The sequence below is a fragment of the Schistocerca gregaria genome, chromosome 4, assembly GCF_023897955.1.
Source record: "Schistocerca gregaria isolate iqSchGreg1 chromosome 4, iqSchGreg1.2, whole genome shotgun sequence".
In the NCBI taxonomy this organism is placed as follows: domain Eukaryota; kingdom Metazoa; phylum Arthropoda; class Insecta; order Orthoptera; family Acrididae; genus Schistocerca; species Schistocerca gregaria.
The window spans coordinates 728,685,870-729,262,585 of record NC_064923.1 but is presented as its reverse complement, the minus strand read 5'-3'; the positions used below and the strand labels follow the sequence as shown (position 1 = coordinate 729,262,585).

The 576,716-nt window shown below is 42.8% G+C and overlaps 1 protein-coding gene and 1 pseudogene across 1 annotated transcript; one reads left to right on the top strand and one right to left on the bottom strand.

Moving 5' to 3' along the window:
- Positions 1–100,850: 100,850 nt before the first annotated feature.
- Positions 100,851–524,091, top strand: LOC126267888 (atrial natriuretic peptide receptor 3). Its single transcript, XM_049973197.1, has 4 exons — positions 100,851–103,215; positions 218,573–218,810; positions 503,088–503,262; positions 523,731–524,091. Exons 1-4 carry the CDS (start codon positions 102,982–102,984, stop codon positions 524,089–524,091), a joined length of 1,008 nt encoding a protein of 335 aa, XP_049829154.1. The 5' UTR covers positions 100,851–102,981.
- LOC126268361 (5S ribosomal RNA) lies at positions 422,045–422,162 on the bottom strand (annotated as a pseudogene).
- Positions 524,092–576,716: the final 52,625 nt, after the last annotated feature.

The following is a 576,716-nucleotide window of genomic DNA, read 5'->3' as shown; positions in this document are numbered from 1 at the left end:
CCTAACAATGTATTACAGCTTTTCCGGTCAGAGTTACAGACCATTATATTAAGACCATCACTTACTTACGTATTTACTGAGCATCTGATGATGTCAGTATTCCGAAATGGGCTCATTGTGAACGATTATTAAATAAAAAACATTTAAAGAGCACTGTAAATGGCTGATATTCGTAATATTCATGTCATTAAAAGATATTTTGCACTGTCCCAAAGAATAAAAGATTCCACTTTTAGTTATATTTCGTGTTTTTTCAGTACGTGTGTAATGCGACTTCTTTTAGAATTTAATTTTTCTTTTATCGCTCTGTCTACTTGAGCCATATACATCATTTTCATATTTCGGTGTTCTTACTGATTTTTAGCTATATCTTATTCCTGTCTGTTACGTTTCTTACGTGTTACTGTTAGCGTAGGATGCATAGCGAGTATAAAAAGGACAGGTCACTCCTCTTTTCAAGAAGCTTCGTACGACAGACGCACATAATTATAGACCTATATCATTGATCGCAAGCTGTTGTAGAATTATGCAATATGTTTTATTCTCAAGAATTTGGAGAGCGAAAAACTCCTGTATAAAAATCAACATGGATTCTGTAAACAGACATTTTGCGAAACTCAGCTCGCTCTATTTCTCCATGAGATCAACAGCCCCATAGACAAAGGGGCTCAGCTTGATGACGTTCTCCTTGGCTTCAGGAAAACATTTGACACCGTCCCGCACTGCCGTTTAGTGAAAAAGAAATTACTAGCTTACTGAATATCGGACCAGATTTGCGACTAGATTCCAGACTTTCTTGCAGACATAACTAGAGAATTCGCTTTAATGGAGGAAAATCGACAAATATGAGGTTAGTTTTTGTGGTACCCCAAGGAAGTGTGATGGAACTGTTACTGTATAAAAAGTACATAAATGATCTACCAGAATGCATCGGAAACTCTTTAAGGTTATTCGAAGAAAATACGGCTGTCTATAAGAAGGCACCGTCGAATTGCAGAATAATTTGCAGAGGGTTGATGAATAGTACAGGCTCTGACTGTTGACCATGAACATAAATAAACGTATAGCCGATTAAATTTTGGGCATGCTGCCGCGCAAATAAAATTTCCTCCACTGATATTTCCGCCGTGTATCGTCCGGCCATCCTCAGAGTGAATCACAGGACTGACGACAAGATGTCAAGCGCGTCCTTATATGCTACACCGCGGCGATACTGCGCATGCGGTACACAGATGCTGGTCGGCGGCAGAGACATACTCTTACACATGCGCCGCCTGTGGCGAAGGCGTACAGACATTCTATTCGCTTATCGATGTATGATCGGCGGCGGTGACACCATGATCACTTCTCTGCAGTTTAATTACCCCAATAGCAGGATTATATGCTTTGTCCAAATTAAAACCATTATCTCTATTTATTACATTATTAGCTAATATAATATCTATAGACAGATACTATAGAGATTATAGAAGACAGATTCCCGCAAGGAAGAGGTGGATGTTAAAATCTTCACATCACTGTAATTCATGGAATGCCCTGTATCAACACAATGTTCGGTCACAGCTGACTTGTCTAGCTGTAATGAGCGGGTGTATCTTCGATGCTCCACACATCTCTTATGAGCGGTGCGTGTTGTTTGACCTATGTACGACTTCTCATAATTTCCGCAAGGAATCTGATACACACCAGCTGTACGAAGCTGTAAATCGTCCCTCACAGAGCCGAGTAAAGCTGCAATCTTCGTGGGGGGCCGGAAGATCGCCTTAACACAGTGTTTCTCAAGAATACGGCCTATCTTCGAGGAAAGAGCACCCACATAGGGAAAAACTCACTAGATCTGAAGGAGTTATTATCTTCTTCCCCATCACATACCTGCATTCTGGTTTTGCATTGAATGCTCTACGAATTTGTTGCAGAAGAAATCCATTCAATTTGAAAATGCTCTTGAGGTAGGTGAGCTCTTCTTGCAGATTGTCTTTATCGTATATACAGTGCGCCCTATGCACTACGGACACTACGGTCTGTGAAGGGTGATGGCAGATACTGGCATGAAGATATAGATTTGTGTGATTTGATTTCCGATATATGGCATGTCCGCATGTCCTAATGTGCCATCAACGTTACGGCGAACGACAACATCCAAAAAGAGGAGGCAGCCGTCTTTTTCATTTTCCATTGTATATTTGATACTAGCATGTAAATGTAGCCCACTGCGAATACGTAGCAACTATACAACTACACTGACAAATTGCTGGAAACTGTGTGTACCTTAAAAAACGTAGGAGTAACTATTCATGGCGACCTCAAGTGGAATGACCACCTAAAACAAACAGTAGAAAAAGCAGATGACATAGTGATATTCATCGGCGAAATCTTAATGAAATGGATACCATTCACGAAAGAAGTCACTCACAAGGCCCTTGTGTCACCGATTCTTTCGCATTTTTTATCAGTCTGAGATCCTTAGCAAGTAGGACTGATAGAAGAGATGGAGAACATCAAACGAGGCGTGGAGCACTTCGTCATGTGACCGTCTAGTCGGTGCGAGAGCGCTGTAGAGGTGGTCAACAAATTCCAGTGGTAGACGTTGCAAGAGAGGATTTGTGCGTCTCTGAGAGATTTACTACTGGGATTCCGAGGGAGCACTTTCTGGGAAGAGTCGAAGAACATATTACTTTCACCCACCTGCTTCTTACGCAGTGACCACGATGGGAAAATTTGAAAAATAAGAGCCAATACAGAGGCCTAGCGAGAATCATTTTTCCCTCGCGCCATTCGTGAGTGAAACGGGGAAGGAGGGATCGGATAGTGGTACCAGAAGTTCCATCCGCCACACACCGTTAGGCGGCTTGCTAAGTGTTGATGTAGATGTGTGGTTCTGAGGTTCATATGTTACATGTTAGTTTCTCCCCATCTACAACCATATTTTCCCGCAGTTGTCCTGTCAAATTCTATATTTATTACTGACAATTTCCCGTGATTTTGTAATTCGTGATTACATATTTGCACCATGGAAACGTTTACGAGTATTGGTAGCGATTTTGAAATTTTGTATGTGTAGTGCATCTGTGGCTCCGGTACGACACATTGGTCAAAGCTGGCGGTGGAATCGTACGTTAAAATTTATCCCAAAAACAACTTGTAGTATCGATAGTAACGATGCCACATAGTTTCAGAGGTTGGCACCACCACGAGCCAGACGACAGAACCCTCTAGCCGGTGTTGTCGAGGTCTACGAACTCTGCCACTGCTTAACCCCATTTCATCAGGTGCAGCCAACCAGAACACTTCGCTTCAGCATCCCACCTTGCAAGATATGTAATATGTTTGCATATGTTTATCCACTACTGAAGGTTCTTTTAACAGTATCGGCAGTACCGACAGATTAATATCATTTTCCTGTCCCTGTTCCTTTCCCACGAGCCGCCTCCCAGGCAGGATACAAAAAACTGTATTGAAATTTTATTCCATGCATAATTTAGGTTGGGGCAACGGCGTTGCCGCAGTGGATACGCCGGTTCCCGTGAGATCACCGAAGTTAAGCGCTGTCGGGAGTGGTAGGCACTTGGATGGGTGACCATCCAGGCCGCCATGCGCTGTTGCCATTTTTCGGGGTGCTCTCAGCCTCGTGATACCAACTGAGGAGCTACTCGACCGAACAGTAGCGGCTTCGGTCAACACTACCATCATAACGACCGGGAGAGCAGTGTGCTGACCCCACGCCACTCCTATCCGCATCCACCCTTGAGGATGACACGGCTGTCGGATGGTCTCGGTAGGCCACTAGTGGCCTGAAGACGGAGTGCTTACATATTTTAGGTTAGCCAAGCCTTGCAATTGGGGCAGTGAGTAGAGTTTTTCGTCGTAATACTCGAGTTAGGGACTTCTGTTCCAAGTACAGGTGAAACTTTCCCTCATTTTGTAACCCTGACCTGACTAATAATGCTGTAGTATAAAGTGTTTGTTAAAGTATACATATCCTACAATTAATGCTAATTTTTAATGTTGAACATCAGAATTACTGGTTGCACATATCAGAAATATTAATGAAGTGTAATAATCACTTAAAAATAAGTTTCCTGTTGTAAGACAGAAATTACTCCAAAACATATGACTGTGGTTATGTTAAAATAAATACTAAATATACACTGAACGGAAAAAATCACAACACCAAAAAATAATTACTGTAGGGTAATGACATTGGGGGAATGCATTTGTGCAGGTAACATATTTAAGTGTTAACATTGCAACATCACAGACTGAGACTTTCACTCTGCAGCGGAGTGTTCGCTGATATGGACTTCCTGGAAGATTAAAAGTGAGTGCCGGACCGAGACTCGAACTCGGGACCTCGAAGGTAGGAGACTAGGTGCTGGCAGAAGTAAGGCTGTGAGGACGGTGAGTGAGTCGTGCTTGGGTAGCTCAGATGTAGAACACGTGCCCGCGAAAGGCAAAGGTCCCGAGTTCGAGTCTCGGTCCGGCACACAGTTTTAATCTGCCAGGAAGTTTCATTGCAAACATCACAGTTTAATGCAAGTGCGAGATAAGGCACTGCAAATGTGATATGCTTATACATGAATAACCAGTGTAGCCGCCAGAATGTTAAATGCAAGCATGCAACGTGAATGCATTGGGTTGAACATGTGCAGAATGTAAGATTGTGGGATAGAGTTCCATGCCTGTTGCACGTGGTTGCTCAATACAGGAAAGATTAATGTTTGTGGACGAAGCTGGAGTTCTTGTCCGACGATGTACTATATGTGCCCTATTCGAGACAGCTATGGTGATCGGACAGTCTCAGGACACATGTCCATACTGTGTAGATAGTGTTGGGTTACGACAGCGGTACGTGGGCGAGCCTTATCCAGTTGGAAAACACCCATGGAATGCGATTCATCAATGGCAGCACAACAGGTCGAATCACCAGACTACCAAATTTGCAGTCAGGACGCGTAGGATAACCACATGTCATACGAAATCGCACTCCAGACCATAACTCCTGGAGTAGGATCAGTTTGTCTAGCACACAGACAGGTTGTTTGCAGGCCCTCAACTTGCTTCCTTCTAACCAACTCACGGCTGTCGTTGGCAAGGAGGCAGAACCAGCTTTCATCAGATAACACAAAATACCTCCATCCAGTCCTACAATGAGCTCTAGCCTGACGCCACTGAAATCCCACATGTTTGTGGTTTGGGGTCCGGAAGCTACAGTGAGGCTGGCTCGGAGCTGTCCTTGTAGTAAGGACAGTGCTCACTGTGGAGCAAACTGCTGCGCAGATGCAATACGCTGGGCCAAAGCCATATGCCGAACGAACATGATGCTCTCTCCTCTACTTAGTGTCACGTGGCTGTCTGGAGCCCGGTCTTCTTGCGACCTTACTTGCTCGTGACTACCGCTGTGAACAATCATGTACAGTGGCTACATTCCTGCCAAGTCTTCCTGCAGTATCGCAGAAGAAACTTCCAACTTCTCGTAGCCCTATTACACGACCTCGTTTAAACTCAGTGAGCAGTGATAATGGCATCTTTGTCGCCTTAAAGACATTCTTGACTAACATCAACCCACCACGTGCAATCTCAGAGATAACGCTCTCTACAGTTAGAACATGCATTTAAAGCAAACCTAATAGTGGCGCTACTGGAGTGAAATTTGAACAGACATCATCTCTCAGTTGTAGAAACGCGCTCACTAACTTTCGTTTATGTCGCACAACCCCTTACTGGTGTTGTGATTTGTTTCCATCAGTGTATGTAGTTGTGTAGTAGCCAGTCGTGATGGATTTAAGGATCCCAAACACGTTCTTGCTGCTTGTCTCCAAGTTTTCACCAACAGAGTACGTCAGCTGAATCATTCCTTCTTAAGATATGTGTCTAATTGTCTTAAAATTCCTACTTCCCAAGTCAGGTGGGGTTAGTGAAATGTGTGTGTACAAAAAGAATGCATTTTTGTCGCTATGTGATGACTTCGCTGGTGGGTATTCAACCAAGGTCGTAGACTAACTTTGGAAAACCTGCAAACTTTCCATCTTGCAGTTCCAGATATGTGTCAAAAGAAATTATGAAACTTTTTATTATCGCGAATATAAGTAAAAGATTTTAGACAATAATGCACATAAATATGTCGAAAGGGATTACAGACAAAAAACATGATCAATAAAGAATTATGGTTACTGCTTATTGGTTTATACCAAATAAAAAGAAATGATAATGTGAGCTGTGTATCTAGTTATACTTCTTGTTAAGAGGCACTAAACGTCCTAAAAATTTCTTTTCCTACCGAAGCATGACGAAATATTTGAGATAAATAGTGAAACTGTACTGACTATTGAGTATGTTTTTGAGTACACTGAGCACGAGTGGGTGGTTATGTAAGAGACAGAAAAAGAAATAGGAAAAGGTTTGAAGTGGTTCCATTGTATCTCTTGAAACACCATAATTGTGAGTAATTTAATCGTGAGTAATGTGTGAATCTGTTAATGCTGCCAGCCAAAAATACAGGATTTGCAACTTTTCTTTCAAATAAAGAAAAATAAAAACATTTTGCTGCTAACATGAAGTAAAATTACTTCTCATCAAAATTCGTTTTAAGTAAGTGAGGGTTGCTTGTGCTGTTTCCATTCTAAAGAGAAGTTGACTGCTCATTTATTTGATTATTTACCATTCAAACCAAACAACAGCATCATACCCAAAGCAGGGAAACAGTTCAGTAATTTTACTCATAACATGTCATTAAATCTAGCATTTTTGCATATACATATTCGAATGCTTGTTGCAACTGGATGTTAATAACCAAATGCAAGGGTACAAACCATACAATATTGATTTCTATGTGAACTGTACTTAGATTGAGGAATACTCATATTTTAACAGTACCGAGATGCTGACAGCATGGAATGGTTTAGAAATACTCGTACCTCTATCCGACTATGAAGTGCATTAAAAATTACGTATTGCAAAGGAAACAGAGTATTAGTGCCTCAGAGGAAGAAATGTTTCGAACAGCACATATTTGCCATAGTTGCAAAAAAAGTAAACTGAAGTGAAACTCAGAGATCATTGTCATTTTAAGGCACATTTTGAGGAGCTGTGCATGATAGCCACAACTTCAATTATAAACCTAATTTTATGGCGCCGTTTGTGTTTCACAGTCTGACAAATGGTCATCCTCAGTTTATAATTATGACCCTGTAAGAACGAATGGAAGAAACTGATCATAATGAAACAACGAGAACAAATACAGGTAGTTGTGACTAACATGGAAAAGAATAAAACTTTCACTACGTCTGTCGCAGTGGGATATAGCTGCTACATAAAATTTAAGTTCATAGCTTCCTTCGACGACAATATGTCATATTTAAAATCTGACGAGTTGAAAGTGGCAAGCAAGTATTTACCCGACAGTGAACAATTTAACTTGATCCTTATAAAAGACATGTTCTGATATAAGTGTGTAACTGACGAACCCATCTCGTTGAATGAATAGTTGTCGCCACTGAATCACACAAAATCTTGAACTGTGAAACAACGATCGAAGAACTGTAATATCAAATATAACGTAAAGTGTAGAGTTTATCTGAAGTCAAGACATTACGAGATTACTCTGGCTTATATTTCCTTTTGGTCGATGGGTGAAAATTCCGCGCAATCTCTCCTAAACCACTTAAAATGGAACCAGACCATTACATGACCTCACCTAGCTTAGCATGGAATGCTCTGCTGAAAACTGATAATGTAAAATTGCAAATTATTACAGACATAAAACAATTACAGTCTGTTGAACGCGGCGTCGGAGATGGCATTGTTCACTGCACGCAGTTGTGTTCTGTAGGTTCATGGCTCATTACAATAGAAATAATGGCGAATCTCGTGTTGTATACTTCGATGATGTGCCACGGAAATTAAAATATTCAGATTACATTCGGAAAATGAGTACAGAATGATGTTTATTAAAATATTAATGTTACATTTATCTGATATGTTACCAAAAGCTTAGACCAAAACGCTCATAGAAAACGTAATACGATTAACTTCCGGAGAAGGAATAATTTCTGGGCTACAAGACGTTACCGAAAGCCATTAAAGTCCATACTGCTTCAGCTCCACTTAAATTCGAAAGCAACATCACACTTACCGTCTCCAATGACCTCGTTGTCGACGGGACGTTAAACACTAACCACCACCACCACCTCACACATATTTTCAAACATATAAGGTACCCCACATTTCATAGCGGTAACAACCGCCCCGTAATACTTACAGGAATATATGGCTCCAAAACAAGCCCAACTCAGATTTATTCCAACACACATTTTAGTCTGAACCTTTCATGCATGCCCAGTTATTCCATGTGTACACATCTCTATATTTTAACTTTCTGCAGCAGGGTTCCTGTACTCGTACAAGAAAAATTTCACTAACACCAGTAACAACATTACTAAAGTCTGAAACCAACAACAGCATGACTAAAATCCAAAACTACAATTTTATTCATTCATTAATAAATTTGAAAGAACATTAATGTAGGACATAAAGGTACAAAACAAACTTTTACATAAGCTGTGAACATCGGCGAAGTGGCTCACGAAGTTGCATCTTTTGGCGCCAGAGTGGTACATTTCCACTCATCTAACTTCTGTTGCTTGTTCAGGCTTTCCTGTTTACTGTCCACACAGATAACGGTTACCATACCTAAGGTTCATCGGAAAGAGAGATAATACATGATACAGCTCCTGCTGCCCAGCAACTCCACGTGGTTAGCACTCCACTGTTAGGTGAAAATGAGTTGATACCAACAATGCAATATAACCCAGTCCCCACGTCACCGTACTTTATACCCGCACCATGGTATATGGACTAACCTGATAGTCAAACAGTCAACAGTAACGTCTATTCCGTTACGTGACTTCTATAATGCTTAGGGGGCCACGAGGCAAAGGCCAAATATACTAGCAGAACATAGTGACAACAAGCAATGAACAATATCATTTAAAAGCAGCAAATTCCCTTCAGTTCAGAGTCACTCAGAAAATCTACCACATAACAGTTCCTTGGCGCGACCCACTCGTACAACAGGTCAGGAAGCTGCTCCCATCCACCACTTTCTATCAGAGGCAACATACCATCATTTCCATGCTATAGGGGCCTTTTCCTCTCGGAAGGCAGTGATTCAAAGTGTACCCAGCCTTAACCGCAGACATCACTGAAAAATTCCACGTCATTTACAGAACACCCACTGCCTTAGCCCCACTTGTTACACACACGTTTCTTTATATCTGCCCCACTTACAGCCAGTAATTGCACGTCATAGCTTCTCGGTCCCCCGTGTAACAATTGCCCTGGCTGCCGCAGCCGTCCTTCCAGTAATGCACGACCCACAGCCCATCGATCGTGACAAACCTCTCGACATACAAAGACGTGCCAACCCGCACAGTGTCTCTACAGCTGGGACGTGATGCGATACATACCACTCTCATATTTTGTATGCTTATGTGTGGATGATTTTTACGCAAGGAGCATACCAGATGATTCAGATATAGGTTACATTTTAGAAGTAGATCGTATCTAGAAACTGCACAGGATCGTTACTCTGACATATCACCATGTCCAGAGGAAACTATACCTCCACCTAGCGTCAACAAGCGAGAAGTTCCAACGAAGCGGATTTCCATGTTATACGATAAAATAATTATTTGATTCACTACAGAAATTTAAAGCAATGCTTGAACAACAACCTTATTCTAAGCAAAATTCAGTGTCTATTGTCATTCCCTGAAGCTCCCTGGACGAAACCACATAGATGGATATCAATGCTGAGAAACGTATGCAAGAAACGAGTTCGAAAATAATGTTTCAAACTTATGAGTAACAGTGCTTTGGCGAAGCTACACAGAATATGCGAAAAATGCGTGATGTGAAGATAGTAAAACGATTGGCAGGTAGATACGTAGCTGTTATTGTGAGTGAAAGCCTGTATTTCAAACATAGTGTCGTATTTCTAATAAAAATTTGGTTGACGTTGAATTAGAAAAACTTAACATTGTTTTTGATAAAACACATATCTGTAAGAAATGACTGTTTTATATATTTCTAAGATACTGCTTGTGGATGAATGTTGAGGACACATGCTCCAAATTTTTTTTAAAAGTCTTATACTCATATGGATAACCTAATTCGTCATATAACTAACTCCAATATGTATCATGTTATTAAAAGTGATTTAGTTGGGTCGTTTGACGCATTGTCTTACCCCTATTGACATTTATAACAAACCATGTTTCAATAAAAGAGGAAGTAATTATCAGTGGAGATTATTACAGAATTCATACGACTTACAACAAAAAAGTACACTCTCAAAACTAAGGCACACTGTGTAATGCCTAGGGCAAAAGATGTAAACATGCATCAACAAAAGTACTAAGTACTGATGTATACTGGGAATGTTTATTGTATAATATTGATAACTCGATTGTGCAGTATAGAATTCGATGGTACTGCATGCAGTTTTAACTCTAAAGAAATACAAGTTAGCACTATTGGCAAAAGATGATAACATTTCATAATAGATAGCAATGTGATCAACGTTGCGTAGGGCTGTTATAGAGGAAGTACAATAGTTCACTTATCAGTAACCTGCTAGCTATAGATGTAATCGTAACTTATATGTTATTGACAAAGTAATGAAATTGGAACCTATATGCTGTAGATACAAAAATGATGTAAACTGAGAATGAAAGCTGTAGGTTGTAGATATATGTTGTTGTTGTGGTCTTCCGTCCTGAGACTGGTTTGATGCAGCTCTCCATGCTACCCTATCCTGTGCAAGCTTCTTCATGTCCCAGTGCTTACTGCAACCTACATCCTTCAAAATCTGCTTAGTGTATTCATCTGTTGGCCTCCCTCTACGATTTTTCCCCTCCACACACCCCTACAGTGCTAAATTTGTGATCCCTTGATGCCTCAGAACATGTCCTACTAACCGGTCCCTCCTTTTTGTCAAGTTGTGCCACATACTCCTCTTCTCCCCAATTCTATTCAATACTTCATCATTAGTTATGTCATCTACCCATCTAATCTTCAGCTTTCTTCTGTAGCACCACATTTCGAAAACTTCTGTTCTCTTCTTGTCCAAACTATTTATCGTCCATGTTTCACTTCCATACATGGCTGTACTCCCATACAAATATTTTCAGAAAAGACTTCCTGACACTTAAATCTATACTCGATGTTAACAAATTTCTCTTCTTCAGAAACGCTTTCCTTGCCATTGCCTGTCTACATTTTATATCTTTTCTACTTCGACCATCATCGGTTATTTTTCTCCCCGTATAGCAATACTCCTTTACTACTTTAAGTGCCTCATTTCCTAATCTAATTCCCTCAGCATTACCCGACTTAATTCGACTAGATTCCATTATCCTTGTTTTGCTTTTGTTGATGTTCATCTTATATCCTCCTTTCATGACACTATCCATTCCGTTCGACTGCTCTTCCAAGTCCTTTGCTGTCTCTGATAGAATTACAATGTCATCGGCGAACCTCAAAGTTTTTATTTCTTCTCCATGAATTTTAATACCAACTCCGAATTTTTCTTTCGTTTCCTTTACTGATTCCTCAATATAACTATTGAATAACGTTGGAGAGAGGCTACAACCCTGCCTCACTCCCTTCAAAACCACTGCTTCCCTTTCATGCCCCTCGACTCTTATAACTGGCATATGGTTTCTGTACAAATTGTAAATAGCCTTTCGGTCCCTGTATTTTGCCCATGTCGCCTTTAGAATTTGAAAGAGAGTATTCCAGTCAACATTGTCAAAAGCTTTCTCTAACTCTACAAATGCTAGAAACGTAGGTTTGCCTTTCCTTAATCTTTCTTCTAAGATACGTTGTAAGGTCAGTATTGCCTCACGTGTTCCAATATTTCTACGGAATCCAAACTGATCTTCCCCGAGGTCGGCTTCTACCAATTTTTCCATATGTCTGTGAAGAATTCGCGTTAGTATTTTGCAGCTGTGACTTATTAAACTGATAGTTCGGTAATTTTCACATCTGTCGACACCTGCTTTCTTTGGGATTGGAATTATTATATTCTTCTTGAAGTCTGAGGGTATTTCGCCTGTCTCGTACATCTTGCTCACCAGATGGTAGAGTTTTGTCATGACTGGCTGCCCCAAGGCTGTCAGTAGATGGAATGTTGTCTACTCCCGGGGCCTTGTTTTGACTCAGGTCTTTCAGTGCTCTGTCAAACTCTTCTCGCAGTATCGTATCTCCCATTTCATCTCCATCTACATCCCCTTCCCTTTCCATAGTATTGTCCTCAACTACATCGCCCTTGTATACATCGTCTATATACTCCTCCTACCTTTCTGCTTTCCCTTCTTTGCTTAGAAGTGGGTTCCCATGTGAGCTCTTGATGTTCATACAAGTGGTTCTCTTATCTCCAAAGGTCTCTTTAATTTTCCTATAGGCAGTATCTATCTTACCCCTAGTGAGATAAGACTCTACATTCTTACATTTGTCCTCTAGCCATCCCTGCTTAGCCATTTTGCACTTCCTGTCGACCTAGTTTTTGAGACGTTTGTATTCCTTTTTGCCTGCTTCATTTACTGCATTTTTCTATGTTCTCCTTTCATCTATTAAGTTCAATATTTCTTCTGTTACCCAAGGAGTTCTACTAGCCCTCGTCTTTTTACCTACTTGATCCTCTGCTACCTTCACTACTTCACCCCTCAGAGTTCCCATTTTTCTTCTACTGTACCTCTTTCCCCCATTCCTGTCAATTGTTCCCGTATGTTCTCCCTGAAACTCTGTACAACCTCTGGTTCTTTCAGTTTATCCAGGTCCCATCTCCTTAAATTCCCACCTTTTTGCAGTTTCTTCAGTTTTAGTCCACAATTCATAACCAATAGATTGTGGTCAGAGTCCACATCTGCCCCTGGAAATGTCTTACAATTTAAAACCTGGTTCCTAAATCTCTGTCTTAGCATTATATAATCTATCTGATACCTTCTAGTATCTACAGGATTCTTCCATGTATACAACCTTCTTTCATGATTCTTGAACCAACTGTTAGCTATGATTGAGTTATGTTCTGTGCAAAACTCTACCAGGCGGCTTCCTCTTTCATTTCGTAGCCCCAATCCATACTCTCCTACTATGTTTCCTTCTCTCCCTTTTCCTACTCTCGAATTCCAGTCACCCATGACTATTAAATTTTCGTCTCCCTTCACTACCTGAATAATTTCTTTTACCTCGTCATACATTTTTTCAATATCTTCATCATCTGCAGAGCTAGTTGGCATATAAACTTGTACTACTGTAGTAGGCGTGGGCTTCGTGCCTATCTTGGCCACAATGATGCGTTCGCTATGCTGTTTGTAGTAGCTTACCCGCACTCCTATTTTTTATTCATTATTAAACCTACTCCAGCATTACCCCTAATTGACTTTGTATTTATAACCCTGTATTCACCTGACCAAAAGTCTAGTTCCTCCTGCCACCGAACTTCACTAATTCCCACTATATCTAACTTTAACCTATCCATTTCCCTTTTAAAATTTTCTAATCTACCTGCCCGATTAAGGGATCTGTCATTGCACGCTCTGATCCGTAGAACGCCAGTTTTCTTTTTCCTGATAACGACGTCCTCTTGAGTAGTCCCCGCCCGGACATCCGAATGGGAGACTATTTTACCTCCGGAATATTTTACCCAAGAGGACGCCATCATCATTTATCCATACATTAAAGTTTCATGCCCTCGGTAAAAATTACGGCCGTAGTTTCCCCTTGCTTTCAGCCGCTCGCAGTACCAGCACAGCAAGGCCATTTTGGTTAATATTACAAGGCCAGGTCAGTCAATCATCCAGACTTTTGCCCCTGCAATTCCTGGAAAGGCTGCTGACCCTCTCCAGGAACCACACGTTCGTCTGGCCTCTCGACACATACCCCTCCGTTGTGGTTGCACCTAAGGTACGGCCATGTGTATCGCTGAGGCTCGCAAGTAGATATAAGATGAAATGTAATCAGCATTTTATAAATGTATTATGAAACTGAACGTGTAATGTGGTATGTTGTGTGTTATGATGACGACGAATGAGTCGTCGCCAATGATGACTGGTTGCCAATGCTAAACAGAAACATGTAAATCACAGCAGGTTTTTCAATTAGTTTGTTAAGATGCAGGCTGCATGGTCTGGATCTGCAACGACTAAAATAATTAGAAGTCGTTGGTAATTATATATATATATATATATATATATATATATATATATATATATATATTGTACTTAACTGGTTGTTCAGGATTCTTCTTGGCTGCAAACATATAATTATAAACAGATAGCTATTGAGGCCTCACTTAAGCCATACGTTACTATGCGCCTTGTTAGAGGTTGGTTCCTATCAGCACTTTATTACTTGATGTCCCGAGCAATAGTGGACGAGAGCTCGCTAGGAACTTGATACAAGCCGCGGTGCGGCGCTGGTCGCGGCTCGCGGGTCCAACAATACTGATACGGACAGCGGTTGACAACTGCAACCCCTAACGAGTGTGGTACCGGACATTGATACCGCATTGTCCATACAGAAAATACGTACATAAACACAAAACATAAGCTGTATGTAGCATCTGTATTATAAACTAAGATCGTAATTCATATGTTGTAGATGTGTTATGGAAATGAAATTGTAATCTGTACGTTGTGGACGTATTACGAAAATTTGATTAGAACCTACGCCTTGTATACAGAATGTCCCAGAAGGAATCTACACTTACATCTACATGATTATTCTGTAGCTCACAATTAAATGCCTGGCAGAGGCTTTACGATCATTTTTCAGCGATATGACGGGCAATCATTCAAAGCAAAAAGCCTAGTAAACGTGGGCTCTGAAGTGCATACCTAAACGGCTACGAGCACTTCTTCATCTCCGATACAGTGAAAAGAAAGCCTCGTCTGCTGCAGCCTCTTTGCTTTTCATATTTTGAGAGGTGGTAGTACGGATAAATACAAGAAAAAATGTCCACTTAACATGGGATTTGAAGCCCATACCACAAGAGCAATGAGCACCTGTTCATCCTCGGTAATGTGAAAGATATGTCTTCTATTGAAAAAGTGCTCATCCTCCTTGAGAAATGCGCTTGGAAGTCCATATTTACCGGACATTTATTTCTTGTTTTGGTCCATACTTCTGCCAAACAAAATATGGAAAGCAAAGAGTTTTCAGTAGAAGTGATTTGTTTCAGAATATCAAAGATGAAGAAGTGCTCATAGGTCTTAAGGTATGCAGTTTAGAGCCCTTGTTTACTGGACTTTTTGCTTCGCGTTATCATTCCTGTCACATGCCTGAATATTCACCATTGTTCCTGGAACATACTGTATGTATTACGAGACTGAAACTGTAATCTGTATGTTAGATGTATTAAAAGAATTAATTTGTAATCTGTATGCTGTACATGTAGGCATAATACATAAATGCAATGCACCATAACTTATATAGCAACATATGTTAGTGTATTTCTTGTGATCTATACCTAACCTGCCTGTCTGAATCTCCATAACAGACACAGTGTTTGTTGACCTAGAAGCGCTGTCACTGGTCTGTTTTCCGAAGAGAGGCATGGCTTAAGAAGAATCTCTAACATGTGCTTGGCAGAGGAAAATATATGTGTGTGTGTGTGTGTGTGTGTGTGTGGTGTGTGTGTGTGTGTGTGTGTGTGTGTGTGTGTGTGCGCGCGCGCGCGCGCGCGCGCTTAAGCTGTGTCAATTTGTGCTATGAAGCAAACTTTCCCAAGTAAAAATGGTGTCTACATCTACATCTACATCCATACTCTGCAAGCCACCTGTCGGTGTGTGGTGGAGGGTACCTTGAGTACCTCTATCGGTTCTCCCTTCTATTCCAGTCTCGTTTTGTTCGTGGATAGAATGATTGTCGGTATGCCTCCGTGTGGGCCTTAATCTCTCTGATTTTACCCTCATGGTCTCTTCGCGAGATATACGTAGGAGGGAGCAATATACTGCTTGACTCCTCGGTGAAGGTATGTTTTCAAAACTTCAACAAAAGCCCGTAACCAGCTACTGAGCGTCTCTTCTGCAGAGTCTTCCACTGGAGTTCATCTATTATCTCTGTAACGCTTTCGCGATTACTAAATGATACTGTAACGAAGCGCGCTGATCTCCGTTGGATCTTCTCTGTCTCTTCTATCAACACTATTTGGTACGAATCCCACACTGCTCAGCAGTATTCAAGCAGTGGACGGAACAAGTGTACTGGAACCTACTTTTTGGGACTGCATTTCCTTAGGATTCTTCCAATGAATCTCAGTCTGGCATCTGCTTTACCAACGATTAATTTTATATGGTTATTCTATTTTAAATCACTCGTAATGCGTACTCCCAGATAATTTATGGAATTAACTGTTACCACTTGCTGACCTGCTATATTGAAGCTAAATGAGAAGGGATCTTTCTGTCTATGTATTCGCAGCACATTACACTTGTCTACATTGAGATTGCCATTCCCTGCATCATGCGTCAATTCGCTGCAGATCCTCCTTCATTTCAGAACAATTTTCTACTGTTACAACCTCTCAATATACCACAGCATCATCCGCAAAAAGCCTCAGTGAACTTCCGATGTCATCCACAAGGTCATTTATGCAAATCACACAGCATTGGTGTGGAACACTCTCTGGAATGTAACTTTCGTAGGAAGCAATCTCTTCCATACAAATTTGATTTGACGCTCCCACCGCCACTGAACTTCGGTATGAAGTACGCTTCGCTACATCACATTATCAAAAAAACTCCTTTCGTCGAGCAGTATTGGTAAGAAGACCCCTCTACCATGTATAATTGATGAGAAACACACTCTGCCATAGATGACATCACCATGTCACCACCACTCCAGCCGTATCCCTTCATGCAGTCAATGCAAATGGCAAAGGGAAGTTTGGAATATCAAACAAGTAGAATGAAAGGCAGTGCACACAGACGGGTTTCTTAAAGTAGCTGCTAGCACAAGTTGCCTTTATGAAATTCCATTCATTTCCCGCCGTCTTAGATCTTTTCACTTTCCCTCTACAGAAAGTGGGTTAGCTAGGGCATTTGGATTGTAACGTCTAATATAAAAGAGGGAAGCACACACTGGCACAGGTTTTGAGCTACAGCTACCACTGCTTTTCTAGATTTTAGAAAAGGTTTTGATTCAGTTCTATATCGACGGCTTCCCAAGAATCCACAAAGAATGTCTAACCAGAGTTATCGAGGTCTGTGATTACCAACCTGGCTGTAATTACATCCTGAAGGGGAAAAATTAAATATTCTAAGGGTTAAAAACTAAAATATTCGATTCTGTTTCAATCACAAAACTAAATTATATTCGAAAGATCATTCCTGTAGTTACCATAATACTGACTATCTAAGTTATCAATAATTACTGTTTTTCATTTAGTAGCATTAATGCAGTGCAGGTTACACGTTCCTCACATAGTCCACCCACTGCTTTGTTCTGTACGTCGTTGTTGATAAAAGTGAGACATATACGTATCTGAGAAAATGTCTTCTACAAGCTGTAGATAGTACCTGCTGTAGTCCATAAATTGCATCATTACTCGCTTCTAAATAGATAAATTAATTATTGACAGAACGCCACAGCAGTAACTGTGTAACGGCTAATATAGTGCTGTTTGGTTGATTTTAAAAGGGGTTGCAGTGTGCAGGCTAAGCACGTGCCACAATAAGAGAGGAGTAATGCAGGGGAAAGTATGTTATGTAACAAGGGTCTACACTCACTGTGGATAGTTAGCTTTCTTATCTGAGAAGGACTTGAAGGTAGCACTCGCGACGCACTACGAATTTCTTCTTCATTCAGACACACACACACACACACACATATATATATATATATATATATATATATATATATATATATATATATAAATGTCATTCATCCTCAATCATTTTACAAATAAATGTGTTCCAGTAAAGATTTTCATTCTACAGTTTAGATAGATGCTAACAGGGGAGGTGGGGGGGGGGGGGGAAGGGGGCAACAGACGGGAAGGGGGGGGGGGCAGATGGAGGGTTGTACTACCTAATGTCCAACGGCACCCAGCAGTAATGGTCTAAGGAAGGCTGGGAACCACTGCTCTAGATCGAAAGTTCCTGACTGGCAGGAGGCAACATATTATTCTTGATAGAGAACCATGAACAGACACTGACGGGTGAAAATACTATGACCGCTATCTTCTGCGAGACTGAATGCCGCCCGATGCCGTTGTTTGCACGTGAAAGGGTAAGGAAAGAATTTAAATGGAGCGTACACGATTGAAAAATCATTCTAGCCACGATACAGGCCGCAAATGAAAAAATCCACTGAAACAAGCGAGAGTGACAAAGAACAGAGTGTAATGGTCTGACACCTGGGAACGGCCATATGGGAAACGGCGAAGCTGGTCTGCTGTGCATGTGATGCCGTAATGGGGAGTGACTGCAGAACGATTAAACCACGAGTAGGTGACATGATGCCTACCTGAGGTAGAGGTCGGAGGCTTACCCCCTCTGTAATGCAGGGTAGGCGGCGATTTGTGGTACATTTTACAATGCTAGTGTAAGCACAAGTGTTTCGGAGAATGGTGTTCAGCGTAGATTGTTGAACATGGACTCACACACTAGACGCCCCTGACTTCTTTTCATGTTGATCCAACGACATCATCAATTACGATTGCAGTAAGCACAAGAATAACGAGATTCAGTGTGAGCAATTGGTTCAAGTCGTCTGATGTGATGAATCACCAATCCTCTTGATCCAGGTAGATGGTCGTGTGCGGATTCGCCGCCGTCCAGACAGACGGCTGCTTGAACATACACTGTGCCGCGAACGGAGACCACCGAGGGCAGTTTTAAGCCACAGGAACATTCACCTGAGTTTTCGTGGGACCTGTGGTAATAAAACGTAAATGCCGTATGGCTAGGGCTTTCCGTCGGGTAGATCGTTCGCCTGGTGCAGTGGTTCCCAACCTTCCTTAGACCATTACCGCTGGTGTCGAGTTGACGCCACTTCGGTGTCGATGGGGATGGGGATGGGGATGAAATGATGATGATGATGATGATAAGGACAACACAACATCTAGTCACTGAGCGGAGAAAAATCTCCGACCCAGCCGGGAATCGAACCCGGGCCATTAGGTAGGACATTCCGTCGGGCTCACCACTCAGCTATCACGGGCGGAAACCTTATTGCAGACCACCTGCTTTCTTTGAATCTTGATATCTTCCTCACTGGTGGCGGCATCTTCCACCAGGACAACTGTTTGTGTCATTAAGCCACAATAGTGCTACAGCTATCTGAGGAGCACGATAGTGACTTCAGTTTAATATGTTCGTACAAAAATTAACCTGATCTGAAATAGATGAAACACATCTGCAGCGCTATGCAACACTAGCTCGATACCGGCAAACCACTGGCCATAATTCATTGGAACTGCGTGACCTATGCGTCATTTAGATCAGGAAACCAGAGTCACCGTTGTATTGGGTCCCATGGTGGACCGACAAGCTATACAAAGCAATTGGCCAAAATGTCTTGACTCATCAGTGTCTATGGTGTGTACGTGTGTGTAAATGGACCTTTCCTGTTCCTGTTTTATACTAATGAGTTAGTAGACGGTATTAGTAGCAATCTCATACTGCTGACAAATTAAACAGTCATCTATGAGCAATCACTCTCCGTTTAACAGTGCAGTAACAGTGAATCATATTTATCCAAATGTCGCAATTCGCCCTTAATGTATAAAAAAGCCAAGTTTTGAATTTCAGGAAGCGTGAAAGCTAGGGTGTCTTTTGATCCTTTTGCTGAGTGATTTTGTAAGCATGTGACGTACTTTATCAGCATATTGATGCTCTTTAGTCATTAAATTTGTCAGTGTGACCTATAGCTTTGTATGGCGCATTACAAAATAAAACTGAGTACTGCATTTGTATACTCATGATCGTCCAACCGGAACACGACAGACCGTAGCGCGATACAGTTTATACGTACTGGCGTCGTACTGTTGGTAAACACTGTTATGGGCAAGAAGCACAGTTCAGTATCGTGATGTTACAGAGGTTACCTCACTGATGCAGTCCCGTATAAGAAACACTATGAGGAACAACACTTCCCATTTGTTTGCGAATACAGTACAGTTCTATAAAAATACTTGATCCGATTTGACGTAATATTCACACCACATTTCAACAACACGTTAGCAGAGACTTTACCACGTTCCGCTTAATGTGATTTACATTATGGTACGGCGCTGTCGATACACTCGCAGCCACAACGCTAGGTTCGTGGTTTCCTGTAGGAGGAGACAGAGAGGAACTATAACATATACTATAAAATAAATTAATTCATAGTACCTACGGAGGTGATTGTAGTGCAAATTTGTAGAGAAATAGATCAAGTTTTGTCTCGCACACTTCGCTAGTGCCGAATCGCACCGTCAGGAGCGCTAGCAGCAATTGCGTAAAAATGGCTGTCTTCATTGGACCCGACCGACCGTGCTGCTGTGTTTTGGTTTGAAGAATCCAAGTCGGCGAAAACAGTTCAGCGTAATTTTCTTACCAAGTACGTTAAATATCCTCCTAGTGTGCCTACAATTAATGAGTATTTGTACCACCTCTGCCAGCTTCTCTCCTAAACTTAGAGGAAGAAATGATGCTGCCACTGAGCAAGTCACACCTGCAATGCTACAGCGAGTTTAGGAAGAAATTGACATCCAATGTGATGTGTGCAGGATAACCAATGGAAGCCACATACAACATCTTTAGTTTAAGGTAGGAAAACTTTATGTGTTTCTGTATAAAATAACACTAAACCCAGCTCTGTAACTTCTTTCAATATATTTATATAGTTATAAAGCTCTTTTTGAAACACCCAGTAGATATGCAGATTTACTTAACTTTGTACAATTCATTCCCACAAGAATGTCGTATTTGCAGCTAGCTGTCTCTGAATAGTAAAGTATCAGTTGATTCCGACCATTTACAAGACTCTTCACTCGAAAAACTGACGTAACGTTGGCTTAATGTTGTGTGTAAGACATTTAATACACTTGAGGTCTATATGGGACGATGCTGTCGTCTTGGTCATTGACTGTAAATTGGGTTGAGAGTTCTCTGCTCAGCTATAAGTTGACCATCGACTGCGGTGGTGTAACGAAGCTCTAGGAGACGTTGCCCGTTGTCGGTGCAGCACGAAGCGACTTGTCTCTTCATTTGTTTCGTTGCAAGGTGCCAACCCAGCTTTGGGACTTCGTTCCTCGGACGACACCACAGTCGAGCTGTTATACACGGTTCCCGAAGCACTCTTATTCCCGGATACTGGCGACAATGATCGGCTTCGGCGACATTCAACAATGTCTCAAATTAGAGAACAAGATTCAGCGTGCTACCATGTTCAATCATTACGTGAGGTGGGCTGACAGTACGCTCATTTGAGAATGCAAAATTACAAAATCTCCAGGACTCGATAGCAGAGATTTCTTTCAAAATTTCAAAGACAAGCTCAATGGATACCAGCTCCCAAGCGTAAGTTTCAAAAATGAACAGGGCAAAATTGGATTGAACAATCAAAAAATTGCAATATACTAACCAGATACTTCGAGAAGCTGCTCAGCTGCTCACCTCCAACCACCAAACTGAAACTTCTGGTTCCTCCTGAGAGCCTAGAAGATGATATGCCACCAACAAACGAAGAAATAAAGCTAAAAAGTCTCAAAAACAACAAGCCCAGCAGAGAAGACTCAATATCAGCAGAAATGCTGAAATGGGCAGAACCGGAAATGCTCGACGACGTACACCGAATCTTCCAGCAAATACGGGAGACAGAAAAACTGCCATATGAATGGAAAACGGCACTGATCCACCCACTCAATAAGAAAGGTGACAAACAAGATGTAAACGATTTCAGAGGCATGTCACTACTCCCAGTCGCCTACAAAATCCTCTCAAAGATACTGCTGAATAGAACTGAAGGATATTTCACTGAAAAAATACGGCAACCAGCCACTTTTTAATGCATTTCTTTATTTACGCCAATATGCATTTCGGGTTTGCACCCATCTTCAGCTGTAAAATTACATGGATCTTCAGTTACTACAGTAGTACAATCTCGACAGCAGTTTGGATGCTGCAGCAGGCCTGTGCAAAAGCAAAGACTCCAATCAGTTACTTCAACTTCGCGAGTTTAAAGTCACACACTATCAGTTGTTCATTTTACTTACATTCTCCTGTCCTTTTTTTCTTTTTCTTTTTTTTTTTTTTGCAACAACACAAACACTTTTTATCGCGTATTTTGCACAGGCGCACTGCGTTATCCACCATGTTGAACTGAAGGAATCCTAGATAAACATCTTGAAGAATACCAGAGTGGGTTTCGGAAAGGCCGCTCCTGTGCTGAACAAATTTTTAATTTTAAATCAGTAATCCGACACATAATGCTGAAAAAAATATAGTGGTTTCATTCATTCACTTCAAAAAAGCCTGTGATTCGGTGCATAGAGAAACCCTAGATAGGATCATCAGATAAATTGGGGTCAAAGCTGCCAAACATTGTCAGAGAAACCTTAACAGGCACAATTTCCAAAGTTTATGGGAGAATTATCCGAACCATTTAAAATCAAGACAGATGTGCGTCAGGGCGACAGGTTATCATCAACACTATATAGTTATGTCCTGGAGAACATTGTGAGAATTTGGAATTCCGAACTTGAAAGTCAAGGGATTAGCGCAGTCGGTCAAGGAAGAAAATCGGCAGGAATCAAAGTCATTTGTTTGGCTTTCGCTGATGATTTTGCAAGACTTTCAGAGAACAACCTACTAGAAAGGATCGCTTGCAAGACAAGACTTAGGATCTCTAAAGAGAAGACAAAATTCATGACAAGTGACACACAAGGACCACAATTCCTTGAAACAGATTGGAAGGATTGAGAGGGTTAAAAATTCAAATACCTTGGTAAAGCCCCATACAAGAATGGCTGTGGGAGACCGGACCTCAGAAATGGAGATAGTTTAAGGGTTAACTACAAGCATTTATAACAAAAAGCACGTCTCTTGGTATGTTAAAATAAAGCACTACAGTGCTGTGCTAAAAACAGAGTGATTGTATGCCACAGCATGCCTCTCAATGAATTACAAGTTGGAAAAGCTGGAGATACTAGAAAGAAGAATATTAGGGAAAATCGTGGGTCCAACCCAGGTTGAAAGTGTATGGAAACTTCGGAGCAACAATTAAATCTACAAAAAGGAGGAGAAAATCTCGGAGACCCTAAAAATGGGACGTTATCATTTCTAGGACACCTGTACAGAATGGACAAAACCAGACAAACCAAAAGGATATTCGACTACATGTGGAAAAAGAAGACAACAGTGACACAGATTAAAGAAGATCGTCTGGAAAGGTTCAACATTCAAGAAGTTCAGATGTTAAATAGGGATATATTTTGGACCATGAATCAAAATTTGGAAGGAATCCTGGTCGAAAGAATTAAGATGACTAGAAGAGCGTGGGCGGATGGACGGAAGCAACAGCACAGCGTCCATATGAAGGAATACTGGAGAAAGAGGAAACTTCAGACAAAGAAGAAATGAAATTGTAACGTGATCCTAAGTGTTTAGTTCGCAAATAAATAAACAAAAAGAAAAACGCTCGGCTAGTAAGGCTCACATGCGGTTTCTACGGTCTACAGAAAATCGAAAGGACCCACATAGTAAATTACGTTATTTAAAGTTATCACGGATGATTCTGAAAAGTGAATAAAATAATTAACTGTGTGTGGAGATATGGAGATGAACGACCAAATAGACTCAGTCACAGGTATGGGAAATGGCAGGCTACGATTCACTGGTAAAATACTGGGAAACTGCAATTTGTCTACAAAAGAGGTTGGATACTCAACAGTTGTGTGGATTATGTGTACGGAAGCCATATCGGGTATGACTAACAAAAGACCGCGAGCGAATGCTCAGTCTTATTTGACTGGCGCGAGGGCAACATAAATTTAGGGAAACTCGAAGAAATACTAAGCAAACCCAAAGAGACTCGTATATAAAACTTCGAAGGCCATCTTTTAGGCCAAAAAATATGATTGTTCTTCAGTTCCATATGATGTAGAGGTCAGTGACATAAATGTAGGCCAATAATAGCTCGCACTGAAATGTATTACAAGCTATTCTTCCCTTGTTCCTTACTTTAATTGGACGGGAAGGGACTTTTTAAATAGACTACAATAAAATATCCTCTGTGCTGTTCACTGTGATTCATATATTACAGCAATAGCTCTCATTAAGCATTAAAAACATAGTTTGTTTTTTATTATCACGTGCTTATCTAGAAAGTAATGGAGTTTAAAATTACTGGATCGTAAGTTGGCAAATTTATTGCCTAATAAATCGATGGAAGCTGTTTAAGACTGTTAGTAAATGATGCGGCTATCAATAGGAAAGCAGCAACGCTAGAATACAGTGTCGATTTGCAGAGGATTGATATACTGCGCAGGCCCTGGCACGTGACCCTGAAAGTGAATAAATCCAACATATTACGCGTGCATTGAAAAGGAAATACACTAATATACAACTACACTATTGATGGTACACGGCTGGGAACAGTATCTACCGTACAGTATCTAGAAGGAATTATCCGTGGCGACCTTCAACGGAATCACCAGACTGAATAAATAATAGGAAACTCAGATGCCAGACAGAGATTCATAGGAACAATATTAATGAAATGTAACTCATCCCTGATGAAAGTAGGTTATAAGGCTCTCGTTCGACCGATTCTTGAGTACTGTTCGTCTGTATTATGTATTTAATAGGTGCGGCTGATAGAAGAGATAGGAAAAATCCAGCGAGTGGAAGCGCGTTTCGTCATGGGATCGTTTAGTCGAGCGTTACGGAAATGGTCAGCAAACTCAAGTGGTGGACGTTACATGAGAGGCGTTGTGCATGACGGAGAGGTTTACCACTAAATTTCGAGAGAACGTTTTTGGGAAAGATTCAGATAACGCATTACTCCCTCCCACATACAAGACGAGAAAAGTCGGGAAAATGGAGCTAATACATAGACTTACGGAGAATCATTCCCCATGCGACATTCGCGAGTGTAAGAGGAAAGGCGAGATCAGTTAGCATTATCAGAAGTACCTTCTGCCTCACACCGTTAGGTGGCTTGCGGAGAATGACGTAAATGTAGAACACTACAGTAAGGAGACAAAGTATACATGTGTCTTACTATCGTTATATCTATAGGTTATCCTATGAAAATTTTCACTTTTTGATCTCAAGTCAGTAAACAGAGAGGCCCAACTAGTCGAGACAAACTGATATGTACTGAGAAAACGTAGAATCCCAAGAGCCCATCTGCTTCGCCTTTGATGCCTTTGTGCTTTGGGGTGTATTTTCCCACTTAACTGAAAACAGATAAATCAGTTCATAATTCCCTCTGTAATATCATCACACTACAGATCTAAAGTTTCTGTTGCGACCAGTATTCATAAGTCAGGTTTCGTTAATCTATCAGTTCATACTGGGTCCCGTTATCTGTACCTTTTGAGCAAGATCTAACACAACAGCCGCGACACTCCGTGTTGTTTTTGTTATCCACTGCGATAGCACCGCACCAAGCGGGCAGCAACTGACTCCTTTAAGTACATCAGATGAGTGAAAGTACTATCGTTTATATTGATTTCTAACATAGTTTTCAAAATAAGGAGCGTATGAAGTTCCATTAAAGTTGACAATAAATGAAAAGTAACATCACATTTGTTATTCTAGTCTTCTAAGAACCCTGAAGGCTGTGAAACGGACATTACAGGTATATTTATTTACGATTCTCTTGTAACGTACAGGTATGTACTGAAGTACGTCGTTTGTCTTTAATAACAAAAAATCGTTAATAAACAGCAGGAGACCTGACTTTTTGAAGAAAGATGTCGTATATCTAGCCAACAACACGTAGATTTTACTCGCTACACTTCCAGCCAAATCTGTGAATGTCAGACGTAAGAAACCTATGCGGAATGCAATACCTACATTATTTAACGTTCCAAATAAGCCAACACACCTGTAAGTGAAAGGAAAACCGCATAGACGTCACAATAAAAAGCCAAAAGCAATAAAACTCTTCTTCAACAGAGAAGAAACAAGTTTCGCCATTGTCGCTATATCTGAGCCAGAAATGGCCAGAATAATCAAGAGATTCGCTTTTGAAGCAAAAGGAATCACATTTACAAAAATATTTGTGCATCAGAAAGTCGAGTGAACTGTAAGAATGGGCGAATCATTAGACTACATAAAAAAAAATCGTGTCAGTGTAGCTGACTGACATTGACGGTGGAGTAAGCTGCAACTGTACACATATTTGAAACTCTTTCTTCAGGAATAAGTTGAAGCTTATGTCACCGAATCCATGAAATTAGGCGGTTTTTATATGTAATTCGCAATAATACATGCCTCTTGGTAATTTTTAATGCATGGAACGGAAAACTATAACAATTTTTTCATCTACTGCGTAGAATAATAATCAATAATATAACATTATCTTTACGACACACTTGACAGTGAGCGCTAGTATCACTCGAGCTGTCAAATGGTAACAACTTTCACATAAGAGTGTGTCGTGACTGTATATCTTAGACTGTGATTTCGAGTAAATAAGTGGTGTTATTTCTGCTTGAAATACCATCTTTGGAATAGTTCTAACCTTTGAGTCATAGATGAGCCACATCAATTAAACGAAGGCATTATGTTGAAGCGTGTTCGTGTAATGCTTCTCAGCTCAGAAGTTTATTATTGGCCGTCGGTGATATCTTATATACAAATATGTTATCATCCCTTGGCATTCTGAAAGGTATTTAGTTATAAAATGTTTAATTTTGTTTATCATCTCTTAGACGCGTATTACCGCATGATTAATTCATTTTTATTGAATGGAAAATGTGCTTATTACTTTTTTCATGCTTACCTGCACGGAAAAGTATTCACATTGCTTACCGTGGGAAGTTTTTTTAGACGTATACGTACGTAGAAAATCCTTAGTATTTCCGCTTTGAGGCAATCGAATGTGTTTCTGACATGGGGACGGGGATACAGGGCTTACTGTCTTTCGCTAGAGTTTCTGCGATTCAGAAAGATTATATCACACATTCGCTGGTTTGATTATCGCTTTCAATATGTGACTTCGGTTTGTATCTGTCGGAGGGACATGTTTAGTGTGGTTCGAATAGTGCAACTCCGCTACTTTTCTGGAACCCACCATCTTCTGTTTAATTGTAAGCTGGTGTAGCTTAGATGCGGTTATTTTGTTATTAACAGATGGCGCCAGTCGTGTCTCAACGAAAAGTGGAATTTTTTTCTCTTGTTGGCATATTGATGCTTCCGGCATTGATAACTTGCAACAGTAAGTAACATCTGTCACATACCATCTTTAATGGATTCAAGTTTACAGTAAGGCCTTCTCGTTCCCACTACTACGCTTAGCTTGTATTTGTCATTTTATTTTCGACTCATTTGCACTGCGTGTTTGTGTTATTTTCATGCGATTAGTTTGAGTCTGTACGCCCATTGTATAGTCGCATTAAGTTATACTTGTCAACCTTAGTGAGTTGTGAAATTTTTTATATTTTTCCTGCTTTTGACTTGCCCAATATCCTACTCTGTGCTTTCTTCCCAGTTTCAACTGGTTGAAACTATTATGCTCCAGACCCGACGAATACGTATATTAGCTGCAGAATGGAATTGCTTTTCTGTATACAAATGGTGATTGTAGCTGGAGGTTCAGAATGGTTCAAATGGCTCTGAGCACCATGGGATTTAACATCTGAGGTGATCAGTCCCCTAGAACTTAGAACTACTTAAACCTAACTAACCTAAGGACATCACGCACATCCATGCCCGAGGCAGGATTCGAACCTGCGACCGTAGCGGTCGCGCGGCTCCAGACTGTAGCGCCTAGAACCGCTCGACCACACCGGCCGGCGTAGCTGGAGGGATACACAATCCACGAAATGTGATAGATAGCATGTCTTTTGCACGCAAACTAAAGGAATAAAATCTGAATTTATAGGTATCTAATGCAACAGGTATTTGTGCATCAGCTTCATACATCACCAGGAATATGATAGACTGAATACGTGAACAAATTAATATAGGATGAACTCGTTAAATGTTACAAGTAGAATCGCACTCGATAATCACTCCATAAGGATTTAGTTTTCACAATGCATATTAAAAATTGTAACTTAATTCCCTAGTTTTAATTACCTTAATCTTCTTGTTAACTTCCTCTTGCTTGAAATGTAATTTATTAAAAGAAAGAATAAAGCAGAACGCTTCTGTAGAGGTATTTCCTGTAGGAATCGGCAGTAAAATCATATTTCAGCAGGAGAATTGAGAAATGAAATGTAATTAAAAAGTAGAAATTTATGAAACGGTTTTGTCACATAGCTGTCGCAGTTCACTATTAATTAACTTCTTATTACGAATATGTCACTCTTGATGATGTACATTCTCATATTATTTGGAGTAGTCTAACGTTGCATCCTTATTTATGCTTCTTGTCACTATATCTGCTGCCACATACATGACAGAAACGTGAAGGGTGCAATAAATACGATTTGGATCTGTTATGAGGTGGATGCAGAGAGTTATTGTTAAATTGCTATTTCTTCTGTGGAATGCACGAGTCACTGTAATTCTACTTTTTTATATGTTATACAAATTTTGTGGGTAAGGCTTGGTCAACCTGTTTGACCGTGCTTCCTTTTCGTTTCAGTCACTCGATGCATTTAAGGTCTTCTCCCACTGTTTCTAAATAGTGTCATCAGATTGTAATGCTATAAAACGTCAGCTACGTCATTCATGTTGCATAATGTGACCGTTCTTATGAAACTCTATTTAAAATCTCTAAGATTGTACGTAGGTATATGCAGATCGGATACCTATTCTAGAGATACTGAACCCAAATGAGAGAGAGGAAAAAAAAAATATGGCGCGTCCTGACGAGAAGAAGGTCTCAACGAACGGATAGTTTAATAACGTAAGAAAATGGTGGGAGGGGGAGGGATGGAAAAGAGAGTACTAGGGGGAGGGGATTGTAGAGGGAGAGTACAGTACAGTACAGTGCAGTCGAGTGCAGTAAGAAAGCAGAAACGGATGTGGGTTGCAGTAGAGATGCAGACGCTTGCAAAAGAGAAACTAGCATGGAGAGCTGCATCAAACTAGTCTTGGGATTGAAGACCACAACAATAAATAGCTGTTCGCGAAGAAAATTTTTTTATCTTAATAATAGAGGGCATAATTTATTGCAAAATTAGTAGTATTGTTATGTCAGTATTAAACACAAAGATTGCTAGTAAACATGAAACAAAGTATCAGGCAGATGTCCTCCATTGCTTTGTCTACAAACATCCACTCTATGGACAAAAATTTCTGTAACTGTAGAGCAGAGTTCCGCTTGAATTTGACGCATGGCAAGTCTAATTTCTGCCTTGAGTTGAGGGAGTGGTTCGTAGATCGTTCACATGAACACAAGATTTGTCATATCTCCACAAAAAAGCCACAAGGTGTCAAATCACACGATCTCGGTGGCGCTTCTGATCGCCGTTGGGAGAGATGAGACGAGCAGGGAATATTTTTCTCAGAAACCTTGCTTTTCAAAGGCAACTTGGCAAGTTGGTACATCTTGTTGGAACCACGTTCAATTTTTGCAATAGTCGCTATAAAATCTGTGTTACAATGAGGCGATAACGATCATCAGACACTGCCACTGCTTTCCTAGTTTCATCTTTAAGAAGGTATGGCCCAATTACTTCGCCAGCACATAATCAGCACCAAACAGTGACTCGTTCTAGTTAAAGACACTTCTCACGGACCACGCGATGACTCTCTGTGCCCCAAATCTGGCAGTTTTGTTTGTTCACATAACCATTAAACTGGAAGTGTGCCTCGTCACTGACTGTTTTCTTTTGAAAATCACTTTCGAATTCTTGTTTTGTGAATACCCAAACGGGAAACGTTCGACGCTTCAAATGGTCCATCTGCTTCAGCTCTTGTGTTAGTTGGATCGTAAAAAAATGCAGACATTCATCTTCAGTTGAAATTCGATACGAACTGCCTCTCAGAACGTCTGACTATTGAGAACAGCAACAGACCGATATCACTGGACTCGTAGCGACGTTCTCACTGGCGAGAGCATCCAGGTGGTTTAGTGTTCTTTGTCGATCCTGTACCATTACATCTCCTTAGCAGTCACTGCAATGTTGACGCATTAAGCGCATTTCACCTACCAAAGTACACAAGTCTTCGAACGGTTTTTGCATAGCATCCACTGTCCTTGAAATGCGCTTCCAAATTTAGATGCATTGATTTATCGTGTATCGCTCCATTTTAGCTGATAACAATACACACAAACGCCAACTGAAAATGGCAATTGGTAATCCCAATTTCGACAGACGACAGTTACTTAAATTACAGGTCCAGCAACCTAACAAACTCGAAGATGAGCTTACCTTAAAAACTGCGTTCTTTATGGGACAACCTTTATTGTACGTTATGAACTTCTAATTTAGTTCAAATAAAAATTTCCGAGTGATAGACAGATGGAGCTCAGTAAAAGGGCGTAAAGCTCGCATTTTATAAAACAGAACTTGCTCTGTGTTTGACTTGATATTACTCATAAGTGATTTGACGAACATATGGACAGTGACTTTAATTAAGTTGATGTGGCACCATATGCATCTTACGCAATTTGCTTTACTTTATATTATAACGTAACGAATCCCACAAGGAGATATGTGATCATTTTCGCCCTTACCTGGCTTTTCCTTCAACATCGACATGTACGTCTTTACGATGGGGTGAGAGGCAGGATACTTGGTTTACGACTATCACTTCTCCCTTTTCCTGTTCCAGTCGCGGACGGTTCGTGGGAAGAAAGATAGCTGGTAAACCTTTGTGTCAGCTCGAATTACACCTGTCATGATCTTTTCGCGAGATACGCGTATGAGGAAGTAATGTATTTGTTCATTCTTCTAGGAACGTAAGCTCTCTGAACTTTTACCAGTTAACCATTCCACTAGTAAAATGGAGTCCCACATCGGGCATTCTCTCCCTGTACAGTCTTGTCACAATTTGTGGCTACACTTTCGCCTTGTTAACAGCAATGTTACGTTATAGTGGCAACATATTACCATACCAGCGAGGAACGTTGCACACGGAAGCTGATGCCTTGTTCCTACACTTCAGGAAGGGATTTAACGAAGTCCCGCTCTGCTGTCTAGCGAAAAAAAATTCGAGCTTACTGAGTATCTGGCCAGATTTGCGGCTTGCTTCAAGACTTCCTTGCACGTAGAACTCAACACGTCGCTCTTCAAGGAACAAAATCAACAGATGTTCCGCAGTAACCCAGAGAAGTGTGAGAGGACCGTATATATAATGTATATAAATGACATTGCAGAAACCGCCGAAAGCTCTTTACGGCTGTTCTGTATGAGAGCAGCAACGCTAGAAGACAGTATCGATTTGTAGAATGACCTGCAGAGGAATTATGCATTGTGCAGGCTCTAGCAGTTCGCTCTGCATGTAGATAAATGTGACATTCTGACACGGGAAAAGATATGCACTATTGCACAACTACACTATTGATGACAAATTAATGGAAACTACATCCACCATAAAATCTCTAGCAGTAACTATCCAGAGCAACGTTAAGAGGAATGACCACATAAAGCAAATCGTAGGAAAAGCAGAAGCCAGACTGAGATTCATACGGAGAATCTTAAGGAATCCCCTTGCGGGTCGGCCGGTTAGAATAGGCCCGAGGCGACTAAAAGGAGTCTCACACTTTGCGGCCATGTAAGTTCATGCCCCGTTTTATGGTTTGACTTCTCACTTTCCGAATTCGACAGAAGTGCGGGCCATTTACGGAAGGACGCCTTGCATAGTGCACCAGTTATCCACAGTACCATTAGATGCGATCTCCTGCACTTTTCTTGTCATGGCTTTGCATCTTTACTTGCAATTCAACTATTTGGGTGAGAACATCTTCCGGGGTACGTCAACTTCTTCCGTTGTCTCCTGTCCTCTTTCGCCCCCATGACAATATTGGATTTCTCTGCACGCAATATCCAGCATGGTAGCCAGTCCGTTGTGGTGGGGTCGTCATGTACCCATTGGGCGGTAGTCCCTTCACAACACAGGGATCGCACTGCTAATGCCTGAGCAGTACACTCCCCACGTACGCCAAGGAGTAGATGCCGACCTTCTTATGGCATCAGGACTCCCGGCAATGGCCGTCGTGCCAGGTGGCCTGTGCTGTGGCTGGGTGGCGCCCGTGGGGAGAATCCCTGATTGGAGGGAGCAGCGTAAGGGCGGATGACCCACAGTGAAGCAGACCAACATATCACTTGCTGGTGATCGAATGGCGCCAGCAGTGTCTAAGAAGGGTAAGATCGAATACAATGCTGGAGGTATCACCATATATCGTTTCCCTCCGTCGCTACACCATAGGAGGAATACAGGGCTACAGAAAGAAGAGCGCCATATTTTAATCTATAGCAGAACAGATGGGGACTCCTTTCTAGCTACGAAGCCCCAATTTTTTGTTGAATATCTCAAGGATAAATTTTGCGAAGTGACAGCGTTGTCCAAGGTAAGAAATGGTTCAGTCTTGATTCAGACACCGTCCCCAAGCCAGTCCTGGGCGTTGCTCACCTGTGACCAGCTGGGTGATATTCCTGTTTCTGTCACTCCCCATAAAAGCCTCAACATAGTCCAGGGGCTATTTTCCGTCGCGACCTTCTCTTACAGTCTGACGACGAGCTCCACGACAATATAGAACAGCTGGACGTTCATTTTATTTGGTTCTTCTACAGGAGACTGAAAGATATTATGGTTGCTACCAGTGCCTTCGGCCTGGTCTTTGAGAGTGATTCGATGCCTTAAAAGGTCAAGGTGATGGTTTACCACAATGACTTCAAACCATACGTCCTGTCCCCTATGAGGCGCTTTAAGTGCTGGAAATTCAGACACATATCCTTCTGCTGCAATTCTAGCGCCACATGTCGAAACTGCAGACGCCAACTACATCCACGTGCTCCATATGAGCCATCTCCCACTTGCGTCAACTGTGGGGAGCACATCTCCCCCTGTGTGCCAGACTGCACAGTACTCCAAAATTATGGAGTACAAGACCCTGGACCATCTGACTTACCAACAGACTAAACGCAAATTTGAAAGATTGTACCCGGTTCGGTTGACGTCCACATACGCTGCAGCGATGTCGACATCACCCTCTCAGACGATGGTAATTTCACACTCTGTACCACAAACAGTGGGCCGGGTCCCCCAGGCCACCCAAAGACATCCGCCCCCTTGGTGGCAGGGCGTGCGTCTTTTTCTGTTGCTCCCAAAGCACCTATATCAGGGACAATCCCTTCCCCAAACACCAGGGACATCGGTAACCTCCCACCAGCCTCCTGCAGCTCCTTTCAAGTGGAAGTGGTCCCCTGGGGCTCTACCTTCGACTATACCCCCCCCTTCCCCCAGTGGTAAACTGGACACTGAAAGAGCAACTGGCTGCTGGTCAAAGGGCTTCAAGGTCTTTCTCTGTCCCTGAAGCTACTTCCAAGAAGGCATCCCAGCAAGCCCCTAAGGCGCAGCGAGAGGGCAAAACTTCAATGAAGGAATCCGCTAAGAAATGGGAACCTCCAGTGTCTCCTGCACCAGCTCTCCCCTTGTCCGAGGACAAGGTGGAGATTCTTTTGTACCCTGAGGACCTAGACCTCGGCGACGCCTCAGATGCAATGTTACTGGATGCCAACACTAACCAGTGGTGACAGGTGACGGTGAGGCCTAATTTGTTTCCTTGGTCATCTCATGCGACACAGACGACAGAAAGCCTCATTCTCCAGTGGAACTGCTGCGGTTTTTCCTCCCACCTGGATGAGTTACGTCGACTTTTAAGCAGTCCACCTACTTTTTGCATTTTCCTTCAGGAAACCTGGTTTTCCACAGTGCGGCACCCCGCCATTCGTGGCTGAGGGGTACCACAAAAACTGTCCTGCATCTTCGTCCTTACCTCTGTCTGTAGCGAAACTGTGCCCCTTCAAAGACCTTTAGAAGCTATGGCTTTCCGGGTGACGACAATGCAGGAACTTACCATCTGTAATATCTACCCCCCCTCCAGATGGCGATGCACCACCCCATGTCTTGGCTGCACTGAATTTGCAACTCCCCCACATTTTCTGCTTTTGGGTGATTTTAATGCCCATAGCTTTCTGTGGGGTGGTTTATAAGTTTACTGGGTGTGGCAAAGATGTTGAGGACCTACTAACTCAACTCGTTCTTTGCATCCTAAATACAAGTGACCACATATGCACGGCACCTATTTAGCCATTGATCTCTCGGTTTGCAGTCCTGGCCTGTCCCATCTATCTGTTGGAGAGCACATGACAACTTGCGTGGTAGTGATCACTTCCCATTCTTTCTGTCCCTACCCCAGCATACCTCATCTCGACGCTTGCCCAGGTGGGCTCTCCCAAGGATGACTGGAACCCTTTCTTGTCTGATACCACCAGTGAATCTCTGTTGCATGCCAACATAGATGAGGTGATTCACACTATCACTAATACCATTATTGCGACAGCGGACTCGGCAATCCCATGTTCCTCTGGTAGCTACCGGTGGAAGTCAGTGCCTTAGTGGTCGCCGGAAATTGCTGCAGCCATTAGAGACCCTAGGTGGGCCCTCCAACGTCATAAGCGCCACCCCTCGCTGGAGAACCTTATTGCCTTCAAATGGCTCTGTGCCCAGGTTCGCCTCCTCACCAAACGAAGGAAGCAGGAGTGATGGGAACGCCTTGTCTCCACCACTGGAAAACGAACCTCCCTCTCCCAGGTTTGGACCACGCTCCACTCTTTACAGATATCAGGGCCCTGTATCTGGATTTTCCACAAATGGAGCTGTGTCTGCCGATCCAGACGTAACTGCAGATTGTCTTGCTGAACATTATGCTAGCATCTCCTCGTCTGAGAATTAGCACCCCACCTCAGACAGAGGGTGGAATGAAAACATCTATCTTTTGCTGCACGCCGCCCTGAGACTTATAATGCTCCCGTCAGTGAGTGGAATTTCTCAGTGCCCTCGCCGACAGTCCTGACACATCCCCTGGCCCAGACCGCATCCATACGCAAATGCTGATACAGCTGTTTCGGATTCCCAACATCACCTCCTCACTGTTTTCAAACGCATCTGGAGCAAATGCAAATTCCCATCGCAGTGGCGGAAAAGTATCATCATTCCAGTACTAAAGCCCAGGAAAGACCCACTAGATGTTGGTAGCTATCGTCATATCAGCACCACCAAAATTCTGTGCAAGCTGCCCGAATATATGATGAACCAGCAGCTGTGTTGACGGTTTTCGCCAAGGCTGCTCCACCATCGACAATTTTGTTCAACCGCGATAGGCTACAATCCGACCTTTATCAAAGTCGTAAACGTCATGGTAGGCATTTCTCCTCCTTGCACGAGGCATCACAATAACGTTTCACCAGGCAACGCTGGCCAACTGCTGTTTGTGTATGAGCAATCGGTTGGAAACTTTCCTCATGTCAGCACGTTGTAGGTGTCGCCACCGGCGCCAACCTTGTGTGAATGCTCTGAAAAGCTGATCATTTGCATATCACAGCATCTTCTTCCTGTCGGTTCAATTTCGCGTCTGTAACACGTTATCTTCGTGGTATAGCAATTTTAATGGCCAGTAGTGTAGTTCCACAGAATCCGTTATTGGAACATATTGCAACAATTCTCTCTCGTTAGAGATTCATTGCACTAAATAAAGCCAGCAGTATTTTATTTTTGTATCAAGCAAAAATGACATACTTTTGTGAAGCTTTTTCAAAACTACACGTAAATGAACTGTTAGAGAACTCAATTTCACGTTCTGAAAAATTACGGTATCTTTGTAGAAAGCAAATTTTCACATAAAACTTATTTCTGGGGATTAAAGTCCCATATAAAAACTGAACTCGATAGCCAGAAAAAAAGTACTGAGATCTATATTTTTCTTTATCACCAATCAGAACACTTTTAATTTTAACTAGCAATTTAAGAATTTTTTTGGAGAAACATAAAGGTCCTCATCACCATTGTCCTGAAGTTCTTCCTCTGAATGGTTCTCTTGTTCGCTAGCAGAAATCTGTTCATTGGTTATTGAAAAATCGTTCTCTGTTTTGTCTACTTCTTGTTCTATGTCACTGACATCAATCTACATCAACTGACTAAAACTTTCATCGAACTTAGAGTGCGTAAAATTGTCACATTCCTGCCGAAACATTTTGTACTGAACTAAGGAAAACAGGTACGTAGTTCACGAGGCGCGGTCTAGGAGACCCCACCGCATGTCAACAACACATGTCAGCAACAATCAAACAAGGCGATAACGCAACTGACAATAATAATTTGTAGGGTTGGTGATTAAAATAGGGTAGGTGGTGTATAAAACCATTCTGCCATAACTGACCTACGAGAGAGACTTAGAAAATTCTGGGGAGGCCTGAGGGACCACACTTCGTGAGTTAAGGGTTAACTTATTTCTGGATGCTAATTTCAATAAGTACGGTAGACAGCATAAGATATGTGTGTTTTCAACTTAAGACAGCACATAGTATATCACTAACCCTTCCTGAAAGAAATAGCTGTCAGAGTTTGGGTGTCGATTGGTTGTCCAACCGTTTCACTGACCGGTGTCCATCTTTTGGTGGGAGGGTACACTAGCGAAACGAATTGCAGGTAAGTCTTGTGGACAATGTAAAACAAATAGTCTGTCACACCACTATGTTGGTGAAATGCTCAGTATAATATACGAGGGCCATTCAATAATTAAAGAGACAAATTGATTTGTAGAAAAAAGCTTTTCTATTTTTCAACATAATCTCCTTGAACATTTATGCACTTGTTCCAACGAGCTACAAGCATTTTTATTCCAGCTGCAAGGAACTCTTTATCTTAATGTTTGAACCAGTTTCCCACAAACTTTTCACGTCTTCGTTGTCCTGGAACCTCTTCCAACGTAATGCCTCCGACAGTGCACCACAGTGAGTTGGTGTGCTTCCACACCATACTTTGTCTTTTTGGTTCTGGCTCATAATAGTGAACCCACGTTTCATCACAAGTTAAAATTTTGTTGAGGAAGTGCTCGCCTTCTCTTTCATACCGTTTATTTAGTTCTGTGCACACTCTCAACCTTGTTTCCTTGTGTAGCCGCATCAACTCCTTTGGGACCCATCTTGCACATGTTTTGCGGTATTCCAGCTTGTTACAGATAATTTTATGAACTGTACCAGTACTAACTTGATCCTTATCGACAATTATTTTCACTGCTACACGGCGGTCGGCACGAATATTGTCATCAATTCGACTTTAAAGTGAGAGAGTTGAAACTGCAACTGGTCGGCCAGAACGGCCAGTCACTGACTCGCGACCATTTTTGAACTCTCTATCCACTTCTAAAAACGAGCACGATTCATACAACCTTCATCATAAACTTTAGACATTCTGCTGGATGTAATTCAACTAATGTGGACGCTTAAAGCGGACTCGCCATCTTGAAATGTATTTTTGAGGTTATAAACAAAACGATGTTGATACATCAGCTGCTGGCCGCGGTGTCTGGCGGTTCTAGGTGCTACGGTCCGGAACCGCGCGACTGCTACGGTCGCAGGTTCGAATCCTGCCTCGGGCATGGATGTGTGTATGTCCTTAGGTTAGTTAGGTTTAAGTAGTTCTAAGTTCTAGGGAACTGATGACATAGATGTTAAGTCCCATAGTGCTCAGAGCCATTTGAACCATTTTTTGATACATCAGCTGGTCAGGGCTCATCTCAGTTATACCAACTTAAAGCCATAAAAGTACCAAACTTGCACTACTAACAGTTTCTTGCCTCAGACCAATTTATCCCTTTAATTACTGAATGAGCATCGTAGATAAACAAACATTAAGAAAATCTAATGCCAATTTGTAAAACATAAAATAAGTTGAACGGTGGAGTTAACTTTCAAAATCTTTTCTTAAAGAATTTACTTTATTTACTAACGATTCATCAAGAATATTAACACATTTAATCACACTATGTGAGCATGGAAGTAGTTGCCAGTGGGTAACTGTTGGAAACAAATTAAATTTCAACAAATGGAAATTTTATTCCTAAAAACCCTTTCCCTTTTTTTTAAAAAAAAGAAACACAGATTTAAAAGGCATAATCAGAAAGCACCCACTAAATATCAAGTTACAATTTATTCAGAGGCAGAAAATACAGTTTTTTTTTCGACAGTATGAGCTTTCGGAGTGAGAAGCCTGCCGCTCGCTTTTAACACGGCCGTACTCACGACCGCTCACAACAACGTCTGAAAGACTACACTGGTGCAAATCTGCACCACACCAGATTACTTTAAACTGCTGCGGCGCGCCCTTGAAAACAACAAATTTTACCACGGCTCATGTGTTTTGAGGGACCAGAATTACTTCAAATGTATTCTTTGTCAATGATCTATTATTTCCGGTGCTTTACAAACAGAACAGTAACGTACGGCCTCTAAACAGTGTTATTATTTTCAATACGAAAGTGCTAATAGTTCTATCCCGAAAAAGTAGACAGGCTGTGTTAAGTTGCCTTTCTGACCAAAATAAAACTTACTAGTAAAACGGGTTTCATTATTTTCTGAGAACGTTATCTAAAGAGCAAACATGTCATGTGAAGTCCATCTTAGATAAGACCCAAAACCAGAAAACATGGCTCAAATGAAGGACAACCAGCAGTATATTGCTTCACGGGTCAGTTTTTAATTACAGCACTCTTTGCTGCAGACCAGCGTCTGTGACTCGCATGTGAGTATCGCCGCCGTGGAGGATATGAGGCCGCGCTTGGCTTCTCGTCGACAGGCTGTCTTTCTTTATTGGAAATGGAAGTAGGGTACGCAGCTGAGCAATGAGTGGTTTACGTTCTAGGTGCGCGGTTGAATGCGTGATATTTAATAGATCATTTTGCTCTTGTTTTCTTTAGCCGGTGGTTTATGAAACAAATGGTTCAAATGGCTTTGAGCACTATAGGACTTAACGTCTGAGGTCATAAGGCCCCTAGAACTTAGAACTACTTAAATCTAAGGACATAACAGACATCCATGCCCAAGGCAGGATTCGAACCTGTGACCGTAGTGGTCGCGCGGTTCCAGACCGAAGCGCCTAGAGCCGCTCGGTCACCCCGGCCGGCTGGGTACTCTGTATATGTAATTTTCCACGTGAGGCAAGATGTAGCCTGTGCAAACAGGAGAACTAAATAAGCACCGTTATGAGTGATCAAAATTGTCATCAGTGCGTTGAGCAGCCGTTAATTGGTGTTTGATTCGATGTGCCCGAGTCAGTTTGATTTTAGACGCATTGTGTACGGGCAGTCGTCGGAGACGAATTTTGCAACCCGGCAGTACTCTCACTAATTGTACATGTTTCTGTGTCGGCAGCTCCTGGCAAAACAAACGAACCTGATGCGCGCATTCCGTAAGAGCAATTTGTCATATGGGCCGGCTGGCTGCGCTGCTTGCCCGTACGACCCCACGGCCGGCGCCCACGAACTCGCAGATACACGCCGCGCCGCTAATACTCGTATTTGCTGTAGATTCTGGCCATATGCTGGCTCTCGGCCGCCGTGCGTCCCCTGGCCACTCGATATGTTTTATCATATTGGCGGTCGCCCTTTAATCTTTCAATTACCTCCGCTGCTGATGAACTGAGCATATGCGCCTCTGGAATATTATTTCGTCCCGCGTATGGCGTCAGCTTTTAACCCGCGCCTCTAATTGAAATCGTTCTACGCAGTGTGGGAGCGGTAACCGCTGGTGGTTAACCTCGCCTTCCCTTCCAAATGCACTGGTACACTTTTACTCTCTGTTATCAGTGTACTTGTGTACAGTTTTAGCACTCTGCATGACGCTAAAGTTCGCTGTACACTCGGTGCTTTGTTCCTCACACGTCAGTTAATATTATCGTGTTCCTGATACATTACACTTCAATCGAAAGTGAAAAGCTTGTTTGAACTTTTTCCTACCATGACATTTGTTAAAGCAATTCATGTACAGTAAGAACAGGGAAACTCTGGCAGAATGGGATAGCGGGGCGTAACGGGACTGCGCTAATTTGTAGATTAGAGTAGTGCAACCCCTTGTAATGGCATGTAGTTACTGTATGTCCCTGAGTGGATGGGAAGATGCGACTGCGATTTGGCTTGGTCTGGAGTGCTACTTGTAAGTGAATGGTTGTCGTTCACGCTTACACTTGTATTTTTATATCTTTTGGGGAATTTAAAAGCAAGATCAGCCGCTAATTCTTACTTATACGCCATTAAATGGCATGTAATCTTAAAGTGCCTTCCATTCTCTGTACTTACATAGTACCTCGGAATCTATAAAAGAAATGGTTCAAATGGCTCTGATCACTACGGGACTTAACTGCTGACGTCATCAGTCCCCTAGAACTCAAAACGACTTCAGCCTAACTAACCTGAGGACACCACACACATCCATGCCCGAGGCAGGATTCGAACCTCCGACCGTGGCGGTCGCTTGGTTAAAGAATGAAGCGCTTAGAACCGCTCGGCCACACCGGCCGGCGGAATCTATCAGTTATTACGTTATGGGTTATAGGATTTGTTACTAGACATCCTACATTCTTTATTCGCAAGCTATAAAATACTTCTGGCGCACGAGCGATGGGATTCATTAAATTAACAGCAGCTGCAACGTAGGATTAAACATATCATACATTTTCAAAAATTCCGTTAAAAGTATTTTCTCATTGTCCTTTCTTCAAGATTACATATTTCTTAGTCTACATTTTATGTTTAACACGATATTAGTAGTAATTTCAACATTTATGCAGTAATTTAACTAAAAATTTCCTTGTCCCATCTTTCCCCGTGAGAGCTGCAGAACGGGAAATGTGCGAGCAATATACTTCTGCCTACCGTTTGCTTGGGCCATGTCTGATTTTGGGTCTCCTTTGAGTCAGATTTCTAATGAGATGTTTGCTCCTTGCGTTACATTCTCAGAAAATAATGAAACCCGCCTTACTGGTCAGTTTTCTTTTCGTCCAAATGGCAACTTAGCACCCATGAGAACAGTACATAACATTAAGGTACGTTACGGTATGCTACATGTAATTTTTATACCTTTATTAAGTGTTTTCTTGTCCACGTTAGTTAAACGTTAAGTATTCCATTCCGCTCAGAATTTGACTACCATATTAGCTGACGTTCCACACATTGATTTTGTCGTACATTTGCTCGATGAATGTTTCATAAGATAACTGGTACACATCGCTTCACGATCCTGTATCAGTTGAGTTACGTTTATTTCTTAAACAAAAGAGGACAGTTCAGTCTTTTGGGTCGTGGCTGAAAGGTTCTTATGCAAGAAAGCGGATTCCGTCGTTTTGCAGTGGAGTTGTGACAGATAAAGCTTTACCCAAAATTTGTGTGGCATCGTGGGGTGGTTCTCAGGGCCTCCTCGGCGTATCCTGAAGCTGGATTTTGCGAGGTAATCCCTGATGAGTGGCCGCAACGGTGCCTTGGCCTCCAGGCACACACAACACTTGAGACGTGGCAATTATCAAGTTCACTTGTAACACCATAGCTCTAATGCTGTATTGATTTATTTTGCCTTTTGCTTTATTTATTGTTATAACGTTGAGTTTCTGTAAGTGTTGTTGGATTGAATCGATACCATGAGAGTGTTTATTCTTTCCTCTGTTAAAAGCTTGGATGTCTTTTAGAGTGTAGGAAGTGTAAGCTCTGTAATATGTGCAGTTTTGATATGATTTGTCTTTCTCACATAATCTCTTTTGTTATCTTTAAAAGTGAATAATTTTTCTGAATAATTTTGTGTAAAACTACCAATATGTGCAAGTGATATGTTTTGTTTAAAGTGACTGATTGCTGTTATGTAAACTGCTGACCTTCATTTAGGGTTCTTAGTTATTTTGTATGTAAAACGTGGTGTGGTTCCTCTCCGGAACGGAAATTAGTAGCGCTCGCAAATTGTGGAAGGCATGGACAGAAAGTGGCAGGGAGAGTTAGTCGGGGACGAGCTACCGAACTGTCAACTGCTTATGTAAAAAAGTTGCGTATTGTGCTGGTGCCGAGAGGAACTTTTCGTGCCAGTTTCCAATGCCTCGGATGGATGGATAAAGAGTTGGAACTATTCTGGAATTGGTATCTATCATCGCCACCAAGAAAGGCGAGTCCAGAATTCCACCTGCAAATCCACCCACCGACATCCACTCGCCACCACGTTGCGCTATGACTGTAACGAAACCAGGAAACTGTAGAAATGTTCAGTGAAGGATCAGCTCATGTGAGTGATTTATTTGATGGAAATTATAAGGTAAACCAAAAGACTATTTATGAAAACTTACCTTGATTTATCCTCTGTCACATTTCCACTTAGGATCTTTCCCATGCTGAAATGACTACCGAGTGTCCCTGTTGTGGAAAAAATGACATCTCTCAAAGCCAGACAGTTAATTAAATAATGTTGTTTGATATTTGGTAAGAAGGGAGTATTCAAATTTGCCGTGGATTTGGTAAAATTGTGGGAGGTAGTAAATGTAGCTATTTGAAAGCCTCCCAGTTATTGAAACAGTTCAATTTAAAGTTTTGTGGACTTTCAAGGTCACCTAATTTATCATTGACTTGAATGTAGAGGACTTTAGTAATAAAGACAGGCTATAAACCATTTTGAAGTTCGTTCCAAATAGTAAATATTACTAAAGTTTGACTTGAAATGTTTTTCTTAGTAAACAGTTTCCTGTTACTTTTAAAATTTAAAAGTTCTAAAAACTGAGGATTATAAAGTTTTGCTTAGTTAATGATAATTGTGCTGCCTGTTGTAAATTGTAAAAGGTGAGTCAGTTTTTTTTACAAATATGTCAATATTGTGTCTCACTGCTGCAACAGTCGTGAACTGCATTTGTGGAAAGTTACATACTCATGTTTGCTAAGTGTTTGTCTCTTGTGTATTGAAAGTACAAATTAATAATGTAACAGGATCCACAGTTTGTCTATTGTGCTTATGCTAGGTAACAAGTATCAGAAAGACCACTGTCTATGATAACAGTAGCTTCTTTTATTCAAAGGTCAGTGAGAAACAGTTTGCTAATGAAATTTTTTTTCCATGTCAGATAGAAATTAATTGGTAAAAGAAATACTGAACTTATGTCCATTTTATGATTCTGCAGTGAATATTGGTAGTAATATTATTGAGACCATGTGGGGCGGCGAAGAAGTTGTCGAATGAGTTGTTTGAATGTTCATTTCACGTAACAGACTATTGCCGATGCAACATATGTGGGACGGCGAAGAAGTCGTTGTTTAATGTTGAATGAAAGTTGAACATTGCCACCTTAAATCACGCGAGCCTGGCAACTAATTTGGTGGCCAGTCAGAAAGCGAAGGGAAACTTACTGACCTTAGTTCCCAGTCTGCACGGCCACATTCCTGTACAGCCCAGCTAAATGAAAAATATCCATAGTTCTTCACGGGATTAGGGCTGCTTCAATAAAATTTAAAGTTCCAAACAAGATTTTATTATCTTAAAGGCTCACACAAATTACTCGAAACTTCTGAAAATGCTAAAGACATTAAATATTGTTAATTCAGCCAATCGTTTAATAGTTCACAGGCGACTTCTACAGCAAGTACCTCCCGAATAGTTCATTACTCTAACTAACGGTGCTCTATTAATAGTTCGCAATAATGTTAAAAAAAAAGATTAATGCTCGCCTTAAAAGTGGAGTTAGTCACCACTTGCCACGCGGAATTATACTTCACACGGACGGCACAATAACAGTTTGTTACCGAAGTCTAAACGATCCAGGACGGTGTACAGTCCTCGCGATTTTCAATGTCCGTTTACATTGCTAAGTACGCGCATGTCACAGCCCGCTATGACGTCACCCGAGGCGAGGCGCGATCGGACGTTAAGCTCGTGTGGACTAGGCGTTGGTCTAATGCGGAGTGAGCTTCCTACTGCCTCTGCCGCTCTTTTTATATAGCTCCGGCGCGTACCGCCAAGAGAGCATCTGTTCTTTCCGTTCCTATGCAGATGCCTGCAGCCTCCAAATGATCGCTATCTCAGGCACATAATCTTAAATATCACATTTAATAATAGCTTTACAAACTTCTCAATTTTTGTATACATACATCTGAGCAGTACAGAAGCACGTAGAAAATCTCAGCCCGCTAAAATTAAAACTTTACTCTCTAGAATTTTTACAATGGAACTAACGGTAGATTGTTACCTCTGAACCATAGCTTTATCAAGACTTGTATCAGCTGTTAATTATGCTACAAGACTAAAACTTGGTGTAGCTTTGTTAATTGTCCTATCTGATCATTGGTCTTAAAGAATTTGTTTTATCATTAAAATTTAAAGTACTTAATCTATAATGCTTATGTACATTTTACTCACAAAAGTAGTTTTTACTAAATTACTAAAAAACTAGAAGAGGTAACTGATTGTGGTATTTCCATTATTATTATTAGGGTGAACTGAAGCATCCTACCAATTTTCAATATTGTAGCTCTATTATTTCGCGCCTCTGATTTTTCCGAAAAACGCGGATTCTGGAGTCAATTTTAGTTTTATGGTTTTGGAAACCAGCACCACTCATTAATGACTTCTTACTGCACCTTCTCACCAAATTTTGGCTTCCTAGCGTCATTATTTAGCGCCTCCTATTTTTCTTTCAAAACGTGAATTTTACGTAAACTACTAATTTTATAACATTAAGATTTGTTACCTGAAACATTATTACATAGAACTATACGTTAACAAAGTTTTACACACAAATCTTAATTTTTACTTTTATGTTAAATGTGGTGCAATACTATATGCAGGCGCGTTACGATGACGTGACGCTACTAGCAGTGAACTAGGGTAAGTCCCGTGCACTCGCTCGCCTCTGTATCTTATACATGATACAGCGCTTGCTTTGCTTCAACCATTCAGTGTGAGTAAGCCCTGAAGATAGTAGTGTGTATCGTTATCTGTTATATTTATGCAAATAGTTTGTTGTGCTCTAACTGTCAGCTCCAACCTTAACGTTAAAATATGCAGGTGCCAGAGTTCATTGCACTCTCGTGTGACAAAGTATAGGTTGTGTTTGTCCGTTGAAGATACTCATACCTATTTTCTTGAACGAGAATGTTAATCATTCTCATACCTTATTAGGCTGGCGACCGTTTTCTTTATTCTTTGAACAGTGTGGATAGGTAAAATATTGTTTGTTACTGTTTAAATATTTACGTGACTCTGACTTTCATTTCCGATAAGCCACCTCCGTTAGGTAAATCGCCGACAACACAACAAAATTCCTTTCAGAGGGTAACACTGCTCTCCTTCTTTATACTATAATTGCTTTGACTAATAATTACTTGATACAATTTGCCTCCAACTTTGAGGCTATGGTATAACAGTAGCGGACGTAAGTGTTACACACTGTCAACAAGAATACTGCCTTTCCTGTTCCCATGAAACATGAGAAATTTAGCCCCTTTTCAACACTATTTTCTGTTCGACAAATCCTGTGTATTACTTCCTCTCCTAGATGATGTACGTGCTTCATCAACTTATTGTAAAAGACCGTTCAAATTCGATATCACCATTAGAAATTGTTTGTGCGTATTAGCACGACATATCTCAGTAACTTTTGCAACGTTCCCCTCTATTTTCACCCTTCGAGGCAATTTCGTTCCGTCAAATTTCTTTCAAGCATGCTATTGCCCCTCAAACAGGGTTTGGGCTGAAACAGAGAACTCGTTATTCTTGACATTCTTTCCCTGGGAGTCGTCCCATGGTGAGTAATATTCACCTGCTGGCCTAATTGTGCTCTCTGAAGAGGAAAGTTTGACTTTTGCTCTAACATCAGGAGTTACTTACATATTTCAGAGTCCACACTCTGAGAACCCCGAACTTCAACTAATTCTTTGTGCATCTTGGATGCTGAGTTCATTGGATTATTTCTGTTGTCTCTTTGAAAAAATGAATTGCACAGATCAGGAACTCTGATTTAATCTTTTTTCAATCTTCCTAACGATGTCAATAAAAGTCTCACATTATTAGCTTCATCTTCTCGTATTAATTGTTTGTGCTTTATTCCCCAACAGCAACAATGGAGTTAGATACATTGCGGTTCTTAAATCCGAATAATAGTTTTGTAATTTGGGAAGTCGGCTCCCAATTATGAGTCCTACTTCCTACAACTTCAACCATTGTTTAACAAATGTAATCGATAATGCGCTATGTTATTGTTTCATTATGACAGTGTTTTCGTTGTGTGCAGTGACCAAATTATTAATGGAATGCTGCATAACATGCTAAGTTGTTTTTTACGATGAAGCGTGGGTAGAGGTCACAGGTTTTTATTTTGGAACTCAGACCATTATTAACGCAGAGAAGTCTCAGTTTAAAACAGTAATAGTCATCCTTGATACCTACGACTGCTCCAGCATATATACTCACCGGAACTCACACCTCTGTATAGTGAAAAGTGGTGAATGCAGTTCACTATCTGGTAGCTAATTTCATGATGTTAGACGGTAGTTGTCAAGAATTTCTCTACCCAGAAGCTATTTAATAAGAAAACTAAGCTGACAAGAATAGGTACCGAATGACTACGATTCTCCGCAAGTCATGCTAGGGTGTGTGGCGGCGGGTACTTTTGATTCCACTATGATTTGCCCCCTTCCTGTTCTATTCGTGAATCGTGCTTGAGGTAAACGATTGTCGTTAAGCCTCCGGATGAACACGAATTTCCCTGATTATGTTGTTATCATTATTTCATTAGATGTATTTCAGAGGAAAAATGTTCTACCTGATATACAACGCATCTTTCATTGTGTCTGTCACTGAAATTTGATAAGTGTATCCGCAGCGAACTCGCACTTACTAGACAAACCCGTAACAAAACTCGGCGCTTTTATTTGGATCTTCTCCGTCTCCTACATTAACCCTAAATGGAGAGATTCCATGACTAAAGAGCATTGTTCAAGACTCGATGACGCTTTGCACGCTACCTATTATCCTAATTTTTCTTCCGCTAACTATGTGAGGCAACAGCTCGAAAGTTGACTTTTAAATAGACATTTCAACTGTTAAATACATTTTATATCGTAAACGAAACATTGAAGAAGCTATGAAAAGATGATTCTGCAACAGTTTTGACTCCAGACAGTCAATATGCTTGAAGAGTCCGCTGTGTCAAGATCGCAGGAAGAGATGATAGACGGTACGCCAGTAATCTTGTTGAAGCGTTTTCAAGCTACTATTTTTCCTCGTTTTGCGAGGCTTGGATGTGTTCCTTGATCTCAGCGGCGTGTTGGATGCGGCGCCATAGTCTGGGCGTTTCGGTGGACGGTTCAAACTGTTGAGGTTATCTATAGGCTCAAATGGCTCTGAGCAATATGGGACTTAATATCTGAGGTCATCAGTCCCCTAGAACTTATAACTACTTAAACATAACTAACCTAAGGACATCACACACATACATGCCCGAGGCAGGATTCGAACCTGCGACCGTAGCTGCAGCGCGGTTCTGGACTGAAGCGCCTAGAACCGCTTGGCCACCACGGCCGGCTATCTATAGGCAAAGGGCTCTCGTACGCGAAGTATTTATGTTGTATGGTCAGATTTTGACGGATACGCGGTGTAATTGACGTGTTTGTAACAAGCTAAGGCATGTTCGCCGTGTCGTTACTATTTCATCGTCTTAAAATAAGGTCATCCGAAGACCAGTATCAGCTGCAAAGGTATTTAGAAAAGATTGCTGTATGGTGTGTCAGGTGGCAGTTGACGCTAAATAACGAAAAGTGTGAGATGATCCACATGAGTTCCAAAAGAAATCCGTTGGAATTCGATTACTCGATAAATAGTACAATTCTCAAGGCTGTCAATTCAACTAAGTACCTGGGTGTTAAAATTACGAACAACTTCAGTTGGAAGGACCACATAGATAATATTGTCGGGAAGGCGAGCCAAAGGTTGCGTTTCATTGGCAGGACACTTAGAAGATGCAACAAGTCCACTAAAGAGACAGCTTACACTACACTCGTTCGTCCTCTGTTAGAATATTGCTGCGCGGTGTGGGATCCTTACCAGGTGGGATTGATGGAGGACATCGAAAGGGTGCAAAAAAGGGCAGCTCGTTTTGTATTATCGCGTTATAGGGGAGAGAGTGTGACAGATATGATACACGAGTTGGGATGGAAGTCATTACAGCATAGACGTTTTTCGTCGCGGCGAGACCTTTTTACGAAATTTCAGTCACCAACTTTCTCTTCCGAATGCGAAAATATTTTGTTGAGCCCAACCTACATAGGTAGGAATAATCATCAAAATAAAATAAAAGAAATCAGAGCTCGAACAGAAAGGTTTAGGTTTTCGTTTTTCCCGCTCGCTGTTCGGGAGTGGAATAGTAGAGAGATAGTATGATTGTGGTTCGATGAACCCTCTGCCAAGCACTTAAATGTGAATTGCAGAGTAGTCATGTAGATGTAAATGTAGATGTAGTTGTGACATTTCCTACGGAATAGAATTCAGGCGCTCTGTCCGAAAAGTACTGCAGTCAGCTTAATCATTCTTCCAGTCCATTTAATTTATTAAATATTTTGGATTACTTAACAACTCGGGTGCATTTGCTGCGTGCATGTACGGTTTACGAACTACGTGCGAACGTGTTTTATTCTATCCACTTGCTTTTCATTTAATCAAGTAATATTTTCATGTTAACTTCATTGGCCTTTGAGATATTTACTATATCAGCATAACTCTCATTCTACCGCTATTAAGTGGTTACGTATTGCAAAGCGCAGCCATCTCTCGGATAAAATAAGTTTGTTCACTAACGTGTAAACTCTGTATCACAGCAGCGCTTCTTCTAGGTATTAGATATCTCCGTTCTGTGGATGAATATTACAGACATTGAGGTACGTTTTGACTTAATTTCTGCTCAGAGACGCTGTCTATCCAGTGTTTCATAACCGATCATGCAAAAAGTGATCTGTGACACTGTTTTCTAACAAATCTCGATGAACCATAGAAGCTCATCCTTGCTAGCGCCTTATCAATAATTTTCAGGTTCGATTACTGACCCTACAATATTTCTATGTTGTGCAATTATTTGTAAGCTTCTTCTGTTCAATCAACTTTCAGTTACTTAGTTTCTGTTAGAGTGCGTTTATTAATGAGTTACCTGAACTATTAATGCGACAATTATAAGGCAGAGTATATTCATAGTTCGCGATTTAGATTTACTTTTAACTAGCAAAAATATTTTGTGCAAAGAGCTAAAAACTTAGAAGCTTGTAGAAATGGATCTATGATCTACTTTAGGTCACTGCTAGACATGTAGAGTTTTTTTTTCCACTGACTGATCTCCTATTTGTGCACAGTAAGTTACATTTGTTTAATTTAATGAGTTCCCAATTCCTGCATCAAGCTTCCATCCTCTGCCGGCATTCCCTCACGGGGTTGCAATTTTCTCGCTGTTCGATGCATCACACATGGACATTGTAAAACAAAAGTGTGTGTGCGTTTTCATGTCTGATGGTTTTACGAGCTTCTCCTGAAAACGAAGAGCCAGTGCGACGGATATGAAGAGAACTGATGTGCTTTGTAATAACTTTGCCGAAATGTATGTCTTGCTTGAAATTTAGGTCATGGTACCTTGTAGATTTGTCGTGTGGGGATAAATTTGTGATAGGGTAGGATACGCAGAATGGCAGGGAGAAAATGGCAAGGGGTAACCCAGATGCTAAAACTGGACATGATCATAAAGGAGACGGTTCATCGTTGACTAGTATTGGGTTGTGCTACGGATCAAGGCACAAGTTCACTTCGAACACAGGTTTGATGCAACTCTGCACGATAATCCGTACAGCCCAACCCTCTTCACCTCTGTACAATTGTTGCAAGCTAAACTGCTTGCCATAGTCAAGTCTTGGTGTCCAACTACGATTTCACCCCTCCCCCACACACTTCCTTTCGTTACTAAACCATGTACCCAAGGCTACACTTTAAAGAAATGCATTCAGTTGCCTTCAGTGAAGAATTCTTATTATTTAAAGTGTATATATGTATACAGTGTGGTCCATATATCGCGACCGGGCCAAATATCTCACGAAATAAGCGTCAAACGAAAAAACTACAAAGGACGAAACTTGTCTAGCTTGAAGGGGGAAACCAGATGGCGCTATGGTTGGCCCGCTAGATGCCTCTGCCATGGGTCAAACAGATATCAACTGAGTTTTTTAAAATAGGAACCCCCATTTTTATTACATATTCGTGTAGTACGTAAAGAAATACGAATGTTTTAGTTGGACCACTTTTTTCGCTTTGTGGTAGATGCCGTTGTAATAGTCACAAACATATGGCTCACAATTTTAGACGAACAGTTGGCCACAGGTAGGTTTTTTAAATTAAAGTATAGAACGTAGGTACGTTTGAACATTTTATTTCGGTTGTTCCAATGTGATACATGTACCTTTGTGAACTTCTCATTTCTGAGAACGCATGCTATTACAGCGTGATTACCTGTAAATACCACATTAATGCAATAAATGCTCAAAGAGATGTCCGTCAACCTCAATGCATTTGGCAATACGTGTAACGACATTCCTCTGAACAGCGAGTAGTTCGCCTTTCATAATGTTCGCACTTGCAGTGACAATGCGCTGACGCATCTTGTCAGGCGTTGTCGGTGGACCACGATAGCAAATATCCTTCAATTTTCCCCACAGAAAGAAATCCGGGACTTCAGATCCGGTGAACGCGTGGGCCATGGTACGGTGCTTCGACGACCAATCCACCTGTCAAGAAATATACTATTCAATACCGCTTCAACCGCATGCGAGCTATGTGCCGGACATCCATCATGTTGGAAGTACATCGGCGTTCTGTCATGGAGAGAAACATCTTGTATTAACATCGGTAGAACATTACGTAGGAAATCAGCATACATTGCACCATTTAGATTGCCATCGATAAAATGGGGGCCAAGTATCCTTCCTCCCATAATGCCGCACCATACATTAACCCGCCAAGGTCGCTGATGTTCTACTTCTCAGAGCCATCGTGGTTTTTTTCCGATGCCCAACAGTGCATATTGTGCCGGTTTACGTTACCGCTGTTGGTGAATGACGCTTCGTCGCTAAATAGAACGCGCGCAAGAAATTTGTCATCGTTCCGTAATTTCTCTTGTGCCCAGTGGCAGAACTGTACACGACGTTCAAAGTCGTCGCCATGTTATTCCTGGTGCATAGAAATACGGTACGGGTGGAATAGATGTTGATGTAGCATTCTCAACACTGGCGTTTTTGAGATTCCCGATTCTCACGTAATTTGTCTGCTACTGATATGCGGATTAGCCGCGACAGCAGCTAAAACACATATTTGGGCATCATAATTCGTTGGAGGTCGTGGTTGACGTTTCATGAGTGGCTGAACACTTCCTGTTTCCTTAAATAACGTAACTATCCGCGAGCGGTCCGGACACTTGGATGATGTCGTCCAGGATACCGAGCAGCATACATGGCACACGCCCGTTGGACATTTTGATCACAATAGTCATACATCAACACGATATCGAAAAAGTGATCCAACTAAAACATTCATATTTCTTTACGTTCTACACGAATATGTAATAAAAATGGTGGTTCGTATTTTTTAAAAAAACGCAGTTTATATTCGTTTGATCACATACACACACACACACACACACACACACACACACAGCCACATACACACACACACTGACACAGACATAAACACACGCACAAAATGAGAGATACAACCAACAATGATTCTGTTGTTTGTAAACAGTCACATAAAAAGTTACCTAGTGCAGGCCTTCACAGTAAAGATAATGGGGAAACCATAGAAAGTAAATGAAACGTATTGCAAATACACACACACACACACACACACACACACAAAATCGTCCTCAGTCATAAATTTTCGAAGTAAATAACTGTTCTGCATTAAGTTCTATGTGGTTTCAGATGACAAACTATGAAGCAAAACAACTCTATTAATTTACATAAAATCCAGGAAGTCCATAGCATGTGGTAGCAAGATGTACATACAAAAAACTTAACTTTTGTCTTTAAAAAGTCAAATTTATATGTGTGCCAATAGTAAAAAGCGTTTATCCTTTTTCATAGAAGATAAGAAAAACCCACTGATGATGCTGAAACTTCAGCAATGCATGTCTGGGGAATAAAAAGAAAATAAGAAATTGTGTTCTGCTCAATGATACCCTCTCCAAAAATATATCAGTTTGTACACAACATACAGTAACGAGAGGCAGTCTGCAGACTGTTTCAGCCTGGACAGGAGCAGAAATGAGTAACGAGCAAGTTAACATAGTAAACAGAAGAGTTCCTTAACTTGTGTTCCTCCAAATGTACGCGAGATTCATTACAAATGATGCAGCAAGAAACAGAATGGAGCTATCGATTTCAACAAGGAAGAATTTCGCTGACCCAAGCATGAATGAGGATGCTGTACCATAGTGGCTCCAAGTATGAGTGGGCTGAGCGGGTCCCACCGGCCATCCTGTATTGCAGGGGCAGAGGGCGCTCGTAGTACAGAGCTGCTGCAGGAGTGGCTGGTCGGGTCGGCCAGATTCCGTGTGATGGCTATCGCCAGAAGACGGAACCTGTCAATTCCACTGCTATGATGCCTATGGAGTGGCAAACATCATGGTATTCAAGCTGGAGCACCCCAGCGCAGCATTCTGGGGCCCATCTTGTTCAAACTGTAATAACACAAAACACGACTTTAGCCATCTACGCGGATGACACAGCCATCCAAGCGCAAGATTGGAAACCGTCGAACATAAATTCACGAATACAGACGGCACTCAGAACTGTCGATCCTCGGTTGGAACGGTGGCGTATTAAACGTCGACAAGTGCGGAGCAGTTTTGTTCACATGCAGACCGAAAGTACTGCGAAAACTGTAGATAGGTAACACTACATACACGCCCAACGCGTTTCCTAGAGAAAGTCAGCGATCTCGGTGTCTGACTGGACTGGAAACTTACATTGGCGGACCACATCGAATACGTCGCCAACAGAGCAGACACGAGTCTCAAAGAACTTTACCCAATGCTCAGCAGAGAAAGTACGCTGAATAGGAGGGTGTCAAGGTCCATATACATGACACTGATTAGGCCTCTGATGACGTACGCAGCTCCCATCTGGGGATATGCAGCTCCTGCACTCCTGCCCCGCCTGCAGATCATAGAGAACAAAGTGCTACACATCATTAGCGACGCTCCACGCTACACACGCTCCGTGGATCTTCGCAATGAATACCGCCTTGAAACCATCAAGGTGGTATTCAAAACACACGCCACGCGGCTATACTGGAACTCGAGACACTCTAACAATCCTTTTATCGTTATTCTGGGAAACTATGATCACAACCATAGGTGGAAGCATAAGCGGCCAAAGACACTACTAGATTGCGCATAACCACATATGGCAAGCTACATACACCAACAAGCGGCAAACGTCGGCAAGCCCCTGCATATCAGCAACGTTGACTGAATATGTCAGCTTGTGGTAAAGCCGACTAACAGGCTACATAAGGGAGACAGACAATCTCGCACGCTGGCGCACAAACAAATCGTAAACATTACCCTTCGCTGTGAACCTGGTATATGACCTATCGCACACAAAAAGATGAACGTAATTGTTACAGATGTGCTGACGCTGACCGAGAAATCAACATCGGCTCCCAACGGCAGCCGCCGAATAACAGCACCGAACAGTGTCAAAGGTATCGACCTGCATCATAGCCACTACTAACAAAGCCTATCCTTGCACGACCTATCGCAGGCAGCAAGACAACTGCTACTGCTCTTACAACCCGGCCCTAACAATCGCAGAGGGTTTTTCCCTTGGCTCTTGCTTCGCACTTTTTTTCCTCTGCCCTTCAAACCGCTACCCTTCGTTCAACTTTCGACCCAATCTATCTCCAGATGAGCGCGTGTTAATGGTTAACCCTAACCAGACATACGCATACATCGCAGTACCCACATCCTGCGAGATCTCACTTTCATTACAAACTAACCCTTATGCAGAGATGGCAGAAGACCTTTTCTGTTGGCTATCACGCCGGTGTGGGCGTGGACGGGCTGCACTTCTTGGGAAAGAAAGAAAGTGGTATGGTGCTGATACATAATGCCACAATTGTGACTCTGTATTATACATCCTCTCGTCTCAGAGTAATTTTTTGAGCATTTATAGACGCTCTGGTGGTGGCTAAACAAACCCATGAAAAAGTGTGCTATTCCCTCTGAGTACCTTCCTCTTTTTATGATCTGTTTAACTCATGTTCATTGAATTTCTGTTTTGCAAGATCCCATTTGGTTTTACACATAAACAAAAACTGTGGTTCACGTTGACTGTTTTAGATGCAACAAGGATAGAAAAAGCCGAGAGAAAGATGTGGGCAAACAAGTAGCCAAAGCAAAGAAAGAAATACGCCGACGCTCTGTTGCTTATGGAGCTGGGTGTCGATGATTTATTCGCAATTGTCTAAGAACATATGAAACATGTACCTCGGACCTGCTGAATATCATAAATCGTTCTTAACGAAAACAATGTAGTAATGGGAGAGGCTATAAGCTGTCAGGACATGCTGTTAGCTCCATTACGGTTTCCAGCCACTGGTAGACGTTAAGATGACCTCAGATTGTGTTGTTGTATATCCACAATTATCTAAAATGTTCCCCGAAACGCAAAACGTGATTTATAGTTCCTGAGAAAATACATCGCTGTAAAGCAAAGTAAATAGAATGATAGATGTTCATGTAAACTTTATTAACTTTTTTATGTATGCAGCATAAAAGATGCCACTGTAAGTTTAAGAAAATTACTTCAGATTACAAGAAGAAAGGCTAAAGTGGTGATGTAACAAATACAACAAAAGATACATAAGAAATGATGCATTTAGCAGCAGTTTCAACTGTAAAAAAAAGTTCCTACACTTCGCATATTAAATTATTTTACATAGTATTAACAACTGCATATCAATAGAATTGTAACAAGAAATCTATGGCATTAGATCTGGAAGCATTTGTTCCACTTTATGTTTAAGGCGTTTGGTTTCTCTGTACTGCAAATGAAGTAAATAAAGAAATAAATAAATTTGCTCATTATGGCATAAGGTTTCGACATAGGCTACACCTTTTTTAACTTTTGTAACAATGATGAAAGTATATGTTCTGAATGCATGTCCACTGCCTCTTTATTTCAATTTTTAGGTTCTACTTCCGATACTTATTGCAAAGACGCCTAAAAACCGAAATACAGAATGTCGACGGACTTTCTTCATAAACACATGTATCTTTTACCCTATGTGGCACCTGAAACAAACTCCGCTGCAGAGTGAAAATTTTATTCTCGAATCATTATGGAACTGTTAAACAATGAATCAAGTGATTCATTTCGTGCAGCTCTATTGCTACGTGTCCCACAAACATTTGCAGTCTTAAAATTACTCCACAAATTCTGTCATTAAAGTTTCGTTCCTCTAGCAGTTTGTCATATACACTCCTGGAAATTGAAATAAGAACACCGTGAATTCATTGTCCCAGGAAGGGGAAACTTTATTGACACATTCCTGGGGTCAGATACATCACATGATCACACTGACAGAACCACAGGCACATAGACACAGGCAACAGAGCATGCACAATGTCGGCACTAGTACAGTGTATATCCACCTTTCGCAGCAATGCAGGCTGCTATTCTCCCATGGAGACGATCGTAGAGATGCTGGATGTAGTCCTGTGGAACGGCTTGCCATGCCATTTCCACCTGGCGCCTCAGTTGGACCAGCGTTCGTGCTGGACGTGCAGACCGCATGAGACGACGCTTCATCCAGTCCCAAACATGCTCAATGGGGGACAGATCCGGAGATCTTGCTGGCCAGGGTAGTTGACTTACACCTTCTACAGCACGTTGGGTGGCACGGGATACATGCGGACGTGCATTGTCCTGTTGGAACAGCAAGTTCCCTTGCCGGTCTAGGAATGGTAGAACGATGGGTTCGATGACGGTTTGGATGTACCATGCACTATTCAGTGTCCCCTCGACGATCACCAGAGGTGTACGGCCAGTGTAGGAGATCGCTCCCCACACCATGATGCCGGGTGTTGGCCCTGTGTGCCTCGGTCGTATGCAGTCCTGATTGTGGCGCTCACCTGCACGGCGCCAAACACGCATACGACCATCATTGGCACCAAGGCAGAAGCGACTCTCATCGCTGAAGACGACACATCTCCATTCGTCCCTCCATTCACGCCTGTCGCGACACCACTGGAGGCGGGCTGCACGATGTTGGGGCGTGAGCGGAAGACGGCCTAACGGTGTGCGGGACCGTATCCCAGCTTCATGGAGACGGTTGCGAATGGTCCTCGCCGATACCCCAGGAGCAACAGTGTCCCTAATTTGCTGGGAAGTGGCGGTGCGGTCCCCTACGGCACTGCGTAGGATCCAACGTTCTTGGCGTGCATCCGTGCGTCGTTGCGGTCCGGTCCCAGGTCGACGGGCACGTGCACTTTCCGCCGACCACTGGCGACAACATCGATGTACTTTGGAGACCTCACGCCCCACCTGTTGAGCAATTCGGCGATACGTCCACCTGGCCTCCCGCATGCCCACTATACACCCTCGCTCAAAGTCCGTCAACTGCACATACGGTTCACGTCCACGCTGTCGCGGCATGCTACCAGTGTTAAAGACTGCGATGGAGCTCCGTATGCCACGGCAAACTGGCTGACACTGACGGCGGCGGTGCACAAATGCTGCGCAGCTAGCGCCATTCGACGGCCAACACCGCGGTTCCTGGTGTTTCCGCTGTGCCGTGCGTGTGATCATTGCTTGTACAGCCCTCTCGCAGTGTCCGGAGCAAGTATGGTGGGTCTGACACCCCTTTGTCAATGTGTTCTTTTTTCCATTTCCAGGAGTGTATATAACAGCATTATGCCGCACGCAGTGAAAAGAGACGAGCTAGTCGAACGGTTGGCATGGCAGTGGTCTGCGCGACACAATTAGTTGGCAGCAGCCGTGGCCGTGGGGGAGGGGTTGGGGGCGGCTGTCGGGTGGTCCTACGTGACCAACCCGATATCCCGACGAGGAAAGTTGGTCCGGCGCTTTCCCAAAGCGTCTACAAGTGTCCTACTGATCAGTTGATCGGTTGGTGCGTCGTCCTATTTATCGATTGGTCAGTTGGTGCGTGGGTAGGGAGGGGCCTTTATGGAGCGACGAACAAGAAATGATTGCATAACCTGCCTTTTCATTTTGCTGAGTTTCCCTCAGTGTAAGCAAAAAATATACCTATTCAAAAAGCAGATATAAATTCACTTGACGCCTTCCTGAGAGACAATCTCCACTTCTTCCAAATTAATAATATAAGTATAGTCCAGATGTGGCTTGAATTCAAAGAAATAGTATCGACAGCAATTGAGAGATTTATACCAAATAAATTAACAAATGACGGAGCTGATCCTCGTTGATTCACAAAACGGGTTAGAACACTGTTGCAGAAACAACGAAACAAACATGCCAAATTTAAACAGATGCAAAATCCCCAAGATTGGCGATATTTTACAGAAGCTCGAAATTTAGCGCGGACTTAAATGCGAGATGCTCATAACAGTTTGCACAACTATAGTTTCTCTCGAAACCTGGCAGAAAATCCAAAACGATTCTGGTCGTATGTGAAGTATGTTAGCGGCAAGAAACAATCAATGCCTTCTCTCCGCGATAGCAACGGAAATACAGTCGGAGTCAGTGCCGCCAAAGCAGAATTACTGAACACAACCTTCCGAAATGCCTTGAAAAAAGAAGACGACCTAAATATTCCAGACTTCGAATCGAGAACAGCTGCCAACATGAGTAACGTAGAAGTAAATATCCTCGGAGTAGTGAAGCAACTTAAATCATTTAATAAAAGAAAGTCTTCCGGTCCAGACTGTACACCAAATAGGTTCCTTTCGGAGTATGCTGATGCATTAGCTCCATACTTAACAATCATACACAACCGCACGCTCGATGAAAGACTGGAAAGTTGCACAGGGCACACCAATATTCAAGAAAGGTAGTAGGAATAATCCACTAAATTACAGGCCCATATCGTTAACGTCGATATGCAGCAGGATTTTAAAGCATATATTGATTCGAACATAATGAATTACCTCGAAGAAAACGGTCTATTGACAGAAAGTCAACATGTGTTTAAAAAACATCGTTCCTGACAAACACAACTCGCTCTTCATTCACATGAAGTGCTGGGTGCTATTGACAAGGGATTTCAGATCGATTCCGTATTTCTGGATTTCCGGATGCACGAGTGTGGCTGTAAGACGCGTTAGGAACTGTTAAATGTAATTCTGAGTTCTAATTATAAGCGGTGAACGTCACCTTTGCTTTGTATAAAGCGAGTGTATACATGGCAGCTGAATAAACTGCTGCTAAAGTCATTCCAAACAGTTCTTATAAAGCTCACAAACGGGATACACAAACACAGACAGTCATAATGAATTGTCTCCGAATTATGGCATCATTTGTTGTGCTAGTGTTCCTCGGCTTCACTCGTAACTTTCGTGGGCTTGGAAGGAAACCACGGGAAATTCTCCTCTGTGTTAGTCCTCTTAATGCTGGGTTTTTCTCTATATCTCTTCTCGTCTACAGTCAGCTCTCGGCAGCACATTTGTGTTCGCTTCTTGCGCACGACGGAAGAACGTTGCTTTTCATTCCACCATTATGAAAAAAAGAATTCTCTTCCTTCCCTTGCTCGCTTTGTTGCAAAGTAGTTCATAATCTGAAACAAAGTTCTGACAGTAATAAAAGTGTTTATTGTTATTATTAACAAACATTAATTCCGATCCACTCAGAATCGTAATTTGACTACACCAGTAGTCGTTATGTAGATGGGCACACGAAAACTTAAACAAACGTTTCGAGTTATGGAAACAGTATTTCTGACAAGCGTTTGTTTCCAAGTAGTGTATAATATGAAAACTGGAAAAATTTGTTGTATGGGTTGGCGTATTTCTGAATTAGTTAAATGTTGAGACACGGAGGCAATTATTGCGTTTTGTTTTTGATGGAACAATACACATTTTAACGGCATTTGTTAGTGCGTGAAAGATGTATTGTGGTGTAACGTATGTTACTATTGCCGCAGTGGCATTCTTCACGATGTTTGACGAAAAATGTTTTTTAAATAAATCGAGATGGAGGTAGAGTGGCCAGGACAAGAAAAGTGGCCTTTGCATATTTTTTGCCCAGAAAAGAGCCTCTCCTTGCCGTGAAGTCGTCAGACTAGTTCTAATATGTACTACCATTATTGTGAGAGATTTTGACAGAGGAATCTACGTCTGTTATCTATTACAAAAGAATCTCTCGTTTTTAGTCGTCTGACGAAAGGTAAATCATTTATATTATTCGCATTACTTTTTTACAAATACGATGTTTAAACAACGTCTTCTGGCCTACATATGTGGATACTAGTTGTTTCTTTCCGTTTGATAGCTACATCTGTGAACCACTAATCTGGTCGGGAAACGTGGCCACACTGCTAATAGGAAAAAGTGTCCTTGGTGTTTATGCAGTAAAAGTTAGTTACATGCGTGTATCACACATAATGCTACAGACCATACCGACTTCTAAAACCCTTTTATATACAAAGCTATCGTCCATCGTGCCCTTTCTGACTATTACCAATTAATTAATTCATATTATACACTCCTGGAAATGGAAAAAAGATCACATTGACACCGGTGTGTCAGACCCACCATACTTGCTCCGGACACTGCGAGAGGGCTGTACAAGCAATGATCACACGCACGGCACAGCGGACACACCAGGAACCGCGGTGTTGGCCGTCGAATGGCGCTAGCTGCGCAGCATTTGTGCACCGCCGCCGTCAGTGTCAGCCAGTTTGCCGTGGCATACGGAGCTCCATCGCAGTCTTTAACACTGGTAGCAGGCCGCGACAGCGTGGACGTGAACCGTATGTGCAGTTGACGGACTTTGAGCGAGGGCGTGTAGTGGGCATGCGGGAGGCCGGCTGGGCGTACCGCCGAATTGCTCGACACGTGGGGCGTGAGGTCTCCCCAGTACATCGATGTTGTCGCCAGTGGTCGGCGGAAGGTGCACGTGCCCGTCAACCTGGGACCGGACCGCAGCGACGCACGGATGCACGCCAAGAGCGTAGGATCCTACGCAGTGCCGTAGGGGACCGCACCGCCACTTCCCAGCAAATTAGGGACACTGTTGCTCCTGGGGTATCGGCGAGGACCATTCGCAACCGTCTCCATGAAGCTGGGCTACGGTCCCGCACACCGTTAGGCCGTCTTCCGTTCACGCCCCAACATCGTGCAGCCCGCCTCTAGTGGTGTCGCGACAGGCGTGAATGGAGGGACGAATGGAGACGTGTCGTCTTCAGCGATGAGAGTCGCTTCTGCCTTGGTGCCAATGATGATCGTATGCGTGTTTGGCGCCGTGCAGGAGAGCGCCACAATCAGGACTGCATACGACCGAGGCACACAGGGCCAACACCCGGCATCATGGTGTGGGGAGCGATCTCCTACACTGGCCGTACACCTCTGGTGATCGTCGAGGGGACACTCAATAGTGCACGGTACATCCAAACCGTCATCGAACCCATCGTTCTACCATTCCTAGACCGGCAAGGGGGCTTGCTGTTCCAACAGGACAATGCACGTCCGCATGTATCCCGTGCCACCCAAAGTGCTCTAGAAGGTGTAAGTCAACTACCCCGGCCAGCAAGATCTCCGGATCTGTCCCCCATTGAGCATGTTTGGGACTGGATGAAGCGTCGTCTCACGCGGTCTGCACGTCCAGCACGAACGCTGGTTCAACTGAGGCGCCAGGTGGAAATGGCATGGCAAGCCGTTCCACAGGACTACATCCAGCATCTCTACGATCGTCTCCATGGGAGAATAGCAGCCTGCATTGCTGCGAAAGGTGGATGTACACTGTACTAGTGCCGACATCGTGCATGCTCTGTTGCCTGTGTCTATGTGCCTGTGGTTCTGTCAGTGTGATCATGTGATGTATCTGACCCCAGGAATGTGTCAATAAAGTTACCCCTTCCTGGGACAATGAATTCACGGTGTTCTTGTTTCAATTTCCAGGCGTGTATTTGGGTTTCATAATGATTTCTACCTCATCATACACAGATCAAAAATGTTTTACATCATCCCGGTTCCCAGAACTCTTGAAGACAGACGTTGGCTGTGGATATTGTATCACAGGCACAGTCTATTTGACTGTTCAGAGATGTCACTAACCCGCCCAAAGATGTAAACAACCACGCATGAGCAGCGCCTATTAGACAGAGGGAGTCCGACAGCCGATCAGTTTCAGTCATTCCACCAGGAAGGAGGTACACGGCTCGTGTTGTCTGTAGTTCAACCATGCCTAGACGGTCAATACGGCGGTTCGATCGCGTCCGCATTGTTACTTTGTGCCAGGAAGGGCTCTCAGAAAGGGAAGTCTCCAGGCATCTCGGAGTGAACTAGAGCGATGTTTTTCGGACATGGAGGAGACACAGAGAGACAGGAACTGTCGATGACATGCCTCACTGAGGCGGCCCAAGGGCTGCTACTGCAGTGGATGACCGCTACCTACGGCTTATGGCACGGAGGAACACTGACAGCAACGCCACCATGTTGAATAATGATTTTTGTGCAGCCACAGGACGTGGTGTTACGACTCAAACTGTGCACAATAGGCTGTAGAATGCGCTCAACTTCACTCCCGACGTCCATGGCGAGGTCCATCTTTGCAACCACGACACCATGCAACGCGGTTCAAATGGTATTTGACCACAAAAATCTGATTGTAAGCCGTCTGTTACAGTCGCCAGGTCTTGTTTCAGACACTAGGGTGTCATGATGGCTAGAAGATACGTCCGGAAATCAGAAGAACAAACATGTAACCGTGTTGCAGTTACACGTGGACAGTGAAGATGGTCACTACGTGAGGCTTTAGAAAAATGCATATCGTTCCAATATGTTTTCTTTGTCAGTTAAAAATATTTGGTGTGATACTTAATAATATGTAGACTGAAAATGCATAAGCGGCAGGCTTTTATCAGTAATCAAAATATGGTGAAAATTTAGTTCCCCTTAGAGTAGCCACTTAACCCACCTTCCCCTAAGTATGCACCTTTTTTTGTCGACGGTGTTGGTCTGATGCTGGCCGCGACGAATTTCCCTCCTATGCCAGCCTTTTCATCTCATAGTGGCTTCTTCAACCTACGTCTTCAATTATTTTCTAGAAGTATTCCAAAATTTATCTTCCTCTAACGTTTTTATCCTCTACAGCTCCCTCTAGTAGCATGTAAGTTATTCCCTGTTGTCTTAACAGAGTTAACAGAGCTCCTAGCATCCTGTCTCTTCTTGTCTCAATGTTTTCCATCTATTTCCTTCCTCTCCGATTCTGCACAAACCCTCCTCATTCCCTACATTATAGTCCACTCAATTTTCAACATTCTTCTACAGCATCACATTTAGAAGGCTCCGATTCCCATCTGTTCCGGTTGTCTCACACTCCATATTTCACTACCACACAATGTTTTTGTTCGAAACGTATATTCTATATCTTCCTCAAATTAAGGTCAGCGTTTGATACTACTAGCTTTCTCTTTGTCAGCACAGAGCATAAAAATACCCAACACATCCTTCCTTCGGCCTCATCCTTAATACGCTACACGCTAACTTGCTAAAAAAAAAAAAAAAAAAAAAAAAAAAAAAAAAAAGTGTGATCATTAACATGTTGCATAACTGTACTCTTTGTCTCGAAGTATTGAATTTCCTTAAAAGTTACATCGTTGCATTGGAAAAAGGGAACAATACGAGCACTTGCTACAGTACATTGCTGTATGAAAAACAGAAGCTAATGCTTTACACTCTGGAGCTTAGGGACTGCTCTGCCCTCACCGATTTTCGTCCCACTTATATAATTTTTGGAGGTCAGTGCCCAGTCGTATATTTATTGAGACAATATGACACACGTCCGGAAAAGGCCGAAAACATCACCTTTAAATAGTGTATCCCCGAGTGCTGGTAAGTATAATACAATTTTGAATTATTAACATGTTCGTCAGGAGGCGAATCGCTAGCGTAATACAATTTCACTCATGATTTCGCTGGTTTGAGTGTCATTAGCACTGCGTACTGTGTCTCAATAAATAGAAATGTTAATTAACAAAAATTGTACCATTGCTTTTACTTCAAGGGAAATACTTCATTTCTAGAGCCTGAATATTATTGTTGATGTATATAAATTTTTTCCTTCAGCAAAAAGGCGTTTTGCTTATCCGTGTAGGATTTTATTTTCATACTGCTTGTAATGAAATATAATGTGTTATTTTATTTTTAAAAAGTGATTGAATATATGTTAATTAACATTTCGTTTTTAGTAAATATGAAACGTAAATACAAGAAAACTACCACCAGCCAGATACGAACCATGCATTCACCTACCATCTTACGTGTTAAGTCAAAATGTTTTATGCTGAACAGGACTTTTAGGTTGTTGTTGTTGTTGTTGTCTTCAGTCCTGAGACTGGTTTGATGCAGCTCTCCATGCTACTCTATCCTGTGCAAGCTGCTTCATCTCCCAGTACCTACTGCAACCTACATCCTTCTGAATCTGCTTAGTGTACTCATCTCTCGGTCTCCCTCTACGATTTTTACCCTCCACGCTGCCCTCCAATGCTAAATTTGTGATCCCTTGATGCCTCAAAACATGTCCTACCAACCGATCCCTTCTTCTAGTCAAGTTGTTCCACAAACTTCTCTTCTCCCCAATCCTATTCAATACCTCCTCATTAGTTACGTGCTCTATCCACCTTATCTTCAGTATTCTTCTGTAGCACCACATTTCGAAAGCTTCTATTCTCTTCTTGTCCAAACTAGTTATCGTCCATGTTTCACTTCCATACATGGCTACACTCCAAACAAATACTTTCAGAAACGACTTCCTAATACATAAATCTATATTCGATGTTAACAAATTTCTCTTCTTCAGAAACGCTTTCCTTTCCATTGCCAGTCTACATTTTATATCCTCTCTACTTCGACCATCATCAGTTATTTTACTTCCTAAATAGCAAAACTCCTTTACTACTTGAAGTAGTGGTTCCCTGGATCGTCACTCATGAGATAAGGCTGGTTTTTGCGGTAGACAGTAGGAAAAATAGGACATTGGGATGTGGGGAAAACCACAGTGTGATACAGAAAGCCGTAAGGAAAGATAAACAGCGAAGGGGAAAGGGTAGGCCTTATATGAACAGAACAGACACGACACAGGTGGTGAAGCAAGACGCGACAAGTGCGAGACTTCGCGTCACATCTGGAGACTCACCCTGACAGCATGAGAATAAATGGCTCTGAGCACTATGGGACTTAACATCTGTGGTCATCAGTCCCCTAGAACTCAAAACTACTTAAACCTAACTAACGTAAGGACATCACACACATTCATACCAGAGGCAGGATTAGAACCTGCGACCGTAGCAGCGTGAGAATAGCTGGCAGCTGCATTTAGCCGTCTGCCAGAGATACCATAGAAACATTAAGAGACTTTCCCTGTCAGATTCATGAGCCCGTGAACGTAATTACTAGAGGGTTCTTATCCTAAACTCTTTGCGACCGAAGCATTCAGTTATTTTCTGCGACCCGAGCATTCAGTTACCTTATCCCTTGCCATACTTCAGTATCTTCCGGGGTATAAAATGTTCAAATAACTTACGGGGATACAGCCAGGTGACGTCTTAGACAACCGTCAATATCTGAAAGACGCACACAGTCGTTTTCAACGCACATATGCAGCAAGGAAGCATTGTGCAAGAGAATTTCCTGATAGCGATCGTCAGTTACAAAAATACTCTTTTTTCAAGAACTGCTCATTATCTGTAACTCTCTATATAATTTTGCTTCATTGCAATTGCAGGATCATCAAGCACAAAATTTCACGATCAGCACTTGAGCCTCCATCTTATGGAAATTGGCACTTTAAAGTAACTGAACTCGAACACAAATGGACTGAAACCGTTAAAACAGTCAGTGTGTGTGGATTTTGTAACTGTCAAAACATTTAAATTAACTTTCTTTCATTTTTAATCTTAAATGTAACCGGTATTGTATTAAATGTCTATTCAAACTATGAAACCAGATCCATTTCAAATCCCGCCTAACGACTTTTGGTATTCTATACAGTGTGGTCAGAAACAGTCTGAAAAGTTTGTAACGGTTTTGCAGGGTTCTTGTGCTGATCAATAATTGTTAAGAAAAAATTCGATACATTGCGCCGTTTTCGAGTTAAGTATCGTTGAAGTTACGCAGTCAGGCCGTTGGGCACCCAAATTCAAGTGGCCCGCCAGAGAACGTGGCGCTAGACGTGTTCTTCGTTTGGTTTCCTAAAACAGAACAAGAGAGCGATACAAAATCTGGATATGGGACGATAGGACGGATCGAATCCGACCCAGAGGCTCAGCAGTCTCGATCGTTACCTTCTACTCTATCAGAACAACTCACACTAATTGTATCTGGTGCTCAGTTAGAAATTGAGTGCAACTGCCTGATTGTCTAACTTCAGTGCTAATTAACTCGGAAACGGCCCAAAATGTCGAAGTTTATCTTAACAATTATTGTTAGCGCAACCTACTCTGCGGCACTCTTGCAAGCTTTTCAGACTCTTTCTGACCGCTCTGTATTTTGCCTAAGGATTCCATAAAATGCCAGATTTATCAGTTTTCCGCTAATAGATGCACCGCCAAACTGGGAGACTTGTCATCCAAAGACAATGGTTTCTTACTGCCTTTCTGTAGCGTCTCCACGTCTACCAAACACTCTTTCGTTGATTCAATACAGATGACTGGCAGATACGCGAAACTTCACTAGGCCTACTATGATTTATGTTAGTAGTGAAGACCTCCTGTTACCGCTCTGAACCATGTACTGCTCTCCAAAGTGACTAGTCTGTTTCTTTCAAGGGGCTCAATAATATTTTGTGCTTGTTTTAACTCAAGTCACAATGCTTGAATGTTTACTGTACTAAAACCTTTTATACTTCTTGTAACACTACACGTGTTTCATACCTTAAATATAATAACATCCCCAGGGCAGGAATTCCACTTTTGACAGTTGTGTGCGTACATTTAGTTTACAGCTTTCGTTTACGATTTTGAATGAACACCAGCACCAAAGAAATACTAGCAGACGAAATTGAGATTCCGACGTTAGTCACAATCAGGCACTGAAATAAATTTAGTGACGACAAGTAAAAATTTGTGCAGGACAGGGACTCGAACCCGGATTTCCCGCTTTACGCGAGTGGTAGCTTTAAGTGCTTCGGCTATCCGAGCACGCTTCACGTCCACGTCCAACCCAGATTCCCAATTTGTCGCACACCACATACGTAGCGTCCCCTGTCCATTACTCTCATTGTTCGCAGTCTCATGCTGAAATAATGGGCAATTTATTCAAGAGAATGAGCTTCACAAATTCATCAAGTCAATAACCTATGGACCCTATTCAAGCACTTATTACGCTTGGCGTTCATTGACAGAGTTGTTGGAGGTCTTCCTGATGTCCTGATGGATATCGTGTCGAAGTCCGTCCAATTGCCGCATTAGATCGTCAAAACACTGAGCTAGTAGGAGAATCCTGCCCATAATGCTCCAAACATTCTCAACCGGAAGAGATCCGGAGACCTTGCTGTCCACGACAAAGTTTGGCAAGCATGAAGACAAGCAGTAGGAACTCTTACAGTCTGCTGGCGGGTATTATCTTGCTGAAATGTAAATGGAAGGTAGGTTTCCACGAAGGTCAGCGAAACGGTGCGTGGAGTATCACAGAGTACCGCTGTGCTCTAAGGATGCTCCAGGTGACAACCAAAGGGGCCCTGCTATGAAACCACCGTACAGCACGACAATCAGAACTGATAGTCTGGAATGCCATTTTATTTCGTGCAGGATCCGTTTGGTTGTCACCAGCGTCACACGCACAGCACGGCGTAACGTCGACGACATCGTACGACCCGTTTTGTTTCCCTTCATCACAAGCCATCCTGGGCTTACATTTCAGCAATATAATGCCCGCCCGCGCGTGGTGAGAGTTTCCACTGCTTGTCTTCGTGCATGCCAAACGCTACCTTGGCCACGAAGTTCGTCGAATCTCTCCATAGATGAGACATTTTGAGCACCATGCTTCAACAACTCTGAAATCTGCCGCTCTAACGTGCCATCTGAACATAATTTGCACCGTATCCCTCAGGAGGATATCCAACAACTCTGTCGTTCAATGCAAAGCGCAATAACTGTTTGCATATGGGCAAGAGGTGCATGAATGCATTATTGACTTGATGATTTAGTAAAGCTTTCTCTCTCTTGAATAAATCATCCAGATTTTCTGAGACTGTAATCATTTGTTTGTCTATACATTTACATCGCGTCTAACGACTTCGTCGCATTCGGATAATTCCTTCGTGCAGCGTCATATTGTTTTATTTTTATTTTTGGTCGCAGTGTGTGTTTATATGTCTTGAATCAGTTCTCTCGGTCATGTCTGTAAGAACTGACACCACACGTATAGATTCTTGTTGACGTTCTTGAAATTTAGCTGTCTACATGGCATATCCGTTCCTGGAGTGTAATGCACAGCACGTTTAGGTTGCGAGACTGGGACGTGAGCCCGACTTCGATCGAATCGCACGGCGGATTAACGACTGTGGCTGGACATGTACACAGTTTCTGTTGCTTATATTAACCGGGTGCATCGCCCATTGAAAACTGGTTTTAACGTTCAAGGAATGTGCTATTCGTGGTGACACCTCTTACACCAAGGAAGTTTTTGTTTTCATTTTCATTCACTGTACCTTTATCTAATGTGTGCTGTTTTGGTTTTCTGTACAGCGTGAATTACGAAATCAGAGATTATTACATCCTGCATAAGCGGAAAATCCTGTAGGCAATGCTGTGATAGTCAAACATTTACTGTCAGTGTCATCCACGCAGTTTTTTGCTGCTTATTTAACACAGAGTCAACAACCAGACTGGCAGTAATGATCAATCTTGGGTAATGAGAAACAGTGTCTGCGAATTGATTCAAATGTGCAGTTAGATGTTAGTACGTATGCTCATTTATGTAATGCAGCTCATTGCATTTGAACTGATTTGTGGATTTTTATTCATATGTACACTGGTCGTGTTCCAATTCGACAGAACGTTGCCAGCACTGTGATGAGACACAGGTGGTCTGTCAATTGAAACCATCACCAGCTGAGTTGCAACTGTACATTCTGAATGATGTAGATTTCGAATAGAGTTTATGGGAAATGTTTTTGTACAGGTGCAATGCTGGGACTTCAGCAGGAGATGAAAGACAAACGCGCCCTCACGTGCCCAGCATTTATTTTCTGGGTACTTGCTTCGGCGACAAAGGGCACCTGAGCTGGGGACTGGTAAGCACCACCAGTCCCCTGTCACTGGGAGCTCTGTGCATGCTTCAGCGACCACTGTATGGCGCGGCAGTGGAACGTTGTGTGTCACAGGGAATGGGGATCGTGGCTGGATGACCTGAATCGCAAGGATGGTAAAAACCTCTATAAAAACTCCTCAACCTTAAGGTGTGCGCTGATGATATGCCCGACTGTCGAGGTGGAACAGTCGTTAGAGGGCAGCCTTCTGCGGAACTGCCGGACCTCAGTTGTAAAAGCCTTACCCAGACCTGCGGGGCTCTGTCTAGCTGTACTTCTACCACCATGACAACTAACTGGACCGAGTTGGAACCCTCGAAATTATCTCCCACTCCTCGCAGCGGAAAGGATGGGCCTCTGGTAAGTACAGACACTCAGTCAAAGGAGAGGGCTCTTGTAGCCAGTCCTCCTCACTCAGGATTATACAGAGCCCTTCAGTATATAGTAATAGAACGTATGCTGCTAGTTAGAATGTGTTTTTGATTGTGAAGCGAAAAGAACAGCTTTGAAAAGGTTTCGCTTTTTATATTCAGAGTGGTTTAGAGGGCATCGCACAAGTACTCTGAAATTAATCACACGATTGTGTAACGGTATGATATTGGTTGAAACTGCTAGTTCCCACCAAGTCACCAAGCTCAAGAAAGCTAAGTGGCCTGGGGAATATGCTGTAGAAACAGAGCTTCACAAAACCCTGAAGTACAGAGAAGGTGTTGTCACTTGTATAGATCTGGACGGCATTCCCAAGGAAGAACTCAGTGATGAGAGGGCACAGAGAGGGATTGTTGATTTGAAAAATATATTGAAAGGGGTGGATGGGGATGTCGTAAAATCTGACTCCTTCATCCTTATCTTCAATGGCACAGACGGCCAGGTTGACCGAGCGGTTCTAGGCGCTACAGTCTGGAACTGCGCGACCGCTACGGTCACAGGTTCGATTCCTGCCTCGGGCATGGATGAGTGTGATGTCCTTAGGTTAGTTAGGTTTAAGTAGTTCTAGGGGACTGATGACCTCAGAAGTTAAGTACCATAGTGCTCAGAGCCATTTGAGCCAATTTTTCAATGGCACAAAACTCCCAGAGCATATCAAGGCAGGTTTCCTTTGTCTAAGTGCATGGCTGTATATCCCCAATCCCATCGGCTGTTTTCACTTTGGACACACATCTTTAGGATGTAAGGGTGAAGCCACTTGCGGCAAACATGGCAACGCCGCCTGTGACGAAGCTGGCCGTTCCTGACCTCCAAAGTGTGTGGACTGCTGTGGGGATCGCCCTGTCTGGAGTAGGATTGCAATGTCTTCCTTGAAGAACAGGAGATACAGGAGATTCAGACATTAAAATGCATCCCCTATGGAGTGGTCATGCAGCCTCCCACCTTCAATACATGTTTTGCTTCGGTTCCTTAGAAATCCTTCTTCGACAGCCAACAGTTTTGCACAAATGGAGCTTGTTAGTGCCAGCACTAATATGTGCATTTATTAGTACACACGTGTGGCTGCAGTTGTTTCACGGCTCCTAGCCCTCACGAGAACGTCAGATAAAGCGACGGTTGCCACCACTGTGGACCTTCTAGTACCTCCAAACGCAGAGCCCAGTAACAAATCTGGCACTGCCTCCACCATTGCTGTGACAGCTCCTCCGAAGCCCTCCAATTATAAAAATACAAATGGGAAGCTTTCATCACAGTCGAAAACAGGCAGTAAATCGTCAGATAATATCGACATTATTCGATTTGATAGCTCTGCTTCTTCTGCTTCAGAGCCAACAATCTGTGGGGTCTGCCTGGGACAACTGTCTTGCCTCAAATCTGAAGGCCACCCATTGTGGGCTCCCCATCCTAGCCGAAATACAGGGTGAAAGCGCAACCGTGGTGGTAGAGGGCTCCAATACTGCAGTGAAACATGATTTTGATCTGGACTCCTGTGGAGGAACTGAAACTCCTGGTACAGGCAGATCCCCAGTGCTTGTGATTACTGGAAAAACATTCCAAAGCTATTTCGCTGCCCTTCTGCTACAGGGCTATGGCCCCCACAGAAAAGATGACCTGACAGGGGTAGAGCCAAGGGAGGTCTTGCTGTGTTTGTCTAAAGCACACACCACTCCTCTAACATTTCCTTGATTATGGAGCTACAAGCACTAGCCATTGCAGTTAATGTGAGTCAAGAGATCACTATCTGCACCATGTATATACCTCTACAGGAGGCTGCCATGGATGTTATTAAAGAATTCCCCTGTCCGTTTCTCATACTGGGTGATTTCAATGCCCACAGTGTATTATGGGGTTCAAACTATGCTTATCACATGGGTCAAGTCTTGGTAACCTCATGATATCTTAGGTGCTGTGCATCCTCAACACAGGCAATCCTACTCATTTCTTGACTGCTATAGCGTCATCCTCAGTCATCGACCTTCCTTTCTGCTCTCCAGCCCTTGCACTGAGAAGCCACTGATGACCTACTTTCTGGTGACCACTTCCCACTCTGGATGCACCTACTGGGCAGAGGATTGTTTGAATAGAAGCCACCAAAATGGATGACCAGTGAGACTAACTGTGCGCTGTTCAGCCAGATGGATGTGCTTGAACACCAAGACAGCGCCCAGGAATGGGTGGATCACATGACACGAGCCATAAACTGAGTGTTGTTCCGCAATCCAGGACAGGCCTTCGCCTCTTCGACGGTTTAAATGCTGAGCAATAGTAGACAAGTTCAGAACCTTTCGAGTTATGAAGGCCAGGGCTTGCCCTGTCATCAAGGAGAGCAAGAAACTGTGATGGGCAAGCGTTCCTCGATTGTATCAACCTTTCCACCTGGTCTAAAAAAGTATGGGAAGCCATCTGGAAGATTTCCAATAAACACACTCGTTCAGCAGTGATGAAACAGGGGTCTCATGGAGACATTGCTCAGACACTGTCTGAGCATTTTGCAAAAACTATGCCATTGCAAACCAGGATCCAGCGTTTCGCCACTACCGTGCGCCCGTAGAGAAGGGCAAGTTGGAACTCAAATCCAACAGTTCCAAAGCCTACAATTCCCCTTTCTCCATGTAGGAAGTGGAATTGGCACTGTCTGAGAGTCATGACACTGCACCCAATCACGATGAAATCCGATACTGCATGTTTCGGCATTTTCAAGTGGCGTCAAAGGAAATCCTCTTCGAATGTTATAATTTTATATGGCAGGCAGGCCGCGTCTGCTACTCAGCGGGGGGTGGGGGGGGGAGGCAGTTCTGGTAACTCTCTCCAAACCAGTAATAGGACTACACAGGAGCATCACTTTAACGTGCTGTCTGGGAAAGACCCTACAGCAAATCTTTAACTGTTGTCTGGTCTGATTGTTAGAGATGAGGCGACGCCTCAGCTGCTGTCATTGTAGCTTCCAGAGATTTTGGTCCAGTTTTGACAACCTGACTCTGCTGGAGGCCGCTATTCAGTGGGTTTCCCTACATAAACATCACTTTATTGGCATGTTCTTCAATTTCAGTAAGGCCTACGATACTACTTGGTATTGTGGCCTCCTCTCCAACTTCCTATCGTTTTTCTTGCGTCAGTGGTTTCTTACGACCCGAGTTGGTGACACACTGCCCTATCGATTCGAGCAGAAGAACGGTCTCTTGGGGTAGTGTTTCAAGTGTTACACTCTTTGCAATAACCATAAACAGTATCACATCTATGGTCAAGGGCCCTGTACAGTGCTCCTTATTTGTGGGCGATTCTCCTGTTTTCTACTCCTCCTCCAGTTTTGCAACAGCAAGCTGTCAGTTGCTACTTACACTGCAGAGGTTGGAGGAGTGGGCTGCGGAGACTGTTTTTCAGTTTTCTGCGGACAAGCGTGTGTGTGAGTTCATTTTAGTGGTTGACGTATTTTTAATTTACCTGACTCGCATATAAGGGACATCATTCTACATCTTAAAGACCCTGTGAGGTTTCTGGACCCCGTTTTCGACTTGAAATTGTCGTGGATCCCACACCCGAGAGACCTGAAAGCGCGACCCTCAAGGGGCTGAACGACATAAAGTGCCTTAGCTACAGGCCTTGGGGAGCGGACAGGGCTTGTCTGCACCACTTTTACAGGGCTTTCGTGTGTTTGCAGCTATAGTATGGGTGTGCAGTGTATGGTTTGGTGAGGCCTCCTTATTTGACGATCACTGACACTGTCTGCCATGAGGGGATTCGTCTGGCCATGGCTGCTTGTAGGTCCAGTGCCATGCATAGTCCCTGTGCTGACGCTGGAGAACCACTACTCACGATCCAGAGGTAACTAGTCATGGTGCACCTGGCAAGTAAGGTCCTCAGAGCTCCGACTACACCTGCATATCATACTGTTGCTTGTCTGCCTCTGGAACACCTTTCTCCAACTGTCCATGATTCAAAATGCCGTTTGGGATCAGTGTGCAGTGTATGCTGAAGTCAGTCTGTGTGGAGAAAGTACAACCTCAAATCCAGGGCTTTAACCATCTGCCGCCCTGGTTACTGCAGAGGGCCAGAGTAATTTTAGATATGGTGCAGTACAGCAGAGAATGCACTGTTGCTTCTGTTTTAACGCGGTTTTTTCTGACTCTTTATATGAACACCGCAACTGCGTAATTGTCATTACGGATGGGTCTGAACACCAGGCCACACTTGGTTGCTCTGTTGTTTTCCCAGATCGTGTTCGCCGTAAGCAATTAGAAGGTGCGTCATAAAAAAACAGCAACTAAAAAAAGCACTATTGTGGGAAATTCGTCTGTGTGTTCCCCAAGACAGCGTGTGGTGGTTGCTTGTTTCATGTTTATGTCCCCTATTTTAACATAAAAGGTTTCCATGGAGAGAACATTTCAACAAAGTATATGTTGTTTTTCTATCGGCTATCTTGAGATTTTATTGTGACACCATTGTGTTATTGCTCTGAGCGATCCATTTGATCTTTGCTCTAGCTAGGACCTATTGTTAGCAGACAGTACCACCAAAAGATCGTCTGCATATGTGACAACTCCAACTGTCGTTATCATTCCCTCCAGTAGTTGCAGAAGGGATTCAGTAGTGGTCTCGAAGAAAATGGGGCCACAGATCGACCCTTGAGGGCTGCCGTTTGTAATTCGTTTGGTTACTTTTCAATCATCCATCTGCTGTTCGACAACTCTGTTCTTACAGTAGTCTAGACTGTTGTATAGTGTTTCAGGTACCTCCAGTTGTCTGAGTCTCTTGAACACTGTGGGCCACCAGAGATTATCAAAGGTACCCACAATATCAATCATAATTGCCATTGCATACTTAACCCTGGTGTTGTTGGCAATTTGTTACTCTTCGTTGATTGCATCATCAATCGACTCTCCCTCTCTGAAGCAGAACTGCTGTTGTTTACAGGTGCACACAGCTTTTCATTGCCTAAACCGCCTTCACAAGAGATTTTCCTGGATCCTGCAAGTGTATTTATAAGACATATAGGCCTGCATGACTTGGGATCTGATGGATCCTAGTCAGTTGCCTTCTTCATTATGATTGCCTGTGCAGTCATGGACTGTGCGGCTGGTCCCGGCGGGGGTTTGAGTCCTCCCTCGGACATGGGTGTGTGTGTTTGTCAATAGGATAATTTAGCTTAAGTAGCGTGTAAGCTTAGGGACTGATGACCTTAGCAGTTAAGTCCCATAAGATTTCACACACATTTGAACATTTTTATGATTGCCTTAGAGATCATCCAAACTGTATGTACTGCCGTATAGCATTGTTTAGCAGATTTGTAAGGAATGGGATAACCTGTCGTATGATCTGTTTTAATACTTATGTGTGGACTCCGTCTGGCCCAGATGCAAATGCTATTGGCACTACTTCTTGTGAAAATGGACAGGCGAATGTGGCAGTGTTGTATGCTATTTTCAGTTCCTCTAGCAATTTTTCTTCTTGGTGTGTGTCAGTGTTGATAATGTCACCAGGTAAGAGCTTGTAGAGCAGGAATTGTGGTTTGTCTCTATCTATTTGTCATCGCGTCACCATCCTGTCTTAGAATTCCCAGAACTCGTGTGCTCTTAATTTTTGCAGTAGTTATTTTGCACGATCCCTCTCCCCTAATTTTTAGTACTCGCGATTCCTCATGTCTATCCCATTTTTGTGTATGTGTTTTGAACAGACCATTTTTATATTGGTCTTTTACGAGGCTACATGCTGTCAGTCTTCTTTATGTTTCTCTGTTTGCTATTGTCCATTAGTATACAGTGTGCAGACAATGATTCCGTCCGAAGAGGCCAAAAATTGCCTACCTGGATCTACCTGTTACGCTTTTATGACTACAGAAGGGACAGGGCCCTAGGAGAGAAAGTAGGTCGCCCAGCCAAGGCGTTTCGTCAGTATTGTAAACGCCCTTTATGTCTTGAGCTGGGACCCATAAAAGGCTGCGAGTTTGTGTGTCCACCTAAGACTTGGCACTATAGATGGAGCCAATAGGTGGCGTCATCCCTCAGCCTGGTAACTGGGAAGCCTCTGCCTCTGGAAGAGCTTTAGGATGGAACATAACATTCATGGTGGCTCTGAAACTGTCTGTTGGGACACAAAAGCACTTCTCTTATTTTAGCCAAGGCCCCTAGTTGGACATGCTTCAGTATTTGGCCCATCAAGATATTGAACTCTGTTGTTAGGCCTATCAAAAGTCCAAAAATGACCGTGGGAAACACAATTTGGGAGTATAACGTCTTAAGCTCCATGCACGAAATTTTACAAGTCAGGTATTGTCTGCTTCTCCAGCAGGGAAAATGATATTATTAACTTTGGCTAGGACAGGTCGTGAGATAGAGCAGATGAACTAGAGATGTGGCACTTGTGCAGTCTTGTGATTGGTACGAAAGCCATGTGGAGTTAGTTGCATTGGTGCACCTTTGGAGTTTACCAAGTTTTGATGGAAAAGGACAAGGGGAGAAATGAGATATCTGATATTCTACACTTAACTCTTGTTGTGGGTGGGTTGGAGTTGGGACACTCGTCCTGAGTGTGACTTCGCTCTGGCGTTGGTATTGACTGGGGCGAAAGCTTGGGTGTACCCACAGTTTAAACCTCAATCATCTCAGACAACTTCCTGTGCCGAGGAAAGTTTTATTTCTATCACATGTGCAACCTTTAAGTTAGATCTCCATGAGTACACTGCTGTAAAGTGAATCAAATTGGTCCATGGTATGAGTGGCGCACGATAGTGTCACACGCTGGAATCAGCTGAGATTTCAGGACTCCATTAGAGAATAATTGCATTCTGTCTGACAGATCACCTGCCCACGACTTTGTCTTGAGAAAGGGATATAGCTCAAATGGTCCGGTTTGTTAGGAAAAGCAGAATCACAGCTTTGCCACTTGTTCTCAGCTGCATCATTGTACAGTGGCAACTGACCCTTAACATAGACAAATGTAATGTATTGCGAATACATAGGAAGAAGGATCCTTTATTGTATGATTATATGATAGCGGAACAAACACTGGTAGCAGTTACTTCTGTTAAATATCTGGGAGTATACGAGCGGAACGATTTGAAATGGAATGATCATATAAAATTAATTGTTGGTAAGGCGGATACCAGGTTGAGATTCATCGGGTGAGTCCTTAGAAAATGTAGTCCAACAACAAAGGAGGTGGCTTACAAAACACTCGTTCGACCTATAGTTGAGTATCGCTCATCAGTGTGGGATCCGTACCAGATCGGGTTGACGGAGGAGATAGAGAAGATCCAAAGAAGAGCGGCGCGTTTCGTCAAAGGTTATTTTGTAACCGTGATAGCGTTACGGAGATGTTTAGCAAACTCAAGTGGCAGACTCTGCAAGAGAGGCGCTCTGCATCGCAGTGTAGCTTGCTCGGTAGGTTTCGAGAGGGTGTGTTTCTGGATGAGGTATCGAATATATTGCTTCCCCGTACTTATACCTCCCGAGGAGATCACGAATGTAAAATTAGAGAGATTCGAGCGCGCGGGGAGGCTTTCACACAGTCGTTCTTCCCGCGAACCATACGCGACTGGAACAGAAAAGGGCGGTAATGACAGTGGCACGTAAAGGGCCCTCCGCCACACGCCGTTGGGTGGCTTGCGGAGTATGAATGTAGATGTAGATGTAGATGTAACTTCACACTGTAAAATTCGTAGCTCCAGCTCTTCAGCTATATCAACTGGAGCAACATGTACCTCACTTTCGACATGAACCTAGACAGAAACATCCTGAGTATGATGATGGGCCTACTCGATCTATCAATCTTGTAGCTTAGTAGGGCGTTTGATATGGTCTTACAACATCAGCACATTTCGCGACCATGAGTAATGGGTGACATGTGAACTCTTTCAGAAGATCCATAAATGAAATATTTACATTTGAAATATATTTGTCCTAAAGAAAACAGCACTTCATACTTACGTCAACGACAGCTCATAATCACAGATTCACAAGCATTTCTCAAACGGCTCGCATACTGACTGGAAAATTTTTGCTTTAATTGTCATATACCTTCACCCGTGCACCATTTTTTGCTATTAATTATGATAGATAAGATGTACTTTTTTCCAATTGATCCCTAGTGAGGCGATCCTCCAACAAGAATACACAATAAATATTTAGAATGAAAAACAATACGATTATAATAATGCACCTTCCATAGAAACCGAGTAGAAATATCGTCACGGATGTGGAAGGAGTAAAAAAAAATTAGACTTGTTTTAATTTGTGAGATAATAAACACTGAATAGAAGAATCATTTATAACACTTGCTTACAATGATCGCGTTACAGCACTGAATTTGTACATCGGTCAGATTGTACTAATATTCACATTATTTTATATCGTTAGTGTCGCATGCACACCCACACTCAAACACGCACGCGCAAACACACACACACAAGCTGTTTCTACTAAGAAAGTCTTCAGTGGAGTAGAAGGAGTTGGCCGCCAATGAATCCTTATGCTCTTTTTGAACTGAACTTCATTGGTAGTGAAACTTTTTATGACTGCTGGTAAGTTACTGACAATGTCTATTGCTATAATGAACATCTTTTGGGGCCAAAATAAATGAGTTTAAATCTTTCTGTAGATAATTCTTATTTCTAGTATTGATTCCATGAACTGAGCTGCTGGTTTGAAAAAGAGATATATCTTTAACGACAAATGTCATTAAGGAACAGACGTACTGTGAAGTAGTAGTTAATATTCCTAGCTTTCTAAACAGGCCTGTGCAGATTGTTCTTGAATTCACACCACAAATAATTCTTGTTATACATTTTTGTGCCTAAAAACCTTAGCTTGGCTTGATAAGCTACGCCAAAAAATAATCCCATATGACATTATGGAGTGAAAGAAAGCATCGTATGTCAGTTCTCTCATTTTTATATCCCCTGTGTCTGATAACATTCACGTTACCAATAGAGATTTGTTTAAGAGCTTCAGCAGTTTTGTGGTGTACTGCTCCCATTTTAATTTATTATCAAGCTATAATCCCAAGAATTTAACACTTTCTACTCCTTATATCTGTCAGTCAGTATATTTTAGTCATATACTGGTGGGAACCCTCTTACGACTTCTGCATTGAATATAATATGTTTCTTCAAAGTTTAGTGACAAAGAATGAGCTAGGAACCATTATTAATGTCCATGAAAATTTAATATGTGTAGATGGTCTTCTCAGTATCATGACTCTTTATGAATCCCAACTGAGACTATGCGTGCTTTCAAAATAATGTAAATGAAATGGTGGTGTGATGGCCTCAACTACATACCCTCAGAATCAGAATTGAAATATTAAAAGTTTTGGCTGGTTTCGTTATCCAGGGGCTAGGATATGTAGTTGCCGCATTACAAGCCAAATACTGCTGAGTCTACAGTATACAATATTAATATACACATGGATCGAATGGTCAAAGATTCCTATCACTTGGAAATAGCGAATGTAACGTAGAAATTTATAAATGAAAGGTTACAATTAAAGAAAATCTGAAGGTACTACCTTAACTACTTTAAATGATGAGTGGGATAGTAGAAGTACTTTTGAGAGTGCGGTATGTTTCTGCAAAACACTAATTGGTGTCGATGGTCCATCAATTAAATGAAATATAAGTTGAATAACAGGGAAACAATAGATTCTTACTGCACGTAATTACTTATGAACGACAACATAGCCCGCGAGACATTCACTTCTAAACGCATACTATGTCTTCACTATAGAAACCTCGTAAATTTCACAAGTTCACACGCCCGAGTATTTCTGTTTCATGCAACCACGTGCAAACCGCTCCACACTCCAAGTCTCTCTCGCCACCGTGCTCGCACCGTACTGCCCCAGACTCCACCTTGTCTTCTCCCGTACTCTTCTCCCACTTCCATCCAGTCTCCCCATTCACGAGTGCTGTGATTGGCTAGAGCGCTCCCACCATGTAATGAAGCCAATGCACATTCACAAACATAATGAAACACTTTCGAAATACTGGATTTACATTTAAATTACTGGAAATTAAATAAATATTCCTACGGCTGGACCATAAACACGCTCTAACATATGTATTAAATACATAAATAAATTAAATAAACATATGTCAAAGGAATAGCAAGCAAAAGTAGACCAGTAGCCTAATGTCTCTCTCTGCTTTCTAAAACACAGTAAATAATTGACCAATTCCTTCATGATTAGTGTATATCCAAGACATAGATGAATAAATATATTTATAAGCATGCTGCTACCGTTGTTTCGTGTAACTGTGGAGTACATATGGCCTGACGTGATCGATAGTAATCGTCCACTTTGACCTCCAATAACTCATGTACTATTCAAATTACATGCGTGTAATTTCTACCAATTTAGGTTTACACTAACAGCTTTCTAAAGACACGTCGATCGACGAAATCGGATGAAACGTTTACATTTTGGAAATCCGTTGCTGGTTGTTACTTGTATAATTTATAAACTAAACTACAAACTAATAAAGCTATTGAAAATCTGATTACACCATCAGAATCGTAATGCAAATAATAGTAATGTACATGTTTCTTTTTGAGGTATCATTATTCATCTGGCTGCTATTAATTTCTATACGAACTGTGAAATGTCTGCCATTAAGGTTTCTTAAAGTACGCCATCTTTGGCACTCCCAGTGTGTCTCCTTCATCGACACAACGTCACCATGGAATTTCCAGCCACGTGGCTGGACTGTGTGGACCATGAGCTGGGGCTGTCCTTCATGCTCAGCTAACATTTGACACCACGTGGTTGCTGCTGGGCTGCGGCCCACCAAGAGGCTCCCCGCGGCCATGCTAACTCTTAACTCCAGGGAGCCACAACTCCCCCGTTACCTCACAACTTCAACAATATATTATTTGTCGTCTGATGATTAAAAAGTCTCTCACCTGTCCTAAAATTCTTTAAAATACTGATTCAGGAAATGTTCCACTGATAAACGACTGGTTATGCAGATAGCTTAACATTTTACTAAACTCTGAAGCTCACTCTTTAGTTAACTTTGTTGATATTTTATCATAGCTTCTACATTTGAAAGATTTAGTGAAGAACATTACTTCTGCTTGTGTAGTGGGGTCATATTCATGTTTGTCAAATTATGTGTACTGTCTGGTCTGAGATACGTCAAAGGTACATCTAGTGAACCTGACAACTCCATCTTTTCAGTAACAGTTACGAGATATTTGCTAAAAGGTTTTGCAAAACAGCACACATCAGTTAACAATGCGCCATTCGTTTACTCTTAATGCTATTTTGTCCTCTTTCTCTGTATCCTATATTGTATGTATTTTGTTATCTGATTTGACTGTTTTTCTTGTACTGTATTTGCTTTGATGCCTGTATTAATGTCCTTAGTACTGTACAGTATGTCTTGTAATGTGCTACCTAATCAACATCAGAGTAGTTTTTGACAGACAGATAAAGTTTCGTTTTTGTTTTACACAATACATTTATTTATTGAGTAATCCGTGGTTTCTTTGTAGACTTTGGTCAAATCTGGGTCGGATTTTGGGGAAAACAGTGTTCAAATAGATGTTTCGTATTTTTCATTCTTGCCACTAGCACTGTGTACATCACCCAGTCCGTATCTTCGAGGAGTGTCTTAAAATAATCAAGTTTTGGGTTACTGACCAGCCTCTTGATTTCAGATTTAATAGACCTTTCCTCCTGTTCAGTATTAACGTTTAACAAAAGCAACTGCATGTCGGTCTGAAAGGCTACTGACTACTGGTTTTGCAATATAATTTTGTTCCTTAGACTTTTTGTTGTGGTTGGCAGGAGAGCCAACACCGTGGTAGTAGAGGAGGCCGAAATGCACGCGTTTTAGCTCACGCAGGCTGGCTTGAGGTCTGGAGCATGACAAGGGAATTATAATTGAGAAGAACGGACGTAGCTGGTGGAATACTTAACTTTAATCCATTAATGATGAACGTCGCTCTTGACGTTACATATTTCACAATATAAATAGTACTGATAATGGCGCCTTGCTAGGTCGTAGCAAATGACGAAGCTGAAGGCTATGCTAACTATCGTCTAGGCAAATGAGAGCGTATTTTGTCAGTGAACCATCGCTAGCAAAGTCGGCTGTACAACTGGGGCAAATGCTAGGAAGTCTCTCTAGACCTGTCGTGTGGCGGCGCTCGGTCTGCAATCACTGATAGTGGCGACACGAGGGTCCGACGTATACTAACGGACCGCGGCCGATTTAAAGGCTACCACCTAGCAAGTGTGGTGTCAGGCGGTGACACCACAATTTTCTATAAAGGTATTATCAATGGCTGTTTGTGAGTGATTGGCTATCCTAGTTGGTAAGTTTATAGTAATATTCAAATTACAGTGTTACTGACTCTATAGATTGTTGCTGAGAGAGTTTTTTAGAAAATCTATGTTTAAGTCAGTAGAGGTCACTTGTTTTTAGTTTTTATTGTAAAATAGGCCAGTACAGATTCAAGGTGATTTGTGAACAGATTAAACATGCCTGTGGGTGATCGAAACTAATACTTCCTATCATGAAACACTCATTACAATATTCTACTTCTGTTGGACATGCTTCCATGTTCTGCTCTAGGCAAAATTTATGGATGTTTAAATTCTCAAATACGTGACAATTCCTTATGAATGCGGCAACTCTTCCTTTCTTCATTTCTGTCCTACAATAGTGAGATGCTAACGTAAATCCTGTACAACTTAACATGACTGTACCAGTGGTCACAAGACTTTTAGAGAGCCAGATGAAACTGGATTTGATGACTAATTTATAAATACATATAGTTACTTCATTAATTTTACTTTTTAGTCCTCTAATATTTTCATGAAATAAAGACAGCTGGCACTCCCTACTGACTGACTTAAAATTGGATACAAATACGATTGCTGCAGGTTGTTGAAAATTTTGTTATGTTGTTTGGTTTCTGTCTCAAACTTAAGCTTTCATTCAGTGTTAACCTCTCCTAGACTGGATTTTGTTGCCCTCACTACCCAAAAAAATGCTTTATTGAACGCTGTAGCCACTAATATCTTATCACCAATGACAGCGGCTCTCCCCGCCCCCCCCCCAACCTATATTTCTGCTATTAGCCTAGCCAGTTTACCCTTCCCTTTTCTATGTGACCATGCACCCGACTTAAGCAGCGGTTTCAACTCCAAACTAATTCTCTTGACTGAAGAGCTCAAATGATTCTCCCGGTATAGCCTACTTCAGTGCTCTCTCTTCATTTCCATCAGAATTGTGACATTCGCGAAAACAACAGATAGGTGAGAAGCCTCTGCTGCTAAAGTCATAAGTTCTGTAAGATTCCACATTACTTAGTGTGAACCACTCAGAAAATGTTTTAGGGCAATGATCCCTATAACACAAATGGAAGAATGTGAGGCAATATAATTCTTAATATTCTAGCTATATTAACAACAGACATATGACTGAACGTATTCTGTGTTATTTTTAACTGAGTTTCCGTGCTTCCATTTGAATGTCACATGCTTGATTGTCGACTACGAACAAACACATAGTAACGAACTTAACGCGATATTAACACACGTTTTCTTCCATTCATAGGCTACTGAGAGTCACATGAGGCTTACTGTAACGAACGAGACTATTCTATAACGTAGTTGAACGAGGAGACAGAATTGAAGAAAACTAAAATGTAGGTGGTAACAGAGGGAATGAAAGAACTTTTTACAGTTGTAGTTATGTAACAAACCTTTTTATTATTTTATGAGTCCTTCGACGTAAACGTCATTCGTAGGTTACTTGCATTTATTGAATCCATATAGCATGATCATTGGGAAAGCATTCCCGTTTTCTTTACAGTTCTGAAGAGAACGAGACACTAGGGCGACAATTGGAAAACGTAATTATCACGCACTGATACTGTAGAAAGCGCACTGTATTTCCGAAAGAGCGATTTACCTGTTTTTATCAGGCTGTATTTTATCTGTAGATATCGACAGAAATAGTCTCCACTGGAGACGTATATCAGTGGACTGGCCGATAAGTTTCGCCACTGTGCAAACACATGGACGTGCCACTTAGCGCAGTTGGACGGGCGGAATTTTCTGTGTGAATCGCTGTTTAAGTGGCGCCGCAACGGGACTGTCTTTTACACACACACACACACACACACACACACACACACACACACACACACACACACACAGAAAAAAATACTCGTAAAGGCCCACAAATCATATCAATGGATTAAAAAAACAACAGTTAATAAATATCTCCGGACAATGCTTTACATGCTTTACAATTTAGGAAGTACACTATTTAGCCGTGCGTTGCAAAATCATTCCCATCACCTTGCATGTTTCCTCTGGTCTCGGATTAGCACAGCTGCCAAGAACGGTCAATTTTACACCTAAAAACATGATCTAATGAACAGGTACATCCGTAATTTTTTCTAAGAAATTACTACTCTGAGTAAGAATACTGTAATTATGTAACAAAATTCATTGTGCTTGGGTTATAGCAATAAGTGCAATACATTTATGGTTTATTATAATATAATGGAATCCTGCGGCAATCCGCAGTCCAAAAGGCAGCTACCGGTAACTCGATATGTGATAGCTTAAATTGCGTATCGTTGTTCCACCTGAATCTAATTGTAGCACATTTGTAAACAAGGAAATCAAACACCAGCTTCTACGGAAATTTGGCACGTTGTCAGTTATCGATTGGCTCCAGTTTGCAAGAACTACAAGACGTTATTCACTTTGTGCGTGTTTTACTTCCTTCTAAAGCTCTCGGTAAGACCTCCGCCAATACAGGATGTGCTGCTGTGTTCGTTCCGCTTCTTTGGAGCTGTTCCCCCAAGTTGGCCAAGCGACTGCGGTGATTACTTTCTGTAAATATCTCCCATAAATTTTTTGGATGCATATGGCTACACTGTGAGTATAAAAAAATATCGATTTAACAATCAATGTTTCTTCATTGTGAGGTTAATTTTTCTGTGTAATACCTTGGACAAAATAATATTCTGCTACTTAAATTTTGCTCTGTAAGCATTAAGATACTATTTACAGCTTACATTCTCTAAAGTCGTCGTCTACTCAGTATTCTCCATTCCGGCAGAGTACCTTCAGGTAGCGTTCAATTGCTGACATTTTTCAATGTTCAAAATAGAATTTTAGAAATATTTTTCCTTATGTAGGTCTCAGTTTCGTATCTGGGTACTAGAGCACTGTAGCAGTGTTTAAGTAACTCGACTCGCATTGGGAAGGATTAAAGCTCACGCCCGCCCGATCATAGCAGTTAAAAGTTTCCTGTAGCTTCTGTTAGTCGTCTCAGGTTAACTCCGGGATGACGGAGCTGCTTCTTCAACGGTGTCATATCCAATAATGCATTGAACTCCAATCTTTCCTGTTCTTACGAAGGCAAACTGATTGGCCAGACGCTGTTGTCAACGGCATACCGAGGCAGCAAAGCTCGACCCCTTTACAGCCACATGGCTGTCGCTTTTATTAAATAATTAGGCTTGCCAACTTGTTTTCAGCGGTACGGAGTGGTTATAATAAAACTTACGCTACTTGGGAGGGCCCCCATGAAAAATGAGTGCTCGTAGAACAATGAAACTTAATGGAAACATTTGTATGGAGATGTCGAAGACAGGTAACGAATAGCCAATCGAAAGCAACCTATGTAAATTTTCACATGACAAGGTAACATTTGTTAATTATTTACCATGTTTACGTTCCGAGTTACGAACGTTACTCATTGTAATGATCGTCTGCATCCATGACAGCTTGAAACTGTACTACTGATACAATTTAACAATTTCTCGCAGCATTTTTAGAACGGTGGATCGAACAGTTTTCAGCTCTCATGACATAGCTCATGCACTGCTCGAAGATCGCTCATTGCGTCCAATATTATCAGCCATGGCAACAATAACTTCCTCAACAATTTGTGGTGGAATTGGCAGTCAGCGTCTCGCCGGAGCAATTCCCAAGTCGTCAGTTAATTCTAGCTTCCGAATCAAATACTCAACTTCATTGCAGAAAGAGGACCTCTGTCGCATTCCTGCACAGCCCCACTGTACCAGAATGAGGTAAGTGCGGACTGCGTAGCGCAATCAGGACGTTAACGACAATGGGTTAGTTATAAATTGCTGTCAACCTTTATATCAGAGATGAGAGGATCTCCTTGGTTTGGAGCAAATAAGTTTCCTGAAAATAGGTCACAGAATTACAATAGGCAGCAAACAGGGTTACTTTCTATCAAGCTTATTCTCACATATACTTATGTGAGGTGTTGGATCATAAACCCCTTAGTAAGATTCAGTCTATTTATTCGGACATGCTACTTCAAAGCTAATTGCCGATACATATTAGAAACAAGTACAAAGCAATCACTTGTTGTTGGCTAGCACTCAAATCTCTCTAATTGAGACAAAGACTGACAGCCTCTGTTCAACACTACTCCAATGAGACTCTAAAAATCCTACTTGACTTGCAGTTTCTGAGTCTATCACCGTCTTTTCGTAGTTGAAGTCTTTTATCAGCTGTATCGGCTGCTATACAAGGCCCCGCTGGTGTCTCGCTGCAGAATCTCCAAACTGCCGTCACTGGTTCTGAATCTGCATCTGAATCTCTGCATCTAGCTATTCCGCTGCCTGTCCTTTTATTTCGTTTCTCGTGTACTTGGGTGCACACGAGTTAATTTGTTTCACATGATCCTTTCATTTCTAAGTGATCGGATTGCACAAGAAAGCCTATGGTTCCACATGACACCATCGTTTCTAATTGGTCGGCTTGCGCAAGAATGCCTTCAGTTCCCCACGACACTTTCGTTTCTAGCTGCACACAACTTAATTTGGTTCCACACGAGTCTTTTCTGCACGTGACTGACACTCTCTCTTGCTGTATTATTGCTCTGGTGTTTGCGTCTTCCATTGCGCAAGTTTGATTCATGCAGCTTCCTCTGGCTGGAAGTCAAACACTAAGTTATTTGATCAACAAGCCATACTTGGCAGCCTCCGCTGCTTATCTCGTCCCTACGTCCTGGTGGACTATTTCTTAATATCGGCTGGCTGTTTGCCTTTGGAGCCTGGACTCTTATTATGGTCAGAACACCTCTCCGTATTCCTTCAATGCGTCGACACGCGTGACGTTGTCTTGACACAGTAACCTCGTCCAGACCCATGTTGACAGTTTGCAGCTGTGATGCACACGGATGCTTGTGTTTCAACCACACCAGTACCAGTAGTAGCGCCTAATGGCACGTCATGACACTAACACTAGTAACAACGCAAATCTTGCAGCGCTCATTCTCAGCATCGTGCCCACAACACTGGGTACCCATTCGGTTAATAGTTTGCCGTCTACACTGGCTGAAAAAGCGAAATTTAATCAAAAACCATCCCGTATTTCCCACGACCGCTCTACCCTTCATATCATTCCGATACGCTCAGAAAATCCTAGGATTGCGAAGTGCACTGGGTTGTACTAATTCCACACAGATGCCATTTCCCTCCACAGCTGAACTAACCCTTGCAATAGCTCTTAAAAAGCACAAATTGGACAATGTCCAAGAGTTACAAACTCCGGAAAAGGAATACTGCGTTATCACCTAACCAAATTACGTTATTATATTTATAATGCCGACAAGAATAAATGTTATCCCTCTTTGACAACTGTATGGTTGTTTTGTTTTCACCAAACGTGCTTCACCTGTTCGTATTCGGAATCAGTGATCTACAAAATAAAATGTTATAGCTTAACATATTTTGTCCTGGGACATGTTGTGTTTCCTGACAGCACGTTCACCTTAGGAAATACTTTATTTCCTCTTAAGCCTACACTTCCCAGTTGTTACACACACTCACACAGTCTCAGGTGAACATCGCGCGACACAGTTCTTACTCCGATTTTTCATCTCTATCGTCCATATACACTCCCTATTCCCGCACGAAATGACACTATTTGCTCCCTACGGGATACACACTGTTCACTTTCACGAAAACTGCCTTTAAAACTGAGGTGAGTCCGGAACACAGTTACAGCTGATGGCAACCAAGATTTTCCTAACTATGAGCAAGTTCACAATTTCATTGCGAGAGAAAGTACATGTCTATCACCACATTGTAACCCAAACCAGAATTCTATTTTTAAATTGAATTGTTTGGTAGGCTGTCACACTCGTAACTATTGACTCTGCCCACATTTGTAGCGACAACTTTCTGTGAAACAGAAGCATCAGTATACGAAATCATACAAAAGACTGCTTAAGTACCTAAATTTTCTTTAAGTAATCAAGTTTTCAAGAGTCCAAGGGGAAACTATTTGGGCATACAAGCCACAAAGATCTAAACGAAAGCAGAGTAAACTTGACAAAATTACCTCTCTCACCTGAATAAAAATTTTCCGATGTCTTGTTCTATGTGCTTTATGTTTGCGTGCTTCCACACGCAATATCTTCTATCCGAAGATCGAAGGTAGTCGTAGTTGAAACGTGAAATAAGTAACAAATGCAGTTTGTAATGACATAATTAAGTAAAGACGGTAAGGCACATTTAAATACACTCTCCCTTAAAACACGAAGACACAGAATATATTTTATCCGTATATTTGTAAATTTCAGTACATAGCAGAATTTGAGAAATGTGAAAAAGGCCGCCAGTATTATGTGAATGTAATAAATAACGCCATCTGTGAGAAGCGTAAACAACTATTTGCACAAATGTTATCTTTTTCATGTATGTATAAACTCGTAAATGTTGCCGTTATTATTTTGGTGCTTAACTTTTTCGATATATTAGTGATGTAGCAACAATTAATCATTTACTGAAAGCAAATACAGCATGTAAAACAAGGTAACATATCTGGACGGGAGCTTCACTCTCTAGGCAGAGACTTTATTTTTATAATAGCTTTAAGCACATTTACAGTTTGAGGCAGTTGGTTGGTTTGTGTTGTCCTCAGAATGCAGCAGCAGCATGTGTTTGTGAGAAATGCGCAAGGCGAATGTACCTGAAAGATCGAAATATACGAGAATATTAGAAGAAGAAGAAGAAGAAGCAGAAGAAGTCCACTACGGAATCATTGATGTGACAGTGCCATAAAATGAACGATAGTGGACATGAAGATTATATGGTGCTAAAACACCCCCTCGACGACAACAACCCAGCTAAGCGCTCCTTTTATTTGTAAAGTACACTTTACCAAGAACTAAGAGTCTCTTTATTATAAGTTTAGGCACTATCGTTTATTAAAATCAATGCAATGCATCCGTGTGTTAATTGACTATTTTTCTAACTCACATTCATAAAACATCCGGCACTGAATCACATAGAATGCACTGTTTCGCCGTTGCAGTAAATTGATACAATCAAAAACTGCCAATGTTCCTTGTACAGGTAATTATCTTCATTATCTAGCTTAATTTCTAATTAGCAGTTTTGTTGTATGTGTTACATGTTTCTTTACATCCATTTATTTCTGTTTTCTTTTTTCACCAGACTTGTCGCCAATCGAAAATGTGTGGGATACGGTGGAATGACGGGTGCAGCGCTGTGACCCAATGCCAATCACCACAGATGAACTTTGGAACCAGGTGAATGCAGCATGGATGGCTATATCACGGGACATCATTCGTGCCTTATACGCGTTGATGCCAAGGAACAAGTTATCAGGGCTCATGGCGGACCCAGAGCCTACTAGACAAGAATACACAGGGTGAACCGAAGTGACTGAAACGCGAATCATTTTTGTTCGGTACATGTTCTGTGAATATGCACGTCTTATCTCTAGTCGTTCAATAGGTTCTTTTTTTCTGTACATTAGTGTATATTACGCGGTAGTAACAGAAGTTAGTGTAGTCTGGGTTGTATGTCTGAGGTTAGCCTGAATATGTGTTCAGTCGGCTGTAAAGAGCAACTGTATGACTGAAAACGATGATACACTTTGTAACCAGGCAGTGAAATTTTATAACGCAGCTGTAGAGATTTTATAATTTAGTAGTACCGATTTATGCAAAAATGATTATATACTTGCATTCTTAAGTAATTTCATTACACGGAAACAGTGTTCATAGAACAATATAAGTATAGTTACGGAGGTTAATTCGACAAGTGTTGCATCTAAATACGAAAAAACAGAAAAATATTAGTATAAGGGGCAGTCAAATAAGAATGAGATAGATGGAAAAATAGGTAAATTATTTAGCATTTCAAACGTAATCGCCATAATTGTTAACAAATTTATACCACTGTAAGACGCAACAATCATGGACGTCGTAGGAAAATATTTGCGTTTGCTTATGAAACCATCATTGTATCCAGGCGTGCACATCTTCCTCCGAAGAAAATCGACATCCACGAACGCACTTCTTCATGGCTCCAGAAATACGGAAATGGCATAGATAGGGACTTAATGGACGATGTGAAAGGGCATCCCAACGAAAATTCTGCAACTTTCTCGAAACAACGTTGGCGACATGTGGGCGGTCTACGTTCTTGGCCGTCCGTCTATGTCCTTGGGTGTTTAAACTAACGGTACGCTTCAGTTTTTGCATAGTATCCACGTACCACTGTGCCTTAATTGTAGCGTTATGTTCCAGATAGTCAGTGAACAGCGTTCCCCTGCAGTCAACGAAAAAGTCATCATGACTTTTCCGCAGCTGGTGTGGCTGTTTGGAGTACGCTGAAGAAGTTTCGCTGGGAAATCCTTGCGCATCCTCCATACAGTCCGGATCTCTCCTTATGCGATTTACGTATGTTTGGAGCCCTGAAGAAAGACATTTGTGGCCGTAGATTTGTTTCGGACGAAGAGGTGCAAAAAGATTCTGATCGACAAGGACCAGAGAAGAGTATCACGTATAGTCAGTGACAATTGTTCACCAACCTGACAGGGGCCGCTACCGTCAACAAATGCAGATCCATCTCAACCACTTTCCGAACGAACATTGCGAATGGAACATTATGCAACAGACATATGGGATAGAGTACCTCGGAATAATCGTTACTTTCTCTTGAATAAAATATTCCAGAGATAAAATAGTTAGACTTTTGCATCTTTGGATAGAGCTGCTGAGAAAGGTACCATCACCAGAAAAAACAAAAGTGACATTTTATGAGCCGGATTGTGGAATAATGGAGTCCTTAATCAGGTAGGTAACTCAGATTGAAGAGGGAAGTGGAGACGTTGAGATTAGATACGTTGGGTGGTGGAAAAGTAGGACCTGTTTTCAGGTCAATACGGAGTTGCCACAAGATCATACAAGAGTAATGCAAAAATAGGTCAATTGGTGAATAAAAATACAGGGGTGCCGGTGACCTACAAGGAGCAATAAAGTAAACGCTTTATTGTAGCCAAGGTGGAAAAAACCAACAACCACTACAATAGTAAAAGTTTACATGCCATCTGCAGATGAATGGACTGAAAAGATGTGTGATGAGACAAAGGAAATTAATCAGATAGTTAAGGGAGACGAATATTTAATTGTGATGGGCGACTGTCATTCAGTGGCAGGAAAAGAAGGAAAAATAGTAGGAGAACATGGACTGGGAGAAAGGAATGAAAGAGGTAGCCGCCTAGTAGGATTTTCCAGAGCATAATATACTCATCGTTTACACATGGTTTATGAATCATATAAGAAGGCTGTATACGTCGGAGGGATATGGAGGCACTGGAAGCTGTAAGATAGTGAGAGGGAGATTTCGAAATCACATTTTAATATGTAGAACATTCCCGGGGACGTATGTGGACTCTGACATTAATTTCATTTAAGATCGGATTTGGATAACCTGAAAGTAAGAGGCTAAAAATAGCATTATGAAACACGCATCTGTATCAGAAGTTCTTTTTTTTTTATTATAAACGATCGATTTCGGTCTAGAATCAGACCGGCATGATAGTCTGATGCTTGGCCTACACCGATTTTCTTTAATTAAGAAATACCAACACGGCTCTGTATTTCAAGTGCAATTTTTAACCTTCTTTGAAGCTGTAACAAAGTCTATTTATGGAGGTTGGTAAGAGTTTCTGAAAAATTGCTAAGCAGCAGCTAACTGAAGCAAATGAAATTAATACAACAGAAGACGAATGGGTACCTATGGGAGATGAAATAGTGAAATCACCAGAGGGTAAAATACATAAAGAAACTAGTTCTAGTCAAAATTCTGTGATACTATAAGATGCACTGAATTTAACTGACGAATAGAGAAATTATAAAAATGCAGTAATGAATAAGGCTAAAGAGAACACAGACATAAAAAAATGAGATTAACAGAAACTATAAAATGCCTAAGCAGGAGTCGCTAGAGGACAAATCCAAGATAACAGAGGTATGTGTAACTACCGCAACGATAGATGCAGGCAGGCTATAGGAAAAGTAAAGAGACCTTTGCAGAAAAGAGGAGCAGCTGTATACGTATGAAGAACTTAAAGGTAAGTCGGAACTAGCAAAGAAGGGGAAGCTGAAAGATGGAAGGAATATATAGAGGGTCGAGGAGAAAATTATAGAAAGAGAAGAGGAACTGGATAAATGAGATATGTGAGATATGATAAGACGAGAAGAATTTTAGTGAGCGCTGGATGACCTATCTGAAGCGTTTCTGAAGGAGAGAAATTTGTTAACATCGAGTATAGATTTAAGTGTCAGGAAGTCGTTTCTGAAAGTATTTGTAGGGAGTGTAGCCATGTATGGAAATGAAACATGGACGATAAATAGTTTGGAGAAGAAGAGAATGGAAGCTTTCGAACTGTTGGTGCTACAGCAGAATGCTGAAGATTACATACGTAGATCACATAACTAATGAGGAGATATGGAATAGAATTGGTGAGAAGAGGAGTTTGTGGGACAACTTCACTAGAAGAAGGGATCGGTTGGTATGAGATGTTTTGAGGCATCAAGGAATGACGAATTTAGTATTGGAGGGCAGCGTGGAGGGTAAAAATCGTAGAGGGAGACCAAGAGATGAATACACGAAGCAGATTAGGAAGGATGTAGGTTGCAGTAGGTACTTGGAGATGAAGCTTTCACAGGATAGAATATTATGGAGAACTGCATGAAACCAGTGTCAGGACTGAAGACAACAACAACAACAATCTCTGCAGGAGACACTTTCACTTAGTTATCTGAATGTCTGTGGAGGAATGGAACCCCTTTCTTCCTGAAGAGCAGAAACCATATGGGACGCTGGGGTGTGGAGCGAAGTCGATGTTCGTCATTCTGTCTCATTCCAGAACTGTTCTATTAGGGTCTGGTCGCGACTCCGGGCAGGACAGTCCATTTCAGGAATGATGTTACGCAAAAACTGTTGTCTCAAAGATGGAGCTTTTACAATGTCCATTGTCATGATGAAACAATCAATCGCCGTTCTCGAGCTGTTCTTCTGCTCCACGCAGCACAGAATGACACGAGAAACACCCCCATACCTCAACACCACCTCCTCCGTACTTCACTACTGGCACTACATATGAAGGCAGGTAATGTTCTTCAGGAATTTGAGAAACCCTGATCCTCCATTAGCATTGCCGAGGGCTACAGCGTGATTCGTGACTCCACGTCATTCGTGTACAGTCATACACTGTCCACTGGTGTCGCTCTTCTGACCACATAAGATGTCGCTTAGCATTTTCTACAGAAATGACTTATGAGGAGCTGCGCGGTCATTGTGGGGTTTATGCCACATCCCTGCCCACGTTGCTACAGTCATTTCTACAGAAATGACCTATGAGGAGCTGCGCGGTCATTGTGGGGTTTGTGCCAAATCCCTGCCCACGTTGCTATGTTTGAATGCACAGTACATGAAAATTTTGTTACGGGAGGATAGTAAGTAAGTAGAATCACAAGACAGACTCGCCGAACAGCGTGTCTGATGGTCACTTAACGTGACAACGGTGGGGCGAGCAAGAGCCGTAGTAGCGTACTGAAGCAAATAAACAGTGAGTATTCTCTTACAGAGCCGAGTGCGAATTTTTATTGTTTATGTCTACTGTTTAACTGTTAATATACAGCTCCAACGGAGGTGATGACGGAACTTGCACTGAGAACTTGTTAATAATAATTTTATATGGCTCAATTCATCAGGAAATTCTAATTACAAATTTTAGTTATTGTCAGTACTTGTTGATGGAAAGGATGGACAAATCACAAGTGCTTCCTGAGAGGACAAGAACCATTCTGCTAAGATTGCTTAGTACCCGTCTAAAATAGGTTTCCGGGGAGGGAATGCATGAATCCGTTTATAAAATCTGATGTCATGTGAAGACGGAACACTTTGTAGTGAAATGGCCCCGTATGACATACTTGTGCGATGTTGTGTTAGTTCAAGGCAGTTTACGATCGATTTCTGAGGTGTCTACACGTCAGCTAGTGTGTGAAGTGCAGAAAGACGGAACTAATTGTTAAAGTTGCCTCGTGAAACATATTTGTGCGTTATCATGTTGATTTTAAGATCGTCTGAAGATTTTTGTGACTTTTTGATGTTGGGGAACTAGCAGTTAGTGACTGGGAATCTTGTTATGAACATTAACGACAGACCTGCTCTACAACTGTTTTACTAATTTATCAAAACTAGACATGATTGTCTTACTGGGATTGGCACGATCGTTCTTTGAATAAAAATATGGTTTTGATCGCAATTTTTTATTTTCAATAACTGGTTTCAGGATAGTTGCCCGTCTTCAGACTCGTCAGATAAAGTTAAAAATATACACTCCTGGAAATTGAAATAAGAACACCGTGAATTCATTGTCCCAGGAAGGGGAAACTTTATGACACATTCCTGGGGTCAGATACATCACATGATCACACTGACAGAACCACAGGCACACAGACACAGGCAACAGAGCATGCACAATGTCGGCACTAGTACAGTGTATATCCACCTTTCGCAGCAATGCATGCTGCTATTCTCCCATGGAGACGATCGTAGAGATGCTGGATGTAGTCCTGTGGAACGGCTTGCCATGCCATTTCCACCTGGCGCCTCAGTTGGACCAGCGTTCGTGCTCGACGTGCAGACCGCGTGAGACAACGCTTCATCCAGTCCCAAACATGCTCAACGGGGGACAGATCCGGAGATCTTGCTGGCCAGGGTAGTTGACTTACACCTTCTAGAGCACGTTGGGTGGCACGGGATACATGCGGACGTGCATTGTCCTGTTGGAACAGCAAGTTCCCTTGCCGGTCTAGGAATGGTAGAACGATGGGTTCGATGACGGTTTTGATGTACCGTGCACTATTCAGTGTCCCCTCGACGATCACCAGAGGTGTACGGCCAGTGTAGGAGATCGCTCCCCACACCATGATGCCGGGTGTTGGCCCTGTGTGCCTCGGTCGTATGCAGTCCTGATTGTGGCGCTCACCTGCACGGCGCCAAACACGCATACGACCATCATTGGCACCAAGGCAGAAGCGACTCTCATCGCTGAAGACGACACGTCTCCATTCGTCCCTCCATTCACGCCTGTCGCGACACCACTGGAGGCGGGCTGCACGATGTTGGGGCGTGAGCGGAAGACGGCCTAACGGTGTGCGGGACCGTAGCCCAGCTTCATGCAGACGGTTGCGAATGGTCCTCGCCGATACCCCAGGAGCAACAGTGTCCCTAATTTGCTAGGAAGTGGCGGTGCGGTCCCCTACGGCACTGCGTAGGATCCTAAGGTCTTGGCGTGCATCCGTGGGTCGCTGCGGTCCGGTCCCAGGTCGACGGGCACGTGCACTTTTCCGCCGACCACTGGCGACAACATAGATATACTGTGGAGACCTCACGCCCCACGTGTTGAGTAATTCGGCGGTACGTCCACCCGGCCTCCCGCATGCCCACTATACGCCCTCGCTCAAAGTCCGTCAACTGCACATACGGTTCACGTCCACGCTGTCGCGGCATGCTACCAGTGTTAAAGACTGGGATGGAGCTCCGTATGCCACGGCAAACTGGCTGACACTGACGGCGGCGGTGCACAAATGCTGCGCAGCTAGCGCCATTCGACGGCCAACACCGCGGTTCCTGGTGTGTCCGCTGTGCCGAGCGTGTGATCATTGCTTGTACAGCCCTCTCGCAGTGTCCGGAGCAAGTATGGTGGGTCTGACACACCGGTGTCAATGTGTTCTTTTTTCCATTTCCAGGAGTGTAGTTACTGATAGAACTATCTTAGTTTACAAAACATTTTTTCGGAATGAATTAAAATCCAAACATACCATATATTGCAGTTATAGAGTAACCTGTCACTACTGAACTACTGGTTCGCTGTCATAAGTAAAGTAATTTTGAATCTGTTAAAACCTCATTTCACAGTTTGGAGAAACCTGATTGGTAACAGTAAAAAGTGTCCTCTGTCTGTTAGAATTATGCATAGGTACTAAGAGGTTATTTTATCACCATACGTATTAATGGCGGATATACTTTTTAATATACAGACAATTTTTAAAGAACATTCACATAATATTTTTTGAGTGCACCATGAACTGAAATAATTTAAAATATTTAAAATTTTTTAAAGAAAACTTAAAAATATAATTAAAACATTTGTATAATGTTTCGAAAAGGTGCGTCTCCTCTTATTTGTATGAATTGGTGGTGCAGAGGATTTCCCTGTGTCAGGATGTACACAGCGCCACATCATGTCTTCTTCCGCTGGGCCAATTCACCTCGCCGCCAGTACCTTTCAGGTCAGTTCCACTGCAACTCGTTCGTATTGGAGCGTTCTATTGCATTCGAAAGTGAGCCTAAAACAGGTCTTTAAAAATCTCATAACAATGCCTGTGCATAAAATCACTTTGCTCATTAAGCAGTAGATTCGAGTTTTTCATTTGGTGAGATTATATTTCAATCTCTTCAAGCACGTTGAGATAGAGACGATTTCGAGCTTTATGTAGCGCCTCCATTTGTTCATCTATAGTGCTCACTTCTTGTTTAGTATCCTTTACATGCGCTCCAAATGCTGGCCGATTTCCATGACTGCAATGTTCCCTGTATGGAATTTCAAAATTCCGACCTTTCTGCCCTATATAATAACTGTCACATTCAGCATATTTGATCTTGTATACTCCGGAATTGTTGTATTTCATTTGTTTTGTCGTTGCTTAATCTATGTTGCATTTGCCCTTCATTCTGGAATGCCACAGCGATGTTTTTTGGAAAGCATTTAACGATTCTGTCCGAGTGACAAACGTCTTAACTTTAATTTTCCTAGTATCGTTACTGATACCAGCGGATTTGTTTTGTGATCTTGTTAAACATACGTGTAACATCTTGTGTCCTGTACCTATTAGCTTTTGCTACTTGCTTAATAACGCCTATTTCTTTCTGCAACTCATCTTCCTTTAGTGGCAATCTCAGGGGTCTGCTGCACATTGCATGAAAGCACGCTCTTTTATACTGTGCTGGCAGGTGCGATGTCGCTTCTATAATGTTGTCGTAACAAGGCTCTTTTCCGTTTTCCGGAAACGTGCTTGCCTCCCTCCTTCCTGACGGTCAAATCTAAAAAGTTAATCACCCCGTTGTTCTCCATTTATAGCGTGAACTGAATTTTTCAATGCTGCTCGCTTACAACTTTAGTCATTTCCACTACTTCTTCTTTTTCCCTTTGAATAATAAAATGGTGTCGTCAACATACCGTCTGTAATAAATTAACTTCTCCTTAATTTCTGGAAAAGAGCTGAAAACTTTGTTCTCAAAGCCATTCATAAAAATTTCAGCTAAAATTCTTGATACACTGTTTCCCATAGCTAAACCTTCATCTTGAATAAAAACCTTGTCGTTAAAGACAAAACTATTAAAACTCAATGTGAACTCTAGCATACCCACGAGTTCGACGATTTCAACCGTGCTCATTGACCTATTTTTTATCAGGTTTTTCCTTATAATTTATAAAGCTTCTGCTATTGGTATATTAGGTTTCGCCAAACTGTGATATAAGGTTTAAACAGATTAAAAATTACTTTAGTTAAGACAGCGAACCATTAGTTCTGTAGTGACAGGCTACTCTGTAACTGCAATATATGGTATGTTTACATTTTAATTCATTCCGAAGAAATGCTTTGTAAACTAGATAGTTCTATCAGTAACTATACAATCTCTCTTGTTAATTATATTTTTAACTTTATCTGACAAATCTGAAGATGGGTAGCAAGCCTGAAACCGGTTATTGAAAATAAAAAAGTAGCGATCAAAGACTGAAATGCCACAGTTCTACTAATTTTTTCTATTAATGAAATGAAACAATACTAGTTGGTACCCTTATACACTCCTGGAAATGGAAAAAAGAACACATTGACACCGATGTGTCAGACCCACCATACTTGCTCCGGACACTGCGAGAGGGCTGTACAAGCAATGATCACACGCACGGCACAGCGGACACACCAGGAACCGCGGTGTTGGCCGTCGAATGGCGCTAGCTGCGCAGCATTTGTGCACCGCCGCCGTCAGTGTCAGCCAGTTTGCCGTGGCATACGGAGCTCCATCGCAGTCTGTAACACTGGTAGCATGCCACGACAGCGTGGACGTGAACCGTATGTGCAGTTGACGGACTTTTGAGCGAGGGCGTATAGTGGGCATGCGGGAGGCCGGGTGGACGTACCGCCACTTCCCAGCAAATTAGGGACACTCTTCCTCCTGGGGTATCGGCGAGGACCATTCGCAACCGTCTCCATGAAGCTGGGCTACGGTCCCACACACCGTTAGGCCGTCTTCCGCTCACGCCCCAACATCGTGCAGCCCGCCTCCAGTGGTGTCGCGACAGGCGTGAATGGAGGGACGAATGGAGACGTGTCGTCTTCAGCGATGCGAGTCGCTTCTGCCTTAGTGCCAATGATGGTCGTATGCGTGTTTGGCGCCGTGCAGGTGAGCGCCACAATCAGGACTGCATACGACCGAGGCACAAAGGGCCAACACCCGGCATCATGGTGTGGGGAACGATCTCCTACACTGGCCGTACACCTCTGGTGATCGTCGAGGGGACACTGAATAGTGCACGGTACACCCAAACCGTCATCGAACCCATCGTTCTACCATTCCTAGACCGGCAAGGGAACTTGCTGTTCCAACAGGACAATGCACGTCCGCATGTATCCCGTGCCACCCAACGTGCTTTAGAAGGTGTAAGTCAACTACCTTGGCCAGCAAGATCTCCGGATCTGTCCCCCGTTGAGCATGTTTGGGACTGGATGAAGCGTCGTCTCACGCGGTCTGCACGTCCAGCACGAACGCTGGTCCAACTGAGGCGCCAGGTGGAAATGGCATGGCAAGCCGTTCCACAGGACAACATCCAGCATCTCTACGATCGTCTCCATGGGAGAATAGCAGCCTGCATTGCTGCGAAAGGTGGATATACACTGTACTAGTGCCGACATTGTGCATGCTCTGTTGCCTGTGTCTGTGTGCCTGTGGTTCTGTCAGTGTGATCATGTGATGTATCTGACCCCAGGAATGTGTCAATAAAGTTTCCCCTTCCTGGGAAAATGAATTCACGGTGATCTTATTTCAATTTCCAGGAGTGTATTATACGATTCTTATTATGCTTAGCACTTACACCTACCTAGTTATTCAATTGTTATGTACTGTTTATTATAGCACAAGCGTTATAGCTCGCAACCGACGGAGGGAAAGCCAAGTGGGACAACGCATACGGCATATCTTCAGAAGAGGTACGGGAAGCGAGTTGCCTCCAGTTCCGCTACAGAAACAGATCGCCGACGTTCCTTTCTAAAATCCACCGCGTTTATTAATTAGGCCACATCCTTAAGGCAGAAAGTTTCACTTAGTGTAACCCACCGCGCAGCTTATGGGGGTCAAATCCGGTTTTATTTAAGACTAGATTTTACCACACATACCAATATTCATTACACTTGGCATCCCTTATGTGGGAAAAAATACCTTTAATGGGCTGTTAATTTTAATAGGATGCATTGAACCCTCATAATAGTTCTATCGCCACCATACCTCGTTCCTTTCATCTGGCTACTTAGAGTCATTGTGCTGCTTGGATTGTTGGTAGCAGTTTGGAACTCACGAGTGATAACTTCCGCTGACATTAGGAGATTTTTTTACGACCACTCTTGCAGTTATCGATGATCGTGTTCATCATTATCTGATGTATTTCTGGTCTCTCTTTCGCTGTGGCTGTTCCTTTGCTTTTCCACGTCACATTAAGATCGCCAACGGTCGACTTGAGCAGCTTTAGAAGGATAGTTCACATTCCTCTTGTGACATGCAGTGGTCAATTCCGCATTACATGAGGCTACACGGATATTTTATGTGTAGATGTGCACTACACCACGAAGATGACGTGCTACAGACTCGAAATTTAACTGACAGGAAGAAGATGGTGTGATACGCAAGTGATTAGCTTTTCAGGGCATATTCACACAAGGTTGGCGCCGGTGGCGACGCCTACAACGTGCTGGTATGAGCAAAGTTTCCAACCGATTTCTCATACACAAACAGCAGTTGACCTGCCTTGCGTGCTGAAATGTTGTTGTGATACCTCGTGTAAGGAGGTGAAATGCGTACCAGCACGTTTGCGACTTTGATAAAGGTCGGACTGTAGCTTATCACGACTGCGGTTTATCGTATCGCGTCATTGCTGTTCGCGTTGGTTGAGAATATGGAATCGGTGGATTCAGGAGGGTATTACGGAACGCCGTGCTGGATGCCAACGGCTTCGTATCACTAGTAGTCGAGATGAGAGGCATCTTGTCCGCATGGCTATAACGGATCGTACAGCCACCTCTAGATCCCTGAGTCAACAGATGGGGACGTTTGCAAGACAACAACCATCTGCACGAACTATTCGTCGACGTTTGCAGCAGCATGGACTATCAGCTCGGAGACCATGTCTGCGGTTACTCTTGACGCTGCATCACAGATAGGAGCGCCTGCGATGGTGTACTCAACGACGAACCTGGGCGCAGGAATGGCAAAACGTCATTTTTTCGGATAAATCCAGGTTCTGCTTACAGCAAGATGATGGTCGCATCCGTGTTTGGCGACATCTCGGTGAACGCACATTCGAAGCGTGTATTCGTCATCGCTATATTGGCGTATCACCCGGCGTGATGGTATGGCGTGCCATCGGTTACACGTCTCGAACACCTCTTGTTCGCACTGACGGCACTTTGAACAGTGGACGTTGCTATTCAGATCTGTTACGACCCGTGGCTCTACCCTTCATTCGATTCCTGGGAAACCTACATTTCAGCAGGATAATGCACGACCGGATGTTGCAGGTCCGGTACGGGCCTTTCTGGATACATAAAATGTTCGACTGATTCTGACCAGCACATTCTCCAGATCTCTCACCAACTGAAAACATGTGGTCAATGGTGGCCAAACAATTGGCTCGTCACAGTACTCCAGTGACTACTCTTGATGAACTGTGGTATCGTGTTGAAGCTGCATGGGCAGCTGTACCTGTACCCGCCATCCAAGTTCTGTTTGACTCAATGCCAGAGGTGGTTGTTCTTGGTGCTGATTACTCAGGATCTATGCATCGAAATTGCGTGAAAATGTAATCACATGTCAGTTCTAGTTTAATATACTTGTCCAATGAATAGTCGTTTATCATCTGCATCCTCCTTCCCCGGGGAGCCGCAACCGCGGGCGCCGCGCGGCGTCACTGCGGCGCCTGCCAGTCCCCACGCCGCACTGTGTCCGCTTATCTGCCGCTGGCGGCGGCAGCGGGTCCGACCCGCGGCTCTGCGGCCCCCACCCCTGCTGCCGCGGCGCGGGCATTGGCGCTTCCTCAGTGAGGCGGCGCCAAGCGCACCGTGCTGACCAAGACGCCGCAGCGCCGCTACAGCGTTACCACGTGCCGCGCCAGCGCGCTGCCTCTACCGCCGCCTTGTCCCGTGCGTCGCCCCCGGTCGGTCGCCCCTCTGCCACTTTTCCGTGTGGCACCGCGCGTGTTTACCACCTGTCGCTGCACGTGTTACCTCCGCAGCGCGCGTCCGTCCCGACCGGCGGGACCTACGTCTGGATCGCGTCGAACGGGAGGCAGTGCCGTCTCGCGCGCCTGACGACGCTGCGAGCGGCAACAGGTGTTTCCGTCTCTAAACACCGGTATCGAGTTACTCCCCCACAACCAACCTGCCCTATCATTACGACGATACCGCACAAATACACCCTCTCGTGTTTGACTGCAGTTCTGTGAAAGTGTGTGTGCTCCTACAGAGTATTCCGTATTCGTGTTTACACTTAAAATTTACTACTTCGACAACGAAGGTGAAGTGTCTTGCAGTGCTTACCATAGCAACGAAGGCAAACTTAAACGAAATAAAAAGTAACTGTTGACATAAATACAATCACTCTATTGCTGGTTTGGTGGGGAAATTTCTTTCCGTATTGTCGCGAAAAATGTAGCGCTGCTTTGTGCGTCACGGAGCTCCCAGCAGTTACGTCACACAGCTCATTCAGTCTCACATTTGTGTTTGCCGAGTGTCAACACTGTTGTTTGCACAGAGCCTTACAAGTGTTACGATGAGTGTTGCGTTCTTTGAAACGGTTACTCGAATGGCGGTTCACAACTGAGTGACCGGAATCGCTAACCTATTTGAAACAGCTCGTCTCTTGTTTCACAAGGAAATACTTGCTGACATATAGTTGAAATACTCAAGGTTCCAGGAAGCAACCTATCTCGAACTGTCTGTCGCCCCTTAACACGTATACACAGCGAGTCCGTTTTCTACAAAACGTGATAGAATTATCTTGTGTGTAGCCGCATTGAAGATAGTTCGCTATCCTTTTTTAAATCGTATGTAACTCGTAAAAATTCTGTAAGATTACGCAACCCATGCATGCCATGTCTACTTCTTTAACACAATGATGGAAATGATGGAAAAATGACTCTTGAAGTATGCGGCGCATTTCCGTTTACAGGGTGTTACATTATTACAGACGGGAGAAAAAATTATTTTTTTCCACGTTTCTATGTATCTAGATGATACGTGGTTGGCAACAAACTTGTGTTAACTTTCCACGTGAATTTCACTATATTTCTAAAATAATACTGTCTGTTCTTTAATTAACTGCAAAGGGATGTACAAAATCACTCTTTTGTGCTTTTTAATACTCAGAACTTTTTTTAAGCAAAGTTTCTGATTGATACCTCTTCCGACCTGTTTTGTAAACTTCTTCAAAGCAGCGTTCTCGAAAGGCCGATTGCAGTAATTGTCCTAGATGTTTATACGAGGTCAAGCTGTATGTTCTTCGTTGTAAGTGCTTTGTGGTACGTAGTATCAGCTGAAGACCGCTGATACGTCATCACTGGATGTAACATGAAGATCATTGAGTCGTTGGCTTGTGTTGTTAAACGTCTGTCCATATCAGACCATAGACGTCTCCCTGCCAGTTTTATTGGGTTGTTGACGTTCTGAAGAGAGTGTTATTCGTAGTGACAAGTGATTCGTAGGTTTGGTGACCAACATCTAAAGACCGAGACCACTGATCCTCGTTAGGTGTGACGTAACTGTTGTTCAGCGTAAGACACGTTAGCGTGATATTCGTTGGAAATTATCTCCCAAGTGTTTGCTTAGTAGAGATCGGAGATAGCTGTGTGCAAAAAGTGACTAATCTCCGCTAGAACTTCTTGGTGTCGTAGGTTGGTGGCCACTCTTTCGTCGTGCAAGTGACCGTCAGTCGGAAACTAGGAATCGCATTTGAGTGTGGCCAGCACCCAGTGAGTGACGGGCGCTTGTAAACCTCACAGGTAACTGACCAGTGTCCTTGTGGCTGGGAACAGGGATATCGCGTCCACCAGTGTGTGATATTCCTCTGTTAGCCCGAGAAGTGTGCTGGAGTAATTGAGTGCCAGTGAGCGGTGGTGCCCGGTGGGGGTGTTATCAGCCGGCGCCCGCGGCAGCCAGGGGGCTTGGCCGAGGACCGCCTCTGGAGATGGACGCCGCCTGATGCCCAGTGCTCCGGCTCCGGGATGCGGCGCGACCGCGGTGTATGCTGGAGCGCGCCGGCGCTGCTGCTGGTGCTCCTGCTGCTGGAGGCTCCAGCGGCGTCTGGCTGGGCGACGGCGTTGCTGGACGCCGACTGCCCGCCGTCGGGCGTCGCCGCCTTCAGAGGCGAGTGCAGCATAGCGCCGGGCGGGCAGCAGTACTCCAGCCGCACGTGCAACTGCACCGACTTCCCCTGCCGCCCCGGGGAGCTGTGCAAGGTACCGTGATGTCACGCGCTCTCCGCATTTCTTGCCCTCTGACAGCTCCTGTGAACGTCGTAGCTTCGGCCGTGGGGGTGGGAGAGAATTTCGGTACGCCCTGGTTGTACGTTCAGTCCCAAGACTACGATGATGCAACCCTCCAGGCTAGACTGCCATGTGCCATCCTCTTCATCTTCCACAACCTACAGTCATTTGCAGACAACCTTGTAGCTGGAGCAACCACATCTATGAGCAATTACACTACTGGTCATTAAAATTGCTTCACCACGAAGATGTGCTACAGACGCGAAATTTAACCGACAGGAACAAGATGCTGTGATATGCAAATCATTAGCTTTTCAGAGCATCCACACGAGGTTGGCGCTGGTGGCGACACCTACAAAGTGCTGACATGAGGAAAGTTTCCAACCGATTTCTCATACACAAACAGCATTTGTCCGGCGTTGCCTGGTGAAACGTTGTTGTAACGCCTCGTGTAAGGAGGAGATATGCGTACCATCACGTTTCAGACTTGGATAAAAGTCGTATTGTAGCCTATCGCGATTGCGGTTTATCGTATCGCGACATTGGTGCTCGCATTGGTCGAGATCCGATGACTGTTAGCAGAATGTGGAATCGGTGGGTTGAGGAGGGTAATACGGAACGCCGTGCTGGATCTCAACTGATCTCACTGATTGATTACAGTAGTGACAGGGCCACCATTGCATTGAGTTTGAACATTTGTGGTAAGGTCTTATGGGGCCAAATTGCTGAGTTCATCGGTCCCTAAGTTTAAGCACTACTTAAGCTAACTTAAACTAACTTATGCTGAGGACAACACACAAACGATTCAGAAGGATGTAGGTTGCAATATTTACTCGGAGATAAAGAGGCTTGCACAGGACAGAGTAGCGTGGAGAGCTGCATCAAACTAGTGTTTGGACTGAAGACCGGAACAACAACATTGCCTTTTAGCAGTGTTTTGTTCTGACGGACAACGAATGTTAGTAAAAAGATTCCGAGCTTTTCCGCTCTAATGTTTGTCATATGTTCACCTACAGATGTGGCTTTTAGTGCCACGAATCCGGTAGTGAACCAATCGTAAAGGACTAAACACAGTTGAACCGGTTATTCATACCGAAGATACAGCCATTTGAACTGATTGATGTTAAAAGCCACCTACCGATTATGAAATATCGAAATTAGTCTAAACATTGGTAATTGCATCTTGGTGGGATGTTCCTTCGCCACATAACTTGCACTTTTGCGCACCCATGAACTACATATTGAACAAAATATACCTTATCATTCTCTAACGTTCACTGAGTGACAAGACGCCTGAAGTCATGCCAACAGTAATGGAATTTTATCCTATGTCCTGTCACAAAAAAGTGGACAATTGCATTTTAACCCTTGGACTTCAGATGTACCGATCAGGGAATCAACTTCACTAAACGCTTCCTAGCATCTTCCTTTACAGCGAGCCTGCTCAAACAACGCTCTGCGACCACAGGCACTCCCAGTGGGGCTGTGAGGTGAGGGCGGAATAGGAAAAGTTTGCAGCCGGACGACACTAGAGCAAGGCAGTTGGGTCCCTCACAGTTTGCTAACAATACTCCTCGTTTTGTATTAGGAATGTCGTGGCGTCGACACAGTTGTCAAAAGAAGTGCTGTGGAAGCCACATCATCGGGTTATATATAGTTTGAAGGCTGTGCAAATTGCTTGTTTACCATAGCACTAATATGACCTGGAAAAACATTCGTTGGAACATCATTATAACACCACCCATAAATACAATATTATGTGCATGTCTTCTAACAAAGGAGAGTGAATGCTGGGTGAAGGTGGCTGTTACAAAAAAAAAAAAAAAAAAAAAAAAAAAAAAAAAAAAAAAAAAAAAAAAAAAACACAACGTGAGTTACAGGTAAATAGTGCAGTGACAAAATCTTTTATGGTGGACATCGCCATGTATTCGAGTCCATTAGATGTTTTAAAGCGACGGGAGAACCATTGGCAAGTTACAGGGGGCAATATTGATGCTATCAAACAAAAATTAATACTATGGAAAAATCATCTTCCAGTTGATGGCATACAACATTTCCCCGAACTCATGATAGTCATTTGTTGAGCAGAGAAGACTGACTATGTTTCAATAATGAAAAAATTTCATCATGAGTTTCCAAGAACTTTCCAAGACTTTGTGTGACTGAAGAATGATTTCAATTTATTTGTCAGGCCGTTCTCGTAGTTGCCTGTTGATGTACCTCTTCATTAATACAGCCGTTAGACATACAGTGTAGCACTTGGCTCAGTGGCTTGTTTATCCAATCCAGGAAGTTACAAGATTCTTATAAAATTTTACCCGAAGAGCAATACCCTCTACTGCGTGGACAAGTCGCTATAATAACGTAAATGTTTGGCTCAACGTATGTGTGCGAAGAGTTTCTTGTTTTTTTTTCTGAAGCTGAGAAAGCCCCGCCAACAATTGGATTTAACACATTTTAATCTGTGTTACACCGTGTGTTTTTATAATGAACCGCAGTTTCCAGATGTGTTACATGTTCTAAAATCGAAATGTGTAATACTTTATAAACATCATAACTAAAATTTAAATGCCTGCATATAAAGCTTTTTGTAGTTACGCTCACGGTATTGCACTGACTACTGTATTTCTTGAATTAAGTACTAAAGTTATTGCTTTGGGCGAAAAATAAGAAGATAGAAATAAACACTAATGATAAAGTTCCGCTTATTTAAAATATGGTGCAATATTCGTCTCTTTGAAGTAGCTGTACTGTGCTGCAAGCACTTCTTCCTAATTTTATGGCCTCGGCATAAGGCCGTCTCACTCACACACCTGCTCGGAATAGCGCAGTGGTGAGGAAAGCCAGAGCTCTGAGCGGACCCGGCTGGAGGCAAACCGTGGCCAGGCTTGCTTTACAGGGTAAATGAGTAGGTGGACTGGCGTGCTGATATGCACGCTGGGGAAAAGCCTAGCGCATTAATTTGATTTCAAATCGATATTTGTGCACAGAATGGAGCGTACTACCCATCTTCAACGAACATTTTGCGAAATCCCCCCTTGGTATTCAAGAGAGTGAGAAATGATGCTACTTATTTATCTATCTAGATCTCACCCCAATGAACCACGCTAATTGAACTGTGCACTACGGAATTAATGAAGGCTAATTTTGTGCCCAGCAGTGATTCAGTGGTCGGGGAAAATCACATAGTTTCCTTAGTTATGAACAGAAATAACTAGCTATGAAATGAAATTCAGAGTTGCGGTAAATTCCTGAGTTTATTAGCACAAGTTAATTTTGTTAAAAATATCATCAAGCATTTCTGTAAAAGTTACTCCAGGTGCAAAGACAATAATGATAAACACAAATAATATAAAATTGGCGTGACTCCTGGTAGGCAAAGTTCCAAAGTTCAGGAAGGGAAGCACGTGATGGTCAGTTGAGCTCTCTAAGATACTAAATTTTAACTGGCTCAAATCTGTAACTCGACTACAGTGATTGGCATTCATGCTTGGAATAATAGGAAGACACTGGACTCGCATTCGGGAAGACGACGGTTCAATCCCGCGTCCGGCCATCCTGATTTAGGTTTCCCTTGATTTCCCTAAAATCTCTCCAGGAAAATGCCGGGATGTATCCTTTGAAAGGGCACGGGTGACTTCCTTCCCCGTCCTGCCCTAATCCGATGAGACCGATGACCTCGCTGTTTGGTCTCTTCCCCCAAACAATCCAATCCAATCCAATCCAATAAAAGGAAGTAGTCGTGCAGCTGTGACGGCCCCAAATGGCTAGGTAGATTCTCACTGTGGCAGCTACTACATTCATTGCAACCTGTACCGCCGGTGATAGTCGCAAATTTCACGATCGTTGGAGTTTGAATACGCTGGCTGAGGGAGGAGCCAACGGCTCGATAAAAAGCGTGGCTGTGTGGTCACCACTTCTGCGTCACCACCATCGGTTGAGGTCTGACGCAGGGGTCTGCTAGCGAAGTCTCCGCCCGGAGCGTCGTGACCACAAAGTGTTCCAGCTAGCTGACGAACTCGAAGTGTCTCTACGAGTGTAACACTCAAAGTAACTCTGTTGCAGACAGAGCCCGAAGTGTCCTCTCTGCAAACAAAGCCTGAAGTTGCGCAAAATCAGAGGTGAATTTCTGGGGACGTCTTAAGCACCAATTTCCGATCAGAAAAGTAACATATTTGATCTGCCAATGATAAAAATTAAGCAGACACTGCTGTACTCCCACCACATTAGGAAAAATGCAGCCCTTGCAATCAAGTATACTGTAGCCCCGCTTCCAGAAACTAGCGTCGAAAAATGTTACGTCATAGTATTCCAGCCAATCCAGATATTTGGCGCCTTTTAGGCCCTATTTCCTAGAGAAAATGGAAAGAAAAGGGAAAACTGTTGTTCGGCTGAAGCGTATGGCAGTCGTTCCCACGAACTGTCCGTGTTTTCTAGAAGAGATCGTTATCTTTCCTAGAAAGTTGTCCCTTAACAACGATTCAAAAAACTGGTCATGTTATTTACCAAATCTTCTTTCCCCCCGGAAACGTTTCGCAGACATTCTTATCAGAAAAACGCATCAGAGTGCCTGTGGGAGACAGAATCCCTCCAGGAAGCCGATCGGGCACAGTGCAAAGTCACCTGTAGCCTCCGTCCTCCCTCTACCTGTGTCGACACCAGAGATCAACACACACCCCCGGGGGTTGAAACGGTTCTTCTGTTGAACTGCCCTTGCATCTCTGCGGCTGGCACAGCACACATATCACTTTAGCGGCTAACCATTGCATGCAATGGAATACTACAACTGCGTAGATGGGAGAAAAGGAAGTAATAACACGATCAGTGTTGCTGTATTGCAGTTGAAAAGAAATATGCGTGTCCGCAGTCTCTCCAATTTTGACTGGATTTAGTTTGAAATTATTTTGATAACAAATTGACTCTAATCTCCATAGAAAATTTGGATAATTTGCGTAATAACATATCGCTGGAATGAAAAGACTTTTATTTGTTCAAACGGCTCTGAGCACTATGGGATTTAACTTCTGAGGTCATCAGTCTCCTAGAACTTAGAAGTACTTAAACCTAACTAACCTAGGGAGATCACACACATCCATGCCCGAGGCAGGATTCGAACCTGCCACCGTAGCGGTCGCACAGTTCCAGACTGTAGCGCCTAGAACCGCTTGGCCTCCCCGGCCGGCCTTTTATTTGTCATTTTTCAGTTTAACACGTATGAAGATCTAGCACAAAGGATCGATGAGGGAAAATTCGTTGTTATTATACTACTCATCATTATTAAGCATAGATTAGATTAACTAAGGAACGTAACATTGGCGCTCATGTGCTCACGCACAAAAATTCAAACATTCAAAGAACAACCCGAAGGCAGAATTCACCATTTTCTAGAAAAGGTTGAGTCCTCGAACTTGGCTTGCGATTCACAGTGAAAGGTAGCGCTTAACTTGATCGGTATCACGATGCATGATGTGAATCGTGACTGCATGAGAAACAGTCAGCCCTAGCGCTGCATTTAAACGATAACAATGTTATTACTTACGAGAACCCCACAACGCTTCTGACAAATGATTTTAAAAATTATGGAAAATTCCTAACACGAAGATGTTACCCAACTCTCATCCAAAGTCACCTTCCAGCTGCGCACAGAAGTGGCACATCATGCTCACCGGAACCCAGCATAGCGACGGTTACTCTGTGCAAAATCTAGTCTGCCTCAACTCTACGAACAGAGAGAGAGAGAGAGAGAGAGAGAGAGAGAACTATGGAGGGGGCGAAATGAAGAACCGACAAGTTGAATTTTTGAGTGCAAGCGCTTGTCTTGCGCGTAACTCTGAGGAACCAAACGGCGAGGTCTTGCGATAAGAACGTCCAGGGGGACAGGACAGACGCTCTGCTAGACTGGCGCCCCGAGACAGCTTCGAAAAATTAAACTCAACGACCGCTCCTAGCCCGCGCTACAAAGCTGAACCAAGAAAGACCACGTCAGTTTACCAATGTGTACGGCTGTGCTGTTGCAGCCTCATTCATAAAAGTGTAGCAGTCATCCATGTGCTGAGGCAAGGTGGTTAAAGTAGACTGTGTGCTAAATGCCAAACGTAATAAAAATGAAGGTAAAATATCAGTCAGCCCGATTCTCAGCGTGGCCTTCCTCCCTGCCACGATTCCAGTATAAGAGGACGCAGACAGAGACGAAACTGATAGAAGTGCAAGATCAATGCCGCCTTCCGATGTATTCAAGCCTTGCTCTACCCCAACAATTGTTACCCTCCACACTTTCCTCCGTTACCAATAAGACTGCTCCTTTATGCCTCCGGATGTGTCCTACATAACGATCCCTTCTTTTAGTGAAGCTCTGCACAATTTTTTTTTTCCCCAGTTCGACTCTGTACCACCCCACAACTTATTTGACCTACCCATCAAATCTGCATTATTAATCTGTAGCACGACGCTTCAAAAGTAAGGTACTCTCTTCCCATCTGAACTGTTTATCGCCTGTCTTTCCCCTTTGTGCAAGCCCAGACTCCATTTAAAAATCTTCAGAAGAGACTTCACAACATATAAATTTATATTAGTTGTTAACATGGTTTTGTTTCCCATTATACACTCCTGGAAATTGAAATAAGAACACCGTGAATTCATTGTCCCAGGAAGGGGAAACTTTATTGACACATTCCTGGGGTCAGATACATCACATGATCACACTGACAGAACCACAGGCACATAGACACAGGCAATAGAGCATGCACAATGTCGGCACTAGTACAGTGTATATCCACCTTTCGCAGCAATGCAGGCTGCTATTCTCCCATGGAGACGATCGTAGAGATGCTGGATGTAGTCCTGTGGAACGGCTTGCCATGCCATTTCCACCTGGCGCCTCAGTTGGACCAGCGTTCGTGCTGGACGTGCAGACCGCGTGAGACGACGCTTCATCCAGTCCCAAACATGCTCAATGGGGGACATATCCGGAGATCTTGCTGGCCAGGGTAGTTGATTTACACCTTGTAGAGCACGTTGGGTGGCACGGGATACATGCGGACGTGCATTGTCCTGTTGGAACAGCAAGTTCCCTTGCCGGTCTAGGAATGGTAGAACGATGGGTTGGATGACGGTTTGGATGTACCGTGCACTATTCAGTGTCCCCTCGACGATCACCAGAGGTGTACGGCCAGTGTAGGAGATCGCTCCCCACACCATCATGCCGGGTGTTGGCCCTGTGTGCCTCGGTCGTATGCAGTCCTGATTCTGGCGCTCACCTGCACGGCGCCAAACACGCATACGACCATCATTGGCACCAAGGCAGAAGCGACTCTCATCGCTGAAGACGACACGTCTCCATTCGTCCCTCCAATCACGCCTGTCGCGACGCCACTGGAGGCGGGCTGCACGATGTTGGGGCGTGAGCGGAAGACGGCCTAACGGTGTGCGGGACCGTAGCCCAGCTTCATGGAGACGGTTGCGAATGGTCCTCGCCGATACCCCAGGAGCAACAGTGTCCCTAATTTGCTGGGAAGTGGCGGTGCGGTCCCCTACGGCACTGCGTAGGATCCTACGGTCTTGGCGTGCATCCTTGCGTCGCTGCGGTCCGGTCCCAGGTCGACGGGCACGTGCACCTTCCGCCGACCACTGGCGGCAACATCGATGTACTGTGGAGACCTCACGCCCCACGTGTTGATCAATTCGGCGGTACGTCCACCCGGCCTCCCGCATGCCCACTATACGCCCACGCTCAAAGTCCGTCAACTGCACATACGGTTCACGTCCACGCTGTCGCGGCATGCTACCAGTGTTAAAGACTGCGATGGAGCTCCGTATGCCACGGCAAACTGGCTGACACTGACGGCGGCGGTGCACAAATGCTGCGCAGCTAGCGCCATTCGACGGCCAACACCGCGGTTCCTGGTGTGTCCGCTGTGCCGTGCGTGTGATCATTGCTTGTACAGCCCTCTCGCAGTGTCCGGAGCAAGTATGGTGGGTCTGACACACCGGTGTCAATGTGTTCTTTTTTCCATTTCCAGGAGTGTATTATCAGTTTGCATTTTATATCCTACTCAGACATTTTCACTCATCTTGCTACCCAATACAACAGATAATCTACAACTTTTTTGTCCCATTTCCCAATCATATTCTCTCAGTACAGCCTGATTTCAAAAAATGGCTCTGAGCACTATCGGACTTAACATCTGTGGTCATCACTCCACTAGAACGTGGAAGTACGTAAACCTAACTAACCTAATGACTTCACACACATCAATGCCCGAGGCAGGATTCGAACCTGCGACCGCAGCAGTCACGCGGTTCCGGACTGCGCGCCTAGAACCGCGAGGCCACCGCGTATAGCCTGATTTAATTTTTACAATATTCTACTGCTTTTGTTGATATTCGTCTTGTAATCAATGTTGAGGATATTATCCATTCCGTTCACCCTTTGTTGTCTCTGACAGGATTACAGTGTCATCGGCAAACTCCCCATTTTTCATTTTTTTTCTCCAGGAATCTTAATTCCTTTCCAAAATTTCTCCTTGATTTCTTTACAGCTTGCTCAACGTGATTGAATGAGGGTGGTAGGCTGGAAGAGTGTCTCACTTCCTTCTCAAATTTTGCTTTCCTTTCATACTTACAGACTCTTGTACCTTAGTCGACTTTTTGTACAGGCTGTAGATAACCTTTGGCTTCCTCTGATTTATTCCTACTGTCTTCTTAATTTTTGTGAGGGTATTCCAGCTATTACTGTCGCAACATCTGTATAAACACGTAGGAACTTCATAAAGTATGGTACACATGTCGTCCCACTCTTAAATCATTGCACAGTTAGAGTCCGCACTGCCAGACTGGAGATTGTGATCAGGCTTTTCTTCAAACACACTTCCTCTGCGGTACTGGTAGCAGTTGCATCACAGTGTAAGTGAAACGGTGTAACAACTGGAGAGAACTCCTAACTAGACGTACGCGGGAAAGTACGATTCTTGTGGAGAAAAGACTGACATTTCACACGTATTCACCGTGAAATGCTGACTACATGTGGTCCAAATGTAGTGGCGCCCCCAGCAGCAGTAGTGACATTGACTAAGGCCACGGAGAATTGGCTGATGATCGCGAAGTTAGGCCATCAAACTCGCCCAGGGATCACAGCGTCCCGGCAGTCGAGGAAGAAATTCGCAGCAATCGCAGGGAGACTATTGCAGATATCGCTCAACACAGGCGCATCTCATTAGGTCAGTAGTTCCCAACACGGGGTTAATTACCTCCTGAGTGGTGAGATGAAATTTTCTGAGGGGTAAAAACTAAGTGCTTCGATTCTGTTTCACTCACAAAACTAAATTATTTTCAAAGATCATTACTATTATCATAATTTTGTAAGACTCTAATACTGAGTGTATATGTTATCAGTAATCAATTTTCTCAGTTAGTAGCGTTAATTCGGTGGAGGTTGCAGGCTCCTCATGTAGTTCACCCACAACACACTTATACTGTACTTTGTCCCGCACGTCGCTGATGATAAAAGTGACGCATATATATAACAAATCCTAAGCATATCAAGAAATTGTCTTCTCCAAGTTGCAGATAGTACCTGCAGTAGTCCAGGAATTCCTTCATTACTCGCTTCGAAACAGATAAATGATTTAAATAATAGCATAAAATAGCAATAACTACGTAAGGGCTGCCATAGTGCTGTTCACAGTATTATTGTTATTATTATTAATATTATTATTATTATTATTACTATTACTGACAGTAATCAGATACAGAGCATTAACGGCTTGAGGTCTTCCAATTTCTGTCAATTCAGAAGTAATGACTGCAGCAGTTAAGTAATTTATGAACAAATTTAAACACGCAAAATCCCCAAGATTGGCGATCTTTTACAGAAGCTCGAAGTTTAGCGCTAACGTCAATGCGAGATGCTTATAATGCTTTCAACAACGAAAATTTGCCTCGAAACCTGGTAGAAAATCCAAAGAGATTCTGGTCTTATGTAAGGTATCATAGCGGCAAGACACAATCTATGCCTTCTCTGCGAGATAGCAATGGAGGTATTGTCGAGGACAGTGCTTCCAAAACAGAGTTACTAAACACAGCCTTCCGAAATGCCTTCACAAAAAAGACGAAGTAAATATTCCAGAATTCGAATCGATAGCAGCTGCCAACATGAGTAACGTAGAAGTAGATATGCTCGGAGTAGTGAAGCAACTTCAATCACTTAACAAAACCAAGTGTTCAGGTCCAGTCTGTATACGAATTAGGTTCCTTTCAGAGTATGCTGATTCAATACCTCCATACTAAACAATCGTATACAATCTTTCGCTTGACGGAAGATCCGTACCGAAAGTCTGGAAAGTTGCACAGGTCACACCAATATTCAAGAAAGGTACTAGGAGTAATCCACGAAATTACAGGCCCATATCATTAACGTCGATATGCAGCAGAATTCTGGAGCATATATTGTGTTCGAACATTATGAATTACCTTGAAGAAAACGGTGACAATCAGAGCACCCGTTTTAGGTTGTTTGCAGATGACACTGCCGTTTATCGACTAATAAATTCATCAGGAGATCAAAACAAACTGCAAAACTATTTACGAAAGATAGCTGAATGGTGCGAAAATTGGCAGTTGACCCTAAATAACGAAAAGTGTGAGCACACTAGTGCTAAGAGGAATCCGTTAAACTTCGGTTAGGTGATAAATCAGTCAAAGCTAAAAGCCGAAAATTCAAGTAAATACCTAGGAATTACAATTACGAACAACTTCAATCGTAAGGAACACATAAAAAATGTTGTGGGGAAGACTTACCAAAGACTGCGTCTTATTGGCAGGACACTTGGAAAATGTAACAGACCTACTAAGGAGACTACCTACAAGGCGTTTGTCCGTCCTGTTTTAGACTACTGCTGCGCGGTGTGGGATCCTTACCAGATGGAATTGACGGAGTATATCGGAAAAGTTCAAAAGAGGGCAGTACGTTTCGTATTATGGCGAAATAGGGGCGAGAGTATGACTGAAATGATACAGGATTTGGGGTGGACATCATGAAACAAAGGTGTTTTTCACTGCGTCGGAACCTTCTCACAAATTTCCAATCACCAACTTTCTCCATCGAATGCGAAAATATTTTGTTGACACCGACCTACATGGGGAGTAACAATCACCATGATAAAATAAGGGGACTCAGAGGTCTTACAGAAAGATAAATGTGTTCATTTTTTCCACGCCCTATACGAGATTGGTATAATAGATAAATGTGAAGGTGGTTCGATGAACCGTCTGCCAGGCACTTAAATGTGATTTGCAGAGTATCCATGTAGGTGTAAAACAGTAAGTGTAGTGCACACAGTTTAACTTAGTTGATGTTATATGGGGCTGCAGCGTGCAGGTCAAGCAACGGCTGCAATGGAGAGGAGTAATGCAGGGGAAGCATGATTTGTAACAAGTGTCTACCCTCACTGTGGATAATTAGCTTTCTTATCTGAGAAGAGATGTGGGTAGCACTTGCGGCACCCCCTGAATTTCTTTGCCATTCATTCTAACACATACACATACACACAAACACACACACACACAAACTAAATAAATTTCGTCTGTCACCATCTTAAAAATAAAAGTATTCCAAGAAAAGTCTTTCATTCCACAGTTTAGTTAGACGCTACAGTTGACGACAATGTGGGTAGTGTGAGGTGGGCAACAGATTGCTGGGGGGAGGGGAAGAGTGGGGAGGATGGGTGTATTAGCTAATGTCTAATTGTACTCAAGGGTAATGGTCTAAGAGAGGTTGGAAAATGCAATGGGCAGTGTCCATTCGTCAGTGATCGTTTGCTGTATCGGAAATCATGCTCACCCATTGTCCCGCCATCATTATCACCTGCACACAAAGGCGTAATGTTTCTAGCAGTAAACCCTGTGCTGTTCATGTCGCTTATTCGGCGTTGTTTGTCAGTCCCGAGGCTGCATCTGCACGCAGGGCACAGCACCAGTAGGTAGTGTCCACTGGCGTGTTGCTACCTTTCTCCGTAACGCAAACTAATCATCCTCGAGGTCGGCTTATAATAGTTTTTCCAATCCTCTGTAAATAATCCTTTTCTGTATTTTGCTACCGTCACTTATTAAACTGATGGTTGGATGAGATTCGCACCTGCCGAAACCTGAATCTTTGAAATTGAATTTCTTACATTGTTCTTAAATTCTGAGTGTACATCGCATCCTATTTATGGAAAAACTGAAGGCGGATATTCACAAGATGCTTGTTCACCACGCAGCGTTGGATTGCAGTCAGGGCTGGGAACCAACGGTGACCACCGAAATGTAAATCTGGTTCATGTTGTCAGGGATACGTAAAACTGTGTCATACCGGGTAGTTCCATTTTAGTTGCACTGACTCGGTCCGACGTTCAACTGTTGAGTAAATACCAGCCCTGAAATACGAGTCAAATAGGTCCACAGTTATCCATCTACAGCTACTACACCGTGTCCATTGCGAGATCTACTCTATTTGACCAAACGATGGATGACTTCTCCGAGTCCTTTGTTGGTAACGCCTACGATTTGACTATTCAGGAAACTTTTCACCTCGAAAATAACCCCGTCATCATTCATTCCTGCCACGCAATGGTTACGTCATTCGCGAAAAGAGGAAGAAGAGACCGTTCGCAGTCCTATGAGAATATGAAGCACTTTTGAGTGTTCTGTGCAGATTGAAGTGTGCTGTTCGAGAGGAGCAACAGATCCTCTTGGACAGATTCCTGAAACGCTTCGTTCCGTAGCCTCCTGCGACGTTATGAGGATGTTTTGATAGCGCTCCTTTGTCGACTACGAGAGTAATTGGTTTGGGAGACGTCGTGGCAGTCCCAAAAAGCACTCAGCTTCGCTTGGCTCGATGGTTCTTGCCTCTTCGGCTTATTCGGCTGTGATGAATCCACATGTCTTCGCTGCTTGCTTTGCTCCTTTGCCACGGATCAGAGAGATAGAACCAACACTCTACCATGGCGGTTAGGCGTTCAAAGAAATCATTAGAGGTTTGACAAAGTTGCAACATTTCCGCTACTGCCAAGATTCGGTGGCTCTTTCGAAGTTTTGTGAACAGCCACGGAATCAGGCTGGCGCGGCCACTGTCATGCTCAAAATGTCATGCAAGATATTTAATACTGATTCAGGCTATGTTTCATTTTTCGCAGTGTCTAGAAGACTGACGTATCCGTCTTGCGATTCCCGCTTCTCCACAGAGAAGTTGTCTGCCAATTCGCTCTTCGTCATTCAAATTTGTTTGACGGCATTAAAAGTGTTTACGTCGCAAAACCAATGTTTTCCAACAACTGAGCATCAACTGTTGTTATCTTTCAAAAGTACAAAACAGTAGTACGCTTTACCAATGAATTTCGCCATTTTTTCGGCTGTTTTAGCGACGGTACTGTGGCGCGGGGATTTCAGAATACCTGCGAAACAATGGACCCCACCGAGCGAGGTGGACACGACAGTGGTAAGACACTGAGTCACTTGGCATGTATTGTTATTTGAGTTCGGTTCAGATTCAAATGTAGCCATCCAGACTTGCTTCTTCGCGATTTCCCTAAATCTCTTTTAACGCAAATGCTGGTATATTTCCCTTGGAGATGAAGTGCCGGTTTGCTTCTCCATCCTTTCCCATACTAACACTGTGCTTCGTTTCTTATGACTTACTCGTCTACTGCTCTTGCTTACGGAAAGCGAGTCTAGAGTCTTACACGCCTCAACACTCAGTAGGAAACCATTTGTGGTGGTTCTTCCGTTGGACTGATACAATAAGCTTGGGAACTCCCCTGTAATAATCCAAGAGCGGAAATATCAAACGTTCTCTTGCCAAATCTCACATATATCAGGAGATTCAGAAACTATGTACCTTTTTCTGTACGTAACCGATTTGTATCCAAAACATCAAGAAGATGTTCTACTACAACGGAATTCCAAAAAATGATGCGACAAATTACAAAATAAATAATTTATTGATAACGTTCTAGATGCCATATTAGGGAACTGACTGGTTCTAAGGTGCTGTAAGAAAGTTTTTGTTCCAAAAATCGTTAATACTGAAGCAATAATTTTTATTTCTGGTAACACAAGTGCATAAATACAGCAGTAATGTTATCAACGAAGACCATTTCTCATAATCTTTACAAGGGCATTAAATTTTGACTGTTATGCTGTAGCTTGCCTTCCTAAACTACTCCAAGGAACCAGGAAAAGTGATCAAATATGGGTCTACGTAGTGTCTTTTACTTGAGCAACTGAAGGTCTGTTTACATACCGACCAAAACACAACTATATTTTGATGATATGTACTCCCGTTGTTAAACTACCTTCATATCTCGGAGAGATGACGTTGTCAATAAAATATCGGATAAGGCCGCTGTAAATAGCATTATGTATTTTATCGTAAGCTTTACACACAAAGTAAATTCTATATATTGACATTACGGCACGTGACAGTAATTTTCACTTTATTTAATGTTATTGTTTTCGTTTATCTGAACTCAGATGCTTCGTAATACAGTAGAGGTCGCTAAACGCACGGCTGTGGGTGGTGCTCGTCTTTGAAAAGTGGGAGAGAAATGTTGACAGCGTTGAGCCTGTGATCGCCGGCCGTGATTACCTCCATCGGTAAAAGCACTTCTCACGAAATGCTAGGTTTTGCGTTCGAGTCAGAGTGGCAGACAATTTTAATCTGTCAAAAAGTCTCAAACTAGCAAACACTTCGCTCCAGACTGAAAGGCTCATTCTGGGAACACTCCCCAGGCTGTGCGGAAGCTCTTTCTCAGTGAGGTCCTTTCTCCCAGCCGTGTTGGTCGAGCAAGGTATGCCGGAGAGCATAAGTAAGACAGAAGTGCTGGAGTATTGGGCCTGTGGAGGTGGATCGTGATTCTGTCTGGATAGCTCAGATGGTAAGAGATATGCACGCCAAAAGCGAGGTTCCGCATTCGAGTCCGGTGCGACACACAGTTCTTAGCTGTTACGAACTTTTCAATTATTATGTGCTTGTAAGCGCACCATGATAATAACTGAAACCACCAACAGCATTCATCAAGTTCTATTTGGTACAAACATGTTTCCTCATTAGTCCCGCAGACCAAGGCTGCTTTTAACAGTACACTTTGCGTTTTATTTTTACGATATGATTCAGTAACGCGTCCAGGACAATTTTAAAGAATTTGGCTTCAGCTACAAAGATCTAGGGCCACGTATTTTCACTTGATGCTTCAGGAGAACGCAACGCTTCATACAAACTGACGGAGGATATTTTGCAATCTAGTGCTGAGTTTATTTAGAAGGATGTTCAAACCACTTTAGAGGAATCGTCTGCAGCATTTACCTCGTGAAAAAAATTTCTGGTGAGTCTCACTGAATATTAGATAGAAATAAATATGCGGTCCTGTCACATTAATGTGATCACCGCCTATGTTTGACGTCATCCTGCAATAACCACTCTCAAGCGACAGGTGACAGCACTATCAATGGAGGGTGTGTAAAACGGTCGCGGCGGACGCGGCGATGCTAAAAACAGTGCAGTTTAATTTCATCCACATTTCGCAGCTTGAAATGTGACTGTGTTGAATGCACTGGAGGTATGAATTAAAAAACGCCTTCAGTCACAACTTCTCGTGTTTTATTAAGTGCAAGATACATTTCGGACCCTGTGGGCCCATGATCAGGTGTAATTTGTTTTAATACATGTTTTATTTCTTCTCTCGTATGAGGTGAAATGCATATTCCTGTCACGAATGCGTTTAGTGCTAGGTTATGAATTTGGTAAGTCAAAGGCGGAAAATATGTGCGAAACAGTGGAAAAGACGCACGGTCTAAACTTACAATACAATCCAAGAATAGTGTTTTTAACGTTTTAGCACCATCAAACATTCTTTTCTCCGTCGTTTTCGTACATGTCACTTCATTCAGAAGGCACATTTGCACACACACGTTTGTAAACACTTCACAGATGTTTTTGTACATGGTGTTGTCAAAGATGAATTTATTCGTAGTTCTAAAGATATAACTATTGAACAACTAACACATGCAGGAAATAACTTTAGAATAGGTCTTTAAAATTACTGAAATAACTATGGCTTGCGAAATCTGTTTGTTCATTTAACATAGATTCCGTTTTTTTGTATTTTGTGGAGGTATATCTCCAGTTGTTCTAACAGATTTAGGATCTTACCATTGGCTTCGTTATTTAGAACTACCAAATCGTTTTCTAGACTGTTGATGACACGTTTCGTTTCCAACATGTGTTGTGCAATGACTGATTTTTCGAAGTGGTTGAGCCTGAATGCATTTATGTGTTCTTGAAAACGGGTTTTGGATTTTCTGCCTGTTTTCCCTACATAGTAGGCAGGACAACTGCGGCATGATACTTTGTACACTCCGCTATTGTTGTATGTTTGCGTATTTGATTTTATGTTATGGAAGAGTAAGTTTCCCAACTTATTATTAATTGAGAATGCAACTGTTACTTGTTTTTCTGAAAAGGTTAGCGATTTTTTGTGACATGGGGCCCCGGTATGGGATACTGGCGAACACTTTCTCTTCTTCACAAATGGCCGCTCTTTGTGTCAGTTGTTTAATAGTTATATCTTTAGCACTAAGAATAAATTAATCTATGACAACACCATGTACAAAAACATCTGTGAAGTGTTTACAAACGTGTGTGTGCAAATGTGCCTTCTGAATGAAGTGACATGTACAAAAACGACGGAGAAAAGAATGTTTGATGGTGCTAAAACGTTAAAAACACTATTCTTGGATTATATGGTAAGTTTACACCGTTCGTCTTTTCCATTGTTTCGCACATATTTTCCGCCTTTGACTTACCAAATTCATAACCTAGCACTAAACGCATTCGTGACAGGAATAAGCATTTCACGTAATTTGAGAGACGAAATACAGCATGTATTAAGACAAATTACACCTGATGATGGACCCACAGGGTCCGAAATGTATTGTGTACTTAATAGAAAAGTGCAGTTGTTGTCGCAATAGGGGAACGGAGTGACTTATCTGTCGTTCAAAAGGGTGTGATCATTGGCTTTCGGGCCAGTGGCGTAAGCTTTCCCGAAACTCTTAAGTCTGTAAACAGTTCGTGTGCCGCAGTGACAAAGTATACCGTGCCTGGCAAAATGGCACTATCCAAAACTGGGGTACCCTGGGCAACAGATGACAAGGGTGAACGAGGGCTGCGAAAATGTTTACGGACGAGTAGATGTGGAATCATTGAGCAACTGATCGCCGAGAAGAATCAAGGGGCTGCCAACAGTTTCTCTTCAACGACCGTTCACCTAATGTTGCTACTGCCTCCGCAGTTAGCTCTGGTTCAATGCACCCTTGCTGACTGCTGTTCATGCGTGACAAAGAGGGAAATTTGCGTGCCAATGCGGACCTGGACGTCCACTGAGTGCTCTCTTCAGGTGAATCACGTTTCACGCTCAGTCTGGCAGGTAGCTGTTGGCGTGTACGCCGTTAAACTTCTGGAAACAAACACCCTGCAACCAGGAGGGAGCGTTGTGGTCTAGGGGACGTTTTCATGTCATTCCCTGGGTGATCCTGTCATTCTGAAAAGCACAGTGATTCAGCAGATGTATGCACCGATGCTCGGGGCCCATGTCCACCACTACATGAAATTTTCCTCGGTACGATTGCATTCACCAGCAGGACAATGACAATGCAAATTGTCACACAGCTCGCAGTGTACGCGTGTGGTTAGAAAAATATCAAGATGAGTTGACCGCCTCCCCTGGCCGCCAAACTCCCCGACTCAAACCCAGTCAAGAATCAGTGGGGCCACCTCGATCGGGGTGCTCGCGCCATGGATCTTCAACCGAGAAACCTGGCGCAGCTGTCTACGGCAGTGGAGTCCCTGTCGGTACCTCCCAGAACGTCAGCGAGCCTCTTTCTGCTCGTCTCGCAGCAGTCTACGTTGGAAAAGGTGGCTATTCAGGCTTTTGACATTTGGTTACATTAACGTGACGGGGCAGTTTATACAGAATTCAGACTAACAGTCTCAATCTACAATAGACACCAGGCAAAAATCTACCTCCTACTAGGAAAATTCTCCAATTTAAAGAGGTTCCGCTCTGCAAAGTAGTTATATTTTCCTAAAAGAGCTACGCAGTGCTCTTGCACAGACCAAAAGGATAAGGGCCACTAAAAATATACAGAAAAACTTTTAGAAGTATTATTTTACATTTACTGTATATGCGTCTATTGTGTGTGTCTGAAAGATTCAGTACTAAAGTTTGCCCACAAAAGTCGGTCATATATGTTTTATTCATGGGAAGGAACACAGATTAAATTTGTTAGGAAAGACCTAGAGATTATGAGGCGCCACATACCCCCCGAAAAGAAGAAAGAGTTTACACCTGATGTTGTCTGAAGCCTGAGCAGGCACCCAAATGCTCCAATCGCTCGCACCGAACGATATTTAACATTCGAATAACGGAATTGAAAACGTTATTTACAAGTACACATCATGCTATTTATCTTAACTTCTCAAGCGGTATCTGATAAAACAGCGCTTGACTGTAATTAGTGAATTGTAACTACCGTACAAATACAGCATCAGTAGTTGATGTAAGGAAATCCATGATAAGTTCACCGTGGCGTGAGAACATGACTCTCGTAGCAAGTGATTTTTACAGAAACAGCATTCCGAATTCCAGATTATTTGATAGATCTGTCAGATGTTGGTTAGAAAGTTTATAACGTAACTATTTGAGTACCCGATGTTGTCCAGGTATGTATTTATTCCAGTCCTCTGTCAGTCCACCTCCTCTTCCTGCTCCCTGTGTCCATCTTCCCTCTTCACACTCTCTCTGTCCATCTCCTACACCCCCCCCCCCCTTTCTGTTCACCTCCTCCATCCCCCACTCTCTGTCCATCCCCTCCTACCCGTCTCTCTCTGTCCATCTCCACCTCACCTTCTCTTTGTCAGTCTGCTCCTCCCCCCTCTGTCTATTCCTCTGCCTCCCTCTCTTCCTCTTTCTCTTACCTTCCTCTCTTCGTCTCCCCCTTTCCTCTCCCCCCACGCTCTGTGCACTCCTACCCTCTCCATCCCCTCCTCACCTGTCTGTGTCCATATACTCCTTTCCCTTCGTGTCTGACCATCTCCTCTTCCTCCTTCTCTCGACGTCATCACGCTCTCCTCAAGAGGAGGCTGCTCGTTCTTACCTCCACAGTATTTTTTTCCAGATAATAAATAATATTTGTATCAAATTTGGTTGAAATCATTCCAGGGGTTTGGAGTGAGCTTTTTACCCGTGACTTTGCCGGCTTACCCATATGCCACATATACTACACATATATTTAACAGGTATTTGTACACGTACAGGGGATAGGCAAAATAATATGAACAGTGGCAGCAATGGGGACTAGGGATCATTGCACGTTGTTTACGAGTAGTGCACACTTAGAATTGGCATTCAGGGACCGAGGTCCACGTGCAATGAAAGACCGAACAGAGTTCCAAAGAGGGCAGATTGTGGGGCCCCAATTAGCTGGAGCATCAGTAACCAAGGCAGCCACCTTATTGAGTGTTTCAAGAGCAACTGTTTGAACAGTCATGACAGTCTACTCAAAACATGGAAAGACATCATCATGTTACTGTAATAGTGGGCACAAATCAAAAATAAATGACAGAGATCGGCGTATGCAAACACGGCCTGTGAAGAAAAAAACGGATCTATCGACACGGTCCACCGAGAACTCCATAAACCGAAAGCACATGGATGAGCTGCTATACTGCTATACCGAAACTATTACACTACTGGCCATTAAAATTGCTCCACCTCGAAGATGACGTGCGACAGACGCGAAATTTAACCGACAGGAAGAAGATGCTGTGATATGCAAATGATTAGCTTTTCAGAGAGTTCACACGAGGCTGGCGCCGGTGGCGGCACCTACAACGTGCTGACATGAGGAAAGTTTCCAACCGATTTCTCGTACACAAACAGCAGTTGACCGACTTTGCCTGGTGAAACGTTATTGTGATGCCTCGTGTAAGGAGGAGAAATGCGTACCATCACGTTTCCGACTTTGATAAAGGTCGGATTGTAGCCTATCGCGATTGCGGTTTATTATATCGCGACATTGCTGCTCGCGTTGGTCGAGATCCAATGACTGTTAGCAGAATATGGAATTGGTGGGTTCAGGAGGGTAATACGAAACGGCGTGCTGGGTCCCAACGGCCTCGTATCACTAGCAGTAGAGATGACAGCCATCTTATCCGCATGGCTGTAACGAATCGTGCAGCCACATCTCGATTCCTCGGTCAACAGATGGGGACGTTTTCAAGACAACAACCATCTGCACGAACAGTTCGACGACATTTGCAGTAGCATGATCAGCTCGGAGACCATGACTGCGGTTACCCTTGCGCTGCATCACAGACAGGAGCGCCTGCGATGGTGTACTCAACGACGAACCTGGGTGCACGAATGGCAAAACGTCATTTTTTCAGATGAATCCAGGTTCTGTTTATAGCAAGATGATGGTCGCATCCGTGTTTGGCGACATCTCGGTGAACGCACATTGGAAGCTTGTATTCGTCATCGCCATACTGGCGTATCACCCGGAGTGATGGTATGAGGTGCCATTGGTCTCACGTCTGGTTCATCTCTTGTTCGCACTGACGGCACTTTGAACAGTGGACGTTACATTTCAGATGTGTTACGACCCGCGGCTCTACCCTTCATTCGATCCCTGCGAAACTCTACATTTCATCAGGATAATGCACGACCGCATGTTGCAGGTCCTGTACGGGCCTTTCTGGTTACAGAAAAAGTACGACAGCTGCCCTGGCCAGCACGATCTCCAGATCTCTCACCAATTGAAAACGTCTGGTCAGTGATGGCCGAGCAACTGGCTCGTCACAATACGCCAGTCACTACTCTTGATGAACTGTGGTATCGTGTTGAAGCCGCATGGGCAGCTGTTCCTGTACGCGCCATCCAAGCTCTGTTTGACTCAATTGCCCAGGCGTATCAAAGCCGCTATTACAGCCAGAGGTGGTTGTTCTGGGTACTAATTTCTCAGGATCAATGCACCCAAATTGCGTGAAAATGTAATCACATGTCGGTTCTAGTATAATATATTTGTCCAATGAATACCCGTTTATCATCTGCATTTCTTCTTGGTTTAGCAAGATTAATGGCCAGTAGTGTAGTGACGACAACCAACGCAAAGAAGTATAAAATATGGTACAGGAACATAAATCCTGGATGGCTGGTCAACGGAAACAAAATTTTCGTTATTTGCAACATCGGGCCACTTTTACGTTTGGAGAACGCCGAAAGAAGCCTACAATTCCGATTGCTTGATTCCAACCGTTAAGCATGGAGATGATGTGGGCAGCCATATCGTGGTATTCTGCTGGTCCAATCATTACTCCCAAAGGCCGTGTTACACCCAACGATTATGTAGACATTTTAGGGGATCAGGTACACCACATGATTCAAATGTTGTTCTCAACAATGATGCCGTATTTCAGGATGATAATACACCCATTCACACAGCCAGGACAGTACAATCGTGGTACGAGGAACATGCACCTGAACTGTAGCGCCTTCCCTGGCCAGCACTGTCCCCGGACTTGAACATTATGGAACCCTTGTGGGCGGTACTGGAGCGCAGACTCGGGAGCATATTTCCGCTTCCCTCGTCACTACAGGAGGCGATGCAATCATAATATTTCAGTACTCGAAGAAGAATCGCAACTGTATTACAGGCAAAAGGGAGTCTAACTACTTATTAATAAACCATTCCCAAGTAAGTACAGGTGTTCACATTGTTTTGCCTATCCCTGTATGTCACCTACATCTATAGAAAATTTCGTCTTGCGCTATCAGTTTCACTCAGCTCAATGTTTATGTCGTCGTATCTGCTGAACTATGTGTCATACAATGATATATTTTTCTAGGTACATTCAGCGGCATATTTGGATGCTGTCTGCGAAATGTGTTGGGAATAGAGTTAATAGTAATGGAGTAATAAATTAAAACGTTGAGCATGATGCGGCAGTTTTTCATGCGTCTCTGTATTTGACGTCATGTCTCCCGAAGTATGTGTCGCATAACGATATAATCATTCCGGTGTATTCAGGGGTATTTTAGAATACTGCCTGTAAAATGTGTCGCTAATACAATAAGTATTAAGGAATGATTTTTTGAAAGGACATGCTTAATGCTGCAGTTTTACAGCACTGTATCACTAAAGTATGGGTATACGCCCGAGGTGGGCTACACTGCTTTTTGATTCAGCACCCCCACCGCTTTGATAGGTAGGTGTTCCTTACCTCCACAGCCATGATATCCAGACAGTAAGTGATACGTGTACTACGTTTGGTTGACATCGGTCCCGCGGCTTAGGAGATATGGAACACATATACACAAATATATGTACACGTACATTATCACACACATATACAAATACGTACATCCATTTTTATAATATCTATAAGTTAGTGAGCATCCATAGTTTCAGAACGTTCTTCAGTGTTTGATGTTACACTTGTCGGACAGCCTAACCAAGTCTGTTGGAGTCAAATGATTGCTTCTCGGTTATTTTGTTTTTCGTTGACCGCAGGTATTTGGAACTCCCTCTAGCCAATCTTCATACTTAATAACTTACCGAAGTGCGTGTTCCACAATGACTTACTCCCACCCCTCGAAGCGCTACACGGAACTCTAGTTTGTGGATAACAGGTTTGTCGAGAGTTTTTGGAGCCCAGTCTTTTGTGTGTGTGGTGTATGGATAACTATGGAATGAGGAAGAGATGGAACCGCTGTTCGTGAATGGCAGTAAGGGAACGCAGGTTTTGACATCCCTATCTGGCACTCAAATCGCTATCACTAGCATCAGAAGCTGTTAATTCACGAAACACTGCGAAGAGAATCGATTTGTAAGAAGCGTAACCTGGTGATTAAGATCAGCAAATCGTTACCTCTCCCACTGCCAGCCAAATTATGAAAACGAAAACTTCTGCAACTCCTGAAATTCGAATTACCTACGTCAGCCAAGGACGTCACTGATCTAATCCGCTTTAGTAATGAGAAAGTGGTTGCCCACATCAAGAATAAGTAACGAAATAATCTGTAGTTCTTTGAAAGGAATGTTATTTATTTAGCAAAATGTGTATTACCATTTATCAAAAAATTGTTTTACTCTTAGTACTGAAGAAGACAACGTTGGAAGATGCTCCAGTACAACAAGCACAGGGTTATTTCAAAGATATGCAGTGCACTGTGCACTTAAAATTTTGCAGCCAGAGGTGAGGACGGAGAGAACCATGGAGCTACAATACGTGATTGTGTTCGATTACTTTATTGTCAAAGAATTTCTCGTGCAATTTAATGAGACTATGAGTATGATATCAGGAGAAAGAAAACTGGCGTTCTACGGATCAGAGCGTGGAATGTCAGATCACTTAATCGGGCAGGTAGGTTAGAAAATTTAAAAAGGGAAATGGATAGGTTAAAGTTAGATATAGTGGGAATTAGTGAAGTTCGGTGGCAGGAGGAACAAGACTTCTGGTCAGGTGAACACAGGGTTATAAACACAAAATCAAATAGGGGTAATGCAGGAGTAGGTTTAATAATGAATAGGAAAATAGGAATGCGGGTAAGCTACTACAAACAGCATAGTGAACGCATTATTGTGGCCAAGATAGATACGAAGCCCACACATACTACAGTAGTACAAGTTTATATGCCAACTAGCTCTGCAGATGACGAAGAAATTGAAGAAATGTATGATCAAATAAAAGAAATTATTCAGATAGTGAAGGGTGATGAAAATTTAATAGTCATGGGTGACTGGAATTCGGTAGTAGGAAAAGGGAGAGAAGGAAACGTAGTAGGTGAATATGGACTGGGGCAAAGAAATGAAAGAGGAAACCGCCTGGTAGAATTTTGCACAGAACACAACTTAATCATAGCTAACACTTGGTTCAAGAACCATAAAAGAAGGCTGTATACATGGAAGAACCCTGGAGATACTGACAGGTTTCAGATATATTATATAATGGTAAGACAGAGATTTAGGAACCAGATTTTAAATTGTAAGACATTTCCAGGGGCAGATGTGGACTCTGACCACAATCTATTGGTTATGACCTGTAGATTAAAACTAAAGAAACTGCAAAAAGGTGGGAATTTAAGGAGATGGGACCTGGATAAACTAAAAGAACCAGAGGTTGTACAGAGTTTCAGGGAGAGCATAAGGGAACAATTGACAGGAATGGGGGAAAGAAATACGGTAGGAGAAGAATGGGTAGCTTTGAAGGATGAAGTAGTGAAGGCAGCAGAGGATCAAGTGGGTAAAAAGACGAAGGCTAGTAGAAATCCTTGGGTAACAGAAGAAATATTGAATTTAATTGATGAAAGGAGAAAATATAAAAACGCAGTAAATGAACCAGGCAAAAAGGAATACAGACGTCTCAAAAATAAGATCGACAGGAAGTGCAAAATGGCTAAGCAGGGATGGCTAGAGGACAAATGTAACGATGTAGAGGCTTATCTCACGAGGGGTAAGATAGATACTGCCAACAGGAAAATTAAAGAGACGTTTGGAGATGTATGAACATCAAGAGCTTAGATGGAAACCCAGTTCTAAGCAAAGAAGGGAAAGCAGAAAGGTCGAGGGAGTATATAGAGGGTCTATACAAGGGAGACGTACTTGAGGACAATATAATGGAAAGGGAAGTGGGTGTAGATGAAGATGAAATGGGAGATACGATACTGCGGGAAGAGTTTGACAGAGCACTGAAAGTCCTGAGTCGAAACAAGGCCCCCGGAGTAGATAACATTCCATTGGAACTACTGACGGCCTTGGGAGAGCCAGCCCTGACAAAACTCTACCATCTGGTGAGCAAGATGTATGAGACAGGCGAAATACCCTCAGACTTCAAGAAGAATATAATAATTCCAATCCCGAAGAAAGCAGGTGTTAACAGATGTGAAAATTACCGAACTATCAGTTTAATAAGTCACAGCTGCAAAATACTAACGCGAATTCTTTACAGACGTATGGAAAAACTAGTAGAAGCCGACCTCGGGGAAGATCAGTTTGGATTCCGTAGAAATGTTGGAACACGTGAGGCAATACTGTCCCTACGACTTATCTTAGAAGCTAGATTAAGGAAGGGCAAACCTACGTTTCTAGCATTTGTAGACTTAGAGAAAGCTTTTGACAATATTGATTGGAATACTCTCTTTCAAATTCTGAAGGTAGCAGGGGTAAAATACAGGGAGCGAAAGACTATTTACAATTTGTACAGAAACCAGATGGCAGTTATAAGAGTCGAGAGACATGAAAGGGAAGCAGTGGTTGGGAAGGGAGTGAGACAGGGTTGTAGCCTATCCCCGATGTTATTCAATCTGTATATTGACAAGCAGTGAAGGAAACAAAAGAAAAATTCGGAGTAGGTATTAAAATCCATGGAGAAGAAATAAAAACTTTGAGGTTCGACGATGACATCGTAATTCTGTCAGAGACAGCAAAGGACTTGGAAGAGCAGTTGAACGGAATGGATATGTCTTGAAAGGAGGATATAAGATGAACATCAACAAAAGCAAAACGAGGATAATGGAATGTAGTCGAATAAAGTCGGGTGATGCTGAGGGCATTAGATTAGGAAATGAGACACTTAAAGTAGTAAAGGAGCTTTGCTGTTTGGGGAGCAAAATAACTGATGATGGTCGAAGTAGAGAGGATATAAAGTGTAGATTGGCAATGGCAAGGAAAGCATTGCTGAAGAAGAGAAATTTATTAACATCGAGTATAGATTTCAGTGTCAGGAAGCCACTTCTGAAAGTATTTGTATGGAGTGTAGCCATGTATGGAAGTGAAACAGGGACGATAACTAGTTTGGACAAGAAGAGAATAGAAGCTTTAGAAGTGTGGTGCTACAGAAGAATGCTGAATATTAGATGGGTAGATCACATAACTAATGAGGAAGTATTGAATAGGATTGGGGAGAAGAGAAGTTTGTGGCACAACTTGACCAGAAGAAGGGATCGGTTGGTATGACATGTTCTGAGGCATCAAGGGATCAGCAATTTAGTATTAGAGGGCAGCGTGGAGGGTAAAAATCGTAGAGGGAGAACAAGAGATGACTACACTAAGCAGATTCAGAAGGATGTGGGTTGCAGTAGGTACTGGGAGATGAAGAAGCTTGGACAAGATAGAGTAGCATGGAGAGCTGCATCAAACCAGTCTCAGGACTGAAGACCACAACAACAACATGAGTATGTTACATAACTTGTCGTTCTCTTGACGCCCTTGCTGCTTGAGCTGACGACACTTTTCTGGCGGTGCACACAAGGATGTCAGATAACAATTCTCTGGGTGTCATTACGTTTGTTGTTGATGACATCGGTATTATATCGCAACTCTCAGTTTTCAAAAATAATACTCTTTCCTTTAATTAGGTAGCGGACTCTATGCTGCAGTAAGCATTAGTGACAGATTCAAGCTACATGCCATTTCACGTACATAAACCACGTATTTAGATTTTTACAACAATATTTTCCCAAGTGAAGTATTCAACCAGTACTGAACGTTTTGGTAGCCTCGTCATGAAAATCGGTCTCTCAGATAACGTTTAGAACTACTACCACTCTAATAAAAGTCATGATGAAAGTGACTAGACAACAGACGAGAGTTTCCTTTGGAAATACCTGCCGAGATGCAGGGAACGAGCCATATTACACATTTTGTACCTAGTGGTGAGGCAGATAATAGCTCTTGTTTCACAGCTCTCCAGTACGGGGCTACATAATGCAATCGCCGTTTATTGTAGTCTGTTAGAACGTCCCAGATATAGGTGGCTGAAACTTTGCGATGATGGAAAAGATCGTCAGAGTGCTTCTATCCATCATCAACGGGATAAAGGAACAGTTTATACCTTTTGCATACTTGCATGGTATTTCTCCCTGCACCTTCTCAATTAGTATTAAAACTCAAGTGAATGGAATATTACCTAAACTAAAGAACAATAAAGTACATTAACTTAATTTAAATTTCCTGTTTTCACGTTCAGAACATTCCGCGCCTCTCAAAATGTCAAAATGTATATCTCCATCTGTGGTTTACATTCTTACTAAGCAGTCGTATTTAGTTATATTTAATAGCTCCTCAGCGACAGATTGTGGAAGGTTGTGTTGGTTCCCTTGCAGCATGTTATCAGCTTTTATTATCAGCAGGTCTTGATTAAGTCACATATGAACTGTGAACTGTTAAATATCAACCAAAAATAACTTAATGATGTTTTATAAGGTGAAAACCAGCTGTCAAATAATGATGGCTCCAGTCCCCGTACAAGGTGACGAAAGCAACGAATTTCTTCATTGGGGCACCAACTGTGAGAAAGCAATGATAAGACTGAAAATTCTCTTCTTTGACATAGTAGCGTTCCACGTGCTTTGAACAAAGACTGCGAAGGTTACACTTCAGGATCAATATTTGGTAAAAGAGGGTAGCATCGATACTACAGTCCCTGCATTTGGTGCTGTAGCCTTCAGATAATGGTAAACTGGTTGTCACCTGTTATGGAACAGTCATACACTCCTGGAAATGGAAAAAAGAACACATTGACACCGGTGTGTCAGACCCACCATACTTGCTCCGGACACTGCGAGAGGGCTGTACAAGCAATGATCACACGCACGGCACAGCGGACACACCAGGAACCGCGGTGTTGGCCGTCGAATGGCGCTAGCTGCGCATCATTTGTGCACCGCCGCCGTCAGTGTCAGCCAGTTTGCCGTGGCATACGGAGCTCTATCGCAGTCTTTAACACTGGTAGCATGCCGCGACAGCGTGGACGTGAACCGTATGTGCAGTTGACGGACTTTGAGCGAGGGCGTATAGTGGGCATGCGGGAGGCCGGGTGGACGTATTGCCGAATTGCTCAACACGTGGGGCGTGAGGTCTCCACAGTACATCGATGTTGTCGCCAGTGGTCGGCGGAAGGTGCACGTGCCCGTCGACCTGGGACCGGACCGCAGCGACGCACGGATGCACGCCAAGACCGTAGGATCCTACGCAGTGCCGTAGGGGACCGCACCGCCACTTCCCAGCAAATTAGGGACACTGTTGCTCCTGGGGTATCGGCGAGGACCATTCGCAACCGTCTCCATGAAGCTGGGCTACGGTCCCGCACACCGTTAGGCCGTCTTCCGCTCACGCCCCAACATCGTGCAGCCCGCCTCCAGTGGTGTCACGACAGGCGTGAATGGAGGGACGAATGGAGACGTGTCGTCTTCAGCGATGAGAGTCGCTTCTGCCTTGGTGCCAATGATGGTCGTATGCGTGTTTGGCGCCGTGCAGGTGAGGGCCACAATCAGGACTGCATATGACCGAGGCACACAGGGCCAACACCCGGCATCATGGTGTGGGGAGCGATCTCCTACACTGGCCGTACACCTCTGGTGATCGTCGAGGGGACACTGAATAGTGCATGGTACATCCAAACCGTCATCGAACCCATAGTTCTACCATTCGTAGACCGGCAAGGGAACTTGCTGTTCCAACAGGACAATGCACGTCCGCATGTATCCCGTGCCATCCAACGTGCTGTAGAAGGTGTAAGTCAACTACCCTGGCCAGCAACATCTCCGGATCTGTCCCCCATTGAGCATGTTTGGGACTGGATGAAGCGTCGTCTCACGCGGTCTGCACGTCCAGCACGAACGCTGGTCCAACTGAGGCGCCAGGTGGAAATAGCATGGCAAGCCGTTCCACAGGACTACATCCAGCATCTCTACGATCGTCTCCATGGGAGAATAGCAGCCTGCATTGCTGCGAAAGGTGGATATACACTGTAGTAGTGCCGACATTGTGCATGTTCTGTTGCCTGTGTCTATGTGTCTGTAGTTCTGTCAGTGTGATCATGTGATGTATCTGACCCCAGGAATGTGTCAATAAAGTTTCCCCTTCCTGGGACAATGAATTCACAGTGTTCTTATTTCAATTTCCAGGAGTGTATATTGTATTACAATTTTAGTTAACAGGGTACCGCAGCATCTGTCTGTCACTGGGAAACCTTTGAATCATGCACACTTCGTTAATGGGATTCGGCACTACGGACGATCGCAGGACAGGGAACAACCTGCAGTTTCTCCACACTAGGCGTAGTTCGCATGTCGCCACAATGGCGACATAATGATTCTATATATTCCTCCACATTTCTTGAATTAATTTCCTCGCAAAATGTAAACCACGCCATCTCGAATACGGTCACGTACGACTATGACAGACGAGCAATGAAATAGCAAAAATTGGTTAATTGTAATTCGTAAAAATTACGGACAGCAGAGAGATAATAAAACTTCAGATGTCGTTCAGTTCAGTCTGTGAAAAGGATGAATTATATGCGATAAACTCCGGTTACGCACGTCGTGAGTCACCTAACTGTTCCTGCACAGACATAATCACTAAGCTGTTTAATCCTTTTCAGAGAGTGACAATGATGCGGTACAAAAGCTATTCTCCGTCTTCGACTGACTAGGGGTCAAGATCTACCTGTTTACTGCTGCAACAGTTCCAAGAGTATTAGCTCCGACAGCTCTTAACTGCTTCCTATCACCCGTCGATAACCCGGCCGCTGTGGCCGCTCTGTTCTAGGTGCTTCAGTCTGGAACCGCGCGACCGCTGCGGGCGCAGGTTCGAATCCTGCCTCGGGTAACGATGTGTGTGCTGTCCTTATATTAGTTAGGTTTAAATAGTTCTAAGTCTAGGGGACTGACGACCTCAGATGTTAAGTCCCATATTGCTCAGAGCCATTTGAACGATTTGAACTCGTCGATAGACGTAGATTACATCGGAGGACGGTGCTTGTGACTGATTCCATTAACGACAGTAAAATCTTTAGTGAGAGTGGGTTTAGCGTCTCCTCCTCTAGTGTTCAACAGTTATGGATATTACGTTTGAGATAAGTGATAATTAAGATTCTTTGATACCTGACCTATTTTTAATAAATTATTAGTATTAATGCAATCATTTCGCACACTGTATTCAGATTTCAGTTGGCACCCAATGCCCTTTAATCATTCCATTAATCGTTAAATTGAATCGCTTTTGAAGCTGATGTGTTGTTGTTGTGGTCTTCAGTCCAGAGATTGGTTTGATTCAGCTCTCCATGCTACTCTATCCTGTGCAAGCTTCTTCATCTCCCATTACCTACTGCAACCTACATCCTTCTGAATGTGCTTAGTGTATTCAGCTCTTGGTCTCCCTCTACGATTTTTACCCTCTACGCTGCCCTCCAATACTAAATGGTGATCCCTTGATGCCTCATAAAATGTCCTACCAAGTGATCCCTTCTTCTAGTCAAGTTGTGCCATAAATTTCTCTCCTCCCCCATTCTATTCAATACCTCCTCATTAGTTATGTGATCTACCCATTTAATCTTCAGCATTCTTCTGTAGCACCACATTTCGACAGCTTCTATTCTCTTCTTGTCCATACTATTTATCGTCCATGTTTCACTTCCATACTTGGCTACATACAAATACTTTCAGAAATGATATGAGATGGAAAAATGAGTGAATGTAAGTTATTAATGTATGGCTTCAAAAGAAAGAGAATTATCGTAAGTGATAATTCTGGGACGTTCCTTCAAAATCGAACCTAATAGCTAGAACACAATAAGTACTTTACCAAATTCTTTAATGTAAGAGATAATTACGATGGCGTCTATCTAGATAACTCTTCTAGCTCAGTGTCGTATTACAGCTCTCTTATCTGAGTAGGGTATGTTCAGATTTGGAAGTAGAGCTATGAGCTAGTGATTTACGTTTTTCAAGAGTATCTCAAAGCTCCCTAAGCTGTTCCCGTCGAGCATACGAGGAAAACACACGTGGCTGACCCGACTCTTCTATAAAACAGGATAATAAATGGCAAACTATTTATAGTTTACTGCTTCGAAAACTATTCGTGTTTCCCATGTATCAGGGAAGTCTCTTCGAAGCAACTCCAGCAATGCAGGAAAACATTCATTTCAGATTTCAACTCTGTGAGAAATGCTTTCCCAGAATAGCATTTATTTATTTGTTCTGTAAAAAACATGTTTCTCTTGGATCGTCAAAGCACATTCAGTTGTTTGCGTGCTTGCCTACAGTTTCGACACTATATTGAATATGCATCGCAGATGTTACTTGTCAACAGAGCAGTTCGTTAAGTAGTCTCTTACTGTCGCCTCTTGTGGCTTCATTTACTTATAAAAAAATACAATGATGATCTTGATATGACACATGACATTCATGTCATGGTTTCCCGAATATCATACTTAGTTATCTACAGTGCCGTATTCCCATTTACTCCCACCACGTTAAATAAAGAAAAATTACAATAGGACGTGCGATGCTAATTGCAGCCGATTAACCGTCACACTGCTGAATGAATGTTCCGATACGTAGCGATATCTCCGTTGTATACAGAGCGACGGAAAAAATTTCCAGATTTTTAAGAGAAATACTAACAATGCGAAACAAAGCAAAAAGTCCATCATGCATAAAACGAAAGTAGGCTCGCGAATGTTCGAAGGTGGAGGAGATTTTGTAATGTTTTGCAGTTCCAAGCAGGAGGAGAGTGTACAATATTTTGGAGTTGGCCACCTGGTGGATGTACATGAAAGTCGTTGTGATTACGCCACTTCTGTCAGTTGCCAGCTACTAATGGACATTAACACATGCAATCGGCACGATTTAGTTATGTGAATGTTTGGACATGTTACTTTTACAGTTTACATGGCGATGTGTAATAGTCTTATTATGTGGTAACCGTGTCACACTTAGTGCCACTAAAGGCATCTTTTCCAGTAGGACAGGCAGGATCACACACAGAAGAAGCAGGTATGTCTCGCACGAGAGTTGTTAACAGGCCGGCCCCGGTGGTCCAGCGGTTCTAGGCGCTCAGTCCGGAAACGTGCGACTACTATGGTCGCAGGTTCGAATCCTGCCTCGGGCATGGATGTGCGTGATGTCCTTAGGTTAGCTAGGTTTAAGTAGTTCTAAGTTTTAGGGGACTGATGACCACAGATGTTAAGTCCCATAGTGCTCAGAGCCATTTGAACCATTTTTGAAGAGGTGTTAACAAATTAGAGGACCTACGAGTAAGTTTAGTTGTGTTGGGGCCGCGAAAATCAGGCGGAACGCATTCAGACAGTCACAATACTTTTGGGCATGATAGTATGTGCGCCTCGCTGTTTAGGCATCATCCTATCGTTCATGTTGCAGAACGAGAATCAGAAATGCATATCTGCTGTTTGCATATGGTCCTTGTTCTTATTATATTCTGCATTTGATGCCACTTTTCTCTTTTCGGCCAATGTATGGCAGCTCCGTATCGTATCTGGAGAGCGAGCGAACGTATTTTGGGTATTGCTCAGTGCCCAAACTTGGCATGAGCATTGCAGCAAACCTCCACAAGTGAAATGAACAGCAATATTGGTGGACCTTAAAATCTCTGGTAGGTCCAGTAACAACTCATAGAAATTAGGAAATACGTCACACAATGAGGTGGAAGTTAATGGTTTTATGAAGAAGGAAGGCCACAGAATATTGCAGCGATGATTCATCATGATGATAGTGTTTCAGACTACCAGGGTGAAGCTATCAGTTTTATCTTTTAAGCCCATTATTCTTTTACATGCAGTGACGTTTATGTATGTCATCAGCCAAGTATTAATCAGCATAGTGTACAAATTACTTAGTTTTATTGGAAGTAAGCCTTGGCCTACCAGGACATTGTGGATAAACTACAGTTGAGCCAGTTATCCCTAAGAGGACAAGCAGTTAACAAGATATTGTCAGAAAAACCCGATTAGCCAACAATATCACATTGCAAAGAGAGGAGTTACATGGTTGGCGTACTTTGCCCCGAAACCGAGAACAACCATAAACAGGCAGTGCATAGCGAAGCAAACTCACGAAGTTCATCTAATATGGATGACAGTAGGTTCCACCTTACACTATCAGACTGTTGTGAAAGTTTCATTAATACATTCTCCCTCGAAAAACAATTTCAAGCCACACGTCTAATTCTGTTAAGGCGCATGAGAAAGTTACACTGTGGTTACATAGGGGAGGGTTACGCAGCGATCATGATCATTTGTGAAGCTAATGATGGCAGCTTGTCACCCACAGCAAAAAGTTGCTTTCATGTACCAAACGACACCGGACAGTCCCTATGTACAGGGTGTAAACAGAACCTGGATTCATCCGAAAAATTACGTTTTGCCAACCGTGCACTCAGGTTCGTCCTTGAGTACACCATCGCAGGCGCTCCTGTCTGTGATGCAGCGTCAAGGGTAACCGCAGCCATGGTCTCCGAGCTGATAGTCATCTGATGCTGCAAACGTCGTCGTACTGTTCGTGCAGATGGTTGTTGTCTTGCAAAATTCCCCATCTCTTGACTCAGGGATCGAGACGTGGCTGCACGATGCGTTACAGCCATGCGGATAAGATGCCTGCCATCTCGACTGCTAGTGATACGATGTGCTTGGGATCCAGCATGGCGTTCCGTATTACCCTCCTGAACCCACCGATTCCGTATTCTGCTAACAGTCATTGGATCTCGACCAATTGCAGCAGCAATGTCGCGCTACGATAAAGCGCAATCGCGATAAGCTACATGGTGTTTCAAAAATGACCGGTATATATGAAACGGCAATACAAACTAAACGAGCAGCGATAGAAATACGCCGTTTGTTGCAATATGCTTGGGACAACAGTACATTTTCAGGCAGACAACCTTTCGAAATTACAGTAGTTACAATTGTCAACAACAGATGGCGCTGCGCTCTGGGAAACTCTATAGTACGATATTTTCCACATGTGCACCATGCGTAGCAATAATATGGCGTAGTCTCTGAATGAAATTACCCGAAATCTTTGACAACGTGTCTGGCGGAATGGCTTCACATGCAGATGAGATGTACTGCTTCAGCTGTTCAATTGTTTCTGGATTCTGGCGGTACACCTGGTCTTTCAAGTGTCCCCACAGAAAAAAAGTCACAGGGGTTCATGTCTGACGAATAGGGAGGCCAATACACGCCGCCTCCTGTATGTTTCTGATAGCCCAAAGCAATCACACGATCATCGAAATATTCATTCAGGAAATTAAAGACGTCGGTCGTGCGATGTGGCCGGGCACCATCTTGCATAAACCACGAGGTGTTCGCAGTGTCGTCTAAGGCAGTTTGTACCGCCACAAATTCACGAAGAATGTCCAGATAGCGTGATGCAGTAATCGTTTCGGATCTGAAAAATGGGCCAATGATTCCTTTGGAATAATATGCGCCAGTTCTGTTTATTGACGAAGCCGTCCAGATAAAAATAAGCTTCGTCAGTAAACCAAATGCTGCCCACATGCATATCGCCGTCATCAATCCTGTGCACTACACCGTTAGCGAATGTCTCTCGTGCAGCAATGGTAGCGGCACTGAGGGTTTGCCGCGTTTGAATTTTGTATGGATAGAGATGTAAACTCTGGCGCATGAGACGATACGTGGACGTTGGCGTCATTTGGACCGCAGCTGCAACACGGCGAACGGAAACCCGAGGCCGCTGTTGGATCACCTGCTGCACTAGCTGCGCGTTGCCCTCTGTGGTTGCCGTACGCGGTCGCCCTACCTATCCAGCACGTTCGTCCGTCACATTCCAAGTCCGTTGAAATTTTTCAAACAGATCCTTTATTGTATCGCTTTTCGGTCCTTTGGTTACATTAAACATCCGTTGAAAACTTTGTCTTGTTGCAACAACACTGTGCTCTAGGCGGTGGAATTCCAACACCAGAAAAATCCTCTGTTCTAAGGACTAAACCATGTTGTCCACAGCGCACTTGCACGTTGTGAACAGCACACGCTTACAGCAGAAAGACGACGTACAGAATGGCGCACCCACAGACTGCGTTGTCTTCTGTATCTTTCACATCACTTGCAGCGCCATCTGTTGTTGAAAATTGTAACTACTGTAATTTCGAAAGTTTGTCCGTCTGAAAACGTACTGTTGTCCCAAGCATATTGCAACAAACGGTGTATTTCTATCGCTGCTCGTTTAATTTTTATTGCCGTTTCAAATATACTGGTCATTTTTGAAACACCCTGTACATCGTTAGTGTGTGTTTCCGCTGACACATTTCTTTCTCAGTTTTGGGGAAAATTATTTTCATGGGGTACTGTCCACTATCTGTTGTTATATTTTTTTCATTCTTCTATCGAAAATCATTAACGAGAGCTATACGTCCTGGGGGAAAACTTACGAAATTGCTTCGTGGATGACTCAATATTCTGAATATTCACTAGCGTTGTAGTTTTTACAGTTCTGGTAGTTTCTGTTGAAATATCCTCCCTATAGCCGCTATGTTCAGTGCCAAGAGCAATATAGAGCAATATTTTTTTTAATTACCATGTAGAAAGTGACTGCAGAATATAAAAGTTGTCGAGAAAGAAACAGCTCGACAATGATGTTTATTGGAAACAGAATCTGCGCAAGTTAGAGACTGTGCCGTTTTAAAGCATGTCATCACTGCCGTATCTTTAATGCTCCTTTTGAAACGTACCTAGCAATTTTAGGAGTCTTGAAAGCTTTTGCCGTGATTATTTGAACAGACTGAACAGGAGCCCGAGACATGGGACTCGTATTTGGGAAGAGGGATGCTACACTACTGGCCATTAAAATTGCTACACCACGAAGATGAAGTGCTACAGACGCGAAATTAAACGACAGGAAGAAGATGCTGTGATATGCAAATCATCAGCCTTTCAGGGCATTCACACAAGGTTGGCGCCGGTGGCGACACCTACAACGTGCTGAAATGAGGAAAGTTTCCAACCGATTTCTCATACAGAAACAGCAGTTGACCGGCGTTGCCTGGTGAAACGTTGTTCTGATGCCTCATGTAAGGAGGTGAAACGCGTACCATCACGTTTCCGACGCTGATAAAGGTCGGATTGTAACCAATCGCAATTGCGGTTTATCGTATCCCAACATTGCTGCTCGCGTTGGTCGAGATCCAATGACTGTTAGCAGAATATGGAATCGGTGGATTCAGGAGGGTAATACGGAACGCCGTGCTGGATCCCAACGGCCTCGTATCACTAGAAGTCGAGATGACAGGTATCTTATCAGCATAGCTGTAACGGATTGTGCAGCCACGTCTCGATCCCTGAGTCAACAGATGAAAACGTTTGCAAAAGAACAACCATCTGCACGAACAGTTCAACGACGTTTGCAGCAGCACGGACTATCAGCTCGGAGACCGTGGCTGCGGTTACCCTCGACACTGCATCACATACAGGAGTGCCTGCGATGGTGTACTCAACGACGAACCTCGATGCACGAATGGCAAAACGTCATTTTTTTCGGATGAATCCAGGTTCTGTTTACAGCATCATGATGGTCGCATCCGTGATTGGCGACGTCGCGGTGAACGCACATACTGGGTACTGATTTCTCAGCGTCTATGCACACAAATTGCGTGAAAATGTGATCACATGTTAGTTCCAGTATAATATATGTGTCCAGTGAATACCCCTTTATCGTCTGCATTTCTTCTTCGTGCAGCATTTTTAATGGCCAGAAGTGTTTGTGCCCCGCTCGGCCGCTTTGAGGTAGCAAAACCATACCGACAAACTTCTACGTTTTGAAGACGGCGTCCTGAGCAAAGAACTGAGTTCATGAGCCCATAGTAGAACACGTCATCCAACGGCGGTGCAAAGCGTAGATGTTGTACCGGCCAACATTTACAATCATGACAACTTATTGGCAGGTAACGTGAATTTGTAGGCTGTACTGTGTAGCTGTGAACGGCACTGACATTTGACCTCATACGACTTCCTTTATGCAGTCAGGACCATTGATAGGAGTTCATACTGCGGTTCGTCAGCGTACTTAATCCTGAAGACATGCCAAAAACACCTCTAAATCTGTCGGTTTGGAACATCCGGATAAATTCCATGACTTTACTGCATCGTGTAAAGCCGATCAATATATATCAACACGATCTTTCATTATTATTTACTGAATTTTAATGAATACCTATGAACACGGTCATTCGTTATTGTGTACTGTCGGGTTCACTATTGATCATATAGATTGTAGCTACTTTCCAACATTCCAGCAGCAAGAAAACTCGGAGCGCCTGAATTGACATTAGACAGGGATGCATGAAAGCAATGACGAGATTAACTAAAGATGCGTGATGGTTTATGGGGGCGAGTATTGTAAAGAGTAATACCCTGGTGTGTGGCGAGCGTTTCTAGGCGCTTCAGTCTGCAACCGCGCGACCGCTACGGTCACAGGTACGAATCCAGCCTATGGCATGGATGTGTGTGATGTGCTTAGTTAGGTTTAAGCAGTTGTAAGTTCTAGGGGACTGATGATGACCTCAGATGTTAAGACCCATAGCGCTCAGAGCCATTTGAACCATACCCTGATTTTACCGAGCTCTGATTCATGTGAGCTCTGCAGTGATGTATCACCTCATCCAAGAATAACTGGAGTGTGTGGGATACTAGTGCATGCGCTCGTGCTGTTGTCACAAAGACAGCCAATAGAGTGTGTCTACATGTCTACACCAGGCGTATGGCACGCTACCGAATAAAAATGTCTTGTTAGTTTCAAACCAAAGGTAAGTGGAATGTAAAGTTCTTGTTGAATTGTTGGCTCCTAATACGAGCAATGACTTTATCTTTTTAGATAATTTCTGATCCTGAATACCCAGTGAAATAATAACCTATAACAAAGCAAAATCTGCCCAAAAACATACTTTACCACAATTTAAAGATAAGAGTCAGCAGAAATATAAAGCAGCTTGTGAATAATACAGTGCACACAATAGCGAAATCGTCCATGGCTCGTTAAACTCAGCCTTCCTTCTCTTTTAAACAACGGTAAAGGAAATCTCCTTCAAAAAGAAAATAAGTATTTAAACATTGGTGTTCGTCTAACAGTTAATTTAGTTTCCTGTGTGAAAGAGCATAAACATGAAGGTACGACATAGACGTTTTATCCACTTTTTACGGATGCTTCCTCTTGCCTATTAATCAAAATGTGGGTTCGACTACGATAAAATGCATCTAATGGTTTCGTCTTGTATGAATTAACGCACTTTTCTCTTCGGATTCATTTCCCGCTAGCCAGTCTTTCACCATGCGTTGACGTTCGTCTGGCCGCTACCCCGCCGTAAGGAGTTTAAGGACTTCCCGTACGCAAGACCTGCTCGCGCCTGGCCAATTTTTAATTCCCTGTATACCTCTTCTTTTAATATTCCTCACAGATCAGAGTCAAGACAGTCTCGTGAGTGAGTGAGCCGTTTTGTGTTTCACGAACAACCAATACAATAATCTCCAAGGTTTGTCATTATCTTAGCAGAATTGGCGGGAGATCCATCTGTTGTAAGGATACTGAGTGCCGTATGTCCGGCTGGATGTCTTCCAGCTTCTGCTAGTAACTGCAAGCTACTTAAGCTTCTTAGACTCCCATAAATAAATCGGAGAACAATGTGGGCTTCTTGAAAAGCCCGCTCCTCTCATTGAAAAAACAGAGTCGTTGTTTCGTTCTGCACAGAAACGCCACATCACTTTTCAGGTTTCGTAGACAGCATCCAGAGAATTGTAACGGCGAAAAGGAAAAGGAATTCAGTAATCAGTCGCAAATCCAATCCACATCTTTAAGGCAAATCTACGTTTCAGCTATGAAATATCTATCTTCAGTGTGTTTATATCGAGTCGTTCGGAGTCGTCAAGCTTTTGAAACACATGTTGCAATACGTTTTTAAGACGTACATGGCCAGATTTTAACATGAGTTGTCAAAGGTGGACGAGTCGATATGACGCGATTTAAACGCACTGAAGACAGCTATTCAATAGCTGAAATATACATCTGCAATAAAAATACAGACTGTATTTGCGACTGAGTGCTGAATTCCTTTTCCTTTTTTGAAATGTGCAATAGTAGCTGTGCAAAACTGTTCTGTAGGAGTCAGACTTGGTTGGAACTGGAGCTGGTTTTCGTAGTCTTTGCCGTAAAGCTGTTGGTGGAGTAAAACATGGAAAAAACGAATTGCGGTATTCCCACAGCAGTCCTTTGGCTAATCCTTTAGCTAACATATTCCAGGTACTTCTTTGTGACACGTGGTTGTGTATTAGCGCTGGTTGGATATCAGTTGCGTGTTTTGTTCTTCACACTTCCAGTTTCAAGATTTTTTGGTTCAAATAGCTCCGAGCGCTATGAGACTTAACATCTGAGGTCATGAGTCCCCTAGACTTAGAACTACTTAAAACTAACTAAGCTAAGGACATCACACACATCCATGCCCGAGGCCGGATTCGAACCTGCGACCGTAGCAGCAGCGCGGTTCTGGACTGAAGCGCTTAGAACCGCTCGGCCACATCGCCGGCTCAAGATTAAAAAAAAAAAATAATGTTTACGAAGATATATCGTGAGAATTGCAAACTATCGTGGTATCTTTCGGCATACATCCGCAAAACTGCTGTAGCCGTTTGCAGACACTCTACGTAGACCAAAACAGTATCTACATTTTCGACTATCGTATTTGAAACCTCAGTATACAGGTTAGGATAGGAAAAGAATCACATGGAAAGGTGGATCCACAATCCTTGCGTCATTTCTCCATTGAATGATCACATTTATTTGCAGTGCACATGATAGCACAAAATAAAATACAATAATCACCAAATATCTCTGAACATGAGATTGTCAAATGAAAATAAGCCTTATCAAATTTTATCCACAAAATGACGTGACTAAACTTCCAATTCTTGCTACCCAAAGGTATCAGTGGCACGAACAAATAAAAAAGGGACCACAACAAAACCTCTCTTAAACAATAAGTAAATAAAAGGTAACTCTTGCACAGTCTACTTAAACAGTCGCAGTTATTAAGCTAAGAAGTGGTAATTTAGAATAAACACCGAAGCATTGCAATTGTGACAAGTTTACTTAAATCCATAGATCGGTAAGAATGACAAATTAAGCTCGAGCAAAGGACAGTGAATTATAATTAAAATGGAAATCTAAAGAAATGGCAGTTAGAACGGAAATTAAATTAAAATTTTCCTCGACACACCAAGTATATACCGCAAATATTTGAACAGGCAAAGAAACTGCCTCAAAATTTAACTACAACATCGCCCACATATAGATAGGCCTTTGGGTAGAATATTTAGAAGTTGAAGCAAGTACATCAGAGCCTTAAGAAGGGAAACGCGAAACATGAGAAAGGCAAGCCGCCAAGGTGAACAGTTACGCTACAGCAACGGCGCGCACGCCTCAGACACAGCCGGCAGGCACGACAGCAACAGGCTCTCGCTGACAACAGCCACCGTAATGTCGGGCTCGCACTTCACGGGGCTAAGACGCGCTGGTAAGAAACACAACGGAGGTGAGATACAGGTAACAAAAATACAAATTACATGGATAACAGTGGCCACCTTCTTAAGAGGTCACAGCTACGAGCCCAAAAAGTCCACTATAAAAAGTATTACCCCGCAAAAATACTGCCTAAGGGAAATAGGTCTTAAACCGCTGGTAAGGAAGAATAAAAATATAATAATGAACCTGTCATCAGACAATTTATGTAAACTATACACCAAAATGCAAGGTCAGGTGCCTATCTGACTCAGACAGACGGCGCAAACAAATGATTAAGCTTACCCCCGCCCCCCGAGCGAATACTTAGTGGCTAGGCATTACAACCAGTGTTTCCTTGAATCAGTCCTCACGTTTGACAACCATCTAGTACGTACTAGATCTACAACTATGATTCTGCTGTTTTTTCTCGAAGTTTGTGGCTTATGAAGATCTTACAAAAAAATTATGATTCATTGTATTGCCCATCGCTGGCCACTACATTCTCCTATCTTTGGAAAGCATACGAATCGCATGGCAGAAGAACTGGGCGTTTTTTGTGGGGATACATGAATCGATTCAATTTTTCACTTGTTCATTTGATCGGAAGTGCTGGTCAGCCAGACTGTATGCCACTGATCGAAAAAGGTGGTAGTCAGAAAGAGCAACGTATGGAGAATACGGCGGGAGAGATAGGACTTCTCATTTGAAAGTTTCCACGTACATTTTGACGTGTTTTGCGACATGGGGTAGAGCACTGACCTGCCAAAAAATTACCTTTACCTGTCTGTCGCTGTATTGTGGCCGTTTGTGTTTCAGTGCTGGGCTCGAACGCATCAATTGCTTTCGATAATGATGTCCTGTGACTGTCTTCGTTTGTTTCAGTAGCTACGAAAACGTTCTGCCTTTCACCGCCATTCCGGTCTTCGACATCAAAATCACCGTTCTTAAGGCGTTAAAAACATTCTGTGCACGTTCTTCCACTGCTATTTCCCTCACCATTGGTAATTTTTTAGCAGGTCAGTGCTCTACCCCATGTCGCAAAACACGTCAAAATGTACTTGGAAACTTTCAAATGAGAAGTCCTATCTCTCCCGCCGTATTCTCCATACGTTGCTCTTTCTGATACCACCTTTTTCGATCAGTGGCATACAGTCTGGCTGACCAGCACTTAAGAGCCACAGTCTCAGAGTTCTTCATGTTAAGGTTGAAAATTAAAACTTCCCCCAAATGGCGAGAAATGGGTGGTAAGTTGACATACTTAATCGAGAGTAACCTTATGATGCAATCACAAATCGACTAATATTTTTATGGCATTATGTTTGCAGATGCCTAAGCTTACTGTATTACAGCTACGACCGACCACCTGAACCACACTTGCCGCTACTGCCGTTTATTGCAAAACGACGGAAGCAAAGTTGTAGACGTAATAGTTTCAAAATACACCTATTAATACAGGGAATTCCCTTAAAATAATGAAAACGTAAAATTACGAACCTTAAAAAACGTAAAGCGATCTCACGCTAAGTGAACAGGAATCATGCCACCTTGTGACCAAGGTAATAAGACTGAGTAAATAACTTCATTAAACAGTAAAGCTCAAACAGCAAACTGCCGTACAGATGTGGTGAAACATACGTTTCGCTAGTGAACCACTGAATTTGAAAGTACTGTACTGCTTATGGCATTGTTAACCCACAGCTAGTAAAGGTCTCAGTGGTACACTTTATCGCCAACGCAGGGACACTCACTAATTAGCGCTGAAAATGTCCACCAATGAAATAAATGCAAAAGCACAACACGGTTGTGGTCAAGAGTAACCGCAATAAATTAAAATATTCCAGTGATCGATAAGCCACCAACAGCAGAGCCACAGGTATCAGAGTGCGTGTAATACTAACCGCAAAATTTTCCAGTAATGGTTCTTGCATGCATAGAAACGGTGAGGCCAAAAGTGCAACCGTCCAGGTCCACACAGAACAACAGGGAAGTGCAACCGGCTAGAACCTAGTTTCGAAGCACACATATAAAAATAGGGAGTTCCTTTAAAAATAATGAAAAGGTAAAATTACAAACCCTAAAAAACATTTTAAAAAATTCCACTCAAGGCCGTAGGAAGACATCGTCGATATAGCAATGTGATTGCCACTACCACAAGTAGTGACAATTTCTTTACAAACAGAAATAATGGCTGAAAGGTCCCTTGCGCGTGAAAATCCACACGTGATACCCTTATGCTGTGCGCCTCCTGCCCGCTCTGACATCACAACTCACTGCCGGCGGATTTCAAGCTCCGTGGGTCAGCGATCATCCACGAAAACTGCCTATCGGGGCGCCAGCAAGACAGAAAGAGAATGAACTGGAACCGCAATGGCTTAGTATTCACTACAAAAGACTTGACAGCATCACGAGCATCATGTCTAATCGCTACAACAGGACCGATGGCCTTCAAAGTGTAGTTGTGAATACACCGAACGTTGTTGAATAACGTGTGTGCTTACACTTAGTACAACAGGGCAGACGATTATACGTGCCCATTCGACAACGCTGTCCCGTACTAGCCCAGTGTAATATCCGTTTTATCGATATCTACACTACTGGCCATTAAAATTGCTACACCAAGAAGAATTGCAGATGACAAACAGGTATTCATTGAACAAATATATTACACTAGAACTGACATGTGATTATATTTTCAAGCAATTTGGGTGCATAGATCCTGAGAAATCAGTACCCAAAACAACCACCTCTGGCTGTAATAACGGCTTTGATACGCCTGGGCAATTGAGTCAAACAGAGCTTGGATGGAGTGTACAGGAACAGCTGCCCATGCGGCTTCAACACCATACCACAGTTCATCAAGAGTAGTGACTGGCGTATTGTGACGAGCCAGTTGCTCGGCCACTATCGACCAGACGTTTTCAATTGGTGAGAGATCTGCAGAATGTGCTGGCCAGGGCAGCAGTCGAACATTTTCTGTGTCCAGAAAGGTCCGTACAGGACCTGCAACAAGCGGTCGTGCATTATCCTGCTGAAATGTAGGGTTTCGCAGCGATGAATGGTAGAGCGACGGGTCGTAATACATCTGAAATGTAACGTCCACTCTTCGAAGTGCCGTCAATGCCAACAAGACGTGATCGAGAAGTGTAACCAATGACACCCCATCCCATTACACCGGATGATACGCCAGAATGGCGATGACGAATACACGCTTCCAATGTGCGTTCACCGCCATGTCGTCAAACACGGATGCGACCATCATGATGCTGTAAACAGACCCCGATTCATCCGAAAAAAATGACGTTTTGCCATTCGTGCACCCAGGTTCGTCGTTGAGTACACCATCGCAGGCGCTCCTGTATGTGATGTAGCGTCAAGGGTAACCACAGCCATAGTTTCCGAGCTGATAGTCCATGCTGCTTCTAACGTCGTCGAACTGTTCGTGCAGATGCTTGTTGTCTTACAAACGTCCCCATCTATTGACTTTGGGATCGCGACGTGGCTGCACGATCCGTTACAGCCATGCGGATGAGATGCCTGTCATCTCGACTGCTAGTGATACGAGGCCGTTGGGATCCGGCACGGCGTTCCATATTACCCTCCTGAACCCACCGATTCCATATTCTACTAACAGTCATTGGATCTCGACCAACGTGACCAGAAATGTCGCGATACGATTAACCGAAATCGCGATAGGCTACAATCCGACCTTTATCAAAGTCGGAAACGTGATGGTACGCATTTCTCCTCCTTACACGACGCATCACAACGTTCCTTCAGGAAACGCCGGTCAGCTGCTGTTTGTGTATGAGAAATTGTTTGGAAACTTCCCTCATGTCAGCATGTTCTGGGTGTCGCCATCGGCGCCAACCTTGTGTGAATGCCCTGAAAAGCTAATCATTTGCTTATCACAGCATCTTCTTCCAGTCGGTTAAATTTCGCGTCTGTAGCACGCTATCCCCGTGGTGTAGCAATTTTAATGGCCAGTAGTGTATTAACTGGGATTTTAAAGCGGAATAACCAGTACTCCGGGAGTTACTGAGCAGACTACTTGTGAATGGCAGTAGCAGTCAGTGAGGGCCTGGACGGTACTGTTACTGCTGGAGTTCTGGATTATTCTTAGTCCTTAATAGTCCTTGTTAATACTTATCGGCAAAACAAATATCGCACTAGACTGACTTGTGATCGCTCTATCGAACGGGCAAGTAAAATTCCGCTTTAAAAATAATTTCATCCGTAACGCGTAACAGACCGACGCTTTCCGTCGACAATGTTCTTCGCAGGAAAGACGTGAAAACTGTGTTTGGGCTGGTTCCGGCAACACATTGCAAATATCTGCCAAAACAGCATAAATAATGCGCGTGACGCGTTTAGGAGGCACGATCCGTGTATAAATAGTGTCCCAACTCAGAATGGTCAGCCGGCCGGTGTGGCCGTGCGGTTCTAGGCGCTGCAGTCTGGAAACGCGCGACCGCTACGGTCGCAGGTTCCAATCCTGCTTCGGGCATGGATGTGTGTGATGTCCTTAGGTTAGTTAGGTTTACGTACTTCCACGTTCTAGGGGACTGATGACCACAGATGTTAAGTCCCATAGTGCTCAGAGCCATTTGAACCAAGAATAGTCAGAAGCAATACGTGCTCCACATGGATGGCGGGGCCGGCCGGATTGGCCGAGCTGTTCTATGCGCTTCAGTCTGGAACTGCGCGACCGCTACGGTCGCAGGTTAGAATCCTGCCTCGGGCATGGATGTGTGTGGTGTCCTTAGGTTGGTTAGGTTTAAGTGTTTCTAAGTTCTAGGGGACTGATGACCTCAGAAGTTAAGTCCCGTAGTGCTCACAGCCGTTAGTACCATTTGGATGGCGGGCAGTAACTAGTGTGAAGTTTCACGGTAGTTACTGCCGGCCATCCATGTGTAGCACGTAATGGTCTCACCGCGGACTTCTAGCACTCAGCCGCACACAGTTGATATCATCAAAGTGTACGGGCCTGAAGATGACGTTGACGCAACGTCGAAGCTAGTAGCCAAATAAATATGAAATATTTAATACAGCTGCAGGAGTTTCATTCTCAATCAAAATAATTTACACCAGCTGATGTCCCACCATCATCCAATTTAAATATGGATGTATGAAGAGAGACGAATGAGGTTGACTCCCCATCGTAATCGTCAAAGTGACCTGATACCATAGGATGTGTACACAGATGTGAACAGCGAGACTTTCTTGTTACTCAAGAAATTAAGGACGGTCGTGCTGGGTACGGTGTGATGCTGCCTTCGTCCGACATTGGAAATGACGATTCCAATGAGCTGGACCCACAGTACAACATGAACTCCGACCCACGACGCAGCTCCATAATTTTTACTCTAAAAATCACTGAAACTATGGAAGAAGCGAGAAATGACATAAGCAGTCCTACGATCGCCTTGGTATCGAAACCCAAACTTTCTGATTTGTAGTCTGGGGCTTAAACACTGAACCATGTATCAATTTTTATTGCCTCATTTACCACCTATATCCAAACCTTGTGCACTGCCTTAGCTTATTCAATTCATCCTTCTACGACGCCGTTCTTTAGAGATGTTCCTTCGGAAGGTTCTCATTTGAAGAGACAGTGATATGTCTGTTCACAATGAAAGCAAACGCTAGTAAATAAGTACAATATCCCGATTGGATTAATGTGGAAAGAATGAAAATCAATCTTTATCAATTTTCTTAAAGGAAAACATCCTTTGCATTCTTCTACCTTATTTTTTTACTGTGGATGTATTCAGAGCATGGAAAACGCAAACTGCAAAAATCGTTAGAATGGTAGATTGAGCTTCTGGTCAAGTTTCCATTCTCTACTCCAGTGTTGTACAGACAGTTTGTTCCTGAAATCGATTATTGTTGGAGTTAAGTCTTGAATTCCGTCGAACTACAATATCAAGAATGACTATTCCTGAAATTCGTAATATATCTGCTAGTGTTGTTGAGGGTATGCCCAAGTTCTCACATATATAGACGACAAACGTACATCACTCAGTTCATGTGTAGGTCTCACTCGAAGTGTCTGTATCGTAACGTTGGTAGGAAAACATCATTTAGTAGTTACACTTTACTATTCTGGTTACATATGATTTCAGTGATCTGTAAGACAACTTCTTGCAGCATTTATAACTGAGTTACATGTTGCACGCAGTAAAATCATAGTTACCAGTTAGGTGAGTTACGATTTTTTGTCAAAGTAAATTAAAAGATTTCTCTGAATGTATAGTCGCATGGCTATCCGACTGCAAACCTTTCGTGTAGAACATAGCAGCACTAGTGACAAAACCTATTTTCTGCTTAATCATGTAATACGCAGGCCAATGTTGGGACAAGAAAAACGTAATGAAATTGTGTGGAAAGCGATTATTGCACGCTTTAGTATAATACAGATACACTGCGTGATCAAAAGTAACCGGAAACCTGGCTGACAAAGACTTACAAATTTGTGGTGCCCTCCACCGGTAATTCAATATGGTGTTGGTCCACCCTTAGCCTTGATGACAGCTTCCACTCGCGCACGTTTACGTTCAGTCAGGTGCTGGAAGGTTTCTTGGGAAATGGCAGTCCATTCTTCAAGGAGCGCTGCACTAAGGAGAGGTATCGATGTCGGTCGGTGAGGCCTGGCACGAAGTCGGCGTTCCTAAGCATCCCAAAGGTGTTTTATAGGATTCAAGTCAGGTCACTGAGCAGGCCAGTCCATTACAGGGATGTTATTGTCGTGTAACCACTCCGCCACAGGCCGTGCAATATAAGGAGGTCCTCGATCGTGTTGAAAGTTGCAGTCGCCATCCCCGAATTGCTCTTCATCAGTGGGAAGCTAGAAGGTGTTTAAAACATCATTGTATGCCTGTACTGTGATAGTATCATGCACAACAGCAAGGGGTGCAAGCCTCTTCTATGAAAAACAAGACCACACGATAACACCACCGCCTCCGAATTTTACTGTTGGCACTACTCACGCTGGCAGATGACGTTCACCGGGCATTCGCCATACTCACACCTCGCCATATGATCGCCACATTGTGTACCGTGATTATTCACTCCACACAACGTTTTTCCACTGTTCGGCCGTCCAATGTTTACGCTCCTTACACCAAGCGAGGCGTCGTTTGGCATTTACCGGAGTGATGTGTGGCTTATGAGCAGCCACTCGACCATGAAATCCAAGTTTTATTACCCCCCGCCTAACTGTCATAGTGCTTGCAGCGGATCCTGATGCTGTTTGGAATTCCTGTGTGATGGTCTGGATAGACGTCTGCCTATTACACATAACGACCCTCTTCAACTGTCGGCGGTCTCTGTGAGTCAACAGACGAGGTCGTCCTGTACGCTTTTGTGATGTACTTGTCCTTTCACGTTTCCAGTTCACTATCACGTGGGAAACAGTGGATCTAGGGATGTTTAGGAGTGTGGAAATCTCGCGTACAGACGTATGACACAAGTGACACCAAATCAACTGACCACTTTCGAAGTCCGTGAGTTCTACGGAGCGTCCAATTCTGCTCTCTCACGATATCTAATGTCTACTGAGGTCGCTGCTGTGGAGTACTTGGCAGTAGGTGGCAGCACAGTGCACCTAATATGAAAGACGTATGTTTTTGGGGGTGTCCGTACTTTTGGTCACATAGTGTATATTACTTTTATTATGAGGATTCAGAACCGAAACCAAACGAGGCGGTGCAGCCACACAGAATCGTGTTTCAGGTAGCCAGAGGAAGTGACACCACAGTAATTTTAATCTGGAAAATATGTCCTACGAAGTGATTGTTAAGAGACTTGAAACATTGTATTAATAACATACTTCCTATGCAGTTCTACACTCCTGGAAATGGAAAAAAGAACACATTGACACCGGTGTGTCAGACCCACCATACTTAACGACGCTTCATCCAGTCCAAAACATGCTCAATGGGGGACAGATCCGGAGATCTTGCTGGCCAGGGTAGTTGACTTACACCTTCTAGAGCACGTTGGGTGGCACGGGATACATGCGGGTTTGCATTGTCCTGTTGGAACAGCAAGTTCCCTTGCCGGTCTAGGAATAATAGAACGATGGGTTCGATGACGGTTTGGATGTACCGTGCACTATTCAGTGTCCCCTCGACGATCACCAGAGGTGTACGGCCAGTGTAGGAGATCGCTCCCCACACCATGATGCCGGGTGTTGGCCCTGTGTGCCTCGGTCGTATGCAGTCCTGATTGTGGCGCTCACCTGCACGGCGCCAAACACGCATACGGCCATCATTGGCACCAAGGCAGAAGCGACTCTCATCGCTGAAGACGACACGTCTCCGTTCGTCCCTCCATTCACGCCTGTCGCGACACCACTGGAGGCATTCTGCACGATGTTGGGGCGTAAGCGGAAGACGGCCTAAAGGTGTGCGATACCGTAGCCCAGCTTCATGGAGACGGTTGCGAATGGTCCTCGCCGATACCCCAGGAGCAACAGTGTCCCTAATTTGCTGGGAAGTGGCGGTGCGGTCCCCTACGGCACTGCGTAGGCTCCTACGGTCTTGGCGTGCATCTGTGCGTCGCTTCGGTCCGGTCCCAGGTCGACGGGCACGTGCACCTTCCGCCGACCACTGGCGACAACATCGATGTACTGTGGAGACCTCACGCCCCACGTGTTGAGCAATTCGGCGGTACGTCCACCCGGCCTCCCGCATGCCCACTATACGCCCTCGCTCAAAGTCCGTCAACTGCACATACGGTTCACGTCCACGATGTCACGGCAGGCTACCAGTGTTAAAGACTGCGATGGAGCTCCGTATGCCACGGCAAACTGGCTGACACTGACGGCGGCGGTGCACAAATGCTGCGCAGCTAGCGCCATTCGACGGCCAACACCGCGGTTCCTGGTGTGTCCGCTGTGCCGTGCGTGTGATCATTGCTTGTACAGCCCTCTCGCAGTGTCCGGAGCAAGTATGGTGGGTCTGACACACCGGGGTCAATGTGTTCTTTTTTCCATTTCCAGGAGTGTATGAATAAGAAGTTACCTTTACTAGAGTCCTTCGGGTCGAATATAACGAACATTTTGTGTAACTTACTGACAGATATGTTATAAATTGCAAACAATGAACAACGAAATCCTTAGCATTCATTTCCCTTTCGTTACCTACAGTAAAATTTTACTCAATTTAGCGAGCAGGTCAGCGGTCTTCTCGTTGTCTGCATTACGTTTAAATACTCCAAACAAAATTTATCTTATCTTTCGAAACACTTGAAGTAAGCGGCGTCACCTTGGCGGACGTTCTGCAGATAAGATCTCGTCAGAGAGCCTGCGAAAGTACAAATTTTACATGATTTAAAGTTAACTGGCAATACTACATGTCTTAACGTAAAATGTTCATTATAAGTCTCATCCCAAAAAAAAAAAAATCACTTCCTGTTTCAGTTAGAGATAACTTTCTGCGATTGGCGCCATGGCAGCGTGTTCCTAGGTTAAGTGAGAGAGCAGCCGCCACTTCAGTTAAATTACATCGTTCGAAATGTGATCTGTGTCATGAATTAATACTCTGAGATGCGAGCTCTGTTATCCAACTCCCACTTACTGTGACTTAAATCAAAACTTCACCTATCGTTCGAATAAATAATATCGCAGTAACGAGTTAGTAAACTGGTTTCACTGATTTCATCGTTTTCATAGATGTAAAAAAAAATGTCATTTATAAAGAAAGAAAAATGCTCAAACTACATTTTACTTAGCTTTTTAATGCTTTTTTGCTATCGTGTTTTTATCTACCATATCGTTTGCTTTCAAAAATACAGTAAGTTGTGAAATGATATCGGTTTCACCGAAGTTTCGACACATTTGTGCTTTCATCGACGGTAAGTATTGAATTTCCTATGGTTCCATGTCAACATTTACTGCTCTCCTATCGGAGGTAGATGTCCATGAGGTGGCAACTATGCACTCATTCTTTATGTTTTTAAAACACGGTTGCCTTGCCAATGTGCTGACCTTAGACCTGGATAGTTGACTGAATTGTCCTGTCCCACCCCTGCTCAGTCCTGAAGTTATAAAGGGTAGATATACTTAGATCAGTGTTTGACATCCCATCGACAACAAGTTCATTAGAGATAGAGCACAATAAGGGAAATTTAGAGAAGGAAAGCGGCATTGCCCTCTCGACGGGACCATGTCAGCTTTTGTCCCAAGTGACTTAGGGAGATCACGGAAAATCTAAATCAGGACAGCTGGATACATATTTGAACTGTCTTCCTCTCGAATGCGAATCCAGTGTGCTAACTACTGCGCTACTCTGCTTGGTTTTTCCTTTCAGAGTATACTTTCAATTGACTGATGAAGTATCCCATACTTTGAGAATGGGAGTGTTCCAGAATTCGTAGAGACTGCGTGATAGACTAGGCTCTCAGTTCCCTTAGGCTTCATCAGGTTTGTCGACTTCAAAAACCGAAAAAAAAATTAATGTGCCCCATGTGTCTAGTGAATCATCTGCATTTCCTAGTATAGCACGAAAAGTAGTGGATAAATTATTGAATGGAATAGATTTGTTACCTGGCATGGTACTCCACTAGATGGATACTATTACGTACACAAGAAATATCTTGATTGATAAAAAAAAAAAAACAGTTTCCGTATCTATAAAGAAAATTTTGCTGTCAGAACTACATTAAAGGTGATAGGAAATCGTCCTAAATCTAACCATGACCATGTATATCCTCTTTCCTCTTTGACTAAATCAGGCAAATTTACAGAGTACAAGAGCAGGTAATATATCTGAAGAAAGTGGCCAGAAGTTCAGTAATACCTGCGTCACCTTTACATAACCCAAACAAATATAAAAGTCTGAAAATTAAGTATAATCGGTAAAGAGAAAAATGGAAGGTGGAAATGTGAACATTATCTCTTTCTAAATGTCAAAATTTACTCCTAAGGAACCCTTGGTTCAAATGGACACGTGATTCAAAGATACACCTTAATGAAATGTTTGAGGCCCATTATGTCTGAATTGTGTTTACACTTTGTTGTGAAGAGTATGTGGGCACACTGTGAAGTAACGCGTGAATGCCATAATGCACGATTTGGACCCTCTTTTCCAAGGTGCAATCCCGCAAATGTCAGGAATTAACTGGACAAAGAGCATAGCTTCAAAAGCATTGACCAGGGAGAAAGTTCTGAGACAAAGGATGTCCACAGCCAGTACTTGATCGACCAAGCGAACAAATACATACAGCTGATCTAAGGTTTAAGGATTGCAGACAAACTTTATAGCGGAAGTTCGAAGCAGTTAGTTTGAATGCCAGACGTCTGCCGTGCCTGCATCGTTACGGCAGTGCTGATGCATCAACATTCGGCCATGAATGAATGGGAGAATATAATGATAGAGAAGTACTTCTATAGTTCAGGCGTTGGTTCTCGTTGCACATTTGTTTGGAAGTGGAAGAGAAGGGTCAACCAGCACAACCATAATGACGATATTGTTGTTGTTATCTGCAGTCCGTAGAATGATTTGATGTACGATAGTTCATCCTGTGCTACCCTCTTCATCTTCACATAGCTGCTGGAACCTACATCCACCGGAACTTTGTTTCTGCAGTATGGCCTTAGTGTCGTACAGTTTTTACCACCGCCTCCATATTCCCTTCCATTGCCAACCTGACTATTCATTGAAGCCTCAAGCTTTGCCCTATCAGCCTATACTTTCTTTTAGTCAAATTGGGCCATAAGAGTTTTCGTCCACGGTTCGATTCAGTACCTGATCATAAATTAGCCGTTCCCCTCATCTAATCTTTAGCAACTGTTGAAGCGAATCTTCTCAATACTTTCCACCCTCTTCGTTTCCGAGCTGTTTGTCGTTGACGTTTCGCTTCTCTACAAAGCCAGTTTAAACGCGAGAGCCAGATCATAACAAATACAATTCAGTTAGATATTAATCTTAAACATTCGTCAGGAATAATGAATATAATTATATCTTGAAAGAATAACATGTCCTATTGTAATAAGTCGAGAAACTCCTCATCAACGAAATATTGCAAGGTATTGCTGGAACTATGACGTGAACCTAATAGCTGCGTATCGGAATAACTTTCGTTGAAACCGTTACATACAGTCAAGCGGCGACTCTAAGACCCTAAGAAATCTAGTTGGCATTCTGTAGCATCAATAAAGCACAGCACTCTGAACTTAAATAAAAGCATCGTAAGTTGTAGAGATATAATGGATATGGAACCGTTGAACTTGTAAATAGACCTGGAGATGGTATTCGTAACAGAAATTCTAAACTTGATATAGGAAGGGAACAGTGAGTCGCGCTGCGGAGAGCTACCATTTTCATCCCTACTTTAAGTTCACCTGGCAGTTTAGTGCATACCAGGGCCATATTTATTCGACTGTAGGCATGACCTTTTGCACCCAGTCTGACGAGGTCCAAGTTTCGAAGCTATAATCAGACCATAATACGGTGTAACGGCAAAGAAACATGCACAGGAGACGCCCCCAAAGCAGGGTCAATGTGCTGATTGTGAAAACTGCTCAGATAAACACCGTACTTGGAGCAAGAACCACCCGAGTTTTTACAAGAAAATAAACTGCAAGAAAGTAAAGGAACAATGGCAATTCCGTTTACGACAGGGAAAAATATGGCCTTGCAACTTCCTGTATACTCAGTTTCCTTTGCTGCCGTTCTGAGGAAAGATGTAATCAATATCAGTACTGAAGCTTTCTTTCCACCAAGACCGACAGTTACATTTCGTTACATTTGTTAGAGAGACTTCATCAAGTCACAAAGCTGGTCCGACATTCCGTAAAATCATGAGTTGTCCACTAGGTGGCAGTGCGGAATTCTATCTAACTGTGGAGCCTCAGCTTTCTCGACTAATAGAGTGAATTAAGTTTCACAAGGTCACTGCCTTGTACAGAGGCTGCATGCAGTTTCCAAAAAGATAATAATATGTTAGCATTAAAGTTGTTCTGTAGTATCATGGTATCAGTGCCTAGTTAAGCACATTTACATAAAGAAACAAAAACCTATAAATATCGTAGCTGAAATTAGCTAGCGTCATTATTTTTATATACTTCTTCTTCACTTCGAATTACAGTTATGGTACTCCATCTCTTGTCTTTCTCCCTACACTTCTTGATCCACTTCATTTATAATTGAGAGCCTTTACCGAGAATCTTTCTCCACCCCATACCGTCTACATGTTCCCTCCATTTTCTCCTATTTTCCCTTATTTTTATTGCTCGGGTTGCATATGACTAAGTGTTTCCTTATATCCTCATTTCATTTATGATATTACCTTGTACATTCTTCTTCTCTTCCTATAGACCTCATTTCTTGAGCATGTATTCAACTTTCACTGTGTCTTGTTGTCGCCCCTGCATCACTTCCACAAATAAGGATTGGTTCTGCTATTGTTTAGTAAAAGTTCATCTGAATTTCTTTCCTGGCTTTGTTCTGAAAACTTTTTGCGATCCTTCCACAAATGGATTCAAATTTATTTAATTTTTTGTCCACTTCATGATTATATTTCAAAATCCTTCAAATGGCTCTGGCACTATGGGACTTAACATCTGTGGTCATCAGTCCCCTAGAACTTAGAACTACTTAAACCTAACTAACCTAAGGACAGCACACACATCCATGCCCGAGGCAGGATCCGAACCTGCGACCGTAGCGGTCACGCGGTTCCAGACTGGAGCGCCTAGAACCGCACGGCCACAACGGCCGGCCATGATTATGTTTGTAAGTAATATATGTTTCACATTGTGAAAACTGCTGGGGGCAATCTCAATTGTGATATTGTTCTGAAATATCAAGTTCGTCAAGATATCTTTTAAATCCTTTTATTGATTACCGGTTTCGACAGATCTGTGGTGTGATCATGGGATCTTGTAACACATTAACAAAATTTCAGGATCTTTGCAAACTTTCAACATTGTAAAGTCTGTAAAGTTTGTACAGATAAGGAAATTCTGTTAACAAGTTAAAACCTCCGACGATGGCAACACAGATCTGTCGAAACCGGTAATCAACAAAAAGATTTGCAAGCGATCTTGGCGAACCTGATGTTTCAGAATAATATGAATATTTTTAAGTTATGTCGCATCTTAGATATTTAAAATTTGTAATTTGTTCCAAGATTTTATTATTCAAGAGTATGTTAGATCTTACTGTATATCTGCCTGAATCGTCGCCAGTTGGTTTTATCGACAGACAATGTCAGGCTACCTGCTGCAACTTATCAGACTCCAAGAAAGTAATTTGCATTCTCTGTAATCAGAGTTAGGTCATCTGCATATAAAATCACATTTTTTTAGTGTCACGGTCTAAAAATACGCCTTTTATGTTCGAAATTTTCCAGTTACTGATAATTTCGTCTGTATATATATTGAAGAGTGCACGAAAAATGTAGCATCAATTTCATACCCCTTTGTCTGTGTTCATTTGCTTTCTGGTTGTATTTCCCGTACCTGTTACAATTTCCTTCATTGTGTGTAGACTCTTAATAGCATTCATGAGGTGAGATGGATAACCCCGTTTAGCCACTATATTCCGTAGCATTTCTTTTTGTTCACATTATCAAAAGCTTTCTCGAAATATATAAAAGCATGATGGATTTACCTACTGAATTCTCCTCCTTTTCTATAATTTATTGTACTGTAAAAATTGTCAACAGTTGAGCTTCAAGTTTGATTTACATTACAATCGTTAAATGAATAAGCAATGTGCATTCGAAACCGACCGAGAGCTGCTGCAGGTGCGCTACTAACTAACTAATATTCCCCGTGTTGACACTTTTTTTAAAGTGTATATCCTTAAGATTGTTCATGGACTATACGGAAGAATGTAATCCCCCTGTATCAGCAATTTACCGAAATTCGTTGGAGCAACGAGGAATCGCAGTCGATTGCAAACACGTACAGGTCGTTCCCGCTTTCAAGAAGGGCAGTGGGACAGATGTACGAAGGCCTACGTCTCTAGTGTCAGTTCCTTGCAGAATTGCAGAATAAATTTTATGCCAACGTATTTTTTCCTGTTTTATAGAACAAATGACTCCTTCGTGGAAACAACGTAGGTTCCACAACCACTGTGGTTTCATCTCGTGTACACCATGTTACGTAGTTACGCCCAGCTTGATGCTGTCTTTGCTACCTGGCCTTCAGAACGTGACTGTTCTGTAGCCTGCCGAACGAAATACTTTACGGACTATCAGGTCAGCTTTACGACTAAATTCAGGAAATACTAGCAAGTAGAAAACATGTCGGTCTTACAGGGATGAAATCTTCAAGTGCAACCTCATCTTTACTCTAGGCGTGCTTTACGTTGTCATTAAATTCGTGATGATTACAAATGAACTGGTGGACGTCGGAGGTTTCTTGAGGTTGTTTGCGAATGTTGCTGTTGCATGTTGGGTATCCCAAGAGGAATGATCAATACTCAGGGCGATGATAGTATTGCTAATATGAAGTAAATAACTTCGTAAGGACACATACATCAGTCCGAATAGTTTCTCAGGTAGAACATAATAGAATGTACATGTTTTTCCGGGCTAGTTAGTGGTGCGCACGTATGTGTCTTACTCATCAAGCCTCCTGACTTATTACATTCCCATTAGCGAATACGAATAACCAAGAGTTGTATAAGGTAAGTTACTGCGATAGAAATTTCACAATGCATTGAAAGACCTAAATCGAAATAAGGCACCTGAAGTAAACGACATTCCCTCAGAATTGCTGAAATCCTCGGAAGAACATCCCGAAAGAAAAAAAAACACTTGTTATGCAAGATATAAGACAAGCAAAATATCTTCAGACTGCAAGAAAAATTTAGTAATCCAAATACAAAATAAGGCATGTACTGATTGGTGTTAATATTACCGAACCATGAGTTTAATATGTCATAGTTGCAACGTAAGACACGAATTATTTACAGAAGAATGAAAAAACATGCAGAAAGTGTCATCTCTTCTGTCTCTAAGCTGGTCGTAGGTTGTGTTCCAAAAATGAACAGCATAGAGACAGAAGTGATGACGCTTTCTGCAGGACCTGACCATCGCTTGCAGGACAATTCTCCAGCACGTACAGTGCAAGCTATTACTGATTTGTTTGATGATGAGGCTGCTATGTGCTATACACCTACTGCACTCCCCTGACGTAAGGCCTCGTAAGTTTAACTCGATATCTAAAATGAAGGAACATTTCATGGCATTCGCTTCAGAACTGCTACAAATTCGTCGGGCAATAGACCACGCCGCTCGAACTGTCAACACAACTGGAACTGCTAAGAGTATCCTACGACTACCACATCGCTGGCAGCGGATTATACACTATGCTGGTGACTACTTTGAAGCTCAGTAAAACTTTGAGACACGTATCTATTTTGTACGAGCTGTAAATAAATAGTTGCCTCTATTAAATTTCCAACCCTCGTGTATAGGAGAGAGAGAGAGAGAGAGATGGTGTTCATTTTAACTGAAGGCACTGAAGTATGTCGCAAACTACAAAACTACAAAAAAAGTTATCATTCCAACTTGTTTGTCTCGGAGGGGACATCCAATGATTCCACGTTCCACACCTCACCCCAATCCTTGCGTGGGTGGCGCGGGACAACTTCGAAATCTTCAATGGGAACCTGGTTTCTTACTGTATCTTACGATTCTACGGCAAAATCTACGTACGTTTTGTCTGAAGCATTTTCTTCGTTCCGCCACAGATAACGCTGTAACTGCAGGAACAGAAATGGGTACACAATCGTAATTTACGACATACCACTCAATGGCGCTTGAATATCCAGTGCCACTTGGAACAGTATTTCATAACTTCTAACTGTAAACTCTATTCTCAATGTTGTATTCGTGGGACACACTTTTTTTTCGAACGGGGGGAATACCCACCGCGGTCGTGTAGCGAACTATGACGTATCATAATAAGCAGTTCGCTGCCACCGGAACTTACTTATTGTGCCGACGTAGAACGGATAGCAGCTCTAAAAATTACGATACTTACGCAGCGTTTATTTCCTGCGCACCTACGAATCATTTGGAGAACAGACGTGCAAGTGGAAGATGAATGTTGCAACTACAGAAGAAAAAAACTGAAATTATCCTGATTTACCGTGAATGTAGAAGAAATGAGGCTGCTGTTCTCCTGTATGCCGCTCGTTTTCCTGAGGAAGCTCGCTCTCGTTTGTTCTTTTACAAGCATGCAAACGCCTCTATGTCTGATGGCAGCGTACACACCGGCGAAACGAAACGAAGCAAACCTGTTACAGGAGAAGCTAATGAAATAATTGTACTGGCGGCAGTGTACCACAACCCGCAGATAAGCGCCTGGCAATTACATCGCGATTGCGGTAGTATTCTCACAATACTGCATTGTCGTAAGTATCGTCCATACCATGTGTTACTGCATCGGGAACTTCGTGGCACATACTTCCATAACAAAGTAGTGTTCTGTGAGTGGGTATGTCAGCAAATGCAGACAATCCGCACTTTCTTTGCCGAGGTACTATTTTACTATGAGTCTACATTCACAAACCATGTTAGCGTTAACCGGCGTAACATGCGTTACTGGAGTGGAAATAATCTCCGTTGGTTACAGCAAGTTGATCATCAAAGTCCATGTTTGGTTAACGTACGGTCTGGTTTCATGGGGAACAAACTCACTGGTCCGTATTTTATCGAAAGCAAGTTGAATGAACGCAAATATCTAAGTTTTTTTTTGAAGAGAAACTACCAATACTACTGCAGAATATTGCTGTGGACGTTTTACAAGGTACGTGGTTTCAGCATGACGGCTACTCAGCCCATTACGCAACTGAAGCTCGAGAAGTATCAGACAGTGGGTCGGCAGACGAGGCCCTCTTAACTGGCCCGCTAAATCGCCGGATTTGAGGTCGCCGTATTTATTTCTGTGGAGATATTCAAAAGATAAGGTGCACCGGTAAATGCTAATCGGCCTTGAAGACATGGTCTAACGCATGAGAAACGCCTGTGATGAACTTCCCGCGCCTATGCTTCTGTCCTGTGTACGGTATATGAAAACCGGATCACTACGTGTAATAAAGTTGGTAGCACCACGCTTGAACATTTAATCTAATTATAAAAGTACGAGGTGCATTCAAGGCCTCCGATTTCTTTTCTCCGGACTGGAAAGAGACAGAAACATGCGCATTGTTTCAAAATGAGGCCGTATTCATTGTCAATACGTCCCAGAGATGGCAGCGCCGTGGGGCATATGGAATTTTACCGCCTGCAGCGAGAATGAGAACGGTTTTAAATACTTAAAATGGCAACGTTTTCCTTACTTGAACAGCGTGCAATCATTCGTTTTCTGAATTTGCGTGGTGTGAAACCAATTGAAATTCATCTACAGTTGAAGGAGACATGTTTTGATGGAGTTATGGATGTGTCGAAAGTGCGTTCGTGGGTGCGACAGTTTAATGAAGGCAGAACATCGTGTGACAACAAACCGAAACAACCTCGGTCTCGCACAAGCCGGTCTGACGACATGATCGAGAAAGTGAATTGTTTTGGGGGATCGCCGAATGACTGTTGAACAGATCGCCTCCAGAGTTGGCATTTCTGTGGGTTCTGTGCACACAATCCTGCATGACGACCTGAAAACGAGAAAAGTGTCATCCAGGTGGGTGCCACGAATGCTGACGGACGACCACATGGCTGCCCGTGTGGCATGTTGCCAAGCAATGTTGACGCGCAACAACAACATGAATGGAACTTTCTTTTCGTCGGTTGTGACAATGGATGAGACGTGGATGCCATTTTTCAATCCAGAAACAAAGCGCCAGTCAGCTCAATGGAAGCACACAGATTCACCGCCACTAAAAAAATTTCGGGTAACCGCCAGTGCTGAAAAAATGGTGTCCATGTTCTGGGACAGCGAGGGAGTAATCCTTACCCATTGCGTTCCAAAGGGCACTACGGTAACATGTGCATTCTACGAAAATGTTTTGAAGAACAAATTCCTCCCTGCGCTGCAACAAAAACGTCCGGGAAGGGCTGTGCGTGTGCTGTTTCACCATGACAACGCACTCGCACATCGAGCTAACGTTACGCAACAGTTTCTTCGTGATAAGAACTTTGAAGTGATTCCTCATGCTCCCTACTCACTTGACCTGGCTCCTAGTGACTTTTGGCTTTTTCCAACAATGAAAGACACTCTCAGTGGCCGCACATTCACCAGCTGTGCTGCTATTGCCTCAGCGATTTTCCAGTGGTCAAAACAGACTCTTAAAGAAGCCCTCGCCGCTGCCATGGAATCATGGCGTCAGCGTTGTGAAAAGTGTACGTCTGCAGGGCGATTACGTCGAGAAGTAACGCCAGTTTCATCGATTTCGGATGAGTAGTTAATTAGAAAAAAAATCGGAGGCCTTTGAACTTGAATGCACCTCGTGGAGTAGTGTTCGCCTCGAGCCACGGCCACAGAGGTGCGTCGAGTTGGTTATGTCGGAGGAATACAGCGTTGCGAATGAGGTTTCCAATAGAAAATTATAGTATATTGGCCTGTCCTACCTTCGCAACATGGAGGTGGGGGTCCCACGTGCCGTTGGATATTCATGGGCTATTGACTAGCATGTCGTAAATTAAGATTGCGTACCCATTTCTGTTCCTCCTCTTACAGTGCCGTCTGGGGCGAAACAAAGAAAATCCCGTAGAATTGGAATGTGCAATAAGAAAGGGGGGTTCGCACAGAAGATTTCAGTGTTGACCGCTACCACCCACGCATGGAGTGGGATGGGGGGGGGGGGGGGGTCCAGTGTGGTATCACTGGGTGTTTCCCGCGGAGCCAAACAAATTGGAATCACAACTTTTTTTAATCCATAGCGTAATTTTCGAGATATTTCAATATCTTCAGTTGAAATGAACACACTATTGTGTGTGTGTGTGTGTGTGTGTGTGTGTGTGTGTGTGTGTGCGTGTGTGTTAGAAATATAAATTTATTACAGTCATAATTTTATCAGCCATTACAACATCTGAGGCAATGAAATTTTCCTCCTGTTTTTCCTACAGATGATATCGAACAATTCCTGAGCGTTCATCGCTTATGCAATTCCATGATGGATAGGCATTAGTGCCAGTCCATTTAAAGATCTTCTGTCATCCTGCGGAGGCGTAAGGTTGAGTAAGGTGTTTCCACTTTGCTGGTTGTTACAGGAAACGTGTTCAACAACTGACACAAGACTTTAACATTTGGCAGCGCCGTTGATCTTCCATAGGCCTCTACTGGAGACTTCTTCATGTTTTCGTCCGTTGGATGTCAAGTTTTTCGCATTCTCTTCAAAGCTACAAAACAAGGGAGATCGTATTTGTATAGTTCAGCACTTCACAAAACATTCTCTATATCTTTATCACTAAAGTTTTGCTGCAGCAATTTTTCTAGATGCTCGATTCTTTTTAGCTGAGTTGTATGAAGTCTCCGTGACATTTCATTTAACAAATGATAGACGCAAGGTATGATCAGACGGTAATACTCTTCCACACTCTGTGCCTGGAAATTTGGCTTGTTTGGCTGTTTAAAGCTTGGCCGTACTCTGTACGTAAGCAGATGCAATATGTAAGCATTTCCGAGAGTTCTATGTCGATTAGTAATGGCGTCTATTCATTTATACATTCAATTAACCTTTACCCACGTCTTCTTCGCGCATCAGTAGCACTGTTATGATTAATTATCGGAGAAGGAAAGCTCGCGATGTGCGCCGCCCCCTCTGCTGCACGGGCGCACGAAGTCAGATGTTAGAAAAGTTTGTACGTCTATGGCCTAAAGCACCGACGCGACTACATCGATTTCAATGCAGAATTTTTTATTATTTGAAGTCTAATTTGTTGTGTGCTGCACTATGCTTCAAAGTAACTTCGATACATGACACTGTTTTTACGTAAGTTCCACTGTTTTTCCACATGTCTCTGCAAACAACGGTCGGAGCGTTCTGCTAATCATTCAATTCCTCGACGAAAGGAATTGCATCTCGGTCACGGCTGTTCGAGAACCGCTGTGTGAATGTCCTCATCTTTAGAAAATCTCGTTCTTTCAGCTTGTCGGAACTTTCCAATTAGTGTCACCGACGTCATGCGGCTTTGGTCAGGTTGTTGGTACCATTTCACTACGGCTTGTTTGGTCCGTAAAGCAGAATTTCACGGTGAACATGACTGCAACTTAGACGTTACGCATACAGGATTCGTACCGTCACGCATACTTCAACTGTGGAGTACGTTTCCCGTTACTGCGCTATTTCGACCGCACACTGTGGTGCAGCAGTTACCCAAACCGCAGCAGAACTATCTTTGCACGAGTTCTAGGTCCCGTCGGCCCACTCTTTTCCCACGATACTATTGTTGCGCAATAGTCCTAGCTTGGAACGGCGCGTGTAACTTTCGTTCTGAAGTCCCTACGTATTTGAATGTGAAAGGATGCCACAGCCCATGGTTCGAAGAGTTCATGCGTGTGTGGAAGCAAGAGGGGAAATTTTAAATGATGAGTTTCTGAGTTGAAAACACTAGCAAGATTACAATGTGTGTTTGAAGCGTTGAACATAGTTTCATGAAGGTTCGTCAGTTAATTAATGCTTCAGGGTTTTGTTTATATGACCATTTTTCCTTATTTTGTGTAAGGAACCTGTCGTCAAAGCTTGTAAAAATATTTTTGAATCACCTCGTACGATGAGACGAACTGCGAGTTACCGACATTTCGCTAGAAGGTGAAAAGAGAGGGTATACATTGCGTTCGATAAGTCGCAGACTCACTGCGAATTCGTACGAAATGAAACACGGCAGTATGCTTTCAAGAAAGACGAACAACGACAAAAACTACGAGAAATTTTGCATGTTTTCAACATCACAGCTAGATTACGCACATAACATGAACAAGTATGTGTTAAAAGCCTTGCAAATAAATGAAGCATGGGAACCTGGAAGAAAAAATGTCCAGAACAGGGGGTCTAGAAATAGCGGGCCATACATCGTCGCGCGGTAGCAGTGTGTAAGCTTAGTGTCTGTGGTTCCCTGGGGAGCGACTCCCTCTGCCTGCAGAGCAGCTGCCTGCCGTTCTCGTTCGGACAAACAGTTGTTGGATCTTTTCAAGCAGCGCCAGCGACACACAGTCTGCGACGACCTTCGCCGGATACCGTGTTTATGATTTTCTTCTTGGGTACCCTTTGGCTGAGTGCCAGGATATTTCAGTTCAGGTGTCCACACGACCCACGTTTCAGTCAAAAATAGAGCTACAGAATTCTTCGCGTGCCTCCAGAGAAGACGCGGCTATCAAAAGGTTTCAGTTCGAAGGCAGTACAGTCTGGAATAGATATGCCAATCAAGCAAAATGACCCTCAGCATTGAGGAAGTCACCCCACCGACGCACCAGCTTCAGGATATCTGTTTAGAGAAACACCGTGTCCTGCTGCATGAAGCAGTCCGTGTCTGTCTGCCGCCCATCGTCGCCTGACAGAAGTCGTCGACTCTTCAAAGCTTTTTTCTAGGGACCGAAGGCGTGAGAGTCGCACGGGGAGATAGCAGGACTATGAGGCTGTAGCTCGAGTGTCTCCCACTTGACTGGGTGTAACGCCTGCGTTGCGGCATTTCCGATACGGGTACGTGGATCTGAGCCGTATAGAAAGTATTTGTGCCTAAATTCTGAAAAATACAACTTGTGGGAAATTGTGAATGAAGATATGAGTAGAATTAAAACGTGCCTCAGAAGATTCCTGAAACATAGTCTTCATCCTGCAGCATTTCTTCATCTTCAAGCTTCCTCTTGTCATTCCTTTTAGCACTTCTTGCTTCTTTGGTAACGTGTAGAGCGAATCTTTCAGCTTCATACACTCGTTGTCTGTCACACGCAAGCAATTTATCTTCCATGTTAGAGCCACATGTTATGCCTAAATTACTAAGGACTTCCAACTTTCCTATCACTCCAGCATTTAAACATATCACTGCATGTAGTACGCCAACTTTTAATATATTTAGTCCTAGAAAAACATTCTTGGCTAATCTTACCCATATGCAATGGTTGAAATTTCATTTGTATTCTGAGCGCCCCCATGAAGAGATTCACTGAGCAAAACTGGGTCACTCAGGTCCCTGAGAGTTGGTTTTATTTCATTCATAATATGGTCAGGAAGAGAATGCTTATGATGGTATATTTGACCACTTTCTTTTGCTTTTTGGTAACGACACCAAGAATCTGCTCCTTTAGGGCAAAGTCCGTGAACAGGGTGGTCATCTGTGGACAATTTATGAGTGTAGGTGGTCCATACAGCTTTTCTCATTGCTATAACATCATTCAGAGGTGCAGTTCGTCTAATGGTCAGTCCATAATAACTCTGAAGAAGGTCTACTTCAGTTTCTGTCAATCTATCTTCGCCAGACAGAGATTTTCCTTTCACTTCTCTTTGTAGCATCCTCAATCTAGCACCCATCCTCTTTTGCACTGTCCAAAACACTCCAGATTTATTACCAAGGTATCACCATAAACATTGCACTCATTAATTTTATTGAAACCTTTAGTGGTCCCACCACCTACGTACTCCGTATTGTTGTAGTTGTTGTTGTGGTCTTCAATCCTGAGACTGGTTTGATGCAGCTCTCCATGCTACTCTATCCTGTGCAAGCTTCTTCATCTCCCAGTACCTACTGCAACCTACATCCTTCTGAATCTGCTTAGTGTATTCATCTCTTGGTCTCCCTCTACGATTTTTACCCTCCATGCTGCCCTCTAATACTAAATTGGTGATCCCTTGATGCCTCAGAACATGTCCTACAAACCGATCCCTTCTTCTGTGTGTGCCACAAACTTCTCTTCTCTCCAATCCGATTCAATACTTCCTTATTAGTCATGTGATCTACCCATCTAATCTTCAGCATTCTTCTGTAGCACCACATTTCGAAAGCTTCTATTCTCTTCTTGTCCAAACTACTTATCGTCCATGTTTCACTTCCATACATGGCTACACTCCATACAAATACTTTCAGAAATGACTTCCTAAAACTTAAATCTATACTCGATGTTAACAAATTTCTCTTCTTCAGAAACGCTTTCCTTGCCATTGCCAGGCCACATTTTATATCGTCTCTACTTCGACCATTATCAGTTATTTTGCTCCCCAAATAGCAAAACTCCTTTACTACTTTAAGTGACTCATTTCCTAATCTAATTCCCTCAGCATCACCCGACTTAATTCGACTACATTCCATTATCCTCGTTTTACTTTTGTTGATGTTCATCTTATACCCTCCTTTCAAGACACTGTCCATTCCGTTCAACTGCTCTACCAAGTCCTTTGCTGTCTCTGACAGAATTACGATGTCATCGGCGAACCTCAAAGTTTTTATTTCTTCTCCATGGATTTTAATACCTACTCCGAATTTTTCTTTTGTTTCCTTCACTGCTTGCTCAATATACAGATTGAATAACAACGGGGAGAGACTACAACCCTGTCTCACTCCCTTCCCATCCACTGCTGCAATTTCATGTCCCTCGACTCTTATAACTGCCATCTGGTTTCTGTACAAATTGTAAATAGCCTTTCGCTCCCTGTATTTTACCCCTGCCACCTTTAGAATTTGAAAGAGAGTATTCCAGTCAACATTGTCAAAAGCTTTCTCTAAGTCTACAAATGCTAGAAACGTAGGTTTACCCTTCCTTAATCTAGCTTCTAAGATAAGTCTTAGGGTCAGTATTGCCTCACGTGTTCCAACATTTCTACGGAATCCAAACTGATCTTCCCCGAGGTCGGATTCTACTAGTTTTTCAATTCGTTTGTAAAGAATTCGTGTTAGTATTAAACTGATTGTTCGGTAATTTTCACATCTGTCAACACCTGCTTTCTTTGGGATTGGAATTATTATATTCTTCTTGAAGTCTGAGGGTATTTCGCCTGTCTCATACATCTTGCTCACCAGGTGCTAGAGTTTTGTCAGGACTGGCTGCCTCAAGGCCGTCAATAGTTCCAATGGCATGTTGTCTACTCCGGGGGCCTTGTTTCGACTCATGTCTTTAAGTGCTCTGTCAAACTCTTCACGCAGCATCGTATCTCCCATTTCACCTTCATCTACATCCTCTTCCAGTTCCATAATATTCTACATCTACATCTACAGCCATTCTCCGCAAGCCACCTGTCGGTGTGTGGCGGAAATTGTGCTCAAGTACTTCGTCCTTGTATAGACCTTCTATATACTCCTTCCACCTTTCTGCTTTCCCTTCTTTGCTTAGAACTGGGTTTCCATCTGAGCTCTGGATGTTCATACAAGTGGTTCTTCTATCTCCAAAGGTCTCTTTAATTTTCCTGTAGGCAGTATCTATCTTACCCCTAGTGAGATGAGCCTCTACATCCTTACACTTGCCCTCTATCCATCCCTGCTTAGCCATTTTGCACTTCCTGTCGATCTTATTTTTGAGACGTTTGTATTCCTTTTTGCCTGCTTCATTTACTGCATTTTTATATTTTCTCCTTTCATCAATTAAATTCAATATTTCTTCTGTTACCCAAGGATTTCTACTAGCCTTCGTCTTTTTACCTACTTGATCCTCTGCTGCCTTCACTACTTCATCCCTCAAAGCTACCCATTCTTTTTCTACTGTATCTCTTTCCCCCATTCCTGTCAATTGCTCCTTTATGCTCCCCCTGAAACTCTGTACAACCTCTGGTTCTTTTAGTTTATCCAGGTCCCATCTCCTTAAATTCCCACCATTTTGCAGTTTCTTCAGTTTTAATTTACAGGTCATAAGTCAGAGTCCACATCTGCCCTGGAAATATCTTACAATTTAAAACCTGGATCCTAAATCTCTGTCGTACCATTATATAATCCATCTGAAACCTGTCAGTATCTCCAGGCTTCTTACATGTATACAGCCTTCTTTTATGATTCTTGAACCAAGTGTTAGCTATGACTAAGTTGTGCTCTGTGCAAGTACTTCGTATATCTAACGTTATAAATGAGCACCGACCCCTGAAATATTTTTAGAGCTCCACCACACTCCATAGCCCGCCGGAGTGGCCGAGCGATTCTAGGCGCTACAGTCTGGAACCGCGCGACCGCTACGGTCGCAGGTTCGAATCCTGCCTCGGGCATGGATGTGTGTGATGTCCTTGGGTTGGTTAGGTTTAAGTAGTTCTACGTGTAGGGGACTGATGACCTCAGAAGTTAACTCCCATAGTGCGCTCCATACCTCCACTGTAAGCATCATAGTTCTTAGAACACTGATGTTCAATATGTCCTTCAGTGTTACCATGGCAGGTGTGGCGGTGCTTAGATAAGCACTCAACATCTACAACTTTTCCATTCTCCAGAGAAGTAGCACTTACAACACGACGTCCTTGACGTTGCCATGTACCAGCAAATGCAACAGCAATGTCCCTGGCTCAGCTAATATTTGCAGTTGCTTCTACAACACGTATCATAGATGCTTTAGACACAACCGTCAAGGCACCTGAATCTACTGGGAGGAGGAGGAAGGTCCAACAAACTACAAAACGTTTGAGCCGCCTTTTTTTCCTTTTCCTATTGTACGCATTGCATACACTAATTTCATATTCACATCATATGAATTATGCACAATGTTCGAAGTTATTTTCGAGGTAGAGATATTGCAGGATCTACACATAACAACTAATTTTGACGCTAAGCCCTTCCTGCTACTTTGTTGTTCAGACAGCCTACGCCATCACATTGTTTACATTTTGCCACTTCCTTTATCAAAGAAGATAAGATGCCCACATAAACAACAACAAATCCACTACAAACAGCGTCATTGTTAATACAAAAATTTGAATCACCAGGAGGCGTGCAACGTGGGAGTTTCTTCCCTTAAGAACTGATACATAAGTTACTTTCAACAGTGTGGCTTGCTTTGTTTGTGAACTAGTTACCGCGGAAGTTCCTTTTATTGAATTTCTTAACGCGTGGCATAGTTCCTATTTACTGCACACTAAAGGATATGTACTTTCCACAAATATATGTAGCACTTGGGCAACAAACATTCAGTAACACGTGAACAAACTGCTTCAGCGAAACAAAAGTAAATACTAGCAAAGATAATCATTTACAGACACTAGAAACCTGCACTGTTACCAACATACACAATGTATCATACGTATAGTCGCTGGAAACAGAAAGCTCACAGTTCTTTTCGAAATAATACTGGTTTCTGTAACATAAATAAAGGGGACGTGGCAGTATACATGACTGTAACTGTAAAATTTGATGTATATAGGTCATTTTTCATTTGAAACCCTAGAATGTATACATCAATGAAAGTTCATCTGCGTCCATGATCAGCCAGAGTAGGCAGAGAGACCCACGGCATTGACTTGGTGTCCAATCGAGTACCTCGCCGGCCCCCACCTTCCACTTGGGAGTTTTGGCTCCTTTCAGAGGGAAAAGAGAGGGAAATCAGGCGAGGTATCCGCTCATGGCAGGTACAACACCACAGCACAAATACTGTTTAGCCCGGGCACCTGGGAGTGACATACTGTCAAATTTTCGCTTAACGCATCCCACACAATATAGAGTTCTAGCCTCCATTCAAAGATATTGTTTAACATGTTGTGATGAACACCTGTGCTCATGTAGGATCTTGGTTCTTACAAGCCGTGTCATATGGTAAAAACAAATTTGTTTTTCATCGACGGGTCACCTTCTTAGAATGCTGTGGAGTAGGAAGTTCACCACAGATACAGGTCATTACATTACGTGAGATATGACACAGCTGTATTATGTCTAGAATTCTTTTCTGTCTTTGTAAACCGATGGGGCAACTTTCGTCAGCTGCTTAACGCTTCGTGGGTGAACAACCTCTAGTCTTAAGCTGCGTTTACACTAGCAAGTCGCTTGCAGAAGTTATTGCGAGCCGCTTGCAGCTGTGTTTACACAGCAGCGCAAGAATTAACCAAGATCCTTCCGCAAGTTCTTTGGCAAGAAACTTGCGTCAACAAGTTGCTGATACTGTTTACATATGCTTTCAGTACCACTACGAGTGTCAGCTGAAGTATAAAATGACAAGTAGGCGGGTGAGATATGCTGCAGCTCTTGTAATTGTAATGAAAAACGCGAAAAAGAAAAAGAGAAGTATTTGGGTAAGAGAGTGGATAACAAGAAGATCGCAAACTTGTGCCTATAATAACCTTCTGCAAGAACTTAGTATCGAGAGCATGGATACTTCTGAAAACTTTTGCAGAATATCCTCAAATGATCTGGAGCATTTGTTGACGTTAATAGCGCCCGTCATATCAGAACGAGACACGAACTTCCGTACTGCTATTTCAGCAAAGGAACGTTTGCTAGTAAGGAAACAAAACTATTTACAGCTACAGGTGAGCTACGAATAAAACAGGCATTTCATTTATTTATGTGAAACATACAACCAACAAAAGTTTGAATTTTGAAATCTTTTCTTTCTAGGAGTCTCATACAAGTCCCTAATGAACTTATTTCATATTCCCGTCAGCACGATTTCTCTGATCGTGCCCGATGTATGTAGAGCCATTTTTGACGTCTTGAAAAAGGAAAATTATTTGAAGGTATGTGAAAACACAACAATGAAATTAAATTTTTATTGAAATAAACTGCATTTTACAGAATGATATGCTTATAAAGATGTTTTTTTTTTCTAATGCTCATAAAATGGACAGTGACAAGCTAATTAAATAGAACATGTAATAATTACACATCGTCTTTTTCTAGACTCCTAAAACAACAAGCGAGTGGATGCAGGTGGCAAAGGGGTTGTGTCTTCAAGTTATGCTACTTTCTCTGTACTTCTTTCACAGATGTGTCGAACATCGACGAGATTTCATTTAATGCGCTCATCTTCTTCCCTCTATCCTTAAAGTCCCGGTTATACATGTTCCATTTTTCGGGGTAGCTCTCCACGGCCTCAATAAAATGTTCTGTATCCTGCTTCATCCATTCCCGTTTCTCCTCCATTTCTGAAATTTGTTTGCATGTAATACGTAAGATGGTTGCATAAAATTAAGTCACCACATTAAGTAAAATGTTGAATATGAGTGTTACGCAGACGACATACTTACTACAACTTGCGCTTCCTACTTGCAGGAAATAGAAATAAATCCTAAAAGCTGTAAGTTTCTCCCAGATACTTCTTGCGTAGTGTTCACACTGGAAGCGTAAAACGTGCAGGAAGTCACTTCCGCAATAAATTGCTACGGTCGCAAGTAGACTTGGCGATATGTTTGTACTCGAAAAACGCGCGGCAAGTAAAAATGGTTCAAATGGCCCCCGAGCACTGTGGGAGTTAACTGCTGTGGTCATCAGTCCCCTAGAACTTCGAACTACTTAAACCTAACTAACCTAAGGGCATCACACACATCCAGGGTCGAGGCAAGATTCGAACCTACCACCGTAGCAGCACCTCGGTTCCGGACTGAAGCGCCTAGGAGTTAGACATTTTGTGTACAACAACATCATTGACCAGCATTTTGAAGAGCTTTTTTCATTGGCGCAGGGGAATCGCGTGGACTTGAAGAGAGGAGAGAGAATTGTGTTACGGTAGATAACATTTTACCTGGGAATTCCGAAGAGAGCACATCGTCTGGATATCTTGTCTGTCTTTGTCTGTAGATGTAGAGATGTTCCCACAGTCAGCAGCTGACGCATTGTAGACTGAAGCAGATGACAGCACTCAAAAGTTTCCGCAGTACTGGATAGAGAGTACGGTGAGAAGTTGCAGCGTTGTCGAGCGGGATATGAGCCTTCCGAACGTTTACAGACGTGTCGTTAGGGTGAACTAGGTTCCACTAATCGTATGCTTTCCTCGAATGATTGAAGGCTCATTCTGACTCAGTCAGTGACAATATTTGTACGTTGTAGTCTTTCATTTTTTGGTGCAATCAGACAATGACTATGTGTCCAGTGCGGATATGTCTTTCCGTAAATCATCTGTAAAACTCCGGTTTTGTCCGACTTACCTAAACTATCCGGTCTTTAACAAGTCATTTGAGTGTCAGTTTACAGATATTCCCTGTTCACAATTCTTGTGTTCTGCGTATTTATAAAGATCGAATAAGTCATGTAATTATTTCTTGTTCACTTATATGATGGTAGGGAGTTTGGACCAGTGTTTCATTCCGATGATACTCGTGTTTATTATCTTCCGTGACGTGCAACAACCATGTATGGCGTTTGCTAGGGCCACCTCTATCCTATTGGTTATCGGTTGGACTGCAGTTTTATTGAAGCATATGAATCCATGGGGAGCGATCTGACCATAGGACAGTCCAACCGACGCGTATCATTCCGGTATCAACAGTGGTATTTCAAAACCACCGTTGATCCCACACAGGTGCAAGACATTCGTAACAAGACATTATATTAATGTGTTTTCATACCTCGCAGGGTTCTTAGGAAATCTTAGGAAACCTAAAGAATAACTAATATGTGTGTTATTGTTGCAATTTATTGTGTTACATACGCCCTCCATTTTAGAAGACACGTTTCAAACCAACATAAACCACACATCTTTAAAAGAATGATTACGTGATGCCTTCAGCTGGAATCCTCTTTATTTGGTGATTAATTATAGAGTGTTGCCCTTAGGCAATTTTCACATACCTAAAGCATTATACATTGGCTGCATTATTGTCACTTAGGAATTTAACGTGTGAACGAGTCATATCCTAAGATGTACTAGCAGAATTGTACTTCCTTTATGAAAGATTCCTTGACGGTGTATTAGATCGATTACGTCTTTTCTCCTACGATTGCATGTAAGTGTCATCAAAAAGTTAGAATCGGTCATTAGATATTTTAAGAACGCGTTTCTTTCGAGCAGTTGTTGCAAAGCTCGTATATATGGGGCCGACGTTTTTAACGTGCTTGCGCTACGAAGATTATAATTATTTTACAGAAATTGATTAATTACACTACATATGCCTTCATGGATTCATGGAATTGTGTTCTATCTATACAACTAAATGAAAGACAATCTTTGTTCTCAATTCTATTTGATCGTAATACATCATTGAACATAAATATGACAGTTTGTAATTGCCTTAAAACATATTGTAAATATTTGTTCTGTTATTGTGGGAGAAGGTCATTTTCGAATATTTGTTGAAGAGATCTTATACCCTACGTGATAAAAAGTACCCGGACATCCCCAAATACGTACGCTATTCATTTTAGCTGCATTGTGCTGTCACCTACTGTCAGGTACTCCACATCAGCGACCTCAGTAGTCGTTAGACATCGCGAGAGAACAGATGGGGTCGCTCCGCGGAACTCACGGACTTCTAACATAGTCAGGTGATTGGGTGTCACTTGTGTCATACGTCTTACGCGAGATTTACATACACCTAAACATCCCAAGGACCACTGTTTCCGATGTGATAGTGAAGTGTAAACGTGAAGGGACACGTACAGCACAAAAGCGTACAGGCTGACCTCGTTTGTTGACTGACAGAGATCGCCGATAGTTGTAGAGGGTCGTAAATTGCAATAGGCAGACATCTACCCAGACCATTACACAGGAATTCCAAACTGCATGAGAGCCACTGCAAGTACTATGACAGTTAGGTGGGAGGTGAGAAAACTTGGATTTCGTGGTACAGCGGGTGCTCATAAGCCACACATCTCGCCGGTAAATGCCAAACGACGCCTCGCTTCATGTAAGGAGCGTAAACGTTGGACGACTGAACAGCGGAAAAACGTTGTGTGGAGTAACGAATCACGGTACACAATCTGGCTATCGGATGGCAGGATGTGAGTATGGTGAATGCCGGTGAACGTGTTCTTCCAGCGTTTGTAGTGCCAACAGCAAAATTCGGAGGCAGAAGTGTTACGATGTGGTCGTGCATTTGATGGAGGGAGCTTTCACCCATTGTTGTTTTGCTTGACACTGTCACAGCACAGGCCTACATTGATGTTGAAGCACCTTCTTGCTTCCTACTCTTGAAGAGCAAATCGGGGATGGCGATTGCATCTTTCAGCACGATCGAGTATCATTTCATAATGCACGATCTTTCAAGGAGAGGTTACACAACAACAACATTCCTGGTCTGCATAGAGTCCTAACCTGAAACCTCGCAGACCAACATTCATACCTCTCCTTAGTGCAACACTCCGTCAAGAATGGGCTACCATTCCCTAAGAAACCTTTCAGCACCTGATTGAACGTATGCCTACGAGAGTGGAAACTGTTATCAAGGGGAAGGGTGGGCCAATACCATACTGAATTCCACCATTACAGATGGAAGGCGTCACAAACTTGAGAGTCATTTTCAGCCAGGTGTCGGATACTTTTGATCACATAGTGTATATGAAATCGATCACAGTACTCTAATGAAACAGTACTGAGAACAATGAAAATCATTTAAAACCTTTCGTGACCAGATATATTGTTGTGTGGTGACTGGCATTACAATCATATTTTTTATATGTACACCGACAATTGTGTATTCTATGGTTCTACGATCCTACGTTGCAGAAATGGTAAAAAGTTATCTAGGAATATTTCATTTCGCAGATTCTTTTGTTCATATAAAGCTCTGTCTGATTGGTCTGTTAGATGGATGAAAATTTCAATTTCTTCCATCACATCCACGATTTTATCGTTCTGTCACTTACGTAATATTTCTACTGGTTTATTAATATTAGGTGTTTTGTGGCTGGTGTGCTAAGTGTGGAGCAAAGGAGGGTGGGGTATTGTCTCTTATTGTCGAATGTCCTTTAAATCGTTTGCTAATAAAATATTACAGTCATGAACCATGATTTAACAGAATTGAGAACAAAGATGTATGGAGCTTAAATAAAAAAATTCTGTAAAATTATTATAATATTGCTATTGTAAGTACATTAAATACATCGACCTTATATATTTAGATCTTTCCATCAACTGCTCAAAAGTAACGTGCTCCTAAAGTAACTAAAAAGTATATGTAATTTATTTTACGGCAGTTACATGCAATCATAGAAACACAGACATAGATAACCTAATACACCATCAAAGGATCGTCCGTAAAGTAAGTTATAATTCTGTAGCATATCTTAGGATATGACCTGTTCCTATATTAAATTTATAAGTGATACTAATAAATCTAATGTACATACCCACCAGGGTGACCGAGAGCGCTAACGCGCTACTTCCTGGCCTCGGGTAGGCGCGCAGACCCGGATCGAATCCGCCCGGCGGATTAACCACGAGGGCCGACGTGCCGGCCAGCCTGGATGTGGCTTTAGGCGGTTTTCCACATCTTGCTATGTGAATACCGGGCTGACCCCCATGTTCCGCCTCAGTTACACGGCTCGCAGACATCAGAACACTTTCGCACTATTCCATGGAATACACACGACGCAGACAGTTGGGGTCCACAAATTCCGTCCTGGGGGGTACCGGGTGGCAGCAGGAAGGGCATCCGGTCACTCCTTAACCATTAACGTGCCAAATCTGATTAACGATGGCTGACCCTGCATAACTGCGGGACAAGGCTCAAGCGATAGATAGATACATGGAGTAATATATCTAATGTACAGTGAACAGCCAGAACATTATGACCACCTACCTAATAGCCGGAACGTTCACCTAAGCATGGAGAACAGCGGCGACACGTCGTGTCATGGAAGCAATGAGGCCCAGGTAGGTCGCTGGAGAAGACTGCATCACATCTGCACAGATAAGTCAACTATTTCTTCTAAATTCCGGGGAGGGAGGAGATGTACTCTGACGCCACATCCAGTTACATGCCAGATGTGTTCGATCGGATTCAGATCCGGCAAATTAGGTGCCAACACATCAATTCCAACTCTCCACTATCTTCCTCGAACCACTCCAACATAGTCCAGGCCTTGTGACGTGACGCATTATCTAGCTGAAAAGTGCTGATGCCGTCGGTAAACATGGTCCTCATAAAGTGTACGTGGTATGAAACCAGTGTGCGACTCTCCTTGACCGCCATGGTGCCTCGCACGAGGTCCGTTGGTCCATGGATGCCTAAATGAATATTCCCCAGGGCATAATGGAGCCGCCACTTGGTTTTTTCCGTACAGATGTAAAGGAACTATTCCCTTGGAAGACGACGGATTCGCGCCCTCCAGTCGGAATGATGAAGAAGGTACGGACAATCATCAGACCACGCAACGTTCTGCCACTGCGCCAACGGCCAGTGCCGATGGTCACATTCCCATTTCAGTCGTTGTTGCCGATGTGGTGCTAACATTGACACATGCATGGTTCGACAGCTACGGAGGCCCATCGTTGGGAGTGTTCGGTGCCCTGTTCAGACACACTTGTACTCTCCGCAGCATGGAAGTCTGATGTTAGTTCCGCCACAGTTCGTCGCCTGAGCTGTTTTACCAGTATGCCCAGCCTAGGACGTCTGCAATCTGTAATTAGGGGTGGCCGCCCAACCCCACGACATCTGGAACTGGTTTCACCTTGGTTTCGCCACGTGCTGAAGACACTAGCCATAGCACAGTTCGAACACCCGACAAGTCCTGTAAATTTCCGAAATGCTCTTGCCGAGCCTCCGGGCCATCGCAATCTGCCCTGTCATACACAGACCGCGCGCCTTCCCTATTTGAAACACGGACAGCACGCTCACTCTTACTACATGCACAGTGCATGTGGTTCAAATGGCTCTGAGCACTGTGGGACTCAACTGCTGTGGTCATCAGTCCCCTAGAACTTAGAGCTACTTAAACCTAACTAACCTAAGGACAACACACACATCCATGCCCGAGGCAGGATTCGAACTTGCGACCGTAGCAGTCAGACGGTTCCGGACTGCGCGCCTAGAACCGCGAGACCATCGCGACCGGCACCGTGCATATGTCTGACTAGCAGGCATTCAGAGTCAGGTGCCGTTGGTATCGCCTGGACTGTTTCATATGGATATTACACTACAGGCGATTAAAATTTCTACTCCACGAAGATGACGTGCTACAGACTCGAAATTTAACCGACAGGAAGAAGATGCTGTGATATGCAAATGATTAGTTTTTCAGAGCACTATCACAAGGTTGGCGCCGGTGGCGACACCTATAACGTGCTGACATTACAAAGTTTCCAACCGATTTATCATACACAAACAGCAGTTGACCGGCGTTGACTAGTGAAACGTGTAAGGAGGAGAAGTGCGTCCCATCACGTTTCCGACTTTGAAAAAAAGTCGGATTGTAGCCTATCACTATTGCGGATTATCGTATAGCGACATTGCTGCTTCCGTTGGTCGAGATCCAATGACTGTTAGCAGAATATGGAATCGGTGGGTTCAGGAGGGTAATACGGAACGCCATGCTGGATCCCAACAGCCTCGTATCACTAACACTCGAGATGACAGGCATCTTATGCGCATGGCTGAAACGGATGGTGCAGCCACGTCTCGATCCCTGAGTCAACAGATGGGGACGTTTGCAAGACAACAACCATCTGCACGAAGAGTTAGACGACATTTGCAGCATCATGATCAGCTCGGAGACCATGGCTCCGATTACCCTTGGCTTTGCATCACAGACAGGAGCGCCTGCGATGGTGTACTCAATGACGAACCTGGGTGCACGAATGGCAAAACGTCATTTTTTTCGGATGAATCCAGGTTCTGTTTACAGCATCATGATGGTTCAAAATGGTTCAAATGGCTGTGAGCACTATTGGACTCAACTGATGTCGTCATCAGTCCCCTAGAACTTAGAACTACTTACTCCTAACTAACCTAAAGACATCACACACATCCATGCCCGAGGCAGGATTCGAACCTGCGACCGTAGCAGCAGCGCGGCTCCGGACTGGAGCGCCTAGAACCGCACGACCACCGCGGCCGGCGATGATGATGGTCGCACCCGTGATTGGCGATATCGCGATGAACGCATATTGGAAGCGTGTATTTGTCATCGACATGCGTATCACCCGGCGTGATGGTATGGGGTGCCATTGGTCACACGTCACGGTCACCTCTTGTTCGCATTGACGGCACTTTGAACGGTGGACGATACATTTCAGATGTGTTACGACCCGTGGCTCTACCCTTCATTCTATTCGTGCGAAACTCTACATATCAGCAGGATAATGCACGACTGCATGTTCCAGGTCCTGTACGGGCCTTTCTGGCCATGGCCCTGGCCCTGGGCCTGTCCCTGGCCAGCACATTCTCCAGATCTCTAACCAATTCATAACGTCTGATCAATGGTGGCCGAGCGACTGGCTCACCACTCTTGGTGAACTGTGGTATCGTGTTGAAGCTGCATGGGCAATTGTACCTGTACACCGCATCCAAGCTGTGTTTGACTCAATGCCCAGGCGTATCGAGGCCGTTATTACGGCCAGAGGTGGCTGTTCTGGGTACTGATTTCTCAGGGTCTATGCACCCAAATTGCGTGTAAATATAATCACATGTCAGTTCTAGTGTAATATACTTGTCGAATGAATACCCGTTTATCATATGAATTTCTTCTTGGTGCGGCAATTTTAATGGCCTGTAGTATAAATCGGTGGTCAGTGCATAACGTTTCCGGTTTAGATAAATGAATATGACCTAAGGCAAAAAATTGTACAATCGTACCCGAAATAAAAATAATTCTTGCTGAGTACATGACGAAATCATTTCATCGCAGGTGGAGGCGCTATGGCAGTGAATATATAGTAGCAGTGTTCATCGGATATCGTAGTCAACAGTGTACCTTACTGGGCAACAGATGCGTTGCTGCCACAGTGTATAAAACTAATGAGGCGAAGTGTCGCGACTTTGTGTTGGGACTGAGACAGTATTGTTCCACTGACCAGCTCGTCTTCCAGTGGCACTGCCCTTCCCGTAGAGTTGAAATATTTGCTCGGAGTCTGTTTCCACTGAGAGTTGCCCGCTAATTTGATACAGTGGGAACAATATTCTCTCAACGATCACCGAACTAAAACTGGAGGAACCACAAGGTATTCTTTCCGTAGTTCGCTTTTTGCGCCTCTCGCAAATAGGCGGTGTAATATCCGGATCCCAGTCACGTTAATCCTTCTCCTTTGACTTTGGTCGCGGTATTGGGAGCTCCTTTTGAGTCGCTCATCGCTTGTTCGGCGCGCGCGCGCGCAGAAGTACGTAAGAGCGGCTCCAGTGTTCAATATGGCAGGATGAAAGGCGGGCCGGCTTTTAATACGGCGCGCCGCCCTTTGCGGGACGCCGACGTGTGGACAGGCGGCGTCGGCGGCGGCGACGGCCGCTCCGTTATTAACGCGGCGACCGCCAGCCGGCCGGCCGGTGACGGGAAATCAATCGCAATGACGCCTCGCGGCCGGGGCTATCGCCGCGACACTTAACAGCCCGCTCCCTGGCCGCCGCCCGCTACAGCCAGCCGGTAGTCGCCGCTGTTTCTTCTCTGAGTCGCCTACATGTGCTAAGACGACAATATACAATACTGGCCATTAAAATTGCTATAACAAGAAGAAATGCAGATGATAAACGGGTATTCATTGGACGAATATATGAACTGACATGTGATTACATTTTCACGCAATTTGGGTGTATAGATCCTGAGAAATCAGTACCCAGAACAACCACCTCTGGCCGTAATAACGACCTTGATACGCCTGAGCATTGAGTGAAACAGAGCTTGGATGGCGTGTACAGGTACAGCTGCCCATGCAGCTTCAACACGATACCACAGTTCATCAAGAGTAGTGACGGACGTATTGTGACGAACCAGTTGCTCTGCCACCATTGACCAGACGTTTTCAATTGGTGAGAGATCTGGAGAATGTGCTGGCCAGGGCAGCAGTCGAACATTTTCTGTATCCAGAAAGGCCCGTACAGGACCTGCAAAAAGCGGTCATGCATTATCCTGCTGAAATGTAGGCTTTCGCAGGGATCGAATGAAGGGTGCAGCCACGGGTCGTAACAGAACTGAAATGTAACGTCCACTGTTCAAAGTGCCGTCAATGCGAACAAGAGGTGACTGAGACGTGTAACCAGTGGCACCCCATACCATCACACCGGGTGATACGACAGTATGGCGATGACGAATACACGCTTCCCATATGCGATCACCGCGATGCCGCCAAACAGGGATGCGACCATCATAATGCTGTAAACAGAACCTGGATTCATCCGAAAATATGACGTTTTGCCATTCGTGCACCCAGTCTCGTCGTTGAGTGCACCATCGCCAGCGCTCCTGTCTGTGATGCAGCGTCAAGGGTAACCACAGACATAGCCTCCGAGCTGATAGTCCATGCTGTTTGCTGCTAACGTCGTCGAACTGTTCGTGTAGATGGTTGTTGTCTTACAAACGTCCCCATCTGTTGACTCAGGGATCGCGACGTGGCTGCACGATCCGTTACATCCATGCGGATGAGATGCCTGTCATCTCGACGGCTAGTGATACGAGGCCATTGGGATCCAGCATGGCGTTCCGTATTACCCTCCTGAACCCACCAATTCCATATTCTACTAACAGTCATTGGATCTCGACCGACGCGAGCTGCAATGTCGCGATACGATAAACCGCAATCGCGATAGGCTACAATCTGACCTTTATCAAACTCGAAAACGTGATGGTATGCATTTCTCCTCCTTACACGACGCATCACAACAACGTTTCTTCAGGAAACGCCGGTCATCTGCTGTTTGTGTATGAGAAATCGGTTGGAAACTTTCCTCATGTCAGCACGTTGTAGGTGTCGCCACCGGCGCCAACGTTCTGTGAATGCTCTGAAAAGCTGATCATTTGCATATCACAGCATCTTCTTCCTTTTGGTTAAATTTCACGTGTGTAGCACGTCATTTCCGTGGTGTATCAGTTTTAACGGCCAATAGTGTAATAGAAAAATAATTTGCAAATGTAGCTCTCGCAAGAGTGGACACGTTAATCATGGAGACAGACAATAGCAATGACGCATAGCATTGTTTGAGCGCTGCGACAAGTGATTCACCAGAGCTTCTAAGACAATCCATTCCCATTTTCACGTGAAACACTAGGTGTTTCCCGCAGCTGATCTCACGTATCAGTACTTTGTTACGATAAACTAGCTATTGTATGTGCAGTAATATCAGCTGTCCTTACGAGTCTGCCTGTTCCTGAAACCATAGCCAGCGATGCCCCCCCCACCTCCTCCCCACCCCCTCACCACACTGCCGCCACTCCACTGCTGCGGTGGCACGATGCAGCCGCATTTCCAGAAGATATCCAGCGTAGCTGCGATGTGGTTCATAAGTAGGCGAGTGGGCAGTAACATGCATCGACGTATCGTGCTACTGATGTAACTGTGCAATGTGTACATTATGCAAAAAATTAAAATTTTTCAACATAGTTTATGGTGACTGATGTAAAAAAGATGTTTCACTCCTACTTTACACTCTAAAAAGCGTCGAGCATTTTTTTAAAAATCTTTCTAAAGTAGCCTGTGTTCTTCGACAGAGTTCAAGCTATCTCCAAACCAAATTTCGTTGAAATCGGTTCCAGTTTAGTCGTGGATGCATGACAGACAGAGTTACTTTTAAATGGAATAATTTCGCTTTTTTTATTGTAGTGCAATTTCGACACATTTCCAAACATTCGATTACAGTACACCTAATTATGAAATTGAGAAACGTTAATATACAAATTTCGAAGCTACTGACTTGGAATGTTGTCACCATCTCAGTAATATAAGGCTGTAACGGGTGGTGTTGTGAATGTATCTGCTGTTCCATGTTCCATACACATTACAATGCTGGTGAAATGAAGTTATGAACGGTAAAGTTTAAATTTCATGTAAAGGCGTGGGAAATAGATCACAAAACCGACAAAAATGTAAACATACACAGAAAATGAGCTACGGAGTGCAATGACGCTAATACACTGAGGAGCCAAAGAAACTGGTACACCTGGCTACTATCATGTAGGGCCTCTGCGAACACGCGGAAGTGCTCCAACACGACGTGGCAAGAACTCGACTAACGTCTGAAGTAGTACTGGAGCGAACTGACACCATGAATTGTGCAGGGCTCTCCATAAATGTTTAAGAGCACGAGGGGGTGGAGGTGTCTTCTGTGTAGCACGTTGTAAGACATCCCAATATCTTCAATAGTGTTCATGTCCTGGGAGTCTGGTGACCAGCAGAAGCGTTTAAACTCATAAGAGTGTTTCTGGAGCCACTCCGTAGCAATCCTGGACGTGGGGGGTGTCGCACTGCCCTTCTGGAATTGCCCAAGTTCTTAGGACTGCACAATGGTCATGAATTGATGCAGCGATCAGACAAGATGTAGGTGATCAGACAGGTGGCTTATGTACCTGTCACCTGTCAGAGTCGTATCTAGACGTATAAGGGCTCCCATATCACTCCAACTGCACACGCCCTGCACCACTACAGATGTCCACCAATTTGAGCAGTCCCCAGCTGACATGCAGGTTTCATGGATTCATGAGGTTGTCTCCATACCCGTACACATCCATCCGCTCGAAACAATTTGAAGCGAGATTCGTCCGAATAGGCAACATGTTTCCCGTCATCAACAACATGTTTCCAGTCATCAACAGTCCAATGTCAGTGTTGACAACCTCAGGCGCGGCGTTAAGCATTCTGCCGTGCAGTAATCAAGGGTACACGAGTGGGCCTTTGGCTGCGAAAGCCCACATCAATGATGTTTTGTTGAATGGTTCACACGCTGAGAGTTGTTGATGGCCCAGCATTGAAATCTCCAGCAATCTGCTGAATCGTTTCAATTCAGTCACGTCGTTGGCCCCTTCCTTGCAGGATCTTTGTCCTGCCACAGTGATGTCAGAGATTTGATATTTTATCGCATTCATGAGAATTTTTTTTTTTTTTTTTTTGAAATTTGTGTTAAGGTCTTATGGGACCAAACTGCTGAGGTCATCGGTTCCTAAGCTTACACACTCCTCAATCTAACTTAAACTAACTTACGATAAGGACGACACACACCCATGCCCGAGGGAGGACTCGAACCTCCGACGGGGGAAGACGCGTGGACCGTCACAAGGCGCCTCAGACCGCTCGGATACCACGCGCGGCCAGGATTCCTGATATTAAAGCTACACTTGTGAAATGGTCGTACGGGTAAGTGCCCACTTCATCACTACCTCGGCGATGCTATGTCCCATCGCTCGTGCGCTGACCATAACACCACGTTCTAAGTCACTTAAATTTTGATAACCTTCCGTTGTAGTAGCAGTAACCGATCTAACAACTGCGCCAAACGCTTGTTGTTTCATATAGGCGTTGCCGACCGCGGCGTCTCATTCTGTCTGTTTACATATCTCTGTAATCGAATACGCATTCCTATACCAGTTTCTTTAGCGCTTCATTGTATATGGAGTCGATATCATGTGGTTTGTGAAATATTTGTTCAAAATTGAGAAAAGTGAGAGAGATATGTGTTAAAATAATAACGGGATTTACAAATAATACTGAGAAAAAAAAGATGACATTTCAACTTAGCTTCGACTACTTGAGTTGCGTCATTTCGTTTTGGGCCCTCTAGCGAGGTGCTACCGTACTGCGGCGCGACCTTTTAAACGAGTAGCAGACATGCACTTGCAAATGAAAAGAAAACTCTTAAGTCCAGTTACTCAATGTTCACAAAATAAAGTACGAGAGGCTCTTGTCATCCACTTACCACGCCTGCTACATGGAATTTCAACTTAAGACTTTATCTCATTATTTCACCAGCTTTCTAACGCGTACGGTGCATGGCACAGCAGATCAATTCAGACAACTGTAACACAGCATACCACAGCTTTTTATTATTCAACGCATTACGACATCTCACTCAAGCAGCTTCGACATTTAACGTTTGTCAGTTTCATAATTACGTTTATTATATTTGACTACTGTTTTCAGAATGTTTGAAAATGACAACGTTTAGAAATTGTGATCGTAATAGATAATGCTTTAACAGCCTAAAGTGGAATGATTTCATTTTAAAATTTGAAGAAGGCTATGCATCGACTCAACATCAAACTTACAGACAGAAGTTCTTTCGCATTTAATAATGAAGACTGGATTAAACAAGTTGATGATTGTATAAACACTGTATTCATTACGTTGAATATACAATTTCACGAATATGGTTCAGTTCAAACGTCAAAGAGCAAACAGCGTGTTCAGACTGACAGACAAGCACGAAGGTTTTAGATATAACTTTAAAACACTAGAATCTTTTCCCTCGTGATCCGATTTTAATGACATAACGCCTGTATCTTGCCCAAGCTGTGGTGAGGTTACCAGTGAAAATCCCATGAAAATTTAGTATTTTTTGAGATTTGCATGTTCAAGCAGACAGACAGACAGACACAAACGACGTTTTAAAATACAATTTTAAATTACGGTGTCTGTTTCTTCGTGATCCGATTTAAACGAAATAATAACTGTATTTTCTTCGAGGCTGCGGTCATGTTACCTATAAAAAAAATGGTTCAAATGGCTCTGAGCACTATGGGACCGAGCAAGGTGGCGCAGTGGTTATCACACTGGACTCGCATTCGGGAGGACGACGGTTCAATCCCGTCTCCGGCCATCCTGATATAGGTTTTCCGTGATTTCCCTAAATCGCTTCAGGCAAATGCCGGGATGGTTCCTTTGAAAGGGCACGGCCGATTTCCTTCCCAATCCTTCCCTAACCCGAGCTTGCGCTCCGTCTCTAATGACCTCGTTGTCGACGGGACGTTAAACACTAACCACCACCACCACCACCACTATGGGAATTAACATCTGCGGTCATCAGTCCCCTTGAACTTAGAACTACTTGAACCTAACTAACCTAAGGACATCACACACATCCATGCCCGAGGCAGGATTCGAACCTGCGACCGTAGCAGCAGCGCGGTTCCAGACTGTAGCGACTAGAACCGCAAGGCCACTCCGGCCGGCTTACCTATAAACCCCACATGAAAATTCGTCTAGTAGTTTTCGAGGTTAGCGTGTTCAGACAGACAGAGACACTGTTTCACATTTTAATTATTAGTATATGGATATGATTGATGCATGAATAGCACCATGAACTCACCGAATTTGTATTATGCCCACCAGTTTGGCGGGCGGTGCCTTCAACTTTACATCGCAATGCAGGAACGATTTGAGGATGAACATTTGTCCTCGAAGCTGATATTCAACAACGAAGCAACCGTCCGTGTATCTGGAAAGTTTATTCGCCACAAAGTGACAGTGTCGGCACTGAAAATCCTCATGAAATTGTGGAGCAAGAACGAGATTCGACGGAAGTTAAGATTTTCTGTGCATTGTCACACACCTTCACGAAACGCCCCCTCATTGGAACATCGATTTTTCGTCGTTGTCTAAACAACGGATTTCCGCATTGCTGGATTTGTCATTGTGGTGAAGATGACGCGGCTGTGTTCTCTTGGCCCCCCTTAGAGAGTACATAGTACTTGATAAATTACCGCTCTGTGTCTTTTATTGCGAGTTTGCTCAATGCAGAGGATTCCTTTGAGTATAAAAGTACTCTCGGAAGATTTGGTGTAGGAAAAAGAGGATAAACAAAACGGAAGTACCTGGATGAACATCGTGAATAGGTAGTGTTGAATAGTCGTCTAATACTCAATGTAATAATTTCCGAGTTATTACAGTGAGTACTGCACAACTATTCAACACTATCTCTTCGCGATGCTCATCAAGGTACTTCAGTTTACTTTAACCTCTGTTTTCTACACCAAATCTTCTAATTTCCATCTGTGGATTTTGAAACCAGGCAGCCACCGATCGTCTTCTTCTTCCTTCAGTTTTCCTCCCCAGTATTCGGGATTCTTGTCTCCGCCGTTCTTCTTACATTCCCATTCCACTGTGATCTTCTTCGATTTATCAAATGGTAAGTTTCTTATTCTACATCTATCATCCTTTTCACTTCAATGTTCCTTAAGTGGTCTTTCCTTGAAATCCTTGCAGATCTTCTCCAGAAATCGATGTCTAATACATTCAGCATGATCATATGTCTACGATTAGTTGCTCAGGTTTCTGCTCCATACAGAACTATAGTTCCCAGTATCAACTTGGTTGTGAGTCGAGAAATCATACATTGGTCAGTCGTGTCGCTCTGTCAAAGACTGATGTGCCGAACACAGATGGCACACAAGATCGGGTAGGACAGGAAAGTCTGCCGTTGCTGAACTCTGTTTTTCACGGGACATAGCATGAACTACAGAGAGTCTAAGATACTTTCGTCCGTCTCCATCATTAAAGAAGTAGTCGAAATACGTATGTGTAGTCATCTGATTTACAGAGGCACCGGATTTCAACTCAGCAAGACATAGGATCTAGCATTGACGGTACTAAGGCATCGTATGCCCCAGAGGAACAAATTCAAGTCAACACAGTGGGGGAATCAGAAACCGGACACTTAAACTGGGCGCCAACACTCTGTCCGCGAGCGCGCTGGGCAGTGAATGGCAGCCGATCTTTTCCCGCGTCATGCATGCGATGACCCTGACCTGTTTTTCCGGCAGGGGGCACTGAATTCGATATGGTCTGTGATTCGCCTACGATGAGATTATATCTCCACCCTTTGGGCCGCGCGGGATTATCCGAGCGGTCTTGGGCTCTGCAGTCATGGACTGTGCGTCTGGTCCCGGCGGAGGTTCGAGTCCTCCCTCGGGCATGAGTGTGTGTGTTTGTCCTTTGGATAATTTAGGTTAAGAAGTGTGTAAGCTTAGGAACTGATGACTTTAGCAGTTAAGTCCCATATGATTTCACACACATTTGAACTTTTTTTTTCCACCCCTTGGGCGTGCGCTTTTCTAGCGAGCTAGCGCATATATTAGCGAGGCACTGCGGCAACACGTCAGCAAGCACTTGAAGATGACGAGCAGCTGCCTCGTTGAAATACTGTGCGCCTTTCACAACTTTATCAGACACGGTGAACGTAAAGCACTTAAGCAGTTATTATGTCGGAAAAGTCTCAAACAAAATTGTATTATTCCTAAGAGGTTAAATGAAATCTTTTTATGTGAGCAGCTATTAACTAATCGTAAAATGTTATAAGGACCGATTCAGCACAAAATAAATATAAATCATAAAGGAGTCATTTAATTCTAGCACAAGTTGGTGCGATTAAGAGCCTTTTGTTAGTAAATTAATGTAAGTGCGAACGGATATACCGTATAGTATTGTTTACTAGACGGGAAACTTGTTCTCAGTTACTAACCAGCTTTGGCAGGTACATTTAAAGTTACACTGTCCGTTGATTTACTTTTCACTTTTAATTTCGTGTTGAGACAAAGATACCGAAATGAACTGTGTGGCTTCACGGTCGCACTGCGAGAGGCAAGGAAACCGGTGAGATCGCAAGACCCACTCTGGTGGCAACTGAAGGTGTGTTCCTCTGCCAGACGTGTTTGTTTACCTATCTGAAGCTTCCCGGTCATTGACGTCACAATTGCGCACACACTGACAACCTTGTTATAGTATATTGTCTTGGTTTGTGATTCAGGTTTTGTGCGCAAGCCATTGACGATTCTTTGGCTATGCGTTTGATGTTCCCCTCGCTCTACCTTTTCGGATAGGTGTTCGGCTTGCCGTCGTCGACTTGATTGTTTTCAGCAGCTTACTAATTTCTTTGAAACATCTTAGAAACGCCACTCACCTGTGTAATGCGATGTTAAAAGTGTCTCGTCCATTCTCAGGTATACCAACAGGGAGTAACATAAGCTCTTAATTATTACCTCGCAATAACAGTCACACAATTAATTTTTTCTTTGTTTGCAAGTGCATGTCTGCAGTCCTGCTACACGTTTAAAAGTTCGCATCGCAGTACGGTAGCACCTCCCTAGAAGACCCAAAACAAAATGACGCAACCCAAGTAGTCATATCTAAGTTGAAATGTTTCCTTTGACACACTCCTTATATTCTGTACAGAGCTTGTTCGCAGTAATGGAGAACTGTTCTCGCGTTATGTACTCGAACACTTTCTCAGAAATTGACGTGTTTTATTAAGCAGTTCCTCATCTCGTTTTGGCTGCCCTAGCGGTGTGTTCCGGTAAGATGGCGTGGAGATTCCAGTATTTGGTAGGACAACAGCTATGTCCCTGAAACAGAGCAGATACTGTATTTTTTCGCGGTGACAGTTAAGACTTTACGAATGTCCGTCATTTTTTCACAGTTATTTTCGGGGCCTTCCCATTCTCGATAAGTGCCTAAGATTCTACAAAACCCAATTCATACACAAAAGACACTGACAACTTTGCTTTCTTCCGGAAGGAATAGAAATCGTTTGACGAGCTAGGGTGCTCGTACACACACACGCGCACACACACACACACACACACACACACACACACACACACACACACACACACACAGGCACACACACACAAACTCTTCGGTGAGTGGACTACTTAATTCCTAATTTATTAAAATTCTGCCAGAATTTTCCTTACGGTATTCATACAAGTATATCCTTAGTTCACACATGTCGTAACGATAACTTGCTGGTGTAGATACTTTTGGTTTGTTGCTATATTATTTAATTACTTTTTGATAAAGTACTACTATGAGCTTACGTGATTTTATTATGTGTTTTAGATATACGTGAGTTACCAACAAAAAACAACTATGTAATGTAGATATGTTTCGCTCTTTGCTTTCTGTGAAACGGAAGTAACTCAGTATCATTTACAAAGTACGTAGCAGTTACGGTACAGAGCACGAAGAAAGGTATTAATGTGCATAGAATATTAAAGTCGCGGTCAGGTTTCAGTGGAGAAGTGTCATTATTATTATTGTTATTATTATGCATTAATATAGAGATGAGACCTGGCTCCAGTAGCAATGGCACAATGACGCTGACACAGCCTATACTGTCATCCTCTCTCTATGTCCTGAATGGATGACCGTCTGATTCATCATCGCCCAACCCAAACCGCTAAGGATAGAAATTTGAAATCTGGAAAAAGTGTGGATCTTATACCGTAGGCGTCGTTTAACAAGGGATTTTCCGAAACTCCGACCCTAAGGGGATTCAGGCGTGTCTTTTTTTTATGTTCGCTATTAAGACAATTATGAAGATAGGCTTACAAAAACTGGTATCTGGTTACTCGGTCAGAAATAAAGAAATACGTGTTTCAGCATTTTTGCAAATTTAACCCTAATGGAGAGAAATGGCGAGTGAAAACTTTTTTTAAAAATATATTAGTACTAAAGAACTACTAATGTATTTGTAAGGCTGCATCTATGAACATTGGTATTTGACTTCTCGGTTACAAATAAAAAAAATACATGTTTCAGTGTTTCTGAGAAATTCAGCCACTAAGGGCATGCAATAAGGGATGAAAATTTTTCAGACCATATTTCGTTACATTAAAAGAATTTGAAGCTAAATTTATGAAAATTGATATTTCACTTCTCGGTTAGATATAAATAAATAGTTGCTGGGGGGTGAAAGTTGCTATGGTAATTTTGCACAAGAACGCAAAGGGACGAATAACAAAAACCTTGGACTACCAGAATGGCTTTTTGGTCAGAATTACATTCCGAAAAGACCATGCTTATATGGCTTTAATTAGCGTGAATAACGTTATGGGAACAAGATAAAAATTTGCTTAAGTAAAAAAAAAAAAAAACTCTGCAGACCATACAATCAACGCGAGCGAAGCAGAGGGCTCTAAGTAGTTTAATATACTCGTAAACAGGTGATAAAAGATTTGTGAGGTATGAGACAACGTTCGTAGAAGATAAAGGAAACAGTTGCTAAATATCAATAAACTAACTAATGAGTAGTTTTCAAAGCAATAATGAAGGATGGGCGTAAGATGTAATTCATTAAGAGATAGGTGGGGATAACATTGCAACAAACGCAACACCCCTGGCACAGATGGAAGTCGACCACGAGGAAGAAGCCCCATCAGAAACAAACGCAAAATAATTTTATTTAAAAAAGCGGATAAAGTGTCACTAGAAGCCTTCCTAAAAGACAATTTCCATTCCTTCCGAACTGACTATGCGAATGTAGACGAGAAGTGGCTCAAATTCAAAGATATAGTAGCAACAGCAATTGAGATATTCATACCTCATAAATTGGTAAGAGATGGAACGGATCCCCCGTGGTACACAAAAAAGGTCCGAACGCTGTTACAGACGCAACGGAAAAAGCATGCGAAGTTCAGAAGAACGCGAAAACCCATAGATGGGCTAAAATTTACAGACGCGCGAAATTTGGCACGTACTTCGATGCGAGATGCCTTTAATAGGTTCCACAACGAAACATTGTCTCGAAATTTGGTAGAAAATCCGAAGAAATTCTGGTCGTAGGTAAAGTACACAAGCGGCAAGACGCACTCAATACCTTCGCTGCGCAGTGCCGATGGTACTGTTACCGACGACTGTGCCGCTAAAGCGGAGTTATTGAACGCAGTTTTCCGAAATTCCTTCACCAGGGAAGACGAATGGAATATTCCAGAATTTGAAACAGGAACATCTGCTACCATGAGTTTCTTAGAAGTACATACCTTAGGGGTTGGGAAGCAACTCAAATCGCTTGATACGGGCAAGTCTTCAGGTCCAGATTGTATACCGATTAGGTTCCTTTCAGATTACGCTGATACTATAGCTCCCTACTTAGCATTCATATACAACCGCTCGCTCACCGATAGATCTGTACCTACAGATTGGAAAATTGCGCAGGTCGCACCAGTGTTCAAGAAGGGTAGTAGGAGTAATCCATTTAACTACACACCTATATCAATGACGTCGGTTTGCAGTAGGGTTTTGGAGCATATACTGTATTCAAACATTATGAGTCACCTCGAAGGGAAGAATCTATTGATACGTAATCAGCATGGCTTCAGAAAACATCGCTCTTGTGCAACGCAGCTAGCTCTTTATTCGCACGAAGTAATGGCCGCTATCGACAGGGGATCTCAAGTTGATTCCGTATTTCTAGATTTCCGGAAAGCTTTTGACACCGTTCCTCACAAGCGACTTCTAATCAAGCTGCGGCCTATGGGGTATCGTCTCAGTTGTGCGACTGGATTCGTGATTTCCTGTCAGGAAGGTCGCAGTTCGTAGTAATAGACGGCAAATCATCGAGTAAAACTGAAGTGATATCAGGTGTTCCTCAGGGGACCTCTGCTGTTCCTGATCTATATAAATGACCTGGGTGACAATTTGAGCAGTTATCTTAGGTTGTTCGCAGATGATGCTGTAATTTACCGTCGAGTAAGGTCATCCGACGACCAGTATCAGTTGCAAAGCGATTTAGAAAAGATTGCTGTATGGTGTGTCAGGTGGCAGTTGGCACTAAATAACGAAAAGTGTGAGATGATCCACATGAGTTCCAAAAGAAATCCGTTGGAATTCGATTACTCGATAAATAGTACAGTTCTCAAGGCTGTCAATTCAACTTAGTACCTGGGTGTTAAAATTAGGAACAACTTCAGTTGGAAGGACCACATAGATAATATTGTCGGGAAGGCGAGCCAGAGGTTGCGCTTCATTGGCATGACACTTAGAAGATGCAACAAGTCCACTAAAGAGACAGCTTACACTAAACTCGTTCGTCCTCTGTTAGAATATTGCTGCGCGGTGTGGGATCCTTACCAGGTGGGATTGACGGAGGACATCGAAAGGGTGCAAAAAAGGGCAGCTCGTTTTGTATTATCATGTTATAGGGGAGAGAGTGTGACAGATATGATACACAAGTTGGGATGGAAGTCATTACAGCATAGACGTTTTTCGTCGCGGCGAGACCTTTTTACGAAATTTCAGTCACCAACTTTCTCTTCCGAATGAGAAAATACACTCCTGGAAATTGAAATAAGAACACCGTGAATTCATTGCCCCAGGAAGGGGAAACCTTATTGACACATTCCTGGGGTCAGGTACATCACATGATCACACTGACAGAACCACAGGCACATAGACACAGGCAACAGAGCATGCACAATGTCGGCACTAGTACAGTGTATATCGACCTATCGCAGCAATGCAGGCTGCTATTCTCCCATGGAGACGATCGTAGAGATGCTGGATGTAGTCCTGTGGAACGGCTTGCCATGCCATTTCCACCTGGTGCCTCAGTTGGACCAGCGTTCGTGCTGGACGTGCAGACCGCGTGAGACGACGCTTCATCCAGTCCCAAACATGCTCAATGGGGCAGAGATCCGGAGATCTTGCTGGCCAGGGTAGGTGACTTACACCTTCTAGATCACGTTGGGTGGCACGGGATACATGCGGACGTGCATTGTCCTGTTGGAACATCAAGTTCCCTTGCCGGTCTAGGAATCGTAGAACGATGGGTTCGATGACGGTTTGGATGTACCGTGCACTATTCAGTGTCCCCTCGACGATCACCAGAGGTGTACGGCCAGTGTAGGAGATCGCTCCCCACACCATGATGCCGGGTGTTGGCCCTGTGTGCCTCGGTCGTATGCAGTCCTGATTGTGGCGCTCACCTGCACGGCGCCAAACACGCATACGACCATCATTGGCACCAAGGCAGAAGCGACTCTCATCGCTGAAGACGACACGTCTCCATTCGTCCCTGCGTAGGATCCTACGGTCTTGGCGTGCATCCGTGCGTCGCTGCGGTCCGGTCCCAGGTCGACGGGCACGTGCACCTTCCGCCGACCACTGGCGACAACATCGATGTACTGTGGAGACCTCACGCCCCACGTGTTGAGCAATTCGGCGGTACGTCCACCCGGCCTCCCGCATTTGCACTATACGCCCTCGCTCAAAGTCCGTCAACTGCATATATGGTTCACGTCCACGCTGTCGCGGCATGCTACCAATCAGAGCTCGAGCAGAAAGGTTTAGGTGTTCGTTTTTCCCGCGCGCTGTTCGGGAGTGGAATAGTAGAGAGATAGTATGATTGTGGTTCGATGAACCCTCTGCCAGGCACTTAAATGTGAATTGTAGAGTAGTCATGTAGATGTAGATGTAGATTGGTTGTGTTACTGGAGACGAACTCAGACAAAACAAACCGAACTGGAATAATTTTTTTGATACGAGAAAACGCGCCGCAAAATTGGTGTGACAGATGTAATGTTTTCGAGAAAACTTAATTGATGTAGACTAAACAGAACGGCCAAATAAGAATACAAAGAGAGTGGGCTGAGCAATCCAACACAATAATAATAATAATAATAACGCAATCGCATAAACTTTTATCCATAGTGATAAAGAAAGTCATTACATCATAGCGTATTACCTTGATTTCCTCCTACTACCAAAATCTGTCTTCCCACTTAAAGACAATGAAAGTGCTCAACTTGATGCAGATCCATCCTACGAAGGAAAACTGATACACATTGTCAGTCATTCTACAAAATGGAGCCTACCGTTGTGGTCGAGCGGTTCTAGGCGCTTCAGTCCGGAACCGCGCGACTGCTACGGTCGTAGGTTCGAATCCTGCCTCGGGTATGGATGTGTGTGATGTCCTTAGGCTAGTTAGGTTTAAGTAGTTCTAAGTTCTAGGAGACTGATGACAGGTGTTAAGTCCCATAATGGAGGCAGATATTGAATAATAGGATACACGGATAAAGTAAAACATACGCCGATGTTCGTCTTCTAACAATTTAGAGCGTTGCTCTAATTAATAGATACTAACTCAAAAGTGAAATACAGTGTAAACATTTCGGAATAATTCGGGATCAGAGATTAGACACGAAGATCAACTTTTTACCTTGGGGAATGGTTCAAGGGATTTAATAACAGTGGGGTCATGGTTGCAGCCAGGTGTGTTATCGAATTATTTGACAATGGATGGCCTTATTACTGCTAATTTTTTAATTTTTAAGCTTGGGTAATTAATAATTGAAGCAGCGTATAGCGCTGAAGAGGAGGGTAGACGTCCAGGCTTTCCTTGAGGAAAAATAATTAGCAATGATTATTTACTCGGCCTAAGAAAGGTAGAAGCAGAGGGGAAAAGCACAAAAGTTAAATGTTAAACTGAGTGGGTGAACCAAACCGCTCAGAAGAAAGAAAAAACAAGAGAAAGATACTTTATGTCTTAAATGCTATTGCTTCCTCTTACGCGAGAAAGCGAGATGTCCAAAGGAAATTCCGATTCTCTGAGTGTCCTTCGCTCTCTGAAACGTTTGTATCCAGCATATAAAGTAGTCCAGACTATCCAGGATGGTCTCTTCCACCTACAATGTCTGGGGAAGCTACTGGGTACCAGGGCACCAGAGAATTATGGGAAAGGAAAGGGCGCAACTAGCAGCCAAGGAGGCGTGCCTTGTTGTTCCTCAGGTCCTTCAGCGTGCCATCCTCCAGCGTGCTATGATCTCGTTTTTGAGCTACAAAGTCTTTTGTTAGTAGGACAATGAGTGGCTGGAAGTAATCGACAACAAGCTCCGTGTCGTAAAGCCCAGAACTAGGCCGTGGCGTACCTCCTTCCAGCAACGTCGACGGGACGAGGTCCTTCTCACTCTCCTTCGCATAGGCCACAGTCCTATGACGCATGGCCTTTTAATCCGGCGAGAGGACCCTCCAACGTGAGGCACTTGTGGCGTACATATCACTGTGCGCCACGTTTTATTGGACTGCGTTTTATTTTCCTGCCAGCAGGCCGCGGCTGATTTGCCGACGAATGTGCAGTCTATTACAGGTATTGATCAAACGAATGTGTTTCGCGTTTTAAGTTACAGACAAGAAACAGTTAGTAGAATTTTAACTGGATTTAGTTACATTCAACAGTACGAACGAAAGGTGAGGCAGTCTCTCTATGTTCGGAGTCGTTAATCCGCAACACTGGATTATTGGTGGAGTCCTTCCCTCAGGGGAAATTAGAACAGAAAAAGTATTAAAAAGGTAGAATAATGCTTTAACCGTGGAACATAGCGTGTTAAAAAGCAGTCATATTAACCACTATGCTTACTTAAGAAACGAAGAACGGATTTCAGACGCGCTAGCGAGATAACTGTACCGAGAGCGAATTAGTGTTGTCAGCTAGCGGCGAGATTCGTACAGATTTGTTGCAAGTGGTGGTATAGACCGTAGCGCTGACCAGTGCTCATCTTGAAACGTGCCCTTAGAAAAATTATACAAGACTGTGCTTAAACTGACACATAATATTTTTAGCGCAACGCAATCTGACTTTCAAAAATCCCTACAAAAGAATGGCCCTGACTAACATTAACCTATACGTTCCACAAATCACTTACCTCACAAAAATCTTGGTTACTCGAACTACTGCAATACAGCGAGCGCCACTACTGCCAGCTAACTAAAAGATTCAAACTACGGAAGGCACTAACTACTGGTAGGCATAGTTAGCAAATAAAAGATTTTGATAGAGAAGAAACAATGTATTTACCTTAATAATCACAATATATATATGAGTCGTTGACATCCATTCTTACAAATTTCAAAACTCCGCCATCTCTCTCCCCACGTCCACCACTGCTGGCGGCTCACCTCCAACTGCGCAACGCTACGCGCGCTGTTAGCATCCAGTTGCCGCTGCCCAACACTACAATGGCAGACAACAATGCAAACCAGCCACAGACTGCACATGGCACAGCCAGTGATTTTCATACAGAGTACGTGGCGGCGGCGTTACCAATAAAAAAAAACCTAAACAGCCTACTTACAATCTTCACGCAGCGGGGTGGCAAGTCATACCTCCGACCGCAGCGTGCGTGCTCTCCACTCCGGTGTCTGTCGATGGCATACTGTTGCGATGCAACGAAGCCTGTGGTAAGCCACGACTCCGAATCAAGGTTAATTTAAGTGACAGCACGCTGTCTTTTATATGTCACGGTGGCACACAGCGGCGCCAATGTAAACGTTGACGAGAAAAGAAACCGACGAACGAGGCGAAACGAGAGCATAAAGTGCGCAGGTGAGGCGCTTGAGTATGGTGGAGAGCGGGGTTTGCGGTAGTTTTTTATAACCTGGCTAGCGGGCATCCACGGTCAGAAAAAGGGTGCAGGTTACATGCACTCCCTACATACGTTGTGCCTTCATGGTGAAGGGAGGCCCTTTCTGGCTCCAAGTTTGACCTCTCCACGTGGAGCCCTTGCGTAGACACGGAGGTAAACGGCTGTCTCCGAGACTGCTTTTCCTAACGGCCATTGCCATATTGAAATTTGTAGTAAAAGTGTTTCTGACATCACTGTCTGATAGTCGAACCATTCTACAACACATTGATTGTTTCAGAGCTTCAAGCATAATCGATTTTCTTGGAGAGTTTTGATGTTAAGTTTATGTGCAGTAACTGGTCTGTGATTTTCAAAATTCGATTTGGAATTCCATCCGCTGTCAGAATCTGCGCTGTGAATTTAATTGTCTAGATTTATAAGGCCTTCTTCTTTACTTTATAAAGAATATTCTTGTAAATTGCGTTTTGAATATTGAGAATTGAGTGCATGATAATGTAAAATATTATGACTGTTGTAACACGCCCGGGGGTAGAAATGGGTGGGGAACGCTCCATCTGACTTCTCGTTTCGTGACCGTGAGCCCTGTCCACACCACGTACCTGCTAATCCCGCGGTGGTCCTACTGTCCTGCTCCACACTGCTGCTGGCTTGCCTGAAATTATCTATCGAAATATGCAAGCGGGTTTAGGGGAGCCACGCAACGTTAAAACACAACACTGTTCTACGTCTGGTATGAACAACTATATTCTGAGACGATAAAAGAAAATAGCAGGTTGCACTGTTTTCATTCTAATTCATAAGTGTTTATCCCAATTAATGGTTGATTAACAGTCCACAATATCACTCAGACTATGGTGCGCGTAACTGACACGACGCGTGTGATTGTTGATAATGCGGAAGCCGAATGATTGCAGGAAAGTTCTTACGCTCGCCACGCATACACAGATTTCTCTTGGTACTAGTCCTGCCTGACACTAGTAATGATATAACACTGATTATAGAGTTAATTATTCAGTTCTCACTTGTACGATCGTGCGGGTAACCGTCGCTGCGCGGCTGATTGTTAATAATGCGGAAACGCGATGATTGAACGCAACTTTTCACGCTCGCTACAAGTCACTGGCACTTGACTGCACTCTTTTATGGTAACTGATTTCTATTGATTCACATCATTTCATTCTGGTAGACCGAAAACGGCGTGGATGATAGATACTCTACAGTACGACACGCAACGAGAGGATACACAAATACGTTATCGGCGGCACTGCTCATTCTTAATTACTTCTTGACCCACCTTCCTCTCAGTCATTTCCATATTTCATCACTTTACTGTTCAAATGGCTCTGAGAACTGTGGGACTTAACATCTGAGGTCATCAGTCTTCTAGGACTTAGAACTACTTAAACCTAACTAACCTAAGGACATCACACACATTCATACCCGAGGCAGGATTGGAACCTGTGACGGTGGCAGTCGTGCGGTTCCAGACTGAAGCGCCTAGAACCTCTCGGGCTCACTTTACTGTAATAGCACTTGTAGCAACACTTCAACTTCCATACTAACAATGCCTCTCACATTCAGAGCTACCCACAACACAATACAACAGTTCCGTGTGCCGTGCTCGACTCTGCAAACGCGCTGCCCGCAAAGATACTCCGCAACCAAGCCAGCGATATGACAGTACGCTTACACTGTAATTGCCGAAAACCCATTACCGAGAGCATTAGACATAAATTCGATACATCTGATTAACATAATGCAAGCATAATAATAGGAGCTTTAAAGCGGTATTTTGCTCTTATTGAACCGAAATGTAATTCGCTTCTTTCTGTTACCATCATTTATTTGGCGAACGGCTTATCACAGCACACAAGAGAAACTGTTTTCGCATTAATAATGTCATACACATATTTAAAACACCGAAACATTAATAATTATAAGTTGATTAAATTTACAGTATTTACCAACCAATTAATTAGCTTTTGGACCGATCCCATTCCGCTACCTCAATAGTAAAGTCAGCTGTGGTGATATGAATAAAAGGAGAACACAACACCAAGTCCCTGAGTGGAGAATATCTCTCACCCGGCCTGGAATTGAACTAGGGCCCCCGAAACGCAGAAGTTCATAGGCATATAACAAACTGCTGAATATATTCAGTTTATGGTTTTAATACCATCAGGAACTGCTCCGGATCGCCACGAAATAATAAATTTGTGTATTTACGTGTGACGTGCTGAACAGCTTGTCGTTTTGCACCAAAGTCGCAGCAGGGCGGTGTTGTTAATGCCAATTTGTACAGTGTTCAGCACGTCTTCAACTGTTGCTGTTGAGTGCAGACCATATCTTGCAGAACTCTTCAAGACCTGGTGACCTGGACGAGATGCAGGGTATGTTGAGCTGTTCTGGGTTAGCATTGCTCTGTCATATTTCTGGTCATCGATCTGTCATTGGTACCACTTTGTCTGCCAAAAATTGTCCACCCTGTACAGGTGCACGATGAGAGAGAAGTCTCTTTTACTGATTGCGGTAATATCTTCGTGTACAGGGAGTAAGGATTACCAACTATTTATTTTATTTATTTATTTATGCATTTATTTTACCTGGCAAGATTAGGGCCTTCAGGCCCTCTCTTACACCTAACCAGGCATACTCAGATTGAACGAGTTACAGTTACTAAATAACATTAAGAACATTTAACGTATTATGCAGTATTGATGTCAAACGAAAAAAATTTGAGATTATAACAGTAGTACAATGATAGTTATAACAATAAAATAATTATAACAATCAACGATAATAATGATAATAATAATGATAATAGTAATAATAATAATAATAATAATAATAATAGTGACTAAGTATATGAAAGTAAACATACATTTCTTTTGTGAATGTCAGTTAGTTGGGAATTTTCTCGTTATATTCTTGCAGCTTGTGAGTTATTCTCATCGAGCAGAGACATAAGACGATAGAATGGGGTGAAAGAGATATATAAGAGGTAGATAGGTTTGAAGAAGAGAAAAAGAATGGTAAAATTCGAAGCTGTGATGGAGAGAAGAAAGAAAGAGATGTTAGGGGCACAACAATGGTGGCTATACCGTCCCTAATATGTAAGTTTTGAGTTCCCTCTTGAATGTTGAGTAGTTCTGGATAAGACGCAGATCACAGGGGAGTGCGTTCCATAGTCGTATGGCTGAGATGGAGAATGACACGGAGAAAGATTTTGTGTTATGTAAAGGTACAGCCAAGATGATAGACGTATCCGATCTGGTATTGCGATTGTGGAATGATGATAGATGTTTAATGTGAGAAGATAAGTATTGAGGGCACCAGTGGCTAAGAAATCGATGAAGTAAGCACATCGTGTGGAGATCGCGTGCCTTATGTGGGCGTATCCAACCTAGCTGGGAGTATGAAGGACTGATATGATCATACAACCGAATATTGCACACGTATCTGACGCAAGCATTCATCACTAGCTCGAGGCATCTAGAATTTTCACTATTCGTGCCGTGTTGAACTACATCGCAGTAGTAAAGATTAGGCAAGACTAGTGTTTGGACTAATTTTTGTTTAACATGGGTTGGAAATATTTTTCTAAATTTTTGAATTGCATGTAGGGAGGAGAGCGATTTCCGGCAAGCTGTGACTGTTTGTTCTTCCCAGTTTAGGTGTTCATCCAAGATTATTCCAAGGTCATAGTTGGGTACCATTGAGGAGTATTTTAGGGACCGTTTCGCGAAAGTACCGGCTGATTAACTTTGGATGAGATATAAGTGTGACCTGGGATTTCTTGGGGTTTAGTTTCAGACCTAGGTTCTGTGCCCATCGAGAAACAGAGCAAAGATCTGCGTTCATACTCGCTACTGTGCCAGCAATGTTTTTGGGGCTTGCACTTATGTACAGTTGGATGTCGTCAGCATATAGATGGTAGCTGCAGGAGTGAATCACTGAAGAAATATCATTAATATACAGTGAGAAGAGTAGTGGACCAAGGACAGAGCCTTGGGGAACTCCAGAGTGCACGCTTTTCCATGATGACTTTTCCGACCCACAAACGACTTGTTGACTTCTGTTTTTGAGGTAGCTGTCGAACCAGTGTATTGCGCTGATTTTGTAAGCTACAGTTTAAGAGCAGATTCTCGCCGCAAAAATTTGGGAGCTGTACGATTGAGAATAGGCATCCAGGAAGCTGGAGAGCTTCTCATTGTTCCTGTGATGATGCAGATAGTAAGGTTAAGGTTTGTATGATGAGTGTCATGCGCGGCCCAGACGGCAGTGCAATTCTCTGCCTCAGGGTACACCAGCTCAAGAGCATAAGTTCTTTGTGTTGGAGCTCGTGATCAACGTGATGTACCACAAATTTTTGCAAGACGTTATACCTTGTCTTCACCTTACCAACAGTTCTAAGCAAGTGCTCCTCAAAGCTGAGCGTTCTGCGAAGAGTCACAGCTAGATATCGAGGACTTCGGTTAAGGCACAACTGTATCAGCAGTTTCTCCTTAAAATATTCGTGTGCCTTTCTGTCCTTGTTGGCGAGCTTTTTTCTAAGGTAGTCACTGGTGACCTCTGCTTTGGCAGCACTTGGCGTTAGCCCACAGTTACGGAATTAGTATTTGGCAACTACTTATAGGTATTCGACCCAGACAGACTCAGTAACGTTCATGTCTCTGAGGCTCGCTCACGAACCCAGTCGGCAGCATTATATACGTAAGTCACTTTTGTTAAAGAGTGAGCACAAATTAATAGAAAAACTTCAGAATTATGAGTGATTCAGATGTGCTACATTCCTTCCTGGTCCGTCACGTACTAAAAAAACTGAAAACGAACGCCGAGATTCTCAGCAATCTGCCGTCGCCGGCTGTCGGATACGTACCGGGTAGCCGCAGACGTTCCACGTCTGCTTCGCTGTAGTCTTAATTCCTCTACAGTGATAAGATAGCGCGTAAATTGACAATAACAGGAAGTACCCACAGAAAGATTTATTTTGTCTCGACTGAAGCGAATTTCAATGCAAAAGTATGATTGATAATAAGCTGTAACCTTCTTTCTCTCAGTGTTTGCGGCAGTGGTAATGTTAATTACAGCAGGACGGCCTGAATAATAAATTAATTTGACTCTAATCAAGTTAATTAATTAAAATTGTATTAAATAAATGAAGATATTTATTTCGTAGCAACGAAACAAAAAAGTAGTGAATGTAATTAATTTTCACCTGCACAAGGGCACAGAAGCTAATATTCTTTTACCGTTCCAGTATGTAACGTACACAGCAGGACAAATGCAGATGAAGGAGCAGGAAGGGGAAGATGAAACCAAACGAGATTTCACATGTTGAGAGAGTACGTGATGTGACTTCAGTGATTACAAGATCGAGTCAAATTTACAAAGACGTTGGCAGTATGACTTTACTTCTCATCATGACACTGCATGTCATTTGACCTGCGTGCAGACACTGGTGCGGTTAGGAGGGGACTCACAAAGACGTTGTAGCCCCTCCTAGGGCACAACTACTGTAGCTGGTCCCTGACGCCCTGTACACTGGCACTGGGACACAGTTAAAGTCCGAGCTGATACCACCCATATTCTACCAAGGCCGGATCTGGAGACCTGGTTGGCGACTGTAGTAACTCATCATCAAGCACATCGATAATAGAGATACGGGTCATGCGTGGACGAACATTGTGTGGCTGAAAAATGGCACCTTGACCCTGCCGCTTGAGGAATAACACACGACGACACACCATCATGCCTTTGGAGTTCCCTCAGTCACTACCAACCGTGACATGAAGTCGTATCCGTTTGGTCCCCTCACTGTGGCGCCAGCAGTAACACAGCAGCGTTTCTTCAAAATGTTAGAAGAAGGGAACCTTGGTGCAGGTCGCCGTCGCACTGGCTGACAGTGGTCATTCATGGTAGTGCAGAACTGTGATTCATCTCTGAATACATGCGGCGCCATTCTTCAGGAGTCCTAGCTTCTCGGTCACGGGACCACTCCAAATAACTCTCTAGTCTGGCTGCTGTTAGTCTTCGACCAATGGTACGGGACGACAGAGAATGTTGTAGGGAACCCATTACTTGATTACTTGTTCTTGGATGCTGGGCGCATGTGTGAATGGGTTACGGTGTTCTTGCTGCCCAATACGGCGATTGGTGGTTAGACATGGTCAACTGGAACCTTGACGATGAGCACGTCTGTCATCGTGTTACCATCTTGTCCAACATTACGCCACTCTCACATGCGAATGACTCATAACTCTGGATATTAAACGATTCAACCAGCCGCCCAAATGAGACCCATTTCAAAATCCGGCAGGTGCTAATAACGCTGTTTCAAATGAGTGCGCATCATCTCCCCTTTCTGCAGTTATCCCTCAATACCTGACGCGGTTCGTGTCCCTGGTGACAACACTTCGTTTCTTTAACCATGAGTCTCCTGCCTGGTTTGATGCGGCCCAACATGATATCCTCTCCTGTGCCAACCTCTTCGTCTCAGAGTAGCACTTGCAACCCATGCCCTCTATTATTTGTTGGATGTATTCGGGTCTCTCTCTTCCTCTACAGTTTACCCCTCAATAGCTCCCTGTAGTACCATGAAAGTCATACCCTCATGTGTTAACAGATGTCCGGTCATCTTGTCCTTCCTTATCAGTCCACCTAATTTCCAACTTTCGTCTCTACCACCACATCTCAAATGCTTCGATTTTCTTCTGTTCCGGTTTTCTCACAGTCCACGTTTCACTACCATTCAATGCTCTGCTGCAAACGTATATTCTCAGAAGTTTTTTCCTCAAATTGAGGCCTTTGATACTAGTAGACTTCTCTTGGCCAGGAATGCTCTTTTTGCCAGTATTAGTCTGCTTTTAATGTCCTCCTTCCTCCGTACATCATTGGTCATTTTGCTACCTTGGTAGTAGAATTCCTTACAGGCCTTCAATGTACTCTTTCCACCTACCGCACTCTCCTGTGCATTTAACAGTGGAATTCCCATTGCAGTTCTAATCTTACCACCCTTACTTTCCATTTCACTGCAGATTGTTTTAACTTCCCAATATGCTGAGTCAGTCCTTCCGACAATTCTTTATTTCTCGATTTCTTCATATTTTTCATGCGGTCATTTCACCTTAACTGTCGTGCACTTGCTATTGATTTTATTCCTCAGCGACTTGCATTTTTGTATTCCTGATTTTCCCTGAACAATTTTTGTACTTCCTTCTTTCATGGATCCAATGAAGTACTTCTTCTGTCACCCATGGTTTCTTCGCAGTTAGCTTCTTTGTACCTATGTTTTTCCTTCCAAAATCTGTGATTGCCCTTTTGAAAGATGTCCACTCCTCTTCCACTGTGCTGCCTACTGTGCTATTCCTTATCGCTTTACCTATAGCCTTAGAAAACTTGAAGCATATCTCGTCATTCCTTAGTACTTCTGTATCCCATTTCTTTGCGTATTGATTCTTCCTGACTAATCTCTTAAACTTCAGCCTACTCTTGTTCACTTCTATATTGCGATCTGAGTCTACATCTGCTCCCGGATACGTCTTACAATCCAGTATCTGATTTCGGAATCTCTGTCTGACCATAATGTAATCTAACTGAAAAATTCCCGTACTACCTGGCCTTTGCCAAGTATAGCTCCTCATCTGGTGCTTCTTGAACAGGGTATTCGCTATTACTAGCTGAAATTTATAACAGTACTTAATCTTTCTCGTCTCTCGTTGCTTGCCCCAAGCCCATATTCTCCTGTAACCTTTTCTTGTGCTCCTTCCCCTACAACTACATTCCAGTCTCCCATGATTATTAGATTGTCGTCTCCCTTTACTTACTGTACTACACATTTCAGAATCCTCATATAGTTTCTCTATCTCTTTAAGCTTACACCTTCGGCATGTATACGTGAAGTATAGTTGTCGATGTTGGTTTTCTGTCGCGTCTGATAAGAACAACTCTATCACTGAACTGTCGACAGTAACACACTCTTTTGCCCTACCTTCCTATTCATAACGAATTCTACTCCCGTTTTACCATTTTCTGCTAATGATGATATTACCGTATACTCATCTGACCAGATTTCCTTGTCTTCTTTCCATTTCATTTACCTGAACCCTACAATACAGACTGAGCCTTTGCATTTCGCTTTTCTGATTTTCTAACTTCTCTACCACGTTCAAACTTCAACGCTATATCTACGTCTAAATAAATACCCCGCTAACTATCATACCACTACTAGACATTTCCTTCCCTGTTCAACTTGCAAATAGAGCGATGGAAAAAGGACTATGTAAAAGCGTCCTTACCACTCCTAATTTATCGCACCTTATCTTCATGGTACTTAGGCGAAATGTACGTTCGCGACAGAAGAATCGTTCTGCAGTTGGCCTCAAATGCAGGTTCTCTAAATTTGCGCAACAGTGCTTTGCGGAAAGAGCGACGTCTGCCCTCCAGGGATTCACTTTTGCGTTCACGAAGCATCTCCGTAAACTTGCTTAATGATCCTACTTATCGGTAATAAATCTTGCAGCACGCCTCTCAATTTGCTTCGATGTCATCCTTTAATCGGATCTGGTGGGGATCCCAAACACTCGAACAGTACTCAATATAGGTCGTACTAGCGTTCTATACACCGTTACATCGTTCCTTTATGTATGTGCTACACTTTCCCAAAATTCTCTACTAACAACCTGCTTCGCAATGTTGCCCCTAGAACATTAATCGAAGTGAGTGTGTCCAGCTGCATCCTACTAATATTGTATTAAAACGTCACAGAGCTGTTTTCCCTGCTCATCTGCATTAACGTACATTTTTATACATTTAGAGCTAGCTGCCATTCACCACACCAACTGGAAGTTTTCCATCTTGTATCCTCTTAAAGTTACTCAACGACGACACGTTGTCATACACCACAGCATCATCAGCAGACAGTCTACATTGCTCTCACGCCGTCCTTCAGGGCAATTACGCATATAGAAAACAAAAGACAGTTTGTTGGTTGATTTGGTGGAGGGAACCAAAGAACGAGGTCATCGGTCCCATCGTATTAGGGAAGGATGAGGAAGGAAGTCGACAGTATTCAGTATGACAGTCAAACGAAGGTATATTCTTACGATCCTCCCTCATGAATGATTTCTTAGATGTGAAATTTTAAATGTCAGTTTTCCTTTTACTGTCTTCTGTTGCCACCTCAGACTGATCTACGAGAGACTGGAAAGAAGCCGCTTAGTTGTTTTACGGATGACCAGAATTTTCTCGTGTTCTCTGCCAGATCTTTCGCTAATGTATGCCGGCTAAGGTAACAGTATACTTCACGCATTGATCTTATTACGGACGCACGAATTTCTACAAACTTTTGCCAGTCAAATTTACGTACCCCCTTTTTTTTTTTTAACCGTCAGTGCAACAATCACCATTTCCTCAGTTTTTCCCATACCCAGTTCACTTGCTTGGCATATACAGTACGTCTCCAGAGCGCGATTTACAGTTTGTTTGAAACTTTGACCATAAACCCTCTCCATCCCTTATACTGCAGGTAAATATGTCCATTCATTGTCTAAGTCGGATGCTAACAACTGCTAATATGCTTTTTCTAGCATAAACACTCTCCTGGCCTTCTTGGCAGATTTATCGACTTTTGTAACCATCTTCGCTATCATGACATCATGATGACTAATCCCTGAGTCTATACTGACACTAAAAACGAACCACAGTAGTATACTCTGATGACCGTACTACTTTCACAAAGAACTGCTTTAATTTTTTACTCATATATTGATGGAGTTTACATCAATGAAGAGCCACTGGCATCCAGTCGTGGTTTCTGGGCGCTTCACTGTTTTTGTCAGGCAGTGTATACTGAAAGCAAAGGTATGTATCAAACGTACCATTGTCACAAAACATTCCTAGCAATTGAGCAGTAGCAATTAGTTTCTGAAGTAAGGACACTGCCAAATTCACTTCCCTGTCCTTAATTTCAACTGTCTGAAATACGGTATAAAAAGCAAGAAAATCCTAATCTGCAAGGCACTTGTACTGAGTACGAAAGCTAGAGCTGACCCTCCACATCACGTGTCTCCACACCGAGCGGCGACATTGAAATACATGACAGACGCTCTGTCCATCACAATGTTTACAGGTGATTCATTTTGTAGAAAAGAACCGTCTTCTCGTATAATCTCTGTACCTTTCAAATGCAGTGACAGACCTCCATAAAGCTGTCAGTTTTTGACAACTACTCTCGAATTACGCTGAACAATTATAATTAGGATCAATACACAGATGACCTGTGACGTGTAACATTTGTAACGTCCATGCACTTCAAGCAGCTAGTCACTTAATCGTGGAATCAAGTGCTATTGTATTTCTTAGAACAAGATTACCTATTCAGAATACAGCTGAGTTCATTTACAGCTCGTTACCAACAATTCAAGCTATTATGCGCTCAAATATGGAAATACTGACAAGGTTTTTACTAACGAAGTTGTTCATTGTAATGCTGATCATGTAAGGTGCTAAAATCGGCCAATGTGCTTGCAAATTGTTGGCAATAATATCTGCAATAAATTTGAAACGAATGACCGGCGACCTAGTCGAACAAATCTCACTCAAGAAGTTGTTAATCGTAACAGTTTCAGCCTATGTTTGTGTCGTATGATGATGAAGATGAGGTAAGGGAGTCTACTGCTCGTGAGTAGAACCAAGGGGGCCGGCACCGTCCCTCGTCTCCTCTTCGGCCAAATACTGTCAGTGAAAACTTTCCACCACCAGGATTCGAAACGGCATACCCCCGGGTCGAGCTCCACGGCACAAGCATGCGTTAGCGACCTCTGCCACGTAGGCGGGTTATTTTTATGTATTGTACATGCATTAACTCTAGCCGCCACAAATAGTTTCCCATATGCACAACTACCGTGGATATACTTGGCTTGTAGTCATTTGTTATCCGGGGTATCAGGATTCTGGTGATCTTCTCACTGTAGAAACGTCAAACAAAAACTTTGCGTTATGTTTGTTTATTTGCTTTTCAAAATAAAAACAGCTCCACTGCTAGATTCAATCACTTTTTCCACATTCACCCTAGGCAAAAACAATGGAACGGTATCTCGCAAACGTACACACACCTGACGGCTGCTAAGGTGTCTGCCGAGACTCTCGTCCCAGCAACCGCCCACGCAAGTATTGCTGCCAGGAGAGGGCTCCTTCAGCCGAGGGTGCTGGTTTTACTTTAAAGTCTAGTGACATTCTCATGGCGTGTGAATTACTGTGTGTCTAGTGATTTAAACTAGGTACCGTGTTAATTTAAGTTATGGTGATAACTAATTATTTTAGCCCCGTGCATCCAAATGGCATCAGAAATCCCTCAAAAATTACTGGTTCTTGTCATATGCAGAGTGTGCTTATATTATCTTAATTACATTGGGTCGAAAGTGGTGGAAAATTTAAAAAGAGGCAAACACAAATATCGCTATAAAAATGCCAAACTAAAACTCAAACACATTTCTATCTACAAAGATCTGCATCAAATGATTCCATTTTATCAGACAATTATGATGCTGTAATTGGTTTTCGTCTCAGTAAAGTATTATGAGCGTTACTGACGTTTTAATAAATTAATAGCAACTGAGACATCGTATTTTAAGTGATAAGAGTTGCCAGACGCGAGGAATTTTGACCTGCGTTTTCGATTGAAATACATCAGGCCCTTCAAAGTACCTTTCCAAAAAAAGTGGCCAAAACTAAGAAGAGTAATATTCTCATTTCGGACACGTTGCCGCTAATTTTATCCGACAACGCCTCATCGACTGATTTAGTTTTAAGTTTTATTCACGAGGATGGGTTTTATCTTTGATCTTAGTTTTAAGACATGTCCTCTGTCTCTGTGTGTCCTCCATCCTAGTGCTTTCAGGGTGGAGATTTTAATGTGTTGCAGAGTGGCTGGCTTCTCCTTTTTATTCTCATGGTCAGCAGCTGTGATAATCTGCTTTCTTGTTTCAACCTCTTCTACCTGTTTCTTGCGTCTCTCTGTTGTTTTCTTGTCCTCTTTTTGTTCTTTGTAGTGTTTGTTGCCTTTCTGTCGTTCTTGTCGATTTTCCTTCCTTCTGATATTGTGCTCTACGTCTCGTTTGTTTTATTTTTTCCCTTGAAGACTATTAAAATTGCAGTTTCACGTGCCGATTAGTGCTTGTCATTTGTTAAAATGGGACGCTTTGAGACGCGGCTTTGAAAATTGTAACTTTTTGTAGAGTGCGGACGTCAGGAAATGTTCCATACTCTGCATAGGCAGTCGTATATGGAAGGAAGCGAGAAAGATAAAAATTTGGAGAAACTCCTCTGTACCTAGATGAAGGAGATATTTGAATTTCATGCAGACATTATAAGTTCTGTCATCTGCATTCAGTGCTAAATTAGGTGATTATAAATAGTATTGCGCGGATACTGCGGAAACGTCAGTAGAAAGTGTTCCATGATATAGCCTCACTATATCAATTTAAGTAGTACTGTTTATTGTCATTGGCAGCACTGTCGATCTGGCAACTATCAGTAGAAGCTTACTGCTAGAAATACTAACGTTCTTTCCGTAACGAGCATTATCAGAGTAGGGCGGGGGGGGGGGGGGGGGGGGGTAGGGCAATACTTTATGCTCGCCCTAAAAAGAAAACAAAATTCGTCAACTATTTTTGACTTATATTAACAACATATTTTCTAAAGACGTACTGAAGTGCAAGTGGGCTCCAGAACATGAAAACAGTTTTTAGTACAGTCTTAGCAAATATCAAAACTTTTTCAGTATCGTGTACTATCAAACTGTGGCTAAAATGACCACCAAAAAAATTTAAAAAATGGAAAACCTTACATTTCTGGGTGGAGTTTAACTGAAAAATTTATAAGGTTTATAAAATGTGGTAGAAAAATTAATTAAAACAACATTTTTTTTCAAAATTTAAAAATTTTGGGTAACTGGCTGAATAACAAAATTTTCAAATGGTGGACATAAAGTAAAATTGTGATACTGTACCGAGAAAGGAAATCGTCAAAACCTGCCAGAGAAACTATCACGATAGATGATGTAAATTAGTTGTGTGTGTCATCAAATCCTTAATTTATGCAGTTGAAACCATCAAACGAACCTAAAGCATAATAATCTGAGGTTACACAATTGCTGTTGACCTGCTTATGCACAGGCTGTAGATGAATTTCCATCGGATGTCTCGAATGTTAGCTCGGATACAACACATGATTCTACTTCTTTTAGCGAGTCGAAGTAGTTGACGATCTATTACACTATGAGATACAAAATATATTTTTTTTTAAATCAGTAAAGAAAACTTTTCCGGGGATAATGAATCTAGAAATCTCTGTGAATCTATTTATCGAGTGAATGAATTTTTTTAACTGAAATGCGCCGCTGCGCCGTTCTGCTTCCACTATACAACATATTTTCAAGTCTGACAATCAGATTTTTGAATATACTTTTTTTAAATGAATTTTTTTTTTTATGGGTACGTCCGCCATTTTCGATCCAACGTTTTAATTTAAAAACATCAAATTAATAAGCAATGACCATAAAAACTCCTGAACATGAATTTTTATTTTAGTCTGGATCTTATCCACCTTGTTCACGAAGTATTGGACTGTGCAGTGGGATGCGACAACCCATGCCTTGCTAAGTTGTTTACAGGTAGCAGTTAATAATCCAACAGAAATGGCACGTGCTGCAAAGCGATTTAGAAAAGATTGCTGTATGGTGTGTCAGGTGGCAGTTGACGCTAAATAACGAAAAGTGTGAGATGATCCACATGAGTTCCAAAAGAAATCCGTTGGAATTCGATTACTCGATAAATAGTACAATTCTCAAGGCTGTCAATTCAACTAAGTACCTGGGTGTTAAAATTACGAACAACTTCAGTTGGAAAGACCACATAGATAATATTGTCGGGAAGGCGAGCCAAAGGTTGCGTTTCATTGGCAGGACACTTAGAAGATGCAACAAGTCCACTAAAGAGACAGCTTACACTACACTCGTTCGTCCTCTGTTAGAATATTGGTGCGCGGTGTGGGATCCTTACCAGGTGGGATTGACGGAGGACATCGAAAGGGTGCAAAGAAGGGCAGCTCGTTTTGTATTATCGCGTTATAGGGGAGAGAGTGTGGCAGATATGATACACGAGTTGGGATGGAAGTCATTACAGTATAGACGTTTTTCGTCGCGGCGACACCTTTTTACGAAATTTCAGTCACCAACTTTCTCTTCCGCATGCGTAAATATTTTGTTGAGCCCAACCTACATAGGTAGGAATGATCATCAAAATAAAATAAGAGAAATCAGAGCTCGAACAGAAAGGTTTAGGTGTTCGTTTTTCCCGCTCGCTGTTCGGGAGTGGAATAGTAGAGAGATAGTATGATTGTGGTTCGATGAACCCTCTGCCAAGCACAAAAATGTGAATTGCAGAGTAGTCATGTACATGTAGATGTAGATGTAGATGTAGATGCTATACAACAACTTCTACAGTTTACTCTACCAAAATGTAATGTATTGCTTTCATGTCATTCTTAAAATACTTTTAGTCACAGAAGAAGTCTTTTGAGGGTGGCTTGTGTTTACAACCAATAGTAATTGGAGGTATCATTGATCTTATGCTAGACGTGTCCTGCACGGAGGGACACATATCACAGTTTACGGTCGGCGATTTTTGCTAGCTAATCAAGGAAATTATTGATAATAAGCAGGTAGTCTAAGATGCTGTCGTACGTGTGAGTTGCGAAACTAGGTGTTCGAGATAAGTTTTCTATTAAGAGGCCAGCATGGAACTGCGGAAGTCATTATCTCTATACTCTGTGGAACACAGGTTCATTCTCTCTGACAGTGGTTCACAAATGAAATCGCCTCATGTATACAACATAACGTTAAAAAAGTTTCTAACAACGTCAATGACGACCCCTTTACATCAGTGTAAAAATCGATAGTCATTTAGTCGATCTGGAGAAAGAGAGAACTACAAATGTTACTTCACCGTTGATAGTTACCTTTTCGGGCTATTTTGGCTTCTGTTATATACTGATCTTGCTAGACATTTTTGGTATTTAGATACGGACAAATATATCCCTTCCGCTGGTGACTGATGTGTCGTTACAGTGTATGTATTGCATGTGAGACTAGTGACTTCGTTGCTGTTCGTGCCTAACTTCCACTAGATTTCAATATCGGCACAGTTACGTACAGGCATTATTGTTAATGTTAACTGAAGCAAGTTCTGGATTCTTTCAAAAATCTCTTTATAGACGTCTTCTTCCCAAGTGGTTACGGCGTGTAATTTGGAATCCGATATATTCTCAAGACTGGTTATTTTCAACCAAATACCAGGGGAAATGATAACGGGGCCTAAAGTGTTCCTAATTAGGAATATTATGCCAGGGATTACCACGTCTAGTATTTGCGTTACCACCGACGACCGTGGTCAGGTATGGGAACTAGAAGCTAGTGTTCATTATTACCTGAGACAGGATGCCCCTGCCAAAAATATAACCAGCTACAGTTTTTTTTTTTTTTTTGTGTAGCTGTTTGTTGGTGTAAGAGAGTATGGGCGTGTGGGCACAGACCATTTTAATTCGTGAAACTTATGTAGCTGAAACTTTAAAATAAGCTGCTGTGAGAGTAATAGACTTTTGGCAATAAGTTACATAAGATGAACACAGTTCCACGATGACCATTGCATTAGTCAGAATAATTTTCTGTCCTGAAAACTTTTTTATTTTAAAAATTATACATCATAACGCATTTCGGTTTAACCCTCCACCAGGGTCTCTGGTATAAGAAAGAAAAAACGGAAGCAGTTTTAGGCAGACACATGATGGTAAATTTGTGTCAATATTTGAAACTTGCTTTCCTAAAAAATTATCCAGAAGATTCATATAAAAGCAACTAAGCCTTTGATAACTAGGGAAATTAAAAATCTCGTGTAAGAGGAAGTGGAAAATCTATGTGAAGATCAGACTTAGTTAAGATTCGACATTGCCTGCACACTACAGAAAATACTGTAGCATTTTAAGGACAGTCAATAAAATGTTCAGCGGTACGCATGTCCTGATATAAGGAAATAATGCAGATAATAAGACTCAAATTATGTGGGATATTGTGAAATGGGATACAGGACATCCAGTCACTGTATAAAATTCTGTCAGAATTAAGCTAAATGACAATGTTCTGACTGATAATTCAACGTTGCAAGTACTGTTAACAATGTCTGACAGGTATCGGAAAAAGTTTTAAATCTAATTTACAATCATTTCTTCTGGACAACTCCTTCTATTCCATCGACGAATTTCTACTTAAAAACTGGTAGCCAATAAAAATTAAAAAGAAGCTGTAGCTGCGTGACTGGGATTAAAAATAACAATGTATTCATTAATGTTAACAATGGTCATAAATACGTGATCTGTAAACTGACTCGTTCCACATCATTTCGATGGAATAATAGTTCAAACGATATACGGAACATGTAAGTAATCAGCCAGCTAACATCATACACATATACAAAATGGTTCAAATGGCTCTGAGCACTATGGGACTTAACATCTATGGTCATCATTCCCCTAGTACTTAGAACTACTTAAGCCTAACTAACCTAAGTACAGCACACAACACCCAGTCATCACGAGACAGAGAAAATCCCTGACCCCGCCGGGAATCGAACCCGTGAACCCAGATGTGGAAAGCGAGAACGCTACCGCACGACCACGAACTGCGAACGTACACATATACAAAAATAAAGCGAAACATACGACACCAAAGGACTTCGATACATAGCAGAATGTCAACTTCCAGCCTACAAGTAAGCCGTGGATAAATTGGCCATTTTACCAATAGTTGCTATTCCATTTTAATTATTGTTTTACAATCTTTTCAGAGAAAATTATAACAAAATCATTGCTGTACTATCCCTGTTTTATAAATTTATGTTGCAAGGGAGTTTCTACCTAATTTTACATTGGAAGAAAAAAGATTGCTTTATGCTTCGTCTTATGCAATTTACGCCACATTTTAAAGTGGTTCCGTACTCACATTAGCTCATAAAACATCTTATTCTTACTGGTGTTACCTATAGAAAATAACTGTATGCCTGATACTAAAATATTTAGATGTTATGTTCGATCTCGAGCGAGAAAAGTGCATTGTTGCACTGACGCCGAACAACGGCCACAGTTTGTTACTTAAGACAGGCTGTCTCACTGAAGAGTTAGCAGTAAGACATGGTACACTTGTACGTTCGAATCTTACGTCATACATTGCGTCATCGTCGTGTTATGTAATATGCTTCGTTTTATATATATAAAATTGTCTACTCTATTGGTTTCTGTATTATCTGACTGATTCCGATGATGGGTTAACGCGCAACGCGTTATGATGTGCAGTTTACAAAATAAAGAAGCTGTCAGGATCTAACATAATCTTAATTAGGAATGCGCTATCCTTGACGTGAATGAAATTTTCAGTCTGGAGCGGACTCATATGAAACTTCCTGGCAGAGTAAAACTGTGTGCCGGACCTACGCTCTAGCTCGGGACCTTAGCCTTTCACGGGCAAGTCCTCCGAACTGCCCAAGCACGACTCACGTCCCGTCCTCACACCTCTACCTCTGCCTGCACACTGCTACCTTCTCCCCTCGCAAGTTTCACAGGACAGCTCCTCTGAAGTTTAGTGGGGTAAAAGATGAGATACTGTCGGTAGTAAAGCTGTGAGCATGGGGCATGAGTCGCGTTGGATAGCTCAGAGGAGTTGCCCGCGAAAGGCAAAGGTCCCGAGTTGGAGTCTTGATCCGGCACATAGTTTTAACCTGCAGGAAGTTTCAGAATTTTTCATATTTCTGGTATTAAATATGGATTTTTTGTTGGTTTGAAAAGGTTATTGAGTGGTGTTACATTATAAAGCAAACGTGCAATTACGTTTTTATTTAAATTTAGTGAGGCTCCGTTTCTCTTTGCTCGATGGTTTGCACCCACCACCAATAATTCTGCCTTGATAAACGCTGAGTTGACGTGAACAGAAAGCATGTAAGATACAATTTTTTAAGTTATTTGGTGATTTAATCAGTTGCTTTTAAGCATATACTGTAATTTGTCGCCGGCCGCTGTGACTGATCGGTACTAGGCGCTTCAGCCCGGAACCGCGCTGCTCCTACGGTCGCAGGTTAAAATCCGGCCTGGGGCATGGATATGTGTGATGCCCTTACGTTAGTTAGGTTTAAGTACTTCTAAGTCTAGGGGACTGATGAGCTCAGACGTTCAGTTCCATAGTGCGTAAAGTCATTAGAACCATTTTGTAATTTTTCACAAGGTTTTATTTTTTCTTTTTTTTTCAGGAAACGTTTGTCATGATTCTGTAATTTCCTTCGAGTTTCTAAAATTAATTTCATAATATGAATCATCTTTGCACGTACTAGATAACACGTTAAATGTATCTTCTTTTTCCAGTAATATGATTCCTTCCATTCCCAAGCTCTGAGCGCTTGGGCAATCTGTTTTAGTCACAAAGTTCAGTATTAAGACCACACCTGTTCATAAACATGGGCGAATGACTAAACTAAAAGCTACTTTTTGGCTCCAAATGAAAAGCAGATACAAGATTTGAAGATAGTTAGTGTCCTCAAAAGAACAGATACCACTGACGACCGTGCAGCTTCTCTAGAATAAATGATAGTTAATTGAAACCCTCAGCTGCTGGCAGGTGTTGTTGATATATCGCGATAGGGACAGCTGAAAATGTGTGGAACCCGAACCCGAGATCTCCTGTTTACATGGCAGACGCTCTATCCGTGTGAGCCACCGAGAACACAGATGAATAGCGCTACTGCAGGGACGTATCCGTTGCATGCCTCCCGCGAGACCCACATTCCCAGCTGTCCACACTCTAGATACGTAATGTGCCTAACAGATATTTTTCCATCCACTCATTACTCGCGCACTCTAATGTGACGATTCCCGTAAGAGTTCGGGCAACCTGTGCGCTTTCGTACAGACGAAGGTCAGTGCCTGGGTAGCCTACCGGTGTGTCAGACCCACCATACTTGCTCCAGACACTGCGAGAGGGCTGTACAAGCAATGATCACACGCACGGCACAGGAACCGCGGTGTTGGCCGTCGAATGGCGCTAGCTGCGCAGCATTTGTGCACCGCCGCCGTCAGTGTCAGCCAGTTTGCCGTGGCATACGGAGCTCCATCGCAGTCTTTAACACTGGTAGCATGCCGCAACAGCGTAGACGTGAACCGTATGTGCAGTTGACGGACCATGAGCGAGGGCGTATAGTGGGCATGCGGGAGGCCGGGTGGACGTACCGCCGAATTGCTTAACACGTGGGGCGTGAGGTCTCCACAGTACATCGATGTTGTCGCCAGTGGTCGGCGGAAGATGCACGTGCCCGTCGACCAGGGACCGGACCGCAGCGACGCACAGATGCACGCCAAGACCGTAGGATCGTACGCAGTGCCGTAGGGGACCGCACCGCCACTTCCCAGCAAATTAGGGACACTGTTGCTCCTGGGGTATCGGCGAGGTCCATTCGCAACCGACTCCGTTAAGCTGTGCTACGGTCCCGTACACCGTTAGGCCGTCTTCCGCTCACGCCCCAACATCGTGCAGCCCTCCTCTAGTGGTGTCGCGACAGGCGTGAATGGAGGGACGAATGGAGACGTGTCGTCTTCAGCAATGAGAGTCGCTTCTGCCTTGTTGCCAATGATGGTCGTATGCGTGTTTGGCGCCGTGCAGGTGAGCGCCACAATCAGGACTGCATACGACCGAGGCACACAGGGCCAACACCCGGCATGATGGTGTGGGGAGCGATCTCCTACACTGGCCGTACACCTCTGGTGATCGTCGAGGGGACACTGAATAGTGCACGGTACATCCAAACCGTCATCGAACCCATCGTTCTACCATTCCTAGACCGGCAAGGGAACTTGGTGTTCCAACAGGACAATGCACGTCTGCATGTATCCCGTGCCACCCAACGTGCTCTAGAAGGTGTAAGTCAACTACCCTGGCCAGCAAGATCTCCGAATGTGTCCCCCATTGAGCATGTTTGGGACTGGATGAAGCGTCGTCTCACGCGGTCTGCACGTCCAGCACGAACGCTGGTCCAACTGAGGCGCCAGGTCGAAATGGCATGGCTAGCCGTTCCACAGGACTACATCCAGCATCTCTACGATCGTCTCCATGGGAGAATAGCAGCCTGCATTGCTGCGAAAGGTGGATATACACTGTACTAGTGCCGACATTGTGCATGCTCTGTTGCCTGTGTCTATGTGCCTGTGGTTCTGTCAGTGTGATCATGTGATGTATCTGACCCCAGGAATGTGTCAATAAAGTTTCCCCTTCCTGGGACAATGAATTCACGGTGTTCTTATTTCTATTTCCAGGAGTATATATATATATATATATATATATATGAAGATAGTAACTGTTCTCGAAAGAACAGATACCATTGATGACCGTGCAGCTTCTCTAGAATAAATGATAATTAATTGAAACCATGAGCTGCCGACAGGTGTTGCTGATATCTTGATGGGGCAGCTGAAAATGTGTACATTACGTATGTAAATTGTGGACAGCTGGGAATGTGGGTCTCACGGGAGGCGTGCAAGGGATAAGTCCCTGCAGTCGCGCTATTCATCTGTGTCATCGCTGGCTGAGATAGACAGAGCGTCTCGCAGGTAAGCAGGAGATATCGGGTTCGGGTCCAGGTCGGGGAACACATTTTCAGCTGTCCCCATCGAAGTATATCAACAACACCTGTCGGCAGCTGAAAGTTTCAATTAATTATTGTGTAAATACAGGATCGGCAGTTGAAATGATGACAGGCTGTCAACAGTAATCGTTTAAGAATGGGAAAATGACGGAATGTTTCACCTGAGGACAGAATGCAGCTGACTGAATAGACTTCTTTCATACACAGCTCCAACAGACTGGTTCCACTCAAAGAATGAATGAACAGTCCAACCTATCCGTAAACTATAATTCACTGGAACGATTTTCTTTATTTGCTTGCTCCCGTAGACTAGTTTCACTCGAAACAATGTGTGAACGAATAGTTCATTCGATAAGTCGACTCTTTTCCAATGACTGACCAAATCGACTGTTTCCCATCGCCAATCGAGGCTGACCACGTCGTTCGACGCCGCAGGTGCGCGCGGGCGTGATCCTGCCGGCCAACTCGAGCGAGTTCTACCCGACGCTGGAGCGCGTGATGCCGCTGCTGGAGATGGCCGCCGCGCGCGCGCAGGCCGAGCTCAACGTCTCGTTCGACTTCATCCAGGCGGACTCGGGCTGCCAGGCGCAGTACTCGTCCGCCATCGCCGTCGAGCAGTACTCCACCGACTGCGTGCACGTCTTCGTGGGCCCCACCTGCGAGTACGACCTGGGTGAGTAGCCTGCCCGGAGCGCGTCCGACTCGTCTCGATACGGCTGCGCCCTACGCAACGCGCATAGCTCGGCGGAAGCTAGCGAAGGTCGCCGATATCGCCTCGCTGAGTGATCGGCGTCCACTGCCACCTGGATGTTTCGTGATCTCGTTCACTAGCACATGTTGTTGTTGTTGTTGTCTTCAGTCCTGAGACTGGTTTGATGCAGCTCTCCATGCTACTCTATCCTGTGCAAGCTGCTTCATCTCCCAGTACCTACTGCAACCTACATCCTTCTGAATCTGCTTAGTGTACTCATCTCTCGGTCTCCCTCTACGATTTTTACCCTCCACGCTGCCCTCCAATGCTAAATTTGTGATCCCTTGATGCCTCAAAACATGTCCTACCAACCGATCCCTTCTTCTAGTCAAGTTGTGCCACAAACTTCTCTTCTCCCCAATCCTATTCAATACCTCCTCATTAGTTACGTGATCTATCCACCTTATCTTCAGTATTTTTCTGTAGCACCACATTTCGAAAGCTTCTATTCTCTTCTTGTCCAAACTAGTTATCGTCCATGTTTCACTTCCATACATGGCTACACTCCAAACAAATACTTTCAGAAACGACTTCCTGATACATAAATCTATATTCGATGTTAACAAATTTCTCTTCTTCAGAAACGCTTTCCTTGCCATTGCCAGTCTACATTTTATATCCTCTCTTCTTCGACCATCATCAGTTATTTTACTTCCTAAATAGCAAAACTCCTTTACTACTTTAAGTGTCTCATTTCCTAATCTAATTCCCTCAGCATCACCCGATTTAATTTGACTACATTCCATTATCCTCGTTTTGCTTTTGTTAATGTTCATCTTATATCCTCCTTTCAAGACACTGTCCATTCCGTTCAACTGCTCTTCCAAGTCCTTTGCCGTCTCTGACAGAATTACAATGTCATCGGCGAAACTCAAAGTTTTTACTTCGTCTCCATGAATTTTAATACCTACTCCAAATTTTTCTTTTGTTTCCTTTACTGCTTGCTCAATATACAGATTGAATAACATCGGGGAGAGGCTACAACCCTGTCTCACTCCTTTCCCAACCACTGCTTCCCTTTCATACCCCTCGACTCTTATTACTGCCATCTGGTTTCTGTACAAATTATAAATAGCCTTTCGCTCCCTGTATTTTACCCCTGCCACCTTTACAATTTGAAAAAGAGTATTCCAGTCGACATTGTCAAAAGCTTTCTCTAAGTCTACAAATGCTAGAAACGTAGGTTTGCCTTTTCTTAATCTTTCTTCTAAGATAAGTCGTAAGGTCAGTATTGCCTCACGTGTTCCAACATTTCGACGGAATCCAAACTGATCCTCCCCGAGGTCTGCATCTACCAGTTTTTCCATTCGTCTGTAAAGAATTCGCGTTAGTATTTTGCAGCCGTGGCTTATTAAACTGAGAGTTCGGTAATTTTCACATCTGTCAGCACCTGCTTTCTTTGGGATTGGAATTATTATATTCTTCTTGAAGTCTGAGGGTATTTCGCCTGTCTCATACATCTTGCTCACCAGATGGTAGAGTTTTGTCATGACTGGCTCTCCCAAGGCCGTCAGTAGTTCTAATGGAAAGTTGTCTACTCCGGGGGCCTTGTTTCGACTCAGGTCTTTCAGTGCTCTGTCAAACTCTTCACGCAGTATCGTATCTCCCATTTCGTCTTCATCTACATCCTCTTCTATTTCCATAATATTGTCCTCAAGTACATCGCCCTTGTATAAACCTTCTATATACTCCTTCCACCTTTCTGCCTTCCCTTCTTTGCTTAGAACTGGGTTTCCATCTGAGCTCTTGATATTCATACACGTGGTTCTCTTCTCTCCAAAGGTCTCTTTAATTTTCCTGTATGCAGTATCTATCTTACCCCTAGTGAGATAAGCTTCTACATCCTTACATTTGTCCTCTAGCCATCCCTGTTTAGCCATTTTGCACTTCCTGTCGATCTCATTTTTGAGACGTTTGTATTCCTTTTTGCCTGCTTCATTTACTGCATTTTTATATTTTCTCCTTTCATCAATTAAATTCAATATTTCATCTGTTACCCAAGGATTTCTACTAGCCCTTGTCTTTTTACCTACTTGATCCTCTGCTGCCTTCACTATTTCATCCCTCAAAGCTACTCGTTTGTCTTCTACTGTATTTATTTCCCCCATTCCTGTCAATTGCTCCCTTATGCTCTCCCTGAATCACTGTACAACCTCTGGTTCTTTTAGTTTATCCAGGTCCCATCTCCTTAAATTTCCACCTTTTTGCAGTTTCTTCAGTTTTAATCATGTGGTCAGAGTCCACATCTGCCCCTAGAAATGTCTTACAATTTAAAAGCTGACTTCTAAATCTCTGTCTCACCATTATATAATCTATCTGATACCTTTTAGTATCTCCAGGCTTCTTCCATGTATACAGCCTTCTTTTATGATTCTTGAACCATGTGTTACCTATGATTAAGTTGTGCTCTGTGCAAAATTCTACCATGTGGTTTCCTCTTTCATTTCTTTGCCCCAGTCCATATTCACCTACTACGTTTCCTTCTCTCCCTTTTCCTACTGCCAAATTTCAGTCACCCATGACTATTAAATTTTCATCTCCCTTCACTATCTGAATAATTCCTTTTATTTCATCACAAATTTCTTCGTCATGTGCAGAGCTAGTTGGCATATAAACTTGTACTACTGTAGTAGGTGTGGGCTTCGTATCTGTCTTGGCCACAATAATGCGTTCACTATGCTGTTTGTAGTAGCTTACCCGCATTCCTATTTTCCTATTCATTATTAAACCTACTCCTGCATTACCCCTATTTGATTTTGTGTTTATAACCCTGTAGTCACCTAACCAGAAGTCTTGTTCCTCCTGCCACCGAACTTCACTAATTCCCACTATATCTAACTTTAACCTATCCATTTTCCTTTTTAAATTTTCTAACGTACGTGCCCGATTAAGGGATCTGACATTCCACGCTCGGATCCGTAGAACGCCAGTTTTCTTTCTCCTGATAACGGCATCCTCTTGAGTAGTCCCTGCCCGGAGATCCGAATGGGGGACTATTTTACCTCCGGAATATTTTACCCAAGAGGACGCCATCATCATTTAATCATACAGTAAAGCTGCATGCCCTCGGGAAAAATTACGGCCTTAGTTTCCCCTCGCTTTCGGCCGTTCGCAGAACCAGCACAGCAAGGCCGTTTTGGTAATTGTTATAAGGCCAGATCAGTCAATCATCCAGACTGTTGACCCTGCAACTACTGAAAAGGCTGCTGCCCCTCTTCAGGAACCACACGTTTGTCTGGCCTGTCAACAGATACCCCTGCGTTGTGGTTGCACCTAGGGTACGGCTATCTGTATCGCTGAGGCACGCAAGCCTCCCCACCTACGGCAAGGTCTATGGTTCATGGGGGGAGGAAAGACGGACTTAGTTTCTAATATTTCTGTATTCCCTCATTGCTTCGTCCGTGAGGGGGCTATTTGACTTCCACGCTGGCATAATTCCTTAATTTCTTCTACTTCGTGATCCATAATTCTGAAGTTAACTTTCTCGCTGTTCTCATTTCTGCTACTTCTCATTACTTTTGTCTTCTTTCGTACTCACTAGGCTGTTCATTCCATTCAACAAGTCCTGTAATTCACCTTCACTTTCATTGAGGGCAGCAATGCCATCAGCGATTTTTATCGTTCATCAGTCGCAAAATTGAACGTTTCTTTCATTTCCGTCATTGCTCCTTTGATGTACAGCCTGAACGGTAGGGACGAAAAGCTGCATCCCTATCTTGCATCCTGTTTAATCCCAGTAATTCATTCTTGGTCTCCCAATCTTATTGTTCTCACTTGGTTCTTGTACATATCTGTAGGTATCCGATAGCATGCGCTACCTAATGTCTTCCAAAATGCCTCGCATAAAAATATGATTTTTCCGGGGCTCACAGCTCGGGTTCTGTTGGTGATACAAAGATAGCTTCAAGTGTTTCGGAAAGCTTACGGCCTAGGGACCAATTGTGTACCTAACAGAAACTGTCCTACAGTAGAGGGTGGAAGTGCGAGTATAACACTCTTCCTCCAGATTAGTCAAATGGAGCCCCGTGGAGTGGCCGCGGGGTCGGAGGCGCCATGTTACGGATTGTGCGGCCCCTCCCGCCGGTGGTTCGAGTCCTCCCTCGGGCATGGGTGTGTGTGTTTGTCCTTAGCATAAGTTAGTTTAAGTAGTGAGTAAGTTTACGAACCGATGACCTCAGCAGTTTGATCCCTTAGGAATTCACACACATCTAAACATTTTTAGACAAATGGAGTAGATCGGTTGGTTCTTTTTGAATTATATGTAACTTATGCAACGTCTTAAGGGGATTGTGGAAGCACTATTTATTTCATGCGTGGTTCCTAAGAAAATCGGAAAAACATAATTTTCATGTACCAGAACAGAGCGGCGGCATCCAAGACTGCTATGCATAGAAAATGGCTGTAATATTATATTCAGAGATTGTGATCACAAACAACCTTGGAAATTTTCTTTATATCTTTATCCGTTTCCGAGATACAGAGCTTCAAAATTACCCTGCTTATATTCATAAAACATTCACTCAATATCCGATGGGAGGCAAAACCTAGTGTAAGTAGGCTGTTTAAGTTTTCTTAATGATAACGCCACGTAGCGCTCTCTATGAAAATCACTGGCAGTGCTTTGTGCAGTCTGTGGCTAGTTTGAATTGTTGTCCGCCATTGTAGTGTTGGGCAGCTGGATGTTAACAGCGCATAGCGTTGCGCAGTTGGAGGTGAGCCGCCAGCAGCGGTGGATGTGGGGAGAGAGATGGCAGAATTTTGAGAGCAGACGATATGGACGTGTGTCCATCAGGAAGAGTAAATTTGTATTATTGGATGTCATGAACTGCGATATATATTATGACCTTTGAACACTACTGTGTGTCAGTTTAAGCACAGTCATTTATAATTTTTCTAATAGGACGTTTCATACGACGACCCTTCCAGGATACCTCACTGGAATCTTCTGATTTTTTCTTGTAGTTTGTGTAATTAGTGTAGCTTTTGTTTATTACTAGGGCGTAATTGTAGAGAGAATCTCCTTTGTAGTTGCGGTCTTTCATTCTTGTACTGTAAAACAATTGTGGCAAGCATGTAGATTTGCACCAAGTATTTCACAGCTGCGCTTGCAATTAAGTAGATATTATTTTCAGTGATATGTTAATGTGTTTTCTTATTTTGCTCTTCAAATTGTGCTTTTCTGTGTTATCGTGTGAAATACGTGATAATTATAGCATGTGAAAAACGTAACACTAGGCTACAAAGTAAACTGAGAAATAATAGTGACAACGAGCGTAGCTTATCAGCACCACTGTGTAATGAATTAACAGACATTCAAAGTAGTAATTTGGTAATTGTGCATAGGGAAATAGAGCGGGCAGCAAATAATGGCGTCGACAGTGAAACAAATAGTGAACAGGGAAGCATTATCGATCGATTAGTCGGCAACAGCTCGCCTCAGGAATCCGAAATGACAGGACACAATCTTGCAAATACTGTAGATTCAGGTTTTGCGTCCTCGCCGTTTTCTCAAATAAGTCAAGACACATTTTCTTCTTTTCAAAATGCGAATATTGCCGGTTCAAATGCACTGCCGAATAGCACTGAGGAACACGTTTCAGACACCAGTGCATTGTTATTACAGTTAATGCAACAAATGGCACAAAGGCTACAAGAGTTAGACAAAACACTTGAACAAAATCAGATACAAATGGGACAAAATCTTCAAAAGTTAGACGCAAAGGAACAAAATCTTCACACCACGATTGAACAAACACGTGAAGATTTAACTACTGAGTTACATAAAATCGAATCGAAATGTAAAAAAATCTGTAATGACGCAAAAACCAAAATTTGTGAGCATTTCCAACCTATTTTTTCGCTGCATGAAAATACATTACAGAATCACAAAGCAGCCATAAAAGAACTGCAAACTATTGTTCATGAAAATCATGAGACCTTGCAAGCTAAAATTGACTCAGTTGTATCTACCGATTCGGTTACGCAAGTTGCAAAAACTCAGGAAAACTTAAAGGACATAGTAGATACGATTTCAACACAAATTGACACTCTGCAACTTGGTTCAGAAAAACTGAGGAAATAAGTACGTTATCGGAGAAAGTAGCCGAACTTTCGGACCAGTTCACTAATTTATCTGCAAAGGTAGATGATGATCTGAATGACGCAAGACCTGTAGCCAAAAATTCAAACGAAATCAGAATCAAATTAATACGCAACACAAAAGAGAATACGGGAAGTACAAGATCAGTTGGCACAAGTAAAATCAAAATTATATATTTCAGAAGACACTCGCGCTCCATCACGAGAACAGGGACTTAGAAATACGGAAAAGCCGCAAAATAATAACACAGGGCATTTCAGAAATTATGAAAGAAATTGGCAAGGTGCACCGAATTTTGAGATGGAACCGCCGACACGAAGTAACAATGACCGATACGCGACTCGCCGACACGATGATTTTGACTATAAGCTGTTTATTACAACACGTAAATTCAAAACATTTAAGAATTCTGGCAACGACATTCATCCACAAGCGTGGCTTCATCAATTCTCTCATTGTTTTCCTCCCAACTGGTCATTAGAGAACAGATTAGAATTTATGTGTGGCTACTTAGAGAATGAACCAGCTGAAAGAATGCGATCGGTCATTCACGACTGTCACAGTGAAGGAGAATTTTATCATGCCTTCCTCTCAGCATATTGGTCTCAAGTTACACAAGACCGAGTAAAACATAGCATCATAATAATGAAAAATTTCGAACAATCTGAATTTTCCAGTCTTGTGAAATATTTTGAAGACATGTTGCACAAGAATCAGTACCTGTCAAACCCTCAGAATTCATCCGCATTTGCTTAATCAAATTGCCTGAACATTTACGACATATTATTTTGGCAGGACGTTTCAAAGACGACATTGAAGCTTTTCATGGACTCTTACAAGAATGCCCGCATCTCTTGGTCGTGCGGTAGCGTTCTCGCTTCCCACGCCCGGGTTCACGGGTTCGATTCCCGGCGTGGTCAGGGATTTTCTCTGCCTCGTGATGGCTCGGTGTTGTGTGATGCCCTTAGGTTAGTTAAGTTTAAGTAGTTCTAAGTTCTACGGGACTGATGACCATATATGTTAAGTCCCATAGTGCTCAGAGCCATTTGAACCATCTTACAAGAATTGGAAATCGACACTGACAGCCGCGGGACGCGAAAACAGGAACACAACAATTACAGGTCACATCCGTCACAATTCGGCGATGAAAGAAATAATAACTGGACACGACAAGGCTATTCTTACAACGTAAATCGTGACCAAAACAGACACCACCCGTGTGACAACCGTTGGCAGAGTAGGAATAATTACAGGGAAAGATCATCTCTCCGCGGTAATGACTATCACAGAGACAATCAGAGAAACAGGCAATATGGAAACCAAACTGATTATTATCAAGGGAGACAGAATAACTTCAGACCCAACGGTCCAGCGCGCAGTTACGATTCAGGGAGAAATTCTCCACCATGTGACCGACAACAAGAAACTGCCGACAAAACGACAGACCTGAATTCCAACAGAACTGGCAGGATTCAAACAGGGCAGGGTCCTCTCGACAAGGTGAATTTGTAGAAGTTAGGTCTCCAAATCCCAATAACGACGCGCGTCAACAAAGAGACAATAGGCAATGACTCATACAGCTGGCAGCCACAAATTGTACTTATGAAACTGACGACGCAGCTGCCGCAGCTAGTAATTACGTAAAAATGGAAGACATTAGGGACCTCTTACTCGAGGAACACAATGTAAAACATAACAACATTGCATATCCTGTGATTCACATTACAGTAAATGACGTAAAATTTACCGCAGTACTTGACTCAGGCAGTCCCACTTCAGTAATTAATGAAACAGCTTTTAGCAAATGCAACAAATCGCACGATTTCCCCACACTTCCGTTACGTAAGATTAAATTACAAGGTGCAATTTTTGGAAAAAGTGTAGATGTACGCCAACAAACCAACTTAGAATTCTTTTGTCAAAGTCACAGCTTCTCTATAAACTTTCTTATTGTTCCATTATTGTCGACGGAAATTATATTGGGAGTAGACTTTTTTAATAAATACAAAGCAATCTTAAACTTTCACGATGCTGAAATACGTTTAGAGAAAGAAGGTAAGTCAATTGCTTTGAAATGACGAGGAAATTAATCGGCTTTACCTTCTGTTAGACAATAGTTCGGAATTTTCGACGAAACTTGGCACTAGCAATTACTCTGCAAGTTTTGACAGGGATGATATCGACGGCGTATTTGATACTAATGAGTTAATTCAGAATAAAATTCAAACGATTGAGAATTGTAATGACACTGATAGGCAGGACCTTTTTGAGATTTTACAAGCACATTCCACAGTTTTTACTCACAAAACAGGAACAATCAATGGATTTCAATACCAAATTCGTGTTCGTGAGCATACTAAATTTTGTGTTAGACCATACATAATTCCGACACAGTATAGGAACCGTGTTAGAACAGAAATACAATCTTTGCATGATGAGGGCGTTATTGAGCCTGCAGTAAGCTCATACAACAATCCATTACATGTTGTTGAGAGGAAAAATTGATCGATCAGGCTTGTCTTAGATTCGAGACAAATCAATACTATCATAATTCCTGAAACACAAAAACCGCAAACGTTCGAAGAACTTCTTCAAAATTTTAATGGTGGTAAAGTGTTGTCTTCTATTGATCTCAGATCCAGCTTTTATCAGATCGAACTTCATCCAGCATGTAGAAAATATACAGCTTTCCTTTGTTTCGGCGTTTGTTATCAGTTTCGGAAACTTCCTTTTGGTTTGAACATTTCTTGGGCAGCATTCATTCGTGGGCTAAATTCCATATTACCTGATTTCTTAAAACGTCACATCACCTTATATGTGGATGATATTCTAATAGCAGAAGCCTCATGGGAACAACATAATTGCATCCTCAACAGTTTGTTACCTAGTTTTGCAGAATCTGAAATTGCAGTTAACTTGGAAAAGTCTGAATGCGGTAGGTCAAAGGTGAGGTTTTTGGGACATATTATTTCTTCTGAAGACATTCAGCCGGATCCTGAAAAGCTAGAAGCAATCAGAGTCTTCCAGTTCCATCCACAAAAAAACAAGTCCGCAGTTTTCTAGGTCTCGTAAATGTTTACCGTCGTTTTCTGAATATGCAAATTCTAGTTACACCAAAACTTTGTTCTCTCACTGGAAAAAATACTATTTGGAACTGGGACGAACAAGCACGGTTGGAATTCAATTCTTTGAAAGAATCGCTACTTAACGCGCCAATACTAGCTCATCCAGATCTGTCACAATATTTCTGCCTTAGCACGGATTCTTCTAAAGTCGGTCTTGGTGCCCATTTATTTCAAGAAACCATAGAAAATGACACTACTGCTCAGAAAACCATTGCTTTTGATGGCCGAATGCTAACAAAATCTGAAAAAAATTATTCCGTTACTGAATTAGAAGCTTTATCTATCGTTTGGGCATTTAACATATTACGTTTCTTTCTTTCTGGTGAGCACGTAAAAATATACAGTGATCATCGTGCATTACAATTTCTTATGTCTTCAAAATTAAATCATGACAGGTTAAAACGTTGGGCATTGTTTCTGCAAGAATTCCACTTCACAATAGTCGACATTCCCGGCAAGGAGAACATTGTTGCGGACGCACTGTCACGCGCACCGGCTGGGCTTGAGAAAAGTAACACAGAAAGCAACCTCGAGAGAAATTTCAGTATTCTTTACATTCAGAAAGTCGCCTTTGAAAACTTCATCACCACATCTTTAAAGGACATTGCTCATGAAGTAGATAAAGATCCGATTTGGAAAGACATCAAAAGTAAATGGCATGAAAAGACACACACACAGATTCGGCATTATTATCTGGTTAGAAACAACATACTGTTCAAACGATGCTCTGTTGATGACAAGCTATGGGTACTTTGCATTCTTGACGATTTTGTTAATAAGCTCATTTTGTACATTCATTTCAGCTATGCACATTTTGGTCCACGAAAATGTTATCATATTCTTCGGACGACTTGTTATTTAAACAATATGGAAAAGAGAATTAGAAGAGTCTTGTCTATTTGTAAACTATGCCAAAGGCGAGATCATCTACTATCTGATATCGTGATCCCTTGTTTCCTATCATTCCTTCTAAATTAAAAGAATTTGCTGCTGTTGATCTCTTGGGACCTCTTGTCAGAACACCGAATGGATTTTCGTACGTTCTAGTCGCTGTTGAACTTACTTCAAAATTTGTTTCTTTCAATCAGTTACGTAAAATCACTGGTCGGTCTGTATCCTACGCCTTTGTTAAAAATTTCTTACGTGAAGTTGGACACGTTAGTAAAGTCATTTCAGATAACGGACCGCAATTCTGATCTGTTGTTTGGTCACGTATGTTTCGGAACCATAAAATCAAAGCTGTTTTTATTTCATTGTACTCATCATATTGTAACCCGTCTGAACGGATTATGAAAGAAATCAATAAGCTTTGCAGACTTTGTCACGCAAAGCATCAGCATTGGGACAGATATTTACACTTACTTCAAAACGTGCTGAATGAAATGCCTCATGACTCCACTGCTTTAAAACCAATTCTTGTACTGAAGAATGAAGAACCACCGAACAGAATCTGAGAGCTTGCACCTTTTCCGAATACACGTAAATTTCGACACAAAGACATAATTGATTTGGCTATTAAAAACATAAAATCTGCAGCAGACAAAAGGAGAAAACTACACGGTAAAGCAAATGCAAAGAAATTACATATTGGTCAGAAAGTTCTCATTAAAGCTCATTCATTGTCACATAAGAACAAACACTTGAGTCACAAATTCTTTCTGATTTACAATGGACCTTACAGAACGTATACCACATGATAATTGCGTTGAAGTTGAAACTCTGCGTACTAGGAAGAGTAAAGGTTTACACCACATTTCACATGTAAAACCGTTTATTGAAAGATAATCTGCTTTTTAACTTAGTCTTTGCCATAAAATTTTTCACTTTACGTTACTAGTATGCTTTGTCAGACTTAGAATCTGTTAACAAGCAGCATTGTTTGAAGTTAAATATCCAGTCAAGAACCAAGAGAACTTATTTAAACAGAAATTACGAATGCATTGTTATAGTGAGCAGACGACACAGTGTCGTTATTTGTACATTATTGCTTGTTAGTTGCACGATCACGTAACGACTATAAGGCTCACATACTTAGAAAATATACTGGCACTGCTAATGAGATTTTCATGCAACATTTTGGTTTACTTGAAAAGACATTCTTTATTTGAAGTACTTACTGTGGGATTAAAGATGACTTAGCATTTGGTTTCTTTGACAGCTACACAATTATATCACGACGCTACTAATGTGTGACACAATTTACATTGTTGCTTTTGTGCTGCATCTGCTTTATATCTGCACAGTTTTTCTGAATTCTTCTGGAAAGTAAAACATATTTTAGTAGTAACTTTGTGATATAGCTACAATAAGACAGCCTTTTTTGTAGCACAACAATACGTTACAGTGTAGTATTTTCTTGATTACGGTACTGTACGTAATAACTACGATATCTATACGCATAGCATTTCGCTTTTGTTTATTACGAGGTAAATACATTGACTTCCACAGAACTTTGCTTACGGACGACGATAATTACGACAATTGGCACATTTTTACCCGTAAGTAATGACAGAGATTATGTTACAACAAGACGCAAAATTTAGCGCTACAGGACACGCATTTGAGTGATTAATTTTGTGCTTAAAACATTTATTTTTAAAGATTTTTTAATTAGAAAAAAAGTTTTTCGTGACACATTTCATTCCATTTCTGTAATCTGTAACACCTGAGGGTATAATTACATTAACCCTCAGGGGCACACGCTTACTTTGTGTGCCATGTGTTTGGCAAGCACAAGGAGCCCTAGCTAATATGGTATTCGCTTATACAACTTTACACATCGGTACCATATTTCTCTAACACATAAATTACGCAGCTATCTGATCATTTAACTGAGAAGGACAAACATTTATTTTTTTCTACATCAGTGACAGACGTTTACGCCATTACACAGTTGGATAACTTCACACTTACGAAATTGTATTTTGTCTGTACTTTGTGAACTGTTCATATTTTTTCGGAACCATTGTGATAATATTAGAGCTTTGAATGACGTATTTGGTAAGGGATCATGATTTTTGAAGTACGTTTAAGGTAGATGACTTTATTGAAGGTCTTGAAATTATTGAAGAAGCTGCGACGACTCTGAGATGTGATTGATCTGTTATGATTTTATTACGATGGCGATGTGTATTATGCTGTTGAGGTATGTTTATGATCAATAAGCTGTGTATCGTACTTTAAGAGTTATGAAATATGTGTAAATGCGTGAATGTATCACAATGCCAGCGAAAATCTTTTGGACACTGTTATATTTATAAGATTTTGTTTCTACAGATTTGTAACGCAAATATTTCGACCTGTGAAATTGTATTTGCATCAAACTGTCACTGTGGCGGAAACTGATGTCATAAATATTTCGCTAAGGAAGGTAGGTCACTGTAAGCACCCAGCTGAGCGACAATCACCTGGAGGAAAAGCCATTAGTGTGTGCCTTTCAGAGGCACAGGTGGAGCAAAAAGGAGGCCATTATCCTCGCTATTGACATTTATTTGTAGAAAGCATCTCAAATACGACACGCTCAAACTTGAAAACATATGATTACACTGTGGAGCTCGTAATTTATGATATTTACTAAAATGCCTAATGATATGATAAACATTTTATATCTATTGTCTTTGTAGTTGAGAGATTGCTCATTTTGTTTAATATCTAGTATCTAGCTCCACTGCAGCATTGCTTAAAATAAAATTTTATAGATGTACTAATATAAATATTTTATGCCTACAGATCCAGTAAATAACAACTTTATGATCTACTTCAAAAAAACGAAAGAGCACAAAATGACATTTCCCTTCACAGGAATTGCATACGGAATTTTCTTTTCAACTACATGGAATTTTTTTGGTAGAATAACTTATTGTGGTGCACCACTTTAATTACATAGACATTAAAATGTGAATAGACATTTCCCTTATCTGCATAATTGTCTTTAGTGTACTACGTTTTCTGCTCGAGCTTTGTCATGTTTAGGTATAAGCTATAGCATCTGCTGCTGCTGTTTGCCAGGCAAAGTGTTACTGAATTTGGTTTTGTATTACTCTCTTAAGCCAGTTTTACTACTGATTTATTTTTCTTGTTTGCTGCACAGTGCCTTACATTAGTTGTAATATTGCAATTGCTTTGCTAATTTAGATTTCCTGCTGCTTGCTTTGCCAATTTGCATTTTTTGTGTCATTACTGTTTGTGTTAATTGTTTTCTGCCGCTGCATTGCCTCTTCCCTTAGTTTAGCATCTGAGCTCAGTAGATTTAAGTTAGCTTAAGATGGGGTAGGCTATATAAGAGAACGAGTTGCGATGAATTGGAAGAAATGCATTGAGAAGCTATAAGAAAATGGTTTGGCCAAAAAAAGTATTTTGAAAGAGGATATGAAGAAAAAAGTAGGGTTTAGGGATAACAGGTTTAGGTAGGATGTTCTTGGAAATAAATCATGAGGTAAGATAATGGAAAATAAATAATGAGGTAAGAAATATGTGAACATATAAATACAGAAAGCATGCTTAGATTGGATTTTTTTGTGGAAACAAATGTTGAAATAAGACGAAAGATCTATGGAATGAAGTTTTAGGTTGGACTGCAGTACCAAATGTTACACTGAAAACAAACCCTGTCCTTTCCTTCTGTGTTATCCCCCTATGTGCTTGTGTACCCTTGGGTATTTGTGTTTTTCCTGTCTTTATGTGTTTAGCTAATAAGAGTAATGTTGTAGAATTTTTCTAATATGTTATTTACTTTGTAGAGATGTTTAGACATTATTTATTCTGTTCTGTTTCAATGCTCGTATGTTAAATTAATGTTTCGAAAACTATTCTCATTATTTTATATATTTACTTATGTTATAATTCCTGTAACACTGATGTATATGTTTATTCTTTTGTAGAGTCTGTGTTACTACAAATGTTATCTATATTGTTATATTCTTTAATGATGTATTTTGTACCTTTGTTGTTATATTCTTATGTTATAAAATTGTAGTTGACACCAGTTCATCAAATTAAGTAACTTGTAGGGTACATTTCACTGCACACGTTTCTGTTGGTCATAGTATTTGGAAATATGTGAGAATTAGGGACTGTTAGTGTTTGCATGTGTGTTGATAATTCAGCAAGGGACTGGTTAACAGCATTGCTGGTTCTAAGGATAATTCCAAAAACTTTGTGAGTGCACAAATGGTGGTTATGGACTTGCCATATTATCCGAAAGACTCTTCACTGGGGATTGTGCACCCGCACAGTCACAACAGATGGCTGGTGGCCATCTCTACAAGGACTACAATGGGTCTGCATCTTTGATGATCTACCAATACCATTACTTCTACAAGAACTACAGTGGCTCTACACCTTTGATAACTCACCAGTACCATTACTTCTACAAGGACTGCAGTGGGTCTGCACTTCTGGTGGCCCACCAATAACATAATCTCTACCAGGAGTACAGTGGGTCTGCTCTGTGATGACCTACCTATCAATATTCTTCGAAACTTCGACTGCCTCTGCTGTGGGTTTGCTCTGTTGAGGACCATTACCTGTCTGCATGTCAAGAGTCAGCACTGTCTTTCCGTTGAAGGACAACACTGCTTCTTCAAGACTGCATTGAAATCCAATACTTCCGTGTGCATTGTCTTTTACAGCTCAGACTTTGAGAAAAAATCTGCAATTTTACTGTGATGAATGATCAGGACTGTCTTTATAGACTGTGAGAAAAGTTTAGCTTTTGACCAACATTGTTTCAATAAGTGTGTGCATATGATTTCTTTGTTATTGTAATTGTGAAATTTTTTTAACAGATATGTATTGGCCAGTAGCCAAGACAATTTGTAAATTTTTTTGTGGGGAGCATCGGGGCTATGTAAGTAGGCTGTTTAGGTTTTCTTATTGGTAACGCCACGTAGCGCTATGTATGAAAATCACTGGCTGTGCTGTGTGCAGTCAATGGCTAGTTTGTATTGTTGACTGCCATTGTAGTGTTGGGCAGCTGGATGTTAACAGCGTGTAGCGTTGCGCAGTTGGAGGTGAGCAGCCAACAGTGGTGGATGTGGGGAGAGAGATGGCAGAATTTTGAGAGCGGACGATCTGGACGTGTAAATTTGTATTACTGGATGTCATGAACTGCTATATATATATATATATATATATATATATATATATATATATATATATATATATATATATATATATATTATGACCTTTGAACACTATTAAGCTGGCATTAGTGGCGCTCGCTGTATTGCAGTAGTTCGAGTGACGAAGAGTTTTGTGAGGTAAGTGATTTGTGAAACATATAGGTTAATGTTAGTCAGTGCCATTCTTTTGTAGGGATTTTTGAAAGTCAGATTGCGTTGCGCTAAAAATATTGTGTGTCAGTTTAAGCACAGTCATTTATAATTTTTCTAAGGGGTCACTAGTTTATAAAGTGACATAGCACAGAGAATTATGCTGTAAAATGGCTGCTTTATCATCAGAAGGATTCTGGGAACCCCATGTTTTAGTACTGAAGCACATGAAAAGTTTTTGTGCTCGTAAAATCCTGTTTGAGGTAAAATTAGTTTTGAGTTATGTCCATTTCCATGAGTAATCTATCAAAATTTTACCGATTCATAAAATTCTTTTCATCCTACTGACGTGCCCTGTCGTAGCAGGCGAAAGACGTAAACCAGTGGAAAAATGCTCCTATCGGAGCACGAAAAAGGCTAATATGCTCTTGTTTTAAAAGACTGACTAACAAGTGGAATACCAGCTGCCTCATTCTACCTTCCTCAACACCTTCCAAAATTTTCCCGAAAGTTCTCCCATGCGAACATATTGGTGCTTTTATATGATGACAGGAAAGGAGACAATAGAGGTGGGAAAGAGAGGAAAAAACAATAAATACTGGAAGATAGTAGTGGTTGTGGTATAGAAAGAGTGAAAGAGACAATGGAACCGCGACAGACAGAAAGAGAGGGAGACAATGGCAGTGGAGCATAGTTGACAGTGACTGAACAGTGGTTGGAAAAGCGTGAAGGAGGCAGTGCTAGGAAAAGAGAAATAAAGAGAAGGAAGTGGAAATGGGTGACAGCGAGTGATAATGAGAGACCGAGTCTATGATAGTGACAACGAGGAAGAGGGAGATAATGACAGTAAAAGAAGACAGCATTAGCAGGACAGCTAGAGAGACACAAATAGATAATGTCAATGAGTTGGGCTGAATGAGTGGCTGAGAATGGGCAAGTAGCGGTGGATAGGTATGAGCAATATACTGTGATGGACTAGAGCTCATGACCGAGTTACAATTAGGGTAGCTTGTAGGAGTAACACGTGAGTTGCATCTTAAAAAGAGAGCGAATGTGCTCAAATTCGAAAATTTTTTGGAACATTTTTAGAAGTAATGAGGAAGGTAGAAAGAAGCAGCTGGTATCCCACTCTTCAGTCAGTATTTTTAAAACAGGGGCATATTGGTCTCTTTCTATTCCCTAGCGCCGTTTTCCCGCTGATTGCATATCGCTCGTTTCTCCCTGGCTATAGGTCGTTATACCGACCCACCGAATCCCGCCGACGTCTCACGTGCTTGCAGAAGGCAGGTATTTACTGGATCCTGATATTCCATCCGACACGGTGTCAACACTCGTTGTCACTCCAGCGATAAAAAAAAAAAACTGGAAGGAACAAACACTTACGTCAGAAATCGAAAAGTCAACAGGCGGAACTATTGTTAGGTGGTAATTGTTGGACTGAAACGTATTGTAAGAAAAGCAAAAAATATGTTGTTACTGCAATCTTTGTGAATTGTTGAGATGATGAGAATAAAAGTTGTCTGCTAGAGAATTTATTGTGATTTTTGCTCTCTCCAGTTTTAAATTACGCTTGTAGTGAATGAAAGTAGCAAAATCTTGCGCTGTTCCTGCAGTAGCTCAAAGTTTTGGCATACCTAAAAACAATGCTGTATAATGTGTATGGCGCGGTCTAGAGCGTCTTCTCACGGTCCGCGCTGCTGCCCCCGTCGGAGGTTCGAGTCCTGCCTCGGGCATGGGGGTGTGTGTCGTCCTTAGCGTAAGTTACTTTAAGTTGGATTAAATAGTGCGTAAGCTTAGGGACCAATGACCTCAGCAGTTTGGTCTCATAAGCCCTTACCACAAATTTCCAAATTTAGGAAGAAGAGATTGCTATCGCGTTGTTCAAACTTACATCATGATCGCCCTAATTTCCATCCAAAATGTGTTAGACTCGTCTTGTTTTCGGTAGTTGCTATATAATTTTCATACCTTCTACAAACCATTCTGTATCGACTGTAGATGATCACTATATGCATTGTCAGTTTTATTGTATTGCTTTCGAAGTATCGTCTATGATCTCGTCAGCGTTCTGCTTCCGTTACTTTCACTTGTAAGAATGCAGTTGCTTTATATCTTAGTGATACCATTAGTCAACGTTTAAAAACAATTTTTCAGGCCAGTTTATGTGTGATTACAGCGTTCATGATAATTAATTCTGCTTATTTTCGAGCCCCCGATGTTTGGATCAAAATATATCATCATCAAAGTGAACATTATATGTTCGAATTATACAGCAATTATCGTCTTAAACTGTATTTTCTTCTTTTTCTCGTGAAAACAATAGGAACTGTTAGAAACCAGAACATGCATATTAAACTCTAACCTTCCTTCCTTCATCCGTTTCTGAAGAAAGCAGTTCATTGCTGCAATTAATCATATGGTGATTTTACACAAGATAAGCTGTCTCCCTATAACACTTTTCCATTTCTTAATGCGTTTTTAGCTTGAGCAATACAACCTAATCAGTTCTTAATTCGCTTATGACTGTTTTGTTGCTTAAAATTATGTGTTGCCGGTAACAGACTTACAGTAAGAACACATTCTTAAACTACAGAAACCATTAAAGGTAATAATAAGCTAAACATACAACACGACATAAATTAAGCTATACAAGCAGATAGAATCAACCGCTCTTAAATACTTTTGGCAGCTGTATTAATTTGACGTTTTCTTCATCCAGCTGAGATATTATCTTCACTTCAATGTGCTCCAGCTATGCATGAAGTTTCTAATGTGGTAGTCAGTGTAATTTCAACTGGGAGTAAGAAATTTGAAACCAATGTCAGTAGTTAAAACTTCCGGGCTGAGAGGCCGTGGTCGAACAGTAGAACTTCTTCTCCCTGACGTTTCGTTGCCAGCTGCGGACAACATCTTCCGAGGCGAGTCTACGACTGGCTACCAAGCCGCGGAGGTCCTGTATATATAGAGCGGGTAGAGGGCACCACCACTCGTCACGTGATGTCAACAGTAAAACTATCTCTGACTGGCGTCATTACTCTCGATCGAAGGTAATCGATTGTCACATCTTTGATGCAAGGTTGATCGCCATATTTTATCTAACTTCAAACCTTCTTCTTTCTTGTTAAAATTATTGTGGTGTTTAAAATCGATTTTCAGTTACAATCAGCTCTAAAAACACTGCATTATATGAAAATTATATGAAAATCTTGCTGGGCTTAGCGTCTATGGAGCACTGTCAACTTCATCCGCAAGGAAGGGTTTCCTGAAAATCATGGTGGATAACTACATATGTGCAGTAATAGTAAATATTATGCAGAGACTAGATTCTCTGTTGTTGCAGAATGTGAAATTCATACCTATGATAAATTCTTTTAACTTTCATAAGCACAGAAGAAAAATGATTTACAATCATACAAACACTATATAACATTCATCTTTCACGCACGGTCTCTGGATCACTCAGCTGTTTTAGCAGATATTGTTGTAGTACATAAAATATGAGACCTGAATTCCTACTGGCGTATACAATTTTCAAACAGCTTACGGGAATTCATCCAGGTAATATTTACAGCGGCCGCAGATATTTCGGCGGGAGTGAACCCCGCCTTTTTCAACGCACTGTTTGTGGCGGAGTGAAATCCCGCTAAATATCGGCGGTCGCTCTAAAGACGTATTACCTGGCTGAATTCCCGAATTTGTTTCAAAAATACATCACGTTACAAGTGATTTTACAATTTAGTAATTGAACATGTATGAAATTCAGTAGTAAAATTTTATGTATTTCGTGACGACTAAATCTCTCTGTTCTCCTCACAGATCATATATGAAGCGAGCACTGCAATATAGTGGGCACAGTTCATACGCCTTCATAAGCTTCAATATTTTCAAAGAAACAGCACACAAATAATGAATGTTGCCACCAGTTAAACAATAACTGATACTTTCACAAAATTTAAGCACACTACATTAACCATCCTCTGCATTTATTCTGAACAGAAAGACCATTCATTGCAAACAAGTGCGCAGGTAGAGGTTACGGTACAAAAATCGCGCCCAAGACAAATTTCCTATCATTGTTTGACGTAACGTAAGTAGGTGATGATAAAAGAAGCTCCCATTCGAGAAAAATGAATTAATCGTTGATTTAAACGACACTTACGTCACCTAGCAGGAAGCTAAAGCGCAAGATAGTCATCTGTTCCTACAGTTCTGCTGCTGCGTGTTCTTACGAATAGCGCGCGTTTCCATATCTATTGTAAGATCTCTTCTTAAAAGAAAATCTTTGTGGTCCTTTATTAAAGAAAATGGGTTTTGATAGTCGCACGGAAAGAAGAATTATAAACTACTGACATTTTGCTCAGTTGCGTGGAAACAAGAAAAAACTCATTTAGAGCACACAAGCAACATCTCATTGACTGGAATGCATAATTCATAAAGGGAAAGGAAGTATACGAAGAGCAAGAAGCTGATATACGAACGTGCAAATGAAGGCACGCCGTTGGGCCGTGCGAGCCAGGCGAGAACCGAAATAAATCGCTCTGAATTTTTATCTTGAAATTCAACAGCTCAAGAACAAGCATTGTCTAACATCGCACACTGCTGCTGTGTGGGGCCAGACTTCGGCAGCGGTGACTCCAAGGGCCAAACCGTATGGGCGTGGCCTTAAGGAATAAATACCCGATCCAGTGGGTTGTCACTGAAACCTTCGTTATGCGTGTTCTCTAATATAGCTGTCACCCGTTTTTTTTGGTCTACTGCGGCTTAAGACGATTCTTGCTTCGTTCATCAGAACTGATTTAAGGTCACATTACTTGCAATTGTACCTTTCGCTCTCTACGCCATTTTCAGTCATTAGCACAGCGTTTCATTTGCTTTTGTGACACTGACCTACCTAACTAGCGTCAAGCTACAAGACTAAGGGATAGTTAATTGCTACTTAGTAAATCAAAACATTGGAATCACGTTTACAACCATTCTGAACCCAATTACTATACCTACAGTGATCCAATAATCAGCCGTATTTACTGTGCGGATTCTTATTCATTTCCCAACAAATTGCATTGCACACGAGAGCATGTAATGCAACTGCCGATAACTACCGAAAGAAACTCTCTAAGACTTTTACAGTCTCCAAGACTTTTACAGTTGGCACACTTTAATCCACCATATTTGCTGGCAGTGGACTGAGAGAAAAATCTTCAATGAAATCTGCAATGACTGAAATGGTACCTACAGTAACTAATCCAGTGGCTGGGCACTACCCAGTTTGGAGTATATCAAGTCTACTCATGCAGAGTACAAATACGAAATACCACAACTAAAAATCCACCTTTGGTCCTAATAGTAATTCAGGGCCAGTCGAATGCAGAGGGGCATGTCAACAGTCAACTTCCTTTCGACTGTAAATCAACGTTATAGAAAAAACGCCTGCGGACTCTACACGCTCTCTGAATTTTCTAATTTTGAGAAGACCGAAGGAGCGACCTGTTTTGCTTGCTAAAAACATTCAACCGCCAAGATCGCATAGGCCGGCCGGGGTGGGCAAGCTGTTCTAGGTGCTACAGTCTGGAACCGCGCGACCGCTACGGTCGCAGGTTCGAATTATGCTTGGGCATGGATGTGTGTGATGTCCTTAGGTTAGTTAGGTTTAAGTAGTTCTAAGTTCTAGGGGACTGATAACCTCAGAAGTTAAGTCCCATAGTGCTCAGAGCCATTTCAACCAAGATCGCAAAAATAGTTCTATTTAAAAGAACTGGTTTCGACAGGGTTTAGTGTCATCTTCAGGTCTTAAAAAAGGTTTTTGTTGCGAAGCGTGTTCATTTTTTTCGGGTTCCTCTGGATATGTCAGGAGTCCACTACACGCAGCAAGCGGCTACACGGGTAGCAGGGGCTGTGTGGCGTGGACTGGGCGGTTTTTTAGGTTAGATGGCCTCGGGCAAGTGCAGAAAGGGAAACAGCTTCAAAGGGTGCGGGGCAAAGTCAGGCCATGCGAGGACCAAGCAGCAATCGGTATTGTAATTGTAAACTGTCGAAGCTGCATGGGTAAAGTACCGGAACTTCAAGCGCTGATAGAAAGCACCGAAGCTGAAATCGTTATAGGTATAGAAAGCTGGCTGAAGCCAGAGATAAATTCAGACGAAATTTTTACAAAGGCACAGACGGTGTTTAGAAAGGATAGATTGCATGCAACCGGTGGTGGCGTGTTTGTCGCTGTTAGTAGTAGATTATCCTGTAGTGAAGTAGAAATGGATAGTTCCTGCGAAATATTATGGGTGGAGGTTACACTCAACAACCGAGCTAGGTTAATAATTGGCTACTTTTACCGACCTCCCGACTCAGCAGCATTAGTAGCAGAACAGCTGCGAGAAAATTTGGAATACATTTCACATAAATTTTCGCAGCATATTTTAGTCTTAGGTGGAGATTTCAATTTACCAGATATAGACTGGGATACTCAGATGTTTAGGACGGGTGGCAGGGACAGAGCATCGAGTGACATTATACTGAGTGTACTGTCCGAAAATTACCTCGAGCAATTAAACAGAGAACCGACTCGTGGAGATAACATCTTGGACCTACTGATAACAAACAGACCCGAACTTTTCGACTCTGTATGTGCAGAACAGGGAATCAGTGACCATAAGGCCGTTGCAGCATCCCTGAATATGGAAGTTAGTAGGAATATAAAAAAGGGAGGAAGGTTTATCTGTTTGGCAAGAGTAACAGAAGGCAGATTTCAGACTACCTAACAGATCAAAACCAAAATTTCTGTTCCGACACTGACAATGTTGAGTGTTTATGGAAAAAGTTTAAGGCAACTGTAAAATGCGTTTTAGACAGGTACGTGCGGAGTAAAACTGTGAGGGACGGGAAAAACCCACCGTGGTTCAACAACAAAGTTAGGAAACTACTGCGGAAGCAAAGAGAGCTTCACTCCAAGTTTAAACGCAGCCAAAACCTCTCAGACAAACAGAACCTAAACGATGTCAAAGTTAGCGTAAAAAGGGCTATGCGTGAAGCGTTCAGTGAATTCGAAAGTAAAATTCTATGTACCGACTTGACGGAAAATCCTAGGAAGTTCTGGTCTTACGTGAAATCAGTAAGTGGTCGAAACAGCATATCCAGACACTCCGGGATGATGATGGCATTGAAACAGATGATGACACGCGTAAAGCTGACATACTAAACACCTTTTTCCAAAGCTGTTTCACAGAGGAAGACCGCACTGCAGTTCTTTCTCTAAATCCTCGCACAAACGGAAAAATGGCTGACATCGAAATAAGTGTCCAAGGAATAGAAAAGCAGCTGGAATCACTCTACAGAGGAAAGTCCACTGGACTTGACAGGATACCAGTTCGATTCTACACAGAGTACGCGAAAGAACTTGCCCCCCCCTTCTAACAGCCGTGTACCGCAAGTCTCTAGAGGATCGGAAGGTTCCAAATGATTGGAAAAGAGCACAGGTAGTCCCAGTCTTCAAGAAGGGTCGTCGAACAGATGTGCAAAACTATAGACCTATATCTCTGACGTCGATCTGTTGTAGAATTTTAGAACATGTTTTTTGCTCGAGTATCATGTCGTTTTTGGAAACCCAGAATCTACTCTGTAGGAATCAACATGGATTCCGGAAACAGCGATCGTGTGAGACCCAACTCGCTTTATTTGTGCATGAGACCCAGAAATTATTAGATACAGGCTCCCAGGTAGATGCTATTTTCCTAGACTTCCGGAAGGCGTTCGATACAGTTCCGCACTATCGCCTGATAAACAAAGTAAGAGCCTACGGAATATCAGACCAGCTGTGTGGCTGGATTGAAGAGTTTTTAGCAAACAGAACACAGCATGTTGTTATCAATGGAGAGACGTCTACAGACGTTAAAGTAACCTCTGGCGTGCCACAGGGAAGTGTTATGGGACCATTGCTTTTCACAATACGTATAAATGACCTAGTAGATAGTGTCGGAAGTTCCATGCGGCTTTTCGCGGATGATGCTGTAGTATACAGAGAAGTTGCAGCATTAGAAAATTGTAGCGAATTGCAGGAAGATCTGCAGCGGATAGGCACTTGGTGTAGGGAGTGGCAACTGACCCTTAACATAGACAAATGTAATGTATTGCGAATACATGGAAAGAAGGATCCTTTATTGTATGATTATGCGATAGGGGAACAAACACTGGTAGCAGTTACTTCTGTAAAATATCTGGGAGTATGCGTGCAGAACGATTTGAAATGGAATGATCATATAAAATTAATTGTTGGTAAGGCAGGTACCAGGTTGAGATTCATTGGGAGAGTCCTTAGAAAATGTAGTCCATCAACAAAGGAGGTGGCTTACAAAACACTCGTTCGACCTATACTTGAGTATTGCCCATCTGAACGGTACAATGGAGCAAGTGAGTCAAGGCAGACAATTATAAACAATGATATCTGGTTTGGACAGCCGCTAAGATGCAATTCCAGAAAAGAAAATGGGTGGATCATAAAAATAGTAACTGGATGAGCCAGTCGTTCTCTAACATACTAAAAGCGTCGACCTAAGAAGCGAAGACAAAACACAAAATCGTGAAACAAGTGCACATTCAATTCTTTATCCCCTAGAGTTGAGGGCGGGTGTGTCGGTAAACCAGCTTGAAACCTGCCGTAATTGTATAAAATCGTCAGTTCAAATGTCACGAACCGTGACCAGCACACCATATGCGCCACAAACAGGCGGTTCTTCGCTTCTCAGAACGAAGCCATGGGTCCTATTCGAAGTCACGATAGACAGGTTTCATCAGTTCTAACTGCACGCAAGGACGTGAGCCATGGCCTCACAGTCTCTTTTATTGATATTAATTTATTCTCCGACACGTTGTAATGGTTCTTTATTTACGTGACAATTATGGCACTCCAACCTCAGTTCTCGATACGAATAATATCGTACAACTTTTCTGCGAAGTAACAGACATATTTTTGTAACAATATTCACTTTTGGTTTTATTAAGGTATAGGTACTCCGATGAATCGATATATTACAGTGATATTGTTCTTGTCTGTATTCATTTCTGTGAGACTTTCATAGTCTTTGACTTACCTGTAACCGTTTTGGTGTGGATGCGCACAGAGCAGTCTTTGTTCACCATAATCTTTGACTTACTTGTAATCGTTTTGGCGTGGATGCGCACAGAGCAGTCTTTGTTCACTTTGCAGAAGTTAAGTTCTTATTTCGCCTAGTAAAAGAACAGTCAAAACTTGTGTTTGGTTAAAGTGGATATTAAATATATGAAGATTGATACAAAACTGTTTTCTTGATGATGTGACAATTAAGAAGAAGTATATGTGAATTTACAAGAAGTTTAATAAAAATGTGGATCGTGAACACCAAGACAAAAATTATTTCTACCATACCATTGTTCTGATCTGGGATTGTTTGATCATTAACAATTTCCTGAAAAACGCATTTGTTACGTCTTCAAATGTTGCTAAAATACAGATCTCGACCTTCTAGCTGTCAAAGTGGAATCGCCCTAGAATCAACAAGATGAGCCATACCAACTTCGACGAAATCTAAATGGGAATCCATTCAAGATAAGTGCCAAAATTGACTTTATTACAGTGACTTCATTATTTCCATTCTGACGATACCATCCACAGTCAATAACTTTGTTGTCGTCCAATAAAGTGAACATATGCTGCGTGAGCAACATTGTTAATCTGATTTCTAACCTACTTTGCAAGTGGTGGTATTGTTAAAACGTCCAACCATTCTTCCTCGCAAAGACGCAGCAATAACAGCGCAGCGAGCAGAGGGATGGGGCAGTCGGTTACGTCGGGAAGGGTTCGTGCCTCCTTGGCCATGGTATCTTCTCATTCTCACGGACAACCACTTTTTCTGGTGCGCAGCAGAAAGAGACCTCCCTTCTATGTCTGTGCAAGTGCGGGTTGGCGTCGGGAATGTTCTCGAGAGTTCTGTCTGCTGCGTACATGGACTGAATTCTCTGCAGAGCACTAAGAGAGAGCATTTGAGGAATTTGGCTCCACGTTCACGTTTCATCTGATACACAGATTTAAAAATCGTTTAAATTTCGCCGTCAAATGGAATGCGGTTGAAATGCTGCGGCAACTGAAAGCGTACTCGAAAGTAGAACTACGTGGGACAGTGGGATTATTATTGGCAAAAAGTCTATATTCCACACTACTACACCGTGAAGTTCTGGAGGTATCGAATAGCATGTCGCATCCAGCGGAAACGAAATGGTGCGAAGAAGCCAACCAAGGCGGCATAGGTGTGGGTGATCTAGCAGCATGCAGATTTTATCTTTTCGCCAAACTGGAAGATCAGGAGGGGGGAGGGGGTGGTGAAAGCAATTCTACAACGTTCACACAATTGTTTATCGTATGATTTCGTGACCAAGGAGAGGATTTCTATTGTTGAGGAATTCAGTGATTGGTAGACCGCCGTTTACAGAGAGAGAGGGTGACCATGTTGAAAAGTAATGTCAGGCAACTGTATCTCCTTGCCGTGTAGTGCAGCATTCAATAAAAGTTGCTCGGCCTGGCATTATCAAGCGTGACTTATTTTCTAAAGTCCCCACGCAGAACTGAGAATGTCGTTAGAACGGAGCGAAATCGTCATACGGAAATGTTCCTTCTGCACTACCAGCAGGGTGGCGTTACAGTCAACGATATATAGAAATGATCTAGTGCATAACTGCATTACGTTCAAGGAGATCAGTGATTTACGTAATAAGATTTTCACTCTGCAGCGGAGTGTGCGCTGATATGGAACTTCCTGGCAGATTAAAACTATGTGCCGGACCGAGACTCGAATTCGGGACCTTTGCCTTTCGCGGGCAAGGTAGGAGTCGAGGTACTGGCAGAAGTACAGCTGTGAGGATGGGGCGTGAATCGTGCTTGGGTAGCGAAGTTGGTAGAGCACTTACCCACGAAAAGCAAAGGTCCCGAGTTCGAGTCTCGGTCCGGCACACAGTGATTTACGTATGTTGAACTTCCTTATCTTTCAGCCACTGTAACAGTCTATGGCACAATCATAAGCAGTTGCGGGACACAATGGCCATATTCCGATGCTACAACACGAGAAAAGAGAAAAGCCTAAATTAATATCTGAAAGTGTGCAATAATTTATTGCCAATATTACTTGTGAGTTAAATAAATTATAGTTAAAATCTGTGTGGTTCATACATATTCGGCATTGATGACATTTGAAGAGCTAGTCGTTCATTACATGTGCTGTTAAAATGAACATAATAACAAAACTCAGGTTATTTCGTAGTAATAGCCAAGTGTGCTTTGATATCACTACTCTGGCCCATAGTGCTCAAAGCCATTTTTTATGAACCACAGGCACCCATCGGTTGTGGTTGCACCCGCGATAAGGCTATGTGTAATGCAATCTCGGCATGTCAATAGTTCACGAGGGGCTAAGAATTTTGTTACCATCACTAGGATGGAGTGACATGGTGCATAAGAGGCGATAGTGGCAACCAATAGGAAGCAAGCTAAATGAAGTAATCTGATTAACGAATAGTACGGTGGTTCGCGCGTCTGAACTGGAAGGGAAGCGAGAATATTATATCCCGATTCGAAACATAGAGAAATTCTGTTTCCAGGGCGCGAGTCTGTAACGTTTGTGTGTTTCGATTTCTGGGTGGCAAATAAACGCGTAGTGGAATGTTCGGGCTTCAATTTCTTGCGAGTTTGTTTCACATCGTGACTTAGACGTTTTAGCGAGTGTCCATAGAAGAACTATGAATGTATTGATAATTCAACGAATTTCCTAGTGACATAATTAATTATCTGTGAATTTTCCAAAGGCATTTAACTCTGCTTTTTCTGACTTTGGCTGCCTTATAGAGTTACTGAAATAATTAGTGCTACTACAACAGCGTTACGTTTTAACAAACAAGCTGTTTAATTTAAAAGACATTCCTTCTGTCGTCTGGCTCATTTGACACAATCACTCCAACTTCATCATTTTATTTCTATGGCATTTAATACGTCTGCGAAGATCTCACAAACTTCCAAACTTTTAAAAAGTAGAAACTGTTTAACAGTGGCATGCGATCGGTCTCTGTATTACAGATATTGGGCTAAAATGAAGCTAAATCCGATAAGTCATTTATGTTTCATTCCCCTAGATACAAATTTCATTAAAACAGTGTGGTAGCTGGGAAGTATATCTGACGACTAATCTCTCTGTACACTGTGGCCTATTTGTCTAATGGCTGCCGACTTGCAATCCACCTCTTACCTTAATCAAGATGAAAAACTTGGAAAGTCGTTTCTTAATGTAACGATGATGCTCTTGTTACTTTCTCTATCCTCTAAGGAGCTTTTATTGTTGACATGTTTTCTTTGTGTGTTAAGCCTTAATACTATAATGCATATCGTGCTTCTACTGAGAACTGCTTCTGGCGTGAAATGTAGCAAAAGTTCTCGTGTAATACGCTGTGTTTAACTTCTAATCCCTACGGAGCTTAGTGCAGTGGCTTCCCTTCTTCAGCCTCTGACCGTATGCCACCTAAGTAGGTATTCAACCCTTTGTTGAGAGTAACACTAATTGTGTTTTTAAATCCAGAACATTCCGTGTGTACCTTTTGTCACTCACTGTGAACTTCGGACACTTAGTTATGGTGTGTGAAATCTTATGGGACTTAACTGCTAAGGTCATCACTCCCTAAGCTTATACCCTACTTAACCTAAAGCACCCTAAGGACAAACACAGACACACACCCATGCCCGAGGGAGGACTCGAACCTCCGCCGGAACCAACCGCACAGTCCATGACTGCAGCGCATTTAGACCGTTCGGCTAATCCCGCTCGGCCCACTTAGTTATTTTTTGAGTTCCATCTCGAAACTCATTGTACCAACTCAACATTCATTTGTATGTAATTTAAACTCCAAAACTGAGACCTGTTTTTATCATAATTTAATTAACTTACTCTACATTATTTACCTCAGCTACGTTCTCAGCCAGCACACGTGAGTGTTGACAGTTGGAGGTGTTTCTGGATGTGGGGTAAGGATTTGGCTGTGTTTCTGTCAAAGAAATCATCCAAGAATTAGCGTTAAGAAAATTACAGAAGATTAGGAAAACTATCGCAGAATAACGTTTTAGGATTCACAAGCATTAAAATCTAAATTTTTCATTCTTTGAAAACGGTAAGATCCAAATCCTTCCTCATTATTACGCTAGATGAGCCTGTACCAGTGTTTGAGGATCTCATACACTGATCTTCCCCCATACTGGATTCTTCTAAAGGTTCAGTTGTTCTGTAGATAATTCATGTTGGTATTTTGCAACCGTGACTTAACTAATTGATGATACGTTTAAACTCATACTGATCAGTGATATGTTGGAGCCGTTTACCTCCCACATAGCAATCGGTCATACATCAGCATCAAGCAGGTGGGATACACCAAAAAGCCACAGCGGGCTCTCCAGTGCACGACAGCCAAAGAGTTTTTCATGCCTGCTGGGTCGGCAGGTGGCTACGTGACCGCCACAAGGGGTCGCTGGCCCTGCAGACCTACTTGTCTCCATGAGGTCGTGCGGCTACAAATAGACCTGGCTGTATCCTGGAGCCTTCATGCTTTGAATGCCAGCAGCTTGGGTGTGTCAATCTGGTTCACTCATTAACGAACTCTGTGGACCGACACCAAATGCAATAGCCACTCATCAACCAGTCTCTCCCAAGGAACCATCAGTAGTTTTGGCGCAAAATTCCAATCACCAACATCTCCTGCTTCGCCAAGACATCGCCTCTGGACCAGGGTCATGTGTGAAGTTTGGTACTGCCCATTGTAGTGCTTTGTATCGTTAACTTTGTATCATTAACTTCTTCACTCCAAAGTGAACTTGGCAATTAATTTGGATATTTATCTGGACTGTCCGCCCAACAAAGAGTTATTGTGCCATTCAAGTGCAACCCTGACTTACCCACGTACTGTCAGTGTGGAAGCTTACACCAAGGAGGAGACTTGAGTTAATATCAGATGGCGACGAAGTATTTTCTGTTCATCTAAGTTTTTCAAGTGTGTACTACGTCCCAAGTGAATGATGTCTCGTTTCGTGTAATTTCCACGTTTTGTCTGCGCTGAGCCAATGGACATCACTGCGCAAACTCAAGAATTGCTGCTGTGGAGGATGGCTACCATCAACAAGACACCACCAGATATCTCCAGTTACCTGTCACGCGTTTGTACGCTGGTGAAATTATTCTAAACTGTGCCCTCGCTGTTCTAGCCATTTAACAAAAAGGTCGAGCCATGGACAAACCATGTGGCACGGCTAAACCAACATTTCTTGGTGCATGGTGTCACAAATGTATTGGGCTACAGCATGGGAGCAGTCCTGTCCCATGAGGCTGATGGGCAGGAACAGCCATTTGTATTCGCCTCCAAGACATTATTAAAATCACAATTTAGTTATGGTGAAACAGTGAAGCAGGCCCTGGCTATCATCTTCCCCCTGAAGAAGTTCCACGATTACGTTTACTGCAGAATTTTTACTATGTTAAATTGTCATTGCTAGAGGTCTTTTTCCACATGTATATCGAAGCAGAAGTGGTGGACAAATTCCTTTGTGTTTGGCAGTTGTCACCCACCAGTCCTTAGAATATCCACTTATGTGGGAAGTAATTCGATTGGTGGACCATGGTTGGCCAGTGGATCACAAACAATTGGACCCTTTGAAAATGTCATCAAAGCGAACTATCAACTCCCAGCAGCATCCTATTGTTCCAGAGGGATAATGGTATCACCCAGGTGGTGAAAGCAGAAGCCCACCAACAATGTATCCTAATGCTACCCCTTGAAGGTTATTTGGGAATAATTCTGAGAAAACAACTGTCTCGCCACGACATATATTGGAGAGGTATTAACAACGATATTGCTGAAATAGTTGCAGCATGCAAAAGCTGTTAGAAAAAAACTGGCATCTCCTGATTGATGATATAGTCCCTGGCCAGATACATCGTCATCAAACTCATACCGCCACTTAGACATTATGAGTCCTTTCTTAGGATAACCCTGGTTAATTGTCATTATGCAGACATTACTTTCCCATATGGTTCTTGAATGTCTTTGACATCCTCAGAAAGAAAAACCCAAGCCCCATCAAGGGGTTTCCAGAAACCATTGTGACACATGACACCACCCACTTTACATCTGCTGAATTTGGCAAATATGATTCAGAAAATGCCATCAGCCGGGTGCGCCCAGCACCCTTCCATGCAGCGTCTAACAGTCTTGTGGAGATGTTTGTCTGCATGTTCAAGATGCAAATGGGTAAGTTGCACTAGCATCAAACATAGGACAAGGTACTGACATTCTTCTTAGCCTCATACCAGTACTCCCCACAAGAAAACTGTACGTTCAAATCAATCAATGGCACGCTGCATTGACCACAACTCTTGATTACTCCCTGACTGTATTTTGCCTCCCTCTCTAGAGACTGAGCCGACAATGGTGCTCTTGACAGTATGTGCTGGTAGTTGCGAAGCATCTTTTAGGTTGGATAAGGGTCAAAGTGTAACTCAACTATGGCTACAGGTGTCACAAACACATCAACTGTGTGTGCTCTCATTGTGCACCAACCCCTCTGACCAGAAATCTTCCACAGTTTTTGTTCACGAATGAGGCACCTTGACACCCAGGATCATTGACAACAAACTCCAGCCACCAGCACAAAGGTTGTAAGGACTATGACATCAGTGAAGTGAGTCTCACACAACTGAGGCACCCATGGTTGTCGACAGCAGCCCTCCAAGTTCATCAGTTCTGCAGGTGCCTGACAGGGACTATGCCACACCCAGTCACCCATCATGATAGAGGGAGAGATGATCTATCAGGGCCATTCAGCTTCTCACATAGCTCACATACCGTCAAGCAGGTGGTCTACACACCAAAGCCAGAAGGGGAAATTCAAGAGGACGACAGCCAAAAAGTTCAATCTGCCCAATGGGTAATGAAATGGTAGCATGATTACCACAAGAAGTCGCCGGCCCCACTGACCTACTCGCACCTGCTCAATCGTGTGTCACATATAGACATGGCTGTATTCTGGTATCTGTGCTAAACCACTTCATTCCTAAATGAGCTCTCTGGGCCAGGCACGCGGGCCTATGTAGCCGAGTGGTTCTAGGCGCTACAGTCTGGAACCGCGAGACCGCTACGGTCGCAGGTTCGAATCCTACCTCGGGCATGGACGTGTGTGATGTCCTTAGCATAGTTAGGTTTAAGTAGATCTACGTTGTAGGGGACTGATGACCTCAGATGTTAAGTCCCATACTGCTCAACGCCATTTAAACCATTTTTTTGGGCCAGGCGCCGGGTGCAGTAGCGGTTCATCAATCAGAATGTCGCTAAGCAACTTGCAGGACCTTCGACGCCTTATTGCAATCAGCAAATTTTTTTCATTCCAAATAAAACTCAGCTCTTATCTTTTATACTTCTTGGGGCCATCAGCTCAACAAAAAGTTATCGTGCTATTCAAGTGCGACTCCGACTTAACCACATAGGCCCATCTGTCAATGTAGAAAATTACTCCAAGAAGGAGATTTCGGTTCATGCGTTTCATAATAAATCTGTTCTTCATTATTTGATGTGTTCTTATTGCGCCCCTAGCGGCGAGATACATATCAATCAGTACCTGAGTTTTGTATTTGGATTATCACAATATTCAGGAAGTATGAGAGTATTTCCCATTTTTCATATAACCTATATAGTTGACCTATATGCCAGGTGGAATAGTTTTATTATGTTTAGGTGTCCCAAGGGTCTCAATTAATCTGAGTGAATGTCATCTACTCCATATGCTCTCTTCCGAACTAAGCGTTAACAGCTGTGTTTAGTTATTCTCTCGGCATCACATTCCCCATCTCAAGTTCATCCAATTTCTCTTACCGTAATATTGTTATAGGGTTTATATCTTTTGGTTTTTCCTTAATCTTCATCTGCACCTTTTACCATTTCCCGAAGCTACCATTTCGATTCCTTTGATATTTCTTTCGCCTAATTAGATCAGTCGCTCCCTTTGAAAACTCTGGTTGTTTCGATTTATCCAGGTTCCACTTGCTTAACGTATTACGTTTCTGTTATTTGTGCAGTTTTAAACTGCGTTTCCGAGCTAATAATATATTCACCTAGAAATCATTTTATTTTAGGTTATAGTTCCTAAACTTCAGTCTTACCATTACATAGTGTACCTGAAACTTCCAGTGTCTCTAGGTCTTTTGCTCGTACATAGCCTTGTTTCACGTTCGGTAGACATAGTGTCTGCATTGACAAAATCGTGCCCCGTGAAAAGTTTTACGATGCTGCACGGGAATTTAAATTCTAAACTTCGTACCACTGTTGGAACCATTCCGCCAACTCACTTTTATAACTACACTCCTGGAAATTGAAATAAGAACACCGTGAATTCATTGTCCCAGGAAGGGGAAACTTTATTGACACATTCGTGGGGTCAGATACATCACATGATCACACTGACAGAACCACAGTCACATACACACAGGCAACAGAGCATGCACAATGTCGGCACTAGTACAGTGTATATCCACCTTTCGCAGCAATGCAGGTTGCGATTCTCCCATGGAGACGATCGTAGAGATGCTGGATGTAGTCCTGTGGAACGCCTTGCCATGCCGTTTCCACCTGGCGCCTCAGTTGGACCAGTGTTCGTGCTGGACGTGCAGACCGCGTGAGACGGCGCTTCATCCAGTCCCAAACATGCTCAATGGGGGACAGATCCGGAGACCTTGCTGGCCAGGGTAGTTGACTTACACCTTCTAGAGCACGTTGGGCCGCACGGGATACATGCGGACGTGCATTGTCCTGTTGGAACAGCAAGTTCCCTTGTCGATCTAGGAATGGTAGAACGATGGGTTCGATGACGGTTTGGATGTACCGTGCACTATTCAGTGTCCCCTCGACGATCACCAGAGGTGTACGGCCAGAGTGTAGGAGATCGCTCCCCACACCATGATGCCGGGTGTTGGCCCTGTGTGCCTCGGTCGTATGCAGTCCTGATTGTGGCGCTCACCTGCACGGCGCCAAACACGCATACGACCATCATTGGCACCAAGGCAGAAGCGACTCTCATCGCTGAAGACGACACGTCTCCATTCGTCCCTCCATTCACGCCTGTCGTGATACCACTGGAGGCGGGCTGCACGATGTTGGGGCGTGAGCGGACGACGGCCTAACGGTGTGCGGGACCGTAGCCCAGCTTCATGGAGACGGTTGCGAATGGTCCTCGCCGATACCCCAGGAGCAACAGTGTCCCTAATTTGGTGGGAAGTGGCGGTGCGGTCCCCTACGGCACTGCGTAGGATCCTACGGTCTTGGCGTGCATCCGTGCGTCGCTGCGGTACGGTCCCAGGTCGACGGGCATGTGCACCTTCCACCGACCACTGGCGACAACATCGATGTACTGTGGAGACCTCACGCCCACGTGTTGAGCAATTCGGCGGTACGTCCACCCGGCCTCCCGCATGCCCACTATACGCCCTCGCTCAAAGTCCGTCAGCTGCACATACGGTTCACGTCCACGCTGTCGCGGCATGCTACCAGTGTGAAAGACTGCGATGGAGCTCCGTATGCCACGGCAAACTGGCTGACACTGACGGCGGTGGTGCACAAATGCTGCGCAGCTAGCGCCATTCGACGGCCAACACCGCGGTTCCTGGTGTGTCCGCTGTGCCGTGCGTGTGATCATTGCTTGTACAGCCCTCTCGCAGTGTCCGGAGCAAGTATGGTGGGTCTGACACACCGGTGTCAATGTGTTCTTTTTTCCATTTCCAGGAGTGTACATGTGAGTGCGTAGAGGGTAGTTTCATGTCTGATAAGAAACTTAGATAGTTACCTCTTCTTCTTTATGTCGTCAAATGATAAATGTGGGACAGTTGCGAATTGTTTCCATCAACACATAACAAACACTGGAATGTGTGGAGGAAAATACTAGTATACGCGAAAGCTTTTGCGCTTGGCGTTCTGACCGTTTCAGTTGGTAAGGGTCAGGCGTTGCAGTCCCTAGGTGCTATATACATTCCATTTTTCACCATGACTACTTCTTTTAAGTAGTATAAACACCTTGTCGCAAGTGTTACTGCGACGTGTGAGTTCCGTGCATGTCGGTATTCCGCCCCGAGGAAAGAATATTAGGAATAGTGGACGGAGGGAACTGAAGAAAGGGCGTCGCATTATGAGGCAGACCCAGCTACTTCCGCACCCGCACCTGGCTACAAGAAGTTTCGATAAACAGACAATATTTACTTTAGAAATACAACTACATCTTCTGTCATAAACTGCATAACTACACGACGTGGAAATTGGTTAATGCCGTGGGAAGAGGAGTTAAACACGAGAAACTTGATTTACAGAAGTACAGCAAGGAAAAGAAGGCCCAAGAGAATTATAATCAGAGCAGATGTGTTACAACATAAGAAGAGAAGTGGGAAAACTTTGATTTAGGCTTTACGGTAGACGACAAGATTAATAGCAGTATTAGAAATCTGTCATAAGGAACAGCAAGAACTGTTAGATAAATAAACAAAAAACATTCCATGAAATCCATTTCATATCGCTTTGCAACGTCACGTCTAGATGTTTAAGAAATACACTTGTAACGCCGTATTCGAACGTTCTCCTACTCGAAAGTTTCTCCTACTCATCAGATTTAAGGTCCCTTTTTCTACACTTCGAGCGAAGTGCTATTAATCACACTACTAGAAATTTTGTCCAAGTCAGCTTGTATCCACCTACAGTCACTCAGGGACAAAATCTTCCCATATGTCACAGCATCACTAGCAAACATCCTCAGGCTGCTACGTACCATGTCCGGCAGATCATTCATGTATACAGAAAATAACAATGGTCTTACCACGCCCCCCTGGGGCACTCTTGACGATACCTTTGTCTCTGATGAACACTCGATTCTGAACTGAAAATACTAGATTCTGTTGCTTAAGAAGTCTTCGAGTAAATCAGGTATCTAGGAACCGATTACATACGTCGTACCTTCGTTAATAGTCTAACGAGCACGTATGAGTTTTCGGAAAATCTAGGAATATGGAATCTGCCAGCTACCCATCATCCATGGTTCGCAGGACGTGCGAGAAAAGGACAACATGAATTTCACACGAGTGATGCTTCCTAAAAACGTGCTAATTTGTGGACAGATGCTCTTCCGTCTCAAAGAAATTCATTGTATTAGAAATACGTTTAAGAATTCTACAGTAAAGCGACGTTAGAGCTATTGGTCTGGAATCTGCGAGTTCTTTTCTGAACCAAGGGTGCAACAGTCTCTGCCTCTTCAGCAATTTCCAAATTTCGTTCTTAAACAACGGCGGTTTTGTTCGTCCTTAATCCACTTCCTCGGCACACACTTCTCCACGGTGAGGTCTACAGTCTGTTCAAAATTCGGCTATAGTTCCTCTACGTCCATCACACTGGAATCAAATGTTCATTCATTTTCTAAGTGGTATTATATCAACTGCTCATCTGCTCTTTCCAGCAAAAATACTCTCCTGACTTTCTTCATGGATTTGTTAACTTTAGTACCCATCATCTCTGTGATGGCAACATGATAATCATTCCTTTCCTCTGTGTTGACACCTTCAATAAGGTCAGGCCTGTTTGAAGCAACAAGGTGTGAAATATTTCCACTTCATGTGAGCTGTCGAACAAGGTGCTCAACACAATTTTCAGAAAATTTGTTGAAAAGTAATTTACAAGACTACCTTTATATACCGCCTGCAATGAACCCAAAGAATTCCTAGTCTCTCCTCAATAGGTTAAAGTTGCCTCCTATTAATATTGCATGATTTGGCTTTTTCCACACTACTGAATGATTATAAAACTAAATACATTTTCTGCAATAATAAACAAATTTTATGTAATTTATGGTCCCAAATGAATTTCGATTCAAAATTTATCTTATGCTACTAAGATGCTGAGCAAAATATTTTTCACGCTGTAAGGACAGCTACGCATGATACAGGAAGTTATAAATGAAGATCGTGAGAATTTATCCGGGAATTAATAAGAGATTAAATTAAACAATAAAGTTAGGCTCTTAGAACATGATGGTTGTGCGGACTATCCATTCCGTTCAACTGATTTTCCAAAACCTTTTCTGCTCCTGCCAGAAATAAAACGCTATTGGCGAAAACCTTAAAATTATTATTTTGTCTCTTTGAACATTAAGTCCTTTCCCAAATTTCTTTTTGGTTTCCTTTATTGCCTGCTCAGTTTTCAGATTGAAAAATAAGATGATACACTACAACCCTGTCTCACTAGCTGCTCAACTACTCTCTCCCTTTTATGTCGCTCTACTTTTATCACAGAAGTCAGGTTTTTGCAAAAGCTGTAGATTATATTTCGCTCCCTGTACTTTATCCCAGGTAACTTCGGATTTTCTTTCCAGTGGACGTAGTCAAAAGGTTTTTGTCAGTCTACAAATGCTATTGTAATAATTGTAGGTTTGTCTTTATTTAATCTATCTCCTTAAGAAATTCATAGTCAAGATCCCTCACGTGTTCCTACATTTCTCGAACAATAAAAATTAAACTGCTTAATACCGAACTGAGAATTGTACATTCAGAAAATCTGTTGGAGCGACTGCGCTGTCATATAGACTCATGTACTCGTTACAATCTATGATACCTCCTTTAAAAGGACTCCTGCGTACTCCAACATTTCGACAAAAGCACAAAAAAACCAGAAACGCTTTTATAACGTCAGTCCTCATAATCAAGACAGATGAAATTTTTGCTTCTTTGTATATAGATTTTGTTAGGACGCTTTCTGGAAAAATATTACTTAAGTATGTGTTCTTCAATAGACCTAAGGTATTGCAAATAGGGAGCCGGTACGGGAAACAAACAAAAGAAGATCTATAGCTTCTGATGCATTTGACACTGGTCTAGGGCTATTTACGTAATTGACTTTAGAGCAGACTATACATGCTACGTGACTTAAAATAACGTAGAAAATAAAATAAATTCGGAAAATAATGAAAAATTTTAAGTGATTATAGAACAGTTTTGAGAAAACGTACGCGAGGATTAGGCAGTTAACAAATTAGTGGCCCTGTATTAAAGAAAGATCAGTTATTCTGACCGTAAGGAGACCAATGACAAGAGGACTACGCCAGATGTGCGATGTTTACGTCACAAGTGTGGCAACAAGGCAAAATATTAACGGTGTTCCCGGGACACGGGTATCAGTATTGGTTTATGTCTTGCAGACGCCGAGGGCACATAATTTCAATTAACGGGAGCGTGAAATTGAATCTGTGGCAGAAAATTCTGTGTGGCTATGACAGGTGATTAATTTCATGCAACTGTGCGTAATGAGGCCAGCAAACTGACACATGCTGTTGATTGAATTTTCTTTTCAATCGCGTTTTTACCTATGCTGCATGGCTTCTCCTAGTGGAGACACTGAACTGTTCAACATATCACCTCGTCATGAATATTTCTTGATGTTCGTGCGACTCTTTTTGTCTCCTTTATAATAATCATTTGCTCTTTCTTGTACCTTATGACGTTATCTGGAATTGCCACTGAAGTAATTATTCTTTGTCTCTGTCTTACATTAAAGCAAGAGTACAATGTAAACCTTTGGATCTATGAACTTTTCTGATTTACAGTTCTTGGCTCGGCAATGAGGAACTTTCTTAGTACATTTGCCTACATATATAGTGCTTAAATCATTAATATTCCCAGTGAAAACATTTCCGTTTATTTCAGTCATCCACAATAACTTCAATAAAATATCAGTAATCTGTAAAGACGTAATCCTCGAGTGAGGAAGAGTGGAAATCGGTTACTTATTGACAGATAACAGAAAGTGGAAACAATTATTAGCATCGGAAGAAGTGTGCAGGAAGACAGATTGCCGGATTTTGGTCATTCACTCTCCTCCTTTGCAGGTCTGAAAACTGAAGAGAAAGCAGGTGATTCCCTACTCTTTCTGTGGAACTACGTCACAAGAAGCAATTGCTGGGGTTTTTGCAAATCACACCGACTTCTTTGCTGTGTGTTATGTATCACTGGCTATGCAATGCTCAGACATTCCTGGGGCTATTAGTTTCCAGAAAGTGCATTAATGATACATGGAATACAGAATGGGCTATCAATAATACTGATGCAAGAAACGCGTATGTATACAATCTATGTAAATCTCTGCCCACTGTTCTACACTGATAGCGTGGAAATTGATTCTTAGTCATCCTTTACAACAGCTATAGCGTTGTCCCGGGAAAGGTAACATTCCCCACCATGAGCACTGATTGCCCACTTTCAAGGTTACAGGCAGACTATAACCTACCAAATACTTCCTGTCCAGGTCTCTTAGGTGAGTAGATAAAATAACTTCACTAAGCTCGCGTTTATATAGTGGAATTATTTTCAGTTTATTAAGTGAGTGCTTATTTGCAGTTGTTAACGGTTAGCCGGCCGCGGTGGTCTCGCGTTACTAGGCGCGCAGTCCGGAACCGTGCGATTGCTACGGTCGCAGGTTCGAATCCTGCCTCGGGCATTGATGTGTGTGAAGTCATTAGGTTAGTTAGGTTTAAGTAGTTCTAAGTTCTAGGGGACTGATGACCACAGCAGTTGAGTCCCATAGTACTCAGAGCCATTTTTTTGTTAACGGTTATGTAAAAAACGTCGTCTCGCTAAGCCATCAAATGTCCATCACATTGACGAGTCTTACCCAGGTATAACAAGCTGTCAGTATGTATTCAGTAATGTTGGTTTTATTGCCTCCACTATCAATGGCTGGAATATTTTTCATAGCATGAGAAGTATCAAATGCTTAATACCAGCCCTAGATCTATTACGCCACAGAGTAGAAAAGGGAAAGAAATTAAATTTTTTCTTGTGTTCACGCTGGCACTGTCACAGATGACACCAGGTAGGATTGTGACATAGCTACACAGCAGAAAGCACAAGTCAAGAATGTACAGGCGATCACATTACTACATGGCCACCAATCGCCAAGTTACAGATTGAGCAAAACGTCAATTCAGAGAGAGACAAAGATATATTCGTTAGCTCTTGTTATGTGAATCAACAAGCTTCACCTCAGATGCAATAACATGTTTCAGAGACTTGACAGGGCAGTTAAGAGCCTGTAACATATTGTTAAGCAAACAGAACAGAACGAGAACCACTGACCACTAGTAAAGAAGTGGGCCATATTCAGTCATAACAAACAGACCTTCACATCATAGTGCAGTTCTCCAGCCTGCCGTTGTGACCGAGCGGTTCTAGGCGCTTCAGTCCGGAACCGCGCTGCTGTTACGGTCGCTGGTTCGAATCCTGCCCCGGGCATGGATGTGTGTAAAGACCTTAGGTTAGCTAGGTTTATGTAGTTCTAAGTCTAGGGGACTGATGACTTCACTCCCACAGTGCTCCGAGCCATTTGAAACATTTGCAGTTATCCAGTTCTGAATTCAGTTTCTCCTTAGGAGCGATTGCACTCATAAAGAAGCACTGAGTTATGTTCCAGCACTTCTTGTGAATATGCTGCTTGACATTTCCGAGATGACAGCATCCAAGTAACCATGACGTACCACTCTTGGGACTTCGTGTTGGCCGCCATCTACCACACCACTGACGGGGAGTGAGGATATTCTAACACCACTACATCTCGCTGTGCATACTGCACTAACATCATCATCACAGTTAGTCGAGAGGGCCATTCGGTGCCTCTATTCCTGATCATTGCTGCAGCTACTTTCGGGTGCCAAGACTTTACAAGTTAAGTGGTCCAAGGATCAGCAGACTAGAGGACTTCTGATAGCGCAGTACATCTATGGTCACTGTGGGTCATTGTCATCTTCTGGAGTGGGATCGATAATGATCTAACACAGAGTAGGGCATAATCTCACGTCACATCTTCGCCTGCAGGAAGCTAGACATGAGTCCACAAGACTTCGGACAAACTGCTGGAGGAGGTACGTTGCCAGCCAGCTGAGCTGACAACTGGAGTCAGCAGAATTTCAGCGTGTCAATGGCAGGAGGTGTCAGACGATGCAGACAATAGGACACTGATCTGTAATTCGGAATCAAGAAATGTTAACTTGCATGTCACGTTTTATTAGCTCCGAAAGGCACTCTACGTGTTCGCTCCGCCATCCTTGTGCTCGGCTCACCTACAGATCTCCCAACATCTGAAGATGAAATGAAGTCCCATGCTTCTTTACAGAGCGTAGGGGAACGATGTGGGAGACCCGCACCGCTTTACTAGACAAGGTCCTAGTGGAGGTGGTTTGCCATTGCCTTCCTCTGACCGAGATGGGGATGAATGATGAAGTTAAAGACGACACAACCACACCCATCTCGAGGCAGGAAAAATCCCTGACCCCGCCGGGAATCGAACCCGGGACCCCGTGCTCGGGAGGCGAGACAGCTACCGCGAGACCACGAGGAGTGGATAATATCTGAAGATAGTCAGAGGCTTAAGCTGGCTCCCTGTGAAACAAAAGAATGTCTCCTAGGTGTTCCGGAACTTCAGATAGTTCAACATCAATCAATGAATAGCAACAGATTATTAGACTTGAGCGTCATAAGTCATATTCACACCCTCCTTGCATGATATACTGTGGATGTCTGGTAAGTGGATTTACTCACAGTAGAGCACTCTGAAAGTGCCGACAACTCTTGAAAGGAAGATATTTATGCTGTCTACCAGTCACTCAGTTAAAGGTGATTGAAGTGCAGTAACTTCCTGGTCAGTCATTAATTCATCATCAAGTGACTACTAAACAGTTATATTACCCGGTAATTATGTAACAGCTTCACTTTGGCGAGACACATGTAGCGTCTTAACAAATCTTTCGTAACGTGAGGAGAGAGTTCTCGGTGAGAAGAAAATATACTAACGTCATCTCTCAAACACTGACTGTCGTAAATTTATATCGCTCAATAGCTATGCGCACCCCTCTGAGCGATTTGGAGAGCATTCTACTGGGCAGACCACTTTCAGAACGCCTTTCCACTCAAGTTCGCCGAGAACCAGAGCAATGGACAGGAAATTGCTCAAGTTTTACATTCAGTTGCTTGCGGCTTTCTCAATTGTGAATAAGAAAGCAGAGTACTTTATTAAAGAAAGAGAGATATTCCGCTGTGAAGCTGGATGAATGCCACCATTCTGTTTCAGTTAACGTTGGGAATGCAAAATAAAACGGGCACTGAAATACAACCCATCGTCTTTGAAACAGTGTGATTAAAATTCGCTGTACCCACGATGTTATAGATACAATAATCATCTTGAGACAGCTTCCAGAGTTTTTCAACTGAAAATGGTGCAGAAGAGACTAGATGTTTTCCAACTACGTCTTTCAAACAGCTTAACCTACGCACGAAGCAAAGAGACAATTTTTCAGGTTGGTGCCGGAATTCATTGCGTTTATTGTTGGTAATCCGGTTGCTATACGTTTATTTATGAACTGTCATTATTTAATTGCAGTTCACTGTTGCTATTTGTGTTTACATATTGTCATTTGGAGATAGTAAGTGGAACTCTGGACGCCAAAAAATGGAGTGACAAGAGGAAAAATCGGAACATTTTTGACACAGCAGCAGAGGCAGCCAGGAACATTTGCGCCATGTATGAGGATAATACCGTTGGATAGAGCACTGCAGGAAAATGGTTTTCCAGTTCTAATGAGGATCCTTTCGACATTAGGGACCTTCGAGGTTTGATGAGGGTCATTTACAGGCATTAATCCACAATGATCCACGTCAGTGTACTCGAGAACCAGCAAGTATGGTAAACTGTGATCGTTCCACCATCGTGCGACATTTGCGTGCAGTGGTGAAGCTACAAAAATAGGGTGTTTGGGTACCTCATGCTCTAAGCTGAAATCACCAAATCAGCAGGTGGTCATATGTGCATCTCTGCTCGCTCGTCATCAGTTTGCTCGTGGACGGCACCGATCATTCCTATTCCGCACCGTTATTGGTGCCGGGAAATGGTGACCTTATGCTAACATAAGGAAGACAATGGCATGGTTGAGGTCAAACGAAGCGGCAGCTCCGCATATACAGACCTGCGCTCATGGGCAAAAGATGTTATGCACCTGGTCGAACAACAACGGTGTGGCGTACTACGAATTGCTTCCCCGAGATGTAACCCTCACTTGCTGACATTTATTGTCAACAACTGAGACGTCTACAGACACAATCCAAGAACAACGACCTGGAAAACCGCCTGATGTTATTCCACGATATCGCCTGCACGCATTCTGCTAGACTGACAAAAACACTGTACAGCAGTTGGGTTGAGAAGTCATTCAACACCCATCTTATTCATCTGATCTTATTGATTGGGAGCTCCATGGAGAGCTGGGTGCACAACGACCATATATGTTAAATTAAAAAGAAAGGTCAGCGTTGGTCGAAATAATGTTTTATTGATATGTTAATATTACGACCAACGCTGACCTTCCTTTTAATTTATCTTATCTTGTTTAAAAATGGTTCAAATGGCTCTGGGCACTATGGGACTTAACATCAGAGGTCATCAGTCCCCTAGAATTTAGAACTACTTAAACCTGATTAACCTAAGGACATCACACACATCCGTGTCCGAGGCAGGATTCGAACCTGCGACCGTAGTGGTAGCGCGGTTCCACCCCCCGTACTCTTACGGATTCATGGACAACCGTGCGGGATTCATGATTGTTTATTTAGTGTTTTATCGATGAGTAATTTCTGTGTTACGTCTATAGGTTGTTTCTATGAAACTTATGGAAAAACGCTACCAGCTTATGCACCAACCCAATACATTGTAAATCCACTGGCCAAAATAACGCCACTGACAGCGTTTCACAGATCGGTGCTCTACAGCTAAGAACTTATGCTCTAACGTGACGCCGGCCGGGGTGGCCGAGCGGTTCTAGGCGCTACGGTGGCAGGCTTGAATCCTCTCTCGGGCATGGATGTGTGTGATGTCCTTAGGTTAGTTAGGTTTAAGTAGTTCTAAGTTCTAGGGGACTGATGACATCAGATGGCTAAGTCCCATAGTGCTCAGAGCCATTCGAACCAACTAACGTGACATTACAGAATGTCGTGCAGACATTTAGATCTGAAAAGACGTCTGTAAATCCACCGGCCAAAATAGCACCGTTGACAGCGTTCCACAAATACGTGCTCTACAGTTCTGTTGTTTCACTGTTATATTAAAGAATCGGATCTCTTCAGAGACTCGGGCATGGTTGTGTGTGATGTCCTTATGTTAGGTAGGTTTAAGTAGTTCCAAGTTCTAGTGGACTGATGACCTTAGCAGTTAAGTCCCAAAGTGCTCAGAGCCATTCTCTTCAGAGAAAAAAAATTGCAAATTCCGTGGGCTGAGATGGGAAAAGAGGTTTATTGACGCTGTTCACCGAGTATGATTATGCGTCCGCCTCGGTAGTCCCGAGATCAGCGTGGGAAACTGTTAACCAAAGTGTGCCGGGTTCGAGTTCCGGCCGGGTCAAAGATTTTGTTATGCTTGCGTTTTCCCTCCATTCGTGTCGTCATCAAACGGTGGTCGCATCAAATACACTGTCGTATCCTTTCACCACTACTGAGCTAGTGCGCAACTCGTAGTCTAGGGGCTAGCCTTGCTGCCTCTGGATGACGGGGCCCCGGGTTCGACTCCCGGCAGCGTTGGGGATTTTCTCTGCCCGAGGACTGGGTGTTTGTGTTGTCCTCATCGTTCCATCATTTGTGGCAGTGGCTAGATTGGACTGTGAAACAATTGGACTGTGTAGCAATTGGACTGTGTAACAATTGGACTGTGTAACAATTGGGACTTTGTTCGTACGCTGATGACCACGTAGTTGAGTCCCCACAAACCAAACATCATCACTACTGAGACACAAACTGTAATCTACCCCCTCCTGCCTAGTTGCAGCTATTGTCCACATTAGTCCTTTATGAAGGTTTGAGAGCTAGTAAGATTACAATAAACTTCCTAGTTTACTTACCTTTTCACCTAGAGTTGGCTCCATTTCTTCGTGTCTAGGGGTCTGGTCCTTGAAGCTGAAATTCTCACATTTTAGATCTATATGGTTTAAATGATGTAAACATATTTGAAGACTGTTGTTGCAGAATTTTTGTTGTTATGTTAATACACTCCTGGAAATTGAAATAAGAACACCGTGAATTCTTTGCCCCAGGAAGGGGAAACTTTATTGACACATTCCTGGGGTCAGGTACATCACATGATCACACTGACAGAACCACAGCCACATAGACACAGGCAACAGAGCATGCACAATGTCGGCACTAGTACAGTGTATATCGACCTATCGCAGCAATGCAGGCTGCTATTCTCCCATGGAGACGATCGTAGAGATGCTGGATGTAGTCCTGTGGAACGGCTTGCCATGCCATTTCCACCTGGTGCCTCAGTTGGACCAGCGTTCGTGCTGGACGTGCAGACCGCGTGAGACGACGCTTCATCCAGTCCCAAACATGCTCAATGGGGGACAGATCCGGAGATCTTGCTGGCCAGGGTAGTTGACTTACACCTTCTAGAACACGTTGCGTGGCCACGGGATACATGCGGACGTGCATTGTCCTGTTGGAACACCAAGTTCCCTTGCCGATCTAGGAATGGTAGAACGATGGGTTCGATGACGGTTTGGATGTACCGTGCACTATTCAGTGTCCCCTCGACGATCACCAGAGGTGTACGGCCAGTGTAGGAGATCGCTCCCCACACCATGATGCCGGGTGTTGGCCTTGTGTGCCTCGATCGTATGCAGTCCTGATTGTGGCGCTCACCTGCACGGCGCCAAACACGCATACGACCATCATTGGCACCAAGGCAGAAGCGACTCTCATCGCTGAAGACGACACGTCTCCATTCGTCCCTCCATTCACGCCTGTCGCGACACCACTGGAGGCGGGCTGCACGATGTTGGGGCGTGAGCGGACGACGGCCTAACGGTGTGCTGGACCGTAGCCCAGCTTCATGGAGAGTGTTGCGAATGGTCCTCGCCGATACCCCAGGAGCAACAGTGTCCGTAATTTGCTGGGAAGTGGCGGTGCGGTCCCCTACGGCACTGCGTAGGATCCTGCGGTCTTGGCGTGCATCCGTGAGTCGCTGCGGTCCGGTCCCAGGTCGACGGGCACGTGCACCTTCCGCCGACCACTGGCGACAACATCGATGTACTGTGGAGACCTCACGCCCCACGTGTTGAGCAATTCGGCGGTACGTCCACCCGGCCTCCCGCATGCCCACTATACGCCCTCGCTCAAAGTCCGTCAACTGCACATACGGTTCACGTCCACGCTGTCGCGGCATGCTACCAGTGTTAAAGTCTATGATGGAGCTCCGTATGCCACGGCAAACTGGCTGACACTGACGGCGGCGGTGCACAAATGCTGCGCAGCTAGCGTCATTCAACGGGCAACACCGCGGTTCCTGGTGTGTCCGCTGTGCCGTGCGTGTGATCATTGCTTGTACAGCACTCTCGCAGTGTCTGGAGCAAATATGGCGGGTCTGACACACCGGTGTCAATGTGTTCTTTTTTCCATTTCCAGGAGTGTAGGTTTTGTCATATTTTAGTATATCTTACAGTCTTTTGATTTTTCACATTCACGAAGCTGAAGTAACATTGTTGCCACATAATACAAAAATATTTTACGTCCGAACACATCAGAGGCATGCTTACTACTGTCTCACTCAGTGGAAATAACAATATTCCAAAGGGTCACGATTTTTCTTGACAAAATTAATTTCTATTATTTTATATTATTGTTTCGGCAACTGCCTTGCCGCAGTTCTTACACCGGTTCCCGTAAGATCACCGAAGTTAAACGCTGTCAGGCGTGGTCGGCACTTGGATGGCTGACCATCCAGGCCGCCTTGCGCTGATTCGATTTTTCGGGGTGCACTCAGCCTCGTGATGCCAATTGAGGAGCTACTAGACCGAATAGTGGCTACTTCGGTCAAGAATACCATCTTACAACCGAGAGAGCGGTGTGCTGACCCCACGCGCCTTCTACCCGCCTCCTCCACAGAGGATGACACGGCGGTCGGACGGTCCCGGTAGGCCACTCGTTGTCTGAAGACGGAGGGCTTTTTTTATTTTATAAATGGATCCAGAAATAAACATAGTAAACAGTACCAATTGCGTTATTAATAATAGAAATTTTAAGTGGGTCAGATAATTTGTGATTTCGAATGTTTTTAAAAAATTAACTGTACGTTCCCCCCCATGAACCATGGACCTTGCCGTTGGTGGGGAGGCTTGCGTGCCTCAGCGATACAGATATCCGCACCGTAGGTACAACCACAACAGAGGAGTATCTGTTGAGAAGCCAGACAAACGTGTGGTTCCTGAAGAGGGGCAGCAGCCTTTTCAGTAGTTGCAGGGGTAACAGTCTGGATGATTGACTGATCTGGCCTTGTAGCAATAACCAAAACGGCCTTGCTGTGCTAGTACTGCGAACGGCTGAAAGCAAGGGGAAACTACGGCCATAATTTTTCCCGAGGGCATGCAGCTTTACTGTATGATTAAATGATGATGGCGTCCTCTTGGGTAAAATATTCCGGAGGTAAAATAGTCCCCCGTTCGGATCTCTGGGCGGGGACTACTCAAGAGGATGCCGTTATCAGGAGAAAGAAAACTGGCGTTCTACGGATCGGAGCGTGGAATGTCAGATCCCTTAATCGGGCAGGTAGGTTAGAAAATTTAAAAAGGGAAATGGATAGGTTAAAGATAGATATAGTGGGAATTAGTGAAGTTCGGTGGTAGGAGGAACAAGACTTTTGGTCAGGTGACTACAGGGTTATAAACACAAAATCAAATAGTGGTAATGCAGTAGTAGGTTTAATAATGAATAGAAAAATAGGAATGCGGGTAAGCTACTACAAACAGCATAGTGAACGCATTATTGTGGCCAAGATAGATACGAAGCCCACACCTACTACAGTAGTACAAGTTTATATGCCAACTAGCTCTGCAGATGACGAAGAAATTGAAGAAATGTATGATGGAATAAAAGAAATTCTTCAGATAGTGAAGGGAGACGAAAATTTAACAGTCACGGGTGACTGGAATTCGATTGTAGGAAAAGGGAGAGAAGGAAACGTAGTAGGTGAATATGGATTGGCGCTAAGAAATGAAAGAGAAAATCGTCTGGTAGAATTTTGCACAGAGCACAAATTAATCATAGCTAACACTTGGTTTAAGAATCATGAAAGAAGGTTGTATATATGGAAGAACCCTGGAGATACTAAAAGGTATCAGATAGTTTATATAATGGTAAGACAGAGATTTAGGAACCAGGTTTTAAATTGTAGGACATTTACAGGGGCAGATGTGGATTCTGACCACAATCTATTTGTTATGAACTGTAGATTAAAACTGAAGAAACTTCAAAAAGGTGGGAATTTAAGGAGATGGGATCTGGATAAACTAAAAGAACCAGAAGTTGTACAGAGTTTCAAGGAGAGCATAAGGGAGCAATTGATAGGAATGGGGGAAAGAAATACAATAGAAGAAGAATGGGTAGCTTTGAGGGATGAAGTAGTGAAGGCAGCAGAGGATCAAGTAGGTAAAAAGACGAGGGCTAGTAGAAATCCTTGGGTAACAGAATAAATATTGAATTTAATTGATGAAAGGAGAAAATATAAAAATACAGTAAATGAAGCAGGCAAAAAGGAATACAAACGTCTCAAAAATGAGATCGACAGTAAATGCAAAATTTTTAAGCAGGGATGACTAGAGGACAAATGTAAGGATGTAGAGGCTTATCTCACTACGGGTGGGATAGATACTGCCTACAGGAAAATTAAAGAGACCTTTAAAGAAAAGAGAACCACTTGTATGAATATCAAGAGCTCAGATGGAAACCCAGTTATAAGCAAAGAAGGGAAAGCAGAAAGGTGGAAGGAGTATATAGAGGGTCTATACAAGGGCGATGTACTTGAGGACAATATTATGGAAATGGAAGAGGATGTAGATGAAGATGAAATGGGAGATACGAAGAGTTTGACAGAGCACTGAAAGACCTGAGACGAAACAAGGCCCAAGGAGTAGACAACATTCCATTGGAACTACTGACGGCCTTGGGAGAGCCAGTCCTGACAAAACTGTACCATCTGGTGAGCAAGATGTATGAAACAGGCGAAATACCCACAGACTTCAAGAAGAATATAATAATTCCAATTCCAAAGAAATCAGGTATTGAAAGATGTGAAAATTACCGAACAATCAGTTTAATAAGCCACAGCTGCAAAATACTAACACGAATTCTTTACAGACGAATGGAAAAACTAGTAGAAGCCGACCTCTGGGAAGATCAGTTTGGATTCCGTAGAAATACTGGAAGACGTGAGGCAATACTGATCTTATGACTTATCTTAGAAGAACGATTAAGGAAAGGCAAACCTACGTTTCTAGCATTTGTACACTTAGAGAAAGCTTTTGACAATGTTGATTGGAATACTCTCTTTCAAATTCTGAAGGTAGCAGGGGTAAAATACATGGAGCAAAAGGCTATTTACAATTTGTACAGAAACCAGATGACAGTTATAAGAGTCGAGGGACATGAAAGGGAAGCAGTGGTTGGGAAGGGAGTAAGACAGGATTGTAGCCTCTCCCCGATGTTATTCAATCTGTATATTAAGCAAGCAGTAAAAGATACAAACGAAAAGTTCGGAGTAGGTATTAAAATCCATGGAGAAGAAATAAAAACTTTGAGGTTCGCCGATGACATTGTAATTCTGTCAGAGACAGCAAAGGACTTGGGAAGAGTAATTGAACGGAATGGACAGTGTCATGAAAGGAGGATATAAGATGAACATCAACAAAAGCAAAACGAGGATAATGGAATGTAGTCGAATTAAGTTGGGTGATGGTGAGGGAATTAGATTAGGAAATGAGACACTTAAAGTAGTAAAGTAGTAAAGGAGTTTTGCAATTTAGGGATCAAAATAACTGATGATGGTCGATGTAGAGAGGATATAAAATGCAGACTGGCAATGGCAAGGAAAGCGTTTCTGAAGAAGAGAAATTTGTTAATATTGAGTATAGGTTTGAGTGTCAGGAAGTCTTTTCCGAAAGTATTTGTATAGAGTGTAGCCATGTACGGAAGTGAAACATGGACGATAAATAGTTCGGACAAGAGGAGAATAGAAGGTTTCGAAATTTGGTGCTACAGAAGAATGTTGAAGATTAGGTGGGTAGATCTCGTAACTAATGAGGAAGTATTGAATAGGATTGGGGAGAAGAGAAGTTTGTGGCACAACTTGACCAGAAGAAGGGACCAGTTGGTAGGACATGTTTTGAGGCATCAAGGGATCACCAATTTAGTATTAGAGGGCAGCGTGGAGGGTAAAAATCGTAGAGGGAGACCAAGAGATGAATACACTAAGCAGATTCAGAAGGATGTAGTTTGCAGTAGGTACTGGGAGATGAAGAAGCTTGCACAGGATAGAGGAGCATGGAGAGCTGCATCAAACCAGTCTCAGGACTGAAGACAACAACAACAACAACAGCAACAACAACTGTACGTTCAGGAATAATAATCAATAAGCACTATTCCTGAACGTACAGTTAAATAGGCAGAGTATGCTCTGCAGTCGACAACGCCTATATAAGACAACACGTGTCTGGCGCAGTTGTAAGATCGCTTAGTGCTGCTGCAATGGCAGGTTATCAAAATGTAAGTGAGTTTCAACGTGGTGTTACAGTCGGCGCGGGAGTGATGGGACACAGCATCCAAAATAAAGCAATTCCTTTTCATAAATTTTAGATTGGAATGTAACACACTCTATATAAAATTATGTGACAGTTTCCAGAAAAGCAGCTGAGATAATACTGACCTGTACTTCTTTCTTCTTCTTTTGCTACTCTCTTTATCCCACAGTGTGCGCAGGGTCGGAAGGGGTAAGTACGGAATTGGTATGGTTAATATTAAGGGGTGGCCGGATGCTCTTGCATCTCTGTGACGGAAGTAATGTACCCCAGCTGTCTGCGTCTGGTATAAATCGTGAAATAGTGTGAATGTGTGTCAAATGTCTGGCAGTAGTGTAACTGAGGCTGGGCATGTGGACCAGCCCAGTATTCATGTAGCAGGATGTGGAAAACTGCCTAAAAACCACATCCAGGCGGGCCGACACACCGGCCGTCGTCGTTAATCCGGGGCCGGTGCGCCTACCCGAGTCCAGGAAGCAGCGCGTTAGCGCTCTCGGCTACCCTGGCGGGTCATAATACTGACCTGTACAAAATTCGAAAAATAATACTGGTATCGAGGACTATTGTTGATGAAAAGTACTGATAGAGGAGGATGTCCAGTTACAACACGAACGGACAGCCACAAAGTAAAGAAAAGGATGATGTTTATGCAGAAGCGGTTGCAGAGATGACTCTAGAAATGAAACCTGGCCGGTGACCGTTGTGCAGCCCCTGTTTGCGCTGCCCGCGGCGCCACGTGCTGCCGCGGGGCTGTAAACAAGGCGCGGAGTGCTGCAGTGGCCGGCGGCGCGACGCCTATCTTATCGCCAGCCGACCCGGCCGCTACACGGGGGCCCGGCGACACTCGAGATCGCGCGATAACGCCGCGAGCGACAGCGCCGGACGCTCCGGCCGCCGACGCATTCACTAGCTGCCAAAGGGCCCAAAGTACACGATGTACATAAAGTCCGGCAACACGTTCAATTATTTCTTGTACAAGAACCAAACATAGTACAGATATCATGTTGCTGTTGTTGTTGTTGTGGTCTTCAGTCCTGAGACTGGTTTGATGCAGCTCTCCACGCTACCCTATCCTGTGCAACCTTTTCATCTCCCAGTACTTACTGCAACCCACATCCTTCTGAATCTGCTTAGTGTATTCATCTCTTGGTCTCCCTCTAAGATTTTTACCCTCCACGCTGCCCTCCAATGCTAAATTTGTGACCCCTTGATGCCTGAGAACATGTCCTACTAACTGGTCCCTTCTTTTTGTCACGTTGCGCCATGTACTCCTCTTCTCCGCAATGCTATTCAATACTCCATCATTAGTTATGTCATCCAACCATCTAATCTTCAGCATTCTTCTGTAGCACCACATTTCGGAAGCTTCTGTTCTCTTCTTCTCCAAACTATTTATCGATCACGTTTCCATACTGGGCTACACTCCATACAAATACTTTCAGAAACGACTTCCTGACACTTAAATGTATACTAGACGTTAACAAATTTCTCTTCTTCAGAAACGCTTTCCTTGCCATTGCCATTCTACATCTTATATCCTCTCTACTTCGACCATCATCAGTTATTTTGCTCCCCAAATAGCAAAACTCCTTTACTACTTAAACTCTCTCATTTCCTAATCTAATACCCTCAACATCACCCGACTTAATTCGACTACATTCCATTATCCTCGTTTTGCTTTTGTTGATGTTCATCTTATATCCTTCTTTCAAGGCACTGTCCATTCCGTTCAACTGCTCTTCCAAGTCCTTTGCTGTCTCTGGTAGAATTACAATGTCATCGACGAACTTCAAAGTTTTTACTTCTTCTCCATGGATTTTAATATCTACTCCGAATTTTTCTTTTGTTTGTTTTACTGCTTGCTCAATATACAGATTGAATAACATCGGGGAGAGGCTACAACCCTGTCTCACTCCCTTCCCAATCAATGCTTCCCTTTCATGCCCCTCGACTCTTATAACTGCCATCTGGTTACAGATATACGTATGTCATTTTGCGGAGAAATCCTTAAAGCTTTTTTTTTTTTTTCATGTATATCGCCTCAGCGCTGATTGGTAATTTGCCGATAGTCAGCGCTAATCGCAAACATGGCCCTGCTACAGAAGGCGACAGCTTCTTCTTGAAATGGCCTCCCCGGTTACCCGATCTCACTCCGTGTGACGTCTTTCTGTGGGGACAGATTAAAGATCTGGTGTATGTACTGCCTCTACCACGGGATGTAGCAGAGCTCCGGGAGAGAATACGGGAAGCGGCTGCCACAGTCGACGATGCCGTGCTGGAACGGGTGTGGCAAGAATTCGATTCCCGCAATGACGTCTGCCGGGACACTCACGGTTCGCATGTCGATTGTTTGTAGTAAAAAACTTTCGGAGTTTCTCTTCAAATTGAAATATGTTCGACATCTGTACAATGTTTAGTTCCTGTGTAGTAAATAATTGAAAGTGTTTCCGGACTTTATGTACACCTTTTATTTACACTGCCCGTGGGCTAACCGCGAATGTGGCCGCATTGCCGTTGCGGTGCTTCATCACGTCCGTTTTCCAGGCACGCAGGGTGGCTTAGACAGCAGTTTCCTCTACTTTGACGTTTCCTATGTTTTCTGCCAACCCGGAGAATCCGTTTCTACTTTCATCTGCTTACGAAATAACCGCTCCCGCTCACCACTGTTATGCTCCATATGCGAGACTGGGGCGGAATTCTTGTAGACAGGACGGCGCTGTCAGTGTTCGTCTTCATTTAAGTCTTTCAGTGACCCTACCACGACAATCCGTTAAGCAGACATACTACATAGGAAGTGTGTGTGGCTGGTCCCGGCGGAGGTTCGAGTCCTCCGTCGGGCATGGGTGTGTGTGTGTTTGTCCTTAGGGTAATTTAGTTTTAGTAGTGTGTAAGCTTAGGGACTGATGACCTTAGCAGTTAAGTCCCATAAGATTTCACGCACATCTGAACATTTGAAGTTTGTGTGAAAGTAATGAGCGAATTTTGTTTTTCATACAAAAATATGTTACCCTTCAGAGTAGTTTTCTTCGGCAGCTATACACCGGCGTAGTTGTTGTACCCAGTCTTGGAAGCAGCGCTGAAATGCTTCAGTTGGTGGGGACTGTAACACGTCGGTCACATTCTTTTGAATGTTCTCCAGAGTCCCAAAAATGACATCCTTTTAAGACATTTTTCAATTTCGGAGAAAGAAAGAGTCACAAGCGCTCAGTACAGTTGAATGGGGGGGGGGGGGGGGGGGAGGGGAGAGGAGGGGGTGGCTTTGAAACTTCAGGAATGTCTTTTGAGGTCCAAAATTTCGTGATGTGACATGGTGTGTTATGTTGCAGTACCCACTTGTTTCCAATGTAGTCTTACTTGGTCATCCCTATCCTCAGCCTTTTAAGGACATATTAGTAAATCACTTGGCGGACAGTTTGTCCTGGAGGAACAAATTCCTTGTGTGTGATAGCCCCACTGTTGAAAAATCAGATTATCATTGTTTTGGCTTGTTGATTAGAGCTACTTTCGGTTGAGGAAATGGCAAACTTTGCCGCTTTGTCTCAGGATCACATTCAAAATTTGTGAGGTGGCAATGTATATGAAGATCAGATTCGCACCTCACATGAGAGCTTTATACATCGCAACGGGAAGGTGAATATGACAACTAACTTAATTCGGCGATTATGAGCAAATTTGCCTATCAGTACGTAATGCGAAAAGGGATGACACTCAATCGATGGTAATTAACACACCGTTCCTATATGATATATGTCCATGAGCAGAATGTGCGATTCTGGGCGCTACAGTCAGGAACCGCGCGACTCCTACGGTCGCAGGTTCGAATCCTGCCTCGGGCAAGCATGTGTGTGATGTCCTTAGGTTAGTTAGGTTTAATTAGTTCTACGTTCTAGGCGACTGATGACCTACGGAGTTAAGTCGCATAGTCTTCAGAGCCATTTGAACCATTTGGAGCAGAATGTGCACAAACAGTTTGGAATTCAGAGGGGCGAGAGCAGAGACAAGGCCGCGTCGGGAGATACAATGGAAATCCCTTTAAAGGGTGTTCAGAGCCAGGTCAACGACCAGAAGGGCAGAGCGAGTTAACAGGCCATCTGAGGGAGGACAGGAAAGAAAGCTTTTAAAAACTGCGTTTCAGAATTCTAAAAGGATACTAACAAAACCAGTGACGCATTTTCGATCACGTGTCCAGCGAGTGGTACACATGTGAGAGGCAATGTGCGCATTTGTCGTCTGGCATGGGCACAAAACGTCCGATTGGCGGAAACGCGCTAGGAAGGAGTAAAGAGCCGATGTTTGGTAGAGACAGTTTCCACGAAAGAAGAGGAACGCTCGTATTGGTCGAAAAAGGCTGTGATTTGAAAAACAAAAGAACCCAGGTGGGCTGAGAGTTCGGCTATGAGGAAGACGAGACGGAAATTTTGGGGGACTCTTCTCTGAGCTGCCGTCTAGTGCAGAACGGAGCACATAACGCAGTGGAGTAATTTGTGTGAACACTGCGTTCACAGCGGCTGACACCCAGCTAGAAATTAGCTGCAGCTTCGTTGTGTATTTTGTAAAGAGACATCTAGTTGAATATTGCCATGTTTAGGGTAATTTCACTTTCTGAGAGTTAATATTTAATATTGTTGTGTTACGGACTATTTCACTTTTGATGTTGATGAGATTCGTGATCCTGGCAACTGTTTTAACATTGTGACATGGTAAACTGTGTAAAAGAGTGTTTTTCTATACTTATATTGAGAGAGTAAACATGTCATTTCAATTTGCACAGTTGTCCTCAATCATAGATTAAGAAAAACCGAAAATATCGCCTTACAAATGGTGCAAAAGGCTCTAATCACTATGGGACTTAACATCTGAGGTCATCAGTCCCCTAGACCTAGAACTACTTAAACCCAACTAACCTAAGGACATCACACATATCCATGCCCGAGGCAAGATTCGAACCTGCGACTGTAGTAGCAACGCGGTCCCGGACTGAAGAGTCTAGAAGCGCTCGGCTACAGCGGCCGGCTATCACCTTAGAAATTCTAGGCATCGTCACCTGTGAAGACACACTGAACCATAGTGGTAATTGGCAATTCTCTCAAGAAGATCAAAGCACAAGTTTCTTCGGTTGTCCTTCTGCTAAGTTCTGAGGTTTATCGGCACAATTTTGGCGTAAACAATTCACATGTGCAAGACTTCAGACAAAGCTTAATGTACGGTCAAAGTATTTAAGTTTAACAGGTCACCCATCAACGATATAGTTAAAGATCGGTCGCTCTGATGTTACAAGAGCACTCATACATTCGATGGTTTAGTAGGTTTTGGAAGTCGATGGCCTCCCTGAGCGAGGTTTGTCTTCAACGTGATCTCGTTCTTCCAAAAGTGATGTGCCAGAAAATAACTTGTGTTCTTTGCAACAAATGTTCCCAACATTCCTAATTCAACTTTTCAAAGGTCAAACTTGCGTATTCGCTAGGTTTAAGACAGACGTGATACCACAACGTTGCTGCATCCGGAAGAGATAAACTCACCGGTCTACGCAAGCGGGGTACACATAGTTTTGCCAAATCGCTCACACTGTTGCCACTCTCATTACTTTCCACACACACCTCGTATCTACTTCTACCATCAGTGCAGCATGATTCTCCGGCTTTCACAATTAAAAACTTGTGCGCCTCTGATCTGTTGATACTTTCTGAATACTATGTCTCTGCCAGTGGTGAACTGCGAGATTACTTTCACGACCACAAACCAGGCGACAATAAACCCTGAACAGAGCCGACTGTCACACCATTCGGCTTCCAGACGGATTACCAGCTACCTGTACACACAACCTGATCAGAAGTATGCCACTTAATAGTGGACATTAATACGGGATGTGTTCACAATTCCTATTTAAGACTGCTGGGGACATTTTTACTGGTGTTTCTTTTTTTAAAACAAATTTTTATGGGACTTAACTGCTAAGGTCATCAGTCCCTAAGCTTAAACACTACTTAACCTAAATTATCCTAAGGACAAACACACACCCCCATGCCCAAGGGAGGACTCGAACCTCCGCCGGGATCAGCCGCACTGTCCATGACTGCAGCGCCTCAGACCGCTCGGCTTCCCGCTCGGCTACTAGTGTTTCTGCATTCCTGTGGAGGCACGGTGTTACGGAATAGTTTTCCTAAAACTGCTCCATAATCTGATTACTAATCGAAACGTGTCAAGTAGATGACTAACTTGAGCTACGGTTTCTCGGTATGAGAACCGGCGACACCAAGGCCACGAGTACGTTACATACTCTAGCCGTGCGTTAGTTCCGACGGCGTATGAATTACGTCTGTGCTCCACGCCTACAAGGTTTGTAAACACCGGTGCCGTTTCTGCCCGCGCCTATGGCCGATGAAACGGTGCGTAGCTGCCGCGTGAAGCCAAACAAACGATCCCGAAATATCCGGCCGCCCCGCCGTGTCTAGGGCCACGCGTCCGATTTTAAAGCGGTTGTGTCATTTTAAAATGAGCCAGATGGCATCATAAAATGCGTTGGCCCATGTGCTCTCTGAGGCAATACTATCACATGAAGTCTCAAGTACATTTACAGGGTGTTTCAAAAATGATCGGTAAATTTGAAACGGCAATAAAAACTAAACGAGCAGCGATAGAAATACACCGTTTGTTGCAATGTGCTTGGGACAACAGTACATTTTCAGGCGGACAAACTTTCGAAATTTCAGTGGTTACAATTTTCAACAACAGATGGCGCTGCAAGTGATGTGTAAGATATAGAAGACAACGCAGTCTGTGGGTGCGCCATTCTGTACGTCGTATTTCTGCTGTAAGCGTGTGCTGTTCACAACGTGCAAGTGTGCTGCGGACAACACGGTTTATTCCTTAGAACAGAGGATTTTTCTGGTGTTGGAATTCCACCGCCTAGAACACAGTGTTGTTGCAACGAGACGAAGTTTTCGACCGAGGTTTAATGTAACCAAAGGACCGAAAAGCGATACAATAAAGGATCTGTTTGAAAAATTTCAACGGACTGGGAACGTGACGCATTAACGTGCTGGAAAGGTAGGGCGACCGTGTACGACAACCACAGAGGGCAACGCGCAGCTAGTGCAGCAGGTGATCCAACAGCGGCCTCGGGTTTCCGTTCGCTGTGTTGCAGCTGCGGTCCAAATGACGCCAACGTCGACGTATCGTCTCATGCGCCAGAGTTTACACCTCTATCCATACAAAATTCAAACGCGGCAACGCCTCAGCGCCACTACCATTGCTGCACGAGAGACATTCGCTAACGATATAGTGCACAGGATTGATGACGGCGATATGCATGTGGGCAGCATTTGGTTTACTGACGAAGCTTATTTTTACCTGGACGGCTTCGTCAATAAACAGAACTGGCGCATATGGGGAACCGAAAAGCCCCATGTTGCAGTCCCGTCGTCCCTGCATCCTCAAAAAGTACTGGTCTGGGCCGCCATTTCTTCCAAAGGAATCATTGGCCCATTTTTGAGATCCGAAACGATTACTGCATCACACTATCTGGACATTCTTCGTGAATTTGTGGCGGTACAAACTGCCTTAGATGACACTGCGAACACCTCGCGGTTTATGCAAGATGGTGCCCGGCCACATCGCACGGCCGACGTCTTTAATTTCCTGAATGAATATTTCGATGATCGTGTGATTGCTTTGGGCTATCCGAAACATACAGGAGGCGGCGTGGATTGGCCTCCATATTCGCTAGACATGAACCCCTGTGACTTCTTTCTGTGGGGACATTTGAAAGACCAGGTGTACCGCCAGAATCTAGAAACAATTGAACGGCTGAAGCAGTACATCTCATCTGCATGTGAAGCCGTTCCGCCAGACACGTTGTCAAAGGTTTCGGGTAATTTCATTCAGAGACTACGCCATATTATTGCTACGCATGGTGGATATGTGGAAAATATCGTACTATAGAGTTTCCCAGACCGCAGCGCCATCTGTTGTTGACAATTGTAACTACTGTAATTTCGAAAGTTTGTCTGCCTGAAAATGTACTGTTGTCCCAAGCATATTGCAACAAACGGTGTATTTCTATCGCTGCTCGTTTAGTTTGTATTGCCGTTTCAAATATACCGGTTATTTTTGAAACACCCTGTACATACTTCCTTCAGAAAGTGACAATTCACATACGAACTGATTTAAATGCCTACCACACAGTCACACTGCAAATAATTCCTGTAAAAATTATTCAGAAACTGTTGACTGAAGGAAGGGGAAAATGCAAAGAAGCTATTTAGCACACGTCGCAATGCAGTGAATGGAATAGAGAGACAGTCAGTATAAACTCGGCATAACTCATATCTATGTGTGCGGCCAAGTAGGGGCGAGAGTGAGAAGAGACAATTGTGTGAAATCCTAACGCCAAGGAGGCTCCCCATTGCACCTGTCGCAACAGCTGCCATGGGGCGTTCTACCTTGCCCCCCCCTCCCCCCCTGAAGATTCTGGCAAGAACCTAAATACAAAATGGACATATCACAAGCCGATATTTGAATTGTGTATCTTCCCTTTACTATAGAAGGATCCGTTATATTCAGTACGCACACGCAAAGAGGGCCTATTATCCGTTAGGTCCTCTGAAGAGGTTTTTGCCCACATCCATACTGCAATCCACATAAAAATACACTGCAGAGTCAAAGAAATAGGGAAAACCAGCCTAATATGGTGTAGGTCCCCCACAAGCACGCAGAAGTGCCGCAACACGACGTGGCATGGACTCGACTAATTTCTGAAGTAGTGCTGAGGGCAATTGACACCATGAATTTTGCAGGGCTGTCCATAAATGCATAAGAGTGAGAGGAGGTGGAGACCTCTTCTGAACAGCACGTTGCAAGGCATCCCAGATATACTCAATAGTGTTCATGCCTGGAAAGTTTGGTGGCCAGTGGAATTGTTTAAACGCATTTGCTCCGGCAGCCACTTTGTAGCAATTCTGGACACGTAAGGTGTCGCATTGTCCTGCTGGAATTGCCCAACCCGGTCGGAATTCACAATGGACGTCTGTGACGAAGGTGATCAGACAGGGTGCTTACGTACGTGTCACCTGTCATGGTCATATCCACACGTATCAGGGTTCCCATATCACTCCACCTTCAAAGCCTCAACACCATCACAGAGGCTCCGCCAGCTTGAACAGTCCCCTGCTTACATGCAGGGTCCAAGGGTCAAATGGCTCTAAGCACTATGGGACTTAACATCTATGGTCATCAGTCCCCTAGAACGTAGAACTACTTAAACCTAATTAACCTAAGGACATCACACAACACCCAGTCATCACGAGGCAGAGAAAATCCCTGACTCCGCCGGGAATCGAACCCGGGAACCCGGGCGTGGGAAGCGAGAACGCCACCGCACGACCACGAGATGCGGACAAGGGTCCAAGCTTCAAATGGTTCAAATGGCTCTAAGCTCTTTGCGACTTAACATCTGAGTCATCAGTCCCCTACGCTTAGAACTACTTAAACCTAACTAACCTAAGGACATTACACACATCCATGCCCGAAGCAGGATTCGAACATGCGACCGTAGCAGCCGCGTGGTTCCGGACTGAAGCACCTACAACCGCTCGGTCACAACGGCCAGCCAGGGTCTATGAATTCATGAAGTTGTTCTCACATCCGTACACATCCATCGGCTCGATACAATTTGAAACGAGACTCGTTCGACAGGCAACATGTTTCCAGCCATCAACAGTTCAATGTCAGTGTTGACTGACTCAGGCGAGGCGTAAAGCTTTTTGTTGTGCGATCATCAAAGCTACACGAGTGGGCCTTCGATGCCGAAAGCCCATATCGATGATGTTTCGTTCAATGGTCCGCACGCCGACACTTGCTGATGGACCAGAATTGAAATCTGCAGCAATCTCGGAAGGATTGCACTTCTGACACATTGAACGATTCTCTTCACTCGTTGTTGGTCGCATTCTTGCAGGATCTTTTCCGGCCGCAGAGATGTCGGAAATTTGATGTTTTACCGGATTCTGGAAATTCACGGCACACTCGTGAAGTGGTCGTAGGGGGAAATCACTAAATCTACCTCGGAGATGCTATGTCCCATCTCTCGTGCGCCGACTATGACGCCACGTTCAAACTCACCTAAATCTTGATAACGGGCCATTGCATCCACAGTAACCCATCTAATAACTGCAACAGTCAAAAGTTATCTTATATAGGCGCCGTATTCTGCCGGTTTACATGTCTCTGTATTTGAATTAGCTTGCATATACCAGTCTCTTCGCCGCCTCAGTGTAGTACTAGAGGATTGAGGAAGGTGGACGGAGGTGCTGGCTCCTGACCGGCTAACACTACCACCGTTACCTGCTGACGATCGAGCTCTAAAATCACCGCTTACTGCGATCGCGTGAGGTGCGGATGTTCAGTGACGAAGTGAGCAATAGGTTTGACTGTAGTGATATATGTTTACTGAGGTGATGCGCTACGTTTGTGATGCATGACGGTAGCAGTCAGTGCGGACGAATGCCCCGCTCAGTCGCCACTGAAGTATTGGTTACTCTTCTTGTTTTACAGTGCCTGTTAATACATGTCGATAAATATTGCACCGGACTAATTTGGGGCGTCTGTGACGTACACGCACATAAAATTCGGCTTTAAAAATACACTGCTGGCCGTTAAAATTGCTACACCACGAAGATGACGTACTACAGCCGCGAAATTTAACGGACAGGAAGAACATGCTGTGATATTCAAGTGCTTAGCATGCACACAAAGCTGGCGACGGTAGCGACACCTACAACGTGCTGACATGAGGAAAGTTTCCAACCGATTTCTCATACACAAACAGCAGTTGCCCGACGTTGCCTGGTGAAACGTTGTTGTAATGTCTCGTGTAAGGAGGAGAAATGCGTACCACCACGTTTTCTACTTTGATAAACGTCGGATTGTAGCCTATCGCCATTGCGGTTTATCGTATCGCGACATTAGTGCTCGCGTTGGTCGAGATCCAAAGACGGTTAACAGAATATGGAATCGGTGGGTTCAAAAGGGGAATACGGAACGCCTTGCTGGATCACGACGGCCTCGTATCACTAGCAGTCGAGATGGCAAGCATCTTCTCCGCATGGCTGTAACGGATCGTGCAACCCCGTCTCGATCTCTTAGCCAACTGATGGGAACGTCTGCAAGACAACAACCATCTGCACGAACACTTCGACGACGTTTGCAGCAGCATGGACTATCAGCTCGGAGACCATGGCTGCGGTTACCCTTGACGCTGCATCACAGACATTAGTGCCTGCGATGGTGTACTCAATGACGAACCTCGGTGCACGAATGGCAAAACGTCATTTTTTCGGATGGAGCCAGTTTCTGTGTACAGCATCATGATGTTCGCATCAGCGTTTGGCGACATCGTGGTGAATGCACATTGGAAGCGTGTATTCGTCATCGCCATACTGGCGTGATGGTATGGGATGCCATTGGTTACACGTCTCGGTCACCTCTTGATCGCATTTACGGCACTTTGAACAGTTTACGTTACATTTCAGATGTGTTACGATCAGTGACTCTACCCTTCATTCGATCCCTGCGTAACCCTACATTTCAGCAGGATAATGCACGACCGCATGTTGCAGGTCCTGTACGGGCCTTTCTGGATACAGAAAATGTTCGACTGCTGCCCTGGACAGCACACTCTCCAGATCTCTCACCAATTGAAAACGTCTGGTCAATGGTGACCGAGCAACTGGCTCGTCACTATATGCTAGTCACTACTGTTGATGAACTGTGGTATAGTGTTGAAGCTGCATGGGCAGCTGTACCTGTACACGCCATCCAAGCTCTGTTTGACTCAATGCCCAGGCGTATCAAGGCCGTTATTACGGCCAGAGGTCGTCGGTCTGGGTACTGATTTCTCAGGATCTATTCACCTTAATTGCGTGAAAATGTAATCACATGTTAGTTCTAGTATAATAGATTTGTCCAATGAATACCCGTTTATCATCTGCATTTCTTCTTGGTGTAGCAATTTTAACGCCAGTAATGTATATGGCTACAGAATGTATCCTATGCTTTTATATTCTTATTTACCAGGCGACACTTCTTCTGACTTTCACTTCAAGTGATAGTTATCGGCGTGGGGAATTTACCGACGTTACAACGCTTTACTTATGCACGTCTTCTAATATTGCGAGCTTTCTCTCCAGCGCCGTATGCAGTTCCCTCTGCTACTCCGCACAGACGGTATTTCTTCAGCTTACGTAGCCCATTACAGAATTATGAAATGACCGCAGCAGGAAGTGCTTTAATAACAGATCTACTCCAGTCTTCTTGCACTAAGGATTTTAGATTCAAAAATTAAATATGATTGCAACTTACGAGCTAATGCAACACTTAAGATTCTGTATTGCCTTCGTAAGGAAGTAGGTGGAAACAGTTTTCTGTCTTCAGTTTTAAGGCAGTTTTCTGTCCTTAGTGTTAAAGAGGAGGAAAATTTAATTGTTGCGGGTGACTGGAAGTCTATAATAGGCAAAGGAAGAAAGAAAAAACAGTTGGAGAATATGTATTGCGTGGGGGCGCGAGGGGGTGGGGGGTGAAAGAGTAAGCCACCTGGTAAAATTTTGCTTAGCGTATAATATAATCATCGCTAACATTTGATTCAAGAGTCGTGAAAGAAGACACCTGGCGACACTGGAAGGTTTCACACTGATTGTTAGTTAGTTTTTGTTGCATGTTCCATGGATCATCCTGCAAGATGCAAAGCAATGATGTTGAACGACTTATTTTATGTTCACATCGCAAACTAATTCTAAACATATCTCAGTTTCTTTATTTTCCTTTTATTTTTTACTACTAAAAGAGAAAACACAGTAAAATGTGAGTTAGTAATTCCTACTCACAACCTTCTACACATTACAATAATAGGAATTCATCTACGGAACAGAAGGAGTTGTTTAGGAGAAACTGTTTCAGTTTTCTTGTCAGACATTTTACATCACTGAGTAAGTGTTCAAAAATCTTTCTTGGGACATTGTGCCCCCCTTTCTGTGCGAGAGTCAACTTAAATGTGGAATGTGCTGTGAAACAGTTACAATGCCCAATACCTTAAACAGAGGTCTACACAATGATTTTGTGTAACACACATTATATTACAGCATGTTTTTCAAAAATGGTTCAAATGGCTCTGAGCTCTATGGGACTTAACTTGTGAGGTCATCAGTCCCCTAGAACTACTTAAACCTAACTAACCTAAGGATATCACACACATCCATGCCCGAGGCAGGATTCGAACCTGCGACGGTAGCGGTCACGCGGTTCCAGACCGTAGCGCCCAGAACCGCACGGCAGACATGTTTTTCCGCAATGACGACTTTCTTTCCTAAAGATGAGTTAGCCCAGAAAATTATTTCAGATGACGTTATTGACTAAAATATGCGACATATCTCAACTTACTGATTTGGATCTGCCCAAGATTTGCGATGATTCTAAGTGCAAATGTGGCTGAACTAAGTAGTTTTAGAAGGACCAAAATGTGTTTCCCAATTTAAATTGTCATCAATATGTAGCCCTAAAAATTTTCAAGTTTGCGCCTTATCTATTATTTCCTCACCGTGTTTTACACTTATCATTGGTGTAGTACCTATAGATGTGCAGAATGGAAAACGTTGTATCGTTTTAAAATTGAGGGTGAGACCGTTCGCAGAAAACCAGTCAATGATACCTTTAAGAAATTTGTGTACCATTTCTTCTGTTTCTGTACTTTGAAAATTCGCACAAAATTATTCATACGACTTACAGATCTAGTTTTGGTTGCATCCTGTACGAAAACACATCAAATTTTGGCTGACGTCGTACGCAAGTAGAGAATATTGCCACCACAGGCGCTAGCGGCATTTGCAGAAAGTTGGTTGCCCTTACTGGTCCCGAGTGTCTGCACTGGTTTGAAGATATGCTGGAAAGCATTATAATCTTCCGTACTGATGTTGATGAGAAAGAACGCAACGTACGATTAAAGCAAGGTGGCACACTGCAATACTACCTCTCCGACGTCCGGGATTTCCAAGACGTTTACGTTACAAGTAACTGGATGGGCTGAGGTGCGCCAATTGGATGGCACCCACGTTCACTAGACCTGAACTTTTCTTTTCTGAATTCATCAAGCATACCGTGTTTGTTACACCCTTACCAGCTTCTCTGCAATAGCTAGAATCTACAACGCAACTGAAAAAGTCACGTCTGACATGCTGCTGCGAGTCTGGCGAGACGTAGACTTCAGATGGAACGCGCGATGCATAACCACTGGTTTATTTCGCTATAAAATGACACCAAACCATATCTTTAAATGAAATTAATACATAAACATGAGATTCCAAAGGGGTAAAGTAGTTTTTTCTACTCACTTTATAGTGGTAAGGGACAGACGTCGGAACAACATTTGAAACGTACGGCCTTTCCATGGGCAGATTTTGATTCTGACCATAATTTGGTATGAATCGTAGAATAAAACTGCACAAACAGCAAAAACTGAAAAATTCAGGAGGTGGGAGCTGGATAAATTGAAATAACCGAAGTTGTCTAGAGGTACAAAGGGAGCTTTAGGTAACGCCTTGGCTGAACCAAGAGAAAGGAATACAGCAAAAGATGAGTGGCTAGCTCTCAGAAATGAAACAGTAAAGGTAGCAGGTAATCAATTGTCAAACTGCCAACGCCTAGTGCAAACCCTTGGATATTATAGGAGATAATGAATTTAATTGATGAAATAAGAAAATATAAAATAGAACAAATAAAGGAGGAGAAAGGAAGTACACATACCTAAAAAACTAGACTGGCAGACGGTGCATAATGGCTATGCAGAAATGGGTAGAGGAGAAATATAAGGTTATAAAAGCATATGCATTCTTAGAAAAAAAGGCATATCACCAAGTAATTATGCGATTGGAACGAAAATCTGCGAATGTCATATACATGTACAGACAAGAAAATGATTAAAGGTTCTGAAAAATTGGATGATTTATTCCAGCGAAAGAACTTCACAAACTGAGCAACGCAATAATGCTTTTGCCCACCTCTGGCCCGTATGGAAACACTTATTCGAATTGGCACTGATTGATATAGTTGTTGGATGTCCTCCCACGGGGTATCGTGCCAAATTCTGACCAAGTGGAGTGTTACATCGTCAAAACCGCGAGCTAGTTGGCGGAGCCTGCCTATAATTCTCCATGTGTTCTCAATTTGGGATAGATATGGTGAAGTTTCTTGCCAAGATAATGTTTGGAACTCACGGAGAAACACAGTGGAAACTCTCGACGAGTGAGGATCTTACTGAAATGCAAATCCAGGCTGGTTTGCAATAGGGGGCAACGAAATGGGGCTCTGCTGTATAGGCGCCACAGGTGACAACCAAAAGGGTCCTCTTATGAAAAGAAATGGGTCCCCAGGGCACCACTCTTGGGACGACAGTCAGGCTGGTATCCCACAGTCCAGGGCGTCTCCAGACACCATTCGCTGGTCATCGGGACTCAGCCCGAATCAGGAGTTATCACTAGAGACAATTCCAGTCCAGTGAGAATTGTAAAACTACCGTAGACAGTGATAACTAAGTGCAGAGTATGATATGCATAGGTTTCCTGGTAGCCTTGGTCAGTTAAGATTGTAACTGCGTTACCTGTAGGTCGGTTGAGTTGCTTAGCTTCCAGGAGTTACATTTCGATTCCTTTGTCCGCATATGTAGTCTATTACTAGGCTGCCTTAGAAACCGAAGGCGGTAACTGTCTAGAAACTGAGTGAGGGCTGTATCACTGGCGAAACATTTTCGTTCTTCATAGTTATTGTTCTGTTTGTTATTTAAAAATAAACAGCATAATTGGGATTTTATTCGAAAGCTGATTTGTAAGCCGGCCGCAGTGGCTGAGCAGGTTCGAATCTTTCTCGGGCGTGGATGTGTGTGTTGTCATTAGGTTAGTTAGGTTTATGTAGATCTAAGATGTAGGGGACTGTTGACCCATAGTGCTCAGAGCCATTTGTTGATTTGTAACATAGGGATGATGCAGAAAACATAAAAAACACATATTTATCATATAACGCTGGAAAATTCAATTTTCTAAAAAAAGAAGTAAAATCCAAAAAAGAAAAAAAAAACAGACGTATCCAATATCGGTTCAATATTTCGTCAAGCTTATATCAAACATTCTTTTATTTGTAACCAACTTTCGCAATCATAAATAATAGCAGGAAACTTTTGCCCTTGATCAAGATGAAGAACGTTTCATTGAGTACAAAATAACAACAGTAACTATATAGATATTTTTGTGTTTGTGCACGAAGCTGTACTTGCAACAAAAACAGTTGCTTTGGTTACATAAAAGGGCAGAAGCTGCGAGATCAAATAATTTTTATTACTTATAAAATGCAATTTATATTTTGCCAAGATAAAAAAATACACAACGGACTAACCCTGAAGATGTTCTAATTATGTGAAAAACAAACAAAAAACAAATAAAAGAAAAACAGGAGGATGTCTTCGGCTCCCACTGTCTCTCTCATACATTCATTTATATTTCTTTCCCTACCAATCCTGCCAACACTGCCGGTATTGCTACCACTTACCACGTCATTTATGCAGTGTACCAAAACTGTTGTTGTTGTTGTCGCCTTCAGTCCTGAGACTGGTTTGATGCAGTTCTCCATGCTACTGTGTCCTGTGCAAGCTTCTTCATCTCCCAGTACCTACTGCAACCTACATCCTTCTGAATCTGCTTAGTGTATTCATCTCTTGGTCTCCCTCTACGATTTTTACTCTCCACGCTGCCCTCCAATGCTAAATTTATGATCCCTTGATGCCTCAGGACATGTCCTATCAACCGATCCCTTCTTCTAGTGAAGTTGTGCCACAAACTTCTCTTCTCCCCAATCCTAATCAATACCTCCTCATTAGTTACGTGATCTATCCACCTTATCTTCAGCATTCTTCTGTAGCACCACATTTCGAAAGCTTCTATTCTCTTCTTGTCCAAACTAGTCCATGTTTGATACCTGAGCTTCTCCTGGCGTAACTATGTTCAAAGTACTTACGGGCATTCAGCCAGGTTGAATTTTCGACAACTGCCGATATTTTCTGCTAGACTCGCAGAACCGAGCTCTCGTGTTTTCTGCACTTCGTCTGGTCGTTGCAGTTAAACCTTGAAAATGGCGGAGTGTGCATCCGCCGAAATATCGGCAGTTGTCGAAAATTCAACCTGGCTGAATGCCCGTAAGTACTTTGAACATAGTCCATGTTTCACTTCCATACATGGCTACACTCCATACAAATACTTTCAGAAACGACTTCCTGATACATAAATCTATATGCGATGTTAACAAATTTCTCTTCTTCGAAACGCTGTTTCCTTGCCATTGCCAGTCTACATCTTATATCCTCTGTACTTCGACCATCATCAGTTATTTAGCTTCCTAAATAGCAAAACTCCTTTACTACTTTAAGTGTCTCATTTCCTAATCTACTTCCCTCAGCATCACCCGATTTAATTTGACTACATTCCATTATCCTAGTTTTGCTTTTGTTGATGTTCATCTTATATCCTCCTTTCAAGACACTGTCAATTCCGTTCAAATGCTCTTCCAGGTCCTTTGCTGTCTCTGACAGAATTACAATGTCATAGGCGAACGTCAAAGTTTTTATTTCTTCTCCATGGATTTTAATACCTACTCCGAATTTTTCTTTTGTTTCCTTCACTGCTTGCTCAATATACAGATTGAATAACATCGGGGAGAGACTACAACCCTGTCTCACTCCCTTCCCAACCACTGCTTCACTTTCATGTCCCTCGACTCTTATAACTGCCATCTGGTTTCTGTACAAATTGTAAATAGCCTTTCGCTCCCTGTACTTTACCCCTGCCACCTTCAGAATTTGAAAGAGAGTATTCCAGTCAACATTGTCAAAAGCTTTCTCCAAGTCTACAAATGCTAGAAACGTAGGTTTCCCTTTTCTTGATCTTTCTTCTAAGATAAGTCGTAAGGTAAGTGTTGCCTCACGTGTTCCAAACTGATCCTCCCCGAGGTCCGCATATACTACTTTTTCCATTCGTCTGTAAAGAATTCGCGTTAGTATTTTGCAGCTGTGACTTATTAAACTGATAGTTCGGTAATTTTCACATCTGTCAGCACCTGCTTTCTTTGGCATTGGAATTATTATATTCTTCTTGAAGTCTGAGGGTCCTACCAAAACCACCGAACTGTAATTTCGGTAGATCGCAAGTCTATCTTCAGTCAATGAAGTTACAGATCACAATGAGCAGCCAAATCTGTACCGAGTTATCTGTCCTTCCTTCTTGTCTGAAGAAAATCGCTCAAATGGCTCTGAGCACTATGGTACTCGACATCTGAGGCCATCAGTCCCCTAGAACGTAGAACTACTTAAACCTAACCAACCTAAGGACGTCACACACATCGATGGCTGAGGCAGGATTCGAACGTACGAACGTAGCGGTCGCGAGAATCCAGACTGAACCATCTAGAACCGCTCGGCCACAGCGGCCGGCTCAGAATAAATGTTGTGGAAATGTTGGTACTTGGGATTCAGTGCTGGGGCCACTTTATCACCAAACCGCGTTACTGTTAATTCCGTTGTGTAAGTTCATTGGACATTCGGATTGCCTGGAGCTACCTTCGTCTCAATAGGGCCAGTTCAGGCAGATCTGGCACCCTCAAACGCGGCATATCGCAAGCAGTTGTCCAATTACACACTATAGGCTCTAATTTCTGCGTTAGAAATGAGGAATATAATTATGCGTACCATTTCAAATCGAAAAGTAAAGATAAAATGTAACCGGCGGTGTTATATCCAGAACTCAAAAGTTCTTGCATTAAACTCGATTCCATTCGTATGCACTCGAAATACAGAATGCCCCGTTCTACCACCGTCATGCACCTTTCAATGATACTTTTATCGACTTTATGAGATCAGAAAGTAGAAGGAACAAATTAAAATAAAATTAGTGCAGCCTAACTGATTGACACAACAAAGGGCAATTAGAGTATTAACGTTTTGACACTACTGTCAGTACAAACGCTCTTACAGGACCAGTATGAACTGCTCACGTGACAATGGTGAACACCGTTCCGTACTGGAAACATCTATCGTAAAATGTTAAACATGCTTATGTGCTGTCTATTAACATTATAGGAGAGTAAGTGAAACAGGGGCCGAAAGGAGAGTAACACAGTTTGCAAAACGATAAACGTACTCCTTCGTGGTTGCCACGAAAGCACACAAAGGTACAGCTTCTCAGCTTCCCGCTATCACCATCTGCATTTTATCAACCTACAAATAAAAAGTGTATATGGTGTCAAGCAGCGGCAGAAATAGCGAGACACACTCGGTAACATCGTGAAACGATATAACTTCCTGTCGGACTGATAACGTCTCTTCGAATATATACAGCTGTGTACGTGGGTAGGCAGGTGAAGGCCGTGTATCTGTGTTAGATCTGCGTGAATCGGTCTCGAGAGAGGACCGTCAGTAAGATGCGCCAGATGTATTTGCATACATTCTGTTAGGCAACAATGCTGTCAACGAACATTCATGATGGTAAAATTTAGTTCTTGGCTTCATTCAGTTATAGTGCCAATCTTTCATCTGCGCTACCCCTCCATTAGCAAGAAGACGAAGCCGTGTGCTATTCACAGACGTCTTTTATATTTGTAGCTTTTGTATTTTTCCGTGTTTCCAGTTAACATTATTGGATATAGGTTCCGCTTTTTATTCAAAAACACTGTTTTTTGTTACTACCCAAACATGGTATGGCAACTCTGTTTTGCCGGACACCATGCAGATGGTCGTGCAAAACTATATTATGCAAAATCACTGTAAGAACATAAACTAAACAAACTGTCTCGAGTCGTCATTTTTTTAGATCAGTTAAAACATAAAATATGTTCACCTTTAGCCGTTTTCGATAAACAAAACCCACTGAGGATGCCACAAAGATGCCGAGACATGTTTGGGTACTTAGAAAAAACCATGTTTTTCTATAAAAGGTGGAACTTATATCCAACAATATTCATAGACATGTCCTTGACTTGTACATTTAGTTTGGGGAAGCCACAAGCGGTGATGCGAATGCTTCTGTCGGATGTTATTGTACTGTAATAAATGATGCCACTCTTCGTAAAAACCTTAAGTGAATGTAGGGTGACTGGTTTTCAAAGCGAGATACACGTAGTCAAAGAAGAAATTTTTTCACTGTTCACGCAGTAATTCAACAAACCATGGGACGTTCAGTTTACAGAATCGCGAGGAATAACTAGCCTTGTAGTCTAACGTGCTTGTTTCTTTGAGATAACGTTCCCAATTTCAGTGGAGCATCCCAGTGAAAAAAATAGATACATTTTAAAACTCACACTCTATAATCAAGATCTGATATAACTTACGCACTATTTATTAGTTTGGTTTGGCGCCATTACCTGGGACGTGCCATAGATTGGTGCGCAAGGGACTGTTAACTCTTTCACTCATTGGTCACCATGAAAAGTCAGTCACTACTCTTGATAATGTTTGAGTCGTAAAAGAAAATACACTCCTGGAAATGGAAAAAAGAACACATTGACACCGGTGTGTCAGACCCACCATACTTGCTCCGGACACTGTGAGAGGGCTGTACAAGCAATGATCACACGCACGGCACAGCGGACACACCAGGAACCGCGGTGTTGGCCGTCGAATGGCGCTAGCTGCGCAGCATTTGTGCACCGCCGCCGTCAGTGTCAGCCAGTTTGCCGTGGCATACGGAGCTCCATCGCAGTCTTTAACACTGGTAGCATGCCGCGACAGCGTGGACGTGAACCGTTTGTGCAGTTGACGGACTTTGAGCGAGGGCGTATAGTGGGTATGCGGGAGGCCGGGTGGACGTACCGCCGAATTGCTCAACACGTGGGGCGTGAGGTCTCCACAGTACATCGATGTTGTCGCCTTTGGTCGGCGGAAGATGCACGTGCCCGTCGACCTGGGACCGGACCGCAGCGACGCACGGATACACGCCAAGACCGCAGGATCCTACGCAGTGCCGTAGGGGACCGCACCGCCACTTCCCAGCAAATTAGGGACACTGTTGCTCCTGGGGTATCGGCGAGGACCATTCGCAACCGTCTCCATGAAGCTGGGCTACGGTCCCGCACACCGTTAGGCCGTCTTCCGCTTACGCCACAACATCGTGCAGCCCGCCTCCAGTGGTGTCGCGACTGGCGTGAATGGAGGGACGAATAGAGACGTGTCGTCTTCAGCGATGAGAGTCGCTTCTGCCTTGGTGCCAGTGATGGTCGTATGCGTGTTTGGCGCCGGGCAGGTGAACGCCACAATCAGGACTGCATACGACCGAGGCACACAGGGCCAACACCCGGCATCATGGTGTGGGGAGCGATCTCCTACACTGGCCGTACACCTCTGGTGATCGTCGAGGGGACACTGAATAGTGTACGGCACATCCAAACCGTCATCGAACCCATCGTTCTACCATTCCTAGACTGGCAAGGGAACTTGCTGTTCCAACAGGACAATGCACGTCCACATGTATCCCGTGCCACCCAACGTGCTCTAGAAGGTGTAAGTCAACTACCCTGGCCAGCAAGATCTCCGGATCTGTCCCCCATTGAGCATGTTTGGGACTGGATGAAGCGTCGTCTCACGCGGTCTGCACGTCCAGCACGAACGCTGGTCCAACTGAGGTGCCAGGTGGAAATGGCATGGCAAGCCGTTCCACAGGACTACATCCAGCATCTCTACGATCGTCTCCATGGGAGAATAGCAGCCTGCGCTGCTGCAAAAGGTGGATGTACACTGTACTAGTGCCGACATTGTGCATGCTCTGTTGCCTGTGTCTATGTGCCTGTGGTTCTGTCAGTGTGATCATGTGATGTATCTGACCCCAGGAATGTGTCAATAAAGTTTCCCCTTCCTGGGACAATGAATTCACGGTGTTCTTATTTCAATTTCCAGGAGTGTATAATTAGTTAACACAGTTAACCCCACATACCATCAAATTCTACACCTACGATAGGGAATCACAATAAATACAATTACGCATCAAAATAAGGACTACAAGGTACATTGTTGTTTTGAATGATTAGTGTACTGTATACGACTTGACAGACCGTATCTCAAGGTGAGATATTCACATCGTCTCTAGCTTTCTAGCCTACAACTATTGCGTCTGGTTAGTAACAAATACTAAACTTCGCATAAAGTTCAACCATTGATACTATAAAGTGAAGCATCATTACGAATGGTAATGACGGTGGCATGTAACGTGCCCTCCGCCACACACCGTTGGGTGGCTTGCGGAGTATAAATGTAGATGTAGATGTAGACTAGTGGTAGATCCTCACATACTTGTTTTCACGGGGGACTTGGTCTGACATCCTAGTCGTCGGTCGGGCTACACCCAGCGTCACTGGCTCCACGTGTATCACTCAGAGCTCGAGACCAACGAGAATTTTAATTGTGTATGACAACTGGGGATAGGTTATCCAGTTTTAGAATCAGAATATAAAGAGCTTGGGACAAGTTAAGATCAGATGCGGCAGAAGGAACAGATAACATTCCATCGGAACTACTAAAATCATTGGGGGAAGTGGCAACAAAACGACTATTCATGTTCATGTGTAGACTGGTGGTAGACCATCTGACTGTCAGAAAACATTCTGAGGACAGTAAGAGCTGACAAGTGTGAGAGTTATCGCACAATCAGCTCGGCATCCAGGTTGCTGACAAGAATAATACACAGAGGTATGGAAAAGAAAACCGAGGAGCTGTTAGATGACGATCTTTCTGGCTTTAGGAAAGGCAAAGGCACCAGAGAGATAGTTCTGACGTTGCTGTTGATTGACTATGTCAAATAGTGCAAAAGTTCGAAATTCTGTGAAAAATATGGATAAGATATAGGGAAAGACACGTAATATACATTACAAGAAAAAATAGGGAACTATAAGACAGGAAATTCAAGAATGAATTGCTCGGATTAAAAAGCGTATAAGACAGGGATGTAGTCTTTTGACCCTACTGTTCAGTAAGAAAAATTACAGAATCTGTTGAACGGAATGAACAGTCTAATGAGTACAGAATACGGACTGAGAGTAAATCGAAGAAAGACGAAAATACACTCCTGGAAATTGAAATAAGAACACCGTGAATTCATTGTCCAAGGAAGGGGAAACTTTATTGACACATTCCTGGGGTCAGATACATCACATGATCACACTAACAGAACCACAGGCACATAGACACAGGCAACAGAGCTTGCACAATGTCGGCACTAGTACAGTGTATATGCACCTTTCGCAGCAATGCAGGCTGCTATTTTCCCATGGAGACGATCGTAGAGATGCTGGATGTAGTCCTGTGGAACGGCTTGCCATGCCATTTCCACCTGGCGCCTCAGTTGGACCAGCGTTCGTGCTGGACGTGCAGACCGCGTGAGACGACGCTTCATCCAGTCCCAAACATGCTCAATGGGGGACAGATCCGGAGATCTAGCTGGCCAGGGTAGTTGACTTAACCTTCTAGAGCACGTTGGGTGGCACGGGATACATGCGAACGTGCATTGTCCTGTTGGAACAGCAAGTTCCCTTGCCGGTCTAGGAATGGTAGAACGATGGGTTCGATGACGGTTTGGATGTACCGTGCACTATTCAGTGTCCCCTCGACGATCACCAGAGGTGTACGGCCAGTGTAGGAGATCGCTCCCCACACCATGATGCCGGGTGTTGGCCCTGTGTGCCTCGGTCGTATGCACTCCTGATTGTGGCGCTCACCTGCACGGCGCCAAACACGCATACGACCATCATTGGCACCAAGGCAGAAGCGACTCTCATCGCTGAAGACGACACGTCTCCATTCGTCCCTCCATTCACGCCTGTCGCGACACCACTGGAGGCGGGCTGCACGATGTTGGGGCGTGAGCGGAAGACGGCCTAAAGATGTGCGGGACCGTAGCCCAGCTTCATGGAGACGGTTGCGAATGGTCCTCGCCGATACCCCAGGAGCAACAGTGTCCCTAATTTGCTGGGAAGTGGCGGTGCGGTCCCCTACGGCACTGCGTAGGATCCTACGGTCTTGGCGTGCATCCGTGTGTCGCTGCGGTCAGGTCCCAGCTCGACGGGCACGTGCACCTTCCGCCGACCACTGGCGACAACATCGATGTACTGTGGAGACCTCACGCCCCACGTGTTGAGCAATTAGGCGATACGTCCACCCGGCCTCCCGTATGCCCACTATGCGCCCTCGCTCAAAGTCCGTCAACTGCACATACGGTTCACGTCCACGCTGTCGCGGCATGCTACCGGTGTTAAAGACTGCGATGGAGCTTCGTATGCCACGGAAAACTGGCTGACACTGACGGCGGCGGTGCACAAATGCTGCGCAGCTAGCGCCATTCGACGGCCAACACCGCGGTTCCTGGTGTGTCCGCTGTGCCGTGCGTGTGATCATTGCTTGTACAGCCCTCTCGCAGTGTCCGGAGCAAGTATGGTGGGTCTGACACACCGGTGTCAATGTGTTCTTTTTTCCATTTCCAGGAGTGTAATAAGAAGTAGCTGAAATGAGAACAGTAGGAAACTTAACATCAGAATTGCGGTTCACGATGTAGACAAATTTAAGCAATTGTGCCAGCTAGGAAGCAAAATAACCGGAGATGAACGAAGCAAGAAGGACATAAAAAGCAGACTAGCGCTGGCAAAAACGGGATTCCTGGCCAAGAGTAGGCTACTAGTATCGAAAGTATTCGTTAATATGACGTAGAAAGTTCTGAGAATGTACGTTCGGAACACAGAATTGTATGGTAGTGAAACATGGACTGTGGGAAAACCAGAACAGAGAAGAATAGTAGTACTTAAGGTGTGTAGGACAGGATTATACGGAAAGCATTGACAAGAAGAAGAGACAGGATGATAGGACATCTGTTAAGACATCAGGAAATAACGTCCGTGGTAGTAGAGCGAGCTGCAGAAGGTAGTAACTGTAGACTAAGACAGCGACTGGTATTCATGCAACAAATAATTGAGGACGTAGGTAGCAAATGGTACTCTGAGATTAGAAGGTTGGCACAGGAGAGGAATTCACGGCGGGCCGGGTCAGACCAGTCAGAAGAAAGACGAAACGCTCTATCAAAACGTTGAATCAGAACTGTGCTCAAAATGTAAACTGGGGCAGTCAGCACAAATTAACAGTACTACAACGATAATACCCCGTTGACACATAACCATACACTGCTTGGTGCTGTACTCTCGGGGAGTACTACCTGCGTAATTAGCCATCAGGTTTCGAGTATCTGCCCGGAAAATAGGATTATTCTGAGACAAAAAATGAAAGTAATAAGATATCCTTCTACCTTTCTGTGCTGCCTCAGTCACCTCTCGGTGTTACTGCTGATGGTAAGTATGATGATTTCTCGGCACCTGATATCGAGATATTTAACATGTATATTATAATATTCTTATATAAATATATTTTATTCTTTATTTATGTCACCATAGTGTCAGCAGGTGCTGTTTATTTAGGTAAGGTACTTAACATCCGTCTTTGCAACTACTAAATTTCAGTGTATTTACACCACAGGCTTGTGTAGTGGTGCAAGGGAAAGTGAAACTAGACCAAAAACGACAATACTGAACACGAAAGTACCTGTGAAATGTGTATGCAGACGACAGTTCCAGATGTAAGCGGAAAGGAGACGAGAGTGTAGTGGTTAAAAGTAGCACTTTTACGTCTTTCGAAAGCAACTGTTCTTTGATTGAGAAACGAAACAAATTGGTAAACACTTTAACTGCTGGCCACTGACGATGTTTTTTTATTGATACAACGAAACGGATAACTCCTCAAGCACATATATTTCAAATTTATGTAGTATTACATCATAGTTCTAATTACGTCTTTTCCGATAACTGAGATGATGCACTTACTCGGAGAATTATTGGCTAGTATTATTCTCAAAACAGAAATCTATTGAAATCAATGGGAAGCTTCGTCGCCAACTATTGGGAAAGACAAATGATCTGTCCTGACAGGTCATGTAGGAGTAATTTAGTCTCGAAAAATTGTAGGACATGGCGTGAAAGACTCGTCAGGAGAGCCCGCAGGGAATATGATAGGACCGATATTATTTTCTTTATACGTAGATGATCTGGCGGAAAGGGTGGGCAGAAATCTGCGGTTGTCTCCAGATGGTGCTGTGGTGTACGGGAGTCGTTGAGTGACTGAACCAGGAAACAAGATGAGTTAGACAAAATTTGTAGTTGGTGTGACGATGTATAAAAATCTGGCATAATGCAAATGAGTGGAGAAACAAAACCCGTAATGTTGGAATGCAGCATTGACTGTGTCTGCCTGACACAGATAAACCGTTTAAATATCTGAGCGTAACGTTGTAGAGCGATACGAAATGGAACGAGCATGTTAATATTGTAGTAGAGAGGATGGGCGGATGTTCGTCTTCGGTTTATGGGGAGAACTGCGACAAAGTGTGGTTCAACCTTAAGGGAGACCGCAATCAAGACGTGGATGCAACTGAATCCGCACCAAGTTGGTCGGAGTAAGGGAAGACATCGAAGCAGTTGAGAGGCGGGCTGGTAAAGTTGCTACCGGTGGGTTGAGAAACACGCAGGTGTTGCGGAGATGCTTTGGGAACTCAAACGGGAATCCTTGGAGGGAAGGCGACATTCTTTCTGTGGAATATCGGCATTTGAAGCTGACTGTGTAACATCATTATCGATTGTAAGTAGTTTATACAGTGTTATTACGAGTAAGCAACTATAGACTGATTGATCTGTACTAGTTAAGCTCTTTGAATTGACAGAGGGGAAGTTGAAGTTTATGGTGTATATATTGTACAGATTTAATTGTGATTAAAAATAATGAAGCTTCGTAAAACATGTATACTCGTAAAAGAGTACTTTGAATACTGGTTCATATTTAGGGAAGTTGTATTGTATAAAGGAAAAGGTGTAGGGAATGGCCTCCCATGCGGAAAGGGCTTGGCATGCGGGAAAAGGTGGATATGGCAGTCAATCTGAGCGGCAAGAGAGAGATAGAGAGCACATCACGCCGTCAGTGGCCAGCAGTTGTACAGTCAACACTGTAAGTGCCTAGTAAGGCAGTCGCAAGCCGATTTGTTGATGAAATTGTCTCGTATGTGGTTACGGCTGTAATATGGTGCTCTTGTATTATGTAATGGCTCTGAAATGATTAATACGTCGCCAAGAAGGAATCTGAAAAGAGCCTTGAACTGCAAGAAGTGAGACCAGGTAGCCTCCACGTGCTTTCCAGCACTATTGCACCACTGCTCCGTCCACTTCAGTAAATCAGATATGTATCTTAGTATGGACCAGTAGGTTTGTCTCGGATAATCCCGCGCGGCACTGAATTGACCTGTAGAGTAAATGACAGTTTATGGACCCCACTATATTCTTCTCTATAATGAAAATGTTAAACTAAACATTGCTTTGCTAAAGGAATCTGAAGTATTTTCATAAAAGAGGGAGTATAAAACAGTGTTTGTACAGTGTTATTTCATAGCATTTGTGATGTTTGTGTGTTAGTTAAACCAGGACTCTTGTCATACTTCACTTACTCTTGTGATGTCTTTGATAACTTTTTGGTGCTGAATTGGTTAATGGTCGAGATGATGATTATTATTAACAGGAGTCAAGTAGCATTTATCTTTCTGTGACTGCTAATTTATGCGAATGGTAACTACTGGTAATCACTGTTCAGTTGTCCGCCCCGGTAGCTGAGTAGTGCCGACACGGTAGCTCAGTGTGTTTGGTAATAGAGCTGGCTGTCCTCCGTAATAAAAAACTAAAAATAAAAACTGAGTGAAAGGATCAACAACGAACTTCATTGGATGTCATGTGACGTGACAACGAACAGTAGCGAACTAAGTGCCAAAATAAAAAAAATTAAAAAAGTGGTCAGCGCGACAGCATATCAATCCTCAGGGCCCTGGTTCGATTCCCTGCTGGGTCGGACATTTTCTCCGCGCAGGGACTGGATGTTGTGTTGTCGTAATCATCCCCATCGACGCACAAGTCGTCGAAGGGGCGTCAAACAGAAAGATTTGCACCCGGCGAACGGTCTATCCGACGGGAGGCCCTAGTCACACAACATTTACATTTCACTGTTCAGTTTGTTCAGTAGTTGTGTGTGTTCTTTTCAAAGAGGGAAATAATGAGAGTCCTTTTTGCAAAATTATAATTAAATTCTTTGAACTCAATTTTCCCACATTATTATGCCTCATTAGGCTGGCGACTGTTTATTATTTCATCGACGAACACTTTCACTACTTTCATTATTTCCTAAATTACAGTCTTTTAGCTTTCTATTAATTGCCATAGTTACAAAATTTTACCTCTGTCCATTAGGTAAACACACGGTCAAACCGTCAAACGCTTATTGTATGTGTTGTGTACATAGTTCCGCGTAGTCAGTGCGTACACAACTTTCCCTCTAGAGCGCGCCCCGCTAAGCACAACAGCGCAGGCGCAGCGCTCGTCCGTCTCCACACTACGGGATGGCGCTGTGTTAGAGACGGACCAAATTCTGCTTCCGCCGATCCGCGTATTAATATGTAACGCAGCCAATGAGATTGCTGCTAACATACAACTTTTTCGCTGATCACACTCGCGCAGTGATACATGAACGCACGAGGTGTTATAACGAGTGTACAGAGCTCCGATTAGTCAGTCTGCATTTGTCTGTACTAGTCTGCATTAGTCTGTACCAGTCTATAGTCAAGTTTTAGTCTGCGCCTAATAAGATTATCATATTCCTGTACATAGCCATGAAGAGAAATGTATAGACACTTTGTCAAGTATCAGAGGTATGTGAGAATAAGATTAACCTACCAAGAGCAAAGGAACTTCAGATTGTCAGTTGTACATAGCATCCAGAATCAAGTTACGTAACGTTCATGCTTGTTATCATTTTAATAAATGTGTGTGAAAATTAATCAAGTTCTGTTTAAAGTTGGTCACCGTCAATTGCCACTCTAAGCGTGCAAGTGGCATTTCTATCGTCTGAGCTAACGGCAGAAGATAAACACGTCACGATAAGACCACGAGACATATTGCTGACACTCGCCTTCTTCGTTAGAGCGACAAGTCAAATAATCTGATGGTGTGTCTACCGAAGGTCTTACAGTACGCACACCACAGTATGTTACAATCGTATTTGGCACAACGCACGTACGTGTAGAAGTTATAACTGCTGAACGATTCTCCTGCCGCTAACATATATTTCGCGAAAGGCCCACGAAGATAAGATACGAGAAATTAAGGCTCATTCGGAGGCATGTAGATAGTCGTTTCTCCCTCGCTCTATTTCCGAGTGGAAGAGGAAAGAAAATAGCTTGAAGTGGTACGGGGTACCCTCCACCATGCACCGTACGGTGGCTTGGGGAGTATCTATGTAGATGTAGAGCACAAATCCTATATTGCAGCTCTTGCTGTGCCCATAGGACTGATACCGCAGAGGAGATAAAAATAAAAAAGATGCCCTATATAAAGTAGCGGGCAGACCTCTATTCGTGAACGCGTCGCAGCATCTGGTAGCCGAGTCGGAATGTTATGGAGCGCCGGCGGGGGCATAGATCACGGCACCCGGGCGGCTGTATAAACCTGCCACGGCGCTGCCTTCGGTCTACAAATCATGTGCCGCAGACGGATGTAGTGTGCCGAGCTGTGGGGCGCTGCCACCGCCGACGCCGCACCGCAACGTAGCACGGGATGCTGGTTCTACACCTGCCCGTCACGTTATAGCAGCCGCCTCAGGTGGCGCTTCCCTCGTCACTCAAGTCAAGTCCTGCCCCTCACGTACAAAACTTTTACGTGCAGTAACTTTAAAACAAGATATTCAGAACACTTATACTTCATAGCTCTGAAAAGTGTCAACTCCCATAGCACATTTGCTGACCATTTCATAATCCGCAGCCATCATCCAACTAAGAATACACATGACTTATCATAGAAGAAAGATTAAGGAAATTCTACGTTTCTAGCAATTGTAGAGTTAGAGACAGCTATTGACAACGTTGACTGGAATACTCTCTTTCAAATTCTGTAGGTGGCAGGGGTAAAATACAGGGAGCGCAAGGCTATTTACAATTTGTACAGAAACCAGATGACAGTTATAAGACTAGAGGGACATGAAAGGGAAGCAGTGGTAGGGAAGGGTGTGAAACAGGGTTGTAGCCTCTCACCGAAACTATTCAATCTGCATATTGAGCAAGCAGTAAAGGAAACGAAAGAAAAGTTCGGAGTGGGTATTAAAATCCACGGAGAAGAAATAAAATTTTGAGGTTCGCCGATGACATTGTAATTCTGTCACAGACAGCAAAGGACTTGGAAGAGCAGTTGAAAGGAATGGACAGTCCCTTGAAAGGAGAGTATAAGATAAACATCAACAAAACGAAAACGAGGATAATGGAATGTAGTCGAATTAGGTCGGGTGATGCTGAGGGAATTAATGAGGAAATGAGATACTTAAAGTAGTAAAGGAGTTTTGCTATTTGGGGAGTAAAATATCTGATGATGGTCGAAGTAGAGAGGATATAAAATTTAGACTGTCAATGGGAAGGAAAGCGTTTCTGAAGAAGAGAAATTCGTTAAAAACGAGTATAGATTTAAGTGTCAGTAAGTCGTTTCTGAAAGTATTTATATTTAATGTAGCCTTGTATGCAAGTGAAACATGGACGATAAATAGTTTAGACAAGAAGAGAATAGAAGCTTTCGAAATATGGTGCTACCGAAGAATGCTGCAGATTAGGTGGGTATATCACATAACTAATGAGGAGGTATTGAATAGAATTGGGGAGAAGAGGAGTTTGTGGCACAACTTGACTAGAAGAAGGGATCGGTTGATAGGACATGTTCTGAGGCATCAAGGGATCACCAATTTAGTACTGGAGGGCAGCGTTGAGGGTAAAAATCGTAGAGGGAGACCAAGAGATGAATACGCTAAGCAATTTCAGAAGGACGTAGGCTGCGGTAAGTACTGGGAGATGAAGAAGCTTGAACAGGATTGAGTAGCATGGAGAGCTGCATCAAACCCGTCTCATGACTGAAGACCACAACAACAACAACATGGCGTAAACCATAAACTTACAACAAAAGATAGCTACTACGTGTAAAGGAGGTCAGCATAAAGAAAACAGATTATAACGACTACACTACAACACTACACCACGCAAAGGCTCGCTACTTAGCACAATAAAGGAGCTGTATAGATATGACGACAAACAAATAAACGCGCACGCACACACACACACACACACACACACACACACACACACACACACACACACACACACACACACACACACACACGGGGGGGGGCGGAGAGAGAGAGAGAGAGAGAGAGAGAGAGAGAGAGAGAGAGAGAGAGAGAGAGAGAGAGAGGGAGGGAGGGAGGGAGGGAGAGAAAGGGAGAGATATATGATCATCAACAGCGCAGCAAAATAAATATTGTATTTTGTAAAGTGAAAACGTGTTACTTCTAAGTGAAGTTCTCAAAAGCACGTGTTGTGGTTGCGCGCGTTTCAGCAACAGATGAGAATGAAAGTGGGAACGTATATCTCGAAACTAAGTGATCGAAAAATGTAGCCTGTAAACATATTTTCGCACAGAAAAGTAACTACTTTTATAAATGAATCGATTTGTTATTTCACCAGTCGAAGTCAAGGTAATATCATTTAATTGTAGACGACGTGACATTAAACTTCAAAGCTAATTAACTTGGAAACGGCCTAACGTACTGGATTCTTTTCTTAACAATTATTCCTCAGCACAACATGCCTTGCAACATCATTACAAGATTTCTACACTGAAACTTCCTGGCAGATTAAAACTGTGTGCCGGACCGAGATTCGAACTCGGGACCTTTGGCTTTCGCGGGAAATCGCTGTACCAACTGAGGTACCTAAGTACGACTCACATCCCGTCATCACAGCTTCACTTCCGCCAGTACCTCATCTCCTATCTTCCAAACTTTACAGTTTTAATCATCCACGAAGTTTCATATCAGCGCACACTCCACTGCAGAGTGAAAATCTCATGCTCGAAACATCCCCTACGCTGTCGCTAAGCCATTTCTCCGCATTATCCTTTCTTTCAGGAGTTCTAGTCCTGGATGGTTCGCAGGAGAGCTTCTGCAAAGTTTAGAAGGTAGGAGACGAGGTACTGGGGGAAGTAAAGCTGTGAGGAAGGGGTATGAGTTGTGCTTGGGTAGATCAGTTGGCAGAGCACTTGCCTGCGAAAGACAAAGGTCCCGGGTTCGAGTCTCGGTTTTGCACACAGTTTTAATCTGCCAGGAAGCTTAGTATCAGCGCACACTCCGCTGCAGAGTGAAAATCTCATTCTGGAGATTTCCACACTGTTTCTGACCAGCCCGTACAAGACATTCTGGATCATTTCTTTTGTATTATTCCATTTTCCGAACCACCATATTTATTTTACAATATGAGCTTCCAATAACGTGTAGAATGATTAAGTCGGATTACTATTTTAGTTTTCACAATAATTAGAATTCTACCAGAAAGCAAAAATGAAAAAATCCACCCTGAAACTGTTTCAATGTTGCTACTTCGTTGCATGCAGTAGCTCCAAATTCGATATTTCTCGGGACATGTTTACTTAGGTGTACTGAGAAGCCATTCCAGAATTTCTCTGCATCATAACTGATCTAACAGAAACGCGGCAATACGATCGAATGAAGCACAAAACCTAAATTAATTGGGATGGCTATCTTTTGAAATTAGCGACTGAGCTGAGACACTTGTCGTAAGCAAGCTTCAAAGCCAGATACCCCCCCCCGCCCAAAAAAAAAAAAACCAGATGTGACGTCTTACAGTGGCCACTACTCTTTTGTCATTTAACTTCACAGGGGAAATGATAGTGTGCTCGTATTCTGTTTTAAACGTTCTAATGGAAACTAACTCTCAAAGAGCATGAGAAATGGGTTGAAAAAAGTACTCTTTTCTCGTGGTTATTATTTGTGCTGGATTGTGTGGTTCGAGTTCCCTCTATTTAAAGTATGACTATACAACCGAGCTACAGTAGCCCAATACAAATAGTACTTTAAGGCTCTTAAAAATATCATTAGGAAGGCAGAAAGCATGTGATGTGCAAACAGAATAGCAAATTCTTAGGATAAAGTAAAAACAATCTGTTCAGTAGTGAAGGAAATGTATGACCAACAACACGATGTCGAGGATATAAAGTCAATACGAAGTAAAAAGGTATTATTTTGGTAGGCCAGATATATGTAAGGTATTTAACAGTCACTTTCTGTATACAGCAGGCGAATTACATAAAAACTTAGTTTCTACAGAGAATCATAGAACTCTCTTAGAAAATGGCTTTCCGAGACTTCTGCCTGAAATCTATACCCATGATAATGACGAGAGAGAAATCAAATATTTTTGTCAATAGTCAGTTCCCTGAACCATTAAAGTGTTTAGTACTGAAACCACTTCATAAAAATGGAGAAAGCGTTAATGTAGACTATTTTAGACTTATGCCATTGATATTTGTAAAATTTTATGATAATTTGTCACTGCAGTTCACATAATTTGCTGTCTAAAGTACAGTTTGGAATCAGAAATGGTTTAACAATTGAAAATGCAATACTATTTCTTCTCATTGAAGCAATGGACGGATTAAACAAGAAGTTGTAGACATTAGGCGTCTTCCATTATTTAACTAATGCGTTTGATTGTGCTGACCACATATAACATTCTTGTTAATCAAATTGTCAACAGTGTAAATTTTGTCATCAGTAGCTGTCATCACTGTCAAGATGACTGATTTTGTATATTTCTGTTTGCAACAAAAGGGTGTTCTTTATGGGTTCTACAACTGGGGTATTACAACTGCTTAAAATGAACTAGTGATTTATTTATGTTTGTTAAATGTGCAAGGAGTACCAAGAGTTGAAGTTAGAATATTGCTAAAGTGATCTCAGTTTATTGCAAAGAATCGTTTTGCAAAATATTCAGTGCCATACTGTGTAAATGTTACTGTATATAAAACCTACTTCACAGATGATGAAAAAAGGCAAATAAGTTATACTCATTTGAAACTTAATGTAGCTTTAATTACTGGCATGAACTAATTTTTGAAGTTAATTGAGCATCATTGTTGAATAATTTGCCTTGAAAAGCGTAAAACCATAAACTAGACCAAGTGGAGCTAAGAATCAAATTGAGTTGAACTGAATTTTGCTACTGAAATAACCATAGAGACTGACTAGTGATACAATATCAGTTTATGGGTCCCCACCATATTCTTCTCATATTAGGAAGATAATTGGAATATTATTGATACTACGGAAATCTGATACATTTCTATAAATGGGAGTATAAACAGTGTGATTGTGGTAGAATTTATTTCAATTGTAGTATTTTTATGTCAGCTAAATCGGAAGCACCTCCTGGCCAATTTTAGTTCTTCACCTCCTGCAGGAACATTTCAGTACTGATCTAAGTAACAATACTGAGTGTAGCTCGTATTAGTGTGAGTTTGATACGATTTTGCTTTCGACGATACTAGTATGTGCATAATTGGTAGCTACTGTTACACTCAGCTGAGAGGGCCCTGTGCCTGTTTGTATCCTGTGTACTATTCAAAGGGAAATTTTAATGAAAGTAGCTTCTATAACTAACATTTAATTTTATTAAACATATATTTCCAAATTAATGTGCCTAATTGAGTTGGCGACCGGTTATTGTTTCATTCGTATGAAGCTTTCTACTTTCATGAAACCCCAAAGTAAAAGCCTGTTTAGTTTTTTTCTGTTAAATGCAATATATTCAAAATACCAAAAGCCTTACAGAGGGTAACATTAGCTTAGGTCACCTTAGGCTAGTGTTATAGTTGTTCTTTCGTGCTTCCACTTCACAGTAACATCACCAACAGTCATCTTGAGGAGTTTCAGAAGAGCTGAAATATCTCTGATTGATTTGTTACTCATGTGAGATCTAAGGACGAGTCCACGTCCAAAGTCAGTGTCCTCTCGTTACCGATCCATTATGCTGCTGCCGTTTCTCTACTGTCAAAACAATACTCCCCACCTCGTTTCATGCTGGTGGGTTCACCTCTTGTGACATCTAGTGGCCAGTTCCCCATTACACAGAGGTATTCCGATACTTTTGATCGGATATTGTGGAGGATCGCTCTGAAACTCAAAGTAATGAAAATCTGAAGAGGGGTGCCACCGATTGTCTCAACTGACTACGCGCTAAACTACATAGAATTGGGTAAAGCCAACTGATATTCCAATGTAGAACTTTATGGAAGATTTTCATTTCCTTAGCGTTTATACAGAGTGTCCTGTGTAACACGCACACCCGAATATTTCAGAAACAAGATATGGAAAGGCACATGATTGTTTCCCTTTGTGACTAACACTCTTTACTTTTTATGCACCTAGGTTTTCAAGGTTCCGGAACGGGATACGGTTCGTTTTTGAAAGAATTCTTTGCGTCTCGATCAAATGTCGCCCGCGAAACATCGCACGCCAGTTTTTTGCAGAGAAACTGGACTGTAAAAAAAAGAAAAAACGGACGGTGTGCTTAATGCGCAGGCGAAGGTTGATGTCAATAACCAGCAGCACATCCACATTCACGTGCACATCGCGTAACCGTGCTGACTTTAACATGAGTTGACAGACTTCGCAATTTTACCGCACGTTTTTTAGAAAACGCTTCAGTGAGAAGCTTAACAACCGTTAATTTTGCTTTCAGTATCAAGTTTTTTAGAAAACGCTTCAGTGAGAAGCTAAACAACCGTTAATTTTGCTTTCAGCATCATAAATGGTTCAAATGGCTCTAAGCACTATGGGACTTAACATCTGAGTTATCAGTCCCCTAGACTTAGAACTACTTAAACCTAACTAACCTAAGGACATCACACACATCCACACCCGAGGCAGGATTCGACCCTGCGACCGCAGCGGCAGGGCGGTTCCGGAGTGAAGCACCTAGAACCGCTTGGCCACAGCGGTCGGCTCCATATCATAGGTTAATAAATGTAGTTACATGAGAGGAGCGAGATATCTTAAAAACTGTTGTTGCTTCAGTACTGCAGTATATAAGAATCTACAACTGTTGCTTACACAGCCAAGAACTTGTCAATTTTCGTGTAACAGATTGCCGAAATATCGTTTCCATACTTTCAAATGTTTATGAAAGATTGTAAACCGTCACGTTCTGGGGAATGCCCATATACTTACACAGAAAAAAAGCAATATCGGACGGTTTTATTACTACTAGATCTAGAGTTATAGTTCAAGCTATGAGTAAAAATATGAAATATCTTAATGTACTGTGCTTAGAATACTGGGAAATTGCAATAAGTGTACGAAGGAATTTGCTTACGCCACACTTGATCGACCAATTCTAGAATGATGCGGAAATATGTGGGACCCATACAAAATGGGACTAACGGGGGATACCGAACGCATAAATGAAGGTATCTGGGGTCGTCACAAGTTTGTATGACACTCGAGATGAAGTAATTTAGGAGCTGAAGAATCGCAACTGGCAGACGCTGGGAGACAGACGCTAAGTATTCCGCGAAAGCTTCTTATAAAATTTCAAGGAACAGTGTTAAGTAAGGAGCGCAGTTAAATAATTCAGCCCGCTGCGTATCGCTTCAGAACGGACCGCCAAGACAAGATTGCGCAACTGCAGCTTACACCGGTGCATTTGAAGCAGCAGTCTTACCTCGTTCCTTACCCAAATGGAACAGGACAAATGGTTCAAATGGCTCTGAGCAGTATCGGACTTAACTTCTGAGATCATCAGTCCCCTAGAACTTAGAACTACTTAAACCTAACTAACCTAAGGACATCACACACATCCATGCCCGAGGCAGGATTCGAACCTGCGACCGTAGCGGTCGCGCGGTTTCAGACTGTAGCTCCTAGAACCGCTCGGCCATACAGTTCACAGTGATTCGCAGAGTCTAGGTGGAGATGTAGATGTACCCTACGCTCCTAAGTTTACTCATCAATAGTTTAGATGAAACAAGTAAAAACGAGAAAACGCTATAATCTATATACATAAAAGTGTAAATATTCGTATGTTCAAATCTTAAATCTCCGATAGTTCTTCACCGACTTCTTGAAATAAAGCTGAGTTGTAATACGCACGTATCTTCATGTGCCTTCTGAGTGCCATATATAGTATATAAATATACATCTAATAATTATAGGGGAAATCTATGCAGAAACGTAAATGTTCGTTTATCCAAAACCTTAAATCTCTGAAAGCTCTTCACCGATTTCTTAGAAATTGCTACTTAACATTGTATTTGAATAAGCACTTCTTTTCATGCGAATATGATTTAATATATGTGATGTACGAGGGTTATTCGGAAAGTGAGGAACAATCGGTTGCGAAATGGAAACCACAGTGAAAATCTTATGAAGTTTTGCACAGGTGTGTTGGGAAGTGTATCTAGTATGCCCGTCGATCGAACTACGTCGTTCTTTTTAGTTCTGAGCACACAGGGAGCACATAAAGATACCCAGAACAATAATGTCTCCCGCCAAGTACGAGGGCCTGGTGAGAAATTTCGCCTAAGCTATGTAGCCAACATTACACAACTGTCGTGCGTTTTCTTCTTCAAGACGGGCAATAAAGATGCTTCTGCATCGTTTTCAATTGGAAATGTTTGATAACCCACCCCGTAATTATCTCCCTCTGAGTTTCATCTCTGCTCACGTGAATCGCTGGCTATGAAGACAACATTTTAGCACAGGCAACGAGCTGTAGGCCGGCGTAGAGAATTGGCGGAAAGCACTGGCGGCTGCCTTCTACAACGAGGGTATTGGAAATCTGATACAACGCTACGACAAACCTCCCAGTCGGATCGGAGACTATGTAGATAAGTAGCCGGAAGTTGTAGCTAACCTTTGCAAATAAAACAGTTTTGATTTTCACTGTAGTTTCCATTTCGCAACCTATCGTTCCTTACTTTCCGAGTAGCCCTCGTATGTACCCGTTATTTCGAGAAATCTCGAAAAGTACTTAAGCGCTTTATTTTGAATTTTGACAAAATGTTCCATTGATCATTTGGACGGACATAAGCTATATAGAATAGAACTACAGATTCTGATTGTACAATAACAATAAACAAGGCTCAAGGTCAGAGAGAAGGGGGGAGAGGATATGGACAGAGGGGTGGGAGGAAATGGAGACAGAAATCTGGGAGGACGAGGTGGACAGACAGAGGGGGAGTAGGAGATGGAGACTGATCAGGAAGGAGAAAATGGACAGAGAAAGGAGGGAGGAGCTGATGGACAGGAAGAAGGAGATGGATAAAGAGAACAGAAGAACAGAAGAAAGAGATGAATAGACAAAGGAGGTGGGGGAGGAGGAGATCTGGACATATACAGCTCCCATTCATGTTACGAACGTGCGCTATCTCTTTAATTTCTTTTCTGTTTAAGGAGACTGAGCCACAGCAAAGCTAGTTTAGAATAAATATTTTTGTTGGAGTGAACTCAAGGCAATTTTAATTCTAGAGAACGAGGTCGAGATTTAGGAGAAGGCTGATTTGCTTTTAAACTACATAACATAATACACTATTCTAGTACGGTACACCTCAAATCAAGACAAAGTTCTCTGATAGTAGGCAGATCTCGTTAAGTTTCGGGAATGCGTCACGGAGCTCTGTGCAGAATTCATTCGTAGCGTGCAGAGCCAAACAAGAAGGCTGTTCGCATATCCATTAATACCCGCCCGTCGCTGTGGATCTGCTGTTTCCTGATTTATACCAGTCTGTGTACCCATATTACGCGAGGAACATTTTTCAGCTTCGAACTTCTGTGACGTCAGGATATACGCGAGGTGAGCCATGCGGTAAACATTGGCGCACGTGATTTATTTCCGTTACTGGAGAGAGGACGGAAGGGGGGAGAAAAGTTTTCTACGCGCCTACGGACGAGGTATCGCTGACACACAGACGCTAGAAGATTCATTTAATTCGGGCTTAGCATACACGGACGGTGGTCCTAGGCCGCCATGAAGCTACTATGGTAACTATTATCAATGTGTTGATTCCGAAAGTTAGCTTGTATTGCTTTTCTCCGATAGCAACAACTGTCTCGTTAAGCGTTTCCTGTGTTTCAGTTACGTTAGCAAAATGGAAGGCAAACTGCAACATTACGCCTACAGCATCATTCGGAGCATAGTGTATTAAATGCAATGAATTATGAAGACAAATTTTTCGTTTACTCATTTAATAATCATAAATAATTCAGTCTTCACAATTAGTTGATTCGTTACAAGTCGAAAAACTATCTATTTACGACTTTGAAGTATTGGTGTCAGCATTTACTTTTTTCTTTACTGCAATTTCATTCTTTCGTTCAGGTGACTGTCAGTTGAACATTCGTCACTCTTTAATCAAAAGCATTATACACACACGAATACGCTTAAAATATGTTCATATTTCAACATTTATACGTTTTTTAACGAGCAAAAATACGGTTTTACACTTGTGATATTAGGAACTGTGTGTCGTCTTTTAAACACAAAATTCGATGTCTTTAAAATGAGAATGAATTGCTTATTTCTGTGCGCTAAAAGACGTCGTATCTGCCCAGAAGAAGGTAACTTACGAGTAGTGGGCAGACAGGAGTTTGGTAACATGAAAAAAGAGGAAGAGGGGGATGGGGTGTTGTGCCAGGATGAATAAAGTTACACATGGGAGCAGGGGACACAGGATTTGTGATAGAGTTAACTAACACGGAGGCCAGGTCGTTGCTATAGAGAGGGAAGAAAAGAATAAGTTCAGCAACGCGAATTAAACCTTTATGCGAAAGAACAGGGATGAATATGTTACATAAGTTTGAAAAGATGAAGTTTAGGATGGTTTTTGTAGTGTGGAAAGACTGTCGAAATTTTGTTGGAGAGAAAAATAAAGAATTTAAAGGTGGAGGACGGATGGTGTGTTTCGTTATTGCTTCGCAACACGCATAAATTGGAAATTAAGGGTAAACAATGAATATGTTCAGGAGTCTATAATCTCTAACATTAAAGTGTATAAACAGACGTTCAGTGTGGGTGAGGATGGAAAGGATTTTCGATTGCTTAACTATCAGAGTAAGGTGGGAGCAAAGGATACATGGTGTTCAAGGATTTGGAGGCACCCATACTAGTTGAGTGCAACGCGTAGCCAGGCGACTTTGGGACAGGAAAGGACGTGTTGGATAAAAGTTTTGCAGATGTGGCAGACGGTGGACAAATGCAATCTTCGTTTTCAGTCTGTAGGTAATTTTAACCCATCATGAGCTTTCTGTCGGACTGGTAGTAGATGGTGTTGTCAACACACTTTTTTAAGAAAAACAAGAGCAGAAAAAGGGCGTAAAAAGGATCAAACAAAAGTAAAAATAACAAATGTGATGTCAAACTACATACAAATGGTGCAGGATATGTCGGTTTTAAACCATCTCCGAATTTCTAATTACGACTGGCTAGTACAATATAAAATAAAATCAGTCTCTCACTTAGAAAGAACGCAAATTATTAAGCATAAATTCAATTACATTAATTGAAGGAATGTAGGCATAAAAGAAGAAGAATATCAATTTATATTAAAAACAGCTTTAAACACCTTGCATATGAAGAAAATGTAAACTTAACTGTGACAAACGATGCTTTAAGAAATATTGTACTGCAAACAGCTGGCGGCGTAGCAGGAAGGGAGAGTAACAAACAAAACAAAATTCCTGGCCAAGTACGATCACGGTCCTCTTTTGTTCAAGTTATTAAACAATTTACTGCGGAAGGTAGTTTGAACCAGAAAAAAAGAACCTGTGCAGCTACTATTTGTGGAGAAAACAATCAAGTGGCAGTCCTAGCTGTTGTGGCTCATAATCCACTTTCGAGCACAAGAGAAATATCAAGGCAACCAGTAATTTCATACAGGAGCGTTTGGAAAATTTGGAAGCTCCAAAACTTTCATCCATACCATGTATCCATGTATCAGGAACTACATGGCGATGAGTTCCAAAACTGTCTAACGTTTTTTTCACAGGGCAGTTCAGCGGATGCAAACAAACCAAAACTTTTTTGCCAGAGTAATTTTCTCCGATGTGGCAACATTCACAAACCACGACAAAGTTAATCGCAATAACATGCATTACTGGAGTGGAAATTAAAATGAGCGTTTCGTGTCATTGGCCGGTCCGGCCGCCTTGGTGCTGCTTTTCTAACATCCTACACCACATTTGGCGACGTGCGCGCCGGATGGGGATGAAATGATGGTGAAGGCAACACAACACCCAGTCCCTGAGCGGAGAAAATCCCCGACCCTGCCGGGAATCGAACCTGGGCACCTTAAGACGGCACTCCGTCACGCTGACCACTCACCTATCGGGGCGGACATTACTGGAGTGAACAGAACCCACACTGGATTTGAGAATTCAACCACCAGCCACCTTGGTCAGTTAATGTTTGGTGTGGCACAACTGACGATAAACTGATCGGTCCATATTTTATCGACGGTAATTTGAATGGCAACACAAATCGAAACCTACTTGAAAATGAACTTCCAGATCTACTTGAAGGCCTGAGCATCGAACTTCGACAAAACATGTTGTTGAACATGATAGCTGTCCAGCGCATTATTTATTAGTAGTAGCGCGGTGAACTACACTCCTGGAAATTGAAATAAGAACACCGTGAATTCATTGTCCCAGGAAGGGGAAACGTTATTGACACATTCCTGGGGTCAGATGCATCACATGATCACACTGACAGAACCACAGGCACATACACACAGGCAACAGAGCATGCACAATGTCGGCTCTAGTACAGTGTATATCCACCTTTCGCATGAATGCAGGCTGCTATTCTCCCATGGAGACGATCGTAGAGGTGCTGGATGTAGTCCTGTGGAACGGCTTGCCATGCCATTTCCACCTGGCGCCTCAGTTGGACCAGCGTTCGTGCTGGACGTGCAGACCGCGTGAGACGACGCTTCATCCAGTCCCAAACATGCTCAATGGGGGACAGATCCGGAGATCTTGCTGGCCAGGGTAGTTGACTTACACCTTATAGAGCACGTTGGGTGGCACGGGATACATGCGGACGTGCATTGTCCTGTTGGAACAGCAACTTCCCTTGCCGGTCTAGGAATGGTAGAACGATGGGTTCGATGACGGTTTGGATGTACCGTGCACTATTCAGTGTCCCCTCGACGATCACCAGAAGTGTACGGCCAGTGTAGGAGATCGCACCCCACACCATGATGCCGGGTGTTGGCCCTGTGTGCCTCGGTCGTATGCAGTCCTGATTGTGGCGCTCACCTGCACGGCGCCAAACACGCATAGGACCATCATTGGCACCAAGGCAGAAGCGACTGGGGCGTGAGCGGAAGACGCCCTAAAGGTGTGCGGGACCGTAGCTCAGCTTCATGGAGACGGTTGCGAATGGTCCTCGCCGATACCCCAGGATCAACAGTGTCCCTAATTTGCTGGGAAGTGGCGGTGCGGTCCCCTACGGCACTGCGTAGGATCCTACGGTCTTGGCGTGCATCCGTGCGTCGCTGCGGTCCGGTCCCAGGTCGACGGGCACGTGCACCTTCCGCCGACCACTGGCGACAACATCGATGTACTGTGGAGACCTGACGCCCCACGTGTTGAGCAATTCGGCGGTACGTCCACCCGGCCTCCCGCATGCCCACTATACGCCCTCGCTCAAAGTCCGTCAACTGCACATACGGTTCACGTCCACGCTGTCGCGGCATGCTACCAGTGTTAAAGACTGCGCTGGAGCTCCGTATGCCACGGAAAACCGGCTGACACTGACGGCGGCGGTGCACAAATGCTGCGCAGCTAGCGCCATTCGACAGCCAACACCACGGTTCCTGGTGTGTCCGCTGTGCCGTGCGTGTAATCATTGCTTGTACAGCCCTCTCGCAGTGTCCGGAGCAAGTATGGTGGGTCTGACACACCGGTGTCAATGTGTTCTTTTTTCCATTTCCAGGAGTGTAGATCGACTTTACCGTGGTCGCTGGATCGGCAAGGCAGGTCCTGTGAATTGGTTAGTCAGATCGCCTCACCTTACCTCGCAAGATATTGTCTTATGGAGGTTATCTAAATGATATCGTTTATCAGGAAACGCCTACCACTCGCAAAAACATGATGCAAAGAATAACAGATGCTTGCGCTGCAATTACACCACATATGTTATCAAGATTTACAGCACGAGTCAATAAATGCATCGAAGTTGGAGGTCATCACTTTGAACATTTGATTTCATAAAAAGATGAGATTCAAGGGATTTACGGACAACAAGTAGGCCGAAAGTGAGAGGCGAGGTGACTCACTGGAAACAAGCACCCCCAAATTCATTTACTTGCAAGTATTTGCAAATAATAAAAAAAATGGCTCTGAGCACTATGGGACTCAACTGCTGTGGTCATCAGTCCCCTAGAACTTAGAACTACTTAAACCTAACTAACCTAAGGACATCACACACATCCATGCCCGAGGCAGGATTCGAACCTGCGACCGTAGCAGTCGCACGGTTCCGGACTGCGCGCCTAGAACCGCGAGACCACCGCGGCCGGCTGCAAATAATAAACAATAAAGCGAAACCAATAGTTCCTTTTCAGGACCACCAAACCTTAAACGGAAATACGTTCATCTTTAGTTACCGAGTGGGTTAGTCTTTTCCTCAGTTAGTATTTTACTTTGTTGACTCCGTTAGTTAATGAGTTCACTCTTTAGTAAGTAGGATGGTTTTAATTTTAGCGAATCAAAATTTACGAAGTAAATAAGTATGTTTTATTTATCCGTAACCATTCTCCACGCAAAAATGAGAACATGGGTTTTCTTGAATTACAGTGCCAACTAGCAAGAATCAAAACAAATGTTTAAGACTAAATGTACATAGTTTTTATGTATACTCTTATTCTGCAATAAAAAATGGGGGTTTGAAATTTTAAAGTTTCCTCGCGCCACACCCATAGGGGGCTGGGGTGGCGGTCTAATTTCAGCACCAGCAGAAGTCCCCCTCGAAAATAATCAACTTTCGATTCTACACATTTTTTCGTGTGACGCTTATTTTTCGAGTTATTGAGGATTGTCAACTTAAAATTTACACCCTGTATACTGCCAGTACTAACGTACATAACTGGAACATAGAAGGTAAACGCTTAGGAAGTTTAAAAATTGAAGATTGCTATATGAGGTATGGAAACAATGAGGGACAGAGCAAAAAACAAATTGGTAAGAGAAAAGACAGCAGGAAAAGAAGCGATAGTAACCATTACAAAAATGAGGTAGTAGTCTGGGGAATAGGAAGCTGGGAAATGGAATAAGGAGAATCTATGTTGGCGTCGTCGCCATAAGGTAAGACATAGAGGACAACCTAGTGGAATGTGGTTAGACGACGTAAAGAAACAAGCAAGAAAAATGTGGATACGAAAAGCTGAAGGTTGTAATGTATACATAAGTCTGGAGGAGAGTTACATCCAACAGTAGATGATAAATGACTGATGACGATTTTGGTGAAGTACTGCTGTGCAGGTGTATTCCCACATTTTTAAAATGTTGACTGGAAGCAAATGTGAATAAGAATTGCTCACCATTGATCTGGATCATTCTGAGAACAATCCAAACAGTTTGATATTTCGATTTGTTAATGTGCGGGAAACGAAACAGCAAGCAAAGCAGGGAGTAGAGGCCGGTGGCTTACACCAAAAAAGATGAAGTCATTTTATTCTGCCGGAAATGTGATCGGCAATATTTTCTAGTATCCGAAGTGGAATCTTATTATTGGTTGCCATAACTGGTGGATTAGTTACAACAACTGCTGAATACTACCAAGGATTCTGAACAGTTAGATGGAAAATGTTTAAGAGTAGGCATCAAAAATGTTCTATTGGGACAACGCAGCCGCCATGAAATGTTTTTATAATGGGAAAATGGTTCAAATGGCTCTGAGCACTATGGGACTTAACTGCTGAGGTCATGAGTCCCCTAGAACTTAGAACTACTTAAACCTAACTTACCTAAGGACATCACACACATCCATTCCCGAGGCAGGATTCGAACCTGCGACCGTAGCGGCAACGCGGTTCCAGACTGTAGCGCCTAGAACCACACGGCCTGCAAACCGGACTATAATGGGAAAGCTAAAGTATTTAAAGTACCAACTATTGGAGCATTCACACTGTTGACGAGATTTAGTATCTGCTGAAGTGCAACTTTCTCTATATGTATAGAAAAATTCGAATAGAAAAACTTTTTGAGTCGAGTGAAAAGGATAGCACAGTTTCCAAGAATAGCATCTAGAACTGGAGAAACGTTGATACTTGGAACTAGGTAATAGGGAGCTACTACTAAATATGAATATTTTTCATTTGGGAATCCTCGAAATATTCGGGATCAAAATGTGCAATCGATCTAGATATTCAAAACTTCTACGATTTCATCCAATTTGTGCACTGTCGGGTGACGTAAATCATATGACTATTTATGGCGTAGCATCATGCTTTGCTTTAGTGGGTGACATCGTATGTATAAATTTTACTCTTGGTAATTTATAATAGGTCTTGAGCCACCTATAATTTTTAGTTCTGGTTACCATTGTAAGACACCATGAGCAAAAGAGATAGATGTGTTTGTCTTGACAGTGTAACACTAAGTTTACATAGCGCTTCACGCTGAGTCTTGTGCGGGAGCTGGTATTTCTGGAACAGAATCCTGAATTTGGATGTCGAGCAGCGCCGAGTTAGGAACAACAATCTGCCGAACAGTGAAAAGAAACAGAGAGCTTCAAAGAGGTGTCAGCCAGACGAACCGCAGGTGTAGCCATTTGCCTCAGCCGAGCTGTATTCCCACCCTTACGAGATTCTCACTACAATATTCGTGGCTTAACGACACCTATGTGGCCGTGGGAAACATTTACCCAGCGTTATCTGCGAGATAAACCGAGCCCGTGTTGTTTTAGCAAATGAATAGGGTGTTCCTGCGTCGGGCCGCTTAATCCGGGTAAGCCCTTTTACAGCATTATAAACTGCAGCCACCTGCTTTGCTTAAGCTCTGCGACGCTGGCTGCGCGGGGAGGAAGTCGGTGAAAGTCGAACCATCCGAAACAGTAATCAGAGCTCCCACAATGCTTCTTAAAGTTTTTCGCTTATTTTGTTTTCCTGCTGTTTCGTTTCAAGGTCTTGTTCAAGTCGACATCATGTTCTACAAATTCCGTCAGCGGAAACATAACGATTCCTAGATAAATCGTAAACTGCCTAAATAAATCGTAATGAAATGCAGATTTTGTAACGTTCACACATGTATATGAAGCTGCTCCATCATCAGGCAACAAGAAAAATCTATTCACTCGGAAAAACAGCTCGCCGGACAAATAATTAGTCCGAGGAGCCCACTGATACCACGTAGCCGGCCGCTGTGACCGAGCGGCTCTAGGCGCTTCAGTCCAGAACCGCGCGACCGCTACGGTCGTAGGTTTGAACACTGCCTCGCGTGTGAATGTGGTTAGTTAGTTTTAAGTAGTTCCAAGTTCTAGGGGACTGCTGACCTCGGATGTTAACTCCTATAGTGCTGAGAGCCATTTGGACTTCTTTTTTTTTATATACCACGTAACACTTCCTCAAGCTTTGATAATGGCATCAATTCGGCCAAGCAGAGAGTCAACAAGTTTTAAAGGCACTTCATATAGTCAGCTGAAACAGTTGGTTAGTGACTAATTTGCATCGAGCTGCCGGTGAGGATATTGACGGCTACGTTTCAAGCGCGATTCCAAAACTTCCCAGACATTTCCTCTGCAGTTGAAAGTGGATGATTTAGGTGGTCGACTCGAGGTGTGATTAGGTTCGTGTTCATAAAACTAGGAACGTTTGCGTCCCTCTGAACGCAGCAGTTATCATCTTGGAAGCCGAGAGTGTCCGCGGCATAATCGTCATGAAAATGTGGAAGAAAGGCAACACCTGGTCACCGAGAACTTTAGAATAGACAGCCTGGTTCATGTTCGTGGTAACTTGAACGAGTGAGTCCGAATCACGATACGAAAAGCGCTTCACATGCCGAATACCGTATCTCTATCTCCGGCCTGAAATAAACACTGTGGAAAAAAGAGATTACGCACCACGGACGAATTATCCAAAAGGAACGAAGATCCGTAAATTTGACGTATATCTGCAGAGAAACAGTTCCAAAAAATGGATGATTTGTTCAAGAGACAGAGTTTCACAAACCGAGCAAGTCAATAATGCGTTGGTCTACCTCTGGCCCTAATGGCAGCAGTTGTTCGGTTTGGCGTTGATTGGTCGAGTTGTTGGATGTCCTGAAGAACACCGCTCCAGTTTCTGTCGAACTGGCGTGCTGGATCGTCAAAATCCCGACCTGGTTTGATGGCTCCCAATAATGCTCCAAACATTTTCCATTGGGGAGCGATCTGACGACCTTGTTGGCCAAGGCAGGGTTTTTCAAGTACGAAGATAAACGGTGGAAACTCTTCCCTGGTGTTAAAGGCCGTATTCGTGCTGAAATTTATGCCCAGGACGGAGTACTGTGATGGGTAACAAATGGAGGCGGTTAATATCGTCAATGTACTGCCGTGCTATAAGGGTGCCACAGGTGAGAATGAAAGGGGTTTCAGTACGGAATGAAATCTGGGCTTGGAATCTCATAGATTGGGTAGAATTGTTTTCACGGATGAGGCCCGCTTGGAACGGAGGCCTCATGACCAGCTAAGACACGTCCGGTGAAGCCCAGGAAGGCGGTGGGATATCACCCTGAGTGTCACCCTCCATACTCCTCGATAACCAAGAGTCTAGGGTGGCCCGTTTGGTTGCCCTTCACGGTCAACCGTTCTGGGCTAACATTTCAGCAAGGTAATGCCCTTCCATACAGGACGAGAGTTGCTGCTGCTTGTGTTCGTGTTTCACAAACCCTGGCTTGACCACCAAGTTCGCTAGATCTCTCCCCACTTTGAGAATGGAGCATTACAAGCAAGTCCCTCCAACGAGCTAGGGATTTTGACGATCTAAGGCGCCAGTTGGTCAGAATTTGGCACGATATCCCTTAGGAGAGCATCCACAAACTCTAGCAGTCAATGCTAAGCCGAATAATTGCTTGCATAAGGACCAGAAGTCGATCAAGGGGTTATTGACTTTTTCAATTTCTGAACCTCTTTCTCTCGAACAAATCATCCAGTTTTTCTGAAACTATAATAACTTGTTTGTTCATTACGTCACATCTACCGATTTTCGTCGCACTTGAATATTTTTTTCCTGGTAGGTAGTTTTATTTTATTTTATTTTATTTTTCGTAGGGTACTCCTTACACACAGAGTAGATTATTGGTCGCAGCTGTCGACGATGTGCATCAATTGAAAAGAGGCAAAAAAGCGCCTCCAATCAATGGTATGAGGCATTCGCGGTGCCTAGCCCACTGTAGACGTGGATCTTCATATGCCGCTGCGAGAAATGGCCTTTTGCGAAGCACGCGTCTCCAAATAGCCATTGCTTGCAGTTCCATTCCCAACGTTCGCTCGGTAGCTGGATGGCACGGACCTGCGTCCACCGGCTTGAAACCGGCAGTCGTTGACAAGGCGTTGCGCTCGTCTGCCGGCAGAGCCGCTTAGTATCTTTCGGCCACTGGTCCTATACGGAATTACCCGCCCGTGAACGGTACACCGTTCCCTGTAGACACGTTGCACAGTGCTCGCTGGCACATCAACAAATAGGGCAAGTTTTTTCACGGTGCGGTTAAAGGCACTGTTACGTCATAAAGTCACGCGCCGCCGCGCCAGTCGAGAGCGGTAAAGAAGAGGTGGCTGTGAGGAGACGTCAGGCAATCGAACGCTGATCGACACCTCTCCAGGGGCCCTGTTCTGTATCGTTCATACCGGTCGGTGTAGTAGGTTAGTCTCAGTAGTGACGTCATTTTCGGTTCTCGAAATATCCTATTTAGTAAGCTTCTGAGACTTGTTACCAAACGGTCCTCCCACCGATTTTACGACAATTGTACCGAGAGGTTTTGGATTCCGGTCTGGCCCTGTCGATCTGTGGTTCATGTACATCTGTAATTTGTTGTTTTAAACACATTTATCGGTTTTAACTTTGGATTTAGTGATTGTGTTACTAAAGAATCACCAGAGGACGCATCCGGTTGGAAAGTGAGTTCATAATAGACTATTTTCCGTTGTTAGAAATATGGTTAGGTTAGGTTGTTACTGTGAATGATTACATCCAAAAGTCAATATTCTCTCAAAATACGTGTAATTTTTATGCAAATAAGAGTTTAAAGATCATTAAATATCAAGACATCGGGTCTGCTTACGTATATTACATGAGTGTCAACTGACGTTACTAGTGTATTTTATTTACTTTTTCCCATAAATGGTTTAGTTAGTAATTATCGAAACGTGGTCACAACTTTCAAGTAACAATGGAAAGCAATTATGTGAAGCCTGATATTGGAAACCTTCCAAACTATCACTCATTTATGACTTACGGAGCACCGTTTGGCAACGAAGTCAACCTACATTCCTCTACAGAATACTATAACAAATGAGCACTGTGTATCTATTGTTTGCCGTGGCCAAGTGGATAGCAAAGCTATATATATATATATATATATATATATATATATATATATATATATATATATATATATATTCATTAAATCTCTTCATGTATGCAACACGTTCTGAGACATTGTTAATCGTGTTAGTTAAGATTTTACTGCAACATTCGTTATTACTTACATGAAAGAGCACACTCCCTCGGTAATGATTTCGTGATTTCTGTGTGTTTAAAATACGAAATATGAAATTGTTAGAGATGAAATTGCTGTGGGTGAAACAACCGACAGTGATCTTTACATTATTTCTTGTCAGAAATAATTCACCATTTTTTCCGAATATGTAGCGATTTACGAGTATGCGGTTAGACAGGAGTCTAAGAGCACAACTTCAATTGCTGGGAATGTAACTAGCAGCAGTCATCTTGAAAATCTTGCTTGTCACAAGTATTTATCTGCGATCGAATCCTCTGCCGTAATATTTTTAGACTGTAGCACCATATACGAAACATTTTAATTCATGAGATGCATGTCATAAACTTCGATGAACCGCAGGAGCTCTCGAAAATGCGTTTTTTTTCAGTTTTATTTTTAAGACCCAAACCGTTGACGTATCATATAGGGAAGTCGGATACTTAATCAATTGGGTCTCTAGGACCGAATTATAACCACATTCTGCTTATCTTCTTATTTCTTGAAACTCTCAGAATCAATTTTTCAGGTGTTTTTATAGATGTATTAGTACAATGTGGTACTGCACACTATTCCCAACTCGTTTTCCGAAAAGTAAAATCCAAAACACGATGTCAGTTTTCTGCGTCGACCCATCTTACAGCGATGATCCCGTGCACCACTTGAGCGTCATGAATTACGCCAGCCATGGAGAGTCAGATCAGCGCCTTGTGCGAGCTCTGTACCATCTACAGCCCCCCAATGCAAGTCGTGTGCTCCGTTAATGGGGTAACTAACATTATGTCGTGTGAACTTAACTGCATGTCGTGTTTTCATTCAATTACGACTGCTCGTCGCGTCTAACTATTACGTTTCCAACGCCTTTTCTAACTTATTACACAGCGTCAAAATAACTTCAGTAAATTAATGATGCTGAATAAAATTATATTTTCATATTTCCCTTCAGGAATTCTCCGTTTCCCATTTTCTTCTCACTTGTTACGTGCTGGATGGTTACAATTGAAGTGCACGTTCTCACTGAGGTCGAGTGTGTGACGTAATTATCATACGGCATCGAAACCTGGCAAATATTCTAACGTGTTAATGGGGAACCGATTAACGTTAGAAAAAAAATTAGTTCCAATTTTTGCCACCAAGTCCAAATCTGGCACATGAGTCTATGAAAAACGTATGAAATGTTTCCATTCACAAAGAATAAGGACGGGACGTGGGCAGAAAAGATTAAACAAGCGAGAAAGGCATTATGTTAATTTGATTATTAACCGCCCCTTACAGAAGTTGTTCAATAGGGGCACCAGAGACCTCGACATAATGCTGTACAGCACCAGATCTGAACCTGGTGGCCAAAACCGAAACTAATTTTCTTCCTGCGTAAATCGATTCCGCACTAACGCATTAGCATACTTACCCAAATTTCGCTACTGCCATGCTATAATTACAGCACACACCCGACCTCCGGGTATAATTGAATTACATCTTAAACGGATGTAGATATTGAAATAAAGTTTTCAGGAAGTGATGGTATGCAAAGCTATGAGTGGTTTTATTGACGGTTAATGTTTGTAATTTCATATCGTCCGAGATGATGTAGCAATAATGTATTTAGGAGGGCGGCCTTAAAAACCTATGCTCCCAAATCTCTTACGTGGAAACTCTTCAAGCTTTTTGAGATAAAACAATCGTAATTATCATTCAACATCCTCACTCCTCATGTCTTCATGTTCGCAGCCCTCTGTTAGAGGGCTCTGGATTGTAGCGTTACATGGCGGTGTGTAACGTAACTATGTCGGTGGGTGAAAAGAGGGTGCTGTGATCGAGTTTCGAATTCCAAAATTTCGTCCACACATGGAGCATCCTCTTCTTCAGCATGACAATACCAGATCACACAAGAACGCTGCGACATCTGCAACAGTCCGACACCTTGGTTTCACTGTCGTCGATCATGCTCCATACTGCCCGATTTGGCTCCATCCGATTTTCATCTGTTTCCAGAACTTCATTTTGATAGTGATGAAGCGGTAAAAGCAGAGGTGGGCCTGTGGCTCCGTCAGAAATGATGGTATCAACAAACCGGATACTCGTTGGGAGAAATCTTTTCGTAGGCAGGGTAACCATGTTGAGAAATAAATAGGTAGACATGAAGAAAAAAGGTGTAGAATGCTAATAACAGTTTTTTTTATTTAAAAATCTGTAAGAGTTTCCACACAACAAATGTGAAGCCGTTAATTTTGATTACTCCCTCGTGATTCCATTGTAATGTTACACGATACTTTTGTTAAGGAAGAATATGTTCCATCGCCGGCAAAGACACTAGCGTCGGAACAAGAATGTGACACGATAGGAAATAAGGTATTTGTTTTCTGAATGAATCAAACACGTAGTAAAAAAGTTATTCCGAGGAATTTATCACAAAGGAAAGGTCCTGGCATCATCGTCCACCCCGAATAGGTAAGACCAGAAAATTGAAATATGGGGAGGGTGTTGAGCTTATGCTGCAGCCATCGATTAAGAAGGCTTCTAAGATGAAACGATAAAACGTTTTATGAAAATATTTCATTATGAAAGCGAAATCGCGTTTTGGTGAGAAGTACTATAGGACTAAACACCCTTCTGTTGGATTAATTGATGTGAAAATTTTGGAAGCTTTGGTTTTTGTGAACTAAATCAGAGAAAGCTATTTAACAGTCACCAGGACAAATCGGCTTTGATAAAATTACATGGAACGAGAAAGGGAGCTTTAATACATTAATTTTTCTGTAGGCCTAATATATGTTTATATAATTATTTTTGTTGCAATTAATACGCAAACTAATTATTACCGATGACAAAGCAGATATCGTGTTTAAATCCGATTCCACGTAAAGGAACATCCGGTTGAGGTGAGACATTTCAGTACCGAATGTAGGACTGGCGCTAATAACTATAGAACCACGTATCTGTTTCGTCACTTTTTTTAACTCGCTATATGAAATTAAATTAATCCCTTTGGAACACTTTAATTACCCAAAGACTGGCAGCCACGTAAAGTGTCACTACCAATTTTAAAACATGTAGATATACGTGTGAGCAATGGACGTAACAACATAAAAAATCGATTAAAGAGAAACAAGAGAAAATCTGTGCAGACTTTACAGTCTACGCGAGGGAATCAGCCGGCTGTAATCTAGCATATATGGGCTTTTAGACTGGTTCCGACATTGCCACACCTTCATATTCATTGTGCATGCGGCCGCATGTCGTCTCGTATTTACACTGCTGGCCGTTAAAATTGCTACACCAATAAGAAATGCAGATGCTAAACGGGTATTCTTAGGGCAAATGTATTATACTAGAACTGACATGTGATTACATTTGCACGCAATTTGGGTGCATAGATCCTGAGAAATCGGTACCCAGAACAACCACCTCTGGCCGTAATAACGGCCTTGATACTCATGGGAATTGAGTCAAACAGAGCTTGGATGGCGTGTACACGTACAGCTGGCCATGCAGCTTCAACACGATACCACAGTTCATCAAGAGTAGTGACTGGTGTATTGTGATGAGCCAGTTGCTCGGCCACCATTGACCAGACGTTTTCAATTGGTGAGAGATCTGGAGAATGTGCTGTCCAGGGCAGCAGTCGAACATTTTCTGTATCCAGAAAGGCCTGTACAGGACCTACAACATGCGGTCGTGCATTATCCTGCTGAAATGTAGGTTTTCGGAGGGATCGAATGAAGGGTAGAGCCACGGGTCGTAACACATCTGAAATGTAACATCCACTGTTCAGAGTGACGTCTGTGCGAACAAGAAGTGACCGAGACGTGTTACTAATGGCACCCCATACCATCACGCCGGGTGATATGCCAGTATGGCGATGACGAATACACATTTCCAATGTGCGTTCACTGCGATGTCGCCAAACACGGATGCGACCATCATGATGCTGTAAACAGAACCTGGATTCATCCGAAAAAATGACGTTTTGCCATTCGTGCACCCAGGTTCGTCGTTGAGTACACCTTCGCAGGCGCTCCTGTCTGTGTTGCAGCGTCAAGGGTAACCGCAGCCATGGTCTCCCAGTTGATACTCTATGCTGCTGCAAACGTCGTCGAACTGTTCGTGCACATGGTTGTTGTCTTGCCAACGCCCCCAACTGTTGACTCAGGGATCGAGAAGTGGCTGCACGATCCGTTACATCTATGCGGATGAGATGCCTGTCATCTCGACTGCTAGTGCCGTTGGGATCCAGCACGGCGTTCCGTATTACCCTCTTCCTGAACCCATCGATTCCATATTCTGCTAACAGTCATTGGATCTCGACCAACGCGAGTAGCAATGTTGCTATACGATAAACCGCAATCGCGATAGGCTACATTACGACCATTATAAAGGTCGGAAACGTGATGGTTCGGCGCCAGTCTTTGTGAACTGTCTGAAAAGCCTACCATTTGCTTATGACAGCATCTTCTTGCTGTCGGTTTAATTTCGCGTCTGTAGCATGTCATCTTCGTGGTGTAGCAATTTTAATGGCGAGTAGTGTATTTACAATTACTGTTTCTCACTTCTCAGGTTCAAATGGTTCAAATGGCTCTAAGCACTATGGGACTTAACATTTGAAGTGAAACGTCCCCTTAGAAAAATTATACACGACTGTGCTCAAACTGACGCACAATATTTTTAGCGCAACGCAATCTGACTTCCAAAAATCCCTACAAAAGAATGGCCCTGACTAACATACCTTTCACAAATCACTTACCTCACCAAAAATCTTCGTTACTCGAACTACTGCAATACAACGAGCACCACTACTGCCAGCTAAATAAAAGATTCAAACTACGGAAGGCACTAACTACTGATAGGCACAGTTAGCAAATGAAAGATTTTAATAGAGAACAAACAATGTATTTACCTTAATAGTCATAATATATATATATATATCAGATCATGACATCAATTCTTACAAATTTCAAAACTCCGCCATCTCTCTCCCCACGTCCACCACTGTTGGCGGCTCACCTGCAACTGCGCAACGCTACGCGCTGTTAGCATCCAGCTGCCGCTGCCCAACACTACAATGGCAGACAACAATGCAAACCAGGCACAGACTGCACACGGCACAGCCAGTGATTTTCATACAGAGCGCTACGTGGCGGCGGTGTTACCAATAAAAAAACCTAAACAGCCTACTTACATAAGTCATCAGTCCCTTAGACTTATATCTACTTAAACCTAACTAACCTAACGACATCACACACATCCATGCCCGAGGCAGGATTCGAACCTGCGACCGTAGCAGCGGAGCGGCTCGGGACTGAAGCGCCTAGAACCGCTCGGCTACAGCGGCTGGCTATTTTTTGAGGTTTCGCGTGTATCCTGATATCTGGTTAAAGCACTTTTACACTCGTATAAAAGCAGTTACTGAACAATCAGTGTCAGGTCAGTAACTGTCTAGTGGGTACAGTGTTCTTAAAACTGCAGCAACAGGAACGAAGTCTCTCAGAAATATCAGGTAAGTAAACTTGCTCTCTCTTCTGGAGCCGCCGCGTAGGCCAGGTGTGTGGGGCAGTTGCGCTATGTGCTGTCGCTGGAGTCGCACTTAATGCTGTGTGCGTATCTCGTTGGTTCCGGTCTCTCAAAATTTCTTTATTTTTCCTTTTATTCACTTACAGTGCTCAGCACTCAAGCAGACCCCAATTCCACTCAGATGTCCCCCTTCTATATGTCGTGTTAAACCCGATCAAAATGCAATTATGGTTAGAATACTAGACTCACGCCCGTGGAAAGCGAAGTTCATCTGCCAAAGCCGTGAGTGCTTTCGTAGTTTCCCTAAACCACTTCAGGTTCTTTCAAGCAAATCGCTGCCGATTCCATTCTTGTCCCAGCCAGCTCTCACGTGCCTTCGTGTTTTCCTTAGATCTGATACCGGCGTATGAAGTGGGTTATGCCCAACGGCAACGAAGTGCTTTACGTGCAGTATTATCACCAAAAGTGCACACCATCTTTGATCTTTGTGATTCCCGCTGGAGGTCGCCGACGTTAGCTGCATCTGTCGAGAAATGCACTCTCGCAAACGAAAATAGCACTAGAAATGTTACGTACATTTTATTGGAAGGCAGTTTACGAGGGTAATTCAATAAGTAATGCCCCACAGTTTTTAAAGTCATTAATATACGTAGACAAACGTCCTAGTTGATGCTTCACATCTTATGTTTGTTCTGTACGCCGGTGAAGTTTCGAACAGTTCTGGCTGATGGCAGAGCCGTAGTACAGCGTCAAAATGGCGTCTACATACGACTCACGATACAAGCAACGCGCGGTTATTGAATTTCGTGGCGAACATCCATAATCGTTTCTGTGCGGTGTATAGCGATGCTGCAGTTGACAGGAGTACAGTTGGGCTATGGGTAAGGAAAGTTACTGTGCTATCAACGTTCGATACTACCTTTGTTAGGGGTTGCAGTTATCGACCGCGGTCCGTATCAGTATCGTTGGACCCTCTAGCCGCGACCAGCGCCGCTCCGCGGCTTGTATCAAGTTTCTAGCGAGCTCTCGTCCACTCTTGCTCTGAACGTCAAGTAGTAAAGTAGCATAGCCTTCAGCTGATAGGAAGCAACCTCTAACGAAGCGCTTAGTAACGTATGTCCTAAGCGAGGCCTCAATAGCTACCTGTTTATAATTATATATATGCAGCCAAGAAGAACCCAGTACAACCAGTACAATATCTACTATTTTTTACCAACGACTTCTAATTATTTTAGTTGTTGCAGGTCCAGACCATCCAGACTGCACCTTATCGACTTACTGACAAACCTGCTGAGATTTATGTGTTTCTATTTTGGATCGGCCACCAGTCAACATTGGCGACGAGTCATTACAACCTCAGGAAATAGAGAAACAGAGATTCATTATCAGCCACGCTCGAGAGGTCCTGTCACAGCCAGTGCTCCAGGCATGCTGAATCGTGCTGTTGCCGTTATTCGTGCTGACCAGCGCATGACAACTCGACAATTGGCTCTACAGTTGTCGGTCAGCATTGGAAGTGCGTCTGAAATGACAGAGAGTCTCGTATATTCAAAGAAGTGCTCACGATTGGTTCCACGAATGCTCACAGCGGACCACAAGATTCATAGAAACGCGATTTCATCTCAATTGTGGGAGCGTTTTGAGACCGACGGAGAGGCCTTTCTGTCACGGCTGGTTACAGGGGACGAAACCTTGGTGCAGCACTTTAGACCGGAAAAAAAGGCAGTCCATGGAGTGGCATCATCCTCATTCATCACAAAACAAGATATTCAGGACAACCCCCTCTGCCGGAAAAGTCATGGTGACAGCCTTGTGGCCGGCCGCAGTGGCCGTGCGGTGCTAGGCGATTCAGTCTGGAACCGCGTGCTACCGTCGCAGGTTCGAATCTTGCCTCGGGCATGGATGTGTGTGACGTACTTAGGTTAGTTAGGTTTAAGTAGTTCTAAGTTCTAGGTGACTGAGTCCCATAGTGTTCAGAGCCATTTGACCCATTTGACTGTCTTCTGGGATTGTGATGGCGTCATTCTCGTGGATGTGATGCGAAGATCAACCATGAATTCAGAGGCATACCTGAAGACACTGAACAAACTCAAGACCCGTTTCCGACGTATCCGGTCGGACAAGAATTCAGTCGAAATCTTTCTCCAACATGATAATGCACCATCATACACAAGACTGAGAGCCCGGGAACACATCACCAAACTGGACAGGACATCATTGCCTCATCCACCCTAGAGTCCAGACCTGGCAACCTAGGACTTCTCTACGGGGACACACTTTGAAGACGACGAGAGTGTCAGTCATGCAGTGAAAAGCCGGCCGATGTTGCCGAGCGGTTCTAGGCGCTTCAGTTGGGCGCCGCGCGTCCACTACGGTCGTAGGTTCGAATCCTGCTTCGGACATGCATGTCTTACTGTATATCTTTAGGTTACTTAGATTTAAGTCTTTCTAATTTCTATGTGACTGATAACCTCAGACGTTAAGTCCCATAGTGCTCAGAGCCATTTTTTTGCAGTGAAAACGTGGCTACGCCTACAGGACAAGAGCTTTTACCAGCAGGGAATACATGCTCGTCCATAACGTTGGCGTATGGCCATAGAACGTGATGGAGACTACGTAGAAAAATGGGACATGGACAAGACATGTTGATGTATATTGTCACCAAATTCTTACTCTTAACAACAAATATGTTCTGAGGAAAAAAATGTGGGGCATTACTTATTGGACGACCCTCGTAGATGTAAATCAGTGGTATTTTTCACTGCATTCTCCTTGTTAGTAGCTTCTGAGTGAGATCCCGATCGAGTATCATTCTGATCTCCCATTTTTTTCTGCTGGCTTCTACACATTAAGTGTCTGTGTCTCTTTCTATGTACCAGGCGTCACTATCAGTTATTCTTTGAGGGAACAATGAAGTGACAACGTCTACAGACTTTTTTTGGTGGAAATCTGTTTCTTGTTCGGTACGCCTATTATTAAGGATATTCTGATCCACCATAAGACATTCCTTGCACAATGAACACTTCAATATTCGTGTGGTAGATTCTGGATGAAGAACTTTGTCCATAATTTTCACCAAAATTCCTTCTCTCTCTCTCTCTCTCTCTCTCTCTTTTTCGTCAGCGTCAGATTTTCTATCTCCGTCTGAGTACAATCACTCGCACGCACACATTGAGAAACAGACACGCACCTACAACCGTGTATCTTCTTGCGTGTGGGGCGCCCCAAGGCGCACAGCTGTAAATGCATCTTCATCGTTCTTTGGATCCCCTCCGTTTTCAAGTTTTACGAGATCCTTTTCGCAATCTGTTCTTATAATCCGACTCGACAGGAGATTGTGAAATCTTTGGAACGCGTCCGTGAATCAGCAAACATTATCTTTCACCGCAGACGGAAGGTGATTGTTCTTGTAGATACGTCACGGATGTGTCTGGTGTTGGTGTTGTAAGCCTCCTGTTGTACGTAGAACTCGTTTCGAGCTCCTAATACCGATTTCCATAAAAGAACCTCGAAGGCGGCAGAGCAAGTGGAAGGCCGGAATGCAGCTCGCGAACCGGCGTTGGGACATAAATTGGCCGTCCTCTCATTCAGAGTTTTGATCACGGTAGGTATTAATCAGAATGGCCGGAAGTGCATTTCCAAGCTCTTTGCTCTGAACAGTAAATTCTGTGACTTATCACTTGCACCAGTTGCTTGACGCCAGTGATAATAGGAAGAGGTTCTTTATTTCTTAAAAGAGAAGCGGGATATTTGCAGCTTATTGGCAAGCTGGATGTTGTGCCTTGGTACACTTATCGGGTTTTCACGTCTAGGCAACCCTGTAATGGAGGCTTAATGCATTTTTAATCCATTTTTAAATTATAGACTTCACTTTTTGTGTGCTGCAGTCATTTTCTTATATTACAAAAATCATTCCAGAAAGTTAAGGTTTTTCCGATTGTGAAAACATGTTCCAAAATACAGTGTGGTTATGTACATAGCAACAAATATTCCATTGAAATTTACAAGCGTTGCTCTGAAGAAAATCTTGCCAGTACTGTATTTAATAGTTTGCGTCGTAAGTTATTCCTTTAGTACACACCAATAAACAGTAAGTTAAATCAGATTGAGTAGAAGTGTTATTAGAAACCAGACACGAGATATACGTTTTGAAATAGAAAGTATTGGAAACTAACACAAATTTCCATTTTCAAGACAGGTTATATTGTTAATCCATTAAAGAAACTCAGTTCAGTTGCAGGCGTCAAATGTCTCATGGTAGAAGACCTTCTGTTTCAGGTCAGAAAATGGTGCATGAACGACGAAGTACGATTTAACCATCCATATTTTATACAAAGAGTTGCAAAAATATGTAGCATTTACAGTATTAAAGCAATATATAACATTTTCCTGACCATCACAGTTAAGCTGAATTTCAGGAATAAATTTCAGTGTTTGAAACTGTACTTCGTCATCAGATATGAATATACATAAGGTGGACGCGGCCCTGTGATAAATAAGAAAACGATAGCTTATGGCTCCTTATTTTCTTGATTGTAAAACCTGCCGGGAATCATGAGATGTGCGAGTGGGGATATATGAATCAGTAATTTATGAGAAGAAATAGACAGGTGTGTGACGTATGGAAGTTTGGGTCGGTCCAAGAAGTGTGCTCTATTAGGCTAGGTTGCAAGGCGACGCTCCCGATAAGCTGAAAATCCGGTCAGGCAGAGATTTTCATGTGTAAATTTACGTAGTAAATCTATACCTATTACAGCTAAACTGATTTCCAGCAATAATTATCAATAAAATTCCCTACTTGAAGAATTAAGAATATATTACGAATAGCTTTGATACATTATATACCTCGCAAAGATGTAGAACACGAAATACAAATGCTACCGGAAATATAATCTCACGTCTAACAACAGCATAAACTGAGGGAAATGGCGGAAACTGCCTATTGTGGCCTGTAGTGCGCATCCCTTCGTGCCATTCAAAAATCAGTCACTAGACTGAGGTACCGAACGAAAGCCATCGTGTATGCCTAGGTACACTATCATCTAGATACAGAACTCTCTACACTATCCTCCAGGTACAGAACTCTCTACACTATCCTCTAGGTACCACACCCTCCGCTACACATTTACAGATATCACTCTGACTGAGTAGTACAGGATGGACTGTTCAAAAAATTTTACGCCTTGTCGGTCGATTCGTCATTTAATGCCGTAGATATAATGTCGTAGATATAAGGCATTCTACAAACGTACTACTATCTGCTTGTAAATAGCCTTTAGTTTGCTTCGTAGGACGTGTCATCCGTCTGACCTATTGCAGTGAGAGAGGGAGCGAATGCGAACTTCATTGACACACATGGCTTGACAGATCAGTTATTACGGACATTTTTATGCGTGTTGCTTCCTGTCTTCGTTACATATACACTACAAAGGCGAATATTAACGTTTAATCGAATACTATCTTTATATAGTAATTTCTTAATATAGTGTCCGTAGTGTTTTTAATAACGTGCGTATTACTGGATTACACGTGCCTCTTCTATGCTCTTGCACACATATTACCGGAACTCTTACGGGACTTGGTAAGAATGTCTTCCACGAGCAATCAGTGTGTTGGGTAGGGATACTACGAATGTAGTGTGTGGAGATATAAGTTGAGAATGTGCGTCTTGTGGGAGGCGTGCGCCAGTCGCACTATCCTGTGTGCCCTCGGTGGCTCAGATGGATAGACCATCTGCCATGTAAGCAGGAGATCCCGAGTTCGAGCCGCGGTGGGGGCACACATTGTCACCTGTCCCCGTTGGTATGTATCAACGCCCTTCTACAGTTGAAGGTGTTTATATATAATTCTAATTCCACCTGGACAGTATCGTGTAAGGCCGCTGCGAGCACACAGAAGGGCCGCAACACGATGTGGCATGGGCTCGGCTAATATCTGAAGTAGTGCTGGAGGGAACTGACGCCATGAACTGACACCACTCCGTGGCATTCCCGGTCGTGAGGGGTGTCGCATTGCCCTACTGGAATTGGCCAAGTTCTTAGGAATGCACAATGGTCATGAATGGATGCAGTGATCAGACAAGATGCAGGTGATCATACAGGAGGCGTATCTACGTTGACACAACGAAGTTAAAGATGGGAAACCAGGCAAGTCCGGTATAGTTATAGTACACAATATTCCTTATTTATTTATTTTATAGTAAGTGAAATTACAGCGTATAAGAAGAACTGTACCCATGAAATAGATCGGTGCTAGTTAATAAATTTCGATTCCTGCAACACAAATGTATCTGGGAAGGAGCAGTGATTGTGTTTTTCTTTTCAGTGTTCTGCTGTCGTTACATGCAAGCCAAAATTACGAATAAACATGACCAAACTAACCCAGCGGCAATGGAATTCCTGTCTCACTGACTCGATGCCTGCGAAGTGTATGTAGATGGTCCCTAATCTGGTGAATGCGCCGGTTGTGCTTATTGGGTACCCCGAAGCTAATAACGACAAGGCCTACACGATCTGGATCCCAAATCCACTATTATGACAGCCGAGCTGATCAGTATTGTGGAAGAGCTACTATTTGCAAAGGCGACGACAGTAGACACAGTAGTTATCATCTTGACAGTGTGTCACCCCTACAGCTTATGAAGAACCATCATTAGGGTGATTAGGAAGGTGGATGTTACAAATAAACACGTTTCCATTGATCGAAGACAAAATCCCGATGGTCAGACGCGCACTGCAATCGTAATCGACGATGTCGTTGGCTCAGCGTGTGAAGAGGTAGGGCAGCAGGGCTTCATGTTCAACAACAATGCACTGGCCTGGGCTCCGAAACATTGGTGTGTGTGCTAACATTGTGCTATTTCAGCAGAGATGCCACAGATTATCATCTATCGTACTTTACTGTGCAAGCCGTGGACGTCCAACCTTATAGCGTCTAGTGATAATTTCAGTATCCTACTTCTTTCCGTAGGTGTTCACGAAAGCAACACCTGAACATTTTACCAGCTTCGCTATTTTGCAGATACTCGTTCACAGGCTCTGCGTATTAATAATCTGTCGTTTGTCTAAGCCACTTATCTCCATGGATTTCCCCGTTTGGAGCCCATCCATATCTTCGCCCGTGTCTGCTCCGCTTACATGCTTTTGTTACCACGTCACGTGCTGACAATACCAGCAGGCGGCATCAAACGCCGCTGCACACAGTGGGCGTAATGTTTTGGTTTACCAGTGTATTTTGCATCAGTTACGAGACACCAACCGAGTTGATACAGTGGCCAACAAAACGGAATCGCATTCGACCGTTCAAATCACCGTCTGGCCGCCAAGAGATTTGCCGTGGTTTCCCTAAATTGCTCCAGTTGAATGCCAGGATGGTTCATTTGAAACAGCGCGCTCGATTTCTTCTCCCATCCTTAACGAAACAGTCTGAGATTGTGGTCCATCTCTAATGACATCGTTGTCGACGGGGCGCTAAAGCGAAACCTGGCCTTCGTTGATTCGTAGCGTGTTGCAGTCCATGCATTTCATAAAACTATATGTATATATGTTCCACATCTCCTCCTAAACCACTGGACCTTTTCCAACCAAACTTCGTACACATATCCTTTACTGTGAGACAACAATCGCTATAGGTGTAAGAACCATTTATCTATAACAGATCGGGAGATAAGACGTCGTAAACAGGGAGATATATGAAAAACTGCCGCACCATGCATTACTTGCTAACAATATCCACATATGCCGCTGATTTTCCCTAGTAAAATATATCATTGTACAGTTGTAACAATGAGATGCGTGACAAAATGCCGCATCATGCGTGAAGTTTAAAACATCCATTCTTTACTACTAAGACAATCCTACAGTCGCGTCAACTTCTGTAAATCCATGTCATCTGGCAGCGCTTTCGACAGCTTTTAACAGCGAAGCTCAAACGCCTGTAGGTAAAAACAATAGCCGTCTACAGAGCTATGTAGAGGCTTCACAGTAGAAGAGTTTACAAAATCACGTTGTAGACACTCAAAGCAGCTGCACTCAGCGTATTTATACAACTGCGCATTGTGCATATTTCTTTGAACAACTTAAAAAATGTTTTCAGGAATACGTGGAAATGAAATTTTTTTGCTGTTGCACTATACACACAGTTCATTTTTTCAGTTTCTTTTAGAAAATTGGCAAAATGAATACCTGAGCAATGCTGGAGTTTTCAGCTATTCTATTACATTTCGTGATCCATAACATTAATTGTTGGGTCTTATAAATAAAAGGATTATACATTAAATAACAGATCCTCTCTCTCGGGGAACTGTAGTAAATACTTCCTCCCACATTTCAGCAGGAGATCCCGGGTTCGAGCCACGGTTGGGGCACACATTTTCACCTGTTCCGTTGACATTTATCAACGCCCTTCAGCAGCTGAAGGTATTAATAAATAATTCTATTTCCGTTCTAGACGTCTGCAGGTCATCAATACATATAAATATATACTGTTCAGGTGTGTCAGATTCTTTATCTCTTCAGTGTAGGTATATAGTAGAACAGATTTATCTCTCCGAGCTGTGATAGTTCCGTTGTGATTAATTTTTACCTGTCTTCCAGCACTTCACAGACGTTCATTTATAATCTCTCATTGATAAATAACCTAGCAATACAACGGATAAATGTAGCGTAGCTTTCCCATGTACTGTAACTTTACACAGGAGACGATTCACACATGCAGCACGGGGCTCCAGACGCTAGAAGCGAACAGCTACAAACTGACTCGGCTAGTTCTATTGCTAGCGCAGCTGACGGGTAAGAAGACCGGAGTCCGGTGCTGCATTGAACGGTCAGGGCCAGCGAGTGCCACAGTTTGTTGACAGAGCGCCACCGGTTGTCGGAGGGGGGCGGGAGGGGGGCGAGAGGGAGGTACGGCCGAACTGGTGAGCGACGACCGGAAATGACGCCTCTTCACTCCGGCAGACACGCCTCCCACGCTTCTCCCACTGTTTCGTCTTAGCAGGCACTGCACGTGAGTACTCATTACTGTCCTTCACAGGTGTGAAGTCAGCACCACCATTCACGGATGTAGCCATTAAAGTTACAGGAAACTGCACTGGAGGCCTTCGAGAGGGTTTTCTCGACTGTTTCCTTCGAAAGAAATACTGGATTAGCTCTGCTCATAGTAACGCCTTCTTGGTAATTCAGTCAACCGATATGTTTCGAAACTCCCTCGCCGGCAGCGGATTCGTAGACATCAGGTGTATGAAGTACAGATCAGTGATATATGAAAATTTATGCCTAACCATGCCTCGAACCTGGATTTCCCGTCTACTGCGAGCGGTGACGTCAAGCACTTCGGCTGTACGTGCACGCTTTCCGCACCGGTTCAGTCCCCGTATAGACACCGTCTACGTCATTATATCGCAGTCCACTAAATCCATCACCTAATGATCTCAACATTAACTTGGATTCCTACAACGGGGGAAATGAGGCAACAAGGTAATAAGACTAATCTAGTTATCGTCGTGTATCCTCCTAGGCCTGTAATATTTTACACTGAGACGACAATAGTCAAGGGATAGTCATATGTACATACACTGATGACAGTAGTATCACGTGCAAGAGGTATAAAAGGGCAGTTCAGTGGTGGAGCTATCATTTGTACTCAGGTGAGTCATGTGAGAGGGTTTCCGATATGATTGTCTACATCTACATCCATTCTCCGCAAGCCATCTGACGGTGTGTGGCGAAGGGTACCTTCAGTACCTCTATCGGTTCTCCATTCCATTCCAGTCACGTACTGTTCGTGGAAAGAAGGATTGTCGGTATGCCTCTGTGTGGGCTCTAATCTCTGGCCGGTCGTAGTGGCCGACCGGCTCTAAGCGCTACAGTCTGGAACCGCGCGAGCGCTATGGTCGCAGGTTCGAATCCTGCCTCGCGCATGGATGTGTGTGATGTCCTTAGGTTAGTTAGGTTTAAGTACTTCTAAGTTCTATGGGACTGATGACCTCAGAAGTTAAGTCCCATAGTGCCTAGAGCCATTTTCTAATCTCTGTGATTTTATCCTCATGGTCTACGGTAGATATACGTAGGAGGGAGCAATATACTGCTTGACTCCTCGGTGAAGGTATGTTCTCGAAACTTCAACAAATGCCCTTACCCAGCTACTGGACGTCTCTCTTGCAGAGTATTCCACTAGAGTTTATCTATCATCTACGTAACGCTTTCGCGGTTACTAAATGATCCTGTAACGATCAATCCTATCTGGTACGGATCCCACACCGGTGAGCAGTATTCAAGCAGTGGGCGAACAAGTGTACTGTAACCTACTTCCTTTGTTTTCGGACTGCATTTCCTTACGAATCTTCCAATGAATTTCAGTCTGGCATCTGCTTTACCGACAATTAATTTTATATGGTCATTCCATTTTAAATTACTCCTAATGCCTACTCCCAGAACTGGAATTAACTGCTTCCAGTTGCTGACCTGCTATATTGTATCTAAATGATAAAGGATCCTTCTTTCTATGTATTCGCAGCACGTTACACTTGTCTACATTGAGACTCAATTGCCATTCCCTGCACCATGCTTCAATTCGTTGCACATCCTCCTGCATGTTAGTAAAATTTTCCATTGTTACAAACTCTCGATATGCAACAGCATCATCCTCAAAAAGCCTCAGTGAACGTTCAATGTTATCTACAGGGTCATTTATATGTATTGTGTATAGCGACGGTCCTACGACGCATTCTTGCGGTACACCTGAAATCACTCTTACTTCTCTTCATTGAGAATGACATGCTTCGTTGTGTTATCTAGGAACTCTTCAATCCAATCACACAATTCAATCCAATCACAGTCCATATACTCTTACTTTGTTCATTAAACGACTGTGGGGAACTGTATCGAACGCCTTCCAGAAGTAAAGAAACAGGGCATCTTCCTGGTAACGCGTGTCTATGGCCCTCTGAGTGTCGTGGACGAATAGCGCGGGCTGGGTTTCACACGATCGTCTTTTTCAAAACCCATGCTGATTCCTACAGAGTAGATTTCTAGTCTCCAGAAAAATCATTATACTCGAACATAATACGAGTTCCAAATTTCTACAACTGATCGACGTTAGAAATATAGGTCTATAGTTCTGCACATCTGTTCGACGTCCCTTCTTGAAAACGGAGATGACCTGTGCCCTTTTCCAATCTTTTCGCCGCACGACGGGAATTAATATCCCTTGAACGTGGAATGGTAGCTGGATTTACGCGCATATGACATTCTGTTTCGCAAATGCTTTGGAAATTCAGTATTTCGAGATCCACAGCGTCAAGAGTATGCCGAGAACACCAGATTTCAGGCATTACCTCTCACCACGGGCAACGCAGTGGCCGACGGGCTTCATTTGACGACCGAGAGCAGAGGCGTTTTCGTAGAGTTGTCAGTGCTAGCAGATAAGCAACACTGCGTGAAATCAATGTTGGTTGTACGACCGACGTATCCGTTAGGACAGTGGGCAAAATCTGGCGTTGACGCGCTACGGCAGCAGACGAACGACGCGACTGTCTTTGCCAACACCACGACATCGCCTGCAGTGCCTCTCCTGGGCTCGTGACCGTATCGGTTGGGCCCAAGATGACAAGAAAGCCGTGGTTTGGTCAGATGAGTCCAGATTTCAGTTGTTAAAAGCTGATGGTAGGATTCGAATGTAGGCCGCGTACCACCAAGCCAGGCACCCAGGTTGTAAAGTCACTGTGCCATCTGGTGGTGCCTTAATAATGGTGTTGGCTCTGTTTACATGGAATGAACTGAGTCGTCTGGTCCAACTTGATCGATCATTGACCATTTTCACCCATTCATGCATTTTGTGTACCAAACAAACGATGGAATTTTTATGGATGACAGTACGCCATGTAACAGGGGTACAGTTTTTCACGATTGGTTTGAAGATCATTCTGAACAAGACGGGCGAATGATTTGGCCACTCAGACCGCCCAACATGAAACCCATTTAACATTTATAGGATACAATCGAGAGGCCAGTCCGTGCACAAATTCTTGCAACACTTTCGCAGTTGCGGACGGCTGTAGAGGCAACTAGGCTCCATGTTTCTGCAGGAGACTTTTTGAGTCCACGCCAAGTCAGGTTGCTGCACTACCCCGAGCAATAGGAGGTCCAACACGATATTACGAGGAAACCTCAGTGTACAAGCGTGTATGTAAGTACAGATACTGTTGAAGACTCACAGTTTACGAAACACTTCCAAATTAATTCACTGTTCGCGGATTCTTTGACATCAGCTGTGTCAAATACAGATCTACTACCCACCTGTTGCACATGAAAATTTGTGCCAGACTGTGACTCGAACCCGGATTTCGTGCTTCTCTCGACTGCTCACTCCCAGGTAGTACATCTGTACCTAATAATGCTGATGCCAAGGAATTTGCAGACAGCGAATTAATTTCGAAGTATTTAGTACATCTGTGTATCGTCAACAGTGTCTATTCTTCAAATGTTCAAGTGTGTGAAATCTTATGGGACTTAACTGCTAAGGTCATCAGTCCCTAAGCTTACACACTACTTAACCTAAATTATCCGAAGGACAACCACACACTCATGCCCGAGGGAGGATCGAACCTCCGCTGGGACCAGCCGCACAGTCCATGACTGCGGCGCCCTAGACCGCTCGGCTAGTCCCGCGCGGCTGTCTATTCTTCCAGATATTCAAGTAAAGTATAAATGATATTCATGAGTAACAAATAAAATTTCTTATCGTTTCCATATCTTCACTATACACGACACTGACACGAATGTAGTCTTCGCACATGTGTGGATGACCAGGTGCCTTACTCGATAACCCAAAAAGCTTTATCATCCATACAGTTTTACTATGGGTACTTCTCTAAAAGACTGTCATTCGAATTTCTGAGCTGTGCCATCACTGTTACGTAAAAATCAGTCAATTAAAATGTCATTCTGAACTGCTCGCCAAGTTGGCTGCAGTAATTTCCAAAAAAGCAAATAAAGCACGGAGGAAACATTATGTCAGAAGCATCCAGTTTAATATCACACGTCCGATAGTTATAGACTGTCAGGAATGGTGAACAATCAAGCTACTAGCATCAGGGGAAGCTCTGTTTCCTCATGGAGTTGACACCGCTGCACAAAATGACATTCAAGGAAATTTATTGCTATTGTGATCCCGCTGAGATAGGACACGGGGATAATGTTGCTTCGACTCCCTGACAACTTAGACTGTATACAGGGAAATATCGGTACTATCAGATCAATAGTAATACTGTACTGTACTGTAGATGTTTTTAGTACGTTGTAATTGGTTGGAAGTGAATAACGAAATTCTTCAGACAGAACTAACGACGTCCTTAACGTTGTTGGTCTGTCAGTTCGAAGTTGGCTGTAGTAGTATGTCAAAGATTTTCAGGTTATAGGTGACCTGTGTTCTTGAAGCATACGTGGTGTGATCAAGACTGAATTTTTGAAACAAAATTTTTTTAAAATTTTGCTCACTGCTCCAAAAATGTTTATTAAAATTGAACAAATAAACTGTTTTGTTCAGAGCTATGCGGATGCTTTGAATGCATACGTTAGCATAAATGTGAATAATTTTCATTAGTGAATGCCTGAATTTCCGTTCATCCAATAGGGAGATTTGTGAAACATGAATTTTTAAAATGTTCCACGCTCTTCTTCGTAGCCAACTGACTCAAAATCTCCCTCTCGGTTTTCTGATCTCGATCAGAACGGCTACTCCCTGGGTCAAACAACAATGTCGTATATCGAAAAGTTCTATTGTTTATAAAGACGGACTAGAGGACGTAAGAAGATAATAATAACCTGCATCTCTGCAGTAGATCTGCAGCAGATAGATGGGCAACAACATAGCGATAAGATCTTGCAGCACTTAGTATGGAGGAATATGTGCTTATCGTGGAAGAACACGTAATCCACTGAAAGTCTCCAAGTTTTCTTAGTGATATCTCATAAGTGAAAACCCAAATCGGAGGCCTTTACCACCTGCCTTGGAAGCAGTCGATCCATCTCTCACTAGTGGAAAGACCTTAATTCAGTATTATTAGGGATAAACAGTTAAACATTGCCACAGAATAGCAGGAGTTAATGGACTGGTCAGTCAGTCGAAAATATGATGACTATAAAAACGTGAGAGTAAAGACATGAAGCATGTTTCCTAAATCACATACTCTGGGACAATATACGCAAATATTTTACTTTTGGAAGTTTAAGATTTTTACTAATAACGGTTGTATCTACAGAAAAATTGAAAAGTTTGCAAATCCATGAAGTAATGACACAGATCCCACAGTATTCCAACTAGATGGAGCAACCGCTCACACATCGAACCAAAATATGACCCACCTCACCAACGTGTTCCATGAAGACACACTTGTCAGTAGAGACGTCTGGCCAGGGCTCACAAAACAAGAGAAGTATAGTTTATGCTGACAATCCTAGCACAACAGACGATTTTAAACTGAACGTTACTAGAGAAATGGACAACATCACGCCTGCAGAACAGCAGCGTGTTGCCGGTAACGTCATCACATGAAATCAGCGATGTCTGATGCCCATGGCCACCATTTTCCGCATCTCTTATAAACAGGTAACTACATTTTTTTTAAAAAATGCTCAGATGTGTGTGAAATCTTATGGGACTTAACTGCTAAGGTCATCAGTCCCTAAGCTTACACACTACTTAACCTAAATGAGCCTAACGACAAACACACACACCCATGCCCGAGGGAGGACTCGAACCTCCGCCAGGACCAGCCGCACAGTCCATGACTGCAGCGCCTTAGACCGTACATTTTTTAACTGTACTATCAACTATTCTTTTTTTATCCAGTTCGTTGTTATTTGAATCTCGGGCATGAGGCATACCAGATTCATGTGAGACACCCTGTATAAAATAATCACTCTAAGTTCTTATATGGACAAAATGCCAGTGAGAAGCTGGCACTTTTTTTCCTTCTTGTAAATCGACACCTAGTGAGTCATCCCAGCAAAAATATACGTGTCTGAAATTATGTCATTATCATTCAGGGCAAAGTAAATTAGGAAATTCCAGCTTCATCAGCTATCAAAATCGATATAGATACCTATTTCTGTACTCAGTAAGCCACTGCAAAACTCACACACTCACGAAGATCAGAGTCAAGAGCCGTTCTTATCTTAATCACATCGCCTGATGCACAAACCGTAGCCGGGTGATATGCCAAATCTACATCCTTCCATCTTTACACCCTAAATTGCATGTGTCTTCCACTGAATCACTCAAACTTCCGATTAAATATCGTTAATCAAGAATTAAAGTTCTTCCTATCATGCATAAATCCTCTCTGTTGGTGAATTTTCTTAAGTTTAATTAAAAATTCCATGAACAACCACTTAGAGAACATGTACTGCACTTTCACCAGTCATATGACGATAAAACACTGTCTGCTAAGCTACTGGTTCTAGTGATTTGTTTACTGTAAATGCTCAGAGATCAATGGACTAATCTGAACCACTTACTCCCTCCAGTTGTCAAGCTAAGAGAAGTTGACGTTGGCTAAACACAGCCTAGAGAACAGGCATATAACGTAATTAGAAAAGGCAAGAGATTCGGCAAAAGTGTCACCCAACTAGATTTACAGTGGAAAAGAATTAAACGTAATTTAAGTTGTAATAATTGTAATATAGACGATAGAGACGCATTTGTAACAACATGGGAGCGGCCGAATGATACCAAGCGGAATTCTTAAGCTTATAAGTAAACGGGAGCGGCATTAGACTGAGAGCAAAATAAGTCTACAATTTAAGTAACATCCACCCACAAATGTGGTTAAAAAGAATTTATTTAAGTTAAACCGTTACCTGTTTCGGATTCATTACAAATCCACCTTCAGATGGCGCATACCGGTTTCCTCTCTTTCCTGCTGGAGCCCTCGTGTTGTTTTAGATAGGAGAGCTGTGGGGGCCATATCAACATCGATTTATAATTGCTTTGAGCTATATAAACTTTTTAAACTGTACTTGTGGCTGGTTGCAGTTTCAATTACAAACCTTATAATTGTTCTATAGCCAGATTTCTTGTCGTGTAAACTTCTTACAAGATACTGATAAAAGATAATGTTGCCCCAATAAACGGTGCAATATTTGTAAGGAAGTTAGACAATAATAAACGATACTTACAGGTCATAAGCCTTTGAAAACAAAACAAGTGAACGCAAAGAACCAAAATTATATTACAAGCTGAAAGGAAAACGCTACAAAACACGAACAAAAACAGCATAACAACCAAACAGTCATAGGGCAAACATTGTTTGATGAAAGAAGCACAGTACCTCATAAGAACATTAGAATTCTTCACTGAAAATAAGACTCGAAAAGAGTTCGCAAAAACTTTTCGAACAAAACGTGGATCATGATTAATTCTGAGAAGAAATATAGTACTGCCATGGACCCTCAGTCTCCAATGCTACGATCCCACCAAAGCTATACAAGAAAGCTATCCAGTTAGCCTCACTGTCAACTCAAGAAACAGCCAGCACTAAAAAGTCACACACAGAATCAATCAGGTACTAGCCAAGGCAAGTAAATTCACAGACAACTACTTAATAACAGACAATCAGTAGGTAACTAAAGAAATTAAACGTAATAACCTCCTCCAAAAAAATATTGAACTCATGGAGCTGCTTCAAGTAGTATTAAGCTATTGCTATTTCACATTCAGTAATAAAATTTGCATGAATATAAATGGATTCAAGCTCTCCATATATACATATATATCAAAATATATATTTCTTTCCTCCATCCAAAGAGTCAAACAGTCCCTGATGGCCCAATGGTACCGACTAACCGCCGTGTCATCCTCAGCACATAGATATCACTGGATGCGGATATGAAGAGGCATGTGGTCAGCAAACCGCTCTCCTGGTCATGGTCGGTTTTTGTGACCGGAACTGCTGCTTCTCAATCAAGTAGCTCCTCAATTGGCCTCACAAGGGCTGAGTGCAGCCCGCTTGCCAACAATGCTCAGCAGACCGGATGGTCATCCATCCATGTGCTAGCTAAGCCCTACTGCACTTAACTTCAGTGATCTGACGGGAAATACCATATATATAATACGTTTATCATGGTGGTTGGTGACTTAAAGAAGATAACAACGTATCTGCTGCACTTAACGAACAGGACAAATGCATTAATTATACTACTAAATGTGAAAAGAATGGTAACATTTATTTTCTAGATCTCAACATTAGTGAAGAAAGCAAGAAATATCTTTAAGGTCCACAGAAAAATAACAACAGGCGCCATCATATACAGCTCATCTTTTCATCCAGTAATTAACTACCATCCTGCATATAATACACTAGCAGACAAACACACAGTCTCATGAAGAAAAAGAAAGTTAACCAAAACTTAGAAAAAACAGTGCTTGCAGACAGACACCATTCATTAATAAGCTCAATTATAAAATAGCTAGTATATTGCAATCACACATGAAAATCGGTTTCCCAACATAAAAAAATTAAAAAAGTGCATAACACCTATAAAGAGAAACATACACGATCAGGCACACATAAAATTGTGTGTAGTACTTTTGGAGTTCTTTATTTAAGTTAAACTAGGAGGAGCAGAACAAACACATGCCTATCATACAAAAGAAGTACCAAATCAGCAATTTCCACCCACATTAAGGATACTGGGCACTCATTTCATGATATTAAAAATGACCTTCATCTATTACATAAAAAAGAGAACGGAAAAACGTGGATTTCCACGATGAATTGAAATTTTCATCAATGGCATTTATCATGGGTACAATAACGTTTTGGATTCTTTCGCTGCTGCTCGGTAAAGTAACTTCACAATTACAAATGAAAGGCTGAAAGTTGAGGATGATATACAGCATTAATTCATTTTCACCTTACAATCAGTAGTGTTTAACTATCTTTCAAAAATGTATACATAACAGTATGATGATGGACATGTAAGTCAAACACCAGTTAACTAAATTCTGTAGATCACCGTAACCTCCGTGCTTTTCTGTTGTAAACTAAAACCAGTTTGGTCTGTGACAACGTAGAAAGTATCAGAGTAAATTTTTTTAACGTTTCTCCTATTTTAAAAACTTGTTCTATCAACAATAAAGAGACTTAGGGAATGCTCGTCGTTAATAGTAAAGATATTTAGCGTGTGCTTGTCTAAAGAAGTTCTGAGTCAAATTAATACTGAAAACCAGACAGTGTAACGTGTCATGGCGTAAATATGGCTGTAAAAAATAATTTCTGTGCCCAAAGTATATGTATCATCTTAGCACTGGATGAATCTTAAGAATGTTCTAGTCTTCCATAGAAGGTAACTGCATGAGATGTGTGAAGTGATGGCGTCGTGTCTCTGCTAGTAGAGTGTATTTGTGCCAGATAATGATATATTCCCAGTATATGTAAGTAAAAATATAGTTATAATTATTTAAATAAAACAAACCACAGAATCTTGCACACCAATATAACTTAATATTCCTTGACAGGAGCAAGATCACTTTGGAACATAATATCATTCGCACTCCAATAAAAGTTTGCTTAAAACTTCACACGTATGTGTTATATAACAACTGATCTACATTAGCAGTTAGACACCCGATAATGGAGGCATTCTGCCGCAAAATAAAGGCCAATGTATATTGGAATAAAAATTTAACTGAAGTTTCACATGTGTTATTTTACAAATTGAAGAACACATTTGCAGACCTCAACAAATTCTACGCGACATGGACAATTTGAAGGGTAATTCAATATAAAAAGAGAAAATTCTTATAAACTGTAAACACCTAGTCACGGAGTTGGCGATATATTATTCTAGCGAAACCGCTGGCATGATTCACATCATATCGATATACCATGGACATGGTGAGTGGAACATAGTTATAAGGGCAATCAAAAGAAAATGAGATAGATTGAAAAATGTAGGTAAACTATTTATTATTAGGAAATTAATCGTCATAACTATTAATTCATGTAGCCCATTGTGAGACAAGACAATCAATGTCTTCATGGGAAAATGTTTGCTGTTTCGTACGGAAACACAGTTGTACCCAGGAATACACCTCTTCGTCCGAAGTATATCAGAGGTCATTTAAGTCTTTCTTCAGGGGTGCAAAAATGTAGAAGGCCCACACGTTGTCAAGATGGCTTCCACTACACTGCACAAGTTTCGCTGGGGGCACTTACACATCCTCCATATAGTCCCGACATCTACCCATGCGATTTCCATATTTTTGTTTCCCCGAACAACGACATTTGTCGCCGTCGATTTGATCGAAGAAGTGCTCCCCTGGGCAAAATCATAGTTCCGTAAGCAACCGCACACGGCTTATAAGGCGCTTGTTCGCCCGATTCTTGAGTATTGTTCATCTCTCTGAGATCCCTATCAGGTAGGACTGATAGAGGATATAGAGAAGATCCAACAAGGAGCGGAGCGTTTCGTCACGGGATCGTTTAGCTGGCGAGAGAGCGTTACGGAGATGCTAAACGAACTCCACTGGCAGACCTTACAAGAGAGGCGTTGTGCATCACGGAGAGATTTACTATTGAAATTTCGGGGCAGCACTTTCCAGGAGGAATTGGACAACATATTATTTCCCCCCACATACACCTCGCGTACTGACCACGAGGAGAAAACACGAGAAATTAGAGCCAATACAGAGGCTTACCGACAATCATTCTTTGCACGCAGTATTCGCGAGTGGATCATGTTTGGAGGGATCAGATAGTTGTACCGAAAGTACTCTCCGCCACATACCATTAGGTGGGTTGCGGAGTATGATGGAGATGTAGCGAAGCATTACAACAGCGGCTCGATGTAGCGACCACCGACGTTGTTACATTCGTTGTACCTACGAAGCATGTCGTGGTACACACGCTCCATCCCACTTCGTGTCTCTTCTGCTTCTAGTTCAACAGCAAGAAGTCGTGCCAGCACATCTTCCTCTGTCTCTATAGGAGTGTCGCAGCAAAGCTGGCGTCACCTGACATCAGGTGACCGTCTGGCGTGGTACATGTCATTCTGTCTAAGACACGGGAACTCTGGGACTTCTATCTCTCCCTCAACAGAGGGGGACGCGTTCAAATGGCTCTAAGCGCTATGGGACTTAACATCTGAGGTCACCAGTCCCTTAGAACTACTTAAAGCTAATCTAAGGACAGCACACACATCCATCCCCTGAGGCAGGATTCGAACCTGCGACAGTAGCAGCGGCGTGGTTCCGGACTGAATCGTCTAGAACCGCTCGGCCACAGCGGCCGGTGACGTGTTGTAGATCTTAACTGAAACCGTCTAGAAGGGAAACCTTATTTCTCCAGATATTTTTTTCCTATTCAAAAAGGCGTTCGATACAGTTCCCCACAGTCGTTTAATGACAAAGTAAGAGCATATGGATTATCAGATCAATTGTGTGATTGTATTGAAGAGTTACTAGATAACAGAATGCAGTATGTCATTCTCAATGGAGAGAAGTCTTCCGAAGTAAGAGTGATTTCAGGTGTGCCGCAGGGGAGTGTCGTAGGACCGTTGCTGTTCACAATATACATAAATGACCTTATGGATAACATCAGAAGTTCGCTGAGACTTTTTGTGCTGTTGCGCATCTTCCTCTGTCTCTATAGGAGTGTCGCAGCAAATTGTACTGAAATGCAGGAGGATCTGCAGCGAATTGAAGCATGGTGCGGGGAATGGCAACTAAATCTCAATGAAGATAAGTGCAATGTGCTGCGAATACATATAAAGAAAGATCCCATATCATTTAGCTATAATATAGCAGGTCAGCAACTGGAAGCAGTTAATTCCATAAATTATCTGGGAGTACGCATTAGGAGTGATTTAAAATGGATTGATCATATAAAGCAAATGCCAGACTGAGATTCATTGGAAGAATCCTAAGGAAATGCAATCCGAAAACAAAGGAAGTGGGTTACAGTACGCTTGTTCGCCCACTGCTTGAATGCTGCTCAGCGGTGTGGGATCCGTACCAGATAGGGTTGATAGAAGAGATAGAGAAGATCCAACGGAGAGCAGCACGCTTCGTTACAGGAACATTTAGTAATCGCGAAGGCGTTACGGAGATGATAGATAAACTCCAGTGGAAGACTCTGCAGGAGAGACGCTCAGTAGCTCGGTGCGGGCTTTTGTTGAAGCTTCGAGAACATACCTTCACCGGGGAGTCAGGCAGTATATTGCTCCCTCCTAGTATATCTCGCGAAAGGACCATGAGGATAAAATCAGAGAGATTAGAGGCCACACAGAGGCATACCGACAATCCTTTCCACGAACAATACGAGACTGGAATAGATGGGGAACCGATAGAGGTACTCAAGGCACCCTCCGCCACACACCGTCAGGTGGCTTGCGGAGTATGGATGTAGATGTAGATGTAGATGTAGATGTAGATACTCACTCCCCTCTACAAGTCCTAGAAGTTTGTAACAGGAATTTCCGAACACCCCGCATCCCAACCGCTGCTGCTGCTGCCGCCAGTCGCCTGTGAGTGGTTACTGCAAGTTGACGTCGAATGCAGGCGTTGGCGACGTTAGTGTGACCGAACCCTGTAGTTAAAGCACTAAGGCTCTCGTTCTAAACTGTAACTGCAGCTCAGAATTATCCGCTAATCCTTCTCCCGCAGTACTCATTAAAGCCCGGGATAATTTCGCGAGTCTTGACGTGAAACCGTACAACCCCCCGCATTTCGCCACAACCAGGTCGCTAGTGGGGACTGGGGCAGCCACTGCGGTATAATTCATCCCGGCGCGGTAGGCCGGGAGAACCAGCCGCAGACCAACTTGGGACAAGGCCCTGATTAATGAAGCGTCTGGCGGCGCGGGACCCGCACAACTTGCCGAACGTTTCGTCGATAAGGTGGCCGCCCATCGTCAGGAAGGGCTTTTGTTCTCGTGCGTCCGTGGCCCTCGCGATAAGTCCGCCACCACTCGCCGTTCGCCGTTAGCTCGGCGGTGAAAGCTGTTGACTGCATATTTGTTTTTCTCACAAGTTGCTACAGAGATAGGGGCCCGGAACGAGACTCGGGCAATTTCACAACGTCCAGAAGGAGCCACTCACTTCTTGTAGTCACATACCGCCGGGGGATTTAATGCCGTAACTTACACATCTAAATCATCTCGCGTTTCTAACTCTTGGCTACTTCTGCCATCGTGCGTAGTGCTCATGTACAAGATACTGGATGCTGTAGTAATAACTTGATAGCGGCTGACTACTTGTAACGTGCCCAGTAAGTCTGTGATCCGTAGGCCTAAGCTGTATTACCGCATAATCTAGGTATTGTCATGTCAACTATGCATTACATGCAGACAGTGAGATGGCGTTAAGGCAAGTGCGACTGAATTCTGCTATAAGAGTCAGTACTGATGCATCAGGAAAAATGCATTAAAGCGAACTCCAGCTGTAATTCTCCCCAAAGGGGTTGGACAAGACATTCTCGAACTCTCTGATCTTTCCAAATGAGCTGCACGTGGAAGAATAGGGCACCCAGATAAAAACACGATGGCCGAGGTCAACAATCGTGGTAGTTACCCGACAACCAAGTGAAACGTTGCTTGGTGGTGTGGAATGAAATCTATATTGTACCACGGAAAAGTTACTGAGAGTAGGTGTGTGTAAAAGATTGAAGTAGATGGGTTGCTTGGCATGAACTATAGAACGCCTACACGCACTTCCTCAGTGAATGGATAAATGAATAAACTAATGAATGAATGTTGTTACAGTATCGTCAATTTATTTACCATTTTCAATCTGTACTAATTATTTGACGAAAAGAATGTCACGCACATGTTGACTGTACATGAAGCACCAGTGCTGTGTTGCGTTTTACGCAGCATCAACGTAGCATTATAATTTCGTTTATTACAATAAAGCACCTGCCCTCTTGATTTATTTATAAGGCTAATGAATGTAACTTCATCAACAACTTTGCTTATTTTTCACCATTGAAACATTGACACGAGTAATCACTGTCAAATATCCAAAGGGAAAGAACGGTCTTGTAAATACCAGGAATTAAAGCCCACAGATTGTATGTATCCCACTGAATCACATTAAATGCAACATTATTTACATGGAGGCAACGTCCACCTACTGATTTACAATTGATATTCAGCAGTTTGCTATTCCATCTGGCACATATAATTGTTCTAATCATCTCAATTTGTTCAACTGTATAATGTATTAACTCAATTAAAAACTTTTTTGCCTGATTTCACAAAATTTTATTATTTTTCTAGGACCCATATTCCGTGTTACAGGCCCATCTTTTACTACTCAACTGATTCCCAATATGAGCACCAATCAAAGACAAGTACATGTCACCTTCCTAATCTATCAATCATCGAGTTAAAGTATTTAAGGTGTTCGTGTTGACTATTTTGACAAACTTGCAATAGCATTCTAAAACACTATTAACATTCATCGGGATAGTACAACAGTAATAATGAGTAAGCGTACACCGCAGTAGAATAATGTCCATAAGAAAGCATGCAAAGCTTACTCAGTTAGGAATACTAGAAATTTAAAATCATATATACATAGCCGCACATTTGATACTGAATGAACAAGCTCAGTTCAGTTATTCACCCCTTTTAGACAATGAAACGACCTCTACATGGGAGTTGAATCTTGGTGCCTTCATTCCCAAATACGTAACTTCACAAATACCCATTCATACGAACATCGTTCTACTTCAGTGCAAGTTTATTCATAGCAGTTGTAATGCTGTCCTAATGGAAGTAATAATATTGTACGATATAAATATAAGTTTGATAATTTTAGCCGATAACTGATCAATTTATTAGGTGATATGAGTTCATCTTTGTGTGGTGGCCATTTTTGAACTTAGTTATGTTCCAGAAAATGGGCTTACATCGCGAAACCTAGGTCGTACAAAAATTGTAAAGTTCTGTGAAACAAGACAAAGAAGTGTTTATTTCAATTAAGACTGTTCTCTTCCTCTAGTTAAATTTCGTAACTGTAGAAATGTCAGTTTTCAGCTGAATAAATCAATGATGGCCTCGAAACGTCCAGTTGCAAAGAACACGTGAACGTAGAACCAAGTTCTTCAACTGCTTTACAAATCAAGTGAATAACTTGACAAAGATTGTGTTTGACTTAAAAAGGTTCCGATTTATTTGCCATGCTTTACATTTAAAATATTACATTACTTGTGGTGCAGAATGCTATCAGATCGTATAGATCACAAGAAATAAATTCTAGTATAGCCATTACATGCACGGTATGATATATATAGAACAGTAATTCAAGTGCAGTAGGGAGTGCTTCTGGAAGAAGAACTGTTTCGCCCTCTGTTTGTCTCGAAAGCCGATTATGAAACTGCCAACGCTGGAAGTAGCCAAAAATCACATATCCCAGTTCTGCTAGAACCACTGGGCTGGTGATGAGCTCATCATCCACTACCCTTCCAGATCGGAACACCGCTTGGAACGTTGTTCCCGCTTACTGTTCGTCAGTGATTTGTTGAAATTAAGGTGACCATTACTGAATAGGTTTAGATTGAAAAAGTGAGCGTCTTGTTAACATGCTACTTTATTAAAACTGGTTACAAGTTTTGGCATTGCACCCATCACCACAACTAAACATTATGAACAAACGAAGCTGCAATTGTGTGGCCATAACTGTGGGTTCTTTGACTCCTCTGGGTAATGAAACATGGGAACTACAGCAGATGAAACATCAGTTCACTTTATTACATGAATGATAAAATGTTTTACCTAATTTATTTCAGTCCTTTTTCCGCAAGAGTGCTTGCTAATTTACAACTGTTTCGACTATGAAAGCGTCACTTGAGGCACTAATTAAAAAACTTCTTTTGGAGTACAATGTTAAATGTTTACAGAAGTAGATTTCTAAAATGGCTCTGAGCACTATTCCCGCATCTCGTGGTCGTGCGGTAGCGTTCTTGCATCCCACGCCCGGGTTCCCGGGTTCGATTCCCGGCGGGGTCAGGGATTTTCTCTGCCTCGTCATGGCTGGGTGTTGTGTGATGTCCTTAGGTGAGTTAGGTTTAAGTAGTTCTAAGTTATAGGGGAATGATGACCTAAGATGTTAAGTCCCATAGTGCTCAGAGCCATTTGAACCATCTGAGCAATTGACAGATGTGAAAATTACCGAACTATCAGTTTAATAAGTCACAGGTGCAAAATACTAACACGAATTCTTTACAGACGAATGGAAAAACTAGTAGAAACCGACCTCGGGGAAGATCAGTTTGGCTTCCGTAGAAATGTTGGAACACGTGAGGCAATACTGACCCTACGACTTATCTTAGAAGAAAGATTAAGGAAAGGCAAACCTACGTTTCTAGCATTTGTAGACTTAGAGAAAGCTTTTGACAATGTTGACTGGAATACTCTCTTTCAAATTCTGAAGGTGGCAGGGGTAAAATACAAGGAGCGAAAGGCTATTTACAATTTGTACAGAAACCAGATGGCAGTTATAAGAGTCGAGGGACATTAAAGGGAAGCAGTGGTTGGGAAGGGAATGAGACAGGGTTGTAGTCTCTTCCCGATGTTATTCAATCTGTATATTGAGCAACAAGTGAAGGAAACAAAAGAAAAATTTGGAGTAGGTATTAAAATCCATGGAGAAGAAATAAAAACTTTGAGGTTCGCCGATGACATCGTAATTCTGTCAGAGACAGCAAAGGACTTGGAAGAGCAGTTGAACGGAATGGATAGTGTCTTGAAAGAAGGATATAAAATGAACCTCAACAAAAGCAAAACGAGGATAATGGAATGTAGTCGAATTAAGTCGGGTGATGCTGAAGGAATTAGATTAGGAAATGAGACACTTAAAGTAGTAAAGCAGTTTTGCTATTTGGGGGGCAAAAAAACTGATGATGGTCGAAGTAGAGAGGATATAAAATGTAGACTGGCAATGGCAAGGAAAGCGTTTCTGAAGAAGAGAAATTTGTTAACATCAAGTATAGAGTTACGTGTCAGGAAGTGTTTTCTGAAAGTATTTGTATGGAGTGTAGCCATGTATGGAAGTGAAACATGGACGATAAATAGTTTGGACAAGAAGAGAGTAGAAGCTTTATAAATGTGGTGCTACAGAAGAATGCTGAAGGTTAAATAGGTAGATCACATAATTAATGAGGAAGTATTGAATAGGGTTGGGGAGAAGAGAAGTTTGTGGCACAACTTGACCTGAAGAAGAGATCGGTTGGTAGGACATGTTCTGAGGCATCAAGGGATCACCAATTTAGTATTGGAGGGCAGCGTGGAGGGTAAAAATCGTAGAGGGAGACCAAGAGATGAATACAGTAAGCACATTCAGAAGGATGTACGTTGCAGTAGGTACTGCGAGATCAAGAAGCTTGCAGAGGATGGAGTAGCATGGAGAGCTGCATCAAACCAGTCTCAGGACTGAAGACCACAACAACAACACAAGTCCGTCTTGACGCAAAACATCTTGTTATTTGTTTATTTATTTATTACCCCAAACTAGTTCGGCGTCAAATATCACCATCATCAGTGGGGTTTTTTAATATTATTTATTGTATGTTACAGCATGTTTTAAGCCTCTATTGGCGCTGTTTGTGACACATTTTCTGTGCTCTTATTTTTCTGTTGCTGTCTTTTTACTTAGCTAACATCATGTCATGTTCGTTGTGTGGTATCGCTAATTAAAAGACAGCAACAGAAAAATAAGAGCACAGAAAATATATCACAAACAGCGCCAATAATTGCTTAAAACATGCTGTAACATACAATAAATAAGATTAAAAAAAAACACTTATGATGGTGATATTTGTCGCCGAAACTAGTTTGGGATAATAAAGAAATAAACGAATAAGTAGGTGTTTTGTATCAAGGCGGACGTATTTTCCGATCTCACTATTTTTCTGTGAAAGCACAGACCAAATGGATGAGATACAAGATAATATTATTGTTCAAGAAGGACATAAAAACAAACTAGTGCGGGAAAAGAGGCTGCTCGTGCCAGAAGAAGTCTCTTGGTATCAAACACAAGTCTTGAGGAAGAAACTGCTAAGAATGTGCACTTGGAGCACAGCATTTCATGGTAGCGAACCATGGAAGGTGGTAAAATCGGAATAGAAGAAAATCGAAGCGTTTGAGATGTGGTGCCACATAAGAATTTTGAGAATTCTGTGGAACGAGAGGTTCTCCGAAGAATCTACGAAGAAAGGAGCATATGGAAAACACCGATAAGACGGCAAGACGATAGGACATCTGTTAAGACATCAAGTATTAACCTCGATGGTATTAGAGGAAACTGTAGAAGTTAAAAACTCGGGGGGAAGTCAGAGATTGGAATACATCTAGGAAATAAATGCGGATGTAGAGCGCAAGTGCTACTCTGAGACGAAGAGGTTGGTACGGGAGAGGAATTCGTGGTGGGCCTCATCAAACCAGTCAGAAGACTGATGACTTGATGAAAGCAATGAAGACCAGATTCAGTGGGGTACTCACTCCTGTTAAGCATTCATTAAGCCGTATGCTGGGTCATAGAAGTTGAAACACAGACCATACTAGCAAACGCTCTGCTCCTTGCCACCTCCCCCCCCCCTCTCCTTTCCCTCAACTTTAATACATAAAATCTCTCTCTCTCTCAGACACACATACACAGTGATTCTTTACATTTACGCGTGTTCTAAATCAGTCGATGTATGCATCGTGGTCAGAAACGGTATGAAGAGCTTGTGAGAGTGTTGCGGAGTATGTTAGACTGACAAATTATTGTTAAGAAAAAAATTCGACACGTTGCACCGTTCCTGAGTTAGTTACCTTCGAAGTTAGACACTTAGGTCGTTGGGCGCAAACTAAAGCAGCCCGCTAAAGACGGTGTCTCGAAGCGCGTTTTTCGTTTGGTTTCCTAAAATAGAGCGATACAAAAATTAGACTTGGAACGGTAGTAAGGATCGAAACCGGGCCATAGGCTGAGCAGTCTCATGCAATTTCATCTACGCTATGAGAGCGAATGGCTGATTGTATTTGGCGGGCCGCTTGAAACTGCGTGCGCAACTGCCTGATTGGGTAACTTCAACGCTAATGAACTCGGAAACGGGGCAACGTATCGAATTGTTTTCTTAACAGTTACTTATCAACACAACCTGCCCTGTAACACGCTTAAAAGCTTTTTAGACAGTTCCTAACCACCCTGTATAATCAGTTGCATCCGTGACACAACAAGAGGTATTCCATGCCAACCTTGTAAGGGGAGTGTTCTTCTCAGGTGTGGTGAATAAAATGTATCGTTCTTCAATTAATACTAAAATTCTTTGCAGGACCGAAATACAAAATAGTGATTCTCATACAACATAAAACGTTGGAATACAACATTACAGTTCAACAGCCATTCCACTTTGTAGTACATAATACGTTTAGTGGAGATTGTCGAAATACCAGCTTTGACCTACGTACTGCGATCAACAAACACTACTATTGAAGATTACTATACTGTGGGATCCTCTTCATCTCTGCATGCCGTCCGCGGTGGTATAGCGGTTCAGGCGCTCAGTCCGGAACCGCGCGATTTCTACGGTCGCAGGTTCGAATCCTGCCTCGGGCATGGATGTGTGTGATGTCCTTAGGTTAGTTAGGTTTAATTAGTTCTAAGTTCTAGGGGACTGATGACCACAGATGTTAAGTCCCATAGTGCTCAGAGCCATTTGAACCATTTTTCATCTCTGCATAAGTACCACAATCCACATCCATTTCAAAGTTTCTTACTCTAGTCTCTCTATTAATTTTACTCCCCAAACTTCCCTCCATTTTCAAACCAATGATTCATTGATGCCTCAGGATGTGTCCTACCAAACGATCTCTTCCATTAGTCATCTTCTGCTGTAAATTTCTTTTTACCCCAATTCGACTGAGCATTTCTTCATTACTTACCCCATCTACCTAAGCTTCATTATTCTCGCCTACAACCACATTTCAAAAGCTTGTATTCTCTTCGCTTCACTTTCATAGAATTTCCTTTGCTTAATTTGTTTCGTCACATATTTTTATGTCGTCAGACTACCGGTTTCGGTGTAAAATCACCATCTTCAGATTTATTTTATAAAAACATGTCCTAATATACTACAGCCATAGTGGCATCGTCAAATGCTAAAAACAAAATCAGGGCCAGCTTCGTCGAACATATATAAATAATAGTATACACAGGAGTCATCTTATCGGCAGCAACATGGACGTGAGGTAAAGGAAATTTATTCTATTTTCGGGTCGCTGTTCAATTCGCGACGATGTCGCAGCTTGTGAAACTTCCATACAAGACTACAAAGAAGTTGAAAACCTTCATAAAACATTACCTAACATTTGTGTTCATTAAATGACAACAAACTGCTTTCCCAGAAATACTTTTATCGGCAGTCTTTTTTTCAAATGGTGGAGCCCCTTCACGCCCACACCGACGTGGTGACCATCTTAATAGATCTACTGCCATTTCCGTATCGTTAGCTGTAAATCGAGGAGTTCACGGGATGTGGGGCAGCGATGTTGCCGTGCGTCTGGGTAGGATTACCCCACTAACTCGCGCCCGTCGATGTGATCGAAATGGACGAAAAGCGATGAAGAATAGCACATAAAGGGCAGAGGAAAAAGTGTCAAGACAAGTGCCAGGGGGGCGGGGCGGCGGGGGGGGGGGGGGGGGGGGAAGAACCTCTGTGACAGTCTGGACGGGTAGTAAAAGAAGTAGTGGATGTCGTTGCTGTCTGCGACAGATCGTGCAAGGGTATGGTGGGTTAGTGATTGGGTAGCGTGCAGTGCTTGGTACCAGTGTCATTACCTTAGTTTCGTCATAGTATCAATCAGAATCGGCGTGAGGTACTGCTGGGCTGGAAGTCAACGATGGTCCCCGGGCCAACTGCAGCGTCTGTGTACCTGTAGAAGCCATAGTCGTCATGTTAGGGGTCGACTGATCACATAATCGATCGCACGTTGTAGGAGGTTGCGAGGGTTCTGTTTGTCTTTATTGTGCAAAATTTGGCTTCACTGCTGTGGCTGGATGACCGGCTGTGCGATTCACCTCTCGGTGCCAGTCAGCTTTGCTGTGAGTAGGGATTCGCCGTTATTTGCGTTGTCTGTGTGCCTTGGCTTGCCATGGGTGGTTATATGTCGCTACTTTGGACGATTGAGCTTTCACCTATGGTTGTGGTCGTAGTTTCCCAGATTCAGGATGGGGGGCTCGTTCGTGTGTCTTACGTTCCTGTGTATCAATGTGGCAAGATTTTTTTAAATACCTTCTAGGCAGTCTCTAGGCGCTATTCATTGTGAAGAGCCACGGTGCGTGTATATCGTGGAGTGTTGCTTATGACATGTACGTTTTGTATGACCTGCAGGTGGCGCAGTCTTTTTGGAGCTTCGTACCCCAGACTGGAGCTGCATACGTCATCAAAGGCGAACTAGTGTCACATATATAGACCGCAACAACCTCCTATTCAGTGTACCTTGCCTACTGAGCAGTGGCTAAAGTCTTCTGAGTCTCCCGTGTGCTCGTTTTGTTTGTGGTTCTCCCATGTTAGTTTCCGATAAAGCCAGACCGTTAGGTACCTGACTTTCTCACGGAAACGTATTGGGCGTGTGTGGTGTTACCTGTCTGCTCTGATGGTGTTTGTGCAGTTACTTTCGTGTACGACTGACACCAGTGCTTCGCAATTGTCGAAGTTTGCTTAAACATGACATCGTTCCAACCAAGACTGTAGCCGTGAATTGATGTCTGATGTTTTCTAGCCTCGCTGTAGAATGGCTGTGTTATCGGCGTAGACGGCAACCATTGTTTTTGTGTAATTAGTAGACCGTCTATGTAGAGGTTAAACAGGAGAAGCCACAGGATTCTGTCTTGGGGTACTCCAGGTTGTATACCGTGTCGTGTTGACTGTTTGTCCTGAACGTCAGTACTGAAACATTTGTTGGTAAGATATGAGTGCATGAGATGTAACAGTCCGTAACGTCGCTAAGTTTGATTCTGTGCCGATTGTGCTAGAGACGACCGAAGGCTTTTCCGATGTCTAAGAACACTGCTTCTATTGCTTTGCTGGTGTTGCTGTCATTTGTTACGTGTTCTACTATGCTGAAGAGCTGTGTTGTAGAGTGGTGCTACCTAACGCCAGATTGCTCCGGTTTCAGGGTGTTATTGCTGATGCAGTGACGAGTGAGACGCTTCAGTATTACCTTCTCAGCAATCTTGCTGAGCGAGCTAGCAATCTGATGGGTCGATAATTTTGCGGGAGAGAGTGGTCTTCCCTGGCTTTCTGAACTTCAGAACCTTGGCCGCCTTCCAACAGGCAGAAAAACGTTGATGCCGTAGGATGGCATTCGCGATGTGTGTAAGGTATTCTATGGCTTTATCCGTGAATTCCCGGAGGACGCGGTTTCAATGAAATCGTGACCAGGAGCTTTCCTAGCTGTGGTGTGCTTAATAGCCCATGTGATTTCGTGTGTGCTAGTATGTCTGATGTCGTCTCGCGCAGGCTGGGCTACAAAACGAGTAATCACCTGGTCCACCCCAAGCGTGAATTCTGGGACTGAGGGAACCAGGTGGGGTGTAAATGACCCTGATTTGTTCTGGCCTTCTCCTTTGCTGAGTGTGCAGTGTCGACTGGCTGTTGTAGGGTATGAAGCGTCGTGCGATATTCCTCTTGCCAAGTAGAGTGGTGTAGAGCCCAGCGAGTTTCTGGTCCCATTAAGTAGTTTTAAATGTTTGTATATTTTCGCATATAGCTCCCAGGAGCCTGTTAATATGCAATTGGTACAGCGGGCGCCTGCTACGCTCCCAGTATCTCCTGAGACGGTTTCTAATTGAGATGAGGCCCAGAATTTCTTGGTGCAGGCTGTTGAGTGTTGTACATGTGTAACAACTGGAATGGCGTTTGTCACTGCGTGCTGTACGGCTGTAGTGAGTGCTTCAACAGCTACATCTATTCGTTTTGTGTGCGTAACTTCGTGTGTCTGCAGGATTCGACTATCGAGTGTTTCAAGAATGTAGGCAAAGGTCCCGAATTCGAGTCTCGGTCCGGCACACAGTTATAATCTGCCAGGAAGTTTCATATGGAGTGTTTGCTTCAACGGGGCCCAATTCACGCGCTTTTAGTTTAGTGTCCAGAGTGGTTCGAGATTCTGCAGTGTCTCTTCTGCGAGCAGTATTAGTGGTAGGCGACCGGAGACCTGATCATTCTAAACTTCAACGATGACTTTGTTTATGATGCCCTTCATGAGACCTATGTCTATCGCGTTTGGCTTCTGTCACCAATGTGTGGGCACAAACGTGGGTGCGTCCGGCACTAGTATAATGTAGTTTCGTCCTAGTGAGTGTTTGTACAATTTTTTTGCCGTTGCAGTTTCGTATTCTTGAATGCCAGTCCGGGTGTTTATATTAGAGTAGCACTTGTTCCATAGATCATGAATACGACACTTCGTAATGATGTAGAGCGTGTCAGGTTAATAAAAGGTGTATATACAGGATATTAAACTACACGAAATATTACCCTTTTTTTTAATTTTTAATTTTTTTGTGGACTTTGGGGAAATTACCCATTTACTATATCCAAAAGTTCATCTAATGAGTAGACAGAGTTGCCATTAAGAAATTCTTTTAATTTCCTTTTAAATGCTATATGGCTATCTGTCAGACTTTTGATGCTATTTGGTAAATTACCAGAGACTTTTGTGGGAGCATAATTTACCCCCTTCTGAGCCAAAGTTAGATTTAACCTTGACTAGTGAAGATCATCATTTCTCCTAGTGTTGTAGCCATGTACTCTGCTATTACTTTTCGTTCCGATTGTTAATAACAAAATTTCGTAAGTGAATATACATATTGTAAGGCTACAGCGAAGATCTCTAGCTCTTTAAATAAGTGTCTGCAGGATGATCTTGGATGAGCTCCAGCAATTATTGTGATTATACGTTTTTGTCCGATGAACACTCTTCTACTCAATGATGAGTTACCCCAGAATATGATGCCATACGAAAGCAGAGAATGAAAATAGTCGTGGTAAGCTAATTTACTGTGATGTATATCGCCAAAATTTGCAACGACCCTAATAGAACAAGAAGCTGAACTCAAACGTTTCAGCAGATCTTCAGTGTGTTTTTTTCCAGTTCAACCCCTCATCAATGCATATACCTAGAAATTTTGAATATTCTACCTTAGCTACCGATTTCTGATCGAAGTATATATTTATTAATTGTGTCATTCCGTTTACTGTGTAGAACTGTATGTACTGTGTTTTGTCAAAGTTTAATGAGAGCCCATTTGCAGAGAACCACTTAATGATTTTCTGAAAAACATCGTTTACAATTTAACCAGTTAATTCTTGTCTATTGGGTATGATAGCCATAATTGTGTCATCGGCAAAAAGTACCAGCTTTGCATCTTCGTGAATATAGAATGGTAAGTCAATAATATATATTACGAACAGCAGAGGACCCAAGACCGAACCCTGTTGCACCCCATTCTTGATTGTTCCCCAGTTTGAGAAGTCACCATTTTTTTGCGTTAAGATCTCGAGCAGCGATTACTCGTCACGCTGTGTTGAGTAAGATACTGTTCTGTGATGGACTCTATTGTGACGTCAGTGCTGTGTATGCTCCACTGACCTTGACGCTGTCAGCCATAGCCTCTGTCCTTCCGAGTGAAGGAAGCTCTTTGTTCGTGTGCTCTATGTCTTTGTTTATGATGGATGCTATACCACCTCCCGCCCTGGCACCCGGTCAGGCAGTATGATGGGCACAATAACCTGAAATGCGTAGCTGTTTGTGTGGATTGAGTAGTGTCTCAATCAAAGGAGCGATCCTGATGCCGCTTTGCTCCATGAATGCAAGCCATTCAGTCCTTTTACTGTAGATACCGTTAGCATTCCAAACAGAGTCAAGGTTCTGTCGTTTGCACAATAGGGTAGGTGTTGTGTATTATCCATGGAAGATTGTGGTAAGTGCGGTGAGAGAAGTTTTATGATAGCCATGTGCAGGTCGGATGTAGCTGCCATGAACTGTGTGCACAGTGTGCTGGTGAGGTTTACGAACCTCATGAGGATTTTAACCCATGTGTAAAGGGCAAACAGTAACCCTACTACTCCACCAGTTTTCAGGATGTTGTAGTATCAGCCAGTGAGGCGGTGGGTGTATTGTTGGCAGCTGGTACTTGTCTTCGAGGGGTGGATGGCCTGGCTTGTGTTAGTGGTGCCTGTGTCTGCTTGTGACACCTGCATTGTTGCTGTGGTGATGAGGAGGGGAGGGGAGGAGTTCAAATGGCTCTGAGCACTATGGGACACAACGTCTGAGGTCATCAGTCCCCTAGAACTTAGAACTACTTAAACCTAACTAATCTAAGGACATCACACACATCCATGCGCGAGGCAGGATTCAAACCTGCGACCGTAGAGGTCGCGCAGTTCTAGACAGTAGCTCCCAGAACCGCTCGGCCACCCCGTCTGGCGGAGGGGAGGGGGGAGTATTTTCAGTCAGAGTTTTGCAGACTGTTTGACTGTGTGCTTGCATGTACTTGGCCTGTTGTTGATGTGTTTGTTGTTATGTGGCGGTAATGCTCCTTCTGTTGTTATTGCACCCTCTCCTCTCAGAACTGGGTTTTGGGTTTCCCTTGTGTGTGTGTGCATCTGCTATGGTTGCTTGTGTGCTTCAGTCTGTGACTACAAGGAGTGAGGTTGTGTTGTAGGCAGTGTGGGTGTAGTGGATTGTGTTGTCTGAACAGGCTGTTTGTTGCTGGGTGTGTTGGTCGTGTGTGTGGTGGGCGCTGGGGTCCTCGCCGATGGTGCTTGCGACTGCACCAACGAAGGAAACGCCACACCACACTGGGCGTGGTAGGGGAGTCTCTGGAGCTGTTCTCTTTGTGTACTTGGCACTCTATATAGCTGGCCACGTGGGATCCATCGCAGATAGCGCACAGTTGGTCTGTGCTGTGTACATAGTTCCGCGTTGTCAGCGCGTACACAACTTTCCCAATAGAGCGTGCCCCGCTAAGCATAACAGCGCAGGCGCAGCGCTCGTCCATCTCCGCACTACGAGACGGCGCTGTATTAGAGACGGACCAAATTCTGCTTCCGCCGATCCGCGTATTAATATGTAACGCAGCCAATGAGATTGCTGCTAATGTAGAACCTTTTCTCCTCCCGGTCACACTCGCGCCCTGTTACCTGAAGGTGCGAGGTATTATAACGAGTGTACAGACCTCCGATTTGTTAGTCTGCATCAGTCTTCATTAGTCTGCATTTGTCTGCACCAGTCTGTACCAGTCTGTAGTCAAGTTTCAGTCTGCGCCTAATAAGATTATCATATTCCTCTACACAGCCATGAAAATAAATGTATATACACTTTGTCAAGTATCAGGGATATGTGAGAATAAGATTAACATACCAAGACCAAAGGAACTTCAGATTGTCAGTTGTAAACAGCATCCAGAATCAAGTTACGTAACGTCTATCCTTTTTATTATTTTAATAAGTGTGTGTGAAAATTAATCAAGTCCTGTTTAAAGTTGGCCACCGTCAATCTGCTACTCTAAGTGTGCTAGTGGCATTTCTATCGTCTGATCTCATGTCAGAAGATAAACACGTCACAATAGGACCACGAGACATATTGCTGACACTCGCCTGTTTCATTAGAGCGACAAGTCAAATAATCTGATGGTGTGTGTACATAAGGTATTACAGTACGTACGCCACAATCTGTTTGGCTGTGTGTGCATTGACGGCAATGGTGTGTCTGGCTGCAGAATTTAGCCACATGAAAGCGATTTTTCGCTGGCAGCGGTGGTATTGTTGGGGGAATTGCTGCGGTTAGTCTACTTCAACTGTTACGGCCAAGTGAAGAAAGAACTTGATTGTTCCTCAGTTTGAGAAATAACCACTGTTTTGCGTTAAGATCTCGAGCAGCGATTACTCGTCATGCTGTGTTGAGTAAGATACTGTTCTGTGATGGACTCTATTGTGACGTCAGTGCTGTGTATGCTCCACTGACCTTGACTTCTACTGTTACGACCAAGTGAAGAAAGAACTTTATCTTCAGCAGGTCGTGGCAGTGGGCCCTGTCGGCCAGCTCCACCATGTAGTTCGGTATGTTTTTGTGTGTTCAGAATCCCATCGTGCATCTCTAATGCTTACGTATTCCCAGCCAAGAGCGATGAGTTCTTCTTCTACTAATATGTTTGGGGGAACATATATACACTCACTTTATCACATACTGCTGCGTTGTTTCGTCAACAGCTCTATACATGTAGTGTTCTATTTTTCGTTTTTTTAAAGGAAGTAGATCTTTGTATCCAGTCCTTGCAGCGATGTGCAGTTAAACTTTGCCCCTGAAGGTTTGGAGTAGAACGTTGTGTTACCATGTTGCTTTGTTGTTACGGGCACCTAGGTCGCCATAGTTGTGAATGATGTCTGAGGGAAAACCTCTCTGGGATGTGTTGGGCGCAGGGGCGGATAGGTCGTTGATTCGAGCTTGCACAGTGCGGTTCGTGATGTTAGCCCTCGTGCGTGTGGTACCAGCGGCTGGAGCTGTGGATGTTGGCAAGAGCGCCCGGCGGATAACTTGTGAGTTTGTGGGCGCACTTGTTTGGGCGTTTTTCTTCTGTTTGCTCTTTGAACCTGCTACCTGCTATGTTTCATTTTCGTGTGCCTGTTCTTGCTCTGTGGTCTCTGGTGCCAGCAATTTTGGTTCTGGGGACCTCATCGCTGATAGCGAGCATATTAGTGTTGATGTTGGCGTGTGCCAAGGATATCTGTTTCTGACATTTTTCGACAGTTTTCTCTCTACTCCAGTCATCGCCACATATGTTCCGGCCCAAAGAAGAAAACTCAACGACTACTTTTAATGTATCCTTTCCTGAGTTAATAAACTAGGCACTGCCTTTTTTTAATTCGACTACATCCATTACACTTGTTTTAGTTTTATTCATATTTATCTTATAATTTATTTTCAAGATATTACCCATTCCATTCAACGCTCGTGAAGTTCCTTGCTATTCAGTGCTCGTAAAGTGCTGTGCTGCCCTGCCAGATTAACAATGCCTCAGCTTTAATTCATTTTCCGAATTTCACCTTGGTTTCGTTTGCAGTTTGCTCAGTGTATAGAATGAACAACATGGAGTACAGGGTACAACTCTGTTTCGCTGCCTTCTCAATACTGCTTCCCTGTCATGCACCTCGACTCATATGAACCCATGTCTGATTTCTGTACAAATTGTAAATAACCTTTAGGCCTTATCTTTTACCTCTTCTATCTTCAGAATTTCCAAGAGCGTATTCCGGTCAACGTGCTCAGAAGCGTTCACTGCCTCACAAATACAATAAACGTAGGTGTGCCTTTCTTCAACCTATCTACTAAGAGAAACAGTAGAGTCAGTACAGCCTCACGTGTTATCAGATTCCTTCGGAACCCAAACTGATATTCCCTGAGGTCCGCCTCTATAAGTTCGATTCATGTGTTAATAATTCCCGTCAGTATTTTACTACTATGACGTATGAAACTAATAGTAATACTGATACGTGTTATCAACCGCCTTCTTTGAAATTTGAATTATTACGTTATTCTGGAAGTTTGTGGGTATCTCGCCTATCTTATATATCTTCCACGCCACTTGGAATAGATTGGGCATTGTATGTTCTCCCATCGGTCTCAATAATATTGACCGAATGTCAACTGTATGATGTCTGATACACCACTGGCCATTAAAATTGCTACACTAAGAAGAAATTCAGATGATAAACGGGTATTCATTGGACAGAAATAATATACTAGAACTGACATGTGATTACATTTTCACGCAATTAAGGTGCATAGATCCTGAGAAATCCGTACCCAGAACAACCATGTCTGGCTGTAATAACGGCCTTGATACGCCTGGATATTGAGTCAAACAGAGCTTGGACGACGTGTACAGGTACAGCTGCCCATGCAGCTTCAACACGACACCACAGGTCACCAAGAATAGTGACTGGCATATTGTGACGAGCCAGTTGCTCGGCCACCATTGACCACACGTTTTCAGTTGGTGAGAGATCTGGAGAATGTGCTGGCCAGGGCAGCAGTCCAACATTTTCTGTATCCAGAAAGGCCCGTACAGGACCTGCAACATGCGGTCGTGCATTATCCTGCTGAAATGTAGGGTTTCGCAGCCATCGAATGAAAGGTAGAGCCACGGGTCGTGACACATCTGAAATGTAACGTCCACAGTTCAAAGTGCCATCAACGCGAACAAGAGGTGACCGAGACATGTATCCAATGGAACCCCATACCATAACGCCGGGTGATTAACGAATACACGCTTCCAATGTGCGTTCACCGCGATGTCGCCCAACACGGATGCGACCATCATGATGCTGTAAACAGAACCTGGATTCATCCAAAAATGACGTTTTTCCATTCGTGCACCCACGTTCGTCGTTGAGTACATCTCGCAGGCTCTCCTGTCTGTGATGCAGCGTCAAGGGTAACAGCAGACAGGGTCTCCGAGCTGATAGTCCATGCTGTTGCAAACTTTGTCGAACTGTTCGTGCAGATGGTTGTTGTCTTGCAAACTTCCCCATCTGTTGACTCAGGGATCGAGACGTGGCTGCAAGATCCGTTACAGCCATGCGGATAAAATGCCTGTCATCTTGACTGCTAGTGATATGAGGCCGTTGGGATCCAGCACGGCGTTCCGTATTACCCGTCTGAACCCACCGATGCCATATTCTGTCAACAGTCATTGGATCTCGACCAACACGAGCAGCAATGTCACGATATGATCCCTTGTTAGGCTACAATCCGACCTTTATCAATGTCGGAAACGTGTTGGTACGCATTTCTCCTCCTTACACGAGGCTTCACAACAACGTTTCACCAGGCAACGCTGGTCAACTGCTGTTTGTGTATGAGAAATCGGTTGGCAACTTTCTTCATGTCAGTACGTTGCAGGTGTCGGCACCGGCGCCAACCTTGTGTGAATGCTATAATAGCTTATCATTTGCATATCACAACATATTCTTCCTGTCGGTGAAATTTCGCGACTGTAGCACGTCATCTTCGTGGTGTAGCAATTTAATGGCCAGTTGTGTATTTATTGCACGTAGCTATGTGAATTGTATGACGTATTTTAGGTCTACATCTACATCTATCTACATCCATACTCCGCAAGCCACCTGACGGTGTGTACAATAATCTATAATTGTTGGGAGTAAATAAATGAAATTATGTGGTGAAGGCAAATAAGTAAGTGGTCGTAGGTAATATGAAAGTTTCCAGTAGAAATCAAACAGGCTAGCGCGTTGTTGGGCAGCAACTGATTGACCCGATTTGGTGACCAAAGCGGAGAAACCTGTTCCTTCCACTGTTCTACGGTCTAACTAAATTAACTGTCGCGCCTTGGGTGGTAAATGCACTCGGAGTACTCCCAGCGGATAGAAGCGCGCGGACGTTGTGAAGTGGTGTGGTGGTAGCGGGGGGGGGGGGGGGGGGGGGGGGGGAAGAGAAGTCGCTCTCGCGCGCACCGCAGGTGTGTGGGGAGCGCGCCGTCCGGTGGTGTGTGTCTGGGAGGGAGGGAGGAAGCCGTGTACACAGCATTAGCGTGATTGAGGCGTCGCCCACGGCGCCGACGTCTGCGGCGTGCTGGGCATCGGCGCACCGCGAACAAACAGCGCGGGCTCCGGATCACCGGCGGCGCCAAAGGTCGCAGGTCGCCTCTGCCTCTGCAGCCACGGGGAGCGGCCGCCCTGCAGGGCCCGCGGAAGGTGAAAGGTATCCGGGACGCTGGCAGACGGCTCGAGTAACGCGTGTCCTAACTACAGCGTGCAAACGTTACTCTGCGGTTAGCCAGACAGAGTGTGTATCAGGCCCGCTCTTGACCGGAAGTTGCAGCAGATCATTTCAGCGGAGGAATTCTACCCGTGACCTGAAAAGAGCACAGCTCACTCCGGTCTACGGAAAGGGAAGATATTATTACTGCACGACATTATACAACATAGACGTATACAAACACATGTCTAGTGAATTCCTCAGAATGAAAAATGGCCTGCCTCAAGGTTAATTTCCCGCGCCCTATACTCTATGGTTTGCATACCCACGGCCTGCCAGAAACCGTACATCGCAGATTTAATTAAGCTGCTGATGTCTTCCTAGCCACTCACTGTACCACTTTCCCAGACGCATAAAAAGTAGTTAGAGAGGACGTGAGTGTATTGGACGAAGAAAGACATAATTTCACCTAGCTGAATCTTAAATATGCTTTATTAAACACCAATAATTTCTAGGACGGTACATTTTAAAGTGCAGTTAAAAACACAACTCACCAAATTAAATGAAAGTTACACTGCAGAACTTATACAAATATTGAAACCTTCCCGTCTCCTCTTTACCTCTTGTGTTAGTGATAACCTTCCCTTTTGCAATAAACTATGCAACCTTTCCTTAGATTTCTGTATCTTGCTTAATAATAACAAATGAAATCTTCCCTTTGAAATTTATTCTCTTTCTCTATCTTCTGGTACAAATTTAATTGCTGCTTATTAAAAGCGATTTTCTGACTATTTCGACGAAACATAGAATGTGTCGTCGTCGTGGCCCTCAGTCGTTATCTGCAATAACCCACAACTCTTCCTTACCTTTTTTACTGTTACTGGATCGCCATCTGACTCCTACATCGAACTGCGACATTAATATACTTACTCTGTTTTACTATACTCTATTAGCTGCTTGTGGGCTTTCATAATAAGTGGCTGTATTTATTACCAAAGCTGACGTTATTCTTTAATAGCAAAGCTGACGTTATTCTTTAATTAATTTGACTGAAGTTACGTAATTCATAGTTAAACTTTTTCTTGACAACAATAAAATTTTGCAAAGGTTTGTCTTGATGGTTTTTGGGATGGCTTATAATCAGAAATGCAATATTGCTGGCAAAAGTTTATTATATTCTGAGTGAAATGATTTTGCAAGCGTTCAAATGGGACTTACTTTTTACAATAATCTTACAACTCGCAATGCGCAAACATACCTTCTGTAGTCTTGAGTTTCTCAAAAAATTAATTCTTCAATACTATTAGTTCCTCTTATTATAATAGTTAGCTGATGACTCTGTACATCCGTTTATAATCTCTTGTGAATCATAGCTAGTGGCTGGCAAGCACACCGCTCCTCTCAACCTCTCACTTCAGACCTGCTACCAACTCTCTTCACATCTCGCTTACTACTGACTTCCTACGATCGCTAAAGTGCCGTCTCTCCTGCCAACAATGCTTTCTGGTGCAGACAATCCCTGCTACCATTACAAAATGTATCTATCCGCGGTCTTTCCCGCTCATTTCTTAAAATGTATCCATACGCGGTCTCTCCCGCCCTTTTCAAAATTGTATCAACAATACTTTGGTACAGATATTCCCTGCTACCACAATTATTTCCAACATGACAAATATTAATTATTTCTACTTAATCCTATTATTAAAATATAAACATCTTTCATAAATTGTGATTTGATAATAAGCAATAGAAATATACACGTCTTACAATATAAGTAGCGTTTTATTTAGAGCAGTAATACATAATTCATGACAAAAATTGCGAGCGATGCATGATGGTTCATAGTTCAGTCGTCAGAATGCCTGATCTAAAATATGAAGTGCTTGGAGTGACAGTGGGTCCCAGAACTAGAAAACACGTTTCTGAACACATTACAAGCACACTGATAGAAACGGTACAGTATTAACCTACAGTGAAGGGGAGCGGAGGTAAAAGAAAGACAGAGGAAAAGAGGAGAGGAAAGAGGAGAGAAGAAACGGACACACATACATAGGAGGAAAGAACAGTGGTGGGAGACAGCAGTACACAATCTGAATTGAGCTGAATTAGCAGTAATTAAGTACAAGTAAAACTTTAATATATAACATTAATGAAAATTTCTAGATGATATACTGCATATAATAATCGGAATACTACAACTCAGCTATAGCGGACTGATGTGTGGGGCACAGAAACCTGCAATAGAAAGCAGTATTCACACAAGCTTTACAGCTCTTCCTCTTTTTCGAGTAAGAGAACACACATTCTAACACACAACCATAAGACTCCCAAAGTACACTTCTGCGGCAACAGGAAAGTGATTATTGATTTCTGATTATTGAAAGCACTTGACAGAAGTGGAGAGGGGGTTTGGAAGGATGTACGAGGCAAGGAGGGAGCAGCGGAATAGATTGAGGTAGGTCTTTTGACAAATGACTGCACGATAAGAAAATATCAGTTCAGAGGTTAGAGCATATAAGAGGTAGACGGTGAAGGGGAGCGGAGGTAAAAGAAAGAGAGAGGAAAAGAGGAGAGGAAAGAGGAGAGAAGAAACGGACATACATACATAGGAGGAAAGAACAGTGGTGGGAGACAGCAGTACACAATCTGGTTGGGGAAGGAATGGTGTGGGTAGAAGAGACAAGCGGAAGGATAAGCTGAGGCAGTGGCATACAGGCTAGTGGAGAAGTAGGCAAGGAGAAATGCTAGACAGCAAGATGTGCTCAAGAGACAATTCCCACCTGCGTATGTCTATAAAAATTGTGCTAGAAGGGAGTATCCAAATGGCCTTGGAAGTGAAGCAGTGGTTGAAGTCGTTCGTGTGACGTCGCGCAACATGTCCAAACTGGATGGCCAAGTTTGCCCACTGTTTGGCAGTGGTCATTCATGTGGATAGACAGTTGTTTACCTACACACAACAATATGCAGTAATTACAGCATAACCGATGTATGACGTGGCTGCTTTCACATGCAGCCCTGATTTATATTGGGTAGAATATATCCTTGACTTGACTGTAGGCTAACCGCAAGGGAATGAACCATTGGGTGCGGGACTGGCAGCAGGATTGGAACAAGAATGGACAAGATTGTTCTGCAGGTTGGGTGATCAGCAGAAAACTAGTTTGGGTGATGTGGACAGAGTTTTGTGTAAGATATTGTCCATCTCAGGGAATGTTGAGAGGTAGTCAGAGTCCTGAAGAAAGATGTGGTTGGGCTTTTCAAGGCCAGTATGATACTGTGTGATCAGAGGAGCACTGGTCGACAGCTGAATTACAATTTTTCTGGTGCCAGAAGATGGGATGGCGTGGAGATCTGTTTATGCATGAGCTGGTTAGGACACTGTCTGTCAACAAAGACTATGGTAAAACTGTCCGCGTATTTCGAAAACTCCTGCTGTCCACTATGGATGCGGCATCCGCAGCTGGGAAGTCTGTACAAATGACACTTTATGGCATGGAATGGGTAACAGCTGCCAAAGTGGAGGTAATGTCGGTGATCAGTGCAACTGATAAGAACATTTGTGTTTATGGGACCTTATAAAAGTTGGAGGTCGATATCTAAGAAAGTGGTTGATACTAGCCAGGCAAAGCAGATCTGGGAGTAGGTTTGAGGTTATGGAGGAAAGAGCAAATTTTATCCTTGTCATGAGTCCAGATCACAAAAATGACATGACTGCATGTGAAGCAGAAAAGAGGTTTTAGGTGTTGACACGATAGGAAGGACTGCTTCAGAAGGCCCATACATAAATTGATATAGGATGCGAGTGCCCATGGCAGTTCCACAGAGTTGCTTATAGATTTTGCCTTTGGAAGTGAAACAGTTACTGGGTACGATGTGGCTGGATAGGATGATTAAGAAAATGGTGGGTGTGGTATCAGGAGGACGCTGGTAAAGGTAGTGTTCCATGGCCATAGGCCAATAGTCATGGAGGCTGTTAGTGTACAAGGAAGTCGCATCCACAGTGACCGACAAGGAAGTTGGTGACAACGGTACAGGAACTGTGGAGAGGCAATGAAGGAAGTGAGTGGTGTCTTGTGTCAGATAGGAAGTTATGGACAGTACTATCAAGTCCTACGTCTGTAAAGGCAGAAGTCGTTTTGTAGGACCCCAATACAATGGCACAACCAGTTGGGAGTCTTGTGGGGTTGGTTTTGTGGAGTTTGAGGGGTGGAGTAGGTAAAAGTTAGGAATGTAGGTTTTCCTGGATTGAGGACAGAGTTGAAGTCAAGTGTCAAGTTGTGGTTTGGACCTAAGGCCTTGAAGAGTTGCTGAAGGTCATGTTTGACTTCTGAGTTGGGACACTGGAAATTTTGCAGAAACCCTCAGCCACAGAGTGACTACTATTCACGACCACTGTGGTGGGAAGGGTGATAAGATCTGTATTAGCTTCCAGGTTATGGATCGCTGTCTCCTCATAGGAGGGGTATTAGGCTGACTGCACAGGGATTTAGGAAAGGAAGGCGAGACCAGGTTAGAAGTGAGGATTTCCTGAAAGATAACCACGAGATGGCTGGGATGAAGGGGTGAAGGATCAGAGGTGGGAGGAGGTTGTAACTGTTTTAAAAAGTATCCTATGTGGGATTTTTGTTGGCTGTCGTCAGTTGTCTGCGTGGTGAAGAATAGTTTCCACTGCAGACAACAAGTAAATGAAAGAAGGTCCTTGACAAGTCCAGCATGTCTGAAATTAAGTTTCAGGTTAGAGGTGACGCCCTCGGATAGTACAGAGACTTTTTCAGGCGTCAGACATTTTACAGTCAAATCAAGTGAATGGTTACTGTAAACTGCAGTAAACTGACCCTTCAGGCAATGAATCTTATGTACATTACGCGTACCTCACGCTGATCTACAGGTATAGATTACACATTTTGTATTTATTTTAAAGTGTGCATTATCCTTTAGATGAGAACAGTTTTTAAATCCTGTGTTTGTAATTTGGTATTAATGTTTTTCATTGTAGTTTTTGAAGATCAACTCATAAGTAAAAGTTTGAGGATGGCGTCAAACAGAAAATAAAATCAATTATGATCACTTCTGAGTGTAAAATCTTCGGAAATATAGTTCTTGTTCGATCACCTCCAATCCTCTTCAACAGTAGTTAAACTAAATACCACGTATTAGCCCACGGCTCTTCCGCCTGTTGGGAAAGGTACGAAGTTTGTAACAAGTCTTGTACTTACTCTCCTACTTACAAATATAGTGAAGTGCCATAGGCTCTTATTGTGAGTAAATGGTCACGCCCTGCTGAATTGCGTGACCTTGCTATAATCTTTAATGACTGACACGGCATATAATTATGAACTGGCAAAGATTAATAAGATATACACTTAGGGAAATGTTTTTAATTGAACGAAACTCTTTTATGACTATTAAGCGGAATTTTAGTGGTCTAGTTCTCTCTAGAAGCATCTTTTAACAAGGCACTTCACTTTCACCACTGTTATTGTTTGGATAACGCAAAATTCCCAATAAAAGACAGTGCCAGCATTTAAAACTGGATCAGGATCCAGTAAATACTTACCTTGAATATGATACTTCTGAAAATCAATAATTCTGCTTACAGAAAGCCGTCGCCAGTTCTGAAGACACAAACACTGAAAATAAATGTGTTCTTTGTAACTTGAACAAGTTAATGAATTTATTTGTGATTAAACGCAACTTGAGTTTTTAAAACCAAAATGAAAAAAGACACTTATCGCCCATTTTTTGAACAATCAACGAAACTTTTGAAATAATGGAGTACTTACTACTAAGTGACTGAATTTACTTTTGTCTTAAAAAAAATTAAGTAATTGATCTTAGTCAAGGACTATTGCAATGTGACATGTCAAATTTACATTGTCGTCTTCCTTATGTAAATTTACCACACAAATTTTAAGTTACCTGTAATCTTCTTCCGGTTACAGATAATACCTTCCCGGGCTCAGATGTCACTGGGAGCAATTTACAGACACCTCTGCCGCAACTAGTCCAGGTTGCTGCTACTAATAAAGCACATCCTCTTTTAAACTACCTGAGACATCAGCTCGTAATATCGCAGTACGTTCCAAAAAGGCAAAGAAGAGATAATTAGAGAAACGTTCGGTCAAACGAAAGCTTACAGTACTCGCTCTTTGCGGGCATAATTCGTAATTTCAATTGTAAAGGATGCAAATCACAGCCGTGCCACATGAGCCTATCCTTTCACACACTGTACGACGACTTGCGGAGCTTCGCTGTGGGTAAAAAACGATTAAAATGTCTTATTTGTATCTAGTTTTTCAAGCAGATGCCTTTAATCCCTTTAGCCCTCTGTAGGCAGCACTGCTAACACCTCTCTGCAGCGGCCATCTGCTCGTCCACGAACTTGAGTTCTGCAGTAGAACAGATAAAGAAAGGCGACAGACTAAGAGTAATGCAAGAACCGTGTGTTCGTGCACCAGAAGTTACCAGCCGTTCAACGAAGCAAATACTCCTCACGTTCATCTAAATTTCAGGTGGTGTTTTTCATTCTACAGCATCATCTAGACAATGTAAGTTTCATCGTTCTACTCTCATTGACGGCATTAGCTAAATGCATTTTACTCGAAGAAGACCAGATACATCGATGCTGAGAGAAAGTGCCAATATGACAGACCTGAAGCAGATCTGTTTTCGTTCCCTGCAGTCTACGTGAAACTTATCAGCAAAGTAGTCTTATCATTCCAGGGAAGTATAGCAGCGATGTAGCAAACAAGTATCAACAAAAGGTAAATTAAAAGTGCTGAGGGTAATTAATGGTTATTTACAGGTTCTCCATTGTACGTAGGACAGAAGACGACGTTGTTCACACAGATAGCTAACAGCACTCGAATCTGGCCTACAGTGGCAGTTACGTGGATCGATTTCCCGTAGACAGGTTATCAGTTCTGAGCTGAGGAGCTAGTGGTGAGAGGAATCTTGTTTAATTGCACGGAAACCCACTGAGCACAACTGCTTGTTAATTGGTGCTCAGGCAGCACGGCGTTCTATCGTACCCATTGCGGCTCATTTGGGGGCGGGGGGGGGGGGGGGGATCGCAATTACTTCTCTGCTGTAGGAACCGAAAGTAGACAGACGCCGCTTGAGAGGTAAAGGAAGAAGACGCTATTAACGTGGATTACTACCGGAATCGTAAATTCCAGAAATATGAGCTGTGCATCGCCGACGGATGCACTTTCTTTCCTCGTGGCCACACACAGTGCCTACAGAAACGGCAATGCGCAGTTGTAAACGACACTGAGGTGACAAAAGTAGCGGGATATCGTTTCGGATCTCCTTTTTTCCGGATTAAAGCAGCATCTCGACTTAGCGTGGTCTCAACAAGTCGTTGGAAGTCCCCTGCAGAAATTTTGAGCCATGTTGCCTCTATAGCGGGCCATAATTGCGAAAGTGTTCTCATTGCGGGATATTGTGCGAGAACTGACCTCTCGATTGTGTCCCATAAATATTTGTTTAGTGTGATTTCAGTTTCTACAATGTTTCATTCTGACCTTTTATTTCATGGCCACAGCATCAATTGACACAGCAGCGCGAAGGTGTTATTAGCTGTTCTCGCTCGACTCACCTTACACCAAGGGGCGAAATCATAAAATGGAATGTGAAGTGGGACATACTTTGGCGGAAGCCGAGACTGTTTCACGCTCACCGTGCGTGAAGAAGTGCTACTGACCATTTAATAATATACTGGTTGGACAGCTGTTATTGATTCACAGCTCTAGGTAGAAAGGTAACTCACTAGGGGTTTTGTCAACTAGAAAGATAAGAGCATGGTTTCGAAGTCATCAGACGTTTCTGACGTAGGTATACAATGTCTCAAAAAGCTAAGTCTCTACCATTATAAAAGTTATTATCGCTACTTAAAATTTTCGTTATTATAATTCCAAGGCCTGGAAATTTGGGGGCAGCACTGTAAAAAGTTTCTTCGTACTGATTGATTGGTTCAAATGGCTCTGAGCACTATGGGACTTAACATCGATGGTCATCAGCCCCCTAGAAATTAGAACTACTTAAACCTAACTAACCTAAGGACAACACACAACACCCAGCCATCACGAGGCAGAGAAAATCCCTGACCCTGCCGGGAATCGAACCCGGGAACCCGGGCGCGGGAAGCGAGAACGCTACCGCACGACCACGAGATACGTGCGTACTGATTGAAGCATTCTATATCTGTGTGCAGCCTGTTAAACGTATCTTCCCCCAGATTATCTCTAGCTTTGACTCTATAATCGTCTCATTACTGTCTCTTTTACGACACGAAATGCTTCACTATTACTTTTACCCAGCCAGTTGCCTATAGGTAGGGTGATTATTAAGGATATATATATATATATATATATATATATATATATATATATATATATATATATATATATATATATCATTTTGAGACAAGAAACCGGGGAAAGAAAGGAATGAATCGAATGTTGTGAAGCCCAAGATATTGAAGGAGAATCATCAACAGGTACCCAAAATTGTTGTTTTTACGATTTAATAAACTGATTTATTAGACAAGTATTTGCTACAGTTATTGGGTAGGAACATTTCAGCTTACATCGTGTCAGCTAGGGACGAGAAACTCTTCTAACATTATGTAGGCGGCGCACACTAGACGCGTATAATGGTCAGTGAGGATATGAAGTTCTGTAAGATCACAGTTTGTCTTTACAATCCGAACTGCGCTATCCTTAAGCCACAGTGAAATGGTGTTGCACTCGCTTGCGGAGTTAGCTAACTACACTTTTCGTGTTTGGACAAGGAAATTAAATGTGGACTGCTTTTGATGGGTCAAGTAGTGGCATAGGAGAGCCACAGGGCACACTATGCAGTGACCAAAGAAAGAGAACCAGCAGTCCGGAACAAGAGGTACTTTCTGATGTGGCTAGGCTGCTTTCAGTTAACACTCGTTCCGCTACACAAGATATACTTCTCTCGGACACTACAGTGTGGAATGTGATACGGGAGCAGCAGCAAGTCTTGTGCCGTGTGTTGACATCGCGTTGACGTATCATTACTGACGAGTGGTACGGTCGATACTCACTTTGATGTGTATGAACTGGTCTCGGGTGCAGCCTATTCCACTACATGAGAAACTCTAAAATTTTGCAGTAGTGATGATGGATAGTTGAGGATTCTCGAGCAACAGTTGTAGAGAGCGATAAACACAGATCTGCAAAGGACGTGTTGGGGAGCGCAGTCACTGATTGGCTATGCCCCGAATCTGCTTCCTTCTTACTGACTGCACCAGCGCGCATTACGTTTCTGAGAGTGGGAGTCTCACCACTGATGGAAGATATCTCAGTTTATCTTCGAGAGCGTATGTCAATCCAATATGGCAACGTCCCAGCTCACTTTGCGCTTATTGCCCGTGGTCGTCTACGTGAGAGGTCTCCCGGAGGCTGGAGAGAAAGTTGTAGAGCAAGGGAGGGACAGCGACTCATCGAGTATAAATTATTAGGGAAGGGCCACAAGTTCCAGAGTGAAGAGCCAAGCTCGGTAGCACTACGGTAAATTACAGCACTCGTATTCGATAGGTCAGCGGTTCATATTCCTCTCCGGCCATCTTTACATAGGTTTTGCGTGATTTCCCTACATCAGTTCGGACGATTGCCGGAATTCTTCCTTTGAAAGAGGACAGTCAATTTCCTAGCCATCATTCCGTCTTCGAAGGAGTGTAAAACTGTAGTCCTTCTTCTTTCCTTCCTTACTTCGAATTGGGGTAGTATCGGGAACGCAATCAGTCTTACGCTTTCGGAAAAACCGTACGGTCATTCGCTTTCGGCGATTTAGGGAAACCACGGTAAATCAAAATGAGGAAAGCCAGCCTGTTGTTTGTGCTTGTACCTTTAGATTCTGTCATTCATGTAACAGCGTTCTCTTACCTGGAACTGCTATGTCTTACGTTCCCCATCAACTCTCACACATATCTGTCAAGAGCACTGAAGTTATCACGATATTCCATTAGAAATCGAATGCTTCGCTCATTTTAACTATCGTCGCAAACACCTTTTGTTCCGTATTACCATCGTTGATAATTGAGAGTAATTTTTAGACGTAGTCATGAACATTCTGCTCTTAACCAGTGCTACTAATATTTTAATCAAATACGAAATGTTGTGAGAATTCCAATAGTAACCGTTTTTCCCTAACATAAATTTAAAAAAATCGTCTTTCTATAGCTTCCTTCTGCTAAGTCAAAACTTTTTCATTTTGCTTTTCTGCTTTAAATTAGAAATACCGCTTTGCAATAGCCTGGTGATTTTTAAATTACTTTTGCGCTATGCATTCGAGGTTGGGTGTTTTCAGTTGCCTATACATTCAATTAGACGTCATATTTCGGAAAATAAAAGTAGCGTGCAAAGTTCACATGCCTAAAAACACAAAAATTATTTATTCAGACCCACATAGATCAACAGGAACAAATAGATGTCGCCGAAAATATCGTACCTAACTAACGGAAAGAGATCTTTGAAATCGCAAGTAAAAAAAAAAGTTTTGTTTTTGCATGTGTGTATATGGTCTGACACTACTAACGCAATAAATCAGCTAGTTTAATGTAAGTTTTGCGGAACATTTTATTCCACTATTCACACTACTTTTCATAGAAAATTTTGGAAGCAGGCATAGAATATTGCAGAGCATTTTCTTCCCGAAGTGCGTCACAGTCTTTAGCTTCATATTCAAATACGAAATATATTTACTTCCCTCCTTGTAGATTTGGTTTTATACAAACTGTCTTCAAAGGAAGTTATGCTTTGACAGTAGTCTAATGAGAGATACATAAATTAAAAAATACTAAACGTAGCGCATACTGAGCAGAATATCTCCTGGAGACACGAAAAGAAACGAAATCATGCTATAGTGTGTTGTCGTACGCGAGAATCCCATTCGAAATTTTTTGAATCTCTTGTGTAAACGTGAAATACAGAGCTACGCTATGCAAAAGACGGTTGTTCACGGAGAACATCACTGTGTTCCATATCGGGATCTCGAGTACGTGTTGGAGACTTCGTTTATGAATCAGCCCCGGCGTCTCCACTTGAAGACCTGATAAATCATACGTAACACTTTAATCGCTGCCTCTCTTATCTCAACGGAAAGAACCTAGAGTCTCCGGCCACAAAAATTTCCTGAAACTAGTGCACTGTATTTAACAGCGTCAGTGTACGGTTGGATAACCGCCGTGCTTTGAATAGGGGTGAACGTGTGACACGGCAAGACCGCATTTCCCACGTGATGTGATCCTCTTCAACGTTAAATATTAGTAACTCCTATAACAAAAAGCCACCGCTGCAGACTACAGGCACACTTTAACACGCAGTCGCGAACTCAGTGCTGTGAAAGTAGTTACTGTATGAGAGTTGAAACGACACCAGCCGTTAGATTAATGTTTCTTTTTCATTATTTTTCTTGATACTAACGGAATAATGACTGTATTTTTTCTTTGCAACAATTGATAAAAGATCAAGCTACAAGAATGATAATGTAAGAACTTTTTTAACATATTTATCAAGCGATACTTTGGAATATGCGTCTACTTGTAGGTCACTCGGCTTAATGAAGAGAATACAAACACATATTTAATACTTGAGAAGCACATGTATCTGTTGCTGTCCGTTCATAGGCATATCCTTTGAAACGTTACACTTTTGTATGGAGTCTGATGAATCGCACATTCTCATACTGCACTCGAATTTCTAATACACTAATATTTTTGTAAATGTAGTTACTTTTGTTTCAAAAGCAAATGTGTGGAAGATTCACGCAGTTTCTGGCTCAGATATAGCAACAAGTGTAGAATTGGTTTCTTCTGTGTCGGGAAATAGTTTTATTCTTTTTGAAGATTTGTTATAACTTCCGTGTGGTTTTCTGTTCAGCTATATTTTTGGCGACTTATTTGGTACGTTAAATAATTACGCGGTCACTCCAAAGGAAATACAGACTACTTTTTTTGGTAATCCATCTTTTATTCTACATGTTTGAAAGTTGTACAGTGTGTAGATACATCCTTTAGCAACAATATTTTCATTTCTCCACATAGTTTCCATCCCTCTCAACTGCCTTACGCCATCTTGGAATCAGCGCCTGTATACCCGAACGGTAAAATTCTGGACCAACCTGTTGGAGCCATTGTTTGGCAGCGTGCACAAGGGAGTCATCATCTTCAAACCTTGTTCGACAAAGAGAGTGTTTCAGTTGCCCAAAGAGATGATAGTCACATGGAGCCAGGCCAGGACTGTAAGGAGGGTGTTTCAGTGTCGTCCTTCCGCTGCATACCGTTTTTCTTGTTTCTTTGTGAGCCACTGTCAACATCCTGGGAACCCACCTGGTACAAACCTTTTTTAACGCCAACACTTTCAGTATTCTGCAAACACTTTCTTTGCCCTATCCCAACGTAGGGTGACAATTCGTTCACTGTGATGCGTCTGTCAGCAGTGATCAATTGGTTAACTCTCTGCACATTATTTGGAGTGTGTGCAGTACGAGGCCTGCCGCTGCGAGGACAATCCTCAATATCTCCATGCCCGCTTTCATCATGTAAACTGCTTGCCCACCGACTAACTGTACTGCGATCTCCATACAGCGTTTTCAACCTCTTGTGGATGTGTCCCACTCTCTCGTTTTCACAGCACAGGAATTCTATGACAGCACGTTGCTTCTGACGAATGTCAAGTGTAGCGATCATCTTGAAGACATGCTGTGACGGCGCCACTCAAGGGAACAGATTGATCTAAGTTTGAAAACAAGCAGGAAGGATGTATCTACACACACGAAAACTTTCAGACATGCAGAATTAAAACTGTATTTTTACAAAAATAATGTGCACTTCTTTTGGGGTGACCGTCGTATATATAGCATTACGTACAAATTTCCCGCCTTATATATTCACTGATTTCACTGGAAGTATTGTCAACTGAAAGTTCACGTTGCTGAGTAGATGTACGACGTCTTTCTGCAAAAAAGTGAGATTTTCTGCTGCTTACTAGCCGTTTTTAATTCTTAAAAGTAAAAGAGTTTCTTCATTAAATGTCTTTAGGTCACAAGAGCATCGTACACAAAATGTCCTGTGATGTAACATTTCTAAAGAGAGGCAAGCGTGGTGCTTTCGTTTTTTTTCTTTTTTTAGTTATTGCCGACGTTAATGACACTACATCCGCTCCCTGTCGTAAAATCAAATCAGTATAAACGATACTATTCGCCCTGATCTGATATCATACTCAGAAATGCAACTTTCTGTGTGTGCTTGGAGCACTGCTTTCGCAATGTACAACAAATATTAACAGAAGTGTCGTGACTATCTCTGTTAGACAGCTGTATGTATAATGTCATCTCTGCGAATTCCGGTAACTCAGCTTCAACAACTCACATATGTAGGGTGTTTCATAATTTCTGTTAACAGGTTGCAGAGGGGATTTGACACATAATTTTTTTGTACAAGGAAACCATGTGCGGAAATGTAGTCTTTGCATACATATTAAGGTTCAAATGGCTCTGAGCACTATGGGACTTAACATCTATGGTCATCAGTCCCCTAGAACTTAGAACTACTTAAACCTAACTAACCTAAGGACATCACACAACACCAAGTCATCACGAGGCAAAGAAACTCACTGACCCCGCCGAGAATCGACCCCGGGAACCCGGGTACATAATAAGTTTGAATATCGTATCACTCTCAAATCTCCTGCTTCACGGTATGCACTCAAGTTGAGGAAGAGGACGCCGTCGTCAGTGGCCGTCGTAACTTTGACATCACACGCCGTTTTCCTCCGACGACAGCAACGGCGTTGTTGGCGCGAAACTGATACATTAGCAGCTATGACGGTTGACGGTGATGGTCCGCAGGCGTGCGGCGCTGTCGACTTTGAAGAGGAAGTCCTTCGTCACTGAGCAGAAAACTCGACGACGAACGCTCAAAACACTGTCCATGCAACGGAAACCTGTAGCCGCGCAGGTCAGAGCTGCACTGTGTGCTTGCCGTGAAGCGGAAGATTGGAAAATGATTCGATCTTATTACTTATATTACATTCAAACGGTGCATTTATTGACTATGTCCCCTCTACATCCCCTAGAAACCTGTAAGAGGAATGGCGAGACACCCTGTATTACAGCTGTAGCCTATAAGTGGACCGTAGATTATACACTGGAAATATAAAAGTCCCAGTGGTATAGTTGTATACGGAAACAGTGGTGTATATTACGCATTATTGCTAATTTTATTTTGTCGTTTATGTGAAAGAATTTCCGTTTGTTCTTTATAGTCGCGACTTACTTGTCCCTGTTTTATACCATTTTCGCTTCGCGGGGTACACGCGCGCCCGAGTCGCCTTTGCCACAGTTCACGCGGCTCACCCAGTCGGAGGTTCGAATCCTCCCTCTCGCATCGCTGTGTGTGTGTGTGTGTGTGTGTGTGTGTGTGTGTGTGTGTGTTGTCCTTAGCGTAAGTTAAAGTTAGATTAAGTAGTGCGTAAGCTTATAGACCGATGACCTCAGCAGTTTGGCCCCATAGGAGCTTACCACAAATTTCCAAATATATCGTTTTCCTGGATACATCATTATTAGGAGGTTCAGTCAATAGTCTTACTCTCATGATTTTGGTAAAGTGTTTTAATTTCAGAGATGACTACACAGAGTGAGACGTAATAGAAAACTGAGTAACAACACCAAGCAACCGCATAACCGTAGATCTGTTAAAGTTACTGAGAAAAATACTTAAAAAAAAAAAACATTAATCTAGCGGCTCCGTTTCTCGCCATTAGGGCAGCTAGTGTCGTTTCAGGTGTCAGACAGTAATACGTTTCACAGCAGTGAGTATCGAGACTGAGTGTTAGAATGCGCCTGCACTTTGCACTGGTGGCTTCTCTGTCATAGAAATTAACCACGTTTAGCGTCGAGGAGGATCACATCACGCGGGCAGTGCAGTCTCTCCGTGTCGCACGTTCACCTGTATTCAAAACACGTCTGTTCTCCAACCGTACGCTGTACAGCAACACAGTTAAATACAGTGCACTATTTTCAGGACAATTCTCTGCCTGGGGAATTGTATAACAAAAATGACCAGAGCTCTGATGACGGTGTGTGTTAGACTATGGCGAAGGTATAATGCCATCTCTGTGAATTCCGGTCTCTCTGTTTCACCGACTCACATATATTTGGTGTTTCAAAATTTCCAATAAAAAGCTTCTTGCGGTTACAGAGGGGGGTTTGATACATGAAATTTTTACGAGGAAACCATGTCCGTAAATGTAATCTTCGGATGCAAAATAAGTTTGAAGATCGTATCACTCTCTGATCTCTCGCTTCACGGTACGCACTCAGTAAGGTTTTTGTTTTCTGACCGAATGAAGAATACTGCCACTTATATTGTGTTATGTTCGTGTGATGATTTTGCTAACGTTACTGATGTCCCCCTCGAAACCTTATTTACCTCTGATGGTCTGGACCTTACATATCTAGCTTACATTCATTATTCAGGTTTTGTGCAGCTTTCTAACTCAGCATCCTACGATGTTCTTATCAATCTAATCTGCCTCCCTCCTCCCAATCACTCAACGACGAAACGTCTGACCATAATAGTAACACGCTTAAATGGATAGGGAAAACAAAGAACACTTCTATTGGCCTGAGTATTTTATCTGTGAGGTAGTATTTTTTATGTTTGCGTCGATGACAAACTATATTCAGTCGTTCAGTAGTCTTCATGCAAAGAAGTGCTGTCATATACACTCCTGGAAATGGAAAAAAGAACACATTGACACTGGTGTGTCAGACCCACCAGGAACCGCGGTGTTGGACGTCGAATGGCGCTAGCTGCGCAGCATTTGTGCACCGCCGCCGTCAGTCTCAGCCAGTTTGCCGTGGCATTCGGAGCTCCATCGCAGTCTTTAACACTGGTAGCATGCCGCGACAGCGTGGACGTGAACCGTATGTGCAGTTGACGGACTTTGAGCGAGGGCGTATAGTGGGCATGCGGGAGGCCGGGGGACGTACCGCCGAATTGCTCAACACGTGGGGCGTGAGGTCTCCACAGTATATCGATGTTGTCACCAGTGGTCGGCGGAAGGTGCACGTGACCGTCGACCTGGGACCGGACCGCAGCGACGCACGGATGCACGCCAAGACCGTAGGATCCTACGCAGTGCCGTAGGGGACCGCACCGCCACTTCCCAGCATATTAGGGACACTGTTGCTCCTGGGGTATCGGCGAGGACTATTCGCAACCGTCTCCATAAAGCTGGGCTACGGTCCCGCACACCGTTAGGCCGTCTTCCACTCACGCCCCAACATCATGCAGCCCGCCTCCAGTGGTGTCGCGACAGGCGTAAATGGAGGGACGAATGGAGACGTGTCGTCTTCAGCGATGAGAGTCGCTTCTGCCTTGGTGCCAATGATGGTCGTATGCGTGTTTGGCGCCGTGCAGGTGAGCGCCACAATCAGGACTGCATATGACCGAGGCACACAGGGCCAACACCCGGCATCATGGTGTGGAGAGCGATCTCCTACACTGGCCGTACACCTCTGGTGATCGTCGAGGGGACACTGAATAGTGCACGGTACATCCAAACCGTCATCGAACCCATCGTCCTACCATTCCTAGACCGGCAAGGGAACTTGCTGTTCCAACAGGACAATGCACGTCCGCATGTATCCCGTGCCACCCAACGTGCTCTAGAAGTTGTAAGTCAACTACCCTGGCCAGCAAGATCTCCGGATCTGTCCCCCATTGAGCATGTTTGTGACTGGGTGAAGCGTCGTCTCACGCGGTCTGCACGTCCAGCACGAACGCTGGTCCAACTGAGGCGCCAGGTGGAAATGGCATGGCAAGCCGTTCCACAGGACTACATCCAGCATCTCTACGATCGTCTCCATGGGAGAATAGCAGCCTGCATTGCTGCGAAAGGTGGATATACACTGTACTAGTGCCGACATTGTGCATGCTCTGTTGCCTGTGTCTATGTGCCTGTGGTTCTGTCAGTGTGATCATGTGATGTATCTGACCCCAGGAATGTGTCAATAAAGTTTCCCCTTCCTGGGACAATGAATTCACGGTGTTCTTATTTCAATTTCCAGGAGTGTATTCTGAGAATATGACCGCAACGACCATGTGGAGTAGTACTGCGAGAAAGTTAACACTCAAGTTACTTCCAAATAAGGCCATTAACAATTCTCCGGCCTACACTGAAAGGTTAAAAGTTTAGTCGCTTCATATTTACAGCGAGAAAACTGAGAACTAGTTTTTTTTTTCAATATGGCTCTGAGCACTACGGGAATTAACATCTGAGGTCATCGGTCCCCTAGAACTTAGAACTACTTAAACCTAAGTAACCTAAGGACCTCACACACATCCATGCCCGAGGCAGGTTCTAAACATTCATGGTGGTGTCGGTTTGTACGATATCGTGTCTCCCTACCACTTTCGCGCAACGACGCTCTGAGCATGTTTTTTAGGGAATTAACTAGTTTGAACTTGGGACATGTTGCTGGTAAGGAGACGCCAGACCACACATGACATGTAGAATTCAGAAGAGTTCAGTGAGACTAGCGATGATATAACCAAATACTAAATGATCTCAGCGTCAGCTCCACTGCACTCCATGTAAAAGAATCTTAATACTAACTAAATTTAGTGGAAAGGGTTCAAGGCTTTCCTATTTTTAGTTAGCTGGTAAAATAACGTCGAAAAAGCAGTTAAGTTTACCATTGGAAATTTTATTCTACTCACAAAACATCGTTTATAAATTGCACTATTGATAAAAGGAAATGTTTCAATACAGGATGGTAAAAACCAACTGCATTCAACAAAAATGTGAACGAATATCCCCTGAATGGGTTTCCAAGTTCTACAATCGATCGAAGGATGACCTATGCCATATCACATCTATAATCTAGGTTAAATTTAAGTTTCACAGAAGAAAAAACTATCAAAATGGTCTACAGTGACCCTCAATTATCTTTAATTACTTATTTAACTTGTCGTAAATTACAGTGGCTGATGTGGCTTCTCAATAACTATATAAAAGAAAAATCATCGCGTTTCAGATCTTTTCTTCAAGTGGCAATTGTGAACACCATGAGTTTTAATTAACGATCGACACTAGTATTAAGCAAAAATGGGGTGTAACAGATGAGACTTCTGCAGTTCTGAGTGAAGCCTTATGCGCTCAAAAATGCGGCATCGCGTGCGTTCATTACCTTGTCGGTGGTTTTAGGCAGCGTCAGGGCGACAGCGGCCGGCGCAGCAGCCATCCAGCTCGCCGTCTGGGAACCAACCCTCTTAACTTCTCCTTACTACAATTTACCGAAGTTAGTTTTAAAAAAACTATCTTGCTGTGTTTTCATCTGACCAATCATGGTCTCTATGTTAACCTTAAGATCCGCCTACAAAAATTCTGTCTATCCAATGAGAAACGTTATACTTTTCGTGGTGGGGCAATGTTTTTAATGTTTGCAACGTAACAGAGACGCTAAAAAGTCTCACGCTAAAACCTGCAGCTAGTGTGGTCCTTTTAGCGTTATCGTAAGATCTATACTGCTCTTCTGGAGGGCTCTATCTTTTAACATGGGCTGGGGAGTGATCCTAATGTAACAGACACGCGAAAAGGCTGACGCTAAAACTTGCGGGTGGTAGTGGCCCTTTTTGTGTTATCGTAAGATCTATACTGTTTTTCTGGAGAGCTCTAGATTTTAACATGGGCTGGGGGTTGTCCTTGACGTACCTGAGACGCGAAAAAGTCTCACGCAAAAACGTGCGGGTTGTGAGCCCTAGTGGTTAGCTGGAGACGTGAGTGTCCGTCCCTCTGTCCGTTATCGTAGGGCCTTCTAGCTTAACACGGTTCTGCTCTCGGCTTCTGTCCTCGTTTCTCCCCTCGGAACTGCGTCTGCCTCACGGTGGGAAGGTACGACATGCATTTAGGCATTCTTGTGTTAGTCTGTGGTATTCCATTTGCTCACTCGTTACTCTTATTACTTTGGTTAATTTAATGTCACGATTTATTCGGAGCTATGTGACATACTACTGGATTTGCTTATCATGTCAGGGTTCTCATGGAAGGTGTTGGATTTGCCTGACACCTTACAAGGTTTCGAACCTGCGACCGTGGTGGTCGCGCGGTTCCAGACTGGAGCGCCTAGAACCGCTCAAACAGATTTTTGTTTTCATCTTAACCTAAAATTGTGTGGCACTGTTCCCCATGAGCTGCACAGTAAGACGGTTCATGAGCGGCTTTTCAAGACGCAGAACTGTGGTACAAAGCCCTACACTGAGTGCGGGAACTGTATAATTCCTACTGGCTGACGGTTGACGCAGCTAATTAGAACATCTCCAGTCCTCCAAAAATTCCTAATTCATCCAATGTGATTATATTAAGCAATTTATGAAAAAACTTCTGACTTTATGAAAGTAAATTTAAATGAAATGAAACAAAGCAGAAATCGTAAATGATTCATCTGTGAGCTCTGTTTGAAACATCTTATATTTTATTATCTAAAGAAACACCTTTTCAGCCTTGTTTCACAAACTTCATTATTACTATATGAGCTTGGTTTTGGGTTATAAGCCCATTTTCTAGTGCATAACTTATAACACGGGAAATGCAGATTAAGTATCTTTTGCACCATCCAAAATTTTAGGCGTTTAATATCGTTGATGACTTGTACTGTACTTGTGATTCTGAATTTGTGAGCTTTATTACAGAAACTAATTTAATACGTATTCGATGTAACAATGTATTTATTTTTCACTGTATATAATTGATTGTAATTAAAATGAAAATGCCGTAAATTGCTGGTAACAGCCAAGGGAACTTCATTTAAATGTATTGATAGCAACGACGAAATGGCAATAGCTGTGCTGTTGTTTATCTTTGCGTATAGAGAGTCTGTCGCGTTACGAGCAGAGAGGAGGCAGAGCAGCTTGAGTGATGAAAGAGTGCGAAAGTGTTTGTTGGGCGTTGCCCCTAACGCAGTGTGCAGCTATGATCGCGCCAGTGTAGGCGCAAGTTCTTCACCCGCGAGTATTCAGAGAGGACAGGCGGAGGAAGCTGCAATTCCAGCTACTGCCTGTCCTATAATTATCGGTGGCTCTGGTGACGGCGTGGGGTTCTCAATCAGCAGCGGAAGCTCTGCATTGTCGTCGGCTCCATTCTTCGTCATCCGCACAGCTACAACATCGTAAGACTGTTCAGTGAAAAATTATAAACGTATATAGGCATTACCAAGAGGCGTTGAATAATAAACTGCAATAGTTGAAACTTGTAGGGCACCTGAGTTGTTATTGTCCTCAGACGTTATTACCAAGCAGCGTGCCGCGCGGAGTGACCGCGCGGTTGGGGGCGCCATGTCACGAACTGCGCGGCCCCTCCCACCGGAGGTCCGAGTCCTCTCTCGGGCATGGGTATGTGTGTTGTCCTTAGCGTAAGTTTGTTTGTGTAGTGTGCAAGTCTAGGGACCGATGACCTCAGCAGATTAGTCCCTTAGAAATTCACACACACTTTCCTGTCCAGGAAATCACCGAGTGTCGTAAAATTATGAAAATTAACTATTTATTTGACAGTTTTGCTAATGACCAGTTTCAGTCTAAATTTTTTGTCTCAATAAGTTCGGAGTAGGTATTAAAATCCATGGAGAAGTAATAAAAACTTTGAGGTTCGCCGATGACATTGCACTTCTGTCACAGACAGCAAAGGACTTGGAAGAGCAGTTGAACGGAATGGACAGTGTCTTAAAAGGAGGATATAAGATGAACATCAACAAAAGCAAAACGAGGATAATGGAATGAAGTCGAATTAAGTCGGGTGGTGCTGAAGGAATTAGATTAGGAAATGAGACACTTAAAGTAGTAAAGGAGTTTTGCTTTTTGGGGAGCAAAATAACTGATGATGGTCGAAGTAGAGAGGATATAAAATGTAGACTGGCAATGGGAAGGAAAGCATTTCTGAAGAAATTTGTTAACATCGAGTATAGATTTAAGTGTCAGGGAGTCGTTTCTGAAAGTATATGTATGGAGTGTAGCCATGTATGGAAGTTGAACATGGACGATAAATAGTTTGGAGAAGAGGAGAATATAAGCTTTCTAAATGGGGTGCTACAGAAGAATGCTGAAGATTAGATGGGTAGATCACATAACTAATGAGGAGGTATTGATTAGAATTAGGGAGAAGAGGAGTTTGTGGCACAACTTGACAAGAAGAAGGGACCGGTTGGTAGGACATGTTCTTAGGCATCAAGGGATCACAAATTTAACATTGGAGGGCAGCGTGGAGGGTATAAATCGTAGAGGGAGACCAAGAGAAGAATACACTAAGCAGATTCAGAAGGATGTAGGTTGCAGTAGGTACTGGGGGATGAAGAAGCTTGCACAGGATAGAGTAGCATGGAGAGCTGCATCAAACCAGTCTCTGGATTGAAGACCACAACAACAACAACAACAATTATTCATTCTTGTATTGCGTATTAGAGGCTCAACTTATTTGTAGTTTTGAGTATTAACTTCTTTCATTTAGAGTAACTTAAAATTTCACTGGCAAAACTAATAACTAAAGTTGTTGTTGTTGTGGTCTTCAGTCCTGAGACTGGTTTGATGCAGCTCTCCATGCTACTCTATCCTGTGCAAGCTTCTTCATCTCCCAGTACCTACTGCAACCTACATCCTTCTGAATCTGCTTAGTGTACTCATCTCTCGGTCTCCCTCTACGATTTTTACCCTCCACACTGCCCTCCAATGCTAAATTTGTGATCCCTTGATGCCTCAAAACATGTCCTACCAACCGATTCCTTCTTCTAGTCAAGTTGTGCCACAAACTTCTCTTCTCCCCAATCCTATTCAATACCTCCTCATTAGTTACGTGATCTATCCACCTTATCTTCAGTATTCTTCTGTAGCACCACATTTCGAAAGCTTCTATTCTCTTCTTGTCCAAACTAGTTATCGTCCATGTTTCACTTCCATACATGGCTACACTCCAAACAAATATTTTCAGAAATGACTTCCTGACACTTAAATCTATATTCGATGTTAACAAATTTCTCTTCTTCAGAAACGCTTTCCTTGCCATTGCCAGTCTACATTTTATATCCTCTCTACTTCGACCATCATCAGTTATTTTACTTCCTAAATAGCAAAACTCCTTTACTACTTTAAGTGTCTCATTTCCTAATCTAATTCCCTCAGCATCACCCGATTTAATTGGACTACATTCCATTATCCTCGTTTTGCTTTTGTTGATGTTCATCTTATATCCTCCTTTCAAGACACTGTCCATTCCGTTCAACTGCTCTTCCAAGTCCTTTGCCGTCTCTGACAGAATTACAATGTCATCGGCGAACCTCAAAGTTTTTACTTCGTCTCCATGAATTTTAATACCTACTCCAAATTTTTCTTTTGTTTCCTTTACTGCTTGCTCAATATACAGATTGAATAACATCGGGGAGAGGCTACAACCCTGTCTCACTCCTTTCCCAACCACTGCTTCCCTTTCATGCCCCTCGACTCTTATGACTGCCATCTGGTTTCTGTACAAATTGTAAATAGCCTTTCGCTCCCTGTATTTTACCCCTGCCACCTTTAGAATTTGAAAAAGAGTATTCCAGTCAACATTGTCAAAAGCTTTCTCTAAGTCTACAAATGCTAGAAACGTAGGTTTGCCTTTTCTTAATCTTTCTTCTAAGATAAGTCGTAAGGTCAGTATTGCCTCACGTGTTCCAACATTTCGACGGAATCCAAACTGATCCTCCCCGAGGTCCGCATCTACCAGTTTTTCCATTCGTCTGTAAAGAATTCGCGTTAGTATTTTGCAGCTGTGACTTATTAAACTTATTGTTCGGTAATTTTCACATCTGTCAGCACCTGCTTTCTTTGGGATTGGAATTATTATATTCTTCTTGAAGTCTGAGGGTATTTCGCCTGTCTCATACATCTTGCTCACCAGGTGGTAGAGTTTTGTCATGACTGGCTCTCCCAAGGCCTTCAGTAGTTCTAATGGAATGTTGTCTACTCCGGGGGCCTTGTTTCGACTCAGGTCTTTCAGTGCTCTGTCAAACTCTTCACGCAGTATCGTATCACCCATTTCGTCTTCATCTACATCCTCTTCCATTTCCATAATATTGTCCTCAAGTACATCACCCTTGTATAAACCTTCTATATACTCCTTCCACCTTTCTGTCTTCCCTTCTTTGCTTAGAACTGGGTTGCCATCTGAGCTCTTGATATTCATACACGTGGTTCTCTTCTCTCCAAAGGTCTCTTTAATTTTCCTGTAGGCAGTATCTATCTTACCCCTAGAGAGATAAGCCTCTACATCCTTACATTTGTCCTCTAGCCATCCCTGTTTAGCCATTTTGCACTTCCTGTCGATCTCATTTTTGAGACTTTTGTATTCCTTTTTGCCTGCTTCATTTACTGCATTTTTATATTTTCTCCTTTCATCAATTAAATTCAATATTTCTTCTGTTACCCAAGGATTTCTAGCAGCCCTCGTCTTTTTACCTACTTTATCCTCTGCTGCCTTCACTACTTCATCCCTCAGAGCTACCCATTCTTCTTCTACTGTATTTCTTTCCTCCATTCCTGTCAATTGTTCCCTTATGCTCTCCCTGAAACTCTGTACAACCTCTGGTTCTTTCAGTTTATCCAGGTCCCATCTCCTTAATTTCCCACATTTTTGCAGTTTCTTCAGTTTTAATCTACAGGTCATAACCAATAGATTGTAGTCAGAGTCCACATCTGCCCCTGGAAATGTCTTACAACTTAAAACCTGGTTCCTAAATCTCTGTCTTACCATTATATAATCTATCTGATACCTTTTAGTATCTCCAGGATTCTTCCACGTATACAACCTTCTTTCATGATTCTTAAACCAAGTGTAACCTATGACTAAGTTGTGCTCTGTACAAAATTCTACTAGGCGGCTTCCTCTTTCATTTCTTAGCCCCAATCCATATTCACCTACTATGTTTCCTTCTCTCCCTTTTCCTACACTCGAATTCCAGTCACCCATTACTATTAAATTTTCGTCTCCCTTCACTATCTGAATAATTTCTTTTATTTCATCGTACATTTCTTCAATTTCTTCGTCATCTGCAGAGCTAGTTGGCATATAAACTTGTACTACTGTAGTAGGTGTGGGCTTCGTATCTATCTTGGCCACAATAATGCGTTCACTATGCTGTTTGTAGTAGCTTACCCGCATTCCTATTTTCCTATTCATTATTAAACCTACTCCTGCATTACCCCTATTTGATTTTGTGTTTATAACCCTGTAATCACCTGACCAGAAGTCTTGTTCCTCCTGCCACCGAACTTCACTAATTCCCACTATATCTAACTTTAACCTATCCATTTCCCTTTTTAAATTTTCTAACCTACCTGCCCGATTAAGGGATCTGACATTCCACGCTCCGACCCGTAGAACGCCAGTTTTCTTTCTCCTGATAACGACATCCTCCTGAGTAGTCCCCGCCCGGAGATCCGAATGGGGGACTATTTTACCTCCGGAATATTTTACCCAAGAGGATGCCATCATCATTTAATCATACAGTAAAGCTGCATGTCCTCGGGAAAAATTACGGCTGTAGTTTCCCCTTGCTTTCAGCCGTTCGCAGTACCAGCACAGCAACGCCGTTTTGGTTAATGTTGCAAGGCCAGATCAGTCAATCATCCAGACTGTTGCCCCTGCAACTACTGAAAAGGCTGCTGCCCCTCTTCAGGAACCACACGTTTGTCTGGCCTCTCAACAGATACCCATCCGTTGTGGTTGCACCTACGGTACGGCCATCTGTATCGCTGAGGCACGCAAGCCTCCCCACCAACGGCAAGGTCCATGGTTCATGGGGGGGGGGGGGGGGGAATAACTAAAGACAGAGAAGAAATTAAGAGTGCACAATTATATTTATTCCGTATTCAGCTAAACGAGTGACATCTGTTGGCTTGGTATGTACGGTGTTGTTGTTGTTGTATTAAAAGTAACAACAGCTGCTCATTTGCTTAAAGGGAATTCAATAATGCAATGTAAATTGCTTTCTCTTTTCTGAATGTTACATTACGTTGCACTGAGTTCACTGAAAGTAATTTCTTTCACATTACAAAGTTTTAGTTACATTTATTTAACCAGTAAATCCATTTAACTTTACTTTCAAAATTAAGTATTTCAAAATAAGTTAAAGTGCTTTTTCTGTGGAAAAGTGTGACAATCTACTGTTGCCACGCCAATGATTATTTGCTTAAATTTCTTAACCATTACCTTTCTTAAGATTCTGGAGATTCATTGCCCTGGCGGGTTGGCGGCCTTTTTATTACCCCTTTTTAGCTAATCATTGTTTTCTTTTTTCTTTCAGTAATTTTAGTAGTAAATATTACGTGATACCTTTTTCCACTCTGTGTGGTTCGTGATCGATTGTAGTACATTCCACCAGTTTTAAAATTATCGTCAGCATTTAGTTTATTTTTGAAATACACTCTTCCTTCAGGAGGATCTGTTGTATATTTTCCTCCAACTAACCGGTGTTATTTTCCTTCGGTAACGATAGCCTTACTCGCTGTAAAATTTCATTAGGCATATGCGATCACGGTCAGTTATATCGCAGTCCAGTAGGCCGGTTAGGAAGAGGGAGGTTACAAACTGATACCAAAGATGAGTACCACGCAAAGACTTAAAAAGTTGACTTCTTTGTTTGGTTCCCATCTATAGTACATGTTATGTTCTATAAAATGGGCATACTGCTTGAAACCTAAGTCGTACAGTAATAATAATGTTTGCGAAATAAGGCTAAAGAAAAATATTTTGTTTAGTTAATGCAAAATGCGAATTATTCCTAGAAATAAAATGCTAATTAATTTAACACTTAACTTTTCATCTGGCTGCTTTTATACAAAATCATATACACTGCACATATGTCAAATGGCTAGTGATTGCAGAAGACTTTTCCCCACCGATACATTTATATAGCGTTCAATAAAATGTAACAGCCACACTTTACGTTTGTTCCCCATACATTGTCTTACTCTTTCCACAACACTCACACAGCCGAAAGTAATTAAAATTTTAGGAAATGCCTCTTTCTACATCATCAAGCTAATGTAACGAAAGCAAAGTAATTTTTAGGAAAACAGTTTCTATGGACTGAATGGTTTTTTTTTTCTTATAGCCTCAGACAAGGTTATAAGTGAATCTATTACAGTGTTTTTGATAAACACACGGTTTCTAGCTTACTTTGTCACAGAGTGTATTTTGAAAGGGTTAGACAAACTTGCTTACACACATGACGTTTCTCTTAACGTTAACGTGCGCCCTGATCACGTGGCTCTTGCGTAACGTACTATTAATATCCAGATAGCCTTGAGGACAGTGTGTAATAAATTGAAGCATATTATGCTCTGCAGACCGCTCTGCAGCTGCCAGAAAAGAGAGTTGCTGGCAATAGTAGGCTGCACGAATCGTGCCAAGGCTGTGGTAGCGGGACAGGCTCGCGCTGCGTCCCTCTCACAGGCAAAGCAGAAGTCACTCGCTAATGTTTATCTCGCACATGCAGTGCGGAATCCATTAAACTGGTGTCGGATTTCAAAGCGAGGCGCTTGGTGTGTCCGGCTGACTTCTTGACTTTAGACTATAGGAGAGATAGTAGCTGTGTCGACATGGATGAGGGCAGTGTGTGCTGAATAGCGCCAATTTACACAATTGAGATGAAGAAGCTTACGTAATTTTCTTCAGTCAAAGAAGCTGCTGTAGCGAAATTAAATATACTGCAAAAAAATACTGGAATGTCATTGGCTGTAAAAATAGTGAACCATCTGTAGTGTTTAAGGTTACCGCCGAACGCCGTCTTTAATATTTAAATTGCCAGCCCACCGCCATATTTAATATTTAAATTTCTCGCCCACTGCCTTGTAGGCTCCTGTAGTTCTGCTGTTGCGCATTATTCTGCTAGGACAAAAACACTTATATACATTTATAAAAATGTTAATTTTAGATGCTTTAGATACATTGAGCACAGACTAGATGGGGCTATATTGTAACAGTTACAAACTTTTTGATGTATTTGATAAACAATTCAGAACAAATTACTGAGGAGGGGCGGTGTTGGAGTTGGGGGGTTCGTCCCCTCCCATTCTTCGTTAATACAAGCATTTACTTACAGTTTTCTTCTGTTTTTTACAGAGGTGGGTGCTCACTGCTAATAGCATTTCATAGTGATCTTTTGTCTGCAGAGCGCAGGTCTGGAATGACTTCTATTGTACTAGAGCAGGGGTCTCCAAACGTTTTAGTCCGTGGACCACATTGACTCCTCCACGAAGTCATAAGGGCCAAGATCTACGTAGTGGGATTAAGGCACCCTAGCACTCCATGATCACCGTAATATAAGGCTAAAGGAAAGATGAAATCGCAAAAATCTAAGGTTGTGGGAATGGCTACCACTGAAACGAACTACGATTATTATTTAATTACATAATTTTGATTGGAGGACGTACCTGACCGAAATTCTGGCGTATTTTATTCTGGCGAATTTCGCCGACAAAAAAGTATGTCACTGCACATTCTTCAAAGTTAGCGAAATTTCAAAATCATTGTTAGCAACACTATTACTTCAGACGTAACAGAGGTAGAGTATGTCAACGCATTGTTATTTCAAGCGGCGCAACAATAAGTTTGGTTATGTAGTCTTGTAGCGAGTAGCAGAGCCAGAGCATATATTTGATAGTTCTGTTGCGTGATTGTGTCTATGTTGCAAGTGTCTCGCAAATTTTTTAGTGTTTTATGCGCTGTACTAGTAGGTGAGACGACAAAGTGTGGGAAAGTTCAGAGTTTGAAATGGAAGAGACAAGGAAAATCTGAAAATCGAAATACGTTTAGCACGACTCGAGTATTTTTTCACTCTATTTTTAGTGAAATTGCAATGTAATTGTGAGTATTTAATTTAGTAATTAAAGTATCTTAAAAATAAATTAATTGCATTCTGTTTAGGCAGACTAACCCCTAGTTTTATTAGTATTAAATAGCACCATTTTATTTTCAGGTTACAATCTTTTGTGAAGTTCTGTACGAATATGGAAAAGAAACGAAAGGTTGACGGTGAATGTAGAATTTTTAAAGAGCAGTGGGGATGTCAATTTTTCGTGGTGGAGTCAAGCAACAAACAATGTGTATTATTTCCAATGAAGCATTATCAGTCTTCAAACAATACAATATAAAACGTAATTATGAGACTAAGCACTCTCAGAATTACTCCAAGTTTACAGGATGCGAAAGATTAGAAATGTACGAGTCTCTGAAACGCCAGTTGTCGCTGTTTAAGAAAGTAAATACTGAACAACATGCAGCAACTCGTGCTAGTTTTCGTGTGGCTCATTTAGTAGCGGAACAGTGTAAGCCATTAGCCGACGGTGAATTAATTAAGAACTGCGTTATTGCAACAGCAGAAGAAATGTGTCCAGAAAAAGTTAATTTATTTAAAAACGTAAGTTTGTGGGCAAACTCTGTGGCTCGATGAATAGATGACATTGCACATCGGGGATGGCCGGAGACCTAACGTGGGTCGAAACCTCTGGGATAACATTGCCTCATGCCGCCACTGACGTTGAATATGGCATGCACAATTGCGTCAGGTGCAATATGAGACCTAAGGATATTCAAGATCACAGATGAGGTCATATGTGCACATGTATGACCTTCATGATCACGTGACTACCTTGAAGGTCAAATGAAGATCAAAGAGTGCTGGAGAGTAGTTATCCGTTCCACTTAAGAGAATTAAACAGAGTGCATAACAACTGATAGTAAGATCAAAACAGGATAATTGGCACAAAATAAAACAAATTTTGGCAGGGGTTCTAGGGTCGACATTGCACCGTTGTGAAGTATGGAAACTGAACGACAGGTAATCGGCGGTAAGTGCGTGAAAGTGTCTCAGTTTATCCCAGCTTGCCCCTGCGCATACCTGTCATGCTGAGAACTGCTGTTACTGGTTAAATTTCCTCAAAGTAACTGAACAGTTGAAATTAAACCTACTTTCAGTTTCTAAGATTCCATCATGGCGTCAGGTGAGACAAAGAACCAGTGGAAGTTGACTGTTTTAAGAATAAAGTTTCATTAACTGTCTGTAAAAAAAAAAAAGAATTCCTTTTCATATTTCGGAGCGAGAGCACCATTATCAAAGTTTCCAAGTTTCAATCGAAGCTTTCCATAATGACCTGGTCAAGCAATCACACCTAATTTTTGCAAGAATCTGGATGAACAGTTAATCAGAAGACCCCATTTTCAAAGTATGCATGCACCAGGGCAGTACGGAAAGCCTCAGATGAAACTGGAATCCCTGAGGATGGAGCTCCGAAATACGCACAACGGTCAATATTTGTTAAGATTATAAATAGCATTTTTGAAAAACTAAAGTAGGGCGTACTCGGCTAACATGAATAATGACTGAACAAAGCCATAGGAGTGAGCTCTTAATAAATGAAACGTAGTGATATTCACCTGAAGTAATTTAAAAAAACGTGCTATGGAGATGGATGAAAGTAGTTTGGAATCTTGATCTTTCTAGACGTGGAAGAGGATGATCGAAAGATTGGGTATTCACGCCTCACGAACGATTAAGTTCTAAGGTAAAGAGAAAAAAAACACAGAAAGAAGAACGATGGCGTTGTATTCGGAATATTTCTGAGATGAGCCTTGTCATGAGAAACTATGGAAACCTTAGATGTGGATGGCACCACTGCTTCAGAATACGAGTGAATTACTCACGGCACCACGTTGCTTTATATGGGGAAAGAGAGGGAATGACTTGATATAAGTTCATATACAATTTCATAAGTGATGGAATCTAATTTACCGTTTACTAAGAAGCAACCATGGGACTCCACAGCTATTTGAAGACATCCCATGAGGCTTTACGACCATTTCGCCAAAGAGCAACAGGTCTATTATTATTATTTAATCAGAAATTTCTGACTAATTGTTCATTGATGAAGTAGTTTTCACTAGCCACTGTGTAAGTGACACTTAAGGCAGCTCTCCGGCAGAAAGTCCTTCTATGTCATTGCAAGTGCACATTTTGAACACTTAATTGGAAAAAAGTGTTGCTGCTGTCTGTTTGGTACTCGGACAGTTAGGCCTATTGTATTATAGTCTCTCTTATGAGATCTTGTACCTGTGATAAATAACGGTCTTAATGTACCACTGAAAGAGATTTCGTTGTCTGCAAAACTGTGCACGTCGTTAAGCTGTAGGACATTGATCTAGCGTTTGCCGGAAGATGGATCGACCGCAGTCACCGCATTCATTGCCAACAGAGACCCGGAATTTACTTCGTTTGATTACTGGGCGGTGGTGGATGAAAAGTAAAGTCTGTAGGCTGAACGTAAACGCACTAAATGAATTAGTTGTAATATTTACCCCGCTATCGGCAGCTGACGTGATACGAACTATCTGTAGTATTACAATGCGAGTTGGTAAATTAATGTACGAGCTATTTTCCAATAAAAATACGTGGAATCATATTAATTTCTGGGGCAAAGATGCAACGTTAAACTTCGCTTGGATATCGGGAAAGCATGTATGGAAACGCTTAAACAAACATTCGGAGAGAATGCTCTAAATGGAAAACAGTGTTACGGATGCGTCTGCTGATTCTCAGGGCGTCATCAGTCAATTGATGATGACTCTCAACGTACAAGCATTTCAGCTTCTACTGGCCGCACTCATTTTGAAAAACATCGTTCGACTATGGCACCCCATTCACCACCTAAACGTCAGACAACTAGCAGAAGAGGTTAGATTATCAGTTCCTTTGATGGACGAGTTTGTAAGGTAAAACTTTAACACGTTTCGGGCTGCAGCAATGTTTATTCCTCGTTTGACAACTGTAGAGCACAAGGTCCAGTGGTTCTGAGCACTATGGTACATAACAACTTCTGAGGTCATCGGTCCCCTAGAACTTATAACTACTTAAACCTAACTAACATAAGGACATCAAACACATCCATGCCCGAGGCAGGATTCGATCCTGCGACTGTAGCTGTCACGCACTTCCAGGCTGTACTGCCTAGAGTACAAGCAATAGCGTGTCGACATTCGTATAAACCATAGTTTCATATGCCTCTCCATCTTTAAGGAAATCACACGCTATCCAATTTCCTGTTTCTAAAACTGAAGATCGACTGAAAGCCTAAGTGAAACTGTCAGGGCTCCGCATGTGGGTCGTAGTTTATACGGAGTGCATACCAAACTCTGTTATGACTTCCACCCTCGACTCACTATCACTTCCAAAAACCAATTCTTTCAATGCTTCTTCTTCGCTATTGATACATCGATAACAATTCCAGAGAATGTGAAAGGAAGTGCAAGAAAACATGTCAGTAATTTTTTCAAGAGAGAAGGCATATGCACATTTACGTCTACACATATTTCTAAATTAATCTCTCCCCCTGCCCCCCCCCCCCCCCGCACGATACTTTTTTCACTTTTTTCTCTCTGCATGTGAAAGCTAGTATCAGAGATTTTGATAGGTTTCACTAATAGTCTGACAGATTCACGCGGAAGGTTTTTCTATAAATCTCATTATCACTATGCCAGACAACTTTTCCAGCCATAGATACTCGTATTTGTTGCTATCCGTGCTGAGCCGGGGCTGGTTGCTAGCGACTCTATAAAAAGAAATCTATGGATGTTAATCGGTGTTGTAAGAGATCATGCGCAGCACACGGCATCGACATGTTCTGTACCACCATTTAGCGCAGTCTCAACTCCTAACAGATATTAATAACTTAGGGTTTCATTTTTATCTTGATTTCGAGAACATGACAAACTGTTGTTTACAGCATTTGTTGCTAGCCACAGGCTTCGTGCGTTAATTTCCGTGAGTTGTGTTGAAGCGAAAGGCGAAATATTTCTAAGTTCTGTGCTGATATAAATGGCCGGGAGGAACATCCTGTTTCTTCAAACTGCCGTTTACACCCCTGACTGTTCTTGCTATTTGGAGGTGCTTGACAGTATTGCTGAGGAAAACTTTACTTCACTGTGATGACAGAACGATAAATTTTAAACTGCAACATCAAAAATGCCTTCTGGGGTACGAGTTTTACAATTTAGACTTTTTACATGGGTTCCACTGAGAGTGTGCTGGTATCCGATTCTATACACTTCGCAGAGACCGAAGTTTTGAATATTTTTGTACATCTACTATAATTCTTATCTAATTACTAATATTCATTAAGTAGTTATAGTCACTTTTAATCGTTATATTCATTTTGAACTGTTCTCTGTTGTGCACTGACAGAAGCTGAAAACATACCATCAGCTGTAGCACTGGATCATTTTGTTGTACTAATAACTGTACAATACCGTACCTATTGCCATTTCTCACATCTAAAACAGTTTACCGAGAAACGCCGAATCTCTTTACGACGAACAGACATTATCTGTAAATCAGGTATAGATCGACGACAGAGCTGGCCCAGGGGCAAGTAGATGGGCAACCCGCATAACCTACTTTCCTTGACTAGGCCAACTGCCTTACATATAAACGGATGAATTTATCATTAATGTTGACTCTGTTATATGTAAACAGACAGTTAGATTACTGGATATGTTTGCATGACTGGTCTTAACATTAATGAACAAATTATTTTTCAGAATGAATTTCCACTCTCACCAGAGAAACTTCCCGGCAGAGCAGAACTCTGTGACGAAGTGGGACTCAAACCTGGGACCTTTGCCCTTCGTGGCAAGTTCTCAGCCAAATTAGCTATCCCAGAACGACTCACGACCCATCCTTTCCCGTACGTCTGCCAGTACCTCAATTCCTACCCTCGAAACCTTACAGAAGTTCTCGTGCGTAACTGCACTGAACACTTGAGTGCGAAAGGCCAAGATCTTATGTTCGATTCCTGGTGTGGCACACATTTTTTGATCTGCCATAAGTCTTCATATTATTTTTCAGCTCTGCTCACGCAGCTACACTTAAATACTAGAGAGTTTTCTTTTGCATTTTTTCAAGCTACCAGTTTCAAAATAAATTTTCGTCCATGCAATAGAGGAGGCTGTCCAGAAGAAATGATTTTCGGTTAGATTCAGAACTTGTTTCACCACCAGTCAGACATTTATTATTGTTGGACAAATGATCAAAAATATATATTTATGCATATTGAATTTCTTTCTAAGCTACTGATAACTTTAACAATAAGCAATAAAGGTCATTTTTCTATTGTCGCACACATGGACATCTCTCTTCTTATCTTGTGTCAAATTATATATATATATATTTAGTGTGTGTGTGCAAGAATTTCATGTTCTATTGCTCGCTACATACAGACTGTTAGCACTACACAAAGAAATGAACGGGACATTTTTGTAGGAGGTTTAATGTAGTTAAATTTTATACTGGGATTCATTTTCTCCAAAGGCCACAGTTTTCTTATTCTTCAAGCAAAACGTACAAAAGTGATATTTAAACGCGTTTTCCTAAAATAGCTTGATAACCACGGTCTCAAGCGAAACCGTATGCCAGTACAAAATTTAACCACTTTAAATTTTCTACAAAAATGTCCTGTTCATTTTTTGGTAGGCTTGATAGTTTGTGCGTTGTAGACGAGAGAATATGGAAATCTCTGATGTGGTTTCTTAAGGCATTGCAGGCTGCGTGAATCCTATCGGTAAGGGCGGCTAACTTACCACGTACACACTCCTGTAACTGTATCTACGCAGGGACTGCAAGTGAATTACATATATTTACCTTACAGTTATTTTGAGCAATCAGTCATTCTAAGCGATGAATTAACCCAGAAAATTGATCTGTTAAGATATTACAGACCAGAAACATGCAAAATATGTTATTGGTTCATTTTATTTTAAGATTAGCAATTATAAAAAGAGCTTAATTAGTAAGAAGATGAAGGTGTGGAGGGATGTGTATCATCATAGCTAGCTCCTTCTGCACACAGATATGCTCATCGTCTTAATTGGCAGAGCGGAATCCTTTGCGTAGTAAATAACGTGAGGACAGAAGAACGCGAGGAAGTCACCGGGAACCAAAAGTAGCAATTTTCATTTCAGCCATCAAAAGATCGAAGTGCTGCATTATTGAGGCTGCCTACTAGACTCTCAGTGTTGTACACCAGATATTTTATAATGCTGAAACGCAAATTGTATTACCCATTATTTTGAATAATACTGCCCGCGGGGACACAATATGTTCTGAGCGGAGGTTTGCATGACTAGCGACCATTACGGAGCGGTTTTTGCTCATGTGAGGTGTGTTTCCACGCTACCCGCTTCGTCCATCCGCATTCAGGCCATAACTGGTGCTCAGGCTAAAGGGCTGTTACGTTGCGTGGGAATCGTTCAGAAGCAAGTCCACCCACTTTGTGGTGGGTATGTCTCCATAGCGGTAGTTCGCACATTAGCGATTACAGGGTTGCTGTCAAATTCGGCTACTGTTTTAAGAGTGCTAATGATTCATAAACTAGGAGTGTCGCAGCACAAAAACGAAAATTTGGTTTAAATGTTTAAAAACGATTGGAAGTTATAGAACAAGTGACTGTGGGTTGGTAATTGGACACATGTACGAAGTAGCAGTCTGGGCTTCCTGCAATATCACTTGGATCTGTTTCATGATTCATTGTTTCATACATACATAAGTTATATGATAACAGCACTGTTTCTCTTTATGTGCCATCTTAGAGATCAATTTTAACGTCTGAAGCGTCGAGTTTAAAGTACTTTAAATCTTCTGAGGAGTTATTACCTTCTTGGCTATTTATTACTTAGCCCTGTGGAGTAGTTAGTTGTATGTGTTTTCTACTGTGACACTATTTTTCTTGCTATATTTCACTTGGGACATTGTGCATTGTTCAGAACGGAGACACAAGCGTTTCTTCTAAATAAATCTGTATAAAACGAAGCATTATCTTTCTTGGCTTGGAGCACGTTTCTCCTCTGCGACAGCTGAGATTATAATTGCCTTTCTCTTTATTTACGACCTCTGGGAAGTAAAAGGAGTAGTCGGCAGCGTGTGATTTATGTCGCTGTGTAAGCGAGCACGTCTGAACCAGACAAATAAGTGGGACGTGACGGATTTTATCGAACATCGTTTTGTTTCGTTAACTTAACAGATTATAATGACGATAGTAAGTTTGGCAGAAGTGGTCACCATAAGAACTTGATCGAATATTTGAGAGTGGTCTATAAGATAAGCAATAAAACCAAAATCGTATTAAAATAATATAATGATCATAGTGATTTTGGAAGTTTTGTGCAAACTAACATAACTTTATTTACGGACAACGGTTAGTAAAAAAATTAGGGATGTATCACGCCTATCACAAGTGACTCATCCATTACCGATAATTTGTAGAAAATCATATAGACGGATCTCCGGGAAGTGCAAATGTGCTGTCTGAATTTATTTTTCAAGATGGTAGACTATAGCCGTTCGGAGGTAAAAATGGTGTCTGTGCTGTAATAAATTTGTAATAGTCACTTTTCTGGCAACGCTATACTGATTTTCGAGCCCCGTGACATTTTCATATTCTTTGACAAAAAGCGCTGCGTATGGTACTCCCATACGTCCGGTTCTGTCACGAATGAGACATTTGTAAGGTTAGTCACCCCGTGTGTGAAACTAGCCCTGTACGAACTAATTTTACCAAATTTACCAAATTTTGATAGTGATCGTGTTACATAAACTGTAAACAAAGAATCGAACTAAGCTATTAAGCTATTAAGCTATTAGTAAATAATGGCTCTGAGCACTATAGGACTTAACATCTGAGGTCATCAGTCCCCTAGAACTTAGAACTAGTTAAACCTAACTAACCTAAGGACATCACATACATCCATGCCCGAGGCAGGACACGAACCTGCGACCGTAGAGATCACGCGGTTCCAGACTGAAGCGCCTAGAAACTCTCAGCCACACCGGCCTGCTGTAGTAAATAACAACACCATTTCCTACTAAGTCCTTAAGGTGTACGAGTAATGGTGTTCCAGCACGTCCGGTTGGCCGTGCAGTCTATTGCACAGCTTTGCGGGCGGGAACGAACGCCTGGTCCCCGGCACGAATCCGCCCGGCGGATTTGTGTCGAGGTCCGGTGAACCGGCCAGTCTGTGGATGGGTTTTAGGCGGTTTTCATCTGCCTCGGCGAATGAAGGCTGGTTCTCCTTATTCCGCCTTAGTTACACTCTGTCGGCGATTTCTGCGCAAACGCGTACACCGCCATTATTCTACCACGCAAACATAGGGGTTACACTCGTCTGGTGTGAGACGTTCCCTGATGGGTCCACCGGGGCCGAACCGCACAATTGAAACATTCCCGTCTCCTCTATATCTCTTTTGTTAATAATAACCTGCCCTTTTACAATAACCTATGGAACCTTACCTTATGATTTCTATCTCTTGATTAATAATAACAAAAGAAATCTTCACTTTGAAATTTATTCTCTTCCTCAATCTTCGCATACAAATTTAATTTCTGCTTATTAAAAGTGATTTTCTGATTATTTCGACGAAACATAGAATGTGTCGTCGTCGTGGCCCTCAGTCTTTGCCTGCAATAACCCAAAACTGTTCCTTACCTTTTTTACTGTTACTAGATCGCCATCTGACTGCTACATCGAACTGCGATATGAATATACTTACTTTGGTTTACTTTACTGTATTAGCTGCTGGTGGGCTGTCATAATAAGTGGCTGTATTTATTACCAAAGCTGACGTTATTCTTTAATTTATTTGAGTGAAGTTAAGTAATTCATAGTCACACTTTTTCTTGACAACAATAATATTTTTGCAAAGTTTTATGTTGATGGTTTTTGGGATGGATTATAATCAGTAATGCAACATTGCTGGCAAAAATTAATTATATTCTGAAAACGCTTCAAATATTTACTGTTGTAATGAAATGAATTTACAAAAGTTTAAATGGGACTTACTTTTTACAATAATCTTACAACTAGCAGTGCGCAAACATACCTTCAGTAGTCTTGAGTTTCGCAAAGAAAATAATTCAATAATATTAGTTCAACTTATGATAATAGTTAGTTGATGTCTCTGTACATCCGTTTATAATCTCTGTTAAATCATAGCTGATGGCTGGCAGGCTTCACATCTCGCTTACTACTGACTTCCTACGAACGCTAAAGTGCGGTCTCTCCCGCCAACAATGCTTTCTGGTGCAGACAATCCTTGCTACCATTACAAAATGTTTCAATGCGCGGTCTTTTCCGATATTTTTCTTAAAATGTATCCATACACGGTCTCTCCCGCCCTTTTTAAAATTATATCAACAATACTTTGGTACAGATATTCCCTGCTACCACAATTACTTCCAACATAACAAATATTAATTATTCCTTCCTAATACTATTAATAAAATAAAAACACCATTCATAAATTGTGGTTTGACAATAGACAATAGAAATATACAAGTCTTACACAATAACGATGGGTTCAGTGTAGGGCGGCAGAGGGGTGAAGTGGACTGCGGTAGTCGTCGTGGGGTTGTGGACGACTGTTTCCTTGTTGCAGCCTCTTTCTCACAATAGCTCAAACATTGCTCGCCTCACCGCTACTACCTCCATAATTGTCATTGTCCCATACTTTGACACACAGTGTCACCCAGGGCTAATGTTGGATTATCTACTAAATGAGCATTAAGGTGTGCAGAACAGAATTTTTGAAGCCAACACACTTGTCTTGAAAACCACTTGACCATGCTTCAGCGCATAACACTTTTGAATGTCTTTAGCTTTTGAATGTCTTCATATCGCTAATACAGAGAGATTCCTTTTAAACATGTCGTGGGTTTTGTACACACGATTCACAGACATAACAGTTGACACTGGATATCTTTAACGAACTTAGGTTAGAGCTTTCAAGACATAAGCATAGGCGTATTTCGCTTGTTTTCCATAATTGTCATAGCTGGGATGCGCCTGTTTTTTTTTTCTTTTTTTTTTTTTTTAATAGGCTGATACGGAATAGCCAGTCCTGTTTATTTGGATTTTGTACTGCATTCGATTGTACTGCGAAGTCTCTGTTTTTCCTGCGTCGCATTTGGAGCTATGACGTGCAACAGATTAGTGATTTACCACCCTTTGAAATATTTTTCAGGAACGAAATTCTTCCCTTTTTATCTTCTGGTACATTCTTTTCAATCTTCGTTCATCCTTAGGGAAACTAAAATATTACTTTCATGTAATAAATGTCTACTTCATAGGTCCCAGTGTTACAGATTTTATTGCAAACGATTTCATGTTAAAAGTAATGGCTTGGACATCTGTATAATCAGGGGAAAATGACTCAGAGTGTCTTATATAAAGATTATCTGCAGTTAAAAATGTCCTAAATGTGTGTGCAATCAACAGGTTGAGTGGGAGCACAGTCCTACAGTACCCAATTTATCTAGCACTTTCCCTGTACATGTATGACCACGATGTCGGATAAATTAGATACTATAGTCGTGGCTGGCGAATTGATATAGTAGTTTAATTATGCAAGAAGAGAAACAGTTGTTGGCCAAATTATGATGCCTTCACTTGATAAAAAGATGCCTTAGGATGCACCTTGTTCCAGGATTACGCCTCCCACAAACATACAACGCGTTTTTACGCAGATGAAGGACGGAAAATTATTTTCCAACAGCTTGTTAGAAACGTAGTTTCCTCTTCCCTTCAAGAAGGGTTGAGAACGAAATTTTCTTTGACCTTAGCGAAGCAACCATTGCAACATTCACCTTAAGTGAATTATTAAGATCACATAAACCGGTATATGCATTTTACATAGGAATCTGAACTTCCCCCTCTCACTTTGCTCCAACTCTTACACATCTAAAGTGACAGTATAGGGATGTGAGTCACACAACTGAGCGGCTTGTGGAAGCTGCGATTGAAGGTGCACCGTGACATCTGTTATCCGGGACAGAATAGTTGTCGGGCATCTCTTCATGTCTAGTGTCTCCAAGTATGATAATTCCACACCCTATAACACCGCAGTTGCTGATAAATACTTTGAAGAACGTGGCAGTGAATTCCAGTTTACATTGCAACTCACAAATGCGTCGGATTTCCACCATATGGAACACATTTATAGTGTAGATGATAGACAATGACAGTGCACTAACCATATCCTCACTTTGTGGGAGCTGTATGAGGATATCGGATGCCTAATTAAGTCCGGCAACTAGTCTACCTATTTTGAAAAAGAATCTTATGTATATGCACTGGTACACGATAGATGATAAATAGAGCCTGGTTAGAGTATGAGCACTATCTCAGGCAGATGAATGTGACACTGCCTCCCACACTGCGCATCCGTATCTCTTAGTTGGTTGTATAGATCTTCGAAAGGAAGGAAGAAGGGAAAACAAGTCAGGGCTTTGACATCCCGTCGACATCAAGTGTCATTTGAGACAAAGCACATGCACGGGTTACGAAAGGATCGGGAAGGATATCAGCCGTTCCCCTTCAAAGGAAGTATCCCAGCATTTGCCTGGAGTGATTTGGGGAAATCACGTCCTCCCTAACGAAAGTCCGATGTGCTGACTACCACGCCACATTGATCGGTACCGATCTTGGAATGCCACTCGCAACTGCACTGCGTCTATGGCAAAAATAAGTACGATTAACACCAAATCCCTATCAATTTGTTGCTACCTAACTTCGTACGACCTTAGATCTTCTAGTGTGGCTAATTTAGTCAAAAGAGGTTTGCTTTAAGCCCTCATAGAAGCATGGATCGCTAATGAAGCAAACTGATTAGTGTAGTCAATAACGAAGCAATTAAATAATAAAAGTATAATGACTATTAAAGGATAAACATCTAGAAATCAACCCAAACGATAACAATATGGGCCGCAAACGATGCGTTAATGTTTAACTATATGTTTATTGAAATAGAAACACTCAAATTTATATTTGAATGGTTATCTCACACAGATTTTTAATTTGACGCATTATTAATTGAAGACAGTACAGAATGCTTATTTCATAGTACAAGCAGAGTATTCGTAGACAGTAAGAAGTAGGGACTAAAATGGTTGGAAGCAAGCAACAAAATTACTAAGACATGGCACGAACATCTCAATGTTCAGCAGTGGCATACAAGTCTTTAAACAACAAAACAAAACAACAAACTTAGAGCAGTAGGAAATTATTCTATCATCGATATCCGGAGTGGGGGAGGAGGGTGCTAAGTTCACCAGCACTCAAAGTTCCACATCTGCACATCCGAAACATTCTAAGTTCTGAACTGGTAAACACCGAAGTATATCTCGTAATTCCGACATAATATACTTAAGCCCAAGCGCCTCTGTGATCATCTGATACCTCCAAAACATCTTACCAATCTAACCACACATCGAAAAAGAACATTTTCTTTTGACTTGCTTGTCTATTTAAAACCTTGGTCACGTGATTACTATGTTAGTCAAGATATCATCTTTCAGTCTGACAGCTAATTGTTAAATTTACGCAAATTTGAATAAACGTATTCAATACTCTTGCTTAACTTTATGTTTTCGTCTTACGATCTGCTCACTACGTTTAGTAGTAATAATTTGCCTTGTGTATCTCTTTCTCCTTATACTGAGCTCCAGGTATAGCTAGGTAGCACAGCATGTTTACAGAGCTTCGTGCTGCAGTCATACGTTAGTCAGATGACAACAACCAGACATACTACAAAACTGGATGTATGTGTGTTTCTATAGGAGTATGTTCCAAATCTCATGTTAAACCACTTGACCGATTTCAGTCAAACCTGATACACATATCTGTTACTGTCAGCAAAAACTCGCTGTGGGTTAGAATTACCTACCTATTATTGTTCAGAACATATGACGTCATAATCAGTGACATGCGTCAAAATGTGTGACATTATGCATGACGTTTAGATATTAATTCTTTGCTACTAACTGTATTCCCGACACAATCTGCAACCAATAACCACAAATGCCACTGAATGTACCTACGAAATTGTGGCACTGTATAACGCATAGATCAGTAGATAAGAGCCATAAACACTGAGATGCGTGAAACACTGCCGCATCATGCATGACGTTTAAATTCATTACTCTTTGTTAGCAATTCTTTTCGCAACATGTTTGAAACATGCCGCTTAATGTACCTACACAAAGATATCATTGTGCGAGGTACAGTTCACGAGACATGGCGTCAGAAACAATGACATGCGTGAAAAACGCCGCATCTGCAAAGTTTTAATACATTTATTCTTTACTACTAAGACACTACTATAATCGAGTCCACTGCAGGAAATCTCTGACACCTGGCAGCGATTTTCACAGCTGTCAACTGCCAAGCGCAAACGGCCGTAGACGAAAGCAGTAACCGTCTATTGAGGTACGACGAGACATGTCCGTAGAAACATTTAGGAAATCGCGTTGTAGGCAAGTGAATCAGCCGTACCTAGCGTACAGAAACTATCCGGGATTCTACAGTTACACATTTGTACATTATCTATGCATATTTGTTTGTACGACTGTTTCATAGTTTCACAAAGAAATTGAAATGAATTTTTTTCGATATTGCACTACAAGTACAATTCATTTTTAGGGTTCTGTACCATTTTTGTCCATTCGTCCGTCTGTCTCTGTTCGTCTGTCCGTCTGTTAAGACTCCTTTTTCTCTTGAACAGATTGGCATATCAGATTCAAATCTATGCCACTTACCAAGCTCTACGGTTGCTTGGCGGTGTAAGCATTTTAAGTTTCTAAGACAATGCAATCAATAAATACGGCCATCTGTGTCACATATTTTGATAATCGAAAACTCGCTCATCAAATCTGTAGGGTACTGCTTGTTGACCTACAATCATGAAATCTGCAGAGATGTAGGGTATCACATATAAGTAAAAGAAAAAATACGAGAATCGTTAATTTGTAATTATGTAGAGAATACTTTTTATCCTTTTTTATCCACTTACCTGTGTTTTCGTCTGTTAAGACGCATTTTTATCTAGAGCAGGTTGGAATGTCAAGTTCTTCTTAATGTCACATACCAATGTAAGTGATACTATGGCAGCGTAAAACATTTAAGCATCTAAATCAATTCAATCAAAAGATTCAGCTATTTATGTCACATATTGTGACTTCCCGCTGATCTGGATTCGTGGAATTCGACAAGAAACTAGGTTTCACAGTATAAATAACGTAAAAAAGTCTGAATACTGTTAAATTCTAATGACGTCACATAAAAAAGAACTTTTACGATTAGAAAATACACGTATATTTCATTCATGATCAAGCGAAAGCATAGTAGAAGAACGTTACTACATGGAAAAATAAAATCTAATTTGTTGTCATATTTAACATATTTTATTGACTTTTGTATACCTACATATATAAACTAAAGTCGTGTATTCAAATTTTTTCTATGTCTGGGCCTGTGTCTGATGAACTATTGATGAGATTTTGATAGTTTTGGAATTCCTGGGACCGATACCTTCCCTGTATTTCCATCGAAACCAGGCACAAGGCTCTTAGACGTTTCAGTGAAAATACCTCTGGAACAATTAAACAACTACAGATGTTGAAAACCGGTTTTCACACGTATAAACGCAAGGCAGGGAATGACGAAAGTAAATGCTATGAGACATTTTAATACTTGAACAAACTTTATTTTCAACCCAAACTTTCGTATTTTTAACGAATAACCCATATTATTTTTACACGATCAACAACGTGAAAAATCACGAAAAGAATGACGTTGTTTGCATCGCAATACATCAGTTACATCCCGAGAAATTGCAGAGCGATGTTGACGGTTAAAATAAACGAAACGCACCACTATTGCACATCCCAAGATGCAAAGGTGAACCTCATGTTGCTCGTAATCGTTGACGTACTGCGATGCAGCAAATGCTGTACGAATTGGTAATTACTTTGTTAAGTAGATAGGAAACAATACAGATGTCCAGTCACACAACTACGTGCAGCTATCATTTACCCCTCTGTTAGATCCTTGGTCAGCCATCAACTGTGCTTACTCTAGCCAGTGATATTCCGTTTCTCGTTACAGTTATGCCCATTCTAGTACTGTAGTAAAGATCAATAAAGCAAGAACGAGTAAATCTTTTGTTTATTTTTCATTATCTGCGACTGGATGTCTGTATCGTTTCCAGTTCACCACTTAATAACAGTGTATATTCGAATAAGTACAGTGTTTGTTGCATCGTAGTATGTCAGTCACATCTCGATTACGAGGAACGTGAGGTTCACGCTGGCATCTCGGAATATGCAACAGCGGCACGTTTCGTATATTTTAAGCAAGACCGCTTCGCAATTTCTAGGGATGTAGCTGACGTATTACGACGCAACCAACGCCATTCTTTTTGTGATTTTTCAAGTTATTGATTTCGTAAGTTATAATACGAGGTGTCTATTAAAAAAACACATATCTTCTCTTTGAACACAATATTTGTTTACTTTTTAGAATGTCTCATAGTTTCAAGAGCCTCTACCTAAAATTCATATCTGTGAAAGTCATTGGTTCAAATAGTTCTGAGCACTATGAGACTTATGAGGTCATCAGTACCCTAGAACTTAGAACTACTTAAACCTAACTAACCTAAGGACATCACACACATCCATGCCCGAGGCAGAATTCGAATCTGCGACCGTAGCGGTCGCGCGGTTACAGACTGTAGCTCCTAGAACCGCTCAGCCACACCGGCCGATATATGTTAAACAATTCAGCGCAAATATATATATATATATATATATATATATATATATATATATATATATATATATATATATATATATATATATATATAAGTGTGGAGCAATTAAACAATTCAGCGCAAATATATCTGGAACAATTATAGGTATTGACCAATGACTATATATTACAAAAAGGTACGGTCAAACTTTCAGGAAACATTCCTCACACACAAATAAAGAAAAGATGTTATGTGGACATGTGTCCGGAAACGCTTACTTTCCATGTTAGAGCTCATTTTAGTTTCGTCATTCCAACGTTATCAAATTGTAAATTTTCACAATCAACATGTGTGGGCTGACGATAATCCGCACGCAATTGTGCAATCACGTCATCAACACAGATTTTCTGTGAACGTTTGGGCAGGCATCGATGGTGATGTCTTGATTGGGCCCTATGTTCTTCCACCTACGCTCAATGGAGAACGTTATCATGATTTCATACGGGATACTCTACCTGCGCTGCTAGAACCTGTGCCTTTACAAGTACGACACAACATGTGGCTCATGCACGATGGAGCTCCTGCACATTTCAGTCGAAGTGTTCGTACGCTTCTCAACAACAGATTCGGTGACCGATGGATTGGTAGAGCCGGACCAATTTCATGGCCTCCACGCTCTCCTGACCTCAACCCTCTTGACTTTCATTTAAGGGGCATTTGAAAGGTCTTGTCTACGCAACCCCGGTACCAAATGTAGAGACTCTTCGTGCTCGTAATGTGGACGGCTGTGATACAATACGCCATTCTCCAGGGCTGCATCGCAACAGCAGGGATTCCATGCATGTATCCTCGCTACTGGAGGACATTTTGAACATTTCCTGTAACAAAGTGCTTGAAGTGACGCTGGTACGTTCTGTTGCTGTGTGTTTCCATTCCACGATTAATGTGATTTGAAGAGAAGTGATAAAATGAGCTGTAACATTAATAGTAAGCGTTTCCGGACACATGTCCACATAACATATTTTCTTTCCTTGTGTGTCAGGAATGTTTCCTGAAAGTTTGGCCGTACCTTTTTGTAACACCCTGTGTATATATATATATACGGGACGGATGAAATCACGAGGGAGGAGGTAGGCACTGCGTTTATTCGTTTATTCCATATACAGGCGCACTCACGGGGAAAATCGCACGCATTTTGAAGAAACACCGGCTCGGAACTGTGTTTTGTCCTCTGTCAATGTGGCAAGTCGTATATTAGTCAGACGATGCGTACCGCCGAGGATCGATGCCGTGAACACCAGAGGCACACTCGACTGATGTATCCGAGCAAGTCGGTGGTCGCTGAACATTGTTTGTCGGAAAATCACGCTACGGAGTATGAACGCACGAGGATTCTGGTACAGACGTCGAGATACTGGGACAGCGTTGTTAGAGAGGCCATCGAAATTCGCACCAATGACGACCTCATAAACCGTGACTGTGGCTATAATCTTAGCAAGGCTTGGGAACCAGCGATTGGTTTAATCAAGAATAAATCGAGCAAACGTGTAGTTGTGACGACTACGGCGGACAGAGTCATCACACCGACGTCATCTCAGACGCCGCCGCAATCTGTTTCCACCGCGTGAGCGTGGCGCGGGGCGCGGATGGCGGAGGGAGTGCGCCGCGGGCGGAGGGTATTTAAATCGAACGCTGCTGCGACCGAAGCCAGTTCCCCCTGAGCAGCCGGCACGTTCACTGGAGCTCAGTCCGTCAGTTCACCTGATGATGGCGACATGTATGATCGCCGAAATATTAAGCCCGTTGGACACTGTAGACCGGCAGTACACCCGTGGATACTTTGATTAGTGATGTACATGTTTCTTTTTGAGGCATCATGGTTCATCTGGCTACTACTAATTTGTATACGAACTGTGAAATGTATGCTATTATGGATGACGAAGTCCGCCATCTTGGGCACTCCTGGCATAGACATCTCCTTCGACACAAAGCGCCGTCCTTGACACAGTGTCCACATGGAATTCCCAGCCACGCGGCCTTTGGACCACGTGCTCCGGCCACCCCTCTCGACCGGCTAACGTTTAGCACCACGTGCTCGCCCTGCCGAGCGGTCCGTGCGGCTGCTGCTTCCTCAGAACTTCCTCAGAATATTTTCAGGCCGCGACGACTCGCCCGTCACCTCACAAATTTATGAAGCTCTTTTTCTTTAAATATTGCACCCACTTTTTTCTGAAATTGTAAGCATTTGTCTTTCGTGGTGCCTGGTTATATTTTTTATTTTTGTTCTTTTTGTCTTTCTTAGAGTGCACGTATACATGTTTCACGTCTCCTCCTAAACCACTGGACTGACATTAAGCAAACTTGCAACAGGTATCTCTTACTGTCTGGAAATAATCGCTGCTGGATAAGTTGCACCGATCAATCAAAGGGGTCGTGGTAGAAGCACAGTGTAGCTCACGACGTGCGGAAACTCTTCCTTTACCCATGCAATACTTGAGAATGAGAGCACTTAGTGACTTGCAACAAACTTTACACATAATTCCAAATTTTTAAGAAACTTACTGTCGCATGAGAGACCCACAAAGTAATAAATGCCAAGAAGTTAATCTCTTACTACTTTTTCGCTGTTCGTCAGTAACATTGCCGAATAAAGCACGATATATAAATTTATTATTCCTTTACTACTAACTGTATCCAGGGCACATTTTTCACACAGAATCACTTATACAACTTAATGTACCAACGGAATTGTATCATTGTACGATGTACGACGCAAAGTTCAAAAGATATGATGTCCTAAGCACGGAGCTGCGTGAAAAATAGCCACATCATGTGTGACGTTTAAATTTATTTCTTCTTGACTACCATATTTATTCGCAACACATTTAGAAGACAATACCCACATATACCAATGGATTTTGCTGCAAAATTATATCATTGAATGACACATATTTCAGGAGATACGACGTCATAAATTTTGAGCTGCGTAATTTAGGGAGAGACAGGTGAAATACATTAAATATCTGAAATACACTTAAAATGTGCGTAAACGGTCAAAGCCACTGGAGAAAAGCTCATTCTAAACCTTTCGAACCATTTCAACGAAATTTGGTACACATGTTTTTTTACGGTGCGGAAGGAAATACTGTGGGGATAACAGCCAACAACCTGCTATAGGGGTGCAAGTTATAAACAGGCGAAGGAAGGGTGTAGGAAGAGAGTGGAAGAAGGAGATGGACTGGGAGACGGGGAGGGGAAAATAGACAGAAGGAGGGGAGAGGAGGATACGAACAAAGAAAAGAAAGAGGAAGGAGTGTACAGAGACAGGAGGACCAAGAGATAGAGAAGGAGCGGCGGGAGAGATGAATGGAAAGAAGGGAGGACTAAATGAACAGAGAATGGAAGAGAAGGAGGCAGTAAAGAGTGGGGTGGAGCAGATGACCAGTGGGGGAGAAGGAGATGGAATTTAAAAAAAAATGGCTCTGAGCACTATGAGACTTAACTGCTGTGGTCATCAGTCCCCTAGAACTTAGAACTACTTAAACCTAACTAACCTAAGGACATCACACACATCCATGCCCGAGGCAGGATTCGAACCTGCGACCGTAGCGGTCACGCGGCTCCAGACTGTAGCGTCTAGAACCGCTCGGCCACTTCGGCCGGCTAGATGGAATTAGGAAGAGGAAATGAATGGAGGGAGAAAGAGCAGATGGACAGTGGAGGGCGGAGAAGATAGACGAAGAGAGAAGGGAACAGCAGATGGACATACAGAGGGGTAGCAGGAGATGGTCAGGGAGAGGGCTAGGAGGAGAGGGAAAGAGAAGGTTCGGAGACGGGTTGGAGGAGGTGGACAGAAAAGGTGTGAACAACAGATGGACAGTGGGAGAGGGGATGAGAGGATGGAGTAACAGAGAATTGGAACATGTACATACTTAGGCAGCGCAAGACATTAGATAAATATATAGCATAGTAGGAATGGATTAGCACCCTGGAGATTGTCAGTTGTGTACATGTGTAGAAGTTTTTCGTGCTACTCATTGGACAATTTTCTACCAGTACCTGTATATTTTATGAAAGAATGAGTCCACTATGTTATGCAAGCTCAAGGCCAATGAATCCAATTAAAAAATCTGTTTGCTTATTTGTTAAACAGTAGTATATACTTGTTCATTCCATACCTCGTATTATGAGTTTCATAATGCCGTACTGTTTGTAGACGTTGCGTATACTTGCTAGTAGTTATGAACTTCATAAAAAATTTTAGTTTCAAACATTCAAAACTTTGTCAATGATTATTTTATACACATAGTAATAATTTTAGTTATCTCATTTTATTATATGAACCATATGTTGACTTAAGATTTTACGTAGCATCTCTGTAAGCAGTTCTGGTATTTTCAGTGAATATATCAGTTTCATTTTAATACACTCTTAATAGGGCAGTTTCTTGTACGTCAGTCTGTCCGGGCTAAATTTTCAAACGATTTTAAACAAAAGTCGGGACGAAATTTTAAACATAGCTCAGAACTAGATGGAGATGCAACATTAACTCTCTTTCTTGTCTGTTTGATCTGGGTTGGCAACGACTGTCCTCCAGGACCGACATGTTGTGCGGGTAGTATCGGAAAGTGGTCCACGCGTTCGCTACGACTTCGGTTTTCGCTCTAGGATTACTCGTTTGAACTTTGTTGTTCAGCCGTCCCGTCTCCGTTGTGCGTTTACCTCTTTCCTGTCCTCTTGCTGACGGCTCGTGGCCCGCCGGCCAGCCTATGCTGGTTCTTTGAGTCGTTTCCGATCCTTGTCAGCTTCCGGTCACAATACTTTCCAGCAACAGGTAATAATATTATTAGGGAGTTGTGCCACAGTGACAGTTTTTTTGACGGTAAAGTGGCGAACGAGAGAAGGAGAAGCAAAAACGACAAGAGAACCTTCAGCAGAAATCGGAAGCTAGTAAATCTGCAAGATCAGCCAAATGGCGTGAGCGGCCTCAAGGAGTTTCCGAAAAGCTGTCGAACTTGCAAATGCCAACAAAGCTCATGTTGAATCGATCGCCAATGACGCTTAACGACGTGCTCAACCAAGAACAAATTTACAGCAGATGAGCATCTCTTTCGCCTGACACACTTCTTCGTGCTCCAAGAAGATCAACTGAGGCCACTGAAACACACACACAAGACTAAAAGGCAGAAAATAAGTATTACAATAAAATAAAATTTTTTGATGTAACGGGTTTTCAAATCAGAATAAAACGTACAAAATATTTTCTTCTAGCCCCATACACTTTCCGAACCTCATACACATGTCTCTGAAAATAAGTGTTTGTGAAAATAGCTATGAAAATAACCGTAAAATTAAAGTAAAAAGGCACTGTGTGCATGAAATAAATAAAGTTAGGACGGTGCAACAGAGTGACCACTTTGCCCAGCGTCCACACTGATAATTCGCCTTGCTCTGCCACGCACGGCAACTTGCCCGCAACTAACTGCTCAAGCAAATACTCCGCATACACATACTGTTCTTAGCAGCTGCGCCATTCGTAGTGTCTCACATTAGTGAACTGACCTCCTAACCTGTTTAGACGTCAGACATACAATACTTTGTGTATTACTCTTTTTCTCTTTAACCATAGAGTACACCAACGACGACGAGTTCGAAGCGGTGATGTCATTCTCGTTTTTAAGGAGGCGCGTCTGTAAGGCGCGCGTAATCACAGCCCATGTCGCTTAAGTCAGTCAGCTGCAGAACTGTGGAACACGTTCTACGTTCGTGGACTGTTGACGAACAAAAGTTTTCATTAATCAACATGAATTCAAGAAATAAAACACTACCGGAATGAAGTTCATTCTGTTCGTTCGTAATGTCGAGTGTGCCGCAGCAAACGGCGCGCAGCCTGTTGCTACGTCCCTTGGCTTCCGGAAGGCGTTAGAAGCAGTTTCGTAGTGTCATTTAGTACACGAGACCGAATTAATAATTTCCTAGCAGATATAATCCAACACGTATTTTCTAAACCGTGCGAAACCGTCAGAAAGAAATTTTACTTCAGTGGTAACCCAAAGGTATGTTATACCGCCGCCAATGTCCGCCCCCGAGAGCTGTGTGGTCAGCGTGACGGATTGCCGTCCTAGGGGCGCGGGCTCGATTCACGGCTGGGTCGGGGATTTTCTCAGCTCAGGGACTGGGTGCTGTGTCGTCTTCATCATCATTTCACCCCCATCCGGCGCGCAGGTCGCCCAATGTGGCGTCGAATGTAATAAGACCTGCACCAAGGCGGCAAGCTCATTTCCACTACTGCCGTCATTATTGACGATATGTTTAAATGAGAATATGTACCCTCTGCCAACCTGCAGAGAATACGCACTTGGAGCTTGGCTTGACAGTTGGCCCCAAATTAAACTAAATGTAGCTTATATGCATGAATATCTGGAAAGACTTATTGCAGTATTGACTTCCGGAAGGCGTCCGATACAGTTCCGCACTGTCGCCTGATAAACAAAGTAAGAGCCTACGGAATATCGGATCAGCTGTGTGGCTGGATTGAACAGTTTTTAGCAAACGGAACACAGCATGTTGTTCTCAATGGAGAGACGTCTACAGACGTTGAAGTAACCTCTGGTGTGCCACAGGGGAGTGTTATAGGACCATTGCTTTTCACAATATATATAAAGGACTTAATAGATAGTGTCGGGGTTTCCATTCGGCTTTTCGCGGGTGATGCTGTGGTATACAGAGAAGTTGCAGCATTAGGGGACTGTAGCGGGGTGCAGGAGGATCTGCGGCGGATAGGCACTTGATGCAGGGAGTGGCAAGTGACCCTTAACATAAACAAATGTAATGTATTGTGAATGCATAGAAAGAAGGATTCCTTATTGTATGATTATATGATAGCGGAACAAACACTGGTAGCAGTTACTTCCGTAAAATATTTGGGAGTATGCGTACGGAACGATTTGAAATGGAATGATCATATAAAATTAATTGTTGGTAAGGCGGGTACCAGGTTGAGATTCATAGGGAGAGTCCTTAGAAAATGTAGTCCATTAACAAAGGAGGTGGCTTACAAAACACTCGTTCGGCCTATGCTTGAGTATCGCTCATCTGTGTGGGATCCGTACCAGATCGGGTTGACGGAGGAGACAGAGAAGATCCAAAGAAGAGCGGCGCGTTTCGTCACAGGGTTATTTGGTAAACGTGATAGCGTTACGGAGATGTTTAGCAAACTCAGGTGGCAGACTCTGCAAGACAGGCGCCCTGCATCGCGGTGTAGCTTGCTGTCCAGGTTTCGAGAGGCTGCGTTTCTTAATGTGATATCGAATATATTGCTTCCCCCTACTTATACCTGCCGAGGAGATCACGAATGTAAAATTAGAGAGATTCGAGCGTGCACGGAGGCTTTCCGGCAGTCGTTGTTCCCGCGAATCATACGAGAGTGCAACAGAAAAGGGAGGTAATGACAGTGGCACGTAAAGTGCCCTCCGCCACACATCGTTGGGTGGCTTGCGGAGTATAAATGTAGATGTAGATTTAGACAACAAGTCACAAGAACCAGTGTCAACCGTAAAACATCGAGCAGGAAGACTTAAGGTGGAATGGGCCATAAACCGAGTTGTGGCGAAAGCAAACGCTAGGTGAGATTCATTCAAAAAACCTAAGGACTTGTGTCAGCGACAGAAGCATATTTTGAAGCACTCGTTCGAGCGATTATTGATTGCTGCTAATCGGTGTGGAATCGTTACCGAGCAAGTTTAGTGGAGGAGACAGGGATGGTCGTATAAAGAGCGGCACGTTCGTCACGGGTAACCTCAGTGGGCACGAGAGCTCTGCTCGCATACTCTTCTAGATACAGTGGCGATACCAGAAGGTAGCAGATGTGTATCACTGAGAGATTTACTGTTAAAAGCAGAAGAGGAATCCGTTAGAAGACGACTCAAACCATATATTACTCCCTCCCATATAAATACCGCAAAGTGCCTACAGAAGCAAGATCCGAGAAGCTAGAGCTCATACATACGCTTATCGACTGCCATTCTTCCCACATACGATTTGCGACTGGAAAACCCAACTGGGAAAGTGATAGTGGTAGCCTACTCGCCTCAGACCGTAAGATGGCTTCCGATAAGTAACTGAGATATAGAATATGTCACAGACGTTTTAAGCTTCAGATTAACACGTATCTTCGAAAATCACTGGTTTGATAATATAACGACCGAAACTTCGTATATTTATTTCAGACAGCACAGGGTATCCCAGAAGTGTAGCAAGATACTACGTGGAGATCTAGAGCATGTCTTGAGGGACAAACCGAGGATAGGAACCCGTTCCCGGAAACGTCATCCAATGAAAAGACAACTCGTCCAAATTATGGGAGCTAGCACCTGCCACTATGCTGCCTTAAGGCAGTAAACATGACTCTGTACGCTGACGGACCGTACGCGGAACGTCTTGCTATGTTGTTTGTTACTGAGTGATCACGACTGCTTGCCATGATCGTCAGTGGTGAAGATGGAGGTAGCTGCTGTTCTGATGGGCCTTGTCTGTTACGAGAGAAATGCCCTGTTTCCTTGGCAGACGCCTGTTCTGGACACGTATCTTCATCCGCAATTCTTTTCCTCCTGTATACCGAAAAACAATGGAGATTTTGGAGGGTTCCAGATGAAAAGAAAACGCAGATGGGAATTCAGTCCAAAACAGTCATCCACTAAGGCAACAGAGATCGCTTTAATAGGAGCCAAGGCTAGCAGCAGCTAGCTCCATCGTTTCCATTGGCGATGGTGGCTATCAGTCGCTACCACTGAATAACCAACAACATTGCAAACATTTTCACCTACGGTCCGCCAGCGTACAAAGTCACATTTACTGCCGGAGGTGTGACCTAGTGACCGGTGCTGGCACCTATAGCTTCGACGCATGGTAGCGCCATTCGACGACGTTCCTGGGCACGGTGGACACGGTTTCATATCCTCGATTTGCACTTCAGAACACCCTCGCTACATCCCTTCGAAGTTCGTCGCAACATTTCTGGGACACCCTGTGCACCGTTATCGGTCACGGCTTGACTTGCAAGAGGAGTGATGGACTATTTATCTTTTATAGTAGGTTGAGTGTTATGTTATACTGGGATCCACACCTGGACACTAGTTGTTTGTAAGCAGTTCTCTGCAAAATCGAATCATCTGTATAAGTTTTCCAAACAGACTCAAGTTTTAATTACTTCCAAACTTCAAGGTGCTCTGGTTTCGACGACAAATCCAACATGCAGTGATGACTTCCTGCAATTGATCGGTCCAGCATACACAATGCCATGAACAAAGGATATCCGCCTTTATGACGAGATTCCGCTGCAATTTGAATTTATCTCAGTGTGGTTAGGACTGGATAGATTTTAAAGCAAAAACCTTTACCACATGTTAGACTGATTATGTAGTATACTGCAGTATCAGAAGCCATGAAAAGTATTCATACACTAGGCGACAGTTAATTTCACTACTAACCATTAAAATCGCTACACCACGAAGATGACGTGCTACAGACGCGAAATTTAACCGACAGGAAGAAGATGCTGTGATATGCAAATGAATAGCTTTTCAGAGCATTCTCACAAGGTTGGCGCCGGTGGCGACACCTGCAACGTGCTGACATGAGGAAAGTTTCCAAGCGATTTCTCATACAAAAAAACAGTTGAAGGGCGTTGCCTGGTGAAACGTCGTTGTGATGCCTCGTGTAAGGAGGAGAAATGCGTACCATCACGTTTCCGACTTTGATCAAGGTCGGATTATAGCCTATCGCGATTGCGGTTTATCGTATCGCGACATTGCTGCTCGCGTTGGTCGAGATCCACTGACTGTTAGCAGAATGTGGAATCGGTGGGTTCAGGAGGGTAATACGGAACGCCGGGCTGGATGCCAACGGCCTCGTATCACTAGCACTCGAGATGACAGGCATCTTATCAGCATGGCTGTAACGGATCGTGCAGCCACTTCTCGATCCCTGAGTCAACAGATGGCGACGTTCGCAAGACAACAACTATCTGCACGAACAGTTCGACAACGTTTGGAGTAGCATGAACTATCAGCTCAGAGACCATGGCTGCGGTACCTTTGACGCTGCATCACAGACAGGAACGCGATGGTGTACTCAACGACGAACCTTGGTGCACGAATGGCAAAACGTCATTTTTTCGGATGAATTCAGGGTGTGTTTACAGCATCATGATGGTCGCATCCGTCTTTGGTGACATCGCGGTGAACGCACATTGGAAGCGTGTATTCGTCATCAAAAATGGTTCAAATGGCTCTGAGCACTACGGGACTCAACTGCTGTGGTCATCAGTCCCCTAGAACTTAGAACTACTTAAACCTAACTAACCTAAGGACATCACGCACATCCATGCCCGAAGCAGGATTCGAACCTGCGGCCGTAGCAGTCGCACGGTTCCGGACTGCGCGCCTAGAACCGCGAGACCACCGCGGCTGGCTATTCGTCATCGCCACACTGGCTTATCACACGGCGTGATGGTATGGAGTGCCATTGGTTACATGTCTCGGTCACCGCTTGTTCGCACTGACGGCACTTTGAACAGTGGACGTTAAATTTCAGATGTGTTACGACCCGTGGCTGTAGCCTTTATTCGATCCCTGCGAAAGCCTACATTTCAGCAGGATAATACACGACCGCATGTTGCATGTTCTGTACGGTCCTTTCTGAATACAGAAAATGCTAGACTGCTGTCCTGGCCAGCATATTCTACAGATATCTCACCAATTAAAAACGTCTGGTCAATTGTGGCCGAGCAACTGCCTCGTCACAATACGCCAGTCACTACTCTTGATGAACTGTGGTATCGTGCTGAAGCTGCATGGGCAGCTGTACCTGTACACGCCATCAAAGCTCTGTTTGACTCAAAGCCCAGACGTATCAAGGCCGTTTTACGGCCAGAGGTGGTTGTTCTGGGTACTGATTTCTCAGGATCTATGCAATCAAAATGCGTGAAAATGTAATGTTCTAGTATAATATATTTATCTAATGAATACCCGTGTATCATCTGCATTTCTTCTTAGTGTAGCAATTTTTATGGCCAGTAGTGTATGTTTGGTTCAATCAGATGCTGCGCTGCATATAAAATGAAAATTTCTATTTGAAACGTACTGCCATACCTCTAATCTATATAAGGGTTCGTTTGTAATGATGCAGTACAGCTATATCTTGGCACTGTTGACAGCCTGCACTACAGGAGCTAATGAGCAAGACAAGAGAAGGCTGAGGACGTTGTAGTCAAAGGCTAACTAATGGAACATGTTTGATATTGTTATAAGCTGAAAACCGCCAATCTTCTTCTAAGTTACGTCTAAGCCTAAGGAACGATGCAGATCTACACTTTAGCGCTAGAAGCGAGCTTTATACAGGGTGGTCAGAAACAGTCTGAAGAGCTTGAAAGGGTGTTTCAAGGTAGGTTGTGCTTAGAAAAAAGACTGTTAAAAAACTTCGATACGTTGCGCCGTGTCCGTGTTGATTAGCGATGATGTTGTTCGATCAGTCCGTTGCGCGCCTAAATTCAAGCGGCTCGCCCTCTACAGTTAATGTCAGTTGTTCTCATAACATAGATGACAGCGCACTAGAGTGCTCCGCCTTTGGCTCGGGTTCGATCATTATTTCCGTCACGTGTCAAATTTTTGTATCGGTCTGTTGTTCGGTTTTAGTGAACGAACGAAGAACACGTTTGGAGACACCGTCTCTGAGGCAGCTTGAATTTGCGCGCGCAACTGTCTGATACAGTAGCTTCGATGTTACTTAGAAAAGGGTCAACATATCTCATTTTTTCTGAACAATTATTTTCAACATAACCTCCCCAGAACACCTTAACTAGTTTTACAGACTGCTTCTGAACACACTGTATAATTGCAACTTTTACCATATAAAACTACAGAGATAAATGTGTGACCGATTCTGTGACTGCTTACCCCCAGTACGGCAGCGCAGATTTGAATTCAGAGCAGGCGTCAGCGATTACTACCGTTACAAATCAGAATATTAATACAAAGTGAAATATTAATCATTTTCTATAGTATATGGAACATGAGGTACATCGTCGCATCATTAGAACATCGTGCACCTTTCATCGAAAGGAGCACTCAGTTGTGTTGGCATCCGAAACCGAACTTTACCGAGATAGAATTCTGACGAACGAAATCAATAACTGAAGCTAATTGCTGGAAACTCAAGTACCGAAAGAATCTGCCACTAATTGCCTCGCCATTTCGTGTCAATTACAGGACTGTAAGCCGCGGACTTCGAGCTCCAGGCGTTTCTCCCCTTTTCCATTTCCCCTTTCGCGAGCGACGAAAACTGCTACGTCGGAGGAAGTTCTGACAGTCTGCCGACGGCGGAGCGCCAAAATCGGCGGACGACGAGGAAGAACATTGAGCGACCTGCCATCATCTAAGTTTCTTCACAGTAAAATTGAAACTCTAGCGCACTAATTTATCTTACATGTTCGAGAAGTGAATATCTCAGCATGTGCTGCACTGCCTTCAAGATAGATCTAGTCACAAAATGGTATTCCTTGAACGGATCAAATCGGGTGTGATGGTGCAATATCGCACAACATTTGAACTAAATAACTGCTTCCTGTCTTCGTATGATTGCTATTTATGGGAACTCGTGCCCTAACGGGAACGGAAAGGGAACGGAAAAAAAAAATTCTTAAAGACATAAAAAAAATCACCTTGTACTATAAGCTAATATACCCTACTTGAAAATTACTTACAACTGTATATTTTGCGCTTTTTACACTTTTTCAAATATATGCTTGCGTATTTCCTGTCTTGCCCACCCACGAGAAAGAATGAGATGTAATTTCGTCTGAAATTATTGTATAAATATTGAAATTACTGCATAAACGTTGAAATTGTTAGAAATATCGTCTTAACATTAAGACAAAGTTTTTTAACGAACAATTAGATTGTGGAATAAGGAATCTTAAAACATCTTTACTAAGAATAAGAGAATATTTTAATGTGATTTTGAAATGTGTATAGTTACTTTAATGCTTAATAACCATGAAACTAGTAACTGCAACTCGTTATGACAGTATTCAAATACCACAATTTCTTCTTCACCCTCACAATCTGCGCCAACATATCAATTTGTGGCCACTTGAAATACTTCTGGCATGCGACCCAGCTGTTACTCTAAATGCAGCAGTAAACCACATAGTGAAGATATTTAGCTTCATTTCCCTATGACTGGCCCTGCTTCATCACCTTCTTCCTTTTATTCTTCTTAAGGCTTTTCATCTCATCTCTCTTTCTTTTTATAGGTAGATTGTTTTTTAGTTTTTTAGCTAGCTCTCTTGCGACAAATAAAACGTAAAGGGATCGTCATGAAAACATCTTTTGTAGATAACAATAAGTCGTTGTGGCCATGACAAGCAGTGCAGGGAACAATCATGTTATGTAGTTTTTTGGAGTGCTCCAGATATAAGGAAACATTTTAGCATAAACAGAGTATTCACTGAAATTTAAATGTTACCCTGGTGCTCTCCGTACTACGAACATTTCACATACGGACCGTTGGAATCTGTGATAATGATCATGGCTATTGCAAGAGTGTGAAATGTGAAGTGCGAGATGTGATCCATGTTGGTGTCTGTGAGTACCACCTTATGAAAGTGGGCGCCGTAAGAGTGAGATAAACTGACATTTAAGAATGGGCGCAGATACGTTTGTAACACTGAAATGAGGGCACGATTCTCTGCCATTACAAATGGCAACTTTTTAGATGACGTTTTGCTGACACAGTCTCTGCACGAAGAAAGGGTTTGAGAATGCTTCACTTGTTTCATCACATTAAATTCTAGTAAAAGTTCCTAGTAAGCGCTGCGGTACACTTTATTTTAGTGTAAATTACTAATAAAAATTGATTACTTATGGCTTAACTTATTTGTCTGAGTTTTTATCGTCTAGGGAAACAGTCACCGAATTCAGTGCAGACGGAGGTGAGAAAATTATTCAGGTGTCAGTTAAAGCAGCACTCCGTCTTCAGGCCACAAGTGGCCCATCGGGACCATCCGACCGCCGTGTCGTCCTCAGCTGAGGATGCGAATAGGAGGGGCGTGTGGTCAGCACACCGCTCTCCCGGTCGTTATGGTGGTTTTCTTTGACCGGAGCCGCTACTATTCGGTCGTTGGCATCACGAGGCTGAGTGCACCTCGAAAAATGGCGACAGCACATGGCTGCCCGGATGGTCACCCACCCTAGTAAAGGCCACGCCCGACAGCGCTTAACTTTCGTGATCGGACGGGAACCGGTGTATCCACTGTGGCAAGGACGTTGCCAGGTGTCAGTTACATTAAAAAAACATTGAACCTCAGCTGACACTCCGTTTTTTTTATGGACAGATCTTCGTTGTACAACTAAACACCATTTACTCTAAGGATATTTGAGCACGCTTCCACAGTCACATTTGGTTTAAGCAAACGGATTAAATACAAATCTCGACAAAAGGGCATAAAGAATACCACGTCACATATTCGAGCGCAAAGAATACCTGAAAACTCTCATCCATCTAAAGAAGTCGTAAGTTAAAGGAACCACAATCCACCACTACCAGTAAGACTGCCGTAGATCGATAGTTACCAATCCATGCAGATATATCACAACTTCCTACGAGAAGTCATTAACTGGGCAATGAGACGGTATATGTCTAAGTGGTAAAAGCAAGAAATAGCTGAAGGTATGGTATAAATGGAGTGTATCTGAGTTTCTTTTTATTGTTAGAAATACCTTTAGATTACGAAAGGTTACTTAGTTTGTAAGCAATTCTTTTGAATATAACCTCCCAAAGAGTCTACAGATGCCCTAACGAACTGCAGGGGTCTGCCGGCGACCAGCTGTTTTGCCACCATTTTTCAGCATTTATGTTGTCTCAGAATGGCGGTACTTACGGCATACGAGTGATTAAATGTGAAAAAAATATAATCGTTTTTTGTTTAAATGTTGAAGAGAGAGTTGCGGACGGAAAAGAGAGGCAAGATAATCCTTAGATTCTAGGACAGACTTGGATGTAATATGATCTTATTAGCTGAGCAGGTGATGAATTTTAACACAAAAATCATACAAAGGCTCCGATAAGGATTCTGAACACTTGAAAACTGTTTGGAGGGCAAGGACAGAGATTAGTGAATCGCTGAATTTCACTGTCTCAGCAGCACTAAGCGAGATGAGGGGCATCCGTGCCAAGTCTGCGGGATCTACAACCTAATATTGATGGGAAATCCACGTGGGGCTTACGATCTGGGGGTGTTCTAATAGATCAGTTTGACATACTCGTATGTTTCTGCCTGTAACGACCTGGGGATCCCTTATAAAGCACTAACTATATGCTATTTTCCCAATAACGCTACAGAAGTCGATCAACGTATAATAGCTGCTCATTAACCAGCTAGTCGTCTCCAGTTAACAGCTAATTAATTTTTTCAGGTCGTATCAAACATCGAAATTTTGTACTCGCCGCGTCTAATAATAGCGAGTGTTCTAAACATGAGCAGTGTATGTAGCAACTTGATAATGTATTGCATTTATTATACAGGTATAAGACGAATGATTAAATTGATTTTTCTGCACAACTGATGTAAATAAAGAGAGCGCGGAGCAGAAATACGTCATATACATTACGAATTTTTAAGCGTAAAATACCAACGAAGTATCGTCTCTACCTTTGACATAAACAGAGGTATTGATGGCGCGTTTCGTGCTATGTTTTGTCACTACGTATATGAATAGCGTTGGGAAACCAGCCACTGAGGCAACTACCCTCAGCCATCTATGGTGAGTGTTTGTGGAAGAGCTGTCATTGAAAATCTAACTTAATGCAAAGATAACGCGCTGACTTTTAATGACTCCCGTCTTTCGTACGAGCACATTTTGCAGCCGAAATATCGAGGTGGAGGCAGAGAGTCGATGCCTCCGTTCATTCTGTCTTCCATTTTGATCGTAAGCTCCAACATGCCTGTATCGCAATACTGACAATGCGTAATCAGTTTCGTATTCCTTTTAATTATAGCAATGAATATCGAATAACGAATGTTTTTTTTTCTTTTATTCTGTTTAAATGTGTTTTTCTTCAGCTTTACTAACGATCCTTGTATTTGCAGCATTTTATAATGTCTTCCAATCGTAATCATGCCTCATCTTTGTGGTTGCTTTTTCGAATGTGTTCAACATTATTTAGGCTCTCTTTCTTTTATTCCTTTCTCTCACTTTTCTGATAATAGACACGACAGTTTCCGCACTGGTAACCATTTTCATCTGATCATGAACATCAGAGCGAGGTGTCGCGATGGTTCACAAGCTAATATCCTGTTTGAGAGGACCTAGGTTCAAATCTCCGTTTGAGCAACTAGCCTCTTAAATTACTTCATATGGATTGCTGGACGATTCCGTAATGCAGTTAGGAGAGTTCCTTGACCCTTGTATCTCCCTTAACGACATTGATTTAATCAATATTTTTAATTCCTCCTTCATGTCCGAAATTAAGCACTTTGACGACGTGATGATTAATGATTATTCACGCACTCTTCAAGACATTCGTTGTTTTTGAGCTAGAAACTATTGAGGTTTATTGAACAATTTAGATAAGATTGTAAAAGTGAATTTGTCAGCCTTACTTATCAGTATGTTAATAATTGTCGTTTGTTTGAGAAGAATATTACTTTATTTGTAAGGCGTGAGTTGTAATCTTTATTATATAAAAGGTGAGGAGGCAGTCTGATAATAATGCAAGTATAAGCTTTCGCACAAATTCATCTCTCTCTATAGTAACAAAATAAAACGTCATGAACATCAGCAGCGTACGAGCACAATATGTTTACGCCCTAAACATATGAATCATTCAACAGACAATTCAGCACACACTTACCTCTTTCCCGCCTGGTAGGACATCAACGTGCCGTCCACTTTCAACAGTCGTAAAACTTCATGGAGATGGTTTAATGTCCTAGCATCCTCCGGAACACCCGTCTACCTCTAGTGTAATACAGGAAAGTCTTTGGCTGTGATAGGTCAGTCAGTATCTCTGCTCACAGAGACAGAAAAAATCAGGCTGTGGTAGGCTCCTTTGTTCGTTTCGTCAAAAAGAGTTTACGGACCCTGCTGACGTAAAAGGAAATAATTGTGAGCATTTTGATGTTTATGATCTAGTTTCGTACTGGTTTACTTATTCTAAACTTGTAACGTTCCCTTACAAAAATTATAAATGACTGTGCTGATACCGCTCTTACGTTATTTGATATTCAAATAGCTGATCAAAACTGAACGTACTCAGACATTTCTCTCTTTAATTATTCTGATCATCCCTAAACTGACACACAATATTTGTTTTAGCGCAACCCAATCTGACTTTCAATAATCCCTCCAAAACGATGGACCTGACTAATAATAACCTACATCTTCCATGAATTACTTAACTCACAAAAATCTTCGTTACTCAAACTACTGTAATACAGCGAGCGCCAATACTGCCAGCCGAATGAAAGATTCTAACTACTGATGGCACTAACTATTGATGGGCATAGTTAGCAAATGAAAGATTTTGGTAGAGAACAAACAATGTATTTACCTCAATAGTGTTCAAAAGTCATAGTATGTTTGTCAGTTTATGACTTCCATTCTTACAAATTTCCTTTCTCTGACGGACACATGTCCAGATCGTCCGCTCTCAAAACTCTGCCATCTCTCTGCCCACATCCACCACTGCTGGCGGCTCACCTCCAATTGCACAACGCTACGCGCTATTCACATCTAACTGCCGAACGTTACAGTAGCGAATATTCCGACAATGAATCCAAACAGCCACACACTTCACAGCACGGTCAGTGATTTTAAAACAGAGCGCTAAGTGGCGTTACCAACATAAAAAATTAAACAGCCTACTTACAAATTGATGGTATTGACGTAGTAAGGTAATAACCCGATCAGATACGATGAATATAACGTAACGGGGCATATATTGATGCACTACTCTATTTTTAGTTGCTTTAGTACTATTCTCCCCAGATATCAAATCCTTTATAGTTTTCCATAGTTTGAGCAGGAAAGGAAAGGGTTCAACACGAAAACGTTATTTCTTCGACGGAGTGCTGGAAAATAATGTCTCCGAAAACTCTTAAAGCTTTCAAAATAAAACGAACGTTATTAACGTTCTGCTTCTTTATTCTCCATATGTTTTCGTATTTGTTTCTAAATATAGACACACGTGCGGCGGACATATTTCTCCCAACAGGAGACCAGTTTGTTGATACCGTCACTGTAGAACGTCTCACCTTGTTGATGGGGCTGCAATCTCACCTATGCTCGCACCGCTTCATCACTAACAAAGAGAAATACTAGAAGGTGCTCCTTAAGTTCTAAAAACAGATAGAAATCGGATGAGGCCAAGCCGGGACTGTACATGCACAGGAGGGTATCGAGACGTGTAACCAATGGCACCCCATACCATCACGCGGGGTGATACGCCAGTATGGCGATGACAAATACATGCTTCCAATATGCGTTCACCGCCATGTGACCAAACACGGATGCGACCATCATGATGCTGTAAACAGAACTTCGATTCATCCGAAAATATTACGTTTTGCCATTCGTGCACCCAGGTTCGTTGTTGAGTACACAATGGCAGACGCTCCTGTCTGTGATGCAGCGTCAATGATAACCGCAGCTATGGTCTCCGAGCTGGCAGTCATGCTGCTGGAAACGTCGTCGGACTGTTCGTGCAGATGGTTGTTGTCTTGCAAACGTCCCCATCTGTTGACTCAGGAATCGAGACATGGAGACACGATCCGTTACAGCCATGCCGGTAAGATGCCTGTCATCTCGACTGCTAGTGATACGAGGCCGTTGGGACCCAGCACGGCGTTCCGTATTACCCTCCTGAATCCATCAGTTCAATATTCTGTTAACAGTCATTGGATATCGACCAACGCGAGCAGCAATGTGGCGATACGATAAACCGCAATCGTAATAGGCTACAATCCGACCTTTATCAAAGTCGGAAACGTGATGGTACGGATTTATCTTCCTTACACGAGGCATCACAACAACGTTTCAGCAAGCAACGCCGGTCAACTGCTGTTTGTGTATGAGAAATCAGTTGGAAACTTTCCTCATGTCAGCACGTTGTAGGTGTCGCCAACCTGTGTGACTGCTCTGAAAAGCTAATCATTTGCGTATCACAGCATCTTACTCCTGTCGGTTAAATTTCGCGTCTGTAGCACGTCATCTTTGTGGTGTAACAATTTTAATGGCCAGTAGTGTAGTTCAATAATTGTCACAAAGTACCTTGCAGTTAGTCACGGATGTGTGTCTAGATGCATTGTAGCTAAGCGTTTTGCACCAAGCGTATCAATGTTTTCAAATTTATACAACGCCGTTAAGTTTAGGGACTTCCCTACCTGGCAAAGTGTAATTATCGAGCACCATCGGATTCGTACGGGGAAATGCTGAGCAAGCCCGCTTAGTCCGTCACGAAAGAAGACACGTTCCTGAAGGCTCGTAATCAGCGTCCGCCGCCATAATCCGGGAGACGGCTGCTCTTCATCAGAAGGCGTAATTGCGCGGTGCGGACGGCCTCTCCACGGTCCGCTACGCCCAGCTGGCTGTCAGTTGAGCCGGCTGCTCGTTCCAGACAGATCAGGCGGGCAGTGGCCGGCTCGCTACAGCCAGCCACTTGCAGCGCGCGGCCATCTGTTTCCACCGCGTTGCGGGTCAGCGATCCAACACGCGCCGGCCGAGACCTCACAAAGTGCTACCATCGACCTGGAGACATTTGCCACCCAGAAAAACGCTGTCACGCCGTGGCGGTCAGTTGGCAAACGAATAGATGCCACCGCAAAGGAGAAACTCGGAAATGTCGATACTCCTCAAATACAGTGTGTTACTGGAAGTTGTAATCCGTCCCTTATTCTCAGTAGCAGTCTGACTGCACCTTCACTTGCTCAAAATATAATTATTTCGTTTCCTGTCAGCAGGGCCCGCAAACTCTTTATGACGAAGAGAAGAAAGCAGCGGTACCACAGCCTGCTTTTTTTCCGTCACTGTGAGCAGACATCCTGACCTATTACAGCCAAAGACTTTCCTGTACTACACCAGATGTACGCAGATGTTCCGGTGGATGCTAGTGCATTAAACCATCTCCATGAAGTTTTGCGATGTTGAAAGTGGACTGCACTTTAAGTTCTGCCATGCGGGAAAGAGTTAAATGCGTGCTGAATTGGCTGTTGAATGATTCACATGTTTACGGCGTAAACATATTGTGCTTGTGTGCTGCTGAATTTCAAGACGTTTTATTTTGTTACTATAAAGAGAGACGAATTTGTGCAAAAGCTTATACTTGCATTATTACCAGACTGTCTCCTCACCTTTTATATAAGAAACATTACAACTCACGTCTTACAAATAAACCAATATTCTACTCAAACAAACGACAATTCTTAACATACTGATAAGTAAGCCTGAGAAATTCACTTTCACAAACTTATCTAAATTGTTCAATAAACCTCAATAGTTTCTAGCTAAAAAACAACGAATGTCTTGAAGAGTGCGTAAATAATGATTATTCATGACGTCTTCAACGCGCTTAATTTCAGAAATGAAGGAGAAATTAAAATTTTTATTAAATCGAGGTCGGTAAGGGAGACACAATGGGCAAGGAACTCTCCTAACTTCATTACTGAATCGTTCAGCTATCCACCTGAAATAATTTAGGAGACTGGTTGTTCAAACGGAGATTTGAACCAAGGTACTCTTAAACAGGATATTAGCTTGCGAACCATCACGACACCTAGCTCGGATGTTGATGATCAGATGGAAGTGTTTAACAGTGCGGAAACTGTCGTATCCATTATCAGAAAAGCGAGAGAAAGGAATAAAAGAAATAGAGCCTGAATAAAGAAAAACACTTCCGGAAAAAGCAATTTCAAAGATGAGTCATGGTTATGATTGGAAGACATTATAAAATGCTGCAAATACAAGGATCGGTAGTAAAACTGAAGGAAAACACATTTAAACATTAAACTCTTAGTTAGGCGATTTGTACAAAACAGCTGCGCGGCCAACAAATGGGTCTGAGCACTATGGGACTTAACATCTGAGGTCATCAGTCCCCTAGAACTTAGAACTACTTAAACCTAACTAACCTAAGGACATAACACACACACACATGCCCGAGGCAGGATTCTTACCTGCGACCGTAGCGGTCGCGCGGTTCCAGACTGTAGCGCCTAGAACTGCTCGGCCACTGCAGCCGGCTGCGCGGCTAACATTGAGACGGAATAGCTCATAGTGACACTGCGTGCAACGTTTAGTATTGGGAGCTACAGTCAGCTGGATTGGAATGAGAACGAGTTCATATCGCATTACTGTAGACATTTTGTTAAACTGTTCTGCCCTATTTTATTCTCCTTTCGGTTGGAGTAGGACAGGTTGTTGTTCAGATCAGCATTATGTTTAATACGGGAGCCTTCTTTCTCGGTCATTAACGTGCGTAAAAATTGTTTTTAATTCCTCACTGAAACCTTTTCTTGAAATTATGTTAGGAAGTTGTACCTGACCTGTCTAACTGATCTGCGTACATAATTATTGTTAAGCTATTTATATAAAAAAAATGTTAATGGTGTCCTAAGGCATCTAGTTTGTTTGGAAAAAAAATAATTTTTTGAAGTTAATTTTTTTACTATAAATATTGATTTATTTATTCTATAAGGGCTAAGCTATAAAGTTATCAAAACGACGAAATTCCTTTTCCTGTAGTATTACGAACATATGCTATCTAAGACAGTCCAAACGAGAGGTCTCCATTGATTCTCTAACCATTATCATCAGTATATCTGTACATCCTAACTACAATTTCCGCCATGCCATACACTAACTTCAGATAACTGTTAGATCGAAAGATTAATCACAAACAAACCTGTATAAAAATATTTTCATACCACCTAATACTATAACTATTGACTTCATTCAGTGTCTGTCTCTTACGTGATTACCTAGCATTGATCTTTCTGGAAAGAGGACACCGTCATCCTCGTAGAGATATTGGCGGAAACTCCTCTAAAAGTTAACATCTACAGGGCGCTCCATAGGTGTCGAACCACCACTCTAAAACAAAAGCAGACCCATAACCAGAAATTTGGAGTCAAATACGGTCGTTGACCCAAAAGTGAAACACAACAAGACATTGTCAGGTTTCAGTGTAACTTCGACATGTATACACCATCGGTAGGTATGTAAATGATTAGAGGTGCAATTCTGTGTAATAAGCAGGACGGGCACCAGGATGCATTAGCGTTGTTCGTTTTTGAGTTGTTACCAGACCTTGCAGAATACATAAGGAGCGTAAATAGTGTCAGATGTTCAGAATATTTCTGAATTGTGTGAGACCCGTACCAAAAAGGACTAGCGGGGGATGCTGAACGTATGCGTATAAGAGGAGCATGAACTGTCACAGGTTTGTTTATCAAAACTAGACACGATTGTCTTATTAGGATTGCCGCGAGCGATTTTTTAAAAAAAATATGGGATTGCAGTCTTTGACCACAACTATAAAAATAGCAATTAAAGACTGAAATGGCATATTTTTATTTACAGGTTTGTTTGATGCTTGGGAAAGTGTCACAAAGATACTGAAGGAACTGAATTGGCTGACTCTTGAAGATGGACGGAAACTGTCCAGAGAAAGTCAACTCACCGAGTTTCGAGTACAGCCTTTAAATGACGATTCTAGGAATACACTACAGTCCTGTACATTTCGCTCTGTGAGGGATCGTGAGAACACTATTAGATTAATTGCACCAAGCACAGAGTCTAAACCATCATTCTTCCCTTGCGTGAGCGAAACCGGAAAAGCCCACAATGATTCGAAAAGTACGGACGTAGATGAGTGGTCACTGCCGGAGGCAGCGTTATCAGCACGTAACAGACTTTGAAAGGGAGCTCATTGCGGGTCTCCATTTGCCCGGCTCGTCGGATCGACCAATACCGACATATGTGGAGCATTCGGATCTCACAGTGGCCCATGCTGGACTGTATTGGAACCTGAGTCTAGGCATGCTTGTCGACAATTTCAGATGCAGGCGCCGATATGCAGGGACTACGATGTGCTTGGTGCGCAATGCACCCTCACGATGGTAGTTCTTAACCGACACAGGGATGCCAGCACAGATAGAGTATCAACAATCCGATCCATCTTTCTGTTTGCCTGGACAGAGCCAGTTTCATGAAACCCGCGAGAAGTTTCAGCACCGCACTGTGGGTAATGAAAGGACTGTCTAGGAGGCGTTGGTTGTACTCGTCTGGGCTAACACGGGTGCCCCTCTGTCTTGATATTAGGACGATCTCAGTGTATTAAGTCATCAGCTTTCACGTCAAAGAAGAAACATCAGTCTTAGCATGAGAATAAGTAATGATATGCTCAAATAAATGGCACCAACGTATTTCTCGTGCAATTACCTGTTTGTTTGATGTGTCACACCTGAAAATTACGAACTATATCCAAGATAGCTACTTCCAAAATGGCTGCCATGTTGGTGACATAGCCCCACAGTTTCTCCTCTTCTCTTATCTCACACTAAGTGACTAAATTTGTCGTTCTCCGTCTCTTCTGTTTTAGATGGTTGATTCTGCACCTGTTGATCAGCCTGCATAATACAGTTTTCTCTTGCGTTTGTAATTTCCTATTTTGCCAAAACCCTAGCTATCTTTTTCTTATGTAACGAAAATGAGGTTCCTGTGTTGTCTAATTCTTACTCTGGTATGAATTAGTGCTTAACTAATCCTTCCACCACCACATCAACCTCACATATAACTACGAATATCATTTTTCGGTACATACGGAGACTACCGTGAACATTCCATGGTTTAGTAGTGTTTGGCAAGAGACGACGGTGCCAAAGCCTTTCATTAATATTCAGTGAGCTGTCAGATTAGGCGGGCAGGTCGATATTGACGACTTGATGAAGGTGATGATGAGGTCCGAGACATAGAGTTCGCTTCCATGTAGGCGCGTTCCAGATCCTGGCAGCGTCTTGTCAAAACACCTGTCCAGCCTGTGAGAAGCGCTCAAGGTGGCAAGTCTGCCCTCTCCAAAATTAGGTTGCAGACATCTTCCAGACGCGCGCTGTCGGCAATAAGCACGCAGGCCATTTCAAGAGCCTGGCCGAGTTGAACATCGGTAATTTGCATGTGAGAAACAAGTCGCTTTAATTTCTCCCTACACACCTGCCTTCCCGACATAAATCACACTAGTTAGTATGTTCTTCATTTGCTGCTCACTTAATCGAAATGTACTGCTGTATCAGTAGTCAAGTTAGTAAGTTGGAGGCGATATGACCAATAATTCAAATGCCTCGTAAGGACAATTTCTAGTTGCAACTCTCAAGTAATGAAGACATACGACTGTCTGAACATCTTATAGTTGAGGACAGTTTTCATTTTGGCTTAAAGAACCAGACGGGTGTGCCGAAAGTTCTATACTAACCATAACGCAGGAAAACATTGCCTCTTACAAGTACACTCACTTACCTTAAATATTTTCGTCGAGGGAATAGGAGAGGAGATAACGACGTACATAAATCAGCTGCAAAGGAATAACGGTAGTGTCTACATTCTTTGGATTAGAGAGCACAAAAACATACTGGTAAACGACAACGTTCACTTTCTTGCAAAAGAGGCGGTGATCCCAGGCACGGAAGATTATACTGTACATACGTTTCAGCGAAAGATCTACTGTCGACAGACAGAAAGAGTATTCGTAATGAGCGCGATGAAAAATGAAAAGCTTCAAAGATAACTAAAAGAAAATTTATGAATAACGTCATGCTGCTGATGAAATTTCTTTACAGGACACCCAGTTTCGGTCCACAGATCATCCGTCATCAGCTTCCTGCATATCAGTGAGAGAACTCATAAAGGGCATTATAGAAGTAAACTGTCGCTGTTCTGTTAACTGATCTACATCTTTACGAAAAAATATCACGTAAACAAGATGTCACATACTCACAGAAAACATTTACATCAGACAAGACGATACGATGGAAATGACGTCAAATAATAAAATACATGAATTCATCACTGGAAATAAAACTACTAAGCAGATAATAATGTCACAGACTTTGTCGAAGCACGCCATGAAAAACATAGATACCCCGCGGTTTTTTTATTCGTGTGAAAGGCATCAATTACAAGGGAATTACCAGAAATTAACAGTTATAAAACATGTAAGTAGACAATGGACATTAACATGTAAACATGAAATAGGACAAAGAAATCTATAATTAACTTGCTTTTGCCCAGAAGTGAGTTACGTTCAAAGCATTACAGTTAGTATACATTTAGAAATAATTGCACACCAATGAACTTTCATAAATACACTTAATTATAGACTAACAAGACATTGAACTAAGAGCACTTGCCCGCGAAAGGCAAATGTCCCGAGTTCGACGTTGTGCGGCACACAGTTTTAATCTACCAAGAAGTTTCATATCAGCGCACACTCCGCTGCAGGCACCCCCAGAAGCGGGCAACGACCAAGGCGTTAGAACTGTCCAGCATCAACTCTTCTTCGGTGCATGATGACGGGCACAGACGACAATTGCGCAGGTGAGACATCGTCTGCTCCTCTCCACAATCACAAGTTGAGGGTCCTCTAGGGCATCCCCAGTTTTCAAGACTTTATTTACACCACCCACCACCAGTTCGTAATCTGTTGAGGGGCTTTCAGGTACACCAGCTCTCATTATACTGGGAGGTAGTTCTTCTTTAGGTTGTCCCCAGCCTAGAGGAGCAATCTCCACTCTCTTTCTCCATAAGTCTAGTCTTTGGTTTGTGTTGTTGTTGTTTACATAGTACCTTACACAACTTTTTCTGGACTTCAAGCGAGACGGTGCTCGCTTGAGTGTTAGATGCCAAGGCTCTACGTCATTCTGCTTGAGGAGCTGCTTCGCGCCTGATGTCTCGATCGGAGCTATACCTACTAGATGGTACAGCTGCTCCACTTTAGTGTGTCTCAGGCCCCAGTGATTATGCGACACGTCTCATTCTGAACGATGTACACGTGCCTAGCATGGCAGGAGCTATGCCAGACAGGAGCTGCATATTCGCCCGCAGAGCAGCACAACACCAAAGCCGAAGACCGAATAGTGACTGGCTGCGCACCCCAGTTACATCCCTTTAGTTTTCGTATGATATTACTCCCTGCGGACACTTTCATTTTGGTGTTTTCACAGTGTGTTTTGAACGTTAGGGTCCGATCAAAGGCTACCCCAAGATACTTTGGCGAAAATGGCTGTTCAAGTTGAGTGCCATTCCATGAAATATTTAGTTGTTGGTTGGCCTGTCTGTTTTTTAGGTGGAAAGCAAAGACTTGCATTTTCATAGGGTCAATAGGGTCAGGCCTTAAGTTAATGGTTTTGTAGAACCGTCCTAGTTCTTCCAGTGCTTGTTTTCGACATCATGGAAATCCTTTGCTTGGGTGGTCAATGCGAGATCATCCGCATACAGAAAACTCCTGGTGTACAGCGACAGAACACTGGACAGGGGACAGAACACTGCCCTGGGGTAGCCCATTCCTCTGTAGTCTCAATCTACTGCGCCGTCCTTGAAATTCCACGAAAAATGTACTATTGCTGAGGAAGTTGGCTATTAAGGTGGTTAGAGTCACTAGTGATGTCATAAAAAAATTTTCAGGAGTAGTTTATGGTTTACAGTGTCGTTCGCAGCAGACAGGTCACCAAAGGCCACACCAGTTATCACACGTGATTCAAAACCGTGTTCGATGTACTATGTGAGACTGAGGATCTATGATGTGCAGCTTTTACCCGGTGTAAAGCCAGCCTGTTGAGGTATGAGCGCAGAGTCAGTTGCTTCTGTCAAGCGGTTCAAAAGCATTCTCTCCAGGATTTTATACAAATGGCAAAGAAGAGATATGGGACGGTAGTTCTTAGGGTCGTTGTTCTCTTTACCGGGTTTAAGGATAACGATCACATGAGCTTTCCGCCAGACTTCGGCGATCCTATCAGAGCATAACCTGTTGTTAAAACGATCTAGAATCAATTTTAGTGTTGCAGAACCGAAACGTTTTATTTGCTCATTCCTAAGATCATCGAGCCCAGCAGCCTTTCCTATTTTACACTTACTAATCGCCCTCTGCGGCTCTTCCGAGCAGAGATGTCTATACAGGTCGGTAACAGAAGATTTCCAATTTAATAACAGTTTATGGGCAATATCGTTAGCTGTTATGTTTCCATGGAGGGTCGCGCCAGCAGGGTCATTATTAAGGCATCTGAGAAGTTTCTAGGCTTTCTCTCTGTTCTTGCTGAAGTCAGCTTCCTCCATAAGTTTGATCCAGTGATCCAACGTGACGGCTGATATTGATTCAAGTAATTGCAGTCCACGAGATATTGTTCCTTCGCGAAAAGGGTCTTGCTCAAATGCTGTGTAGTAGCGATCCAGATCTGATGCTATCTCAGGGGACAGTTCTTACACTACTTAGTTCGACATCCACGAGGGATGGACATTCTAGAACGTTTGTTCACAGCTCTTACAGAACGATCGTATTGCTCAGGGTATGGACTGATATGCATTACATTTGATCAAGAAGAGTTGTAAACTTCTTCCATTTTTTTAAAGCAATACCGGCTGCGAAATGGAACAGACTATGGACGTATTTCAGCCAAGACCTGATACATGATTGGTCTATGTTGAGATTTAGGGATCGGCGGACATACTGTCTTTCTGCACAGCTGTGTGACGGAGTCGCTGGCAAATACGAGGTCAGGATTGTATCCACGCTTTCGTCGCGCACAGTTGAATGATGGTGGCAGCTTACTATCGTGTACAAGTGTTATAGACCCGGAATCTGCCCAGTTTAGTAATGCACATTCACTATAACCCCAATTGGTGTCTGCCCCCGGTAGCTGAGTGGTCAGCGCGATAGACTGTGAATCCTAAGGGCCCGGGTTCGTTTCCCGGCGGGGCGGTGGTCTGGGTGTTGTGTTGTCCTAATAATCACTATTCTTCGAGTAAGTCGCCGAAGTGGCGTCAGAACGAAAGACTTGCACCCGACGAACGGTCTATCCGACAGGAGACACTAGTCACACGACATCAAATTACCCCAGCTGGGACTACGGTTGTTAAAGTCGCCTATTACACACTTAACTGGCTGGCTATGGAAATTAGATGTTTCTTGAAAAATGAAGGCTTCTGTGGGGGGGGGGGTTATAAACTGCTGTTACCGTGACACCACGCAGTTCAACTGTTATAGTTTCAATATTATTCTTTGCAGTAATTCGAGTAGAGTTAATATCTAAGCTGGATTTTGCAAAAATGGCGCTGCCATACTCACTATGAGGTCGTTCTGCGACACGTCTCATGCCAAGTACTTTGCGGCGCCTGTCTTGAAAGCCCCGATGTGTCTCCTGGATGCAAAGTATGACACAACTACTGCGCTAACGCAGCTCCTTAGAGAGTTCCTCCTCCTGGTTGCTTAAGCCCTCTATATTGACAGAGACTACAGTTAAAGCTGGCCCTTATATGGGCAGTTTTGAAACACGCTGGGTTGTCATTTCGATGGCTGATGTCTTTGGAGTGGAAGGATTGGCCGGCTGTTACACCGTTACCAGGGGGGGACCGGATGTGCTCTAGATCAGATACATTCACACCTTGCGGGGAGGCTGCTTTCGTGTCCCCCACCCCGCGGTAATAATTAAAATATAGCTACTCATAAAATTCCAAGTGTTGGCTCTAATTATTGTGTGGCAAGGAAGCTTAGTAGATATTCTAATGAGTTAATGCAGAACCGTTTTACGTCAGAGAAAAAAAAGTTTCCATTTCGTCTACCAGGCGCTAATCTGACACTGTGAAAGCAAGAACGACGTATAGGAATGTTTCCATCTTAATAAATTAGGAGCTGGTCGTGCACAGGAAAGATAAAACATGCGAGAAATGCATGATGTTGGTGTTATTATTAACAGCCGCTTACACAATTTATTCAATACGGGCACCAGATGCCTAGACGAGATGCTGTACCGCATCAGATTTGCACCTGTTGGCCAAACTTGAAACTAGATTTTCGCAGTGTAAATCGGTTTCTAATTAAAGCATTAGAACATCCACCTAATTTCGCTGCCGTACGATAATTACAGCCCACACCGTCCCTGCATGAGCAGTTGCACTTGAATTAAAACCACGGGGTACATCCCCCATACGCCGAGATACTTGTTGGGAAGTATAATGCAAATTACATGGTCAATCAGACAACGTGCCAAACATTGTACTCATTCACGTTATATTCATTTCCAGCATTAACGGAGGCATTCTACCCACTGCCGCCTTCACAGGTGATTGCCGTTTACCAGTTGAAGCAAAGATGGTCAAGAGGTGTGCATGCATCGAGAGTTCTAATACGATTCCAGTAAATAGTACCTTATGATTTTACAAGTTGTGTGTCGTATGTTACTATCAGAATACGTGATAGTCATAACAGGTTAACATTTTATACATTGTTTGCAATTCCGTGAGTTACAAGAACAATTGCGCTGGTAGTAAATATGTTATATTATATCATAATAATTATTTTATTAAATATACACTCCTGGAAATGGAAAAAAGAACACATTGACACCGGTGTGTCAGACCCACCATACTTGCTCCGGACACTGCGAGAGGGCTGTACAAGCAATGATCACACGCACGGCACAGCGGACACACCAGGAACCGCGGTGTTGGCCGTCGAATGGCGCTAGCTGCGCAGCATTTGTGCACCGCCGCCGTCAGTGTCAGCCAGTTTGCCGTGGCATACGGAGCTCCATCGCAGTCTTTAACACTGGTAGCAAGCCGCGACAGCGTGGACGTGAACCGTATGTGCAGTTGACGGACTTTGAGCGAGGGCGTATAGTGGGCATGCGGGAGGCGGGGTGGACGTACCGCCGAATTGCTCAACACGTGGGGCGTGAGGTCTCCACAGTACATCGATGTTGTCGCCAGTGGTCGGCGGAAGGTGCACGTGCCCGTCGGCCTGGGACCGGACCGCAGCGACGCACGGATGCACGCCAAGACCGTAGGATCCTACGCAGTGCCGTAGGGGACCGCACCGCCACTTCCCAGTAAATTAGGGACACTGTTGCTCCTGGGGTATGGGCGAGGACCATTCGCAACCGTCTCCATGAAGCTGGGCTACGGTCCCGCACACCGTTAGGCCGTCTTCCGCTCACGCCCCAACATCGTGCAGCCCGCCTCCAGTGGTGTCGCGACAGGCGTGGATGGAGGAACGAATGGAGACGTGTCGTCTTCAGCGATGAGAGTCGCTTCTGCCTTGGTGCCAATGATGGTCGTATGCGTGTTTGGCGCCATGCAGGTGAGCGCCACAATCAGGACTGCATACGACCGAGGCACACAGGGCCAACACCCGGCATCATGGTGTGGGGAGCGATCTCCTACACTGGCCGTACACCTCTGGTGATCGTCGAGGGAACACTGAATAGTGCATGGTACATCCAAACCGTCATCGAACCCATCGTTCTACCATTCCTAGACCGGCAAGGGAACTTGCTGTTCCAACAGGACAATGCACGTCCGCATGTATCCCGTGCCACCCAACGTGCTCTAGAAGGTGTAAGTCAACTACCCTGGCCAGCAAGATCTCCGGATCTGTCCCCCATTGAGCATGTTTGGGACTGGATGAAGCATCGTCTCACGCGGTCTGCATGTCCAGCACGAACGCTGGTCCAATTGAGGCGCCAGGTGGAAATGGCATGGCAAGCCGTTCCACAGGACTACATCCAGCATCTCTACAATCGTCTCCATGGGAGAATAGCAGCCTACATTGCTGCGAAAGGTGGATATACACTGTACTAGTGCCGACATTGTGCATGCTCTGTTGCCTGTGTCTATGTGCCTGTGGTTCTGTCAGTGTGATCATGTGATGTATCTGACCCCAGGAATGTGTCAATAAAGTTTCCCCTTCCTGGGACAATGAATTCACGGTGTTCTTATTTCAATTTCCAGGAGTGTATTATAACAGATGGAAACGTCCATTTATAGAGTGTAAACAGATTTTTCAAACGACATCTTAGATAAGTGAGCAGAACAACAGTCGAATCTAATGTATGACAGACATATTTTTTTTTACAGCGCAGCAAAAAGACGTTGTTTAAAACTACATACTTGCAAAATTATTGAATGTTTTACATTATAACAGATGCAATTCGATCTCTTATGCAAATAGTCTGGACACTGAAATGAACTCTGTTTTTAAAATGAATAAAGATAAAGACGTAACACGCTTTCAACATATCACTATGCTTTCAACAGATCACTAAATTTATTATGTGGAAGTAATGAAACTGAAAAAAAATTCATCAAAAGAATAGGTATTTAATCGAAAATTTTAAAGACACACGCTAAGCCATACAATACTTCTCATGCAGATATAAAACTGACTTGTCTTAATTTTACATTAGTATCGTATCATCTTGTGTATTACTATTACTATTAGTATATTCACTGCTACGTCAACCTATTGGACACCATGTCAAAGATGCTAAGAAATCTTGTGAGAAGTACCACTCACCACATTATTAGCAAGCACAGAGTCAGTGGTTTTCAAAATGTTTTACTCCTCCCTAGAGGAAGTGTAAAGAGATATATGAACTAACTGGCGTAAAGTAAATAATTTTGTGTTACTTTAGTGTGTTATTTCGAATTCTTTAGCCTGTGTTTTGCGTCATTATCATCAGTGTTTGCATTACCAGTTTTGTTTGTTTCCATACTAGCTGTATTTAATCTGATTTTTTTTACGTGGATTGCTGCATGGGGAACACTCAATAGCCAATAATTAAAGAATGTAAAAAGAACAGTCTCCTTATGTGCGCAGAATCCTGAAACAAACGAGCGGGCTACAATAATTGACACAGAAGGTACTGCAGTTTCAGAGCGACCACTCGTATTTACACAAGCATTTGGAACAGTAGCGCGTATTTTTGCATGTGCTTGGTTCGTGTTATTGGGTTTCTCGAGCTAACGTTCTTTCCTCTCGCGAAGAATATCACAAACGGTTTTTCCATGTTCTACTTCCTTTCTTGGAAACACAAACATCTTTTACGCATACCGTAAAGCGTAAGGAAGTAAAAATCACAACTCGCTGGTTGGAAACACTGCACCAACAATATCGTTATTTCATATTTAATTTATATGTGTGTTTAAAGAGACTGAATAAATGCTATTTTACTGTAATCAATGAATATAAGTTAGTGCGAATTTGTAAATTATGTTTACTTTGGAATACAGAGCAGCAATATTTTCGTTTCATTAAGGCCTCGGGAGAAGTCAGATTCGTTTTGTGGTACATCGTGATTTGAACTTTTCATGGTGTTCTAGACTGTAATTGTGAAATTCTGAAGTAGCCCTTTTATTTCGGTTACTAAAATTTCCTTCTCCGACATTAACTGAGACCTCTGAGCTCGTTGTTAAGCACTTACAAGACAAAGACATTGAAATACTAATGGAAAAAGACTAACTGTATGAAAGCAAAAGGCAGGATCAAATATATGGTTTGAGGAAGGATATCGCAGTTGTCTACCGATATGTCTGTGACCGTAGGCAGTGTATACGGGCAATGGCGTATGAGGTTTCCGATTGTCGAACTCTGAACGAAACAAAACTTTGATGTGACATTATATCCTCCAGGTTGTATAGGATTTCACGAACTTACGTAGCCTTAGTTTAAAAGGTAGGATAGGATGATTGATGAGTGTTTTACAAAAATGTCTAATGTTTGAGAAATTAGGTGAAAAATGTTGCTATGTCATAAATTCGTATCGTATTCAGCAAATGAATGCTGCCCTTTCACGGTCAAACTTATGTTGAAACTGTCCATTCACGTTATAGTTATAAAGCAGGGATGTAATCAAGTGCGCTTTATACAAGAATCTGATAGTATGGAAACCATCAGTTGGACATTGAAGATGAACCATACCAATTGACATCTTTAGAATTATACAGCAAATAGCAGTCTCGACATATTTCTCATAAGTCGTTAGTAAGTCATCACTTAATGTTGCTGCCGTCATTTCGAGGTTTTTGATAATAAATTTTCAGTGCCTTAATTTTATTATCATTTAATATGTCACTCCTGCATAACTCATAAAATGAAGAAAGAACACGCAACGTATATTACAAAACGAAGAAATATCTTTGAAGTTGGACGAAGTTTAAATTTTGAGTTCGACTGATCATAAACAAGTTTCACGTCGTCTGTACAGAAAAAAAAAGCATTGTACAAAACCAACGCTGTTTGCGATCTAGGACGATACCGACAGAGTGTTACAGCCTATTATCGAAAAATGTGAAACATGTAACCAACCTCGCGTGCTTCCCGTCAGTACGGGAAATATAGTAAAAGCTTAGATGCACAAATATTGCTAGAACTGTCACAATCGTTTCGCAACGATCTACGGAGAAATTCCTATGGCTGTTTGCGAACATCCATTTGTCTTTCTCATGGATGCAGTGTAACAGTTGGGTGAGGGAAGAAGACGCCTAGAGAGATGTCGGAGAACAATCGTTAGTCTTATGGTCTGTGACCGGGAAAGACAGAGCTCCTGGCGGACAACGGGGAAGACAAACGGCAAGCGTCCGCCGCACTAGAATGAGCAGCGGCGTTCACGTTGGGAACACAGATGCGGGAGTTATTTATCTCCGTGTCGCAGTTGCTTTGAAATGCATACGTTCCATCCTTTTTTTTTTATCTCCTGAAATTTTCATGACAGAACCAAGCCACCGGGTTAAAAGAATGCTTGTGTGTTCGAAGTCCAAAAGAAAAAAAATGCAGGACAGGCCTACAATATGATGAGAAAATGAGGAACAGAGTAGTAAAACATGTTTATTATTATTCTGATATAATGGTTCTATTTTTTAATCATTCACGATGTACGGTTTTCACATAACGACGACATTTCAGCCTACATGTTATGCGCCATTTTTAATATAATGGTATTTTAAATTTTAATAATTGGCTTATGAATTAACATGGCAACAAGACGAGTACGTTTGCAATTCGACCTCATTCAGAATCAGTGACGCCATTACTCCGCTTCCGCGTATTCAATAGCATCCTAAGCTTACGGCAGACCATTTATAGGAAGTTTCGTGTCGCACAGACTACTAGAAATACAAGCATAGTAACACGTCACCTGAGCAAAGTGATAACAATAGTCATTTTTAAGTGGTGTGAAATCCTGTTGACTGCTTTTCACGATTTACAATAATCACTACGAAACTAATATAATCAGAGCTCTAAATTGTAAATTATCTCAAAAATCTGAGTCAGGCTAAAAGAAATCTTTACTAATCTAGATGATCTTCACAACTTTTAGAGTAATGCTACTTAATTTTGGTTAAATTCTAATGTTTAAAACAACCTTGATTAATAGTGCTCTCATAAAGAGATGAGAAATATCGTCTATCCACAACTGTAGCAGCCGTTTTCTCCCGCTTCCACAAAAAGAGTGAATAAAATTAGAAAACCTGTAATCCGCTGTCGTGTAGTGCATGAAAAGTCATATGAAAGCAAATATCTCAAGTTATTACTAGCAGTTCCAGCAAATTGAATTTTCCTTATGAAAATTTAATAGCGTTCAGTGTTGTACCTTCATATTACAATGGAGTCTAGCATTGGAATCCTTATCTGCCAAAATAATGCACGTAACAGCAGGAATTACGTCATTAAAAGCGAATGTGCTTCGAAAACCGAGGCTCGTGGAAAGGGGAAGAAGCCTTTACTATGCCGACGGGCGTCGGTCCAACAGTTAAGGTTTCACCTTCACTGAGAGGCAGCAGTTTCGGCCCGCCCATTCTCTGTCTAGAATTAATGCGCTTTTCGATCTTCCTTACGTCGTTCAGAATGGGTAAAAAACGCCACTGCCATTGAATGATGGGTGGGCTAAGACCATCAATATTGCCTTTTCAACAACACACCGATCTGGCGACAGGCGTGTCAGAATCGCTCACCTATTGGCTATCAGTACCGTGCCGCTGTTCCTCATAGAAACCACTTCCTAGCGTGGTATGCGAGCTATTCCTAAGCAAAGCGTAGGCATGTGTGCTTTTAAACGGGCCTTCTAAATTAATTTGTTAAAAATGGAACATACTGTAGGCGTTGTTCAAGGAGGGTATTTTTTTAAATTCTACCCCTAAGAGGATGAAAAGAGCATGAAAGTTTTTCTTGAAAATATGTCGCTATTAAGGCAATTTTGAAGCTAAAATACGAAAATTATTATTTGGTTCCTCGGTAAAAGAAAGGAAATACGTTTTTTAGAATTTTGGAGACAATGGGTGATTTTTTTTAAAATAAATCAATATTAAAGAACTAATAAAGTATTTTGAAAGGTATATCGACGAAAATTGATTTCTCGGTTGTAAATAAAGCAAGAGGTAAATTGGGGATGAAATGTTTTACGAAAATATTTTATCTTGAAAGCAAGTTTGAACGTAAACCTACACAAACTTATATGTGCCTTGTCTATTAGAAATCAAAAATGAGCATTTGACTGTTTTTGGGAATTCAACCGCTAAAGGGGTGAAATAGTTGGTGAAATATTTTATGAAAATATTTCATTGTGAAAGCGCTTTTAAAGCTGCGTGTTTGAAAACAGGCGTTTGGCTTCTCGATTCGAAATGAAATCATGTGTGTGTTACTGGTTTTGGAAATTCAGCCCATAAGGGAGTGAAATAGGACCAGACTGAATCAGTGACTCATCATCGCCCAGCCCAAACCGCCGAGGATGGAAACTAAAAATTTCGAGAGGGTGTGGATTTTATACTGTAGGCTTCGTTTAAGAAGATATTGCTCGAAATTCCACTCAATGGGGTGAAATAGGGCATGAAAGGCTTTCTGAAAGTATGTGCCTTCTGTGAACAAAGAAATATTTGGTTCAACGTTTTCTTGGAAATTCAACTCATACGGCTGTGAAATAGGGGAAGATAATTTCTGTGGAAGTATGACGAAAAGAACTCAAAGCGCGGATTAACAAAGACGTCTGACTCCAGTCACCGGATTCGCTTTTTTGTCAGAAGTACATTCAGAAGAGACATGCTTCTATGGATTTAATAAGTGTTAAAAGTTAAGATGATGTTGCAGTTTGTGAACAACATAAAAATTAAACTACAGGAAAAACAATAAAGATCTGTGCAAACCATATAGTCTACACAAGCGAAGCAGCGGGCTCTACGTTAGTTGTTCCATGTATCAACCACGACATCCGAGCCTATAAAGTTTGAACTGAACTCGGTAGCCGTAGTGACTGTTGGTGGCATAGTCGAGATAGACATAATAACAAACTCCGTTTGCTGATTTTTCAATACCACTTTTACTTCGGCATTCACCGTTACCGAAAGATGCATGCATCATGTACACATTGTTGTGTGTCGTCTGCCGCCACTGCAGCTTAGTAGAGCAAGATTCAAACCAGGCACGAAAATAAATTATAATAAGACACAAAATTGTATAAATAACACATTAGAAAAAATAGGATGAAGTCATATAGACAAAATTTTTTGTGTAGGACAGTTTAGGAATATGACTACATGGACACCAAACGAAATGGAAAGTACAGTAAAACTGTCCAAAAGTGGATTTGACAAACCAAAAATCTATTCAAAATTAAGTTTTCAATTTCTCTCAGAAGGGAAACCCTATTTCATTTATGGCAGTGTGACATGGACCGTAAATGCCTAAACGATTAAAAACGGGGGTTGCCCATCAAACAGGTGAGGTAGTCATGATGATAAATCATGGATCCATCAACGATATGTATTTGAATATGACTGCAATAAAAATCAAATAGAGGTGAACACGAAATAGCCACTCAAACAGATGCTAAGCTTACCAATGATATTATGTGTAGTATTGCGAGTCATAAGAAAATACCGTGAAAACGACCTAATGGGAGGTGTCCAGGTATATGACACACACTGTGTTGATAATGATGGTAAATGATAAACTGATAGGTTATCATTATAAGTGATAATAATTCAGTTCCATATGCATATAAATGTTGTATGATAAGTAAATTATAATAGAATGCAGGCTTTCTCGGCGAATTTCATTGATAAAATCTTCTCACGCTAGAAGATGACGAGCAGGAAACTCGTCGAAAAGTTGCGACAACACAATACTACAACTCGGCTGACAACCTAAGAATATTTCACCAACTAAAATGTAATTGAACAGAAAAAAGATAACCAGTCATATGATCAGCTCTGTCAGATAGGGTGTTGAGGTACTTGTGTCCCTGCAGAGTGAAATTTAAGACCAAGCTATTTACGCTGCAAGGCCACGCCAGTATATCACTTAACAAAAATACAGTTAAGAAAACAACGGATGAAGGGAAAATATAGTAAATAAATGTGTAAAATGAAGACAGAAAAAAATGGAAAAATGCCATAATAATACATGTGAAGACGAAATTAAAGATTAAGTAGAACAAAACTAACTTTCTTCAAAACCTCTGTCGAAACCATAAAAAAACCACTTAGGACCGTGAACGAAAATATAGAATTATTGTAGAGAAAGGGAAGTAGCTTGGGTAAAACACACTGTACTCCACTTCTGGTTTTCTTCACAATCACGACATCATAAGGCTAATACTTTGCAAGAGAAATACGTATGCACTTGAAGTAGTTTGTAGTGATATACCGGATAGGACACACGTACCTCTGTCAGTACCAGATGCTAAAAGACTATATCCAGTGGGGCAACGTGACCACAACGAACTCTTTTTTGCTGATCATAGCACATAAATCAATCTACTGCACCTTCTGCAGAATTATTGCCCTAGCAAATGCATGTTTAAAATGTGTATTTATATAAAGAAGCCACGAGAACGAACTCAAGATTTTCACAAACTGTACAATTTCTAGCGTAAAATTACGACTGATGGAGAAAGATTTGAGGAATGACAAGGACAATATACTTGTGTCAGAAAGGAAAATTACTTGGCAAACAATCTAAGAATAGAATGATGGAGACATTAACTTAGATAAGTGATTGGAGAGAACGATTTTCTTTTGAGCCAGAAGCAGAACACAAGGCGTTCGATGCTTATTGCTCGTGAAAGAGGCTTACGTACCCCGTAGGGTAGAATGGGCAGGAATTTGTGACGTTGCTGATAGAGGGGAAAAAGACATATTTGATTAAACAAAATAAGTTAAAAAATTCGGTGTTGCACCAATAATCCAGCCGATTTGACTGTAGAGTGGCTCTGAAACGCTGATAACAACTATTGTTGATCAGAATTATCTTGCAGCTGTGACTAATAAACAAACGTTTGTACTCATTGGCAGTTGCTGCGTGAACCTTCCTAAGACAAAATGTCCACCCTCATAAGGTAGAATTGCTTCAGAGCACGGCGTTCATCGAACATTGTAGCCAGCGACATCCACAGTGTCTGACCCACGCAGTTCAACCAACTATATCCACTACCACAGCGGACACAGTAACGTTGTGACTGGACCATAGATCTCCAAAAATGAGCTGTCTCTGAAAAATGGGAAGACTACGGTCCATGTACCGACGGCAGTGACGTCATTAGAGATGGTGCAAGTTGTCTTACTGGACGAGAACGCGAAAAGAGATTCGTCGTGGTCTTTTGAGAGGAGCCATTCGGCTTGAACGATTTAAAGAAAGTATGGAAAACCTAAATCTGGATAGTAGCGAAGATGTTTGATTCTGATTATCCCGAACGTCTCTATGGTGTTTAAATCCCACTGTGAACTGCGTAGAAGAGTAACTTCGCATTCTGTTGCACGACAACCATGGTCTTGTTCCAGAAACTGACAAGCCCCACCTATTATAAACAGTCGTATGGTGGGCCGTGAATGTATATTGTGGTGGCACCACCTCTCAATTTTATTGCTGACGACTTAACAGTGAAGTCATTTCTGGTGCCTTCTCCTTCTGCATTTCACGAAGATAACTGCCCGTCTCGCTAGTCTGAAACGGGCTACGGTTGCTTTTTAGGTGTGATAAGACGTACATTAGTTTCGCTGGAAATGAACCATATCTATAATATGCAGGAACTTCGTTAGCATGTCTGCTGCCATCTACCATCTAGTTTGGATCAAGGTGCAACTATACGCTAAAGGATGAGTGATAGGTGATGCATCATTGTAAGACTTTGATTTGGAAGTGGAGGCAATCTGGCGTTATGACGAGACTGAATGCTACCACGTGTCATGTGCAACAGCGGCTATTAGGAGATGAGGTAGCAGCATTAGTCCCAAAATTTCGTACGAGACTGAAAGGGAGAACAGTTCTAGGATGATAATGAATTTCCAAGGAAGGGAGTGAGCGAAAACTTTCAAATACATTAAACTGAATGCGATGCGTTTTATGCCTTAATTTCCTGTAGAGTAACTAATTTATAAAGTATTATCAATAAATTACGAACATACATGCACTGATCAGCTAGAACAATATGGTCATCTACCTATACTGATGTAAACCCGTCCAGGCGATAGCAGTGTCAGCTGGTGAGGAGTGACTGCTAGTCAGACACAGACACGGTGCATGTAGTAACAGCGCTCGTGTTGTCCTTCTGTAGAATGGGGAAGGAGCGTGTTGTATCTGACTTTGAACGAGGGCAGATTCTGATGGCCCCGAGGCTCGACCCGAGCATTTTGGAAACTGCACGACTTGTCGAGTGTTCGAGGACTGGTTCGTCAGGTATTCGAGGACTGATTTGATGAGTGTCCTGATCACGAGGAGAAACCAAGATGAAACTACGTCCAGACGGCCGGCCGCGGTGGTCTAGCCGTTCTAGGCGCACAGTCCGGAACCGCGCGACTGCTACGGTCGCAGGTTCGAATCCTGCCTCGGGCATGGATGTGTGAGATGTCCTTAGGTTAGTTCGGTTTAAGTGGTTCTAAGTTCTAGGGGACTGATGACCACAGATGTTAAGTCCCATAGTGCTCAGAGCCATTTGAACCATTTTTACGTCCAGACGTCGTGCGGTTGGGCGGCTATCCCTCATCACAGCTATCCGACGTCGTAGGCTGGGCAGACTGTTAAAACAGGGCAGGTGGCGCACTGTGACGGAACTAACATCGAACTTTGATGATGGGAAAAGCGCAAGTGTGTCTCAACACACAGCGCACCGAACACTCCTAACGATGGACCTCTGCAGCCTACGACCTGCAACACTACTACTCCGCTTGCTATACCGGCATGCAGTTTAACCTACTGACGACAAGTTTTATTTCTGTCACAAGGCAGGCACCTATAACACTACTGCGGTAGTAAACTTGCCAAATATGGCCTAGATTTGGAGTAGATGTCACCCTCCGAGAGGAGTTTAGAAAATTTGACTGAGTTTGCCTAACGGAAAATTGGTATTGAAACTTAATTTCGTAATAATAGCTGTAGGTAGACAACAGAAATAAAAATAATTTTGCAAGAAGTAACAGGAACGTGTTACTGTTAAATGAAACAGTTATACGGTCGCCAGCCTAATTAGGCATAATAATTTAAAGGGATTTTTTATAAAGCGCCTATTTTTACTAATTCAAAACGAATTTTCATTATATACTGTTCTGTGAAGTGTAATGAACACACATAAATGGACAAATGACACAGTGGTTAGCAGCAGTTGTCACTTTAGCAGTTAAGCAGTCACAAGATTTCCAAATGAGCCCTTTTTCTTGTTTACTTTAATCATTACTTTTGCGTTTAGTTAATATAGCCTAAACTTGCTGTTCACAAGCCATACAAGACCAGATACTTCATGATAACAGTCAAGTACGTTTAATACAAACATTTACTATAAAAAAAGCAATAAGGAGACACAGCATACAGATCTTCTACGTCTGTTTCTCAGTAATTACTCCAAGATTCATTAGCTAGAAACCTACTAATTTGATTTATCTTTCTTTTTATGATGGAATGTAAATATGGTCCCACAAACTATCACTTTCAATGTAGCAACAAAGCTATACACACTCCTAGAATTATGTACCATCACGGTATAATTGGGTTACTCTTTCATCTCAAATCATTAAGTTTGTACTAATTTAACACCCTTTATTCTGACAATAACCTCTACAAATTAGAAATAATCTCCAGTAAAATTTTACTTCAAACAACCTCAAGACAAAGTGTTTTATAATACCACTTGTGAAGCAAGTAGTTTTTGAAAACAACTTTAAAGCAACAAACATCAGAATACTTTTGTTTTCCAAGTAATACTCTTTCCTAAAGTGATATTTAGGTTCACTCTTTTGTTAATTTTTAAAATGCTCAAACATAAATAGTATCTTTTACATGTATTTTTCCTACACATTAAGAGTACTGCCATAACTTTGCCACACATCAGTAAAATGCACCGTAAAACTCTTAAGGATTTTTATGCAAAGGACACTCTCGGATTTCATCACTTAAAGGAGACGATCCTACTTGGATAAGTGCTTAGGATGGACACATTGTTCCAACACATTTTGATCATTAGGATTATATTTTCACAAAAGAAAACACAACATTACTAGTTCATACAGTAACACAGATCTGACCTTTCGTATGTGTGACGAAGTGGTTATACAATCGTGGTGGCGAGCATTTCGCGGCTAGGTAATCTTCCCATTGGTAGTAATTAGCTCTAGTTGCCTCTTCTTGGCGTTGTTAATATCATTTTTACAGCTTTTCCCAAATCGAGAGCAACCTTTTTGAGCTGCGTATTAAATCCGAGGCCATTCCATTCTAACTGCAGTACTGTAAGTCTCACTCGGCACATGCGCTGTTGACTCGTAGGTTACTTGCTACCGACTGACTCCTGTGCTCTCTCACTTGCCGCAGAGACTGAGCGCCACATCCACCTTTTCCTAGCGCACCAACTCACTTCCGCTGCAGAGAGAAACTACTTTGGGTTTCTCTTTATACAATATATATGAACCAGTTATTGCATAGTAGCCAGGAAACATATTTTAAAAAATCTCATTATTTAAACATATTAAGAAGTCAACACAAATATACGTAACTTAATACCACTTCCCTCCAGATAATACAATGAACTTTACTTACAAAGAGTAAACGTGTCACACTACCTTTCCACTTCTTTACAGAAGATCAAAGAAATCACATAGTAAAGAATATACACCTGACATTAAGCAGAATTAATCAGTAGAAATTATTAACAATATTTATTGTAGTGTTACAGACCCATGCATGTGCAAATGTTAACACCACGATATCGGCAACTACGGCGGCACTGGTCGTTGGAGCAGTGGTAGAGCGTTGCACGGTCTGATGAATCCCGATACCTTCCGCATCATGCCGATGGGAGGGCGTGAACCCGTCGTCTTCCAGGGCAACAGCTCGTTGGCACCTGTACCGCGGGGTGGAGACGGGCTGACGGCGGCTCCATAATGCTGCAGGGAGCGCTCACGTGGGCGTACATGGGTCCAGCGCGGCTCGTGCAAGTGACCGTGACCGTCAAGGCGTATCGTGCGCGCATTTCAGACCAAGTAATCGCGTTCACGACGATCATGTCTCCCGACGTCAGTGGCATTTTTGAACAAGATAACGCTCCATGTCGTAAGACCAGGAGTGTGATAGAGTGGCTCGATGAACACAGTGGTGAGTTCCCGCCCCCCGCTCGCCAAATCTAACCCTCGAACGCATCTGGAATGTCATTGAACGTGGCGTGAGAGCTCATTGGCCCCTCCCCCGAATTTACGGGAATTTGGTGACTTGTGGGAGCAGATGTGGTGCCATCTCCCCTCCAGCGATCTACTAAGGTCTCATTGCTTCCATGCCACGATGTGTCGCTTCTGTTATCCGTGCCAAAGGTGGACATACCGGCTACTATGTAGGTGATCTTAATGTTCTGGGTTATCAATGTGTAACTTGAGCTCATTTGCACAGTTAAAAAAACATATCCTTACGACATTGGTAAGTGTCCTCAAGTACCTTACCGATCCTAATTACTCTTACGTTCTTGCTATATTGGCTCTGAGCACTATGGGGCTTAACTGCTGTGGTCATCAGTACCGCTAGAGCTTAGAACTACTCAAACCTAACTAACCTAAGGACATCAAACACATTCTTGCCCGAGGCAGGACTCGAACCTGCCACCGTAGCGGTCGCGCGGTTCCAGACTGTAGCGCCTAGAACCGCACGGCCACTCCGGCCGGCCTTGTTATATTGACGTTTTGGAAATTCTGGTTCACAAAATATTGGTTTTCGCTACAATTACTACAATTTTCCGTCACTTCCATAAACTGTATTCACAATTTGCTTCTGTTATGATGAAACATTATTTCACAAACGCTGGAGACGCACAAAGTAACAACATAAGACCGAGAACCCAACCCAGAAAATGCCACAATCGAAAGTTATAAGTGAAAATTAAAAAGAGGTCGAAATCTACACACATGCACACAAATATCCACAACAAATACTCAACGAGCAATCAGATCTAAAAAGTAAAAGCTATATAGAAAACTTTACTCAAATGATGGACCATGAAAACGGATAAACAGCCAAAGACATAAGCTAAGCCAAATCAATTACAATAATTCAAGAACAGACTTAATCGCATTTATTATTGTTATAATATCGCCAACCAATTTCAACCCGAAGTAGGGGTGACACCACCAGTACTCGACCAATGGTGTAAACGCCCTGAAGGTGACCCCTACGCCGGGTTGAAACCGGTTGGTGGTATTATAACAATAATAAATGCGATTAAGACTGTTCTTGAATTATTGATTAATCATACTAATCGCTGATTCTCTCCACAACCATGTTGTCCAAAAATCAAATCAATCACACATTCACCGATAGAAATAAACAACACGGTAACTAAGGGAAATCGGTAAGTAACTGCTCTGATGTAAGCTTATTACACTGTTGCTTAAAGGTCAAACAAAAAATTGTGACACACAACGAATATAATTCAGGCTATAAGTTCCAACAAATATAGCCTATGAAAGCTACGTCACAAAATAACTTTAAAAGACGTAAGAAAGCGAATTACGAAAGCGACGAACCAGCGATGTTATTCGTACGTTAAGAATTCCATAAATGCATGGTTGTCAGTCTCATATATGACAAGTAGGCTATCGTCTGCCATAGAAAATAGTATATAATAAAACCACTACTTTTAGATCGCCTGATGATGGCAATAGTGCTGAAACAGGCCTGTCGTGATTAAATAAACATCTCAAAAAAGAAGCAGCTTTTTGGACTTAATTCATAATGTCTTTACATGACTTACATCGAGCTGCGGGCCCATTGGGAACAAAAATAGTGGGTACATTTGTTTGTATTGAGTGTCAACTGCCAATCCCTGCATCAAACTTGGCTCTCTTACACTGTTGATTTATATGTGCGTAGGACAGTGGATCCAGTCACAAAATGAATCGATAGTCTATAAGCTCGTATCTTTTGTTTACTAGGCGGCTATACGAAAGTGTACTAAAATTTTTCCGGAAGGCAAGGAACAAACCAACAAGTGGGCGCATTTGCGGGCGCTATTCTGGTTCTCGCGGACGAAGAGAAGGAAATGAGCTTTACAAAATTACAGTTTTTATAACACATATTTCGTCTCCAGATAGTCTCTAACCATGGGTCTTCTGATGACAGAATTTCAACTTGACACATTTTCTAGACACCATGACATCTTCGTACAGAGTCGAAATGGATTTCCTTAGGAGGGTGCTTGGCCACATACAACCTGTCAACTTCTCAACAATTTCTACTTGGTTGTTTGTACATGGAAATCCTTTCTACTAATTCTGGTACTGGGCACACCCATTCGGTAGGGCTGGCCGACTGAGTACTTCAATGTGTAGAGATAGACTTCAGTATCACAGACCATCTGAAGTGCATTAATAAGGTACTCCGTATCCACCCTTCATGATATACCCGACAATATTAGCAACTACATACACAATAGATCATTTTGTTAAAACCGGAAACACAGAGTATCGATTTCCCACAATAATATGTATTTTACTGTTGGTTATGGACCAGCTTTCTGCTTTTCAGGATGTACTCAGCCAAACATATTGTCTTATAAGTTTGTTGCAAGTAGTACGGCTGACTCCCCACACACATTCTCTTGGCTTGTTCCTCTCCTCAACCCCTCCACCCCTCTTTTTTCCATTTTTCATCACAATCACCAGCAGTTATTTTGTCCATATAAAATAGTATTCACTTGTATCCTTAAACTTTTCGGCCTGTACATTCTTACTTTCAATCTTTGTATGGTGTAATAAAAGGTTTACTTGCCCATAACTTCTTAGTGTATTTCATTATGCTTGTGCTTTTCGTGTAGATATATGGTCGTATAAGGTCACATATCTTTTGAGAAACAATCTTTGTACAGCTATGAACTGTCGCTGATGATGTGCGAGCTATGTGTTTAGCGTTCAGTTGTTTGATGTTGCCCTGAAAAGCCTAAATTTGTTCCACAAGCAACTATAAAACAAATAATATAATAGACCATCAGTACGGTGTATTACAGTTTTCAAACTTTCTGTGTTCCTCCAACAATCGACGGAGAATTCCATATATCAGTTTATTGTATGTAGAAACAGTGAACGAGTGCCTTGTATCGAATTAACACCTTTCCGCTTGTCCATCGTTTCTGAAAATCTGTGTCATAATTAAGGAAAAACGACGGGTATTCAAGATTTTTATTAAGTTATAATGCGTCCGTGCACTGTTCTGCACTATACATATATGTTCCCGAAAGCAACACTCCAAAACGCCATTTTTCTGGGGCTCATATATCGGATTATATTGATCACAGAAAAAAGATGTCAAGTGTTTTGGATAGGCCTTCGCCTAGCGACTATTTGTATACGCATCGGAAGAACGGGCAAATCGCATGGTACTTCTGTATTAGGTGTGGTCTAGGATGACACGTGAGCGTTAGACAACTTATAAAGACGACTCTGGTTCATGGGAAGATTCTGAGAAAACCTGGAAAAACCACCATTTTTGGAGACGAAAAGCACCAGCTGTGCAGAAGGCTACTTCTATAATTTATATTCATGGAAAATAGACGAAATTTTTGTTATATGTTCTTAAGATTATGCTTTTGGGGAACCATGAAACGATCGATATTAATATCAGTTACTGAGATCAGGAGCTTCAAAGGTACCGTACTCGTGTAGGTAAAATATGCACAAAATATCCAGTCTGACGAGTAACTGTAGGTTTAGCTGACCTACTGAACACATGGTAAGGGTTTTAGGATCATCGCAAGGGCTCTGTGGTTACGAAACTATGTTTTCAGTCAGCATTTTTTTTCCATCAAAAAAACTTTTTGACGCACCGTGTCTGTATAGTGGGCATTTCACACCTATAAAAATATACCGAAAGTGCGACTGCAGTGACAATAGTGGGCTAAAAAGAGGCTTATAAGACTGGAAGACACTTAAAATGATAGCCAAACATTATGTAAAACTGGAAAAACCGCAAATTCAGTAAAATATTTCTATCATATCTACTCTTTTAAGATATAAATCATAAGCTCGGCGTTGTTGATAGTTGCGACTGATGAGCAAAGTGTTCAGAAAAAATGTGAAGCAAGTAATTTTGTGTTAACCTTATTCTGTGCATAATTATTTGTATCAAATTATATAAATGTGCCTAAGTATATAAAAAAACTGTCACAACTTTACTGATCTATGGAATTTGTTTTATACAAGCAGCTCGCCTTGCTGTAGCAATGAAAAGAAGGGAACCAGCGGAAAAATGCTCCTGTCGGTGCACAACGAAAAGGCAAATCTGTTTTTCATTAAAAGAATGTGACAGTGGTGGAGAACCAGCTGCCTCAATAGAGACTAGGTAAACGAATTTGGAATTATCTATGTTAAAGGTGCGCGAATATGTTCGCATGCCGAAATGTTTGTTGAGGAAGGTGGAATGACGATGAATCTCCTAAAGGATAACATATTTGCCTTTTTTCCGCTAGTTGAAATATGAAACAAAATTTATTCTTTTTATGATGTACTTTTATCAGAAGTTAATTTGTTTAGGCTGAGCAGTGATCAGCTACGCAAGTAGAAGCTCACATGCATACATGCAATGCTTCTTTTCCCGTTCCTCACCGTTCAGTGAATACTATAGCCAGAAGCTTCACGTGATACAAAGAATCTGAGATCACGGGCAGGACGAACAATGATGATGATGAGATCGGAGGAATAAATGCGATCAAGCTTTTTATACCCCATCGCTTGCACCCGACGCTTCACCCCCGCTGCAGCCACGTCAGCTCCGATGATTGATCGTCGTCGAAGACTTCCGCAGTTCGGCCTCAATGTAGATAAAGAGTGTGGAGCAATAAATTACCGAGAAACTTTCGCCAGTATAGCTCTCCCTTTCTTCCTCCATATTCCAAGACTACTTCTTCTGCTCATTTATTAATGTCCGCAGCATAATCAACAACGAAGTTTTCGTTCACTTCATTTCCGGCTCAGATTAACTTGTAGTGCACTCTGTTAGAGTTTAGTGTAGTGTAGCCAACTAGGCTGTTTGTGTATGGCGGATAAGACTAACTTAGAACCAAAGTGTGTATACAGGGTGTTTATTTTAATTTGAGGCAACTAAATGTCTCGAAATTGATCCATCGTACGGTAAATATAAAGGATCTGCGCTAGCAGAATAGAAATGCAGAAAACAGAAGTTATTGAACTCACCGAAACGAAACAATAACACAATCTCCAAAAGAACAACATACTCAATCCCAACTGTGGATTGTCACACACATAAAATAACAAATAATAATCGAAAAGACCCGTCTCTTCGCGGGAAGAGGTCACAATGAAACAATTCTACAATGTCAAGAGGATTGTCAACTACACCAATTCCATCCGCAAGAGATCGGCCAGTTAGAAGAGGTTTCTGGGAGTGGCTGCCCAGGTGGTGGCTCTGTAGACTTCCAAGCAGTGCGTCAGACTGACCTTTTCTGTCAGTGCGCCATCCTATAGGGCCAGTTTGGCGGATGTATCTGCCGGATTTATTTGTGTTCCAACCGTCAACATCCTAACCAACCCTGCGTGGGCGGGGTCAACATGGTATTTTAAATATGAGACCTCACATTTTAGTGCATATTCAGATTCTACAAGAAAAAGAAAGAAAAAAACATACAGTTTATCCCAAACACTTGTTTCTCATGCGTGGTACATGGCACTGTAACCGACCTTTTTCAAGTGCGCCTGTTTTTGCAATTGAGAATCGATGCATTTGAATCTAAATTTCATTATCGATGTAAATACAAACCTTTGAGTTCCAGTGGTTGATAATAATGTTTAGAAATTGCTCGAGTGTGGGAAATATGTTTGTCCAGTACGGATAATATTACTACAGATTTGCATTTCTGGCAAATAACCTACTTGCATTGTAATGCAGTTTTTTGTTCCCTACAGGGTTGATTGCGGTGAGTCTCCAAACGATCAGACTGTCATTACGGTGGCTACAATCGAACCTCACAATCAGGGTGACAGATGTAGTTGTGTTTCCTTCCAACTACCCTAACTCTTGCGCTGGGTGCTACAGTGACAGGCTTACCTTCCATGGATACTCAACAAAATCAAGCACCCAATGCTGAGAGCCAAGAAGACTTACTGAATCCAAGTATCCCGATGGAAACAGACAGCCATTACATTCACGTCATTGTTTCTGGATAACGCTAAACGTAGTCTGTAACCAGACATTGCAACGCCTAACTAAACTGCACTGTAAAATCAAATTTGCAACACCAGAATAAATTTCGAACACAAATATCAACCGTTAGAACACAAAAATTTACATTTACATCGCAAATGAAACGTAGAATGATAGCAAATACAGGCGCACTTAATATTTCTCGATTACAGGGCAAAACTACCACGAATGGCGTAGAATATTAACAGGCAATAAAATGAATAGCATAAGGGGTTATGACTTGAAAAAACAAAGTTAACCTCATCCACGCAGGAAGGATGGTTACCAGGTGCCCAATTGTAAAACAGACTGGTGTCCCTTTACTAACAACAACGAATTTTCAGATAGAACGTTTTTTTAGTATGATGTGTCGTTTTCGAAACATTTAGTTTTGTCAAGTTAAAACAAATACTCTGTTTATACATGATGTCCCTAGAAACACAGAGAGACTTTAGGGACAAATTCGTTGTCCAGAAATAAGAAAACAGTCTAGTACTCAAAGGCTCTAAAATGCATACCCTAAGACCTATGAGCACTTATTCGTCTTCGCTATTGTGCAACACATCTCTTCTATTGTATAAGTGCTGATAGCTCTAAAAGTATGTGTTTTAGATCCCATGTTTACCCGACATTTTCTTCTTGTTTTAGTCAATAGATTCTCCTCCCAAAATATGGAAAGCAAAGACGTCGCAGTAGAAGAGATCTGTTTATCTAAAAGAAACAAGTGCTTCTCTTGAAGGTATTTGACGCTGTGTTTTTTTTTTTTAAACGTGCTGCATATTCCTGTGATTAAAGCAGTTTGAACACTGTCGCTGAATTCTGTACCGTTTTAGACATCATAATCCTGTCTTCACCCAGATGAAGTGTGAGAGAGTCATTACTAATCTCTTTTCATAGCTACAGATACGCCGGTATTAACTTCAGCTTTTTCCAAAGGTAGTATAATAACATCTGCTCCTAGTATTTTAATTGTAAAAGTGACGATTTGGAGTGCGTTTCGCTTTTCAAAATCTGGTTACAAATTCTGAACAATTACAATATTTAGAAATTAAGATTTATATGTTTTACATGTGAGTCCGATTACTGCCTTATGCGGAAGTTTCTGTTGTTGTATCGAACTATTGCGAGAGTCTGACGGGGCGCCCATCTTGATACAAATAAGGGAGTCCACCATTGTGTTAGCTATTAAATTTGTACCACCTGCTGTGGGGTTTTTAATTAACTGCAGTGCTGAAATGCCATCGGATATTATGATTATTGATTCCTCAGTGGTCGTCTGTGCCAATATCAAGTCTCCCAGGCCGACTATCAACCCAGCCGCGTAACTGATAGTCTGTATGGAGCTTGTGTTGGCTTCCTTTGTTTGGGTTTCATGGCCCAAAAGGCACTGCTGGTGCGACTGCTTGACTTGGATCCACCTGTGTATACCGCACACTCCCCATTGTGCTCGTTGAGCGATTACACAGCTGTACCAGCATCCCTCACTGAAATTAGTAGAATTCTAAAAATTCTAAAAAGCAAAAACTGATGTGGGGTTGATAGAATTTCAAAAGATTTCTAAAAATTTATTTCCAACTTCATAAGCGGTATCCTGAGTGATATATGTAATGCATGCGTCACTGCCATAGGGAATTTTCCCAGACAGGTTGAACCTCATCATAATAAAAGTGACAAGAAAGACTTAAACTGTTATCGCCCGATTTCCTTTATTGACATCTACATTTACATACATACTCCGCGAGCCACCGCGCGGTGCGTGGTGGAGGGTACCCTGTACCCCTATTATTCATTTCCTTACTGTTCAACTCGCAAATAGAGCGAGGGAAAAACGACTATCTATATGCCTCCATAAGAGCCCCAATTTCTCGTATCTTATCTTCATGGCATTTACGCGCAATGTATGTTGACGGCAGCAGACTCATGTGGCAGTCAGCTTCAAATGCCGGTTCTCTAAATTTTCTCAGTAGTGTTTCTCGTAAAGCACGTCGCCTTCCTTCCAGGTAATCCCATTTGAGTTCCTGAATCATCTCCATAACACTTACGTGTAGTTCTAACCTACCGTTATAAATGTAGAAGCTCGCTTCTGAATTGCATCGATGTCTTCCTCGGCGTCGAGCTGGTATGGATCCCACGCACTCGACCGCTACTGAAGAAAAGATCTCACCAGCGGCCTATATGCTGTCTCCTTTACTGCTGAACCAATCTTTCCTAAAATTCTACAAATAAGCCGAAGTCCACCATTCGCCTTCCCTACCACAGTTCTCACATGCTCGTTCCATTCCTTTTTCTTTGCATCATTACGCCCAGATGTTTAAATGACCTGACTGTCTCAAGCAGGGGCACTACTAATACTGCATCCGAATATTAAAGGTTTGTTCTTCCAACTCATCCGCATTACCTTACATTTTTTTCACATTTAGAGCTAGTTTCCATTCATCATACCAACTAGAAATTTTATCTGAGTCGTCTTGCATCTCCCTAAAGTCACTCGACCTCGATACCTTACCTTACACCGTGGCATTATCAGCAAAAAGTCGCAGACTGCCGCAACCCTGTCAGCCAAACCATTTATGTATACAGAGAACAACAGCAATCCTATCACACTTACCTGGGGCACTCCTGGAGATACCCTTGTCTCTGAAGAGCACTCACCATTGGACAACGTACTGGGTTCTATCACTTAACAAGTCTTCGAGCGAGTCACTATCTATGAACTTATTCTGTCCACTCGTTAACAGCATGCAATGGGGCAGAGTGTCAAATGCTTTCCGGGAAAATCTATAAATATGGAATCTACCTGTTGCCTTTCATCCATAATTCTCAGTATATCATATGGAAAAAGGGCAGCTGAGTTTCGGACCAACGATGCTTTCTAAAGCCATGCTGATTAGTGGACATAAGCTTCTCAGTCTCAAGAAGTTGGGGGTACTGGTCTGGAATTTTGCGGGTCCCTTCTTTTACCCTTCTTATACACTGGAGTCACCTGCGCTTTTTCCAGTCACTTGTGACTTTGTTCTGGGCGAGAAATTCATAATAAATGCAGGCTAGGCAAGTAGCCAATGCCGTTGAGTACTCTTTGTGAAACCAAACTGTGATTCCATCCAGACCTGGTGATTTATTTGCTTCCTAATCTTTCAGTTGTTTCTATATACCAGGGATGCTTATAACTATGTGGTCCATATGAGAGTCTGTCCGATGGTCAACCGACGGTATGTTTGTACGATTATTCTGTGTGAACAATTACTTGAATCGGAAACTTAAAACTTTGGCTTTCGTTATGCTGTCTTCAGCTGCCACATCAGACTGGTCAACAAGGGACTGTATGGACGCCTTAGAGCCGCTTAGTGATTTTACTTACGACCAGAATTTTCTCTGGTTCTCTGCCAGATCTTTTCCTAAGGGGTGATGGGTAGTAGCTGTTGTATACTTCGAGTATAGATCTTTTCACAGACGCACGGATGTCGACTAACCTTCGTGTGGCGTCATTTGTGCATTCTCTTTTGAACTGAGAGTGCAACAGCCTCTGCTTCCTCAACACCTTCCGAATTTCGTTATTAAACAATTGTGGCTCTGTTCCATCCTTTACCGACTTACTAGACACGTTATTCTCCAAAACACGATTTACAATCTGCTTGAACGTTGCCATAATTCTTCTATATCCACATTACTAGAACTAAGTGATGTTGATTCACTGGCAGAACGGTTCAAGGCGCTTCAGTCCGGAACCGCGCAACTTACTGTCGCAGGTTCTAATCCTGTCTCAGGCATGGATGTGTGTGATGTCCTTAGGTTAGTTAGGTTTAAGTAGTTCTGTTATAGGGGACTGATGACCTCAGATGTTAAGTCCATAGCACTTAGAGTCATTTGAACCATTTTTATTAATTCACTGTCTAAGGGAGATGTTGACAACCGCTTACCTGCTCTATCAAGCAAAAGTAGTCTCCTAGTCTACTTGACTGATTTATTAACCTCTGTAATCACAGTTGCTATAATGACATCATGATAGGTAAACCCCGTTTCTATGCTCACATTGCCGATAAGGTAAATAAGAAAACAACAAACGTAAAGACAACTTATCTAGGAAACATTTCAAACAAAATAAACAATTATTCAACAAAACCAACATCGCATTTGCATATCAAAACACATCAGCCTCAAACACGAAATACACAAAGGCAGCTCGAATATTCGCATACACAACAACCCCAACCTTTGCGAAAATTCATGTAACACATACCACAAATTCTAAATAGAATAAACTGGTAGGAACTTGAACGCTAAATATAAATAGCACACCAGAAAAAGTGAAAGCAAACCATCCACATTTTTTCAACACCTACAGATAGAAAACCACTATGTAAAACCTATAAAAGAAGCACTAGAAATTCTTCACATAACGTAAAAGGCAGCATTCATGAAAATCCTTCAGGAAACAGAGATATATTCACATGCATACAGCAACTCCACAAATTAACTGAAGGAACAAACCGACCTGCGCCGAAAAGTACAGAGAAAACTTCATTCACACTACAATGTAAGAAAACGTGTAAAATTATAAATTAGAGACACTAAATAACACATAATCATACTAACAGTGATAACTGCATGAAGAGTATGAATCATAAATAAGGTTTATCCACAGTAACAGAGGTAACCACATGAAGAGTATAACACAAATATATAACACTATGAATGCATCGTAGATCATAGACTATAACAAAATTATTACTGAAAATAAAAGAATAACATAAAAATCTCAAATAAAGCTAAACAAATTCCAGGTAAAAAGACAAGTAAACCTATGAAAATAATAAAAAACAACCGAGTTTCCATATATCACTTATATACAATGGTGACTTTGCAAACATGTAATATCGCTGATCCACTGTCATCCAAACTGTCAAGAGAAAAATAGCTTAGATAAAAACCTACTAAAGTCAGCTATACGTCTCTAGTATACATGTAAGGAGAAACTAACAAATCTAAAAAAAAAAAAAAGACATGACTGAAACGATATTATACGTAACGCAAAAACAGAAAACAAATGTATTATAACTTTTCCAATTATAGTCAGAGACCATTATATTAAGACCACTACTTATTTATGAAATTACAGAGAACCTGATGATAGGGAATATGTTGAAATGGGCTCATCGTGAGTGATTTATAAAAACCATTTAAAGAAAAGTGTAGTTGGAAGATGTTCGTAATAATAATGTGATTGGGAGACATATGCAATGCGGCCCCAAAAGAACCAAAGTTACCAACAATTGATGGAGCACGCGAGCAGGGGCCAGTAAATACGGTAATATGCTCTAACTTTTTTAGAGTGCATAGTGATGAATACCTGAACTGGAAGAAGCATATTCCTCAGCTTCTCGAACAATTATGTTTAGCTATTTTTGCCCTCCATGTAAGTGCTAATCTTGGAAACAGACGAATTGACCTCTTGACATATTTTGCATATTTCCTCTCAATTATGTCTTACGGAATACTTTTCTGGAGTAATTCACTCCGTAGAAGGAAAGTATTGATTCCACAAAAGCGAGCAGTTAGCATGATATATGCTATTCACTCGCTGACGTCATGTAGGCTCCTTTTCAAGCTGTTAGAGATTTTAACTGCTCCGTCACACTACATATATTCTCTAATGAAATTCGTCACAAATAATCTATCACAATTTGATAGAAATGACCTACGGATTTCACAACAAACCAAGTAGCTGTGTAGCTAAGTCCGTGGTTTCGAATATTTAGGGTCGTACTTATATCAGCTTACGAAGTCGGTGTTTCGTATGACCTGTCTTAGTTCGGTATGCCGGCCGTTGTGGCCGAGCGGTTCTAGGCGCTTCAGTCCGTAACCGTCCTATTACTACGGCCGCAGGTTCTAATCCTGCCTCGGGCTTGGATGTGTGTCATGTCCTTAGGTTACTTAGGTTTAAGTAGTTCTAAGTCTATGGGACTTATGACCTCAGATGTTATGTCCCATACTGCTTAGAGCCATTTGAACCATTTAGCTTGGTATGAGTGGAGTTTTATATTCTCTGTTCCTTGATTTCTGAATCTCCTTGCATTCCGCCACTACAGGTGAAAGTTGCTTATCTAACTGGAATTTTCCGGGCGTAAAAGAAGTCGTTAAGACTGTAGCGCAATTGGTGAAGCCTTTCATGTGAAAGGCAGACAATATGGTTCTTCTACACTGTCGGAAAAAAATCACACAAAAATACAATCAATGTAGAGTAATGAAAGTACGGGAACACATTCGTCTAGGTACATATTTAAGTGGTTAACATTGCCAAGTTACAACTTAATGTACGCACGAGATGAACCATTGAAAATGTGAAACATTGGTACACTAATAACTGGAGTAACCACCAGAATGTTGAATGGAAGCACGCAAACGTGCATACATTGTGTTTTACATGTTCTGGATGTCAGTTTGTCAGATGGAGTTCCAAGCCTGTTGTAAAAATGGTTCAAATGGCTCTGAGATTATGGGACTTAACTGCTGAGGTCATCAGTACCATAGAACTTAGAACTACTTAAACCTAACTAACCTAAGGACAGCACACACATCCATGTCAGAGGCAGGATTCGAACCTGCGACCTTAGTGGTCGCGCAGTTCCAGACTGTAGCGCGTAGAACGCTCGGTCACTCATGTCGGCAAGCCTGTTGTACTTCCTCTGTCAATTCAAGGGCAGGTTAATCCTCTAACTGGATGACACTAGGGTTGTCGTGCGATGATGTGTCATACATGCTCGACTTCAGATGGATTTGTTGATCGATCAGGCCAATGCAACATGTCGACGTTCTGTAGCGCACATTGGGTTATAACAGTGGTTTGTGGACGAGCCTTGTGTGACAGCACAACAGTTCGGATCATCAGACTGATGTACAAATATCCAGCCATGGTGTGTGAGATAATCACCAGAGTGGTCCTGCTAACATACGAAATCGCATCCAAACCATAGTCCCAGGTGCAAGGTCCAATGTGTCTAGCACACAGACAGGTTGGCTGCTGGCCTTCAGTTCGCCTACTCCTACCCAAAACAGAGCTATCATTGCCACCGAAACAGAGCCCTACTCTGGAGGACTGCTGTGTGGTGTGGCATCCTCATCAGGCGGGACTGACGAATGACATCGATAAAGTACAAAGACGGGCAGCTCGTTTTGTATGATCGTGAAATAGTAGAGATAGTGTCACAGACATGATACGTGAATTGGAGTGGCAATCATTAAAACAAAGGCATTTTTCGTTGCGACGAGATCTCATGAAATTTCAATCACCAGTTTTCTCTTCCGATTGCGAAAACATTCTGTTGGCACTCACAGACATAGGGAGTAATGATCATCACGATAAAATAAGAGAAATCAGGACTTGCACAGAAAAATTTAAGTGCTCGTTTTCTCGGGTGCCGTTCGAGAGTGGAACGGTATAGAGACAGCTTGAAGGTGGTTCGTTGAACCCTCCTCCAGGCACTTTATTGTGAATAGCAGACTAATCACGTGGATGTAGATGTAGACTGTTATGTAATGCCATTCTATAGTTAAGTCACTCGAGAGCAAAATAAAAGAAAATCAGAAACCGTCTACCACAGTGAAGAAGTTACTGAAATGGTAACGGTGTCTAAAACTGAAGTAAAGGAAACTATCTCATTTTCGTTACAGTCGAGAAGGCTCATTAAGAGATGCTGTGCAGTTACACTGGAGTCGCCTTCGACAGAAGCAGGTTTCAAATGCCCGGCAGCCATACAGAGACTGATTTTCCGTAAATTCCATAAATAGTTTACGTTCTCTACTGGGACAGTATCCTCCGAAACGAGCTGTTTCCCTCCCTGTCGTTGTCCTATCTGAACTTGCGTTTCGTCTGTCTCGTCGACGGTAAGATATATCCTAGTCTGATTTTCGCTAAAGTCCTGTCAAGTAATGGTGGGCACGGCAGTTACAATGCCCCATAGTTATATCCCACAAAATAATATTCATGAACAGTGTACAAGAAAGAGTGACGTACGAGGGGCCATTAGTAAATAAGACAAATCTTTTTTTCCTCGGCCAATTAGGTTGAAAAAAAATGCAGAATTTGTTAATGGGAATCATGGAATATTCCCTCTTAGTCACATAAATTTCCCATGGGAGCGGTGCCATATTTAGCCTTCAAAAGGACGTCTGTAACGGGGTGTGTGTTCCAAACAGAGAGCTGTTTTTTTTGTCGAATACAACAGAATCGTAGATATTAAAAGGCGCTTGCAGAATATCTGCGGAGACTTGTCAGTGAACAAAAGCACGGAGATTCTTTAGACGAGGTGTCTGTCATCATGGCAACACGGTCGCGGAAACCTGTCCAGTCTCCCGTGTGGCACCGACAGCACGCAGCTGTAACTCCTGTAATGTTAGAACGTGCGGACAGTCTCATTCGAGACACACTCGTCCACCAGTTTCGGTACTCAAAGCTGTGTTCCTTCTGGGTTCCTCGCCGCCTAACAGAAGATATCGGACCTTCCGACGTCCACCTGTTTGGCCCGTTGTAGAATGCACTCCACAGGAAGCAGTACGTGGATGATGGGGAGGTCATTGCCGCAGCAACACGCCGACTCCGGCGTCGACCAGTAGAGTGCTACATTCCGGGGATGGTAGCGCTCCTTTCATTAAGGAGGCGTAAGGCTGTCGCACCGAACGGTGATTATGATGAAAACCAGATTTTTTATTGCCAAACGAGTGGGTAATAATTTGGTGTATTGGAATCCTGAATAAAACCCACCTGCTTTCAGAAAAAAAGTTTTGTATCACCCCTCCTACAATCATATCATGTATTCTTTGTAATAGCGTCAAAAAAAAAAAAAAAAAAAAAATGGTTCAATACTCTGACTACTCGACTTCCTTCTTTACAGTATGTCTTTTTATTTCATTTTATACAAACTAAGTGATTAACTTAAATAATTTAACTACTCTTGCAGTTCATAGACGCCATATTCCAATGAACGCTTATGATAGTATCGCTATATACTACTTTTTCTCAAAAAGGTATATTTATAGTTGCGGCGTAAAGAAGACAGCAACGAAGCGCTTCTGCAGTGAGACTCTCCTTCGGAGAAACTATTCAGGGGAATTATGGAATATAATGAGTGCTATTCACAAAGTGAAAACACGGATAAAACAGAATTTTCTTTGATGCTTTGAATCGCAGCAACCAATGGAGCAGAAGATCTCCATCAAAGTGGACCATTCAGACCTCGGCTAGATACGAAGCAACCGATCCGCAATACATTCAAACGACGGGTTTCCTGCGACAAAAGTATTTCAAAGCAAGTGCTCTTAATTAGCGGAAACTTGTTTCTGCTCTGACCGTTTGTACACATCGGAAGGTTCGAAAGTATTGCGACGATTAATAACTTCATCCTGTGAACGATTTTATTTATGGCTATTTCTGCTATTAACGGTAATTTTGCAGTCTACAGAGTAAAATAACGCTTGCGGTTAAAACTTTGAAGTCTCTGTATGAATACATTAAAGTAACTGTTACCAGTGTTCCACACTTAAAAAAACTTTCGTCATTGAATTTATAACTGAAAAAATACATAATTTGCTTCATGTGAGCGATTGAATGCAGAGCTATTTATCGGCTCTATGTTTGAATTTCCTACGTTGACGTATTTGCCTTTTCACGGCTCATGTCATATCCTGATTCCAATTTCGATAGGTGTGCTATTTCTTCAGAACATCCAGACTTTAACTAGCTAATGATCAGAAACTGCTAACGGTAAATGAGAAATACCCAGTACTGAGGGTTCCATGTTCGGATGCGCAAATAGCAATGCTATTGAAATTTTGGTGTCGGTTTGCAGTTTATTAACCCATCAGACTGAAGATGTGCAAAGATTTAACGTATGTGATGTATCAGTCGTACACTCCAGCGGATCTTCTCTCCGGTTCGATATCTTGGACGGACTACAGCATTTCTTAGTGTTGCTTTATATTCGTAAATCAGTTTCCAGCACTTTATAAAACGAGACTGCGTTATTTAACAGTATGCACTAAAACATCAGATCTATCTGGGATATTTTTAGCAACATAACGCTCTTGTAGATCAGAGATGAAATTATGGAGAAAAAATAGACTCAACATGAGAGATGGAGTGCTGTCGTTTGCAGCGGTTTGATTTTCAAACCCCCGAAAAGCTTATCCCCCGTATCACTTGCCACGGCAGCGCTAGTTTCCGTTAAATTGTTCTTAATTTTGGTGGAATGGAGTCTCCTTGCCTTACTATCTCTTCATTTCTGCATTTGTCACTATGCTGATGAAGTGTAATCGAAACTGAATCTTTGACGTACGTACGAGGCCATGCTGAAAAATAATGTCTCCGAGTTTCTTATGTGTAAACTCTCAAAGATTTTTAAAGAAAAACAAACATTATTAACATTCCTCATCTTTGTTCTTCGTGCCTACATATTTGCAGCCATCTAACGCCAGAGAGTCTAGAATTGTAGCATGTCACGTGGTGGTGCCTGATGTAACTATATCGGCGCGTAAGAAACAGCGTCCTGTAATCGAGTTTCGAATTCGAAGAGTTCTTCCACACTTGGAGCACCACCTCCTTCAGCAAGACAATGGCAGACAACACACTAGCGTTGTGACATTTGTAACAATCCGACTTGGCCCCATCCGATTAGCATCTGTTTCCAAAACTTAATGAACACCTTCGAGGACTTTACTTTGATAGTGACGAAGCGGTGCAAGCAGAGGGGAGGTTGTGGCTCCGTTAACATGAAGAATAATGATGTAGAAAATTAATAATGTATATGTTTTTCACTGAAAAAGTTTTAATGTCACATAACAAGTTCAGGGGCATCACTTTCCAGCACGACCTCGTACTAACAAGATCCAGTTGATAACTTGTTTCTCAAGAGGTGCTGGTACATGTTTATTGAAACCGAGTCACAAGCGTTTTCAGAATTTTTGAATTCTAGGCATAGTTATCATTCACGTACGTTACTCGGATCTTTCGTTTCATTTACGAGTTACCAACGACCCACTTTAATCTACAGATTCATGATGCCAGCTCATTCCTTTGCCTAATGAACGTGTAATTTCTTTTTTATGAAGTTGGTGACTACACTCCTGGAAATTGAAATAAGAACACCGTGAATTCATTGTCCCAGGATGGGGAAACTTTATTGACGCATTCCTGGTGTCAGATACATCACATGATCACACTGACAGAACCACAGGCAACAGAGCATGCACAATGTCCGCACTAGTACAGTGTATATCCACCTTTCGCAGCAATGCAGGCTGCTATTCTCCCATGGAGACGATCGTAGAGATGCTGGATGTAGTCCTGTGGAACGGCTTGCCATGCCATTTCCACCTGGCGCCTCAGTTGGACCAGCGTTCGTGCTGGACGTGCAGACCGCGTGAGACGACGCTCCATCCAGTCCCAAACATGCTCAATGGGGGACAATTCCGGAGATTTTGCTGGCCAAGGTAGTTGACTTACACCTTCTAGAGCACGTTGGGTGGCACGGGATACATGCGGACGTGCATTGTCTTGTTGGAACAGCAAGTTCCCTTGCCGGTCTAGGAATGGTAGAACGATGGGTTCGATGACGGTTTGGATGTACCGTGCACTATTCAGTGTCCCCTCGACGATCACCAGAGGTGTACGGCCAGTGTAGGAATCGCTCCCCACACCATGACGCCGGGTGTTGACCCTGTGTGCCTCGGTCGTATGCAGTCCTGATTGTGGCGCTCACCTGCACGGCGCCAAACACGCATACGACCATCATTGGCACCAAGGCAGAAGCGACTCTCATCGCTGAAGACGACACGTCTCCATTCGTCCCTCCATTCACGCCTGTCGCGACAACACTGGAGGCGGGCTGCACGATGTTGGGGCGTGAGCGGAAGACGGCCTAACGGTGTGCGGAACCGTAGCCCAGCTTCATGGAGACGGTTGCGAATGGTCCTCGCCGATACCCCAGAGGCAACAGTGTTCCTAATTTGCTGGGAAGTGGCGGTGGGGTCCCCTACGGCACTGTGTAGGATCCTACGGTCTTGGCGTGCATCCGTGCGTCGCTGCGGTCCGGTCCCAGGTCGACGGGCACGTGCACCTTCCGCCGACCACTGGCGACAACATCGATGTACTGTGGAGACCTCACGCTCCACGTGTTGAGCAATTCCGCGGTACATCCACCCGGCCTCCCGCATGTCCACTATACGCCTTCGCTCAAAGTTCGTCAACAGCACATACGGTTCACGTCCACGCTGTCCCGGCATGCTACCAGTGTTAAAGACTGCGATGGAGCTCCGTATGCCACGGCAAACTGGCTGACACTGACGGCGGCGGTGCACAAATGCTGCGCAGCTAGCGCCATTCGACGGCCAACACCGCGGTTCCTGTTGTGTCCGCTGTGCCGTGCGTGTGATCATTGCTTGTACAGCCCTGTCGCAGTGTCCGGAGCAAGTATGGTGGGTCTGACACACCGGTGTCAATGTGTTCTTTTTTCCATTTCCAGGAGTGTATTTTGATAAAAATCTCATTTATTATGGTGTGCAAACTGGTAAGTCTAAATTTTTTATCTTTTTCTTGTATTATTATTTTTAAGTGCAACAATCTCTCATTAACCCATTTAAAGGAAATTAAGTTTCTCTCGAGAAACACTATAAACAATGTTGCTAGCTCTTGACGTATTATTTCGATTCCATGTTTATCTACTGAAATACGAGAAGCTTTGCAGCTCTATTTCTCATTTACGAGTATGCTAATCCGACAACGAATAGAAATCATTTATTTCCATTATGATAGACGTAGAGGATTTATGAGTAAAAGTCTAAACCGACTGTAAATCGCGTTCTGGAAAATTACTTGCCGAGTAAGTGGATTTAGGACGGCTAGGTCCGACCCTGTTTTAGTTACAAAATTCTAAAAGTGATAAGGAAGCATGCACAATTGAAAACTGTTCAGAAAAGAATGCGGAAACGTCGACCAACAAACACAGGTAGAAATTAGTGCGTCTAAATACCATCGATGCGAGGAGCATACAACATCCGGCATCAAGCGTTGGCGAATGATCTTGTGGAGAATGCAAGACAATTCTGGTCCTAATTAAAAACACTAAGCAGATCGAAGGCTTGTATTCAGTCATTCGTCGGCCACTTTGCTGTGGCTGTAGAAGTTTTGAATTTCGCGATTAAAAAGTCATTCACGCAAGAAGATCGTACTGATATACCATAGTTTGACTGTTGCACCAAACGGGAGACATAGAAACAAGCTTCTCTAACTTTGAGAAGCAACAGAAAGAGCTGAAAATATAGAAGTTACCATATCTAGATGAAATCGCAATCCAGTTTTACGAAGAGGACTCAACAGCATTGGCCCCTTACTTAGATTCCATTTTTTGGAAATATCTAGCCCAGCGCAATGCCCAGATGACTGGAAGAAAGTGAGGGTGAGTTATTTATAGAAGAAGGGTAAAAGTATGGGCCCGAAAAATTACAGATCAATATCCTTACCACCGGTTTCCTACAGAATTCTTGAGCGTATCCTAAGTTCAATTACAATAAATTTTAGTATTTTATTCATCTTCAGAAACTGTACTTGTATATATCGAAATAACCAGCAACCAGTTTAATAAAGGAAATTTTAATTTAGTAACCTATTTCAGGCATTTAGTGAGCTTCTTCAGAAGAGCCGGCCGCGGTGGTCTCGCGGTTCTAGGCGCGCAGTCCGGAACCGTGCGACTGCTACGGTCGCAGGTTCGAATCCTGCCTCGGGCATGGATGTGTGTGATGTCCTTAGGTTAGTTAGGTTTAAGTAGTTCTAAGTTCTAGGGGACTAATGACCACAGCAGTTGAGTCCCATAGTGCTCAGAGCCATTTGAACCACTTTTTTCTTCAGAAGGTAATAACTATCACATTATTTGCGGGAGATTGCAGGTGCCTGAAACCTATTAAGAAATCAAAATTTCTTTTATACAACCGATTGATGATTATTTCTATACGTAATAAATTTCCTTGAGACTGCAAAAATTCTTTCGACGGATCAGCACTGATTTAGAAAAACCCGCCTAGATAGGCGCGCGTATTCGATCGCCGCTTCCGGGACAGGAAGGGGTGCTAACCTCGAGTCGAATCCCGCTTGTGGATCAACGACGGGGATGGATGTGCCGGCCAGCCTGGACGTGGTTTCCAGGCGGTTTTCCACATCGTACTAGGTGAATATCGGGCTGGTATGTCCCTTTACATGATTAGCACAAATTCAGAAAACTTTCGCGTACTTTCACATAAATAACACCACACGTAGACAGTTGAGGTACACATATTCAATCCTGGGGGGTAACAGGGTGGCGACAGGAATGGTAATCGGCCATCGCTTAAATTAACAATGCCAAATCTGTTACTTAACCATGGAGATCCTGCACCGATGCACGAGAAATGTGCCAGAAGAAGAAGAAGAAGCACAGATTTAGAATGCACAGCTCGTGTAAAAATAGGCTTTCCCCTTTATCGTACAATGTCCAGCGATCCTTGGATAAAAGGCAAGAGACAAATTCCATTTACCTACACAGTGCACCACTGCAGACGGTTGAGAAAGGTCCAAGTATGCGCAACATGTTCTCAGATATGTAAGTGGCGCGAAGACTTTACAGAATCCCAATGATGGTTTGTAAGCAGTAAGAGGCAAGAATCAATTTACATTACTGGAATACTTGACTTGGACTCTCTCCCTCACGTCAGAACCAAATATATGGCTGACCATTAATAACATTCACGCAAAGGACTTCACACCGCTAACGGTCATTCTGTGTCCCTCCGGTAGTGGCCTGAAGATTGGAGTTTTAGTACAAGACTGCTGTTTCTAGCGTCTGCTCAACTCACAAACAGATTAACAAATTCAAAAATGTCCAGGAAGAATTAGGTACTGAAAATGAAGAATTGTTCCTCTCAGCTATATTTTATTACAGTACGAAACATATGCAAATACAAAAACAAAACATTGGTGAAAAGATTTAAAAAACACAAACGAAAGTTGATGGTCACTGATGATGTCGATGGTTGTCAGAGATGTTAAACGGGAAGTGAATGGTCTAGTTACACGACGCACCCAACAAAATAACCGCAACGTAAACTCTATCTGGAAATTACATACCCAACTGACAGAGATTCTAGAACTCTCTAGCTGGCAGTTCAATACGACATATGTTGACTGAAATACAAGTGGTGCAGGTCGAATGGACTCAGTGCAGTGAGGATTAAACTCCCGAAAGAAAAGTCCCTAACATGCACGGGTTGCAGATATGGTCACCCATGTACTGCTGAAATTGTGATGCGGAGTCTACTCTTAGGTGCAACTACTACACCATTCCACCAAGCTGAGTGGAAGATCCCGGCTAGCACCAGCCGACAACCAAGACTGTACTCTCTGGCGGACATCCGACGAATGGCTGAAAAATCCTACCCTGCGTCCCTTCTCAACACCATCGTTCCAGCAGGAGCGTCGTCAGAACAACACTGTCGTCTCCTGTCGTCGAACAGTGCTCGTAAATAACGCCAGTGACGTAATTATGACACTGCGCCAGAAGTCAGTTCTAGGCAAGGCACAAAACATTCTTCCAAAAGAGGAGGTTGCCACCAAAGACTATGTAAACCACGACAACCTGTTCTATCGTCAACGGCGGGGCTCGTCTTGCGCTGCAGTGATATTACGAGCTTCCAAATGTTGTCCAGCGTCAGAGTAGTTTTGGCGGGCTGTATCCTCCCACACTAGCCTGCTGCCAGCGAGTGGCGCAAATATTTCCCTGCACGGCACACAATGCTCTTCTCTCCTGTGAAATACTTTTGTAGGCACGCGACACTTTGAACTCGTAAATGGCCAGCGCCGCCCTGGCTCGACAATATGTCCCGTAGCTAACTGCAAAGATCAGAAACATGCCCTGTGACCTGCCGGTCGCTCACCCGGCCTTCCGTGGGATCAGCCGGACAATCATGAAAGGCGCCAGACGCCACACTTGTGGTTCCCCACGTGAGCCTCACATACAGGGTGACACACGGAAGACAGACGGTTTTTAATGAAATAATACCCAGCCAACTTTAAAATTAATGCATGTTTATTTACACAAAATCAAAGCTCCTTATTTGCCATGAAAAATGTCTATCGTTTCGAATGCAGGACTCAAGTCTCTTCTCAAAATCCTCCATGACACGGACTAAAATCTCTGCAGGGATGGCAGCAATTTCTTGAATGATTGGATTCTTCAACTCGTCCAAATTTCGTGGTTTGTGGTTATAGCCACAGTTCTTAAGGTACCCCAACAGAAAAAAATCACATACCGACAAGTCGGGAGACCTAAGAGGCCAAGGAACATTGCAAAAACGTGAGATAATCCGGCCAGGAAACATGCGTCTAAGAAGTGTCATTGAAGTAATTGCGGTGTGCGATGTTGCCCCATCCTGCTGGAACCAAACGCGTTTCAAAGGGATTCGTCGTCTTCTTAGTTCTGGTTTCAAGAATGTTTCAAACATACGAATATAACGAACCGAATTAACAGAAACTGTGGACCCGTTCTCTTAAAAAAAAAAAATAAGGTTCAATAATGGCAACAGAGCCAAGAGCACACCAGACTGCTACTTTTTCTGAGTGTAGAGGGCGATGGTGGATAAAGTGTGGATGCTGTGGAGCCCAGTAACGTAGGTTTTGCTTATTCACGGTCCCGTTTAAATGAAAATGAGCTTCATTGCCCATCAATAAAATTTCATTTTCATTCGATACCAAAATCACTTGCATTCTGTAAGCAAAGTCTTCTCGTACAGCAAAATCAGTTTCCTTAAGTTGTAGGAAAATGAGCATTTTGTAGGGATGGAATTTTAATTCTTTATGCAAAATTCGTCTAACCGATTCACGTTTGATTCGTAACTCACTAGCATGACGTGTAGCTGACCGTCCTGGGCTTCTGACTGCCGCTTGCCTTGCCCTTTCAACATTTTCTGGTGTTGTTACTCGGCGACTCGGAACAGGATGCTTCTTATCCAGTATTTTTCCAGTTGATCTGAAGTTTTCCACCAATCTGAGGATTGTGTTACGGCTTGGAACAGCTCCATGTCGACCGACATTAAACCTCATAAGAAACAATCGCTGCATAGCAATAATAAACTCACCACTTTTCACGAAACTGTCACAGACAAACCACTCGACACTGCAAGTCCCACTGCTCCAAGGTGACTGAGTGAATGCAATGGCGTCTTGTGGGATCACAACTATTTCCACCCGACAACCTCCCACCACCGCGCCCTCAGTACTACGCAGTTTAAAATCGTCCATCTCCCATGGCATTTGAATCTATTCTACTGCTCCCAACATACCTTTCCCGAAAAGACCGCGAAGACAACATAAGAGAAATTCGAGCACACAGACACACGTTTTCACTCCCTCTGTTCATGAGTGGATCACGAAAGGGAATAACTAGCAGTAGTGCAATGTATCATCTGCCTTGCACTGTATGTTGCTTTGCGGAATGTGTAGATGAACTCTGTTTTTTGAAATGTAAGAATTATTGGTAGTCATTTCGCATTGAATGGAATCCTGCATAACAGTTGTAACACCTTATGTGGGTGACTAATAAATCATCAAGTCTCTCCAGCGTACAGACTTAATTTGTCAAAAAGTTTGAAAATAGCGTACACTGCGCTGCAGAATGTAACAATCATTCTGGAAATAAATTATCACTGAGTCCTATGAGGCAGAGAATATGCGTGGATTCACTCGCAGTGCCAGGCGGAAGTGTGTCCAGATCACGGCGCTGATACGTGAGCTTGACGAGTGGTCCGTTTTAGCCTTCGCCAGGCAGCAGTATGTTCAGTGTGTGTATCGCTAATCTAGGGCACCACGTAATGTAGGCTTCACTCGTCTGGATGGCTGCCAGTGACATCCAAACGGAACTGTAGGGATGTAGAGAGTACGGAATTCACTGAAAGGTATCTCCACAGTTAATTCTTTTGTTGGTTGTAAACAAAATGTCTAGAAGTTGCGCTGGCCCTAATGTCATGTACTTTACTCAAGGTGATATGTATTTTTTCGAGGCCAAAATAACCATTATCATCTATGTGTTAAACCCTTCATGGAAGTAAGTGAAGTGTAATTGAATTTTTTCGCCATCCAGTTACAAATAACGAGTATTCACTAGAAAATTGATTTTAATCAGCAGTGACCTTAGCTTAACGTTATTTTCAGTTTATTATCACTCCAAATTTAAAATACATATGTAGCTCTGTTCCAGTTATCGTCCATGAGTTATTGCCGCCCAAGGACTTTTATTCTTGCTAAAGTTTTTATCGAGTTTTTATCCTCCTTTTGGTAAGTCCTCTTTAGTGGTGCGACCCTAAGTGCTCGTTCGTCTTCCATATTTTCGGGTATCCTTTAATTCAAGGGCAGCACCGCCACCATCATCTTAGTCTTTCTTGTATTCATTAATCATTCAATCAATCTTCTCGTTTGTTGGATCGCATGGTAGAGGAGAACCTTCATTGATATGGCAGGAGAATGGAAGTACATTAGTAAAGAGAAGCAGGTGTTAGAAACCCGTGGAAATCTTACCAAAACTCAAATTACTTCTCAAGAGAAACCAGAAATTTACACACACTGAATATACAGAATGACATAATTGGTAGGAGTGGCCAAGAACTACGTTTCAATTTCCTTCTGAATCTGCAGGGATTGTCAGTTTGTTGCTTCCAATCTGAAAAGATACTTCTATCAAAATCCTTCTGAAACCAAAAAAGAGGTAAACTATCATTTTGTTTACTATTATGATTACGTCAGCAACATTTCATTAGGCCTTTATATTAACAAAATATTCCTGTAAGTTGTAAATGAACATGAAAGTGTTTATGACGATTTTCAACATCAGTAACGCAGATTTTTATGTATGGCACACAGCTATATTAATAATCTTTTATACCAACCAGTGTCGGTATTGTACAATCTGTCAGGTATGAAAACATTATTACTAACCACATTTCACATCATTTCCTGATAAGCTAAAACATGTAATACATGTCAGATCTCCATAGTTACGTACATTGAGGAAGATAACAAGTGTCCTATCACATAGTAGGGGTATGACCCATCAGAACACAAGTTTATAACTCAAGGATACAAATTGTAGAAAAATATTTTACATGTCTGAGCTGCATTACACCAGACAATAACTGCATGTGACAATGTGGAGTCAAAATATCCAATATAATCTTTTATCTTGGTCTTCTAGTCAACATAATACAGATGCTTCTAACTCACCTTCTTTATTATTTTATACAGGGCGATTCAACTGTCCCCACGGATAGATTTTGTGCAACCCACACACAACGCCTTCAAAAACCCTGCACAAGGTTTTGGTAGTTTCTTGCTTGATAAGTGTAAACTATTAGTCCAACAGGGAAAATGAACATTACCTTTATTTAGGAAATTTAATGTAGTTAAATTTAGTACGGCGACACGTCTTCAGTGGAGGCCACGGTTTTCGAGTTATTTAAGAAAAATGTGTTTCAAGGTCACTTTTCGTGAGTACTTCGAAAGCTATGGCCTCCAGAAAAATCGTATCCCGGCACAAAATTTTACTACATTAAATTTTCTACGCAAAGTACTGTTCGTTTTTCCTGTAGGACTAATAGTTTGCACGTAGTGAGCAAGAGATAATGAAAATCTTGCACGTGGTGTTTGAAGGCGTTGCAGGGACGGGCAACTGAATCACTGTTTTTATCTACACCTACATATATATCTACATGGATACTCTGCAAATCACATTTAAGTGCCTGGAAGAGGGTGCATCGAACCACCTTCACAATTCTCTATAATTCCAATCTCGTATAGCGGGAGGAAAGAATGATCACCTACATCTCTCCGTACGAGCTCTGGATTCCCTTATTTTTTAGTGGTGATCGGTCCTCCCTATGTAGGTCGGTGCCAACAAAATATTTTCGCATTCAGAGGAGAAAGTTGGTGATTGGAATTTCGTGAGAAGATTCCGTCGCAACGAAAAACGCCTTTCTTTTAATGATTTCTAGCCCAAATCCTGTATCGTTTCTATGACACTCTCTCCCATACTCCGCGATAATGCAAAACGTGCTGCCCTCCTTTGAACTTTCATCGATGTACTCCGTCAGTTCTATCTGGTAAGGATCCCACACTGAGCACCAGTATTCTAAAAGAGGACGGACAAGCGTAGTGTAGGCAGTCTCCTTAGTAGATCTGTTACATTTTCTAAGTGTCCTGCCAATAAAACGCAGTCTTTGGTTAGCCTTCCCCACAAAATTTGCTGTATGTTCCTTCCAATTTAAGATGTTCGTAATTGTAATACCTAGGTATTTAGTTGAATTTACGGCTTTTAGATTAGACTGATTTATCGTGTAACCGAAGTTTAACGGGTTCCTTTTAGCACACAGGTGGATGACCTCACACTCTTCGTTATTTGCGCACCATTTCGATATTCCTTCTAATTCGTTCTGCAGTTTGTTTAGATCTTCTGATTACTTTATTAGTCGATAAACGACAGCGTCACCTGCAAACAACCGAAGACGGTTCCTCATATTGTTTCCTAAATCGTTTATATAGATAAGGAACAGCAAAGGACCTATAACACTTCCTTGGGGAACGCCAGATATCACTTCTGTTTTACTCGATGACTTTCAGTCAATTACTACGAACTGTGACCTCTCTGACAGGAAATCAGAAATCGAGTCACATAACTGAGACGATATTCCATAAGCACGCAATTTCACTACGAGCCGCTTGTGTGGTAGAGTGTCAAAAGCCTTCCGGAAATCTACAAATACGGAATCGATCTGAAATCCCTTGTCAATAGCACTCAATACTTCATGTTACTAAAGAACTTTGGTCTCTATGGCCAGTTGCAAACGTGGGGGTCCCTTATGATAATATGGGCAGGAATTTCTTTGTTTACCATTGTCCTGCTCTTTTCTTGGACTACAAATGATGACAGACTTTGTGTGGATATTTTAAGTGATGCAACATGTGGTTAAGAAGGACTTCATCTAGCTAGGTTATAATGCTCCAGTTTTTCATATGACTGCTTGTTTAGCGTTTGGGTCTACTTCATAAACTCACCTGGCTCACGTGAGACATGCAGTGCACATAGACTTGGGATGTGTAGAGAAGAGAAACTGCATTGGGGCACTCCATTGAGAGAGCGTATTGAGAGACTGTTCCAGTATTAATCGACGGAGGACACGACGTCATGCCATTTTTGAGAAATATAGCTATGGCTGCAAAATACCTCAAACTGAACAAGGCCTGCAGTAAAATTCGACTGTTCCCCACATGGTACACAACAAGTAATGCCTGTACGTCGCTTCATAACGTTGATATGCTGTCTCCTCAGCATAATGATACTCGCATGTAATGACGAGAGCAGTCTTACTTAAAGTAAATATCGCACAAATCCGGTGCGTCATCATTCCCTGCCTCCATAGTTTATCGACCAGATAAACTCTTGTAGTTATTCTCTTTCTAAAGGCGCAGTGAACCTGCATATCTAATGCCTCCAATCGGTGGCCAATGGCATGTTGCACACTGTCCAGTTCCTGTGACGAGCTGAGTGACTCAGAGGCTGACTCTGCCCACGTATTCTGCAGATGCGAAATCTGAATTCCTGAGTTTCCGATATTTCCTTAATTTAGGTGTGTATTGAAACAGATCTTTAAACAAACCCGCTACTATTTCCCATCTCCATCCCCATCACATTCGTGATCGTGCTACGTCTCCAGTTATTTCGTTGTCGACAGAATTTTAACGTCTTAACTTCTGACTTAACAGCTGTTACAGGAGAAATGATTTTCTTCACCGAAATATGCACAATAAGCAAAATATGTTTTTTCTTCATGTACGTTTGCGATCGGCCCGACATTTCGGTACATTTTTGGGCTCCCGTTTCTACTCACTGCTTCCTGTAGTGCGTTGGTCTGAATTCACAATTGCAGAAGCACACGGCGTTTGAACGATTCGACTTGCTCGCCTCGCACATTTAATTCTTAGTACATTGTTCTTCCTGTTATGACCGTGGCAATATACGAGGGCCCGCCAGGAGGTGATTATTCCTTTATTCGATTTCATTACGTTGATAATGTGGTAATAACGAATTTCGAGCACTTTCATAAAGCTTCATTTACAGCGCACTCCAGTGACACTGCCCTACATGAACAGATGGTGGCTCCGTAAAAGTTTCTACATCTGCATCTACATCCGTACTCCACAAGCCACCTGACGGTGTGTGGCGGAGGGTACCCTGAGTACCTCTATCGGTTCTCCCTTATATTCCAGTCTCGTATTGTTCGTGGAAATAAGGATTGTCGGTATGCCTCTGTGTAGGCTCCAATCTCTGATTTTATCCTCATGGTCTCTTCGCGATATATACGTAGGAGGGAGCAATATACTGCCTGACTCCCCGGTGAAGGTATGTTCTCGAAGCTTCAACAAAAGCCCGCACCGAGCTACTGAGCGTCTCTCCTGCAGAGTCTTCCACTGGAGTTTATCTATCATCTCCGTAACGCTTTCGCGATTACTAAATGATCCTGTAACGAAGGGCGCTGCTCTCCGTTGGATCTTCTCTATCTCCTCTATCAACCCCACCTGGTACGGATCCCACACTGCTGAGCAGTATTCAAGCAGTGGGCGAACAAGCGTACTGTAACCTACTTTCTTTGTTTTCGGATTGCATTTCCTTAGGAATCTTCCAATGAATCTCAGTCTGGCATCTGCTTTACCGACGATCAACTTTATATGATCATTCCATTTTAAATCACTCCCAATGCGTACTCCCAGATAATTTATGGAAATAACTGCTTCCAGTTGCTGACCTGCTATATTGTAGCTAAATGATAAGGGATCTTTCTTTCTATGTATTCGCAGCACATTACACTTGTCTACACTGAGATTCAATTGCCATTCCCTGCACCATGCGTCAATTCTCTGCAGATCCTCCTGCATTTTAGTACAATTATCCATTTTACAACCTCTCGATGTACCACAGCATCATACTCAAAATGCCTCAGTGAACTTCCTATGTCATCCACAAGGGCATTTATGTATATTGTGAATAGCAACGGTCCTAGGTAATACCAGACATTGGCGAAAGTATAAGAAAGCGTTCTAAGTTGAAATGTCCAATCGCATCCGCAAAAGGCTGAAGAAGTTATATGGAGATGCTGTGAAAGATGTTAGCGCCGTTAGACGATAGGTTCGTCGTTGCGCAGCAGCTGAAGAGCAAACACGGTTGCTGATGAATCGCGGATCATCCAGCCAGCCAGCCAGCGACTGTAGTGACGTCACACAATACCCAGCCGGGGCCCACGAGAAATACGGATCCAGCAACGAATGTGTAACGTCAAACTAGTCGGGTGTCCGCAACATTTCCCCGAATCTCGACTCCGCAGATGGTCCACGGTAAATCAGTATGAAATTGAAAAGGTACGGACTAAAGCTAGTGGGAAAAACCCACTAAATTATAGCCCGTATCTTTAACATTGATATGCAGCAGAATTTTAGGACATATATTGTGTTCGAACATTATGAATTACCTCGAAGAAAACGGTCTATTGACACACAGTCACCATGGGTTTAGAAAATATCGTTCTTGTGAAACAAAACTGGCTTTTTATTCAAATGAAGTGCTGAGTGCTACTGACAACGGATTTCAGATCGATTCCGTATTTCTGGACTTCCGGAAGGCTTTTGACACTGTACCACACGAGCAGTTCGTAGTGAAATTGCGTGCCTGTGGAATATCGTCTCAGTTATGTGAGTGAATATGTGATTTCCTATCAGGTCACAGTTGGTAGTAATTGACGGAAAATCATCGAGTAAAACAGAAGTGATTTCTGGCGTTCCCCAAGGTAGTGTTATAGGCCCTTTGCTGCTCCTTATCTATATAAAGATTTTAGGAGACAATCTGAGCAGTCTTCTTCGGTTGTTTACAGATGACGCTGTCGGTTATCGACTAATAAATTCATCACAAGATCAAAACAAACTGCAAAACGATTTAGAAGAAACATCAGAATGGTGCGAAAAGTGGCAGTTGACTCTCAATAACGAAAAGTTTGAGATCATCCACATGAGTGCTAAAAGGAACTCGTTAACCTTCGATTACACGATAAATCAGTCTAATGTGAAAGACGTAAATTCAACTAACTACCTAGGTATTACAAACACGAAAAACTTAAATTAGAAGGAACACATAGGAAATGTTGTGGGGAAGGCTAACCAAAAACTGCGTTTTATTGGCAAGACACTTAGAAAATGTAACAGACCTACTAAGGAGACTGCCTACTCTACGCTTCTCCGTCCTCTTTTAGAATACTGCTGTGCGGCGTGGGGTCCTTACCAGATAGGACTCACGGAGTACATCGAAAAAGTTCAAAGAAAGGCAGTACGTTTTGTATTATCGCGAAGTATGGGAGAGAGTGTCAACACGATATCGACCTTTGCCGCAATTGGTAAACGGTCCATTTTAACACGGGTAATGTATCAAAAATGGGTTCAAATGGCTCTGTGTACTATGGGACTTAACTTCTGAGGTCGTCAGTCCCCTAGAACTTAGAACTACTTAAACCTAACTAACCTAAGGACATCATACACATCCATGCCCGAGGCAGGATTCGAACCTACGACCGTAGCTGTCGCGCGGTTGCAGACTGTAGCGCCTAGAACTTCTTGGCCACCACGGCCGGCGGTAATGTATCGCGAACCAAATACCGTTCACACTGGCGGAATGTTACGTGATACCACGTACTCATACGTTTGTGGCTATTACAGCGCCAAGCTAAAAAAGTGGTCCAACTAAAACATTCATTTTTCTTTACGTACTACACGAATATGTAAAAAAAATGGGTGTTCCTATATAAAAAACGCAGTTGATATCCGTTTGACCTTTGCCAGCGCCATCTGGCGGGCCAACCATAGCGCCTTCTGGTTTCCCCCTTCAAGCTAGACGATTTTCGTTCTTTGTACTTTTTTCTGTTGATGCTTATTTCGTGAGACAAATGGCCCGATCACTATCAAGGGGCCGTCCTGTATATGTGCTTCATCGATCTAGAAAAGGCATTTGAAAATGTGGTTTGGGACAGGCTGACGAATATAATGAGGGAAAAGAGAGGTGACTGGAAAACCAGAAGACTTTTGAACTCGTTATACCTTAATTAAAAAGCCTCAGTTAAAGTGAGAGGAGAAAGTAAAAACTGAATCGGCAGACTTTTATCACCTACTCTTTTCAACCTCTACTTGGAAAATGTGATTGACAAATGCTCATTAGATGACAAAGGAGTAGAAATTAGTGGCAGAAGAGTAGGGTGTTTGAGGTTTGCTGATGACATGGTCCTTCTAGCCAAAGGGGAAAAAGAATTACAGCCTTTGGTGGATTCCATTGAAGCTAACGGGAAAAATTATGGAATGAAAATTAACACAAAGAAAACAAAAGTATTGGCACTAGCAGGAAATAAAGAAATAAAAATTTTTGCTGAATGGAGAAATACTAGAAGAGGTGCAAAATTTTAAGTATCCTGGTAGCAGGATAGACACCGACTGGAAGTGCACCACAGAAATTAAAACAAGGATAGCAATGGAAAAAGGGGCGTTTTATAAGAAAAGGAGAGTTTCCTCCAGTGGTGTGGACAGAGAGCTCAGGGAGAGACTCATAAAATGTCTTGTATGCAGTGTTCTACATAGCGCTAGAACATGGACTTTGAAGAAGGAAGACAGAGAAACAGTGAAGAATTTTGAGATGTGGACATGGCGGAGGATGGAAAGAATAAGTTGGATGGACAGAGTAAAAAATGAAGAGGTACCGAGAAGAGTAGGAGAGAAAAGACAGTTACTAGATGTAATAAAAAGAACAAAAAGAAATTGTATTGGGCATATATTAAGAAAGAATGACGGGCTGACAAAAACAGTTTTAGAGGCGCCAGGGAAAAGGAAGCGAGGAACGAAGAGATTTACTCCCAGATTTGCGCACTCTTGGTACCGAAAATGCTTACCCACCAGAATAAAGAGTCTAACGCAGCTTTTCAGATCGCCCACCCAAAGAATCTCATCGGGGGTATGACTTTAAAGATGACGAGGTCTTGAAAAATTCTGTGCACCAGTGGCTCAGGAAGCACGAGTAGATTTTTACGGTACTCTTATGCATCATCCCGTTTCAAGGCGGAAAGAATGTGGACACAGCTGCTCAATATACTGCAAAGTGAGAAACTAATCTGGAATATTGTGTCTGTTATCCTATGTACTGGTAGGTGACATTTACTTTGCTCCTAAAATAAAAATAAAAATGTGGAGGTACAGTTTTTGGACAGATCCTCGAACTGAAAGCTGACGAGATACGCTTGCAGCCCATGTACGTATTAGTTGTGTTAACTCTGCTCGAAATGTAGCAAGAACTCAAATTCAGTGAGTTTTACATATTGAAGGTGATGAGAAATGGGCCACTAACACGGCTTAAAAGCTTACATAACTCTATCGCCCTGATCAATTTCATTCGTTCCCTGCGTCAAATCAGAATGTGGGGTGCGAAGGACTCACACAATGTAGGAAAAAGGCGTTAACTCCGCCTAAAATTTAGAAAGGAGTTCGTAGACGACGGTATTCCTTATTATTACTTGGTTCCTACCTTCAGGCGTGTCACGCATTTTAGCGTCTGCCGAAGGTTGTAAATTCTGTACGTAAACGAAATATTGTCCTAGTGTAACGTAAAGTGACAGGAGCCTTGACAGAGTACTGAACATACCGTTTTCTGCAACCACAGAACAGTTTCTCCTCTTACCAGGGGCTATTATGCAAACGTGTTAATGGCGAGTGAGCTTCACAGAGCAGTTACGATGACGATACGTCACACGCGCCCGTTTGACCTTCCGAGTCCTGACGTGACGTTATTGTGGGAACGCAGCCGTTTCCATGGTAACGACCTGTCTGTTCCTGCTACTGACGCGGAACGCCGCTCTGGGGAAGATCCCCTGCGATTCCTTTAATAATCTCTGTGACGTCGCGGCAGGGAGCTTCCTTTCACCTAGGGTCGATCGCTACAGTAACTGTCTAATTTGGCAGTTTACGTACAGTCTTTTAAAGATCCATAGATTTATTCATCCATGTGTGGTACTTGCGGCTCATTCAGTCTCCCCATTCTTTTCATTACTTTTATTTTCCATCTGTGACACACCGCCCTCTTACTCTTTTTTTCTAAAATCTTTTCACACCTTCCCCTAACCACCCCTGCCTCTCTCTTTGTCTCTACTTCTTATTGAGATACCTAGCAGTCATAAATACTGTATATACAACCATGCAGTTATAATATAGATCACATTTTCTATTACAATTTTGTTAATATGTATATATTTTGAAATGTTATACGTCCATCAGGACTTTGTCAACATTTTACCATACATAAACTCTAATGTATACGGTTTTTGTCTGTTAATGGTTCGCAGTGTAGTTATACAGGGTGTTTCAAAAATGACCGGTGTATTTGAAACGGCAATACAAACTAAACGAGAAGCGATAGAAATGCACCGTTTGTTGCAATATGCTTGGGACAACAGTACATTTTCAGGCAGACAAACTTTCGAAATTACAGTAGTTACAATTGTCAACAACAGATGGCGCTGCGGTCTGGGAAACTCTATAGTACGATATTTTCCACATATCCCCCATGCGTAGCAATAATATGGAGTAGTCTCTGAATGAAATTACCCGAAACCTTTGACAACGTGTCTGGCGGAATGGCTTCACATGCAGATGAGATGTACTGCTTCAGCTGTTCAATTGTTTCTGGATTCTGGCGGTACACCTGGTCTTTCAAGTGTCCCCACAGAAAGAAGTCACAGGGGTTCATGTCTGGCGAATAGGGAGGCCAATCCACGCCGCCTCCTGTATGTTTCGGATAGCCCAAAGCAATCACACGATCATCGAAATATTGAAACGTCCCCTTAGAAAAAATTATACAAGACTGTGCTTAAACTGACACACAATATTTTTAGCGCAACGCAATCTGACTTCCGAAAATCCCTACGAAAGAATGGCCCTGACTAACATTAACCTATACGTTTCACAAATCCCTTACCTCACAAAAATCTTAGTTACTCGAACTACTGCAATACAGCGAGCACCACTACTGCCAGCTAAATAAAAGATTCAAACTACTGAAGGCACTAACTACTGATAGGCATAGTTAGCAAATGAAAGATTTTAATACAGAACAAACAATGTATTTACCTCACTAGTCATAATATATATAGCAGTTCATGACACCAATTCTTACAAATTTCAAAACTCAGCCATCTCTCTCCCCACGTCCACCACTGCTGGCGGCTCACCTCCAACTGCGCAACGCTACGCGCTGTTAGCATCCAGCTGCCGCTGCCCAACACTACAATGGCGAGTATTACAACAATGCCAACCAGCCACCGACTGCACACGATACAGCCAGTGATTTTCATACAGAGCGCTACGTGGCGGCGGCGTTACCAATAAAAAAAACTTAAACAGCCTACTTACATAGCCCCCATGCTCCCCACAAAAAAATTTACAAACTGTTTTGGGCAGTGGCCAATACAGATTTGTTTTCATAATTACAATAACAAAGAAATGAAATGCACACACTTATCGATACAATGTTGGTCAAAAGCTAAAATTTTCTCACAGTCCATAAAGACAGTCCTGATCATTCATCAAAGTAAAATTGCAGTGTTTTTCTCAAAGTCTCAGTAGTAAAAGAAAATGCACACAGAAGTAGTGGATTTCCATGCAGTCTTGAAGAAGTAGTGTTGTCCTTCCAACGGAAAGACAGTGCTGACTCTTGACATGCAGACAGGTAATGGGCCACAACAGAGCACACCCACAACAGAGTCAGTCGAAGTTTTGAAGATTATTGGTAGGTAGGTCATCACAGAGTAGACCCCTTGTAGTCCTGGCAGAGATTACGGTATTGGTGGGCCACCAGAGATGCAGACCCACTGTAGACCTTGTAGAAACAATGGTATTGGTGGATCATCAAAGGTGTAGACCCACTGTAGTCCTTGTAGAGATGGCCAGCAGCCATCTGTTTGACTGTGCAGGCGCACAATCACCATTGAAGAGTCTTGCGGATAAGATAGCAAGTCCATAACCACCGTTTGTGCACTCACAAAAATTGTTTTTGAAATGTCCTTAGAACCAGCAATGCTGTTATCCAGTCCCTTACTGAATTATTAACACACGTGCAAACACTATCAGTCCCTACTTCTCACATATTGTCCATATACTATGACCAACAGAAACGTGTGCAGTGAAATGTAATTTACAAGTTACTTAATTTGATGAACTGGTGTCAATTACAATTTTATAACATAAGAATACAATAACAAAGGTACAAAATACATCATTAAAGAACATAACAATACAGATAACATTAGCAGTAGTACAGGCTTTACAAAAGAATCGAAATAGCAAATACATCAGTGTTACAAAATTACGACATAAGTGCGGATGAGTTCTGAAGGGCTATATGGGTTTGAAAGATTCTGATTCTTATGTAACATGTCTTCAAAATATTTCACAAGACTCGAAAATTCAGATTGTTCGAAATTTTTCATCATTATGATGCCATGTTTTACTCGGTCTTGTGTGGCTTGAGACCAATATGCTGAGAGGAAGGCATGGTAAAATTCTCCTTCACTGTGGCAATCGTGAATGACCGATCGCATTCTTACAGCTGGTTCATTCTCTAAGTAGCCACACATAAATTCTAATCTGTGCTCTAGTGACCAGTTGGGAGGAAAACAATGAGAGAATTGATGGAGCCATGCTTGTGGATGAATGTCGTTGCCAGAATTCTTAAATGTTTTGAATTTACGTGTAGTAATGAACAGCTTATAGTCAAAATCATCGTGTCGGCGCGTCGCATATCGGTCATTGTTACGTCGTTTCGGCGGTTCCATCTCAAAATTCGGTGTACTTTGCCAATTTCTTTCATAATCTCCAAAGTGCCCTGTGTTGTTATTTTGTGGCAGTTCCGTATTTTTATGTCCCTCTTCCCTTATTGGAGTGCGAGTGTCCTCTGAAATACGTAATTCTTGTATTACCTGTGTCAGCTGATCTTGTATTTCCCGGATTTCTCTTTGGTGTTGCGCATTAATTTGATTCTGATTTTGTTTGTATTTCCTAATTTGTTCGAACTCTTCTGTGTCATTAAAGACTACCGGTTTGGTGTCATTCAGATTATCATCTACCTTCGTAGATAAATTAGTGAACTGATCCGAAAGTTCGGCTACTTTCTCCGATAGTGAACACATTTCCTCAGTGTGTTTTTCTGAACCAAGATTCAGAGTGTCCATTTGTGTTGAAATCGAATCTACTGTGTCCTTTAAATTTTCCTGAGTTGTTGCAAGTTGCGTAACCGAATCGCTGGATGCAACTGAGTCCATTTTAGCTTGCAAGGTGTCGTGATTTTCACGAACAATAGTTTGCAATTCTTTTATGGCTGCTTCATGATTCTGTAATGCGTTTTCATGCCGCGAAAAAATAGGTTGAAAATGCTCACAAATTTGTGTTTTTACGTCATTACAGATTTTTTGACAATTCGATTCAATGTTATGTAACTCAGTAGTTAAATCTTCACGTGTTTGTTCAAGTGTGGTGTCTAACTTCCGAAGATTTTGTTCCATTGTGTCTAACTTTTGAAGATTTTGTTCCATTGTGTCTAACTTTTGAAGCTTTTGCTGTGTTTGTCTCTGATTTTGTTCCACTGTGTCTAATTTTTGAAGCTTTTGTCCCATTTGTTGCATTAATTGTAATAACAGTGCACTGGTGTCTGAAACATGTTCCTTAGTGCTATTCGGCAATGCATTTGAACCGGCAATATTCGCAGTTTGAAAAACAGAAAATGTGTCTTGACTTATTTGAGAAAACGGTGAGGACGCAAAACCTGAATCTACAGTATTTGCAAGAATGTGTCCTGTCATTTCGGAATCCTGAGGCGAGGTGTTGCCAACCGATCGATCGATAATGCTTCCCTGTTCACTAATTGTTTCACTGTCTACACCATTGTTTGCAGCCCGCTCCATTTCCCTATGTACAATTACCAGATTACTACTTTGAACATTAGTTGATTCATTACATGGTGGCGCTAACACACTGCTTTCGTCTTCACTGTCATTTCTCAGTTTACTTTGGAGCCTAGTATTACGTTTTTCACACGCCATTATTGTCACAATATTTCACACGACAACACAGAAAAAAAAACAATTTGAAGAGCAAAAATAAGAGAATACATTAACATAGAAAATAATATCTAGTTAATTGCAAGCGCAGCTGCGAAATACTTGGTGCAACTCTACATGCATGCTACAACTGTTGTACTGTACAACAATGAAAGACTACAACTACAAAGGAGATTCTCTCTACAATTACGCGCTAGCAATAAACAAAATCTACATTAATTACACACACTACAAAATAAAAATCAGAAGATTCCAGTGAGGTATCCTTGGCTAAGGGTCGACATATGAAACGTCCCCTTAGAAAAAATTATACACGACTGGTCTACGTGAAACGTCCTCTTTGAACAATTATACACGACTGTGCTTAAAATGACACACAATATTTTTAGCGCAACGCAATCTGACTTCCAAAAATCCCTACGAAAGAATGGCCCTGACTAACATTAACCTATACGTTTCACAAATCCCTTACCTCACAAAAATCTTCGTTACTCGAACTACTGCAATACAGCGAGCGCCACTACTGCCAGCTAAATAAAAGATTCAAACTACTGAAGGCACTAACTACTGATAGGCATAGTTAGCAAATGAAAGATTTTAATACAGAACAAACAATGTATTTACCTCACTAGTCATAATATATATAGCAGTTCATGACACCAATTCTTACAAATTTCAAAACTCAGCCATCTCTCTCCCCACGTCCACCACTGCTGGCGGCTCACCTCCAACTGCGCAACGCTACGTGCTGTTAGCATCCAGCTGCCGCTGCCCAACACTACAATGGCGAGTATTACAACAATGCCAACCAGCCACCGACTGCACACGGTACAGCCAGTGATTTTCATACAGAGCGCTACGTGGCGGCGGCGTTACCAATAAAAAAACTTAAACAGCCTACTTACAATATTCATTCAGAAAATTAAAGACGTCGGCTGTGCGATGTGGCCGGGCACCATCTTGCATAAACCACGAGGTGTTCGCAGTGTCGTCTAAGGCAGTTCGTACCGCCACAAAGACACGAAGAATGTCCAGATAGCGTGATGCAGTAATCGTTTCGGATCTGAAAAATGGGCCAATGATTCCTTTGGAAGAAATGGCGGCCCAGACCTGTACTTTTTGAGGATGCAGGGACGATGGGACTGCAACATGGGGCTTTTCGGTTCCTCATATGCGCCAGTTCTGTTTATTGACGAATCCGTCCAGGTAAAAATCAGCTTCGTCAGTAAACCAAATGCTGCCCACATGCATATCGCCGTCATCAATCCTGTACACTATATCGTTAGCGAATGTCTCTCGTGCAGCAATGCTAGCGGCGCTGAGGGGTTGCCGCGTTTGAATTTTGTATGGATAGAGGTGTAAACTCTGGCGCATGAGACGATACGTGGACGTTGGCCTCATTTGGACCGCAGCTGCAACACGGCGAACGGAAACCCGAGGCCGCTGTTCGATCACCTGCTGCACAAGCTGCGCATTGCCCTCTGTGGTTGCCGTACGCGGTCGCCCTACCTTTCCAGCACGTTCATCCGTCACGTTCCCAGTCCGTTGAAATTTTTCAAACAGATTCTTTATTGTCTAGCTTTTCGGTCCTTTGGTTACATTGAACCTCCGTTGAATACTTCGTCTTGTTGCAACAACACTGTGTTGTAGGCGGTGGAATTCCAACACCAGAAAAATCTCCTGTTCTAAGGAATAAACCATGTTGTCCACAGCACACTAGCATGTTGTGAACAGCACACGCTTACAGCAGAAAGACGACGTACAGAATGGCGCACCCACAGACTGCGTCGTCTTCTATATCTTTCACATCACTTGCAGCGACATCTGTTGTTGAAAATTGTAACTACTGTAATTTTGAAAGTTTGTCCGCCTGAAAATGTACTGTTTTCCCAAGCATATTGCAACAAACGGTGTATTTCTATCACTGCTCGTTTAGTTTTTATTGCCGTTTCAAATATACCGGTTATTTTTGAAACACCCTGTACATAGTGATTTATCATTCTTGTTCTTGTTACTTAGTCTATTTTAAAAAATGGTATTTATTTTATTTGTGTTCCACATTACTCTGTTCATTGTATATGAGTACACGTAATAAATAAGGCTCGTCAATGTGCATTTATGTCCCCCCTTTACTCCACTCTTAATTTTGAATATTTGTTCTGTGTTTTACTAGATTAACTTTATCATAGTCTTTCTTTTGCAAAATATAAAGCATATCGATTTTCAGTTTTATGTAATACGACGTATGACGACTGTCCCTCCAAGCATCCTCCGCTTCCTCCTCCGCACTTGCTTTTACCCTAGATTTCGGCTTTATATTTGGTGTAATTGTCTCGTTTCGGCGTATTTGAAATGAAGTATTTTATGGTCTTTGTTGTGCTGCTTATTTTTTAATATGCCTAGTTTTCTAAGGGAACAATTGAGAGGAATGGGGGAAAGAAACACAGTAGAAGAAGAATGGGTAGCTCTGAGGGATGAAGTAGTGAAGGCAGCAGAGGATCAAATAGGTAAAAAGACGAGGGCTGCTAGAAATCCTTGGGTAACAGAAGAAATATTGACTTTAATTGATGAAAGAAGAAAATAAAAAAATGCAGTAAATGAAGCAGGCAAAAAGGAATACAAACGTCTCAAAAATGAGATCGACAGGAAGTGCAAAATGGCTAAGCAGGGATGGCTAGAGGAAAAATGTAAGGATGTAGAAGCTTATCTCACTAGGGGTAAGATAGATACTACCTACAAGAAAATTAAAGAGACCTTTGGAGGAAAGAGAACTACTTGTATGAATATCAAGAGCTCAGATGGCAACCCAGTTCTAAGCAAAGGAGGGAAGGCAGAAAGGTGGAAGGAGTATATAGAAGGTTTATACAAGGGCGACGTACTAGAGGACAATATTATGGAAATGGAAGAGGATGTAGATGAAGACGAAATGGGAGATACGATACTGCGTGAAGAGTTTGACAGAGCACTGAAAGACCTGAGTCGAAACAAGGCCCCGGGAATAGACAACATTCCATTAGAACTACTGACGGCCTTGGGAGAGCCAGTCGTGACAAAACTCTACCAGCTGGTGAGCAAGATGTATGAGACAGGCGAAATACCCTCAGACTTCAAGAAGAATATAATAATTCCAATCCCAAAGAAAGCAGGTGTTGACAGATGTGAAAATTACCGAACTCTTAGTTTAATAAGTCACAGCTGCAAAATACTAACGCGAATTCTTTACAGACGAATGGAAAAACTGGTAGATGCGGACCTCGGGGAGGATCAGTTTGGATTCCGTAGAAATGTTGGAACACGTGAGGCAATACTGACCTTACGACTTATCTTAGAAGAAAGATTAAGAAAAGGCAAACATACGTTTCTAGCATTTGTAGACTTAGAGAAAGCTTTTGACATTGTTGACTGGAATACTCTCTTTCAAATTCTGAAGGTGGCAGGAGTATAATACAGAGAGCGAAAGGCTATTTACAAATTGTACAGTAATCAGATGGCAGTTATAAGAGTCGAGGGGTATGAAAGGGAAGCAGTGTTTGGGATGAGAGTAAGACAGGGTTGTAGCCTCTCCCCGATGTTATTCAATCTGTATATTGAGCAAGCAGTAAAGGAAACAAAAGAAAAAATTGAGTAGGTATTAAAATTCATGGAGAAGAAGTAAATACTTTGAGGTTCGCCGATGACATTGTAATTCTGTCAGAGACGGCAAAGGACTTGGAAGAGCAGTTGAACGGAATGGACAGTGTCTTGAAAGGAGGATATAAGATGCACATCAACAAAAGCAAAACGAGGATAATGGAATGTAGTCAAATTAAATCGGGCGATGCTGAGGGAATTAGATTAGGAAATGAGACACTTAAAGTAGTAAAAGAGTTTTGCTATTTAGGAAGTAAAATAACTGATGATGGTCGAAGTAGAGAGGATATAAAATGTAGACTGGCAATGGCAAGGAAAGCGTTTCTGAAGAAGAGAAATTTGTTAACATCGAATTTAGATTTATGTATCAGGAAGTCGTTTTTGAAAGTATTTGTATGGAGTGTAGCCATGTATGGAAGTGAAACATGGACGATAAATAGTTTGGACAAGAAGAGAATAGAAGCTTTCGAAATGTGGTGTTACAGAAGAATGCTGAAGATAAGGTGGATAGATCACGTAACTAATGAGGAGGTATTGAATAGGGTTGGGGAGAAGAGAAGTTTGTGACACAACTTGACCAGAAGAAGGAATCGGTTGGTGGGACATGTTTTGAGGCATCAAGGGATCACAAATTTAGCATTGGAGGACAGCGTGAAGGGTAAAAATCGTAGAGGGAGACCAAGAGATGAATACACTAATCAGATTCAGAAGGATGTAGGTTGCAGTAGGTACTGGGATATGAAGCAGCTTGCACAGGATAGAGTAGCATGGAGAGCTGCATCAAATCAGTTTCAGGACTGAAGACAACAACAACAACTAGTTTTCTAAACATTTTTATATCTGTGTTTGAGCTGTCGAACACCTTCAATGCTACACTGTGCTACCACCCACGCTACTTCACGGTCATTTTTGTTACCTTGGACGTAACGTCAGTCGCTCTGTGAAAGTGGTTACTCGTGCATGGCACCAAAACGTGCGTATGAAGCCCCTTAAGTTTCATATGGTCATTTTAATTCATGATCTTTTGAACTTTTGTGTGTTTATTGTTTGTTAAGTATTTTATATAGCCGTATTACTCATGACTTTTGCAATTTTTGAGCAGATATCCTAAATATGAGTTTACTCGAAATGCATAAATAAAGCTGAGTTTCTCAACATCAGATGACTAAAGTTATTCTCCAGCAACTGCATCAGGTTTGTATGGAAAAATAAGAAAAAAAATTAAAAATTTCAAATTTGCAAAATGGTCGCATGGCTGTTACGTATTCTTGCGCCACGTCTCAGAGACACTGTAGCACCAGCCCCTACGTTACAGCTCTCTCCCCATACGATTTTCACACCTTTGGTCTCTGAAAAAAGGCCTTGAGGGGTCGACGACTTCTGTCGGACGAGGATGTGCAGCAGGGAGACGTGGGCTTTTTCACGCAGCAGGACACACCGTGTTTCATGAAACGGCTATTTTCAACCCGGTGCGCCGGTGGGGTGATTGCCTCAACGCTCAAAGTGAGTTTGCCTGACTGCTATCCTGTCTCGACTGTACGGCATTCGAAGGAACTCTTTTTTGATCGCCCTTCATACAGTGTTACTAGCTTTTTCCCGAAGCGTGTAGGAATAAATGAGGCACAGCTCATCTCAATGCATCACGGTATTTTCTCTTACTTATATGTAGAAGATTTTGAATGATTGTGGATAACGAAATACAGAAAACGTAAATATGTAAGTAAATAGACTACTACTGGCCATTAAAATTGCTACACGAAAAAGAAATGCAGATGATAAACGGGTATTCATTGGACAAATATAAAATACTAGAACTGACATGTAATTACATTTTCACCCAATTTGGGTGCAAAGATCCTGAGAAATCAGTGCTCAGAACAACCACCTCTGGCGGTAATAACGGCATTCATACGCCTGGGCATTGAGTCAAACATAGCTTGGATGGCGTGTACAGGTACAGCTGCCCATGCTCTTCAACACGGTACCGCAGTTCATCAAGAGTAGTGACTGGCGTATTGTGACGAGGCAGTTGCTCGGCCACCATTGATCAGGCGTTTTCAATTGGTGAGATATATGGAGAAAGTGCTGGCCACGAACATTTTCTGTATCTAGAAATGCCCGTACAGGACCTGCAACAATGTGGTCGTGCATTATCCTGCTGAAATGTGGGGTTTCGCAGGGATCGAATGAATGGCAGGGCCATGGGTCGAAACACATCTAAAATGTAACGTCCACTGTTCAAAGTGCCGTCAATGCGAACAAGAGGTGGCCGAGACGTGTAATCAATGGCGCCCCATACCATCACGCCGGGTGATACGCCAGTATGGCGATGACGAATACGCGCTTCCAGTGTGCGTTCACCGCGATGTCGCCAAACACGGATGCCACCATCATGATGCTGTAAACAGAACCTGGATTCATCCGAAAAAATGACGTTTTGCCATTCGTGCACCCAGGTTCGTCGTTGAGTACACCATCGCAGGCGCTCCTGTCTGTGATGCAGCGTCAAGGGTAACCGCAGCCATGGTCTCCTAGCTGATAGTCCATGCTGCTGCAAACAACATGGAACTGTTCGTGCAGATGGTTGTTGTCTTCCAAACGTCCACATCTGTTGACTCAGGGATCGAGACGTGGATGCACGATCCGTTACAGCCATGCGGATTAGATGCTTGTCATCTCGTCTGCTAGTGATACGAAGCCGTTGTGATCCAGCACGGCGTTCCGTATTACCGTCCTGAACCCACCGATTCCATATTCTGCTAACAGTCATTGGATCCCGACCAACGCGCGCAGCAGTGACGCTATACGATAAACCGCAATTACAATAGGGTACAATACGACCTTTATCAAAGTCGGAAACGTGATGGTACGCATTTCTCCTCCTTACAGTAGGCGTCACAACAACGTTTACACCTGGCAACGCCGGTCAACTGCCGTTTGTGTATGAGAAATCGGTTGGTAACTTTCCTCATGTCAGCACGTTGTAGGTGTCCCCATCGGCGCCAACTTCATGTGAATGCTCTGAAAAGCTAATCATTTACATATCACAGCATCTTCTTCCAGTTGGTTAAATTTCGCGTCTGTAGCACGTAATATTCGTGGTGTAGCAATTTTAATGGCTAGTAGTGTATCACAGAAAAACCAAAGTGTGCACAGGAGAATTAGCAACAATAACTTCACCACTCAGCTCAATTTTCACATAAGAGCACAAAAACGTACAGAATGGTTTCCGGGAAGTAAAATATGCCCTTGTCTCAATTTTAACTACACTCCTGGAAATTGAAATAAGAACACCGTGAATTCATTGTCCCAGGAAGGGGAAACTTTATTGACACATTCCGGGGGTCAGATACATCACATGATCACACTGACAGAACCACAGGCACATAGACACAGGCAACAGAGCATGCACAATGTCGGCACTAGTACAGTGTATATCCACCTTTCGCAGCAATGCAGGCTGCTTTTCTCCCATGGAGACGATCGTAGAGATGCTGGATGTAGTCCTGTGGAACGGCTTGCCATGCCATTTCCACCTGGCGCCTCAGTTGGACCAGCGTTCGTGCTGGACGTGCAGACCGCGTGAGACGACGCTTCATCCAGTCCCAAACATGCTCAATGGGGGACAGATCCGGAGATCTTGCTGGCCAGGGTAGTTGACTTACACCTTCTAGAGCACGTTGGGTGGCACGGGATACATGCGGACGTGCATTGTCCTGTTGGAACAGCAAGTTCCCTTGCCGGTCTAGGAATGGTAGAACGATGGGTTCGATGACGGTTTGGATGTACCGTGCACTATTCAGTGCACTATTCAGAGGTGTACGGCCAGTGTAGGAGATCGCTCCCCACACCATGATGCCGGGTGTTGGCCCTGTGTGCCTCGGTCGTATGCAGTCCTGATTGTGGCGCTCACTTGCACGGCGCCAAACACGCATACGACCATCATTGGCACCAAGGCAGAAGCGACTCTCATCGCTGAAGACGACACCTCTCCATTCGTCCCTCCAGTCACGCCTGTCGCGACACCACTGGAGGCGGGCTGCATGATGTTGGGGCGTGAGCGGAAGACGGCCTAACGGTGTGCGGGACCGTAGCCCAGTTTCATGGAGACGGTTGCGAATGGTCCTCGCCGATACCGCAGGAGCAACAGTGTCCCTAATTTGCTAGGAAGTGGCGGTGCGGTCCCCTACGGCACTGCGTAGGATCCTATGGTTTTGGCGTGCATCCGTGCGTCGCTGCGGTCCGGTCCCAGGTCGACGGGCACGTGCACCTTCCGCCGACCACTGGCGACAACATCGATGTACTGTGGAGACCTCACGCCCCACGTGTTGAGCAATTCGGCGGTACGTCCACCCGGCCTCCCGCATGCCCACTATACGCCCTCGCTCAAAGCCCGTCAGCTGCACATTCGGTTCACGTCCACGTTGTCGCGGCATGCTACCAGTGTTAAAGACTGCGATGCAGCTCCGTATGCCACGGCAAACTGGCTGACACTCACGGCGGCGGTGCACAAATGCTGCGCAGCTAGCGCCATTCGACGCTGGTGTGTCCGCTGTGCCGTGCGTGTGATCATTGCTTGTACAGCCCTCTCGCAGTGTCCGGAGCAAGTATGGTGGGTCTGACACACTGGTGTCAATGTGTTCTTTTTTCCATTTCCAGGAGTGTATTTTTATAAATATAAAGGCGCACAAAAAATTGTTCTCAATAAATATACTGTATTAAAATAAATCTCTTTTGGTGGCTTACGCGATACGAAAATATTCAGTATTTGGAATTCACAATCAGGTGATACGCGTAAACTGAGATTCATATGAACAATATCCTTTTTCTACTTATAAGCTCTAAGGGTAAAAAGAGGCAGCCATCATAAAGGAATAATCTGAATGGGACGGAAATCGGTACACGCAATGCACATGGGCATGTAAACAATTTTTAAAAAATTCCATGATTTATTCAAGATAGAGAGCTTCACAAATTGAGCAAGTCGATATCGCGATACTGATCGGCGCAGTTGTCGGATGCGCTGCTGAGAGATATGCTACCAAATTCTAACCGAGCGGCACGCTAGATCGCCAAAACCCCGAGATGAACCGAGGCCCTTGCCCACAATGCTACAACTGTACTCAATTCGCGAAAGGTCCAGCGACCTTACCAGCCAAGGTCGAGTTTGGCAGGCACTAAGACAAGTAATACAAAGTCTCGCCTTGAGTGAGCGGGCATTATCGTCCTGAAATGTAAGCCCAGAATGGGTCTCCATGTAGGAAACCAAACGGGGCGTAGAACATCGTCGACGTACCGCTGTGCTCTAAGAGTACCCCGGATGACAGCCGGAGGTGTCCTGTTATGAAATGGAGTGGCACCCAGACAACCAACCCTGGTCATCGGGCCGTGTGGCGGGCGACAGTCTATATCTACGTGCATCTACTGGTTACTCTGCTATTCACAGTAAAGTGCCAGGCAGAGGGTTCAATGAACCACCTTCAAGCTGTCTCTCTACCGTTCCACTCTCGAACGGCACGCGCGAAAAACGAGCCCTTACATTTTTCCGTGCAAGCTTTGATTTCTCTTACTTTATCGCCATGATCATTTCTCTCTATGTAGGTGGGTGCCAACAGAATGTTTTCTCAATCGGAGGAGAAAAGTGGTGATCGAAATTTAATGAGAAGATCCCGTCGCAATGAAAAACGCCTTTGTTTTAAAGATTACCACTCCAGTTCACGTATGATGTCTGTGATCCTATCTCCCATATTTCGCGATAATACAAAACGAGCTGCCCTTCTTTGTACTTTTTCGATGTCATCCGTCAGTCGCACCTGATGCGGATCCCACACCGCACAGCAATACTCCAGAATATGGCGGACAAGCGTAGTGTAAGCAGACTCTTTGGTAGACCTGTTGCACCTTCTAAGTGTTCTGCCAATAAATCGCAGTCTTTGGTTTACTCTACCCACAATATTATCTATGTGATCATTCCAATTTAGGTTATTTGTAATTGTAATCCTTAAGTATTTAGTTGAATTTACAGCCCTCAGATTTGTGTGACTTATCGCGTAATCGAAATTTAGCTGATTTCTTTTAGTACTCATGTGAATAACTTCGTACTTTACTTTATTCAGGTCAATTGCCACTTTTCGCACCATACAGATTTATATTCTAAATCATTTTGCAAGTCGGGCAGGCATCCGACCGCTTCAGTTTATAATCTCATTTCTTTTCATAGCAGGACCCTTTTGGTTGTCATCTGCGGCACAATTACAGCACAACGGTATGTCGAAGATATTCTACGGTCCGTTTTGTTGCCCTTCATTGCAACCCATCCTGCGCTTACATTTCAGCAAGAAAATATCCGCTCGCACAGCGTGAGCGTTTCTATAACTTGTCTTGGTGCTTGCCGAACCCTACCATGGCGAGCAAGGTCGCTGGATCTCTCCCCAATAGGGAACGTTAGCAGCATTTGTTGCAGAGTCCTCGAACCAGTTTAGGATTTTTACGATCTAGCGTTCCAATTGGACAGAATTTGGCACGATATCCCTCAGGAGGACATCAGTCAACTCTGTCAACCAATTGTCAAGCCGAATAAGTGCTTCCATGAGGGCCAGAGGTGAACCACTATGCTGTTGCAACTAGCTCAATTTGTGAAGCACTTTCTCTAGAATCAATCATCCAGTATTTATGAAATTGTAACCTTTTGTTTGTCTGTACATGTACCGATTTCCCTCCAGCTTGAATAATTCCTTCATAGTGCGTCTTTTTTTGTCCTAGATTGTACAAGATCAAACTTAGCACGCCTATAATTTTTTAACTGACCTGATTGTGTTCAAGCTAACGACCTTGCCTCAGTGGTAACACCGGTTCCCGTCAGATCACCGAAATTAAGCCCTGACGGGCTGGCCTAGCACTTGGATGGGTGACCATCCTGTCTGCCGAGCGCTGTTGCAAACGGGGCGCACTCAGCCCCTGTGAGGCAAACTGAGGAGCTACTCGATTGAGAAGTAGCGGCTCCGGTCTCGTAAACTGATGGCCCCTCCATAGCCGCATCCGACGACGCCTGTTGGCTGAGGATGACACGGCGGCCGGTCGGCACCGTTGGGCCTTCATGGCCTGATCAAGCGGAGTTTTCTTGAATGTGTTCAAAATATGAATGAAACTGGGTATCACTGTAAAGAGCAAATGCGACTACGAACTGCAGTAAAATAATAATAATAATCATAATAATAACATGTGTTAATTTAGCTGACAGAGATCACCTCCAGGTTGAAAGGATCACTCCGTAACTGTCTCCCACTGTGAAATCGCCCTCGGGCTCGGCAAGATGTCGACACACAGCAAAAAAAGGTTATCTGAGTTGTAAGGTGGGTTAATTATGTCACATTAGCACCAAGCGTCTCAACAATTCTGCTCAACGCCACGATGCACATATTACCCCTCTCATCCACATTTCGCCCTTCTTTTGACGCCACTGAAATGGAGGCCAGAACAGCGACACAGCGATGAAATGATGTGGGTGGCCGAGGAAAACATTTCAGACACATCGCCGCTCAGAATAGACAAGAAAAAGGTCTCTGGTGGTGGCAAGAAGGGCGTCTTTCCTCATCCCTTGGGGCATTCGTCCCCACACTTTTTGCGTCGAAAACGACATTTCGCAGTGGTGTGAGCTCACTGGGCTTTCAACTGAATGCAACTCGAAGCAGAAATACGTTTTTATGCATTTTCATCCTTCCTTCTTCGCGCTCTCCTAAGGTGTGATCACAGGGATGCTGCAGTATTAGGATGTCCGAGAAGAAAACGGCAAAGTGTCCCCGTATGATCCGCCACACCTACCACTCCCCCACCCCACTCGCCACTCCCACGAGTTCTGCAACACCCTCGGTGCCAGACACACACATTAGTTGAGCACGTTATAATATGTCCCTGTCAGAAACTTCGACACACCTTGCCTTGCGGTCTGTCTGGGTCTGAGGGCAAGCAAGGGGTGTCGGTGGGGTTGCCTAACCGTCAGGCTCTAGAGTAGCCGCGAGGCTGAATGTGTCGCAGTTTCTAACACGTACATCTGTAATGTGCTCAGTTAAGAGGCGTGGGTGGCACTGATTGTTTTATTGAATGGACTTAGAGGGACTCTTTGTATTTTATTTTCGCATATTTTATGTCCGTGTGATCACAGCACAGAAGGGCGCCAAGATGGAGAGATGCAAGCATAAATATCTTTCGCTGCTTCGGATCACGTTCCGGTTTCGTCGAATGCTTATTAACAGTCCTAGTGATTCCAAGCTGTACAGCAGAGCACACACTGAGATCGCGCTACACCCAAAGGGATCAGGTCACATCCAACAGGGCTGCAAGCCCATGACATCCTTACACTAGGGTTCAAACACCCAGTGGGGTGACAGCAGTGTCGAACTTTGTCAAGATGGTTGTCGTATTGTTCATCGCACTGCGCAATGCCGATTTTGACCTCGAAATGTGTGGGTATCAGTGCCGCAGGGAAAGGGATGGTTTCATTCACGCTCTCTATGGCGTTTTAGCGCCGATTCTAAGCGGCGGTGTACCTTGAATGTTTCCCTTGGCCACCCACATGCTGAGTGTCGCGGAATTGGCCATCACTGGGGCGTCAGAAGAAGGAGCGAAATTGACCTCTCCATTGTGTGACACGTGCATGGTGGCTGTCAGCAGCATTGTGTCCAAAATTGGTGCCATTAACCCACTTTAACTTCTAATTCTTTTCCTGCATGTGTCGGCATCTCACCGTTTGAAATGTTTCCGATGCCGAGCGTGACGTCGCAGGGCGCAACGCTTGTGCATCATTACAGGGGAAGGCTGGAGACATCTTTGAGCGAAATTTCAAACTTTTCCGTCCCTTTCGGAGACAATGACGGGGCTTCGAAAGGCCATCCCTTAATTTTGTTGTACAGAGTATTTTCCTGTACAATATTTCGGCTTTCCAGCCACCTCTCCCTGTTAAACAACACGCTTAATGTACCGGGTGATCAAAAAGTCAGTATAAATTTGAAGACTGAATAAATCACGCAATAATGTAGATAAAGAGGTACAAATTGACACACATTCTAGGAATGACATAGGGTTTGATTAGAACAAAAAAATACAAAAGTTGAAAAAATGTCCGACAGATGGCGCTTCATCTGATCAGAACAGCAATAATCAGTATAACAAAGTAAGACAAAGCAAAGATCAAGTTCTTTACAGGAAATGTCAATATGTCCACCATCATTCCTCAACAGTAGCTGTAGTCGAGGAATAATGTTGTGAACAGCACTGTAAAGCATGTCCGGAGTTATGGTGAGGCATCGGCGTCGGATGTTGTCTTACAGCATCCCTAGAGATGCCAGTCGGATCACGATACACTTGCGACTTCAGGCAACACCAAAGCCAATAATCGCACGCACTGAGGTCTGGCGATCTGAGAGGCCAAGCATGACGAAAGTGGCGGCTGAGCACACGATCATCAATTTAAATGTGCATTCAGCACACAGGTAAGTAATCATAATAAAAGTCTGACGTGGCTAAGTCAAATATTTTGGACAAGAGAATTAATTTAATTACACTACACGCAGTAGACGAGGTCTGAACTTGCCCTTTGGAGATACGCTATCGCTATAGTTTTATAGTTATTCAGTTGAAACTGCTCACATTTTTATGATTATAGCGGATCTCCCTTCTACTTAAATTTAAACATCCTAGCCTTATTTATTCGCCTACTTAATCTATCTTGCTTCCTTAATTTCTAAGACTAAAACCAGAAAATCATGAATTTCAACTAAAATTTTAATTTGTGAGATCCAGAATACTGTTTCTACTAAATTATTATGCAAAAGGAATCTAAATATAAATTTGTAAGTTTCTAGCTCTTTTCTGTTGCGCCAATGATTTTTACAGAAAAACGTCCAAATTTCGAAAATGGTTGAAGTTATTGAACTCATATTCAGCACCTATTGATTTAGTATTGATTCTGACATGCTGGAAACATTTCAGGTTATTTACATGATTTTAAAAGGATTGCGCAACATTTATGACGTCAGAGCTAGTTACAGCGGACTAGGCTGGCACACAATGGAAAGACTGATGTGAATTTTATATGGCGTGAGTATGCTGCTTCACTACAGTCGGTCCACAACACATTACTCAACCAATCGTCATGTTCCGCCATCTTTTGAAACGCCCACACCGCAAATGCCCTCCGCTTTATTAAATCGCCAGGTAACAGTCCACGATGCCGATGGATTTTGTACGGATATCATCGGAGGGTACGCCTCAGTGCCAACCAAACACTAATGTATGGAACGCCGGTGCGACATGCGACTGCACGAGCGCTGACTTCCCCGTGCATAGACGAACCCGCTACAGTCTCCATTTCTTTCTGAACTGCCTCAGCAGCATTACGCCTTGTGCTCGGTCGCCCACTACGGGGTCTATCGTCCAAACAACCCATGGCTTTAACTTAGAAATCATTCTCACCCCAGCTGCATTTGTCAACGCACCTTTACCCGTTCGAATCCCCTTTCTATGGCTATAGGATTGTAACGCTGAACTAGCACATTCCCCATTCTGATAATACAGCTTCGCTAAAAGCGCCTTTTCAGGTAACGTCAATATCCTGTGACTGTTGACGCATCTGATTCTCTCTCTCAATGCAGCTCCTTTTATATACGATTGTCATGCGCAGTTACTGAAGTTTTGCTGTCCAGCGCCATCTGTCGGATTTTGTGAACTTTTTTTGTTCTAATAAAACACCATGTCATTTCAAGCATGTGAGTCAATTTTTACCTCTCTATCTACAGTATTCCGTGGTTTATTAAGTTTCAAATTTATACTGACTTTTTGATCACCCGGTACTTCCGCGGGTTCCACAAACGAATAATTTTCCATCTTCGATAGTGTTGGACATGACACAAGGAAGCACCTTCATCGCCGATGTCGTGGAAAGTTGTTTACTAAGGAGGAGGAGGAGGAGATTAGTGTTTAACGTCCCGTCGACAACGAGGTCATTAGAGACGGAGCGCAAGCTCAGGTTAGGAAAGGACGGGGAAGGAAATCGGCCGTGCCCTTTCAAAGGAACCATCCCGGCATTTACCTGAAAGGATTTAGGGAAATCACGGAAAACCTAAATCAGGATGGCCGGAGACGGGATTGAACCGTCGTCCTTCCGTGTTTACTAAGAAACATAAAATATTTACTAAAACGTTCTTTAGGTGCAACACTGATTCGATAGCTTGCACAGTGTGCAATATCAGTTTCCCACCATTTGTTGTTTCTCTCAAAATATGCAGTGTAAGATCATGTACGATGTGTACAATTTTGTACTTAAGACACTGGACACATTGTATGTGTTGGCTTCATGCCCCCTTACTCATACAGCGGCTTGAATGGGAGGGGTGTAGGACGGCGATGACAGCTAGTAACGGCTCGCTGTGTGGCCTGGTTGCCGCGCGGGATTAGCCGAGCGGTCTGAGGCGCTGCAGTCATGGACTGTGCGGCTGGTCCCGGCGGAGGTTCGAGTCCTCCCTCAGGCATGGGTGTGGTGTGTGTCCTTAGGATGATTTAGGTTACGTAGTGATGGCCTTAGCAGTTAAGCCCCATAAGATTTCACACACATCTGAACACGTTTGTCGTCTGGTTGCAGCGGTGGTGGCGCGGATGGCCAAGTTCTGGGGCGTGCCGCTGGTCACCGGCGGGGGAATGACGCTGGACTACACGTACAAGAAGCAGGACTGCGACAACGAGTACTACATGCTTGTCCGCACCAGCCAGATGAGCTTCCGGGACCTCTCCTACATGATCATCGCCGCCATGCAGCAGTGAGTACCGCACCAGCCGTACCGTTCCAGCCACACGTTCACGCTTCCCTCAAGCACGGCTTGACCCGTAAACAGCTACTCTTTGTGACTCAGGTCGCATACCGCTGAAGTGCAGCACTTGTGCCGGCAAGTTACATACCGGGACTTCATTCACAGTTTCTCTACGAGTGCCAGTCAGAAAATAAAGCATACTATATTTTTTCTCCTTCATGAATACGTACAATCTAAGATAAAAAAAGGAAGTGCCGAAAATCGGCAGATGTGATGTACATGTACAGAGAACCAAATGATTACAATTTCAGAATAATGGAATGATTTATTCAAGAGAAAGAGCCTCACAAATTGAGCAAGTCCCCAATGTGTTGGCCACCTCTGGCCCTTGTGCAAGCAGTTATTCGGCTTGGCATTGACTGATAGAGTTTCTGGATGTTCTCCTGGCGCATATCACGCCCAATTCTGTTCAGTTGGCACTTTAGATCGTCAAAATCCCAGGATGGTTGAGTGACGTTGTTCATAGTGGCCCAAACTTTCTCAGTTGGGCCGGCTGGATTGGCCGAGCGGTTCTAGGCGCTACAGTCTGGAACCGCGCGACCGCTACGGTCGCAGGATCGAAACTTCCCTCGGGCATGGATGTGTGTCATGTCCTTAGGTTTAAGTAGTTCTACGTTCTAGGGGACTGATGACTTCAGAAGTTAAGTCCCACAGTGCTCAGAGCGATTTGAACCATTTCTCAGTTGGTGAGAGGTCCGAAGACTTTGGTGGACAAGGAATGACTTGTCAAGCAGAAAGAAAGGCAGTAGAAATACTCGCCATGGGCTTGTCTTGCTGAAATACAAGCCAAGGATTACTTGCCATAAAGTGCAACAAACCGGGGCATAGAATATCGTCGACGTACCGTTGTGCTGTAAGGGTGTCGGTGATGACAACCATAGCGGTCGTGCGATTAAAGGAAGTGGCACCCCCAGACCATCACTCCTGGCTGTCGGGCAGTAGGGTGGGAGATAATCAGATTGGTACTCCACCACTGTCTTCAGCCTGGAATCTCGTTGACTGGAGTAGAATTTTCTACAGTGATGAGTTCTGCTGCGAACCATCCCGCGATGACCAGGTTACATTTCAGCAAATTAATGCCTGCTCGCCGGTTGCTGTGGCCGTGCGGTAACAGGTGCTTCAGTCCCGAACCGCGCTGCTGTTACGGTCGCTGGTTCGAATCCTCCCTCGGGCATGGATGTGTGTAATGTCCTTAGGTTAGTTAGGTTTAAGTAGTTGTTTTAAATTCTAGGGGACTGATGACCTCAGATGTTACATCCTATAGTGCCCAGAGCCATTTGAACCATTTTAATGGCTGCTCGCACAGGGCGAGAGTTTGAACTCCATGTCTTAGAGCTTGCCAATCCCTACCATGGCCATTAAGTCGCTGCATCTCTCCCCAATTGAGAACGTGGCCATGGCCATGGCCCTCCAAGCTCTTGCTGTTGAATAAATCATCCCCAATTTTTTCTGAAACTGTAATCATTTGTTTCTCTGTACATGTACATCACATCTAGCGACTTCAGTCCCATTTCAGTAATTCGTTAGAGGTTCGTCGCTTTTTTTTCCTCTCAGGAGGTAGTAATCAGGAATTGGGTGCACTTCCGCAAACCTTCTTCTACAATCTAGTCATATAGCACCATCCTATGTCAAACAATAGCAGCGTAGTATACGTTTTGAAAAAGAGAACGTTAAATTACGTATAAGACAGCGATCTGTGAATGAATCCTTCCTGCAGAAGATGAAACGCCTCCACCCATTCATGAAAGGTTGAAGAAGATGAATGGAGATGGTATGGTGGGCGTCAGTACATTGGTCTCGCTGCAGTAGAGCTACTGAAGGGCAAAAACAGGCTGGTGATGTTGATGATGATGCAACGCATAGCGGCCGACCAACGACTGCAGTGACGTCACACAACACCCAGCTTGTCGATGTAGTCATCCAGGACGATCGCCGGGTAGCAACAGATGAACTGTGTGGCCAGTTATCCATCGGTATAGGCAGTGTGACGGCCGTAGCTCACCGTAGATAATAAAGAGGCAACGAAAACAACTGAGACACTGAGAACCATAAGGGAGTAAAGCACACCGTCATCGGTTTTGCGATTGTGGCATGCATGTGTGCATATAACATCCGCTGATGTTACACTGAACGAGCTTTACCAGTGCTGGGCCCCCACACTGCATATACGAACATTTACGAAAAGCTGTCTCGCCGATTTCTCTGGTATTCGCTTTCATAAGCGTCCAAAGCACAAATATTCTTTGCTCTAGGAACTGCCACTGCCTACACTGCCATCCATTTCTTCATCTAAGCTGGAAGCTTTTGAAGGAATGCCCCACCATAGTTTCACGTTACACGGATGGGGCATTTTATTTCGGTGTATCCGATGTCTCCAGATCCACAGTGTCAAGAGCGCTCCGAGAATATCAAATTTCAGGCATTACCTCTCACCACAAACAAAGCAGTGGCCGAGGACCTTCATTTAACGACCAAGGGCAGTGGCGTTTGCGTAGACTTATCAGTGCTAACAGACAAGCAACACTGAGCGAAATAACCGCAGAAATCAGTACGCAATATACGACGAACATATCCGTTAGGACAGTGCTGCGAAATTTGGCGTTAATGGGATGTGGCAGCCGAATGCCTTTGCTAACATCACAATGCCGCCTGTAGTGCCTTTCCTGGGCTCGTGACCATATCAGTTGGACCCTAGACGGCTGGAAAATCGTGGCCTGATCAGGTGAATCCAGATTTCAGTTGGTAAGAACTGATGATAGGGTTCGAGTGTGGTGGAGATCTCCCGACGGCATTGTGGAACCTGGTGGTGGTCCCATAATGGAGTGAGCTGTGTTTACATGGAATGGACTGGGTCTTCTGGTCCAATTGAAGTGATCATTTACTGGAAATTGTTATATTCCGCTACTTGGAGACCATTACAGACATTCATGGACGTCTCGTTCCCAAACAACAATGGAATATTTTTGGATTCCAGTGCTCTATTTCCACGGGACAAAATCGTTCACGATTGGTTTGCTCAAGATTTCGGACATTTAGAGCGAGTGATTTGGCAACCAGATCGCCCGACACGGCTCCCATCGAACATTTATGGGCCATAATCGACACGCTACGGACGCAGGTTCGAATCGTGCCTCGGGCATGGATGTGTGTGATGTCCTTAGGTTAGATAGGTTTAATTAGTTCTACGTTCTAGGCGACTGATGACCTCAGAAGTTAAGTCACATAGTGCTCACAGTCATTTGAACCATTTTAAGCCACAATCGACAGGTACAAAATTTTGCACCAGCTACACTTTCGCAATTATGTCCGGTTGTAGAGGTAGCATTGTTCATTATTTCTGCAGATGACTGACAACGACTTGTTGAGTCCATGTGACGTCGAGTTGCTGCACTACTCTGGGAAAAAGAGGTCCGACACGATATTTAGAGATGACCCATAACTTGTGTCACATCAGTGTAAGACAGGAAAAGGATTCCTTCATGACTAATCGATATTGATGTCTTCAGAGATAGAGTACCAGCCCAGAGGGCCACTGTCGGACAGTGATTTTGACGTTATCCATTTGCAAACACGAGAGCGGTGTCTTATTCACAGAGACGGAAATTCCTGGGCATGAGATTTCTAAGTGAAATAAATAACCTAGTTAGGACTTCTCCATTTGTATCTTTTTCGTATAAGACATTATTTTCCAGTTATGACTGGTTGTATGTTTTCAGAATTAGAATATTGAGGTATTTCCACTCTGAGAACTGATGTGATAGGACATATTCAAGCAAAGGTTTATGTATTATGAAACAGAAATCCGTTATGGTACTCTCTTATCTTCCTCTGGAAACCTTTTACTTTTAGCTGCCGCACAATTCCTGTAATGCTACGACTGTTATTTTCCGTTCAAATCAAGAGAAAATCGATGCTGATTCTGAATCTTTTACTTTCCAATTCCATGCATTCGAAGATTAGGTGTGATGCAGTTTCTTCACCCTCATCACAGATCCTACATTTAGGATCCTCTTCCGTTATACCGATTATGTGTGTAGGTGTTTTTGAAATTCCCTTGGCTGGTCATCAGTCCAGTCATGAGTTTGATCTCTTTCCTGTTCAATCCCAGGATAACAAAAAATGGCTCTGAGCACTATGGGATTTAAATTCTGACGTCATCAGTCCCCTAGAACTTAGAACTACTTAAACCTAACTAACCGAAGGACATCACACACATCGATGCCCGAGGCAGGATTCAAACCTGCGACCGTAGCGGTCTCGCGGTGCCAGACTGTAGTGCCTAGAACCGCTCGGCCACTCCGTCCGGCCCCCAGGATTATAGAGCTTCTTTTAAAACAAAGCTGCCGCATCATTACCTTACCATGTTTTTGTATATGGACCTTAGTCCAATTCCTACGTGCAGTTTCCTAAGCCAGTTCAGTAGTTCTAGGTTGATCATACCCTTGGTGATTGTCAGTACAGGTTCCGGTCCAATGAATGAAGTTGTTGCCCCCGTTCTAGACAATCTGTCAGCTTGTTCATTGCCACAAATCCCTGAGTGGCCAGGGACCCACACTAGGTACACCCTATTGCTTCCCCCTAGCTCCACCAGAGCCCTGTGGCAATCTGCAACAGTCTTAGATCTTGTTCCAGGAGCTGCCAGTAATTTCAGGGCTGCCTGGCTGTCTGAATAGATGTAGATGCTACACTCATTGTAGCACTTACTCATACTCTCATCCACATATTACTTGACTGCAGTAATTTCGGCTTGGAATACAGAGGCCAGTTTTCCTAGAGAGATGATGCCCTCCAGTCTTGCCTCAACCTTGTACACCCCTGCCCTAACGCCTTGGTCTATTTTCGACCAATTAGTGAACCAAACGATGTGCCCCGTACGGTGTCTAACTGTTTATTCCCACTGCTCCCTGTTTCCAATTATTATGTTGTAAGGCTTGTCGAAGCAGTTGGGAGTTATTATACAGCCGGCAGCCATTTTCCCACCCATTCCTATATTTGCCTCACTCACTATGTTAGAGTGTGATTCTGGATATGCGAATGAGACACAGTTTTTGCCAGTTTTAAGACTGTGTGCCTCAGCTGTTGCGTCCATCTTGACCCAAATGTGTAGTGGAGGCATGTCCAGCATAGCTTCCATTCCAGTGGTTGGTGTGCTGTTGATTCCGCCTTTTATGGCTAAGCAGGCCAATATCTCCACCTTAGCAAGCTCCTTAGCTGCAACCAGCTGTTCTACCTTCTTCGACCACACTATGACCCCATAGGAAACCCTAGGTCTGACCACAGTGGTGTATATCCAGTGCATACCCCTGGGGCTTAGGTCCCAGTTTTAGCCACAAGCCCTTCTAGTACTCACTAGAGTACTTTTTCCTTTGGAGCAGACACTCTTAATGTGAGGGGTTCATGTTAACTTCTAATCTAAGTTTACCCTTAGATATTTCACTAACCCCTTCTCTGATCGGAATTATTGTGCGCTGGCACACATATCGATTATATCTCTTGTACCCAGTGAACGGCAAATGCTATGGAACCATCCACAAGTAGGGGATGATATGTATTTTTTGTTGGTGCAATTTCTCAATCAAATACTAGACTTAAGATTGAATAAAATGAATTTTGAGAAACTCTGCGAGGTATTTCAAACGGCAGAATCATCAAGAGCGTCTAATTGTAGTTAATAATTTCTCTTACACATGATCTTGTATGGGAGAAGTACTTTTAATCGTAAATACACATAATTTTTTGTGTTGCGCAAAGTGCGCTACTGTGCATGTCTCATGGAGACGGATGAGTTTTCACTAGCAGTAAAGGCTAGTCAACTGCAATCCAAATTCTTATATTGGCATTAATAGAATATTCCCAATAAACATAGTACAGTTATAGTAAGTAAAAGGGATGTGGAGAGATGGCGAACTGCAGGGTATGAGGTACTAAGGAAGCAAGCAGCTTAGGATGGAACGCATGGAGTGGGGGAGGAGGGGGCGAGGAAGCGGAGAAGGTGAAGGAGGACATAAGCGAGAAAAAATAATGAGCTTGTTAGATAAAAGGCGTAAAGGATCAGTTCTTTCGGGAAACTGAACGATCCGCTTCTGACGAATTTCTCGTTAAGAGTATTTGTGTTAGACTAAACATTTAACTAACGGAGTTCCTTAACCCCACTATTACATTCATACTTGAAGTCATAGGGAAAACACCTTTTGGGTAAAACAAAACAGCCGCTAATAATTTCTGCGAATATAAAAACTGCTGTTGAAACTACAAGTTCATTGAGAAAAACTGTGTAGTCTAGTACAACATAACGTCAGCAGAGTTAATGCAGAACAGAGCTGTTCGTGCGGGTGTCTCTCTTCTGCATAACGCTTGTGGCGCTGCAGACGAAAGGGTAAAGTTTAACGACCGACCGCTTCGAGGTCACCAGAAATCTGGCAGCAGCTGCGTTTGAGAAGGATGGCGTACCTGAAGTCCTGAACGGTTTTAATGCAATTCACCATCGCCGGATAGGGATATTAGCGCTTTTCATCTTCTAATTCTACTACATCCAGCCTACAATTGAAATATTATTGACGAACTTACGTCATAAAACAACAATCACAAATCTGTCGTAGGATACCAAACAAAGAATTGATTAAGACAGATTGCAGGGCATAGGTGCAATAATTGTTTCGTTAACACTATCAGTTGTTGTAATTCTCACGGTAGCAGTTATTGCTGGTGTTCGAATCGGGATACGTTTTCCACGAGAGGGTGGCTTGAAAGTGTTTACGAGCAATACGTTAATCTTCTTCTTGGTCCTATTATTCAATCGTAAATTTACCTACAAAATCATAAGTAATGCAGTTCTGTCCTGATCTCAAACTAATGTATTCAGATGGAAATAAGATTTCTTCAAACTGAAACACCAATTGAAACAGTCATTATGCACATTTCTCACTCTTGAATAAGCTTGAAACAACTGTTCACATTTCTTCAAATATCGACAATATATTTCACGTGGGTGTAATGGAGACAATTTACACTCTTGTCTCCCCATGTCGGATCATTATCACAGTTACAAAACGAACTCTCTCCTTCAGAGCTCACTACCAAGTCTCAACAGCAAAGACTAAAATAAATTTAAGAAAATACAAAAGCTTTATTTCGATATATTATAGTGTGTGTTTCCTATTGATATTTGTTTACAGATGGCATATGTACAGGAGTTTACATGGAATAATGATAAGCTTTTGTTAAATATGAATAATCAATTACTTTTGGATACAAGAAATTATAATGGGTTCTTAAAAGTTTTGTATGGTGTTATGGTGAAAATTCTCTATTAATAACTAGTATGTGAAAATTAAATTAGCCACATATTATAAAAAACGTTCTTAGTAGAAATTCTAAAATACAAAGACATGTGTTTGCAGATTATACGAAGATAAATCAACATGACATAGGAAATATGGGTCCCCAAACATCGAAGTAATCCAGTAAATTCACACGTAGAGAATATGCTTTACCGATGTTACAAAACAGTATAAGATCTAAAGCTGTATTATGTTTTGTAGTTTGTTACAGCCGTATCATCATCCACTATAGTCCAGAATTACAGAGGTATAGGCTGGTTATGATTTCAATTGTGTTCAGTACGTTATTTGGTATGCCAGTCAACTCATTATCAAGGAATGCACGTGACTTTACTTTTACTGAAATCAGTACATTAGATACCATTGAGGACGTTTACTGACTAATATCCTCAAGAAAAAAATTAAATTTTGTGGAGCAGTGGACGCCATGGGTTCTATATTTAATCTTCCACTTACAGTGTTAGGGCCTGCATATTTTTATCCTTCTTGTCTATGATGCCAGTACACGTATAAAAGCTATTACCAACAATCCTCTCACAGCTAATAAAAACATCAAAAGATTGTTCACGTGAACTTGGTTACCAACACAGTTCTTTAGTTTCCTTTGTGCGTCGTTTGTTGGCACGGTGCTTCCATTACCGTTATGTGAACAGAAGCACTGCCTACATGTTTGGTATAGGTTGACAGTTCAGCGTAGACCACAAATTTTTTACTGACTGCAGTGAAGGAAAGAATGAACACTGTGAAGTATTGCAATTACGCGAATAAAGCACCTAGGTCATAGTAAGGCTACGAGTCAGAGCTACCAGCGCAGATCGTCAACAAGATGGTAACAGGCGCGTAAATTGTAAGCATTTTGATTGTGTTCATACACTACTGGCCACTAAAATTGCTACACCAAGAACAAATGCAGATGATACACAGGCATTCATTGGACAAATATATTATACTAGAACTGACATGTGATTCCATTTTCACGCAATTTGGGTGCATAGATCCTGAGAAATCAGTACCCAGAACAACCACATCTGGCGCTAATAACGGCCTTGATGCGCCTGGGCATTGAGTCATACAGAGCTTCGATCGTGTGTACAGGTACAGCTGCCCATACAGCTTCAAACAGAACCTGAATTCATCCGAAAAAATGACGTTTTGCCATTCGTGCACCCAGGTTCGTCGTTGAGTACACCATCGTAGGCGCTCCTGTCTGTGATGCAGCGTCAAGGGTAACCGCAGCCATGGTCTCCGAGCTGATAGTCCGTGCTGCTGCAAACGTTGTCGAACTGTTCGTGCAGATGGTTGTTGACTTGCAAATGTCCCCATCTGTTGACTCAGGGATCGAGACGTGGATCCACTATCCGTTACAGCCATGCGGATAAGATGCCTGTCATCTCGACTGCTAGCGATACGAGGCCGTTGGGATCCAGCACGGCGTTCTGTATTACTCTCCCTAACCCACTGATTCCATATTCCGCTAACAGTCATTGGATCTCGACCAGCGCGAGGAGCAGTGTCGGGATACGATAAACCGCAATCACGATAGACTACAATCCGACCTTTATCAAAGTCGGAAACGTGATGATACGCATTTCTCCTCCTTACACGAGGCATCACAACAACGTTTCTCCAGGCAATCCGGACAACTGCTGTTTGTGTATGAGAAATCGGTTGAAAACTCTCCTCATGTCAGCACGTTGTAGGTGTCGCCACCGGCGCCAACCTTGTGTGAATGCTCTGCAAAGCTAATCATTTGCGCATCACAGTATCTTCTTCCTGATGGTTAAATTTCGCGTCTGTAGCACGTCATCTTCGTGGTGTAGCAATTTTAATGGCCAGTAGTGTACTTTCTTGCTATCGCTATCCGAGCAGCTTTATCCCAGTGTGGAGACCACGGGATGACGTCACGTGACGTAACGTGGTGGTTGAGGGAGTGTCTTGAGGTCGTTCAGTTGCGCTAGCTGCCTGCTGCGTAATCGTGACACCACTGGTTCACTCTGCGAGTCGCTGGAAACAGCGTCATTCCTTCCAGCTTCTTCAGATCTGACGCTTAGGCCGTCTTACTGAGACCTTCTTCTGGGAATTAGCTGCAGAGTATGCCGCACTTTTAGGAGATTATCTCTTACGTTTACCGCCATAAATGTTCGTGACTGGTTCGCAAAGATGTCTTCGTGATTTGAAGTAGCGTTGAAAATTGGCTGCCGGGCGTGGTGGGGGCGGCGCCTTGTTTGTGTTTGTGTTCGCATACACCTTTGGCGTCCTCGTAGCTTTTACGTCTGGCAACCAAGCTCCCGGCCTCACGATAAAGTTTTTTCGCAAGTTTAGCAAGCTATACTGCCTCTCTACCTTTTCGTATGAATTGATATGGTTGTTTTACTAAATCGCGAAATTAGTGAAGTCCACTTCCCGTCTGCATGTTTGGCTTTCTTGAGCTACACTTGCAGACTTGCTGCGTTGCTCGAGATGCATCTCTCTACATCTACATCTACATGACTACTCTGCAATTCACATTTAAGTGCTTGGCAGAGGGTTCATCGAACCACAATCATACTATCTCTCTACTATTCCACTCCCGAACAGCGAGCGGGAAAAACGAACACCTAAACCTTTCTGTTCGAGCTCTGATTTCTCTTATTTTATTTTGATGATCATTCCTACCTATGTAGGCTGGGCTCAACAAAATATTTTCGCATTCGGAAGAGAAAGTTGGTGACTGAAATTTCGTAAAAAGGTCTCGCCGCGACGAAAAACGTCTATGCTGTAATGACTTCCATCCCAACTCGTGTATCATATCTGCCACACTCTCTCCCCTATAACGTGATAATACAAAACGAGCTGCCCTTTTTTGCACCCTTTCGATGTCCTCCGTCAATCCCACCTGGTAAGGATCCCACACCGCGCAGCAATATTCTAACAGAGGACGAACGAGTGTAGTGTAAGCTGTCTCTTTAGTGGACTTGTTGCATCTTCTAAGTGTCCTGGCAATGAAACGCAACCTTTGCCTCGCCTTCCCCACAATATTATCTATATGGTCCTTCCAACTGAAGTTGTTCGTAATTTTAACACCCAGGTACTTAGTTGAATTGACAGCCTTGAGAATTGTACAATTTATCGAGTAATCGATTTCCAACGGATTTCTTTTGGTACTCATGTGGATCATCTCACACTTTTCGTTATTTAGCGTCAACTGCCACCTGACACACCATACAGCAATCTTTTCTAAATCGCTTTGCAACTGATACTCGTCTTCGGTTGACCTTACTAGACGGTAAATTACAGCATCATCTGCGAACAGTCTAAGAGAACTGCTCAGATTGTCACCCAGGTCATTTATATAGATCAGGAACACTAGAGGTCCCAGGACGCTTCCCTGGGGAACACCTGATATCACTTCAGTTTTACTCGATGATTTGCCGTCGTTCGTGTTCTTTCAGATGTTCTTTACCTGCAAGACTATGTATACGTTATCATAGTTGCACCTAATTTTGTATAAATCAGCAATGTGCAGCGGATGTGACAGATGTTCCATCGAACTTACCAGAAATTATTATATTTTATGACTGCTTGAAAAAATTGAATTTGGACCATTACATTGCGAGGTTTTTCCCAACGAGATCGCTCACGCTCTTTATGTGTGGCAGAAACACCAGTCGACCAGTCGTTGTGCTGCTGCGTCCTGTTTCTCTTTCTTATCTGCTACTTTTTTCTCACCACAGCCATTCGATGTGAATGTATTTCTTAGATGACTAAATTTCAATTGCTGTTTCTAGACAGTGATTAGCTGTGATGTACCATCGTTCATTTTCAGTGATTAATACACTCCTGGAAATGGAAAAAAGAACACATTGACACCGGTGTGTCAGACCCACCATACTTGCTCCGGACACTGTGAGAGGGCTGTACAAGCAATGATCACACGCAGGGCACAGCGGACACACCAGGAACCGCGGTGTTGGCCGTCGAATGGCGCTAGCTGCGCACCATTTGTGCACCGCCGCTGTCAGTGTCAGCCAGTTTGCCGTGGCATACGGAGCTCCATCGCAGTCTTTAACACTGGTAGCATGCCGCGACAGCGTGGGCGTGAACCGTATGTGCAGTTGACGGACTTTGAGCGAGGGCGTATAGTGGGCATGCGGGAGGCCGGGTGGACGTACCGCCGAATTGCTCAACACGTGGGGCGTGAGGTCTCCACACTACATCGATGTTGTCGCCAGTGGTCGGCGCAAGGTGCACGTGCCCGTCGACCTGGGACCGGACCGCAGCGACGCACGGATGCACGCCAAGACCGTAGGATCCTACGCAGTGCCGTAGGGGACCACACCGCCACTTCCCAGCAAATTAGGACACTGTTGCTCCTGGGGTATCGGCGAGGACCATTCGCAACCGTCTCTATGAAGCTGGGCTACGGTCCCGCACACCGTTAGGCCGTCTTCCGCTCACGCCCCAACATCGTGCAGCCCGCCTCCAGTGGTGTCGCGACAGGCGTGAATGGAGGGACGAATGGAGACGGGGTCGTCTTCAGCGATGAGAGTCGCTTCTGCCTTGGTGCCAATGATGGTCGTATGCATGTCTGGCGCCGAGCAGGTGAGCGCCACAATCAGGACTGCATACGACCGAGGCACACAGGGCCAACACCCGGCATCATGGTGTGGGCAGCGATCTCCTACACTGGCCGTACACCTCTGGTGATCGTCGAGGGGACACTGAATAGTGCACAGTACATCCAAACCGTCAGCGAACCCATCGTTCTACCATTCCTAGACCGGCAAGGGAACTTGCTGTGCCAACAGGACAGTGCACGTCCGCATGTATCCCGTGCCACCCAACGTGCTCTAGAAGGTGTAAGTCAACTACCCTGGCCAGCAAGATCTCCGTATCTGTCCCCCATTGAGCATGTTTGGGACTGGATGGAGCGTCGTCTCACGCGGTCTGCACGTCCAGCACGAACGCTGGTCCAGCTGAGGCGCCAGGTGGAAATGGCATGGCAAGCCGTTCCACAGGACTACATCCAGCATCTCTACGATCGTCTCCATGGGTGAATAGCAGCCTGCATTGCTGCGAAAGGTGGATATACACTGTACTAGTGCCGACATTGTGCATGCTCTGTTGCCTGTGTCTATGTGCGTGTGGTTCTGTCAGTGTGATCATGTGATGTATCTGACCCAAGGAATGTGTCAATAAAGTTTCCCCTTCCTGGGACAATGAATTCACGGTGTTCTTATTTCAATTTCCAGGAGTGTAGTTAGCTAGTAACTTTAGACCATTACGGTGTCATCTTAGCTTCGACCTTCCATTTATAAATAATCACCTCCAGCGACTTTATATGCTTGTAGAATTGCGATACCGATGATACAGATGTCTCTGTGTGATTTGTCCATAACGGCTTCCTTTCCTAGACGGATAGAAATGATGATAGATGATGCAGGTTTCGTCCTGAGAAATGTTACAAAATGTCTTCTCTGAAAAGTATCTAGAACATGCATAGTACAGGTTAACAGTCATGATGTAAATACAGCAGACCTAATGATAACAAATAGACTTGACCTCTTTGAGAACGTCCATACTGAAACTCGTATCAGTGATAACGAGGCAGATACAACAGCTACGATTACGAAAGTACAAAGGACAGTTAAAACAAGCAGAAAGATCTATATGTTCCGTAAACTAAATAAAGAGGCAATATGGTCAAATGTCAAAGAAAGACTCCAAAATGTTACGTGTTGGCAGGAGCATGTACAAGAACTATGGTACAAGTTTAGAACAATATCTGGCCATGCACGATACAGATATGTACCTAGTAAAACAGTCCATGATGAGGGAGGTCCTCCATGACACGCAGTCAGTGCAGAGAAACTTCTAAAGAAACTATGACTACTACAAAATAACTGTAACGCAAACAGTAGGACTATACAGAGATAGGAATGAAATACGTGTGTCTGTCAAGAGGGAAACACGTGAAGCATCAGTAACAACTGTAGCGGAATCTTAGCAGTACGTCTCTCTCAACACCCAAGCAGATCCTTTTGATGTGTAAAGGCAGCCGGTGGTACAAACGTTAGTGTCCAGACAATCGTCGATGGCACAGAAACTGAAATTTGAGGGTAAGAAAAGAAATGACAAACTTCTGAATTCCGTTCTGAAAACCTTCCTTTACTGACGAAGATACAGATGTGCTTCTCAAGTTTACTTCTCGCACCTCTGCAGAGATGAGTGCTATAGATATTGGTTTCAGTGGCTCTGAGAGACAGTTAAAATCGCAAAACTTAGTGGAACTCCAGGGGTCGATGGAATACCTGACAGATTTGTACAGGATTTGCAGCATTCAATTTTAAGCTCAATTTACCGCAGATCTCTTGAACAAAAAACTGAAGATTGATTAGAAGAAACAGAACTACACCGATCTGTCAGAAGTATAGTAAAAGTGATTCACAAAAATCCCGCCCTTTTTCACCAGATATAATGTATTGTACAATCATAGAACATATTCTAAGTTCGAAAATAACGAGCTGTCTCTAACAGAATGACGTCATTCATGTAAACGAGCGCGGATTCTGAACACGTTGATGATACGAAACCTAACTTACTTTTTACTCTCATGTCATCCTGAAACTCATCTACCAAAGCAGTCACTTACTTGCAATATCTCTTGACTAACGAAAAGTCCGTAAAGTCCGAGTATCATTTCAAAGAGTCATAACATGTAAACCACTAGAATTTATTAGATTGAAATCTCTATGATCCCGTTGGGCATAGAGATCGTTGAATATAGACAGTGGAGAAAAGAGCAGCAATTGACGGCGAAATCTATCGTTTTATTACAGCAGTTCTAGATTTCAACTACTACATAGTAATTTTCAGCGCTAAAAATAAGGCAGGAGAATCAGAAACAGGTATAAGGTAGTTATATATAATATATAATATAAGCACCACACACATACCTTATCACAACAAGTGACATTAGTCCAAAGTGTCATGGTGTAATCAATATTTGTTTATGTAGAGCATACAGCAGCCTAACGTGTACTGTAGACGTTGCTTACATTGCTTTCGTTGCTTACGTTGCTTTCAATAGGACTAAAATGTGACTTCAGAGACATGTGGTACCCTCTGTTACTCTGATACTCATAAATCTGACATATTCCTTGATTTAACTTATTTGTTCATTTTTATGCTCCATGGGCTAGCTTCATCCCTTACAATACCGTAATGCTGTTTTATTGCACACGTTTATATGTAATCTCAGAGAAGGCGCTAAAGTATTTTTACGATCCGTACAATTTTAGTTTCTACCCAGAGAGGGCACACCATGTTTTATTTTACTATTTTTATTCCTTTATTTGACTTTTCATCTTTTTTTTTTTTTTTTTTTTTTGCGCCACTGGCTAGCTTCATACCTGTCGACCATGTCATGTTGCAGTATTTCGTATGTTTATACGGTAAGCCCAGAGATGATACTAAAGTCTTTTACGATCTGTATGACTTTAGTTTATGCCCAGAGAGGACACAACATGTTTTACTGTGCTATTTGCATTCATTTATATTTTAATTATATTAGTTTATTACTTTAACATTGTACTAGTCACTGTTGTATGGAATTGTAAATGGATCTTCTTTCATTAGTTTGCAATGGAAAATAATACATTAGATACAATCCTGTAATACTGTTATTGAGAATTGTGGGGATAAATGCTCCAGTGGTTCCTTAGAACAAATAAAAACCGGTACATAAAATTTTTGTATGCAGCTCAATTGTACTGATGCGTTAAATGAAGTGACGAGGGCAGGACGGATATTTATTATGTTTATTTATATAATATGGGCTATGATCCTCAAAGGATGAATGTGCAAGTAGTTACTTATTTCAGTAAGGAGTAGTTTAAGGGAGAGTGAAATGGTTTAGGGAAATTCATATGTTAACACCGTGTGACACTTTTTTATTTATTGCATTGTCCGTAAACTGTGCTGTGAATGAGATGATTTCATGAGAGCCTCTATTATAATTAGTAATTTTGGCCATATTTTAATTACCAGTCATATTTTTTTCTTGTACAGTAGAGCGAATTTTACAAGTTATGCACGAATCCAGGTACTGTACTGTAGAAAAATGTGTTTTTATTTTGCGCATGAAGTCAAAACTACATCCTTTTTAGTAATGGGCCGTATTTAGGAAAACTTTTTACCATAATAGGTCATACTTATGGCCAACATTTGCCAAAAATGCCTATAGAGGGAGTAACGCGTCCAAGTGCAGATATTTTTATATGTGGTACCTTAATATGTACACACACCACTGAGCTGGTTATTTCTTCTCTGCGTTGAACAGTCTTGCTGCAAACATATCACACAATTTACTATCTGATTTTTTACGCACGGTCGTAACTATACCACTAAGATGACTATGCCTGCCAGTACAGACTAACCATTTTGCAACCAGGTGCCCACAGCTCAACATCTGACCTGTGCCTAGGGGAACATAAGCATAAATTTCTTGCTCTTCTCACATGTACTTGGAGGTTCTGCCCAACCTAAAAGCAAACGAGTTGTAATAGCTATAATTATTAGTCTGTCTGTGACATAAATACTGATATGATGTTCTATACACCGTTCTCAGTCACCAATAGAGATATCTCCACATGCGCCCGTTAGGTCATATATTTGTGGTATATTTAAGGCCACAAGAATGAAAACATGAAAATGTTGCTCACACGACAATGTTTCAGATGATGTTCTCACATATAAACACAACAATTACTAAAAGGCATTATTTCTCAGGTTTATAGTAGACAAACAGCGTACCACACAAGTCGGTTTGTTGACATAAAAATTGTTGTGTGGGGTCAACAAAACGATCTCGATGACAACAAAGGTTGCTTTCGAAGTAATAAACATCGCACGCTTGGTCTCATTATTCACTTAGAATACAAACTCAGTCTGATTCCTAAAACGGGAAGTAAAGTTTCCCAACAGCATGAAGTCTCTAGGTTTTGTTCATGGTTTTGGGAAGAAGTTCTTCAGCACTGACGAGTAAATATTATTTTGTAAGCTATGTGAAGCTACAGTTAGAGCAGAAAAGCGCTCTAATGTGCGACAACATTGTAACACCGGCAAACACAGCAGTTGTGGGAAGAGCAGGCTGAAAATGACACCAGTCAAACGTTGTTACTTGAGCAGAAAGCTCCATAGCTCCATCTTTAAGCCTTGCGACAAATCCACACTTAAGACAGTTCTTGGAGTAGTACACAAAACAGTCAGTTCCAGATAAATGTACACTGAGAAAGAAGTATTTAACCGTGTGCTACGAGGAGGTGCTCAGCCAAATACGATTTAGTGTTGTTGACCGAAAGGTTTTGGTGTCCATAGATAAAACCACCAAAGCGTTTACGCCGTTTTGCGTGCAAAATTGAAATGGTCCAAACAATGAAGTACACGATCATGTTTTGTGGTTTTCCTTCGAGTGTTTGTTATTGACCTCCATAGACAATTGTTACTTGACGACATTCCTATTTTCAGATGATGAAATTATTGCCTGAGGAAGTGCCTGTTTTCATATGATGGAGTCGTGATTTCCCGTGAGCGACGTCACATTTCGTAGTAATTGAGGGAAAGTCATCTAGTGATTTCTGGCGTCCTTCAGGGTATCGTCATAGACTCTCTGCTGTTACTTATCTATATAAATGATTTAGGAGACAATCAAAACAGCGGTTTCCGTTTGTTTGCAGATGTTGTTGTCATTTATCGTCTAGTACAGTCATCATATGATCAAAACAAATTGCAAACCGATTTAGAAAAGATACTTCTATGATGCGTAAACTGGCAAATGACCCTATATAATAAGAAGAGTGAGATTATCCACATGAGTGCTAAGAGTAATCCGTTAAACTTCGGTTCCACGATAAATCAGTCTAATCTAAAGGCCGTAAATTGAACTAAATTCCTAGGAATTACAATTACGAACAACATGAGTTGGAAGGAGCACATAGAACACGTGGGGAAGCTAACCATAGACTGTGTTTTATTAACAGATCACTTAGAACAGAGCTACTAAGCAGACTGCGTACACTACGCTTGTCCGTCCTCTTTTGGATTACTGTTGCGCCGTCCAATTTCAACGAAGAGCAGTACATTTTTTACTATCGCGAAATAGGGGAGAGAGGGTCACAGATGTGATAAAGGGATGGACACCATTAAAACAAAGGCGTTTTTCGTTGCGACATAATCTTCTCACGAAATTTAAATCACCAACTTGTTACTAGGAAGGCGAAAATATTTTGTTGACACCGACCTACATAGGGAGAAGCGATCATAAAGGAAAGCATAGCTCGCAAGGAGAGATGCAGGTTTTCGTTTTTTTCGCGCGCTATGCGCGACTGAACAGTAGAGAATTATTGTGAAGGAGGTTCGGTGAACCCTCTGCCAGGCACCTGTGATTTCCAGAGTATCCATGTAGATTTAGGAGCAGCGTTCCATGCATCAGGGCCTGCGAATCGCCACTACATTACGATCTGGGGCTCCGAAAACGTACGCAAAACACATTTCAACACATCCGTGATAGCTCGAAGCTTAACATTTTGTGTGGCCTAGTATATGGTAAGTCCACCTGCGTTGTAGAGACGTCAGTGTAGATGGCTGCCATGCGGAGGACCCGGGTTCGATTCCTGATACTTCCACGGATTTTCCCTTGGTGGGAGGCCTGAAACGAGTACATTCAGCTTCGTGACTCCAATTGATGAGCTACTTGGGCGAGAACTAGAGGCTGCACGGTCTGGAAAGTTTGCAAATAGTCAGGGAGAGCGGTGTGACGACCACATGTCCCTCCATACCGCATCCGCACGATGCCGCAAGGCAGAGGATGACACGGAGGGCAGTGGACGTCATTTTGGCCTTCATGACCTGGGGAGCAGCTCGTTAATACCCGATAGGGTGATACGCCAGTTCTTTTTCGCAGAGAAAAATGTAACAGGAAATACTTACGGGACATCCTCGAACGGTTACTGCTACCATAGGTCGAAGACCTGCAGCAGTTCATCATCTTCAAGCATAAAGGTGCACCCCTACATTGGAGTCTGAGACTGCGAGATGTGCTGAATGACATTTGCTGAGAGGTAGATGGGTGGTGACGGTCCCGTCGCTTGGTCACCGCGCTCTCTCGGTCACGCCGTAAGAACCACGTGGATACCACACCGGTCACTGATATCGCTACCCGTGAATCAAAGAAGCAATCGGTACTGACGATATTTGCACCACTGACTCGCAACTTGGGCACAACTTTAATATCGCCTTGATATTCTACGAGCGAAGAGTGGCGCACAAATTGAAATCCTGACATATAAGAAGAAAAGCTTTGAGGGCTTCTAAATGTTTTACAGCAAACCGCGATGCTCAGTCTCTGGTAGTTTAGAGAATTAAGAAAATAGCAGAAGTCGATGGTGAAATCCGTTGTTTTATTACAATAGATCTAGATTTCATCTCTCACATAGCCATCTTCAGTGCTAAAAATTAGGAAATAGGAGAATGAGGAATAGATATGAGATAGTTCACAGTGCATCGTAAGAGCAGATATGAGCACTACACAGTTATATAACATATAACAACATGTGACATTAGTCCAAAGCGTCACGTGCTAAACAATACTGGTTCGTGCAGAGCGTACAGGAATGTAACACAAACTGAGTCCATTGTTTGCATGGTTGAACAGGAAGAAAATGTGACGTCATTCACGTGTGGTACCCTCTATTGAGACACCAATGAATAGCTAAATAGTAGCGAGCTACATAGCTTTTAATTTTCTTAATGTACTGAACAATAAAACTGTAAGTAATGGTAAACCCATAGAAAACAAATCACATTTTTGGAACCATAGGTGTAGCTCCCTCAATAACAATTTTCATATAGGCCTACTCCTTAACGTAACTGTTAATACGTAATAACAATCGTTGGTAGTGAGAACAAACACCATCTTACGTTATCAGTTAATCAGCGTTATCAGTTAATCAACATGGTTGAAAATATTTCTTTTCTTAATAATTTTATCATCTTCCATCGTATACTTTTTCATTTCATACTTACTGGTCAATTATACAAAAAGTGGATGTTAGAAACTCAATTACTTTCAGCTTACGCAGAGATAATGCCTTGGATCATGAATATTTTGTCTGATGCGTTAGACCAGCAATAATGTTGGAGCAGACGTAAATTGCTGCCGGAATTACCACAGTTAAACTGTAGTAACATTAATTAAAGTACAGTCTTTATGCTTTTTAACAATAATTAAACAATCAAAGTTAAGAAAAGAAAAGCACAAAAAATGAAAATATCAACGTAAGTACGAGAAAGAGAGGAACTAAACATTAACTGACGTAAATAAACTTCAGGTCAATACAGACGCTGTTTATGTAGCAAAAGATGCCCCCAGTTAATGAAAAACAAATGGTTTAACAACTAATAAAAGCAAGGGGATAATTAAATTATCTTTTAATTTAAGTTGTTGATAATTATCTTTGGTATCACTCATTTGTTTCCGTGCTTTCAGTTAAAAATAATTAACAGGATCCATATGGAGTAAGTCTAGAAATCATTTTTTTAATTTGTTACGGTCACAGCGATAAATAGGTTTTAAGGCACCTAAAGGTAGCAATAATCTAAAAAGCACTGTCATCCCCTTTCACACTGCACGAAACAGACCCCCCTACAAAAGTAATGTATACTGCATTTATGGTAGAGCTGTGGCTAAAATATATAAAAAGTCAACACTAATACTTAGTGTAATTTGAGAAGTATAAAATAAATACTCGTTTCAATGACACAAAATTGGTGAGAAGTATTTCACGTAAAGACGAACAAAAGTTATGTTCTTGCAAGAAGTTAGAGCCCGTAAGTCATTATTTCAACGTTAGTGTTATACTTCTACATAGCAGAGACACCACGATTCTTAAAATGACGACAGATCACCGATTATTTGGTGCTGAGCAGGAAGTGGTTATGCTTGCTGAACAGATATCTAGTATAATGTATTTGCAAAGAAAGCATTCTGAACCAGTACCGGCGGGCAGACATCTGTACTGGAGTGTTGATTCTGTGCAGGTACAACTGGAGCAAAGTAATGCTCATCTACGACAGGAACGGCTACCGGGCGCTCTCTGGAGAAGACACGTGCAAAATGTACATGCAGACGATGGTCGGCGCCCTCAAGAACGAAAGCCTCGCGTACGGCGTGTACGACATCGAGAAGTACCCGGATCGCAACTACGTGGAGTATCTGCGAACCGAGCTGGGCTTCACCTACACGAGTGAGTACCCACACCATCCTATACACCTTCAATCGCTAGCTGAGCCCAGTCCAGATCTACGGTGCGGCAAAGAGTGGCTTCCAACAGCTGCTTGCCAGGAATACTTCTCTTTTGGTATACTCTGCCGCCGGTCAACAAGGCCGTCTACTCATTGACGATACAAGATGTGGATTCCACTGAATCTACAGCAGCAACAAGGCAATGGACAATTTGGCGTTCTGCGTTAAATCCAGCTAGAAACATTTTCCAGTTATGTGGAATTGCTTTGGCTTTTAGTAGTTGCAGCATCTGCTTCATAAAACAGAGTGAACACCTATGAACTGTTGTTTTATCATTATGTTTGCGGTTGCTAGAGAGCAAATACGAATAACCCTCTCGTGCCGGCAATAAAACTGACTATATACGCAAAATAAATAAATAAATAGGGAAATAGAAGTAGCCTGTTACTGACAAGGGAACCTCCCCATCGCGCCCCCCTCAGATTTAGTTATAAGTTGGCACAGTGGATAGGCCTTGAAAAATTGAACACAGATAAATCGAGAAAACAGGAAGAAGTCGTGCGGAACTGTGAAAAAAATAAGCAAAATATACAAACTGCGTAATCCATGAGCAAGACAGGCAACATCTAGGACACTGTGAACTGAGGAGCGCCGTGGTACCGTGGTTAGCGTGAGCAGCTGCGAACCGAGAAGTCTTTGGTTCAAGTCTTCCCTCCAGTGAAAAGTTTAATTTTCTATTTTCAGACAATTATCAAAGTTCAGGCACTCGCACATAATCAACTTCGCTCTCCAAAATTCCAGGACATGTTCAGATTTGTTTGGACATATGCAGGATTTGACGGTCTACAGACGGAAAAATTTGAAAAGGTTGAAAACATATGTTTTGACAGAGCACAGGGAAAACTGTGCGACTGTGAAGCTGTTGCATTCATTTGTTGCAGTTTATGTGAAAAACTCTTATGTTTTCATCACTTTTTTGGGAGTGATTATCACATACAAAAGAAAATCTAAATCGGGCAAGGTAGAAGAATTCGCCAAGTGTACAAGTTAGGTGGGTCGACAACATATTCCTGTCATGTGACGCGTTTTCTCGATTGATCTGTGTTCAGTTTTTCAAGGCCTAGCCACTGTGCCAACTTATATCTAGATTTGAGGGGGGTGCGATGGGGAGGTTCCCTTGTGAGAAGGAGATAGTCTCGTACTAATATCGTTTATTTATCTCTTCTTCGTCTCTGACGCAGTTTCTGTTGATTGTTTTAAGTTTATTTGTTTCATTGAGAGTCCATATGTTTATACTTTTAGGACAATCCTTTTCTGAAGCAAATAGTGTTGAAATCTCCTTAACTCACTAGCACTGCAGTTTACTCCAGTGATGTTTACACCGTTTAACAGAAAGGTGGTGCAGCAATCGGTATAATTCGAAATAATGATCGTAGACGTCTGTGGTTAAAGTATTTGTGGTTACTATTTCTCGCACTGTCGCTTACGTGGCGTGTATTAACACACATATTAGTATTGTCTTCAGTGGTGTTTGTTTTCATAAGTACTAGAAGCGTCCACGAGTCCCTACGAAGTCTCCAAAATATAATTTAATGTTATCAGCCAAAACCTTCATTGACAAGACATGTCGAGTTCACGCAATCGTAAATTTTTGTGTTAAACGTTTTGCTTCTTTATAAGTTTCTATGTAACGTAGGAGAGATCCTGGATATGCACGTACTTCCAATGCGAACATTTTTGGTTACGTTTCACAGCGACTGTTAAAGATACTGAATGAACCAACAGGTTTAGTTTCACCAGTCACTGTTTATAAATTTCCCCAGCGCAATTCGTAGGTTTAAATCTCTAGCTTTAAATGGGTTTATGTAGATCAATGTGGCATTTATTTGTTATATTGCGACTTCGGCAATGTAACCCGTGGCAATGTAACGAGTGGTCACTGGCTCCTTTTTCGGTACATACCATCACATATCCTCCAGTGTTACAGACTTTGATGGTATTCATGTGATGTATAACAGTGGAGAAAAAAGTCGTATCAAAACACATTTATGTCATATTACTCTAAACAGATCCACCTCATGATGGAAGCTCAAACATTTGAAACACATTGTGGAAGTAAATAAACAGTGACTGCAAACGTTAAACTTACTGTTTCATTCGATATGCACTTACTTGTAGTGGAAGAGCTCTATGATTCAATTTCTGCAACAGTTTAGCAATTAGATCAACATCAATGCAACATAGAACGAAACAGATGTATTGGACAAGGAAAACACAAAGTTTTGAAATGAAATTAATCCGATATGGACACTTAATACCTTTACTTATGTAACTGTTTTGCATAGACGTTACATTTTCATTTGGAATTGTTTAACAAATTAGTGTATAAAGCACTATAGATATTCATCACATTGTAATTACTAATAATTAATTTTATGGAATTTTTCACACATTAAATCAATGCATGACCTGGTCTGAATTAGATAAGCACAAAAATCAGTACATGAAATTTTCAAAATAGAGAATTGGTGATAGTTGACACATTACTTAGGGTTTAAGAGTACACCGTAATTTTTTGGTGCCATTATCCCAAGAAAATTTTGCCAAAACACAATCTCTAACAGATTATAAATAACATACCTTTGGAGCAGTAAGCCTTCATCGGCAGTTAGACGTACAGTGTAATCCGTCATACTCGTTATCCACAACCTGCTGTTAGAATGTCATACTCGTCAGCACGTGTAGCTAAGGAAAAGAATTTAGACATCGAAACACACAGTATTTTACGGTAACAAATCGAGCTTTTCCTCTCAGTAACTCTCTACCATAAAGAGAAACGGTTGCGTAATTCATAGAAAAATGGTGTGTACCTTCAGGTCGAGGTTTACACAATATCTTCTTTTTATAATTGACTGATGAAAATATTGTTTCAGGTAACTAAACTGTCATTTATTATTAAGTTTCATCTGTTTTGTTACTCTCAGATATCTCATTTTCTATAAGTGTTTTAACAAAACAGTGTCATCAGAAACCGTACTGCAGCACTAACAGATATGTTGGATGTTTATAATAATTGCTTTACCCACTCTGATATTTACCGAAAATTTAATATGCTTTTTAGGCAAACTGAAAAAAAAGAAATAAACGCGTTGAGAAGAATTAAAGTGGACATCGTCTCCAGAAGAACGCAATTTGGTTCCCGAAACACGTCTCTATCATATGAGCGCTGTCGAGCAGTTGTGACTCAGTCGAGCGTTACCCCAGCATGAACAACAACTGCAATTCGTAAAGCGTTGTCAGCGGTCAAAGATTATTTTTACTGCTTGTTACAAGTGAGCAGTTATTTGAGCTTGAATACTGATAATTCACGGTTCGATATGCAGCCGTGCAAAAATACATGTATGAAACAGTAAACACCTTTGACGTGTAGGTATGTAGGATCCTTACGGGCTGCTCAGATCTCATCTACTCTATGCAAAGCGAGGACACCTCTCTAGGCAGCACCCAGGCGTTCTAAACGGGAGTGAGTTCAAGGGATCTCTGAGACTGCTGAATAGTAGCTAAGCGTTCAAAGGAACACAGTGGCACAGCTGAGAAATGGGGGGGAAATGTTTTGACTACTGTGTCTCCTGCGAGCAAATATCTTAGCATCTTCTCCAAGTGTTGGACAACGGCATATCTACATCTTCCATCCATCATCAACATGTCCTACCGAAATTTAGTTGAACAGAATTACATTACGTCTAAAAACAATAAGTAAATGTTCCTGACTGCAAGCGCAACAGCTGTTACTTAAAGTTAATTAACAAACTGCTGTAAAACCACGTATTTCATCCGCTGCAAGATGACTGTTTATCAACTCTAAACTATTAAAACAATAACAAATAGTGACTGGGTATGATTAATATAATCACATATAAATTTATTTTATACAACCACGGAATTCGGTGTAAATCCATAAAAGTAAAGGGAATCAACCGTATTCTTCTGTTTCTCTAGCCTAAAATCTCCGTCACTAAAACGCGATTCAGAGCTTGAGAAAACAGCTGCCACAGCTCTCCACTGGACTCAGATTATTTCCATTTCCTTTTGCTTTGATAGCGTATGGAGACTGGAGGGAGGAAATAAGGTGAACAGAAATGTTCTCCAAGAGTTCGTACTTGGGAAAGCTTCATTTTTTCCCATTTCCAGAGGTACCTCTGCCGAAAGGAGAATTTTAACGATGGTTGCTGCTTTTCACCTCTTAGATATGGAACTTCTTCTCAGGTAATTTTATGCAATTGGTCCAGAGAATTTACGCAGTATTCGGCAGTTACCGTTTTACGCTTATCAAGATAATAAAGTAAGAAGAATCGTTTCTGATAGAAAAGACAGGCTGTAACCGTTCTGACAGATCAAATCGCCTTCACCTGTTTTGGTGTACAACCACACTGCTTTGATTTCTGCTTCGTTTCTCGCATAAAAAGGTGACTGTTCTTTTGGACATGTCCGAAAGAGCAGGCTCCACACATTCATTCATGTAACTGATTCGTCCCGATGGGCACCTGCGATGTAGATGCAGAATTGCTTTTGACCTGGAGAGGAATCTCAGAGTAGCGACCATGGAGGACATCGATATGGACTATGGATAGGTGGGGGTGCGGGTCGCAATTGCAATAAACACTGTGTAGGTATGGCGTAGTGGTTAACTCAACTTACAGGGCAGCAGAAGATTTTGGGTTCGAATCCTGGTCCAGGACACATTTTTAGACCTCATCGCTGATACCACATGAAGCCCCTATGCAACTGATATCAGTAGTTAATTCCCTCCCTCCACTTTCAGTTTATGTAATCTTATATTTGCTTTCGAGCTGGTTTCGAGATCGTTTGCTATTTCAGTTGAAAGCGACCCTGTGCATGTGTAGATGTAACTGACTGATCTTGCAGTGTAATTCCCATTTATAGACAAATTCTAATGTGTTGAAAATGTCCTGGATGTCTATATTGCTTTCCTCAGGTAGCACAGCCACATCTAGATAATGAGATGACAAAAATTCTGCAATATTTCGGTTAACAAATGAGTGAGAAAGACTTTTTTCAATTATGTTCTGCAATATTTCGGTTAACAAATGAGTCAGAAAGACTTTTTTCAATTATGAACCTAAGTCGCAATTATGTGGCAACTTGCACCAAAAAATCTGTGAATTTACCTGCGTCTGTCGTATGCTAATAGTTTGTTCCAGATAAGAATTATCCTATGTTTTCACAGCGCCAAAATTATAAAAATGTTGTTTTTTTTCTTTTTTTGTAATCTGTGTTGTTGAGAAATTTGAAATATAGTTAAGAGGCAAAGAAACTGGTACACGTGCCTCATATGCTATAGGGCCCCAGCGAGCACGCACAAGCGCCACAACACGACGTGTCACGGACTCTACTAGTGTCTGCGTAGTGCTGCAGGGAACTGACACCATGACTCCTGCTGGGCTCTCCGTAAATGTGTAAGAGTATGAAGGGATGGAGATCCCTTCTGAACAGCACGTTGCAAGGCATCCCAGATATGCTCAATAATGTTCATGTCTGGAGAGTGTGGTGGGCAACGGAAACGTTTAAATTGAGAAGAGTGTTCCTGGAGCCGCTGTGTAGCAATTACGGACGTGTGGGGGCGTGACACAGTCCTGCTGGAATTGCCCAAGTCCGTAGGAATTCACAATGCACATGAATGGGAGCAGGTGACTAGACAGGGTGGTTAGTTCCTGTCACCTGTCAGAGTTGTGTCTAGACGTATCAGCGGTCCCATATCGCCCCAACTGCACACTTCCCACACCATTACAGAGTCTCCACTAGGGGTAAGAGTCCCCTGATGATATGCAGGGTCCACAGATTCATGATGTTGTCTCCATACCCGTACACGTCCACCCGCTCGATACAATTTGAAACGAGGCTCGTCCGACCAGGCAACGTGTTTCCAGGTCATCACAGTCACCGCGCTTAGTGGCCGCGCGGTTATAGGTGCCGCGTCACGCATTGCGTGGCCTTCCAGCCGGAGTTTCGACTCCTCCTTCGGGCATGGGTGTGTGTTATTCTTAGCATAAGTGTAACTCTATGGCTGGTGACCTCAGCATGTTGGTCGATAAGCAATTCACTCACACGTCAACAGCCCAGTGTCTATGTTGACGGGCCCAGGCGAGTCGTAAAGCTTTGTGTCGTGCAGTCATCAAGGGCACACGAGTGGGTCTTCTGCTGCGAAAGCCCATATCGATGAGGTTTCGTTGAATGATTCGCACGCTGACACGAGTTGACGGCCCAGCATCGAAATCTGTAGCAGTTTGCGGAACGGTTTGCAATTCTGTCTCGTTGGTCCCGTTCTTACAGAATCTTTCTCCGGCCTGAACCATCTCGGAGATTTGATGTTTTTCCCGAATTCCTGACGTTCACGGTACACTTGTGAAATGGTCGTACGGGAAAATCCCCACTTCATCGCCGCATCGTAGATGCTGTATCCCATCGCTTGTGCGTCCACTATGACACCACGTTCATCTTGAAAACCTGCCACTGTAGGAGCACTAACCGATGTAAAAACTGTGCCAGACACTTGTTGTCTTATACGAGCGTTGTCGACCGAAGCGCCGTATTCTATCTGTTTATGTATCACTATATTTGAATGCGAATGCATATACCAGTTTGTGTGGCGCTTCAGTGTACAAAAGTGCGTCTTATGCACGACGATGTCATTGTCTAACGCTTTTGCACCTTCCCCCCTCTTCCAGGTTCTCGTCCTGAGACAAGATGTCGGAAGTGTGTAATGAGGTGAGCGCAGTAGCATTCGTGCCATCGCAGGGCGCGGGGCCTAAACTGCTGGACGCCCCTGGTCTAGGACGTTCCAAGGTTCAAGGGGTTATAGTATAGTTGTACAATAATTGAAAACATATCGCCAAATATTTCTAGTGTATGTCACTGACTATTAACTAACTGAAAATACTATTTGCAGCAAACTATGGATGCATTTGCTGTGCCTACATCCGCTGGATGCTGCGTACCTGACAGGTGACTAGTGCAGAGTTGGGGGGCTAGACGCTTACGGTTCGTTGAATACACAACTGGCCATTAAAATTACTACACGAAGAACAAATGCAGATGACAAACGGGTATTCACTGGACAAATATATTGTACAGGAACTGACATGTGATTACATTTTCACCCAATTTGGGTGCATAGATCCTGAGAAATCAGTACCCAGAACAACCACCTCTGGCCGTAATAACGGCCTTGATACGCCTGGGCATTGAGTCAAACAGAACTTGGATGGCGTGTACAGGTACACCTGCCCCTGCAGCTTCAACACGATACCACAGTTTATCAAGAGTAGTGACTGGCGTATTGTGACGTTTTCAGTTGGTGAGAGATCCAGAGAATATGCTGGCCAGGGCAGCAGTCGAACATTTTCTGTATCCAGAAAGGAACGTACAGGAACTGCAACATGCGGTCGTGCATTATCCTGCTGAAATGTAGGGTTTCGCAGGGATCGAATGAAGGGTAGAGCCACGGGTCGTAACACATCTGAAATGTAGCTTCCACTGTTCAAAGTGCCGTCAATGCGAACAAGAGGTGATCGAGACGTGTAACCAATGGCACCCCATACCATCACGCCGGGTGATACGCCAGTATGTCGATGACGAATACACGCTTCCAATGTGCGTTCACCCCGATGTCGCGAAACACGGATGCGACCATCATGATGCTGTAAACAGAACCTGGATTCATCCGAAAATATGACGTTTTGCCATTCGTGCACCCAGGTTCGTCGTCGAGTACACCATCGCAGGCGCTCCTGTCTGTGATGCAGCGTCAAGGGTAACCGCAGCCACGGTCTCCGAACTGATAGTCCATGCTGCTGCAAACGTCGTCGAACTGTTCGAGCAGATGGTTGTTGTCTTGCAAACGTCCCCATCTGTTGACTCAGGGATCGAGACGTGGCTGCACGATCCGTTACAGCCATGAGGATAAGATGCCTGTCATCTCGACTGCCAGTGATACGAGCCTGTTGGGATCTAGCACGGCGTTCTGTATTAACCTCCCGAATCCACTGATTCCATATTCTGCTAACAGTCATTGGATCTCGACCAACGCAAGCAGCAATGTCGCTATACGATAAACCGCAATCGCGATAGGCTACAATCCGACCTTTATCAAAGTCGGAAACGTGATGGTACTCATTTCTCTTCCTTACACAAGGCGTCACCTCAACGTTTCACCAGGCAACGACGGTCAACTGCTGTTTGAGAAATCGGTTGGAAACTTTCCTCATGTGAGCGCATTGTAGGTGTCGTCACCTGCGCCAGCCTTGTGTGAATGCTCTGAAAAGCTAATCATTTGCATATGACAACGTCTTTTTCCTGTCGGTTAAATTTCGTGTCTGTAGCACGTCATCTTCGTTGTGTAGAAATTTTAATGGCCAGTAGTTTATAACGTCCGCTGCAGTCGGCGTCACGGCTCCGGACTTTGCCCTTAACCTGTGTTGACGTGTGCAGTCTGCACCGGGGACAGAGAGTTTCACTGAAATTAGCGCGGAAGCCGGCGCGACTCGCGGCGCAGCCGACTTGCGACGAACTGGCCGGAAGTTGGAGTTCATTAGGCGGCGCTACACCGGCCGGCCGCCCAACTTCGCCGTCCCGTGCTCTGTCTGTCTACTGCATCTCGTGGGACTAGCAGACATTTCTCATTTTTTTGCACTAGCTTGATCTTCCACCCACTGCCAGTTTTTCGCGTAATATGCGCTCTCCCTGTGCTCCGACGTTACGGTGTACAAAATTCGTCTCAGGTGTCGTTTCAGCAGACAGTTAACGAGAACAGCGATTTCAGAAACACATGGCTCTTTGGAGATGTAGAGTTTACCGCACATTATTTACTAAAAGCTTTCTAAAACCTGAATGAGATCCTTCTGGGCATGAGGTCACATGTTTTGGAAATTAAGACCCATAGTGAACCCACGTTTCAGCTACGTTTGCAGCGAGGCTCTTCAGTAGTCTGAAGAGGTCCTCATTAGAGAGTTGATTATGTACGTGTTCCATAGGCCATTTGGAAGATTCTTTTAACGAAATGATGTGGAGCGAGTCACGTTACCGAATATGTATGTGATAGTGTTAACATTATTGAAGACATTATTATTTTTATACCTACTCATACAACAACATTTATGAAGCAGATTCGTGAAGGCATGCACTGGCAGCCGTAACGATATCCCTGACGAAAAAGAATCAGAATCGCAGATGCTGAGACGTGGTACGATGGAACTATTGCTGCGGTTGAAGCGAGATAAAACAAATTTTGTATTCATTTATTCTGAAGGGCGTTAAAATAAGGAACTTTCTGGCAGATTAAAACTGTGTGCCGGACCGAGACTCGAACTCGGGACCTTTGCCTTCCGCGGGCAAGTGCTCTACCATGTGAGCTACCCAAGTACTATACACGCCCCCTTCTCACAGCTTTACTTCTGCAAGTACCTCGCCTCCTACTTTCCAAAGCTGTGAGGAGGGGGCGTGAGTCGTGCTTGGGTAGCCCAGATGGTAGAGAACTTTCCCGCGAAAGACAAAGGTCCCGAGTTCGAGTCTCGGTCCGGAAAACAGTTTTAATCTGCCAGGAAGTTTCAGATCAGCGCACACTCCGCTGCAGGCGTTATAATAACTTTTTAAGAAGTTTAAATTTCAGAAATATCTCATTGATTGTCACAGTACTACAGAATTTTTTTTGGAAATTTGTGTTAAGTACCTATGGGACCAAAGTGCTGAGATCATCGGTCCCTAGGCTTACTCTCTACTCAATATTACTTAAAGTAACTTATGCCAAACACTACACACACGCCCATGCACGAGGGAGAACTCGAACCTCCGACGGGGGATGTCGAGTACTTCAGAAAGCTCATTTTCTGCTAATCAAGAAATAATATAAATTTTACTACAGGCCAGCAATTTTAAGCAGAAGTTTGCCACTTGAATTGGAGTTGTCCGTGAAAAATCATTTTTAATTGGATTTAAAACGTGCTTCGTAATCTGTCAACGATTAAAATTTTTTATTGCTGCATTTAGAATTACATTCTGAGCTACTGACAGCTTTAACAATGGTTAATATAGTTGGTTTTTTCCTCTACTGTTGTGATTGATTATTTATGACGAATTTTACTGGTGAACACATGTGCTGTTACGGCGCAGTTAAAACGCCCAGCTCCTTGAAGAGGTACCTATGTGACTTCCCTGGGCCAACACCATATAATATTCTTACATCTCGCTGCTCTGAGGCCGAAACGTCACATTTAGTAGTACTTTTAGTTTCAAAAAGACTCTACCTCATGCCCTGAAGGGTTTTATGCGAATCGACACTGACTGTGGAAGTCTCCACACTTATATCCAAAGTCTATTTTTAACTGGATTCAAACATTTACGGCATTTCGTCGCTGAAACTGGACAGAATGCGCTCACATACTATGCTAGTGTTGTTTGAGGCGAACGCTTTCTCCCACTTGTGGAAACACCGTCTAGTAGGTGAACACGAAACCCCGTAGACATTATACTGGCGGTTATTCAAGAACGTTTAGTGAGTGTTTTGGATTAAGAGACCAATGGGATATCGTCTCAGTTGTGGGGTATCGTCTCAGTTGTGCGACTGGGTTCGTTATTTCCTGTCAGGAAGGTCGCAGTTCGTAGTAATACACGGCAAATCATCGAGTAAAATTGAAGTGATATCAGGTGTCCCCTAGGAAGCGTCCTGGTATCTCTGCTGTTCCTGATCTATATAAATGACCTGGGTGACAATCTGAGGAGTTCTCTTAGGTTATTCGCAGACTATGCTGTAATTTACCGTCTAGTAAGGTCATTCGAAGACCAGTATCAGTTGCAAAGCGATTTAGAAAAGATTGCTGTGTGGTGTGGCAGGTGGCAGTTGACGCTAAATAACGAAAAGTGTGAGGTGATCCACATGACTTCCAAAAGAAAATTACGAACAATTTCAGTTGGAAAGACCACATAGATAATATTGTGGGGAAGGCGAGCCAAAGGTTGCGTTTCAATGGCAGGACACTTAGAAGATGCAACAAGTCCACTAAAGAGACAGCTTACACTACACTCGTTCGTCCTCTGTTAGAATATTCCTGCGCGGTGTGGGATCCTTACCAGGTGGGATTGACGGAGGACATCGAAAGGGTGCATAAAAGGGCAGCTACTTTTGTATTATCACACAATAGGGGAGGGAGTGTGGCAGATACGATACGCGAGTTGCGATGGAAGTCACTAAAGCAAAGACGTTTTTCGTCGCGCGGGATCTATTTACGCAATTTCAGTCACGAACTTTCTCTTCCGAATGCAAAAATATTTAGTTGAGTGCAACCTACATAGGTAGGAGTGATCATCAAAATAAAATAAGAGAAATCAGAGCTCGAGCAGAAAGGTTTAGATGTTCGTTTTTCCCGCGCGCTGTTCGGGAGGGGAATGGTAGGGAGATAGTATGATTGTGGTTCGATGACCCTCTGCCAAGCACTTAAATGTGAATTGCAGAGTAGTCATGTAGGGGTAGACGTATCTTCCAATAGATTTTCGACCTCGTTACAGACCTCCGAAAATCTGCAACGTACCGCTTCACCCGTGTACATGCATTGTACGGTCGTTTGTGAAGACAAGTACCTTCGCCTTATGCTGGTGGGGCTACGCATAGGGGTTCGGTAGGGCGAATCAGAGCAACATTTCCAATTCCATGAAGCAAGGCATTGCGTTTATTGGCGATTATCACTGATGGAATCTTCCCGGATTGTACTTCAAGTAGCAGTATTGTTTAAATGACATGTTCACCACCGACTGCTCTATTTGCTGCAAATTCCCTAAATTCATTTCTAGTTTCAAGTCATTTTCATGTAGTTAAGCTGCAGTCGTTAAAAAACACTAACGTCAGTCATTCCACAGGCAAACAGCATACGTGTTTTACAATACTTCCATGAAATAATCTGAATTGTGTCGAAAGTTGCTCACGTGAGTGTACTTGCAATGCATGGGTTCTTTGCGACATGATACCTCCGTGAGCCCCACACTAAACATCCTGCCTCTTCATTCTAAGTTGATGCTGTCTTGAGCCTGCTTTTAACCTGTACGGGCACGTTATTGACATGTACGAGAGCAGATTCACGAAATTTAATTCTACCTATCGCACTCCGGTAAGCAGTGCTTTATGTATCTGTTTCTTTTGTGACATGTTCTCGTAACGAGATGGTGTATTCTGCTCCTTGATACATACAGTTTATATGACGAATGGTATCATGAGCCGTAAAGGCTCCCACCCTTGTCACATGCAGTATTTTACTGGTGCTGACAACTGCTCTGTTTTCAGTATATTAGTAGTGTCCATCAACTATCAGAACAGATTATTTCGTCGATGTACAGGGAAACACGTGTGGTTTTCGCCTATTGATTGTCTGACTTATTGATTGCAGCTTCACCACTTCAAAATGACTTTAAAATGATAGAGCAGAGCAATCAGTCGTCCTTTTCGTGAAAGGTTTTATTCGGAAGATGTAAATTTCGGCTAGTTCCTAGCCATTATCAACGCACCATTTCATCGTGTCAATACATCTTCTAGTCCGTCAGCCCCCCGTTGTTCGGGATTCTGTCACAGTTCTTTCAAAACGACTTGGAGATTACTTGAAAGAACTGTGACAGAATACCGAACAACAGGGGAGGGGTGGACCAGAACATGCATTGATACGTTGGAATGGTGCACTGATAATGGCTAGGCACTAGCCGAAATCTAGACCTGCCGAATAAAACCTGCAAGAAAAGGACGAATGATTGCTGTGCTCTGTCATTTGAAAGTTATATCACAGTCGTTGAGTACACCCACGTTCCTAATGCAATGTAACATGACTTGAAAATGAGGAAACTGCAATTGTGGAAATTAAAACCAATAGTACAGTCGATGGCGAACTTGAAGTTTTGAAATTCAGCCAGTTTGTAGTCCCAAAATAAAAACGATCGTGTAACAGTATTGCCCTGGTTGACTGTTTCCACAAGATTCCCATTCGTCACCTTCAGGCTTAGATTCAATCCTCATTTTCAATTCCTCGGGCCGCCATCAGCAACGAAAATTTTCACAAACTTCGCAAAATCCCAGCATCTTCCATTGAACTGAGACGGTAAACACTGCTCCGACTGGCTGATCATTGTTGTTGTTGTTGTGGTCTTCAGTCCTGAGACTGGTTTGATGCAGCTCTCCATGTTACTCTATCCTGTGCAAGCTGCTTCATCTACCAGTACCTACTGCAACCTACATCCTTCTGAATCTGCTTAGTGTATTCATCTCTTGGTCTCCCTCTACGATTTTTACCCTCCACGCTGCCCTCCAGTACTAAATTGGTGATCCCTTGACGCCTCAGAACGTGTCCCACCAACCGATCCCTTCATCTAGTCAAGTTGTGCCACAAATTCCTCTTCTTCCCAATCCTATTCAATACATCCTCATTAGTTATATGATCTACACATCTAATCTTCAGCATTCTTCTGTAGCACCACATTTCAAAACCTTCTATTCTCTTCTTGTCCGAACTAGTTATCGTCCATGTTTCACTTTCATAAATGGCTACGCTCGATACAAATACTTTCAGAAACGACTTCCTGACACTTAAATCTATACTCGATGTTAACAAATTTCTCTTCTTCAGAAACGCTTCCCTTGTCATTGCCAGTCTACATTTTATATTCTCTCTACTTCGACCATCATCAGTTATTTTGCTCCCAAATAGCAAAACTCCTTTACTACTTTAAGTTTCTCATTTCCTAATCTAATTCCCTCAGCATCACCCGACTTAATTCGACTACATTTCATTATCCTCGTTTTGCTTTAGTTGATGTTCACCTTATATCCTCCTTTCAAGACACTGTCCATTCCGTTCAACTGCTCTTCCCGGTCCTTTGCTTTCTCTGACAGAATTATAATGTCATCGGCGAACCTCAAAGTTTTTGTTTCTTCTACATGGATTTTAATACCTACTCCGAATTTTTCTTTTGTTTCCTCTACTGCTTGCTCAATATACAGATTGAATAACATCGGGGAGGGGCTACAACCCTGCCTCACTCCCTTCACAACCACTGCTTCCCTTTTATGCCCCTCGACTCTTATAACTGACTGATAACGTGCCCATATTTCTACCTCTTAGTGAGTCATCGTGTCGCAGGAAATGTTGTCACGGCACGATACTATCGTCTGTTGGAAGTCAGAGATTTGTCCGTTGCGACTGCCGTTTGCTACTGCGTAGTTGAGATCAACTCTTCGCATCTGTTCCTTACATCACTGGGAGCCACAGTATTGCACTTTCTCCGTCATCATGTTGGCCACAGACGAACCCAGTAGGTATGTTTGATGTTCCTTTTGAAAAGGAGGGGCACCTCGTAACATCTCAAAAGGTAACTTTCTACAGGAATACGGCATTGTGGCTCAAGATGACGAATAGCAAAACTGTCGGAAATTTGTGTTAAGACGAGTTCACTTAACCGGGAAGACTTCATCCGAAGTACTGTTGCACAAGGCAAGTATTACAAATGGCTGTAATGATTTGCTGTTGTTTGATAACGCGAGAAGTCGGAACTGTAGAACCTCTGCCAGATGAAATACAAAATCCTGGGCAGCGTATTTTTGAGTGCAAACCTCTTTCATGTTCGCCGATTGTTTTTAATTCTTTAAAGCCGTGTGGCTCCGTATCAAGTAAAGAATTTCCATATATGTTCCGTTGAAATTTGTTTCATAAAGCACAAGTCAGCAATTTCATACCTCGACATACCATCGGGTCATACATCAAGCGCGAAGATGGGAAAACATGTTACGTTCTTTTTTTCTGTTTGCAACAGGTGGTCTCCTTAGCTGTCGTAGGAAGCGGGGCAACGTTCGAGGCTAGTGACAGGAAACGAGAAAACTTTTAAGATATGCGTTATTAAATTTCTCGTATGTTGGCTGGAAAAATTTTAATATTCTCGAGAAGTTTCTGCAGCGGCACGGTGAAGTTGGTCACAGAGATGAGACTCCACCGCAAAAAGGTATACATGTCATATTGCACCTGCACGTGGGCGCTATACATCTGATAGCTGAGCTCGATTCGTAGTGCAGACTTAAAAAAACAAATAAGAGTGCTTAACAGCATTTCATGGAGGGCAACACAAAACTGGCCAGCAAAATATTTACGGTAAGACTGACGCTCGATTGACCCTTGTTAATGTGCATTACCGAAGGTGCTGGAAACGGTGACCGCTGACGTCGATGAAGCATTGATCGCGGTTTATCAAACTGTGAAACACGCGCAGCAGCTCTGGATGAAGAAATAGCAGCAACAGAATGCTCTGTGTTCTGGTGCAGCTCTTTCAGCGAGTGGGAATTATCTGAGTACGCATGACCCTTCAGTTTACCCCACAGGTAAAAATCACAGTTGAGAGAGGGGTCGGTCGATGGAGGAGGCAGGGAGATTACACTGCCTCTGGTAAATATCCTCTCCTCACAGAACGCCGCCTGCACTTGTATCAAGACTGTCAAGGAGACTGGGTGCTGTTGATTCGTCTCGCCGAAAATATCCATACAACATTTTTTGTTGTGAGTAGTTCTCCAGCTCATTAACAATGACCAGTTGCGTGCCAGTCTTACAAATATTTTCCGGTCCAGTTTTACTTTTTCCTGTTATATAGGGTGCTTTTCAAACTAAAATTCAGCACACTAACATTACTCATTGAATAAGGTGGGATCTGATTAATAGGTTGTGATGGAAAATGCAAAGCATAAAGAATCCACAACTTCCTTTAAAGACCAAATTTCAGCCTTGACAGCCTGACGAATATACTTATGAAAGCAGTTCTGTCAGAAAGCCGAGTATTTGCCGCCAATATTGGCCAAAAACATTCACCTTTCTCAGAACAGCCATAGCCGAGAATGGCTACGTAACGCAGAGAGACAAAATTTGCAATGCAAATAATAAAAAAACGTTGAGGTACTAAGCACATGGAAGCTAAATACCTCCCTGTCAGTTGGCCTGAAACGTCGAAGTACATTCACAACAAACAGTACGAAACGTCCGCGTAGAAAAATTTATGAATTACTGTGCTGGTAAACCCCTTACGTTATTTGATTTTCAGACAGCTGAGCAAAACTGAACGTACTCAGACATTTATATCTTTACTTATTCTGATCATCACTAAACTGACACACAATATTTTTAGCGCGTCGCTGTCTGACTTTTAATAATCCCTACAAAAGGATGGCCCTTACTAAAAATAACCTATACCTTTCATGAATCACTTACCTCACAAAAATCTTCGTTACTCGAATTACTGCAACACAGCGAGGGCCAACACTGCCAGCTAGATAAAAGATTCTAACTAGTGAAGTCACTAACTACTGATAGGCATAGTTAGCAAATGTATTTACCTTAATAATGTTCAAAATTCATAATATATGTAGCAGTTCATGACATCCAGTCTTACAAATTTACTGTGTCTCTGATGGACACATGTCCAGATCATCCGCTTCTCTCTCCACATCCACCACTGCTGGCGGCTCACCTCCAGCTGCGCAACGCTACGCGCTGTTCACATCCATCTGCCCAACACTACAATAGCGACTATTTCAACAATGCAAACCAGCCACAGGCTGCACACAGCACAGCCAGTGATTTTCATACAGAGCGCTAGGTGACGTTACCAACATAAAAACTTGAACAGACTACTTAAAACAGTTTACATCAGATGTTAGGATATCATATTACAAAGTCGTCAATGAAACGATTCCAGTGTGCACATGCTCTATCCATGTTTCGGATTCACCGCATTATGATAAGTGTAATCAAGAGAATAAATTGATACACCGGGTCACATTCAACACGCACTCGGAATCTGGGAATGGTCTCAACAATACGTGCATCACTTCTGTTGGCTACACCGCAATATGTGAAGATAAAGGAAGTTGTGACGCCAGGCCAAAAGCTGTACCCCGCCCAGAAAACCAGTATGGTAATCTGGGTGCTTGATAACAACAGAAACACCCCAGTTTAAGGGAATTTAAGCCAACAACATTATATCATGAACTGCAGAAGAAACGAAACTATTAAAACAGTTTTGCAAAATAAGCATGAGCTTGATATTCCTGCAACTTACATGTTAAAATTAGTGCATAGATTGCTGAATCACTCTTTTAACTCTATAATTAAGGTTAATACTATTGCTCATCAGGTTACTTGTATTCTATATGCACCTTACGCTCTCGAAATAGATTCAAGTAGTAAAAATTAAATGAGCTGCACCGACGGAGGAGAAATTTATTTCATTTATTTATCTAATTTCCCTAAAAAGAAGCAAGAACGTCCTTTTCTATAGATGAAATGCGATTGAAACTAGACAAAACTCCTGGAATTTATGAATAAGCATAGATGTAGTTTTTTACAACAAAGAGAAACGTAAAGGGTTACCGGAGAAGAAGAATTTACTTCACATTTTTGACAAGAAGGAATACATAACCATCAAAAGGGATTAATTGTATTATTACTCTTCTTTTTCAGTTCCACGAAATGAAAAGATTTCCTTATCATTAAATTCACAGTTAATAAGAAATTAAATTTAAATACATAACAAAAAAGAATTTGCTGATAAAACGAAATAATTACGTTAGTTCGTTTCTTCCATTTTCGAGGAGAATTAATATGTTTTAACAAACAAGATAAAAGGCACAGAAGCCAGGCCGAGAAGGCAACTGAAGGTGAGCGAATGGAAGGGCTATAAGGGGAGGGAAGGAGGCCCGATAAAAAAAAGAAAAAGAAAAAGAGAATTGGTTAGCGTTGTTGCCACTAGAATCTGGTGTCCAAGGTTCGAGTCAAGGCCATATCGGACATTTTCTTTGTTTGGGGTCACCGTGTTTGTACCTGCACGGTAGCCCTGCGTGTTATGCCAGCTCACTGCCTGTTCTGTGATTGAGTGGACTTCTTATTGGCGGAATTTCATAGATGTCATGCGCCATCAGCACATAACCACACACTAGAAAACAGGTCTTAAGACAGCAGGCAACAAAAAAATCGGTTAGCGTTGTTCCCTATAGATCCTGGCGTCCCAAGTTCGTTTCGCGACTGGACAGAACATTTGCTTCGCTTTGAGGAACACATTGTTTGCTTTGTCCTCATCATTTCGTCTAATCATCATCTACGCGCAAAGCGCCGAAGTGGAGTCAAATGAAAAGACTTGCACTGGGCAGGCGAGTTACCCTAGACGGGGTAATTCCAGACGATCACTTGTTTTCCCATAACCGTTTTACATTTTTAATTATGTAATACAAAGAGATAAATGCTCAGATTAAATCAAACTTCTGAAACCTTTTGCTCAAACAAAAGTAGAAAATTTGTGGGATAATTGTAATGCACATCAATATAGATTAAAAGAGAGCATACCAAATAAAGAGGGATCGAATTAAGAAGAAAACACAGAAAGTAATAGTAATATTTTGTTTTGTAACATATCTCAGTGGCCTACACCGTTCCTCAAAATCTAAGGGTTGACTTAATTAAAAAGGAAAGTGAAGCATCTCAAAACAATGATGCACCTTTTCATCATTTATTTCTTTAATTAGACAGGCGATAACAATAAGACTAAATGAGCTTACCGACAGTCGATGTCTGAATGGTTCTGCACTACTGGCCATTAAAATTGCTACACCAAGAAGAAATGCAGATGATAAACGTGTATTCATTTGACAAATATATTATACTAGAACTGACATGTGATCACATTTTCACCCAATTTGGGTGCATAGATCCTGAGAAGTCAGTACCGAGAACAACCACCTCTGGCCGTAATAACGGCCTTGATACGCCTGGGCATTGAGTCAAACAGAGCTTCGATGGCGTGTACAGGTACAGCTTCCCACGCAGCTTCAACACGATACCACAGTTAATCAAGAGTATTGACTGGCGTATTGTGACGAGCCAGTAGCTCGGCCACCATTCACCAGACGTTTCCAGTTGGTGAGAGATCTGAAGAATGTGTTGCCCAGGGCATCAGTCGGACATTTTCTGTGCCCAGAAAGGCCTGTATAGGACCTGAAACATGCGGTCGAGCATTATCCTGCTGAAATGTAGGGTTTCGCAGGGATCGAATGAAGGGTAGAGCCACGAGTCGTAACACATCTGAAATGTAACGTCCACTGTTCAAAGTGCCGTCAATGCGAACAAGAGGTGACCGAGACGTGTGACCAATGGCACCCCATACCATCACGACGGGCGATAAGCCAGTGTGGCGATGACGAATACACGCTTCCAATGTGCGTTCACCCCGGTGTCGCGAAACACGGATGCGACCATCACGATGCTGTAAACAGAACCTGGATTCATCCGAAAAATGACGTTTTGCCATTCGTGCACCCAGGTGCGTCGTTGAGTACACCATCACAGGCAAGGGTAACGGCAGCCATGGTCTCCGAGCTGATAGTCCATGCTGCTGCAAACGTCGTCGAACTGTTCGTGCAGATGGTTGTTGTCTTGCAAACGTCCCCATCTGTTGACACAGGGATCGAGACGTGGCTGCACGATCCGTTACATCCATGCGGATAAGGTGCCTGTCATCTCGACTGCTAGTGATACGAGGCCGTTGAGATCCAGCACGGCGTTCCGTATTACCCTCCTGAACCCACCGATTCCATATTCTGGCAAGTCATTGGATCTCGACCAACGCGAGCAGCAATGCCGCGATACGATAAACCGCAATCGCGATAGGCTGCAATCCGACCTTTATCAAAGTCGGAAACGTGATGGTACGCATTTCTCCTCCTTACACGAGACATCACAACAACGTTTGACCAGCTATGAGAAATCGGTTGGAAACTTTCCTCACGCCAGCACATTGTAGATGTCGCCACCGGCGCCAACCTTGTGTGAATGCTCTGAAAAGCTAATCATTTGCGTATCACAGCATCTTCTTCTTGTCGGTTAAATGTCGCGTCTGTAGCACGTCATGTTCGTGGTGTAGGAATTTTAATTGCCAGTAGTGTATATCGGTCTGGCAAATGAAATCCTGGACTTTATTCTCAACTGAAAACCTAAGTTTGTGCCGTTTTTGCTGTATGCTCTCTAGGACAGACGCAACCTTGAACAATGCGTCTAAATTTATTACTGATTTTCAACCTTGGTAGAAACTTAATCCGAAAGCTTACAACCATGAAATCTCAGAAAGACGTAAAACTTTTTTGCAGAAAAGGAGACATTTGGAAAGAAATCTGATCACCAGTAGAAAAACTGGTCTTGCTACCCACACAGCCCCTGAAATAAGAAAAGAGGAAATGGAGAAGTATTTTAAAAGGACTCGTAGACATCACCATGTTTTCGGCTGAAAAAAGTCTTCCATTGTGCAGCTACATCTACGTCTACACTACTCAGCTCACCTTCCCACCTATGGCGGAGGGTGCTTTGTCTTCCGCTGTCACTTTCCGCTTTTCCTGCTCCATTCGCGTATGGTTCACGGGAACATCTGCGTGGGCTCCAATCTCTCTGATTTTATCTTCATGGTCTTTTCACCAGATATACGTGACAGGAAGCAATATACTGGTTGAGTCTTCTAGGAACGTACGCTTGCGGCTGCGCGGTGCGTTGCTGATGCGTATTAGGTTCAACTCATATCGCGGTGAATCTCTTATCACTTCCACGCCTCCTTAAATTTACTGCAATAGCAGTTCTCAGTCGGAAAACGTAATTAAAAAAAAAAAAAAACAACTGCGCGCTTCGTAACCACAAGTCGCACTAAAAGTTGTTTTGTCGCTGAAACGAAATAATAATTGAATGAAACTAATTATGTGCGTTAGACTTAACTCTATTACAGTAAGCCTGCATACACCAATTACTACCAAACCTTACTCTAAGCTGTACAAAGTCTGTAAAGCTCACACGCGCTCATCATTGGTAACTGTAACCAGGAATGGATTGTTTCTTTTAGAACAGCTCTCTCAAACGTTGCCATAATCACTCTCACGCCAAGAAGCAACACGCTACACGGAATTTATTTGTTTAAAATGTTACTGAAAGTTCTGAATTTTACACCGTGCACTAAATCGCATTCTACACTTTACAGCACTTTTCAAACATCTTAGTTTCGTGATATTACAATGTCACTAACTTTCATCCGAGGAGCACCTACCAATAGGTCTGATCACTAAGAGACCCAAGCCCCGACACTACTCATCTCTCTACACAAAAGAAGTTTTCGTTCCCAAGATACGCGTGAATATGCTAATTTCGGAAAAATATCACAGCCGATCGGAAAGCAGCATCAAACTTGCAGAAACACATGCATATATACAGTACGAAACGTCCCCTAAGAAAAATTTATACAAGACTGTGCTTAAACTGAAACACAATATTTTTGGCGCAACGCAATCTGACTTCCAAAAATCCCTACGAAAGAATGGCCCTGATTAACATTAACCTATACGTTTCACAAATCACTTACCTCACAAAAATCTTCGTTACTCGAACTACCGCAATACAGCGAACGCCACTACTGCCAGCTAAATAAAGGATTCAAACTACGGAAGTCACTAACTACTGATAGGCACAGTTAGCAAATGAAAGATTTTAATACAGAACAAACAATGTATTTACCTCACTAGTCATAATACATATAGCAGTTCATGACACCAATTCTTACAAATTTCAAAACTCCGCCATCTCTCTCCCCACGTCCACCACTGCTGGCGGCTCACCTCCAACTGAGCAACGCTACACGCTGTTAGCATCCAGCTGCCGCTGCCCGACACTACAATGGCAGACAACAATGCAAACTAGCCACAGACTGCGCACAGCACAGCCAGTGATTTTTCATACAGAGCGCTACGTGGCGTTACCAATAAGAAAATGTAAACAGCCTACTTACAACAGGGTGTTTCAAAAATGACCGGTATATTTGAAACGGCAATACAAACTAAACGAGCAGCGATAGAAATACACCGTTTGTTGCAATATGCTTGGGACATCAGTACATTTTCAGGCAGACAAAATTTCGAAATTACAGTAGTTACAATTGTCAACAACAGATGGCGCTGCGGTCTGGGAAACTCTACAGTACGATATTTTCCACATATCCACCATGCGTAGCAATAATATGGCGTAGTCTCTGAATGAAATTACCAGAAACCTTTGACAACGTGTCTGGCGGAATGGCTTCACATGCAGATGAGATGTACTGCTTCAGCTGTTCAATTGTTTCTGGATTCTGGCGGTACACCTGGTCTTTCAAGTGTCCCCACAGAAAGAAGTCACAGGGGTTCATGTCTGGCGAATAGGGAGGCCAATCCACGCCGCCTCCTGTATGTTTCGGATAGCCCAAAGCAATCACACGATCATCGAAATATTGAAACGTCCCCTTAGAAAAAATTATACAAGACTGTGCTTAAACTGACACACAATATTTTTAGCGCAACGCAATCTGACTTCCAAAAATCCCTACGAAAGAATGGCCCTGACTAACGTTAACCTATACGTTTCACAAATCAGGAAATTAAAGACGACGGCCGTGCTATGTGGCCGGGCACCATCTTGCATAAACCACGAGGTGTTCGCAGTGTCATCTAAGGCAGTTTGTACCGCCACAAATTCACGAAGAATGTCCAGATAGTGTGATGCAGTAATCGTTTCCGATCTGAAAAATGGGCCAATGATTCCTTTGGAAGAAATGGCGGCCCAGACCAGTACTTTTTGAGGATGCAGGGACGATGGGACTGCAACATGGGGCTTTTCGGTTCCCCATATGCGCCAGTTCTGTTTATTGACGAATCCGTCCAGGTAAAAATAAGCTTCGTCAGTAAACCAAATGCTGCCCACATGCATATCGCCGTCATCAATCCTGTGCACTATATCGTTAGGGAATGTCTCTCGTGCAGCAACGGTAGCGGCGCTGAGGGGTTGCCGCGTTTGAATTTTGTATGGATAGAGGTGTAAACTCTGGCGCATGAGACGATACATGGACGTTGGCGTCATTTGGACCGCAGCTGCAACACGGCGAACGGAAACCCGAGGCCGCTGTTGGATCACCGCTGCACTAGCTGCGAGTTGCCCTCTGTGGTTGCCGTACGCGGTCGCCCTACCTTTCCAGCACGTTCATCCGTCACGTTCCCAGTCCGTTGAAATTTTTCAAACAGCTCCTTTATTGTATCGCTTTTCGGTCCTTTGGTTACATTGAACCTCAGTTGAAAACTTCGTCTTGTTGCAACAACACTGTGTTCTAGGCGGTGGAATTCCAACACCAGAAAAATCCTCTGTTCTAAGGAATAAACAATGTTGTCCACAGCACACTTGCACGTTGTGAACAGCACACGCTTACAGCAGAAAGACGACGTACAGAATGGCGCACCCACAGACTGCGTTGTCTTCTATATCTTTCATATCACTTGCAGCGCCATCTGTTGTTGAAAATTGTAACTACTGTAATTTCGAAAGTTTGTCCGCCTGAAAATGTACTGTTGTCCCAAGCATATAGCAACAAAGGGTGTATTTCTATCGCTGCTCGTTTAGTTTTTATTGCCGTTTCAAATATACCGGTCATTTTTGAAACACCCTGTACAAAACCAATCACAATGTGTCACCGAATCAGAACAGTAAATTAATGCAAATAAATTTTTAAAACCTACAAACATAGAAGTAGCTTCCTCTTAACGAAACTACTGTATCGAAATCATTATGTCATTTCCCTAGTAGCATAAACTAACAAAATAATTTATAACAAATTCCCTGGTACGAATGACTATGACACATTTCAATCGCGAACATTCCTCAGGTGAGCAATTATTTCAATGTGTAGTATAAAAACTTTACATAAAACAGCATTTTACATTCACGCGTTCATTCACTCTCATAACTAAGCACAGGAATAATAGTAATTACTAAACAATTAGAAAATTAGACAAACAGAGCTGCAAATAAAAATGGCAGTATTTTGACTGTAGCTCAGACACCGTATGTAGCTCGATCTAGCTCATCACACAGAAACTACACTATGTGATCAAGAGTATCTGGACACCTGGCTGAAAATGACTTACAAGTCCGTGGCGCCCTCCATCGGTAATGCTGGAGTTCAATGCAGTGTTGACTCACATTTAGCCTTGACGACAGCTTCCACTGTCACAGCCATATACGGTCAGTCAGGTGCTGTAAGGTTTCCTGGAGAATGGTAGCTCATTCTTTACGGAGTGCTGTACTGAGAAGAAAGGTATCGATGTCGGTCGGTGAGGCCTCGCACGAAATCGGCGTTCCGAAACATCTCAAAAGTGTTCTATAGGATTCAGGTCAGGACTCTGTGCAGGCCAGTCCATTACAGGGACATTATTGTCGTGTAACCACTCCGCCACAGGCCGTGCATCATGAACAAACGCTCGATCGTTGTTGAAAGATGCAATCGCCATACCCGAACAGCTCTTCAACAGTGGGATGCAAGAGGGTGCTTAAAACATCAATGTAGGCCTGTGTCACGCAAAACAAGGGGACGCAAGCCCCATTCCATGAAAAACACGACCACACCATAACACCACCGCCTCCGAATTTTACTGTTGTCACTACACACGCTGGCAGATGTCGTTTACCGGGCATTCGCCATACTCACACCTCGCCATATGATCGCCACATTGTGTACCGTGATTCGTTACTCCACACAACGTTTTTCCACTGTTCAGTCGTCCAGTGTTTACGCTCCTTACACCAAGCGAGGTGTCGTTTGGCATTTAGCGGCGTGATGTGTGGCTTATGAGCAGTCGCTCGTACATTACGTATGTAACGTAACGCACTTCTGCATGTCTTCCTACGTTTCGCGACAGTTGTCTAGCGTCGCGACCTGCCTGTATACAACAGCATAATCCGCCAAAAAGCCCCATGAGACTTACAACGATACTACTACGTCATTTACGCATATGTTGTGAAAAGTGATGGTCCTGTAACACTCAGCTGGAGCATGCCCGAAGTTACATTTACGTCTACAGACTCCTTCCATTTTCTCTGTTTCACAGTTTTTCCCTACCAATTCTATAGATACAATCTGTATTCTGCAATTCACTTCGTCACTCATGTTGTCTACCAAAACTACCGTACTGTAGTTTTGGCAAAGCGAACTCTTGATACATTTCCCCGTGAAACACGGAGCGGGAGCTTCTGTAGAGAAACCTGTTGCTGGAACGTTGGTGGTGCTGCCATCTAGTACCGACCAAGGAATTAGCCTGTAGTAGTTTTCGAATCGGCCGCGTAGCGTCTAGCGGCATCGCTGTCGCTACCAGTACCTTCACCGTTGCCTTCACAATTTCATTCAAAAAGGCGTCTAACGAAAACTTCCCTGTCAGCGAAAGCTACTGAGTGTTTCAGTCTCAGAAAAGCAGCCTACAGTGCAAAACAACGCATAGTGACATTAATCTTGTCTGTGGCAGTCGCTAATGGATGGTACTGTACTAAATATGAAGCGTTTCTGCTGCAGCGGAAGTGTCCTGAAAGCAAGGCAGATTACAGATTTTGTCGAGTCATTTTGATGTGCGAGGAATGCGCTGTAGCACTAACGATTTAGTTCATTGGGTAGTTAAATGTTCCATAGATCATTTGAATTCTTCTTTCATCGGAGTCATGTAGAACGAATCCATTTACAGCATGTCTTCGTCCCGACTGTTAACAGTGATGCACATATTATTTTTTTTTTTTAGTGTTGCTCATATAAATACAATTAAAAAACTAGTTTTTTCTTTTTATGCAGGCTACCAGTTTTTAAATAAAAATTCGTCCGAGGAGTAGGAGGCGTTTTCCGATAGAAATTATTTTGTGTCTTATTTAATACTTGCTGTTGTATCTGTCAGACGTTTCGTGTTACTAGGGAAACAAAGGTTTATGTTTTTATGAATTGAACTCCTTTCTCGGAGCCTGTGACGGCTTCAATAATGGCCAATAAACATCATATTTTCCTCTAGTGTTGTAGGTATGGAAATAACTATTGTTCTCAAACTTTGCCTGGTTAGTTATAAGGAAATTACTGTGTCGTATGCAAATGTGACTTCTTGCTACTGTTTGTATCCGCAGGTGGAGATACCTAAATATGGAAACAACAGGATGAAGTACTACGCTTGAAAAAAAACTGACGGCTCTTTTCCAGAAATCTTACTAACAATTTCTGTGCATATGAAGACAGACACGTGGTAAAGACTGTTTATGCAAGATCCGAGAAAATTTTGCCACATTAAGTATTTGTGAAGCAGGCAGGAACTGTCTTTCAACTGCAGTGTTTCTTTTTTAAAAAAACGAACCGATACGGACAGGACTCTAGAACCTTCCCTCATGGTTACAACACATTTCTTTCTGTCCACTCCGTTTTCTTGCTAACGTCGTTGTCTCATCCGGAAATTTTAATAGCTGCTACTATTTTTCTTTTTTGCCCGCAACGTTACTTCCCATCATTTCATTCGAAAAGCCGACGCACACTGTTATTGCGTATATTTTTCAGAGCACAATAACTGCTTACACTACTCCTAAAAATGTTCAAATGTGTGTGAAATATTATAGGACTTTACTGCTAAGGTCATCAGTCACTAAGCTTAGACACTACTTAACCTAAGTTATCCTAAGGACAAACGCACTCACCCATGCCCGAAGGAGGACTCGAACCTCCGCCGGGACCAGCCGCACAGTCCATGACTGCAGCGGCCGAGACCGCTCGGCTAATCCCGCGCGGCCACTTTACTTCTACCGGATCCCACGTGAATGAAGCGTTAACAAATAATCCCCGCCTATAGCGGTCCTCTCATCGCCGAAGTCCGCGCATTCTCATAATTTGTGGACTGCCAACGCTCTCTCACCTACACGTGGTTTCTCTGTCATTCAGTCACTTCCCATAGAAGATCATTTCAGTAGCAGGCGAACAGCTGTTTCGCTTCTCCTGGTCTTGCGGTAGCATTCTCGCTCACCGCGCACGGGGTCCCGGGTTCGATTCCCGGCGGGTTTCGGGATTTTCTCTGCTTGGAGATGACTGAGTGTGTCTTTTAATCATCATTTCATCCTCATTCACTCGCAAGTCGCCGTAGCAGCGTTTAAGAACTCCTGGAGCGGCGGCCGAACGAACCCGCGAGGGGTCTCCTGGCCACCAATGCCATACGATTATTATTATTATCGGACAATGTAAAATAATTTGACCGTTCAGTTTAACACTTGGCCTATGTAACTGCGCAACATGTATCTGATCTACTATATAAAGACGGGTTGTAGCTTAAGGTTATTACCAAAAATCTCGAAACGTATCTGTCTGGTTTACTTCATATTTCTATACGATACGCCAATAAACGGGCGGTTAATTTTTTTTAAATATAGCACATACAGGGTGAACCAGCCAAAACTTGCACCGCAAATATTGCGGAAATGGAAGGTGCTATTGATATGCGATTTTTACGGAATGAATTGGTAGTAAGAGGCTCGCATTGTTTGCAAATAAACAGACTGTAATAATGTTTGGAAAATGTGTTTTTGTGCAAGCATACAGTTTTCGAATGGGACAATGCCTATTGACATCAACAGACTATAAAATACGGTAAATTAGAATGCCAGTGGTGTTTGTTGCAGGACTGTGGTAAGAGGCGTTTACGAGATATCGCATTCTGAAAAATTTCCGCACCCGCACTCGTTTGTGCCATTCAACCTGCCTAGTTGCTAGGTACGATGTCCTTATGTTTGCTTACACTGTGCTTGTTAGTCAGTTAGTGTGTGACACTCCAAGAATTAGCTCATAAAGGGACGATGGGCTATACCAATGTTGAAAAAGCGGACCAGCTCATGGTGTTGTGTGATGTCTTTAGGTTAGTTAGGTTTAAGTAGTTCCAAGTTCTAGGGGACTGATGACCATAGGTGAAGCTCATGGTGTATGTACTGTGTAGGAAGAATACAGTTTATTCTTCTACGGTGCATGCGGCAGGATATCCCAGTAAACGTCGGCCGTCTCGGCAAAGCGTTACGTGAAAGTGCTAGTGTAAGACGTCTACAACAGAAGGAAACAAGCGACGACAGAAGAGGGGGAAATTAACGTTCTTGCCGCTGTTGCAGATGATCCGAAAGTTAGCTCACGCACCATCACACGAGGAAATGGCATGAATGAGGCAAGTTGGCTTTAAATGGCTCTGACCACTATGGGATTTAACTGCTGAGGTCATCAGTCCCCTAGAACTTAGAACTACTTAAACATAACTAACCTAAGGATATCACACACATCCATGCCCGAAGCAGGATTCGAACCTGCGACCGTAGCGGTCGCGCGGTTCCACACTGTAGCGCCTAGAACCACTCGGCCACCCCGGCCGGCAATGAGGCAATTGTCTTACGAGTTCTCCATCGACATAGCTTCCAAATCTATCACATCTCTCCCCGCCAACAGCTACATGGAAACGATTTCGAGAACTCTCTTAACTTCCGCTCACGGACATGAAGGCAGGATACTTCAGTTGTGCCATGTATCTTGTTTAGTGATGGAACCACATTTACCAATCATGGCCAGGTAAACCGCCTAAACAGAGAAAATTTCTCAGTTGACAATCCCCGTTGGCTTCGTCGGGTAGAACGTCAGCGTCCGTGAAGTGTAAAAGTGTGAAGTGGGACAGGAAACAGCAGCTAACAGGTCTGTTTTTCATAGACGGAATAGTCATCGCGTACAATTATCGCAGCCTCCTAAAACACTGAACACGTTCCCCCGCAGACTAGGACTAGCCTATGATCGCTGTCCAGCCCATAGTGCACGAGGTCCTACAGCAGGCCTCCACGAATTGTTTGCAATTAATCGCAAGGGACCTGCACCTTCGCTGGCCCTTTCCCCAGATTCGACGCCTATAGATGTTTTTCTGTGGGGAAAGCTGAACGTCCCTGTCTACAAGGACATTTCAACTACAACCTATGATATGCAACGGCTTATTACTGCAGCCTGCTCGAACTCCGTTGAAATATTAGCACGTGTGCAGCAGTCGTTACATACCGGACTGGAAGCATGTGTTGCTGCTTCTGGAGGTCATTTTGAACACAGCCTGTGAGTTAGTATCTTGTTACTGGTAAAAATCCACATAATTAGTGTATGCACTTGTATTGTTCTCTAGTGTGTGTTACCACAGGTATTGTACAAGTCGCCGTGTGGGAACTTTTCAAATTACGATACCTCATAAACGACTGCACTGGAATGCCGCAAGAAACACCGCTGACATTCTGATCTATGCTACTTTTAGTCTGTTAATGTCAGTGAGCGCCGGCCGGAGTGGCCGAGCGGTTCTAGGCGCTACAGTCTGGAACCGCGCGACCGCTACGATCGCAGCTTCGAATCTGGCCTCGGTCATGGATGTGTGTAATATACTTACGTTAGTTAGGTTTAAGTAGTTCTAAGTTCGAGGCGACTGATGACCTAAGATGTTAAGTCTCATAGTGCTCAGAGCCATTTGATCTTTCACCCTGTGTTTACTATACAAACGAAAGAAGTTGTTAGCCAAAATCTCGACAAGTTCTTCATCGATTAACTCCAGCTGTTTACACAGTACTCTAATAAAACTACAGCCTGACATACGCTACATTTTTTTAATGTACGAGGGTTGCTACTTTAATAGTGGCAACTATTTATTTACAGCTCGTACAAAATAGAACGTGGTTCAAAGTTTTACAGTCTCCAAAGTATTCGGCAGCATTGTGTATAACCCGTTGCCAGCGATGTGGAAGTCTTAGGATACTCTTAGCGGTGCCAGTTGTGTTGACAGTTCGAGCGGTGCGGTATATTACACGACGAATTTGTAGCAGTTCTGAAGCGAATTCCGTGGAGTGTTTCCTTCAGTTTAGAAATGTATGTGGTATACAGGTTCGAGTCCTCCCTCGGGCAAGGGTGTGTGTGTTTGTCCTTAGGATAATTTAGGTTAAGTAGTGTGAAAACTTAGGGACTGATGACCTTAGCAGTTAAGTCCCATAAGATTTCAAAAATACAAATCGATATTTAACTTCGTTACCGAAAAACTCGGAAATTTCTTGATCGATTTACTTAAAATTTTGGACGGTACTCTAGCAAATGTTCAGACGAACATAAATACATATTTTTAATATACATGATACATAAATAAGTCTCGAAAAGTTGTAGAGCTATTTACTTCAAATGTTTACACAGCATTCAAATAAACGGTTGGACGGACATGTGCTGTGCATTTTTAATATATAATTATGTGCATAAAGTATAATACATAAACGTTGTTAGCAGAAATATATATCTTACAACAACAATGTAGAGGTTTTCTCTTAAAATGACTCCGAGAAAGCAATTCATGCGCTGTGCTCTTCTGAGAAAATGTGCAACTTTTTTTTCTTTCTTGCAGATAGGTTTAACTGCGATAGTAGGCCATTTAAACCACTACAAAAATTGTTTCTCCCACATGTATACCCTGTCATTACAAATATACACTCCTGGAAATTGAAATAAGAACACCGTGAATTCATTGTCCCAGGAAGGGGAAACTTTGTTGGCACATTCTTGGGGTCAGATACATCACATGATCACACTGACAGAACCACAGGCGCCTCAGTTGGACCAGCGTTCGTGCTGGACGTGCAGACCGCGTGAGACGACGCTTCATCCAGTCCCAAACATGCTCAATGGGGGACAGATCCGAAGATCTTGCTGGCCAGGGTAGTTGACTTACACCTTCTAGAGCACGTTGGATGGCACGGGATCCATGTGGATGTGCATTGTCCTGTTGGAACAGCAAGTTCCCTTGCCGGTCTAGGAATGGTAGAACGATGGGTTCGATGACGGTTTGGATGTACCGTGCACTATTCAGTGTCCCCTCGACGATCACCAGAGGTGTACGGCCAGTGTAGGAGATCGCTCCCCACACCATGATGCTGGGTGTTGGCCCTGTGTGCCTCGATTGTATGCAGTCCTGATTGTGGCGCTCACCTGCACGGCGCGAAACACGCATACGACCATCATTAGCACCAAGGCAGAAGCAAGTCTCATCGCTGAAGACGACACGTCTCCGTTCGTCCCTCCATTCACGCCTGTCGTGACATCACTGGAGGCGGGCTGCACGATGTTGGGGCGTGAGCGGAAGACGGCCTAACGGTGTGCGGGACCGTAGCCCAGCTTCATGGAGACGGTTGCGAATGGTCCTCGCCGATACCCCGGGAGCAAGTGTCCCTAATTTGCTGGGAAGTGGCGGTGCGGTCCCCTACGTCACTGCGTAGGATCCTACAGTCTTGGCGTGCATCCGTGCGTCGCTGCGGTCCAGTTCCAGGTCGACGGGCACGTGCACCTTCCGCCGACCACTGGCGACAACATCGATGTACCGTGGAGACCTCACACCCCACGTGTTGAGCAATTCGGCGGTACGTCCACCCGGCCTCCCGCATGCCCGCTATACGCCCTCGCTCAAAGTCCGTCAACTGCACATACGGTTCACGTCCACGCTGTCGCGGCATGCTACCAGTGTTAAAGACTGCGATGGAGCTCCGTATGCCACGGCAAACTGGCTGACACTGACGGCGGTGGTGCACAAATGCTGCGCAGCTAGCGCCATTCGACGGCCAACACCGCGGTTCCTGGTGTGTCCGCTGTGCCGTGCGTGTGATCATTGCTTGTACAGCCCTCTCGCAGTGTCCGGAGCAAATATGATGGGTCTGACACACCGGTGTCAATGTGTTCTTTTTTCCATTTCCAGGAGTGGATTTTCAAAAAATAATGGTGTACACAAGAAAGTCCTGTTCGACCTTCACAGAAGGCTTATGATTACAGTACCATTACTGAACCTAAATTTGCAATAGCTATTAACAAGGCTCAGAGAGTGGGAGGGAGGGGGGGTCACGGCCAAAGAGAGGGAGTTGGAAGAGATGAGCAGAGTGACGGAAGAGAAGACGAACAGAGAGAGGAAGAGGAGGCGGAGGACGGAGAGAAGTGAGGGTAGGAAATTAAGACGTACGTCCAATTCTCATACATATTTGGCAATTGTGCAACATTACCGGGTTCGCTAGTTAACAACCAGCTCGTGATTTTGACGATGTAACGTGCCAGTTGTACACTATTCTGCTCGATATCCCTCAGGACAACAAACAACAACTCTATTAATGAACGCCAAGCCGAATAACTGCTTGCATAACGGCCAGAGGTGGACTATCGCGTCGCTGACTTCATCAATTTTTGCGTTGTTGTTGTTGTGGTCTTCAGTCCAGGGCCTGGTTTGATGCAGATCTCCATGCTACTCTATCTTGTGCAAGCTTCTTCATATCCCAGTACCTACTGCAACCTACATCGTTCTGAATCTGCTTAGCGTATTCATCTCTTGGTCTCCCTCTGCGATTTTTACCCCCCACGCTTCCCTCCAATACTAAATTGGTGATCCCTTGATGCCTCAGAACATGTCCTACCAACCGACCCCTTCTTCTAGTGAAGTTGTGCCACAAACTCCTCTTCTCTCCAATTCTGTTCAATACCTCCTCATTAATTATGCGATCTACCCATATAATCTTCAGCATTCTTCTGTAACACCACATTTCAAATTTTTGCTTATTTATTTTTATTTCTTAATTTTTTATTTAATTTTTGAATGTAGTATACGCCTTTCGTGTAGAAGAGAGGTAATAGAAAATTTTTAAAAAAGTTTGTTTAAGGAGTGAAATTATGGCATGGGGAAGCACTCCACACATTGATAGGTATCAAGTTGTGTGCGAGAAATAGCAATCATAAAATGCATGGTGTGCTCAAAATAAAATGGCACACAGCTAAGACACTGGACTCGCTTTTGGAAGGGCGGCGTTTCAATTCCCCGTCGGCTATCTAGATTTAGGGTTTTCGAGATTCCGCTAAATCGTGGAACGTCAAACGGGCCAAGTTGGAGGAGGAGAGGCACCACAGGACATTTTAATTTCCACTGTCTATACTTTTACAAGTAAATTCATAGAACTTTGTCAGCATGACCAGGAAAGATTCAGGGTTCACATTCATAGCAGCGGAAGTTCAAAAACATAGAAAAATAAGTTCTTTTACACGTAAAATTTAATTATTTTTTCACTTACTATTGGCTGCATATATTGCTGTAGGTACACTTTCCTTCACAATTAAGAGAGATTCTTCGATGAATTTTGCACAGCATACCAACCATACTTACAGGTGTCTGAAACTCTAGAATTTATTTAATTTAGGAAAAAGTGAATCACCTGTTACGTTTTAAACTTTATGTTTAGCAAAAAATCTAATTTTGTAGTTAATTATCTAAATTTTTACCACCGTTTTTATTATATTTGGAAAATTCTAGTGTTTCATACGCTTGTAAGTATGGTTTGTATACTGTGCAAAATTCATCAAAGAATCTCTCTTACCTGTGAACAAAAATGTACCTATAGCAACAAATGCAGCCAACAGTAAGTGAAAAAATGATTAAATTTCATATCGAAAAAAAAATTATTTTGTGGTGTTTTTGAACTTCCACTGCTATGAGTGTGAATCCTGAATCCTTCCTGGTCATGTTGACAAAGTTTTAAGAATTTATTTGTAAAAGCATAGACTCCGGAAATTAAATTGTTCTGTGTTGCCTCTCCTGCTCCAAGTCGGCCCGTTTGACGTCCTTCCCCCCTTAAGACAAATGCCAGGATTATTCCACGGTTGTTTTCTGTCGCTAATGACGTCGTCGTCGACTGTGTGTGAAACCATATCCCCCACACGTTCTTGTAACATTGACACTCCAAATCCAGCAATCTCCAGCATATTACATGAGGTACTCGCACGTAGCGTTACTACGTTGTGGCAACAGGAAACATTTCGTCGTCGTATAAAGTGTTGCCGTTTTATGCTCCCTTCCGCAGCCCCACTTTGCTGAATGGTATTCTTTTAATTTTCGCCGAGGTCGTTACAGAAGGCGATGCAGCCGCCACCTTCTGCCATTCCCCTCCCCCACCCCCTCTCCGCCCGTCAAGTAACACGGTTCCATGTTCCGGCGCCGGCCTGCAGCAGAGACCTGCAATGCGAGTAAAGTTTACGCCTTGTTTCCTTTAACGGCTTCCTCGAGGCAGCTTATTCTCTCCGAGGACACAGCCGCAGTGTCTTCGGGAACCGCTCCACAGCTGCGCCGTCTTATTTTCCTCTGCATCGTCGATACCGTGGGGTTGGTATCGAGACGATGCTATCAAGTGGCCGTACTCTAACAAAACTTCTCCGCGTCTACTGCGTGCGTATGTGAGTGTACGGAGCACTGAAACGTAACGACAATATGTCGCATTAGAATGCGGTTCCCATCACTCAGTTATGGGCTATCATCACCGAGTCAGCATAGTGAATTACTCATAGCGCACCTGCTCTTGTCTTATTCTGCGTGCAACACGTGACCACTCATGCTGCACCAAGATCTTTGAAAAATTGTAACACACAAATTGATACAAACTGAGGTGCGGTGCAGAGGATAGTGATTACGATTATGTAGATACATTCGCACCAAAAAGTATTGGCACAAGTGCGTATTTATCGTTGCTGATTACAAACGCCGCACCTTCCGGTACACAGCACATGTACGTGCTACTTAACATACGAGACATTACAATTCTGCCCACAGTGCAGTACTTCTACTGTATTATGTTGATAATACTGCCCCAAAATCTGACATGCGGACCCAGAAACGGTTCTGATATTTGACAGACACATAATCAAACACTTCTTGTAAGAAATAATAACAAAACACTTGTAAACCAAACATTAAAATAAACCTGTGGAGCAGATATTCATTAACTTGGTCCATAAACTGCAATGACCAGTAACTGCTCTCAATCATCACTATTTTATGTGGTCATTTTTATTAATGAATTTAGATTTTGACAGGAAAGGTTTCTATATGGAGAAGGCGGTTCTTTTCTTTACAATTACGCTTCGGTAAAGCTTTAAATATCATTCTACGAAAATCACGTGTATTTCAGAATCAAGACTAGCTGAATACATAGCAAATCTACTACTCCACAAAGGTTACTGATGACTATTAGTGCAATAAATACTTCTGCATTAAATTAAGATACTCGGAAATTGCATCACTAGGAAAAGGATCTTGTCTAGGTAACATGACTAACGATCAATATAACGTTGTCAACACGGATTTAAACAAAATTCACTTATTATTTGGACACAAAGCAAATAGCTGGCCCATGCAAGATTATAATACTCAGCTTATGACTTGAGACGAAGTTGGGTTTCATAGCGAAGGGAGTACCTCCAATTTTTATATAATCACAAATCTAATTTCTGTAAGCATGACCTAGTTCTGTACATACTGTTTTAAGATACCAGTATTTTTTTTAAAAACATAGATTCAAAATTATGTACAAGCATTGATAATAGCGAGATAAACAGACAGGAAAAATGAATAAACATTTGTATAGATGATTAACATAAGAACTTTGTGACACAGATGTTACATTAAGCATAAGAAGGCAGTGAAATTACATGATGTTGATGAAATCGGAACAGTAAAAAAGTGTTGCAGCGCATGTGTACATATGAGTCATTTCTAAGATCAGAGGTAAACTATGGTATACCACCACTAACGCGACCAAGCTTAGCAAAGCACTGAGCTTCAAAAGCAGTCTTCTGGTGGATGCCCCTTTCCCTTCACTAACATAATTTTTCCCTGGAATACAGACCGTGCTCTTTTAATTTTCTAAACTTGTTATGTCCGGACATTACCCATTCAATCACCTTGATACATGCAGATGGTGATTCTTGTATTAAATTAATTTTTATTTAGGTTTCCGATATCCTTAAAAGTTCGTTCCTTAATCACTAACCCCTCCCAGCCCCCACCCCTCAATAACACCACTCTATAGAGAATCGAACTGTCATGATAAAGGACCTTCAATTGTCTGATTGCTTTACAAATAATTTTTGAAACATCGCAATGTCTGTGACGTCGTATGTTCTGTACTACGTGTCGCACAATGATATAATTTTTCAGGTACGTTCAGTAGCATACGTGGGTACAGTATGCAAAATTTGCAGCTAATACAGTTAGTAATACAGAAGTAATAAATTAAGACGTCATGCCGAATTTTGCTGCAGTAACAGCGAAAACGTAGTTACTGACAATCTTGCTTCCTTTCATTATTTTGTGGAGGCGCGAAAAAGTTTCTTAACTCTTTGAAATTATGTGCAACGCTCATTGGAAGTCGCCAAGTGCTCACAGTATCAAATAGCAGATGACTAAAGTATGAGTAATTTACGCACTATAATGTACATTGCCTCAAGATATATACACTTACTAACTTTAATGTTTGACTTAATGTGATAACCTTTAACTTGAGATTATAGCTTTTAGGGAGCAGATTAGGGCAGCTTTTAAACTTTTAAATTCGGTCAATAATTTTGTGAAATACAGAAAATGAAATTTTTGTTGGCCTGTAAGGCGTCATAAAGGCAACGTGCAGGTTGACTTGTGACCATTTTACACTTTCAGTAATATACGCTGTGCAACAGTGTTTAAGGCTCACTTCTTTGAAAAACCGTTATTTTCCCCAATTACAACGCAGAAATGTGAAATTAGGCCGTTCGTCTGTAATGGTACAAAAGCGTTGCGCCCTGCGAAGGCACGCTCGAGATGGGCGAAGCTTCAAACAGCAAGGTACTGTCACATGCAAAGAAAGCGCCAGAGCCCAGAAGTCAACGAGTGATGTAAGGTCGGTGAATGGTGGCAGGCTGGCACAAAATTTCATGCCAATTGTGCCCAAAGGTCTGTGGACGCTTCACAGATCCCATCCCTTCTGCCGGCCGGAGTCGCCGAACAGTTGTAGCCGCTACAGTCCGGAACCGCGCGACCACTACGGTCGCAGGTTCGAATCCTGCCTCGGGCGTGGATGTGTGTGATGTTGTTAGATTTAGTTAAGTTTAAGAAGTTCTAAGTTCTAGGGGACTGATGACCTCAGCAGTCCCATAGTGCTCAGAGCCATTTGAACCATTTGAACCATCCATTCTTCTGACGGCTCTGCAGAGGAAGTCAGAACCGTGAAGCACAACGTTTAAATCAAGCTATTTTCTTATGCGTAACGGAGGAAAGCATTTCAGACGCACCGACACTCAGAAGTGACACGAAAAGGATTGAGGAACTGGCATAAACGGCGTCAGTCAATCCATTCCTTCCTTTAGGCCTTCATTTACACATAGTTCGCGGTCAGAAACAGATCGTCGTTCTTGACAATCTTCGACACGACTGACACCTTCTGGATCATTTAACCTTCCTCTAAGAACACCATGGGGCTGGAGAGCCGTTAAACAAGACCGCCCTACTTTAGACTATAGCGCGCCCGCAATTTTTGCTCTGGTGTGAATGGCACAACCACTAGGGATCGTTCAAAACCATCCGACAAAAGTTGAACCCGTTCCGAAGCAGCAAACGACGTGTATGCTTTTTCAGTCCTTCTGATTAGCGCCGTTGTGTGGCGTGATCATGGGGAGTAGCGACATTGGCACAAACTTCAATAAAATGTCAAACATTCCTCTCAGACGCCCCCCCCCCCCTCACCACCCCCCCCCCCCCCCCGCCTCTCCCATCCATCTCCACAGTTCGGTAGCACTTTCTAGAGACCACTCCTGATGGATTCCTAGGCATCTGCAGGGAGGCAACCTGTTCGGCACCGTTCATCTCAGTGGATCTACGTTGATATTCTAGTGCCTGCTTGAGGATACAGAAGGTTGTCAACGAGTTTCTTGCCTACAGGCGCCTGGAAATCCATCACGGTTTGCTTCTTTGAAGCGTTCAACGAAGGGGGCAAGGTTGTTGCCGAACTTCGAGTTTTTGGAAGATCCTTTGCATTTTATTTATACATTTGTCAATGTCGCAACACTCCCCCCCCCCCCTCCCCTCAACCTGATCAATCACAGGAAGGCTCAAAACGCATTAACACCCTTTGATGCTTCGTATCACGTTCATATTTCGTCGCCGGCCGGTGTGGCCGTGCGGTTCTAAGCGCTTCAGTTTGGAACCGCGTGACCGCTGCGGTCGCAGGTTCGAATCCTGCCTCGGTCATGGATGTGTGTGATGTCCTTACGCTAGTTACGTTTAAGTAGTTCTAAGTTCTAGGGGACTGATGACCTCAGAAGTTAAGTCCCATAGTGCTCAGAGCCATATTTCGTCTAATGGTTTCGACGGAGCCTAGTGGTTCCAATCTGTATAGTAGGGAAAAATTGCAGACGCGCTAAATTCCAAAGAGGTCGGATACCATTCAGTGGGGTTGCTGGCTGACAGTGTCCTTAGAGAGTGATTAAATCGTCCCAAGGGGTGTCAGCAGTTCCAAAGTTTGCCTAGATCGTCGTCCTGTTCGTTAGCCCTGCACGCTATCGTTTTCGACCACGAAATGCTTGAAAATGAACACTGCTAGGGAAGGAATGGTTTCATTGATGCCTTTTATAGCATGTTCTAAGGCCTTAGCCTGTCGATTCTAAACGGCGTGTGAGTCTGAAATGTTTCCCCAGCAACTCACAAGAAAACCGCGTGATTTCAACCCTGAGCGTAGCGGTTCTGCCTCTATCGCAGAGTTGTCAAGACAAGAGGGAAAGGGTGGGTAAGGGTGTTGTGATGACCTTCTCATCGTCTAGATATGTCCACTGTATCATTTTCGTGAAATTTTGTACCAGTGTGGGATCGTGAACCAATCTTACACCTCTCACGAACTTCTGAACTCTGGTCTTCTATTCGCACGTGTCCAAACAATGTCGTTGAGCCCGAGGATGAATTCCCCAGGGCACTGTGTTTCTGCACAATTACAGAGGAAAGTTGCAGGCACCTTCGGGCCAAATTTCATACTCCTGCGATGCAGTGACGGGAAAATGACGGTGTTTCAAAAAAAAAGTGATCGTTTAATTCCTTTGTGAAATGTAGATAGCGCAATTACGTGTATCACTAGTTCAACTTTTTTTATTTACGCTTTTTACGTGTATATCTACACGTATCTATCACTGCATCATACTGACGAGTATAGAAATCCCGTTATTCATGACCTGAGGGCGTTGAATAAAAAGGCAAGAGTAAAGCCGTCGTCACACGGACCGTGCTGCCGAACGTTAACGTTGAGCGTGCCAAGTTCAACGTGCTACTGAACGCTCAGGAACGATGCGACTTGTGCATACGGTACGTGGACCCCAACGTGGTATAGGTGATAGCAACGCACTCCAGCGGCAGTTGAGGGATGTTTCTAGTTCGTAAATCACACTGTTTATTCAACAGGCGCGCGTCAAATACCCACGTTAGCTCTATTAGAGCGTACATTTCCTCCATCGTCCACGAAAAGAAAAGTACCATGTCCAGTCAATAAGGACACAGGCTTATAAAAGTTCCATTACAAACAGTGCGGTACAAATTTGGAGTACTTCTATGCATAAGATAAACATTATTTCATCATTTTAGTAAAAACCCAAAGTCAGTCTGACATGACCACTGTTCTTATCCAGTAGCAGGATCTTTGCAACATGTGAATTATGAAGAGTAAAAGAAAAAGGAGCAAAATATCTTTATACAAGTAGCGCAAGCTGTCGTGTAGATTAAGCCAATCGAACAGTCACCCCTCAAAAAAAGGTGAACTTACATTTACATAAAATCAAATATTATAGCACATACTTATATTAAATAAATAATAAAGTATCAGAACCTAATAAAAACGTAAATGTTAGTAAAAAAAATTTGGTAGTTTTTTTTTTAATTCTCATTTTGTTCGTTATATGTGCTCGGGGCGGACGTCGTAAGATCGTCTTCGATCGGTTTACTCAGTTTTTTTTATTACAGAGGGCTGCTAACCTTCTGACCGAACACGCTGAGGTACCGTGCCGGCAAACAGTGTTAAGACGCGAAACCACCGCCCCAACGATAAGTCATTAGGAGGATGAGACGCTACTCATTACGCCGAACCAACAACACGTTTGTTGTACTTAGTCATATGTTGCTACCACTTGCTAAAAACGTTAATCGTAAATAATTATGTTACTAATTGAAATCTAATTGTAACAAATTGTACCAAGAAGAATGCGTTTTGGGTGGATCTTGAGTGTGTCGCTGTGTTCAAATAGCCTACTCTCACAATACGCAAGTGACAATAATTCTTTTGCCACGAATATGATGTTTCTCATTATTTAATTGGAACGAATCACACAACTAACAACGGGTTTTCTAGTGATTCTCAATTTTGCTGGTGCTCAGAAACGGCATACATCCGTATAGGCTTGAAATGAATGCCAATATGGCGCCTCACAGATCAATGCTCGAGGGAAATGGAGTGCATGTGACGTAGGTGGCATTGCGGTATCTCATTGGTCAACGCTCAGAATATCTGACATGCTAGGTACTGCTCTGGACGTTCGGAAAGACTCCGGAACGTGCTGTTCCGCGCTATGACGTCAGAAACTCGGCGCGCTCAACGTTCGGATGCACGGCCCGTGTGCCGACTGCTTACGCTGGCTGCGTTGTGCGGGGCTGGGGGAAGGTCCGCCGGGTGTTAGGGCGTGCGGTCTGCGTGGCGCACGGCTCGCTGGCAGAGGAGTGTGAAGTGGCGAATGGGGCAGCCGCTGTCCGCAGGGGCAGCCGCGACAATGAGAGAACCGCTACCTGCACAGCACGCTCTCTGCAGTGTGGAGCTCCCAGAAGGTGAAGTAACAGGTCCCGGCGCTGGCTCACTCACTCTCGTGGCCTGGACTACATCCTAAGTACTCCAGCTGTGGAGGCTCTTCGTGCTAACTGCCATTTTCCATACAACGTTATTTGTATTAGGGACGCTACTCTGCGAGAACTGTGAGCGTTTCCCTACCAACGCAGAGATTTCACGAATGTGGGAAGCTTACTCATTATATTCTCGTCGGTCAGCATCGACACCGTACAGTCATCTTCACACAGTATTTCAGCAGTCCGTCTGGTCAACACCGTCACAACGGTGTTCGCTTAATAACCCCAGAATTGATTCCTCCATGCACACGACAGATCTGCACTGAGTTGGGCATTATTCTCCGGCTATGTTTGGAATTAGCAACATTTAAACGTTTTTCCTCCTCGTTTTTCTCGATTGTTTTTATAAATCTGCTACATAGGTTTTTTCTGTTGGAAAATTTGTCCAGTAAGTGGGCACCACCTACCCAGCTACCCGTTGCAGCCACTCTGTTCAGTGTGTACTTGTTCATGGTGTACTAAGTTCATGACTTGCTCGGCATGTGAAATAAGACTAATTCTATTCTTTGTTTTCTCCTAGAATGGAGTGGGCTATTTTAGGGCCGTCCCGTTATAGAGTTGCGATTTGAAAAGTCAATAGTGCTCAGAGCCATTTTAATTTGACGCACAAGACCTGAGCCGTGAGCACTGACTCTGAATCACACCTGTTCCTGCAAGCCGGCCGATGTGGCCGAGCGGTTCTAGGCGTTTCAGTCCGGAACCGCGCGACCGCTACAGTCACAAATTCGAATCCTGCCTCGGGCACGGATGTGTGTGATGTCCTTAGTTTAGTTAGGTTCAAGCAGTGCTAAGTGTAGTGGACTGATGACCTCAGATGTTAAGTACCATAGTGCTTCAAGCCATTTGATTTGTCCCTGCAACATAACACAGTCTTCCAGTGGACCCTGGCTACATCTGCGTGCTACAGCCGTCTGACGGTGTCTTCAGAACTACCACAGACTGACACAATTCATAGGGGAGTTACACCCCGCTGTTGCACAAGAAAATGCGATGACAGGCTAATGTAACATACCACGTTCTTCCAGCCATCCATTCATATTGCGCAAGCCACCGTATGGTGCACGGCGGAGGGTACATCTTACCACTAATTCTGTTTCCTTTCCTGTTCCAATCGCAGAAAGGGGATCGCGGGAAAAGCAATTTCCTGTATGCCAGCGTACGAGGAACAATGTCTGTTAGCTTTGTGGTCCTTTCGCGAACCGTACGTTGGCGGCAGTGGAATCGTTCGGCATTTGGCCTCAAACGCGGTTCTCTAATCTTTCTCAGTAGTATTTCGCGGAAAGAACGTCATCTTCCCTCCAAGCATTGCCAATTGAATTCACGAAGCATCTCCGTAATATTCGTGTGTTCATCGAACCTTCCGGTAACAAATACAGGATTAGACCTCTGAATTGCTTCGATGACTTCCTTTAATCCGACCTGGCGGGGACCCCAAACGGTCGAGCAGTCCTTAACGATGGGCGACGGCCTGTTTTATAAATGAGCTATACTTTCCTAAGATTCTCCCTGTCAACCGAAGTCGACTATTTGCCTTCCCCATTACCGTCCTTACCTGCTCGTTCCAATTCATAGAGAACTGCAACGTTGCGTCTAGATATTTAATCAACGTGACTGTGTGAAGCAGTGCATCATTAATGCCGTACTGGAACACTACAGCATTGCTTTTCATACATTAACTTACATTTTTCTGTATCTGGAAGAAGGTACCATTCACCACATCAAACAGAAATTATGTCAGTCATCAGGCATCCTCCCACAGTCACTTAATGAAGAACGTCGCTATATATTACAGCGTAATCAGTCACACATTGCCGGTCACCCTAGCTGTCACATTATTTATGTGTACAGAGAACAAGACCAATTGTATCACACTTCCCTGTGGCACTCATGAAGATGCCCTTATCTCTGACGAACAGACGCCATCGAGGACACCGTAATGGGTTCTATCACTGAAGAAGTCTTCAAGCCACTCCATATCTGGAACCTAATTCGTATTCTCAAACCTTCGTCAACAGTCTGCAATAGGGCACCATGTCAAACGCTTTCCAGAATCTATATAAGTGGTTACTGTCTGTTGCTCCAGGATTCGCAAGATATCATATGACAAAAGGGCTAGATGTATTCCGGACGAGCGATGCAGCTGTTTTTACATTACGCTTTGGTATATTCAACAACATCAACAGTGAAGGGCCAAACGTAGCTTTAGGTTTGCAAACCTAATAGTTTGTAGTGTACATATCGTGGACAATAACACCACTGTAACAATCCTTCGGTATTTTCACGGAGTTACTTTGACGCCTGACAGTACAGCCACGCTAATAATGAGTGAGGAAGTCTTAAGTTCAGTCTCTTAGCTTGTCTTATATCCCGTTACCTCATATTATGTTCAGCACACCACAGCTGAAATTACGTCAGATACTTTATGGAAGTCTAGAAAGGGTCGGCAATCAGCGAACCGTCATTTAAAGTCCGTCTGGATTTCACGGACGGAAAGACCGAAATGAGTTCCAGAAGATCGCTGTTTGTGGAATGCATGTTTATTTTTGAAGTTTAGATTTTGGTTCTCTGCATTAGTCTTACAGTACACGAATATAAAACGTCCCATATTTCTACGAAAAAGTGAGTTCAGCGACACAGCCTGTCAGTATATAATCTGATACACGACCGTTCCCGAAAGCGGTTTCGACTAACCCCCTTTCCCAATAGCTCGGAGCGCTTCTCTGTTGTAGAGGCCTGTGGTGTGTTACTAGAAATGAAGTAAGTTCTTTTGTGTCAATTATATGAAATCGTGCCGGTACCTCTTTAGTTCCCACTTTCATTTCTCAGGAGAGCAGTAATAATTCATTTTCTATTGTCTCTTTCCTAAAAATGTGGCATTTTGGCCACGTGATGACTGAAAGGAGAAAACGTGTAAGAGTATTTCGCACTGAAGCAGATTTGGAAAACCGAATGCAACATTTCGTCCTTTTCCACATCATTATCCTTTTCGGTGGCAATATGATCTCTGACCCACTACTTAGATGATTTTCATCTATTTACCCGCCCAAGTATGTGCTCTCGAAAGCGATGACTAGTGTCTGGTAACTTTTGCCCACGTAGCATTTCTATAACATCTGTTGATGGCGACGAACAGAAATAAAATGTCTGGTCAACTTGTTTCATAGCTGCCGCGTGTACTGTAAAAGAGTTCGTGCCGGGAAGGGGAGATATAATAGTTACATCCCGGTTCTGACACCAATTGTAAAAGAGTACGTGGTTTGGGGATGGGGAGATAAACTTCTGGCACCAATGTTAATGTATAAAATGGCAGGGAATGGGGACGAAGGTTGTTAAATATGCCTCGTGGCGGCAGTGTACAGGAGGTGTGGCGGTCAGGATTGGAGTGTGGGCTTCCATAGCTGCCTTTAAATGACGAAACAGGAAATTAAGTACATTAAAGAGGCCATATTTCAATATATGGAGTACAAAGGGCGCCTATGGTCGAAAGCGGGTTTAGGCCATAGGGGGTCGAACAATTAAATGAAATGGGCAACGGAATGGGATGTGGTTCATGTTGACTTAGGTTGGTGACCGGTCGCGAAGAGAAGAGCCAGAGGCTCTGCCTTTCAAGAAGACGTCGAAGTCTGGATTCCAAGAGAGAGAAGCAATTGTGTTCGGCACCGCAGGAGACTCAAGCGTCCACACACGTGATCGGTATTCCGCGCACGCTATTGGCTAAAAGCCGGCCGCGGTGGTCTCGAGGTTCTAGGCGCGCAGTCCGGAACCGTGCGACTGCTACGGTCGCAGGTTCGAATCCTGCCTCGGGCATGGATGTGTGTGATGTCCTTAGGTTAGTTAGGTTTAAGTAGTTCTAAGTTCTAGGGGACTAATGACCACAGCAGTTGAGTCCCATGGTGTTCAGAGCCATTTGAACCATTTTTATTGGCTAAAACCAACGGCGTGAATTCACTAGCAGTTTCAGCCGAGGGCTCAGGGCGTCTCCTGATAGCGACTTTAACTGGACAGAACTGCCTCGGTTTTGAAAGGCAAGCGAATTGTGTCACGTAGACATGGCGTGAATTACTCTGGGAGGAGACTTGTAAAGATTCCACTGGGCCTTTGAAATAATTTTTTTTTTAAATTAATTCCCTAAAATGTTTCTTGACTAGCTGCCATCCTGTACAGTACTGTCTTCTATTCCCAGCGTGCGGAACATATTAGGACCATTGCCGGAGTGTTGTTTTCGAACATAATTTTCTCATAACATTTTTAATTGCTTGCACATGATCACTTAAATTACACTGAAACCCTTTCGTCAGTGTAAACGCGGAACAGACACTACAGGCGGAACACCCTGGCCGACGTGTTACTTCAAAACGCCACTCTCCCGCGACTTTTTTCAGTAAACACGCAGAGCGACATATTAATTAGTGATATACACAGCGATAACAGACTGCTCCCGTTGTCAGTGAAAAATGATTTCCATTCCGCGTTTCGCGAAACTGATTCCGATGACCTGCGGGTTTTGTGCACCGCTTCACTTCAATAGAGCGGCAGTTGCGCACGGCTGCAGAAATGCAGAGCTACCCTCCCGCAAATTAAATCAACGCGCTTTCACTCACGCATTCCCTGCAGCGATAGCAGCACCTGCACGTGTCCAGACTCGACGATTCTCTCTACATCGTGCAAAAAGACTTCCACTCTTCAAAAGTGAGCATTCTGACAGTCAGAAGTAACAAGGCACGCTCAGCACGCTACGGCATTTGAGGAAGCGAACTGACGGCTTACGCATTGTTTCTGGTCGATCCAAAGATAAATATTTTTGAAGTAGTGTAGCTATTTTTGTCACATTTTCTTTAAAAAGCTATGTTATTTTTCTTACCGAAGGACATTAAAATACGGATATTCAGCGACTTTAATGTGTTGATTGAATTTCATTTTTTCCCATTAATATTGACTTGAGCAAGCGGTAAAGGAAACAACAGAAAAAATTCGGAGTGGGAATTAAAATACATGGAGAAGAAATAAAAATTTTGAGTTTCTGGCAGAAACAGCAAAGCCGGCCGCGCTAGCCGAGCGGTTCTAGGCGGTACAGTCAGGAACCGCGCTGCTGCTACGGTCGCAGGGTTGAATCCTGCCTCGGGCATGGATGTGTGTGGTGTCCTTACGATTAAGTAGTTCTAAGTCTAGGGGACTAATGACCTCAGATGTTGAGTCCCATAGTGCTTAGAAGCATTTGAACCAGTTTTATAAACAGCAAAGGACATGGAAGAGCAGCTGAACGGAATGGAAAGTGTCTTGAAAGGAGGGTATAAGATGAACATCAACAAAAGCAAAACGAGGATAATGGAATGTAGTGGAATTAAATCGGATGATGCTGCGGCAATTAGATCAGAAAATGAGACGCTTAAAGTAGTAAATGAGCTTTGCTATTTGGGGAGCAAAGTAACTGATGGTGGTCGAAGTAGAGAGGATAAAAATGTATCCTAGCAATGGCAAGGAAAGCGTTTCTGCAGAAGAGAAATTTGTTAATATTGAGTATAGATTTAAGAGTCAGCAAGTCGTTTCTGAAAGTATTTGGATGGAGTGTAGCCATGTATGGAAGTGAAAAATCAACGATAAATAGTTTGGACAAGAAAAGAATAGAAGCTTTCGAAATGCGGTGCTACAGAAGAATGCTGAAGATTAAATGGGTAGATCACATAACTAATGAGGAGGTATTGAATAGAATTGGGGAGAAGAGAAATTTGTGGCACAACTTGACTAGAAGAAGGGATCGGTTGTAGGACATGTTCTGAGGCATCAAGGGATCACCAATTTAGTATTGGAGGGCAGTGTGGAGGGTAAAAATCGTAGAGGTAGACCAAGAGATGAATACACTAAGCAGATTCAGAAGGATGTAGGTTGCAGTAGGAACTGGGAGATGAATAAGCTTGCACAGGATAGAGTAGCATGGAGAGCTGCATGAAACCAGTCTCAGGACTGGAGACCACAACAACAACATCTAAAACATCAGATCTATCTGGGAAATTTTTAGCAACACAACGCTCTTGTAGATCAGAGATGAAATTATGGAGAAAAAGTACTCTCAATATGAGAGATTGAGTGCTGTCGTTCAATTGGTAGGGCATATTCTGAGGCATTAAGGGATCACCAATTTAGTATTGGAAGGCAGCGTGGAGGGTAAAAATCGTAGACGGAACCAAGACATGAGTGCACTAAACAAATTCAGAAGGATGTCTCTGGACTGAAGACCACACACACATGGACTGTTTGTTGGGAGACATCCGGATGTACCAGGCAATGGTCAGTGTGGCTAGGACGGAAGTGTGGAGGGGAAATGTGTTGTGGCAGACCAAGACTAGACTACAGTAAGTATGCTCTATCGGATATTTGGAACATGTAGAGCTGCAGCAAACCATTCAAGGGAATGAAGACCTCACCAGCAACAAAAACAACAACAGCAACAATACCGAATGTAACTGCGTAAAATTAATATTTATTCGCTGACTTGCTCGGCTAGTATCGACTTTAAAGACATTTTCAGAGTCGTGGTTACAAGTTTTAATCGTGCAGAAGATGCATTGAATATAAATCTTATTCAAATTATGCTTGGACATTGTTATGAAAAACATAAAACTCTTTAAATGACGCACTCTTACATGCAAAAAATCGAGTGAAGTTGAGCCAACAGTTTATTGGCCTAACAAGCGGACAAGTAACCCCATACAAACCCGACGCCGACGAGTACACATACGGAGGGATCGAGTAACTCAACGTCGTATGAACCAGAAGCACACTCTTGTGGTAATATCCGCACTATGCCCTACAGCTACATCATGCGGAGCAGAGAACCAGAGACTTTAACCAGCGTTCACTACCTGTCAACGAATAAGAATAACGTTGTAGAATATCTACAAAACTCAACTAATTATTTAAACATTCAGCGGCAAACATTGTAGAATGGATAGCTACGGAAGAAAGAATACGTCAAAGAGGTCATAGCCTTTTTTCCATCCGAAATGTGCCTTCACTCTGTAGCGGCACAATCTTTTAACCTGATCGTGGAGTATGCTGTGTCTTGCCCAGAGAGGGAGCTCGATCCAAAGTACAAATGTAATCCTGGTCCAATTCACATTTGCACATTGTCAGAAATTATACACTGCTGGCCAAGAAGAAATGCGGATGATAAATGGGTATTCGTTGGACAAATATATTATACTAGAACAGACATGTGATTACATTTTCACGCAATTTCGGTGCAAAGATCCTGAGAAATCAGTACTCAGAACAACCAGCTCTGCCCGTAATAAGGGCTTTGATACACCTGGGCATTGAGTCAAGCACAGCTTGGATGGCGTGTACAGGTACAGCTGCCCATGCAGCTTCAACACGATACCACAGTTCATCAAGAGTAGTGACTGGCGTATTGTGACGAGCCAGTTGCTCGGCCACGATTGACTAGACGTTTTCAGTTGGTGAGAGATCTGGAGATTATGCTGGACAGGGCAGTAGTCGAACATTTCCTGTATCCAGAAAGTCCCGTACAGGACCTGCAACATGCGGTCGTGCATTATCCTGCTGAAATGTAGTGTTTCGTAGGGATCGAATGAAGGGTAGACTCACGGGTCGTAACACATCTGAAATGTAACGTCCACTGTTCAAAGTGCCGTCAATGCGAACAAGAAGTGACCGAGGCGTGTAAACAATGGCACGCCATACTATCACACCGGGTGATACGCTAGTATGGCGATGACGAATACACGCTTCCAATGTGCGTTCACCGCGATGTGACCTAACACGGATGCGACCATCGTGATGCTTAAACAGAACCTGGATTCATAAAAAAAATAAGGTCTGCCCTTCGTGCACCCAGGTTCGTCGTTCAGTACACCATTGCAGGCGCTCCTGGCTGTGATGCAGCGTCAAGGGTAACCGCAGCCATGGTCTCCGAGCTGATAGTCCATGCTGCTGCAAACGTCGTCGAACTGTTGGTGCAGATGGTTGTTGTCTTGCAAACGTCCCCATCTTTCGACTCAAGGATCGAGACGTGGCTGCACGATCCGTTACAGCCATGCGGATAAGACGCCTGTCATCTCATCTGCTAGTGATACGAGGCTGTTGGGCTCCAGCACGGAGTTCCGTATAACCACCTGAACCTACCAATTCCATATCCTGCTAACAGTCATTGGATCTCGAGCAACGCGAGGAGCAATGTCGCGATACGATAAACCGCAATCGCGATAGGCTACAATCAGACCTTTATCAAATTCGGAACTGTGATGGTACTCATTTCTCCACCCTAGGCGAGGCATCACAACGTTTCCTCAGGCAACGCCGGTCAACTGCTGTTTGTGTATGAGAAATCGGTTGGAAACTTTCCTCATGTCAGCACGTTGTAGGTGTCGCCACCGGCGCTAACGTTGTGTGAATGCTCTGAAAAGCTAATCATTTGCATAGCGCAGCATCTTCTTCCTGTCGGTTAAATTTCGCGTCTGTAGCACGTCATCTTCGTGGTCTAACAATTTTAATGGCCAGTAGTGTACTACCTGCTATACGTAGATGGCTGCTGTGCGCAAGACCTGGGTTCGATTCCCGGTGCTGCCAGGGATTTTCCTTGGTTGGAGGACTGCCAATCGAGGAGCTACTTGATCGAGAATGGAAAACCTGTAAAACGGCTGAGAGAGCGGTGTGTTGACGACACGCCCCCCCCTTACCGCATCTGCTTTACGCCGCAAGGCAGAGGATGGCGCGGTGGCCTTCACGGCCGAGAGGAAGAGCTTGTTGCATCTACTACTATTCAAATTATACGATTCAGAATTAAAAGGTAACAGACAATTTCTTACTAATGTGATCTGAGTCTTTATTATACCAATCGCTGTCAACTCCATAGGAGAGGGTTTCATTACGTTCCAGGTATTGTAGTTTTCTTCAATTCAGTTCAGAGACTCAGTGTGGGAATGCTGGTATTAAGAACTGGTTCTCTTTTACCTCTAGATGTTGAATATTCCTGTCTCTGAACATCTACGAGAAACAGCTGCAAGTTGAAGCATCCTGCACCAAAACGAATTACTTCTCTCCCGAATATCTTGTAAGCGCTTTAAGAGACAATATCTTCACAGTACAGTCGTATTAACTTGTTTTTTCACTACTCGAAACGAAATACTCCACCAGATATCAGTACCATCAACCTTATGAGTGAATACTACGATCAGAACCACAGAATGCAAATTCAGCCAATACAACGTGCTCCATCCTCAAACCGGCAGGACGTCTTCCTGTATCCCGCTTGTTGGAGTGCCTACAATATTGGTATATACTGAGAGTTCGGTAAACGACACAGACTTCTAGCTAGCTGCGGTTACACAAAGAATGCACATTGAGAAATACTGTAAGTCCGCGATTGGAATCGAAACCAAACATATTGTTTCTAGAAGCCCAGCCAGAGAAAAACAGAGAAGCTAGTCTCAGCACGCAACGTACTTCTTCGGTAGAGGTTAGCCAGTGTATACTTTCTAAACGTGCTTATGTTCTAAGACTGAATCCGAAACTGGTTTAATGTCGCTGTTGAGACAGGTTTGTTCCACTCTGCAGATCGCCCTTACGAGACATGGCCAAAGAAAGCAGGTGTTGGTAGATGTGAAAATTACCGAACTATCTGTTTAATAAGTCACGGCTGCAAAATACTAACGCAAATTCCTTACAGACGGATGGAAAAACTGGTAGGTCAGTTTGGATTCCTTAGAAATATAGGAACACGTGAGGCAATACTGACCCTACGACTAATCTTAGAAAATAGATTAAGCAAAGGCAAGCCTACGTTTCTAGCATTTGTAGGCTTAGAGAAAGCTTTTGACAATGTTGACTGGAATACTCTCTTTCAAATTCTGAAGGTGGCACGGGTAAAATACAGGGAGCGAAATGCTATTTACAATTTGTACAGAAACCAGATGTCAGATATAAGAGTGGAGGGGCATGAAATGGAAGCAGTGGATGGGAAGGGAGCGAGACAGGGTTGTAGCCTCTCTCCGATGCTATTCAATCTGTATATTGAGCAAGCAGTAAAGGAAACAAAAGAAAAAAAATTGAGTAGGTATTAAAATTCATGGAGAAGAAGTAAATACTTTGAGGTTCGCCGATAACATTGTAATTCTGTCAGAGACGGCAAAGGACTTGGAAGAGCAGTTGAACGGAATGGACAGTGTCTTGAAAGGAGGATATAAGATGAACATCAACAAAAGCAAAACGAGGATAATGGAATGTAGTCAAATTAAATCGGGTGATGCTGAGGGAATTAGATTAGGAAATGAGACACTTAAAGTAGTAAAGGAGTTTTGCTATTTAGGAAGTAAAATAACTGATGATGGTCGCAGTAGAGAGGATATAAAATGTACACTGGCAATGACAAGGAAAGCGTTTCAGAAGAAGAGAAATTTGTTAACATCGAGTATAGATTTAAGTGTCAGGAAGTCGTTTCTGAAAGTATTTGTATGGAGTGTAGCCATGTATGGAAGTGAAACATCGACGATAAATAGTTTAGACAAGAAGAGAATAGAATCTTTCAAAATGTGGTGCTACAGAAGAATGCTGAAGATTAGATGGGTAGATCACATAACTAATGAGGAGGTATTGAATAGGATTGGGGAGAAGAGAAATTTGTGGCACAACTTGACTAGAAGAAGGGATCGGTTGGTAGGACATGTTTTGAGACATCAAGGGATCACCAATTTAGTACTGGAGGGCAGAGTGGAGGGTAAAAATCGTAGAGAGAGACCAAGCAGATTCAGAAGGATGTAGGTTGCAGTAGGTACTGGGAGAAGAAGAGGCTTGCACAGGATAGAGGAGAATGGAGAGCTGTATCAAACCAGTCTCAGGGCTGAAGACCACAACAACATTGCTTATTGTGGCATTGTCTGAAAAGTGAGGTCCTAGTTAAGTTGGCATCTCAGAACGGAGACACAAGCTAAAGACAGTCGCTGCCAGACGCAACCACGAATAAGAGACGGTCGAACAAGACAAGTCCTCAAGACATTCCGGACGTCAGAGCACAGCGCCGCTCGCCCACTCTTTGATAACACAGTATGGTAGCAGTACCGTCGTAGCTCAGATCCGGCAGAGAATCTGTAATCAGAACTAATGGCCCTTGGTATTCCACCATAATCGAGTCCATCAACGTGAGTGGGCCAAGAAGGTGGAAACGTGGGTTCTACTATGCCGAGACTGCTTGGTAGCTACAACATGGAAACACAATTAATTAGCAGGAGTACAAAATAAGAAAGTATTTATTACTAAACTTTGCTGTAGAATGACACAATTTACAAGTCACAAGTCTTGTGACGAATTACTCTCTCGTAATCTTGTATGTGGAATCCGGAGAATTTGAAGCCTGACTTGGAACGGAGCTACAGAGACTCGATGGCAGCAATGACTGAGCTGCAGACGATGACAAACGGCGCTGGCTGACCACTGATCGCGGCTACGAACTGTAGACTGGCACAACTGCACTACACGCCTGCTACACATGAAGTGGCCTAGCGGCCCATCTCGGCGAGCGTAAGTACTGCGACTGGCTGTGCACTCTTTGGCTAACACAGCCGTTCTTCTGTTCCGTTTATCGGGAGAATCGCATCCGGCGGATCGATCTCTCAGGCGGCACTGTGGTCGTGTGAGTGACGACACCACAAGAACTGTGTACCAATGCTTACAGTTAAATGAATGTGATATTTGAGTGTTATCCAGCATCATTCGAAGTAATAAACAGTGTTTATTGTGTTCTGCGACGGTACTAAAAATACACTCCTGCAAATGGAAAGAAGAACACATTGACACCGGTGTGTCAGACTCACCATACTTGCTCCGGACACTGCGAGAGGGCTGTACAAGCAATGATCACACGCACGGCACAGCGGACACACCAAGGAACCGCGGTGTTGGCCGTCGAATGGCGCTAGCTGTGCAGCATTTGTGCACCACCGCCGTCAGTGTCAGCCAGTTTGCCGTGGCATACGGAGCTCCATCGCAGTCTTTAACACTGGTAGCATGCCGCGACAGCGTGGACGTGAACCGTATGTGCAGTTGACGGACTTTGAGCGAGGGC

Excerpts from the sequence above, each read along its gene's own strand:
- LOC126267888 (XM_049973197.1), top strand. The coding sequence starts at position 102,982 with ATGCGGCGCGACCGCGGTGTATGCTGGAGCGCGCCGGCGCTGCTGCTG. Across the intron at positions 103,216-218,572 it reads GCCCCGGGGAGCTGTGCAAG|GTGCGCGCGGGCGTGATCCT; the intron begins GTACCGTGATGT and ends TCGACGCCGCAG. Across the intron at positions 503,263-523,730 it reads ATCATCGCCGCCATGCAGCA|GTACAACTGGAGCAAAGTAA; the intron begins GTGAGTACCGCA and ends GATTCTGTGCAG.